This window comes from Bos indicus x Bos taurus, chromosome 21 (assembly GCF_003369695.1).
Source record: "Bos indicus x Bos taurus breed Angus x Brahman F1 hybrid chromosome 21, Bos_hybrid_MaternalHap_v2.0, whole genome shotgun sequence".
Classification (NCBI taxonomy): Eukaryota; Metazoa; Chordata; class Mammalia; order Artiodactyla; family Bovidae; genus Bos; species Bos indicus x Bos taurus.
Genome location: NC_040096.1, coordinates 14,902,685 through 15,479,400, shown reverse-complemented (window position 1 = coordinate 15,479,400; position 576,716 = coordinate 14,902,685). Strand labels below are relative to the sequence as shown.

The 576,716-nt window shown below is 45.8% G+C and overlaps 1 protein-coding gene across 2 annotated transcripts; it reads left to right on the top strand.

Moving 5' to 3' along the window:
- Positions 1 to 169,491: 169,491 nt before the first annotated feature.
- Positions 169,492 to 546,699, top strand: SLCO3A1 (solute carrier organic anion transporter family member 3A1). 2 transcript variants are annotated; one of them, XM_027520729.1, is made up of 11 exons: positions 169,492 to 169,744; positions 250,357 to 250,822; positions 456,467 to 456,565; positions 470,518 to 470,781; positions 497,071 to 497,235; positions 505,327 to 505,525; positions 506,813 to 506,951; positions 519,603 to 519,778; positions 523,653 to 523,717; positions 536,323 to 536,565; positions 546,039 to 546,699. In XM_027520729.1, the coding sequence occupies exons 1-11, from the start codon at positions 169,565 to 169,567 to the stop codon at positions 546,119 to 546,121; spliced, it is 2,079 nt and encodes a 692-aa protein (XP_027376530.1). In that variant the 5' UTR covers positions 169,492 to 169,564; the 3' UTR covers positions 546,122 to 546,699. The 2 variants fall into 2 exon arrangements, with proteins under 2 accessions (XP_027376530.1, XP_027376529.1); XM_027520728.1 differs by lacking the exon at positions 546,039 to 546,699 and having other exon boundaries at positions 169,493 to 169,744; positions 536,323 to 537,787.
- The last annotated feature ends 30,017 nt before the right edge of the window (positions 546,700 to 576,716 follow it).

Sequence of the window (576,716 nt, the reverse complement as noted above, 5' to 3'; positions counted from 1 at the left end):
CTGAACACGCTGTCCTTCAAGGGCAAAAGTTCAAGTCACCCCAACACTGAGTTCACCCACTTGGCTTTCTGCCAAAACACACACCCTGCCCCTACATGGGAACTTCCTGTGGCCCCCTGCAGTCTACCGTAATATTTAATATTTGTCTATATCAACACCAGTAAGTTTCTGAATTTATCTTTATATGCTTACTAGGGTTATAAGTTCTTGCATAAGGTCTGGCACAGAGCAGACCCTCAGCATGTGTTTCTAAATAAGTAAGCTAAATTTCTCTTTTAACTTTTTAAAATTTCAGTATAAAAGCATTCAGAAAAGTGCATAGACTTTAAATGAAGAGATTTAAGGTCTTTTATGAACATATACCCTAGAACTGCCATCTGATCCAGATAAAAGCTATTTCCAGCCTGGCAGAAGGCATCCTCCTGCCTCTCCCAGTTCCCATTCACAAAGGTAGCCATTGTCTGGATTTCTGTCATCATAGGTCAATTTAACCTTCTTGTAAACATATGAATAATAGAAGTTTTTCTGTGTGTGACTCTCTCACTCAAACAAGTGCAGATTTATCCATATTGTTACATTATTCTTCATAATTCAGAATTTATTATTCTTCAATGCTATGTAATATTTCACTGTGTGAACAAACCTCAACTTATTCATTCATTGCTACTCTTTGGATTTATTTCCATTTTGGAGCTTTATGAAAAATGCTTCTAAAATCGTTTTCCCATGCGCCTCTGTTGTATATAGATCTAGGAGTGGGATTTCTGGGTCATCATGAATGGACATATTCTTCTGTAGTAGACACTGCCAAACAGTTTTCAAGGGATTTGTTCTTTAGTTTACCCTTCCAAACATAGTGACTGAGAGTTGACATCTTCTATATGTTCTCCTGAAGTCTTCTATATGATGTCTTCTATAACACCGGCTGTGCTAGGCTTTTTAATTTTACCTGTTTTGGAGAGTGTGCAACGGCATGTCATTTGGCCTAAATGTGTACTTTCTGTTGTCACCTTTCTGTGCTCTTGTTGACCGTGGGTATATTCTCATTTGTGAGATGCTTGCCCAAGTTTTTCGTTGTTGAACATTAGGTTGATAATGTTTTCCTTAATTACTGCTGCTGCTGCTAAGTGGCTTCAGTCGTGTCTGACTCTGTGCGACCCCAGAGACAGCAGCCCACCAGGCTCCCCTGTCCCTGGGATTCTCCAGGCAAGAACACTGGAGTGGGTTGCCCTTTCCTTCTCCAATGCATGAAAGTGAAAAGTGAAAGTGAAGTCGCTCAGTCGTGTCCAGCTCTTCATGACCCCATGCACTGCAGCCCACCAGGCTCCTCCATCCATGGGATTTTCCAGGCAAGAGTACTGGAGTGGGGTGCCATCGCCTATGCTATGCTATGCTAAGCCACTTCAGTCGTGTCCGACTCTGTGCGACCCCATATACGACAGCCCACCAGGCTCCCCCGTCCCTGGGATTCTCCAGGCAAGAACACTGGAGTGGGCTGCCATTTCCTTCTCCAATGCATGAAAGTGAAAAGTGAAAGTGAAGTCGCTCAGTCGTGTCCAGCTCTTCATGACCCCATGCACTGCAGCCCACCAGGCTCCTCCATCCATGGGATTTTCCAAGCAAGAGTACTGGAGTGGGGTGCCATTGCCATCGCCTGGATGCAGCTAATTTATTTTTCTGTGATTTGCCCATGCGCTGTATCAGTGGTGTCTTATGGACATTTAAGATAGTTTCCTGTTTTATTCTGGGAGCTTTATTGCTTTACCTTAATACATTTAGATTTGTGATCTACCTGAAATTTATTTTTTCCCATTTAAATATCCAGTTTCTATATGTACCATTTATTGAAAAGACATTCTAAACTCCAGCACCAAAATTCGGTCATAAATCAGGAAACTACAAATACATAGGCCTATTCCTGGGCTGTCTATTTTGTTCTTCTGGTATATCTGTCTACTGTTATAGTAACACCCCTCTGTCTTGATTACTGTAGCATTATAGTAAGTCTTGAAATATGGTATTAAAAATCCTTCAGTTTTACTCTATTTAAAGTTCTTTTTGTACTCTTCTTGGTGCTCTGCATAGTCATATAAATTTTATAACTAGCTTGTTAATTTGTACAGAAATATCTGCTGGGATTTTGACTGAGATTTCATTAAATTTATGGATAAATTGGAGACAATTTGACATTGTTACAATATTTAATATAATCACAAATGTTATCCACCACTCCATTTACTTGTGTCTTTTAAAATTTATTTCAGTAATGTTATATGATTTTATAAGTAAAATCTTGTAGATTTTTCTTTAGGTTTATTTCTAGGCCTTATTTTTGGTGTTTATTATAAGTGCATGTTTTTAAATTTTCAAATTGTTCCTAGTATATAGAAATGAAATTTTATCTTGCCATCCTTAGATTATATCCAGCAGCCGTGCTCAACTAACTTAACTTATTAAGTCTAATATGTTGCTTATTTTTGAGTTATTTATATACATTATCTACATATAGCATGTCATCTGCAAATAATGTTTTATTTCTTCCTTTCCATTATTTTTCCATTATTTTCTTTGCTTTAATGCACTGGATAACACCTTCTGTAAATATTGAATAAAAATGGTGGTAGCAGAGATCCATGTCTTATTTCTGATCTCAGAGGCAAAGCTTTCAATATTTCATCAACATGAGATTTGCTATACGGTTTTTTTTTTTAATTATTTATTTATTTGGCTGCCTCGAGTCTTGGTTGCAGCACATGGGATCTTCACTACATCACTCTTTGCAGTGCAGATTCTGTAGTTGTGGTGCCTGGGTTTCAGCAGTTGGGCTTCAGTATTTGTGGTACATGGTCTTAGTTGCTCCTCAGCATGGGAGATGTTAATTCCCCAACCAGGGATTGAACCTGTATCCCCTGCATTGCAAGACAGATTCTTAACCACTAGACCACCAGGGAAATCCCTGCTATAGGGTTTTTATAGATAACTTTTCCTTTGTCAGATTAAGGCAGGTTTCCTCTATTTCTATTTTGCTAATAAGCATTTCTATCATGGGTGAATGTGAATTATATTGCATATCTCATGCATTTAGGGCTTCTCAGGTGGCTAAGTGGTAAAGAATACACCTACAATGCAGGAGATGTGGGTTTGATCCCTGAGTTGGGAAGATCCCCTGGAGAAGGAAATGGCAACCCACTCCAGTATTCTTGCCTGGGAAATCTCATGGACAGAGGAGCCTGGAGGGCTACAGTCCATGGGGTTGCAAAGAGTCAGACACAACTTAGTGACTAAACAACCATCTCATGCACTTACTGAGATAATCATATTATCTACCCTAGTTTTCCATTTATTCAGTGAACTAATATTTAATTTTCAAATCCTCAAACCAACCTTGCATTCCTGAAATAATCCCAACCCAGATGAGCTGTTTTATCCTTTTTATGTGTCACTAGGTTCTAGCTGCTAATATTTTTGTTTAGGACTTTCACATCTGAGTTAATGAGGAGATGAAAAACAATGCTTCTTCTAATATATTTGCTCAAGTGTGTTATTAAGGCTATGCAACCCTCATAAAACAGGTTGGGAAGCATACCTGGTTTTTCTACTTTTTTATGCATGCTCACTTCTCAAAATCAGAAGTCCATTTCCCCCTGGGTTTTTGGATTTTTTAATCCTATCTACCTTAACAACCCTAAATTCCAATTTTATTTTTTCCCCACTTGCAAGCCTTTGCTCTCTGTGCTCTGTGACAGACGTCTTCAAATGTTCTGAGAGGGAAAGTGGTGAATGTGGAATTCACATTAATCTGTTCCTTTCCTTTCAGTATCTTGGCCCTTCAAGATACTTGGCTGCCCTGGTTGCCCTATGATGGTTTCAACAGCGTTTTAAAGACCAGATTGTATAGATGTTGCTTCCAGGAGGAAGCTATTTATTGTAACCAAAAAAAGAAGTGCAATTCTTGTCTTTAAGGTTGATGTCAGATTGGGTCGCCTCTCACTGTTCCTTCTTTGAATGAACGGCTACTACATGGCAGTATCCACAGAATGAGGTATGAGGAGCTATGAAATAGTGCTTGCACGACCAGACTCTGCAGTCAAACGTGGGCTTGGTTTGGTTATGGGTATGGTTTGGTTTGGTTATGGGTATGGTTTGGTTGGGTATGGTGAGTTACAGCTGCACCATAACTAGCTGTGTGACTTTGCAGAACTTTTCTCAACCTCAATATACTCATTTTAATATAGAATAATAATATCACCCATCTCATAGGCTCATTGCAAAGGCTTAGTGAAATAATACGTGAGGTGGTTTCCTAGTGCCTAGAGCATGGTAATCATACAAAGCTCTAGCTGACACTGCATTCAGTTCAGTTCAGTTCAGTCGCTCAGTCGTGTCCGACTCTTTGCGACCCCATGAATCGCAGCACTGCGTTAATATTCATTATTATTTGCACTGGTATCTATGCCCTTTTCAAAAATTATTTATTTATTTAAATGTGCCAGGTCTCAGTTGTGGCACACGGGATCGTCCATCTTATTTGCAGCCTCTGGGACCTTTAGCTGTGGCATGTGAACTCATTTGTGGCAAGTGGGATCTAGTTGCCTGATGAGGGATCAAACCCAGGCCCCCTGAATTGGGAGTGCAGAGTCTTAGCTACTGGACCACCATAGAAGTCTGTGACATCTGTGCCCTTTTAGTATTTCTCTTCTTCAAATGTTTTTTGGTTGATCATTTACCCAAGTGTAGAAAAAACTGGGTTTATATTTCTTTATGTGCCTTCATATAATAGTTGCTCAATTAATCAGTTAATAGATTAATTGAAGAGATTTAATTCAGCACATTGCTAGTGATGACCTACTTCATATCATTGGTTCTAAAATAATGGTGATTTCTATCAGCAGCATTAAATTATGACCTTATCAGCTGCTTTTCCTTTAAGTCAAGTCTCATCTCAGTCCGTGAAACCATTTTAAGCAGTCATCAGCCAATCTCATCTCCATCCTAAACCAAGCCAGGAAGAACCCAATACTTAAAAGGAAAATGATGGAGTCCCAGTATCTCTAAGGGCAGAGCCATAGCCATGCTGAAAAGAGAAGTAATTTTTCCCCATTGGGATTTCATATTCTGTCATCTTTAGGAAAACATAAATGGTTGTAAATAGAATGATGAGTTTCATAGGTAGCCTGACAAAGGGACCCATAGACCATAACTGAAAAGGACACTCAGGTAGAAGGATCCAACTTCACCCTTGCCCATCCACCTGAGCTTATCATCACCCCAGCACTTGCGAAGTGTTATCATCCCCCTGACTGGAGCCCAAGGCTCTGTGGAACCTGGAGTATGAGATCAGAGTATGCGATAGAAGGTGAGATCTCTTGTGGAAGAGATGGATTTTCTCAAAGCTTGTCAGACTGCAGGGGCTTAGGAGGGCTGTACACTGTGGTCCTGAGGGTAGAAAGATCAGTTTCACACATGAAGATGAGTCCTCACAGAGCAGTTCTAAACTTTACTATGTTTGAAACGTACAATTTGAGGGTCTTTGTTGGAAAAAAATAATACAATGCTTAAGATACAAAAGTTGGTTTCAAAGAATTATTTAGAATGTGGAAGGAAATTACAACAGATTATGAATTCTAAAAAGCATTTAAACAAAATTTACTTACTACAAACAAAGTAAATAAAATCTGTTGATTACTTGACACACCTCTTCAATAGTGTTTGCCCATAGTTTTTACCTATCTCTGGGATTTTGCATTATTTCCTGTAGAGAGAATAAGAAGATGGTTCAGTTTTTCCTTTAGTAAGTAAAACATGTTTTTGTTTTTTAATTAGTGAGAGATTACAGATTTTATTTTAGCTTCAAAAAGTATTTTTGGTAAAATGCCAATAGTGTAATAACTGATCTTCCTCTTGGGTTATGCACTCGAGCTACCCATTCAAGCCACAGAGCTTCAGTGACCGTCTTCCAATTTCATATAACTAAGTCAAAATACTGAGGGTGACAGAGAGCAAGAAATAACCTGTATCCTTGATGACATCATTGTCCCATTAACCATCCCCAGGGCTGCTTTATTTTAGTGTTTATTATTTTGTGAGATAAAAAAAAATCACTTTATTGTTGTAAAAAGAGAAAATTTGGTAATGTAATATAATTTTTTAAAATTATTATCAGTTTTTGAAAACCAGTATCTTCTTTTCTTTCTTCTTTGATCTGTAGGTTTGGGAGAAATTTCCAGGCTCGTATCTGATCCAGTAGGTCTCATATCTTCATTTCTCTCCCCAACTGACTGCACACTTGTGGTCTGGACCCTGTATGAGATCTTCTCATGACCTTGGGACATGTTCTTTTGTGTGATGATGCTGGATGACTCAGTATGTTAGGGTCTTCTAGAAACCATTCCATACCAAACAGCTGCTAGCAGCTACACAGGAGCGTGAGCGTAACCACATAAATACTTCATATTGAAACACACGTCTGTGGTCCCTCCAATGGCTCTGAACCAGAGGGGATGTGTGACAGATAATAAAATGGAATGCAGTACAGGGTGGTTCTTAATTGCTTGCAATTAAAAAAATCATACTTCGGTCAATTGCCCAAAAACATACAAGCCCTTGAACACATTGCTAGGACTGCTCCCAGCGTCTTATAAGGGGTCCATGTAAGTAAGAAACTGAAGCTAAGTCTTCTTTAGATTCTTGGCAAGTACACCCTTGCCAGGACACTGATACACTGCTATATCCACGTATATCTTCCCTTGTGTATGGCTAAGAAGTTCTACCTTACTAGAGTTTTATCTGTTGCCTTTTTTTACTTTGTATCTACTTTCCAAAATGCCATTCCTTGTTTGGCAAAGAAATGTACTTGGAACCCATGCATTAGTCTTGTGAAGATGGAGTAGGAAGGAGATGGGGGAGCTTCTCCCCCACTTTGAGCTCTAGGCATCCAGAGGGGGAGTTACAGCCCATCAAGAAAACTACACCAAGAAATTGCCAGTAGGGAAAGCCCATCCAGGAGTGTTCCAGAGAGGGCTCAGGAGGGTCGCTCACACCTCTCAACAAGACAAGGTTCCCAGGATGAAGTGGATTTGAGAGATAATAACGCAGCTGTCAGAAACTCCCTTCTTTGTCATATTCTCACACAATTGCCCTGCATCTGCCATTTGGCCCTCACGGTGCAGCCAAAATAAGAAACTCAGATTTTGAGGCCATTTAACAAGGAGGAAAAAAAATGGAGCTATGGTTGCTGGTCTCTAAAATTCTATCATTTCTGTTTGGGTCACTTTCTGGTTAAAATATAAATTGAAGACTGTCCCCCAGAAAGTGGGGATGGTGAGACGAATTGGGAGATTGGACTGACACATATACACTATTGATACCATGTATAAAATAGATAACTAATGAGGACCTACTATATAGCTCTGGGAACTATACTCAGTGCTCTGTGATAACCTAAATGGGAAGGAAATCCAAAAAAGAGGGGCACATGTATACATACTGCGGACTCACTTTGCTATCAGTAGAAACTAACACAACATGGTAAAGCAACTATACTCCAATTAGAAAGAAAGATTGCCCCCCACAAATGGCCCCCAGTCAGTGACCCATTGCTAAGCAGAATGGAGGGTGGAGGATACACACTCTTGACCGGGCCTCAGTCTGCCCAGCAGATGGAGATTGGCTCCTGTCCGGTGACACCAGCTGGGGTCAAGTGGACATGGGAACTGGGGAGTTAAGATAACCCAGACACAAGGGTCTAACAGAACACTAAGGCCCTGTTCTTGATCTTTGCCTGAGGAATTTACCAATGCTGCATTGGACTGCGACCAGGTCTTTTCCATGGTTACAAAGGCCCATTCTTACTGGGGCAAAAGGCAGCATGCATGTGCCTTCCTGGAATTCTAGAGAGCAAATGCCATGCTCGTGTGTGTGTGTGTGTGTGTGTGTGTGTGGTGTTTGTGAATAGATGACAAATATTTAACAAATGCGTATGGGCCTCATTCTGGATCATAGTTACTTAGATATGCTAGCTGATTCCAAAGTTCATAGCTATTCTACACCACAGCTAGCTGTCTCATTAGAACAGATTCCCTAGACTCAGAAAATGATAGCCTTCCAGAACCACTGAGCTATGCAGACTATGTGATGAGTTGAAATAGAATATACCATCCTAAGAATACCTAATAGTTATCAAATGCTTATGGACACTGTGAATGATAGAAATATTAGAGCTAGAAGAGAGCTTACAATGAATCATGGCTTCAACTAACGTTTATTGAGTACCTATTACATGTCATTCATTTTTTCATACATAGAGGATGCAGAAATGAATAAAATAGGCAGCTTATTTTCCCTTGCAGAGTTTACATCCTAGTAGAAGAGACAAATAATTAGCAAGTAAAGAGTAAGATAAACTCTGATCTTCATAAGTGCTATGATGGAAATAAACTAGGTGTACAATATAGACACTGAGAGGTGAGGGAAAGCTTATCTAGATAGGTTGGTCACGGGAAATCTCCAAGATGAATGTTCTCCATTTGCCCCCACAGATCCACTGTCTACCCTTCCCTATAAGCTCTGAACCCATGGAGGCTGATCCAGCAAATCCAATGATAAGCAAAGTGTCTGGGGAGGACAGGGATGCATCAAGAAAGGCCTGGTGAACCCCATCACAGGAATCACTGTGGAAATCTATAGACTTCTGGAGTGAGGCCACTCACATGGCACCATTCTTTTGGGGGACCAGCCAGTGCACTAGTAGGAGATGTGAAGATATTCATATTCTCCATAATGCCTTCCAGAGGGCATCCATCCTGGAGGAGGGTATAAACAATCAGATGAGATTATCTGTCCTGTAAATGTCAGCCAGTCTCTCTCTCTCTCATTTTTTATAAGAAAAGGAATTCACTGTTTATTAAAGAAAAGCAAATTAAAACAGGGATGAGATATCCTACACAACTATTAGGATGGCAACAATCCAAACAAAGCTCAAATACTAATTGCTGGCGAGGACACACAATTACAGATTATTTCATATGCTACTGGTTGGAATGTATAATGGTACAGCCACTTTATTAGACATCTTGTAGATTCTTTCTATGAAAAACATAGTATCAATCAGTCTCCTTTCCCATCCACACTAGTGTTTGCTCAGACGGCCATGAATAAAGTGGTCTTGACAACAGGGATGCAGAAAACACCTGGGCTCAAAAGCCTGGACTTTTGGCTAGTGCCCTTGCTGATGGTCCTCTCAATTGTGAGAGTAGCCAACGCTGAGTGCCTGATTGGGACTATTCTAGGGGACCTGCCAATGCTGCCCTTACATTGTAGAGAGAGTAACATTTGTTTTCACAGTTGTTATTGTTCAGACACTCAGTCGTGTCCAACTCCTTGTGACTCCATGAAGTGTAGCACACCAGGCTTTTCTGTCCTTCACTATCTCCCTGAGTTTGCTCAAACTCATGTCCACTGAGTTGGTGATACCATCCAACCACCTTGTCTTCTGTTTTCCCCCTTCTCCTCCTGCCCTCAATCTTTCCTAGCAGCAGGGTCTTTTCCAATGAGTAGGCTGTTCACGTCAGGTGGACAAAGTATTGGAGCTTCAGTTTCAGCGTCTGTCCTTGCAATGAGTATTCAGAGTTGATTTCCTTTAGGATAGACTGGTTTGACCTCTTTGCTGTCCAAGACCACAGTAATATATACATATTCCAAGTATGGATTTGCCTTCTCTTCCTGCAATACTTCTGCCAATTCTTTTCCTTCCTCTTGGTATCCCTCACATTACCTCTGCCAGGAAAGGAAGAGAGGCAATGAGAACTGATACTGAAGAGACTGTGTCTGATCCTTTGCCTGGATTAGTCTACATCACAATCTCACAGTGTAGGCACTGTTATCATCCACTTTTTGTGGCTCTGCAAACCAAGACTTGAGGAGTTTAAGAAACTTGCCCTAACTGTTTAGCTAGCTTATGACATGACTAGGATTAAATCCGGAGAAGGCAATGGCACCCCACTCCAGTACTCTTGCCTGGAAAACCCCATGGATGGAGGAGCCTGGTGGGCTGCAGTCCATGGGGTCGCTAGAGTCGGACACGACTGAGCGACTTCACTTTCCCTTTTCACTTTCATGCATTGGAGAAGGAAATGGCAACCCACTCCAGTGTTCTTGCCTGGAGAATCCCAGGGACAGGGAAGCCTGGTGGGCTGCCGTCTCCGGGGTCGCACAGAGTCAGACACAACTGAAGTGACTTAGCAGCAGCAGCAGCAGGATTAAATCAGGCTAAAAAGTCTGTGTTAAAAAATGAAATCACCGTACTTCTTTGGAGAAAAGACTGAGTTGGAGAAGGGAAAATACAAGACAAGTGAGAAAAATTTTATAATGTCCAAAAGAAAGGAAGTGCCCCTCCTTCCCCCACAAAAAAAAAAAAAAAAAAAAAAGCAAAACGAGAAAGAAAGGAAGGAAGGGAGGAAGGCAGGGAGGAAAGAAGAGAGGGGGGATTTGTCAGAAGGATACAGGAGCTAATCTAAATCGCTCAGTGGTCAAACCTAGAACAATATGAGTAGCAAAAAGCAAAATAACAGCAATAATAGATTATAACCCAAAGAATAAAACAAATGTCCATGAATCCATAAAGATGTAAAAATTGATTGGATAAATAAATTTGTTGTGATTGTTGTTGTTTAATTGCTAGGTCGTGTCCAACCCTTTTGCAACCCAATGGACTGTAGCCCACCAGACTTTCTCTATGGGATTTTCCAGGAAAGAATACTGGAGTGGCTTACTGTTTCCTTCTCCAGGGGATGCTCCCAACCCAGGGAATGAAACTGCATCTCCTGTATTGCAGGCTGATTCTTTACTGCTGAGCCACCAGGGAAGCCCCAATAAATAAATACAGAGAGTAAAAGGGATACATATTTTTTTAGAAGAATTCCAAATAATTTATGTAAATTCTCCCTCTGGCAAGAAGTGGAATGTAATTTCTCTCCTCCTGACTTCAGCCTGGACTGAAAACTAACTTTTAGAAAGAGGAAAAGAGTAACTTGACAGTAGAAAAATCTGGCAGATCTTAACTTAACCAAGATCACCTTAACCAAGACCACCACTAGTAAGTCGTATTGATTCCATGTGCTCCCTGCTGTGGTACTGTGAGAAGAGCGCTCACTGTGGTGTTCTTCCCGCAAACTCTTAACCCTGGTCTGATCATGACAAAACAGGAAACAAACCCAAATTGAAGGACATTCTACAAAATATCTGACAGGCACTCTTTAAAACTGCCAACGTCATGGGAAACAAGGGAAGACTGGGAAATTGTTGCAGGCTGGAGGTGACTAAAAGGACATGACAACTAAGGAAATGTGGTGTCCTGGACTGTATCCAGGAACAGAAATAGGGTACTTGTTAAAAATGCAACTGACAAAATAAAACCTGTAGTTTGTAAAGTATTGTACCAATATATATTTCTCAGTTTCTGCAAATACAGCATAGCTCTATATAATGTTAACATTAGGAAAAGTTGGGTTAAAAGTATTTGGAAATTCCCTGTATAAAGTCTGAAATTGTTTTTCCATAAATCTAACATTATTGCAAAAATTTTTTTCTTTAAAACTTAAGAAACCAGACCACTGTACTAGATCACCTCTGAGTCATAGTATTTGATAGAATGTCCCTGGGTACTGTTCTCCCCTGAGAACAGTTAGTCATGGGCCCAGGAAAATTTTCCTTTCTATCCAATTAATACAGAAAATAAAGCATAATAGGAGAGACCCAGGAGTTGATTTAGTCTCCAGTTAATCAACAGTACTCCAAAGAGACTGCATTATTAACAGCTGTGCATGATTTAATAAACTCAGTGACACTACTAACAGCTATTGGTTCAATGATGGAATTTTCTCAAAATACTCATAAAAACCACAGGTCTTGCATCTATTGTGATAATCTCCAGCTTCACCAACAAAATTGCATACCGGCCTTAATGAATAGCCACTGGAATAAATCATTTGAGACAATCCGAAGCTTCATTATGCATTTGCTTGAAAAATTGGCCTCTTCTATGAATACATATAATGTATTTCTCAAGCCTGTCTCCAATACAACGTCATGCTGTTGAATCAATATAGACAGTAAATGGACTCCACAAACAAGGGAAATGAAGTGTAATTACCCAGAAGCAAAATCAAGGGCCTGCCCTCTCCATAGCAGCTGGTTTCCTCCGGTCACAACTGCAGTAGGACCCAAGTCTCTTCAATGCAGTTGGCATTCAATTATCCCATACGTATTGAACATCTAGTTCTGAAATTCATAAAAATAGCCACCACTGTGTGCCAGGAAGTACAATTATTATTTTACTACCAACCCTGCAAAATAGGCACTATTATCCCCACTGTTAGAAATGAAGAGATTGAGAGTCTGAAGCATTAAGCCATGTTGTTAGTTGGACATCAAATCTAGATTTACCTGGCTTTAAACATCAAGAATTTCCCCAGATATAGCACTGTTTATTCACAGAGCCTATTCTTAAAGAGATGGGAATACCAAACCACCTGACCTGCCTCTTGAGAAATCTGAATGTAGGTCAAGAAGCAACATTTAGAACTGGACATGGAGCAACAGACTGGTTCCAAATTGGGAAAGGAGTACGTCACGGCTGCATATTGTCACCCTGCTTATTTAACTTACATGCAGAGTACATCATGAGAAACGCTGGGCTGGATGAAGCACAAGCTGGAATCAAGATTGCTGGGAGAAATCAATAACCTCAGATATGCAGATGACACCACCCTTATGGCAGAAAGCAAAGAAGAACTAAAGAGCCTCTTGATGAAAGTGAAAGAGGAGAGTGAAAAAGTTGGCTTAAAGCTCAACATGCAGAAAACTAAGATCATGGCATCTGGTCCCATCACTTCATGGAAAATAGATGGGAAAACAATGGAAACAGTGAGAGACTTAATTTTGGGGGGCTCCAAAATCACTGCAGATGGTGACTGCAACCATGAAATTACAAGACTCCTGCTCCTTGGAAGAAAAACTATGACCAATCTAGACAGCATATTAGAAAGCAACGACATTACTTTGTCAACAAAGGTCTGTCTAGTCAAAGCTATGGTTTTTCCAGTAGTCATGTATGGCTGTGAGAGTCGGACTATAAAAAAAGCTGAGCGTAGAAGAATTGATGCTTTTGAACTGTGGTGTTGGAGAAGACTCTTGAGAGTCCCTTGGCCTGCAAGGAGATCCAACCAGTCCATTCTAAAGGAGATCAGTCCTGGGTGTTCATTGGAAGCACTGATGCTGAAGCTGAAACTCCAATACTTCACATCCACCTGATGTGAAGAACTGACTCACTGGAAAAGACCCTGATGCTGGGATAGATTGAAGGCAGAAGGAGAAGGCAGAGGATCAGTTGGTTCGATGGCATCACCAACACAATGGACATGAGTCTGAGCAAGCTCTGGGAGTTGTTCTCCACCGGGACAGGGAGGCCTGGCATGCTGCAGTCCATGGGGTTGCAAAGAGTCGGACATGACTGAGCTGAGCTGAACTGAACTGATCTTTGCTAACTTGGGCCATGCAACACAAACCCTACACTCCTGGAAAACTAAATGAGAAAAAGTTATTCTTGAGATGAAGGTCATTTGATGTTTTCTTTCAAAGTCATTATTTAAATCAATTGCTTTTCAAAAAACATGAAAGATCAATTAAACACCATTTGGTTATCAGTTAATTGGTCCCAATTTTTTACTTCAAAGGTGTGCACTAAATTATATGTAAATATTGGTAGAAAATGAGAGTTTTCAATGGCAGACACACCTGTTCAAAGTAAATCCAGGGATGTGACTTTTACACTTTTTTCTCCCTTCAAGTCACAAGAAACTGTTTTTTCTTTTCAAAATCTGGGAAAGGAGCAACTAAGCCTCCATGCCACATCTACTGAGCCCAAGCATCACAACTAGCGGGCCCGTGCACCACAACTAAAGAGCCCACATGGTGTGGCACAGGCGCCGTATGCCACAACTAAGGCCTGATGCAGCTGAATACGTAATTAAATTTACGAAAAATAAAACTGTTAAAAAGTAGCCATAGAGAGAAGTTGGTAAACAGAAGGCTACACAGCAGAAAGCACCAATCACAGACCTGTGAAGCACATGCCAGATATGGGAGCAAAACTCAGACAGGCAAGGGGGCAGGATGACTGAACCTCAGCTCTAATTTATATATGTCTATAGTGCTTCCCTGGTGGCTCAGATGGTAAAGAATTTGCCTGCAATGCATGAGTCCTGGGTTCATTCCCTGGGTCGGGAAGATCCCCTGGAGAAGGGAATGGCAACCCACTCCAGTATTCTTGCCTGGAGAATTCACTGGGCAGAGGAGCCTGGTGGGCTACAGTCCATGGGGTCACAAAGAGTCGCACATGTCTGAGCGACTAACACACACGTATTTTGGAATTATACATGATATACAGATGCCTTTTCGTAGTCTGGATTTATACATTTTTGTTTATTTCTATACATACAACAATATATGATGATTATATGAAAAGATATAAAATGTGAAAGTATATTTATGTGTTAATATTATATATAATCTCAAAATATAAGATAGGCATATTGCTTTATTTTTAAATTTTTAAGACATTTAAAATTTTTTATTTAAAAAATTCTATAGCATTTTACACTTTTCCAATGTTTCACGCATATGATTTCATAAGATCACATAATAACCCTTTTCCCCCACCCCTGCATTTCCCCTCCCACCTTTCTTCTCACTGTCAGTAGCTACCTTTGTTCTCTGTATCTGTGAGTCTGCTTCTCTTTTGCTTCATTCACTAGGTTTATTTTTTAGAGTTCACATATAAGTGATAGCAGGCAGTATTTCTCTTTCTCTGATTGATTTCACTCAACCTGATGGCCTCCAAGTCCACGCATGTCGCTGCAAATGGCAAAATTTCATCCTTTTTGATGACTAGTATTTCTTTATATGTGGTGTGTACCTACATATATCTTCTTTATCTGTGTATCTGTTGATGGGCACTTAGGTAGGCATATTGTTTTGCATAATAATCTTTATTTTGAAATGAATCAGTAGTCTCGTTTTCGTTTTTCACTGGAAGTTCAGGGCTAGTTAATCAAATGTGGGGGCATGCCCTGATTGGATAAGAAAACCTCTTCAAAACAATGGTGTATAATTGGGAAGTTTCCAGCTCCTTAGAGAATGTGATGAAAGCTATAGAATTTCTCCTTGAAAATGAATTCACACTCATTCATGTGTGTGTTCTTTCTGAGACACGCATGAATGCCTGGTGAGCAACCGTTTGGAGAGTCCAGGAGCCTCCCAAGCCTTCGGTCATGTTTGTTTCTAAAATGTAGGGGAAGAGATTGACAAGCCACCAAGAGTTCTAAAAATCAGTTCACAAATCCTTTGTTAAAGTGGTTCTGAGCTTTCTCTGGTTGCACACATGGGGCTGTTTTCCATGCCTTCTGATTTCTAGATAGTGTTCCAGAGGCACATGCCCACAAACAATGCAAGTCAGACAAGCAAGAGCAGAACAGAGCAGGAGACCATGCACTCTGAACCTTAGGTACATTAGCAAGAGTCCCCCAAAGCTTAGAATCTGATAAACAGGCAAACCTGGCAGGCCAAAGAGTCCAGTCCGCAAAGACATGGCCAGGGGAGCCAGAACGCTGGCCTGGTTGCCTCTACTTTGTGTGTGGGGCAGAGCGGAAACAAGGTGTTGGAGCTGAGATCACAAAGTCAGTATACAGAGCACGTGGGGTGGTCCTGAATAACAGAACAGAGTGCATCATATGCATGTTTCACTTTCATTCATTCAACTGCACACACAAGGAAATTAGAAGGAAAAGCATAAGTAAGAACAAAATGAAGAGTGAATAATTTAAATCATGCAGGCCAGGAGGCCATTCCATTCATTGAACACAGGCCAAAAGGCAGTGGATGTAAAGCTGTTGGCAAGGCCTAGGAGAAGAGGAAGAACATGGGAAGAATGCTAAGGATTTCTTGATCACTGACCAGGAATCAAGCCTATCATTCAGTTGGAAAAAATAAGTGACTGTTCAAAGAAGTCCAAGAGGAATTAGGACCTGGGCCACAAAGAAACCTTAGCCAGTAAAGAAAGAGATAAACCTGTGATGTCAACTGCAAAAGACAGAAAAGCCTAGATAACTGCTTTAGAATTTGGGGATAGGTAGAGAATGAGTCTCCCTCTCTCTCTCCTTTGCTCTCTCTCTTAGAAAGGAGCTTACAGTATTCATTCATGGCAGAAAAACAGAACCAAAAATATTTTCTATTTAAGAAATATGGCCAGAAACCCAGAGTCACTAGCTACTATATTCCTGCTTCAGTCAGGTACGTTACTGGATTACACATTTATTGGATACTCCTAGGGTTTGTCACAGAGAAATTTAAAGCACAGGCTAAAGTGGATTTTATATCACATCTGAACTTGAACAAGAAAACTCAAACAGGGAAGGCCCTAGACTCAGCCCCACAGATACCTCGTGAGTGTGTGGAAAGCACTCTATCTGGACTATAGACTGTCGGTCATTGTTGCTGTTTGGGCCACTGGGAGGAAACACTGGGTTTGTAGCCCATGGAAGTGGGGGATTTGGGCATGAACTAACATTTCATTTTTCAACCTTACCTAGACCAAAGAATTTTCTGAGGGGTTCTACATTTGTCATCAATCTCAAAGGCACTCAAACCATCCGGGGAGAATCACGGTACATGAAGTAGTCATTCTGCTGACTTCAAAAGCAAATGAAAAGTATTGTATCAAATATCAGACACAAATCAGAGGTAGAAGATGATGAGAGATTACAAGACGAAAATTTCTACTGATCACTGGGACCTACTTTAGACTTGGCAGAAATGAATCTTTCTTGCAGATATATTAGTCTATACAATTCTCTTATCATATCTGCAAAACTGCTAGGAAAAGTTATCACTGTCCTTCAGATAGTTCTTTATGTTTTATACTATGCTTTAACATGTACTATCTCATGCTGTAGTCATGAGGCAGAGTGTCACAGTGAGGAAACTGAGCCTCAGGACTTAGTTTAGTGACTTGTCAAAGTTCAGACCTGGACTGGAGATGGCTATTTGGTCACAATGGCAAGGAACAAAATTTCACCACTAATAACATCCTATTTGCTGCTGAGTCGCTAAATAGTGTCTGACTGTCTTGCTATAGCACCAGGCTCCTCTGTCCACGGGATTTCCCAGGCAAGAATATTGGAGTGGGTTGCCATTTCCTTCTCCAAGGTTAGATCTTCCTGACCCAGAGATCAAGCCTGTGTCTCCTGCATTGCAGGCAGATTCTTTACCGAACCACCTTGGAAGCCTGATAACATCCTATGCTGCTGCTGCTAAGTCGCTTCAGTCGTGTCCGACTCTGTGCGACCCCACAGACGGCAGCCCACCAGGCTCCCCCGGCCCTGGGATTCTCCAGGCAAGAACACTGGAGTGGGTTGCCATTTCCTTCTCCGATGCATGAACGTGAAAAGTCAAAATGAAGTCGCTCAGTTGTGTCCGACTCTTAGCGACATCATGGACTGCAGCCTACCAGGCTCCTCTGTCCATGGGGTTTTCCAGGCAAGAGTACTAGAGTGGGGTGCCATTGCCTTCTCCGGATAACATCCTATACTGAAAGAAAAGGAACAACTCTTTGCTTGTCTCACTTCTTGTTTAGCACTTGCAGAACAACAAGCCTATTAGGGTATTGGTCCCTCAAATTCCATCACGAATCCAGGATGAATGGATGCCCAATTTTACAGACTTCCCTGGAAATAATACTGGCTCACTACTCTTTCCTGCATGTCCCAGTTCAGTGCTGTTGTTTTGCTTTTAATCCCTCCCCCATTTATCTGCTATAAAGCCTCGCCAGTTCCAGCATTCTAGACTATGTGTCAATACAAATGCAGGAGGCATTTGTCATGTACTTAACATGCTGTGTTACTACATCCACCTCTGGAAAATATGGCAAGTGTATGTCAGTCTCTAGTGTCTTTGTGAGATTTTCTCATTACAGAAAACCAAAAATGGCAGAAGATGACTTATTTTGTCTGTAATTTAGGCAACCTTCTATTGATTCTTGTATAATTGTAATAATGTCTCTAGAACTCAACATTATATTCAAACCCTCAACTCCCTCATGCATTTGGCGGGTTTTGAAAATAGAATAGAAGGAATGACTTCAATTTTAAAGAGGAAAACAAGTGCTGAGCTCATATAAAGTAATTATAACTTCATGAAAGTCTTGAGATGTTGCATGCATAAATGCTTCTCAAAATGGGCTCTCCCCTCCCTTCCAAACTGAACCTAAATCCAGTCTGCTCTCCTATACCCAGGCAGAGGGCAAATTTCTACTTATAAATTTTGCTGTCAGGATAAAAATTTTAAAAGTATTCCTTTAGGCACACATCTAAATGACATTTGTAACATCACGAGAAGCCTATAAAAAGACACTAAAGAAGATATATGTTCTATAATCTCAATATAAAAATATGTAACATAAAATATATTTTAAATGGCTGGGAAGAGGTACATAAAATGTTCATAATAATGATCTCTGGGTTATACAGTGATGATTAACTTGTGATCTTGTTTTTTCATTCTCCTAAGTTTCTACCATAGTTATGTATGGGTTGTTTTTAAAGATACTATTTTTCTTAAAGCAGTCCTTCCCATATTATAGCAATTATGTATCAGTGTTGCACTCCTACAACTAACTACTCCCATATTTAGCTCGCACTACTAGCAGGACTTAACTCTGCTGCTGTACTCCACCCAGCCCTCTTCCTTCCCCACTCTTTATGTCTATTCCTGTTGCTACAGTTATACTCAGTATGTTAATAATTCCCAAACATGGAATATTCCATATCTCAGAACTCTCCTTTGAACTAAAGTTATGTATTGAGACGCCCAACTAGCATGACTACCATGATCACTCAATGACACCTCAATTTCATTATGTTCAAGTCAGAATTAGGACCCAGGCTGCAGAGAAAGAAAAACATTAAGGTAAATGATGATTTGGGGTTACAGAGTTATTACTCTGATGGGAATCAAGGAAGATGATGCTGGTACAAAAGAGAAAGTAATCAGAGAGTGAGAGTCCAGCAAGGAGGCTTTAAGATGACACTGAGACTAAGGGCAATTTTCTTTCTCATTAAATAATCATAAGGGTTACCAAAAAGAATTACCTCATTGATGCAGTGATTTTGCCAAGTGCAAAATCTTTGTCTTTAGGGAACAAGTAAATGTTTCAGGAAATTAATAATGAAGCAACCACAAGAAGAACAGTTTCCCCTACTCACTCTCCATTGGTTGCCCTTTTCACTCTCAACAGGTGCTTGAAAACATTCATGAACAATTTGAGATTAGGATTTGATTAAATTTTTTAGCCTTTAAATTTTTTTTTTAATTTTGTGTTTGCGGTATATTTTTCTCTGTTAATCAAACCTCTTTAAGAGCATCTTTTGGAGAAGGAAATGGCAGCCCACTCCAGTATTCTTGCCAGGAGAAATACATGGATGCAGGAGCCTGGTGGGCTACAGTCCATGGAGTCACAAAGAGTCGGGCATGATTTAGTGACTAAACGATGATGACAAAGAGTATCTTTAAAGGGATAAAACATGAGAAAGGTGAATATCTTAGATTTGTGGACTTACTGAAAGCTGGTATTGAAATGAGGGTTCTTCCATGAATAACACTTGTATTATTTTCCTTATATTCACTAATTAAAAGTAAGGTTCAAACGCCATTCTGTATCATTGGATCACTTCACCTCTCTGAGCCTCTGTTTCTTCCTTGGTAAAACAAGGATGATGATGGTGTTCACCTCCAAAGACAGCCGTGAGAACTAAGTATATAGCATTTTTCACTGGGCTTAGCGCACACTGTGTGTGCTAAGTCCCTTCAGTCGTGTCCAACTCTGTGCACCCCTATGAAGTGCAGCCTGCCAGGCTCTTCTGTCCATGGGATTCTCCAGGCAAGAATACTGGGGTGGCTTGCCATCTCCTCCTCCAGAGGATCTTCCTGACTCAGGGATCAAATCTGCATCCCATATGTCTGCCTTGGTAGGCGCTCTCTTTACCACTCGCACCACTTGGGAAGCACATGCTAGGACATAGTAAGTGGTGGCCGTGGCTGCAGTGATGTCAGTGGTAGCTGTAGTGGTGGTGATGGCAGAGATGACGGTGGTGGTGTAACAGTGGCGGTTGTTGTAGTGAAGGTGAAACTTTAGTGGTGGTGGGGGGAGGATAGTGGTAGTGGCGGTGGTGGCAACGGTGCCAGTCGCGGTGGTGGCAATGATCCCGGCGGTGCTGGTGGTGCTGGGAGCAGTGGGACAGTGGTGGCAAGTGGCACTGCTGGGTGTGCAGGTGGTGGTGGTGTTGGAAAGAGGGGTGGAAGTGAGATGGAAGTGAGGTGGTGGTCCAGGTGGTGGTGGGGGATGTAAAGGTAGAGACGATGCAAGAGGAGGTGGAGGCGGTGGAAATGGAGGCGTAGCGAGGGTGGCTTCCCTGTACTTCATTCCTAAAGCTAGGGTGCTTTCCTCAGCGGGAATACAACCCTGACTGGTTGGTCATCAGAGTTGAGCAGGTCTTTTCAAGGGCATTCCATGAGAACTGTTGCAAAGCATCTTTTCATGTAGGACTTTACTAATTCCCTAGTTCTGCCCATGTCCCAGCTCATGACACTGCCTGTGGCTCTAAAAAGTCCAGAAGGGAATTAACTGATGAGAAAGCCAATGTATTGAATGAACTTAACTTGAGAGAGGGTTAGAAGATCAGTTTAATTTTTTTCCCCTCGGTCCCTTCAAATCCAACTTTTTCTCCCATTCCTGGATGAAATCTTACACAGGACTTTCTGGGTTTTTGTTGTTGTTGTTTGTTTGTTTGTTTGTTTAAGATATTGAACAATTAAGCCCTCCATTCTGGCATCAAAATGTTAAGCCAAATCTAATAATTATCTATTTCCAGGGGAATAAAATACAATAATCAAAACCTTGTAAATTTCTCACCAAGCACACACTTGCGTCAGGTTGGATGCCTGGTGTCTGCCATTCCTGACATGCTGTTTCTGAATATCCCAGGCAAGGCCAACAGGGTGAGTGGTTTAGGTGAAAAAGAAACTGTCATACGTGTTGCCCTCTTGTTTTCTGGGCTGGTCCCTCTGGATAGAAGGCAGAAGATAACCATTTTCTGGATTTTGCCCTCATTGGCACTTCTGCAGGCTCCTCACCCTAGACACACACAGCACACACACACAAACACACATGCACACATACCACCCCACCATACCTCTGAGAGTGGCTCCCTCATCACAGGCAAGACTCCACGTCTCAGACTCTGGACTGGGATGGCCCAGCCCTCTCTCGGGGTCACACTATCCCACCAGTCTGTCGTCTTTGGTCCCTTTCACCAAGTCCTCTTCTGGTCCCTGGAGAATTCTGACCTTTGTTGCAGTGTCAGCCTCACCCACTCCTCTTTGGCTTCTCTTGATGATGTTTTGACACATGTTTCCAGGTGCCCCACATGCCAGTAGGGCACATGCTGCACTGTTGGGGTGGTTTCATCAAAACCCTCTCACTTGACTTAAAATAAGAGGAAAAAAAAGCCCTTACTACCCTCCCAGGGATACAGGGAGGAGCCCAGAGACCTGACAACTTTGCCAAAGAAACCCTCCATCTACCACCTGTCTTAAGCCTGGACTTGGATGAAGGGCCCCTGCGTGCTGAACGTGTTTTCCAGTCTCTCAGCATGCCCTGCTGAGGACTGGGGGTGCTTGTGCCTACTGTGCTGTTGCAAGGCTTCAGAGCCCTGCTGGGAGCCCTAGTCAGGCTGACATTTACCATCCCCTTAGAATAGGCTTGGAGTACTGGCAAAGAAATGAACAACAACAACAAAAATTATGAGTGTTCTTGGTCTAGGAAAACAAACACAAAAAGGAGACAATCATAATTTTAAAAAGTACCTGTGTTTGTTGAACAAAGCTTTTATACATCCTGTTGCGTGATTTTCAAGGACTCGGAGATGGATATGGGGATTAGAATAATAACCTAAAATTTGGATAACATGGCAGAGTTTATTGAGCACTTTCTCACAAATTGTCTCATTTGATCCTTGTGAGAAGCCTGTGAAGTCGATGCTGTTCATTTCATTTTACAGGAGAGCCAGCATCAGGAGTGGCAAAGGAGGTTAGTCACACAAATCTCTGACCCATATCAACTGAGGCCTGCTGGCTAGAGCAGTGTTATTCAGGTTAGAGTCCAAGTGTAGAAATAGAAAATAATCATTGAGGAATGCTCATAGCAATTTTTTTTTATGAATAATCACATTTTGGGGGCTTCCCTGGTGGCTCAGATGGTAAAGAATCTGTTTGCAATGCATGAGACTCAGGTTCGAGTCTGGAGTGGCAACCCACTCCAGTGTTCTTACCTGGAGAATTCCATGGACAGAGGAGCCTAATGGACTACCAGTCCATGGTTTATCATATTTCATATACTCCAATTATATTGTACACATGTATCTCCTCCCTCTGGAGCCTCTATCCCACCACACCTATCTAGGTCATCACAGAGCACCCAGCTGAGCTCCCTGTGTTACGCACCAGCTTCCTGCAAGTTATCTGTTTTACACATGGTCATGTATATTATGTCAAGGCTACTCTATCCGTTTGTCCCATCCTCTCCCTCACGCCCTGTGTCCACAAATCCATTCTCTATGTCTGTGGCTCTATTCCTGCCCTGCAAAGAGTTTCATTGGTGCCATTTTTCTAGATAATATATATTTGTTATCTAGAAACAAATAGAAACAATGTTTTTCTCTTTTTGACTCTGTATGACTCTTAAGTTCATCCACATCACTATAAATCTCATAGCAATTTAATGTTGCCATAACATCCGTGCATGTAATCAGTAGACTTGTTCCATTGAGTAGGGCATGGACCACTTCAGGTGTTATCAGGCTTACAGGATTTGTGCAGCATGAGCTATATATTAGTCATATACAGTAGGACTTGCATTCGGGTCTGCAGTCGGATAGACATTAAAAGAGAGGGGGGGAAAGTCCTTAAGAGTAAGTAAATTTAAAAAAAAAATGCCCTACACAGAGCAGTGCATTCAGGAGGATCATAAGCAGTACTGTGGTTGATTAATGATGTCTGCATGAGTGTGGGGGTAGGAGGCAGTGATGTGCAGCCTATATTATGCCCTCTGCTATGTCATGAGGTCCTGTTACAGCAGAACCCACTTAGGTCTTGAAAAGAGACATATATGGGAAAAAGAGAGCTTCCCAGGTGGCTCAGTGGTAAAGAATTGCCTGCCAGTGCAGGAGACATGGGTTCAATCCCTGGGTCAGGAAGATCCCCTAGAGAAGGAAATGGCAACCCACTCCAGTATTCTTGCCTGCAGAATTCCATGGACAGAGGAGCCTGGTGGGCTACAGTTCATGGGGTTACAAAGAGTCAGACGCAACTGAGCACATGTGCACACATGCGGAAAGGAAGCTAGATATTACACTGATAAATCTATGTCAACTGGAAAAAAAAGCACAACTTACAGGGGAGAGTTTGTTTTATTTGGTGGATTTTTCTGAAAACTCAAGCCCAGAAGGCAGTCTCTTGAGTTTGAGGGACTGCACCAGAGGTAAGGAAGGAGCCAGGATATAGGAGAGTTTTGCAACAGAATCCAGTAAGAAATGGAATATTTCCTGCCACATCAGTAAGCAACAGATGTCACAGTCACCAACAATTGCAGTCACTAGGATGGTGAGCTAGTGAACCCTGAGGGATCTCAGGAAGGAAAAGAATACCCGTCATCTAGAAGCCCTCAGTCTGCAGCCACTCTCCATGGTGAGCTCTGAGGGCACTCAGGATGTGAAAACACAGAACACTGGACCCAAATAGCTGAAGTTCATATCAAAGGAATGATTTCAGTGAGTCCAAACTCTGACATCTTCCCATATATAGAAAAGCACTTAAGTGCTTAACTGGGGGTATCTGGTTTTCTGTAATTAACAATCATCTTTTGATGTTCTATCTTCCCTTTGTTGCAAATGTTCTATATAACCGGGCTTCCCTTGTGGCTCAGCTGGTAAAGAATCCGCCTGCAATGCAGGAGACCCAGGTTCAATCCCTGGGTTGGGAAGATCCCCAGGTGAAGGGAACAGCTACCCACTCCAGTATTCTGGCCTGGAGAATTTCATGGACTGTGTAGTCCATGGGGTCGCAAAGAGTTGGACAGGACTGAGTGACTTTCACCTTCACTTTTCCCTTTACCTCCTCAGAGCAATTTCTCAGAACTATCTGAAATGCTGTCTCTGGGACTGCAGTCCTCATTTTGCCCCAAAATAAAACTTAACTCGCAACTCTCATGTTGTGCAAATTTTTTTCAACAGGTAGTCAAAACATCAAAGATTATGTTACTTAAAGAAAACCAGACATCTCAAGTTAATATGTTTCATGCTTTTCTATGTATGGAAAGATGCAAGTGTGGGCTCACTGAAATCATTCATTTGATATGCAACTTAATTACCTAAGGCCACTATCCTGTCTTTGTCCATCCTGACTCACATCAGGGTGTACAGTGGGTGTTGCTGCAGTGGCTGAGGACTTGATGACCACAACCCACAACATCCTCTGTTTACTGACATAGCAGGTCACACTCTTCATCCATACCTGATTACAAAACCACTTTCTGTTTTCAAGATGCTTTACAAGTTTTAAAGATATTTAACATGTACTGTCTCATTTGATAGTTGGGACAATCCTGTTAAGACAAAGAACAGAGCATTAGTTCCATGCTACAGAGAGGAAAGCTGTGAGCCAGAACATTTACATCCCTACCCACACCCAAAGGGCTAGACAGTGGTAGTGTTGGAACTGGAACCCAGGCGGGTCTCCAATTTTCAGTCTAAATATTGGTACCACCACCCCAGGTTGCCACACTGTGCCTGGCTGATGGCAAAATAAAGGGATTTTTAGGATATAGCTGATTCACTGTGCTGTACAGCAGAAACTAACACAACATTGTAAAGCAACTATACTCCAGTTTTTTTTAAAGAAATGGATAGGCAAGCTTTGAGTAAAATAAAAATGTCATATGATGTCAGTTTTGCTTCAGAAAAGTTTAGATAATTTCATGGATGGCATTCCTAGATGGTTTTAGATTGACATCACTGAAGGCAGGCTGCCCTGATAATGAAAAGCAATTGCCACTTTCAAACAAATCTCTGGGATAGAGAGGACCATGGGTCTAAACTCACAATGACAATTTCTCCCTTCATTTCAAGTCTTAGGCCTAGTTCCAGATGTGATCACTTGAATGATGTTGTAAATTGGTTAGTAAAACTTTCTTTCTGTGCTGCACGCATCTATTGAGCATTTGCTGTGTGCCAGAAACTAAAACAGTCCTGAGAGATGCAAACAAAGCAGGAACAAAATATGCATGAACAAATATTTGCAATGAACAGGGCTTCCCTTGTGGCTCAGCTAGTAAAGAATCCACCTGCAATGATAAAGACCTGGATTCGATCCCTGGGTTGGGAAGATCCCCTGGAGAAGGGAAAGGCTACCCACTCCAGTATTCTGGCCTGGAGAATTCCAAGGAGGGGTTGCAAAGAGTCAGACACGACTGAGTGACTTTCACTTTCATCTTATGTGCAATAATAACAGATACAAAGAGGTCCAGAACTGCTTCAGAGGAGGGAGAGATTATCTCTGTGGGTAGAGAGGGTGAAGAAAGCAGGAAAGGAAAAGGATTCACCAAGGAGATGACCTGCTCATGGCATGTTTTGTAGGGTGAATAAGCAGACAGATCAAGAAAAGGCATTCAGATAAAAGGACAGCAAATGCAAAGGCACAGAAGATGTTGACTCTCATGATGGGTTTGGGGAAATACAGACTATTCTACTCACAGTTTATGTATGTGTGTGTGTGTGTGTGTGTGTGTGTGTGTGTGTACACCTGCATGCACACACATGTGTGTGTTTTCTGGTAAAATATATGACTTACCGTTTTACACGCACAATTCAGTGGCATCAAGTGCCTTCGCACTATTTTGCAACCCTCTGAAGATAGATGGTTTCACATCCACTTTTTTCAAAGGTACTATGGGAAACAAATCAGGATTTGACCTACACCTTGAAGTTTTTCAAAGAAACTCATCTGTTGTTCACAGGAAAGGTACACATTTCTCCTTATTGAAACTAGCCAGGTGCTTAACCTCACTGAGACTTAGTGTCTTCTTTGACGATATAAGGATAGTAACAGAACTGGCATTCCTGAGTTGTAAAAATTAACCATGTAGAGTGGTTGGAACAGCATTAGGACACTATAAGTGCTTCATGTTTTATTGTTGATGGTGGTGATGATGCTAGCGGTGGTGGTAGTGAGGATGGTGATGGAGATGATAGTGATAATTTCTCCTTTACTTGGTCTCTTATCCCCCACTGGCACATCTTGGCTTCCAGGACCAAATATGGAATGAATGTGTGATAATTTGATTATGATTTGATGGTATGGAGTATTGTTGAGCCCACAGAGGCTTTACTGAAGACTTTTCAGCTTGTTATCTTGTGGGCAAAGTTGATGAACTGCTGGTAGAGCTTATTGGCATACTAATCTAAGTCTCTTCTACCAGAAACCTCACAGCACTGCCAACCACTTTCTGTAAATACAGCCAGTCCTCTTTATTCACAGATTCCATATTTGTGAATTCACATACTGCCAACATTTATTTGCAACTCAAAGTCAATACTCATGAAACTGGCGGTCACTTGCAGACATGCAGAGAGTGGCAAAAATTTGAATTCCCCAGGACACACATTCCCAGTGGAGGTCAAAGAAGGTGACACTCTGCTTCTTGTTTCAGTTCTCAGACTGTAAGCAAGTGTTCTTTTCACGGTCTATTTAGAGCCACGTGTTTCACATTTCTGTACTCTTTGTTGGTGATTTTGCTGTTTGGAATGGTCCCCAAGGGCAGTGCTGTTCAGTGCCCCTAAGTGCAAGAAGGCTGTGACACACCTTATGAAGAAAATAAATGTGTAAGATAAGTTTCATTCAGCCATGAGTCATAGTGCTGTTAATCATGAACTCAGTGAACCAATTTTCTGTTGAATAAGGTGTCTTTAAACAGAAACACAAAGACCAAGTTTATGTACTTATGGTTTGATGAAAATGTGATCAGAGGTTCTCAGGAAGCTAGCCATGTATTTCCCCTAGAAGTAGTAGTTCAGAATTCACTAATTCTGTGTCTGAAGTGACTTTGTAAACAGTGACTATCTCAAATAACAGGAATCCGTTGAATGAGGAAGGAAATGGCCCACAGGGTCCCCAGTATGTGAGCGCGTTGGTGGAGAGAGGTGCACAGTGACATTAGTGGCTCCTTCTGGTGCCAGGCTCTGCTGGAAAAAGGGAGGTCTTCTGCTCTGACATTTGCTGACTCAGGGAAGACAGGAAATGCTCCCATCATGGTTTGGGCACAAGAAGTTTCCACAACTCATCACATAAACGTTTCTGAGAACAGACTTTTGGGTGTGGGGTGGGCTTTCCTTTTCAGAAAGCTACCTACACAGACTCAAAATGACTTAAATTCCAGTTTCCCTTTTCCCTTGAACTTTGGTGAAGCTTCTGGGAAATAATGTTACTCTTCCTGATCAGACCTTCTGGTGTCTTTCCTTCTAAATAGTACACAGAATTACTAAAATGTCTTCAGTGTGACTACTGTGCACTTGCCCTGGAAGACGACACCCACCTCTGGGGCCAGGTCTAAGCATCCAGAGTGATGTAGTCCTAGGCTTGCACAGTTAAAAAAATGTATTACTTCTCTTGCTCCCAGCAGTCATATCTTGAACTGAGTAGGAGGTTCTTCGTATCACAGTGACATTCTAAAGGGGATGCCATGAGCTGAAATGTCTGGTGGGATAGTGCCTAGTCTGTGAGGGAGCTGGGGCAGACACCTCATTGCTCATCCTGTATTTCAAGGCATTATCCACCAAGCAGCTGGGCAGTCCGGGCATGAGTATAATGATGCCCCCTCATGAGACTTCCCTGGTGGTCCAGTGGTTAAGAATCTGCCTTCCAATGCCAGGGACCAGGTTCAGTTCCTGGTCAGGGAGCTAAGATCCCAAGTGAGCAGGGCAACTAAGCCCATGTACCACAACTAGAGAGCCCACGTGCTGTGACGAAGACCTGATACAGCCAAAATAAAAGTAAATAAACATTAAAAAGCAAGCATTACCCTTCTTGTGCGCTAGAGGAGACAACGTTGCAAGCTCCCTGTGCACCCCTCCCTAGATTCTCACTTTTTCCTCCTCTTTCCTTTTCTCCCCTCTTTCTCTCTTCCTTCCCTCTTTCTCTGTTTCCCTCTTCCCTGTCATCTCTCCATCTTAATCAGCTCAAATGCTCTTTAATACTAATCAATGTCACACCCTTGCTAGGTGATGGATGGAATATATATTTAGGAGTTTGGGGTTTGAGCCCCTTCTGTCCCTTACTAAAGGCATGAGTTTGGTCAGTTTGTTCATCAAATATTGAGTGGGAAAAATATTCCTTTCTGGGCACCATTCTGGGTCCTTGGGCTAGTGCAGGACATAAGCAGAACAGTTTGATGTCGTTGTGAAGGTCAGATGCTAGCAGGCATAGACGACCAACAGTAAACATGGTAGTTATATAAGATACAAACGAGGAGCGCTCTGGAGTCGGACGCACTATCTTGTGCCACAGGGGTGGCCAATAAGTGCTATGGAAGAGAGAAAACATGGAGCAGGATTCACAGGATGCACACAGCAGGATGAGGGAAGACCACAAAGGCTTACCCTCTCCAAGACCCCACACACTCTTATATAATATGTGGGTGACACTCACTAGCTCTCCTTGCCAGGGTGAAATGAAACAATACATGCAAAAGGGCCATAGAAGTCATAAATCATGAGAAAAATGTTTACTATTTGAGGAAGAGTGTTTTCAGCCATATGACCCCAAGTTTAACATAAACTCATTATTGGGACAAGAAAGCAATGAGGGACAGAAACTCACATTTGCCACGTGTCTACCTTGTGCCACTTACTGTGTAAGCCTGCCACCTCAGGGACCTCTTCTCATCTTCACGGTGAACATCATTATCCCAGTTTGGTGGCTGAGAAGTGACCTAACCCGCCCAAGGACAGGGCACAGAGCTGGGAGATGATGGTGCCAGACTGAGGCTCCATCTCTGCCTTTCTGGGGCTTTTTCCTCCAGAGATTCAATATGTAAACCTGGTGGATGACCTGTCAAATTCCTTCAATTCCAACAGTGCACAGAGTCTCAGTGATTACTCTGCTGAGTGAGGATAATTGGATGACCCAGAGAGAAACCCGTCTCTGAAGAAAATGAGCTCCTTGGCTTCTTATAGCTCTCCTGGCAACACAGATCTCGGGGGAATCAGACATCAGCAGCCTGGCGGGTCAAGATGAAGGGGAGGGCGGCAGAGGATTGACTCAAGGGGCTTCCCCCACCTCGTGGGGTCCTAGAACCCATGAAGAAGATAAGAACATGGGTATTAAGCTGCCACTTTGAAGCCTCTGAATAGCTAAATAAGAAAGGCTGGACCACAGATGAAGAAGCACCTTCTGACAGTGAGGTAATATCAGAAGGGGTCACCCACCATGCAATAAGCACAAGGTGGCTTAGAAAAGGAAACAGTATATCTATCAAGATCCAAGTGTGTGCACAGGAAGCACTGACAAGTATGTTAAATATTCCTTGCCAAGAATTGGCCAGGAAAAAACAGGGTTCTTTCATGCTTTTATCCCAGTGTTTGAGGTTTTGAGGTATTAAATCACTTAATATTATAGGTAACATAGTGTTTTTTGGCTGTTGTCTCCTGTCTGATCCCTGTCAGGTTATGAATAAAGATAGTCTGATTTACATATTTATTAGCTGCATTTTACAAGAAAATAGCAGCCTCGTGTCTCCCATGGTCCACAGTCTGCACTGACTGGCAAGGACATTTAAAATAAGCCCCTGTCACAAACTCTTATTTATACTGGTCATAGTGATAGCTGTGCATGAAATTATAATAGAGAGATGCTCCCATAAGTCTGGGCTGAATATCAAGTTTAAGTGCAATGAGGTCATTCGGTGAGTCTGTGACTCTTCTAATTAGGTAAGGGAGATACTGATACCCGTGAATCCCCACCTCAGGACACAGTGCCCAGATCAGCTCACAGAACAAAGGTTCAGAGTATAACATCCTGTCTGGGCGCAGTGGCACCTATGTCTTTTGCAGAAAGACTTGTCACTTCGAGGGGACATTTAAGGGGGCCCCAACATTCATGGTGGTTTGTTTAGAACCCCTTGAATCACTTGGCCACCACTGCAGAGTTTCAGTCATTCTCCTGGGAATACGGGCTCCTTCAACCAAGAAGGCACTGAACATAGTTAATTTCCTAGTCCAGTTTCCTTGTCTTATAGAAAAATGTGCTGAGTCACTTTAGTCACATCCAACTATTTTCAGTCCTATGGACTATAGCCCGCCAGGCTCCTCTGCCCATGGGATTCTCCAGGCAAGAATACTGGACTGGGTTGCCATGCCATCCTCCAGGGGATCTTTTCAACTCAGGGGTTGAACCTGAGTCTCTTATGTCTCAGGTTCTTTACCACTGGCACCACCTGGAGAGCCCCTAATTACCTTTATATTTTAACAGGCACTCTTCTTCACAGACATAGAGGTACCTACAAGTGGAAACTGTTCAGTAAAAAATACAGGTGTCTTGACTGAGGAGGGGTCTGTGATGGTAGAACTGGTGCCCTCCACCCCTCCCCTAGGAGGAGACTCCTCGTGTCTTTTCATTTCCTAGAACACAGATGTTCACCTGTGTTGCAGGACCATATATCAGATAGGCACAAGAGAATAAAATTCTGAATGAATCCAAATTTTCATTTTCTAATTACATCTTGGGGTTTTCTTTTCTCAGCTCAGTTGTGTTGATTCTTTGCGACCCCATGGACTGCGGCACACCAGGCTTCTGTGTCTCACCAACTCCCAGAGCTTGCTCAAACTCATGTCCATAGAGTTGGTGATGTCATCCAACCATCTCATCCTCTATTCCTTTACTTACTATTGACATAATCATAACTGTGTGATGATTCAAGTCTCATGTGAGTGGCGCAGCCACCACTGGACCCACGTTTTGACTGTGAAAAAGAAAATCTCTTTAACACTCTACTACTTAACTTGTTAATCCAACAACTTACTGGCCTCCTGCCTACTTCCCTGGTCATGGGAAGGACTTGAAAACAATATGGACATTTGGCACAAGTCTTTGAAAGAGGTATTCATTATCTGTTTTCTCAAGAGAGCCTGGAAACAACTTTATATTCATTCCAAAAAGAGGCATCTTCTGAGAAGTCACACCAAAGGTAATTTGCATCCTTATCTAATGAGGGCATCACAGGCAGCTTCAACGATTTGCTGGAGACTTGAAGATCCTGTTTCTGGGACATCGGTCCACTCTAAGCTGTTTCAGTTCAAGATTTACTCATTGACTCAGAGGTTCACTCATTTACTCAGAATTCATTCCTATGAACATAGATTAAATGATGAGGACATAATATAAATTTAGGAATTGCTGGGTGGTTCTCCAGAGGTAAAACACTGATAGGTACTTTAAAGTCCCTTGTGACAGACAAGTCTTTGGTTTTTCTTCACTTGTGTGAGCTCAAAACTGGAATCTTCCAAACTGAGCTTGACCACTTAAGGTCAAGGACCTCCCTCAGATGTGTGGCTCTTTTGGAAAACCGGATGCATTCTTAGATCATCTCCAGCAGGCCTCCTGCGAACTGGCGTCCAATTTCCAGCACCTGTCTTTCTCCTTGACTGATTCAAACAGGTTGAAGCTCCTTGAACAAGGCTTTCTCTCCAACATTTAACCTCCTGACCAGGATCAAGACACTTTCAGGAGGGACCCACAAACTGCAATGGGCCCATCGGGTTTCTCTGAGATGTTCAGTTATAGCCTGAGAGGGGCATAAGAGATGGAGACCCCATGAGGCACAGGGAGGTCAAGGGAGGGACAGGGAACACTGAAGGGAAAGGTGCGGGTGAGCTGGGGTTGGGAGAGAAATAACCCGGTCCAGAGACCAGGAGGGCCTGCTGACCTCACCCCCATAGCGTTCTCTCCTCTTCACTGTCCACAGACAGGGTTCTCCCTCCACCATTGCTCTTTCTCATCCCCTCAAAATCACCATTAATAGAACATTTGGGTATTGTATATAAAATCTGGAAATTGCATCTTCATGTGAGAGGGAGAGAAAATAAAAAAGAAATGAAGGCTATCAAGAGGACAGGAGATAACAAGTATTGGTGAGGATGTGGAGAAAAGGGAATCCTCATACATTGTCGGTGGGAGTGCAGATTGGTTCTGCCACTATGGAGGTTCTTTACAGATTTTAAAATAGATTTAATTTTCAAATTAAAAATTACCATTTTAATCCAATTAAAAATATTTATTTTAGAATAATTAAGAATCGCTACCATATGATCCAGCAGTCCCACTTATGGGGACATGTCCAAAGAAAATGGAGACAGTACCTGGAAGAGACATCCGCATTCCTGTTGTCATTACATTATTCCCCACAGCCAAGAAATGGTAACTTCCCAGGTGGCACAGAGGTAAAGAATCTGCCTTTCAATTCAGGAGACAGGGATTTGATCCCTGGGTCAGGAATATCCTCTGGAGTAGGAAATGGCTACCCATTCCAGTATTCTTACCTGGAAAATTCCATGGACAGAGAAGTCAGGTGGGCTACAGTGCATGGGGTCACAAAGAGTTGGGCATGACTGAGCACGCATGCACACAAAAGAAATGGTAGCAACCTAACTGTCCATCAGTGGATGAATGGATAAAGAGAGTGCCGTATATATGTACAATGGAATAGCACTCAGCCTTAAAAAAAAAAAAAAAAGAAAATATTGCCACTTGCAACAACACAGATGAACCTGGAGGATGTTATGCTAAGTTAGATAAGCCAGAAGTAGAAAGATAAAATACCTTATGATCGTACTCATATGTGAAATCTGATAGACTCAGAAGCAGAGTAGAATGGTGGTTGCTAAGGGCTGTGTGGTAGGGAGAAACGGGAGCTATTGCTCATCAGGCACAAAGTTCCAGTTATGCTGGATGAGTCAATTCCAGAGAGCTTATGTACAGCCTGATAACTAGAGTTAACAATACTGTAATGCATACTTGAAGTTTTCTAAGAGGATAGATCTTAAGTGTTCTCACTAGAAGGAAAAAGAAAAGGGAATAGAGACACAGACATAGAGAACAAACATATGAACACCAAAGGGGGGAAGGGAGAGGAGTGAGATGAATTGGGAGATGGGGATTGACATGTGGACACTATTGATACTACATATAAAATAGATAACTAATGAGAACCTACTGTATAGCTCAGGGAACTCTGCTCAGTGCTCTGTGGTGGCTTAAATGGAAAGGAAGTCTGAAAGAAGAGATGATACATGTATCCATATAGCCAATTCACTTTACTGTACAGTAGAAGCTAACACAACATTGTAAAGCAATGATACACCAATAAAAATTAATTAGGAACCTCCCTGGTGGTCCAGTGATTAGGAATTTGCCTTCCAAGGTAGGGGATGTGGGTTTAATCCCTGGTCAAGGAACTAAGATCCCACATGCTGAGGAGCAACTAAGCCCCTGCCACAACTAGAGAAGCCCATAGACTGCAATGAAGACCCAGCTCAGTGCCCACCCCCCCAAAAAAAAAATTAATTAAAAAAGTAACTATGTGAAATGATGGATCTGTTTCTGCTAATTAGTTGGATTGTGGAAATCATTTCACAATGTATACAGACTTCAAAACTTCATGTTGTTCACCTCAAATATATACAATCTTTATTCATCAATTATACCTCAATAAAGCTGAAAAAATGAAAGTAGCATACTTGTCAGGCACTTACTGAGCCTCAGGATCAGCCTGCCTTGAACTTGACTTGTTCCTCTTATGGGATTTGATGGTGAGCTACAGTCCACGAGGTCTCAGAGAGTCAGACATGAGTAAAAAACTAGCTCTTTTACTTTCATCACACTCAAGTGGGTAGGTAGCTCACCTCCAGCCAACAAAAGCCAGACTCTTCATGAATAAGGAAATCCCAGAACTACTGGCAGCAGACACCCAGAAAGTTATTCCACAAAGAAAATTTATAGGCTGAAGGCTCTATAAATCAGCCAATTGGAAGAGAAGATTGATCAATATGAGAGTAAGGAAGCTACTTAACCTGTCCACACCTAAGTGTCCTCAGCTTAAGATAGAGTTACTCATATGAGCCCACAGTGTTGTCAAGAAGACAAATAATTTGTAAAAAGATTTTCAGGACATCAGTGCTCAGTAAGTGCTAACGTTCATATTACAGCAACACCATATGGAAAAAATAAAAGAAGATCCTGTCTCCAGAAGTTTGCCTTCCAGTGGAAAGGCAGGGGTTAAAATAAACAGATGGAACAAGTAGCATAATCACCATAGTAGAGGTGAATGCTTCTGGAAACTTTAGAAGAGTTTTTCCAGGTTTTCTGGAGACTAAGAAAAGACTCCCAGAGAAGATGGCACTTGAACTAGAATACTGAGGATGCAAAGCAGCGGTGTCTTCCATAGGGACATATCCTAGGATCGTCTTCCCACCCCGCCCCACCCTGCCCCAGACCAAAGTACTGAAATATGCAAGGAAATAGAAGTCCTGGAGAACACTGGACTTAGGAAAGAGCAAATACTTCAGATCTTGTACTCTAAGGTTGCACATGAGTCAAGTATAAAATAAACCAGCAATACGATTTTTTAATGGCCAGAAATTTGAAAACTCAGGCAGGCAAAAACCAATTCACCCTTCTTAATTAACTGTAGAGAAGAGTTGATAACATCAGCCTTCTTGTTTACAAGAAAACATCAGATATTTCTGCTCCTTAGCTATTATTTACTTCCAGAGTGATAGATTAACACTGAATATATTCTCTGGAAATTATCCTAATTAAGTAAATAATATACAGGATCTGAAACAAACCGCAAAGCAGTCCCTCTCAGTGTTACCTAGATCCAGTGTAAAGTTGAAAGTATTAAGTTTTACTTTTTTAGTTTTTAATTCTTTTGGCTGTGCCACATCTTTGTTGCTGCACACGGGCTTTCTCTAGTCTCAGAGAGTGGGGGCTACTCCTCATCGTGGTGAGCAGGCTTCTAATCACGATGGCTTCTCTTGCTGAAGAGCAGAGCTCTAGGGCATGTGGGCTTCAGTAATTGTGGTACATGGTCTCAGTAGTTCCAGTCCATGGGCTCAATTGCTACATGGCATGTGGAATCCTCCCAAAGTAGGGATCAAACCCAAGTCCCCTGCCTTGGCAGGCAGATTGTTAACCACTGAACCAGCAAGGAAGTCCAAAAGTAATTTTTAAGTGTCCTATTTTTCAGTGATTAAAAAGCATCGTGACCCTCAGTCAGACATGGTGTCATTTCCTACTGCATTAGCCAGTGTTCTCTGAAGAAACAGAACCAATTAGGCTGATATAACCCATATCTCTGTATCTATCAATCTATCTATCTGCCTGTCATCTGTTTATCTATCTATAATCTATCAATGTATCTATCTACCAACCTATCCTCTATCTAGATTTACTATAATAAATTGGTGAATTTCTTATAACACTGTTTATAGGGACACTTTTGTGACTATAGAGACTGAGTCCTCAAATCTGCAGTTGGCAAACTGGAGACCCAAGAGAGCTGATGATTGAGTTTCAGTTCAGGTTCAAAGGTCTGAGACCTTAGAAAGCAGGCGATGTATTTCCAGCCCAGAGTCTATAGGCTAGGGACCCAGGAAGAGCCCCTATTTCAGTTCAAGTCTGAAGGCAGGAAAAAACCAGTGTCCAACTTGAAGGCAGTCAGGCAGAAGAAAATTTTCTTACTCATAAAGCCAGTCTTTTTGTTCTATTAGATCTTCAACTGATTGAATGAGGCCCACCCACAACAGGGAGAAGAATCTGCTTTATTCAGTCTAACAACTCAAATGTTAATCTCATCCCAAAACACCCTCATACACATACCCAGAGTAATGTTTGACCAAATAACTGGGCACTTTGTGGCCGAGCTAAGTTGACACATAAAATTAGCCATTACCTATGTAGTTGCTGTGATATATTATTTGGCATTTGCACTGGCATATGATGGAATTTTTTTCCTGAAACTTTGTTAATTGCAATACCAAAGATATTTGTTATATCCCAAACTGTATATATAAGATTTAAAATCAGGAAAGACATCTTCAGAGTTCAGAAAATCTAATTTGCATATCCTTAATTGTCAAAATTTCTTTTGATTCTGCATTAAACTTTAATGTAACAAAGCATTATCAGAAGGGCTCCAAATATTGGTAATTTATAACAAGCAGCTCCGAGGGTTCCAATATTGAGAGAGGGAGAGGTACTCTGTCATCACAGGACTGGACTCTGCTGAGTTTCCAAGGCAGCATATGGCTGTTCTTTATAAAATATGTATCATTAAAATCCTGCTTCTGGATAGAGCAGACCCACACAGTGCAAGGTAAAACAAAGTTCTGGCAGCCACTTCTCTGATTGATGTAAATAGCCAGTCCTGTTAATTCAGGACTGGGGTGATTTTTCTCCTGGTCTTCTTTACCAGTCTTTGCTGTACACAATGGTCACATTAATTGATTAATTGTGAGCTTTCCTTTGGGCTGCCAGCTGTTTAAAATCCCCAAGGAATTTCACTTAAGGTTTTAAAAAAAGCTGTATCACAATCATCCCCCAGAAAATCCTTTTCCCAAAATAGGAAGAGAGTCAAGATTTAATGAAGATTTTTTTCCCTTTAAGTGTTCACTTGACCACTCCTTTTTTGCACCTCACATAATGTCTTAAGGATGTAGCATTCTTTCTAACATTACAGCCTCCTACTCTTGGCCACCTTGACTCCAGCAGCCAAGTAGTCTCTGATTGACCAGGCCTACTTAGTTGTACACTGAGTAGTGTGCAATTTGATCAAAATATGTATAAAAATTTTTTGAAGAGATGGTGTATTAATAGGGAAGAAGATGTGTTATCTTACAATTTTTGAGAATAGCTTTAAGTGTTTAGCTTTGTTTTTCTAATATGGAAGAATCAGTCATCACTGGGATATTTTAGAATCCTAAGGACATCAGAATCAAGAATCAGTTGTCTGGTGCTTTTAACAATAGCATGCCTTCAAAATTTTTGCTTCCACACTTTGAAAGCACTCATTTTCTTGTTATTGTTCATTCGCTAAGTCATGTCCAACGCTTTGCAACCCCATGGACTGCAACAAGCCAGGTTTCCCTGTCCTTCACTGTCTCCTGGAGTTAGCTCACATTTATGTCCATTGAGTCTGTGATGCTATCTAACCATCTCATCCTCTGCTACCCCCTTCTCCTTTGGCCTTCAATCTTTCCCAGAATCAAGGTATTTTCCAGTGAGTCAGCTCTTTACATCAGGTGGCCAAAGTATTGGAGTTTCAGCTTCAGCATCAGTCCTTCCAATGAATATTCAGGGTTTATTTCCTTTAGGATTGACTGGTTTGATCTCCTTGCAGTCCAAGGGACTCTCAAGAGTCTTCTCCAACACCACAGTTCAAAAGCATCAATTCTTCAGGATTCAGCCTTCTTTTTGGTCCAACTTTCACATTTGTATGTGACTACTGGAAAAACCATAATTTTGACTATACAGACCTTTGTCAGCAAAGGGATGACTCTGCTTTTTTAATTAACTGTCTAGGGTTATCATAGACTTTCCTTCCAATGAGCAAGTGTCTCTTAATTCCATGGCTGCGGTCACTGTCTGCAAGAAAATAAAATCTGTCACTTTTCCTGATTTTTCTCCTTCTATTTGACATGAACTGATAGGACTGGATGCCATGATCTTAGTTTTTCAAATGTTGAATTTTAAGCCAGTTTTTTCACTCTCCTATTTCACCTCATCAAGAGGCTCTTTAGTTCCTCTTCACTTTCTGCCATTAGAGTGGTATCATCTGCATATATCATTTTCTTATTCCAAACCAGTTAAATATTCTGTGTCAAACAGTTTATTCATGTGCTTATGACCTTTTAGAAAAGTTATTTTTTAATGCTATGAAAAATAAAGTGAAGTGGAGTGAAGGTTGCTCAGTCATGTCTGACTCTTTGTGACACCATGGACTATACAGTCCATGGAATTCTCCAGGCCAGAATACTGGAGTGGGTAGTCGTTGTGTTCTTCAGGGTATATTCCCAACCAAGGAATCGAACCCAGGTCTCCCACATTGTAGGTGGGTTCTTTACCAGCTGAGCCACAAGGGAAGCCCAAGAATACTGGAGTGGGTAACCGATCCTTTCTCCAGTGGATCTTCCCAACCCAGAAATCGAACTGGGGTCTCCTGCATTGCAGGCAGATTCTTTACCAATTGAGCCACCAGGGAAGCCCATTTTAATGCTATAAGTGAAAATCGCTCAGCTATGTTTGGCTCTTTGCAGATCCATGGACTATTCCAGGCCAGAATACTGGAGTGGGTAGCCTTTTTTCTTTTTTTTTTTTTTTTCTCCAATTTTATTTTATTTTTAAACTTTACATAATTGTATTAGTTTTGCCAAATATCAAAATGAATCCGCCACAGGTATACATGTGTTCCCCATCCCGAACCCTCCTCCCTCCTCCCTCCCCATACCATCCCTCTGGGCCGTCCCAGTGCACCAGCCCCAAGCATCCAGCATCATGCATCGAACCTGGACTGGCAACTCGTTTCCCACATGATACTTTACATGTTTCATTGCCATTCTCCCAAATCTTCCCACCCTCTCCCTCTCCCACAGAATCTATAAGACCGTTCTATACATCAGATGGGTAGCCTTTTTTCAATGCTGAGCTACCACACGCCCAAGGTCAGGGGAGGCAGCCGAGAGGAGCATGTCCAAGGAGCAGTGGCTGCACAGGTGCAGGAGGGCCAAGAGAAGCTACTCCACGTTTAAGGGCAGGAGGGGTGGCCCTGAGGAGATACTCCTAGTCCAAGGTAAGAGAAACCCAAGTAAGACGGTAGGTGTTGCAAGAGAGCATCAGAGGGCAGACACACTGAAACCATAATCACAGAAAACTAGCCAATTTGGTCACACGGACCACAGCCTTGTCTAACTCAATGAAACTAAGCCATGCCCTGTGGGGCCACCCAAGACGGGTGGGTCATGGTGGAGAGTTCTGACAGAATGTGGTCCACTGGAGAAGGGAATGGCAAACCACTTCAGTATTCTTGCCTTGAGAACCCCATGAACAGTAGGAAAAGGGAAAAAGATAGGATACTGAAAAAGGAACTCCCCAGGTCGGTAGGTGCCCAATATGCTACTGGAGATCAGTGGAGAAATAACTCCAGGAAGAATGAAGGGATGGAGCCAAAGCAAAAACAATACCTAGTTGTGGATGTGACTGGTGATAGAAGCAAGGTCCGATGCTGTAAAGGACAATGTTGCATAGGAACTTGGAATGTTAGGTCCGTGAATCAAGGCAAATTGGAAGTGGTCAAACAGGAGATGGCAAGAGTGAACATCGACATTCTAGGAATCAGCAAACTGAAATGGACTGGGATGGGTGACTTTAACTCAGATGACCATCTACCACTGTGGGTAGGAATCCCTTAGAAGAAATGGAGTAGCCATCAAGGTCAACAAAAGAGTCTGAAATGCACTACTTGGATGCAGTCTCAAAAATGACAGAATGATCTCTGTTCGTTTCCAAGGCAAACCATTCAATATCATGGTAATTCAAGCCTATGCCCCAATGAGTAACACTAAAGAAGCTGAAGTTTAATGGTTCTATGAAGACCTACAAGACCTTTTAGAACTAACACCCCCAAAAAGATGTCCTTTTCATTATAGGGGACTGGAATGCAAAAGTAGGAAGTCAAGAAACACCTGGAGTAACAGGCAAATTTGGCCTTGGAGTATGGAATGAAGCAGGGCAAAGACTAATAGAGTTTTGCCAAGAGAATGCACTGGTCATAGCAAAACCCTCTTCCAACAACACAAGAGAAGACTCTACACATGGACATCACCAGATGGTCAACACCGAAACCAGATTGATTATATTCTTTGCAACCAAAGATGGAGAAGCTCTTTACAGTCAGGAAAACAAGACCAGGAATGACTGTTGCTCAGATTGTGAACTCCTTATTGCCAAATTCAGACTGAAATTGAAAAAGTAGGGAAAACCACTAGACCATTCAGGTATGACCTAAATCAAATTCCTTATGATTATACAGTGGAAGTGAGAAATAGATTTAAGGGACTAGATCTTATAGAGTGCCTGAAGAACTATGGATGTAGGTTCGTGACATTGTACAGGAGACAGGGATCAAGACCATCCCCATGGAAAAGAAATGCAAAAAAGCAAAATGGCTGTCTGGGGAGGCCTTACAAATAGCTGTGAAAAAAAGAGAAGCAAAAAGCAGAGGAGAAAAGGAAAGATATAAGCATCTGAATGCAGAGTTCCAAAGAATAGCAAGAAGAGATAAGAAAGCCTTCTTCAGCGATCAATGCAAAGAAATAGAGGAAAACAACAGAATGGGAAAGACTAGAGATCTCTTCAAGAAAATTAGAGATATACCAAGGGAACATTTCAGGCAAGGATGGGCTCGATAAAGGACAGAAATGGTATGGACCTAACAGAAGCAGAAGATATTAAGAGGTGGCAAGAATACACAGGAGAACTGTACAAAAAAGATCTTCATGACCCAGATAATCACAATGGTGTGATCAGTCACCTAGAGCCAGACATCCTGGAATGTGAAGTCAAGTGGGCCTTAGAAAGCATCATATGAACAAAGGCTAGTGGAGGTGATGGAATTCCAGTTGAGCTATTTCAAATCCTGAAAGATGATGCTGTGAAAGTGCTGCACTCAATATGCCAGCAAATTTGGAAAACTCAGCAGTGGCCACAGGACTGGAAAAGGTCAGTTTTCTTTCCAATCCCAAACAAAGGCAATGCCAAAGAATGGTCAAACTACCGCACAATTGCACTCATCTCACACTCTAGTAAAGTAATGCTCAAAAATCTCCAAGCCAGACTTCAGCAATATGTGAACCGTGAACTTCCAGATGTTCAAGCTGGTTTTAGAAAAGGCAGAGGAACAGAGATGAAATTGCCAACATCCGCTGGATCATTGAAAAAGCAAGAAAGTTCCAGAAAAACATCTATTTCTGCTTTATTGACTATGCCAAAGCCTTTGACTGTGTGGATCACAATAAACTGCGGAAAATTCTGAAAAAGATGGGAATACCAGACCACCTGACTTGCCTCTTGAGAAACGTGTATGCAGGTCATGACACAACAGTTAGAACTGGACATGGAACAACAGACTGGTTCCAAATAGGAAAAGGAGTACGTCAAGGCTGTATATTGTCACTCTGCTTATTTAACTTCTATACAGAGTACATCATGAGAAATGCTGGGCTGGAAGAAACACAGCTGGAATCAAGATTGCCAGGAGAAATATCAATAACCTCAGATATGCAGATGACACCACCCTTATGGCAGAAAGTGAAGAGGAACTAAAAAGCCTCTTGAGGAAAGTGAAAGAGGAGAGTGAAACTGTTGGCTTAAAGCTCAACATTCAGAAAACTAAGATCATGGCATCTGGTCCCATCACTTCATGGCAAATAGATGGGGAACCAGTGGAAACAGTGTCAAACTTTATTTTTGGGGGCTCCAAAATCACTGCAGATGGTGATTACAGCCATGAAATTAAAAGACACTTACTTCTTGGAAGGAAAGTTATGACCAACCTAGGTAGCATATTTAAAAGCAGAGACAGTACTTTGCCAACAAAGGTCCGTCTAGTCAAGGCTATGGTTTTTCCGGTGGTCATGTATGGATGTGAGAGTTGGACTGTGAAGAAAGCTGAGAGCCGAAGAATTGATGCTTTTGAACTGTGGTGTTGGAGAAGACTCTTGTGAGTCCCTTGGACTGCAATGAGGTCCAACTAGTGTGTCCTAAAGGAGATCAGTCCTGGGTGTTCATTGGAAGGAATGATGCTAAAGCTGAAACTACAGTACTTTGGCCACCTCATGTGATGAATTGATTCGTTGGAAAAGACTCTGATGCTGGGAGGGATTGGGACCAGGAGGAGAAGGGGGACGACAGAGGATGAGATGGTTGGATGGCTTCACCGACTCGATGGACATGAATTTGAGTGAACTCCAGGAGTTGGTGATGGACAGGGAGTCCTGGTGTGCTGCGATTTATGGGGTTCCAAAGAGTCGGACACAACTGAGTGACTGAACTGAACTGAACTGACTATTAACTTGAATTTGTGTTGACTTTATTTTAGACTATTTATAAATGGTGAACTAAGTTTCTGAAATAAAGGTTTTTATTTCAATTTTCTACAAAAAAATTTAAGTGGATACCACTGCCCTTGTAAACTGGATTGTTGGGACTTCCCTGGCAATCCAGTGGTTAGATTTCACCTTCCAATGCTGGGCATGTGGGTTCAGTCCATGGTCAGAGAGCTAAGATCGCACATGCTTCAAGACCAAATAAACCAAAACATAAAGCAGAAGCAATGTTATAACAAATTTAATAAAGATTTTTAAAATGGTCCACATCAAAAAAAACTTCAAAAAAATAAACTGGATTGATGTCATGCGCACAATATTCCTGGAAGTCTACAAATGCTGATTGTGTGTTTTCAGGCTGGTGGTCTTTGAGGTTTATGAAGAGGCTCCTGCAGGGCTGCCACGTGAGGGACGAAGGATCTTCAAGGGAGCTCTGCTTCTAAGTCTTAATTATTGACCTTTCATGAAAGAGTGCAGAATGGAAGGTCCAAGACTATAACTAGGCAATCACTTAGGTATCTTTCTCACTTATTTCCCATGACTTTTGTGGGAATAAACTACTTGATTTTTATATATTAATAAAACAAACTACTATGTTTAAAATGAATAGTCAGCAAAGAACTACTGTATAGCACAAGGAACTCTGCTCGATGTTATGTGGCAGCCTGGCTGGAAGCGGGGCTTGCGGGAGAGTGGATGCATGTATATGTGTGGCTGAGTCACTCTGCTGTGCACCTGAAACTCCCACAACATTGTTAATTGGCTATATCCCAATATAAAATTAAAAGTTTTTAAAATAAATAAATTAGACAGTACCAAAATAAATCAAACCCAGAATCTCAGTGGCTTACCCCAACAATGAAGTTTTGCTTACTCATACCAACTTCTATGACTAACACAGGTTGGCAGAGAGTCCTGCTTCACTAGACACCGAGAGACCTAGCTTGACTGCTATTTGGGGAGCACAGAATTCCAGGTGCCTGGGAAGTAGAGAAGAATGGGATGTTTGCAATGTCTGAATAATAATGTTCAACAGAAATCTCTCTTTTCCCCTTCATCTGACTCCTGACTTCCACCTCCCTCCCAACCTTTCTCTGGTTGCATAATATCTTGAACCCTTTTCCTGAAATTCTAATTGTGTCTGTCCTTGCCCTCGCCCAACAAACTTCCATACAAGTTAGCACCCCTCCTACAACACACACGCACGCACACCCCACAGTAGGAATGAGTGTCTGACAGTTGACAATGCTTATACACATGTAGTAGAAGCAACTGTCAGTAAGAAATGTGAGCATTCAGAATGCCTCGAACTTGTTGACTCATAAGAATTGGTTTTGATGGTCTCCAAGCCCTGCCATTCCATGCGCTTATATATTTGAAAATGGTTCATAATAATCCTCTGGTCATGTTTAGTACTACTTCTCTTGTATATATTGTAGCAGCTCATTGATGATAATGGACCTACTTCAATTAGACGTGTGTGTGTGTGTGTGTGTGTGTGTTAGAGGAGGGCATTAGCAGGATCATTCCCATCCAAATGCGGAAATAGCAAATTCAACTGAAATGATCAGGCAGAATTTCCAAAATTATAATTGCTCAACGCTGGCAGAGGTACAAGGAGACAGGCATGCTCGTACACTACAGGTGAGATATGGACTCTAACACAACTTTCCTGAAGGATAATTTGGAGATATCTGTCAAAAGATTTTAAATTGTCCATATACTTTGTTCCAGCACTTCCATTTGTAAAATTTGTTCCTAGGGGTAAGCACAAAGATTTAATTGTACAGTTGTTCAGTATAACATTATTTATTATAGGCTTGAAACATCCTAGATGCCCAACAATAGTAAATCGAATACATCATTTTATATTATTGGACACTACCCAACAGTTGAAATTACATTGTGGAAATACACTTATTGACATGAAAAGCTGGTCACAGGTTATTATTATATGTTTCCATTTTGGAAACAACTACACACACACGCTTTTTACCTTTGCATAAGATGATTTGACTTGGCTGATTTTTATCTTCTTATTCTAATTTATCTGAAATGACTTTTTGGCTGAGATATTTGAGTAAAAAACATTATTTTGAATACATTTGAGATGTGACATTTTTAAGGAGGTCTAGGGTTGACCCATCCATGCATCACCCCTACTCACCCCAAAACCCCCATTGGACAGATCACATAATCCTTGGCTAAATCTCTCTTGCCTCTCTTTTCCAAAAGCTTTTTATTTTGTATTAGGGCATATCTGATTAACAATGTTGTAATAGTTTCAGGGGAACAGCAAAGGGACTCAGCTGTACATATACACATATCCATTCTCCCCCAAACTCTCTTCCCATCTAGGCTGCCACATCACATTGAGCACAATTCCAAAATCCTTTTTGGTTATTCATTTAAAATATATCAGTGTGTACATGTGGATTCCAAACTCCCTAACTATCCCTTTCCCTCATCTTTCCCCCTGACAGCCATAAGTTTGCTTTCTAAGTCTGTGTCTCTCCTCTTATATTGTATTCACCTAGCAAACAGCCTCCCACTGTGGTTATTTCTGTCCGTGACTTTCTGCTTTCATTCATTTTATTCTTTTTTAGAATGAATAACCACAAAAACCTTTCACAACTCTTTCCTCCAATACCTTGAGTTTAGATCTGTTCTCTTTTTCACACAATTCTATACTAGCCCCACGGGTCCAAGCATCATGAACAGTGTGTTAAAGCCTTCCTCCAGCCCACCTGTCCCATCCTTCGGAATTCTTATCTCAATGAATGATATTTGTTATTACAGAGCCCTCAGGGTCAAGTCATATTCCCTTGTCCACTCCCACTACTCCAATCATGGGAATGGGATTAGATACAAGACCAAAGTTGTTGGTATTTACATAGAACTCATGAAAACCTGGAAAAATGATGAAACTCACACTGACGACTTGAGGAGTTATAAAAACAATATTGAGAAATAATATTAAGCTTCCAGGTAAGGGCTTGCTTATCCTAACAGCTGGACTGTGGCAAATGTAAAGCTTTTGAGTAACCTTATATGTTTTCCCAACATTTGTCATGGGTATTTGGTTAATAGACAACTAGATAAAATTCTACACGAACAAGCCCTTCTGTTTCACTATCAGAGTACATGAATGTCCTCACAAAAGAAGTCCTCTTGTTAACATTGTGCTGAGTACACCAATGAATGTTATTTATGTGGCAGGAGCAAATGGAGAAAATAGAGGCTGTTCTATTATATGAGAAGCAAATGCCCACCTCTCCTTTAATCAGCCTTTGTATGACTTGTGCTGTTCAGACTCCTGTTTCATGTGGTAATGGCCTTGCACGTCTGCCTGTTGGGGCAGTTTGTCCTCCACCATGGCAGAATCAATGAGCATTCTTCACTGGTTTAAAAGCACAGAGTGAGAGACATTGCCCTGGAAGAAAGGAAAATATGACTGAGCTAAGAATTCTTCAACACCTTCCAAAGAGCTTCTCCCTAATTCTGCACTCTGGTGGGGCTGCCTTCCTAAGGAAGTCATCTGTGTACATACACGTGGAGCCTTCCAAAGCTGGGCACACACGAGCTACTTCAGGACCGTGTGGGTGCAAGTGACAAATTCTCCTGCTGGTTACGTTATCACACATCATGGCAACACTTAGGAGCCATCCATCTGGATTGGCTTTATACTCTGAAATATAAGGTTTCAGAATTGGGTTAAATGTACATTTATTTGTGGAGGCAGTTTTTTAGGAAGAAGAAATGGCAGCAGTGGAGGTCAAAGCCAAACAGACATTGAAACATTCAACACCTAAGGAGATAATATGTGACCTAAGGGGATTTGTTTCATTAACTGGTGTCTCAAAGCTTCCTCTAGAAAAGTTCTTTATTTATAGATGCATATGCCTCACCCCAGTTAAAAATATACAGTTTAGATGGGAGCAAGAGGTTAAACCTGCAAGGATAAGATTACAAAAAGAAATACGACTCTCGCTATAAACTCAATATCTTTTGGGCTGACCGAGGGCCCCTTTAAATATAACATTACTATTTGTTGTAGGTAATCTCAGTGGAGGCATCACCAAATTTACAATGACTGCTTTCAACAAGATGGCTAAACATTATTGAAATAATATGCCTTGATTAAATCTGTGATAAATCAACTATACTTAAAGCTCCATAATGCATTAGGGAGAGAGCCAACTCTTGAGAAAGAGTGACTACCGTGTCAGCTGTTCTGCTGTCAACAGCCCACACTGAGTGAAAGGCTTGTCTTATTTCATCAGCGAGAGGGACTGAAGAAGAGGAATTTAGGAAGGGATTGATGAGGCTGGCAGTCATGGATGGTGATGTCCTCCACAGTGTATAGCCAACCAAGAGCCATGGGTTCTTTCTGCTCCTGAGGGATCATAACTCGAGGGGGAAGGACAGAGACCCATCAGGGCAGGGTTGGTCTACAGAAGGAAGACTATAACAGCAAGTAGAAAAGTAGAAGGCAGTGACACCCCACTCCAGTACTCTTGCCTGGAAAATCCCATGGATGGAGGAGCCTGGTGGGCTGCACTCCATGGGGTCACTAAGAGTCAGACACAACTGAGCGACTTCACTTTCACTTTCACTTTCTTGCATTGCAGAAGGAAATGGCAACCCACTCCAGTGTTCTTGCCTGGAGAATCCCAGGGATGGGGGAGCCTGGTGGGCTGCCGTCTATGGGGTCGCACAGAGTTGGACACGACTGAAGCGACTTAGCAGGAGCAGTAGTAGAAAAGTAGAAGGATGAAGCACAGGGAAAACTGGATTGGAACCAGATCTAGGTTCTCTGTGGGTCTTTGACAAATATCATGACTTCTCTGAGCCTTGGTTTTCCTACCTGAGCAATAGTGATCATTACATACAGAGTGTAGTAGTTTGCTGATGTTATCATAATAAAACAGCACAGACTAGATAGCTTAAACAATAGAAATGCATTTCCTTATAGTTCAGGAGGCGAGAGTCCAATATCCTGAGTTGGTTTCTCCTGAGGTCTCTCTCCTTGTATTGCAGACAGCCACTTTGTCATTGCAGATTTGTTTCTCATTGTGTCTTCACGTCATTATTCCTTCATGTGCTCATATCACTGTGTTCTCTCTGTATGTCCAAATTACTTCCTCTTATCAGGATACCTGATAAGAATCAAGAAGAATTGATGCTTTTGAACTGTGGCATTGGAGAAGACTCTTGAGAGTCCCTTGGACTGCAAGGAGATCCAACAAGTCAATCCTAAAGGAAATCAGTCCTGAATATTCACTGGAAGGACTGATGGTGAAGTTGAAGCTCCAATAGTTTGGCAAGCTGATGCAAAGAGCCAACTCGTAAGAAAAGACTCTGAAGCTGGGAAAGATTGAAGGCAGAAGGAGAAGGGGATGACAGAGGATAAGATGGTCGGATGACAAAAACTGACTCAACAGACATGAGTTTGAGCAAGCTCTGGGAGATGAAGGACAGGGAAGCCTGGCACCCTGCAGTCCATGGGGTTGAGAAGAGTCAGACATGACTAAGCGATTGAACAACAACAACAACAGTCAGGATACCAGTCCTAGAGAGGAGGGCCCACACTAACAGATTTATTTAAACGTAATCATCTCTCCTCTCTCCTCTCTAAATAGAGCCACAGTCAGATCTAAGGGGTTATGGTTTTGACATATGAATTTGGGAGCAGGGGACATAATCCAGTCCACAAGATGAAGCAAATGTAAATATGCAAGGAGATAATGGGTATTCAAGCACAAGGCAGGTTGCAGGGTGCTTTAGGGCAGGATTCATTATCACTTGGAAGGAAATGACAGAACACTGCCCCAGACCTTCACCAGGAGCAACTGGCTCCTGGAAACCTTCTTGTTGAGTTGGAAAGTAGAAAAGGAGGGCACGGGGAACGGGAGGAACGAGGGACACATACAGAACAATTTTAGGAATATTTTGGCCAGTGGGCATCCATTCTCTTTCATATTTTTACTTTGATTTCCTTTGAGAACTTACCTCCTCTGTAGAAATATCCTGCATTACTTAGCTAACTGGTTAGAGTCTCCTGGAACATTGTGTCCTACCAAAGTGATGTAAGGATGAAGAAAAATTGTGTTTCATTTACTTCTTCTGAAGAGCTCTGATAGCCCAAAATGTCATAATTCTTGCTTTTCAGTTGCTCAGTTGAATCCACCTCGTTGTGCCCCCATGGGCTGCAGCACACCAGGCTTTCTTGTCCTTCATCATCTCCCAGGGATTATGTAAACTCGTTGAGTCAGTGATGCCATCCAACCATTTCATCCTCTGTTGTCCCATTCTCCTCCTGCCTTCAATCTTTTCCAGCATCAGGGTCTTTTCCAATGAGTTGGCTCTTTGCATCAGGTGGCCAAAGTACTGAAGCTTCAGCATCAGTCCTTCCAATGAATATTTAGGGTTGATTTAGGATTGACTTGTTTGATCTCCTAGCTGTCCAAGGGACTCTCAAGAATATTCTCCAACACCACAGTTCAAAAGCATCAGTTCTTCGGTGCTGTCCTTCTTTATGGTCCAACTCTTACGTCCATACATGACTACTGGAAAAACCATAGTTTTGACTATATGGATCATTGTCAGCAAAGTGATGTCTCTGCTTTTTGATATGCTGTCTAGGTTTGTCATAGCTTTTCTTCCAAGGAGCATGCATCTTTTAATTTCATGGCTGCAGTTACTGTCCACAGTGACTTTGGAGCCCAAGAAAATAAAATCTTTCACTGTTTCCATTGTTTCCCCATCTATTTGCCCTGAAGTGATGGGACTGGATGACATTATCTTAGTTTTTTGAATGTTGAGTTTTAAGCTAGCTTTTCCACTCTTTTCTTTTTTACCTTCATCAAGAAGCTCTTTAGTTTCTCTTGACTTTCTACCATAAGGGTGGTGTCATCTGCATATCTGAGGTTACTGATATTTCTCCTGGCAATTTTGATTCCAGCCTGTGCTTCATTCAGCTTGGTGTTTTGCCAGATATATTTTGAAAATAAGTTAAATAAGCAGGATGACAATATACAGCCTTGATATACTCCTTCCCCAATTTTGAACCAGTCTTTTGTTCCATGTCTAGTTCTAACTGTTGCTTCTTGACCTGCATACAGGTTTCTCAAGAGGCAGGCAAGGTGGTCTGGTATTTGGATCACTTTAAGAATTTTCCACAGTTGTTGTGATCCACACAGTCAAAGGTTTTAGCATAGTCAATGAAGCAGAAGTAGATGTTTTTCTGGAACTCTCTTGCTTTTTCTATGATCTAACAGATGTTGGTAGTTTGATCTCTGGTTCTTCTACCTTTTCTAAATCCATCTTGAACTTCTAGAAGTTCTCAATTAATATATTGTTAAAGCCTAGTGAAGGATTTGGGGCAGTACCTTGCTAGTATGTGAAGTCAGGGAAATTGTACAGTAGTTTGAACATTCTTTGGCATTGCCTTTCTTTGGAAATGAAAACTGGAATGAAATGATTGGAGTGAAAACTGATCTTTTGTAGTCCTGTGGCCACTGCTGAGTTTTCCAAATTTGCTGGCATATTGAGTGCAGCACTTTAACAGCATCATCTTTTAGGATTTGAAACAGTGTAGCTGGAATTCCATCATCTCCACTAGCTTATTCATAGTAATATTTCCTAAGGCCCACTTGACTTCACACTCCAGGATGTCTGGCTCTAGGTGAGTGGTCACACCATTGTCGTTATCTGGATCATTAAGACCTTTTCTATACAGTTCTTCTGTGTATTCTTGCTAGTTCTTCTTAATATCTTCCGCTTGTTAGGTCCATAACCATTTCTGTCCTGTAGTCCCATTTTTGCATGAAATGTTCCCTTGGCATCTCTAATTTTCTTGAAGAGATCTCTAGTCTTTCCCATTCTAATATTTTCCTCTATTTCTTCATGTTGTTCATTTAAGATTGCTTTCTTGTCTCTCCTTGCTATTCTTTGGAACTCTGAATTCAGATGGGTATATCTTTCCCTTTCTCCTTTGCCTTTAGCTTCTCTTCTTTCCTCAGCTATTTGTAAGGCCTCCTCAGACAAACATTTTGCCTTGTTGCATTTCTTTCTCTTGGGGATGGTTTTGGTCACTTCCTCCTGTACAGTGTTATAAACCTCCATCCATAGTTCTCAGGAACTCTTGTCTGTCTAATCCCTTGCATCTGTTCCTCACTTACACTGTATAATCATAAGGGATTTGATTTAGGTCATACCTGAATGGCCTAGTGATTTTCCCTACTTTCTTCAACTTAAGTCTGAATTTTGCAATATGGAATGCATGATCTGAGCCATAATCAGCTCCCAGTCTTGTTTTCATTGACTATATAAATCTTCTCCATCTTTGGCTACAAAGAATATAATCAATCTAAGTTCCTTATTGACCATCTGGTGATGTCCCATGTGTAGAGTCACCTCTTGTGCTGCTGGAAAAATGTGTTTGCTATTACCAGTATATTCTCTTGGCAACACTGTGTAAGCCTTTGCCCTGCTTCATTTTGTACTCCAAGGCCAAACTTGCCAATTACTCCAGGTATCTCTTGACTTCCTATTTTGCATTCCAGACCCCTATGATGAAAAGAACATCTTTAGTTCTAGAAGGTCTTGTAGTTCTTCATTGACCCATTCAACTTCATCTTCTTTGGCATTAATGGTTAGGGCATAGACTTGAATTACTGTGATGTTGAATGGTTTGCCATGGAAATGAACCAAGATCATTGTCATTTTCGAGATTGTACCCTAAGTCTGGTTTCTGCCCTATTGCTGGTTCTTAATGCTTTTCAAGATTCTTTCCTCTAATTCTCTTTTGCTCAAAGTAGCCAGAGTTTGGGTCTGTTGCTTACAACCAGAAAAGCCGTTAACTGGTAACAAAGTAGAAGGATGAACAGAAAGAAGTCTGCAACAGAGGAGCAAAGATGGAAGGAGGGAATATGGAAGGAATAGAGAGGATAGAAAATTGAAAGAGAGGGAAGAAGAGATGGAAGAAAGAAATGGATAAAAGGGATGGAAAAGAAGAGGAAGGATGAATGAATGAAAAGGTCACATGGCATAGCCACTCAGATCTTCCTTGAGTGAAATCAGCTCTATACCAAGAGAAGAGAATATGGTTTTCTGCTAATGCTTAACATACAGAGTTTCAGCTCAGTGAGATCTTTGTATTCATGGAAACTAGTGGTCCACCCAAGTCATTTAACCCCAAAAGTTTTCACTTCCTGGAGCACCCTCTGGTTATTAAACCTTTTATGGAGCAGAAATTTGCTCCCAATAATGTATATGCTATGGAGCAGCTCAACACAGATCCCCTAGCAGACTTGCAAATATTTTCAGACTCATTGGGAGAGAAAGGGTGGAGATACAGAAGCTATTCTCAATGAGGTCTCTATATCCCAGATTCTGGTCCTCAGCTCCATAGGTCCAGAAACTCAACTTATCCAGGGGACCTAGAATGGACCAATCACTTTAGACAAATTTATAATATTATGGACAGATAGAACAGGATCCCGATTTATCAGTACAGAAATACTAGGTTAGAATCAGATCTGGATCCAAATGTAGCCCCTGTATTTCTTATCTTGTAACTTTTGTGCCAGCTTATTAACTTCTCTGGGTTTGAGTAATGCCTGTGATTGGTGCGAGGGTTGCATTAGATATTCCCTGTGACGTGCCTGGACATTAGGAGGATCCACCACAAATCACTTGTCGTCCCTCACTTTCTGTACCTGACTCCTCTCCTGAACCTCTTCAGATGCTCTCAGCCTCATCTGTTCTTGCTTCAGCCCCTGTAACAACAACCAGCTCTGCGTGGGCTCTGACTTACTTCAAGCAGGGGCACCCTGGCAGTGTCTTCCGCCTGCCTGTTTCGGCTCCTCTCCATCATGGCCATTCTACGGACCTGAGGTGTGGGAGGCTGCAGAACACTGCTTGGTGCCCTCCTGCACATGGCCTTGAAGGGTATGGGGATTACCCCCATAGAGTGAATCTCTGATGGAGAGACAGGACCCAGGATAAATCCTTCCGTCCTTCTCCATTCCCCTGTCCTGTGACCATTGATAAGGCCTCTCAGAGGTCTGTCCCTACATCCTTGGACCCTTGGTCCCTTAGAATTTGGTTTCTAGTGGCACTTGGCTGTGGCTTGACTCCCAATCATCCTTCTGTTGGTTTTTCCTCCTTCTCTCCCTCACTCTCTGAGGTGCTTACTCCCTACCTTGTAATGACAAAGAAGCTGTTTTCCTTAGAAGATCCAGGCTAAATTGAATTCTGACTTCCTTTCCCTTTGCAGTCACCAGATTACCTACATCAGTCTGTCCATTGTCTGGATCAGACAAATTTCATGAAATTCAGGAGATCATACTAAAAGCTTGCAGTTTGCTGGTATATATGTAGAGTGAAACATTATACAGCCTTAAAAGTAAAAAAGAAAAATTCTGTCGTATACTACAGCAAGGATGAACCTTGAGAATGTTGTCATTATTTAATCCCTAAGTCATGTCTGACTCTTTTGCAACCCCATGGACTGTAGCCCGCCTGGCTCCTCTATCCATGGGATTTCCCAGCAAGAATACTGGAGTGAGGGATTTCCGTAATGGTCCAGCAATTAAGATTCATGCTCCCAAGGAGAGGGCCTGGGTTCAATCCCTTGTCAGGGAACTAGATCCCACATGCCACAACTAAGACCTAGTGCAGTCAAATAAGTAAATATTTCAAAAGAGACAACTGGAGTGGTTGCCATTTCCTGCTCCAGGGGATCTTCCCGACTCAGAGACTGAACCCACATCTCTTGCATTGGCGGGCAGATTCTTTACCACTGAGCTACCAGGGAAGCACTTTGAGAACATTACACTCAATAAAATAAGCCAGTCTTAAAAATGAACAAAACTGTAAAGTTCCACTTATATCAGGTACCTAGAATAGTCAAATTCATAGAGACAGAAAATAGAATGGTGGTTACCAGGGGCTGGGGGGAAGGAGAAATGGGGAGTATTGTTTAATGGATGCAGAGTTTCTGCAGGATGAAGAGTTTTCAAGATTGGTTACACAAGGTGAATGTACTTTAAGAGTCCAGTGGGACAATTCCTTCTGGAGTTTGTAACCATATATTTTTTTGAAAGATTATTTATTGTTTTTGTTTGGCTGTGCTGGGTCTTAGTTGCGGCACTCAGGATCTTCATTGATTTTCATTGCAGCATGCAGGATCTTTCGTTGTGGTGTATGGGTTCTAGTTCGCTGGCCAGGGATTGAACCTGGGCCTCCTTAACTGGGAGCGTGGAGTCTTAGCCACTGGAGCACCAGAGAAGTCTCTGTAAACCATATTTTAATAAAAATAGTCAAGGATTCACTAGACTTAGTCTCTTATAATTAGACTATAAATATTACCTAAGCTACATTTTAGGTCTCGAAAGCCCTCTGTCATGGATTTGACTGTCTCCCCCTCCTAAATTCATATGTTGAAATCTTAACCTTCAGCACCTCAAAATGGACTTTATTTGTAAATAGTGTCATTGCAAATGTAATAAGTCAAGACATGGTCATGAGGGTGGGCCCCAGTCAAATATGAATCATGTCTTTATTAAAATGGTAAATTTAAGACACACACATACAGGGAAAATGCCATGTGATGGTGAAGGCAGAGGTAAGACAGGCCAAAGACTGCCAGCAAAGCACCTGAACCTGGGGGAAGGCACAGAACGGACTCCTTCTCACAGCTTCGAAGGAGCCCACTGTAGCGAGACTGCAGTCTTAGACAAGATATTCCCATGTTGTTGAAGCAACTATTGCTTTCTTAACTGGGGGCCAAATGATGGATCCTTTTAAAATTAGAGAAACTAACAAGTTCTCATTGTAAACAACTGTTTTGTTGTTACCTATAAAACAAAAGTCAAATTAACCTAAGAACTCTTTTGAATGAGAAAAACCAGTTTAGGAAGCTTCATTGAGCCCTTCCCAATGGGTCTTATAGATACTAAAAAGAGCAATTAAGAATATCAGCAGATACTTGGAAAAAACCCCAAAAGGTCTAGCTATTATTTCAATGAGGTAAAATTTATTTTTCTTTTAAAAAAAGGAGTTACTGCAGGTGAATTTTTAAAAATTCTTCAGATGGTTATTTAGAATGGGGTAAATAAAGTAGACATTTATGTGATTAAAACAAGATTTGATATTACTACACTACCTAACATTTCATGCAAAGATGGGCACTATGAAGGACAGAAATGGTATGGACCTAACAGAAGCAGAAGATATTAAGAAGAGGTGGCAAGAATACACAGAAGAACTGTATAATAAAGATCTTCATGACCCAGATAATCATGATGGTGTGATCACTTACCAAGAGCCAGACATCCTGGAATATGAAGTCAAGTGGGCCTTAGAAAGCATCACTATGAACAAAACTAGTGGAGGTGATAGAATTCCAGTTGAGCTATTTCAAATCCTGAAAGATGATGCTGTGAAAGTGCTGCACTCAATATGCCAGCAAATTTGGAAAACTCAGCAGTGGCCACAGGACTGGAAAAGGTCAGTTTTCTTTCCAATCCCAAAGAAAGGCAATGCCAAAGAATGCTCAAACTACCGCACAATTGCACTCATCTCACACGCTAGTAGAGTAATGCTCAAAATACTCCAAGCCAGGCTTCAGCAGTACAAGAACTGTGAAATTCCAGATGTTCAAGCTGGTTTTAGAAAAGGCAGAGGAACCAGAGATCAAATTGCCAACATCCGCTGGATCATCAAAAAAGCAAGAGAATTCCAGAAAAACATCTATTTCTGCTTTATTGACTATGCCAAAGCCTTTGACTGTGTGGATCACAATAAACTGTGGAAAACTCTGAAAGAGATGGGAATACCAGACCACCTGACCTGCCTCCTGAGAAACCTATATGCAGGTCAGGAAACAACAGTTAGAACCGGACGTGGAACAACAACAGACTGGTTCTAAATAGGAAAAGGAGTATGTCAAGGCTGTATATTGTCACCCTGCTTATTTAACTTATACACAGAGTACATCATAAGAAACGCTGGGCTGGAAGAGGCACAAGCTGGAATCAAGATTACTGGGAGAAATATCAATAACCTCAGATAAGCAGATGACACCACCTTTATGGCAGAAAATGAAGATGAACTGAAGAGCCTCTTGATGAAAGTGAAAGAGGAGAGTGAAAAAGTTGGCTTAAAGCTCAACATTCAGAAAACGAAGATCATGGCATCCGGTCCCATCACTTCATGGCAAATAGATGGGGAAACAGTGGAAACAGTGGCTGACTTTATTTTTCTGGGCTCCAAAATCACTGCTGATGGTGACTGCAGCCATGAAAGTAAAAGATGCTTACTCCTTGGAAGGAAAGTTGTGACCAACCTAGACAGCATATTCAAAAGCAGAGACATTACTTTGCTAACAAAGGTCCATCTAGTCAAGGCTATGGTTTTTCCAGTGGTCATGTATGGATGTGAGAGTTGGACTGTGAAGAAAGCTGAGCGCTGAAGAATTGATGCTTGTGAACTGTGGTGTTGGAGAAGACTCTTGAGAGTCCCTTGGACTGCAAGGAGATCCAACCAGTCCATCCTCCATCCTAAAGGAGATCAGTCCTGGGTGTTCATTGGAAGGACTGACGTTGAAGCTGAAACTCCAATACTTTGGTCACCCAGTGCAAAGAACTGACTCATTTTAAAAGACCCTGATGCTGGGAAAGATTGAGGGCTGAAGGAGAAGGGAATGACAGGATGAGATGGTTGGATGGCATCATCGACTTAATGGACATGGGTTTGGGTGAACTCTGGTTGTTGATGATGGACAGGGAGGCCTGGTGTGTTGCGATTCATGGGGTCACAAAGAGTGGACATGACTGAGTGACTGAACTGAACTGACCTGAACTGACACCACCTAAAGTTGGCTTTCCTGGAGTCTGAGACTGCAAAGAATCAGTTTGCCAATGCAGGAGATGCAGATTTGACCCTTGGGCCAGGAAGATCCCCTGGAGGACATGGTGACCCAGTCTAGTATTCTTGCCTGCAGAGTTCCCTGGACAGAGGAGCCTGGCAGGCTACAGACCATGGGGTCACAAAGAGCTGGACATAACTTAGTGACTAACACTAAGTCACTTAGGTCTGGCACCTTATCACACCTACCATAGCAAATTAATATGCAACCCCCCCACCCCCCCACCCCCGCACTGAGATCTCGCCTACACGTCAGGTTCCATCTCCCCTATCCTGTACTGTGTATTTTTTTTCTTTTCTATACCCAACAGCAAGACTTCATATATATTTTGTATAATTTTGGATTGCAATGTATGCCATCAAAATCATTGGAAGCCTTGACTCTATCATATATTGCATTTGCTCCCTTCCAGGTTTATATTTTCTGTAAACCCAGTATTCAGCTCATCTGCAGTAGGGACTGCGTCCTCTTTCTCCTGGGATTCAGAGCGTGACTCAGTGGTGCTTAGAAGGACATTGTCCTCATGATACACATTCTGCCTAGCCAAGTGAATAATCGTGATTTTATTACTGATGTCACCAACATGTTTACATGATTGGCACATTTCCCATAGGTTAACCAAAGTCTGTGAGATGCAAAATCCTATCTCTTTCCATTAAAATGATTTGGTGGTCATATACTAAAACATTCACAATTTCATTACAATTTTATTTTAAAAAATCAGAAGCTGCTGAAAACTCAGCAGTTTATCCTGTGACTCTGGCATGCTGCAGTCCATGGGCCACAAAGAGTTGGATACAACTTAGTGACTGAACAACAAACAGCAGCTATCTGCTTGCTTTCTTTCCTTTTGGTAGTCATTGTGCCCACAGCCTCCTAGATGGATAGGTAGATAGATAGATGATAAATATCACTAGGTATCGAGGGGGGTTCATATATATTGGCATCACAGCCGTGCATAGAATGGCTTTACTGAATTCAATACATAGGAAGACCAAGAGTGTCTTTTGTGTGTTTTGCATGAAACTGAAAAGTGAAAGTCAAGTTGCTCAGTCGTGTCCGACTCTTCACGACCCCATGGACTGCAGCCCACCAGACTCCTCCGTCCATGGGATTTTCCAGGCAAGAGTACTGGAATGGGGTGCCATTGCCTTCTCCGTATTTCGAAATAATAGACCTTAAATTCTCCATGAGTAAATCTTGTTTGATATTGTGTCACAGAAGGGAAACAGCTTTGACTTCATTTTTCCTCTCTAATCCCTCACACCAGGAGTCATAGCATCTGTTGATACCATCTTGCTCTCAGTTACCATTAACTCTGAGTAATCCTGGGTTCATCTCTTCACCTTCCAGGAAAATGAGAGCCTTGGGGAAGCCACCCTCTGAGGTCCCTTTTTCAGTCCTAATCCTGGGAGGCTTTGCGGTGGTAGGGGGCAGGGAATTCCTCATCATCAATATATGTTTTCAAAATGGCAATTCTCTTGTTAAGTCAAGCAGTTCTTGCTAGAAATTTGACAGAGACAGAATTGGAACAGGTTTAGTAATCATAATTTCAATCTCTCTCCAGACATGTTTTTCTGATGTTTATAAGTGAAGGGTGTCAAAAGCATTCCATTCACTGGCGTGAATTTTTATTGAATATTAAGAGTACATAATATATGACTTGGGAGGAAACTTCTATTAAATCTGTTTGGGGCCTTATGTAGATAAAGCTATTCAATTTGTGCTTTGCTTTGAAATGGATGCATTAATATTCATCTACAAATAATCTCTGGCTATTATTTTTACAGGTGCCTGAAACAATATATGCCTTTGAAAGACATGTGGGGAATCAGGGACTTCCCCGGGGCCCTAGAGAGCACCTTGATGATAATGCTTCCATGATATGACCCAACAAGGTAGTGCCAATATTCTTTTGTGATCATCAGAGGTGGCAACAGCCCTGATGAGTAGAGATGACATGAATACTAGTGAGATGTCAAGGGGCCAGGGTAGAGAAGTACCACTTTCTCATTAGTACAGAAATAGAATGTAGAGGAAATGTCAAAAATAAATAAAATTAAATTTTGGATTTCTCTCCAAAACCTAGCCTCCAAAAAACGATCTTTGAGGAAATTAACATGTATTGATGGTCAACTCTGCATAACAAATGTTACCAATGCAGTCACATCAAAACCCACAATAGCCCAAGGAAATACCAACATCAGACTGGGTGGTGTTCCAAAGGATAAAGGTACGGTAGGGAAAACCAGTATTTATTTAGTATTTATCACATTCCTCCCAAAAGTTGTGACTAACCTTCATAAGAACATTTTGAGATATGAATACACTTGACAGGTGAGGAAACTGAGGCTAGTAGAGGTTATGTGTCTCACCCAACCAAGAAGCGTCACATTTAACTGGCTCTGTGGACTCCTGAGTCTAAACTCTTTCTTTTCTACCTTGCTGCATCAAGGAATATAGTTGAAATTTGATTTTAAAACATTAACCCTGTGACTTCCCTCGTGGTCCAGTGGTTGAAAATCTACCTTTCAATGCAGAGGATGTGGGTTTGATCCCTGGTAGGGCAACTAAGATGCCATATGCTGTGAGGCAATGAAGCCCACATGCTGCTAACTGCTGAGCCAGTGCCATAACTAGAGAAGACCCAGCACTTCGGCAAAGACCCTATGCACTGCCAGGGAGACCCAGAGCAGCCAAGAAAAAATTATTCCTAAAAACATATTCAGTCACTCAGTCGGGTCCAACTCTTTGTGACCCCTGCAGCATGCCAGGCTTCCCTGTCCATCACCAATTCCCGGAGCTTACCCAAACTCAAGTCCATTGAGTCGGTGATGCCATCCAACCATCTCATCCTCTGTCATCCCCTTCTCCTCCTGCCCTCAATCTTTCCCAGCATCAGGGTCTTTTCCAATGAGTCAGTTTGTCACATCAGGTGGCCAAAGTATTGGAGTTTCAGCTTCAGCATCAGTGCTTCCAATGAACACCCAGGACTGATCTCCTTTAGGATGGAGGGGTCGGATCTCCTTGCAGTCCAAGAGACTCTCAAGAGTCTTCTCCAACACCACAGGTCAAAAGCCTCATTCTTCAGTGCTCAGCTTTCTTTATAGTCCAACTGTCACACCCATACATGACTACTGAAGAAACCATAGCTTTGACTAGACAGACCTTTGTTGGCAAAGTAATGTCTCTGCTTTTGAATATGCTATCTAGGTTGGTCATAACTTTCCTTCCAAGGAGTAAGCATCTTTTAATTTCATGGCTGCACTCACCATCAGCAGTGATTTTGGAGCCCCCCAAAATAAAGTTTCTCACTGTTTCCATGGTTTCCTCATCTATTTGCCATGAAGTGAGGGGACCAGATGCCATGATCTTAGTTTTCTGAATGTTGGGTTTTAAGCCAACATTTTCACTCTCCTCTTTCATTTTCATCAAGAGGCTCTTTAGTTCTTTGCTTTCTACCATAAGGGTGGTGTCACCTGCATATCTGAGGTTACTGATATTTCTTTCTCCCAGTAATCTTAATTCTAGCTTGTGCTTCATCCAGCCTGGCATTTCACATGATGTACTCTGAATATAAGTTAAATAAGCAGGGTGACAATTTACAACACTGACATACTTCTTTCCCAATTTGTAACCAGTCTGTTGTTCTATGTCCAGTTCTAACTGTTGCTTCTTGACTTGCATACAGATTTCTCAAGAGGCAGGTCAGGTGGTCTGGTAGTCTCATCTCTTGAAGAATTTTCCACAGTTTGTTGTGATCCACACAGTCAAAGCCTTTGGCATAGTCAATAAAGCAGAAGTAGATGTTTTTCTGGAACACTCTTGCTTTTTGCATATTTTTTCATTAAAATTTCTACAATTCTTTTGGGCATTGAGGCATTTTTTCAATAGTCTAAAATTTAAACATATTTCAGTAGGCAAACTGTTCTCTAAATCTTTTTCTTTTTTTTTTTTAATTCCTCCACACAGCAGTGCAGGGTTGACTCAAGGTCCATAAATTTGCTATGGTGGTCAATTAACCTTCTGGAATTGTATGTCAGATTGAGTGTGTGTGTGTGTATGTGTGTGTTTGTGTGTGTTTGTCTACAACTTTCAAAAGTCTCAATTCCAAAGAAGGTTAGGAATTCATGGCATAGATTAATAGAACTATTGTTAGTCTCCAGGTCACTGGTGCTTGCAAGGAATGTAAGAGGATGAACAATATAAGCCACAGAGGAGGTGGGTGCTCAGCATGAACTACCAGATCCTTAGAAGAAATCCACTAACAAGCTTAAGGGAGGTGAGAGTCCTGCAAATTTGTGTATGGATAGAGTCATCACCAAGTGTATCTTGTTCAGTCCTGAGCACCATAGTTACAAAGGGCCTTGGCCAACCAGGGAGTAGCCAGAGGGGAGCAACCTCGATGGATGTTGCATCAGGAAACCACTCAATGCAAAGAAGAGGTGGAGGGATAGAGTGTGAAAGGAACGCTCAGACACTGAAAGTAGGAGTGTAAATGGTACAACTTTGGAAAGCACTATGGTCATACATATAAAAATAATCTAAAAATGTGGATATCCTACAGCTTGGCAATGCTACCTGTCCACAGAGAAACTCTTACCCATGTGTATAAGGAGACAAGTAGAATATGAATTTAGAATTATGTGTAATAGCAGAAATAAAAATAACCAAAATACAGAAAAATTTACAGCCTATATATTTATTGACACAATTTGTTTAAAAAATGTAGAATAGTCACAGAATGGGGAATGAATAGCTCATAAAATGAATGAACTTCTCTGGTGGTCCAGTGGTTAAGAAATCTGCCTTGCAATGTAGGGGACATGGTTCAATCCCTGGTTGGGGAACTAAGATCCCAGAGGCCACATTGAAACTAAGCCTGAGTGCCACAACTGCTGAGCCTGTGTGCTCCAGAGCATGCACGCCATAACTAGAGAGGCTGCGTGCTGCAGCAAAGACCGATGCAGCCCCCAAAATAAATAAAAGAATGTTAAAAAGTAAAAATATAAATGTAAACAAGCAAAAACAATGCAGTATCTGTGAAGCATAATAAAGTAAAACAATAAAAGATAAATAATTTAAAAAAGTAAACTGAATAAATTATGTACCAATGTGGACAAATCTCAACACAAATTATCAAGACCATTTTTTAAAGGTTATATACAATGTGGTATTCGCCACATAAACTTTAAAATTATGCAAAAATAAACAATATATTGTGCATGTATACATGTATATACGGTAAAGTAGAAAATGTGTTTGGGAATGATTACACCAACTTTCAGAAGATTACCTCAGGGAGTAGGATAAAGAATGGCTTTAGAGCAATTACAAAGGGAGTTTTGGCTTTGTCTGAATTATTTTTTTGATCTGAAGGAAATATGGAAAAATAGTGCAGTTTAACAAAGGCAGATAGTGAATACATACTTTTAATTGTCTCTAGTATTGTTGTTGTATATCTCTGTGCTTGAAAAATTTTATAATATCAAAACACAGAAAGACTTGGTGAGCTGCCTTTACTGAAAAGTTTCAGGTTAGAGCTGAATGTCTTCTAGAACAGGAGTCCCCAGCCTTGGGGGGATTAGGAAGTAGGTTGCACAGCAGCCATGAAACTAAATGATGCTTGCTCCTTGGAAGGAAAGTTATGACCAACCTAGACAGCATATTAAAAAGAGACATTACTTTCCCAGCAAAGGTCCATCTAGTCAAAGCTATGGTTTCTTCAGTAGTCATGTATGGATGTGAGAGTTGGACTATAAAGAAAGCTGAGCGCTGAAGAATGGATGCTTTCGAACTGTGGTGTTGGAGAGGACTCTTGAGAGTCCCTTGGACTGCAAAGAGATCCAACCCCTCCACCCTAAACAGATTAGTCCTGGGTGTTCATTGGAAGGACTGATGCTGAAGCTGAAATTTCAATACTTTGGCCACCTGATGCAAAGACCTGACTCATTTGAAAAGACCCTGATGCTGGGAAAGATTGAAGGTGGAGAAGGGGATGACAGAGGATGAGATGGTTGGATGGCATCACTGACTCAATGGATGTGAGTTTGGGTAAGCTCCGGGAATTGGTGATGGACAGGAAGGCCTGGCGTGCTGCAGTCCATGGGATTGCAAAGAGTTGGACGTGACTGAGTGACTGAACTGAACCGCACAGCAGGAGCTGAGTGGCTGGCAAGTGAGTGAAGCGTCATCTGTATTTACAGCTGCTCTCCATCACTCACTCTACCGCCTGAGCTCTGCCTCCTGTCAGATCAATGGTAGCAGTAAGTCCTCACAGGAGCATGAACCCTACTGTGAACTGCACAAGTTAGGGATCCAGGTTGCATGCTCCTTATGAGAATCATCCCCAAACCACCCCCTCATCCCGGTCCCTGGAAAGATTGTCTTCCATGAAAATAGTACCTAGTGCCAGAAAGTTTGGGAACCGCTGTTTCAGAGGCAATTCCTGTAACAACATAGACTAAATTGACCAGTGGCTCTTTTCCAGCTCGAAGCCTCTCAGAGTCTGGCGCCCTCAACAGCATCCTAGCATTTGGATAACCAGCCTGCATCTGTGTTGCACCTGCTTCGTTTCCCCTGGTGAGTTAGGTGCAATGCTGGAGCAGAATGCAAGGAAATGAAAATCCCTTTTGATTGGATGCAGCCAGGGTCCCTTTCCACACTTAGAGCCTGTGTTTGATTCCTACTCAATTTGAGAAAACTTCTCAAACTTACTGTTTTCAGAGTTCCAGCCAGAGGTTAAATCATGTTAGAGATTGTCTTTATCCGTGATCCCTTTCACCTACCTTCTTATTTCTCTGGGCAAGAAACCAACCTCACCACCCACTCTACCCTGTCCCCAGTACTTTCAAAACAGCTCTGGCCCACATAAGGGGCCTCTTACCTCACCCTGTCACCTCCCCATATGCCTCCTCTGAACCAGCATCCCACATGGCATAGGCTGTTTTCTTGCCCTTTCTCTGTTCAGAGCTTCACTGTTTACCGTTTTCTACCAAGGTGAAAATGAGGTGATGACATTTGCCAGGAATCAAGTTCCACAGTCTCTATGGTACCTGTTTTGGGGGTAAGACTTTAACTCAAAGTGGCTCATGGGATTGATAGAATGAAAAAGAAGCAGGAGTGGGACTTTACAATCAGTGGTAAAGTATCTCCTTGCCAATGCAGGGGACTTTGGTTCAATCCCTGGTCAGGGAAGATTCCGCATGCAGCGGGGCAACTAAGCGTGTGCCTCAACTACTGAGCCCGTGCGCCCTAGGCCCATGCTCTGCAATAAGAGAAGCCACCTTAATGCTCAAGCACCACAGCTAGAGAGTAGCCACAACTATGCAACTAGAGAAAGCTCACAGCAATGAGGAAGCCCGCTCGCAGCAATGAAGGCCCGGCGCAGTCAAAAATAATTAAAAGTGATAGAGAAAGGGGAAAATAATGCTTTTCAAAAAGAAGAAGTAGGAGAGATACTTGGTGGCAGGCAGGCCTCAGACTCATGTCTAAGAGGTTCTTGATTCCTCCAGACAACCTTTCATTTGAGAGAATGCTTTCCTTTTGACTTGGCATATGCATTGGGAGCCAATCAGTCCTGGTGTGAATCTTTGTTTGCTACTTTCTGGCTGAGGAATCTTTGGCAAGTTTCTTAAATATTATGTGTTCTTAAACATGCAGCCCTCTTAGAAGTTAAGGAACAAAATAAAGTATGCATTAATATGATAATACTCAGTTAATGTTAGTCCCTGAATTAGTTATCTATGCTACATAACAAATTGCCCCCAAACTTAGCAGCTTATAATAGTAACTTCATTTGGTTTTTATTTATTTATTTTTAAAGATTTATTCCAGGCACTTGTGGTTTTTTAAGTTATTTATTTGGCTGCATGCAGGATCTTTATTGCCTCATTAGGGATTTCTCATTGCAGGCTCTAGAGCACAAGGCTCAGTAGCTGTGGATCAAGCTTAGTTGTTCTGCAGCATGTGGGATCTTAGTTCCCCGAGTGGGGATCAAACCTAGGATCCCTGCATTGCAAGGCAGATTCTTAACCAGTGGACCCGCAGGGAAGTCCCAGTGATACATTTTAATCTCACCATTTCTGTGAGTCAGGCGTCCAGGTGTGACTTGGCTGGGTCCTCCGGCTCAAGGTCTCTTACAGGCTGCAGCCAAGGCGTCAGATGGGGCTGACTGCTGACGTCATCTAGTGACCTGACCAGAACAGTTACTAATGGGCTGTTGGCTAGAGGACCTCAGTTTACCACTGGTGATGGCAGGAGGCCACCCTGCATTCTTTGCCACAGGGGCATCTCAACATGGTAGCTGACTTTAGAGACAGAGGGAGAGGGGAGTCACATTCTTGTATAGCCTGGCTTCAGGATTGACATCTCAGTTTTCCCATCTCCCACACATTAAAGGAAGCCACTAGTACAACCCACACTCTTGGGGATAAGATTATACAGAAGTGTGATTTCCAGGAGGTAGGGCTCATTGGAGACCATTTTTCAAGGCTGCCTACCACAGCTATGTTTCTTTTTCCCTGTTGTGGGTCGATACTGATCAAAAGATATGCACATACTGCCCTTTGTCATGGAGAAGGCAATGGCACCCCACTCCAGTACTCTTGCCCGGAAAATCCCATGGACAGAGGAGCCTGGTGGGCTGCAGTCCATGGGGTCGCTAAGAGTCGGACATGACTGAGCGACTTCACTTTCACTTTTCACTTTCATTCATTGGAGAAGGAAATGGCAACCCATTCCAATGTTCTTGCCTGGAGAATCCCAGAGACAGGGATCCTGGTGGGCTGCCATCTATGGTGTCGCACAGAGTCGGACATGACTGAGTGACTTAGCAGCAGCAGCAGCAGCAGCCCTTTGTCAAAGCTGTTTTAATTTCAGGTATTACTAATGCATATACATATAACTTCTTAATATTTTTTGTGTGTGTACTTTTTGTTTTGTTTTGCTTTACTTTACAATATTGTATTGGTTTTGTCATACATTGACATGAATCTGCCACAGGTGTACATTTGTTCCCCATCCTGAACCCCCCTCCCACCTCCCTCCCCATCCCATCCCTCTGGGTCATCCCAGTGCACCAGTCCCGAGTACCCTGTCTCATGCATCAAACCTGGACTGGCGATCCGTTTCACATATAATAATATACATGTTCCCATTCAGATCATATTTACATAGAAATTGTATAGTATTCCCATGTACGCATAAAACTTCTTTGAGAATTTCTGATACCTTAAGACCAGTGAGTGTGTGCTTAGTCTCTTTGCAACCTCATGGACTGTAACTCACCAGGCTCTGCTATCCATGGATTCTCCAGGCGAGAATATTGGAGTGGGTTGCCATGCCCTGCTGCAGGGGATCTTCCCAACCCAGGGATCGAACCTACGTCTCCCACACTGCAGGCAGCCCAATGGCCTCTCATACAGCATGTCTTTGGGCCTGAAGGATGTTCCATCCACTTACAGATACAGGGGAGGTCACAGTCTGAACCCCCACCCCCATTATTCACTACCCCATTCTCCCTTTGATTCCTCGGAAGACAGGCCATCTCCCCTGCCCAGCTGGGAAGACCTAACACAGGCCCCCAGCCCTGTCACTTTGCCTAAGACCCGGAAGATATTGTATGCATTTCCCTCTTACCTCCTGGTCCCTGCCTGGTGCATGCATCTCTCTGTTGAGACATCAACTGTGGCTCCATTTTTGCCAACTTCTAGTAAATTAAAGAATCATTTCACGATCATACAGGCCTTGTAAACACAGCTCTGTGTCAAAAAATTCAAGAATACCAAAGCCTCCTACTTCTTTTTTTTTTTTTTAATCGAAGTATAATTGATTTACAATGCTGTGCCAATGTCTGCTGTATAGCAAAGTGACTTTTTCGTTACACACATACAGATGTTCTTTTTCTGGTACATATTCTTTTCCATTGCAGTTTATCCGGGATATTGAATAGAGTTCCTTGTGCTACACAGTAGGACCTTGTTGTTTATTCATCCTATATATAATAGTTTACATCTGCTAAACCCACACTTCCCTCCTCCTCCCGGCCCCTCCTTGGGGACTAGAAATCCGTTCTCTCTGTCTGTGAGGCTGTTACTGTTTTATAGATAGGTTCATCTGTGCCGTATTTTAGATCCCACATGTAAGTGATATCATATGGGATTTGTCTTTCTCTTTCTTGGTATGAAAATCTCTAGTTGCATCCATATTGTTGCAAATATGAAGCCTCCTTCTTGTCTTTATCATGCAACTTCACTTTCTATCAAAACCTCTGAACCTTGAAAGTGTCAGACAGACAGATGTTTGTAGCTTACGTTCTTGTTGCTCTGTCACTCTGTCCTGCTCACCTGGCCCCACTCTGGCCGTCTGTTTGCCCCCCTCCCACTGCTCTTCTTTGTGGTCATTTCCCAGCACCCAGGGGAACTGTGGGCCAGCACCACTGGTCATCTCCTTGCATCCCCTGTGGTGCTTTGCGCCTCACTCTTGCTCATGTTATCCCCTGTATCTATGATGCTTTGCTCACCTGACTCTCTTCTTCCTCCTTTAGAACACAACTCAGTGCTGAGTCCAGGCAACTGAGCGTTAATTCCTAAGCCCACAGTGGTCCTTCTGTGACAGAGAGTAGTATTACTATAGTACTTACTGTGTTATATTGTAATGTCCGGTTTGCATACTCACCTTCACCCTAGGGGCCTTCTCCAAAACGGACCCAGTGTCCACTGTGTTATCTCAACATATTAAGATATTACATTATCTCAAGAAAGTAAAGGTCATATATTACTGGGACAAGCCCACAACTAACATCATACTCAATGAAGAGAGATTGAAAGCTTTTCCTCTAAGTTCAGGAGCAAGACAAAGTGTGCCCACTCTCACCACGCCTCTTTAACATGATAGGGAAGTCCTAATTAGAGCAATCTGGCAAGAAAAAGAAATAAAACATATCGGAATTGGAAAAGAGGAAGTAAAATTGTCTCTATTTGCAGATGGCATGATTTTATATACAGAAAATCCAAAAGATTGCAACCAAAAAACAGCTGGATCTAATCTAGGCATTATGTTTATTCCTGCTTTGCAAATACAGTAAGTCCCCTACATGTAAGCCTTCAAGTTGGAAACTTTTAAAAATCCAAATGTGCCTAGAGAAAGGAGGAAGAGAGATATGACAAAGAAGAAGTAACCGAAGAGCTAAAGGGATTCACGATGCAGGAGAAGGAAGGGGATTTTCTGTATTTGTGGGGGTGCTTTTAGCTTTTGAGGCACAGGCCTTGAACATAGAAGGCTACACAAAGGTTGCAGCAGCTGTTCACAAAGCAATCCAGTGCTACCGTGTCATCTGTATGAGAAAAAAATAGCTACTACCCAGACTCCACATCATCTCATTCAGGAGGGTAGATAGAATTAAATCCAGCAAGGAATCAGAACCCGTGCCACCAGCGTCAGGCGTCAGTGAAATGGCAGCTTGCCCTCCATCTCCTATTGCTGCCGATTCTTCAGTTCTACCATCTCTCACCTCCTCTCCCAACTCCATCAGGAACTCTTCTTACTTGTCCTTCTTGCCAGCTCCTGTAAGCCAGCTGTTGTACTGTATTACTGTAGTTTTCAAGGAATTGTACTGTAAGATTAAAAACATTATTTTTATTTTTGTGTGTTTCTTTGTGTGTATTATTTGTGTGAACAGTATTATAAACCTATTACAACACAGTAGTGTATAGCTGATCCTGATAGTTGGGTACCTAGGCTAACCTTGTTGGACTTACAAATGAACTGGATTTATGAATGTGTTCTTGGTATTGAACTCCTTTGTATGCAGTAGAATTACTACATACAGTGGGTTGGGAGAGGTTAACAGGTCAGGTCAGTTCAGTTCAGTTCAGTCACTTAGTCATGTCTGACTCTTTGTGACCCCATGGACTGCAGCATGCCAGGGCTCCCTGTCCATCACAAATGCCCAGAGACTACTCATACTCATGTCCATTGAGTCAGTGATGCCATCCAACCATCTCATCCTCTGTCGTCCCCTTCTCCTCCCACCTTCAATCTTTCCCAACATCAGGGTCTTTTCAAATGCATCAGTTCTTCACATTAGGTAGCCAAAGTATTGGAATTTCAGCTTCAACATCAGTCCTTCCAATGAACACCCAGGACTGATCTCTTTGCAGTCCAAGGGACTCTCAAGAGTCTTCTCCAACACTACAGTTCAAAAGCATCAATTCTTCGGCACTCAGCTTTCTTTATAGTCCAACTGTTACATCCATACATGACCACTGGAAAAAACCATAGCCTTGACTAGATGGACTTTTGTTGGCAAAGTAATGTCTTTGCTTTTTAATATGCTGTCTAGATTGGTCATAACTTTTCTTCCAAGGAGCAAGCGTCTTTTAATTTCATGGCTGCAATCACCATCTTCAGTGATTTTGGAGCCCAGAAAAATAAAGTCTGCCACTGTTTCCACTGTTTCCCCATCTATTCACCATAAAGTGATGGGACCAGATGCCATGATCTTCGTTTTCTGAATGTTTAGTTTTAAGACAACTTTTTCACTCTCCTTTTTCACTTTCATCAAGAGATTCTTTAGTTCTTCTTCACTTTCTGCCATAAGGGTGGTGTCATCTGCATATCTGAGGTTATTGGTATTTCTCCCAGCAATCTTGATTCCAGCTTGTGCTTCCTTCAGCCCAGCATTTCTCATGATGTACTCTGCTGCTGCTGCTGCTAAGTCACTTCAGTCGTGTCCGACTCTGTGCAACCCCATAGACGGCAGCTCACCAGGCTCCCCCGTCCCTGGGATTCTCCAGGCAAGAACAGTGGAGTGGGTTGCCATTTCCTATTCCAAATGCATGAAACTGAAAAGTGAAAGTGAAGTCGTTCAGTCATGTCCGACCCTTAGCGACCCCATGGATTTCAGCCCACCAGGCTCCTCCATCCATGGGATTTTCCAGGCAAGAGGACTGCAGTGGGGTGCCATCGCCTTCTACGGATGTACTCTACATATAAGTTATATAAGCAGGGTGACAATATACAGCCTTGATGTACTCCTTTCCCAATTTGGAACCAATCTGTTGTTTCATGTCCAGTTCTAACTGTTGCTTTCTGACTTGTATACAGATTTCTGAGGAGGCAGGTCAGGTGTTCTGGTATTCCCATCTCTTTTAGAATTTTCCACAGTTTGTGGTGATCCGCACAATCAAAGGCTTTGACATAGTCAATAAAGCAGAAATAGATGTTTTTCTGGAACTCTCTTGCTTTTTCCATGATCCATTTGATGCTGGAAATTTGATTTCTGGTTCCTCTGCCTTTTCTAAAACCAACTTGAACATCTAGAAGTTCACAGTTCACATATTGCTGAAGCCTGGCTTGGAGAATTTTGAGCATTACTTTACTAGTGTGTGAGATGAGTGCAATTGAGTGGTAGTTTGAACATTCTTTGGCATTGCCTTTCTTTGGGATTGGAATGAAAATTTTCCAGTCCTGTGGCCACTGCTAATTTTTCCAAATTTGCTGGCATATTGAGTGTAACACTTTCACAGCATCATCTTTCAGGATTTGAAATAGCTCAACTGGAATTCTGCCACCTCCACTAGTTTTGTTCATAGAGATGCTTCCTAAGGCCCACTTGACTTCACATTCCAGGATGTCTGGCTCTAGGTGGGTGATCACACCATCATAATTATCTAGATAGTGAAGATCTTTTTTGTACAGTTCTTCTGTGTATTCTTGCCACCTCTTCTTAATATCTTCTGCTTCTGCTAGGTCCATGCGATTTCTGTCCTTTATTGAGCCCATCTTTCATGAAGTGTTCCCTTGGTATCTCTAATTTTCTTGAAGAGATCTCTAGTCTTTCTCATTCTATTGTTTTCCTCTATTTCTTTGCACTTATCACTGAAGAAGGCTTTCTTATCTCTCCTTGCTATTCTTTGGAACTCTGCCTTCAAATGGGTAGATCTTTCCTTTTTTCATTGCTTTTTGCTTCTCTTCTTTTCACAGCTATTTTTAAGGCCTCCTCAGACAGCCATTTTGATTTTTCACATTTCTTTTTCCTGGGGATGGTCTTGATTCCTGCTTCCTGTACAATGTCATGAACCTCTGTCCATATTTCTTCAGGAACTCTGTGTATCAGATCTAATCCCTTGAATCTATTTGTCACTTCCACTGTATAATTATAAGGGATTTGATTTAGGTCATACCTGAATGGTCTAGTGGTTTTCCCTACTTTCCTCAAAAATACATCTGAATTTGGCAATAAGGAGTTCATGATCTGAGCCACAATCAGCTCCCAGTCTTATTTTTGCTGACTGTATAGAGCTTCTCCATCTTTGGCTGTAAAGAATATAATCAATCTGATTTTGGTGTTTACCATCTGATGATGTCCATGTGTAGAGTCTTCTCTTGTGTTGTTCGAAGAGGGTGTTTGCTATGACCAGTGTGTTCTCTTGGGAAAACTCTATTAGCCTCTGTCCTGCTTCATTCTGTACTCCAAGGCCAAATTTGCCTGTTACTCCAGGTATTTCTTGACTTCCTACTTTTGCATTCCAGTCCCCCATAATGAAAAGGACATCTTTGTTGGGTGTTAGTTCTAAAAAGTCTTGTAGGTCTTCATAGAACCATTCAACTTCAGCTTCTTCAGCATTACTAGTTGGGGCATAGACTTGGATTACTGTGATATTGGATAGTTTGCCTTGGAAATGAACAGAGATCATTCTGTCATTTTTGAGATTGCATCTAAGTTCTGCATTTCAGACTCTTTTGTTGACTGTGATGACTACTCCATTTCTTCTAAGGGATCCTTGCCCACAGTAGTAGATATACTGGTCATCTGAGTTAAATTCACCCATTCCAGTCCATTTTAATTTGCTGATTCCTAGAATGTTGACATTCATTCTTGCCATCTCCTGTTTGACCACTTCCAATTTACCCTGATTCATGGACCTAACATTCCAGGTTCCTATGCAATATTGCTCTTTACAGGATTGGACCTTGCTTCCATCACCTGTCACATCCACAACTGGATGTTATTGTTGTGTTGTTTTTGCTTTGGCTCCATCCCTTCATTCTTTCTGGAGTTATTTATCCACTGATTTCCAGTAGCATATTGGGCACCTACCGACCTAGGTAGTTCCTCTTTCAGTGTCCTATCTTTTTGCCTTTTCCTACTGTTCATGGGGTTCTCAAGGCAAGAATACTGAAGTGGTTTGCCATTCCCTTCTCCAGTGGACCACATTCTGTCAGACCTCTCCACCATGACCCATCTGTCTTGGGTGGCCCCACATGGTATGGCTTAGTTCCGTTGAGTTAGAAAAGGCTGCGGTCTGTGTGATCAGATTGGTTAGTTTTCTGTGATTGTGGTTTTCAATCTGTCTGCCCTCTGATGGGGAAAGATAAGAGGCTTATGGTAGCTTCCTGTTGGGAGAGACTAACTGAGCGGGAAACTGGGTCTTGTTCTGATGGGTGGGGCCATGCTCAGTAAATCTTTAATCCAATTTCCTGTTGATGGGTGGAGCTGTGTTCCCTCCTTGCTATTTACCTGGGGCCAAACTGTGGTGGAGGTGATAATGGCAACCTCCTTCAGAGATTCCATGCATGTAATTCTACACTCACTGCTCCCAACCCTGCAACAGGCCACCACCAACCCACGCCTCCACTGGAGACTCCTGGACACTCCCAGGCAAGTCTGGGTCGTCTGTTGTGGGGTCACTGCTCCTTTCTCCTGGGTTCTGGTGCACACAAGGTTCTGTTTGTCCCCTCCAAGAGTCTTTTTCCCAGTCCTGTGTAAGGTCTGACACCTCTATGGCTACTTAAGGTCTGACAAGGTCATGAGGTCAGAAAGGAGCTGGGAGAAGTTTGGAGTCCAATCTGTCCTGGAAGTCAATGCCCTTGACTGTTTAGCTAGACAGCCTGCATCTCCCCGCCCAGCTCTGAGTCCTCCACCCTCCCCTGTCAGCAGGAGGCCAGCGTGGGGTTGGTGCTCAATCCCTGTCTGTCTAATACAACTGAATGCAACCAAGCTGTTTATACAAAAGGAAATTACATTCCTACTGCCTTCATCAGAGCCAGGAGAAATGAACAGGTCTTTTTATATGCATTCGATTTAAATGTACTTATCTAATTTTTTCCTAAAAGACTAATCATCTTCGTCATCAATACATAAAGGCTCAATAAAAACTGCAGATAAAACATGGATGCAATTTGTTGTTGACATATAACCACCTTATATCAACCAGGTCTAGGTGCATTAGAGAAAAAAATTAGAGCTTTAATTACTTTTTGGCAAAATGTACAGTCATTTATAAGGGGGCTCTCGACTGTTGCTGAGTCAAAGCTGTTTGCATGTGTCTCACTGGCCCTTTAAATACCACTCTCTTGCTCTTTGGGAAAAGGAGAATGATGTAATTCTTCTAATTATAACTGACCAGGCTCTTCCATACTCGGTTTGATTCCCCGCAGGTTTCACTATTTGCCAATATCTATTTCACTGTAGCAGAAACGGGAAAAAAATTCCCAAGCCTAATCATCTAGAAATTCTTTGACTCTCTTCCACTTTAGTGGAATCACATTTTTGCACTTGAGGTCATCTTTATATATGAGAGGAGAGCAAGGTTGGGAGAAAGTTGGTATTAAAAATAGAGCAAAGTTCCAGATTCTCACTCTTTAGAGCTCATGGAAGATTCTGGCCTTTTATTATTTATGCTTAATGCTGGCACTACCACCCCTGCCTTGAGAGCATGCCAAGGATCTTCACAGTGCCCTGGCTTCATCTTGCCGGCTGCCAGGGTTGGCATCTTTCAGGAGGTTTCCTTTTATTTCTGCCCATCACATCCAGACACCATGGTGGCAGGACAAGTCCAGGCAAATGGAGCATCTGTTCACCTGCTAGGCTTGCCTCCCAATCCGAAACCCTGACCACCTCTCCCACTGCCACCTATTTCCTCCCCATACCCAAGGATGCCTCAGCCAGGAACATCACCTGCCCCAAAGTTCACAGTTTAGGGATGGAAGCAAAGATCAGTTAAATCATGAAATTAAATACTGAAAATATGCTGCCAACAAGAAAATCCCTTCTAGTCAAAAAATTCAACTTTTATACATAACCCCCCTGCTTGTGAATCTAATGCAAATGTCACTCTAATGGCAGTATTCTGGAATAGTTAAGAATGTATGTTAAGCAAATGGAGGGTTTTAGGAAATGTTGAGTTTGACTCCATCATAACTGGTGATGGGAAAAATAATCAGGTGAGCAAGCAAAGGAGAAGTGAGTCTTGGTTGAGTCCTTTCCATGATAAGCACCATGCTTAATTCTGAATTCAGAATATCTCATCTAACTGTCACCATCACCCTTTGGGTAAATCTAAAAGTCCACATTCTTACAGTAGAGGATACAAGGTTCAAGGAAGTCAAATAACTCTTCCAAGGTCTACCCAGGTGGAATCTTGAGCTCTGGTCAGGTGATCTCCAAAATGCTATTTTCCTTCCACCTCACACTGAGAAGGACCAGGGATCAAGTGTTGGCCCAGTCAACCAGATGAAGGTGTAGAATCAGAACAGGGAGTTAGGATAAGAGCTACTCTTCTAGAGAAGGATGTGTGGCCCTTTGGTCCAAATCCAGTGCCTAGGTTAGGAGCTGTACCTGAGCAAGGGCAAGGTGACCGACAGGGAAGAGACAGTGGCTAATAAATTCATCAGATATGTTCAGAGAAGCACAAGGAAGCAGGAGAGAGGTTCCAGGGAGGTCCAAAGCCAGCTCAAGGGGAGTGGTGTTCAGGTCCAGGGTCTGCATCTATTTGGAAACTGGAGAACAGGACAGAGAACGAGGCAGATGACTGAGTACTCATTCACTGGACCAGAGGTTCAGGTTTGAGGAGGAACCAACCCCAAGCCTGGCCTGCTGCTGAGGTGCTAAGCCTAGAGCCCTGGACCTCTGTGTGCCCAAATACCAGATGAGGCTGCTCCCCGGGAGGGTCTCTGTCATCACAGGTTCCCCAGTTGAGAAAGCTGCAGCTGTGGAGATGTGAGGGTCAGTGATTCTATGAAGACCTGGGGCAAAGCCTGAGCCTTATCCCATTTTACAGAAGCCAACAGGATTGCTAGTTCCCTCCATGTTCGGTGGGTCAGCACATCACTCACTCAGTCACCAAGAGCTCTTTTGAGTCCCTAGGATTCTTTCATTCCATTGCACAGCTGTGTTCTGCTCTAGGTATAAAAAGACAAAAACCAGCTTTTGTGTTGAGTGTCATGGGAAATAAGTTGGTAAAATAGAACTAAAACACATGTGCCCAATGTTCCTTGCAGCACTATTTACAATAGCCATGACATGAAAGCAACCCAAATGTCTGTCAACAGATGAATGGATAAAATATGGTGCAGATACACAGTGGAATATTACTCAGCCATGAAAAGGAACAAGATTGGTCATTTGGATAGACATGGATGGACCTAGAGTCTATCATACAGAGTGAAGTAAATCAGAAAGAGAAAAACAAATACCATATATTAATGCATATATGTGGAATATAGAAAAATGGTACAGATGAACCTATTTGCAGGGCAGGAATAGAGACACAGACCAAGGGAAGAGACTTGTGGACACAGGGCTAGGGGGTGGATGGGATGACCTGGGAGATTGGGATTGATGTATGTGCACCACCATTTGTAAACCTGCTGTAAGCACAGGAAGCTCAGCTCCGTGTTCTGTAGTGACCTAGGTGGATACAGGGTGGGGTGGGAGGGAGGGAGAGAGACCCAAGAGGGGATATACATACATATATATATATATATATATATATATATATATATATATATGTGTGTGTGTGTGTGTGTATAAAATCCACTTCATTGTACAGCAAAAACTAACATTGTAAAGCAACTATATCCCAATTTTTAAAAAAGAAATGATTTGGTAAGAAAGACCTCGACTCTCATTCTATAATCTAGTAGAGATGATAGGACACAAACCGGAATAGATAGATCAGGTCACATGTGCTAAGGACCCCTGTGGAGGAGTGAAGTAGCAGCTCTGCATAATAAGAGAGGAAGGTGAGCTCTCCTAGGGACAGGAGGGTGACTGAGATGACTTGGTGAGATTCCAGGAACATGTGAACTTTGTTGTAAGGACACAAGGAGGGGGTGGGGTCAGGAGGTTGCAGGTCAGGGGTGACCCTCATCTGCATGACATGCACTCTTCTTATTCCTCTCTGACTGGCCGTTTCCAGTCATGGAGGCCAAGCTCCTTGGTCATCCTTCATGCCTATCTCTGACCTCAAAACGCGACACCTTACTCTCCGTGCCCTTCCAGTGACACATGTTCTGCTCCTGAAGATCATTAACAAACAACCTCTCCACCATCAAGTGGTCCAAGATCAGATTCTTCCCCTGACTTTTTGTTGAATCCCCTTGAACTTGAAAAACTGTGTGGCTAGAGTTAGCAGGTCTCTCTTGATCAAAGGCTTTCCTGATGGCTCAGATGGTAAAGAATCCACCTGCAAGGCCAAAGACCTCAGTTCAATCCCTGGGTCAGGAAGATACCCTGGAGAAGGGAATGGCTATCCACTTTAGTATTCTTGCCTGGAGAATTTCATGGACAGAGGAACCTGGCGGGCTATAGTCCATGGGGTCACAAAGAGTCAGACACAACTGAGTGACTAACATTCTTGGTCAAAGTGTAAGCCTTCCATTACCAAATGGCAAGACTCCTGTAGGAGAGCCGAGAAAGCCTGTCTGCTCTCCAGGTCATATTTGAAAACTACTAGAGGAGAGGAGATTGTTGGAGAAGGCAATGGCAACCCACTCCAGTACTCTTGCCTGGAATATCCCATGGACGGAGGAGCCTGGTAGGCTGCAGTTCATGGGGTCGCTAAGAGTTGGGCACGACTGAGCAACTTCACTTTCACGTTTCACTTTCATGCATTGGAGAAGAAAATGGCAACCCACTCCAGTGTTCTTGCCTGGAGAATCCCAGGGACGGGGGAGCCTGGTGGGCTGCCGTCTATGGGGTCGCACAGAGTTGGACATGATTGAATCGACTTAGCAGCAGCAGCAGCAGAGGAGATTGTTATTATGCCGTAGGAAGTCCTTGGTAGGCCAAATGATCTTCTGGAACACAGTTAACCCCATCCTATGTGTCTGTTTTCTTAGAAGACAAGTTTTCTTCTTCCTTAAGTATCTGTGGGTTCTTGGGCATGTGTTTTCATGGAAGCTTGATTTGACTTAAAATTGTCCTTCCCTTCAAATCATACATGGACCTCAGAGCAGAGAAGTCATTTTTAAAACTCCATGTTCAAAGGGTCTGGCACAGCAACACTCCATGAGGCTTGGCTGCTGGCCTGGTTGGCTTTATGCTGCGCTCACCCGGCTCAGCAACAAGCTGGGGTGGACCAGTGGCTTACTCGTTGTGGATGCTCTTCTCTGCCTGCACATGAGGGTGCTTCATGGAAGTCAGCCCTTCTGTAGGTGCCGCTTCATTCAGGTCTGTTCTGCAAGGCCTCCAAGGTCTACCCATTCTGGGTACCAGGATCCTAAAGGCCTAGGGAGTTAACAGCCTTTGGTTGAAGTTATTTCTCCTCAGTAGGAGGAAGCAGCATAATGTGATAAAAAGGGGAATGAACCCCAAATCAGATAAGCTGAGCTCAAGGTGCATCTTTGGTAATTACTAATTGGGTGAGCAAAGTACTAAATGTAATCTCCTTTAAGGCTCTGTTTGTCTTTACAGTAAGATAAGCAGTACCTATTTCAGAAAGTCGTAAATATAAATGAATCTGGATCATAGTAGTCCTTTGGTGAATGATAGCTATACTTAATCTTCCTTCTTTGAAATTCAAAATTTTAATGAAAAAAATGTTTAAGAAAAGTGAACCCATGCTCTTTTTAAAAAGTTATTTCAAGGATACACATTTATATTTGGTTTCCTAATAGGTTGACATAAGCTTAGACACATCTTCATAATGTATATTTATGCATATATGTTTCTATATCCAGACAGTAGGTGCCTGAGGGTGCATATGTACACACACACACACACACACACACACACACACGCATGCACAACACCTCAAATTAACTGCAGATGTAGTATTTGGTTTCAACATTAATTTTCAGCCCCTCCTCACTAAGAAATTATTATTGCTAAACTGAATTAACATCACTCTGTCTTTTATTGTAAACACACCTGCTGGTAAGAGTCTTCCCAGGGCCCCTAAGTCAGCAGTTCTTAAACTCAGGTGCTGGCTGAGCTGCAGCAGCAGCCCCAGTTCACTAGTTGCTGTGAGAAACAGAGCACCATCTTCCTTAGACAAAACTAGTAAGCCACTTTAGGATTTCATCCAGCATCTAGACAAGAGAAGGAATGCCATGCCCAGCTCTGTATCCCCAGTGACGGCAAGAACCATTTGCCACACCTGTGGGATAACACCCACACTCAGCTCTTCTGGCATATTTGGTTGCTAACTAGATCATATCACTAATCGAGTTTCAGTGGAATTATTCATGCATGTGTCTTTCTCCTGTGCAAGACCATGAGTTTCTGTGTATGTGGAGCATGGACATTTCTGTGTCTCTAGTGTCTAGCCTGCATTATATGGCTCCTGGCACATACTTGATTAAGATGGATGAATGGATGGACATATGGATGGATGGACAGATGGATGGGTGGCACTTTTGCTGTTTTGGCTGTCTTAGGTTGGACAAAAAATTGTTCAGGTTTTTCCGTAGCTGTTACAAAAAACCTGAATGAAATTTTTGGCCAACCCAATATATCAACCTTGATCCAAAGTCATAGGAAAATTTTTAAAAATAATATTTACCCTATTTTTAAAGATTTTCAAGTATTATCTTCTCCATGACCAGAGACTGAGTCTTTTGACAATCAGCAGCATGTGGTTATGCTGCCCTGTATACCATTCTTGTATCTATCAGTTTTTACTTCAGGACTATCTTCTGCCCACTGTAACACTACTTCCGCTGCCAGGCATTCTTCCTAGAAGGGGATCAGAATATGCCGGCCCAACACGTGCCACTTTGATGTAAAGATTATTTTGAGCTAAAGGAAATTGAGAAATTGCAAATACTGGAAAAGCTTCCTAACCTTACCCAATCTGTCTAAAACAAGGGCATAGTTTTTCCTTACTGAAGGTGCCCCCCTCTCACATCACAAAGAGAACAATCCTTTAAAAAAAAACACACACACACACACTTATTTATGTATTTATTTGACTGTGTCAACTCAGATCCCTGCAGCACAGTTCAGTTCAGTCGCTCAGTCGTGTCCGACTCTTTGCGACCCCATGAACCGCAGCACGCCAGGCGTCCCTGTCCATTACAGACTCTCTGAGTTTGCTCAAACTCATGTCCATTGAGTCAGTGATGCCTTCCAACCATCTCATCCTCTGTCATCCCCTTCTCCTCCTGCTCAAACGTTCCCAGCATCAGTGTCTTTTCAAATGAGTCAGCTCTTCGTATCTGGTGGTGGGACTGAATGCCATGATCTTATTTTTCTGAATGTTGAGCTTTAAGCCAACTTTTTCATTCTCCTCTTTCACCATCATTAGGAGGCTCTTTAGTTCTTCTTCACTTTCTGCCATAAGGATGGTGTCATCTGCATATCTCAGGTTATTGATATTTCTCCCGGCAATCTTGATTCCAGCTTGTACTTCTTCCAGCGCAGCGTTTCTCATGATGTACTCTGCATATAAGTTAAATAAGCAGGGTGACAATATACAGCCTTGACGTACTCCTTTTCCTATTTGGAACCAGTCTGTTGTTCCATGTCCAGTTCTAACTGTTGCTTCCTGACCTGCATACAGGTTTCTCAAGAGGCAGGTCAAGTGGTCTGGTATTCCTATCTCTTGAAGAATCTTCCACAGTTTATTGTGATCCACACAGTCAAAGGCTTTGACATAGTCCATAAAGCAGAAATAGATGTTTTTCTGGAACTCTCTTGCTTTTTTGATGATCCAGCAGATGTTGGCAATTTGATCTCTGGTTCCTCTGCCTTTCAGCTTGAACGTCTGGAAGTTCACGGTTCACGTATTGCTAAAGACTGGCTTGGGGAATTTTGAGCATTACTTTACTAGCGTGTGAGATGAGTGCAATTGTGCAGTAGTTTGAGCATTCTTTGGCATTGCCTTTCTTTAGGATTGGAATGAAAACTGACCTTTTCCAGTCCTGTGGCCACTGCTGAGTTTTCCCAATTTGCTGGCATATTGAGTACAGCACTTTCACAGCATTATCTTTTAGGATTTGAAATAGCTCAACTGGAATTCCGTCACCTCCACTAGCTTTGTTTGTATGATGCTCCTAAGGCCCACTTGACTTCACATTCCAGGATGTCTGACTCTAGGTCAGTGATCACACCATCGTGATTATCTGGGTAGTGAAGATCTTTTCTGTACAGTTCTTCTGTGTATTCTTGCCACCTCTTCTTAATATCTTCTGCTTCTCTTAGGTCCATGCGATTTCTGTCCTTTATCGAGCCCATCTTTGCATGAAATGTTCCCTTGGTATCTCTAATTTTTTTGAAAAGATCTCTAGTCTTTCCCATTCTATTGTTTTCCTCTATTTTTTTGCATTGATTGCTGAGGAAAGCTTTCTTATCTCTCCTTGCTATTTTTTGGAACTCTGCATTTACATGGGTGTATCTTTCTGTGCCTCACTTGTGGCTCAGATGGCAAAGCATCTGCAGCACATGGGATCTTCACTACATCAGGTGGGATCTCTTGTTGCAGCTTGTGGGCTCTGTAGTTGTGGCGCACAGGCTTAATTGCCCTGCGTCATGTGGTAATCTTAATTCCCAGACCAGGGATCAAACCCATGTCCCCTGCATTGCAAGGCAGAATCTTAACCACTGGAGTAACAGGGACATCCCAAGAACAATCTTTATGAGCAGAGATAGCTCTGGGATGTGTCAAGCACAAACAGAAGCTTACTAAATAACTCCTAATGTCCCCTAGTTCAGTCCAGTTCAGTTCAGTCGCTCAGTTGTGTCCAGCTCTTTGCAACCCCATGGACTGCAGCACGCCAGGCTTCCCTGTGTATCACCAACCAAGCTTCAGCTTGCTGAAGCTCATGTCTTTTGAGTCAGTGATGCCATCCAACCATTTCATCCTCTGTTGTCCCCTTCTCCTTCTGCTTTCAATCTTTCCCAGCATCAGGGTCTTTTCCAATGAGTCTGTTCTTCGCATCAGGTGGCCAAAGTACTGGAGTTTCAGCTTTAGCATCATTCCTTCCAAAGAAATCCCAGGGCTGATCTCCTTCGGAATGGACTGGTTGCATCTCCTTGCAGTCCAAGGGACTCTCAAGAGTCTTCTCCAACACCATAGTTCAAAAGCATCAATTCTTCGACACTCACCTTTCTTTATAGTCCAACTCTTACATCCATACATGACTACTGGAGAAACCATAGCTTTGACTATTCAGATCTTGCTCAGCAAAGTAATGTCTCTGCTTTTTAATACGCTGTCTAGATTGGCCATAGCTTTTCTTCCAATGAGCAAGCCTTCCACCCTACCCCACCAAATATTTATCTTCTCATAGTTTACCACTCCTAGAAGCCCAAACACCTTTTCTTTGTCAAGTCATGTCTTCACAATTTATCACCCTTTGTTAAAATGGTATATAAACTTCTGAGTCTAACTGCCTCTTTGGAACTTCATTTCTTTTCTGTGAACTCCTTGTGTACATGTCAAGATTAGCATCAAATAAAATGCACAGGCCTTTTCTTTGGTTACTCTTTTTCAGTTTAATTTGCAGATGCAATTTGCAGAATCTAAGAGGGTAGAGGCAATTGTTTCCTCTCTTACACCCTTTGTTATCTCTTTCCTGACCTTATTTTGGACTGTGGGAGCTCAAAATAAACTGTAACATAGGTGTCCCCAGAAGGAACTAGCAGGCTTGTAAATGAGCACCTTATCTAATTAATATACAAGTATCTGAGAGATTGAGCTACTTTGAAAAGTTTCTCAGACTCTGAGACAGTACTTTGTAGCTGCCAGTTCATGACTGTTCTCTTGCGTCTCCTTTCCCTTCCCCTCTCTTCTCCCTGACAGGGGTTACAGTTCGGTACCTTTCTTTGTCCTTTCCTCCTCCCTTTTCCATAACTCCTGGGGTTTTGGTTAGAGACCTCACATCAGTCTCTAGGATGTGCTAATCTGCTGATTAGAAACCACCCCCCCTACCCACCCGGGTCACATGGATTTCCTCCTCAACATGTCATCAACCCCAACTTAGCTTATTTAATGGCCCAGTCCTTCAAAACCAGTGACTACTGAAATCACAGCCTTTGACTGGCTATTATCTGCCCACCACCTTCCCATTTACAACAGTCACTGGAAACTAGACAAGGAAGCTTCAGCATCTAAAATCAATGCCTAAGAGACAGAGACAGGGAACAAAAATACCAAGGGGGAAAAGCAGGAGAAGCTGGGAGGAATTGGGAGTTTGGGATTGACATATATACATTATTGATACTATGTATAAAATAGAAACTAATGAGAGCCTATTGTATAGCACAGGGGACTCTACTCAATGCTCTGTGGTGACATGAATGGGAAGGAAGTCCAAAAGGGAGGCGATATATGTATATGCATGTCTGATTCATTTTGCTGTACTGCTGCTGCTGCTAAGTCGCTTCAGTCGTGTCTGACTCTGTGCGACCCCATAGACAGCAGCCCACCAGGCTCCCCCGTCCCTGGGATTCTTCTGGCAAGAACACTGGAGTGGGTTGCCATTTCCTTCTCCAATGCATGAACGTGAAAAGTGAAAGTGAACTCTCTCAGTTGTGTCCAACTCTGTGCGACCCCATAGACAGCAGCCCACCAGGCTCCTCCATCCATGGGATTTTCCAGGCAAGAGTGCTGGAGTGGGGTGCCATTGCCCAGACACTAATACATGGAGAAGGACATGGCAACCCACTCCAGTATTCTTGCCTAGAGAATCCTGTGGACAGAGGAGCCTGGTGGGCTGCTGTCCATAGGGTCGCACAGAGTCGGACATAACTGAAGTGACTTAGCATGCATGCACTGGAGAAGGAAATGGCAAGCCACTCTAGTATTCTTGCCTGGAGAATCCCAGGGACAGAGGAGCCTGGTAGGCTGCCATCTATGGGGTCACACAGAGTCGGACACGACTGAAGTGACTTAGCAGCAGCAACAGCAGCAGACACTAATACAATACTGTAAAGCAACTATACTCCAATAACATTAATTTAATACAATTAAATTAAAAAAAATAAAATCTATTCCTGGAGGATCAGGCCTCATTGTTATTAAGCAGTAACCTCCCCCAAGGACTGGAAGGATGTTCAGAAAAATTTCTTTAACTGTGTCCGTTGAAGGGACATGGAGGCAACTCCTACCACTCCTGCTATCTCAGCAGCCACTGGCGCTGCCTGGGAAGAACCTCGGAATTCAGGGCTCCTGGAATATCCCCACACTCCCAACACCCTTCAGTGGCCTTGCAGAAGGTGGGTCCCAGTGATGAAAATGGAGTTGCTGTTTTTAGTTCTCACTCCCCTCTTTATTTCCTAGGATTTACAGGAAGAAAGGAGCAGGGGAAGAAAGTCAACTTTACACCAGAATCTTCAAGACAGTTATCTTCCCTTTGAGTATCAAAGTGACTACCAGCAAGATTTTAACCCTCCTACCCATTTTCCCAAAACTGGAGGGGGACCTTTGTCCCCATGCTGTTAGTCTTTTATTTGTCTAGCCATCTTCAGCAAATGTTAAGTGTTCCCTACTGCCCTTGGTGCCTTTCATCTTTTGTGATCAAATCCAGACACTTACAGCCCAAAGGAGGATCAGGTCAAATGTGCACTGACCCCAAAGTAGGCTTCACCCAGGCCCTACTTTGCTATCTGGTGGGTTATACTGCACAGCCTAGAAGGAGACAACCTCAAGAGCTTTTATACTCCTTTCATTCAAAAAGGGAGAGTAGGACTTCCCTTGTAATCCAGTGGTTAAGACTTTGTGCTTCCAATATAGGTGGCATGTGTGCAATCTCTGGTCAGGAAACTAAGATCCCATATGACACAGCCAAAACCGAAAAAAAAAAGAAAAAGAGAGAGAGGCAGAGAGGGGGTAGTTGCGGGGTGGGAGGGTGTCAGTACCTACAGTGCTTAAACATGGGCTCAGGAGTCAAATTGCCTAAATTTGAGGCCCAGTTCTGCCACTGCCATCTCTGTGGCTTTGCACAGACCACCAGCTTATCTCAAACTTCATTGTCACATAGAGCTGTGGGAGCTGAACTGAGCTCATCTGAGTAAAAGCTTTCAGTGCAGGGCGAGCTCTCAATGTCAGGGGTGACACCTGGAGCTCACTTCTGTCTCCCACTACTCTTCCTCAAGTTCTCTTAATTCTCCAATGTCAAGGCAGAAGGCATTTTCCAGTGCCAAAGACAAACCTCCCAAATGATGTTACCCAGCTCCCAATGCATGAAGAAACATTGGCCCCTCCCTATCTGACAGTTTAAAATTAAGTTTGCTCACCCCTGGGAAAGGTGGGGAAGGGTAGAGACCAAGTGGGTGGGTCCTTGTCACTCTGCATTCCCAGTCGTGCCAGATTGTTCTTGTTGTTCAGTCGCTAAGTCGTGTCCAACTCTTTGCACCCTCATGGACTGCATCATGCCAGGCTTCCCTTCCTTCACTATCTCCTGGCGTTTGCTCAAACTCATGTCTATTGAGTCGGTGATCCCATCCAACTATCTCATCTTCTTCTCCTCCTGCCTTCAATCTTTCCCAGCATCAGGGTCTTTCCCAGTGAGTCAGCTCTTCACATCTAGTGGCCAAAGTCTTGGAGCTTCAGCTTCACCATCAATCCTTCCAATGAATATTTAGGGTTGATTTCCTTTAGGGCTGACTGATTTGATCACCTTTCTGTCCAGGGGACTCTTAAGTGTCTTCTCCAGCAGTGCAATTCAAAAGCATCAATTCTCCAGTTCTCATTCTTCTTTATAGTCCTACTCTTACATCCTTACATGACTACTGGAAAAACCATAGCTTTGACTATACAGACCTTTGTCAGCCAAGTGATATCTCTGCTTTTTAATATGCTGTCTATATTTGTCATAGCTTTTCTTCCAAGGGGCAAGCATCTTTTAATTTCATGGCTGCAGTCACCATCTGCAGTGATTTTGGAGCCCACGAAAATAAAGTCTATCACTGTTTCCATTGTTTCCCCATCTATTTGCTATGAAGTGATGGGACCAGATACCATAATCTTAGTTTTATGAATGTTGAGTTTTAAGCCAGCTTCTTCACTATCCTCTTTCACCTTCATCAAGAAGCTCTTTAGTTCCTCCTCACTTTCTGCCACTAGAGTGGTATCATCTGCATATCTGAGGTTGTTGATATTTCTCCTGGCAATCTTGATTCCAGCTTGTAATTCATCCAGTCTGGCATTTTGCATGATGTACTCTTCTCTAGTGGCTCAGATGGTAAAGAATCCACCTGCAATGCATAAGACCTGGGTTTGATCCCTGGGTCAGGAAGAGCCCCTGTAGAAAGAAATGGCAGCTCATTCCAGTACTCTTGCCTGGGAAATCCCCTAGACAGAGGAGCCTGGCAGGCTACAGTCCATGGGGTCACAAAGAGTCTGACACAACTGAGTCACTATCACTTCATTCTGCATGTAAGTTAGATAGGCAGAGTGACAATATACAGCCTTGACATACTCCTTTCCCAATTTTGAAGCAGTCAATTTTGCCAGGTTGGTAGTAGAAGATCCTTATCCTCGTAAATGCTCCGTAGAGGAGGGTGAGAAACACCGTGAAGCTGTCATGTCCTGGCCTTGCAAAGAGTTACAGGGATGGTTTTGGCAAGAGGTGTCTCTAGAGCACTTTATCCCAAAGCTATCAGCATAAAAGAGAATATAAAGAAGATAATCCTGAAAATCCTAAAGCCTTTTAAGAGGGATTATCAGACAGGAAGGAGTTCCTTAGACTCTGAAAAGACAGTTCATGGTTGGAAAAGCCCTGGATGATGAGTCAGAAGACAGGGGTTTCAAAACAAACTTCAGCTTTAAGAAGGGTGGCCTTGGAACTTCCCTGGTGGTCCACTGGTTAAAACTGTGCTCCCAAAGTAGAGGCACAAATTCAATCTGTGTTTGGGGAACTAAGATCCCACTTGCCACACAGTGGGGCCAAAACAAAGGAATTGTGGCCTTGACCAAGACAGCTAAATGCAGGGACCATAGTTTTCTCAACTCTACATGAAGGGTAATAGTTCCTTGTTCAGCAGTTTGCCGTGAAAATTTGTGGGGATCTGTGTGAAAGACACTTAAAAATTATGATGTACCATACAATATTATTATTATAAATAATAATGAAAGTCAAAAGGAAAGTCTGAAACTTAGAGTTCTTCAGTGTTCTCAAAATTGTCTAAGAATACAGGAATTTGTTTTTAGGTCAGTGTTTTTGAAACTTTATTTAACATGACCGTCAATAAGAAAAGTCATTTTACATTAGGAGCCAGGATACATATAACACATATCTGTGTATGTACATGTGTATTAATTCTCCAGAGAAACAAGACCAATAGGTATACAGAGAGATTTATTTAAACATTGGCTCATGTAATTATGGAGGCTGAAAAGTTTTATGATCTGCTCTCTATCAACTCTAAAGAAATCCCAGGAAGCCAGCATGCATGCATCCTAAGTTGCTTCAGTCGTGTCTGACTCTGCCACCCTATAGACTACAGTCTGTCAGGCACCTCCGTCCGTGGAATTCTCCAGGCAAGAATGCTGGAGTGGGTAGCCATGCCCTTCTCCAGGGGATCTTCATGACCCAGGGGTCGAATCCACGTCTCGTACGTCTCCTGCATTGGCAGGGGTGTTCTTTGCCACTAGCACCACCCGGGAAGCCCTCCAGGAAGCTGGGGGTGTAGATTATAGTCTGAGTCTGAAGGCCTGTAAACCAGGAACATCAAGGACAAAGACTGATGCCACAACTCAATCAGTCAGAGGCTGAATTCAGATTTTCTCTACCTTTTTGTTCTATCCAGGGCACTAACAGATTAAATGATGTTCTCCCACTTTGGAGGAGGGCAATCTGCTTTATCCTTATGGCAGAAAGTGAAGAAGAACTAAAGAGCCTCTTGATGAAAGTGAAAGAGGAGAGTGAAAAAGTTGGCTTAAAACTCTACATTCAGTAAACTTAGATCATGGCATCCGGTCCCATCACTTCATGGCAAATAGATTGGGAAACAGTGACAGACTGTATTTTTTTGAGCTTCAAAATCACTGCAGATAGTTACTGTAGCTATGAAATTAAAAGATGCTTGCTACTTAGAATAAAAGCTATGATCAATCTAGACAGCATATTAAAAAGCAGAGGCATTATTTTGCTGACAAAGGTCTGAATAGTCAAAGCTATGGTTTTTCCAGTAGTCATGTATGGATGTGAGAGTTGGACCTTAAAGAAGGATTAGCACCGAAGAAATTATGCTTTTGAACTGTGGTATTGGAGAAGACTCTTGAGAGTCCTTTGGACAGCAAGGGGTACTGGGGAAATGAACACATTTTCAATAGGTTTCCCATGTTTTTCTACATTTGCTTCTTTTTGTCCCCCTTCTCTACAAGGATGATGTTTTAAAAAATTAATGCACATTAAATTAAATGTGCATCAATTAATCACATTTAATCAAACCAGCCCATCCTAAAGGAAATCAGTCCTGAATATTCATTGGAAGGACTGATGCTGAAGCTCAAACTCCAATATTTTGGCCACCTCATGTGAAGAACTGACTTATTAGAAAAGACCCTGATGGTGGGAAAGATTGAAGGCAGAAGGAGAAGGGGACAACAGAGGATGAGATGATTGGATGGCATCACCAACTCGAAGAGCATGAGTTTAAGCAAGCTCCGGGAGTTAGTGATGGACAGGGAAGCCTGGTGTACTACTGTCCAGGGGGTCGCAAAGAGTCAGACACAACTGAGCAACTGAACTGAACTGAATCTGCTTTACAAAATCCACCAGTTCAAATGCTCATCTCTTCCAGAAACACTCTCACAGACATCTGAGCAGCCCTTGGGCCAATCAGGTTGACACCTGAAATTAACCATTACAGCATTCAAAAACAAACATTTCACAGTGTAATACTTACCTTGAAAATAAAATGGACTCTGATATGTCCCATTGTTGTTGTTCTACTTGAAATAAAATGCTGATCATTAATCTTTAAAATGATTTTTTAAAACACCGATAGGTCGAAACTACAACTTGAGAAACACTAGTGCAAATTAGTAGATTAGATTAGTAATGTAGGTTTACTATCTGGCCTCTAAAGAGCAGTCCAGGGGGTCGCAGAGAGGCAGGCACAACTGAGCAACTGAACAACAACAACTCTGAAGGGCTCGATAATAAATTTTAGGCTTTGTAGGCCATAGAGTTTCTGTTGCAGAAGACAGTCACAGACCATGCATAAATGAATGAGAACGGCTGTATTTCAATAAAACTTATTTACAAAAACAGGTGACCAACCCACCGGCCATAGTCTGCTGACCCCTGGTCTAGATGAACTAAAGTTTTTTTTAGGCAAAAACGTGCTAAATGACTATGAGACCGTAATGCAGATAACCTTAAAAACCTTCTGGGTCTCTAAGACCTTGCAGAGCTTGCTGACAACCTCAGTTTGGCCTCCTGTATCAATCCACTCTCCCAGAGAGAGAGTTCTTCCAGCAGCAGAAATAGCCAGCCCTGTGTCTCATGACAAGTACTCCTCCCAGTGCAAATCAGCAACCTGGCATCTGGTCATGAATTGAATTAGTGTGAGTCATTGCCCGAGAGCCTGATCAGACTTGAGTGATAAAAAGAGTCATGTTCCAGAGCCTACAAAACCAAGGACTGGATTCCAAAATGTCTCATCTCATGGAGCACTGCCTTCCCAGTTCTGCTTCTTCCCCCATGGCCCCAGCCTGGAGAAACAAGACTGGCAGAGTATTAACTATGGAAATCTAAACAATTGTGCACTGGCATAGGAACTTCCGGTTTCATTTGGTGTTCAGTTGCTAAGCTGTGTTGAACTCTTTGCGACTGCTTAGACTGAAGCACGCCAGGCTTCCCTGTCCTTCACCAACTCCCAGAGTTTGCTCAAACTCACGTCCATTGAGTCGGTGATGCCATCCAACCATCTCATCCTCTGTAACCCCCTTCTCCTCCTGCCCTCAATCTTTCCCAGCATTAGTTGGGTCTTTGACTAGGAGGAAGGAAATTCCAATAATGTCTCTGGAGAAGGACACATTTTAACCAAAGCTTCTTTTTGGCAGTCTACAGAATCTTTTAGTTTGACCTTCCAGAAAGTCATCGTGTCTTTATTTCAAAGTGAGCGGAGGGACTTCTCTAGTGGCTAAGACTCTGAGTTCCCAACGCAGGGGGCCCAGGTTTCACGCCTAGTCAGAGAATGAGATCTCACATGCCACAATTAAAGATCCCATATGCCACAACTAAGATCTCATGCAACCAAGTAAATAAATAAATATTTTAAAAAAGAAGTGTCCAAGCTATAATTAAAAAATAATAATAATGAGCAGAGCATAGCCCGGTGGCTTTTGACACAAACAACCTATTGTCCTGCAGCTCCACTCAAGAGAACCAGTGATTTTGACCTCTGTTGGCACCTTAAAGGCATAGGGTTTATTATGAGCTCACCAAGGGGTCAGAAAGCTCTTTCATAAAGGACCAGATAATAACTGGTTTAGGTTTGCAAGCCCAGAGGCAAAAGCAAAGACCTATACAAGCATTTCAAATGTAATCATTTAAAAATGTGAAAATCATTCCTAATTCATTGGGCCCTACAAATACAAGAGGAGAGTTACATTTGGCCCATAGGCAGTAGTCTGCCAACCCCTGGTTTAGAGGAATGGAGCGCAGAACAGTAGCATAGCTAATGTTCCCCTTGAACATTCTTCAAGGGGAAAAACAATGACAGATTTGGTTTTTGAAATATATCCTTTCAAAGTCATTGCCCTTTTTAATGGGTAGTATTAACTGAAGGGAATTTATTATACTGGAATAAGGATAGTAAAGTAATGCTCAAAATTCTTCAAGCCAGGCTTCAGCAATACGTGAACCATGAACTCCCAGATGTTCAAGCTGGCTTTAGAAAAGGCAGAGGAACCAGAGATCAAATTGCCAGCATCCACTGGATCATGGAAAAAGCAAGAGAGTTCCAGAAAAACATCTATTTCTGCTTTATTGACTATGCCAAAGCCTTTGACTGTGTGGATCACAATAAACTGTGGAAAATTCTGAAAGAGATAAGAATACCAGACCACCTGACTCACCTCTTGAGAAACCTATATGCAGGTCAGGAAGCAACAGTTAGAACTGGATATGGAACAACAGACTGATTCCAAATAGGAAAAGGAGTATGTCAAGGCTGTATATTGTCACCCTGCTTATTTAACTTATATGCAGAGTGCATCATGAGAAACACTGGGCTGGAAGAAGCACAAGCTGGAATCAAGATTGCCGGGAGAAATATCAATAACCTCAGATATGCAGATGACACCACCCTTATGGCAGAAAGTGAAGAGGAACTCAAAAGCCTCTTGATGAAAGTGAAAGAGGAGAGTGAAAAAGCTGGCTTAAAACTCAACATTCAGAAAACTAAGATCATGGCATCTGGTCCCATCACTTCATGGGAAATAGATGGGGAAACAGTGGAAACAGTGTCAGACTTTATTTTTCTGGGCTCCAAAATCACTGCAGATGGTGACTGCAGCCATGAAATTAAAAGACACTTACTCCTTGGAAGGAAAGTTATGACCAACCTAGATAGCTTATTCAAAAGCAGAGACACTACTTTGCCAACAAAGGTCCATGTAGTCAAGGCTATGGTTTTTCCTGTGGTCATGTATGGCTGTGAGAGTTGGACTGTGAAGAAAGCTGAGCGCCGAAGAATTGATGCTTTTGAACTGTAGTGTTAGAGAAGACTCCTGAGAGTCCCTTGGACTGCAAAGAGATCCAACCAGTCCATTCTAAAGGAGATCAGTCCTGGGTGTTCTTTGGAAGGACTGATGCTAAAGCTGAAACTCCAATACTTTGGCCACCTCATGCGAAGAGTTGACTCATTGGAAAAGACTCTGATGCTGGGAGGAATTGGGGCAGGAAGAGAAGGGGATGACAGAGGATGAGATGGCTGGATGGCATCACTGACTCAATGGACGTGAGTCTGAGTGAACTCCGGGAGTTGGTGATGGACAGGGAGCCCTGGCGTGTTGCAATTCATGGGGTCACAAAGAGTTGGACATGGCTGAGTGACTGAACTGAATTGAAGGATATTTACTAGGTTAAAAATTAAGGACATAATTTAATATTAGAAGGTCTTAAAAATAAAATTATATGGTTAATCTTCTTATAAATATTCTTTATGATATAGTGTAAAAATATGATATTTTAATCTTGTGGATTTAGAACAGGTACTAGTCAATAAGTTGAAGATACAGGTATAGTCCTATAGAGTAAAATTCCATGAAAATTCTATATTCTTGAGATCCATACAATGAGGTGAGAAGAAAAAAATGTTTAGGATCTGGCTAGAGGAGCAGAAGTCACCATGTAGACTGGACCTGGTTGTCCTGTTATGGACCCTTGAGCACATGATAATGATGTATAAGAAGCAAAGCCACATGCAGATAAGGTAGAAAGAGAACCTGGGATGAGCTTCACATGGTCTTCTGAGTCCCATTGGAAGGGAGTACTATAGTGGGGTTGGGTGGAGAACAAAAAGTGAAATTGTGAAAAACTAGGATGGAAAATATAGGAAAGAAGCTGTGTCCTTATTAATGACAACGTTTAGGGCACTGAATATGCCTGCCAAACCATCCATCTTCATGATTCCATGTCATCCCATCTGTTCTGATCATCACCATTCCTGCTGGCCTGAGGCAGTGTAACAAGGAAGAGAATCAAATAGAGATTTTAGTTAAGGAGAGGAGCATGGTCTTTGCTGGGAAAACAGACACAAACCCCAGGGCTGAAAGATGAGATGGGGCTCAAAGTTGGAGAATGGGTATAATGATCTGAAGCCAACAAGAGCAATAATGTATATAAATACAGAATCAGAGCCAGTAGTTCAGGACAAAGGTCTTGGGGATATAATGTACAGCATGGTGGAAATGGCACTCCACTCCGGTACTCTTGCCTGGAAAATCCCATGGACTGAGGAGCGTGGTAGGCTACAGCCCATGGGGTCGCAAAGAGTTGGACACGACTGAGCGACTTCACTTCATGGTGACGATAGTTAATAATACTGTATTGTTATTTGAATGTTGCTAAGAAAGTAAATCATAAAAGTTCTCATCACAAGAAAAAAATGTGACTATGTATGGTGACAGATATTAACTAGGCATATTGTGACCATTTCACAAATATACAGATATTGAATTATTATGTTGTATACCTGAAATTAATATAATGTTAAGTGTTAATTCAGAGAAGGCAATGGCACCCCACTCTAGTACTCCTGCCTGGAAAATCCCATGGATGGAGGAGCCTGGAAGGCTGCAGTCCATGGGATCACTGAGAGTCGGGCACGACTGAGTGACTTCACTTTCACTTTTCACTTTCATGCATTGGAGAAGGAAATGGCAACCCACTCCAGTCTTCCTGCCTGGAGAATCCCAGGGACGGGGGAGCCTGGTGGGCTGCCATCTATGGGGTCACACAGAGTCAGACATGACTGAAGCAACTTAGCATCAAGTGTTAATTATATCTTGATAAATAAATAACTAAAAAAAATATAAGTGATCACCATGAGAAACAGATAATCGTCCTTAAAAAAGAAAGCAGCAGAGAAGCACATTAATGTGAGCCTGACATTCTAGACATGTTTCCCCCTTGAGGTATTACTATACTGAAGCAGCTCAGAGCCAAGAGACTAAGAGGTAGAGTATAAAGTTGTGTCTAAGAGGCTGAGCGGCTGAGCAAAGATGTTGGTAATCTCACAGAGCTGGGAAGGCAGACATTCAAGGTCAGAGCTCACCAGATAGATGGAACCCTGGTAAGCACACCAGAGCAACAATGAACTGGAAACAGACTATCCATCCTAAAAACTGAAACCAGTCTTCAAACTGCTCAATCACAAACTGGATTGAAGGGATCTGACTCAATTCTGCCTACCAGAAAGGAAAAATAAACTCTTTGTGGAATGTCAGCCAGAGTCTTGATAATTTCCCATACATAATATTTGACTCTCAATAAAGAAATTATCATGCATTCTAGGAGTTAAGAAAAGTGACTAAAAACTAAAAATCAAGAGAGAAAACAGAAATGATGACAAACTTGATAATTCATTTTGAAAAGAGACTAATGAAAGTATAAAAATTAAGGACTAATTAAGTTAATTAGTATATGAGCAGATTAGACACAGTAGAAAAGAGGATTAGTGAACTGCAAGATAGGTCAATAGAAAATATTCAGATCAACTAATGTAGAGCAAAAAGCATCAAAGTGTGTAAAAGTTTATATTAGACCTGAGATACATTAAGAAGATCTAATATTTGTAATATTTGGATAATAGACCTGAGATACATTAAGAAGATCTAATATTTGTAATATTTGGATAATTCATATACCAGAAGGAAATGATTAAAAATTGGAACAGAAGCAATATTTGAAGAGATAATTGAGAATAAAGTCAGAAAAGTGAAAAAAAGCGTGAAATCAAAGATTGAGAAAGTTATTTGAACTCTATACAGAGTTAAAAAAGAAACTTCTTACAGACAAAAATATTCTAAGACCAGATGACTTGAATACAGATTGACTAGATTATCTTCAGTGATAAACATACGTATAAATTCTGGATGTAAATGATGAATGTATTTTTTCTCATGCCTCACAGAACAGACAGGAGCTTCTTTTCCTGCATCTTGCTTCAATTCTTGACCAGCAAAACACGTGCGAAACCTTCCAAAGCAAACTCCAAGGCCAGATGTCTCCACTGAGGAATAGTTACAAATATTAAAGGAAAGACCACAATAGTCTTATATAAGATCTTTTAGAGAATAGAGTGAATACCTTGTAATTAATACTATGAGGTCAGTGTAATTTTGATTCCCCATACTGGCAATACATTATAAGAAATGAAAATTACAGGTACATCTTTCTCAAAAAACTATTGTTTCACACAGAGATCAAGGGTATATTAAAAAAAAAAAAAACTTGCCTTGCTAAATTTATTTAAAATATCACATTAGGATCAATTTTAAACTTATTCAAAGAATAAATATTGGTTTAAAATTCAGAAATCAATTGATTCAATTCATCCTATTAATAGAAGAAAGAAAAACCAAATAATTTTCTCAATAATGAAGAAAAAATATTTGACAAAATTCAACCCTGATTTGTTATTTAAAGAATAATCTTTTAGTAAACTAACTATAAAAAAGGAGCCTCCTTACTTGACAGCATATCTACAACACACAAAAAACAAACATCATATTTAATGATCAATTATTACAATTTTTATTGGCAGTTAGGATGAAGACAATGACTCTGCCCTCTCCATTCCTGTTTAATATTGTATTGAAGGCTGTGACCTCTTCAGTATATTACTACAAAATAAACATAATGGATTAAAAAGGAAGAAAATAAAGTTGTTACTCACAGACAACATGATTTTACACACACAAAAAGTGTTTAAAAATATATAAATCATTAGAATTAGTAAATAAATTTAGTAAGGTGGTTAGATAAAAATTAATATAAAAAATAAATTTATTCCCATTGTCCAGCATCCAACAATTTTTACAAATGAATTAAACAAATAATACCATGTAGGATAATATCCCCAAAGTTCTAATGCCTAAAAATAAACAATGTGCAAGGCTTTTACAATGCAGAAGAACCATATTAAAAGAATATAGATGAAACCTAAATAAGTGTAAGACTATATCCTGTTTCCTGGATTAGAAGAGACAATGTTGCAAATTTGTTGACTTTTCCAGGTTGATTTTAATACCAGGAGGTTTATTTTTGGGAACTGAGAATCTGAATTTCGAATTTCATATGGAAATGCCAAACACCAAAGGTAGCCAGAATAAACTTGAAATACTTCCACCAACTGATGTCAAAACTGGTTATAAAGGCATTGTAATTAATATATTAATTAGCGCAAGAACAGACAAGTAGGCCAGTGAAACAGAGTAAAAAGCCCATAGAGTTATACATAAAACACAGACAGAATTAAAAGAGGATATTGTTGACAATAATGATGCTGAATCAGCTTAAGATTTATAAGAAAAAATAAAACATGGTAAACCAAAACATGAGTCTTACCTCAACCCACATACACAGCTCAAGTTTTAATGGACTGTTGAAGGTGCAGAAGGATATCTTTAGGACTATTTGATTTAGCAAAGATTATTTACACAGTAAAATATAGGCACCATTTATAAGGGAAAACACATACATTGGCCACTTTTTGAGAGAGTGGAATTACAAACCACATTTGGAGAATATATTTTAATCTATATTACGAACAAAAGACTCATAGCCAGAACCCAAAGAGAATATAAGAATAAAGAAAATATTGATAGAAACATAAGAAAAAATATATTGAAAATCAGAAAAAAGAGTTGAACAGTCACTATTAAAAACATTAATAATCACTAGAATAGGTAAAATTAAAAGGATTAATTATCAAATTAATCAAAATTAAAAGGATTAATTATCATATCAAAATGGTCAGTTGTAGAGAAACTGAAATCTTCATATATTTCTGGTAGAATGCAACTTCTCCAGAAAACTGCATGGCATTACCTGCTAAGGCTGAACGTATTTATACTCTGTGATTCAGCACTTCCTTTCCTAGGAATAGATAGATGTACCCAACAGATATCAACATACAGGTTCAGCAGTAGACATGATTAAGAATACTCACAATGACTTTATTGATAATAGCCAAAATAACCATCTGTAGAAGAAGGAATAAATAAGTGGAATGTTTTACAGCAATGAGATGAATGAGTTCCTTCTACATGAAAAATATGAATAGATCTTATAAAAAGAATAAGCAAAAAACCTGCTTTATTTCACTTATATGAAGCTCAAATATAGATGAGGCTAATCTACGGTATTAGAAATTAGGAGAGGGGAGACTGGTAGAACGGCATAGTGGGAACTGACAATACAGTGACCAACTGACCTGATTTACCTGGGACTGAGACTTTAATCAGGGTATTCAGTGTTAGAACTGGGTTAATCTCAAACAAACTTGAATGGTTTGGTCACTATAATTGGCAGGATTTTGTGTGGTGCCTCTGCTGAGTTGTTGATCTCTTTCTACACCAGAGTGGCACTTACATGGCAATCACTTTGTGATAAGCTATCTGGCTATACCTGCGTAACCTGTTGTCTTCCTTTTTTCATGTATGCCTCACTAATAAATTTACTAAGCAAACGATCTAGCATTTATGCGTAGGGTATACAGAAAATCATCCCCAAATCCTATATTGATTTATGTGTGCTTTTTCTTCCTCATTAAGCTCATGCTTATTCACTCACTATATATTTGATCAGTACCTACCACCAGGTAAGTGCTCTTCCAGGGCCTGGGAATACAAAAGCAAGCAATGCTTGTATTCTTGGGGAGCTTTCATTCAAGGAGCAGGAACAAACAAACAAACAAAAAAACATTACAAAACATACTAATATGTAGCATGCTGCTGCTGCTGCTGCTGCTAAGTCACTTCAGTCGTGTCCGACTCTGTGCGACCCCATAGACGGCAGCCCACCAGGCTCCCCATCCCTGGGATACTATTAGATATAAAAGTGTAATCAAAAAATTAAAAATGAAGAGGGTCAATGTTTAGAGGGTCATGAGAAACTGATGTTCAGGAAAGGGTGGGTCATAGAAGGCTCTTCCTTCCTTTCATAGAAGGAGGTGACATTCAGTAGAGATCTGAATGAAGTGGAGGAACAGCTGTGCCAGTATCTTAGGGTAAAGAGAGAAGGCGAATTCCACGTGGAGGGAGCGATGACTATAAAGTTCCTGAGATGGGAGCATAAAATCCATCACTTTTGAGTACTTATTACAAATAAAACTATCCATTTAAAGTCTGCCTTTCCTATGACCCACTGATAGCTTCTTTAGGGCCAGGAACATATCTGGCTTATTCACCAAATGTTCCCACTGTCAAGCATGGTGTGTGCACTTGCCCAGTATCTGTAAAGAGAACAGATTACAACACTATGTTTTTGCATATCCTTCGGTTTGTTCCTGGGCTATCTCTTCTGTCCCAAGAATCTGTTTATTTGTGCCTTGGTCTCTCACACTGCTTTAATTGCTGTGGCTTTAGAGTTTGTCTTGACATCTGATGATATGGACCACACACTGGAGATATAAGCATAAGTAAAAATAGACAGATGTTGTCATTGTCCTCATGACGGTAAACTCCTGGTAGGATGGTGGAGGGAGGAAAGCTTAACTTCAAAGGCGAGATTGGCAGTGTTATCTAGGTCTTGGGGCATAAGTGCAGAAAATTGAGAACTAGAACAGCTTGTCTGGATAAGCAGGTTGAGGATTTGACATGGGAAAGTCTTCCAAATAGGGCTCAGGGTTTTTATTCGAGGTGAGTTTCTTGGGAGCCATGTGTAGGTTCTAAAAAGGGCGTGTGCTATTTCCAGTCCCCAAACCAAGTGGCGAGTGTTAGTATCTGTGAAGCAGAGCCCAGAATAAATTCCTGCTGAGAGGGTATGACTGGTGTGGGGCACAGTGTGATCTGTCCATCTGATCCTCACGAAGTAGCAGCCACACAAACAGCTCAGACTGTCCCTCTGTGCCCTTGCTCTGAACCAGTGCAGACCTGGGGCCCAAGGGTTAAGTGTGGGTTTTTAAAAATTAAGCAGCTATCTGAGACGGCCTGATGCGATAACCCAGCAGCGCCCTTTGGCTGGGGCTTGAGTCTCCCCAGCCCCAAACGTGGATAGTGTTGCTGGCTGCCCCAGATTTTAGAGGGTGAGATGGCAAGAGGTGAAAATGTCAGTGTCCTTGGCCAGGAGAGGATGCCAAGGCAGATTTAGAAACCTCAGCAAGGCCATGCACAGGAAAGTAATCAGACATGTATTTCAGTCTTTGCACCTTGGTTGCAAATTATTTCCAAAATCTTATGCTTATGTCCTGCTCTCTCACCACCAGCTTCCAATCCAACGGGTAAAACTGGGTCTATCTTTTATGTTTCATGTTTTGGTCTCAAGTTTGAGCCTAACTGAATTTCCATAACCCAATTCATGCTCTATCTGATCTTTTAAGTTCATTAATTAATTTTTGGCTGCACTGGGCCTTCACTGTTGTGCACAGGCTTTCTCTAGTTGCAAGTGAGCAGGGCCTGCCCACGGTTGTAGTACCTGGCTTTCTCACTGGGGTGGCTTCTCTTGTAGTGGAGCATAGGGTTCTAGGCACATGGGCTTCAGCAGTTGCAGCACACAGGCTCAGTAGTTGGGGCACACAGACCCAGTTGACCCAAGGCATGTGGAATCTTCCCAGACCAGGGATTGAACCCATGTCTCCTGCCTTGGCAGACAGATTTTTATACACTGTGCCATCAGGGAAGTCCACGCTCTATATGACCTTCACCGACTATTTAAGTAAGCAGGATAGTTTTATAAAGCTAATAACTACCCAGTTTTGTATGATGAGTTTTCATAAAGCAAGACGGCACTGTCATGAAGTCTCACCAGCTCCTTGCTGCAGGCAAGCACGGACACCTCACCTGCAGGGAGCCAGGCATGTGAAGTGTCTTAGCTGAGGTCTTAGGGAGGTAGGAGAAGATTGTGGTGGTTTCTAATATTCGCCAACTTGCTATGAGCCTCCACGTAGACTTGTTACTGGCGCCTCATTACCATCTTCATCCCTACGTGCTCAGATTCTCTTTTTCTCATGGAGAAGGGATTTCCAAGGAAGAAAAGCACCCTTGGCCCTTCCTGGATTGTCTTCCAGGAACAACAACACATCATGGGAATGTGTTTGTGTGCCACCACCTAGCAGGGCCAGCAGACAGCACCCCCACAGTGGTCCCAGTCCCCCCACCAGAGCTTGCTGACAGACCTGCTCCTATGGGACACTAGGCAGTGTCCTTGTCCCTTCTAGGGGGCAAAGAATCAGTAGTGGTTGATTGAATGGATCAAAGGCATAGTCTAAAGGTACAAACTGAGTTCTCCAGGCCAGAATACTGGAGTGGGTAGCTGTTCCTTTCTCCAGGAGATCTTCCCAACACAGGGATTGAACCCAGGTTTCCTGCATTACAGGTGGATTCTTTACCCGCTGAGCCACTAGAGGGGACAAGGAATCACTAGTGGTTGAGTGAATGGATCAAAGATGTTGTCTAAGGGTACAAACTTCCAACTAGTAGACAAGTCCTGGAGTTCTTAATGCATAGTACAGTGAATACAGACAATGATATAGTCTAATCACCACATTTTACTGGGTCTTACTTATTGCCACCAAAATGAAAGAAATGATAATTATGTGATGTGATAGAGGTGCTAAGTAAAGATACAGTGGCAATTATATTACAGCATACAAGTGGCTCAGAGGTTAAAGCATCTGCCTCCAATGCGGGAGACCCAGGTTCGATCCCGATCCCCTGGATAAGGAAATGGTAACCCACTCCAGTATTCTTGCCTGGAGAATCCCAAGGACGGAGAAGCCTGGTAGGCCACGGGGTCACAAAGAGTTGGACACGACTGAGCGACTTCACTTTACTTCACTTCATACAAATGTATCAAGTCAACATGGGGCATACCTTAAAATTACAGTTATATTTTTAATGTATTTCAATTAAAAAAAGATGAATGAGAGAACCCCACAAAGTAGGGGGATCAATTAAAGGGTCTGGGATGAAACTTCTGGCCTTAGAGATGACAGAGCTCATTCAAGTCCAGCCTCTGGGCTCACAAACCCTTTCACCTTGCGAGTTACTTTACCCTCTCTTTGCCTCCACTTCTTCCCCTGTTTGGAGAAGCAAACACCTACTTCACAGAAGGGTTGTGAAAATTACACTTGGCAATGTGTATAAAGGGCATGGCCTAGTACCTAGGTCCTGAGGCAACACATGAGCAAATCCACCTGGAGAACTAGCTGTGACTCCAGCCATGGTGCCTGGCCTGCTCTGTGTGTGAATATTGTCAAGACCCCCATCTTTATCTTTTTATCTGGGATCAAATCAGTGATTAAGAAATATTCGCCTTTTTTATGTTGTTCAGTCACCAAGTCATGTCCATGTCTTCCCAAACCCATGGACTGCATATATATACACCTTTTGTAAGGACCTTTTATATATCTTAAAAAAAAAGAAAAAGAAAAAAAGCCTTTAGCATGTGTCTAATCACTGAATCTCTTCCTTACCTCTGTATGCCTCAGGCTCCACTCTTCCTGGTGTACAGTTCAGTCCTGTTTGCAACTGTCTGTTCATGGCCTTAAAAACAAATGATCAAGAAATGTTAGGGATTGAAGTAAAAATAAAATAGCACACATTACAAGGATACAGCTTACTGAATTTTATTCTTCACCCCTTACTAATCCCATTATTCTCAATGATGCCATTATTCTTACCCTTCTGGGGCAGGAATAATTGATTATCTGTCTATAGATTCCACGTAGACCTCTATTATTATGGTTCTATTAGTAACATAAGAGGAAAGAGTGGTTAACAAAAGTAGTAAGATTTGTACCAGAAGGAAATGATCAGGAGCTTCAGACTTAGGTAAACAGCGAGAGATAAGGGGCAGATGAATTCCAGCAAGTTAATTTGTGTTCACCAAGTCTCCCAGGTTCCAGAGGACAAGGATGTTGGAAGAGCCTGGAAGTCAAGCTGCAAGGTAAGGATAGAGGGCTGCTCTCCATGTCCTCAGCCTGACCACATGTTTGATGTGAGAATGAGGTCATCGTGTGGGACCACCATCATCGTCCATGTTCTGAGAGTTGACCAAAAGTCAGAATCTTATGCAAGATTGTGAACCAGAGTTAGATCCCACTAGAATTTAGCTCGTCTTTGAGATCTGATCAAAAAAGCAAAACAATTAGGCTGATGGTAACAGGACTCATCCTCTCACAGCCTGTTGAAGGGAGGCAGACATAGAAGTGGAGACCTGGAGAAAATATTGAGTTACTGGCCATGTGCTGGAGGTTCCAGGAGATTCATATGAAGAGTTCAAGATAGGCCATGGGCATTCTCAAACCACATTTGGCAATGGAGGGAGCAGTGATTTCTAACTTCCTTGGAAGAGAAATGTTTTTACCCATCATCGGAATTTTTTAGCTTAGCTTCCAGGCGATGCCCTCAAGCCCTTGGTACCCTATTTCCAATAAATCTCCACTTAAATACACAAAGAAACAAAAAGACATGGGGAACCATCACTGTCCTAGACCTGGGAGAAAAATCTAAGAAAGCTTAACTCTTCTTATCCCATTTTATCTGGGTGAGAGAGAGTTCTTTAACTGTATTATGGTCCTTCTCAGTTTTATTGTGATATAAAGGGATTCATAAGCTGGGTCCCTTCTTCTCATTCAAGTTTAAAACCAGTTGAAAGAGAGACAAAAGGCAGTCAAAGAAATGAATTTACGATAGGTGCTTTATTACTGATTAAGACTCAACTGGAAGATATAGTTTAGATGTGCAATTATAATGAGCGGCTCAAAGCTGCAACCCAGTTAATCAATCCACACAAGTTCAGACAGTGTTAGGAAACATCAAGTCTTCCCACAGGAGCAGAGCCATGACTGCTAAGCAGACCATTTGGCAAAGAACAAGCTAGAGCACAAGTTCCTCTCAGCTGCCATTTTCCAAGAGAAGAAGAAGGAATGGCTGGTTCCTTCTCCCAAATGGGCTTTTCCCACTCAGAAAAGCCACTCTCTTCCAGAGATAAATAAGCCAGAGAGAAGAGAAAGGCTGAGCACTTCTCTCTAACAGATGTTGCTCTTCACAGAAGGATACATCGGGGCGGGGGGAGATGCAATGCTCCCAATAGTGGATTTTCATTTATTTCTTCTCATTTGCCATTTCTCTCTCAAAGAGAAGGAACCACCTCTTTTCCTTCTTCAGCACTGTGGTCCTTGGAATGGTACACTGGATGAGAATAGTCTCTGTCACATGTAGGCTGACACATAAGGGATTTCCATATGTTCATGGCAGTGGCAAATGGACTGCTAAATGGCTAGAGCACCCTGCACAGGACTTGGCTGTGTTACCAGCAGTCAAGCTCAGGGCTTTCATAAAATGGCAAAGGAACCCTTCCACATGGGAACGCTGATTCATCCAAACTGTGTCTGTGGGAAGGTGATGGTATCATGGCAGGATGAAGGATTTCCGGGGAAAGAACAAGTAGGAGAGTGGATGTGTTTCTAAATCCATTCATGAATTTGAGGATATAAGTGGGATATTCATTTTTTTTACTTAATGTTTAATTGATTTACAATGTATTAATTTCTGCTGTACAGCAAAGTGATTCAGTTATACATATGTATGTGCTGTGATTAGTCGCTCAGTCGTGTCTGACTCTTTGCAGCCCCATGAACTATAGTCCATGGGATTCTCCAGGCAAGAATACTGGGGTGGGTTGCCATACCCTCCTCATACATGTGTATACACTCTTTTTAAATATTCTTTTCCACTGTGGTTTGGGGCATTCAGTATTCATTCCTTCAACAAATATTCCCCAGTGTCTATGAGGGCTAGCCCCTGCTCTGGGGATTCAGCAGGGGATAGGACCCAGGCCCTGGCCTCATGAAGCTTTCTTTCTGCTCTGGATGGCAGGAAATACAGTGTAACAAATAAAGAAATAATATGTATTACCACATGTAGAGACTCACTGCTATGAAGGAAGATACCACTGGGTAAGGGAGTAGAGAATGACATAGATGTCAGGGCGTGCATTTTTTGGGTAACAGGTGTCTGGATGAAATAACTGTCAGCAGCTGGAGACAGTTACATGCCTTGGAGTCTTGCCTTCCACGCAGTGAAGAAATCTCAGTTCTAGATTCTCGGAAACTCTTTTGCCAGCCCCAGTGTGAACAAATCAAGGGACAAGGAGTTTTCTGGGTTTTTAAGAAAACTGTTACTGCTAGATAGCTCCAAAATGTAATAAGAATTTTCCTTAAGCTGATAATTTTCTCATGCTGAAAGGCTTGTGATAGTTTCTGGAGCAACCTAGAATAAAATGCCTTCTTCATTCATGTGCTAATAATCGACTTTTTTTTTTTTTTTTTTTTTGAGGGCCTCCTCTCTACATGGGACATCTCTGGTGGCCCAGATGGTAAAGCATCTGTCTACAATGTGGGAAGGTGGGGTTCGATCCCTGGGTCAGGAAGATCCCCTGGAGAAGGCATGGCAGCCCACTCCAGTACTATTGCTTGGAAAATCCCACGGAAGGAGAAGCCTGGTAGGCTACAGTCCATGGGGTCACAAACAGTCGGACACAACTGAGCAATTCCACTTTCTTTCTTCTTACTTTTCCTCTCTACATAGAATGCCACTTACAAAGATGGGCAAGTTCCTTAACTTCTGTAAGCATCGTTTTCCTCATTTGTAAATCAGGAGGAACAGGGCTTGCCTTACTGAGTTTTGATCAAAATTAAGGTAGGCAACATATCTGTACCCAGGTACTGAATTATAACAGAGCTAATCTAGCACAAGGCTGATTGATCTCCTGTGATACCGAAGATAATCCTGGAATGAAAGGTTTTCTTTCCTCAATTTATAATAAGTGGATGGGTCCTTACAAAAGTAAGTTTAAAACTTAGTTCATTGGAAGGACTTGCCTGGTGGTTCAGTGGCTAAGACTCTGTGTTCACAATTTGGGGGGCCTGGGTTTGATCCCTGGTCAGGGAACTAGGTCCCACATGCTGCAGCTAAGACCTGGTGCAGTCAAATCAATAAATGAAAATAATTATTTTAAAAAAAAGTTCATTAGATTTCACAGTCCAAATTTTTTCCAAAGTTGCATGCTTACTCCTCAGAAAGAGCTTGTCCTGGACTAATTCATGTTTTCTAATACCATATCATCTCTTCAAATTTTCATTATATGGCATTATTCCTAGGCTTTTTCATCCTGTCTGTTTCCATTTGGATACATGCCTTTTGAATGGGGAACATTTTGGCCAGGTGAGCTCTGACTGGTAGAGAATTAAATGGACTGAGTTCACCCCCATCTCCTTTGTGTGGGCACTGAATCTCTATTAACAACATGACATTTATATCAATTTTTAAAAAGTACTGCATCACATGAATTGCAAATATTGCACAAAAGATTATTGCAACCTTCATTCTTAAGTGAAATACTGTGAGAAGAGGAATCCCAATCTTTCTGTCTTCCATTTATCTTTTTGGGAATCATGAGTTTCTCATTTATATGGCATACAGAGTATTTTTTTATGGTCTTCTTTCATATCCAAAACCCCACTAAAGTAAGAAAGTATCAGTTCAGTCCACTTCAGTCACTCAGTCGTGTCTGACACTTTGTGACCCCATGAATTGCAGCATGCCAGGCCTCCCTGTCCATCACCAACTCCCGGAGTTCACTCAAACTCACATCCATCAAGTCCTTGATGCCATCCAGCCATCTCATCCTCTGTCATCCCCTTTTCCTCCTGCCCCCAATCCTTCCTGGCATCAGAGTCTTTTCCAATGAGTCAACTCTTTGCATGAGGTGGCCAAAGTATTGGAGTTCCAGCTTTAGCATCAGTCCTTCCAAAGAAAACCCAGGATTGATCTCCTTCAGAATGGACTGGTTGGATCTCCTTGCAGTCCAAGGGACTCCCAAGAGTTTTCTCCAACACCACAGTTCAAAAGCATCAATTCTTCAGCGCTCAGCTTTCTTCACAGTCCAACTATCATATCCATACCTGACCACTGGAAAAACCATAGCCTTGACTACATGGACCTTTGTTGGCAAAGTAATGTCTCTGCTTTTGTATATGCTATCTAGGTTGGTTATAACTTTCCTTCCAAGGAGTAAGCGTCTTTTAATTTCATGGCTGCAATCACCATCTGCAGTGATTTTGGAGCCCCCAAAAATAAAGTCTGACACTGTTTCCACTGTTTCCCCATCTATTTGCCATGAAGTGATGGGACCAGATGCCATGATCTTCGTTTTCTGAATATTGAGTTTTAAGCCAACTTTTTCACTCTCCTCTTTCACTTTCATCAAGAGGCTTTTTAGTTCCTCTTTACTTCTTAGGGGTGGTGTCAAATGCATATCTGAGGTTACTGATATTTCTCCCGGCAATCTTGATTCCAGCTTGTGCTTCTTCCAGCCCAGCATTTCTCATGATGTACTCTGCATATAAGTTAAATAAGCAGGGTGACAATATACAGCCTTGATGTACTCCTTTTCCTATTTGGAACCAGTCTGTTGTTCCATGTCCAGTTCTAACTGTTGTTTCCTGACCTGCATATAGGTTTCTCAGGAGGCAGGTGAGGTGGCCTGGTATTCCTATCTCTTTCAGAGTTTCCCACAGTTTATTGTGATCCACACAGTCAACGGCTTTGGCATAGTCAATAAAGCAGAAACTGATGTTTTTCTGGAACTCTCTTGCTTTTTCCATGATCCAGTGGATGCTGGCAATTTGATCTCTGGTTCCCCTGCCTTTTCTCAAACCAGCTTGAACATCTGGAAGTTCACAGTTCATGTATTGCTGAAGCCTGGCTTGGAGAATTTGGGGCATTACTTTACTTGTGTGTGAGGTGAGTGCAATTGTGCGGTAGTTTGAGCATTCTTTGGCATTGCCTTTCTTTGGGATTGGAATGAAAACTGACCTTTTCCAGTCCTGTGGCCACTGCTGAGTTTTCCAAATTTGCTGGCATATTGAGTATAGCACTTTCACAGCATCATCTTTCAGGATTTGAAATAGCTCAACTGGAATTCCATCACCTCCACTAGCTTTGTTCATAGTGATGCTTTCTAAGGCCCACTTGACTTCACATTCCAGGATGTCTGGCTCTAGGTAAGTGATCACACCATTGTGATTATCTTGGTCATGAAGATCTTTTTTGTACAGTTCTTCTGTGTATTCCTGCCACCTCTTCTTAATATCTTCTGCTTCTGTTAGGTCCATACCATTTCTGTCCTTTATTGAGCCTATCTTTGCATGAAATGTTCCCTTGGTATCTCTAATTTTCTTGAAGAGATCTCTAGTCTTTCCCATTCTGTTGTTTTCCTCTATTTCTTTGCATTGATCGCTGAAGAAGGCTTTCTTATCTCTTCTTGCTATTCTTTGGAACTCTGCATTGAGATGTTTATATCTTTCCTTTTCTCCTTTGCTTTTCACTTCTCTTCTTTTCACAGCTATTTGTATGGCTTCCCCAGACAGCCATTTTGCTTTTTTGCATTTCTTTTCCATGGGGATGGTCTTGATCCCTGTCTTCTGTACAATGTCACGAACCTTAGTCCATAGTTCATCAGGCACTCTATCTATCAGACCTAGTTCCTTAAATCTATTTCTCACTTCCACTGTATAATCATAAGGGATTTGATTTAGGTCATACCTGAATGGTCTAGTTGTTTCCCCTACTTTTTCAATTTCAGTCCGAATTTGGCAATAAGGAGTTCATGATCTCAGCCACAGTCAGCTCCATGGAATGCTCCAGGCTAGAATACTGGAGTGGGTAGCCTTTCCCTTCTCCAGGGGATCTTCCCAACTCAGGGATAAAACCCAGGTCTCCCAATTTGTGGGCAGATTCTTTACCAGCTGAACCACAAGGGAAGCCCTGTAAGAAAGTATAAAAAAGGCAAAAACCACTAAGAGTAAAGAAAATGGATAGGGGAGGGAAGGATGAAGGGCAGTAAGATTATTATCCACTGAGAAATTTTGAAAATACTGTCTGGATGGCAAATACCAACGGGAGCCTTTGATGAGCAGAATGATGTGGAGAAAGCAGAAGTTAGAATTAAATCGTACAAGTCAAAGATTTAATTTTTGGCAGATGTGAGAGAGGGAATCTGGAGCCTTGTTCTCAACTAAGGAGCAGCTTGGAAAGCCAGACCTTTATCTTGACAAGGGGAGCCTGGGGCAAACTCGATTTAGTGTTGATTTCCTATTAGGTCTTTTCCTTATTAACTTCTTTATCTGATACTTACAGAGCCCTGATAAGTGTTGTACAATGCTTCCGATGCAGAAGATCCAGAGATAAATAATATATAGTATATACCTTTGAGGAATAGCAGTTTCTCCTAAAGGAAATCAACCCTGAATATTCAATGGAAGGGTTAATACTGAAACTCCAATACTTTGGCCACCTGATGCAAAGACCTCACTCATTGGAAAAGACCCTGATTCTGGGAAGGTTGAAGGCAGAAAGAGAAGGGGACAAGAGGATGAGATGCTTGGATGGCATCCCTGACACAATGGACATGAGTTTGAGCAAGCTCTGGGAGACAGTGAAGAAGGACAGGGAAGACTGGCCTGCTGAAGTTCATGGGGTCGCAAAGAGTCAGACACAACTTCATACACAGGAAGGTTTTGTAGAGGAGGTAATGTTTTATCTGAGTTCTGAAGGAAGCTAGGACTTCTCAGGCATATAATGGGAAAAGATCCTACTAGAAAGAGACATAGCTCATAGTACAAAAACATCCTCTTAAAAATTTTTTTTTGATTGTGCCTTTCAAGAATCTTCTCCTTTTTTTGTTCTGAAGTTTATGACATTATAATGGAATTCCAGCTATTTTGATTATTTGTATTGCAAGAAGATACACCAAAAAGAAAAGAAAAATGAATTGTTGAAAAATTTCCAGGTGGGTGTGTTAAAAAAAATTCTCATCTAATCTGACTACCACAAATAGGAATGAAATTTAATATATTTTAATGATTTTAAAATGCAATTATTTAACCACCTTGAATTTGATGCGCAGAAGTATGATAAAGCCACCTTGGTGTGTTGTTTGGTTTTTGTGAGACTGAGAATCCAAATAGTACAATGCAAAGGTGTTCTCTTCCCTGGGAAGACCAAGTTCAAAGACCTGAAGAAAAACACTCCCATCAGATGGCCTGCTTCCTGTAAAGCTTTATTAACTTAAACGAAGTGTAGAATTTCTTATCAAGAGCTTGTATTTCCTATAATTCAGTAAGATTATTATATCATTGCTTTGAAGTTTTTCCTTATGTGAGAACACAAGAATATTCTTATAACTTAGCTTAGAACAATCTTTAGAGGAAAGATAGTTTCATAAGACTTGCTATCCTATGAAGGTGTCTCAGGTGGCACAGTGGTAAAGAACCTGTCTGCCAACACAGAAGACACAGGTTCAATCACTGGGTCCAGAAGATCCCCTGGAGGAAGAAATAACAACCTACTCTAGTATTCTTGCTGGGGAAATCCCAAGAATAGAGGAGCCCGATGGGCTACGGTCCATGGAGTTGCAGAGAGTTGGACATGACTGAGCATACATGCACACATACACACATATATTCTGTGATTGTCACAAGGTGATCTAGTAGAAATAACAGAAGAATACAAAGATATATATCAATCAGGACTTCTTACATTTCTTTTCAGATCAGTGATGAACAATATTCCACCTAAATCATTTATTAATCATCTAACTGACCATAAACATTATTTTTTTCTCCCCTAAAGGTTTTGAAACACGAGGGGGTAGGGCACAGCCTTTAAAATAATGACATAGCCCACGGACATGGCATAAGCTGATTAGAACCAAATAAATCCAAATGACTGATGAGTAGACCCACTAGACCTTGAGCCTCAGTATACACTCAGTGTAATACATCAGCAAGCTAGGATGCATGCTCAGGTACCATGACAGTTTCCAAGAGCAACCATAAAGGTCAAGAAGTGGGCAGTGGCCTGATTCCTGGAAATCTCTGCTTCTTCCCCCAAATTGTTGGAATAATCCTCCCACTCGTTGTGCTCAGTCGTCTGCAACTCTTGTGTAAGCCCATGGACTGTAGCCCTGCCAGGCTTTTCTGTCCCTGAGATTTCCCAGGCAAGAATACTGGAGTGGGTTGACATTTTCTTCTCCAGGGGATCTTCCCAACCCAGGGATTAAATCTGCATCTCCTGCATTGCAGGGGGATGCTTTACTGCTTGAGCCATCAGGGAAGCCCAAAGTGAACATGTTATTTGCTCAGTTATGTCCAACTCTTTGCCACCCCATGGACTGTAGCCCACCAGGCTCCTCTTAGCTTTTATGGGCTGAGTAATTTCCCACTCATTAGCCTATGAAATTACTCAGCCTGTGAAAGCTAACCACACCACATTTCAAGGCTGCTCTTGCCTTCTGAGATGGCCCACACTCTGTGGAATGTGTTTCTCTCTACATAAATCCTTTTCTTACCAATCGCTTTGTCTCTCATTGGACTCTTTCTGCAATGAGACATCAAGAGCCTGAGCTTCGTTAGGTCCTGAAACCAGGTGTGTGATCTCATTTGGAAGACTGTGGGTTTTAGCCAGGTTCAAGTCCCAGCCATGGGGGTTCAAGTCCCAGTCGGAGCTAAACAGCTTCGGTTCTACCTGTGATTTCCTATGGACAGGGAGCTCCAGGAAAGCAGGGACCATGACTGTCACTTTTACAGGTTATCTTTGGAACCTAGCATAGCACCTCTCACCGACATCAGTTCAGTTCAGTTCAGTCGCTCAGTCGTGTCCGACACTTTGTGACCCCATGAACCACAGCACGCCAGGCCTTCCTGTCCATCACCAACTTCCGGAGTTCACTCAGACTCACATCCATCAAGTCCTTGATGCCATCCAGCCATCTCATCCTCTGTCGTCCCCTTCTCCTCCTGCCCCTAATCCCTCCCAGCATCAGAGTCTTTTCCAATGAGTCAACTCTTCGCATGAGGTGGCCAAAGTACTGGAGTTTCAGCTTTAGCATCATTCCTTCCAAAGAAATCCCAGGGCTGATCTCCTTCCGAATGGACTGGTTGGATCTCCTTGCAGTCCAAGGGACTCTCAAGAGTCTTCTCCAACACCACCGTAGTAGAAGCCTAATAAGCACTCACTGAATATACAATGTCAGCAGTTTATTTAGGCACTACAAAAGAGGCGAGCAAGCTCCACATATGTTCCAGAGGACCAGTGCAGTTATAGTTTTCAGAATAATCCAGAAATATATAAGAACCAGCAGCCCAACAGAGGAATCATCAGTACAGTTTATCAAATGGAGACCTACTTGGGTCAAGAGCTCTTGTTGAAATTCTTTTTAAGATTTTTTTTTTTTATGTAGACCATTTAAAAGTCTTCATTGAATTTGTTACAATATTGCTTCTGTTTTATATTTTGGTAGTTTGGCCACAAGGCTTGTGGGATCGTAGCTCCCCAGCCAGGAATGGAACCTGCATCCCTGCATCAGAAGGTGAAGCCTTAATCACTAGACTGACAGATAAGTCCCCCTTGTTGAAATTTAAAAACACTCTTGGAGGCACATGTATATGGGTTACACTCTAGTGCCATTTGATTTAATCAGCCATCAACATTAGCTACTCAGATTTATATCTGGAAAAAAAAATCCTGTGTTCATAGAGAAAGATTGTCATCTTAGAAGACTTCAGCTTTCCAGGAGTAGGGGATCTGAGATAATAGTAACTATCATATTTAAAGGGCTTCTCAGCTGGTACAGTGGTGAAGAATCTGCCTCCCAGTGCAGGAGACACAAGAGACGTGGGTTTGACTCCTGGGTCAGGAAGATCCCCTGAAGGAGGAAATGGCAACCCCCTCCGGTATTCTTACTTGGGAAATCCCATGGACAGAGGAGCCTGGGAGGCTGCAATCCATGGGGTCACAAAGAGTCGGACATGCTTGAGTGACTGAGCACACACACATCATATTTAAGTGCATACTTCAAGCTAGGCAATCTTCTAAGTGTTTATCTCACTTTCTTCTCCCTAAACTCTATCAAAAAAGGTATTATTATCCAACTTCTACACAGAAGGACACTGAAGATAAGAGAGGTTAAAAGGTGTGTCCAAGTTCAACTCAGCTAGTCAGCGATAGAGCCAGGATTTAAACAAAATCTGCTGCTTTTACCAACTACAAGGGGTTGGCAATTTTTTTCAATAAAGGGCCAGATACTAAATCTTCTAAGTTTATTGGCCATACAATCTCTAGCCTGAGTTCTCAACTCTGCTGATGGATTGTGAAAACAACCAACAGATAAGTAAACCCATGAGCATGCTTGCACGCCAGCAAAATTTCACTACTGACTCAAGAATACAATCTTATATCATTTCACGTGCCACAAAATAGTCTTCTTTTTAGCTTTTTTTTAACATTTAAAAATATAAAAACTGTTCTTGTCTCCAGCTATACAAAAACAGGTGGTGTGTTAGATTTGGTTTGTGGGCTATACTTTGTCAACTGCTGACCCTACTATACTCTACTCCCCCCCACCCCTCCCACCACCCCCACCCCTCCCACCTCCCCCCCCACCACCCCAGTTTGGAAGCAGGAAGAGTGCTATTGATGTCTGGAAAGTAGATTTGAGGAAAGGCAAAGGAAATCTGGAGAAAAATGTCTGTGTTCTTTGAAGTGTATGCAAGGATTGAGGTGGCCTTTGATATGTCAGGATAAGCTTACCTTTCTGGAAACTTTCCTGGCAGTCCAGTGGTTAAGAATCTACCTTCCCATGCAAAGGATGCAGGGTTAACCCCTGGTTGGGAACTAAGATCCCACATGCCATAGGGCAGCTAAGCCTGTACACTACAACACATTCCACAATTAAGGGCCAACATAGCCAAAAATAAGTAAACATTTTTTTAAGTTCATCTTTTTGTTGAATCTGATGGTCTTTTAATATAATGGGCTGTTATAATGCAAATTGAGATGTCAGGAATAACCAATAAGTCTGCAAACTCCTTCTTGCTCAGCCCTTTACTCTCCAAGTCAATCCAGGGTTCCCCATGATGTTTTTACAACTTTACTCTTTGAGAAGAAAGAATGAAAACCAAGAAGAGAGAATGCCATTCTTTACTTCCTTTCTACTTGTATTGCATAACATTGACTACAAGCAACTGAAATAACAAAATAACAGGGCCATGAAGAACACAAAAGTAATATATTTCCTTCTCATGAAAATTTTATCAGTCCTGAGCTGCATTGTTCCACCTTATATTTCTGCTGTCAGTGGAACATTTCAATGTGTGGCCTAAGATGGATGCTGCATTCTGGCCATCACATCACCATTCCAAAGAGAAAGGTAGAGAAGAAGAGCAAGGCTTCACTGTTTTCAGGCACTTCCATTGTTGTTCACATCCTAATAGAACACAGTCACAGTAGCACCTAGCTGCAAGGGAGTCTGAAAAATGTAGTCTTTGATTCCTGGCATTCAAGTTTTCAACTAATGTTTAGATATTTATACTTAGCAAGAAGGGGAGAAGAGATGTTGGTGCCAAATTGACAGTTTCTGTCACACAGTGGATTGGTAGAGGGGGACAGTTGCCACCTTCTGCTCTTCACATCCACCACTGCAACACTGATGTCAATCAAGAGTTCTGATCACTTCTCTCTTGGACAAAGTTCAGAGTTGCTAACCCTGGATGCACCTCACATTCACCCTGTGTATCTCTGCCTCTCCTGGGCACCAACCTCAGTAGTCAGCCTCCCTTCCCTGTTCTGGAGTAATAACTGGCAACCCACTCCACTATTCTTGCCTGGGAAATCCCATGGACAGAGGAACCTGGCAGGTTACAGTCTGTGGGGTTGCAGAGCGTTGGACCTGACTGAGCATGAGCACTTCCTGTTCATCCTAGTTGCCGACCTTTCTCTGTTACTACCGTGGCTTCTTTCAGCTGGCTTCACAACACCACATTTTGGCAACATACTCTAGGGCTAGGCTGGAACTGTTCAGGCTGACCTGACCCCCACAGTCATCAACCCAGGTGACCTTCTCCGGCGGGTGTTCCATCCATCTGTCTCACTGAATGTGTATCACAGAACCCGTCATCCATTTAATGTCAAGATAACGCTGAATGTCTGAAACACAGACAGTAATCTATTTTTATTTCAAAGATACATTTGAAAATTATGAAGGGCATACCATAAAGATAGAGAAGAATGCCTATTTAGCCATTGTTTCTTTAAAAATCAACTTTAAAATGTAAAGCATTACCACATGGTCTCATCATCAAACATTATTGTCAGTGGTAATAAGTGTGTTTGCTTAAACTGATGTGCAAATCTAAAATTCGAAAAAAGAAGTCTGTTAGCTGAATGACATTCAGTTGCACAGCCACTGATAAGGTAAGCAGAGTTTTAGTACCGAAGAGAGCAAAATGAGACATGGCTCTTTGTTCTTTTTTTTTTCCCCTCTTAAGAAGTACAATTTAATGCCATTGGAAAAGATATTTTTAAAAATCTATTATAGAGTCCTTTCTTTAGTGAGAAGAAGGGGATACGAACACGGAAAGGCCTATTTTTCCTAAAAGCTATCTTTTGCCAAGCTAAAGTCCCCTAATATAAGATCACAATGACGTGAATATAAAATACGCTTGTTAGACATCCTGCATCACACAGGGTAGCCAACAGACTGCTCTGGAAATGCCAATCTTGTGGTGTACAGCCACCCAAATACCGAGGCCAGCATCACTCCTTAAATTTTCTCCCTCTTGTTGGTTAGATACTTGTTTCCGGTCTGGATATGCAGGTTATTTAAGGAGCTGTATGGCAACCCACTCCAGTGTTCTTGCCTGGAGAACCCCAGGGACGGGGGAGCCTGGTGGGCTGCCGTCTATGGGGTCGCACAGAGTCGGACACGACTGAAGCGACTTAGCAGTAGCAGTAAATAAGTACATGCATTCGGAGGAATTCATTTTACTAATGGGTTGAATTTGGTAAGGTTTTGAGGTTTAAGAATATTATGATTCAGTGCATTCTGTGATCTTTTCCCTCATCTCTGCCTCCTCAGAAGATCTCCAAATACTCGCATTCGTTTTCAAGGCTCTTTTAAGCCCAACTTTACGTCCTTTGGATGTTAGCGCTGTGCAGAGGTCAGCCTCGGGGCCACCCAGGATGATTCTGTTTATATTTATTTGGTTTAGTTTTATGCTTTCTGCAGATATGGAAGACTGTCCCCAGAATGGCCTCTGGCAGTGTGTTTATCACTCAGTTTAAGTGTGGGACACAATTACCCCTCCAACTGCTAGAAGCCAAGGTCTGGGCTGTAGAAGCAGCTATGGACTATATGGTGTACATATTAGCATATGTTAGAAACCAGGTGGGCAAGGAACTGGGGAATTCAGAATACAGTGGTTTACAAATGCTCCCTCTAGCCCCATTAGGTTTTCTCAGTGCCCTTGCCCCAAATCTCTTCAGACTGAGAACTAAGGTTCTTTCCTTGTTTACAAAAACCCTGCATGCCATGGTGGCCATAACACTCTCTATATGGTAGCCCACACTCTTTCAATATTAAGCTTTCTTGAGTCCACATGTGTGTATGCTAGGAAATAGCAAGGCACTGCAGTATTCTTGCCTGGGAAATCCCACGGACAGAGGAGCCTGGTGGGCCGCAGAGGGTGGGAAGCAACTGAGCAACTAATGCTTTCACTTTCTGGCATTTGAAAGAGACCCAGAGCTTCTCAAAGAAGCTAGTGTCTGAATTTTTTAATTTTTATAAGTTAAATATTCGTGGAGCTCTTATTTCGGCAGCAGGCATAAACGAAGAGACAGCTGAGAAGTTAGTTGAGAATCTTTCCTCCTGTGGTTTCTACCTGTTGTTGAAACTGAGAGTTCCCTTTGTCACTGCCACAGCTCTCTTTGTGCCTAATTGGGTTTTGAAGGAACATTAGGCTTTTCCTGGTGAAATAATTCACAGGGAGAGTCAGGAGAGAGTTGAGAAAATGTGTCCAGATTCATAAAATGGGGAAAGGGTATCACACAGAGGAGAGATAATAAAACAATCTAGGGTTGCCAATGAATGAAAGGTGAAAGCAAGCAGGAAATGAGGCTGGAAAACTGCACATCAAGAATATATGTATATATATATATTTTAAGTTAAAAAATAATATATAGCTGACAAGATTTTAACTTCAGAGAAAGCAAGCTTACAGATTTTTTTTAGTCATTATTAAATAAAAGTCAAGGACTACGTGATGAAATCCACCCAAATGTGGATTGCTTGTACAATTTTGTTCTTATTATGGGAAAGAAATAAAGTCAACAAGCAATAGAAAGACCACATCTGAGCAGTAACTCTGGCTTTCGCTATTGGTATGAGCCTCATGTCCCTAAAAGCCTTATTGAAAAGCAGCAATTATAAAAGCCTATTGGAAAGCAGCAATTATGCTAGCAATCTAAGGCTCCATCACCATCAGAATCACTTCCTCCACATGCTGCTAATTCAGAACAGACACAACGTGGGCTTCTTTATGGCCAGAGGGGAATGAAGGCTATCGCAGGCCTTGTCCAGGTCAAAAGAGGCTTCCATTTCCTTTCCACAAACATACTGCAGTGGTCTAAATTGACTTCATAGTGGTCAAGGATCAAAAGGGTCCATTGCAGTCATCTGCTTTGGCTTGACAGGATGCTCCTAGGGAGTAGTGGGTCAACGTTGAGTCATCTTTGCTACTTGCATGCGTGCTAAGTCACTTGAGTTGTGTCCAACTCTTAGTGACCCCATGGGCTGTAGCTCATCAGACTCCTCTGTCCTTGGGATTCTCCAGGCAAGGTTACTGGAGTAGGTTGCCATGCCTTCCTCCAGGGAATCTTCCCAACCCAGGGATCGAACCCACATCCCTTCTGTCTCCTGCATTGGCAGGCAGGTTCTTAACCAGTAGTAGTTCTTTACCTGGGAAGCCCATTCTTGCTACACGGCTTATCAATGTAACCAGGTCAAAACACAGAGATCATCTTGGTCTCATTTCTGTGTCGGAGGAAGACGTTATCTAAGATGAAAACAGCCAATATTTTGTGTTTGTGTGTATGAGAGAGAGAAACAGAGAAAGATTGAGAGTGCCTCATGGCTTGGAAAAGATGTGGCTGGTACCCACATGGAGGCATTAAAAGACAACAGCTATTTTGAGACCACCATTGGATTGTGCTTGGTGAAAATGGCTCTAAGCTAAAGATGCTGAAATCTAACATTATCTTTGAAATTGCATGTGATTTATTGCTTTAAGTGCCACCACCAAAGGTCTCCAGCGTCTTGGTCAGTCCATTCAGTAGAGTCATTAAAATAACCACAAACTTTTTAGTCTTTATGCCTCCTTCAATGGTCTGGTTCCTGAGGAAGCATTCAGGCCTTCTGGGACCAGTCAATTATGAAATAAAACTGTACATCCTCCATGCTAGGATGCCCAAGGGGGCCTTGTGGCGGTGGGGTAGAAGAGGGACTAAGATTAAATAAATGCACCCTTGGACGAGGTCCCATTACAAATGGGTCTCACAGTTTAATGGGTTATTGTGCCATGAAAAAAGTCTTTGATGGGCTGCTGCTGCTGCTAAGTTGCTTCAGTCATGTCCAGCTCTTTGCAACCTTATGGACTGTAGCCTACCACGTTCCTCTGTCTGTGGGATTCTCCAGGCAAAAACACTGGAGTGGGTTGACATGCCCTCCTCCAGGGGTTCTTCCAGATTCAGGGATCAAACCTACGTCTCTTACATTTCCTGCATTGACAGGTGGGTTCTTTACCACTAGCGCTACCTGGGAAGCCCCTTTGACGGGCTGCTGAATACTCTTTTGTCTCTCTATCCTTCTCATGCCCTGCAGTCCTGCTGTATCGCTTTCCTAGCAGCTCCTTCCTCCTACATCTTACCTTATTCTATCATTTGCCCATAATCAGCAGGTATGGAAGAACTTAGACTCAATCAGTTCAGTTCAGTTCAGTCACTCAGTCATGTCCGACTCTTTGCGACCCCATGAATCGCAGCACACCAGGCCTCCCTGTCCATCTGAGGTTATTGATATTTCTCCCAGCAATCTTGATTCCAGCTTGTGCCTCTTCCAGCCCAGCGTTTCTCACGATGTACTCTGCATATAAGTTAAATAAGCAGGGTGACTATATACAGCCTTGACATACTCCTTTTCCTATTTGGAACCAGTCTGTTGTTCCATGTCCAGGTCTTACTGTTGCTTCCTGACCTGCATACAAATTTCTCAAGAGGCAGGTCAGGTGGTCTGATATTCCCATCTCTTTCAGAGTTTTCCACAGTTTATTGTGATCCACACAGTCAAAGGCTTTGGCATAGTCAATAAAGTAGAAAGAGATGTTTTTCTGGAACTCTCTTGCTTTTTCCATGATCCAGCGGATGTTGGCAATTTGGTCTCTGGTTCCTCTGCCTTTTCTCAAACCAGCTTGAACATCTGGAAGTTCACAGTTCATGTATTGCTGAAGCCTGGCGTGGAGAATTTTGAGCATTACTTTACTAGTGTGTGAGATGAGTGCAATTGTGCCGTAGTTTGAGCTTTCTTTGGCATTGCCTTTCTTTGGGATTGGAATGAAAACTGACCTTTTCTTGTCCTGTGGCAACTGCTGAGTTTTCCAAATTTGCTGGCATATTGAGTATAGCACTTTCACAGCATCATCTTTCAGGATTTGAAATAGCTCTACTGGAATTCCATCACCTCCACTAGCTTTGTTCATAGTGATGCTTTCTAAGACCCACTTGACTTCACATTCCAGGATGTCTGGCTCTAGGTGAGTGATCACACCATCATGATTATCTTGGTCATGAAGATCTTTTTTGTACAGTTCTTCTGTGTATTCTTGCTATCTCTTCTTAATAGTGAAACAGTATTATCAATATCTGGCAGAATTAAGGAGATTTCTATAACCTTGTTTTACTAGCAACTGGCATGGTCTCAGTGAGGACAATATCTAGGGTTTGTCTTTTGATAGAGAGTAGAAGCTAAAAGAAATTACTTTCTCAAGGAAACCTAGAAGAGAACAAGAGCAACGATGTGCCTAATACAAGGTCCTGAGAGAAAGAATGTGATCTGGTAGGAAGGCCAAAGCTTAGGTGCAGGAAGGTCTAAGTACAAATTTCAACATGGTCTCTTATAAATTGTGTGGCCTTGAGATTATTTCATACCTATGACTTTTAGTTTCCTTGTCTGCAAACTGAGTATCATAAAGGATTATTATAGACTGCAAACAGTATAATTCAATATAATGGTTTGGCACATGATAGGTATGTGATAAATATGAATTATTATTTTATCATCATTACCATCTTCAGAGCTGAGGACCAATCTGAGGATACCAAACTCAGTTAGCAAGTCCAAAGAATAATGAAAGTTTCAGAAAACAGTAAACAAAACCATGGATCTGAATGGGAGTGAAGTGGTCCCAGGCAGTGTGATGTCAAAACTGGAATGTCTGTAGCCTGTCTACACTGGCCTCGAGTTATGTGCTGTGTGAATGAGTGAGTCCCATTTAAATGTATAGGGTGAGGTCAGCACTCTCCACCAGTGAGTGGGCTTTGGAGCTCCTCTTATGTCCTCAGGCCCAGGATGCAGCCTGTCTGATGAGAGCTAGACACCATCCATCCAGGGAGATACCATTTTTGTCTCTCCTCTGCTAGGGCTGGGCTTCTGTGAACATGAGATGAAACACAAACAGTGGAATCCCATCCTCAGCCAAGATCTAAATTGAGTGCTTTGGATGGAGTGTTCACAGTACATCATTTGTTCAGGTGCAAATATGAGGGAAGAGAGGGCCTCGGGGAAAAAAATGAGGGAGGAGGCTCTGATAAGAAGGAAAAGCCTAAAACAAGAAATTAAAAAAAAAAAAAAAAAGGTTACTAGCTTCTTAATTTATTCACTTATAAGTGAATTTTGGGCTTAAGAAAGTAATGTCCTCATTGCCGAAATTAAGAATGAACTTTCATTAACCACTGAGCTTGGGCAAGAAACTAAACCCTTCTCTTTCTCCATTTCCTCATCTGTAAAATGGAAAAGCATTAGTCTAGACTGTATTAAAAGTCATATTAACATTTCTTTGGTCTAAACACCTTGATGTTATGGAGTCATTAATACCTGCAACTGATTGGAGAAGAAACAGATCAAGCTACGTTCCAAACCATCTCCCAGAGGTGCTCAGGAAATGAATTCCAAATTAAGGAGACTTTGTAATAATAGAAGAAACACTTTGCCTCTTTTGTTTACTTTTTCCCCAGGTATAACTTGAAGAAATAAGTTATGGAAACTCCAACTGTGCTTGACTTTTCTTAACATTTTATGTTATTTTATACCAGTGATAATACAATATGATGACCAAAAACAAGTTAGACTTCTTCAGTTTAACTTAATTCTTGACTTCTAAACAATAGTGAGAACAAAGCCCATAGGAAATTTGGCCTGCCGGACACGTTAGGGAATCTCACAGAATTAATTAATGGCAGCCCTCTTGATCTTTTTTTTTTTTTTTCTATTTATTTAAACTAAACATAGGAGAAGGCGATGGCACCCCACTCCAGCACTTTTGCCTGGAAAATCCCATGGACAGAGAAGCCTGTTAGGCTGCAGTCCATGGGGTCGCTGAGAGTCAGACACGACTGAGCGACTTCCCTTTCACTTTTCACTTTCACACATTGGAGAAGGAAATGGCAACCCACTCCAGTGTTCTTTCCTGGAGAATCCCGGGGACAGTGGAGCCTGGTGGGCTGCCGTCTATGGGGTCACACAGAGTCGGACACGACTGAAGTGACTTAGCAGCAGCAAACTAAACATACATCAGTTAACCCTCTTCCCCCACCCTCCACCACACCCTACTCTTGACAACCAACAGCCAGTCCTCTGTAGCTCTGGGCTTGTTTGTTTTGTTTCTGTTTGGGGTTTTTGTTTTAGATCTTGCTTGTGAAAGGTGGTACAGTGTTTGTCTTTCTTTGGTTTATTTCACTCAGCATAATGGGTTGGACCCTTGAGGTCCAACCATTTTGTTACAGATGGCTAGCTTTCATTCATTTTTATGACTGAATAACATTTCATTGTGCATATGTACCAGTTCTTTATCCATTCATCCATCAGTGGACATCTTGGTTGTTTCCACATCTTGTCTTTTCTAAGTCATGTGGCAATGAGATGGGGGTGCATGTATCTTTTCAAATTAGTGTTTGGGTTTTTTTTTTTTTTTTTTTTTCAGATAAGTACTCAGGAGTGGAATTGCTAGATCATATGGAAGTTCTATTTTCAATTTTTCTTCGAGAACATCCATACTATTTTCCATAGTGGCTGCACAAATTTACATTTCCACCGACAGAACACAGGGGTTTCCTTTTTTCCACATCTTTGCCGACACTTATTTCTTGTCCTTTTGATGACAGCCATTTTAACAGGTATTTGGTGATATCTCTTTGTGTTTTTGATTTGCTTTTCTCTGATGATTAACGATGTTGAACACCTTTGCTCGTACCTGTCGGCCATCTATATATCTTCCCTGGAAAAATATCCATTCAGATGTTCTGCCCATTTCCTAACTAGAGTGTTTTGTTTGTTTGTTTATTTTGCTATTGAGTTTTATGAGTTCTTTATATAATTTGTATATTAGCCCCTCATCAGATATCTGACTTACAAATATTTTCTCTCAATCAGAAGGCTGCCTTTTCATTTTGATTATGGTTTCCTGAGCTGTGCACAAGATTTTAGTTCGATGTAGTCCCACTTCACTTCACTTTATGGCAAAAAGAAGGGGCAATAGTGGAAGCAGTGACAGATTTTATTTTCTTCAGCTCCAAAATCACTGAGGACAGTGACTGCAGCCATGAAATTAAAAGACACTTGCTCCTTGGAAGGAAAGCTACGACAAACCTAGACAGTGTATTAGAAAGGAAAGGCGTCACCTTGCTAACAAAGGTCCATCTAGTCAAAGCTCTGGTTTTTCCAGTAGTCATGTAATGATGTGAGAGCTGGGCCAGAAAGAAGGCTGAGCACCGAAGAACTGATCCTTTCCAACTGTGGGGCTAGAGAAAGACTCTCAGGAGTCTCTTGGACAGCAAGGAGATCAAACCAGTCAATTCTAAAGGAAATCAACCCTGAATATTCATTGGAAGGACTAATGCTGAAGCTCCAATACTTTGGCCACCTGATACAAGGAGCCAATTCACTGCAAAAGATGCTGGGAAAGAGTGACGGCAAAATGAGAAAAGGGTGACAGAGGATGAGATGTTTAGATAGCACCACTTACACAATGGACATGAATTTGAGCCAACTCTGGGAGATGGTGAAGAACAGGGAACCCTGGCGTGCTGCAGTCCACGGATCACAAAGAGTCAGATGTGGCTTAGTAACTGAACAACAACAAAGTCCCATTGGTTCATTTTTGCTTTTTTTTTTTTTGGTGTTGGATTAAAAAAATGATCACTAAGTCTTTAATACACTTTGCTTGAAGTTTTGTTTATGGTGTAAGATAGTGGTTTCTTTTTTTTTTTTTTTGCATATGGCTATCCAGTTTACTCAACACCATTTATTCATTTATTAAAGAGACTGTCCTTTCTTCATTGTATACTTTTGCTTTCTTCATCATAAATTAGTTGGCTATATATACATGGGTTTATTTTGGGGGTTCTCCATTTTATTCCTTTGATCTATGTGCCTGTTTTTATGTCAGGCTACAGCTTTGTAATGTAGTTTGAAATCAGGGAGCATGATGTCTTTAACTTTATTCTTTCCTGAGATTGCTTTGGCTATTTGTGGTCTTTTGTGGCTCCATACAAATTTTAGGATTGTTTGTTCTATTCCCATGAAAAAATGCCATTGGAATTTTGGTAGGGATTGCATCGAATATGTGTATTGTTTTGGAACATATGGACATTTTAATTCCATACGTTAAATGTTAATTCTTCCAGTTAATGTTAAGTGTTAATTCTTCCAGTTAATTCTTAAATGTTAAGTGTTAATTCTTCCAGTCTATGAACACAGACTATCTTTCCATTTATTTGTATCTTCAATTTATTTCATTAATGTCTTATCATTTTCATTATGCATGCCTTTCACTTCCTTAGTTAAATTTATTCCTAGGTATTTTATTATTTTTGATGCAATTATAAACCAGATTGCTTACTTAATTTTTCTTTTTGATAGTTTCTTGTTAGTATAGAGAAACACAACAGATTTTTACATATTGATTTTGTACTCTGCAATTTTATTGCAAGTGTTTATTAGTTTTAATACTTTTATTTAATGTTTTACTTTTTAATGTGGTGTATCACATTGACTGATTTGCAGATATTGAACCATCCTTACATCTGTGGAATAAACTCCATTTAATCATGGTATAGGAGCCATTGTTGGATTTGGTATGCTAATATTTTGTTAAAGATTTTTGCAAGATTGTTTTAGAGATATTGGCCTGTAATATTCTTTTCTTGTGGCATCTTTGTCTGGTTTTTGCATGAGAGGCTGGAGAATTCCATGGACTGTATAGACCATGGGGTCGCAAAAAGTCAGACTTGACTGAGCGACTTTCACTGCATTCTGATGCTGCCCTCATTAAATGAGTTTAGAATAGTTTCTACCTTTTCTTTTTGAAGAGTTTGAGTTTTGGAGAGTTTCTAGTTTGAGAAGAATTGGTAACAATTCTTCCTTGAATGTTTAATAGAATTCACCAGTGAAGCAATCTGGTCCTGGACTTTGGTTTGTTGGGAAGTTTTTGATTACTGATTGAATCTTCTTACAAGTAGTTGGTTTGTTTAGATTTTCTATTTTATTGTTATTCAGTTTTGGTGGACTGTATGCATCTAGGAATTTATCTAATTCTTCTGAGTTGTCCAATTTATTGGCATATAACTATTCACAGGAGTCTCATGATCTTTTGTATTTCTCTGGCATCAACTGTAATATCTTCTCTTCCATTTCTGATGTTATTTGCTTCTAATCCTCTTCCTTTACTTTTTCAGTGTGTCTAAAGTTTCATCAGTTTTGTTGTTTTAGAGAACCAGCTCTTAATTTCATTGATCTTTCTGGATTTTTGTTTTGCTTTGGTTTTTTTCCTCTATTTTATTTATTTCTACTGTACATTTGCTATCTCCTTCCACCCACTAACTTTGGGCTTCATTTGTTTTTATTTTTCTAGTCCTTAAAGTGTAAAGTTAGGTCGTTCATTAGAAATTTTTCTTGTTTCTTGAAGTAGGCACTTATCATTATGAACCTCCCTCTCAGAAAATTTTTGCTGCATTACATAAATTTTGGTATGTTACATTTCCATTTTCATTTGTCTTAAGGTATTTTTAAACAATTTTTATTTGGCAACTTTTGGCTGTGGTGGGTCTTTGCTGCTGTGTGGGCTTTTCTCTAGTTGCAGTGAGTGGAGGCTACTCTACTTGCAGGGCTTGGGTTTCTCACTGTGGTACTTTCTCTTGTTGCAGAGCATGGACTCTGGGTGTGCCAGCTTCCGTGGCTGCAGCTCCTAGGCCCTGGAGCCCAGGCTCAGTAGTGGTGGTGTACAAGTTCAGTTGTACTGCAGCATGTGGGATCATCTCAGACCAGGGATCAAACCATGTCTCCTGCATTGTCAGGCAGATTCTTTACCACTGAGCCACCAGTAGCCTATCCACACATATTTTGAGCATATTGTTCTGGCCTGAAAGCTCCTGCTTAAAAAGTCTCCTGATTGTCTTATGGGGGTAACCTTGTACAGAGCAAGTTGCTTTTCTCTTGATGCTTGTACAATTTTCTCCTTGTTTTTAACTTTTGACATTTGGCTATGTGCCTTCCTGTGGGTGCCTTTGAATTTATAATTTTCGGAACTCTCTGGGCTCCATAGATCTAAGTGTTTGTTTCCTATCCCAGGTTAGGGAAGTTTTCAGCCATTATTAGATTTCTGCCTCTTTCTCTTTCTTCTTCTTGGAGTCATAAAGTGCAAATGTTAGTTTATTTGATGTTCTCTCATAATTCCCTTCCCTGGAGAAGGAACTGGCAACCCGCTCCAGTATTCTTGCCTAGAGAATCCCATGGACAGAGGAGCCTGGCGGGCTACAATCCATGGGGTCACAAAGAGTCGGACACAACTAAGCAACTAACACACACACACACACACACACACACACACACACACACACAAAGCCCTTACGCTATCTTCACTTGTTTTCATTTTTCTTTCTTTTTGCCACTTTGATTGGGTGAGTTCCACTGCCTTGTCTTCAAGTGACAGAAGATCTGCTTCATCTAGTCTGTTGTTGAAACTTCCTAGTGTATTTTTCAACTCAGTTACTGTATTATTCAGCTTGTGATTTCTATTTGGTATACTTCCATTCTCTGCTGAAGTCCTCACTGTGCTCATTCATTTTTCTCTACAGTTCAGTGAGAATCTTTATGACTATTTCTTAAACTCTTCATCAGGTAAATTAGTTATCTCCATTTCTTATTCTTTCATTCAGGACGTGCCTCCCTGGTTCTTCATTTTGCTTGACTCTCTGTGTTGATTTCTTCACAGTATATAAAACAATCATCTCCTCTAGTCTTGAAGGACTGATCTTGTATAGGAGATGAACCTTGCTATTCAACGCTGCCCCAGTTCTTTGTTTCTCAAACCTGTGTGCTTGTCCAAGCAGACTATTATACTTCCAGTAGCTTCCAGTAGTTGAAAATGTGCCAAAACCTGCCAGTATCCCAAAGGGGTGGATCTCAACCTCTAGATTCAGGTGCTAGAAGCCAGGCTTTCAGAAAGGCAGCAGTTTTTAAAAGTATGCAGTTATATACAGATCTGTGAGACCACAAGCATAAGCCCCATGGGCCACCAGAGCCAGGCAATCTGGAGCTGTCCCCTGGGCAGAAGTCACAAATATCAGGGCTCCAGACTAGTGTATACGCTCCTTTCTGGAAGATGCCGGTGAGCTGGATCAAGACAGAGGGAGAACACCGAGATGGCATCCACAGCCTGCATTCCTTGAGAGAAACTCCATAATCTGCTAGACATGTGCCAGATGTGAAGCCCAGCCCAGAGCGCTAGGACAGGCAAAGAGGCCCCTTCACAGAAAGACCAGGAGCCTGGGCTGTGCCTCAGTACACTGTCCGTGCAGTGCTCTGGGGGTGGTAGCCTCCCGAGAACCATCTCTCCAACTGCCACAGTCTCACAGGAATCAGGAACGCGAGCCTCCCTGGCCACCAGAGCTAGGTGATCAAGGGATATCCCCAGGGCATCAGTCACAAAACCTGGGGCCCAGACATAAAAACCATGGGGCCAGATGCACATAAAGCTCCCCCCCAGGAGAGTGACTGTAAAGATAGTACCCATCCTCCAAGTCTTCTGGAAAGGATTACAGTCAGCACCTAGATTCCTGGATGTGTGTTTAATTAGAAACCTACCCCTCAGGCCACAGTCATAATGATTAGTTAATAAGCCTCCTTCACAGACAGACCAGGCCTCTGGGTCTGTTGCCTCTTGCTGTGCCCTGCGGGTGGTGACTATTTAAGAACTCTTTCTCCATTGCTTATGTCCTCTGGGATCCATGAGCAGAAGCCCCCCTGGCCACAAGAGCAAGGTGATATAGAGGTGTCCCTGGTAGCAGTCACAAAATTCAGGATAGTGTACAGGGGTGTGAGCTTCTTCTGTGCATTCGTGCATGCTCAGTCACTCAGTCGCATTCAACTCTTAGCAACCCTATGGACTGTAGCCCACCAGGCTTCTCTGTCCATGGAATTCTCCAAGCAAGAATATTGGAGCTGGTTGCCATTTCCTACTCCAGGGGATCTTCCCGACCCAGGGATTGAACCCACATCTCTTGTGTCTCCTGCATTAACAGGCAGATCCTTTACCATTGCACTGCCTGGGAAGCCCTTGAGCTTCTTTCTGGGTGACCCTAAATATTACAGCCACACAGGACCAAGAACACACACTCATCTGGCCTCCAGAGCCAGGTGATCAAGAGGTGTCCCTTGGGTGACAACCATGAAAATGAGGGTGCCAGATACATATAAGGGCTTCCCAGGTGACGCTGGTGGTAAAGAACCCACCTGTCAATGCAGGAGATGCAGGTTTGATCCCTGGGTAGGGAAGATCCCCTGGAGGAGGGCATGGCAACCCGCTCCAATATTCTTGCCTGGAGAATCCCATGACAGAGGAGCCTGGTGGGACCCTGGGTGTCCATGAGGTCACAAAGAGTCAGACACAACTGAAACAATTACCACATATTCATATAAAAGCTCCAGATTTAAAGTGAAAAGGGCTCATTTGCTAATATTAAAGTGCTGGCCTGTGGGGCAGGCATCAAATTTAACACACACATTAGGGAGCCTGCTGGAACCCTCTCTGGGGATGGAGACAGGCAGACCATCTTCAAGCTCTTCCTGCACTGTGATCAATATGGACTTTTAAGAAATCTGTTTTCTTCTTTTGAGGATATATGTGATGGTTGAAGAATAACATGAATATTCCACCATTTATCTTCTGGTATGTGCCTGGTATATGTTCAGTATTAAGTGTTAAGTATTTTTACATTAATTACTTCATTTAACGTTTATGACAGCCTCAAGAGATCAGTATATATTACCAACTCCATTTGAAGAGGACAGAGTTAAGTAATATGCCAAAATTCACAGTTAGAAAACAATGATGGAAGAGGTCAAACCCTGGTGCCTTCAGTGAATAGTGAGTCAGCCCCTATGACATCCCGGACACTGTGCCAAGAACTTAGGTGCCAAGGTGATTAAAAACAGATACAGTCTAATCTTCTGTATGATCAGGCCACTCAAGATGGCTGCTCTCTTGCTCTCTGCATATCCCCTGCTTGACCAGAGCCTGCTCCACTTCTACCCTACTCACCTGACTGACCTTCCTTCATACTTGCCCCAAGCCCCAGTCAGTGATGTTCTTATCAAAGGAGCAGTGAGGGGCGTGTCCCTCTACTGATTTCCCTGGTGAATAATAGCCCACGCGACGTCAATTCCCCTACAACTGGTAACCTCCCCTTCCCCTCTGGGAGCAAAGACTGCCACTATATCCTGCCCGCCATCCACTGCACAGTGGGGTGCCACTACAGGACTCTGCTTCAGAGGTGTAAGCTTACGCATCAGTTAAATCACTGATATCTCTGTTGCTGACTCTGGGCTCTCTCTTCTGTCTTGAAGTTGGGCAAGCACAGCCCTTGTAGGCATGTAGGGTATAGCCCAAAACTTTCATCTACCAAGGAAGATGAATAGAAAGAAATTCATTGGACAAACCAACATGTGTTAGAATAGCAGCAAACCCAAGACTAGAAAGAATTACATAGCACTTGCAGAGCCTTTAAAGAGGGATTTGACCTAGCCAGGGAGCTTGGGAAATGCTTCCTTGATGTGCCTGGAGAACTGAGAGTTGAAGATCATTATGGGCAGAGGGAACAGTGTGTGCAAAGGTCCTGTGGCAGAAGATGGTAGGAACCATGAGGGACTAAGAGAAAGCCAATGTGATTAAAACAGAAAGATCAAGGGTAAGAATGGGATCTAGCACAACTGGAGAGGGAGACAGGGCAGGACACAGAGTTCCGTGGATGAAAAAGAGGAATTTTGTCTTTCTCCAAAGAGCAATGGAACCTCATTGAGCTACTAAATTAGGTATAAATTCTCTTCCTTATTTAGCCAGTGGAAATGAGGTCAAGTAAACACCCACCTTATGGAGAGGGGGAGGAAACAGAAGTAAGAAGGGGATGGTGTTCATGCTTTTTCTTCTTGAGAGTATTGGCCCAGCTCATCATAAGGTGAACTGTCTGTGGCAACAAATAGTCCATGAAAAGCCACAGAGGGCCCAACCTGGCTTCTAAAACACTTTGCCAATGGAAATCTTACAGCAATTCTCATTCTCAAAACAGTTATATGATAAACAGATGAGTTTTATTTGCTTTGTCTACAAACCAACAGATTTTAAAGTGCCTACTCACCCAGGATGGTGGTTAGTAAAACTAAACACGCATAGGAATCAAATTCAGCAATGGGTAACTACTGATTTCTGGCATTATCAGTTGTTTTGAATGATGTGTGGGGAATGTTCTCTCTCTGTTAAAGGATCCCAGGCCCTTTGAGTTATGCAAGAGTTTGTTGTTGTTAAGTCACTCAGTCATGTCCAACTCTTACAACCCTACAGACTGCAGCAAGCCAGGCTTCCCTGTCCTTCACTATCTCCCAGAGTTTGTTAAAACTCATGTCCATTGAGTCAGTGATGCCATCCAGTCATCTCATCCTCTCTTGCCCCCTTCTCCTCCTGCCCTCAATCTTTCCCAGATTCGAGTTTTTTTCCAATGACTCTTCACATCGTATGGCCAAAGTATTGGAGTTTCAGCATCAGTCCTTATAGTGAATATTCAGAGTTGATTTCCTTTAGGATTCACTGGTTTGATCTTCTTCCTGCCCAAGGGATTCTCAAGAGTCTTCGCCACCATTGTATTTCAAAAGCATCAGTGCTTCAGTGCTCAGGGTTCTTAGAAGAAATAAATGAGGCAAAGGTTGGTTTCACTCCTGTTATTGAAGTGAGCATGTGTTCATCAGCTCAGAGATAAAACTGTGTCATAAGAGAAAGGACGTGAGTATCTATGGTTTTCAGCTGTTTCTAGTAAAATCAGAAATTCTGTGCTTCCTTATGATGACTGAACATACTGTTCTGGCTTTACAAATATTAAGAAGTCTTCAAACCTGCAAAGGTTTCTGTATAGATAAAAAAGTGAAAGAGTCTTAAGTCCAGTTCTCTGAACTTCAGAAGGGACAAGGCTCTCCTAACAGGTCTCTTTGCAGAAATGTAAGGAAAAGCAGGAACATTCTAGAAAACAGGTCTTTCCTTCTTTTGGACTTTGAACAGCACAGAGAACTCAGGTGAGGCCATTCCATGATCTCAATATGCTCTGTTCATATATCTGATGTTCACGTATTAATTAATCAGTAGCTGGTTCCTTGCTGGGCATCTGGGAAACTCCACTCCCCAGTGAATAAGTGAAGTTGCTCAGTTGTGTCCAACTCTTTGCGACCCCATGGACTATAGCCTACCAGGCATCCCTGGAATTTTTCAGGCAAGAGTACTGGAGTGGGTTGCCATTTCCTGGAAACAGGATCTTCCTGACCCAGGGATCAAACCCAGGTCTCCTGCATTGCAGGCAGACGCTTTACCACCTGAGAGACCAGGGAAGCATATTATTTCCTACCAAAATGGCAAGATACTCCTTGTTGCTTCCAGTTGGAAACAGCCATCCTGGACCCTTTTGAGCTGACCTCTAGCAATGTCTCCACTCTCTTCTCTGATCTCTTTCCTGTACTTTATGGGGTGATTTTTTTTAAAAACTTACTTTTATTAATAATTGGAGGACAATTATTTACAATGTTGTGTTTGTTTCTGCCATACAACAACATGAATCAGCCCTAAGTGTACATATATCCCTTCCCTCTTGAGCCTCCCACCCACCTCCCATCCCACCTCTCTAGGTCATCACAGAGCTCCAAGCTGGGCTCCTTGTGCTATACAGCTGCTTCCCACTAGTTATCTGTTTTACACATGGTAATATGTATATTTCAAATATGTCCACAGGTACTTCCAAATTCCTCCTTCCAAAAGGTGGGACCTAATCTTGAGTGTGGGCTAGACTTCTTGACTCATTTTACAAATAGAATATGGTGGCAGACTGTATCTCCTGAAAAATAGGTCATAAAAGATATGACAGCTTTTTCCTTCCTCTCTTTCTTGGAATACTCACTCTGGGGGAAGCCAGCTGCCATGTTGTGATGATCCATCAGACCCTGTGAAAAGGCCCATGTGTAGGGGATGGAGGCTTCCTGCCAACAGCCATGTGACTGCGCCATCTTGGAATTGAATTCTCCAGGACTAGTCAAGCTTTCCGATCCCTGTGTGTACTAAGTTGCTTCAGTTGTGTTAACTCTTTGTGACCTTACGGACTGTAGCCCAGCAAGCTCTTCTGTCTATGGGATTCTCTGGGCAGGGATATTGGAGTGTGTTGCCATGACCTCCTCCAGGGGATCTTCCCAACCCAGGGATCAAACCTGAATCTCCTGTGACTCCTGAATTGCAGGTGGATTCTTTACCACTGAGCCACCAGGGAAGCCCTCTCATCCCTGTAGCACCAACCAGAACCACCTAACTAATCTGCCCCCCAATTCTTGACCCATAGAATGAAGAAAATAAAGATTTTAAGTGTCTGTATTTTGAGATGATTTGTTATATAGAAATAGATAGCTAATATACCACATAATCAGAGAAGGCAATGGCACCCCACTCCAGTACTCTTGCCTGGAAAATCCCATGGACGGAGGAGCCTGATAGGCTGCAGTCCCTGGGATCGCTAAGTTGAAGACTGAGCGACTTCACTTTCACTTTTCACTTTCATGCATTGGAGAAGGAAATGGCAACCCACTCTGGTGTTCTTGCCTGGAGAATCCCAGGGACAGCAGAGCCTTGTGGGCTGCCGCCTATGGGGTCGCACAGAGTCGGACATGACTGAAGCGACTTAGCAGAAGCATACCATATAATTGGAGAAGGAAATGGCAACCCACTCCGGTGTTCTTGCCTGGAGAATCCCAGGGACAGCGGAGCCTTGTGGGCTGCCGCCTATGGGGTCGCACAGAGTCGGACATGACTGAAGCGACTTAGCAGCAGCAGCATACCGTATAATAATAGCAGCAAAACATTACTCACATTGTTGAGTTTATGGAACATAATCTCCTTACAGAAAGGAACCACATCTGCTGACTTACCTCCATGCACTGGCCCATATGTATTCAATACCTATTTGTTGATTCAGTGATTGATAAGACCTTAGTTACGTGACTGGTATTGTGTTATTCAGTTTACACATGCTTTCTCGTTTAATTCTCACAGCTATTCTATAAAGTGTGTTTTTCATGCCTGTTTTACAGACAGGCATTCCAAGACTTAGCAAGATGATGCAAGTAGATAATGGCATCCCTGTGACTCTGGGAGCTGAGAGTCGCATATGAATCTGGGGCATTCCCTAGACTGAGGGTCCAGCCACACTGAGTTGTGTTTCTGCACTTGCTTTCCTGTCAGCTAGTCTTGTTCTTCCCCTTCCTCTCCGTAGAACACCAGTGACCCAGCCAACATGTGCCAAAGGTCCCATGGAGTTGTAACTGCCATCAGCTCCGGCAAAATAGCATAAGAACAGGTTCAGTTGGTTAGGATGGGAAGAGCCAGGTCTGCTTCCAGAGCAAGAAGCTGGGCAGGACCTGCACAGGGCAGATAGGAACCAGCCACTGTCTCTCTTAGCAGAGACTCCCTCTCTCAAGATGGCTTCATACACGTCCAATCTCCAGTACTGGCAGCGAGGTCCAGGCTGGTTCAGAACCGCAGAAACCAAATGCCCAAACTCAAGGCAAGATCCACAAGACTCTACCTGAATTCTCCAAACACAACACACCCTGGGGATTAAATTCTAAGGATCCAAATCCCTAAATGCATTCCTGGCCCCTCACTAAGCCTTAATGGAAAAATGTTGAGTTGTTGAAAACAAGGATGAAAGAGATTAACCTAGTAAATCCAAGCAGCAATCAACATGCAGAGAACACCAGCCTAACATGTTCCTGTCTAAATACACGGTGTCTTGTGGTAACCTAGTTTTTCCTTTTAAAACACAAAAATCTGCAGTACCAATGCAATTTATGTAGAGCTTGAGAGTTTCATTTTGTGCTGTTTTGGGGGCCTTTTGTTTCATTTCATAAAATGGTGTGGCTCTGAGATTTTTAAGTTTGCAAATAACCTTACCAAACTTTGGTCTTGTAAGTATATCTAGTCCTACCTTTAAGATGGCCAAATTTTTTTGGTGAAAATTAAATTTTGAATAGAGTTCTAGGGGCTTGTATAACCCATGAGAGAATCTCAGTGAAAGTGAAAGTATTAGTCGCTCAGCCGTGTCTGATTGTTTGCGAACCCATGGACTGTAGCCCACCAGGCTCCACTGTCCATGGGATTCTCCAGGGAAGAATACTGGAGGGGGTAGCCATACCCTTCTCCAAGGGGTCTTCCCAACCCAGGGACTGAACTAGTTTCTCCTGCATTGCAGGCAAATTCTTTGCCTTCTGAACCACCAGGGAAGTCCAACTCATATCTGCTGCTGCTGCTGCTCCTGCTGCTGCTAAGTCACTTCAGTTGTATCTGACTCGGTGCGACCCCATAGGCGGCAGCCCACCAGGCTCCACCATCCCTGGGATTCTCCAGGCAAGAACATGGAGTGGGTTGCCATTTCCTTCTCCAATGCATGAAAGTAAAAAGTGAAAGTGAAGTCGCTCAGTCATTTCCGACCCTTAGCGATCCCACAGACTGTAGCCCACCAGGCTCCACTGTCCATGGGATTCTCCAGGCAAGAATAGTGGAGTGGGTAGCCATACCCTTCTCCAGGGGATCTTCCCAACCCAGGGACTGGGTTTCTCCTGCATTGCAGGCAAATTCTTTACCTTCTGAGCCACCAGGGAAGTCCAACTCATATCTAGAAGTCTTAAAAAGGTAATGCATTTTGAAATTTTCCCAATAAGCAACTTATTTTTCTGGTGGGAAAAGAGGGAAACAGGGAATAACATTATTTGTTTAAATGTCAAAATAATTTTTAGAAGACTATATAATGACATAGAAAGAAGCTCACTATACACTACAAGTGAGAAATAGTATAACTATTGTGATACTCTTACATTAAATATATATAGAGAAAATTTATGTTCACATATGGAAAAGACTAGGATAGACATGAAATATTAATAGTTAGTCCTCCCCTTGTTCCCTCCATCCATCCTTTCCTTCTTCCCAGTGTTTCTTCGGGACCTACCATGTGTCAGACACTGACTTATCTTCCAAGTGTCCAAAGATGAGTCAGTTCTGCCCTCAAGTGCTTCAAAGCCCAGTGGGAAATTCAGTGAAGTGAACAATCAGGAAAAAAAAAAAAACAGATGCAAAAAGGCAGCAGAGCATGGTGGCTCTGAGAACTCACCCTTCCAATCAGCATGGATTTAAGTCCAAACCACAGTTTTTCACTTTCTATGTACACTGAAGCAAATTTTCCCACTTCTCTAAGTTCCACTATCCACATGTGCTAGTAGGAATAAAAATACCTACCTCACAGGACAGTTGTAATAATCAGGAAGCTTATAAATATGAAGAGCAGAGACCCAGCTGTAGTAAGCACTGAATAAATGGCCACCATTGGTTGTATCGTAGATGACAGAGTGGGAACTCAGAGGAAGCTTACAGGCTTCTGAAGATCAAAATCCTCCCAGAAAGTGAAGTCGCTTAGTCATGGCCAACTCTTTGCGACCCCATGGACTGCAACCTATTAGGCTCCTCCAACCATGGATTTTCCAGGCAAGAATACTGGAGTGGGTTGCCATTTCCTTCTCCAGGGGATCTTCCCAAATCAGGGATAAAACCCGAGTCTCCTGCATTGCAGGCAGATGCTTTACCGTCTGAGCCACCAGGGAAGCTAAAATCCCCAAACTCACAGTCAAATGGCTAAACTTGAACTAGTAATGATAACTCCAGAACCTACAATTGGTGTGTTTTGCAAACCCAATCATAGGGCAAAATCTGCCATTTTTACCTTACACAAATTTCCATAATCTACATCATACATCTCCTGTTTGAAGAGGACACTCTTTTTTTTCAAAGCTTTGAGCTTCATCCATGTCTGAGATCTCTTCCGAAAGACACTGAAGTAGCCCCATCCCACAAGGCAGATCTATAACAGCTCACAGGCCACCCCAGAGACCCTCAGACTTCCCACATTTCTTTCATTTCACGTGTCCTTTTTCCATTCATGTTACTTAACATTTTCATTCCTATCATAATTGGCATAATTGGGCTTCCCTGGTGGCTCAGACTGGTAAAGAATCCACCTATAGTGCAGGAGACCCAGGTTGGATCCCTGGGTTGGTAAGATTCCCTGGAGAAAAGAATGGCTGCCCGCTCCAGTATTCGCCTGGGACATCCCATGGACAGAGCAGCATGGCAGGCTACAGTCCATGGGGTCACAGAGGGACATGACTCAGCAACTAACACATAATAATTACCAGAGTTGCTACATCTTACTTTCTCAAGAGGTAGTGTGGTGAGGGAGAGAAAGCCCAGTCCTTGGAGTCAGGCAGCCCCAAATCTGCATCCTGTCGCTAGGAGCCCAGGAACACTGCGTGAGCCATCTGTGCCAGCCCCTGTCCTTCTGTTTGGCCTGAGAGTGAAAATAACCACCTCATGGGTTTGTTGTTGAAATGAAGGTCACTAACCCAGTAACCAATGCTTGGCACATGCTCTACAAATACTGGTTTTCTTTCTTTGTCAATAAAGACCATACATTGACTCCGCACACAGAGGCGTGGATGACACTGTCACTCAGCACCAACGTGCCTTCATTCTCTCCTCGTGTAGAGCAAATAAGCCTTTCAGAGGCTTTTAAAACTGAAGCCCAGCTGAACTAACTGTGTTTTGAGAGGAAAGTTGTGCACGTAACACTCATTTTAGGCATCATTGGACAGTACTGACAAGAGGGGCCGTGAAATTGGTCAACTCGATTGGGTTTCATTTGCTGTTGGGGCTTCCTTGGTGGCTCAGATGGTAAAGAATCTGCCTGCAATCTGGGAGACTCGGGTTCGATCCCGGGATCAGGAAGATCCCCTGTTGGAAGAAATGGCTACCTGCTCCAGGATTCTTGTCCGGAGAAGCCCATGGGCAGAGGAAACCGGTGGGCTACACTCCATAGTGTTGCAAAGATTCTGACACGACTGAGCAGCTGACACTTTCCCTTTCACTTTTTTTCATTCACTGTTATTACCCAACAGTCTGAATGAGAAAGCCTCTTCGGCCAAATGGTCTTAGTTTCATTAGAAACTATACTAAAGTGTTGCAACTGAAAGGTGAAGCTACTCCAAATTAAAGCAAAATGACTCAAAATATTTCATTCATCCATTTATGTAGATCCCCACGCATTTGGCAACTAGAAGATACCTGTATAACACTATTCTAGAAAAAAATGAACAGCAAAAACCCCTGTTCCCACAGAGAACTTGGTAGATACAATGCCTGTGATCTCTCCTCGCCCTATGGGCTGCATAGCCTGCCAGCTGCAAATACTCACAGGTGTTCCCTGTTCCCGTGACACGCCTCAGCTCTTTGGTAGACACCTGCTCTCCACTGAATTATCTTCTCAGAGGATATCAATAACCTCTTCACCAACAAGACAATGGGTCCCACCCCCGCCAGGCCCCCCGCCAACTCTCCGCCCATTTTTCATGGTTTCTAACACAGTTGACTGCTCTTTTCTCAAATGTCTCTCATCCGTTGATTTCTCTGCAAATTGTACTGCTTCCCTTTCATTCATCATCTTCATTGTTGGCAGAGTTATTTATTGAAAATCCAGTTCTCTCCATATTATTCTCCTGTTTAGCATCCTTCAACGTTTGCCCATGGCCTGTGGGATAAAGTAGGATTTCTCCACTGCCCCATAGAAAGGTCCTTTGAGTCATGCTCCTGCCTGTTCTTACAGCCTGGTCCCCTGTTAGTTCACTTACAGAAACTTCATTCTCCAGTGATGTGAACAGGCTTCTCTTCAAGTCTCCAGCCCTCCGCTCCTCTATTTACAGGGGCTCAGCCAGATAAGGATCTTCACCTCCCTGAAAATTCCACCGTGCCACCCAGAACCTGTTTGTGGTATGGCTGCCTCCATCCCTAGTTTTGAGCTACTTTATGGGAAGAATGTGTTTTGTCCTGATACTCTAGGGCCTAGCACAATGCCGGGCACGTTATAGAAAAATGAACCAGACTTTGGCGGTTCTGTCGGTTTGCCTCTGCAGTTTCTCAACTATCTTTATCCTGTTCCTTTCTCTCTGTTGTGTCCCAAACAAAAGAGTTGAGCCTTTGTTGTTGTTCAGTCACTAAGTCATATCCAGCTCTCTGCCATCCCATGGACTGCAGCATGCCGGGCTTCCATGTCCTTCACTCTCTTCTGGAGTTTGCTCAAACTTACGTCCACTGCGTTGGTGATGCTATCTAATCATCTTATCCTCTGCTGCCCCCTTCTCCTCCTGCCCTCAATTTTTCCCAGCATCAGGATCTTTGCCAGCGAGTCAACTCTTCGCATCAGGTGGACAAAGTACTAAGTCTTTTACCCCTGGAGAAAGTAATGGCAACCCACCCCAGTACTCTTGCCTGGAAAATCTCGTGGATGGAGGAGGCTGGTAGGCTGCAGTCCCTGAGGTCGCAAAGATTCGGACGTGACTGAACGATGTCACTGAGTTTTAGTCATATACCCTTTTACTTATTTTCTCCTGTCTTCTACCTCTCCTTAATAACGTGCATCTAAAACAGAGAAACCAGAGCAACATTCCCAAAGTATTGGGTTGGCCAAAAGTTTTTCTGGTGTTTCCATACAATGTTACAGAAAAACCTCAATGAACGTTTTGGCCAATCCAATATTATTTGCACATGGGCAGTTGGTAAATAGCCACTGACTCAGTGGATGCCCTACCCACCTACCTGGTCGAGGCCCCCAAGAATGACCTGCCCACTTAGCTGCTACCACTGCCTCCCTCCCCAGACTTCAAGTTGGAGGAACTTGACACATCAGGGGAGTTGTAAGACCTGTCCCACAGTAAGCCCAGCATTGATTCCACTGAATTGGTGTTCAGTTTGCACATCAGGTGGCTCAGATGGTAAAGAATTTGCTTGCAACATGGGAGACCCAGGTTTGATCCCTGGGTTGGGAAGATCGCCTGGAGAAGGGAATGGCTGCCCACCCTAGTATTCTTGCCTAGAGAATTCCATAGACAGAGGACCCTGGCAGGCTACAGTCCATGGGATTGCAAAGAGTTGTACATCTGAGCAACTAACATACCCATCAGTGTCTGCTTAGAAGCTGTCAATGGTACATATAACCTATCACAGAAAGTCAACGTTTCTCAGCATAGTATCAAGGCCCTTCATAATTGGATCCAATTTTTAGCCATATTTACAAATAATATAAGCAACATTCTATACAAGTACATCTAAAACTTAATATGCATGTGAATCATCAATCAAAATGTAGATTGATTTAGGAGGGCTGGAGTGAGGACCTGAGACTGCATTTCTCACAAAGGTCAGGGATATTGATGGTGTTGCCTCCCAGACCCAACTTTGAGTAGTGGGGGACTCACCTCCGAGCTGCTTCTGCCCCTCTGTTCCCACTAAGACTTCCTCCCAGAATCCCCTCTGGGCTCCGTTAGTTAATGGGTTAACCCCTCAAAGCCAAGCTCAAATGTGACCTCCTCACTAAAATTTTCTCTTGTCTCCTGAAGTAAATATGAACTCTGTCTCCTTGGGGTTTTGTTTGTTTGCTATGGGAAACCAATCACCCCAAAGACATAACTAGCAAAGCTTTCACATATATTTCCATCTTAAGACAAGTCTTATTGTTTTTCTGTAAGTGCCCCAATCGTACCCCAAAATGACCTGCACATTGGTGACTAGGTCTGCATAACTGTGGAAGTACAATGGAAGGCTCCCATCCATTCACAATAAAATAATCAGAAAAAAATGCGAACAACCTAGACTGTGAAGAATGGCACAATCACTTACGTTCATAGTAATACACCCGGAGGCAGAAGGAGCCAAAAATAGCTCCTGAATCTCAAAGATTAAAGTTATACTCACCATATTTTATTAAGTGAATTTGCATTCTAATTCTCTGAAAACTGACATATGGTGTGTACATGTATACTTGTGTGTCTATGAGTGTGTATTATATGAATAATATGTTCTGATTCCTTGAAGATCTATATGGAATATATGATTATGTATTTTAGTTACATGCAATATTAAAAGCATCCTTAGCACCAAGTCTATGCCTGCCATTCCTGTAACACACACACACACACACACACACACTTTCTCAGGGGAAAAATTTTAAAGCTAGGATTCCACTGTACTTCCTAAATTTTCCAAATAAACTCTTCAAAACCTTCAGTTGTTTTGCCTGATATTGAAGACCTGATTATTATCTGGACTGAGCCTAGACAGTGGTTGCTTTTCTTCTTTTTTTTTTTTTTTTGGCTTTCACATAATTAATGTGTATTGGTCTTCGTTCCTTAGAGATCGCTAGTGGATACAAACACATATAATAAAGTTTCACAAGCAGATAAAATTAAATATGCAGAAAAAAACACAAGAGTTGAATATTAATGAAGCCAGGAAGAGTGGCTGGCTGGTCAGGTATTTCGTAAGGTGCTGCCTTTTCTTTAGCCTGGAGCAAGGACGTGGTACCCCAGGTCTTCCTTCTCGTGTCCCCATGCTCTTCTTTTTGGCCTTCCCATAGCCTGTCGGGGCAGATGGCAGACACTCCCTTCTTCCTCTTCGCTGGGACTTGTTCTACACATGTCTTCCCTTGTCCAGAGGTAGGTAGCATAGACCTCTCTGTTTTCCCTGGGATTGTATAAGAAATTGCTGCTTCACTTACTAGGAAGAATAAATCACACAGGGACTTCCCTGGTAGTCCAGTGGTTAAGGCTCCATGCTCCCAGTGCAGGGGGCCTGGGTTCAATCCCGGGTCAGGGAACTGGATCCTGCATGCTGCAACAATGATTGTGAGTGCCACAACTGTGACCCGGCACAGCCATATAAATTAAAACAAGACAAATTGCTTCAATCAAAAAGAATAAATCACATATTTATTTCATATTTATTTTAAATTTTTCATTCAATATGTGCCCGCGTGCTAAGTTGCTTCAGTTGTGTGTGATTCTTTGCAACTCCATGGACTGTAGCCTGCCAGGCTCCTCTGTCCACAGGATTCTCCAAGCAAGAATACTAAAATGTGTTGCCATGCCCTCCTCCAGGGGATCCTCCCGACCCAGGGATTGAACCTATGTCACAGTAGCAATTGGCAGGTGAATTCTGTGCCACGGAGCCACCTGGGAAGCCTTGCATTCTCCTTGCTTTGTCTCTAACTTCAGCTCCTGAGAATTCCTTGTTCCTGATTGTCTGTAAGTTGTTTTTTGCATGCCTCAAAGCTTCAGGGTTTATATTGGCCTATTTCTTATAAATCTACCTTACTTCTCACACACAATTTGCCTTGATCTCAGTAATTTGTCTCTGCCTTCTTTCAAACTCTTGGAGTTTCTCTCACCCATGACAAATACCTAATTCTTCCATTCATGTTTTATTTTTTCCCAGGTGCTGTTTCTTACCCTTCATCCACAATCCACTGCTATTTACATCACTGCAGGAAAATATTTGAAGCAGTCACTAAAGGAGTCATCTTTGTGTAGTATGGGGTTAGTGAAGAGGAAGAGAGTCATGGGAGCATTTCATCCATGACCAAGTTCTCAGCATCATGTCAACTGCCTATCTGGTCACACCAGGAGAGGTCAGAGGATAATAATACTTGTGAATCTCTACCAATTGTGTGTTTCATGGTTCTCCTCTTCTTGCCACTGGAGAATATTCTATTAGAATTGCAAAGACTGTGGAGATTACAGGATACAAGGCAATGATTTTACAGAGAGGTTAAAAGTTGCCCAGAAAGTTTAAGGCCTTTGCCCAACATCTAAGGGCTAATCAGTACAGAGGTTAAGACCAAAATCTAAGTTTTCCAGTTTCCAAGTCCAATGTTCCTTCCACTGCATTAAAAATTCCTTCAACACATGTAAGTAAATGGAAATATTGAGTTGACCATAAGGTTCATTCAAGTTTTTCTATAATATCTTATGGCAGAACTCAAATGAACCTTTTGGTAAATCCAATCAATTTAGTTCAGTTGCTCAGTCGTGTCTGACTCTGCGACCCCATAGACTGCAGCACGACAGGCTTCCCTGTCCATCATCACCAACTCCCGGAGCTTATGCAAACTCATGTCCGTTGAGTCAGTGATGCCATCTAATCATCTTATCCTCTGTCATCCCCTTCTCCTCCTGCCTTCAGTCTTTCCCAGCATCAGGGTCTTTTCCAGTGAGTCAGTTCTTCACATCAGGTGGCCAAAGTATTGGAGTTTCAGCTTCAGCATCAGTCCTTCCAATGAATATTCAGGATTGATTTCCTTTAGGATTGACCAGTTTGATCTCTTTGCAGGCCAAGGCACTCTTAAGAGTCTTCTCCAACACCACAGTTCCAAAGCATCAATTCATTGGTCAATCCAACAGAACTGGAATTTTTTTTTTTTAAGTCAAAATTTCAGTGGGTAAAACTCAAGAAGATTTTGCTTTACTCATTCATTTTATTCTTCTTTATCAGATCCCCACTATATATCACTACTGCTGGGAGAAGGATAAAGGTGGGAGCAAACAGATGCCAATGTGATCTATGGACCTCAGACACTAAGCAAATATCCATGTAATCAAATCATACCATATCTCATTTATCTCAAGAAGCAGTTATTTTCTTTTCAACATAACAGCATATGTAACATAAAGTCTCACTAAATGATGAACGTGTCTTACCATCAAGATGGCCTGGAAGGGAGCCAAGTTCTTCCAGAGAGTATTTGCATTAATTTCTTTCACCCAGGGCTACTCCCAACATGAAACCTCTTTTAAAGTATATCCTACATTAAAATACACTCCTGGGTATATGCCCAGGGGTGGGATTGCTGGGTCACGTGGTAGTTCTATTCTTAGTTTTCCAGGGACCCTCCATACTGTTCTCCATAGTGGCTACATCAATTTACATTCCCTCCAACGATGTAAGAGGGAGATTTTTTATAAGAGATATAATCTCTTTTTTATAAGAGATTATAGATTTTTTGATGATGACCATTCTGACCATCATCAGATGGCCATTCTGATACATCATTGTAGTTTTGATTTGCGTTCTCTAAAATTAGTGATGTTGAGCATCTTTTCACTGGTTTGCTGGCCACATGTAAGTCTTCCTTGGAGAAATGTCCATTTAGGTCTTCTGCCCACTTTTTCTTTTATTGATTGGGTTGTTTGTTGTTTTGGTATTGAGCTGCATGAGCAGTTTGTATTTTTTGGCAATTAATCCCTTATCAATTGGTTCATTTGCAAATATTTTCTCCCATTCTGTGGTTGTCTTTTTGTCTTGTTTATGGTTTCCTTTGCTGTGCAAAACATTTTAGGTTTAATTAGGCCCCATTTACTTATTTTTATCTGCATTACTCTGGTACGGATGAACCTATCTGCAAAGCAGAAATACAGACTCAGATGTAGAGAACAGACGGATGGACTCTAGCGGGGACCCGGGGTGGGATGAATTGGGAGACTGGAATTGACATACATACACTGCTGCTGCTGCTGCTGCTAAGTCGCTTCAGTCGTGTCCAACTCTGTGCGATCCCATAGATGGAAGCCAACCAGGCTGCCCCATCCCTGGGATTCTCCAGGCAAGAACACTGGAGTGGGTTGCCATTTCCTTCTCCAACGCATAAAAGTGAAAAGTGAAAGTGAAGTCACTCAGGCATTTCCAACTCTTAGCAACCCCATGGACTGCAGCCTACGAGGCTCCTCAGTTCATGGGATTTTCCAGGCAAGAGTACTGGAGTGGAATGCCATTGCCTTCTCCGATACATACACTACTATGAATAAAACAGATAACTAGTGAAAACCTGCTTTATGGCACAGGGAACTGTACTCAGCACTCTGTGGTGACCTAAATGGGAAGGAAATTCAAAAAAGAGGAATATATGTATAATGTATGGCTCATTCATTTTGCTATACAGCAGAAACTAACACAACACTGTAAAGCAACTATACTCCAACACAAAGTAAACAATTTAAAGATAAAAAATACAGTGTATCCCCTGATTGAGCTTCTCTGGACCACACTTGCAGTTGGGCTTCAGACCAGACACCTGCATGATGATCACCTCCTGATACAAAGTTGAGGAGAGAGTTGCTTCTTCTTCCCACCAGGACTAAGGTGGAGTTTCCTTGCTGTCCCTTTCTCTCTGGGCTGGGTTTGTTTCTGATGTGCCCTTCCATTGGTGAGCCAACTTCGTATATGGAGTCCCATGCTAAATTCTCTACCTTGAGTGTTTGGGTTTTTTATCCAATTTTCTCAGAGGTAGATACAGTAATTGTGCATTTTACAGTCAATGGCATTTTTGGTTCTATAAAATGCAATAGTTTTAAATTGTGATAAAAATTATGAAAAAGAAGACAAAAGTGACACAAGGAAGCATAATTAGACTAATTTAGACTGACGGCCCTACACATAAGGGACGTGTCAACTGTATGAGTTTGCTAAGTTTGCAGTAACAAGTAGCACAGACTGGGTGGCTTAAACTGCAGAAATGTATTTTCTCAGTTTTGGAGTCTGGAAATCCAAGAGTAGTTGTTAGCAAGACTGACTTTTTCTGAAATCACCTTTCCTATCTTGCAGGTCGTTGCACTCTCGTGTGTCTTCACGTGGTGTGTGCTGTGTCTACATCTCTATCCTGACCTATTTTTTCAAGGGCACAAGTGCACAAGTGCACAAGAACCCACCCGAATGACCTCATTTAACCTTAATTACCTCTTTAAAGATGCTATCTCCCAATACAGTCAGGTTTTGAGGTCCTGGGGGTTAGGACCTCAACAAGCGAATTTTGGGGAGTGCCTAATTGAGTTCATGGGCTTCCCAGGTGGTGCTAATGATAAAGAACCCACCTACCAATGTAGGAGACATAAGAGACTCAGGTTTGATCCCTGGATTAGGAAGCTCCCCTGAAGGAGGGCATGGCAACCCACTCCAGTATTCTTACCTGGAAAACGCCATGGATGGAGGAGCTTGACGGGCTACAGTCCATAGTGTTGCAAAGAGCTGCACACAACTGAGCAATGCAGCAGGTGGATGCACATAATTGAGCTCATAAAATAAACTGAAGTCTGGAAGATGGGACAAACAACCCATCGTTTGTCCGACCCATCGTTGACCCAACTCCTTCCCATCTCTGGAAAGGAGTTGACTTTTCCAGACAGAGGATCAGCCTGTGGAAAGTCCTCTTAGATGAGGAAGCCAGAGTTAGTTTCAAATTCCTTTAATGTGCTACCTCCAACAGGTTTATATTCAAAGGAAAAGAATATCATTACAGCGAATCAATTTCTCTTGAAATCTGAAATAGGAATATGATGAAACTTGATTATAAATTACTTTTAAAATCATATTTTTAAAAGTAAATGGGTTTTACCAAGGCTAGCTTTATGGCCCAGGATGTGATCTATCCTGGAGAAGGTTCCATGTGCGCTTGAGAAAAAGGTGAAATTCATTGTTTTGGGATGAAATGTCCTATAGATATCAATTAGGTCCACTGCCTTATGATCCAGCAATCCCACTGCTGGGCATACACACTGAGGAAACCAGAAGGGAAAGAGACACGTGTACCCCAATGTTCATCACAGCACTGTTTATAATAGCCAGGACATGGAAGCAATCTAGATGTCCATCAGCAGATGAATGGATAAGAAAGCTGTGGTACATATACACAATGGAGTATTACTCAGCCATTAAAAAGAATACATTTGAATCAGTTCTAATGAGGTGGATGAAACTGGAGCCTATTATACAGAGTGAAGTAAGCCAGAAGGAAAAACACCAATACAGTATACTAACGCATATATATGGAATTTAGAAAGATGGTAACAATAACCCTGTGTACGAGACAGCAAAAGTGACGCTGATGTATGGAACAGTCTTATGGACTCTGTGGGAGAGGGAGAGGGTGGGAAGATTTGGGAGAATGGCATTGAAACATGTAAAATATCATGTATGAAATGAGATGCCAGTCCAGGTTCAATGCACGATACTGGATGCTTGGGGCTAGTGCACTGGGACGACCCAGAGGGATGGTATGGGGAGGGAGGAGGGAGGAGGGTTCAGGATGGGGAGCACATGTATACCTGTGATGGATTCATTTTGATATTTGGCAAAACTAATACAATTATGTAAAGTTTAAAAATAAAATAAAATAAATAAATAAAAAATAAAAAGCAGAGACATTATTTTGCCAACAACAAAAAAAAATAAAAGTAAATGGGGTTATGCCCTCTGATTATAATTATCACCCATTGTTTCCTCAATCTGAATTTGATTTTGGGCCCTGTTGCTATGCTGAATGCCTTGTGAATTGACATGGGAATCTCTAACAAGATATATTACCACCATTATATATGCCTTTTGGTGGGGAAGTATTAAAGCCATTCTCTCTCACTGCTTGTTTAGAATAGCCTCATATCTGGGGGCCAAGCATTCCAGACAAGGTGAACAGACTATGACGTTGGAGAATAAACGATGATCTGTAACAGGCTCATGGATGAATGCTTTCCATCTGGTGTATGGAAGGTGCCCTTCCTCTTAGACCATACTCTTCAGTTCAGTGCAAAAGTCCATGCTCATCCCAGAACTGCTCCACAGGTGTTTCCTGGGATTTCATGAAAGTGATCATAAAAAGCACAACTCATATTTTTTTCACATGCGTAACTACAGCAAACAGGACCTGAGGATATCTCTGCTTTGACTGGGCCATCTCAAAACTGGATCTGAGTTCCTGGTTTGTTATAAGATTAGACAAAAATCTTTCAAATTGTTGTGCTGGGGAAGATTCTTGAGAGTCCTTTGGACTGCAGGGAATCCAAATCATTCAATCTTGCCTGCCTATGCTGCTGCTGCTGCTGCTAAGTCACTTCAGTCGTGTCCGACTCTGTGCGACCCCAGAGATGGCAGCCCACCAGGCTTCCCCGTCCCTATAATCCTGGTCAAAAGTAGAAGAAATTCTTTCCCAGGGGCTTCCTGGTGGTCTTGTGGTTGAGAATCTGCCTCGCCGTGCAGGAGTTGTGTGTTTAATTCCTGGTTGGGGAACTAAGATCCCACATTCTTCAGAGCAACTAAGTCCGCTTGCCAGTCAATTCTAAAGGAAATCAACCCTAAATATTCATTGGATGGACTGATGCTGAAGCTGAAGCTCCAATACTTTGGCCACCTGATGCAAAGAGCCAACTCATTGGAAAAGACCCTGATGCTGAGAAAGACTAAGGGCAAGAGGAGAAGTGGGCAGTAGAGGATGAGACGGTTAGACAGCATCACTGACTCAATGGATATGACCTGGAGCAAACTCCAGGAGATAGTGAAGGACAGGGAAGCCTGGTGTGCTACATTCCATGGAGTCACAAAGAATCAGACACAATATAGCAACTGAACAATTACAACTAGACAAAAAGAGCTTACTTATATTTCCAGAGTTCTGCTACAAGACCTTCTTGACAGAAGTAAATGGTTTACTACACTGAAGAAGTGCCTAGTTACAGTAGAGTTCATCAGATCAAAGGCACGATTCTTTTTTTCGAGCAAGCGCTCTTCTCTTAAATGACCAAAACACTCATGTGAATTTCTAGGAGGGTGTTCAGCATTTTCCATCCTCTGTCTGGGTTGGGTGACAAGCAGATATTAAACGTCAGCTTGCACTCGCTATGCTAGCATGCAGAACTCATGGAGTCTCTTTTGCTCACAGGAGCAGGGCACCTTCTATTCCAGGACTTCAGAGAGTTGTGGTGAGTTGCCTCTTTCTCACTTATCTGCCATTCTCAAATAGAAATAGGAGAGGCAGTCCCCAGGAATGAGATTTGAGATGGCAATTTCCCCCACCTGCAGCCAAACCCCATAATGGGTGGGAGATGTGGGGGAATTCTCACCAGCTGAGACCCTTATTTTCTCTCATTTGGACCCCAGGTTGATCATTCTAGTCCAAAAGAATAAATCTCCCTTCCCTCTCTTCCCCCACTTCCTACTACTGTCATTATTTCATTCTGAGAAGAGCTTTGGCTTTGATAAAGAGCAATGATGAGAGATTAATGGATCATTCATTTATTCATTCAAGCAGTAATTAACTGTGCATTTTTCTTTCATTTTATTATTTATGCAAGTTAAAGTTCATCGGTAACAGGAATTCTTGCAACTGCAAAGTAAAACTACATAGATGTAAGAAGTCATGTAAACGGTTAATGAGCTTATTACCAAGGTTAGCAAAACTTTCGTTGTAAATCAGTCTGTACGCGGAAAATAAAAATTATGAGTGCATAAACACAAATCCATTTTGACTTTCAGGCTGTCACCCTGAAGCCCTAGCAGCTTGAGTCCTTATATTTGTGATGTTATACAAACTATTACTATTTTCTTTTATATTCAGTTTGCATGAGTACAACCACCAGAGAATAAGATCTATCTTTAAATTAAACAAAAATCCTACGAGATGGTCAGTGCTGCTCTACTTACTAGCACGTTTTATTCTCCAAATCTCTCATTGAAACTGTTGTGCTGTGTATCTGAATCTTCTTTTAACTTCTCTTCCACACTTCTAATCTTCCTTTTGACTTTAAAGTTTATATTATTGATTATTAGATCAAATAATTGCATTTGGTTTGATAAAAAGAAAGAAGGCCTCAAAGTAGTTAAATCCTGACTTCTTGTGTTAATTTCAGGCTTAGTGGAACAAAGCAGCTGGACTACCTCAAAGATCAAAAGCAAGGCAAATATTCAGCTGTTGACTCTGAAGCACTCTCAGAGAAAACAGCCAACTAGTTGACACCAATAAAGTCCCAGAACAGTTGATTAAGTTTAAATCTGTCACTTTTACCTGGGGGCGGGGGAAGGGGGGGAAACTGTAGGCTTATGTGGTGAAATAAACCATTTATTTCAAAACTAAACTTTGAAGTTTGAAAATAAAAGATAGAGTTATGGCCCAGTACGCAAAGGGCTATTCCAAACTGGAGGGCTCATCTGAATTTCAAATGGTGAGTCACACCCTAATACAGCTTTCCAGATGGCTTAGTGGTAAAGAATCCACCTGCCAATGCAGGAGATGCAAGAGACGTGGTTCAATCCCTAGAATGGGAAGATCTCCTGTAGGAGGAAATGGAAATCCACTCCAGCATTGTTGCCGGGGAAACCCCATGGACAGAGGAGCCTGGCAGGCTACAGTCCATGGGATCACAGGGAGCTGGACACAACACCCTAACAGGTGAGTCCCCACTTCCATGTGCAGGAGTGGGCTCTGGGAACCCAGCCCTGCAGACAGCACAGAACCACCACTAACATTCTCACCAGGTCACGGATGGGCTTCCCTATAGACGAGCTAAATGCACAGGACCTGGAAAGAAAATCATTCAATCTTGCCTGCCTATAATCCTGGTCAAAAGTAGAAGAAATTCTTTCCTAGGGACTTCCTGGTGGTCTCGTGGTTGAGAATCTGCCTTGCCATGCAGGAGTTGCATGTTTAATTCCTGGTTGGGGAACCAATAAGATCCCACATTCTTCAGAGCAACTAAGCCCGCTTGCCACAACTAGAGAGTCCGTGCACCCCACATGCTGCAGCTAAGACCTGATGCAGTGAAGTAAATAAATATTACAATATACATATGTATATATCCATAAAAAATACAGTCCTTTCCCTTTTCCTTTTGCTGCCTAGAAATGGCACACAGACTCTGAAAAAAAAAAGGCCTAGAAGGTGGAGCCACGGGAGGCGTAGAGCAGTGGTTCTCAAATTTTGCTGCATTACTACACGTTAGAACCACAAGAGAGTTTATAAAACTTCTGACGCCATGTTGGGGGTGTGGAGGTGAGGATGGCTCATTGAATCAGGTCTGTGGGTGAAAACCAGGTGTTAGCATTTGTTAAAGACCCCAGGTGTCTCTAATGCTCAGCAAGGTAGAGACCAGAGGAGGTAAAAGTGGGGTTTCTCAATTAGATGGAGCTTGAGTGTCTGCATTCCTACCAATCTCCCAGGTGATACCCACTGCTACTGGCCCCCAGAATGCACTTTCAATAACAAGGTGTAGGGCTCCTCAACCCCACCCCCAGCGCTGTCCTGGCAACATAAAAGGAGCCAGTGTTAGTCGCTCAGTTATCTCTGACTCTTGACCCCATGGACTGTAGCCCACCAAGCTCCTCTATCTGTGGAATTCTCCAGGCAAGAATACTGGAGTGGGCAGCCATTCCCTTCTCCAGGGGAATCTTTCTGACCCAGGGGTCAAACCTGGGTCTCCTGCATTGCAGGAAGATTCTTTACCGGCTGAACCACAAAAGAAGCCCAAGGAGCTAAGGGAAAAGAAAAGTGAGCCTGAGGCAGACATTCTCTGTAGTTAGTCTAACCTGATGGGGAGAGGGTGGAGATGGGTGTGTGATGCTATTTGGAAGGGTGGGTCTCATTGCCACAGTCTAGAACAAAGGATTAAAAAAAAAATTTGCATTACCCAAGAGGACGGAATTGCTTGCTGCTTTGAGGTGGGACACCCACTCCGCCTGACAGCCCTTCCCTTCTTCCCCACACCCCAATACCATGCACATGGGAAGAATTGGCTTGTACGTATCTCCATCTATACTGCCCAATTCCTCTGCCTCCCTGTAATTACACAGCCCGAGGAGGAGGGAAAGGGCTCAGTCCCCCCCGCCCCGCCCCCCCCCCGCCAGCTTTAGCATATGAATATGCTCCAGGTTCTTGCATCTTTTTATTTAATAATATATGTATATATTTTTAAATAGAGGATAATTACTTGACGGTTTTTGCCACACATCAACGGGAATCAGCATTAGGAATACATATGTCCCCTCCCTCTTGCAGCTCCTCCCACCTCCCTCCCCATTCCATCCCTCCGGTTGTCACAGAATACTGACTGGGTTCCCTTCGTCATGCCTCGAACTCCCACTGCCTATCTATTTTACATCTTGAACCAACCCCCAAGCCACCTCGTCTCCGTGAACTCTGGATTTCCTCTGAGCAAAAGCTGTCTCCTTGCACACAACTTCAGAAAAAGAGCCCTCTGTATGCACCTGCTGTCCACAATTCTCTTAATTTCTACCCTGTTAGTATTTAAAATGTGGAAATACGGCTCCTCCTAAATTTGCACTAATTATTATTTTAAAATACTACCTTATCCACCTACTCCTCTAGGTACCTCCTGTAAGTGGAATGGCACAATATTTGTCCTTTTGTGACTGGCTTGTTTCTCTTAGTATGATGTCTTTAAGGTTCATCCACGTTGTAACATGTGTCAGAATTTCCTTTCTTTTTTAGGACTGAGTGGGCTTCCCACATAGCACTAATGGTAAAGAACCTGCCTGCCAGTGTGGGAGGTGTGAGACAAGAGTTTGATCCTTGGCTCAGGATGATCCCCTGAAGGAGGGCACAACAACCCTCTCCAGTATTCTTGCCTGGAGAATCCCATGGACAGAGGAGCCTGAGGGACTACAGTCCATGGGGTCACAGAGAGTCAGACATGACAGAAGTGACTTAGCACACACCCACAGTGTTATATCGTATGCATGAATCCTATTTCATTCATCGTGTTCACATGCTAAGTTGCTTTTAGTAGTGTCTGACTCTTTGCGACCCCATGGACTGTAGCCCACCAGGTTCCTCGGTCCATGGGATTTCCCAGGCAAGAATACTGGCGTGGGTTGCCATTTCTTCCTCCAAGAGATCTTCCCGACCCAGGGATTGAACCTGCACCTCCTGTGTCTCCTGCACTGGCAGGCGGATTCTTTACCACTGTGCCACCTAGGAAGTCCTATTCATTTATCTGTGGAATGGATACTTGGGTTTCTTCCACTTTTTGGCTGTTGTGTGAATGATGCTGCTATGAACATGGATGTACAAACGCCTGTTTGAATTCCTGCTTTCAATGTTCTTGAGCATATACTTTAAATGGTGTTTTAAGACTATTTTCCAGATGTGTATTTCTAAAATACAGAAATACAATTGATTTTTTTGTGTTGAAAATAAACTACTGCCTTAACTTCCCTGGTGGTTCAGACGGTAAAAGTGTCTGCCTACAATATGGGAGACCTGGGTTCAATCCCTGGGCCGGGAAGATCCTCTGGAGAAGGAAATGGCAACCCACTCCAGTACCCTTGCCTGCAAAATCCCATGGATGGAGGAGTGTGGTAGACTACAGTCCATGGGGTCGCAAAGAGTCAGACACGACTGAGAGACTTCACTTTCACTTTAAAATATTATTACTTTTGATTACTTAGTGTTTTGCATCCCACTCCCCACTTACATTTGCACTTGTTTTGAGGAGAAGGAAGGAGGGCTCGAAGTAGTTAACTCTCAACTTCAACTGTTAATTTCAGGTTTAGTGGAACAAAGCAGCTGAACCACCTGAAAGATCAAAAATCAGACAAGTCTTCAGCCAACAGGCAAATGCCTCACTTGCCTTACCCGAGCCCCAGTCCTGTTTTATTTACTCCGTAACCAATTAGAATCTGGCCTCTGCTCCCCCAGCTGCAATAGAAACTAACATTGCAAGATCCATAAATTAAAAAAAAAAAAATCCTCGTTGCAACACTGTTTTAGTGAACATTCTTTTCACTGTCTGTTTTAGTTGACATTTTTTTAACATTTCAAAGAAGTCAGACATATTACTATTACCGAAAAAATTACTATACTTATACCTAAATCTATTCCTAGAATGTCATCCTGTTTCATTCTCTATTTTACTTTTATTTTATTGATTTACAATATTAGTTTCAGGTGTACAACATAGTGGATCTGTATTTTTGTAGATTATAGTCCATTTGAAGTTATAAAGCAGTGGCTATATTCACTGTACTATATGTCCTTTTAGTTCATTTATTTTATACATAGTACTTTGTACGGGCTTCCCTGGAGGTTCAGTGGTAAAGAATCTGCCTGCAATGTAGGAGCCACAGGAAACGTGGGTTCAATTCCTGGTTTGGGAAGATCCCCTGGAGGAGAGCATGGCAACCCACTCCAGTATTTTTGCCTGGAGAATCCCATGGACAGAGGATCCTAGTGGGCTACAGTCCATGGGGTCACAAAGGATTGGACATGACTAAAGCAAATTAGCATGCACTCACTTTGTACATCTTAATTCTATGCCCCTATCTTGCCCCTCCCCCCTAATTTCTCTCCCTACTGGTGACCCCTTCTTTGTTCTCTGTACTTCTTTATTACTTTTTCAGAAACTTTTTATTGTTCACCATTTTTAAAGTCTTTATTGAATTTGTTACAATATTACTTCTGCTTTGTGTTTTAGGTTTTTTTGGACAGGAGGCATGTGGGATCTTACCTCCCTGATCAGGGATTAAACCTGCACCCCACGCACTGGAAGGAAAAGTCAACCACTGGACCACCAGGGAACTCTTCTCTTTATTATTTTAATAACATTTCTATACTTCCTAAAATTATAGCAGTTCTTAATTAAAAACTTTCTCAAGGTTATAGTATTCCAACCCAAACCAAAGAGAAAATGAATAGTTTGGGCAGCCAGGTTTACAGGATCCCATTAATCAGCTGATTCTTGGTTACGGCATAAACCCAGGTTTTTTTTACCAAGCGTGTTCAAAACAAAGCCATGGACATCAGGCTGAAACTTCCGTCTTGAGATAATATTCTCTTTTAACATCAATAAAGAAAAAAATTTTAGGTTCATAGTTTTCTTCTTTCCTCGCAGATTTTAGTTTGTAGTAGCCTGGAATTTCCCCACTAAATGTTGAAATCTTTCTTGGCCAGCATGACGTAGCTCATTGTCCTCTTATTGTGATAACCTGGTCTCTCAGCATTATTTACAGTGTATAGATACCATACTAGTGGCTATAGTTCATAGACGCCCCTTAGGAGTTTTGTCTCCCGGGAAAGATAGTATTAAGGCTGTGCAATGAGTGCTGTTTTTCAGCCACTTGGCCTTTTCGAGTCATCCTGGAACAGTCTGAAGCTCCTTTCTGCATAGTTACTGTGTGTGAGTACCGTGCCTAGTCCCTCCCCATCTTGGTTCTGTATATTTTCCCAAGGTGATTTGGTAACTCACAGTTCCCTGTATTTCTCCTTCTCTTCTTATACAGATAGATATTAAGTTTATATCTCTGTTTTAAAGGCAAATAGAGTTAATAGACAGAGAAGGCAATGGCACCCCACTCCAGTACTCTTGCCTGGAAAATCCCATGGACGGAGGAGCCTGGTAGGCTGCAGTCCATGAGGTCGCTAAGAGTTGGACACAACTGAGCGACTTCACTTTCACTTTTCACTTTCATGAATTGGAGAAGGAAATGGCAACCCACTCCAGTGTTCTTGCCTGGAGAATCCCAGGGACAGAGGAGCCTGGTAGGAGGCCGTCTATGGAGTCGCACAGAGTCGGACACGACTGAAGCGACTTAGCAGCAGCAGCAGAGTTAATAGAAGAAATAAAATACTGATTTATATTAACCTCTTTTCATTAAAACTAATAAAAAAATCGGTCCCTTTATAGTCAGACTTCTACATTCATCCTAATGAATTCATCCTAACTTTTACATTCATTCCTTCAGTGTACTTTATATTAATTTTTTCTTAGTATCATTATGAAATTAGAGCCTTGCTCAAATTCATCATATTTCAAGTAATCACAGTTATATAACCTTTTTGACGCTCAAGTTTCAGTTTGGCCAGTGGGAGACCCGTAAGCTAGCTCTTTTGTCCTTTTAGCACTGTCCCTTGCATCTGTGCTTTCTCTCACACGTGGTCGTTCAGGTCCACTCTACTCTGTGTGTGTGTGTACATACTCCATCTGTGTGTGTGTACATACTCCATCTGTGTGTGTGTACATACTCCATCTGTGTGTGTGTACATACGCCAGGAGTGCTAGTATCCTCCACTCAAGTGTCAGAAATCCACATCTGGGCATTTAGAAAGTTCATGTGAAAATTAGCGGTGAACCAGCTGACACTGCTGTTGAGACCCTTCTAGAAGGAAAAATACTGCTGTTTAACACCCCGAGTTCACATTGCCTTTTTTTCCTAATATCATTAACATAATTAAGCCACTGAACTTGACTCATATCATGAGGATTTATCGATAGCCTCTAAGACTTCCTAATATATTTCTGCAGCCAGTGACCGCCACTTGAACCCTGTGTCTTTCATAGCTCCAGCCACAGTATGGGCTTTTGTGCTTGTCTTTGCATCGCGCTGATAGTCCAGGACTCTTGAGCATTTGGTTTCTGTACCTCGTGGCCCTTAGCTCACTGATTTCCAACCTCATCCCAGATGACTCCTTGGCCGCTGGGAGATGAACCTAAGTGTTTCTTGCCCCTGGATGGTGGCCTGTGAATTTTCTGCTATTCAAAGAAAGGCTTGACTTCACTCATCACGAAGCCTCTTCTCTGCTGAAGGACACCACTTTTCTCTTTGTCCATATTTCCTCACCGCCTCTGTACCTGTCCCTGCAATTTCTAGCCATTGACATCCAACACATTTTACTACAGGTAGAAACCTGTGGTCTCTGGATAGTCTCCTCAATGACAACATTGAAAGGAAAGGACAGAGCACTCTTTTCTCTGTCTCAATCTGTTTCCTATACTTCCTTTGAGAAATCTGGGTTTTCTTACATTTTTCACAAGGAGGATCCTCCTTGACTGGTGAATCCAGACTTTTCTGATCTCTCTGTTCAAAGGATGCAGAGCTCCACAAGCGTGTGCTCTGGCAACATCCTTGGGTTCGGTGGGGAGTAGGGGCCACACCACCTTGTGAGCTGGGCCAAGTATATACACCCTCTCACCTTTACACTTTGGAAGGGGGCTCTGGAAAAGGGAATGAGAGAATGCGTTCTTAGTGAGATAAGAGCTAGACAGCAGAGAACAATCAAAGGACTTATATATGATCTCTTATTCAAAAGAACTTCGGCAGGATGGAGCCTGGTTTCAGCCGCAGCCTGGGTTTCATTGTATGCTTTTGATCTAGAACAGAGTGCGTAAGAAACACCAGTTTGCTCGAGGTTTCCCATTAAACGATGCAATTTGGGTTGAGAAATATAGTATATATATATTTTTAAAAATAGGTAAATTTTCTTTTAAATTACAATCCTAATGCATGTTTATGTTTTAAAATGGTAACTCAGAATATATATGAATGTACAATCTGCCATTTATGAGCAAGGCTCAGTGCTAGGCCCTTGACATTGATAGCTCTTCCAGTATTCCTAAATACATACTGGGACAGGTACTGTGGTTATAGTGCTCTGTGTTCAGTGTTTCTGCCTTATGATTATTTTTAACTTTAAAAGTTAGTTTATATTAGCGTATAGATGATTAACAATTTTGCGATAGTTTCAAGTGGACAGAAGAGACTCAGCCCTACATATACATGTATCCATTCTCCCCTAAGCTCCCTTCCTACTTATGTTTTATGAAGGATAACTTTTAAGTGGCTGGCCAGTCACCTGTTCACGAACACATACAATTTTTCAGTACTATAAATAATTATTCAATGTATGTATGTGCTCAGTCGTTTAGTCATGTCCAACTCTTTGAGGCCCCGTGGGCTGTAGCCCATCAGGCTCCTGTGCCCATGAAATTTCCCAGGCAAGAATATTGGAGTGGGGTGTCATTTCCTCCTCCAGGGGGATCTTCCTGACCCAGGGATCAAACCAATGTCTCTTATTATTCAATACGTAGTAAAAAGTAAAGCATTGTATTTCCATATCTGTTTGTGTTTCTCTTTTCTTAAGCTACGTTCATTGGAAGGGGCTTCCTGAGCCAGCGGAAGGGACCAGTGTGAGTACCTAGGCTGTTGTGTTGTTCAGTCACTGAGTCGCGTCCAGCTCTTTTGCGACCCCATGGACTGTACCTGCCAGGTGCCTCTGTCCATGGGATTTCCCAGGCAAGAATACTGGAATGAGGTGCTATTTCCTTCTCTAGGGGATCTTCCCAACCCAGAGATCAAACCTGCATCTCCTGATTTGGCAGGTGGATTCTTTACCACTGAGCCACCTGAGAAGCTTTGAGTACCTAGGTAGATATCACCAAAGACTTTTGTACTAACACAAATTCTTACCTCTGCCAGCTATTTATTATGGAAATTTCTGTCAAACTTTTATCAGCACAGAAAACATTTTTTTTAAAAAATGTTTTGCCAGTTTAGTGGGTGAGTAAAATACAGATATTGTTTTAATTAGCATTTGATTAGTTATGAGTGTGAATATTTTTACATGTTTGTTAGATTTTGTATTTCTTTAAAATTTCTGTGATCTTTTAATGATATTATCCTTTTCTTTTGTTTTAATGATATTCTGTTTTATATTTTCCTTTTGTTCCTTTTCTTTATTTCCTTTGTTTTAATGATATTATCCCCTGCCCTGTTGGTAAATAACTTTTCTGAAGTTGTGATTTTATTATTGTGAATGATGTTCCTTGACATAGAGGAGTTCTAATTGTGTAATGGCAAAATCTATTTAGCTTTTCTTTTGTACTTACTTCCATTGCTCTTATATTTAGAATGTCTTTCCCTCTCCAGAAATCTGATAATTATTTACTTATATTTTGTCTATGTATAGTTCTTTAATCCATCTGTTTCAGTGGTGTTTTGGGCTACTGTATGATGAGGCTATTGTTTGAGTTAGTCAATTTTTTTCAATTATTTGATGAATAACCTCTCCCATTTTTTGTTGTGCTTTCTTTACTAAGCTGGAATGTATACTAGAGTCTATTTTAAGGCTTATTGCTCTATTTTATCAGCTGTCAGTTCTCGAACTAGTGCCATACTGCTTTGTTTGATGTTGCTTGCAATATGTTTTAATTCCTAGTTGGACAATCCTCCTTAACCTAAGTGCCCAGTTTTCCTTTTTTAATATATTCTTAATTTTTTATATTCCTATGAATGAACTTTAGAATCACTACGTCATTAAGAAAAATAACATTGCTTATTTTTTGGTTTTCATCATGTCATTGAGTATTTAACCTAAATATTGTCACTACAAAACCGTGATAGTGTTTATTGTTCTTTTGTGCCGTCTTTGTCTGTTTTATATTAGTGCTACACTGACTTCATAAAATGAATCTTTATATTCTTAGCTTTTGTTTTTATATTTGGAAAAATTATAGAATATGAAATTATCTGTCTTTGTGAAAGTCTGAAAGTTATCACTAGTGAAATTTGCAGACAGTGAGATATCTTCAGAGGTCTTGCTGCTGCTAAGTCGCTTCAGTCGTGTCCGACTCTGTGCGACCCCATAGGCGGCAGCCCACCAGGCTCCCCCGTCCCTGGGATTCTCCAGGCAAGAACACTGGAGTGGGTTGCCATTTCCTTCTCCATTGCATGTAAGTGAAAACTGAAAGTGAAGTCACTCAGTTGTGTCTGACTCTTAGCAACCCCACGGACTGCAGCCTACCAGGCTCCTCCATCCATGGGATTTTCCAGACAACAGTACTGGAGTGGGGTGCCATTGAGTTGGGTAAAATTTGCCATAAAATAATCATTTAATTCATTTTATCAAATTGATTAGCATAGTATTTTAAAATAATATTTTCATACTTATTAAAATCTTCCTGTTTTTATTTTTGTTTCATTTCTACTTTTATATTTTGTTTTTTCTGTTTACTTTTCATCTGTTCTCAAGTTGTGTTAAAACAAAACGTGGTTCTTGAATTTGTATTTCAACTTTACTATTTCTATTTTTAAAAATTTGTTCAATTCTCTATGCTTATTTTTAGAAAAATTTTTCTTCTGTTTTCCTTGGTTTTGTCTTAAGTACATTTTAATTATAGTACAAATCCCTTGAAATGTATATACTTTGTCTACTTGTTTTTTCAAAGACTAGTCATTCTGTAAAGGGCTCATATGAAATAATAGTGTTCTGTCCATTTCCTCTTATGCATCTTTACTTTATATATCTGTTTCATAAACTGTGTATTCTTTGATGTCTTCATTTAGGATGCACATTTTTATGTACTCTTTGACTCTTTTGGTATTATTTGGCCTTGTATCCATTCTTGTATAAATTTTATAATACTACCTCTATTTTTACTTTGTTTCTATTTTTCTAGTAAATATTTATTCATTAAAAAAATTTTAACCTATTTGTGTCCTTCTATTTTGGGTATGTTTTTTTATTATTAAGTCACAGTTGGATTTTTCTTAACCCAATCTTGAAGTCTTCACTTCATTTGTGTCCGACTCTGGACAACCCTATGGACTGCAGCCCAACAGGCTTCTCTATCCTTGGGATTCTCCAGGCTAGAATACTGGAATGGATTGTCATCCCCTCCTCCAGGGGATCTTTCCAATCCAGGGATCAAACCCAGGTCTCCTGCATTGCAAGCAGATTCTTTACCACTAAGTCACCAGGGAAGCCCCCAATATTTTAATACAGGAGGTTAAATCATTTAAATTTATTGTTATACCTCTCCATTAACTCATCCTGGATAATCACTTGGGATATCTGGGGGTTTTACTCAGGCAGGGTTTCAGGGAACTGAATCTAAATAGTGACATGAGAAACAGCTGCAGACCTGAAAACAAAGACAAACTCACACTTGGTCATGGGCAAGTTCATTTTTCAAAGGACCATTCTAAGTGTCACGTCTGTGCAATTGATCAGAAATCTAGAACAGGAGCCAAATCAAAGAAGGTTAAAAGATCAAGACTCAAGTGAGGAGTAGGATCAGAAAACACGGCTAGGAGAGCTTCGCTGAGGAGGAACACTGGGGAGACTCAAGCATTCTCAATCCTTTACTGTAAGTGAAAATGAAAACAAAAACCATGTTAATACTGATGAACAACAACTCAATTTCCTTTTTTTAACCTCAAGGTCCATCCCGAGAGCATGGACTATTGCAGAGGCAGATGGAAGGAGGCAGCACCACCAGATACCAGAGGGGCCTGAGCTGGGGGTCAGTATAATTAGATTTTATTCTTAAACTTGCTGTTGATGTTAGGGCACCCAGTCCAGAATCAGTTGCCAGGCAGTGCCCCATGCCAACCCCACATGCCTACAGTGGGAATCCAACATCCAGCCAGCTCCCAGGAGTGTGGGCCCAGAAACCTGCTCAGCGTCTTGGCACCATCCCAAATCAGGGTGATCCAGTCCCTGCTGGCCCAGGTGGCAGCAACTCACTTTTCCAATTCATGCTTAGGCTAAGTATTGGATTAATTTTTTTCTTTTTTTAAAAACATTTTGTATTGGAGTACAGTTGATTTATAATACAATGTTGTATTCATTTCAGGTGTACAGTAATGTGAATCAGCTATGAATATACATATCTCCACTGTTTTTTAGATTCTCTTCCCATACAGGTCATTAAAGAATACTGAGTAGAGTTCCCCATGCTATAAATAGATCCTCATTAGTTACCTGTTTTCTATATATAACCTATTAACATTTTGAGGATCATTTGTTACTGCTGTTAGCCCACTTGACTAACACTGAGAGCAAAAAGGCATTTGATAAAATTCAATATCTACTGCTAATTAAAAACTTGTCAAATGGAACATGATTCTTTATTAACTTGTTAAAAATACCTACCTCGTATCAAATGCCAACATTGTTCTCTTTTTATTATTGGAGGAGAATCGCTTTATAACGTTGTGGGGATCTCTGCTGTACATCGAGAATCAGTCATAAATATACATATACATCTCCCCTCCCTCCTGAGCCTGCCTCCTGCCCCCATTCCACCCCCGTAGGTCATCACAGAGCATCAGGCTGGACTCCATATGTTAAACTGCAACTTCCTGCTGACTATCTGCTTTACACGTGAGAGTGTACATTACATGTGAGAGTGTGCATTACACGTGAGAGTGTATATTACACATGATCGTGTATATTACACATGACCGTGTATATTACACATGAGAGTGTATATGCATCACTGATACTTTCCTGACTTGTCCCGCCCTCTCCTCCCCCGCTGTGTCCACCAGACTATTACGTCTGCATCTCCATTTCTTCTCTGTAAATAGGTGCGTCAGGACTATTTTTCTAGATTCCATATATACGTGTTATTTGTTTTCCTCTTTCTGACTTATTTCACTCTGTATAACAGGCTCCAGCTTCATCCCCTCACTACAACTGACTCAAATGCATTCCTTTTGTGACTGAGTAATACTCCATTGTGTGTGTGTACCACATTCTTTATCCATCTGTCTGCTGATGAACATCTAGGTTGCTTCCATTTCCTGGCTATTGCAAACAGTGCTGCAGTGAACGGGGTTCATGTGTCTTTTAGAATTGTGACTTTCGCAGGGTATATGCCCAGTAGTGGGATTGCTGAGTCATATGGTAGTTTTATTCCTAGTTTGGTAAGGAATTTCTTGATAAATTTCTTTAGACAAAGATTTCCTATTAACCCCACAACTACCCTGTGAAATATGTATTTTATTCCAATTTTAAAGATAGGAAAAGAGAGGCTCTGAATACGTGAGTAAATTTTCAGGACCAACATTAGTAAATTGGAGAACCATTTTCAGAAACCAGGTTTTCCTGCCTCAAGCCCATGATTTGAACCACTGTGTTATTTCATTTTCTTCCCAAATTACAATTTTTCTTGGTTTTTATTTTCCCCATTTTTATAAGTATATATTCTTTTTAATCAGAGAAGGCAATGGCACCCCACTCCAGTACTCTTGCCTGGAAAATCCCATGGACAGAGGAGCCTGGTGGGCTGCAGTCCATGTGGTCGCTGAGTTGGACACGACTGAGTGACTTCACTTTCACTTTTCACTTTCATGCACTGGAGAAGGAAATGGCAACCCACTCCAGTTTTCTTGCCTGGAGAATCCCAGGGACGGGGAAGCCTGGTGGGCTGCCATCTATGGGGTCGCGCAGAGTTGGACACGACTGAAGCGACTTAGAAGAAAAAAATTCTTTTGAATTCTTCTACTTTGGTTCTTCAAAATTACAGTTTAATGTATAGGTTCTCTAATTATCAAATTCATGAATAATATAATAATTCATTCCTCTATAAGATGAGGAATTTAGTACCCTTCTAATTCTCCACATACCTTCTTTCCCACATTCATTGCCAATATCATTTGGGATTATAAACCTATTTATTACTAGTTTTATTTTTAGATATTTTAAGAAGTAACTACAACAAAAACTTTCCATCTGTACCGATATTCTATATACAGCATTTTTTAAAAACTTAATTCTACACATTTGGCTTGGACTATTACAATGTTTTTGAACCCACTTTTGATATTCTTGATTTTTTTTTTTTTTTTTTGTCCTTAAGTAATATTTGTTCCATTTGAACCTATCTTTCGGTAAATTTTTCAAAAAAAGGGCCTGGGGTATCTTTTTTGAACCCCTGATTAGAATAACTGAGAATGTCTTTTTTGTTTTCTTTGAAGATTAACATCTCAGCTTGAGTCATAAGTGTTTTCTCTTAGTATCATTTAGACTTCGCTCTATTATCGTCTGGCATCAGTTGTGTGATGCATTCTCAAATCAGCCTGTTTTCATTTGATGATAAGTGAGTTTAATGTTTTGTCTAGATAGTTGAAGATTTTTTAAAAAATGCTTCATATTCAAAGAAATTTGCTGCTGCTGCTAAGTTACTTCAGTTGTGTCCGACTCTGTGTGACTCCATAGACGGCAGCCCACCAGGCTCCCCCGTCCCTGGGATTCTCCAGGCAAGAACACTTGAGTGGGTTGCCATTTCCTTCTCCAATGCATGAAAGTGAAAAGTCAAAGTGAAGTCGCTCAGTCGTGTCCGACTCCTAGCGACCCCACGGACTGCAGCCTACCAGGCTCCTCTGTCCATGGGATTTTTCAGGCAAGAGTACTGGAGTGGGGTGCCATTGCCTTCTCCGAAAGAAATTTGCTAGATCATATCAAATTGTGTACCTTCCTTCATTAATTTTGCCTGGAAATTGTGTGCTATTTTAAATTGTACATTCAACTTATTTTCTCAGGTTGAAAAGTTTTCTTCCATCATTATTTTTCTTCAGTGTTGCCGCAACATCATTTTAGTTATATCTTCCTCAAGGGGGTCCTTCTTATCCATATATTAAGTCTTTATTTACTTTTGATCAACTGAATTACCCATCTTTTCTCTCATCTTGTTTTTTCTGTTTCTTTTCTCTACATTGATAGACAACTTCTCGAGCTTGATTCTGTATCATTTGGGTTTTCTGCAATTTGAGTTCTGATCTTCCAAGTCAGATTTCAATCCCACGACTTTCATTTAGGTTTACGTGGATCCAAATCTTATCTGCCAGCTTCCTTTCCAAATTCCTTTAGAATCTGAACCATCTAGCAGAGCAGGGTGACTTTTTCTTCTGTTTTCCCTCTTTGGTTCTCTTCCCAGTACTAGTTACTGATCACGTGGGTCCTGGCTCTTCTGGGGGCAGAACTAGGGAGATGAAAGACGCTGATCAGAGTCTGGACAGGAAGAAGGAGGTGAGTGTCCTCACCAATGGGATAAATGCTAGAGCAGAGGCCGGCATAGGTGTAATGGGATGTAGGCAGGAGTGAGGCGGTGGGGGAGTTGGCAGGGCAGTAGGGAGAGGGTAATCTTAAGGGCTTCCTGGAGGAGGTGACTCTTTAGGTGCATCTTTAGATACTAGTAGGTGTGAGCTGAAGAAAGGGGCGGTAAGGGCAGAGGAAAGAACAGATGCAAAAGGAGGAGGAGGAAGCATGGTGAGCCCAAGGAACCAACATTAATTAATTCTGGCCAGATTACAGGGTGAGAGCCCAGGGCTGGGGAGAGGGTTGAGGTATTTTTTTAGCTCGCTAGGGCAGCCATAACAAAATATGACAGACTGGGGGGCATAACAACAGAAATTTACTTCCTTCCAGTTCTGGAGGCTGGAAGTCTGAGATCAAGGTGTCTGCAGGCCTGCTTTCCTCTGAGGCCTCTCTCTTGACTGGCAGATCCTGTCGCTCTGTGTTTTCTGTGTCCTTAGCTTCTTTTCTTATAAAGACACCGGTCCTGTTGGATTTAGACCCACCTGTATGACTTCACTGTGCCTTAATTACCTCTCTAATGGCCCCGCCTTCAAATAGGGCCACGTTTTGTGTAATGAGGGGCTTAGGACATCAACATATAAATTTGAAGAGGAGAGCAACCAATCAGCCAGTGACAGGCAGAGACTGGGCAGCCTTCTTGTTCGGTGTATCACAGCCTGAGCACCCCCTTGCCTGTCACCCCACAGTGGAGGAGAATGCCCTGCAGGAGCTAGACAGGCTTTAGTAAGGAAGGCGGGCTGTGGGGAGGACCCTAACCTAAGGTGGGGTGCTCCTCCTCTCATCTGTTTATAATTTCTTTATATATTCTCATCTGTATCTAATTTCACATTCTCCATTTAGGGCTCAGGGGCACCTGAACCTGTGGATTCCCTTTCATGATCTTAGTCTATCCTCTCCTTGGAACCCTTTATCACTTAGATCAGTCTGCAAGTTAATGCATTGCATTGCGCTGTGCCTGCCAAGAGGACACAGGCTTAGAGCACACCTCCCCTCAGGAAGGCGGGCAGCTGTGGCCACTTTCTGCCAAGCTTAGAACCCGTGAGGCTCTTGCCATGATATTAACCTCTGAGTCTCCAGCTTCCTTGGCTGGAGATGCTGTGATGCCTTGCAGACGTTTTCAGTGCTGGCTGATTTCATTTGCCTACAGTTGCTGTCAGTACCCATCCTTAGAATAATGCTACAAAGATTGGCATGCATTGTTCAGAGATGAGGAGCAGAGCTGAGATATTCCTTTTCTGAGAAAGAAAAGTAAAAGCGTGGTGTCAGTGAAAGGGGCTGAGAGGGGCACTTCCTGTTGCAAGAAGGATGTACTTTGGTGGGCTGGAGAAGTGGGTCCCTGGGGAGAGTACCTGGAAGGAAGTTGTCTAGAAATTTGGACCCCTTCTGGGTTATTTTCCTGTTCCAGTCAAAAATATCAAGGTTCTTGGCAGGAGGTCTGTTAGACCCTGAGCAAGAAATTTTCCGTTATTTCTAAAGTAAGATAGTCTCTCCACCCTTAAGAAGCTAATGGCTTATTTGCATAAATACATTTTATTTACAGAAATATCAGTTTGTTGTTGTTTCCAGTCACCAAGTCATATTCGACTCTCTGTGACCCCATGGACTGCAGCACGCCAGGCTCCCTTGTCCTTCAATATCTCCCAGAGTTTGCTCAAATTCATGTCCATGGAGTCTGTGATGCTATCATCTCATTCTCTGCTGTCCTCTTTTTCTGCTCTCAATCTTTCCCAACACTGGGGTCTTTTCCAGAGAGTTGGCTCTTCACATCCAGTGACCAAAATATTGGAGCTTCAGCTTTAGCATCAGTCCTGCCAATGAATGCTCAGGATTGATTTCTTTTAGGATGGGCTGGTTTGATATTGCAGCCCAAGGGACTACCCAGAGTCTTCTCCAGCACCACAATTCAAAAGCATCAATTCTTGGGTGTTCAACTTTCTTTATGGTCCAATTCTCACATCTATACATGACTACTGGAAAAACCATTGCTTTGACTATATAGAAATATCAATGAATGTGAAAGTCACTCAGTCGTGTCCCACTCTTTGAAAACCCATGGACTGGGGCCTGCCAGGCTCCTCTGTCCATGGGATTCTCCAGGCAAGAATACTGGAGTGGGTAGCCATTCCCTTCTCTAGGGGATCTTCACGGCCTAGAGATGGAACCCAGGTTTCCTGCATTGCAGGCGGACTCTTTACCATCTGAGCCACCAGGGAAGCCCCAGAAACATCAACAGAAGGTAGCAAATGGTGAGCTCCCTAGATACACTAATGTTGGTACGTGTTTGCTTTTATTCCTTCTCCTTTATCACAAAACTCATTCTCCATAAATATAACATTTTCTAAAAACCGTATTTTCTCATACCCATCCTTCATTAGCTTTTTTTTTTCTTTTGTTTCTCCACTTGGATTTGTTTTTTAAATTGCATCCACATTAATGCTTATCCTTTTTACCTCTTAGTTGAGTTTAAGATATATTCAAACTAAGACATGTAATTAAAAATACAGAACTATGGGTATAGAAAGCAGCAAACACAGGCTATATGGTAGAGAGACATATGGATAAGGCTAATTGGAAAGTGGAGGTGGGGAGAGAAAAACCCTAAGAAGGCGAAATAAGCTTCAACTCAGCCCAAATATTACTTTCAGGCCAAAGAAGTTGGCCCAGCCCCAATTCTATCCTTGGTTTGACACAATACACGATTGGTGTATTTTCAGAAAAAGAAAAGAAAAATCCATCCATAGGGTGAATATCTAAGCATCTATTTTCCATTCCAGTGACAATCAGAAATCATTCTTTGCATTTATTTTTCAACTTTGTATTTGCCTGTGAACAAAATTGAAGTTGGCAAAAGACAGTTCATGTGAATTACTTGAACAACGGTTTCTCATTGTGTTGAATTACATTGAGGCTTGCTGTGAAATCTTGCCACAGTCCAGTAACAGTGGAAGATATTGTCATTTTTTTTTTCCATGCCCATGAAGTTAACCCACTTCTGTCCTACAGGAATGAATTGATGGTGCTTTTTAAAGCAGGAGAGAAAAGCTCTCCAAGTTCAAACCACTAAGCATATACATGCAGCTTCTTAATATTTTAGGAATAAAAAGTCAGTTTATCTTCCCATGTCACTCAATCTTCTTTATGCTTCCCTAGGTCAGATTTCCAGAGTACAGGCAGCATCTCAGTGTTTGGAATACTTTTAACAGCAAAGTAAGGGCTCATGGAATCAGAGCCTCAGCTAGAAGATTTTTATCTAACTCTGAAAAGTCAGACTTTTCCCTGGTGATCCAGTGGTTATGACTCTGTGCTTCACATCCAGGGGGCTTGGGTTCAATCCCTGACTGAGGAACTAACATTCCACATGCCATGGAGCATAGCCAAAAATTAAAAATTTAAAAATTTAAAAAAAAAAGAAAAATCACCTAGTCCCAGGAAGGAGTTGAGAGGCTAAAATAACCCCAAGGGTTCTACAGTCATTCACATTCATACTGCATGCATGTGTGGTCAATTGTCTTTGTGTGGTCTGACTCTTTGAGACCCCATGGACCATAGCCCACCAGGCTCCTCTGTCCATGGGATTTACCAGGCAGGAATACTGAAGCGGGTTGCCATTTCCTTCTTCAGGGGATCTTCCCAATGCAGGGATTAAATGCAAGCCTCCCATGTCTCCTGGATTGGCAGGCGGGTTCTTTACCACTGAGCAACCTGGAAAGCCTCACTCACGGTGACCGGTTCTAAACGCATCATCCACCATTGGCAGGGCAGATAAACGAAAAAGGCTGCAGCCTAGAAATGGTGGCTACATCATTCCTCGAGGCCACAGTCAAGGTCGCCCAGTTGGTGGATGGGGTTTAAACTAATGTTTTGCTCATGACATGATGGTCCACTTCAGAAGCTGATTGGAGGGGTCACCCCAGATCATAGGAAGCTTAAATTTTTTCTTAATCTCATTCCCCCTCCTCCTCGGTGCTCCCCCAATTTAGGGTGGGAAATACAGCTTTTAATTCCTGCCACCAGCTAGCCATGAGCTCCCAAAGTCACTTGCTGCTTTCTTTCCATGAGTAAAATGGGGTTAATAAAGATCTGCTCTCCACGCTGTAAGAGCTGAGTGAGACACAGGACCTCAGAGCACTCTATCAGCACTCACGTACTCGACAGATATGAAGACAGTTACCCTGAATATTCACTGGAAGGACAAGGCTGAAGCTCCAGTACTATGGCCACTCGATGCGAAGAGCCGACTCATTGGAAAAGACCCTGATGCTGGGAAAGATAGAAGGCAGGAGGAGAAGGGGGCGGCAGAGGATGAGATGGTTGTATAGCATCACTGACTCAGTGGACATGAGTTTGAACAAATTTCCTTCTGACTGTCGTGGGGCTAACTGGTACCGTGCAGGGCCTGTGGGGCTCCCGGGCACAAAGACTTTCTGTGTCCCCCATTTCTTTGATTATAGGAACCAGCCTTCATTCAGCCACCATGACATTCTCTGAGTTCCAAGGGACAAATTCAAGCAGTTGTTAATTAGGGGAAGGAGGGGATGCAAGACCAGGGAGAAAGTCAAGAGCAGCCTTGGGGTAAGATCCTGTTTCCCCATCGAGGGATACACAGAACAACATCGTTGAGCTATTCTGGGCTTTCCTGATGGCTCAGATGGTAAATAATCTGCCTGCAATGTAGGAGACCTGGGTTTGATCCCTGGAGAAGGAAATGGCTACCTACTCCAGTATTCCTGCCTGGAGAATCCTATGGACAGAGGAGTCTGGCAGGCTGCAGCCCATGGGGTGGCAAAGAGTCAGACATGACTGAGCAACTAACACTTTCACTTTCATTCTGCAGGTACTGAAACCCCCTCCAGGTGGGAGAAGTTAATGATTAATGATGGTATGCTGCCAACAAACCTGTAGACCCCAGACCAGTTAGACCTGAAGGTTGACGATGCTGACTCCTGCTTACCTGACCACCAACCCATCAGAAGAATGTCCACAAACAGATCATACCCTCTTTGAGCAGTTACTATAAAACTTCTCACTCCCTTCCCCAAGCTGGGACACATGGTTGAGGGCATTAGCCTACTTTGGCCCCTTTTGCTTGGCAAGGTGATAAAGCCCAAAACTACTTCACCCAAAACTTGGTTTCGGAGATTCGATTTGGCACTGGTGTGCAGAGAAGCTGAGCTTTGGGCCTCGTAATGCCTGACTGCCTTCAGGCTGACTTTGATTATTCTTAAGGCTTTAGGCATTGAATTATTTTCATGGCTGCTTACCATTAATTGTAGGAGGAATCTACAACCCTACTCCAGAATCCTTTCTCTGACAGCAAAAGTGTTTGATTTTTCTACAGACAGTTAAGTTTTATGTAAAATAAATGGTCAAAAATGAAAAATAGTCATCCCTCTTTTGGAATGTTTTCATTGTTGTTTTAGTCACTCAGTCATGTCCACCCCATGGGCTGTTTTAGTCGCTCAGTCGTGTCCACCCCATGGGCTGTTTTAGTCGCTCAGTCATGTCCACCCCATGGGCTGTTTTAGTCGCTCAGTCGTGTCCACCCCATGGGCTGCAGCCCACCAGGGTCCTCTGTCCACAGGATTTCCCAGGCAAGAATACTAGAGTGGGTTGCCATTTCCTTCTCCAGGGGATCTTCCCGATCCAGGAATTGAACCCACATCTCGTGCATTGGCTACCAGATTCTTTACCACTGAGCCACCAGGGAAGCCCCTTCTGGACTGTACTGGAGGCAATGTAGCATAGACAGAGAGCTGGACTTGGATACAAGTCCTGTCCCTTTTGTGTGACACTGGGCTGGTCACTCTACATCTCTGAACTTCCATTTATAAAATAGCAACAATATGAATCCCACCCTCCCCAAGAAACAGACCACTGGGTGATAAACAGATAAACAAGATAATACATAGGGAGTTCCAAACTGGGGCTGTGATAGCAGACACCTTGGTTTCAAAGGCTGGTCCTGCCACTTACAGGATACTTGTGACATTGGTAAATGTAGTTAACATTTCTGGGCCTGTTATTTGTAAAACAGAGCTAATAGTATCTAGTTTAGAGGGTGGTCGAGTGGCTTAAACTGTAAATGTGGGTGAAGCACTTAGAACAACCGTGCTTGCCCAGAGTCAGCATACAACAGACATTAGTTCTTGTTATCACAAAGTATGTAAATAAGACTCGAGGACTAGACTGCACTTTGAAAGCTAGTTCAATAGTGACAAGGTCTCTCTGTTCAGATGCGAGTAAAGGGTCTTAGTTCAGCTTTGTAGCTCATAGTCTGGAAGGCAGGAAAGGGGGCGAGCTCATCAAGGGTCTTCTTGGGAAAAAGTGATGAGGTGCTGTCATGATGCCAGAGTGCCAGAGCGGGCTGAGGGTGTGAGAGGAATGACCCATGGAAAACTTGGCTCTGAGTGAGGGGAGGATGTGGAGAGAAAGGGAGGGTCTCCAGGAAGGTGATAGTCTCTTGGGGAATGGGATAGCTGATAGTGACAGGGATCAGGGGCAATGGAAAAAGACCTCTGTGGTGAGAACCAATTCAGAGAGGAGACAGCCCAGACAAGGGGAGGGGAGAATCTGTAAGGAACACCAAGCCTAGGTGAGATCATGTCTGGGCCCACAGCAGGAAGCATCAGTTTGTATTTAAAAGGTATGGCAAGACAACACCCCCCCACCATTACACCATTCCTTCTCACTCAAGTTCTTTGGGAGTAAGTAGAAATTATACAAGTGTTAATTATGATTCAGTTTCAGATTTAAGCCTGCTTTGGTACCCAGGAGCCTAGAAGAGTGGGTCTTTTTCTTAAACACAGTTATTCAGTTCAGTTCAGTCGCTCAGTCGTGTATGACTCTTTGCAACTCCATGAACCGCAGCATGCCAGACCTCCCTGTCCATCACCAACTCCCGGAGTTTACTCAAACTCATGTCTATCGAGTCAGTGATGCCATCCAGCAACCTCATCTTCTGTAGTCCTCTTCTCCTCCTACCCTCAATCATTCTCAGCATCGGGGTCTTTTCCAATGAGTCAGCTCTTTGCATCAGGTGTCCAAAGTATTGGAGTTTCAGCTTCAACATCAGTCCTTCCAATGAACACCCAGGACTGATCTCCTTTAGAATGGACTGGTTGGATCTCCTTGCAGTCCAAGGGATTCTCAAGAGTCTTCTCCAACACCACAGTTCAAAAGCATCAATTCTTCAGTGCTCAGTTTTCTTTATAGTCCAACTCTCACATCCATACATGACCACTGGAAAAACCATAGCCTTGACTAGATGGACCTTTGTTGACAGACTAATGTCTCTGCTTTTTAATATGCTGTCTAGGTCGGTCATAAATTTTCCTTCCAAGGAGTAAGCGTCTTTTAATTTCATGGTTGCAATCACCATCTGCAGTGATTTTGGAGCCCCAAAAAATAAAAGTCAGCCACTGTTTCCCCATCTATTTGCCATGAAGTGATGGGACCAGATGCCATGATCTTCGTTTTCTGAATGTTGAGCTTGAAGCCAACTTTTTCACTCTCCTCTCTCACTTTCATCAAGAGGCTCTTCTTTGCTTTCTACCATAAGGGTGGTGTCATCTGCATATCTGAGGTTATTGATATTTCTCCTGACAATCTTGATTCTAGCTTGTGCTTCTTCCAGCCCAGCGTTTCTCGTGATGTACTCTGCATGTAAGTTAAATAAGCAGGGTGACAATATACAGCCTTGACAAACTCCTTTTCCTATTTGGAACCAATCTGCTGTTCCACGTCCAGTTCTAACTGTTGCTTCCTGACCTGCATACAGGTTTCTCAAGAGGCAGGTCAGGTGGTCTGCTATTCCCATCTCTTTCAGAATTTTCTACAGTTATCAAGGAGAGGTTTTTCAAAGGATTGGTTAAGCCCCCCAGTGGACCAAGTGGAAGATGCTGAGTGCCTCCTGGTACTCAGCAGTACCAGGAGTGTTCAGTCCTTTCCAGGCTTCACTGAACTTCCAAATGCCGTCTGGGGACCAGCAGACCCTGTGGCCCAAACTCCTGGTAATGACTAAAAAGAGTGGCTGCGACGGGGAGCCCAGATATTCAGGCCAAGGCAAGGAAGGGGCCCGGCCACAAAGCTAGGGTAGGGGTGGGGACCAAGGCAGGCCTGTGGCTAATACCTTCCCGCGGCCTCTAGCCGCGTGGCCACATCATTCTTGAGGATGGGCTCCAGGCACGCAAGCGTGCTGCACAAGGCCCTCTGCTGGGGTCGCTGCGACCCTGCAGCCACCTAGACCCCTTTGGCTGGGGGCGATGGATGAACCGCGCAGCTCCGGATGGGTTAATGGGACTTCTCCTTCGCTGCGCTTCCGTTCTTTTCTCCTCTTTCGGTCTGGGACCTTTGAGCACACCCAGTGGCCTAGGAGAGCAGATGCAGAGGCCGGCAGGCTGTGGAAGCCTCAGCGGCTCTGACCTCCGGCGCGTCCCCACGGCCCAGAGCGCAACATCTGTCCCCAGAAATAGCCGGGCGGGCGGAGTTGGTAGGGGAAAACGTCAACCCTTTCCTAGGTACGCGGTCTTCTTCCTCTTCCTAGAAACCGTTCCTCCCCTCCTAAGTGCCCCGAGGTCGGAGCTCTAGGTCCCCGCCCCGCGGGGGAGCCTTCGCACCCCACCTCGGCGCCCGGAGTTCCCCTTGCAGTACCACCCAGTGTCCGCGGCGGCGCCCCGCGCTCCGCAGCGCCTTCTAGGGGCCGGGCACGGCCTTCGTGCCAGCCGGAGCACCCGCTCCCTGACTCCGCAAGGGCTCCCCCTCTCCCGCGTGCTTCGGGCCACCCGGGCCCTCCCAAGCCTTGGCTGGAGGTCCGCGCTCTGCGCCCCCAGGCCGGTATCTTCGCGCCTTCCCCCGGGGCGCACGGGTGGCGCGGAGCGGCGCGGCGGGCGCGCGCAGCGGCGATCGAGGCCGGGGCCTCGCGTTAGAAGAAGGGGAGACGAGGGCAGGCGCGGCCCGCGGGCCCCAGCCAGCGGGCGATGGCAGCGGCGGGCGTCCGCGGGCGGCGAGGCGGCGGCGGCGGCGGGCGGCGAGAGGAGCCCCTGTGATTGGCACAGCCCGAGCCGGAGGAGGAGGCGAAGGGAGGGCGGAGGAGGAGGAGAGAAGGAGGCAGGGGGGCGAGCGCGGCGGCGGCTGCGAAGAGCTGTGCCTTCCACCTCTCCAGCCCCGGCAGGACGGGGGCGGCCGCCGTGGGCCCGGGGCGGGGACAGCACGCAGCCTCGCCGCGCGCACCCCCGCCCGGCAGCGGCCCCGACACCCAGCGCGAGCGGGAAAGCGGCGGCGGCGGCGGCGGGGGAAGGATGCAGGCGAAGAAGCCGGGCGGCTCGTCGGGCGGCGGCCGGAGCGGCGAGCTGCAGGGGGACGAAGCGCAGAGGAACAAGAAGAAGAAAAAGAAGGTGTCCTGCTTCTCCAACATCAAGATCTTCCTGGTGTCCGAGTGCGCCCTGATGCTGGCGCAGGGCACGGTGGGCGCCTACCTGGTGAGTCTCCCGTGCCAAGTCCGCCACGGGCCCCTTCCCCAGCGCGGCTCCCAGGTGCCCGACTGGCAGGAGGAGGGGGCAGCCCGGGCGCCGAGGGGCAGGCGGGCATGACCTCCGCCCGGCGACGAGGTTGGCGAGTGGTGCAGAGGCGGCCACCGGGGGAGCTGCCGGCCCGGGCTGCTGGGCGAGCGGGGAGCCGGCGGGACCGTGGATGCCGGCAGGGAGCTGGGGGGACCCGGGGAAGAGAGGCAGCGGGCAGGTGGGCGTGAAACCATCCCTCTCCCCCACTCCTAAAAACAGCCAGAGGGTGAGTTCTGGAGCACTCCTGGAGGGGAAGGCATCGCGGTTTTCAGGTGACCTGCACAAGGAAAGAAAAGCCCGTTAGCATGTCGCGTCCTCTACTCCCCATTCTAGCCGCCTGGAGAACACATCCATTATGCATCATTTCTCCCAGTGCTTTCTCCATCCGCCAATTACGGAGGGATGTAACAGTTTAGAGGAAAAGGCGCCCAAGTGTGGGGCACTGATCCGAGCTGGGGCTGCAGGGGGAATATTCCCACTTCGTATCCCATTAACCATCTCTCAGCGTCTGGGATAAAGTTACAGTACCTGGAGAGCAGCTGTGAGTTTGTGCAGTTCTGCCGCCCACTCTTAGACCTGAATTCCCCACCATGGTCTCTCTCGTGTACAAGGGGGTGTTGCGCCATGGTGCACATTGTACATGGATTCCATCTGCCTTCTGAAAGGGGGTATTCATGTTCAAATGGCCAGGGGTGCATAACATATCAGAGGAAACAGCTTGTAATGACTCAGCACTGGCAAATACCTGCTTTACCCGCTGTCTCCTGCCCCGCGCAGGTGGTCCCAACTTGGGTTTCAGGGAATGCATTTCCAGAGCCGAGTATTGTCTTGACTAAACGGGATTTTTCAGAGTGTATAGTGTTAAGGCGTTTCTTGACTATTGACCTGAAACTGAAATCAAATGTCATAGACTTTGAGTGTTAGTGAGCAAGTTTGATGGAGATAAAACTGGACAAGATTTTGGCTGTGGAAGTGCCACATCCCCAGATAGAGCCATGCTTTGCACGATGGTCCCATTAATCCCTGGCCTTTGGGGTGCAGTTAATGAGGGTCAGTCGCTCGTTGCCCTGTACCATTCCTCAACAGTCTCCTGAGACTTGGGGCTTGCTGTCAGAGGGAAGTACAAGCAGGCTAGCTCTCTGGTGTGGGGTAAAGTCAGTGATGTGGTTACAAGAGAGGGCTGTTCAAACTCAGCTCGGTTCCTGGGGTGGCAGACTTAACAGGGCTTCTGAAAGTCAAATGCATTTTCTTTGCTCTGTGTCAGATGAGAGGCGTTTAGATCGCAGTTCCTGCCTGCATCCGTGACATGTATGCTGCCGGTAAGCCCTGTAGCCAAAAGCACGTTTTCTTTTCCATTTAGATTTTTGTTTTACAAAATGCACTTGTAGTTTGAACACATAGTTGTAGACAGTACCTGTGGCCTTTGCAGTTTTGGAATCAGGGAGTGATCCTGTCCTGGGGTGTGAGGGGAGCGTATCAGTATATCAGAGTGTCCTTGGAGGAGTTTGACTGTTATTAAAATAGAGACATATATTACCAAGACGCAAATGCACAGTAATAAAAATACCTGTAGTTCTGTACTACAGCATATGCAAAGTATGTGATACCTAAACCAGGGCTGTGTTTATCAACAGCTGCCTCCAGTTTTTAACAGTTTGCCTCAAACCAATTTTGCTCAATAGAGTGGATTATTCATGTTCCATATAATAGTGTCTACTGTTGGCAAAAGCTGAATTTATGAAGTGTACAGAGTGTTATGGGTTTGGAAATTTGTGGACACAGATCTGGAAGCTCACCATTTATAAATTATTTTACATCTAGGGAAAAAAATACCAAAAGAACTTTTCATACCACAAATGATAAAGGCATGGGCCTAGTTCTAGCTTGCAGTGGTTTAAGGCTTTTGGAAAGAAATGAAGCTGGGCTTCGATCAAGTGAGTGGCCTAAGCCCCTTTACGAAGCTAGAAAGCAGAGGACTGGTGGATACTAGTGGCAGGGCTGGCGCTGGGGGACAGGAAGTTGACTGTGATACCAGAATTGGTGAGGAATTGAGTCCACCTGCTGGGGGCCTCTCGGCATTTCCAGCCTGGGCTGAGGGAAAGCCTGGTTCGAGGCGTATGGTAACCGGAGTCAACAGGTGACTGGCAGAAAGCAGATGGAGGCCCAGGAAAGGAGTGGCTTAGGAAATTGGATTCATTATGATTACTATGAGTCGAGGCATCAGTTGCTCAGGACTCTGCCTTACCCGGCTGATCGCAGTTCTGCATTGCCACCTGAACCTCATGAAGATGAATAGTTTGCTTGCCATGAATTGGATTGTGATGGCTTTTGCTCTTTCTGGCAGCTTGTGATTTTCTTCTTCATCTGCTATTTGGAAGGTAGAATTAAAAGCTGTGGTACCCTCAGTGATGTGAGACTTCTTCATGGCTAATTTGAGAAGGAAACATTGTAGAAGGTTTGCCAGAAAGGCTTTCTGGAAACCTCAGAACCTGTGCTTGTAGGCAGTCACACCCACGGGATCCACGTGCAATAGGTGATCATGCACACGGGCTCCATGTGCAAGGTGTATGTTCTCTGGGATCTTTACCCTGTCAATCAGCCTGTCCCTCTGAGGAAGCATTTTCAGATACCTGGTGAAGAGCACACCTGGGGGCCCTGCTTACTTTCAGGAAGAGAAGGGTGATGGCAGATTCTCTGCCTATGATATTATTTCCTATTTGATTTCCAAGTCCATGTCATTTACTATGACATTTACTACCTTATTATTTCATCTTCCCAGGTGCCTTTTTTTTTTTTTTTTAATATTTGGAGGCTTCATTTCACTTCTCCCTTTTCTTTCTGAAAAGACAGATGACCTAGTGTCTTTGCTGAAGCTGTAGAACTTCCCGACTGTAGAACTGAAGCAGGAAGTCACCTGTGATTTGAGAAGCAACTTTGAAAAGCTGGACTCTGTGTGTGTCTGTGTCTGTTTTCCCTTAAGAACCTGCACATGCTCAAGGTAGACCCGTATGGGAGAAAACCACCCTTTGTTAAGCGAGGCAGGGGACAGGCAACTTTTGGCCCGGGGATCGGGTCTCCTGGGGCAGTGCAGAAGGGCTGAGACCCTGATGCCTAGACTCGATGGTGATCATGATGTAGATAAGGTGACTCCGGTGCAACCCGGGCCAGCCGTGGATTCTGAAATCTCTTACCCTTGCCAGTGATTAACTGGAAATCATGCTGCACATAAGCCAGCAGTCACAGGGATGGTCTCTTGTAGTCACTTAAACCTCCTGACTGGCTAGGAAATTTTTTTTTCTTCCTAAGAAGAGGGGACCCATTCCATTTGAACATCACTGTGTGCAGAAGAGAGAATGCGATTTAATTTTCCTCTCCTTGGGTCTTTGCTTCGGGTGGCTCCAGTCTGCACTGACCTACTTGCGAGGATGTAACATCTGTTAAAGTCTTGGGCTATTTGGAGAAGACACAGGCCTGTGGAAACTGCATGGAGAGAAAGGTGTGTTGTTTGCACTTGATGGAGTTTGGTGGAGACCCACTGGGATATTCCAAGCCGTTCACTGAGGGTAGCCTTGCCTACAGAGGTTGATTTGCGTTCTCAAATGACTGAGGACTGGAGATGATAAGGATGTGTGCAGGAAATTAAAACCTCGGACACCTCTGGGCTCTTACGGATGAGATTCAATTACAAATGCATTTGAATTTCTTCAGGATAAAATCCTAAAAAGGCCAGTTTAGCCTCTGGGTGAGGCACACAAGAGGTTCCTGTGAACCAGGGGTGAGGATGGAGGATGTCCTTGGTTTTTTTTTTTTTTTTTTTTGCAGCTTGTTATTAAAATAATGTAGGATCTTCCTGGGCAGTCTGGTGCTAGGACCCTGTGCTTCCACTGCAGGAGTCACAGGTTTGATACCTGGTCGGGGAAGATCCCACATGCCATGAAACGAGGCCAAAATAAAAATTTTTTAAATAGTTTATTTTTTATTGAAGTATACTTGATTTTTATTGAAGTATAATCTAGCTTTTATAGTTGTTAAAATAAATAGTTTATTTTTTATTGAAGTATAGTTTCAGGAGGACACCACAGTGATTCAGTTTTTCTATATATATATATATATATTCTTTTTCAGATTTTTTCTGTTACAAGTTATTACAAAACATTGAGTATAGTTCTCTGTGCTGTACAGTACTTTATCCCTGTTTATCTATTTTGTTATACAGCAGTGTGTGTCTGTTAATCCCAACTTCCTAATTTATCCTGCTTCCCCCCTTTCCCTTTTGGTTATCATAAGTTTGTTTCCTATGACTGTGAGTCTCTGTTTTGTAAATAAGTTGATTTCTTTTTTAATTTTAGATTCCACATATAAGGGATATCATATAGTATTTGTCTGACTTGTTCAGTTGCTAAGTCATGTCCTGCTCTTTGTGACCTCATGGACTGCAGCACGCCAGGCTTCCCTGTCCTTCACTGTCTCCCAGAGTTTGCTCAAACTCATGTCCATTGAGTCAGTGGTGCCATCCAACCATCTCATCCTCCGTTGCCTGACTTGCTTCTCTGTGTTTAGAGTTATGCAAAAACCAAGTCTGAGGTTTTGGTGACAACAGAAGGAGACGGAGGGCTGAGTGTGTGAACAAGGTTCCATCTCACTGCTTTTGGTCACCTTTTTCCTAGGCCTGAGAGCATTCAATGAGCTTACAAGGTGAAGCAACTGGATTTGTTCTCTCTATATTTTTTTTTTGTATTTCTAAAGCATCATTGTGAAGATTTTTTTTTTTTTTTTTGCATATCTAACCCAGAAGCAGACAGCTGAGAGACAATTTTTAAAGTCCTTGTCAAATTAGTATGATGACTAAGGCAACTGTAGTTTCCTTAATCAAATTATTTTACACACTTTTGGTTACTCAAAATGACAAATTCCCTTCCATTTGCATAATTACTATATAGCCCCAGGTAGGAAGAAAAAAAATTTCCCTGATTTTTTTTTTTTTTTTCCTTACAGCTTGGTTGAAAATGTTTAGCTAATAATCACTTAAGGGGAAAAAAATGTTTCTGACAATTCCTTTCAACCACCTTTGCGTATATACCTCAGTTTCTGTGGGGGTTTCCTCTTGTGTGTTTAGCAATCGAAGAAATGGAATTAGTTGTGAAGGGACCAAGAGCTGTTTCCTGAATTGGGTAACTCTCTGCACTTCAGTTTTAGGTACCTTCCAAAGAGGGCGACCCAGAGGCCTCTCTGCAGCGGCCCTGCCTTGCTGATCAATTTCTCAGCATTTAAATTCACCTTTTTGCTGGCTGCCTGAACAGTGTCATTCTGAAACTGCGTAAGTTTCCTCTTGTGCTGAGGCCACCTGGGCAAGAGTCTCTCTGTGACTTTCTCTTGCTCTTCTTATGACAGCAAGCTTGGTGGTGCTGTCTTGTCCAGGGACGGAGTTCACTTAGCAGACTGGCCAGGCATGAGTAAGTGTAATGTCCCCAAAATGATGAGGTCACAGCTGCCTTCCCTATATAAGTAGGTCTGGGAAAAAAAAGAAAAAAAATTCTGTGAATGTTGTTGGCTGGTTAGAGAGAGAGAGAGAGCAGAGATTGGCATTGGTTTCAGGGTCTGTGCCAGGCTTCCTGCAGAGGCTGTGAGAGCCACGGGGACTTGTGCTGAGCTGCCCGTGGTCCTTGGATTGCAGGGGGTGGGCCTGACTGTGGGCAGATGAGTGGCAAGCTGCTGAGCCTCTGTGGCCCTGGAGTATTTGTCTCTGGACAGAGTGGCATTTCTCCAGCACCTTACTTCCAAATTCACAGACACGTTTCACTTGCACATATTTAACTGCACACATCATGGACTAACCATGCTCCTGTGAAGTCGAGTCAAGATACCCATTGTCGTGTCTCATCACTTCTACTCACCTGGATTTTGTAGTTGTGGTTTAGTCACTGAGTCACATCCAGCTCTTTGTGACTCCATGGACTTTAGGTCACCAGGCTCCTCTGTCCATGGGATTTCCCAGGCAAGAAGAATACTGGAGTGGGTTCCCATTTCCTTCTCCAGGGGATCTTCCCAGATCAGGAATCGAGCGTGCATCTCCTGTGTCTCCTGCATTAGCAGGCGGGTTCTTTTTGACTGAGCCACCAGGGAAGCCCGGATTTTGTAGTACTGTGTCACTCACTTGTGTCTGACTCTTTGTGACCCCATGGACTGTAGTCCGCCAGGATCCTCTGTCCATCGAATTCTCCAGGCAGGAATACTGGAGTGGGTTCCCATGCCCTCCTCTAAGGAATCTTCCCAACCCACGGATGGAACCTAGGTCTCCCTCATTGCAGGCAGATTCTGTACTGTCTAAGCCACCATATTCTGTGCATTCGTGTGCATTACCCATTTATATACATGTTCTTATACAGGGTTACATTCACCAGATACAGTATTCTGTCGTTTGGGGGGCATATTAAGGGGCATTTTGGTGGTAATTTTGATTATATGGAGCCCAGGTGGATTTAGAACTCAGTCTTTTCTGAAGACAAGTCACCTATATTTTATTCCCTCTCTGAAATGCCTTTGGTAATCTGTAGGCCAGGAAGATAGCATCCTTGCTCTTTTAGTTTAGTTTTGCTTTCTGTTTCTCTAAGTCTGAAAAACAGATGATACACAGGAAGCAGTGTCATCCGTGACTTTGGTTTATAAAGTAAATTGATGTGGTTCTAAGACGCTTGTATTTGATGTGATCTGAGTGCTCAGGTGTTTCTGTGAGAAACAGTATTGCTCAATGATACAAACTCCAGGTTAAATGGTAAAAATTCTCAGGTGGAGAACATCAAGCACTCGTGACAGCTGTGACTTACTGGTTGAGCATCCGAAAACCCAGGATTCACTCCTGTTCTCCTCTTGCCAGCTCTGTGAGCTGGGGTTGGTCACTTAACCTCTCTGTGCACTGGTGTTTGCTTTTAAAACTCATAGTGTTTCTGTGAGTATTAACTCAGTCAGCATACATAAAGCACTTTGAACACGAACATGTGGTGAATAGTCATGAAAAGTGAAAGTGAATTTACTCAGCTGTGTCCCACTCTTTTCAACCCTATGGACTGTAGCCCACCAGGCTCCTCCATCCATAGGGCTTTCCAGGCAACAATACAGGAGTGGGTTGCTGTTTCCTTCTCCAGGGGATCTTCCTGACCCAGGGATCAAACTCAGGTCTCCCACACTGTGGGCAGACTCTTTACCCTCTGAGCCACAAGGGAATCCCGAATAGACAATAAATACTAGCTGCTATTCTTATTCAGAGGTTCATGTGGTAATATCAGGGATATCTTGAACTCTAAAAATAGATTTCTTATTTAGACTATTTCTATAATGAAAGCTAAGTAGAAATTTTGGAATTTCTTTTAGACACTATGGTGACCCTCAGATCACATCAGATTTTTTGTTTTAACTATCTGAAATATGTATTTTAAATATGCATATTTAAATATGTATTTAAAATATGTGTTTTAAATACACACACACATACATATATATGGACGGAGGAGCCTGGTAGGTGCAGTCCATGGGGTCGCTAGGAGTCAGACACGACTGAGCAACTTCACTTTCACTTTTCACTTTCATGCGTTGGAGAAGGAGATGGCAACCCACTCCAGTGTTCTTGCCTGGAGAATCCCAGGGACGGGGGAGCCTGGTGGGCTGCCGTCTATGGGGTCGCATAGAGTCAGACACGACTGAAGTGACTTAGCAGCAGCAGCAGCAGCATTATTATTAAAATAATATGGTTATACATATTTACATAAGAACTATATAGCCCCAACCAATGAGAAATAAAATCATTTTGGTCAAATTTCTGGTTTGGTTTAGTGTATCATACATTCAAATCATTTCCTGTTTTGCTGTGCATTTTGTCTGGGAGGTGAAAAGTTTTTAAAAGCAAGAGATAAGTACTAGTAAATAAATTGCTAATTCTGTTCATTGCCTTATTATAAGTACAACAATCCGTTTCATCTTGTTGTTCAGTCGCTAGGTCTTGTCTGACACTTTCCGACTCCATGGACTGCTTCACTCCAGGCTCCCCTGTCCTTCACTATCTCCCGGAGTTTACTCAAACTCGTGTCCCTTGAGTTGGTGATGCCATCCAACCATCTCATCCTCTGCCACCCCCTTCTCTTCCTACCCTCAATCTTTCCCAGCATCAGGGTCTTGTCTAATGAGTCGGCTTTTCACATCAGGTGGCCAACACGTTAGAGACTCAGCTTCAGCATTTCATGTTACAGATGCTATAAAAATTATTAGTCACATGGAAGAGAAGTCCACTGTAATAATGGTTCTGCTGGCCATTTACAGTCAGTGGGTACTCTGAGATGAGCAGAGAAGGGACAGCACGTGGCCAGCCGGGAGGACAGGTGCTTCTCTACGGGAGGCCCTGAGGATCTTTGCTCTGGTTTGTGGCCACAGGGTAGAGAAGATTGGGTAGGTCTTCTAGGTCTGTAGGCAGCTGAGAGGCAGGGAAGAGAACATCGGACTTAGAGTCAAAAAGACCTAGGTTTGAACCTGGACCTGTTCCTTACTTGCTCCCAGTGACCTGACTTCTCTGAGCCTCAGTATTCTTATCTGAAAAATGGGATGCTGAGAGAGCCCATCTTACAGATGGTTGAGAGATTGAAATTCAGGGACACGTGATAGAGTGCTTCTCGTAGGGTGCAGTGTTCAGTAGCTGCTTTATCAATAATGGCGTAGCCCTACTCGCTGACCTTGACACAGCAGACATCCCTTCCAGGGACCTGAGGGTGTGGGCTGTTGTGTGTGGCCTGGGCTTTATTTCCTTAATTGGAGATCTGTTTCTCTGGATGAAAAGTAGCCACATTAAGGCCTCCTGGGGTGTTGGGAGGTGGACAGGGGGACATATGTTGTGGACATATGCTACCCTCCAGGCAGCCTTGTTCAAGATGTGCAACCTCAGAGCTCAGCCCTGGTTGCAGGGAAGAGCTCAGGTCCCACTTAGCACCCACTGCCTTCACCTTAGTCCTTTTACAGTTCTAAGCGGTGATGCCAGAAGCTCAGCTTCTCTGCACACTGGTGCTGAATCAAGTCTCAGAAATGGCGTTTTGGGTGAAGTAGAAGAGGATAGCTTTATAGTTTGCTGAGCCAAGGGGGCAGCAGTGGGCTAATGCTTTCACAACCATGTGTCCCAACTTGGGGAAGACAGTGAGTTTTATAGCAGTTGCTCAAAGAGGGTGTGATCCACTCATGGACATTCTTCTAATGAATTGGTGGTTAGGAGTCAGTATCATCAACCTTCGGGTCCAGCTGGTCTGGGGTCTGCATGCTGGTGCAGCCTACCATCATTAATTGTTAATTTCTCCCACTTGGAGGGGGTTTCAGGCTCTGTAGAATAGCTCAAAGATATGGTTGTGTGTATGCCTTGATAAGGAACCAGAATCTTATCCCAAGGCTTCTCTTGATGGTTTGTTTCTCCTGCGTCTCATATCCCCTTCCTTCCCTCATTAACAACTGCTTGAATCTGCCCTTTGGAACCCAGGCAAGGTCATGGAGGCTGCATGAAGGTTGTTCCCTGTAATCAAAGAAATGGGGGACACAGAAAGGCCAGGAGCCCCGCAGGACCCTGCTTGGTATCAGCAGGGCTCAGCAGACGCAGTTGTGGGAAATTCCCTGATTGTGGTCCTTTTTGGTTTCTTGGAAGCAGAGCAAAGGAGATCCTGACAGTCTTGCTGCCCATTTGGTGGACACGTCCATCAGGGCCTGCGGCCTGGCGGGGGTCATACAGCAGGGTAGATACTGCCCGGCGCCATTCTCCTCCCATCAGTGGTTTTGAATCTTCTCTCCCCTAGCCAGGTCAGTCCAGTCCTTGGGAAGGACAGGGTTTATTTTAGGTGAGTTGTTAGGTTCACCTTCAAATGCCACAGGTGTCTCAGGAACACAGGCTGAGGGCCCGTGAGCCCCAAACCCTGGTGGCTCCCTGTTGGCCTCACTGAGGAAGGAACCTGTCAGCTTTCTAAAGCACTGAACTTTCTACAGCCACAGTTGTGAAGTGAGCGAACACGAGAGACTTCCTTCCGGGGGTTTCGTGACAACATGCAGAGCGGAAGTGGCCCGTGGCCCATTGGATGTGGGCAGACTGTCTGTCATCGGCTCTTCCCAGCTTCTTTCTTTCAGTTCTTCTTTGTGACTTGAGTCAAGCCCTTCTGAAAAGGGAAGCCCTTTCTAACAGACTGTTTAGTTTCTTGCTGTTTAGTAGAGATCATAGTAACCCAGCCACTTCTTAAATGACTGGGTATTCCTCTCCAAATAGGAAAGAGTTATTTGGCGAAGTTATGAGAGTTGGACATTAGAATTTTCTTATTTATCCCTTCCAGTCAACACTCGTTGGAAATACTTGATGACAAGAGGAACATAGGTTGCTGTGGGCCCTGCTGTTTGAAGCAGGGGCAGCGGGGAGATGTGGGCCCATTCTTCCCTTTGGCATCATGATGATTTCCCCTGTAAATACCCTGACAATGGCTTTTTAGTACCTCCTTTGGGGGATGTCTTATCCCACCTGGCATCTTAAGTTCCAGGTAACACAGTCAAAGAGGACACTTCTATAAGGAGAGGGTCTTACTTCCAGGTCAGCTTTGGTTGGAATCTTTGCCACGAGCTGGCTGTGGCCTCAGGCCCCTCCAAGGAGACAGTGGTGTGGCGCTCTCTTCACAGGGATGTGGCGGAAGGTCCAAGCTGTGGGCAGTAGCAAGGGCCATTCAAAAGCCCGAAGTGTGCCGCTTGCTTTTCTGTCTGTGCCTCTCTGTTCATGTCTCTATCCATCCACACTCCCTGTGGGAGTTCTGTACTGCGTGCAGATTCTAATTCGTCTGGCGGCTTGCCCTTCGGGACAGGTCTCTGGATAATGAACTTGGCTGTCCAGGTAACCCTTGAAACCACAAAGCCTGTGTGGCTGTCACTTGTGAGCATCCTAAAGCTGTGTAGTGTTAGCAGAAATAGGAAGCTGTGCAGGCTTTCAACAGACAGTCCTGGGGGCTGTAATGAAATAATACAAACAGAATAGCCAGTTCCTTCCTACATCTCTGTTCACACAACCACAGGAACTGGAGAAAGGTTGAAATGAGTCTTTGCACCTCCATTTCTACACTTGCAAGGTTGGGGAGGGAAAGCAGTGGCCAGTCATGTTTTTCAATTAAAGACTATTGTAAAATGTTCCTGCCAATGGTATTGTCTTTCTCCCCACCTTTGGAAAAGGCTCATGTAAAATAGGCAGGCTGTTTCTAATTGTTGGCCCCCTCCCCACTTCTGGCTGCGAGTCTCCATTCTCAGCTGATTGGAATGAGAAATTACCACCTGGAATATAAGCAAGTTGAAATTGGAAAGCCACCCTCTAACTGATTATGTAAGCTTGAAAATACTGTACCTGAAATCTCTTCCCTTAATGAAGATAAAAATCTCAAAGCAGCCCGGACGCACCTGTTTTTATTATGTAAGATTCAATTATTGTGATGCAACCTGTATAATAAAGAATGGTGTTGATTAGTTCAGCTCTCGGTTGACTTTTTGGGTCAGAGAATTGTTTGAAGTAGACCCACAGAGCCGCTGAGAGCTCAGCCCCCGGGAAGTAGGTGCCCTGCTTCAGCACCAGCACCCCCCTTTCTCTCGAGGGGTGCAAAGGCTTAACCTAGGTCTGTGGTCACCACAGTACTAACGTTGCAAGAGCCGATGTCCATTAAGGTTGGCCTTAGAGATGGCTCATGCCATTCAGCGGAACGTGTGGGATGATGGCTGTTGACTGGAGTGGGCTTTATCTTCGGTCACTTCATTTCTTGAAGCACTGCCATCTTGGCACTTGGGATGCTGATGGCTCGTGGGGTGGACTGTCTTGTTTGCGATAACTGGCGTGTGTTTCAGTGTGGCTCGTGACATCGTCCTCTTCTGAGAGCCATACACTAGACGGGTACATAGCACCGCATGCTACAGGGTCAATTTCTGATTCCCAGTCCCCTGAGTTGTAGCCAAGGAGGTTATTCTGTGGCCGTGGTGAACACTGGAGAGAAAAAGACGTAAAGGGAACGAGACCAGTTGAAATAGCTACAGAAGAGCCTCAGACAGACCTCCCTTGCAAAAAAATTCAGGGCAAGACTCACAATGTGGCGTGTTGGGTGGCCTCCCCAGTGCTGGTAAAAACTGTGTTGGTTGCAAGGCTTAATGTGCCAACAACAGGTTTTTCAACCAGACTGAAGGAGGATCTCTTTTGGAAACAAACAACAGCAACAAAAAGATAAATTAGTGCCTTCCCTTTACCTTTGCTGGGACTTCCCTGGTGGCTCAGGTGGTACAGAATCTGCTTGCAATGCAGGAGACCCAGGTTCAGTTCCTGGGTTGGGAAAATCCCTTGACGAAGGGAATGGCTACCTGCTCCAGTATTCTTGCCTGGAGAATCCCATGGACAGTGAGCCTGGTGGGCTACCGTCCATGGGGTCGCAAAGAGTCGGACATGACTGAGCAACTAAGGCTTTCTCTTTCCTTTTGCCAGTGTGGTGGAGATGCATGTAAGTAGATCAAGAAGTCCTCGAGCAGTTCTGCAGCTTTGCCAGCTGCAGTCGGGGACGTCTGCCTTGCTGCTGCTGGACTCATAGTGGCGCGTGGAGCCAGCAGCCTGTGGAACTTGTGAGATGCACAGGTGGATTGATGGCCTGTGTCCTGAGGTTGGCCTTGGCCTGCGTGGGGAGCCTCGATCTTACGTCTGTGTGGAAAGCTCTATGTTTGTGAATTACTTGCATCTTCAGCAGAATCAGGGCCCAGAACTAAGTCACTTACCTAAATGTACTCCAGAGCTGCCAACAGTAGCCAGCCGGCGTGAGCAGGTAAACTGGACGAGTTTTATTTTGGGACATAATGATTAGAAACATGTATAGTTAAAAATAATGTTTTGGTGAATGCTGGGGGTGGAAAACACTCACTTCTCTCACTGCCTTTTAAAGCATCCCTCCTCTTCTTTTTATCTCTTAAATAGAATTGCTTTCTGATAGGAAACACTGCCTATCCTTAATCTAGTGAATAGATAAAAATATATGCATTTATATTTATCTGCCTTCTGACACTTTGGATTTCCTTGGGGGATGTTTTCGTCATTTAAGAATAATAGTACCAACACAGCCAATTAAAAATAACCCCAGGGTCCTGGCACCCCAAGGCCATCAGGGAAACAATTCCACGTGGCAAGTGAAACATTTTAGATCCTTTGCTTTAAGAAAGCTGAGAGTTCTCGCTGAGGTCTGTCACCTTGTGGTTGCCTTTCTCTCTGTGCCGGCTGAGAACAGTGAGGGTCACGGTGGTCAGCTCAGCTCTGTCGCCTCCTGCTCATTTATTCATTTTTATTCTGACCTCCCTGCGCTGGCCCCTGACCCCAACAGAACCAGGCTTCGCCAGCCTGGCAGGATGTCACAGTCGGGTCTGTGAGACTCCGGTGAGGGCGTGCTCCTGGGAGTCCAAACCCGGATCACTGTGGAGTGGGACTCTGTGCCAGGCTTATGCCACGGGCACCGTTCACAGCTTTATCCAGCTCCCCTCTGCTGGCTTCCCACCGTCCTTGTTCAGGGGTCGAGGCAGTGAGTCCTTACCTCCTACAGGCCCTAACAATCCAATCCCATCCTTCACCACAGACAGCATGGTGATTGTTGCTGTCTGGGACCCGTCCTGAGCTCTATTAAATCTGATCTCAGAGTGGGAGTGAGGGAGTGGGCTCTTTGTGTTTATTTAAACCTTTGCTTCCATGGGGCTCATAGGGAAGTAGGGTCATTCTTAAACATTTTGGGCATCTCAGATGCTAGACCACCATCAGGTGGTCTTTTCTCCCTTAGATGTAGAAAGATGTGATATGTATTAAAGAGAAGGTGGCCTTGACAGTTATCCTTGGGTAGGGAGCTGGACTTAGGAGGTGGACTTAGAGGGAAGGTGGATGAATATAAGTGTATTTCTGTGGGTGTTTCTGAAAGAAGGATCCAGGTGTGGTAAGTAGTCTCCTGGGACTGCCAGAACACATCATCACAAACTGAGTGGCTTCAAGCAACAGGTTTCTTTTCTCACAGTCCTGGGAGCCAGAAGTCTGAAATCAAGGTGGCAGCACCACCCTTGCTCTGAGACGCTGGGAAGAATCCTCTCTTGCTTCTTCCTCGCTTCTGCTTCTGGAGGTGGCCCTTGATGCCCGGCATCTCTTAGCTTGCAGCTGTACCCACTAATGTATGACTCTGAGGTCACATGGCATTTCTCCTCTGTGCATCCCTCTCCTCCTCTTATAAGGTAGTTGTGGATGAGGACCTTACCCTAGTATCCACATCTGACCTTAATTACATCTCTTAAGACTGTTTCCTAATAAGGTCACATTCACAGATCCCAGGAGTTAGGTCTTTACCATGTCTTTTGCCGGGGTTAGGGCGGGGGGCGGGGAACACGTTCAACCCATTAGTTGAACCCATTGCTTCCCAAGTGGCTTCGTAGTAAAGAATCTGCCTACCAATGTAGGAGATGCAAGAGGCACAGGTTCAATCCCTGGGTTGGGAAGATCCGCTGGAGGAAGAAATGGCAACCCACTCCAGTACTCTTGCCTGGAAAATTTCACGGACAGAGGAGCCTGATGGGCAACAGTCCATGGGGTCCCAAAGAGGCAGACATGACTGAGTGACTGAGTGTGCGTGCACACACACACACACACACACACACACACATTTGACCCATTATGCCAGGAAAGAAAAAGAGCAAAGGACCTGAAAACAGTCTAAAGGTACAAAGGGAAAAAAAGAAAGAAAGAAAAGGACAAACTGCCCTTTTTAGAGTTTGGGAGTGAGTCTCAGTGAACTCCGGGAGTTGGTGATGGACAGGGAGGCCTGGCGTGCTGCGATTCATGGGGTCGCAAAGAGTTGGACATGACTGAGCGACTGATCTGATCTGATATGAAGAAGATTATGGGATATTGGTTGGAGAGTTACTCTAACTGGGAAGCTCTGTCTTAGAAGAAATGCTGCCCTCTGACGATTCCTTGCTTGCTTTCTGTAAGAAGATAACTGTGTTTCTCTCTGTGAGGGGCTGGTGTGGCTTATGGGAGTGGACCTGTTGGATTATTGAGTAGCTTTGAACACGTCCTTTCTGTATTCTGGGCGTAACTGAATGCAGAGATTGCATTAGATGATCACATCATTTGATGAAGGGCAATTTCTAGGCTTTTCTAAAAAGCCTAGAAATACATGCGAGTGAGCATTCTATGTGTATGGATGTTGGGTGGGGGTGTGTTTGTGGGCAGCCCATGTTCCCTGTCTCTTACACTTGGGACTCATTCACAACTGGTAAAATGTGCAACGGTCCCTGTCTCCTCCCTGAAGCTCAGTCTGATTTGATGAGGCTGACAGACACTTTAGGGCTGTGCCAGCCAGTCTGAGATTTGGCCGAGTCCGTGTTCCGTGAGGACCAGACATCTGCCTTCTCACCTCATTCATCTCCGTGGTTTCTGGGTGGACGTGGGAGCTGCATGATTCTCGGAATTTCCCAGCACACGCTCCTTGTAAAGACTTCAGCTCGGTCTCTGCCAAACTAATTAACTTGAACAACTTCCTTCAGTGCTGTAAGCAATATAGAGTTGAGTAAGGCGTATTCTTGGGCCTCATGGTGTTGATACATTTCAGTGGGGGAGATGGCCTGTTTTTATAATGTTTTCATTAATTGCTCATTCATTAGACTGTGTTAGGTCCCGGGCCAGGCAGTGGGGTCAACCCTCTCGGAGCCTCGAAACTAGTCTGGGTGTGTTCACCCGGGGTGGTATGATCTCTGGCCATAGCAGCAAAGTGCTGGTGTCAGGGGGGAGGTGGTGATGGAGATGGATTTGAGAGGATGAGGGAAATGGTTATGGTTGCAGATGGAGAATAATTTGCTTGACTTTGTTCAGGGTAGATCTAAGGGAATGAGCAGTCAGGGTTAGTGTTGAAAGAGTCTGGCTAGAGAGAGCCCTTGGATGTGGGGTGGAGTTGGGGAGCCCCCAATTGAGCAGAGGCAGGCTGGGAACAGGGGGCCACGGCTGCATCCTGGATCGTGCCAGGGCTGGCACCAGGGAGCCTCAGCTCCAGCCAGCAGTGCGGGGCTGTTGGTGTCTCTCTTGGCCAGTCTTCTGTCCTCCCCTCCCCACCACCCCACTTTGAAGTAGTGCCTAAAAATGCTGCTAGAAGCCAGACTTTGAGCGTGTGGAAGGAGGCCACAGCCTCAGACGGGGCTAGGAGCAGGCATGGCTGTGTTGCATGATGGAGCTGAGGGGCAGGAAGCTGCCCCGGGTCCCGGAGCACTGTTTTCAGGGGGACGGGAGCAGTGGAGGAGGGGGACCTTGCCATCCACACACAATGACACCTCTGTCTTCATCCTCTCTCTTGAGTTATCTCCAAATGAAATTTCTGCAAGATGAGCCAGCATTAGGAAAGGTCCTCTCCTGAGCCAGCATTAGGAAAGGTCCTCTCCTATTGGACTTAAAAAAAAAAAAAAAACCAAACACTTTAGCTTGGCCTCGGATGTATCAGTTCTGGATAACTTTAAAGCTGGTAACAGAACAAACTGTGTTCACACACAGGAAACGTCTCCAAGCAAAAAGTGGGCGTGTGGTTTTCAGTTTAAAAATTGGATGGAGGCCATTCAAACTTCCCCTCCTGCTCTCCTTGAGAAGAACTTGGCAAGCTGCTGGGGCGGAGTGGGGTTGGGGCGGGGTGAGTGGGGGGGCACTCGTCCTTGGAATAGTCATCATTACATCTGCTAAGACTTTGTTTCCTAATAAAGTCACATTCGCAGATCCCAGGAGTTAGGACCTGGGAGGGTCAAGAGAGAAGATATCCTAGGAACAGGGCTGGTTACTGGGATGAGGCCCTGTGACGTGGGGGACTAGGAGGCTGGTGGATTTACTGAGCATGTTTGCCTTTCAGCTTCAAAGGCTGTTGTGGAGGGTGTGTGGAGTCTGGCTGGAATACCTCCCTGGCCTGTGGACTCACACCTGTTGCCCCACACAGCTGGTTCCAGCATGGGCTGAGATGTCTCGAAGCCCTGTGTGGCCACATTGCTTAGCTTTACCATTAACTTGAACTTCAAGTTCATGCTGGTGGCTTTTTTTTTTTCTTAACACAAAGACCTTATTGTCTTACTTATTATGCAAGGAATATGTGTGTTAAAATTTTGGAAAATACAAATAATTATAGACACATTACAAAGTGAAGAAGAAGCAAACGTCATCCGTGATGCTGTGACCTGGAGTCACAATGTTGACTTTTTGCTGGGCGAACTTTCACTCTCTCTGGGTCTACCCACCCACATTCTTTCAGGGCTTTGAGGATGTGGTAGTGAATATACCTACTTCAGATGAGCTTGAGGCTACCAAACGAGGTAATTTATTCAAAGTGCCTAGCCAGTACCTCTCTGCAGTATGTTGCTCTTATTAATTATTTATAATAAAATCATATCACATTACACATTCTGTTTGGAACCTGCTCTTCCCCCTAAACCATTGCAACCACCTTCTGTTACATTAGATGTTCTTCTCTGGAGTCCTGGTTTTAAAGGAAAATGACCTTATGGTAACTAGACTTATCAAGATGGTCATTTTGAAATGTATAGAAAGAACATCAAATCACTACCTTGTACACTGGGAGGTTACATAGGGTTGTAGGTCAATTATACGTTAAAAGCAAACTCATAGAAAAGGAAATCAGATTTGTGGTTACCAGAGGCAGGGATGTGAGAGGGAGAAATGGGTAAAAATAGTCAAGTTGGTCAAACTTCCAGTTGTGTTGAATGAGTAGTAAGGATGTTTTGCACAACATGATAAATGTAATTAACACTGCTGTCTGTTACACACGATGGCTGTTAGGAGACGAAATCCTGAGTTTTCATCACAAGGAAAGAAATGTTTTTCTCCTATTTCTTTCGTTTTTATCTGTATGAGAAGATGGATGTTCACTAACCTTATTGTGGTCATCATTTCATGACATATATAAGTCAAATCACTATGTGCCCTTTATACTTATACAGTCTTGTATGTCGATTTTATCTCAACATAACTAGACCAAAGAAATTTTTGTAAGAGAATAAGAAAGAAAACTGACCTTCCTGTTTTGTAAAAATAATATATGTTCATTATGAAGAATTTTAAAATGAAGAAAACTTTGAATAAAGATAGTTTCAGTTCAGTCACTCAGTTGTGCCCGACTCTTTGCGATCCCTTGAATTGCAGCACACCAGGCCTCCCTGTCCATCACCAACTCCCGGAGTTCACTGAGACTCACGTCCATCGAGTCAGTGATGCCATCCAGCCATCTCATCCTCTGTCGTCCCCTTCTCCTGCCCCCAGTCCCTCCCAGCATCAGGGTCTTTTCCAATGAGTCAGCTCTTCACATGAGGTGGCCTAAGTATTGGAGTTTCAGCCTCAGCATCAGTCCTTCCAATGAACACCCAGGACTGATCTCCTTTAGGATGGACTGGTTGGATCTCCTTTCAGTCCAAGGGACTCTCAAGAGTCTTCTCCAACACCACAGTTCAAAACCATCAGTTCTTCGGTGCTCAGCCTTCTTCACAGTCCAACTCTCACATCCATACATGACCATAGGAAAAACCATAGCCTTGAGTAGACAAACCTTTGTTGGCAAAGTAATATCTCTGCTTTTCAATATGCTATCTAGGTTGGTCATAACTTTCCTTCCAAGGAGTAAGTGTCTTTTAATTTCATGGCTGCAGTCACCATCTGCAGTGATTTTGGAGCCCAGAAAAATAAAGTCTGACACTGTTTCCACTGTTTCCCCATCTATTTCCCATGAAGTGATGGGACCAGCTGCCATGATCTTAGTTTTCTGAATGTTGATCTTTAAGCCAACTTTTTCACTCTCCTCTTTCACTTTCATTAAGAGGCTTTTGAGTTCCTCTTCACTTAAGGAACTCCAAATCCTACCATTCAGAAATAATCATGACCGATGTTGGGGTTTGAGAGTGATAATCACCTTTTTACTTTCTTTTTTCACCAATTAAGAATCAATTGGTGGTATTCACAGAGGAGAGGAAGAGATCGTGCAAGCTTGCTAGGTTTCTTCCTCAGCCTTACTGATTGGGTAAGTCACTCAAGCCCCCTTTGGGGAGGACTGAGTGAGGAAGTTGGAAGAACAGGTGTTTGTTTGTTTGTTTGTTTTTCTCAGTGACTTCTGAAGGGAGAGAGGTTCCTCTAGCATGGATCAAGGTATTAATTTTAGGAGGAGTTTAGAGTGATTCCCCCTACAAGGTGGGAGACCCAGGTTCGATCCCTGGATTGGGAAGACCCCCTGGAGGAGAGCATGGCAACCCACTCCAGTACTCTTGCCTGGAGAATCCCATGGACAGAGGAGCCTTGTGGGCTACAGTCCATGGGGTCGCAGAGTTAGTCACAACTGAATGGTGATGCTTTCCCTTTCCCCCTTATAATTATCAGCAGCAGCATACCATTGCAGAGTTCTTCTGTGCTTACATGGAGAAATGGTGGGCTGGCTGGACATACTTTATAAGATACATGTTCTTAAAATGAAAAGTTTCATTTCAGTAAAGTTTAATAGAAGATTTAGGGCTTCCGTGGTGATTCAGTGATAAAGTATCCTCCTGCCAATGCAGGAAATGCGGGTTTGATCCCTGATCCGGGAAGATTCCACATGCTGTGGAGTAACTAAGCCTGAGAGCCACAACTCAGTCCACGTACCGCCAAACTGCTGAGCCCACGTACTGCTGAAGCCTGCGTACCCCAGAGTCCATGCTCCACAACAAGGGAGCCCACCACGAGGGGAAGCCCCAGCAACGCAGCTAGAGAGGAGGCTCACTCGGGGCAGTTAGAGAGAAGCCCGGACAGCAGTGAAGACCCGGGGCAACCAGAAACAAATAAACACAATTTTAAAAACTTAACAGAAGATTGACTTAAAACTGGAAAGAGGCCACTGTTTTCTGCTCTTGAACGTTGCTGTAGAGGAGTCCATGGCCAGTCTAAGTTTTCCTCCTTTGTAGATTGTTTGCTTATAGATGAGATGCCTGGGCAATTCTTTTTTAATCCTGGACATATAACTTAGTCACCGTATATGTTACTGGTGTATAACGTGTGCTGTACATTTCTGGAACTTGATATTTTCATTCAGTTAACAGAGTCCATTCTTTATTAATCTCAGGGCACTTTTCTTATAGTGCCTTTTATACTTTCTTGGTTCTGCATGGTGAGTTCCCTGCTATAACCATGTCAGTTATTTATGTTGATTGTCTTTGAGCTCCTTAGTTATTTGTTTTCCTTTGATTATTTTAATCTCTGATTTTAGGCCTATATTTACTGTATTGATGTCTCGCTTCCCTCTAGTCAGTACATTGGTTCAAAGCCACCTTTCCTTTGTTCTATACAGATTTTATTTTATATATTGATCTCTAGTGTTTATTTTAATCTCCAATTTATTTCTTTAGGTCTACAATCTTGTTCCTTTTTGTTTGTGTTTGTTAATATTGCTTTGACTTTTCAGTTTATTGAGCTCATAGTCACATAAAGTTTTTACGTTTCAAAGATCCTTTAGGGGGAATCCTCTTCTTGGGTTTTGTTTTCTTTTAGGCTGAATACTTTTTTTTAAGGTGGATTATTTTGAAAGTCTTTATTGAATTAGTTTCAATATCATTTCTGTTTTGTGTTTTGGTATTTTGCCCTGAGGCATTGGAAGGTGAAGTCTTAACCACTGGAACACCAGGGAAATTGCATGACTGCTTTGTCTTTGATTCAGTGTTTCATTTTTTCCTTTCCGTCAAGAGTCTGTGTTTATAGCTGCCATGCTTTTTTGTTGGCTTTTTTCCCACTTAGTTCTTGCCGGAGTGAGTCTGCCCAGATCTTTGTTGTTCTGGGTGTGGGTAATTTCTCCATGTGAAGCTTCTCTTTACTTCCCCCCTGACTGCCCAGTTAGAGTCTGAAGGCTGTTGTTTCTGTTGATGCTTTCTGTGGCCGGAAGACACCAAGCAGCCAGGGTGGGCTGAGCTATAGCAGGTGGCACACAGGGTGCAGACTAGTTCTGGCCAGAAGACGTGGGCTTGGTAACTTTTGCTCCGGGGATCTTTTAAAGGTCCTATAAGTGGGCTCCGTCTTCCTGTGTGGGGGCGCACCCTGCGTATCCATGGGCGGTATTCTGTGACCTGGCTTTCGCTCCTGGAGCCTTCCCTTTCTTCCCGCAGGGATAAGTAGCCGCATGGCTCACAGCTCCTCCTCGGCCTTTCCTCCCGTGCAGATGCTGTCACTTTTCCCAGTGAGAAAAGAGGAATACAAGGATACCTATCAGGGTGCTTTTCTCCAGATATGCAATATTAATGAAATCTCTCGGACATTAATTTATTCACTGGCTAATTTTCCCGAGGGTGGTGGACTTACGAGCCTTGCTACACTATACCATTCTGTTCTGCTCTTAGAAATTTTCTTCACTTTTCTTGGAAGGCAGTATTTAGTTTTATGACACTGGGGTGGGTTCATTCTCTTATTTGTTTCTTGACTGGTAATTAGTTTATTTCTGATATACCCCCCCCCCCTTTTTTTTTTTTTGGTTAAGTTTCAGAAGAGTGAGATTTTGTGTGGAAGTTTGTACCATTTTAATGGAGAAGTATTGTTTTCAAAGATTGAATGGTGGTGGTGGTTTAGTTGCTCCATCATGTCTGATTCTTTTGTAGACCCACCCACCAGCCTCCCCTGTCCATGGGATTTTCCAGGCAAGAATACTGGAGTGGGATGCCATTCCCTTCTCCAGGGGATCTTTCCAACCCAGGGATTGAACCTGTGTCTCTTACATTGCAGGTGGATTCTTTACCACTGATCCACTGTGTTTTGTTCTATTTCATCCCCTTATTTCTGTATGACGGGTTGTTTACAGCTTTGTTTTGCTGATATAAATCCAGATTTCTCATGACTTTATTTATTAATAAAGTAAAAATACTTTCAGTCAGTTCAGTTCAGTCACTCAGTCACATTCAACTCTTTGCAACCCCATGGACTGTAGCATGCCAGGCTTCCCTGTCCATCACCAACTCCCAGAGCTTGCTCAAACCCATGTCCATTGAGTTGGTGATGCCATCCCACCATCTCATCCTCCCTTGTCCCTTTCTCTTCCTTCCTTCAATCTTTCCCAGCATCAGGATCTTTTCCAGTGAGTCAGTTCTTCACATCAGATGGCCAAATTATTGGAGCTTCAGCTTCAGCATCAGTCCTCCCAATGAATATTCAGGACTGATTTCCTTTAGGATTGACTGGTTTGATCTCCTTGTAGTCCAAGGGACTTTCAAGAGTCTTCTCCAACACACAGTTCAAAAGCATCAATTCTTCGGTGCTCAGTTTTCTTCATGGTCCAACTCTTACATCCATACGTGACTACTGGAAAAACCATAGCCTTGACTAGACAGACCTTGCTCAGTAAAGTCATGTCTCTGCTTTTTTCTTCTAAAGAGCAAGCATTTTTAAATTTCATGGCTGCAGTCACCAACTGCAGTGATTTTGGAGCCCCCAAAAATAAAGTCTGTCACTGTTTCTATTGTTTCCCCATCTATTTGCCCTGGAGTGTTGGGACCGGATGCCGTGTTCTTTGTTTTTTGAATGTTGAATTTTAAGCCAGCTTTTTCACTCTTCTCTTTCACTTTCATCAAGAGGCTCTTTAGTTCCTCTTTGCTTTCTGCGGTAAGGTGGTGTCATTTGCATATCTAAGGTTATTGATATTTCTCCCGGCAATCTTGATTCCAGTTTGTGCTTCATCCAGCCTGGCATTTTGCATGCTGTACTCTGCATATAAGTTAAATAAACAAGGTGACAATATACAGCCTTGATGTACTCCTTTCCTGATTTGGAACCTGTCTGTTGTTCCATGTCCATTTCTAACTGTTGCTTCTTGACCTGCATTCAGACCGGCTCAATGGATCTTCTATCTTAGTTGCAGCATGTGAGATCTAGTTCCCTGGCCAGGGATCAAACCTGGGTCCTCCGTATTGGCAGCGTGGAGTCTTAGCCACTGGACCACCAGAAAAGTCCCTCTCATGTCTTACCTATTTTACTTTTCACAGTGAAATGGAATAAGGAGATTAGAGGGGATGGTCACTGAGGGGAGGGGAACAGACATTTTGTGAGAGTCTTACATGTGTCAGGAAGTGTGTACATAGTTGGATTTGACTCTCATGACACCTGGTGTGATAAATACTCTTATTTCTATTTAACAACCAAGAACACTGGGACTCTGGGAATTTGAATGACTCGCCCACATGGACAGAAGGAGTGTTTGATCCTGGGTATCTCAGTTTTCATTTGCTCTGAAATCCCTTCTCTTTTCTCAGATGACACCTCAAGAAACTGCCGCTGAACCGAGTGCTTAAGTAGGTTTGATGTTTTCCTATCACTGTAACACATTACTCCTTGTGAGAGAACATGGCTGGTCGTCTTTTCTTTTTTTTTTTTTAATTTTTAACTGCAGAAAAAGGTCACGAAGGTTGAGCATGACTTCATTAGACCAGAGAACTGTGTTATCTGTGTCCTGCTTCCTGTGAGTGCAGGGTGGCCTTTACAGGTGAGGCGAGCTTTTGGAAATGAGCTGTTGTCTGTTCCCCAGCCGGGCACAGGGTCCCTGCTCCCAGCGTGTTGCTACCTGCATGCTCAGCCCTTGACTGCATTCTCTGTCTGAACAGCCAGCCACTCACAAACAAGGGCCATTATGTAATAACTCTGCTGTAACAACCCCCACAAAATTACAGACTGCTCCGTGCCAGTGGGAACAGACACTCTAATTAATGTTCACTTCTTCATCAGATAGACGTTTTTCAAAACCTTAGTACAAAATTACGTGTACCTTATTCAAAAAGTGTTTCACCGGACTTACTGAGAATAGATTTATATTTATTGAAATAGTGCTGGTTGGGGAATCATTTATTTACCTTAGGTCTCAGTTTTATTATCGACGCCAAAAATGAATACAGTGCCACCATCTTACTGGTGTGGAATGTTTAATGGGTTACAAAGTGTTGTCATGGTTTATGTCATTTAAGCCTTATATAACCCTGGGAGATAGGTGGGCATTTTTACCCCTCATTTATTTTTAATTCTATATTGTAAATTTTCAAACAAGACAAAATTAGAAATTATAGTACAGTGAACACACCCATGTATTCACCACCTAGGACTGAACAATTATTAACACATGGCATATTTGCTTCATATATACACACAGAGGACAGAGGATGCGATGGTTGGATGCCATCGCCAACTTAAAGGACATAAGTTTGAGCAAACTCTGGGAGATAGTGAAGGACAGGGAAGCCTGGTGTGCTGCAGTCCATGGGATAGCAAAGAGTTGGACATGACTTAGTGACTAAACAACAACATATATACACATGGAAGTATGTGAGTGTACATTTTTTAGCCACTTGTAACTATAGAAATGAAGCTACTTCACGCCTTAGTACTTTGTTATGCCTCTTCATGAAGTATGATCATTTACCATAAAACCACAACCTTATTATCACTCCTGATAATATCCCCTCATTTCAACTCATACCTGCTACATTATCAAATTTCTCCAAATGTTGCCAAAGTATCTCCATTGGGCATTGCTAGCTCCATCTTTAGCTCCATCTCTAGAACTCTCTGTCTCTTTTCTAAACAACCACAAACCAATTAAAGATCTTGCATTTCATTTGTTATAGGACTTTCAGTCTCTTTTTTTCCAGTTCTTTTTGTTGTGATAAAATACATGTAACATGGAACTTACCATCTTCAATATTCCTAAGTGTACAGTTCAGTGACATGAAGTACATGTGTGTTGTCGTGTGACCATCACCGTTATCCATCTCCAGAACTCTTTTTGTCTTGAAAAACTGAAACTCTGAGCCCATTAAACGATAACTCTCTATTCCCTTCTCCTAGCTCCTGGCAACTACTGTTCTACTTTCTGTCTCTATGATTTGAATACTCTAGATAGCCCACGTAAATGGAATTGTACAGTATTCTTTTGTCTCTGAATTATTTCCCTTCACGTACTGTTGAACTGTACTTCAGAATTTCCTTCCTTTTTTTTTTTTTTTTTTTTTTAAGGTGTGTGTGTTTATTATTTTTGGCTGTGCTGGGTCTTAGTTGCTACACTCAGGCTTTCCCTGCTTGGGTAAGTGGGGGTGCCGTTGTGATGCACGGGCTTCTCATTGTGGCGGCTTCCCTGCTATGGAGCGTGCGCTCTAGGCACGCGGGCTTCAGTAGTTGTGGTGCACGGGCTTAGTTGACCAGCGGCGTGTGGAATCTTCCTGAACCAGCGTTCGAGCCTGTGTCCCCTGCGTTGGGAGGCAGCTTTGTAACCACTGGACCACCAAGGAAGCCCTTTCCTTCCTTTTAAAAGCTGAAATAATCTTCCATTGTAAATATATACTGTAAATATTGCTTCCACTGTAAATATTGCTTGTCCGTTCATCTGTTGATAGACACTTAGGTTGCTAACACATTTTAGCTATTGTGAATAATGTTGCAATCAACATAAGCCTATCACTTTCAGTCTCTTGTAATTCCCCCACTTTTTGCTACTGATGTTGACTTTTTAAAGAGGTTTTCGACTCTTCGAAGAGGTAGGAACCTTCTACAGAATGTTCTCTTTTCAGAATTTGCCTAGTTATTCCTCTTAGTTTGATCTAACTTGTCCTCTCATTGAGCACTAGTGTTTTTCTTGATTAGATTTACATTTTGTTTATGTTAGGTCACTGGGAAGGCACTCTTCTGAATGCATGCTAAGTTGCTTCAGTCGTGTCTCACTCTCTGTGACCCTATGGACTGTAGCCTGTCAGGCTCCTCTGTCCTTGGGATTTCCCAGGCAAGAATACTAGAATGCAGTACCATTTGCTCCTCCAGGGGATCTTCCCAACCTAGGGATTGAACCTGAGGATATTATGTCTTCTGTATTAGCAAGAGGGTTCTTTACCACTAGTGCCACCGGGGAAGCCCCACTCTTTGAAGTACTTCATATTAAAATGGACTTTAATAGGTTAAAGGTTGGACTTCCCTGGTGGTCCAGTGGTTAAGGCTCCATGCTTCTACTGCAGGGACCATTGGTTCAATCCCTGGTCAGGGGGACTAAGATCCTGCTTGTCACACATCCAAAAAATAAATAAATAAAGATAGAAGTGACATCTACAATATTAATAAAATAAAATGCCTGCTGTCCCCTGTTCCTGGTGCTAAGGTTGACTGCTGGGTTGAGATGGGTGGTGACAGCCAGACCTCCAAGTGGAAGGCACGTTCTTTCTCTTGAAGCTGGTATCTTCTGTGCGCATGCTGAGTTGCTTGAATTGTGTCTGACTCTTTCTGACCCCATGGACTGCATCCTGCCAGGCTCCTCTGTCCGTGGGATTCTCCAGGCAAGAATACCAGAGTGGGTTGCCATGCCCTTCTCCAGGGGCTCTTCCTGACCCAAGGACTGAACTCGTGTGTCTTTACGTCTCCTGTATCGTCAGACGGGTTCTCTACCACTAGTTCCACATGGAGAGCTGCTTTATCAGTAATAATGACCTCTCTTGTCTGTTGAGTGTCTGCTACGTGCCTGATACTTGGCATACACTATCCTATTTAGCCTTCGCTCTTGTCCCTGTGTACAGCTCAGTGTTGGGGACCCGGTCGCCCCTCTGCTGTGAAGACACTTCTCAGGCCTCTGCTGCTCCTGCTTTCCTCTTACGGTGGTCATGGTCTTTCGCCCAAGGCTGACTGGCATGATGTGGGCACTCTCTGCCCAGGTTATAGATTCCTGGATTCTACCCCCAGCTCCACCCCTCAGGCATGACTCTGGGTTGGTTTTTCACCCTCCAGACCTCAGTGTCCTCATCTGTAACTTGGAGAGAATAAAGGACCCGGCTCAAGGGGTTCTTGTGGGCGTGAACGGACCCATCAGATGTGAAAAGCTGAGTACGGTGGTTGGCACACGTGCTTAATGAATCTCGGCCTCATTCTCACTGTCACCCCTCCCATGGGTCCCTGAAGACAGTTGTCTGGCCCTTTTTGCTCTAAGGGTTTTATGGTCAGTACCATGGGGGAGGGATGGCTGAAAATCAGGAGCCGAATTGTGCAGGAGGCTCTCGAGCAAGGTCTGCAAACTGTGGCCTGTGAGCCAGATCCAGCCTGCAGACAGCTTTGTGAGCGCCGTGTTTTTGGAACATAAACACATGGGTTCGTGTCCAGGTCCTTGTCTTCAGCTCCATTTGTGATCCAGCAGCAGGGGTGGTTGTGACAGAGACCACGTGGATGGAAGAACCTTAACTGGGTACCGTCTGGTCTCTTCCAGGATACACTTGCCAATCTCTGCTCTGAAAGTGATCTTGCAGAGGCAGCAATGAGCGGTCCTGAAGACCACTAAGAGAGATCTTAGTTCCATGCCCAGGAACTGATATTGAGCCTGGGTTGCCTGGATGAAAACCAGGAATCTGAACTGCTAGACCACCAGTGTCTGGAGGCTAGACGCAAAGTGGCCCTGGCTCTTACCGCCCCCCCATTGAAGGCTAGAGTGTTTCCAGGAGACAAAAACCAGAGAGAGGGTTTGGGCATGGTGTCATAAGTCAGAAGCAAGGCGGAAATACACATCCAGAGAGCAAGAGTATGAGCGTCCTTCCTAACCAGGAGGAGCACAGTGAAGAGGTGATTTAAACCCCTCATTTAGGACAGTCCTTCTGGGTCTTGTTTACCTCTTTGACCAAGTGCCTTTGGCCAATTTCCTTGTTTCTTTCTTCACACCTGACTGGTCCTAGCACCTACCCAACATGGGTGCACAACTTCTTGCTAAGATGGATCCCACCACTGTAGATGGATCCCACTGTAGGTCTGCCAGTGCATGTCCACACTTTATTAAGGGTGGGCACCCTCTCCCTTTTTGACCCCCAAGGAGCCTTCCTGCGCATGTGCAGACAGGAAAGACTTCCTTGACCTCAGGAGTGGTCGTCTTATCTCTTCACATCAGCAGAGCTAAGCTTCTGCCACTAGCTTTGTCCTTGGAGTGTCTGGGTGAGAGCAAAGCTTCAATTTTGCTCCACTTGACAAACACCAACTGTCCAGCCCAGGGGCCCATCTATCTCCTACCTACAAAGCATAAATAGTCCTTAGAGTTGTGGACTCTGATGGGGGGTCCCAGCTCCTCAGATGAGATGCTGCCTCCTACTGGACCCCCGCTCTCAGCTTTCACTCCCAACTCGGCCTTTCCTAGTGGCCCCAGGCTTCCGGACTCAGACCGTAAGGCTGGCTCTGGCCTCTGGGCGGGCCTTTCTGCTGATCTTAGGCTGACCTCCTGCGAACAGAGGACATGTGTGGTCACAGGTATTCTGAAGGCCCCAACCTGGAGACATTCCTGGACTGAGCAGAGATATGACCTGGCCTTTCTCTCGAGTTGGCCTGTTGTGTTTTGCACGGCGTCTCCCACGTGGCCCTGCGGGCCTCAATGTTGAGCTCCCCTGGGCTGGCCGCAACGATGAGCTCCCGTGGGCTGGCCACCTCGTGTGGATGTGCTCTGTGTGGCAGGAGTTGCTGTACCCCAGGCCTTCTACTCACATTCCTGGTTACGAACACTCTAACAGCTAATTATAGATATTTTACTTTTGCCTATATGTTTGGGGTCCTGCTGTTTGACGCAAATGGAACCAGTTCAACTCCATGGAGTGATAAATCCCATTTCCATCACTTTCTTCTGCATTTGGACTGAAACAGACCACTTTCCCAAAGTCCTTTTCTATTATTTGTGGCTTGTATTACTTGATTTATTTCCTGGTCTTTAAGATAGTTTTTATTGATCTGAGGCATTAAATTCTGATGGGAAAGAATTTCTTCCCTTACATTTTATGCTATGGCATTAAGTATTTAATGTTTTAATTAATTTGGCATGAAGCCCCTGCAAATGATGATGGCAATTCTCTGTATATATATTTTTTAAAGATTTTTTTTTTAAATTTGGACCATTTTTAAAGTCTTTATTGAATCTGTTGCAATACTGCTTCTGTTTTATGTCTTGGTTTTTGGTTCACGAGACATGTGGGGTCTTAGTTCCGCAACCAGGGATCGAACCCACACCTCCTGCACTGGAAGGTGAATCTTAACCACTGGACCTCCAGGGAAGTCCCATTTTTGTATATATTTTTAATTTTTATGTCCAGCCCTGCTCTCTTCTCTCTCTTGCCCTTAAAACATTTAAGGTGTTTGTGTTCTGTGATGCTACCATAAAAATTCAAGATCTATTTATTGAGCTTCTGTGATTTGCCAGGCCCTTTTGCCAGCCATTATCAAAACACACAGAAATCTCTGCTCCAAAGGTGCTTACGTTGTGGTACTTTCCTGCAAATGTTTGTAAATTACATCAGAACAGCAACAAAGGCCGAGATTCTTGGAAGAGTGAGTGAGTATGGACGGCTGGATGTAAAGACCCCTTTATAGAGATGGGCAGGAGCAGAACATTGAAGTGGACCCCGCAGAAGAAGTGGGATCGTTGGTGCAGGGAGAAGGTGTGGGCTTAGGGGAGGAGGGGCAGTGTCTGACAGAGGGCTGTGGCTCTGGCAGTGGCCCCCTGTGGAGAAGGGGAAGGAAGATGGTGCCATTGGATGGAGGTCACAATGAAGTAAAGGAAGGCCTTGAACTCGAGACTCAATCTCCTAGGCAAAAAAAAAAAAAAAAAGAGTTTAGTTTTCCAAAAAGTGATCTGTGAAGGGACTTCCCTGGTGGTCCAGCAAAGAACTCCATGCTTCCAATTCAGGGGGCCAGCTCGGGCCACCCCTGGCCAGGGAGCTAGAGCCCACATACTGTAATTTAGAACTAAGACCCAGTGCAGCCAAGAAAAAAGAGGGCGGGGAGGAGGTGTCTGTGGAAAGGGGTGTTTTAGGAAGAGAGTGGCTCAGGGGGTCTCAAAGCCACGGGAGACCTGTAATCTGCCCTGAGCATGAAGCCAAACGTGTGTGTGTGTGTGTGTGTGTGTGTGGAGGGGTGGTGCCAGGTCACCCGCCCCATCCTTGGTGCACTAGATGGCAGGTCAGCGCAGATATTGTCCTGGGGAAAGACTTCTATCTGCAGCTTGACTGAAACACAGAGCACCAGCCGGCAAAATGGGGCAGAATCCCAGAAGTAAAGCTAGAATCCCAGAAGTAAAGCCATCCTTTTGTGAGATCTTAAGCAGGGTATGGGTTTGGGCATTAAACCGGCTCCACAACTCCAGATGCGTTCCTGGTCCTCGGTGGTGGCCAAAGGCATCAGAAGATGCAAGTATTAATGGCTCCTTGGGTGTCTGTAGGTCAGGGTGTCATCACATGGTCTTCTCAACACAGGCTCCTGCAGTGCAGGGACGGAATACGTGATGGAACCTCTGGAAGCTTCTGTTCAGTATCTTCAGTGTCAGGTGTTAAGAATGACATTTTGACAGGGGCAGATCAAACATTCTCTTATATTTTAAAAGCAGACTCCAGTTTTATGTTAAACCATCCAGAATTGTCACCTCCTCACTGCCTTCCCTACAACTGAGAGCATGGATTTTCACGTCCAGAAAAGTTTTCATTCACCAACATCCGAATAATAAGTAACAGACAGCAACTGAAAGAAGTACCCATGCTTCACCAAAAGGGCCTTATGCTAAAACAATGTTGCATTTCCTGGAGATTTTATCCCTTTTTTGTACATGTCGGAACTAAGAATAGAGGCTTTTCCCCTATCAGTTTTCTTCACTTCTTTCTTGTAAGCAGTTACAGTCTTCCTGGCATTCAAATATTTCTGAAATAGCTATTCTCAGACATAATAACAGCATAACTGTAAAACAAAGTATGTGACTCTGATTTGAAACTCTGCTCATGTTCTGTACCTGTGCTATTGAACACTCACTTATTTTTGGTAAATTTTTAGTTTTTTTAATTTTTATTTTATATTGGAATAAAATTTATTTACAGTGCTGTTACTTTAAGGTGTACAGCAAAGTGACTCAGTCATACATGTACATATATCTATTCTATTTTAGATTCTTTACCCATATAGCTTGTAACAAGAATACTGAGTAGAGTCCCCCATGCTCTACAGTAGGTCCTTGTTGATTACTATCTTTTGTGTATATATATACATATATATAGAGAAGGCAATGGCACCCACTCCAGTACTCTTGCCTGGAAAATCCCATGGACGGAGGAACCTGGTGGGCTGCAGTCCATGGGGTCGCTAGGAGTCAGACACAACTGAGCAACTTCACTTTGACTTTTCACTCTCATGCATTGGAGAAGGAAATGGCAACCCACTCCAGTGTTCTTGCCTGGAGAATCCCAGGGACGGGGGAGCCTGGTGGGCTGCCATCTATGGGGTCGCAGAGAGTCGGACACAACTGAAGTGACTTAGCAACAGCAGCAGCAGCAGCATACATATATATATATGTTAGTCCCAACCTACCTCCCACCTTTTACCTATGTGTGTTGAATGGGGCAGCCATGCTTCTGAAGGCAATTGTGTAATTTGATAGGTCATTGTTATATAGACTGTTAGCATAATGGTTCTCATAAAATATTTATTGCTTGTCCCTGAGCTGGCAGCCCATAATGCAGGTACATCCAGCATCACCGCATACACTGTGACATGTTTGGTTTGTATCATTTGTCTGCCTACCCCCCCCCCCGCCCTTTTAAAGCCATCATCTGCATTTTCTACTTTGAAGTACATTAGTTACCATGGAAACAGTGATGTCATTGGAGGGGGTGAGGGTTGGTAACATCTGTATGGACAGTATCAGATCATTTTATTTAATGGTTTGAAATTTATTCCACACTTGGGGAAGATTAGGAGTATGTTTGAGAGGATAGTGTGCTTATGCACTTAGAGCTAATATGATGTGTGTACATGTAGCTAAAGGCTGCATTTGTGTGATATTTAGGTTGCACACAAAAATATGCCTGAAAATTAAAGAAGAAAAATACAAAGCAAAGAAATAGGAAGGTCAAGGGATTCATATCATTTCCAACTGCCCAGGGCCCATGGTTCCAAAAAAGATACCTAGAGTTCCCACTATAGATATGGTTCATGTAAGTCATGGTCCATTTTTCTCATAAAAATACTATGATAAGTCTTTATCTTTCTGAGTGAAACTCATACTCCAGGTGTTGGTTGATTAATTCTGATGTGCAGCTGAATTTTTGGCAAGATCCATAAAGAGGTGCCAGCAGTCTCAGAAGCTGTGTGTGATGGCAGAGGTGGTGCCAAGGAGGGCACCTGCATCCCTTTAAGTGCTCAGGGCTCTGCAGCGTGTCTGAATGAAGCTGAACTGTGCTCTCCTTTGACCTATGCATCCTTTTGTTAACTTTTAATTTTGAGCCAGTTGTACATTCACTGGCATATATAAGAAATAATGCAGAAAGATACAAATACAGAAATAATACAGAAATTAATATGGGTTATTTTTAATTAACATGATTAATACAGAAATAATACAAAAATATGCCCAGTGGTACAGAGTGCATAATAATTGTTGTTTAGTCGCTCAGTCGTGTCTGACTCTTTTGCAGCCCCGTGGACTGTAGTCTACCAGGTTCCTGTGTCCATGGAGTTTCCCAGGCAAGGACACTGGAGTGGGTTGCCATTTCCTTCTCCAGGGGATCTTCCCAACTCAGAGATCAAACCTGGGTCTCCTGCTTGGCATGTGGATTCTTTACCACTGAGCCACCAGATAACCATAGTCAGAAGTTGACATGGATGCAGTTCACCTGCTGGTTTTTCTAGTTTTACATGCACTCGTGTGTATGTATGTGCAAATTTAGTCTTTGCAGCTTTATCTCATGGGTAGAGTCCTGTGACCACCACCACAGTCTAGGTACAGACCAGTCCCACCACACGGATCCCTCCTGCTACCCTCGTAAAGCCACACCTCCCCTAATCTCTAACCCCAGGCCACCCCTACAGCCGTCCCACAGTATGTGAGGGTGATTGATTCCAGGACCCCTTGTGGATGCTAAAAACCCACAGGTGCTCAAGTTGGCATGGCATAGCCAGCCCTTCATATCCATGGATGCAAAGCCCACAGATATGAAGGGCTGACTATAATCCATTCTTCATCTAGGGAATGTTGTCATTTCAGACTGTTATGTAAATAGAATCTATACAGCATGCAGCCTTTGAGATTAGCTTTTTTTCACTCAGCGTAAATCCCTGGAGATCCATCCAAGTTGTTGCTTGTATCAACCATCCCTGGATTTTAAGTTCTGAGTGACATTCCCTGGTATGAGTGGACCACCGTTAGTTTGAACATTCACTCCTTGACAGGCACTGGACTGTGTTTATTGTTTGTCTTTTTAAACTGAAATCCTTGAGAGAGGGCTTTGCACAGAATCAGTGAGTGTTTTTAAGGTATCCAGGACTTTTCTAAAGGTCTCTCTCTAGAGCATTTGTTCAGTCTTTAAGTCATGTCTGACTCTCTGCAACCACATGGGCTGCAGAATGCCAGGCTTCCCTTTCCTTCACTACCTCCTGGAGTTTGCTCAAACTCATGTCCATTGAGTCGGTGATGCCATCCAACCATCTCATCCTCTGTCATCCCCTTGTCCTTCTACACTCAATCTTTCCCAGCATCAGGGTCTTTTCCAGTGAGTCATCTCTTAGCATCAGGTAGCCAAAGTATTGGAGCATAAGGCCCAGATTATTTATTAATAAAAGAAAGGAAGGGGGTTCTCAGGGGGTGCTAGTGGTAAAGAACTTGCCTGCCAATGCAGGAAACATAAGGGAGTTCAATCCCTGGGTCAGGAAGATCTCCTAGGAGAGCGCATGTCAACCCACTCCAATGTTCTTGCCTGGAGAATCCCATGGACAGAGGAGCCTGGTAGGCTACAGACCCTGAGGTTGAGAAGAGTCGGACATGACTGAAGCAACTTAGCATAGCATAGAAGGAAGGAATGGACTGGAGAGAGGCTGTGGAGACCCAGCAGAGTGGGCTGACCAGGCCATGTGTTAGGGAGCTTGACATTCTTATATTAATAGTTGTTTTCCCTGCAGAGGGAAGCAGAAGCACCCGGTGCTCTAAGACCTGCGTTTAAGCATCTGCATCCCTCTCCCAGCATTGATGGAAACAGGTATTTTTTCTGATCCAAGAAACTGTAATACCAACTACTCAGCCTGCTTGGTACCCTGATCCCTTTGTGGAGAAGATGAAAACCTAAATTCTTGTGCTGAGACAGGTCACAGAGGAAATTGTTTTCTTGGTCTCATTGATTGATTTTCATCTGGGAAGTGTTCCACTTGGCCTTTCCAAACTATGCCTCAGGATTGGGGCCACATGACGGAATTTAAACACCAAAATCATTCTTGGAGTACCAGCCATACGCCCGTGTTTCCCAGCCATACACCCGTGTTTCTGTGTTGAGATTCGTGGGAAGCAGCCCGAATATCAGACCCACAGATCTGACATTGCTTTTCTTATTTAAAGACTTTATTCCTCTGCAAGTTTAAGCTATTGACCTAAAGAAAGGACGGGTTTCTAACACTGGGATTAAAGGTTTGAAAGCCACTCAGAGAAACCTGGCATATTGAAAGCTTTTAATACCAACGACTGTCGGTCAGAGAGTCAGCTCTCTGACTTTGAGAACTGAGCAGTGGAAGCAAGCCCCCCGGGAAATAAGCAGCATGCAGAAATGGCCCACAGGGAAACAGACGTCGCCTTTGGCCTTTAGCCCAAATGTCAGGAGATGGTTTTCATAGCGTAAGCGCCATGATTTCTTTCATGATTTTTTTTTAATGTGGACCATTTTTAAAGACTTTCTTGAATTTGTTATAATATTGCTTCTGTGTGTTTTTTTTTTTTTTGGCCCTGAGGCATGTGGGATCTTAGTTGCCTGACCGGGGATGGAACCCCCTGCATCAGAAGGCAAAGTCTCGCTCTCTCTCTCTTTTTTAATTTTATTAATTTGGTTGTGCTGGGTCTTTGTGGCTGTGTGCAGGCTTTCTCTAGTTTTGGCGAACAGGGGCAGCTCTCTAGTTTTGGTGCGCTGGCTTCTCGTTGCGTGGCTTCTCTTGCTGCAGAGCACGGGCTCCAGGTGCATAGACTTCCGCAGTGGCAGCAAACGCCAGCTCAGTAGTTGTGGTACACAGGCTTAGTCACTCCGTGGCATGTGGGATCTTCCCAGATCAGGGATTGAACTCATGTCTCCTGCATTGGCAGGCAGATTCTTTACCACTGAACCACCAAGGAAGCCCTAAAAGGCGGAGTCTTAACCCCTGGACTGCCATGGAAGTGAAGCACCGTGATTTCTTTGCCTGGAAATCTAGCCCTCATCTTCTAATATTAACCTGGGATATCATGCTTGAGTGGGGTAACCCTGCCCCTCCCTTCCATCACCCCCTACCACTTCCCGCCAGCTCACGTGCCCTTGTCCGGAGGCTGCTTTGCCATTGACCCCATTATAACACAAACCCCTTAAGATGCATGCCTTGAAGTACAGTTGCCTCTTGCTGGGGAGTTTGGCTCTCAAGCAGCCTGGGACACCAACCTTGCGGGTGGTGGAGGATTACCCAAGGATGCTCCTCAGCTGTCTAGAAGGTGAGTAGTGCATTTAGGGGTTGTGCAGTGTGAAAAATGCTTAGCCCGCAATCACACTTAGCATCAGAGTGATGCGTGTACTAACAGAAGGCACATGAGGACAAATGCTTAGCGGGAGGACTGGAAGGTCACATCTCCCTTCTCAAGCACAAGTTCAGGAAGTGCCTCTGCCAAGTGGAACTGAGGATAAACCAGTCACACTCTTTAAATAATGTATTGTTGAAGCTGAGTATTTGCTTATCTTTGTGTTCTCAGCTCCCACCTCAGGGTTGAGCATGTGGTGGTGTTTGGTAAATATTTGCTAAATGAATGAATAAATAATCAAGAAGGGAGAAGTAAAATTTAACTAATAAGGGATGGATGGCAGAGTTTCCACCCTCCACTCCCATAGCCACTGTACATGACTTTTCAGCCCCACTCTGGTTTTACAGAACATGTTCAAAAAGTATAATCCCATCAAAGCCAGTCAATTATGGACTAGAAAGAACTGGAGTTTTCTTTGCAATTAGGTGGCAACTGGTATCCCAATGAGCTGCAATACCATCTTATTCTTTAAGAAGTCAGTTGGGCTCTTGGCCTGAGCATCATCTTCTGAGAAACCTCCCTGCCTTGAGAGTGAAGTAGAGGAAGAAACGAACGCACAGGCTGAAATACAAAAGAAAGATGAGGCAGAGATCCAATAAGCGTGTAAACCGCGGAGGCCACAGAGGCAGGAACAAGGGGCTAGGACTAGCCAGAAGCTAGGAACACTGGTAATTGTCGGACGGCACGCCTACTGTCTAGGACTTGTCACAGTGGATCTGGAACACATATGCCCATTCTGGTTGCCCCAGCCCTCGAGACCCACCTTGCTCATTATTAGAGCAGCTCCTTTGGGTCCTTTGCCCTGAAGCTGTGGCATTCTGAGCTAGTTCTGTTCTCAGTTGTGGCTGAATGTAACATGTATACCATGAATCATCCCTTTTACTGTCTTAATGGAAGAAAAAATAGAAAAAAAAAAAGAAGTTGGTTGGGCTGTACTCACCATGCCCTGAGAGTCAAGGAATGGTAGATGAGCTGCCAGTCATGGTGTGGCCTGGACCGGCGCCTGCTGCTGTAAACAGCCAAGTGGCAAGGTCTTGGGAAGGAGCCAGGGGCTCCAACTGTTCACATTACAGACCTCTCTATCAGCTTATCGTGACCTTCAGGTTACCAAGATGCTATGAGGGCAGTAGATAATAAAATAACTCCCTCTTTCCTCCACACTCTCCACTGTTTCTTTCTTTCTTTTTTTTTTTTTAACAGCTAGCAATAAATGGGCTGGCTTTCACTTTCACCAAGTGCCTGGGTAAACTGTTTGCTTTGAGACATCTGCTCGTCTTGAGAGTAAAAAGAGAAACGGTTCTGAGACCCCGGAATTCCCTCTTTCTGGTTTGCTTTTTCACTCCATCAGCTGAGGCCCCAGAGGGAATGTCAGAAACCCCAGGCTTCTCAGTAAAAGACACGCCTGTTTGGGGTCAAAACCACTCAGTCTCTGCCTGGCCTTCTTGCTCTAATACCGGAACTCGTGGATGATATGGGACCACCAGGCTTTGGCTTTGTTGGGATATTTCTTTCAGAATTTTTTTTCCCCCCAGACCATGCAGCATTACTTCCCTGACTAGGGAAATAATTTTAATAATAAATAACATTTATTATCTCTCTACAGTGGAAATGCAGAGTCCTAACTACTGGACCACTAGAAAAGTCCCTTTGCTGGGAAACTTAGAATCCGCCACGTGTTTAACATTCCTTGCGTTTCCTTACACATAGCCGTCATTTCCACAGGGATTTCTCTATGCAGTTATTTGCAATTATTTTATGCCATTATGTAGCCTTCAAATTGCTGTTGGCTATAAATTCCAAGTTGTGATTTATGTCTCTTAAGTACTAAGGCATTCCTTTCGTACATTATTCATACTCTTCTAATTAATTATTTCATGTGCTTGGCTGATTTGTGTGTAGAAATTTTGGTTCCGAATATTGTCCAAACAGAAACCGTATTGGTCTTATCTCTGAGTGCAGCATCTTCACGTATCATGTTGCAGCCATGTGATTCTACACCATGTGGTATGAACCGTGCTAAATGCTTTTTATGTATCGTCCACTTAATCCTCCAGGTAATACACCCACAGAAATTCTGCACAGAGTGGAAAGTCTGGTCACCATATCATCATATAAAGTCACGTGAATGACCAAAATAGTGGTCCAAAGAATGATAAGCATAATTAGAGAAAAGGAAATCAAAGCTACAATGAGGTACCATCTTAACCCAGTTAGAATGGCCATCATTTAAAAAAAAAAAATCTGCAAATAACAAATGCTCGAGATGGTGTGGAGAAAAGGGAACCTCCTTCGCTGTTGGTGGGAATGTAAATTGGTGCAGCCTATGAAGAACAGTATGGAGGTTCCTCAGAAAACTAAAAATAGAACTACTGTATGATACAGCAATCCCACTTCCAGGAATATAGCTGGACAAAACTAATTTGAAAGGATTCATGTACCTCAGTGTTCACCGCAGTATTATTTACAATAGCCAAGAAATGGAGGCAACCTACGTGTCCATTGACAGATAAATGGATGAAGAAGACATGGTGCATGTAGCATTGGAATATTACTCAGCCATAAGAAAGTGATGAAGTAATGCCGCTTGCAGCAGCATACCATCTTAAGTGAAGGAACTCAGAAAGAAGAAGAGAGAAATACCATGTGATATCACTTATATGTGGAATCCCAAATATGACCCAAATGAACTTACCTATGAAACAAGCTCACAGACACAGACTTAAAGTTTCCAAAGTGGGGCTGTGGGGGGAAGGAGGGGTGGGGAGTCAGAGACTAGAGACAAGCTGTTACATATAGGATGGGTGGACAACAGGGTCCTACTGTATAGCCCAGGGAACTGTATTCAGAGTCGTATGAGAAACCATGATCGAAAACAATGTGAATAAGAATGTATGTATCTGTGTAACTGAATCACTTTGCTGTACAGCAGTATTTAACACAACATCATGAATCAACTACATTTCAATAAGCTAAATTTTAAGAAAAGAATGATAGGAATCGCGATAGTGTCTAACACCGTTTTAGGGTTTTTATATGCTTTAACCTCTTTAATCTTCTCGAAACCCTCTGAAATAGTATAACTGCTGTCCTTATTTCATAGCTGATAATGAGGTCCTGCGAGATTAGAAAACTTTCTCAGTGTCATGCGGCTTGAATGTGACAGCACTAGGCACCAAAAGCAGAATTCTGACTCCTGAGCCTTTCCTTCTAAATTATAAAGTGTTGCTTTAAAGTAACGAAACCATTATTAATGTCTTCAACAGAGATCCTGTGAATCACTAAAATCGGAAATTATTATGAAACGTTCATTTTCTCGTATTAAATAGAGTTTGAGTGATTTTCAAATTTGCATCCTTTCTAGGAAGCCTGAATAATTAAATTCCAGTTCTAATTTTGACATTTCCTTTTTGAAATCATCGGACTCATTGGTTCAAAGCAAACATTTTGGGAATGCCTGCTCCATGCCAGGCCCTGTGCTGAGTGTTTTTCATCTGTTATCTCATTTAATTCTCATAATACCATTATCTTTTGAGAGCTGAGGAAACAGAGCTGCACTGAGATTTAGCTCATAGTGCCCATCCCAGCAGCGTGGGTTCCATGGCTGGAGCACTCCTGGCAAACTCACCTGCGTTCTAGGAGTACAGAGTCGGAGGTCCTTTCCCAGTGCATCGGGAAGGATTCCTGAGAAAAAGTACAGTCATGTGGGCTATCTGATTCCTGCTCATGTAGTTGGAAAAAGCCTATACATCTTACATGGGGCCCAGGAAGGAAGGGGCTGATGTTGCCATCAGCTCAGGGGGGTTGAGTCTCCCCTCTGCTCTGGGCAGCTGCTCAGATGGTCCACATGGAGCTGAGGTGGTGGCCTTCTTTGCCCCTCCCTACATCACTGGCCAGCTGCAGATCCGGCTGTGTATTTATTGATTTCTTAGATATTTATGTGTTTCCTTGGCTGTGCTGGGTGGGTCTGAGTTGCAGCATGCCAACTCTTAGTTGATGCCTGTGACCAGGGATCGAACCTGGACCCTGCATTGGGAGTGCAGGCTCTTAACCATGGACCACTAGGGAGGTGCCCTGGCTGTGTCTTTTCTACCATTGCTGTGCTTAGTCTGTGGGTGAGCTTCAGAAGCTCCTGTTAGGAGACACAGGACACTCAAGGGCAGAGTGCCCTTCTCCATGAGGCCCTGGCTCTGACACCTCTGGTAGTAGCCGGGAAGGTGCCTCTTCCTTTCAGCAACCATGGTCTGAACTCATGTTACAGGAAAAGGGACCCCTTCTGTGCCCAGAACCATGGTCTTCTAGTGACACTTAGCATGAGACCTTGGAGGGAGGGCGAGTGTGTGAAGTCCTTCCAGCACCTCCTGCCTGGGGCCCTGTGTGAGTATGAACTTGGACCTGGTGACTTGCCTCTTTATGCTTGGCCTGTCCAGAGAGAGATGTAAAACCCAGGCTGCTGGCATCAGGGTTGTTTCTATCAGCTGACCCTGTTTCTGTGCTTGCTGACTGCTAAGTCACCTCAGTGCGGGGACGCATTCAGTGTCCTGATCTTTACGGCTTTCTTCTCAGGACCTCACGCTGACTCCATCAATCTGAGTGGCCTAGCATAACTCCAGACAAGAGTTAGGGTGTGATGTGATGGCCGTTTGTTGATTCTCTTTGAAAGTCCTGAAGATGAGGGATAATAGGTGTTTAATGAGCTCCTGCAGGGTGGCAGGTGCTGACAAGTACCTTACAGCCTCCATTTCTAATCCCACAATTGATATATTATCATTCAGAACCCGAAGCTTGGAGGTCAAAGGATTCTGCTTACCGCAGACAATGCAATTGATGGGGACAGGGAGCAGGAGTTAATTTCCTGCATGCATCCGTGTGGTGGCCAAGACTCACTCTCCCAGTGGAATCTGTGCTGGCTTTTATGGCCTTTTGTAAGAAAGCTCGGGGAGACCAAGGTGCGTGAACAGCAGGCGTGCATCATTGTCACTGCCAAGCATCTATTCCTTAGCCCTGGATCATGGATGGATGTATTAGAAATGCCTTCAGTTGCAGAGTTGATACAGGACATGTGAACAGACTGATGATATTTGGCTTTGTTCATCAATACTTCCCTTTTCTTGTGTAGAATATTGTCATCTTTTCCCCTCTTCCTTCCCTGGACCTTTTTCCCACGAGTGCAGGATGTTGTTCAGTCCCCTGGTCGTGTCCAACTGCTTGCCAGCATGCCAGGTTTCCGTGTCCATCACCATCTCCCAGAGTTGGCCCAAGTTTGTGCAGGATGGCTCCAGCCCTTTCCTGACTGTGGTAGGGCTGTCCAGGCACCCCGGTCCACTCAATTCCCCCAGCTGCAACCCTAGAGCTTTTTAAGATCTCCTCAGCCCTCTGGCTGAGACACTGCAGTCGCCAAGCCTGTACCCCTCACCAGGACCCACCCCATTGAGTGCCATGGTACAGCCTGTGTGGACGGGGGGCCCCACAGCAGCTGGTACCAAACAATGCCTGTTCTCATCTGGGCATCCCGGGCGGGCCTGGCAGCTTCAGCCGTTCAGAGCCCAGCTGGGTCTGGAGTTGCTGGGCTGCGCTGCAGAGGTGATTTGCTGCTTGGTGCCAGTACAAACAAGACAGATTTCAATCCAAGGAACTCTGAAGGGCCTGCCACTCTCTCCCTGTCTTCTGATTGTCTTTACGATGAAAGATGTCTGAAGTAGCCCCACTGTTCAATGAACCCAGGCTGGATATGACTGCTGAGGTTTACAGGATCACTCTGCTGTGCTGGCTGTGTGCTTTGGACAGGTTCCCTAACCTCTCTGAGTCTCTCCTCCTGTATCTTCTTTAAAAAATATTTTATTTATTTAAAAAATGTATCTGGCCATGCCGGGTCTTAGTTGCAGGTGGCACGTGGGATCTTCAGTTACAGCATGCATGATCTCTTAGTTGCGGCAGGAAAACTGTTAGTTGCAACATGTGAACTCTTAATCACGACATGTGGGATCTAGTTCCCTGACCAGGGATTGAACCCAGACCCTCTGCATTGAGAGCGTGGAGTCCTAGCCACTAGACCAGGGAAGTCCCTCCTTCTGTGTCTTGATATTGAATTTAATGATACCTATGTCACACAGCTCATGCCAGGATTTAATGATGGGATCTTTGTGGAGAGCACCTTGCTCAGGCCTTGGCACACTGTGTGCCCTCCACAGGTAATGAGCTCTCTTCCCCTTTCCTCGTAGGATTCCAGCTGAGAGAAGACAAGGCCAGATCAAGTTCTAGACACGCAGCTTTGCTGTCTTTACCACTGTCTGCAGGGATCTGTGCTTGGCTGGTTTCGGATACTTTTAAACAAAAGTAAAAGAGCTTTAATTATGCCCTTGTTTGTGGTTTGGTTTGGTTGCCTCATTAAAAGATTCAAGAATACTGCCTGCCCTCTGGCTTCTGCAAAGTGCAGGCCTGGCAGGAAGTCAGGAATGGTAAGTCGGTCCTTTCTGGTGAAGCTCCCAAGTTCTTCTGGCTCAGAGATGGGGCTGGCCGTGTCGTCTGGGCGGGGTGTGGCTCAGGGCACACCTCCTGAGTCCATGTTTTCTCCAGCATCACCCCTGCAGTGGGTGTGCCTTTGGCCTTTAGAGTTACACTCGCTGTTGCTCTTCCCTCAATTTCAGTTGCAGTCTTCCTCTTAATACAGATGACAGACATCACTGGGATTCGTACCGAGCAGACAGCAGGGGTGTTTAGAGTGACTTTGTGGTCACATTACCTGGATTCCAGTCCACTTCATACCAGATGGTCTTAGATATAAAGAACCTCAGTTTCCTTATCTGCTGACTGGAATAGTGGTAGCAGTAATCTTACAGGATTGTATGAGGATTAACCTATGAAAAGTGGTTAACGCAGATCCTGTCCCATAAGTAAAAATTGCCTATATTAATATTAGTAATGGGCTTCCCTGGTGACTCAGTGGTAAAGAACCCACCTGCCTGTGCAGGAGATGTAGGAGATTTGGCTTTGATCCCTGGGTCAGGAAGATCCCTTGGAAGAGGAAATGGCAATCCACTCCAGTGTTCTTGCCTGGACAATCCCATGGACAGAGGAGCCTGGTGAGCCACAGTCCATAGGGTCACACAGAGTTGGACACGACTGAAGAGACTTAGCCTGCACACACAGCCTCCCAGCAGGCACAGGGCTCTCCTAGTGGCCCAGCCTAGGACTTTATTCTTCTCTGTGTGGCTTGGACCATTCTGATTCTCACTGTGCCTCTTAAAGCAAAGGTGTTCAAGATGTTCTATCTACCTTTTTACTTCTTCAAGCCAAGAGACTAAGTAGACTCCCCAGGAGATCCTGTCTGCTCTCCATCCTTTGCTGCTGCTCTTCAGTCGCTCAGTCATGTCTGACTCTTTGTGACCCCGTGGACTGTAGCCCACCAGGCTCCTCTGTCCATGGGGTTCCCCAGGCAAGAATACTGGAGTGGGCTGCCATTTCCTTCTTCAGAGGATCTTCCCTACCCAGGGATCAAACTCCTGCTTTGGCAGGCGGGTTCTTTACCTCTGAGCCACCAGGGAAGCCCCCCATCCTTTAGCAGGAACCAAGTAAACGCTCTGACAAGCACCAGGTCCAAAGGCAGATGTCTTACCCTTCTCTTTGGTTACTTTCCAGCACTCTCTGGTCTGGGCAGCCTCTCCCCTCCCTCCAGCTAGCCACTGGGGCTTGCTTACCTTTTTCCCCTTCTCTTTGGTTACTTTCCAGCACTCTCTGGTCTGGGCAGCCTCTCCCCTCCCTCCAGCTAGCCACTGGGGCTTGCTTACCTTTTTCTTTGCTGCACCAGGAAGCGTTTGACACCTTAGTTCCGTGACCAGGAATCGAACCTCCTCCCCGCTCAGTGGAAGCTCAGAGTCTTCGACCACTGGACCGCCAAGGATGTTCCCAGGTCTGACCTTTGAGAAAGACCTCTCTGCTGTCCTGACCCATGCGGGCCCCAGTTCTGTCCTGGATGGACGGGCGTGGCTCCCAGGAATGAGGAATGGAGGCCTGAAAGCCTTGCTGGGTGTGAACTTCCCATTCATTTTAAATCACCTCTTTCTCCATTTTTATTTTTATAACAATATCACAACAGTGGCTGCTCTGTGTGTGCATTCTGTCAAAAAAAGAATTGTGAAAAGGTGAAAAGCGTGTCCCTCATGTAATTATAGACTGAACCTGAGTCAAATATTATACTTACTCATTAATGAGAGAACCAGTAAATCGGTAAACAGAGAACATTGGAAGAAGTAGGTGTTCATAGGCATTTTGGGGGACAAAAGTAAAAGGATAGAAGAGAATGATTAGGTAAGTGTGGGGAGAACGGTGAGGTACCCCAGCTTCTGGGAGTGCTGCCGACGAAAAGCCTCTCTGTCAGCTCCTCTCAGAGTGCGGGGGACAGAAGTTTTCCCCGTCTTCTCTTTCAGGTCCTGTGGGTGGTTGGTCTAATGACTACCTTAACATAAAACAGGTTCACAGGAAGAAAAGCAGATTTAACTTTGTGTGAACGGGAGCTCACAGAAAATATGAGACTCCAGGAAACGACCAAAGTAAGGGCTTCCCTGGTGGCTCAGTGACTAGGAATCCGCCTGCCAATTCAGGAGACACGGGTTCAATCCCTGGTCTGGGAGGATCCCACATGCTGAGGAGCAACTAAGCCCAGGCACCACAGCTACTAAGCTCTCACACGTAGAGCCCGGGAGCTACAGTCACTGAGCCCACCTGCCGCAGGGACTGAAGCCAGGGTGCCCTAGAGCCTCCGCTCACAAGGAGAGAAGTCACCACAATGAGAAGCCCACTCACCGCAACCAAAGAAAAACCCATGCAGCAATGAAGACCCAGCAGAGCCAAATATAAATAAGTAAATACAATTATTCTTTAAAAAAGGAAGTGACTAAGGTAGGCAGCTTTTTTACCTTTTAAACAAAGAGACAATACATTTTGAAGAATTAACAAGACAGAGGGATCTGTCTTGGGGTGGTGAAGCAGTGGAAAAGTAACGGGGCTTGTTGACACAGCCTTCTCAGCCTTGAATTCCCTATCTCTGGTGATAAGGATGTCTCTCTCCTGTCTGTTACGGGGAGGGTGCCTTTCATGTGGGAGGCTTATATCCTCCGTTTAGAGAGACAGAGAATATCTTTGTTTATTGGCAGAGCTGTTCCATAAATAACTTTAACTCAAAACAATCAATATGCCTAAGTGTGTTGTATTTGGTGCAGCCTGCCCAGAACCCCATCAAGGGGATGCCTGATGACAGTCCCCTGGCCTGCTGGGCACCCCACGTCTGATCCATCTCTGGGTGTAAAGGCCGGACCTCTCACCCACTGCTTGCATCTCTCCAGGCTTATCCTGTCTTCAGAACTGCCCACAGGGCCAGCTGAGGCTTCTGTTGTGACCACATCCTAGTTCACTTTTTCTCTCTACCCAGAAATCTTCAAGGTAACAAGTAGCTTCACAGCGTCCTGCCCTTAATATATGTTGTTGTTCAGTCACTAAGTTGTGTCCAGCTCTTTGCAGTCCCATGGACTGCAGCACGCCAGACTTCCCTGTCCTTCACTATCTGCTGGGGTTTGCTCAAAGTCATGTCCATCATGTCGGTGATGCCATCCAACCATCTCATCCTTTGTCATCCCCTTCTCCTCCTGCCCTCAATCTTTCCCAGCATCAGGGTCTTTTTCAGTGAGTCGGTTCATCACATCAGGTGGCCAAATTATTGGAGTTTCAGCTTCACCATCAGTCCTTCCAATGAATATTCAGGGTTGATTTCCTTTAGGATTGACTGGTTTGATCTTGCCATCCAAGGGACTCTTAAGGGTCTTCTCCCCTTTCAAACCACAGTTTGAAAGCCTAAAATATTTGCTGTTGACCTTATTATGGTCAATAGCAAAATCAGACCCAGATATATTCCTCTAGATACCAGAGTATGGCCGATCTGTAGAGTCAGACAGCAAATATTTCAGGCTTTGCAGGCTCCCTGTCTCTGGTGCTCTCACAACTCTTCAGCTTTGCCCTGGGAGCAGGAAAGCAATCACGAAGACTAAGCAAAGGGCTGTGTTCCAGCAACACTACTTACAAAAACAGGTGGAGGGCGGGATCTGGCCCATGCACCAGAGTGCCAACCCCTGCCCTAGAGAGTTAAGTCATCCTTGGGCAAGTCTGTTAAACAGTGCCCTGGTGTGAAAGGACAAGCTACCTGCCATCTTTGCTCCGCTTGATGCTTGTAGGATATAAAGTCTTTTTATTTATTTGCCTATTTTTGGCTGCACCGGGTCTCCATTGCTGTGGGAGGGCTTCTCTATTTGTGGGAAGAAGAGCTCCTCCTTATTGTGGTGCCTGAGCTTCTCATTGTGGCGGCTTCTCTTGCTGCGGAGCACAGGCTCTAGGGCATGAGCGCTTCAGTAGCACAGGGCGTGCGCTCAGCAGTGGTGGCGCATGGGCCCTAGAGCATGGACTCAGTAGCTGTGGCGCACAGGCTTAGTTGCTCCTTGGCATGTGGACTCTTCCCAGACCGGGGATCAAACCCATGTCCCCAGCACTGGCAGATGATTCTTAAGCACTGGCCCACCAGGAAAGTCCAGGATGTAATTTCTAAAGCCTACAACTGCCTACAAAGTGCTCGTCTCAACCATTTCACAAATGAGGTACCAGGATTGGTGAGGAGTCTCCATGGTCTTAGTATTTAGGTAGCTGATAGTCTGAAAGTGAGCTTGGTGGATCTAGTCCTGAGCCAGCCCTGCCCCCTTGGACCAGCCTCCTTCAGTCCTGGGAAGTCCTCCTTTTCATTCAGTCATGGGAAGCAGAGGTTTGAGTGACTCTTGGAGAAAAGCACCCCAAAACAGAGCTGACTGCAAGTTCACAGAGCCCAGAGGTATCTGAAGAGGCCATGCCCAGCATCCCACTCTGAAGGTGTGCTGGGCTAGGCCCAGAGTAGGTGGGTTTCCCTGTAAGGCAGTTTGAGTGCTGAGAGCCCTTATCCATTAGTGTGTTAAAGGCATGCCCCTGCACCGTGTTTCCTGGACCTCGTTCCTCTGAAATCAGGAGGAGGCAGCAATAGCTTACACATGGGGGCAGGGGTCTTACCTGGCCATGCCCCTCACTGCCTGTGACGTCGACAAAGCCCCAAGGCTCTGTTAGCACCACTGAGAAATGTGCAGGGTCTCTCCTCCAGCTGTGCCTTCGCCAAAGTCCATTAAACAGGGCCTGGATTCAAATTCTGACTCCTCACCAGCTATGTGACCATAGGCCACTTTTATAACTCTCTCTGTACTGTTCAATACGAAAATGAAATGAATGTATCTATGTAAAGCTTGTAGAATAATACTTGTAACATAGTAAGCACTATGAAAGTATTTTCTGTTACACTTTTTGTTATTGTTATTATCTTTAGCACTTAGTGTGGTATCTTGCTAGTAATTGTTGTGGTTTAGTTGTTCAGTCATGTCCAACTCTTTGCAACCCCATGGACTGCAGCATGCCAGGCTTCCCTGTCCTTCACCATCTCCTGAGGTTTGCTCAAACTTATGTCCATTGAGTTGGTGATGCCATCCAACCATCTCATCCTCTATCGTCCCCTTCTCCTCCTGCTTGCAATCTTTCCCAGCATCAGGGTCTTTTCCAGTGAGTCAGCTCTTCTCATCAGGTGGCCAAAGTCTTGGAGCTTCAGCTTTAACGTTGGTCCTTCCAGTGAATATTCAGGGTTGATCTCCTTTAGGACTGACTGGCTTGATACCCTTGCTGCCCAAGGGACTCCCAAGAGTCTTCTCCAGTATAGGGGCTCAGTAAGTGTCATTCAATACATAAATGAGCCATGTAATCAATTAGATTCATGTTCAGTCTGGAGCACTGCTCTCCAGTAGCGCTCCATGTGATGGGAGCATGCTTAACTCCATGCTGTCCAGTAGGACATCCACTGGCTACATTTGGATAATGAGTACTTGACATGCAGGTATTGTGACTGAGGAACTGCATTTTAAATTTTATTCAGTCTTAATTTAAACTTCCAGCCACATGAGCCTGGCTAGTGGCTACCATGTTGAATAGCACAGCCCTCTGTACAGTCTAGTGTTCAGAGATTGTGTTTCAGTGTTTTTGGCATTTTTCAGATATCTGCAGCTGATTCCCATGTAGCCAGAATTGAGAACCACAGGACTAGAACACTTAGGCCAGTACTTCTCATCCAGCCCCACATATCCATCAAGAAATAAATTCAAGAAGTCAACATTAAGCTCCCATTGTATGCTAGTTACTCTTCTGGGCACTAGCAATCAGCAAAGAGAGAGCTAGATCTTGGCTATCCAAGGATTTGTGTACTAGTGAAAGAGGAGATAAAACAAAGGGACAGATAAACAGGCCACTGTTTTTTTGTTTGTTTGTTTTTTATCACTGGAAAGACTGGAAAGAGTTTGCACTAGCTCTCTCAGTAGGATTTTGTAGAACTGTACATGAATCTACGATGATCTTTGATGTTAATTGACCAAGGTTGGATGTTCTGGTGATTTGGGCCGGTTGTTGTTGCTCAGTTGCTCAGTCGTGTCTGATTCTTTGTGACCCCATGGACAGCAGCATGCCGGGCTTCCCTGTCCTTCACTATCTCCTGGAGCTTGCTCAAACTCACGTCCATTGAGTCGATGATGCCATCCAACCATCTTGTCCTCTGTCACCCCCTTCTCCTTCAGACAAGGTCCTTGAGTCCAATCAGGACAAAGAGGGTGTTGCAATGGTGACTGGCTTGGAGGGAATTGTGGTGCTTGTTTAAGGAAAGCCTCTGTCAGAAGGGAACACCTGAGCTGAGACCTGCGTGGTGAGAAGGAGTGAGCCTTGTCATGATCTGAGGTCAGAGGATTCCAGCAGAGGGAGAAGCAAATGGTCTTGAAATTGGGGCTGTGCTTGGCCTATTTGCAAAACAGGAGGAAGGCCAGTGTGATGGGAATGGTGAACACAAAAGACTGTGAACACTGGTGAGCTTGGAGAGGAGGGGAGGGTGGAGTTTTTCAGGACTGCGTGGGCCAGAGTTCTGAGTTAGGATTTTGTTCTAAGTGCTGTGGGGAACTGTAGGACCACCCTGAGCAATGCCTCCTGGACTCAGTGTCTCTTATCTCATTTGTCATGCTGTGCATGCATGATGGGGAGGGGCGTGGTGATGTGTGGTAGCTCAGGGGAGGGCATACTGGTGCCAGGGCACTGACAGTGGCTGTGCAGATGGAAGGGTCAACAGACAGGTATCTACCCAGGCAGAACCAACAGAACATACTGCTGGGTGGATTGGATCTTGAAGGTCACAGAGTTTTTATATGACTTTCTCCCCAAATATACCTACTTCCCAGGTGGCTCAGTGGTAAAGAATCCACCTGCCAATGCAGGAGACCCAGATTTGATCCCTAGGTCGGGAAGATCCCCTAAAGAAGGGAATGGAAACCCACTCCCGTATTCCTGCCTGGGAAATCCCATGGACGGAGGAGACTGGTAGGCTACAGTCCATGGGGTTGCAGAAGAGTCAGACATGACTTAGCGACTAAACAACAACAACAACCCCAAATATACCTATACAGGGAACCTGGGTATCTGGTATTCCCTCTAAGTTCACCTTCCTTTCCTCTTCCTTCAGGAGACTGCTAAGATGTGTGATGCCCAGAAGTGTAGGTTAGGGGATTATAAAGCAGGCAGCCTGAGGCAATGTTCTCTGACTTTAAAGTGCACATCATCTGGGGATCTTCTTAAAAGGCAGAGCCTGACTTTGTTGGTCTGGAGTGTTGGTCTGAGCTTTTGCATTTCTAAAAGGCTCCCCCATGCTGCCAGGACCACCTGTGCTTGAGCCCCACTGTACCTAGGGAGGGCTGACTTCCTGCTACACAAGGGCATGAAACTGAGACCCTCCAGAGCCTGTGAGTCTTTGGAGCAGGTTGCAGGTGCCTGGGAAGTTCTCGCGAGAATCACGCAGGAGTCCATTCTTCTAGATCCATAGAAGTGTCTTGGACTTGAGGTAGTGAGCCCTCTCTAGAGACCCAAGGAATCTGCTTAGTGCCTGGAGGAACCAGGGCCCCTTTGTCCTTTGGGAACCAAATTGCTCAACAATTATTTCACAGCCTGTAGCAGTGTAGGCGCAGCTTTTCAAATCCAATCTCCAGAACTACAGTTGAGGAGGGATATATTTTACATGAAAAAGAAGCCTTTAAAACAAAATGACCTGTGGGCAAGAAGGCCTGGACTCTCCTGTGTTGTGTGGTATTAACACAAAGCTTTTAACTTGATGTCTGGGTGGGAGAAATGAGACTTGATTGCAGGAGATATTAACAATGAGATGATCAGTTTGAACTGAGAGGGAAGTTTGACTCCGAAGTGATGCCTGCGGCTCCGGATCCGTTTCTTAATGGAAAGGGAAAAGGAAGTGTCAAGAAGTTTAATCTGATACATTTCACTGAAGAGCATCCCTATAAGTGAAACCTATTACCAGGCTGCAGGATATAGGGCTGTTTTGAAATGAATGTACTTACTCCCTTGTAGAAGGGACTAGTTCAACCATATTGATCATCCGGGGAGGATTGAATGTTTTATTGAGGCAGGGTTTCATATGGAAGCTTTTTGTAAATGAAACTAACATTTGATGACTGGGAGAAAATTATTATGACTTGCCATCTGGTTCCTCAGCCAATACCATTGATTCATGGTGCTTGTAATGGTTCTTAATAATCTGTCCCATTTCATATTGTATGAGATATTGAAGCTATTTTCCTAATTCCTCCAGTCTAAACATTTAGGGTTATTGCACCAAGCTTCCACTCCAGCTTCCTTTGATCGATTTTTTTTGAATTCTCGAGTGCTGTCACATTTATCATTATAGGCTATTACATGATCACGTGGTAGTTTGCATTTTTTATTATGTTCTTCACTTCTAAAAATATTGGAGAAGGAAATGGCAACCCACTCCAGTATTCTTGCCTGGAGAATCCCATGGACGGATGAGCTTGGTGGGCTACAGTCCGCGGGTCACAAAGAGTCGGACACGACTGAGCGACTTCACTTTTACTTTCACTTCTAATATATTCAGATCTTCCTTGTGGAACCCACATAGATTTTTTTTTAGCTAGGTGGGGGGAGGACATTGAACTATCTCAACTCACATCCCTCAAAATGATCAATATCCTTTCTCATTTCTGAGTGAGAAGCTATTCAGTAAAGCCCCTTCCTCTGTGTGTGGGTTTGCCCCCATTTCCAGTGTTTTTCCTGTTTATTTCCCTTTTCTTTCTGGAATTACTGCTTACCCCAGAGATAGCTGCTTAAAAGGAAGGGTCAGGCATAGTCTGAGAGAGTCCTTCATGAAATGTCTTCGGTTCATAATAGAGTCCTAGAATTACGGCAGCAGCTTCTTCTGTGTTTGTAGAAGTGTTGCCAGCATAAACACATGCATCTCTCACCTCTGCAAGGGCTTCCCGGGTGATGCTAGTGGTAAAGAACCCTCCTGCCAATGCAGGAGACATAAGAGACGTGGGTTCGATCCCTGAGTCAGAAAGATCCCCCGGAGAAGGGAATGACAACCCACTCCAGTATTCTTGCTTGGAGAGTCCCATAGACAGATGAGCCTGGTAGGCTACAGTCTATAGAGTCACACAGAGTCGGACATGACTGAGCGACTGAGCTTGCACACGTCTCTGTAAACCAGCATGTTGCTTCCTGGGTGGGGAGTCAGAGTGATGGCCCGGATGATCACAAAGCACCCTTATCTGCCAATAACATAAAAGTCAAATACATGGCATGGCCACAGTTACTCTTCAGGGGTAGAACTCTAGGCAGAAGTGGGGCCTTCCTGGTGGTGCAGTGGATAGGAATCTGCCTGCCAATGCATGGGACACGGGTTTGATCCCTGGTCCTGGAAGGTTCCCCCATACCGTGGAGCAACTAAGCACATACCACAACTACTGAGCCTGTGCTCTGGAGCCCAGAAGTTGCAACTATTGAGCCCGTGTGTTGGAACTGCTGAAGCCCCCGAATCTAGAGCCCCTGTTCCACCAGAAAGAGTAGCCCAATGAGCAGAGGAAGCCCACACCAAGCAACAAAGACCCAGCACCCCAAAACTAAAAGTAAACAACAAATTTTTAAGTGGTGTATGGCACTGCTTCTTCTGGGGGGACACTCTTTCCACAGTGAATGAAGGTTTCTATCATCCTGATATGCTGTATCTTGTAAGAGAATGGTCAGAACTGTCTTTAGAGAAGTCTGTGATGCCAGCTGTGGTTCTGCCAGGAGATATCATAGCCTCAGGAGCCAAACAGTCCTGGGTGGAAATCCTGCCTATGCCACTTTCTAGCTGTATGGTCTTAGGAAAAATAAGTAACTGTTTTGATCCTTAGTCTCCTCTGGAGAATAGAAGCCTGACTTCTTGGCCACTGGAGAGTTGTAAGAATTTACAATAAATTTCTACCACCCCGTGTGCCACCGTTTGTATTAGCTGTTGCTTTCAAAATGAAGCAAGCATATTAAGGAGTTGGACGTGACTGCTCATCTTTTATCCTGGGTTTTACTTTCTTTGTGCTGTTCTAAGTAACCTCAGTCGTGTCTGACTCTGCGACACTGTGGACTGTAGCCTACCAGGCTCCTCTGTCCATGGGATTCTCCAGGCAAGAATACTGGAGTGGGTTGCCATTTCTTTCTCCAGGGGATCTTCCTGACCCAGGGATTGAACCCACATCTCTTATGTCTCCTGCATTGGCAGGCAGATTCTTTACCACTAGCGCCACCTGGGAAGCCCCTTTTCATTGTTTGAAAGTGAAAGTGAACTCGCTCAGTCGTGTCCGACTCTTTGTGACCTCGTGGACTGTATCCCGCCAGGCTCCTCTGTCCATGGGATTCTCCAGGCAAGAATACTGGAGTGAGTTGGATCACCATAAACAATCAACAGCCTTCAACTGGACTGTTTCTTTCCTCCTGGCTCTTTAGACTCTGTTGCAAGCAGTTTTCACTGCTGATGCAAATGCTGAGACTGTCATCTTGATAAAGCCTGTCTCCCTGGATACCAGTGGCTGAGTGGATGTTTTTGTTCCCACGTGCCAAGCTGAATCTACCCTGCAGCCTAGGCTCTGGCAGCAGGGCACCCAGGGCAGCATCGGAACTGGATGTCCAGCGCCTGCGACTACAAGGCCATCTCCTCTCTTTTCTTACCCGTCGAGGCATCCTGCAGTGGTTGATATGTCAGCTGCGGGAGATTTTTAAACAGCTGGGAAAAGCCAGGTGCATCTGAAGGCACGAGAGTCTTCGCTCTAGACACACACAGTTTTCTGTGTTGGAATGGAATGAAAGGCAGAAAGCACATGCTCGTGGTTTATTTCCAGTGTTCTTGGGTTGCATGCAGGTGTCTCTTTCAACACATCTTATTTTCTAAGCATGAAGTCAGAGGGAGATAATGTGACCCAGTTAACATGACAGGGCTCCCGTGTGTCCCAGGGGGAGGCATCCACTGACCATCCATCACACACGCAGCTCCCCGTGTAAGAACAGGGCTCTGACCCTGGGTCAAGAGTGCACGTAGCAGCATACTCTCAGCTCTCTGGTCTCAAGTGAGACAACAGCCACTTTCTTACCAAGTGCTGGCTGTACTGCCTGTGTATTGCTCCACTGGAGAGGCAATGCCTCTGTTCTAGAAAGTGGAGATTGCAGTCTTCACAGAATGCCTTTTCTTGTACATTTCATAACGTTTCTAATACCATCTTAGATCTGCTTGTCTCTGTGGTTTCCCAAAACAATAGGTCTCTCCCAGCCTCTAGATTTCATGAGACACAAAACATCTCATTTCCATAATTGTTCTCCTTTTGAGTCCTGGCTCTGTTATTCTCTGCCCCCCGCCCAGAACCATTTGGATCTCTTCTCAAAGGACCAAGAAGGCTATACACACTTGCTCATTTCCAACTGATCTGGAAAAAGTCCACTAAAGGAATTTGGCATTTCGATCCACAAGCGCTTAGCATTATTCTCGGGAGTTGGGATCTTCTTCTCCATGCCTTCATCATAAGACCACCAGCCCATGCATACACCCATGTGTGTTTGTGTGTGTGCACGCGCTTCATCGCTCAGTCATGTCCAGCTCTCTGTGACCTCATGGACGGTAGCCCACCAGGCTCCTCTGTACATGGGATTTCCCAGGCAAGACTACTGGAGTGGGTTGCCATTTTCCTTCTCTGGAGGATCTTCCCAACCCAGGGATCAAACTCTCACTTCCGATGTCTCCTGCTTTGGCAGATGGATTCTTTACCACTGAGCCACCTGGTAATCCCAGTACCACCCTGCTGTTGCTCCAGCGGCTGCTAAGTCGCTTCACTCGTTTCCGACTCTGTGCAACCCCACACCCCTAGTGGAGGGAAAATTGCATCTTGTGGGTGGGGGAGGGGCACAAAGATTGGATTGTTCTTTTTCTGTATAAACCATAAATGGATACACAGCATATAAGCAGACATACAGGATGTCTATCAAAATATCACGTGGGCCCAATTAGGAAGAAAGGTCTAAAAAGGTTCTTGGGTGTGTAATAATGAAAGAAGATTGAAAACTGCTGCTCTAAAATGTTCTCTTGATGCCTCCTATTCCCTGCTCACAGTCAGTATTGCTTAAAAGGAGACCCCTTGCTCTCCACCTGGGGTGAAGACATCGCCACGTGCAGTTCTGGAAGGAAGGAAAAGCTAGTGTGTTTCCAGCTGAATATTTGTTCATAACTCTTTATGGAAAAGTCAAGCCTGAGTTTTAAAAATAGCGCCCCTAATGTACCCTTTTAGAATCTTTTGGAACTCTGGACACCACCTGATGGTTAAATAGTCACACCAACACAAGTTCCGCAACTACTGATTTAAGAGAAGGATAGAAAGTGGCTTAGATTGGAAGCTGACCCAGGTCCAGAAAACGGAATTGTTCCATAGGCCTCCTGCTCATTGCCTCTGCTCACCTCTGTGCCTGGCAAACTCAATGGCACAGCCTAATTCAGCTTCTGTACGTGGGTACTGAATTGAATCTTGGACACTGAGTTTTGGTCAACATCAATAAAAAAAAGAATAGCTTTATTGCTTTGCTAGGTAGAAGCTTTATTGCTTTGGCCTAGGTAGAAGGCCACAGTGGGCTAATGTCCTCAAAGCTGTGTGTCTCAACCTGCAGGGGGAGGTGAGAAGTTTTATAGTAATCGTAGTGAAAAGTTTCACAGAGGGCACGATCAGCTTGTGGACATTCTTCTGATGGGTTGCTGGTAAGGTAAGGGGAGTCAGCACCATCCCCTTCTGGTTCCAACCAGCCTGGGTTTCGCATGCCTATGGACAGTGCACAATTTCCTTCTCCCACCTGGGGGGGGGTGGTTAGTTCTGCAGAATATCCCTTGAGGAGGAATCAGGACCCTGCCACAAGGCTGCACTGCAGTTTCTTGACTGTTGCTCCCTCATCTCCCCATCATCTGCCTTTCCCTGATTAGCGCACATTTGAACCTGTCCTTTGGAGCCCAGGGAAGGTCTTGAAGGCTGAGTGAAGCCTATTGACTACAAACAAGAAATGGGGGACACGGAAACCCTTTTGTGGATAGGAGCTCCACGGGGTCCTGCTCAGTTTTGATGCCATAGTTCACCAAGCACACTCCAGCCCTTTACTTCCTTGAATTTGTAAGGAAGGCTCTCTCCACTCAGATTTCCCTTTCTTTCATCTTGATCTATCAACCTTCTACTGGTTCTGTAAGACCTAGCTCCAAAGATTTATCTTGCAGGAGGAACTCTTTCATGAACCCCCCTATCCACCCCCATTTTCTCACTGCACTACTCCACATTCTGCTTTACATTTTGGTTATTTGTACATGTTGTCTTATTTTTCCATTTTATTGAGTTATAATTAATATACCGTAAAATCCATCCATTCTAAGTATACAATTCAGAGATGTTTTAGTAGGTTTCTAACATTGTGCAACCAACCCCACAGTCCAGTTTTAACGTGTGTCTGTCACTCCGAGAAGCTTACTCATGGCTGTTTGCAGTCTGGTTTCACCCCAGCCCCAGGCACCTGCTCTCATTCTCTGTAGGTTGGCCTTTTCTGGATGTTCCATGTAAGTGGAATCAGTTCAGTTCAGTTGTTCAGTCATGTAGTAAATGGAATAGTACAATATATAATCTTTTTCTTCTGGCTTCTTTCAATTAACATAATCTTTTCAAAGCTAATTTATGTTGTAGCATGTTTTGGTAGTTCCGTTTTGTTGCTGAACACTATTCCTTGAAATTATAATTTACTGTCTATTAGGTAGGAGATCAGTCCTGGATGTTCTTTGGAAGGAATGATGCTGAAGCTGAAACTCCAGTACTTTGGCCACCTCATGCGAAGAGTTGACTCATTGGAAAAGACTCTGATGCTGGGAGGGATTGGGGGCAGGAGGAGAAGGGGACGACAGAGGATGAGATGGCTGGATGGCATCACCACTCAATGGACATGAATTTGAGTGAACTCCGGGAGTTGGTGATGGATAGGGAGGCCTGGCATGCTGCGATTCATGGGGTCGCAAAGAGTCAGACACGACTGAGCGACTGAACTGAACTGAACTGAGGTAAAGTTGATTGGATTAGTATTGTATTTATGGATATACCACATTTCATTTATTCATTAACCATTGGTTATCATTTGGATTGTTTTTAGCTTGAGATTATTATGAGTAATGCTATTTGCAATCTTTAGTGATCCAGTGGATGTTGGCAATTTGATCTCTGGTTCCTCTGTCTTTTCTAAAACCAGCTTGAACATCTAGAAGTTCACGGTTCATGTATTGTTGAAGCCTGGCTTGGAGAATTTTGAGCATTACTTTACTAGCGTGTGAGATGCGTGCAATTGTGCGGTAGTTTGAGCTTTCTTTGGCATTGCCTTTCTTTGGGATTGGAATGAAAACTGACCTTTTCCAGTCCTGTGGCCACTGCTGAGTTTTCCAAATTTGCTGGCATACTGAGTGCAGCACTTTCACAGCATCATCTTTTAGCGTTTGAAATAGCTCAACTGGAATTCCATCACCTCCACTAGCTTTGTTCATACTGATGCTTCCTAAGGCCCACTTGACTTCACATTCCAGAATGTCTGGCTCTCAGTGAGTGATCACACCATCGTGATTATCTGGGTCATGACAATCTTTTTTGTACAGTTCTTCTATGTATTCTTGCCACCTCTTCTTAATATGTTTTGCTTCTGTTAGGTCCATACCATTTCTGTCCTTTATTGAGCCCATCTTTGCATGAAATGCTCCCTTGGTATCTCTAATTTTCTTGAAGAGATCTCTAGTCTTTCCCATTCTATTGTTTTCCTCTATTTCTTTGCACTGATCACTGAGGAAGGCTTTCTTATCTCTCCTTGCTATTCTTTGAAACTCTTCATTCAAATGGGAATATCTTTCCTTTTCTCCTTTGCTTTTCACTTCTCTTATTTTCACAACTATTTGTAAGTCCTCCTCGGATAGCCATTTTGCTTTTTTGCATTTCTTTTCTTGGGGATGGTCTTGATAACTGTCTCCTGTACAATGTCACGAACCTCTGTCCATAGTTCATCAGGCACTCTGTCTATCAGATCTAGTCCCTTAAATCTATTTCTCACTTCTACTGTATAATCATAAGGGATTTGATTTAGGTCATACCTGAATGGTCTAGTGGTTTTCCCCACTTGCTTCAATTTAAGTCTGAATTTGGCAATAAGGAGTTCATGATCTGAGCCATAGTCAGCTCCCGGTCTTGCTTTTACTGACTGTATAGAGCTTCCACCTTTGACTGCAAAGAATATAATCAATCTGATTTTGGTTTTGACCATCTGATGATCTCCATGTGTAGCGTCTTCTCTTGTGTTGTTGGAAGAGGGTGTTTGCTATGACCAGTGCATTCTCTTGGCAAAACTCTATTAGCCTTTGCCCTGCTTCATTCTGTACTCCAAGGCCAAATTTGCCTGTTACCCCAGGTATTTCTTGACTTCCTACTTTTGCATTCCAGTCCCCTATAATGAAAAGGACATCTTTTGGGGGATGTTAGTTCTAAAAGGTCTTGTAGGTCTTCATAGAACCATTTGACTTCAGCTTTTTCAGCGTTACTGGTTGGGGCATAGACTTGGATTACTGTGATATTGAATGGTTTGCCTTGGACACGAACAGAGATCATTCTGTCGTTTTTGAGATTGCATCCAAGTACTGCATTTTGGATTCTTTTGTTGACTATGATGGCTACTCCATTTCCTCTAAGGGATTCCTGCCCACAGTAGTAGATATAATGGTCATCTGAGTTAAATTCACCCATTCCAGTCCATTTTAGTTCTCTGATTCCTAGAATGTCGACGTTCACTCTTGCCATCTCCTGTTTGACCACTTCCAATTTTCCTTGATTCATGAACCTAACATTCCAGGTTCCTATGCAATATTGCTCTTTACAGCATAGGACCTTGCTTCTATCACCAGTCACATCCAAAATTGGTTGTTGTTTTTGCTTTGGCTCCATCCCTTCATTCTTTCTGGAGTTATTTCTCCACTAATCTCCAGTAGCATATTGGGCACCTACCAATCTGGGGAGTTCCTCTTTCAGTATCCTATCTTTTTGCCTTTTCATACTGTTCATGGGATTCTCTAGGCAAGAATACTGAAGTGGTTTGCCATTCCCTTCTCCAGTGGACCACATTCTGTCAGACCTGTCCACCATGACCCGCCCGTCCTGGGTGGCCCCACGGGCATGGCTGAGTTTCACTGAGTTGGACAAGGCTGTGGTCCATGTGATCAGACTGGCCTGTTGTCTGTGGTTGTGGTTTCAGTCTGTCTGCCCTCTGATGCCCTCTCTCAGCACCTACCGTCTTACTTGGGTTTCTCTTGCTTGGACCTGGGATATCTCTTCACGGCTGCTCCAGCAAAGCACAGCTGCTGCTCCTTACCTTGGACATGGGCTATCTCCTCACATCCGCTCCTCCTGACCTTGGACGTGGGGTATCTCCTCTCAGCCTCCACTCCTGACCTTGGATGTAGGGTAGCTCCTCTTGGCCACTGCTCCTGACCTTGGACATAGTCTTGTAGTGTGTATTTGTTAATCCCAAACTCCTAATTTACCCTTTCCCCACCTTTTCCCTTTGGTAACCATAAGTTTGTTTTCTATGTCTACGGGTCTATTTCTCTTTTGTGTATACATTCATTTATATCATTTTTTTTTTAGATTTCACATACGAGTGACATCATATGGTATTTGTCTTCCTCTGTCTTCACTTAGTACAATAACCTCTAGGTCCATGCATTGTTTTGCTATTGTCTGTGGGTGAGTAGTATTCCCTTGTATGTACGTACCCCATTTTCCTTACCCATTCTTCTGTTGATGGACGTTTAGGTTCTTTCTGTGTCGTGACTACTGCAGACAGTGCTGCGCTGAACTGCACTGAGAGTGCTGCATGCGTCTTTCTGAATTACGGTTTTCTCAGGGTATATGCCCAGGAGTGGAATTGCTGGGTCATATGGTAGCTCTAATCTTAGTGGTTTAAAGAACCTCCATCCCGTTCTCTCTAGTGGCTGTGCCAGTTTACATGCATGTGGTAAATTTATATACAACTTTTTAAGAAACCACCCAGTTGTTTTTCAAAGTGACTCTAAGCATTTCATCCGTTCACTCCTATCAGACTCATTCAGAGGTTTCCAGTTTCTCCATGTCCTTGTTAATGCTTCGTATTGTCTATATTTTTTATTACACCCATTCTAGTGGGCGAGTAGTGGTACTTTATGGTTTTCATTTGCATTTTCCTAAAAACTAAAGATGTTGAGCATCTTTTCAAATGCTTATTAGGCATTTGTATTGGTGGAATGTCTGTTTAAATTGCCTATTTTTAAAATTGGGTTGTCTGTCATTTTATTGTTAAGTTGTAGCATTGGTAGACGGAGAAGGCAATGGCAACCCACTCCAGTGTTCTTGCCTGGAAACTCCCATGGATGGAGGAGCCTGGTGGGCTGCCGTCTATGGGGTCGCACAGAGTTAGACACGACTGAAGTGACTTAGCAGCAGCTTAGCAGCAGCATTGGTAAAAAGTGTTGTTCAGATCTCTATTCTTAACTGATTTTCTTTCTAGTTGTCTTATCAGTTATTAAGAGGGATATTAAGGTCTGTATCTATTATCACTGAATTGTTTATTTCTCCTTTCATTTGTCAGTTTCTGCTTCGTTTATTTTGGGGCTGTCTTATTATTTTGATGTCATTAGGTTTACATCTACCATTTTGTAATTTGTTTTACATCTCGTATCTTTTTGGTTTCTTTCATCTTTATTGCCTTCTTCTGTGTTAAATAGTTATGCTTTATTTTAATTCCTTCTCTCCTTATGTTTTGAGTTATTTTCCTAGCGATTGCATCTACAATATGCATCTTAAGTTGTCACAGTCTACTTCAGATCAGTACTAACTTAATTCCTATAAAATATGGAAGCTTTGCTCCAATGCAGCTCGGTTTCTTCCTCCTCATTTGTGCCACTGCCGTACATACATTATATCTGTATTTGTTGTAAATTAAACATTACATTTATTGTTTAATGTATCCTATACCTCTTATTATTTATTTTCTTAATATTTGAGTATCATCAGATGTGAGAACACTCCTAGCATTCTTTTTTAATTTTTTTCATATTTTCTTCATATAAATTGTATACTTCTGCTTATTTATTTGTTTATTTGGGGCCATGCTAGGTCTTCATTGCTGTGCATTGGGCTTTCTCTAGTTGTAGCCAGTGGGGGTGGTTTTTCGTTGTGCTGTGTGGGCTTCTCTCTGGGTGGCTTCTCTCTGGGTGGCTTCTCTCGTGGCAGAACGCAGACTCCAGGTGCATGGGCTTCAGTAGTCTGGGCACGCGGGCTCAGTAGCTGCGACTCTCGGACTCTAGAGCGCAGGCCAGTAGTTTCGGCACACGGGCTTAGTTGCTCTGTGGCACGTGAATCTTCTTGGACCAGGGATCAAACCTGTCTCCCCCGCATCGGGGTGGATTCTTATCCACTGTACCACCAGGGAAGTCCACAATCCTATACCTTTTAAAGAAGTTAAAAGGAAAAGTAGATAGCCTTTTGTGTTTACCCACATATTTAATTTTCCTGATACTCTTTTTTAGTGTATACATTTGCATCACTCTGTGGTGTACTTTCCTTTCCACCTGAAGGAATTCCTTTAGTATTCCTTGCAAGGAAGATCTGCTAGCAATGAATTCTTCCAGTCTTGTTTATCTCAGAATATCTTTATTTTGCCTTCAGTTTCAAATGATAGTTTTTTTGGTCATGGGATCTGTGATTGATAGTTTCTTCTTTAAGTTCTTTAAATATGCTGTTCCACTGCTTTCTGTCTTACCTTGTTTCCAATGAAAAGTCAGCTCTTAATCTTATTGAACATCCCTTGTATGTGATGAGTTTTTTTTTTTTCTCTCCTTACTTCTTTGAAGGTCATCTGTTGTTTTTTTTGCCTTTTAGTAAGTGAACAGGTTATAATGTGTCTGGGCATAGATCTCTTTACTATTGCCCTACTTGGGATGTGTTGAGCTTCTTAAACCTATAGATTTATTTTTTTTTTTAGTAAATTTTGGATATTTTAGCCTTTATTTTTTTCAAATACTTTTTCTGCCCTTTTTATCTCTTCTTACATTATGGGACTTCCATTATATGTATATTCGTATACTTGTTGGTTGCCCATAGGCCTCTGAGCTTCTGTTCATTTTTCTTCTCAGTTCTTCAGATTGATACTATATTAATTTATCTTCCAGTTCACTGATTATTTCTCCTGACATCTCACATCAGATATTGAGCCTCTCTAGTGAAATTTTAATTTCAGTCATGCTTTTCAACTGCAAACTTTCCATTGTTTCTTCTTGTTGTTATAATAACTGTGTCTTTATTCAGATTCTCCATTCATTGGATTATTATGATATTGTTATTAAAATTTTAAACACGGATTTCTTTGGTGTTTTAAAGATTTATATTAGGTGCTCGGAGTCTTTGTTATGTCCAACAGTGAGGAACCACTTTGCCTCGACTTATGTTGATTACGTTTTTCCCCTGAGAAAGGAAAAGACTATGCTTTCCTGTTTTTGTTTTTTTTTTTTTCCTTTTTCATGACTCTTAATGTTTTATGAAAAATTGAGTGTATTAGATAATATATTCTCTCGGAGAAGGAAATGGCACCCCACTCCGGTACTCTTGCCTGGAAAATCCCATGGATGTAGGAAGGCTGCAGTCCATGGGGTCGCTGAGGGTCGGATACGACTGAGCGTCTTCACTTTCACTTTTCACTTTCATGCATTGGAGAAGGGACTGGCAACCCACTCCAGTGTTCTTGCCTGGAGAATCCCAGGAACAGGGGGGCCTGGTAGGCTGCCATCTCTGGGGTCGCACAGGGTCAGACACGACTGAAGTGACTTAGCAGCAGCAGCAGATAATATATTGTAGCAATTCTGGATTCAGTTTTCTGTGCACACCCTCACTCTCCAAGTGAGATTTGTTTGTTATTGCTGTTTAATTACGTACCTAGACCAAATCTGTGGAATCTGTCTCTGTTGTGGATGGTCACGGATATCTTGGCTCTGTTTTTGGTTTTTAATTCTTGTGTGTGTATGTGTATGTCTCCTGTTTTAAATTCTTATTTTATTTTTAAGTCTTTCTTCCTAGGAGTCACCTCTGTGTCTGCATAGTCAATGGTTGGTCATTTCAGATGCCTCAAGCGCTACGCTATTATTCAGACTTAAGGCAGCTTTTCGTCTTCCCAGCCTTTACTTTCCTCTGGGCCCTCTGGCCTCTCCTTCACCTGTGCACACAGGCTCGCAGGCAGGAGTGAGGAGAGAAAGTGGATCCTCTCTGCTCTCTTCTCCACTTGTGCGTGGCCTTTCAGTCAACAAGAGATCTGTGGGGGCTTATTCGGTCAGGACTGTTTGGTTGGTCTTCCCGTTAATTTTCTGTCTAGTCAGACCGTCTGTTGCTGGGCCCAGCCAGCATCAGGCCCCCAATGTAGCTGAAGTGGACTCTCCTGTCCATTCGCTGCTGGGATTGTTATTCTTACTTAGAGCACCATGGGATGTGGGTTTTCGCATCCACTGCAAATCCAGTGGACTCCCTCCAACCACACGGCTGCTGGTTTGCAAGGCCAGTCCACCTGGTAGAACCCCTCGGTCAACGGGAGGGGCATGGGACCCAGGGAGGGAACCCAGACCCCTACTGTTCTTACCAGAGGTTCGGAAGTTCTTGAAGAAATGCTCCTCAATTTGTTAAATGTTTTAGTCAGTTTCTAGAGTCTTGAAACAGTTGTTTTTGATAATTTTATCTGGCTTGAGCATTGTTCTTTGAGGAGAGGAAAGTTTAATTGGAGGATAATCGCTTTATAATATTGTGTTAGTTTTTTGCTGTACAAAAAGTGAATCAGTTATATGTGTACCTACATTCCCTCTCTCTTGAGCCTCCTTCCCAGCCTCCCCCTTATCCCACCCCTCTGGGGCATCACAGAGCACTGGGCTGACTCCTTGAGGTTTTCAGCAGCTCCCCACTAGCTGTCTATTTTACACACGCTGTGGGCTGCCGTCTATGGGGTCGCATAGAGTCGGACACAACTGAAGCGACTTAGCAGCAGCAGCAGCAGTGTACATATGTCGGTGCTACTGTCTCAATTCATCCCACACTGGAAAGGGATTTTATTAAGCTGCTCACACTGCTATTCTCACCCCCATTATCTTTTCCCATCTTTTAGAGAGGAAAAACCACGTGGCAGAAAAATCTTGCCTTGGTTAAAGGCATGCAGCCTGACACCAGACCTCGTGGGCTTTAATTAGCCCTGACCCTTTCTGCCTGAAAGAACGTGGGCCAATTACTTAACCTCTGGGCCTCTGCCTCCTTAACCATAAAGTGGGGATAATAATAGTACCTGCCTAATGGGATTATTGTGAGAATGAAGTGGGTTCATACACAGAGAGTGGTAGGAGCAGTGCCTGCTGCACCGTAGTGCTACAAAATGTTAGCTTGTGTTATTTCAGGGAGGGTTGGGACTTACCTAGGACTTCAGTTCCCATATCCTTGGCCTACTACCTTGCCCACAATCAGTCCCTCTGACCCACAGATCATCTTCATTAAGTGATGCTTGAAGTGTGGAGGAAATGAGGGCAACTCTCAGAGAAACCGCAGGCGCGAGGAGGAAAGACTGCGGGGGACCCGAGGAACAGATGGCTCTGTGCCTTGTTGAGGCCAAATGCTGTTCAGTCTTTGTCTTGGGCTCATGGGTATTTTTCCTCCCAGCACCAGGAACTGCCTGAAATGTCCAAGTGCTGCCCACGTACTGTATTGAGTTTGAGACCAGGTCTGCTCTGTTCCACTAAGCAATTAATTAGCACGGTTCCCACATTTCAGAAATTTCCTTGTATCAGGCTCCAGGGGTGGACAGAACAGCTTGGCCAAGCTGCTGCTTTTGTCGTTGTTCAGTCACTCAGTCGCTGACCCTTTGGGACCCCGTGGACTGCAGCACTCAGGCTCCCCTGTCCTTCACTATCTCCTGGAGTTTGCTCAAACGCATGTCCATTGAGTCGACAATACCATCCAACCACCTCCTGCTCTGTTGCCCGCTTCTCCTCGTGCTCTCAAGCTTTCCCAGGATCATGGTCTTTTCCAATGAGTCGGCTTTTTGCATCACGTGGCCAAAATATTGGAACTTTAGCAGCAGTCCTTCCAATGAATATCCATGGTTGATTTCCTTTACGATCGAGTGGTTCAATCTCCTTGCTGTCCAAGGAACTCTCAAGGGTCTTCTCCAGTACCACACTTCAAAAGCATCAATTCTTTGGCGTTCAGCCTTCTTTATGGTCCAACTCTCATATCCATACCTGACTACTGAAAAAAACGTAGCTTTGACTATACACACCTTTGGTCGGCTTCTTTAGGTACTTGCACAGAGGGGAGGACCACTGGGGAACCGCAGGATGACAGGGGAACTTACAATGTGTGTTTACCAACCCAGGTTGCTGTGTGCCTGTGCAGAGCCATCACATCTGTGGGAATTGGTACTGTTGCCACCAGCGGGCACAATGGGGTATGGACTGAATTCTGTCCCTGCTCATCACCTTGGTGGGTCACTGTTGAGCAGGACAGATGTATGTAGTGACTGGCTTATCCAGCCTGAGCCCCACTCACTGCTCAGAAGCAGGGCTGCAGACATGATAAAACAACTCTTGCTCTCAAGGAGTTTCATTCTTCATGGGCCATGCCGGACAGGCCAAAACAGTGTTGGCCAGGGAGAAGGTAAAGACAGGGGATGTTCATGGAAGAGGTGTCATTTGAACTGCCTGCTGTTGGATAAGGAGGGGTTTCTGCGGAGACTGGGTATGGAATGGATGGTATTTGCTCATTTGCAGACCAGGGTAGGAAAGTGAGAGCGGGGCTTGCTGACCCCTCCTTGTGCAGGAAGCTGACGAGAAGCAGAATGCAGCTGGATCTCCACGGGTCTGCCAACTGAGGACAGGGAACTTGGGCTTTCCTCATTGGCAGTGGGCATCACTGGAGAGTTTTACGTGGAGAATTAATTGGGGGATGGACTGAATGAGGTGAGACAGCAAAGAGCACAGCAGTCCCTGCAGGTGCACTTGGGAGAAATCGGGGAGGAAGAGGGGATGAGCAAGAGGACTGAGACCTTCGGGGTCTGGAGGAGGGAGTGGGAGGATGGGGAGGGAGAGGAGGAAGAGCAGAGGCCAGTGGGATGAGGGATCGAGGAGGGCCAGGGGGTTTCTGTGACCTGGGACAGGGCAGATGATATCCCCGGATACAGAGGTCAGAGGGGCTGGGCCCGCTGAGTGGTGAGGAGGGCAGAATTCTGTGCTGGGAGCTGCGGAGGCCAGGCGCAGTGACTGTCCGGGGCTGCAGGCAGGGACCAGGGGTCATGAGCATGTGGGAGGTGGAGCATGTGGAGACCCTCCCATGAGAATAGAGCAGTGACTTCAGAACCCTCAGAGGTGACCTTGGAGAATCCTGGCCAAGAGAACAGGACAGAGCAGGATGAGCAGAGGTATGGAAGGACGGCAGCTAAGCGGTGCATGTCACAAGAGAGAGGGGCCGGCAGGGTCAGAGGTCAGAGAAAGCCCAGCCGATGAGGGCAGGAAAATAGCACACCCATCGAAGATGTAGGAGCTCCTCGGGAAGTTTCAGCAGGAGCAGCTTCCACGGCCCTGGCAGTCGGAGAGCGCCACTGCTCCGTGTTGACTTGAGTGTGAACAACAGGGCCATCTACTCTGCAGACATAGACTTTCTTTTGTAGTTCTCTAAATATTTATTTATTTTGGCAGTGCTGGGTCTTAGCTGCGGCCCACAGGATCTTTAGTTGTGGCACGTAGGATCTAGTTCCCCAACCAGGGATGGAACCTGGGCCCCCTGCATTGGGAGCTCGGAGTCTTAGCCGCTGGACCCCCAGGGAAGTCCCAAGCATGGAAGGAAAGATGAACAATGGCAGTGACCAGAAGGTGATTTTAAGTTTGGGTTTTGACATGGGTGGGCTTTGGCCAAGCTTGGGGAGAGAATGGAGACGCGGCCAGTGGAGGGGAGAGATAAAAGGAGGCAGAGTGGAGGAGGGGGGTCTTCAGGAGAGAAGGAGGGGTGGCTGGGCAGAGGGAGCCGTGCTGAGTGGGGGGAGGCTGGAGCTCAAGTGGGCACCCCCTTCTAGCTCCGCCCCGAGTCGCCTCCCACATCAGGATCCAGCAGGAGAGACTCTGTTGTCGCCTCCACACTTACGTCCACTTCTCTAGCTTTTCAATCAGTTACAGGGACCCCTGTGGATACTTGGTTCGTATATTGGCACAGCAGCTTTATCTCCTTGAACAAGGTAAGTTGCATCCAACAAGTCATAGACTATCTTACTCAGCGAGGAGCAAGGCCAAGTGGTGCTGAGGACTTGTTTCTAGCGTTGGCTGGGGGACATGGGCTGAGCAAGGCCAAGTGGTGCTGAGGACTTGTTTCTAACATGGGCTGGGGGACATGGACTGAGCAAGGCCAAGTGGTGCTGAGGACTTGTTTCTAACGTGGGCTGGGGGACATGGGCTGAGCGTCAGGAAGCATTGTTGTCACTCACAGGCGTGTGTGTGTGTGCACTAAGTTGCTTCAGCTATGTCTGCCTCTTTGTGACCCCACTGACTGTGGGGTCCGGCTGGCCAGGCTCCTCTGTCCATGGGATTCTCCAGGCAAGAATTCTGGAGTGGGTTGCCATTCCCTTCTCCTGTAGGCGTGTGATCCTGGACTAACTATGCCTCTGCTCTGGTCTCCTGGGTCCTCCCAGTAAAGTGCTGGAGGCGGGGCAGGGGGCGGTGGCTAGGTCATCTTCAGCATCCATTTTGGCAGGAACGTCTGTCATTCCCTCCATCCATGAACGTGTGTTCCCAGTGAAACTTGAGGGTGCGCTGTACCTGAGATGCACTGAAATGGCAGTTGAAGGATCTGTAACAGGATTTGAACAGTGAGCTGGTGTGAGCAGGCTGGAGAAGATGAACTCTTTCCTTCATTGCTCTGACACCAAAACTGGACTATATCCGAGTCTTCTGGAAGCTTTTTTAATGCACATGAGCAAGCAGTGTTTTGTTCTGACCCCTGTTTATGTTACGCCTGGATACACAGGCTTTGGCAACCGTATTATTTTCTTATCAGCTTATTTGGGTGGTTCATTGCTGAGAGAGAATATAATTAGGTGTAAGTAGATTATCTTGGTAGTCAGGACTTAACCTTACCTGTCTGGTGGTTTGCTCTTAAGGAATTTATAAGTAATGACTTTGTACACTGTCCTGGTAGAAGCAGTTCATGTGTAGCCTACTCCTGTGGGATTACAAGTAAAACCAGGAGACCAGGCAGAAAAAGAAATGCTTAAGCATAGCTCTGGCATTGTTGTTGATGTTGTTCAGTCACTCAGTCGTGTCCAACTCTTTGCAGCTCCATGGAATGCAAGTCCATGGAATGCAGCATGCCAGGCTTCCCTGTCCTTCACTATCTCCTGGAATTTGCTCAAATTCATGTCTACTGAGTTGGCGATGCCATCCAAACATCTCATCCTCTGTTGGCCCTTTCTCTTCTCGCCCTCAGTCTTTCTCAGCATCAGGGTCTTTTCCAGTGAGTCGGCTCTTTGCATCAGGTGGCCCACTGTTATTGCTCTAGCATGGCTGCAGACTTGAGTCAAGAGATTCCTGGTATGCAAAGCAAAAAGGGAAATACAGTTATACTCTTTCCTGTTTAATAGTCTTTGGTTGGAGGTTCCTGGAGGGACAGGGATGGGAAACGATAAAATTAGTTCCTAGGGAAAGCAGAGCTTTTTCTAGTACTTAATGAAAACCGTTTCTCATATCAGCTTTATCCTAGTGTTTCTGAAAGTACATATATATTTTCTCAAGGGATTCACAGTATTTGAAAAAAGAAGGCCTCCACAGTCAGCAGTTTCAGAAACTATATATCTCAATGGATAATTAACAATGAATATTACCTTTGGGGGATCTCTCATAGTTTTGTAAAGAAATCTATTTATCTTTGTTAATCCAGAATTTTTAAAATTTCTATGACTTCATAATGTTTTTCCTTCCTACATAGCTTTAAAAAAAAACACGTATTTATTTAAACTGGAAGATAATTACTTTACAGTATTGTGATGATTTTTTTGCCATACATCAGTATGAATTGGCTATAGATGTACATGTGTCCCTTCCCTCCTGAACCCCCCTCCCACCTCCCTCCCTACCCCACCCCTCCAGGTTGTCACAGAGCCCCGACTTTGAGTGCTCTGTGTCATACATCAAACTTGCACTGGTTATGTATTTTATATGCTTTTTAGACAGTTTTCTTTCTTTGGCTGCACTGAGTCTTAGTTGTGGCACTCGGCATCTTTGATCTCTGTTACAGCATATGGAATCTTTAGTTGCGGCATACAAACTCTTAGTTGTGGCATGCAGAATCTATTTCCCTGATCAGGAATCGAACTTAAGCCCCCTGCTTTGGGAGCCTAAAGTCTTAGCCACTGGACTACTGGGGAAGTCCCTCCCTGCACAGCTTTTAACAGTAACTCCATTTGGCTGGGGGTTGGGGGGGATGGCTTCCCTGGTGGCTCAGATGGTAAAAAATAAAATCTGCCTGCAATACAGGAGACCCAGGTTTGATCCCTGGGTGGAGAAGATCCCCTGGAAGAGGGAATGGCTACCCACTGCAGTATTCTTGCCTGGAGAATCCCATGGACAGTGGAGCCTGGCGGGCTACAGTCCACAGGGTCACAAAGAGTCAGACAGTACTCAGTGACTAACACTCACTTTCTTCCACATTTTTTTAAACAGCAGGCTTAGCTGACAGAGCCCGGTAGCCTTCTCCACCAAGGTCAGGGGTGCCTCCCCCCGGCAGGGAGCCTAGTACTCAGTCACTCAAGTGTGGAGTCAGTGGGACTGGGCATCAGTCCTGGCCCCTCTGCTCACCAGCTGCATGGCCATCAGTGGGACAGTCATCTTCTCCAGCCTCAGCTTTCTCATCTGTAAAACTGGATAATGATATGACCCACCTCCTGGAATCATCATGTATAATCATCATGAATAATCACTATGTCAATAGAGCCTGCAAGACCATCCCTGGATAAGTAAATAATAAGTGTTCTTTGGGTTGTAATGAATCTTCCCCCCATTCCGGAAGGTACCCCGCCTGGAGGCCACATTCCTCCCACGTGCCTGGGTACAAACTTGAGTGCTTCTTTGGGTACTGACCGTGCTTCTCTTTATTCTGGCAGTGAGCAGCTCTCTTGGCTGTTTGTGATAGCTATCTTCATAGTTGTCTATTATACTATGAGCTGGTTAAGGGCATCTGCAGCCCTGAGATTAGAACCTGGCCCAGCTACTCTGTCTGGGGTTTTCAGTCCATCTAACACTAAGCACAGGCCCTAGGGCATGTAGTGAGTCTGATTCAGTGAACACGGCTCTGTCTGGGGAGTATGTGTGTGTGTACATCGTTAGTGTATCAGATGGAAATCTCTCTCTTAAGACTGGTCCTCTATACTTTTTTGTTGAATGTAATTCTTGTTAAGGAAATCATTTAACTTATATTGTTCTTGAAGTTTCTCTAATAAAAGAGACCTGGCACCACATAAATTGTGAATTCAAAGAATCGTCTCAAGTCCTGTGAAAGGTACTAAACACAGACTATTAATAATAGTCAGGACTGATGCAAAAGATTTCTGGTAATACGTTTATAGCTCAGTCACTGAGTGAAAGAAAATTCTATTATCTGTGCCCAGTAGGGACAGAAAACCCTTGTTTTTCTGCAGTGGACCACTGAGCTATAGAGAAAAATCAATGGTGAAACTCATAAGTAGGAAGCAAATTTAGAGTTTTTTTTTTTTTTTTTTAAAGAATAGGATCATAAAATATGACACATTCTCTTAGAATTAAGTGAACATAAGATTTCACTAAATATAAAGAATTTAAAAAAAAGATGCCTCTGTTGTACTTTAGGGCTATTTAGGAGAAAATGTAAGCAGGAGAAGAGAGAAAGCAAGAAACAGGGACTAGGGGGGGAAATGGTCTGAAAAAGATGCAAATAATGCAGAAGACAGAGGAAGTCTTAGAGACACAGGTGAGTGAGGTCTTTCTAAGGAAAGAGGATCCACTACTCTGGGTCTCAGACAGAGTGATCAGAGGAAAGCGATGGTCTCTTATTAAAGACCCAGGTGCAGAGAGGGCTGGCGGATGCTGCTTCTAGGAAAGGTACGGCCGTGTTGCACATTCGCAACCTCAGGCATAACTGCAGTCACAGTCACATTGTACAGCATGTTTCCTTCTCATTTTGACCATATGGCAAGATTTAAAGGATTAATCATCACCTCTGTATTACAGACCAGGAAAGGGGGGTTGCAGGCGTGTTAAATGCATGACCATTTCAAAATCCCTCATGTCTTCCATCCACCCTTCTTCTCATCCTTTTCCAAAACATGCTGATGCCTGTGGCATGGGCTGGAGGCCAGAGGCATGTCTGCACCACAGTTTCTCTGTGTAATTCTTATTCTGTTTTTTTTTTTTTAAAGAATTTTATTGTTGTAAATTTACACCCATTTATTATGTGGCCATAAAAGGGGCTAATTCATCCCATCAGAAATAAAGTGACATAGGGCTTCCCTGGTGGCCCAGTGACTAAGACTCCACACTCCCAATGCAAGGGGCCCGAGTTCAATCCCCAGGCAGGGAACTAGATCCTGCATGTCGCAAATAAGGGTTTGCGTGCTGCAAGGAAGATCACAGATCCCTTGTGCCACAACTAACACCTGGCATAGCCAAATACATACTTTTTTTAAAGGCAGCATTAAAAAAGAAGTAATAAAGCAACATTGGCTGTTTGTCTTCCCTGGCTGACCCATGAGGCGGGTGGGCAGTCTGTCTGCCACCAGGGCAATTCCAGGGCTCACTGTTGTGCTGTCCTCTGATACCTGGTTCTGCAAACCTCAGATCCTGGAATTCACAAGTCACTACCTTGTGTGTGCTATTTCCCCTGTGCCCTAAATGACTCACTCCAAGGAGCTGCTGTTCAGGTGAAAACAGAACCACGCAACGTGCCTCCTCACCTGATGCACTTAATGCTGCTGCTTCGTCGTAGGGAGACACTGTCCGAGCTTTTGAGGTTGGGCCCCTTCCTGCCTTTGCTGTGAGACACATCCTGGCCCATCAGACAAGCAATTGATATGGGCTTGAAAATTCCTTCCACAGGCTTAGAAAACAAACTTGCATTGAAGTTGTGCCGAGAACGGCTTTTCCATGTCAGCAGCAGGAGCACTTTGCAAGCTTGTTGTAAACGGCCAGCATTGTTATTGCCAGACGCGGAAATAAGGCAGTTTCCCGTACTGGATGGTGGAGAAGCCAGCAGGATTTTGGCAATCTGTGGCCTGAGACCAAGTCCAGCCATAGCTTATTTTCATTAATAAAGTTTTCTTGGAATGCAGCTGTAGCCATCAGTTACATACTGCCCAGGGATGCTGCTTGGGCACTCAGATGGCAGAGTAGAAGAGTCGCTATAGAGACTGAATGGTCCAGATGCTGAAAATATTTACTACCTGGTTCTTCATGGAAGAAGTGCTCATCCCTGTTCAGGAGCTCGGGGCCTTTCTTTGACTGCGGTTTAACGTGAGGTTGACAGCCAGACTGTTTCTGCGTCTGCTCTCAGCATCACCGGGCCCCGCTGCTGGGCATGTGGTTTGCAAGTACAGCTCACACTCCCCGGGGGGCACGGTTGCTGGACTGTAGTGTCCTGTGCCCCTTGGAGTAGAAGGGCTTCCAGGTGTAGCTTCTCTGTACTTGTGGGCTCTCCCCACCCTTCTCAGCCCTCATGTGGGCTCCAGATTGAGCTGGAGAGACTCCCCGAGTTCCTCCTGGGCCCCATCTTCCTGGACCCAGACTGTCAGCTGTGGCTCTGCTGCTGTTTGCTCCCGAGACACCCCACATCGGCGCCCTTCTCTGTGGGCCTGACAGCGCGTGCCTGCGGAAGCCTCACTTCTCTCCAGCACCGCTGAAATCATCGCCAGGGCAGTTTTTCCTCCCTCCATCCCACGCCCTGCTGCCAGGATAGTGTCTCCGAGGGATGGCTCCTGCTCAAGAACCTCCCTTGGCTCCCCAGTGACCTCCAGATCAACCTCAGCCTGGTCTTCAAGGCTGTTTCATCTCCCCACAGGGCTCTTGTAACTGAAAGTGGGGTCCACCTGGTTGTCACTCAAAAGCCGATAAAGAGGTCAGGTTGGTGGAAAGGAAAGTTTGTTTTATTGTGGATGCCAGCAACTGAGGGTAGTGGTAGGGGGTGGATGCCTGTTCAAAGGCCGATTCCCGCCCCCCCACCCTACCAACAATCAAAGGCTTTTTTATAGGCTGAGGGAGGGGGCTACCTGCAGAAACAGCACAGTCAGTTCTGACAGTCACCTGGCAGTTGCCATCCGTGGTCTGACCAGCATCATCTTGATTGTTTTAAGTGCAGTTAGTCTTCATTTCCAGGGTTAGCTTGTTCTCATTTCCTCGAGGCCAGTTCTTGGAATTGTGGCAGCTCATGTCATAGCTACAGTCTGGTCATCATGCAGTTAACTCTTTCCATGTGGCGGGGGTTTCAGTATCCATTAGACAGCTCACAAGATATGGTTCAGAATATTATCTACAGCCCTTGAGAAGGAACTGAAGACCTTTGCCTTTCCTTCTCCAGGGGATCTTCCCAACCCAGGGAGCTAACCCGGGTCTCCTGCATTGCAGGCAGATTCTTTACCATCTGAGCCATCAGGGTATCCCCACTTACGGACTAAGCCATTATTATTTGGTCTCCTTTACCTGTTCGTCTTTGCTTCTGCATTTTCTCACTTCTCTGATTGGACTTATTCTTTGGCTAAAGCTTTTCTACAGACAGAGGCAGGCTGAGGACACGGCGGGGAGGGACCATGGTGTCCTGCTCCCTTTCCCCCAGGCTGGTCTGAGCTCGCCCTCCTCAGTGCCTCCCCCACCGCACTGATCTTCACTCTTAGAAAACTGTGCCTCACCACGCCCCCCTCCCATCGCCCATGTATTAAAATCCAACTTATTCTTGTTGCATCCCAGATCGATCTTCCTCCACTTGCAGCCAGAGGTGTGTTCTCATATCCCTTGAACCTCCTGCCACTCTAATGCATGGCCCTACAAGGCCAGCTGTGTTGTTAGGACCCTTTCTTTCTCCTCTCCCCCAGGTCTTAAACCCCCACAGGGCAGGGATTCCTTCTCAGCCTTAGTCATGTTCCTTGTACTTCCCACCCCAAGCAGGCTTTCTGTGTGGCTCTATTTGGAAGTCACATGGTGCATGCACACCATGGATGTGGGTACCAGTGGCGGTGAATCCTGACCTCATGGTGCTCTTATTGTTAGCCTTGCTGCACAGGTGTGGAGACAGCGCAGAAAGATCCACGTGGCCAAGTGCTGTCAAAGCCAGATTTGAGTTGGAGGCCCCGGTGCTCCACCCCATAGGACCAGGGCGCGCTGTTGTGAGCACCCTGCACTTGGGCCCTGGCATCCACGCACACTCCCCCACCTGCCTGTGTATTAGCATCACCTGGGAGCTTTCACAGACTCCCTCCTGGGCCCCGGCCTCACACATTATATCTCAGTCCCTGTGGGGGTGGGGTAGGGGGCAGTGCTGGTGTGTTTTCCAGGTGATTCTAGTCTAGTCCCCACCCCCTACTCCAGAATAAGAAAATGGACAGGTTGGGGGAGGGCTCACGCAGGCAAGCCTGAGCTTCAGCTACTGCTCCAGGAGCTCGTCTGCGTGTTCCGTGACCCCCTGGTAAAACTGGCCCTTTCAGAGGTGAGAAAAGACCCATCTGTCCATGGTCTCCTGTCTCAGGGCATTTCTGACTACTCTTTGCGACCCCATGGACTGCAGCCCGCCAGGCTCCTCTGACCATGGGAAGCTGGACATACCCTCATAACCCAGGGAAGCTGAAGGTCTCCCTTTGGGGCTGGGCTCCCTGCATGGGGCAAGTGCCCGCCAGTGTGCACCCCAGACTCCCTAAGAGGTGAGCCTCCCCACATGCAACCCAGCTTTCCCACAGGAGGAGGAGAGACTGGATGTGAGCCAGAAGTGAGGGAGGGCTTTCAATTGGCATCTCTTTAAAAAAAAGCGGGGGCTTCCCTGGTGGCTCAATGGTAAAGAATCCACCTGCCAAACAGGAGATGCAGGTTCACTCCCTGGGTTGGGAAGATCCCCCAGAGGAGGAAATGGTAACCCACTCCAGTATTCTTGTCCAGAATCCCATGGACAGAGGAGTCTGGCAGGCTGAAGTCCATGGGGTCACAAAGAGTGGGACATGACTTAGTGACTAAACAACAGCCACAAAAAGCAAGCTTTTTAATCTTGAGGGGAGACAGGCTTACTGAGGATGGAGAGCCCAGTGGAGCAGTATTTCCAAAGTCTGGTCCACAGATCAGCAGTATCCACATCATTTGGGAGCTAGTTAGAAATGTAAATTCCCAGATGCATCCCAGATGCTCTGAGTCAGAGGTGACTCTGAGCTTGGGCTCCAGCAGTCCCATACCCTCCGGGTGGTTTTGCTCCTAATGAAGGTTGAGAACTGTTGCTCTCTATTGATGGTAAGTATCTGTGTGGACAGGCTTCCCTGTCCACACAGGGAAGAAAAGAATTTGCCTGCAATGCGGGAGACACAGGTTCAATCCCTGTGTCGGAAGAAGGAAAATCCCTGGAGAAGGAAATGGCAACCCACTCCAGCATTCTTGTCTTTAGAACCCCATGAACAGAGGAGCCCAGCAGGCTACAGTCCGTGGGGTTGCAAAGAGTCAGACTTGACTAAGCAACTAACACTTTCACTTTTCACTTTCACGTGTGTGGGACACTTGGAGTGTCGGTGGTGTTCATACGTCCCCCACGCTGGGCACCAGAGATTTACCACCCCAACCCAGGGTTTTTTTTTATAAAACCTCAGACTCCTGGGCCTCATCTCAGGATTTGGGAATCTATATTTTTAACCAGTGCTCCAGGATATTCTGAAATTCAAGTGTATTTTTTTGTTTTTAAATTGGGATAGCAGAAACCTGATAAATATTGTGTTCCTTTAATAATCACTTTATATCTACTTAGTGCAGGGTGAGGACACCTCCTCTTTTCCTCCTGGAGCTTCCTTCACCTCTAATTATCAAGACATTGCCATCAGTCCTGTTAGCTGTTAAGTAGAGACAGCCATCGCTGCTGGCAGGCATCTTCCTCATTGTTGGATTATTCATTGCCACCTATGAGCCACAAGTGGGTTTATGGCCTCGTGCATACTTAATTAGTTGAACTTCTCCAAATTATGGTTTAAATAAGTGAAGACATTAGCCTCTGACATAATTGGGCCACAAAGTATCTTTTCAGAATATCTGTGTAGCTTAACTCTAGATTCAAAGAGGTGTCCGTGAAGCTTTGAAGAGGTCACAGGGTCAAGGAGGTCAGGACCCTACTACTCCTATTCTTGCAGGAGTGGGGGCCCCCTTCCAGGACTGGAGAGAGGGCTCTTGTCTAACACTTGGACATGAATTGTCCTAGGAGACACACGTGCTGACAGAGCAAGAGACTTTATTGGGGAGGGGCGCCCAGGTGGCGAGCAGGAGGTAAGGGAACTCAGGAGAACTGCCCTGCCACGCGGCTCCCTGTCTCAGGTTCCATGGTGATGGGGTTAGTTTCCAGGTTGTCTCTGGCCCCTCATTCTGACTCAGGGTCTTTCGTGCAGCCCTCAGCCAGGATAGGTTCTGGTGAGGAGGATCCTGAGAGGTGGGTAGGATGTGTGGGACCTTCTGGAATTCTTCCTCTTGGTAGTGGCTCATTGGTCCGGTGTTCCTTGCCAGGACCTCCTGTTGCAAGGTAACTCATGCAGAGGGTCGCTGTGGTGCCTGGCCAGGGTGGATGGTTTCGGCCAGTGTTTCCCCTCCTACTGTCTCCCCTGTGGGTCGCTCTGCAAGGAGCAGGTTTGAGGCAGGACAAGAGTCACAGGCATGGGCCCCTGCGTGCTCTAGAAGAGCAGGTTCTTTTTTGTTTGGCCCACAGCTGCCTCTCGCCTTGCCACCCTATGTCATCATTATCGTCCATGCCTGTGTGATGTGTTATGACAGGGCACACCTGCTAGAACGGAGTGGCACTCACATTTCAGATCTGCTCCCAGGGACGATGTCACAAAGCCTCATGGCAGAAACGGATTACACTTTCTGCTCATGCCTGCCTGTCCTTCCTCCCAACGGCTATTGCCCTCTCCTCCCCAGCTGGAGGTCACCAGGCTGCAGACCCGCCAGCCTGCTCGAGGGCCACCCAGGAGATGCTGCCCACACATGTCCACTTCTGTTACTGCCTTCTATTATTTTAGTTAATTTTTAAATTTGTGGCTGTGCTGGGTCTTGGTTGCTGTGCGGGCTTTTTCTCTAGCTGCGATGAGTGGGGAGTGCTCTCTGATTGCAGTGCACGGGCTTCTCACTGCGGTGGCCTCTCGTTGCAGAGCACGGGCTCCAGGGTGCATGGGCTCAGCTGTGGCAGCTCCCAGGCTCCATAGTCGTGGCCCACCAGCTTAGTTGCTCGGTGGCATGTGGGATCTTTCCGGATCAGGGATCAAACCTGTGTCTCTTGCATTGGTAGGCAGATTCCTTACCACTGAGCCACCTGGGAAGCCCGTTACAAAGGAAAGAAGGGGCTAAATGAAACCTTCCTTTTCACTCGTCCATATCTTTGGCCAAGATCTCTGGGCGCATTTGAGAGCCATTTTAATGAGACCAGGAATCATGAAACTTCTTTTCTCGACCATGGCCACTACTTGGTGCTTGAAAAACAATCTAACTTATAGCTCAAGCTGCACGAGTTGTGAGCTGGCCTTGATTTGAGTAGAAAGACAACAGAAACAGGAATCAGAATCGGAATGCTGATGAAGGAGGGCGACACAGCTGTCCTGTCCTTGGTCATGAACAGGGACCTGCACAGTCCTGGGCCCTGCTCTGCAGGGCACACCCCAGGCCCAGGGCTGACAGAAAGGCTGTGGTAGTTTGTGTCGTTGCCTTGGTGCTGTGCTAACCCAGGTAGAAGCATCCAGAGGGCTTTAACAAAATCCCAGCTCCCTGGCTTGGAAACTCACAGAGGGACCTGGCATCTAAAATATCTAAGTGCTTCCTGGGTGCATCCAATCTGAAGGTAGCATTGGAAACCCCTGGGCTAAAGGAGTCTTTTTAAATGTGTGGGGTTGAAAGGAGGCTAACAGGAATGTCTGGGCTACTGTTGTGTTTTTTTTTAATAATAAAGGTAAATAGCATAGAGCAGGGGCCCCCCAGCCTCTGGGATCTAATGACAGCTGATCTGAGGTGGAGCTGATGTAATAATAGAAATGAAGTGCATAATAAATGTGATGTGCTTGAATCATCCTGAAGCCATGCCCCCAGCCCTTCCACAAAACCAGTCCCTGGTGCGGAAAAGGTTGGATGCGGGTGGAATGCAGGTATGTTAACAAGCACAGGTGTGTATGTGTGTGGACATTGCAGAGAGGCTGTGCATATGGGATGCTGACACCTGTGCACATATTTAGACATTTGGAGGAAGGCTAGAGCCACTGACTCTTATTCCTCCCTTAGCAGCACATGCTCAAGCACTCAGAGGCAGCCCACTCTCCCTAAAGATGTTATTCTGCCTCTAGGACACTTCTCAGATATTCTTGTTCATTTCCATTGCCACGGTACTGACCTTTTCTTCTCCCTTGTCTCAATAACAAGTAGCCCAGCCTCTTTTTCTGCTGGGGTTTACTTCTGCAGTCCCCATTCAATCCATCCTCCACACGCCGACCACACCTGAGTCACCCTCGTGTTTTTAGCGCTTTGCTGGTCCCAACATGTGCGTGCTGCACACTAAGTCACCCCAGCCACGTCCAGCTCTTTGCGACCCTATGGACTGTAGCCTTCCAGGCTCCTCTGTCCATGGGATTCTCCAGGCAAGACTACTGAAGTGGGTTGCCATGCCCTCTTCCAGAGGATCTTCCCAACCCAGGGATCAAACCCGCATCTCCTACGTCTTCCTGCATTGGCAGGTGGGTTCTTTACCACTAGCGCCACCTGGGCAGCCCCAAGGATAAATGGTGACCATGGTTGCGGATGGCCCTTACCTAGCATTTATTCATACAAGTGTTTACTCCTGGCACCAGCTCTCAGAGGCATCACCCTTATCCCCATTTTACAGACGGGACAGTGAAAGCATGGGGTGCCTTTGCCCAAGGTGATTGAGAGTCACAGATGGTCCCCGAGCTTTAGTTCTGCACCCCTCTTCCCCGCCTCTCTGGACACTCTCCGGACATGTAGGGAAAGGCTACTCTGTGCTAATGGACTTTTCATACTGCTGTGTCTAATCTTCACATCCATCCTGCCTGGTAGGCATTATTATTCCTGTTCCAAAGAAATCAAGGCTTGAAGAGGTTAAGTAACTTGATCAAAGTCCTGAAGCTAATTAAGGAGATCCTAGGTGGGATTCCAGCCAGCTGCCCCTCGCTCCAGGCTCTGCATTCTTTTCACCACACTGCCTGGGATTGTCTGATTCCTCTAGGGTGGCTTCTGTGACTCCGTAGTCTGTTTACCAACCTACCTTTCCACTCCATATGTTCCATTCCATCATGCAGTCATGCCACCCGGCATCTGCTCACCCAGTTGCTTTTGCCTGGAGTGTTCTTCCCTGCCCAACTAGGGCTCCCATGACAGGGACTCCTGTACGGCTGATAATACCCTGTGTGGAAACTGCACACCGCAGGACAGGGAGGCTGTTTGCATTTTCTCTGAAGGAACCCTAAAATAATGCATCTCCTCTTCACCCTCCTATGTGATTTTGCATCATGAATGTAGCTTGTACCCAGCACACACGTCTACCTTCCTGCTAGGGGGGCTTCTTGAGGCCAGGTGTCATCCCTTCCTCCTGTTTCCTTTGTTTCTATTTTTGTTGGAGTATAGTTGCTTTACAATGCTGTTAGTCTCTGCTGTACGGGGTGAATCAGCTATATGGATACACATATCCCCTTTTTGGATTCCCTTCCCATTCAGGTCACCACAGAGCACTGAGTCCTGTCCTCCTGTTTCTGTCTTTTGTGTCCTGGGCATTGTGAAGCCAACAGCAGATATTCAGTAGATATTTGTTAAACAAATGAGGGGCAGACAGGGATGCAAAGGTGGGGAAAGTCATCAAACTGTTTGACCCAAGGAAACTCAATACAGCTGGAGTGCACAGAACAGTCAGGAAAATATTTACCTGATGGCCTTGAGAGAAATGTCCAGTGTTTGGAAATTTCCAGAAGGAAGTGAAGAGCTAATGATTATCCTACTGAGCTAATCTGGCTTGTCCATTTTGCCTACCCCAGGTTTTTTTCTCTTTGTAATTTTATTTCCTTCAATATGCTTTGCTAATTACCTCCTGGTAAAAAGCCCAAGAGTCCTATACCTCCAGCATGGACTTGAGAGATAAGATGTAGTTGGGAGACAGTCTGTGAAAGATGTGCCTTTTAAGACTTTCACCCGACTCCTGCAGAAAGGAAAGGCTACCCACTCCAATATTCTGGCCTGGAGAATTCCATGGACTGTATAGTTTATTGGGGTCACAAAGAGTCTGACACGACTGAGCGACTTGCACTTTCACAAGCCCTAAACGGGGCGGCTGTGGGATGGGGGAGGTGGTTCTTATGCCTAGAGGCAGAATCTTGCAGGATGGAAACAGATGCCAAGAAAACTTCTTTACCCATGGGAAAGTTAATTCTTTAACCATTTAATTAGGGTTAATGTTAATGTTAGTCGCTCAGTCGTATCCGACTCTGTCGAACCCCTCTGGACTGTAGCCTGCCAGGCTCCTCTGTCAATGGAATTCTCCAGGCAAGAATACTGGAGTGGGTAGCCGTTTCCTCCCCCAGGGATCTTCCCGACCCAGGGATCGAACCCAGGTCTCCTGCATCGCAGGCAGATTCTTTACCGTCTGAGCCTCCAGGAATGAACAGTTAGCATACCGAGTAGACGGTTTTTGGACTCAAGGTGTAAAGCACTTGGCTGCTGCTGCTGCTGCTAAATCGCTTCAGTTTTGTCCGACTCTGTGCGACCCCATAGACGGCAGCCCACCAGGCTCCCCGGTCCCTGGGACTCTCCAGGCAAGAACACTGGAGTGGGTTGCTATTTCCTTCTCCAATGCGTGAAAGTGAAAGTGAAGTCGCTCAGTCATGTCTGACTCTTAGCGACCCCATGGACTGCAGCCCACCAGGCTCCTCTGTCCATGGGATTCCCCAGGCAAGAGTACTGGAGTGGGGTGCCATCGCCTTCTCCGGAAGCACTTGGCACAGGTGGTCAAAACAAGGCAAACCTACAGGCTCGGTGGGAGGGTTTAGGATGCGCAGGTGCGCTGCGCTGCGGGAAGGGGGCCTCCCGGGGGGCTTTCCATCAGCACGGGCCTTGAGACTGCGTTCTGCACCCCACAGGTGAGCGTCCTCACCACCCTGGAGCGGAGGTTCAACCTGCAGAGTGCCGACGTGGGCGTGATCGCCAGCAGCTTCGAGATCGGGAACCTGGCGCTCATCCTCTTCGTGAGCTACTTCGGGGCGCGCGGGCACCGGCCACGCCTCATTGGCTGCGGCGGCATCGTCATGGCACTGGGGGCACTGCTGTCAGCGCTGCCTGAGTTCCTGACCCACCAGTACAAGTACGAAGCGGGCGAGATCCGCTGGGGCGCCGAGGGCCGCGACGTCTGCGCTGCCAACGGCTCGGGCGGGGACCAGGGCCCCGACCCGGACCTCATCTGCCGCAGCCGGACCGCCACCAACATGATGTACTTGCTGCTCATTGGGGCCCAGGTGCTCCTGGGCATCGGTGCTACCCCCGTGCAGCCCCTGGGCGTCTCCTACATCGACGACCACGTGCGGAGGAAGGACTCCTCGCTCTACATAGGTAGGTGTTGCGCCAGCGCCCGAGGGGCCGCGGTTCCCTTTGTGGCTGTGTAGGGGGCCAGGGCGTGTGAACAGAGGAAGGAAATTTGGGCCCTAGAGCTTTAAGTTTCGTCAGGAGCTTTCATTCTCAGACTGGGGGTGTTTGGGGAAAATGCTGATGCCTGAATTGCACACCCCAGAAAATTCTGGGGGTCTTTGGGGTGCAGCCTGGACTTGTAATTTTTTAAAGAGCTCCCCAGGTGACTCCAGTGTGCAGCAGAATTTGACTTCTGCTGCGCATGAGTATCAAAAGCCTGGGAAGAGGGAGGAGGAGATTGGGGGCAGTTTTAAATATATATATTTATCTGCCTTTGTGTGTGTGTGTTTGGACTTTGGGCGGCCTGGTATTTGCCACCGAGGAATCCTTGGGGGTCTGCACATTAGAAACCCCTGTTTTTAATCATCAAAATGACCTCCTGGTCATTGTCTTATTGAAGCTCAAAGATAAAAGTGATTGCAAATGCCCAGCATTTGGTATTATTCAAAGTTGGTAACTTTGTGTGTGTATGTAAATTTTTTTCCGCTGTAATGGGGTTATTTACTAGAACCGGATATTGGGGACGAAATAAGGTACATGTGAACTTTTGAAAAAATTTGTTTTGTGCTACTTCTGTTATTTTATACTGGAAGGATGGAAACCATCTGCCAGCGTTGGGGTTAAGAAACATCCAGGGGTTGAATTACACTTACAGCAAATGGGCTTCTCAGTCACTGCTTCTGGGCACTATTGCATGGTCATTTGTAGGGCAAGGGCCGGCCTGCCGAGCATCTCCGTTTTCTTGTTTACTGCATTTAATTTTGCCTCCCACCATCTGTTAGCTTCTATGATTTGACCCCAGTCACTGAGTGCTTAAGCTTTGGGAAGAAAGTAAAATAAATTACCAACACCTGTAGAAGCTCTGTGCCTCCCGAAAGCAGTGTGCCTTGGAGCATAAAGTTAATTACAATATGGAGGTTTAGGTTAAACTAGAACTTGCACAGAATTCATCAAAAAGCCTCCTACCTGCCAAGTTTCCCCCATACACTGCCCAGGCTGTCTGAGACAGGAGGGTTCAAGGCAGTTACCCCCTGAATGCTGATTGTCCTCGGTGACTTCATGTCCTACCTGTGAGGTAGATGACTCTATTGAATGCATACGTCGTATGTCTTAACCCTCTGTGAACAGGCTCTAGAGTAGAAAGGTGGAGAGTATGCATCTCCCCCTAAAAGGGTGGAGAGCTTGTGGGCCTGGTCACAGCCTACCTGTGGAATACACAGGATTGATGGCTAGTCCCTCCACCCTGTGCTTAGGGGTTTCCGTAATTGTGTCTGGAGGTGGGCTCAGTGGGGAGAGGGGTCTAAGGAAATCATTTGCATTTTGATGCTTTTAAGGCTTCAGTGAAAACCCCTCCAATATGAGTCTGCTGCAGGCCAGGGAATGGGCCACAGCCTATAGCCAAAACAGTCTCCTCGGGTCCACCCGGGCCACTGGACTCTGACTTGACTGATACCATTCTGGTACCCCAGCATAGAGAGATTTTGGAAGCAGTAACAGCAAGTAGATAAATCAGAGCCCAGGGAAGGAAAAGGGTAGCGAAACACTGAGCTCTTGTGTCTCATGATAAAATCAAGTAGAAAAATGTCTCCCTGGCATCTCTCCTGAAGCCACAGGTGAGGTGGATGACCTCTGCTTGGAGCCCACGCCTGGAGCTTGCACGCTCAGCGTCCTCTTTTGGAAGTTTACCCTGATGCTGCTGCTGCTAAGTCGCTTCAGTCGTGTCTGACTCTGTGCGACCCCATCCCTGGGATTCTCCAGGCAAGAACACTGAAGTGGGTTGCCATTTCCTTCTCCAATGCGTGAAAGTGAAAAGTCAAAGTGAAGTCGCTCAGTCATGTCCGACCCTTAGCGACCCCATGGACTGCAGCCCACCAGGCTCCTCTGTCCATGGGATTTTCCAGGCAAGAGTACTGGAGTGGGGTGCCATTGCCTTCCCCATTACCCTGATGAGTCAGGCATTTTCCAGCACTAATGGGGCCTGGTTCATAGGTCAAGCTTAGGATATGGACTCCTTTCGGTTTTGTAAGAGGTCTAAGCTTGGGCTATTGTAGCAGGCACAGCCCTTCTCTCGTTCTGAGACTTTTTCTCTGGGATTTACAGTGACTCTCTAGTAGGAGGAACGTCTCAACCAGATTTCTAGCTAGGCCTCCTTTTCCTCTCTAACAGTTTAGCATTCCCAGAGTCGGGAGTGTGTCTGCGTGGTGCGTGGGCAGCTTGGTGGCGTCTGGCCAGATTCCAAGACATGACAGTCCAGGGCTGTGAGCAGGCCTTCCTGAGTGCTTCTGAGCTGGTTTCTTGGGTCTGTATTTTGAGCAACAGAGAGCAAGCTTCTGCACAGATTGGCCTCCGTAGGTGGCCTTTTGTTCCCTGCATGGTTGGAATTCTCCAGGAACAATTTAAGAAGGCCATGCATATGCAGAGCATAACTGATCCGATCGTTTACCGTACAAGTCATAAAACATGTTTGTGACCATGGGACTGTTTTGGCGTTTATCTCTTGTAAGAGGGAGCTAGTTTCTGAAGCCGTTTAATTTGGCTTCGGGAAGTATTTAGGGGAGCTGACCGAATGGAATAGGTATGAATTATGACGTCTTAACTCCCTGCAGGAGGACAGTCTGAAGGGACTGGCCAGCCCTGGGAGGTAGGTGTCAATGGATGCCTGTCACCTGTCAGGGTGGAGTAGCCTGTGTGCCCCTTGGTTCTGCCCCTTGGTTCTGCCCCTGCGGACCTGATTGAGAGAGGCCCATGGCCAGCCATCTGATCACAGGCCTGACATGTGAGTGTGAACTGGGATTGAAAGGGTTTTAAACCGTGCACGTGTGAAGCACAGGCAGTTCACGGCTGCTGCTTCCCCAGGGGTGTCAGTGTCGATCCAGCCACAGGCCACTGGTGACAAGTCCTACCCCTTGAATAACTCCTCTTAGCTTTTTGGTTACATGAAATCCTGTGTTTCTGCATCAGTACGCTTCTGCATTGGTGACTCACGATGGGTCACCTGTATCGTGAGTCACCAGCTGGGTGCCGTCAGCACATCCACAGCCATGACCTAGACCCCCTACAGCCAAGGGGAAAGGGAAGCCTTCCCTCTCGAATCAAGCTGATATTTTCCACCCAAGTGACTGTTTGCTCCAGCCTCTTGAGGCTGAATTACTGCCAAACTCCCGGATTCCTTGATGGTCATTCACAAGGGGCTTCTAGGGCTGGCACCATTCTGCGGCCGCTCCTGCCCAGCCTGGGGAGGGAGCCAGGGGAACTCATTACCGGGGGACAAAACCTGATGAATGGGGACACCGCTCTGCTGGCAGACTTCTCAGGACCACACAGTGTGGAGCCAAGCCTCACGGCCCAGCCGGAGGGTCACCCGGGGGTGGCACGTGGCGCTTTCTACCCAGAGGGACTGATGGAGCAGAGTGGCAGGGGGACTGTGTGAGATGGGGGCGTGAGTGGGGTCCACCAGCCAACCTCTGGGAGCTGCTCCTACTACTCATGCATGTTCTGACCTTCCACGAGCTCAGCTTTCTCAGCTACTCTGTTTCTCCGAGTTCAGACACAGCCTGTTGCATTGTAGGCAAGAGTAAGTAGGCTAATGGAATGGACTCGCCGGCTCCTTTCATTAGGTTGCTATGTCAATCGGTTGGTGCCTTGTTTTTTTTTTTTCCCTTTGGGAAGGAAAAGGCTCCAAAGGAGAGTGGTAAGGTTTGTTTGTTTTTTTTAATAACTTTATTTCTAGTTGAAAAGTATTACATGTTCACTGTGAAAAGTATAGAAAAAGAATCATTTAAGAATAATTACTCGTAGCTTTATGTTTATAAATCCTCCTTTTCTGCATTGTTATGCTTTTCTCCACACAAAAGAGGTTTTTATCATAAACATATTTTGCTACTGTATTTCTCTCTCAATATTTCTTGAACATTTCCCTGTGTCATTCAATCTTCTTCAATGATGATCTTTCTGCATACATCATATTCCCTTGTGGATCTGTACCATAATATTAAATGCCCTCTATCGTTGAACATGCATTTTTTTTTTTTTAAGTTTTGCTCTTATAAAACAAAGCAGACAAGTGAACTGTGATTCTGAAAGGTTAAGTAACTTGCCTAAGATAATGAATGGGGCTGAGCACAGGATCTGAGAGTGGCCTTTGTTTTGGTATATCTGGGACAGGGCTGAGGTGGGTGGGGCAGGGGACAGAGGGCTGGGGGATGCTCCAGGGAGTCAGGAGCATGTGAGGGCATTTCCCTAAGAGAGCCTGAAGCCTCTCTTAGGGAAAAATCAGAGGTGCCCGGAAAGTGAGAAGAGAGCTGGGTGTCTCAAATCCAAAGGCAGAGATGCAATTGGAATGGGGGATGGGTGTGAAAGCAGAATACAGAGTTGGGAGGAGAGAGACAGGAGTCCTGACTAACAGTGCACGTCCGGGGTCTGGAAGGACTTTTGCCCTGTTCCATGGTGCTCTGAGTATCAATGGGTGCAGATTAGAGCTGGAGGATTCCGTGTTCCCCGCACCTCTCTCCAGAACTGTGGACAGCATACTCTCACTTGGCTGTTCATTCCATCGGAACCATGATCACCACGGGGAAATTGCCCTTGCGTCGTGTTGGAAATCTGTCTTCTTACAACGTTCTGTGCGCTGGCTCTGGTCTGCCCTTTGGGTCCACTTTGGGAAGTGGGGATCCCTCTTCCCTGTTTGGTCGCCCCACAGCTGGCTGAGTGCCAGCCTCGCATGGGCAGGGAAGGGCACCTGAAACGTGGGTCTTCTGTGCTAGGACCTCTGTTCCTTACTTGATTCGGTTTCCTCCTACATTCAGCCACTGTTTCCCTCTTTATGAGGGATGATGCCAAGGCTGGAGGGCTTGTTACTCTGGGGCAGAACCAGGTGAACGGGGCATGCAGGCTTTGGGTGCTGTATTGCTTTGCTAGGGCTGTGTTATGTAACACCACAGACTGAGTGGCTTAAACCAGTGGTCCCCAAACTTTTTTCTTAGCACCAGGGACTGGTTTTCTGGAAGACAATTTTTCTGCCAACCCAGTTGGGGGAGGGTGGTTTCAAAATGATTCAAATGCCTTACATTGATTGTGTACTTTAATAATAGAAATATTAATAGAATAATCAGTTCAGTTCAGTCACTCAGTCATGTCCAACTCTTTGCAGCCCCATGTACTGCAGCACGCCAGGCCTCCCTGTCCATCACCAACTCCTGGAGTTTACTCAAACTCATGTCCATTGAGTCAGTGATGCCATCCAACCATCTCATCCTCTGTCGTCCCCTTCTCCTCCTGCCCTCAATCCTTCCCAACATCAGGGTCTTTTCCAGTGAGTCAGCTCATTGCATCAGGTGGCCAAAGTATTGGAGTTTCAGCTTCAACATCAGTCCTTCCAATAAATAGTCAGGACTGATTTCCTTTAGGATAGAATAATATATAGATATAATGATAAATACAAACATATAAGTAAGTTAAGTAATATAAATATAATGATAAATAAGAAACAGAAATATTATGATTGCATTAGTTCCACCTCAGATCATCAGCACTAGATCCTGGAGGTTGGGGACCCCTGGCGTAAGCAGCGGAAGATTTATTTTCTCACAGTTATGGAAGCTGCAAGTCCAAGACCCTGGTGTCGGCGCCGGCTCCCTCGGAGGCCACCTCGCTTGGCTTGCAGATGCCGGCTTCTCCTCCTGTGTCTGCACGTGGTTGTCCTCCTGTGTGCTCACAGGTCTGGTATCGCTGTGTCCTGATTTCCTCCCCTTCCAAGATCACCAGTCAGATTGAGGTAGGATTCACCCATATGATCTCATGTAACCTCAGCTCCCTCTTTAAGGCCCTATTTGCACATGAGTCACGTGCTGAGTAACTGGGGGTTAAGGCTTCAACCTATGAATGGGTGGGGCGGGGCATGATTCAACTCATAACAGGAGCCAGGGGGACAGGACGTCTGCCCCTTTCGTCCTAACTTCTCTATAAAGAACTTCATTGTCATGTTTGTTTGGTTCCCAGTAATCAAGGAATTATTTGAGAATGTAGTTTTTTTAAAAAAACTTTTTATTTTGCAACAATTACAGAATCACAAGCTGTTGCAAAACGCATGGAAGTTCTCTGTACACCCATCCAGTTTCTCCCCGTGATGCCATCTCGCATCACTGTAGTACAGTATCAAAACGGGGGTGTGAACATGCGTATAATCCGTGGGGTGTATTCAGATTTTCAGTATTATGTACAGAGATTTGTGTGTTTCTATGTGTGCCTGTGTACAGTTCTGTGCGATTTTATTACATGTGGATGATGATGTTTTAAAAACGCAGAATGGGGACTCCCCTGCTGGTCCAGTGGATAAGACTCCGCCTGCCAGGACAGGGCACAGGGGTTTGATCCCCAGTCTGGGAAGATGCCACATGCCTCAGAGCAACAAAGCCTGAGAGCCATAATTACTGAGCCCATCCGAGTGCTGCAGATATGGAGGTGTGCATGCCGAGAGCCCATGCTCCAGCACAAGAGAAGCCACTGCAGTGAGAAGCCCCTACACGGTCAGAGAGTAGCCCCTGCTTGCCACAACTAGAGAAGGCCCGTGCAGAGGAATGAAGACCCAGCACAGCCAAAAAGAAATGCATAAATAATTTTACTAAAAGGAAAGATTGCAGAATGGGATTAAGATGAAACCAGATCATTCTGAGTCGTGTGTGTTTCTCACACACACACACACACACACACACACACGGGAAGATGCAGAGATAGAGAGAAGGCTATACGTAGAGTGGGAGTCGACTGGAGGAAACGGATTCTTTGTGAAGGGCTTGTTCATTCCCAAGAATGGGATCCTTGCAGGGTACCTGAACACACAGAGTGGTTCCTCCAGTTGGGAGGCACATCTGTGAGACACCAATGTGTCACATTTTCTTTGTTTACCACTTCTGTTGAAACCCGCCGGAGCCCTCCACGTTCCAGTTAATGATGCAAAGAGAATTATTCTCAGATTTCATCTGCCAAGTGTTTTTTTAGCACAAAGGTCACTAATATCAGGCAGCAACCAAAGAGAACTAAATTTCTCTTCCGAGCCCTGGGAGTCCAGTGTTATTTTGCCTCTGATGAGTTTTTATTTTAACTTGACATTGGGTAAAATGTGTTTTAACTCTCCAAAGAGTGTGGGTCGGGTATGGATCAAATACACTGTGATTGCAGTTCATCTGAAAAAATAATTAAAAAGCCATCCCTTGTGGGAGCAAGCACAGCTCGTTATATTCTTGCAGCTTCACTGATATTGAAGCTCCCCTTGTTAATTTCTATTTTTGTAAATAAATGACACTGTAAAACCAGTCAATTTGTTTTGGCTGGATTCCATCCATTCCTTCTCCCCAGTGACTGGTCACATGCCATTTTTAGTGTGTTTCAGCAACTTGCTAGGAGACGTGTGTGTGGCTCTTATCTGGCACTTCCATATTCCCCGGGCTGGTGGATAGTTCTCATTCATTCTCAGCTGCTCATAATTTATGCCCTAGGATTCATGGGATCACTGCCATGCTCCCTGCCTGGGTGACCTTGGGCAAGACTCCGAGTTTGGGCTCTGATGTTCTTGAGATTCAAGTCCTGGCTCCTCCACTGACCTGCCCACCAGGATTTTGGACACATTTTCAGTTAACCTGAGCCTGTTTCCTTATCAATAAAATGAGCTTGGAATCTACCAAGCGAGGCTTTGCTTGGATATTAAGTATCATGCCATGGTGGAGGCCAATAACCGCTGCCCTCTTCATCTTTGTGGATGTATTGTCTCCATTTCCAGGTGTAGAAACAGGAGGCAGGAAAAAGCAATTGACTTATTTAAATACAAGGACAGGTCTTTTGATAAGAGTGATTGATTGGATCTTGATTTTCAGTCCAGGTATCATCCATCTAGTAGATCTTAGATGAGCAACCTCCTCCATCCTGAATTAAATCAACAGGGCTCTTATTTGCCTGCAGACCCCTTCCTGTGGCTCATCTCAAAATGCAGAAAGTGCTACAGCTGCCCCAAGCAGCAGGCGATCTGGTTTGTATTAAGTCAGAGGCACCCCAGAGTATGGCCATTGCCCTAATGTGATATATTGATGGCTTTCTGGGTTCCAGCACATTGCTTCTTAATTTGCTTCTTAATATTTGTTCAGCTTTTAAAAGAATGTTTTCTTGTCTTAGTAAAATTGGGAAAAACAAAATAGAATAAGTACATATAAATAATTTTTAAGCAGATCCCTATAGAAAATTGTCAATGTTTAGATGTATTTTCTTCCAGCCATTTTTCTTCTTTTATAATATTTATTTGGCTGTGCCAGGCCTTAGTTGAGGCATGTGGGATCCAGTTCCCTGACCAGGGATTGAACTCAGCTCCCCTCCATTGGAAGGCATAGTCTTAACCACTGAACCACCAGGGAATCCTCAGCCATTTTTTTCCCTTTGTATTTAGTTTTACTTCGTTAAGACCATACTCGAAGTAAACTTGCTTTCTGCCAATGAAAAACTTTTTTGTGTCTCATGAACAGTCAACATCATGTTAGATGACTGTACCGTGTTTTGCTAGAAAATCTGGAATGAGTTGGGTAGACATTTGGGTGATGGATACTTCTGTGACTGTAGCCTCATCCATATTTGCTGAAGCTCAGGTTGGTTCAGATAGACTCACTGGGAGCTGGAAACTAGCTGTTTGGCCTTGCTGTGGCTTTTTCCAGAAGGTAAGTGAGGAGGCATAAGGAGCCATGAACAGAGACTTTGGGCCACAGTGAGTGTTGGTGCCCTTGTCTTGACCCCTCCCACATCTGCTGCATGCACGTGTGTGTGGTCACTCATATCTGACTTCTTGTGACCCACCCCCAGACTGTGGCCCGCCAGGCTCTTCTGTCCATGGAATTTCCCAGGCAAGAATACTGGAGGGGCTTGCAATGCCCTCCTCCAGGGGATCTTCCCGACCCAGGAATCCAACCCGAATCTCTTACATCTCCTGCATTGGCAGGCGGGTTCTTTACCACTATTGCCGCCTGGAAGGGACTGTAGGTAGAGGAAGAAGAATCCTCTTGAAGGTTCCCTGAAGGGAGCATTGGGAAACCAATCCTATATAGGGCTGGTTGGGGCTTGTGGATGTTGATTCTGTGTGTGAAAGCATCTTTGTTCAGGGATTTTAATTTTTTCTTTTCAAATTAGTTTTTTTTTTCCGGCCAAGCCATACAGCATGCTGGATCTCAGTTCCCCGACAACGGATTGAACCCGTGGAAGTTCAGAGTGTTAGGGTGGAAGCTCGGAGTGTTAACCACTGGACCACCAGGGAAGTCCCGTGTTCAGGGGTTTGGGAACACAGCATCATAGTGTTTGATAGACAGAGAGGAAGACCAGAGAGGGCCCAGGCTGACCTAGAGAAGATTCCTGGGGACGATGAAGATGCACGGAAGGGAATTTTCCTTCCTTAAGCACCTGAGTCTCCTGTTCGTTACTTCTTTACCACAAGCCTCTTACTGCGCTTGGTGGGTGACAGCAGACCCCTTTCCACTATTTTTCCTCTTGACTGTAACACAGATATTATGGTTCAATGAAAGTTTTGGAGGTGTTGTATTTTCCTGAATAACATGCATCTTCTTTTCTTTAGTTTACTTCTGACCTTTTACTTCCCCTTTCTCAGATAGTCTTGGCTTGACTTCCTTTTTTCCTTTCAGCTACAGGAGCTTTCTGCGAGAGCAGGCACCATGAAGGGTTTGGTTTCTGTAGAGGGTTGTGACTTGCTGTTATTAGATTTGGGGTTATAGGTTAATGACCTTCCTCTTCAGTGGGATGTGAGTTCTTCATCGCTAGAGAATTCTTTGGTGTTACAGTGCTTCACAGAAGAGTCTGTGTTGTGGTTGGTTGTTTTGGTCTGTCTAGAACCTCATTGTTTTCACTAGGAAACTGGATCTCCCATTCTGGGTGGTTCTTATGGACTGCCAGAGATGAGCAGAGATGGTCCAGGCATGGCCAGACATGACACAGAGAAAGACTCTGGTCTGCAATGATTGGCCCCAGGAGTGAGACAACCAGAGTCCACCATGATGTTTGAAAAATGGACTGGAGGGCTGGGTGGGGGGTAGACAGAGATCTCTTATTTCTCTTCCAGGACTGAAAGCTCTAATACCTCTGTATGCCCACAGATTCTAATGTCCATCTTTGTTTTCACATGAGCTGAACTTGATCTCAAAGGAAAGTAGACCACTAGGAATAAGAGAGGGCACACGGGCTCCCTGGATCCCGCCATGCCTGAAGCTTGAATTCCAACTGGCATTCTCCAAGAATCCCCTTGAGCACATAAATTATCCCTCCCAGCATTTGCAGTCAAATGCTGTAGACTAGGATCCCGCGTGAGCTGCTGCTTAGTCACTTCAGTCATGCCCAACTCTTTGCGACCCTGTGGACTGCAGCCAGCCAGGCTTCTCTGTCCATGGGATTTTCTAGGCAAGAATATAGGAGTGGGTTGCTCTGCCCTTCTCCAGGGGATCTTCCCGACCCAGAGATTGAACTGGGGTCTCCTGCATTGCAGGCAGGGCCTTTACCACTGAGCCACCAAGGAAGCCCCAGGATCCTGCCTGGGCTAAGTCACTTCAGTTGTGTCAGACTCTTTGTGACCCTATGGACTGTAGCCCGCCAGGCTCCTCTGCCCATGGGATTCTCCAGGCAAGAACACTGGAGTGGGCTGCCATCTCTTCCTCCAGAGGATCCTGCCTAATGCAGCTTAAATGCTGGTCATGTCAGATCAGAGTTGGACTGGATTGATGTCCTCTTGCTGCTAAGTCACTTCCATCGTGTCTGACTCTGTGCAGCCCCATAGACGGAAGCCCACCAGGCTCCCCCGTCCCTGGGATTCTCCAGGCAAGAACACTGGAGTGGGTTGCCATTTCCTTCTCCAATGCATGAAAGTGAAAAGTGAAAGTGAAGTCACTCAGTCGTGTCCAACTCTTAGTGACCCCATGGACTGCAGCCTACCAGGCTCCTCCGTCCATTGGATTTTCCAGGCAAGAGTACTGGAGTAGGGTGCCATTGCCTTCTCCGATGTCCTCTTGAGGTCTGACTAAGCACCTTCCCACAGGGTTGGTGTTTCAGTCCTCATGTGAGACAGCTGGCTGGTGATCAAAACACTGGCTGCTCATAATGTTCTTACTCTAAAGAACTAATGAACTGTATATCCAATCAAAGGGTTAGGTTGAAGGTTCTGGTTTAGTTCTCTCTTTCTTTATTTCATAGACATTTAAGATAAGATGCAGGATAGAGACCGTGAGGCCACAAGTATGCCCCTTCCACTTTATCCCTACCCACTCCCCCCTCCGCTGGAAAAAAAAAAAAAAGTAAAAGTATTTAAAAATAACCTGGTGGCAGGTTTTGTGCAGGAACAGTAAGTATTTAATAGCAAATTGCTTATGTGGGCAGGAGAGTGTTGAGCCCATGAAACTTATTCAGCGGTACTATTTATTGGATGGAAAAAACATAACCAACCCTGGCTGCTTCGCACCGCTCTGCTCGCCAAAGCTACCCTTACTTCCTCTAATGACTTCATAGTGTCAGGAATGAATAAACTAAATGAATACGTTCCAGTCCCAGTTCAGCTCTGCCATTTATTTTTGCCAAGCCGTGTGTGTGTGTGGTGTGTGTGCGTGTAGGCACATGCTTGTTTTTGCCCACGTGGCAGATAAAATCTGAAGATTCTAAAGCGTTTGGTGGCTCGAGGACACTCATAAGAACTTTTAATTGCTTTTTAATTAAAAAAATTTTATTCTGTATTGGAGTGCAGTTGATTAACCGTGTTGTGTTATAGGGAGCTCAGCTCGGTGCTCTGTGGTGACCTAGATGGGTAGAAGGCGGTGGGAGGAAGGTCCGAGAGGGAGGGAATATATGTGTACATTTAGCCAATTCACTTCATTGTACAGCAGAACCTAACACAACATTGTAAAGCAACTATACCCCAATAAAAACAAAACCTAATGTGTTGGTTTCAGGTACACAGCAGACCGATTCAGTTGTACATTTACATGTATCCATTCTCTTTTCAAGTGCTTTTCTCCTGTAGGGTATTATAGACTATTGAGCAGAGTTCCTTGTGCTATATAGTAGGTCCTTTTTGATTATCTGTTTTAGACACTGATAGAAAGTTACATGTAGTCTTGAGAATTGCGCTTAGTGAATTTGCCTGGAGGATGTCAAGAGAAACTGAGTGCTGCTTAAGTGGGCTATTTGACGCTAAAGGTTGTTGGATGTGCTTTAGGGGGAGTTGACCACGACCTTTTAAGGTGGTATGGAGATACATGTACACTTGGCATGGAGCCTCTCACTGGATTCTCCAAGAGGTTTTTGACCCCAGAAAGGTTAAAACCCCCCTTAAAGTCCTTATGTTGAGCAGACCCTGATGACCGGAGACGGGGGATGAGATAAACCAAGAGAGTCGAGGTGATGGGTTGTATGGTGTGACGGATGGCATTTGGGGGCTGGAATGTGGTTCACCGCTCAGTCCTCAACTTGCTCTGTTCCCTGGGGAGACACTATACTTACGACAGGAAGCATTTCGAGCATCACTTAGGCAACTGTGGTGAAAAGTCAGAATGTGTTCTCAGTGGTACTGGAGACACCCTCTCAGCCCTCATCCTCCTGTTCCTTTCCCTCCAACCCCCCAAAACTAAATTCTTTGGAGGCTGAAAATTTTCTATCCCTTCTTTCAGCCTAACCCTGGGTGTTTTGGATAATATTCAGCAAATTTTCTGTGCCAGTTTGATGCACAGATAGGAAACATCAAAACTTTTCCTTTTTTTGCTCTAAAAGCAAAAACATTTTAAAAATGCACTTGGATCATTAATGGAATCTGCACTCTCAAAGTCAAAACTTTCCATGTGTTCTTACTAAGGAAAATTCTTTTGGAGCAATTAAAAGGAAAATAAATAGGCAAAAAGTTGTGAGGGGTCTCCAAAAACTCATCTGAGATGCTGAATCCCCTTCTCCAAATTAAAAAGATGCAAATGAACTTATTTACAAAGCAGAGCCTCACAGACATAGAAAACAAGTTTACAGTTATCAAAGAGAAAAAGGGAGAGGAGATCAGTTAGGTTGTAATGAACATATCCCTCTGCTTGGGCTTAGTAGTGTCTGACTTTGCAACCCTGTGGGCTGTAGCCTGCCAGGCCCCTCTGTCCGTGGGGTTTCCCCAGCAATGATACTGGAGGAAGTTGCCATTTCCTACTCCAGGGGATCTTCCTGACCCAGTGATCGAACCCTCATCTGATTCTTTACCACCGTGCATTGGAGAACCTCAGTGAGCATAGATGCACTTACTTTATATAAAGTAGGTAACCAACAAGGACCTACTGTATAGCATAGGGAACTATACCAGTATGTTATAATAACCTTTAAGGGAAAAGAATCTGGAAAAAATACACATACATGTAAAACTGAATCACTGTGCTATGCATTTCAAACTAACATATTGTGAATCAACTACACTTCAATTAAAAAAAATCATCTGAGGACATAAATAAACTTGGCAGACTTTCTGTGGGTAATATTTTATCCCAGAGATTTTAGGATAGTTGCTGCATTTGAGAAACCTTACCACCTTTACCAATTACCATTGCCTCTTATTTCAAGTATGAGAGATACAGGGTGGGGGCTCGGAGTTGAGCTCATCCTAATCTCTCTCCAAGGAAACATGCTTTTCCCCCTTTCTCTCTCCAAGGTTCTAAGCATGTGATGCAAATGGATGTGATTCCCCACTGCCTCCCGTTCTGGGCAAGGCATTATTACCATAAGCACATTCACAGCTGCCCACCTGCCTCGTGGGTTGTTAATGGAGTTTACAAAGGGAATTTGGATCCCCAGCAAGAGACCTCATTAACACAGCAAGGATCTAATAGATTCTAAAATTGTGTATGGACACTGGGAACCTTTCGAAACCCAGTGGTGTTTATTCTTAGATCTAGATCATTTCCCCTACCCTGGCCTCAGTCTGTACATTTTGTATCACAGGGGGAAACTCTTGTCTTGATCCAGCCAGACCAACTGTATTGGTTTAAGTTAAGCATTAATGCTTTGTGATTGTGGGACTAAAGACAAGATTCAAAAGCCATCAGGCTGTATAAAGGACAAAATGTCTCCCACACTGGTGCTTTTGTTTTATTTTTTTTAATACCGGCCTTGTTACTGGCTGTGAGCAAGTGTTTAATTTTAGGATCCCTTGTTGTCACCAAGAACACTTAGCAGCTGTCAGTTTGTTTAGACAAGTGTGTTAAGCACCCACGGGTTTGGATAATGACCACACTGACACTCGGTACACTGGCTCTCACTTGTGGACTGCTTGCTGTGTCAAACGGGAAACAGGAGCTCTGCATGTGGTCACCCTTGTTCCTAGGATTCTTACTCTCAGTGTACCGATGAGGAATCTGAGGCTGAGGGAGGCTGAGCAACTTGTCCAGGGTCATACAGCTGGCAGGTGGCAAGGCCCGGTGGCACAGTGGTAAAGAACTCACCTGCCAATGCAGGAGATGCAGGTTCTATCCCTGGGTTGGGAAGATTGCCCTGGAAAAGGAAACGGAAACCCACTCTAGTATGCTTGGCCGGAAAGTTCCAAAGGAGCCTGGCAGGCTACAGTCCATGAGGCTGCAAAGAGTCAGACATAATTTAGCAACTAAACAACTCCATTACCCTGTATCTTTCCCACCATAGGCTCCCCTCCCCGTCCATAGACAGTATGATACGCCACCAGCATAAATAGGACCCCAAGTCTGCTATGCTGCTAAAAATGGCTTAACTACATAATTTTCTCTCTCTCTCTCTCGCTCTCTTTTTTTGCTATACTAAATACCTAAAGCTGTGGGTTGTTTTAGCAGTAAAGTATGAAATGGTGATGAGTTTCTGGGCCAGGAGAGGTCTCATGGGTACAGACCACTCGGGCCCTGGTTTTCCCCGTGGGAATTTTTAAACTCTGATCAGATAAAGCTTTGTTCCCACCAGAAACCCCACGTGACTTGTTTTCACAATCTCCCTGTAGTAGAGCGAGAGAAGCACCCGCCCCAGACAGTTTTGTTTACATTGGAGACCTAGCAATGTTTAATTGGTGAACGTTCACCCCTGTTACGCAACTTGGACTTGACTTGTTTTCACTCCCAAGCTTGGCTCTGCTGCCTTGCTTTTCTGTGTAAGTTGGGGAGTGATTTTAGAACCTACTAGACCGTAACTGGGACAAAACTGGTGAGAAGGTAGGATGAGAAAGACTTGGTGGACCAGAGATGAAGACAGGAGAAAGAAAAAGAACAGGCAGACATCAACAGGTTAAAAGAAGGTCAATTCCCACGGGCCTTTCTTTCTGGGGAAATAATCGGCCTCCACCGTTGTTCAGCCCAGTGGAGTTTGGAAGAACTTCAAGCATAGAACGTTTATGGAAATGAACTGTGGTAGCAGGATAAGGTAGTTACAGGATGGATCAGATGGTGGCAGAGCCCTCCTTTAGTCAACCTGGGGGACCTGATGTCCAAGTAGATGAACACTGTCCCCCGTACAGGCAGACCTTGGAGAGACTGCAAGTTCTGTTCCAGGCCACTGCAATAAGGCAAATAGCGCAATAAAGTGAGTTATAAGACTTTATTGGTTTCCCAGCACATATAAAAGTTATGTTTATACTACTCCATGCGTGTGTGTGCCTGACCAGTCGCTCAGTCGTGTCTGACTCTCTGCAATGCTATGGCCTGTGAACCACCAGGCTCCTCTGTCCATGGCATTTTTCAGGCAAAAATACTGGAATGGGTTGCCATTTCCTTCTCCAGGGTAACTTCCTGACCCAGGGGTCAAAACCCACGTTTCTGGCATTGACAGGTGGATTCTTTAACTGAGCCACCTGGGAAGCCCTCCTGTTTGTACTATACTATATTGTATTCAATTATTAAGTTTGCAGTAGCATTATGTCTTAAAAAATCAATGTGTATATCTTAATTAAAAAATATTTTATTGCTGAAAAATGCCAACCATCCTTTGAGCCTTCAGTGAGTTGTAATCTTTTTGCTTGTGAAGGGTTTGAAATTTTGCAAGAATTATCCAAACACGGCAGAGACACAAAGTGAGCAAATGGTGTTGGAAAAATGGTTCCGATAGGCTTGCCTGATGCACGGTTGCTGCCGTGAATTTGTAAAAATTGCAATATCGAAATTTCCCTGGTGGTCCAGTGGTTAAGAATCTGCCTTGCAATGCAGGGAACATGGGTTTAATCCCTGTTTGGGGAACTAAAATCCTACATGCTGAGGAGTAACTAAGCTCACACGCCTCAACTACTGAGCCTGAGAGTCCACGTGTCACAGTGAGGGATCTTGCGTGAATCAGCAAAAGGTCCTGAGTGCTGCAACTAAGACCCGGCACAGCCAAATAAATAAATATTTAAAAATGCAGTATCTGCAAAGTGCAATGAAGTGAGGTTGTCAAGCCACACTTTACTAAGGTCTTGTTCGTGGCCTGTGGACAAGTGACCCCTTTTTTACTGGTCTACTTGGGGAAGTAGAGAGAGGGTTCAGAGGGAAGAAATCAGGTGTGAGTGACCAAGTGTTCAACCTACGAATCAATCAGGAAAAGAGTTGGAAATTTGGGCAAGTGAACTCTTCCAGTTCATTACTCTGAACCCATATTTCTAGCCTTTTTTTTTTTTTAAGTTTTAATTGTGGCTAAAAAAGTCAGCATAAAATTTACAATGGTAACCATTTTCAAATGTGCTGTTCAGTAGTGTTACACATACTCACACTATTGTCCATCAGATCTCCAAAACTTCATGATCTTGCAAAACCGAAACCATGTATCCCACTAAACAACTCCCAGCCTCTGACAACCACCCTACTACTTCTGTCTTTATGGGATTGACTGTTGGTTAGCTCATATAAGTGGAATCATAGGGTATTCGTCTCTTTGTTCACTTTGTATTATGTCCTCAAGGTGCATCCATGTTGTAACAGGTGTCACAATTTCCTCTTTAAAGGCTGAATCATATCCCTTTGTATGCGTATTCCCATTCCCAAATGGCTATTTGGTTTAGCCATTCATTCCCTGATGAACGTTTGGACTGCTTCCGCTTCTTGGCTACTGTGAATAATGCTGCTGTGAACATCTGTGTGCAACCTATTTCTGGCTTGTTAAATGACATCTACTTGGGTGTCAAGCTCAGCTTAAGTCCAGAATTCAACTCCTTCATTTCCTCCCAAGTTTGCTTTGTCATTGACCTACCATCTTCTTTCTTCCATCCCCCCCGCAACCCACATTAAAAGCTACCACCTCTTACTCCTGGAGAAGAGAACAGCTACCCACTCCAGTATTCTGGCCCGGAGAATTCCACAGAGAGGAGCCTGGCAGGCTAAGTCCATGGGATTGCAAAGAGTTGGACACGATTGAGTGACTTTCACTCACCTCTTACTGGGGGCTTCCCTGGTGGCTCACATGGTAAAGAATCTGCCTTCAGTGTAGGAGACCCAGGTTCGATCCCTAGGTTGGGAAGATCCCCTGGGAGAGGGAATGGCAACCCACTCCAGTATTCCCGCCTGGAGAATCCCATGACAGAGGAGCCTGGTGGGTTACAGTCCATGGGGTCACAGAGTCGGGCATGACGGGGCAACTAACACTTTCATTTTCACCTCTTACTGGTCACGACTCCTGGAGATCCCTTGTGTCTGGCTCCCAGTTCCCTCTACATTCCTTGCCCCAGACCAGGTTCTCAGCCCCTCTCAGGTAGACAGTCGTGTCAACCCCCGATGAGTCTTGCTGCTCCCAACCTGGTATGTCTCCAAATTCTTTCCATGGTGCTACTACTCCAAAGCACAATCTGGAGAGAATTTTCTGGAGCCTTTGTTACAAAAGTTCCAGGGCATCTGCATGGAATTTATTTGAAGTTTCTTATGTGCCCAGTGAAGGATAATAATATGCTTGTATGTATTAATATAGTGCGAGTGTTTTTTCCTGCCGTCTATGGGGTCGCACAGAGTCGGACACAACTGCAGTGACTTAGCAGCAGCAGCAGCACTGTAATTTTTGAAATACTAAAAGTAATTTGACCCTTTTTCACAAGTAGAGGCAGGTTAAATTCAATTGTCTACATTTTATTCATTCACTCACTGATTTAACAAATACCGATTGAGAACTTGAAAGTGTTAGTCGGTCAGTTGTGTCTGATTCTTTGCGACCCCATGGACTACAGCCTGCCAGGTTCCTCTGTCCATGGAATTCTCAAAGCAAGAATACTGGAGTGGGTAACCATCCCCTTCTCCTGGGCATCTTCCCAACTTGGGATTGAACCTGGGTCTCCTGCATCGCAGGTAGGTTGTTTACTGTCTGAGACACCAGGGAAGCCCCGGAGAACTTGCCGTGTGTCAGTCAGAGCACTGGGGATCCCTGGAGGAGTCAGACCCACTGCTCCACCCGCCTGTAGGAGTCATGGTAACATTGGCAGATGTTTATATGAGCTTTCCGTGTGCCAGAGACTATATACATATCTTTAGTATATTATCTGGTGTGGTTTCCAAAACAATCCTTTGAGTTCGATTTCATTGTCCGTATTTTATGGAAGGCAGTCAACACAGACTGAATAACCAGTCCAGTAGGGGACAACATGGGGATTTGAGCCCGATGGTTCTCTCTCCAATGAAACTGTTCCCAGCAAATTCTATCAGCAACTGTCACGTAAAGCAAGAGCTCAGAAGATAAGGCAGAATGAAATGCCAGGCTAATAGCGACCTGCCACCACGTTTGTCTATGTGGAGTTGGAAACCATTGACCAAACGTGCTCAGGAATATTTTACAAGCATAAGTAGTGACTCGGTGCCTTGCAGAAATGCAGGCCAGACCACGGCTGCTGTTAGAGAAAAGAAACAGCGTTCAGCTTGTTAAAACAAGAACTTGTGTAAACTCCACGTCTGAGGTGTCAGATGCTGTTCCCTGATGTGATGCATTATCCAGGCAAGAAAATAACATGGCAAAGCCTCTCGCCCAGGCTCAGAAAGGAAGGAGATGTCTGAGCTGGCTGTCTGGATGTCTGGGAGAAACGGTTTCAGAACTTGGGAGTATTTACAGCTGGGGAGGTGGTGTTGATTTCCTGTGAATCATGGAGGCAGCCCAAGAGGGAGCCCCTCACTTTGTGTGCATGTAGGTGAAGGGAGAAAGCAGAGATTGTTGTTATTCATCACACCTAAGACAGAGCATGTTCTTTTTCTTCTGGCCTGAGCAGCATGTGGGATCTTAGTTCCGGAATCAGGGATCGAACCTGCACCCCCTGCGGATGCATGGAGTCTTAACCACTGGACCTTCAGGGAAGTCCCAGGCGTGTCCTTTTAAGAAATCATTTCACTCCGGTTGGAGATAATCAAGCAAATAATCTGTGAGCATTAAATTTTCTAATTTCAAGTCAGGCTGGAAGATTAGGCTCCCCAGCTTGCTGTCTGCAGTGGTAAGCACTTAGAAAGCTGGGAGGGGTGGGCGGCTCCACTGGGCCCCTGTGCTGGGCCCTGAGCTCAGCATTGCCCTTATGTTTCCTCATTTTATCTTTTCATGACCATTTTACAACATAGGAAGCTGAGGCTCTGCAGAATAAAGCACCTTGTCCCAAGTCATCTCTTTTGATATGTGAGTGGTAAGATTTGAACATAATGTCTACTGTTTGTGTCTGGCCCCAGAATTGGGATTTTGTAGAATAGCCAATTTCTTTTTATTATTATGGGAAATTAGAGGCATATCCAAAAGGAGAAAGGATAGTTGAATGAACCTGTGTGCTGATGGCCCGGTCATTATAAAAATGTGACCTTTCTTCTTTCATCTCTGCTGCCACTGAGTCTCCCCTCTCCTTGATTATTTCAGGTGTATTGTTTCTGAAATTTTCAGAGGTATGTATCATTTTTGGGTAACTAGTATTTCTCAAAGATGAGAACTCTCTAAAAACCTAATCACAATATCATTGTCATGCCTTAGGAATGAAAAACAGTTGCTTAATATCAATAGATACTACTCAGTGTTCAAATTTCTTCACTCCTCTCAAATAAAAGTGTTTGATCAGATCCCCAAAGCTCGGTGATTTGCAATTTTTTGCCTTGTCTCTTAAGTATCTGTTAATCTCTAGGTTTTTCTCTCTTTCCTCTTTCCAGATAAAGAAACTGTATCATTTCTCCTACAGTTTTGTGCAGTCTGGGTGGTTCTTTTTAACACCTTCTTCTGAAGTCTCCTACTCGCGTTTCTTGTAAGTTGATTGTGTTAGAGCTAGAGGGCTGATCAGATTCAGGTTAATTTTTTTTTTTTTTTTTTTGGTGCCAAAAATACTTCTCAGTGGTGATGTACACTTCGTTTATAAGACATGCTGTCTGGTCCCCTCTATGGTGTTGACAGCCATGGTTGATCATGGTCTTAATTGTGGTAACATTCGAATTCTAGCATTGCTTCATTTTCTATTAAAAGAAAGTTCCTTATTTCAACTATTTTATTATCCTGAGATGAAAGTGAAAGTGTTAGTTGCTCAGTCCTGTCTGACTCTTCGCAATCTCATGGACTGTATTCCGCCTGGCTCCTCTGTCCATGGAATTCTCCAGACAAAAATACTGGAATGGGTTGCTACTCCCTTCTCCAGGGGATCTCCCTGACCTAGGGATCAAACCCAGGTCTCCCGCATTGTAGGCAGATTCTTTACCTTCTGACCCACCAGGGAAGCCCTGAGACAGTATTACAATAAGAAAAGGCAGAAACTTTTTGGCCCTGGTTCTAAGGTGTTCCTGTGGAGGCTTCCCCACACCAGCAAGCCTTTCTGGTGTCCACGAGATCAACTCACCTCTGACCCTGTCTGTCTGGAGATAGAATGAGGTTCCCAGGTAAAGGGCTCAGTCCTGCAAAACCTCCTTCCATTTCAGATGTCATTTGTAAGCCCAGATTGTTATCTGGGCTTCTAACTGAAGCATGTAAATCATAGGCTCCTATGACCCTATGGTTAGGTTCCATTCATTTGCTGGAGTGGCTCGCAGAGCTCAGGAAGAACCATTGACTCACTAGATTACCGATGTTTTATACAAGGACGTTAAAGGCTATGCATCAGCAACCAGGTGAAGGGATGCAAAGGGCGAGGTCTGACAGAGGAGCTTGGGGCCCAGCACAGGGAAGCCTTGAGGTTCCCAGCCTCAGGAGCTCTCTGAAACAAGGGACCAAAATGCTGTCCTGTGGGGCTTTGATGGAGGCTTCATTACATAGTCATAAGTGACTAAATCATTTGCCAGTGTCACTGATTCAGCCTCAAGCCCCTCTCTTTGCCCCAGAAATCAGGGGGTGGGATTGCAAGTTTTAACCTTCTAATTGGGACTGAAAGTTTCAACCTTCTGATCACACATCACAGGGTTGGTTCTCCTGGCCCCACCTGTGGTGGGATGAGTAGTCATTGACATAAACCCATTGTGATGGAATAGGACTCTTTCCTCCATCCATGGGATTTTCCAGGCAAGTGTACTGGAGTGGGTTGCCATTGCCTTCTCTGCTTATGAATAACAAGACACCTATTTTCACCTTTGTGGCCCTATATATGGGCTTAGCCAAAAAGTAAGTTCCTTTGGGTTTTTCTGTAACATCTTATAGAAAACCCAAACAAAAATTTTGGTTAACCCAATATGAGAAAAAACCCATACACTCCCACACACACCCACCTACCTTCCCAGGTGGTACATTGCTGAAGAATCCTCCTGCCAGTGCAGGAGGCTGGTTCAGTCCCTAGGTCAGGAAGATCCCCTGGAGAAGGAAATGGCAACCCATTCCATTGTTCTTGCCTGGAAAATTCCATGGACAGAGGAGCCTGGCAGGCTATAGTCCATGGGGTCACAGAGAGTCAGACATGACTGGGCACACATGCGTGTATACTTCTACAAATCATAATATAATAGTGATGATAAACATTTCACTAATCAGATTTTTTTCTAGCTCTTTTTGTCCTTAAAGCATGTCCTTTTGGGGTAGTTATATTACTATGTTTAAAAATCATTGACCATGGCTCCTCTCTGTGTGGTTAGGACTCTAACTCAATGAGCAGTTAAACTTACCCCATGTTGCTTTTGATCTTTATAGATTACTTCTTAACACATAAGTTTTTATAATTATGTAAACTACATGATTTCAAAGTCAAATCTACAAAACAGGAATATTCTGAGAATTCTAGCTTCTAAACCAGTCACTGCTGTCTGTACCTTCCCTCACCTTTATAGTGGCCATTTGTTTGGAGTTTTTATTTTTCTGTATTAAAAATGTTACCAAATGCACTTACATATTAATATCTCCCTTTTCTTGAATACAAGGTAGCTATTATATACATTTTCCTCCACCTGACTTTCCTTGACAATATAGGCTATAAATAAAGGAGCGTGGCATTAGATGAAGAATTAGGATAATTAACATTGTATAGAGACATAGAATCACTGAATTTTGAGAGCTGGTGGTAATAACAGCAAATACCCCTGTGGCATTTACTCTGTGTTATGCCCTGTTCTACCCACTCCAGTGTTCTTGCCTGGAGAATCCCAGGGATGGGGGAGCCTGGTGGGCTGCCGTCTGTGGGGTCATACAGGGTCGGACACAACTGAAGCGACTTAGCAGCAGCAGCAGCATGCCCTGTTCTAAGTGCTTCACATAAATTCACTCAATAATTCTCATAATAGTCATCCTCTGGAGTATGTACTGGTACTGTCCCCATTCTACAGATGAATAAACTGAGGCGTGGGGAGGGGAGTTAGATGACTTGTTCAAAGTCTCAGAGCTGGTGTCTGGCAGATTTGAATGCTGGTGTCTGCTTTCATATACCACACTTTGCTTTAGAATTGCAATTCTGGTTTCGTGGTTTTTATGAGTAAGGAGGTTATAATCCCTGGGCAATTAATAGTCTGCCTGCCCATGTGCCCTGTCCCTAGATTTCTTTCTTTCTTTTTCAAATGGTCACTACTTTGCCTTGAGCTCCTTGTTGAGTCTAGAATTTGCTTTTATTAATGTCTAAATGTTATAGTGTTATAAGCTAAAACTTGGCCTGTTGTTACTTCATGGATGCTCAGAACACATGAGCTGCATGAGTCAGAGAGAAACAGTTATTACTCCTGGTACAAAAATCTGCGTGTTGTTACTGTTCCTTTTGTCTTGTCAGCAGCACAGGGGTGATTTGGAGGGCATGATGGATAGGTGGATGTCTGCTCCTGCGTGGAGTTGTGTTCCAGGCAAGGAACACTGCATTTGAGGAATCCACAGCTTTTCTAGCAGACAGTAAGCAAGCCTGTTCTCTGTCTTAAAGGGCAGTTCTCTCCTTTGTCAAGACTGCTTGTTGAAAAATGGCAGGGTAATAAATGGCCTTGGCTTCATCTCACACACAGAAGTTGTGCAGGAGCTCAGAGAGTATCAAGGGCTGCTTCTCACAATACTTTTTTTTTTTTTAATACTCATTTATTTTGGCTGCCTTGGGTCTTAATTGAGGCGTGCTGGCTCTCTCATTGTGGTGCTCAGGCTTAGTTGCTCCGTGGCATGTGAGAACCTGGTTTCCTGACCAGGGATCTGACCTGCATCCCTGGCATCACAAGGCAAATTCTTAATCACTGGACAGGGAAGTCCCCTTGCTACTTCTTCGTACCTGTCTTATTGGCTTTAAAATGGTCAAATGGGCACCCTGTACCATTTCTTTGACAAACTACTGCTTTTTAAGACATCTGCCAATATTCCCTGACATAGTAACTCCAGATTTTGTAGTTATCAGACTCTCACTATAGTAAAAACAAGATCCCAGGGAGATCTCTTTGGAAAGCCGCCCTGAATGAATTACTAACACTTGCCACATTGCAGACCTATGGCTTTTCTTTTTTATATGTAACATAACATTTTGAAACCAGCCAGAGGCATGAGGTTGACAAGCATCGATCAGCTTCATTGCTGTATCGTAGGTTTCTTTATTTCCTTTCTTTTTCCTGGTTGAATGTCTTTCCAGTGTTGAGCCAAGTTTTTCTCAGCCACGATTTTTATAATTCCGTACATTACAGCTCTGTCCAAGACTGTGATTATAACTTCACCTTTTCCTAGTAATACCTTGAGCTTTGAATGAGAGCTGTCTTGGTGGGGTGGTCCTCTCTAGCAGGATGGCATCCTCGGGGAATTTCCTAATTAAGGTGCTTATATTAAGTAAGGAATATTACGGGTCTAAGCCTTGCACCTTTGAGGGAGAGAAGTGATCTGATTAGTTAGAAGAAAAGGCAATGTAATGAACTTTTTGTCAATGTGGTTATCAACTCCGATCCATTGAGGGGTCAGAGACCTAAGAACATTAAAAAAAAAAAAACAGGTCCTGGGTTAGAGGCAGGGGAGAGGTGAGGCCAATGAGAGCAAAGGTCATTCTTGCCACACAGTAGCCCTTACCTTCACATGAGCCCACTCTACTTGCTATGAGGATGGAATCTCTTCAACCAGCTGGATTATTAAGCCAAATATGTGAGCTGTGGGTAAGCCTTAGCCTCCTCTCTCCTGATTTTAATTCAGTCTCATGATGTGGGGGTTGCTGGTATGGGGGAGAGGAAGAGGGTTTGTCACTTCCTGGTGGTGCCAAGGGAGTGTTTCACATGACGGCACACTGGGCCTGTTAGTGGACGGCGGTCAGTGCCCGTACCTCGCCTGCCTTTTAGGAGCTTTCGTGCTTCTTGTTGGAAGGATCTGTTGTTTGACCAGCCTCTGTGGGTTATTTCAGAACCTTCAAACTGTTTCAGGGACGTCCCACCACAATTAGCCTTGGGTACGTATGCTAATTGGGAATATAAAGCTCATTATTAAAGTTTTCACAGGTCTGAATGGAGAGAATAAAGCCTGGCTACTTAGCAAACCACTAAGCACAGGATGCTGGTGGCTGAGTGACCGCACTGCCAGCACTCCACCCTGGTTCTCTATTGCTCCCGAGCTCTGTGACTCAGTTTCCCCCATGGTGCAAGGGGAGCGATAATACCATTTCTCTTAATCGCAATGTTGCGATGATCATGGAAGTGACATGAAAATGCACCATTCCTAGCAGGTGGTAAGTACTCAGTGCTTTACTAAGTGGAGGACAGAATGTCTGCACAAGCCCCATTTCCCAATTTTTACCTGGCTTCTAGGTTTAAACTGTAGTCGATTTTTTTCCTAAATGTGACCTGCAGCTGCACTGTCCAGTATGGCACCCACTAGCCACACATGGCTATTTATCTTTTTCGTTTTTATTTCTTTTCAAAGTATTTTTTAATATGTATGTTTATTTGGCTGCTCTGGGTCTTGGTTGCAGCACGCAGGATCTTCAGTCTTTGCTGTGACGAGTGGGAGCTTATAGTTGACATAGGAACTCTTAGTTGTGGCATGTGGGATCTAGTTCCCTGACAAGGGATCGAACCCAGGTCCCCTGCATTGGGCGTGTGGAGTCTCAGCCACTGGACCACCAGGGAAGTCCCCACATATAGCTATTTAAATGAATTCAAGCCAACTAAAATTAAAGATACGATTGTTCAGTTGCACTGGCTGGATTTCTTTTCTTATTTTTTGGCTACACCATGTGACACGAAGGATCTTAGTTCCCTTTGCTGCTGCTGCTAAGTCGCTTCAGTCGTGTCCGACTCTGTGCGACCCCAGAGACGGCAGCCCACCAGGCTCCCCCATCCCTGGGATTCTCCAGGCAAGAACACTGGAGTGGGTTGCCATTTCCTTCTCCAGTGCATGAAAGTGAAAAGTGAAAGTGAAGTCGCTCAGTTGTGTCCAACTCTTAGCGACCCCATGGACTGCAGCCTACCAGGCTTCTCCGTCCAAAACCTGTGCCCGCTGCATCGGGAGTGTGAAGTCTTAATCTCAGAACCAAGGGGAAAGTCCCACCATCTGAATTTCAAGATGCAAGAGCCACATGTGGCTCCTGGCTCCTGTTTGGGAACGTGCAGGCTATTGAACATTTCTTCTATGGCAGCAGGTTCTGTCACACAGCTCAGGGCTGGAGGGTTTAAGCCCCCGAGGGGTTTGATGACGACGTAATGACTGTTTAACTTTGGAACTCTCTTCCTGGCACCATGCCTCTTTCTATATCCTTTTCTGCAGATGGAGAAGAATGTAGGTGGTGCCGATACGGGACTGAACAGGCTATTTCCCTGGCTTAGATAAAGAAACCCTTGCAGATCAAGTTGAGGAGGAGGAAGTTTCTCCAAGGTGAAGGCTAGGGCTGTCCCCAGAGGGGGCTGAGGGCCGCCGACTGCCTTTCAGCCCCTGTGATGGTCACAGAGGCCGCGTTTCCCCCTTTGGCCACAGTCCCCAAGATGTTCTCGAGTTCCCACGACCCAGTCTGTTTCCCTCGTGGGCACCTTGAGTCCCAATCTGTGTCCCTAAAATAAGGTCACTGTGATTGTGGGACACCAAAGGCCTTTCATTCATTTGCTGAGTATGGATAATGAATATTGACCCAACTCTGCGCTCAGAGTCCACATGGAAGGAAGTCCCATGTGGAACTGGAAGTCCCCTTCCAGTCCTGGAAGGGGGTTGGAGAGTCAGAACACCTTTATCTCTGTTTCTCCTGGGTTTCATCTCCATGAGAAAAGTGTGGCTGCATTTTGTAGCTACATAAGCTGCTGTCATCCCGGCTGATGATGTAGATGGAAACCCCCCACTTACATTACAGTATTTTTCTGCTTATGAGCTCTTGAGGGCTCATTAGAGGTGACACTAATAAGGACTCGGCTCTACTGACATTTCTCTGCCTTTGCTAGGAGCATGGAGCACAAGGAAAGCACTCTCTAGATGCTGGCCCTGTGGGAACAAGGGCTGGAGCTAGAAACTATGACTGTACCCTGCTCTTGGAGGAAGGTGGTCTCTGAAGGCAGCCTAGTAGAGGGGATTTCTGAGCTGCATTGTTAAGAAGAGGAAGGAGGCTAGTAAACTGGGGGAAAGGGAAGAAGGGAAGGGGGCATTTGGGAAGAACAGATTGTGCAAAGTTTTAATTTGAGACGGTGAGTAACTTATCAGAACAATTCCACTTCCAAGATAGGCAGTCCTGGGTAAGTTACTTGACCTCAGTTTTCACATCTGTAAAATGGGAGTGCAATTAGTAACAGTACCCACTTCATCAGGCTGTTCTGACGATGAGTAGGTGAATGCATGTGAAGCATTCACAGTGTCACCTGGCTCAGAGTAAGCACTTGATGAAAATCAGCTGTCACCATAATTCTTTCTTCCTCTTCCTAGTATTTTAATCATTATTAAAAGAAAAATAGGCTTTTGTGTTGGAGTCAGACGTCAGTTTCACCACTGATCCTGTGCAAACCACTGCCGCTTTCTGAGCCTAAATTTATTCATCTTTAAAATGTGGAGAATACCATCTGTGTTATGAGACTTCTTGCAAAGGTTACATGAAATACTGAAGTTTAAATGAAATACTGACTATAAAATGCTAGAACATGGCCAGGAAAAATAGCAGGGCCTCAGTAACCTTCCTTTCCTCCTGTCCTTCTCTTCCTACCAACTTTCCTGGTAGTCATGGGATAACCCATTTAGTTGAAAAGTGATGGGATGATATGGCATCTGAGGAAAATTAGTCCAGCAGTTCATGTGCAACACTGCAGCTTAAATAGAAAATGGAGGCATGGCTATTTGGTATCTTGGTATTTGTGTCATAGTTACAGGATGGCTTCTTCTATGATTCCAGTAGTTCTTTCTAGGAGCCAAGATGCTTTAGATGTTTGATGTATATTTACTGATTTAACCCTTAAGACAAGCATAAGAAGTAGGAGTATCGTTCCCATTTTACAGGTAAGGAAGCTGAATCCAGAGCGACTAACTTGCCCACAATCACCCAGCGAGTATGTGGTGTTGCGGGCATTTGCACCCTCATCCACAGACCCCAGAATCTAACTCCACAGCCTCAGTGGTTGGCAGTTCTAGATTTGGTCAGGGACTGCCGTTTTCACTTTAGCAATCTTACAGTTAGGCACAGTGGGATGGATGAGAGGGTTAGCAGAGAAAGAAAGCAGAGGCAGGTCACCGGTAGCTTTAGCCTTCTCTGGAGGAGCTGGGCAAAGAGGGCAGGCCCGGAGGGTTCCTAAACTTAAGCCATGATGCTCTCCCACCTCTAGGCGAAACCTTGGCCTGGCGCCTGCCCTCTTCCGGGAAGTGCCTTGGGCATTGTGGAGGGGAAGGTGGCCCTGCAGCGGGACTCCCTACTGCCCAGCTCTGCAGGCCTCCCCCGCAGCTCTGCAGAGGGCCAGCCCTCCCGCTCCCCGCTTCCCCGCTGGGGAAGGCAGCAGACGCTGGCTGCAATCCTCCTGTGTGCTCCACACCTCTTGGTGAAAGGAGCCTTTCATGGGACTTGCACGCAGACATGTGAGCTGGTGGAACCAGAGAAGGTGCCAGGCTGCTGCCCCTTCTCCCCCATCCTGCGTCCTAGCCCAGACCTGTTACTCCTAGGCCTCCTTCCTGCTTCCTCCATCCACCTCTGCCCAGGACCCCTCCCCAGCTATAAAAGCAGCCCCCACAGTCCACAGGGTGCTGCCCAGAGCCTTGCCACCTTCCCTCTGGTGTGTTACTGAGCCCTTCCGGGGGCCACTGATTTAAGCACAGAGAGGTCAAGTCACTTGCCCAGAGTCACACAGCTGGAGTAGCAGCAGCAGGCAGTCCTTGAGCCTCAGTAGTCTGGCCCTGGGGCACATGTTCCAGCCCTCAGGAATGCAGAATACTTTCTGTGGTTCAGGGAATTGCGTCAGGGTCATTCAAGAGCATCGCTCTGGTACCTCTCACCCCAGCAGACACCTGGACGCACGCTCACACGGTCTTGTGAGCCTCCTCGGCTTCCTGGCTGTTTGCATTGGTGCACCTGCAGGTATTCCTCAAAGCTCAGGGTCTCCTTTGGAACCCAGAGAGCCTCCTGGGCCCAGACACCCCCATGCCAGCCAGTGTTTTGCACTGAGTAAACCTCATTTTCTATGGGTGACCTGGGTAAATACCCTGACTGCCACCTCTCAGGCTTCTTTGTGCCGCTTTCTGACTGGCCCAGGCCCCCTCCCTCCCCACCTCCGGCAGCTTGAGAACATCTGGGCAGGCCTGCTAAATGTTAATGAGGCATCCGGCCCAGGAGGGCCCCCTGGACCTCTGGCCTCTGGCTTTGCCATCCTGCCATTTTACCAGAGTGATTTATTGACAGGGAGGCAGAGGTGGAGGGTGGGAGGAAAACACCCTTTTAAACTGAGGGCTGGTTTTGCCTGCATTAATGTGCAAGCCTACAGCCAGGCAATTAAAGGTCGTTAGGCAGCTACAATGCGAAATTAATTCTGCAGGCTCACCCCCCACGCCTCCTTCCCTTGCATGACTGTGGGCAAAATTGCTCCAGGGCAGAGAGAAAGCAGGTGGTTCCGCTGGCCGGTGAGGCGGTTGAAGTGTCCTCTTGGGAAGAGGCTGAGTGCTTGCTGTGGGTTGTGTGTGTGTCTGTGAGTGTGCATGTGTGTGAGGGGGGTGTTATTTAGTCACTAAGTCCTGTCGGACTCTTCTGTGGCCCCCACAAACTAGCCCGCCAGGCTGCTCTGCCAGTGAGATTTCCCAGGCGAGAAGACTTGTGGGAAAATAGGTTGCCATTTCCTTCTCCAGGGCTTCTCCTTCTGGCTCTCCTTCTTCCCAAGCCAGGAATCGAACCTGGGTCTTCTGTATCAGCTTACTGTTTTCGGTAGCAACCACATGATTTCCCTGCTTGATTAATGGTGAAATGGAGGCCCACTGGGAGGCTTTAGCAGGACATCAGAGCCCTGATGGAGGAGGAGATGGCAGCCCACTCCAGGATTCTTGCCTGGGAAATCCCATGGACAGAGGAGCCTGGCAGGCTACAGTCCATGGGGTCGCAAAGAGTTGAACGTGACTGAGAGACTGAGCACACACATATACAGAGCCCTGAGTGAGAAAAAGATGACTCGGATTGTGTTGTCCTCTCTCCACCCCCACCCCCCTTAGGGGGGGTTCTGCCTTCCCCCTCCTAGGCCAGTTCTAACTGGGCACCCACGGCGTGGTTCTCTCCGCCTGCATCTTTAGGCCTAAGGGCTGAGGACACTCTCCCGCCATTGCTCATCCTGGGTGGGGGCTCCCCTTGTTGGGCCCTTGGCTGTGGCCTCACACTGCACATCGTCATCCATCGTGTGCTTTTCAATGGAAAACTGAGCGTGTAACCATCTGCGACACGCACACCCTCTCTGACCACCTACTTCTCTGCACGGTGGCCTCAGGCATGTTGCACAACCTTACTGGGCCTCAGTTTCCCTCATCCGCGAAATGCCTCCTTAGGGTTATTGATAGGCCATGTTGATATACTGAAGGGGCTTAGAAGAGCCGCTGGCACTTAGGAAGCCCTACACAAACATGGCTATTATTTTTATGATTTCCGTATCCTTCTGCAAGGCCCCTCTTCAGACTCTAAATCTGGCTTAGGCCTCTGGGGCCCTTCTATTCGCCAGTGAGCCCCGCGGGGTTTCAGCAGCTCCAGGTTTCTGAGCTGCGGAGCAAGAAGGACAAGGCCAACAAGGGGGAGCTGTATTATCCGGGAGGCTTGAGAGATGTCCCCGAAGAGATGAAGTGCGTGCTGGCTGCCCCGGCTTCTGGCGAGTTTCCCTCTCGGTACAGCAGCTGCCGGGCTGGGGTCCGGGTGGCTTTAGCTTCAGTGCTCACCTACTCGTGACCTTTCTGAGTCAATAGATAGTGATAAGAGGCCAGTTAAGAAATTTAGACAAAGCTTTATTGGGGCGCCTTCTGCACCCAGGGGAAGTGAAAACAAGTAACAGGTTCCCTTGCTGACTCCCTCCCCAAGCGGGGGCAAGCTGGTTTCTAACATGGGGTGAGGGTAGGGGTGTCCTCAGTGGTCTGGCCAGAGGGCTGGCTCATGGGGTTTGCCTACCCCTTTGGTGAGGGGGTGTGTAGCACCCTGTTTTTGCTCCCAACACCCTGTTTGCTCCTGGCTTTTTAGAGGGGCACTTGGATTTCTAGTCTTTGCGTATCTTGTCCATAATTTGCCCCACCTGCGCATGCACGCAGTTGCACTTATTTTTAGTCCCTTATAGTTTCTTTGCATTTTGTTGCTCCATTTCGTTTTGCCAGGTGCAAGCACTGAAGCCCAGCGTCCCAGGTCCCCGAGATTAGATCCAAGCCTCTCTCGCTACCGCGTCCCTTTGGACCCTTATCCCTCTGCCTGGCCCTTGGCAAGCAGACAGGACACAATGAAGTCCTGGGGGGTCTGAATATCTGAAGCGGGGGATTCAGCGACTGCTTCTTTACCCATGAGGTGTCCTTCACGAGGAAGCCCTCCTTGAGATCTGGACACTCGAGTCACTTCTGAAGCAATGTGAGGGGTGGGGGGCTGTCCGGCCAAGCAGAACTGATGGTGGTCATCCTGAGACGAGTTGTACACACACACACGTGTGCAAAGAAACATCACTCTTGCCTGAAACTTTCTAAATTCTCATTTTAATATGTGAATGATAAAAATCTCCTACATTCCTATTTTAACCACTCTCCTATATTTTCTATTAGAAAAAGTGAAAATGTTACTCAGTCCTGCTGGATTCTTTGAGACCCTTTGGACCGTAGCCCACCAGGGCTCCTCTGTCCATGGGATTCTCCAGGCAAGAATACTGGAGTGGGTAGCTGTTCCCTTCTCCAGGAGATCTTCCCAACCCAGAGATCAAACTTGAGTCTGGATTGGGAAGATCCCCTGGAGAGGGGAAGAGCAAGTATTCAGGCCCTTATTGAATTATCTGGACAGTTTATATTCTGCTATAGACATTGTACTTTCTTTATTCACTCATCAATATTTTCTATGTGGTTGGCTCTGGACTGGGTGCTGGGAACAAAAGACACAGGGCCCTGGAATCGTGGCGTTGATGCTTTAGTAAGGAGGAGCTCACAGTGATTGAATGCGTAAGTAAGTAGGCGGACAGTAATCACAAGCTGTGGTGACCGCTGTGGGAGGGTAGCAGGAGCCCTGCAGGAAGAGTGTGTGCAAAGGCCCTGTTACTGCGTATGACAAAGGAAAATAAAACCCGTGTGGCAGGGTGAGCGGAGGGGTATGAGAGCTGCCGCTGAGGCAGGTGGAGAGAGGACGGCAGGGCCCTGCAGGAGACAGCGAGGCCTTCGAGGGCTGTTTTCATTCTCCGGGTTTGCACTGGAGTGATGTGATCTGCTGATGTTTTGCTGCTGAGTGAACGGGTGACGGTAATAATTAGGAGACTGTTGCAGCAGCTGGAGTAAAAGGTCATCATAGCCTGGATGACCAGGCTGTGCTGTGGGGGCAGTGATAGACTCAGATGGACTTGGGAGGGTTTTTCTTTTTTTTTTTTTTTAATGTAGTCTAGTTGATTTACAATGTTGTGTTAGTTTCAGGTGTGCAATAGTGATTTGGATATATATGTGTGTGTGTGTGTGTGTCCTATTACACGTCTTTATAACGTATTGAATGTTGTTCCTTACGCTATACAGCAGGCCCTTGTTTACCTGTTTTATTTATAGTAGTGTTTATCTGTTAATCCCAAACTCCTAATTTATCCCTCCCTGTCCCTTTTCCCCTTTGGGTAACTGTAAGTTTGTTTTCTATGTCCATGAGTCTTGTTTCTATTTTGTAAATAAGTTCATTTGTATCTTTTTTTTTTTTAGATTCCACATAGAAGAGATATCATATGGTATTTGTCTTTCTCTGACTTCACTTAGTATGATAATCTTTGGGTCTATGACAGAGATTTTTGAAGATGAGTTGTTAGGAGTTCCTGATGGATTGTGGTGAGGGGTAGGGAAAGATTACAGACAGAAAGAGAAAACTCCAGGATAACTCTAGAGTTTCTGGCTTCCTCAAACACCTCATCTCTTTCTCCTATTATCTTGGTTAAGAATCATCTGACATTTTCTGGAAACGTGTAAATATCCCTCGGTGATGGAAAGGCAGGGGTCAGGCAGGGTCAGGCAGGGTCAGGCAGGGTCAGGCAGTGCTGTGTGCTAGCTCATGGTCATGGGTTCAGTGTGGGCCTCTTTCTCCAGATACAAGTCCCTGGGTCACCCTGGGTCCCTGGCCCATGAGGACAGGCCTTTTGTCATTTAAGAACTGAGAAGACTTCAAGATCACTCGTTTAACTTCTTCTGTATAAAGTTAGAGATGCTTCTCTGGTGGCTCAGTGGTAAAGAATCCACTTGCAATGCAGGAGACAATGGGTTCAGTCCCTGGGTTAGGCTGATCCCCTCCAGAAGGAAATGGCAACCCACTCCAGTACTCCTGCCTGGAGAATCTCATGTACAGAGGAGCCTGGCGGGCTACAGTCAACGGAGTCACAAAGAGTCAGACGTGACTTAGTGATTGAACAGCAACGTACAGACTTAAGCAGCTTGTCTGGTGTTGTACAGCTGGTCAGTCTACACTCTCGCCAGAGGCATCAGTCCCAGGCAGCCAGTGGGACCAGTTACATCCCTGCCAGTAGTTCCCAGATGCCTTGGTTCCGGGCAGTGCCGTGCAGTGCACCCTTGAGGAGCACTCAAGGTCATGTTGGACAAGCTCCTTTTGGGGTTCATGGCTAATGAGAGAGCCTGGAAAGTCGTTGGTGCTGGTGACTCACTAAGACGCATTCATCCCTACCCAGGTCTGAGGGGAAGAAGCCTTATGCATGTTTATGTATGGAAACTTCTGGGCACATCTGGCCCTCTCCAGAGGTAAAACAAGGCTTTATAGCAAAATCTGTGCATTCCCCCTCCTGTGTCTTCCTCTAATGAAGAAGCTTCGTTTGTTATATTAAAATAATAACTTAGACCTATTCAAGAGAAAGGTCATATAAGGAATTTCCAAAAAAAAAAGAATGAAAAGACAGTGAGCGGCCTCCATTTACATGGACAGAGAAAGAGGACAAATTATGTGGACCCAAGGGCTCTTGCTGAAGAAGAACCTTCCAAATGGGCCTGAGATGACAAATCAAAGGTACAAATTCACCGGTATTGTCAAGAACTGAGATGTTGAATCTCTTTGCCCTGCAGCAGAAAATAACACATTGTAAGTCAGCTATGCTTCAATAAAAAAAGAAAAGAAAAGAAAAGAAAAGAGCTGACATGTCAAATGGTCCAGTCAATTATGATATATGAAAAGGATGGAATATTTTGCAGGTATTGAAGATCATAGTCTGAAAACTATAGTGTTACATTCAAATGCATATGGTAGATGATCAATTGAAATATAGACTCCAAAACTGTAGTACAGGGCGGCTACATAGTGTACTTAAGGACAAGGACTTAAAAGAATTACACCATTTCCTGCCCCATGCCCGAATGTCTCTAATGGAGGGGTTTTTTTACATTAAAAAGAGAGAAAGCAACCAAGACCCACCCATTTTTCCCAGTTTAGTTTTAATGCTCAAAGGCCAAGGAGAGAAAGACAACGACCTGAGTTTTCAAAATTCTCTTCTAAGGAAGGATTGGTACCCATCCTTTGAGAAACATTCAGCAGTTGACGGGAACTTGTCACCATGGAGTGGCAAAGCCGGGGGATGACAGGTGACTTCAAGGTGGGATCTGCCAACAGGCATCTATGGGGTGTGCTCCATCCCTAGTGCCATACTCCAGCATAGCAGCACTAAGGAAGCTTGCCGGGGGGCCTCTGAGGGGTGGAACAACCCACAGGATGTCATACCAGGGGCAGCGCTGTGCGCGTTGACCTTTGGTCTTACGCATTTCCTCTCTGGACCTCTGCTGGGGCTGTGGAGGGCAGCATGACAGGGCACAGGAAGCTTGGCTCTTCAGAAATAACCATGCTTACCCCTCCCAGGACCTACCTCATGGTGCACAAGGATAAGACCCCCTCCTTGCCAAGCCTGGCCATTTCAGAAGGCCCAGTGGCAGAAAGGGATGCTTGCCCCTCCTGACCAAGAGCGGCTTGTCTTTAACCTGGAAGTCCAGTTAGTACGCAGGCCTTTCTGTGAAATCTTGGGGATTCTCACAGGCCTTGCCTCTCCTGAATGCGTTTCTGTAGCTTTGGTGTGGCTGAGACTGGCCAAGTTAGCATCCTTCAGCCTCTTGCCCATGGGGAGCCGTGTTGCCTGGACCCCCTGTATTTCTTCTTCCCTTTCTTCTTTGCTGCCTGTGGTGGCCCTTTGTAAGGAAATACATATTTTGTCTATTCATTCATCAGTCAATGGATATTTGAATTGTTGCTAGTTTTTGGCTACTACAATGCTGCTCTGAACACATATGTATAATTTCCAGGTTCAGTTCAGTCACTCAGTCGTGTCTGACTCTGCGACCCCATGGACTGTAGCACACCAAGCTTCCCTGTTCATCACCAACTCCCAGAGCTTACTCAAACTCATGTCCATTGAGTCAGTGATGCCATCCAACCATCTCATCCTCTGTCGTCCCTTCCTTCTCCTGCCTTCAATCTTTCCCAGCATCAGGGTCTTTTCCAATAAGTCAGTTCTTCACATCAGGTGACCAAAGCATTGGAGTTTCAGCTTCATCAGTCCTTCCAGTGAATATTCAGGACTAATTTCCTTTAAGATGGGTTGGTTGGATCTCCTTGCAGTCCAAGGGACTCTCAAGAGTCTTCTCCAACACCACAGTTCAAAAGCATCAATTCTTCAGCACTCAGCTTTCTTTATAGTCCAGCTCTCACATCCATACATGACTACTGGAAAAAACATAGCTTTGACTAGACAGACCTTTGTTGGCAAAGTAATGTCTCTGCTTTTTAATATGCTATCTAGGCTGCTCATAACTTTTCTTCCAAGGAGCAAGCATCTTTTTAAATTTCCTGGCTGCAGTCGCCATCTGCAGTGATTTTGGAGCCCCCCAAAATAAAGTCTGTCACTGTTTCCATTGTTTCCCCATCTGTTTGCCATGAAGTGATGGGACCAGATGCCATGATCTTAGTTTTCTGAATGTTGAGCTTTAAGCAAACTTTTTCACTCTCCTCTTTCACTTTCATCAAGAGGCTCTTCAGTTCTTCTTCACTTTCTGCCTTAAAGGTAGTGTCATCTGCATTTCTGAGGTTATTGATATTTCTCTCAGCAATCTTGATTCCAGCTTGTACTTCATCCAGCCCAGCATTTTGCATGATGTACTCCGCATATAAGTTAAACAAGTAAGGTGACAATATACAGCCTTGATGTACTCCTTTCCCGATTTGGAACCTGTCTGTTGTTCTATGTCCATTTCTAACTGTTGCTTCTTGACCCGCATACAGATTTCTCAGGAGGACATATATTTTCTTTTATTATTTTGACTGTGCTGGGTCTTTGTTGTGGAGCATGGGCTTTCTCTGTATTTGTGGCTTATGGGCTTAATTGCCCTGTGGCATGTGGGATCTTAGTTGCCCGACTAGAGATCGAACCCATGTCCCCTGCATTGGAAGGCAATTCTTAACTACTGGGCCACCAGGAAAGTCCCTGAACATATATTTTCAATTCTCATGGGTATATGCTCAGGAGTGGAACTACTGGATTACATAATTGTGTATAATATTTTGAGGAATTACCAAACACTCTTCCAAAGCCATTGCACCATTTTACAATTCTACCGAGGTTCCAGTTTCTTGACAGCTTTGCAGACACTTGTTATAATCTTTTTGATTGTAGCCATGCTAGTGAAGTGGTGTGAAGTGGTTTTGATTTGCATTACCCTTATGCCTAATGATGTAGAGCTTTGTTTTCATGTGCTTCTTGGTCATTTGTGTATATTCTTTGGAGATATGTCTGTTCAGATCCTGTGCCTGTTTTTAAATTGTTATCGATCTTTTTATTGCTGAGTCGTTAAGAGTTCTTTATATTTTCTGCTTACTAGACCCTGACCAGATACGTACTTTGCAAGTATTTTCTCTCACTCTCTGGTTGTCTTAAGTATACATTTGTACTAGTGCCTTTCACCAGAATTTTGAGCTGTTGATCGCCACAAAGGCTAGTGCTCAGACACTCCAGCAGCAAACAATTACATCTTTGTTTCGCTAGCATTTTACCCAGAGCTTGGCGTGAAATAAGTACCAGTGATTTGAGTAAATAAATGCATGGTTTTCCTTTGCCACTTTCCGAGGATAAAAATGGATCTGGGTAAGGCAGGCTGAAATGGATAATAAATTGCCGAGCAAAACCACAGAAGCAAGAGATGCACGTTTGCACACTCAGGCCTCTAGTGTGTGGATATCATTTTCAAGATCAATGAAGGGGAAGGATGGACTGCAGCGCTGGGCTTGCACCTGCATTTCTGATGCAGTAAATATACTTCTCTGAGATCAATAGGGCATCTCTGCACAGCTCTGTAAACGTGGTGTAATTATCGCACTGAGAATTATAGTTGTCACCTATTGATTGCATCCTCTCGGCAAGTATTTGCACATTTCCTCCTGCCCCCACACTGCTCCACCCCAGTTCCAAAATCTAATCCTTAGTGATCTCCTCCCAAATCACTGGGTTCAGTGAAGAAGAGGTGAAATCCAGCAAGGCAGGTGCCAGCTCTCTTGTTACCATCACCTTGGTCAGGGAAGAGGCAGCTGGAAGGGTCTCAGATTTAGGGGAAAAGGGGGCCAGTGTCACACAGAGAAATGGAATCAAAGAATCCAAACAAATGGGTAGGTGTCAGCCGCGGTGGTGGGGGTGGGGTGTGGGCGGCGCGCTGTGTCTGGAATCAGCTGGAGAGAGAGGGATTTCTCATTCTGCAGATAAGACCTGGAGGGAGATCTAATCCTAGAAAGAGATCACATTCCATAATCCTAGAAAGAGGTCCCAGGCCATCCCTGTAGAGGAAGACATCTATTTATAAAGTTGCTAAATGTCAGATAAACTGTCATCTTAGAAAGTATAAGTCACTCACTCATTCACTAATTCTTTCATGCATTGAGTGAACACTTGTTGGGCTCCAGGAAGGACCTTGCCAGGGCTGCAGAGAAGAGTTAGGGACAAACTGTCCTCTTGGAGCTTGTCTCCTTCTGCAAAACCCAGGCAAGGAGGCAGATGAATCCAAAGGAGACTCAGAGGTGGTGAATGGGATGGGGACTCTATCCCAGAGGCTCCCCCAGGGGCTCAGCAGGGGATCCAGGGAGCAGGTCGAGTCTACAGGGAGGAGCCAGTATCTGTCAGATAGACTGGGGCATTGCCAACGGAGAAGGAGGTTCCTGTTGGGGCCTGCACCCATGAAACCACAGGGCAGGGCGTGGATGGGAACCAAAGGGAGTATGCCGAGATGGTGGCCACGGCTTGTCATCGGGAATGGGGACAGGGAGGTTGGCAGTGGGAATTTCCCGCCCTGTGTTCAGCTCTGCAGGGTTGGGGTGGGGGATTGGGTGGCAGGAGATCTGGGAGGGAGGGGTGGGGAGTCTGCTGGGTTGGTCTCAGGGTGGGGTGGCGGCATCCTGCCTGCGCAGCTTGGTGAGTCTGTGTGGGGCACTGCCTCTGTCCCTGGGACACCCAGTCTCATCTCTGAGGCTGACTGGCCCATGAAACAGCATCTTCCTTGGGGTAGGGGGTTGGAAGGGCGAGTGGATTGATTGCCAACAGTGAGCAAGTCTCACACTTTTTGTCCTCAGGACTCTTAACACTTTTCAGAATTACCAAGAATCCCAGTGATCTTGTGTTTACCTGGGTTATATCTTTGGATGTAGACTGTACAAGAAATTAAAACTGAGAACACCCAGGCACACATCCATCTGCCATCAAGTGACAGTGTCTTCAGACATCATGTGGAAGCCCCCACTGTACACTCGAGAGGGGATGACAGTGGAGAAGGCAAATAAGGTCTGGGTATTATTCTGGGAACAGATTTGACCTCATAGAGCCTCCTGAGAGGGTGTTGGGAGCACCAGGAGTTCCAGACCACACTTCAAGGTTCTGTTGGGTTACAAGCTATACGTGTAGGTCCATATTCTGCTTGGTCCCTGAGCCCCTAGTGTGGCTCAGTATTATACTATATATATAATTGGAGAAGGCAATGGCACCCCACTCCAGTACTCTTGCCCGGAAAATCCCATGGATGGAGGACAGTGGTGGGCCGCAGTCCATGGGGTCGCTAAGAGTCGGACACGACTGAGCGGCTTCACTTTCACTTTTCTGCACTGGAGAAGGAAATGGCAACCCACTCCAGTGTTCTTGCCTGGAGAATCCCAGGGACGGGGGAGCCTGGTGGGATGCCATCTGTGGGGTTGCACAGAGTCAGACACGACTGAAGCGACTTAGCAGCATATATATATTATATGTCTACCCACTGAGTGGGCAGGCCTGGGGTGCTCTCTGGAGGCCAGGTCTTGCTGCCTGTGTGCTCAATCAGGTCCAACTCTTTGTGACCCCATGGACTGTAGCTCACCAGGCTCCTCTGTCCATGGAATTTTCCAGGCAAGAATACTGGAGTGGTTGCCATTTCCTACTCCAGGGGATCTTCCCAACCCAGGGACTGAACCCCTTTCTCTTGCAAATCTACTGCATTGGCAGGCAGGACTCTTTACTCACTGTGCCACCTAGGAAGCCCAGTAAGAAATTCCTGCCCCCTGCAGTTCCTAGGGGGCTAGAGTTCAGTGTGAAATTGTCTGTGGAATTCTCCAGGCAAGAATACTGGAGTGGGTAGACATTCCTTTCTCCGGGGGAATCTTCCCAACCCAGGGATTGAACCCCAATCTCCTATATTGCAAGCAGATGCTTTACTATCTGAGCCACAAAGGAAGCCTCAGAGTTCAGTGTGGAATTGCAGAAGCAGATATTTCTATTGCGACTGTGATGAGCCTGTCAGGGAGGGTAATGAGCCCAGCCCCCGGGCTTCCCCAGGGAAGTGAATCCAGACTCCTAGCAGAAGAGGAAGTTGGTGGATGGAGAGTACTGCAGGCTGAGGAAGGGACTGGTTGGAGGGGGAGAGGTCAGCCTAAAAACCCTCCCCTTCCCTCCCAACTGGAGGATCCCAGCGGAAGTCCATTGCTGGCCTTAACCACCTCCGGATGGTGCTGAGCGCAGCCTCCCTAGTCTCTGTTGCCGCCGGGGCTACTACACATTGTAGGGGGGCACCCAACTCCCGACCACGCCCCCGACTCCCGGCCACGCCCTTCCTCGCCTGTGTCTTGAGCCGCATTCTTCCTGCTGCCTGTGAACCCTCGTCAGATGTTCCTGGCTCTCACACCGCAGTTCCATTGTTTCTTCCCCTCGTTTTCCCACCATGCCCCAGTTGCCTTGCCCAGCTCTGTTTCTTCCTATAGCTCATGCCTAAGAATGATCACAGCTCACTTTCATAGGCTGAGCCACTGTTCCACAACACTGTGGAGTGGGTCTAATATTATCCCCATTTCACAGGTGAGGAAACCAAGGCCAAGAGATTAAGTATCTAGCATAAGGCCACAGTGGGGAAGGAAATGGCAATCCACTCCAGTATTCTTCCCTGGAAAATCCCATGGACAGAGGAGCCTGGTTGGCTACAGTCCATGGGGTCGCTCGCAAGAGTCGGACACGACTTAGCGACTAAACCACCACCACCATAAGGCCACAGAGCTAGGAGGTGATGGGACTGGGATTGAACCCGGGCAGTCTGGCTCCAGTCTGTCCTACTAACCACTGCACTAGGTTGACCGCTCTTAACCTGTCATTTTCTTTCCAGCTCTCAGACCACGTGTTCATTTCCCAGGCTACCACACAGTAGGTGCCCATTAGAGGTTTGACAAATGAGTTTCATCTTCCTATCCTGCCCACCTCCACGTCATGCCTTATGCATTTGCCATTAATAAAGAAATGAATATGTGGGCTGACGAACAGACAAAGAATAGATGACTGCCACCTGTTGGTGTGTGTGGAAGCTGTAACTACCAGCATTTTTCAGGGCAGAGGTGCGAGTTCATAAATACTGGACAGGTTCTGAAATCATCCCCGTCGTTGGTGAACGCAGTTTTGAAATGACTTTGTCACTGTAATGTCCCTGGCCAACAGGAGGTAGTGTTTTTACTCTTTTATCTAAAGCCAAAGCCTCTTGGGGCATGTGGGCTCCAAGGCTTGGGCTGGGGCTCTTATTTCAAAGCGAGGAGAAGAGGAGGAGAGTGCTTCCCCAGGCAGGTAATTAGGAAGCCCATCCATGGGTACTTGGAGATCAGAGCCAGCTTTTGGAGGATGAAAATGAGTTAAAAGTCTGGTCATGATAATTCCCTTATCTCTGACTTCCTGCCAGCACTGCTGATGTCTGAGCTGCTCAGAATCTGGGTGGCCTCTCTACAGGGCTCTTGATGCAAAATGAGCCCCAGGTGTTGGGGATAAAAAACCCACCGTTGGTCATTACCACGCCCCCTCTTCTGGGCCACCCTGGGTGCCCTGGCTTTGTGGGGTTTTCCCCTCCAGCTCTGCTGATCTGCAGGCATATTTATTTGTAAGTGGAGTAAGTGGAATTTTTCAAAGGGAAGCACTTTGCAAATGATGAAAAGAAAACAACTTGAGGTAAATGGCTCATCTGGCAATGGGAAACAGCCCCTGGCATCAAGAGCTCTTTAACCTTGTCTGAACAGGCAGCAGGGAACTTGGCTTCTGTATCATCTTACAGAAAATTTTTCTGTCTCCCTACTGAGGCCAGACCCTGGGGAGAAAGAACCAAAAACCCAACCCAGGACCCTTGGAAAATTTGATAGGTAAGTGTCTCTGCCCCGTACGGTCAACCTCGGTGCCCTTCCTATCCAAGCCTCTGTGACTTCTGTCCCCACATGATTCCATAGTTCTCCACTTGTCTCCTGACTTCTGCCCCAGTCGCTTCTGATACTGCGGCCCACAGAAAGATCTAAAACTCCAGAGTGGATCTGCTCCATTCCATCTGTGAACAAGGCCTCTGGTGCCCTGTGCACCCGCACAGAAGCCACAGAATTAAAGCTGGGCTTACCAAGGCCTGCGGGGCCCATGTGATCGGGCCCTTCTGTCTTTCTGGCCCCGTCTCCTCCTGCAGCCACACTGGCCTCTCTGCGGCTCTCAGTTCATCAGGCCTGTTCTTCCCCAGGGCCTTGGCATCTGCCATCCCCGCTGCCTGCCTCCCCACATCCTCCTGGTTCTCCCTCACTTGGCTTAGGGCTGTGCTCAGGTAGCATCTTATCAAACGGGCCCTCCTGTGGCCTTCCATAAAGTAGCCCCCCTTCTCTCTCGCCTGCACTCCCTGCCCCACCACTGTCAGCTTTAGGTTTGCTCCACAGTTATTATCGGGGAAGGCGATGGAACCCCACTCCAGGACTCCCGCCTGGAAAACCCCATGGACGGAGGAGCCTGGAGAGGTTGCAGTCCATGGGGTCGCTGAGTGTCGGACACAACTGAGCGACTTCACATTCACTTTTCACTTTCATGCATTGGAGAAGGAAATGGCAACCCACTCCGGTGTTCTTGCCTGGAAAATCCCACGGATGGAGGAGCCTGGTGGGCTGCCATCTATGGGGTCGCACAGAGTTGGACACAACTGAAGCGACTTAGCAGCAGCAGCACAGTTATTATATATGTTATTTCTATGTTCAGTTTTTTATAGTTATTTATATGTTCAGTTTCTGTCCTGTTACATCAAAATATACATCAGAATGTAAATGCCTTAAGGACAAGGACTTTATTTACTTTTATTTTAGATACTTCTTTTTAGGGGGTACATCGCATGTGGTCGATCCATTCATCCTTTGATGGACATTTGGATGTTTTCCACTTTTTCACTCTTACAGATAATGCTGCTGCAAACTTTTGTGTACAAGCGTCATGTGAATGAGGAGAGCTTTGGTTGGACATCTTCAAGTCAGTTCACAGATGCTGTCTTTGAGGGGTATTCATGCCTGGAGCCATGTCCCAAATCTCCCAGTGGCTCATTGGTTTCAAATTATGATTGTATTTTTAGAGAGCTGTGTTACTTGTCCCAGCAGGCATTCATTTGCTATAAGACTGATTTATCATTGTTTCCACTTTTCTGTGTGACTGGCTGGGTATCTCTTTAATGTTGCCACTTGTGATTCCTTTCTTTGTACAGACTAGTTAACATCTTTTTATTTTTTTATTAATTTTCATTTTGACTGTGCTAGATCTTGGTCATAATGCTCAGTCTTCTCTAGTTGTGGGGCTTGGGCTTGGTTGTAGGATCTTAGTTCCCTGACCAGGGATTGAACCTGAGTCCCCTGCCTTGGCAGGTGAATTCTTAACCACTGGACCACCAGAGAAGTCCCCTAGTTACCCTCTTGATGTCTCTCCTAGTTTTACTCTGCTCAGCTACTTGGCTTTATTTGACTCCATCCTCAGAACTGATTGTGTTCCTTTCTCCCTAGAACTTCTCTTTTCTGAATGAAATTTGTTCCTCCTGCACCAAGAACCCTCGACTTTAAGTGGATTTGTCTGAAACGTGATCTTTGAGTTCGTCTCATTCCAGTCAACTTCTTTATCTCCTAATTGCATTACCCACGACCCCAGCAGAATTCCGAAAAGCATTTGTAGAAGATTCATTAGGTTTGGACTGCTGGTGAGGGTGTGATAACAAAGGCAGCCTCAGGGCTGCTCTGCCAAGTGCCAGGGTTTGAACTCAGGGTAGCTTTTCTCCTTTGCCCGAAGGAACGCTTGTGCAGATTTGCTCTGAAGGGCATCTGTAGCAGCAGCCAGTCTTCTTGGGAAGGAGAATTGAGGTGCCTAAGGCCAGCTCTTTCGTTCTGCTCTGAGGACACAAAGGAGGGTTTATTGAAAATATCTGTCAAAGGTGGGTGGGATTCCAGAGATCATCCATGTCTCAGGTGATCAGAGCGCCTTTTTAAAGATGAATGAATGTTTTTCTTTTGGCTGCACTGGGTCTGCGTTACTGCGTGTGAGCTTTCTTAGTTGCGGCAAACAAGGGCTACCGTCCAGTTGCGGTGTGCGGGCTGCTTCTTACAGTGGCTTCTCTTGCTGAGGAGCATGGGCTCTAGGCACATTGGCTTCGGTAGTTGTGGCTCACAGGCTTAGTTAGTTGCCTGGAGGCAAGTGGGATCTTCCCCAACCAGGGATCAAACAAGTAGTGTCCTTGCATTGCAAGGTGAATTCTTAACCACTGAACCACTAGAGAAGCCCCCGTCAGAGCACTTTTGAGTGCATTTACCCTGCGTGTAGATCAAACCTCAGGGCCTTTGCACGTGCTCTTCCATGTCACTCAGGCCTCTGTTCCTCTGTCACCACATCGGTAAGGTCTTCCCTGAACAGCCTGCCCCCACCACTCACCTCCCACCTTCACTCTCGGCCCCCTTCCTTGGCTTTCCCTTTCTTTACACCACTTATCTTCACTTTGCATATTATGTATTTCCTTGTCTCTTGCTGTTCCTCAACAGAACGCAAGCCCTGTGAGAGTGCATCATCCAGTGTTACATCTTTAAAACTTAACACGGTTCTCGGAACATAGGAGGGACTCAGTGTGTGTTGAGTGAATGCGTGAATGCATTTGCTTTTTATGAAAACCCTTGGGGCAAAGATACTGTTAATGCTGTCGTGTGGGAGAAGGAACCAGAGTCAGATGACTAGAGGTAATTACTCAAGGTCACGAGTTGGGATGTGACTGAGCCCTGAATTGAGTTGGCTCTTCTGGGACCCTGGGCAGCCACCTCTCAGGCTTACAGGGTCCAAGAAAGCCTCTGTAGGTCCTTTGGAAATTCTCAGAAAAGGTCACAGTCTTCAGCAGGAAGTGGCATGCGAGGTGCACAGAATGGAGTGGAAATTTTAAGAGCTATGGAGCAAGGATTTCCTGTGACCTGAGAGGGAAAACAGGAAATAAGTGAAACCTGGAAAAACAGCGGTGGGAGAGACGTGCAGTGATCAGGGAAGGTGGCAGGGGAAGGAGGGAGGGTGACGCAGTGGAAGTGGCTGCAGGAGGTCGTAAACCCGGAGGAACCTTCCACAGGATGACTTAGGAGCCTGCGATGGATGCAGGGCCCACTGGTCCCCTCAGGCTGTTCCGCGCATTCCCCCACCCCTAGTATGCCCAGATGTCTCTCTGCAGCTAAATCCTCTGCAGAGGATTATTAGAAATATTAGCAGTCCAGGGGAGGAGGGGCAGTACCCTGAGACCATGAACTCTTGAGTGCTGTGCTCAGGAGAAACAACAGATACCCCAGGTCACACTGGATCTGACTGTGGGGTGTGTGCTGCGACTTTTCTGTGGGAGGCGGTACTTGTGTGGATGGGCAATCAGGGTGTCCTCCATTTATGAAAACAAGTTGGCAGAAAAAGGAAGCTGGTGGTGGCGCCAGAACACTCACTCAGGATTATCAACTTGGCTGGCGCTGGTGGTCACAGAGCATCAGGTGCTGATGTGAGGAGGTCAGGACTGGAACCCAGAGGCTCCCGGGCGACCTCCTGTTCCTGATCCTGGGCTTGCTTTCTGTGCACTGTTTAACATGGCCTCAAGTCCTGCCTGTAGACTCTCCCACCTGTTCTGTGCTGGCTATCCAGAGAACCACAGCCAGAGTCTCCTCCGACAGGCTCCGGGGGACTTGTCCTTGGTGACAGCACACAGAAGACACGTGCTGTGGGGCTGAGGGCTTTCAGAGATTCCGGGGGAGAGAGAGGTGACTGTTAGCCCAGTGCATCAGAGCACAGGAGAGTGAGAGCAGCCTGGGGATTCAAGAGAAGACATGTGAGGACCCCCGCCCCATCTCTGCACCTGGGGCCCCAAGCCAGACCTCGCTCTCGGGGTCCTCAGAAAGAGACCCTTAGCCCCGTGGGTGGTTGAATGCCCCAAGGTGAGTTAGAAGCCCGTGATGCCACACGAATTCCCGGACTCTGCGTGGAACTGAAGAAGGACTTTTAAAACTAGATTTGACAGGTCAAAAGAAATGCCCTCCATTGTGAGGAACAGCCTCATTTGGGCCTCTGCGGCTGTCTCAACTTCAGGCTCTCTAACAATACCCTTCATTAACTGTCCGCTTCAGGACCCACACCCGGCTCCAGGCAGCTCCCCTCGCCCTTCTTCCCCGCTCTTGCCAGCGGCCTCTTTCCCGTCTCACCGGCTTGGCCTTGTGACTGGAGTGGGCAAGACTTGCCTTAGGGTGTGCCCTGCGGAGAAGCAGCAAGGAAAACAGGATTCTTTGTCTGAAGGTGCCCTTGGGCCGGGGGCAGTTAGCAGGAGTATGTGTGAGTTTGTGTGTGAGAGTCTGTATGTGAGTGTAAGTCTGTGTGTAAGTGTATGAGTGTGTGAGTCTGAGTCTCTGTGTGTGAGAGTCTGCATGATTGTGTATGTAAGTCTGCGTGTGGATGTCTGTGTGAGTCTATGTATGAGTGTGTGTGTGTGTATTGCTGTGTGAGTCTATGTATGTCTGTGTGTATGAGTGTATATATGTGTGTGTCTTTGTGTGAATGTGTGGGTGAGTCTGTGTCTGAGTCTGTATGTGGATGTCTGTGTGTATTTCTGTGTGAACCTGTGTGTGAGTGTATGTATGTATGAGTCTGTGTGTGTGTGTCTGAGTCTGCATGTGGGTGTGAGTCTTTGTGTGTGTGAGTGTATGTATGTGTATGTCTTTGTGAGTGTGTGTGTCTGTGTGACTCTATGTGTTTGAGCGTATGTATGTGTATATCTTTGTATGAGTGTGTCTATGTATGTCTGTGTGTGAGTGTATGTGTGTGTCTGTGAGTATATGTTTGTGTGTGTCTGTTTCTGTGTGAGTCTGTGCATGTCTGTGTGTGAGTATATGTGTGAGGGTATGTGTGTGTTTCTGTGTGAGTCTATGTATGACTGTGCGTGTGAGTGTATGTATGTGTATGTCTTTGTATGAGTGTGTCTCTGCATGTCTGTGTTTTTGAGTGTGTGTGTGTGTGTGTGAGTATATGTCTCTGGGAGTGTGTATGTGTTTCTGTGTGAGTGTATGTATGTGTGTGTCTTTGTATGAGTGTGTCTATGTATGTGTGTGTCTTTGAGCATATGTATGTGTGTGTCTTTGAGTGTGTCTCTGCATGTCTGTGTTTTTGAGTGTGTGTGTGTGTGAGTGAGTGAGTGAGTATATGTTTCTGTGAGTGTGTATGTGTTTCTGTGTGAGTGTATGTATGTGTGTGTCTGTGTGTGAGTGTGTATCTGTGTGTGTGCATGCACATGTGCCCTCAGGGCAGTTCTTAGGCCTGAGTGTGGACACTCTGCTCTAAATGGCTTCCACTCCCAGAATGGGCTGCTGGAGGCCTCTGGCCGGAGAGAGGCAAAGCCTTCTGCGCCGGTCCAGCCCGAGGAGGACGTGGATCGCAGACCCCAGCTGTGTTGGAAGGGAGCGGGAGCTCAAAGGGGAGCCCGGAATGGGCTCTCGGGAAGCTCGAAGCTGGCCGCCATCAGCATCCGCTTGGGGCAGCTGTGTTTAGAGTCAGTGTGGCTCTCCCTAGCCAGGCTCGCTTGGTGAATCACCCAGAGGGCACCCATGCCTCTTGCTCTGGCGGCTGCAGGGCGCTGGTGCCCAGCAGATTGTGGGCCGCTCTGATCTGGAGCAACGCGGCTGAGTGGAGGCAGGTGGAGAAACGACCCAGACAGTGACGGGGGCCGCCCCAGCCACACAGTGACTGCGCTTATGGTGGTGATGAGGTCAGGGCCTGTCTGCTCCGTGACAGATTTGGGCCGCCGAGGAGAGAGGAGTCCAGGCTTGGTCCTGACCGAGACCAGTGCCGACGGAGTGGGCCACAGTCGGGGAGTATGGACGGCGCAGAGTTTAAGCCGAGGAGGACTCTGAGGACCAAGTGTCCTCTGCTGTATCGTGTGCACCTCTCAGCGAGATGGTCTTCCCTCTGAACACAACGTGGCATCGCTGTGTCCCCACGCTGCCTTGGGAAGAAAGCCCCCTCTTGGATCTGGGCACAGAGCTGCAGTTCTGAGCAGTTCAGGCTATGACCCCACCGAAGTATTGAGCCCAGCGCCTGAATTTTGTGGACTCAGGTTTGTGTTAAGACACTAGGCAGGTATGTGCTTTTGAAATGCAAATTGTAGGAACATTTATTTCCGTGGGTCCCTTAGCATTGGCATTCTCCAGGTCCCAATCAGCCTGGGCATTTTAGGGTGCCTCAGCAGGGGTAGAAAGCCATGCCTGGGCTTTGGTGACTCTTCTCAGAGCCAGCAGCTGGCAGGACTCATGTAAAGACGTGGTTTCAACCCGAGGCTGAGTGATAAGGTGGTGCTTTGCAGAATGTAAAAAATGTGAACCCTTGCTTCTGCAAAGAGCTTGGCTGCTCTACCACAAATCACATTTGTATGGCATTTTACTTCTAAAGGGCAGCTTTAGTCATGGAGAAGACAAAAGCTCTAAGTTGTTATTTTTTGGACAGCAAGAGAGATGAGACATAATTTGTGTTTTTGAACTCTGCTTTCAAATCACTTTATAAATGGCTTTAAAACTGTCATAGTGTGTGTTCAGGCTGTTATAAAATAAATACCACAGACTGGGTGGCTCAAACAGCAAACATTTGTTTCTCACGGTTTTGGAGGCTTGGGGCTGGGAAGTCCAAGATCAAGGCCCTGGCAGATTCCGTGTCTGGTGCTCACTCACTTTCTGGTTCCTATAGATGGCTGTCTGCTCACTGTGGCCTCACATTGCAGAGGGGACATGGTTGCTCTCTGGGGTCTCTTTTATAAAGCACTAACCCCTTGGACTGCAAGGAGATCAAACCAGTCCATCCTAAAGGAAATCAACCTTGAATATTCATTGGAAGGACTGATGCTGAAGCTGAAACTCCAATACTTTGGCCACCTGATGTGAAGAACTGACTCATTGGAAAAGACCCTGATATTGGGAAAGATTGAAGGCGGTAGGCGAAGGGGATGACAGAGGATGAAATGGTTGGATGGCGTCACCAACTCAATGGACATGAATTAGGGTAGGCTCCAGGAGTTGGTGATGGACAGGGAGGCCTGGCGTGCTGCAGGCCATGGGGTCACAGAGAGTCAGACACAACTGAGCGACAGAACTGAACTGAATCCCACTGATGATGGTTCCAACCCTCGTGGCCCAATCACCTCTCAAAGACCCCATCTCCTAAGATGAGAACACTGAGAATTCGGATTCCAGCATACAAATTCAGTATACAACATACTCATTCAACCCCTTCCAAAAACTCTTTGTAAATGATCCAGAAGAGTTGCCTCTGAAGTATTTTTTTTTAATATCTGTTTATGTATTCATTTTTGGCTGTACTTGGGTCTTCATTGCTGTGTGTGGGCTTTCTCTAACTGCGATGAGTCGGGGTGACTCTCTAGTGGGGGTGCTCAGACTTCTCACTGTGGTGGTTTCTCTTGTTGTGGAGCACAGGCTCTGGGCTCACAAGCTTAGTTGCTCTGTGGCATGTGGGATCCTCACAGACCAGGGATCAAACCTGTGTCGCCTGCATTGGCAGGAGGATTCTTAACCACCAGACCACCAGGAACCTTCTCTCTGAACTAGTTTTGAAATGCCTTAATCCATTTGTGTTGCTAATGGTTTTCTTTATAAAGAGGCACAGACATGATTAAATGATAAGAATCTATGTCTAAATAAATGCAATAATTCTTGCTTTTATATTTCTTTTAAATAAAAATTCTACATGATGAAAGAGCTTTTTAATTGTCAGAGCATACCAGAGAGTTATAAGGAAGCACAGAATGCAGTTTTCTAGTTTGATTACACAGAAGTGGACTGGGGTCTAGATTAATCTATAAGAGTACAAATAACTCCCTGGTAGCTCAGCTGGTAAAGAATCTGCCTGCAATGCAGGAGACCCCAGTTTGATCCCTGGGTTGGGAAGATCCCCTGAAGAAGGGAAAGGCTGCCCACTCCAGTATTCTGGCCTGAAGAATTCCATGGACTGTATAGTCCATGGGGTCGCAAAGAGTTGGCCATGACTGAGCGACTTTCACTTTCACAAATCCCCTCTTGAAGCTTCTGTGGTGTCCTATGGTAGAATAGCTACCCTAGTTATGCTTTTCTTTGGTTAATAATGCTATTTGCCTCTTTCACTCCCTCCCTTGTACACAGGAGCTGATATGGGAACATAATCCCAAAGCATTGCCACAAGGTGGGGACAGATAGTACTTGACATACAGTAACACTCCAGTCTTGGATGAATGCCATGGCAGACCAATAACCCCAGGTGAAATGAATTAATTAAACCCATTTTACAGATGGATTCACCATTTGATCCTGGTCCTGTTGACTTCCAGCTCCCATTTTCTGTCCTATTTTCCTGTATGTATTTTCCTGACAGTTCAGTTCAGTCGCTCAGTCGTGTCCAACTCTTTGCGACCCCATGAACCGCACCACGCCAGGCCTCCCTGTCCATCACCAGTTCCCATGTCCATCGAGTCAGTGATGCCATCCAGCCATCTCATCCTCTGTCGTCCCCTTCTCCTCCTGCCCTCAATCTTTCCCAGCATCAGAGTCTTTTCCAACGAGTCAACTCTTCACATGAGGTGGCCAAAGTACTGGAGTTTCAGCTTTAGCATCATTCCTTCCAAAGAAATCCCAGGGCTGATCTCCTTCAGAATGGACTGGTTGGATCTCCTTGCAGTCCAAGGGACTCTCAAGAGTCTTCTCCAACACCACAGTTCAAAAGCATTAATTATTTGGCGCTCAGTTTTCTTTATAGTCCAACTCTCACATGCATATATGACCACTGGAAAAACCATAGCCTTGACTAGATGGACCTTTGTTGGCAAAGTAATGCCTCTGCTTTTGAATATGCTGTCTAAGTTAGTCATGAATTTCCTTCGAAGAAGTAAGCGTCTTTTAATTTCATGGCTGCAGTCACCATCTGCAGTGATTTTGGAGCCCAGAAAAATAAAGTCTGACACTGTTTCCCCATGTATTTGCCATGAAGTGATGGGACTGGATGGATCCTGTTACCTATCAAATATTAAATATCCAGATCCTGGGAGCTGTTACATCAAGTATCAAAAGCACAGTTTGGGGCTGTGGTTACTTTCAACAGTGCAACTATCTGAGAGGCACTAGAACACACCACAGAAATAAAGGTCAAGGTCAATGCTTTAGCAGTCTCCCAAACCCCATGGGCATGAGCTCTCTTCCTGTCTACATTGTCTGCAAGATTCGATGCCAAGAGTTCTCAAGGGCAGATCTTCAGGCAGCCGGATCAAGGGGAAGGCTTTGCCCCCTGTTCTGTCTTGCCTCTTCCTTCAAAGATGCAAAGTGGCTTTGCAATGCCTGTATCGTATCTTCTCTCCCCTCTTTTTCCTTCCCTTATTTGTTCAGATGCTTCCACTCTGACCATTTGCTCGATTCCTCTCCCTCGTCACCTCAGAAAGTACCCAGGCAGGCAGCCCATCCATCAAAACGCAGCACATGTCCACTTTCTCAGACAGAGCAAATGATCATAAAGGCTACGGAGGAAAGCACATGCACCCCGTTTCGGCGTAGGATCAGAGACTGGGAAAGTTGTCTGCAGGATGCCCCGCAGCCCGCTCCGGGCTCCCTCCACCTCTCCTTGTGGAAGGAGTGGGAAGAGAGTTCAGCTGATGATACTTTCAGATGATGCTTTCTAGCCTCCTGAGAGCTCTCTTTCAAGTAAACTCTGCAGAGTAGTGCTGGGATCATTGGAGACAGAGTGTGAGTCATAGACTGGCATTCTAGAACTCTCTGAACTCTTATTTATTATGCAGCATGAAAGTGGCCCCACTAGAGCAGAACAGTGCCTCTAACTGATCACATCTGGTCACTAGGTGAGATGAATAAGTCACCAAAAACCACCATGGGGACAAATTGTACCAAAGTCTGGTCCTAATGCAGGGAAGTTCTGGTTCAGACAGGGAGTGAGAAGCAGCTGGGATGGAGACATGTGACACCTCCTCCACTACTGTGTGCAGAGCACTTACACGCTTGCACATGTACTCACACACATACACGTCCATCATCTTTGTGCCCTAACGACAGGCACTGCACTGCTATTAGTCACCCTTAGGGTGACCCTGGGTATTGGTACCCTTACGCTTTGCATGCACACCAACACCTCTGCATGGAAACCTCTTTCTTTTCCCCCCACCCCGTGGATCTGGCAAACCCTGGTTGCTTCATGTAGAGTCAGCTCAAGGGTCTCCTCCTTTGCAAGCCTTCTCTGAGCACCACCCCCATCCCCGCATACAAACACAGGGGCTCCCTTCCAATGATGCACGTGGCATGGCCATCCTTCATCATCACTCTGTGATATGGCATCTGTTGCCCATGAGCCTGTCTCCACATTCTACCCGGAAGAGTGAACCATGTTTTTTCATTGTAAAAGCGGATGTTGTGTGCATCAACATGCCTAGCACATACAGGCCATTTTGTTAAATGAATCTTTGTTAAATGAATGAATGAGCAAATGAATAATGTGGTAGGAGGAGGAGGATTGCTTTGGAATATCTGGCCATCGTATGTGGACACTAAGAACTCGTTGTTCTTATGGAGTACAATTTCTTACACTTGTCTGTCTCTATAGTTATTATTCTCTTTCAATCAGGAGCACTACCAAAATCTGCTTTGGACTTGGTAACCCTAACCTATATATATTGGGTGAGTCAAAAAATTAGTTTGGCCTTTCCATGAGATGTTATGGAGAAATCCAAATGAACTTTTGGCCAACCCAGTGATTTCTTTCCTGGTAGACATGTTAGAAATGTCCCTGCTGTTGCCAAGGCTGGCCTCTGTGTTCTCACCTGAGACATCTCTGTTCTCAGGGATGCAAGGGATCAAGCTCCCTCTCCAGGCCCTCCTGATGGTGGAAACTGGGCTCGGTTCCAGACTGAGTGGTGGGAAGTTGGCCAGAGTTAGCCGCTTGTATTGCTGGCTAGAAGAAAATTGGAGCTGGAAGCAGTGGTCAATTTCCTGGCTTTCTGGGCCAGAATTCCCTAGCATTACGTTTGCCATGGTGACCAAGGTAGTATAGCATTTTCCCCTCTCAGCTAAGTGCTAAAAGGTAAAAAGACTTTCTTTACTCACATGGAAAAACATTTAACTCCAATCAGGGGAAAAAAAAAAAAAAATCTTGGGGCCATTAAAAACAAAAAAAAACAAAGGCATTGGCATTGAAATATAGCACCTTGGCCCAGGCTGCTCAGAACACTTCATAAGGAATGTCCTGGTTGCACATGCAGGAGAGAGGTAGGGTCTGTTCTGAGCTGCACTTTAGTGTATGATTTAAAATGTGGCCACAGTGCCGGATATTTGCATACTTGTCTTGGGCCCTGTTTTTAAAACAAGGAGAGATGTGATGAAATCCGCAGCTGGTGAGCTAGCCCCAAGCCTGGGCAGTTGGGGCTCCAGCAAGGCTGTGGAATTGCTCGTGTGAGGTGCCAGTAGGGGGGGGAGAGGTATGCATGCCGTCCTGTGGCTGCAGCCAGCACAGCAGAGTTGACATGGAATTCTAGGTCTGTGACCATTCCCTGTGACACTCCTGCAGTATGAAAGCAGGAAAGTAGGGGATGAGCTGTCAGTGGTTCACAGGGACCCAGAAGGAGCCCTGGTGAAGCTTTATTTACTTATTTATTGTTGTTTAGTTGCTCAGTCGTGTCTGACTCTTTGGGACCCCATGGACTGTAGCACGCCAGGCTTGCCTGTCCCTCACCATCTCCCAGAGCTTGCTCAAACTCATGTCCATTAAATCGGTGATGCCATCCAATTATCTTGTCCTCTGTCCTCCCCTTATCCTCCTGCCTTCAATCTTTCCCAGTGTCAGGGTATTTTCCAATGAGTCGGCTGTTCACATCAGATGGCCAAAGTGCTTGAGCTTCAGCATCAGTCCTTCCAATAAATATCCAGGATTGATTTCCTTTAGGATTGACTGGTTTGATCTCCTTACTATCCAAGGGACTCTCAAGTGTCTTCTCCAGCACCACAGTTCAAAAGCATCACTTCTTCAGCACTCAGTCTTCTTTATGGTCCAGCTCTCACATCTATACATGACTACTGGAAAAACCATAGCTTTGACTCTGTGGACCTTTGTCGGCAAAGTGATGGTCTCTGCTTTTTAATACGCTCTCTAGGTTGGTCACAGCTTTCCTTCTAAGGAACAAATGTCTTTTAATTTCATGGTTACAGTCAACAGTGCTAGATGTTTCTTTTTTTTAAAAAATAAATGAATGGACCCATTTTACCCAACACCCTCATACCTCCAGGTCTCTCCTGACGAAAAATAGCTAGTGAGCGTGGATCCCACTGCCATGCGGTGTCTTGCCTTGCAAGACATGCCTGCACAGACATGAAGCTTCCTTCTCACAACCAGCAGCCTCCCCCAGCCAGCAGAGCACACGGGGCTGATACCCATTTGGCACACGGGGAGTGTGTGTGTGTGTGTGTGTGTGTGTGTGTGTGTGTGTGTGTGTGTGTAGATCCTTAGGTAGTCATAGCCGTATATGTCAGATTCTCACTGTTGGTGAATTGTATATTTGCAAACTCACCTACTCAATACTTTATTTGAAACCTCAGGATCAAGCCTTGTCACACTTTTGTGATCACCTGTCACATATGCAGAGCACCGAAATGTTCAAGTGGCCCCCCACACACATCCCCAGCGAAGGTCACATACGGCCGTGTTCGGCCTGCTTGCTTCAGCTCTGCTACTGTAAACAAATGTCCTTTCTGTGGTCCAGTTCATGCTGCATTTTTGTCCTTTCTGTTGGTGATTTTGCTGTTTGAATATATTCTTGCATGGAGAATCCCATGGACAGAGGAGCCTGGCGGGCCACAGTCCAGGAGGTCGCAAAGAGTCAGACATGGTGAGCAGCTAACACGTTTCACCTTCACTTTGCTGTTTGAAATGACCCCCAGGCAGAGTGCTGAAGTGCCGTCTGGTGTCCCTAAGTGTGGGAAGACTGTGATGTGCTTGACGGGAAAAAGAGGTGTGTGATAAGCTTGGTCCAGGCATGAGTGACAGAGTTCATGTTGGGCTGCAAGTTCAGTGTTAATGAATCAGGAACATATTAAATAAGGTGTCTTTGGCCTAGCATGCTGCAAATCATGGGATCGCAAAGAGTCAGACACAACTGAGCAACTGAACTGAACTGAAGCAGAAACATACTAAACAAGGTTATACACTGATCTGTTGATGGAACTGCTGCCTCCAGAGGCTGGCAGGTGCCTAACCATGTAGTTCCCATGGGAGCAGTGGTTCAGTGTTCACTAATTCAGTCTTTGTAGCGCCTACATGGAGCAGAATTACCTGATTCATGAGTACTGAGAATGAACTGAATAAAGTGCTTCTTGCAAGAGTGTTACATAGATTTTTGTATCTGCGGTCCTGCATTTGGAAACATTTGGCTGTGGTTGTGTGCAGAAACCTCTCGGACACAGATTGTGGGCTCACGTGGGTCCGGTGCTGGGGTAGGGGTGGGAATGGAGAGGAGAGGGCTGCTGTGAACAGGACCCCAGGAAGCTGCTGTGTGTACTGACCTGTACTGTGGGTGAGAACCGAGGCCCAGGGAGTGTCCTAACATTGCCCCCAGTTTGCTTCCTGTGACCGCCTGGTCCGCTGCGGGTCTTGGCTATGTGATGAGCTGTGCCCCCATCCACACAAACCCTGGAAAGCACAGGGGGTAGGCACTGGGGCAGGGGACTGAGATGGAAGGGTGAGGACTTTCAGCTCTCCGCTCCCTCAGTCCCCAGAAAAGAACTGGTAATGGATATCCAGGAACAAACAAGTTTCTGCATGCCCACTGCTGTGCATTTGATCTCATCTGAACTCGACAGTGATCATCTCCTTCTGGTGACTCGAAGCAGTCGCACAGAGGTTACCTGAATTGTCAGAGGACATAGCTAATAAGGGATCGAAATTAGATTCAAGCCTCAGTTAACTAATGATGCAATGAATAGGCATCGGTGGGTGACTAGAAAAACAGAACAGCAGGAGGAAGCTAGGATTTTTGTCTGAGTGTATAAAATAAGGGCTTACCCGGTGGCTCAGCAGTAAAGAATCCGCCTGCGGTGCAGGAGACGTAAGAGACCTGGGTTCAATCCGTGAGTTAGGAAGATCCCCTGGAGTAGGACATGGCAACCCACTCCAGTTCTTGCCTGGGGAATCCCATGGACAGAAGAGCTTGGTGGGCTGCAGCCCATAGGGTCGCAAAGAGATGGACATGGCTGAGTGACTTAGCATGCAGCATGCATGCAAGATGGAGTTGCTTGAGTGATCGCAGGGGACGATGGTGAGTTAAGACCATGGTTCTCAATCTGGGATGATTTATCCCTTAGTGGATGTTTGGCGATGTCTGGATTCATGTTAGGTTGTTGAGGATGGGGGGATGCAATGGGCATCTAGAGGACAGAGGCCAGGCATGCTGCTCAGTATCCTGATGCACAGCGCCGCCCCACAGCAAAGAATTACTCAGCACTAAATGTCACTAGTGCTAAGGCTGGGAAGACCTGAATTAAGATGAAAGCAGGTTCTTAAAGGAGGTGTGTTGCTCAGATATCTGGGGTCCGAGTGTGGAGACCCCGGAGGTGCCTGCACACAGGCCAAAGGGAGACCGCAGTGTTGTGACAAGTGATAGCGTTTTTATTATACTGGGGGTTTCCGGTTACGTTTCCTCTGTTGACAGATTAGAGACTATGATCCGGAAATTTCAGCAAAAGTATTTCCTTCAGACCTGTCATCATTCCTGGCTCAAAGTAGACTTTTTCTTTGTACATTCTCTGTATTAAGTAAGACGTACTCTGTGAGCCCTGCGGTCCCATGGTGTCAGACAAGAGATCAGTGACAAGCGAGAGAGACAGTGTCCCCGGACCTGGGAGGCCAGGCTGGGGGCCTTTTGCTGTCTGTAATGACCACGGGTGTGGGCACCGCTTGGGGCCTTCACTGGGATCTGACACTAAGGACAAGGCCAGAGGCAGCAGTGGGTCCCAGAAAACAAGGTCCCAAGGGTTTAGACTGACCTAAGTTTAGGAATGTCCCTGGTGGCTCAGACAGTAAAGACTTTGCCTGCAATGCAGGAGACCCAGGTTTGATCCCTGGGTCAAGAAGATTCCCTGATGCAGGGAATGGCTAGCCACTCCAGAATTCCTGCCTGGAGAATTCCCTAGACAGAAGAGCCTGGCAGACTACAGCCCATATGGTTGCAAAGAGTGAGACACAACTGAACAACTCACACTTTCACACACAAGTTTAGGGGCACCGTTGACTTTTTATTTCTCGGACTCTTCTTACTGTTTGCAAGGTTGGTTTGTTGGGTGTCTGCAGGCCTATTTGCAGTATATATTTGCGGTGTGTCCTGGAGGAGCTGGTGAAGTTTTCAGAGACAGACTCATGAATAAAAATGAATTGTGCAAATTCCTTCCTGTGCTGGGAGTATTTGCTGATGTTGGGGAGGGAGGGCACCAAGCTGGGGGCATGTGTCTTAGCCTAGAGGAGCCTGAGGAGGGTGAGGGATGTCTCAGCTGAGTCACTGTCAGGACCAGAAGGTGGAGGAGGAGTCCAGGAAGAGGGAGGAAGATGCTGGAAGGTGGAAGCAGCCAGGCAGAGGGGGGGCTTGGCTGTGGGACGTCAGCTTAGCCTGGGGCAGGTGGATAGACCCAAGGCCATGGAGAACCAGGTGCCTCTGGATGAGGGATCGCTGAAGTTTCAAGGGAGATTTCTCTTTTATTTTTTTTTAAATTTGTATTTTTTAATACAATTTTCAAAGGTTACTTTTCATTTACTGTCCATTAGAAAATGTTGGCTGTAATCCCCAGGTTGTTCAGTACATCCTTGAACCTGTCTCACACCCAGAAGTTTGTGCTTCCTGCTCCCTGATCCCTGTGCTGTTACTGCTGGTTTATCTGTGAGTTTGCTCTATTTCTGTTACATTCAAGAGTTTGTTGCATTTTTTAGATTCCACTTGTAAGAGATACCGTATAGTATTTGTCTTTCTCTGACTTGTTTCACTTAGCATAATGCCCTCCGAGTCCATTCATGTTGCTGTAAGTGGGAAAATTTGATTCTTTTATATATACGTATCATATATATAGGGCTTCCCTTGTAGCTCAGCTGGTAAAGAATCCACCTGCAGTGCAGGGGACCCCAGTTCAATTCCTAGGTCGGGAAGATCCCCTGGAGAAGGGATAGGCTACTCACTCCAGTGTTCGTGGGCTTCCCTGGTGGCTCCGTTGGTAAAGAATCCACCTGCAGTGTGGGAGATCTGGGTTCAATCCCTAGGTTGGGAAGATCCCCTGGAGGAGGGCGTGGCAACCCACTTCAGTATTCTTGCCTGGAGAATCCCATGGACAGAGAAGCCTGGCGGGCTGCAGTCCATGGGTTCGCAAAGGGTCAGCCACAATTGAGCAACTCAGCACAGCACAGCACATCATACATAGATAGATAATGTATATATACACACACACACAAACACACACATATATACACCGCAGCTTCTCTATCCATTTGTTGATAGACACATAGGTTGTCTCCATATCTTGCCAATTGTGAATAATGCTGCTATGAACATTGGGGTGCATGCATTTATTGAGTTAGTATTTTTTTTTAAATAAACCCAGGAGTGGAATTGTTAATATCAATACCAGGTCCTATAGTAACTCTATTTTTAGTTTTTTTGAGAAACCTCTATGCTGCTGTCCACAGTGGCTGCACCAGTTTTCATTCCCGTCAACAGTGTAGCAGGGTTCCCTTTTCTCCACGTGCTTACCAACACTTGACTTGTATTCTTTTGATGACAGCCTCTCTGACGAGTCTGAGGTGATATATCACTGTGGTTTTGATTTGCATTTCCCTGATGATTAGCAGTGTTGATCATCTTTTCAGATGCCTCTTGGCCACCTGCATTTCTTTTCTCTCAAAGAGGCAGGATCCCTCCAAGAAGGCAGACCGGTTTCCAGCCTCTCTACAGTGGGCAAGTGTAAGGTCTCTCCAAGTGTTGTGATAAAGCTAGTGTCCCATTTTGCATCAAAAGAGAAGACGATTTCTTCATCGAAAAGCATTCCCTTCTGGGTACTAGATACCCTTCCCAGAGGATGGGAGCCTGGATGTCTAGCGGCCTGGGTTCCCACCCAGCATCTCTGCTTCCTCACTGTGCGCTTGTGGGTCATTCACTTGATTTCTCTGTGTCGCAGTTTCTTGTCTGTAAAATGAGTAGAATACATCATTGTTTTTTGTTTGTTTTTATGAGATGAAATGACTTAGCACAGATAAGTGAAAGTGTTAGTCATTCAGTCATGCCGGACTCTTCAGGACACCATGCACTGTAGCCCGCCAGGCCCCTCTGTCCATGGGATTCTCCAGGCAAGAATACTGGAGTGGGTTGCCATTTCCTTCTCCAGGGGATCTTCCCAACCCAGGGATCGAACCCATGTCTCCTGCTTTGCAGGTGGATTCTTTACCATCTGAGCCACCAGGGAAGCCCAGTGCAAATAAAGTAAATGCTCAGTTAACGTCAGCTAGCATGTGCCCTATTTACTGTTTAAGGGAGGCAGTGGAAAAGAACTTGGAGAGAGAGTGTCAAGCCTCAGGCTGAGCTTGAGAACTTGCAGCCTGATGTGCTGCAATTGGCTGTCAGAAGTGCATTGTTTTTAATTGAATTTGAATGCCTTTGCGGGGGACTGGTAGGATCCACATTCTATCCTGCACCCCACCCCCCTTCCCCAAATCTGTCCAGCCTCACACACTTAGTAACCCCTGGTCTTGGCTCCCTGGACACAGGGGCAGAGAACACAGGAAGCTGTGGTCCATAGGGAGGAAAAGATATGGGGGAAACTGCAGGATTAGCCCTGAACTGAGCCAGCTTTCACACCCACAGACATGGGTGTGAGCCCTTTGGATAAAGTGGACTGTTTTCAAAGGCCAGATTCTGCCCAGATGCTCACTGATGATCAGTTTCCATGGCAGCAGGTACCCAGGCCAGGAGGGCGCCCTGCAAACCCAGATGGTGGTTGTGGGCCTGTGTCTAGGTTGACCCTTCCTTGCAAACGTAGCTCCCTCCTCCCACTCCCTTTTTCCATCCCACTGTCTGCTTGCACTCCCACCCCAGCACCCAGGGGGCGCTCCAGGCAGGTGCCTCCCCTGGCATACAGCAGCCGGGAGAGCAGTGCTTGTGACGGAGCTGGGTAGGACCTCTCGCCCTGGAGAAGGCGGACCTTAGGCTGAAGTGTGACCTTGGGCAGCTCCTCGAGCCTCACAGTGGGTGTGACGTTCTGCCTGTGCATCGGGTACTGGTTTAGCTTGCAGCAACTCTCTGTGATTGTTAGGATGCCAGAGACAGGCGCTAGGTACGGAGGGGACTGAAAAAACAGTAGGTATTTACTCTGCAAGGAATAGGCATTCAGAATCATTCAGTTAGTATTATTTCTCAAAGCTTGGCCAAGCAGTCCACAGCCTAGGACTGCAAGGATGCATGCATGTGCTGTCTGGGGTAAGGGACCCAGACTGCCCTGGGGACAGAGTGGATGGAAACAAAGGTATTCTATAGGCAGAGAATTTTTTTTTAAGTTTTAACCATGTATAGCTTATTTAATTTCCTTTTTAATTGTTCCAGCTTTATTGAGATATAATTGATATGTAAGTGTGCTGGGCTGTGTCTTCAGAGTAAGAGTGGAGTAATGTCCTGATTTGGGACTGCTCTCAGGTGGATTTTGTAGCCTGGCGATGGGTCCTCGGGCTTACTGGGACTCTGCTCTCCCAGCTCCAGGCTCAGCTTGTTTCCCTACAGGTGGGATAGTTGGGCTGCTTCTGGTACAAGGCGTTCTTCTTAGCGTCCTCCCTGGCCTCCATTACCTTGAGGAAGACAACACAAGCTCCTTCTGTATCTTACACACCTAGGAGGGGAGGCTCTGGACCAAAAAGGAGTTTGAATCTCTGCTCTCTACTCCTTGTTGTGTGACGGGGAAGCAAAAGTATTTTGCCTGAAGCTCTTTATCCTTTAAAATGGAAATACTGGAGTGCAGACCCTGCCTCTAAAAACTGTAGGGACTATTGAATGTGCTAACGCTGGTGAATGCTTAGAACACAGAGCACTCCATGAATATTCACTATCATGATGAAAAATAATCTGATATCTGCTATTATCATCATCGTTAGCCACTCTGAGTCCCATTCTGTCAGACAGTAGAAATATAATGGGAAGGACTTCCCTGGTGGTCCAGTGATTATGACTTTGAGTTCCCAGTGTTGGGGACCTGGGTTCAATCTCTGGTCAGGGAACTTTTTGTTTCATGCTGTAGGGTGCAGCCAGAAAGAAAAAAAGAAATATGACGGGAGCCACAAATGCAAGCTGTAATTGTAAATTTTCTACTACCTTAAAAAGTAAAGTAGCTACAGTAAAAAAAAAAAAAAAAAAAAAAGGAGGAACAGGTGAAACTAATTTTGATGCTATATTTAATCCAAAATATCTACAATATCATTTTGACACTTGATTGATACAGAAGGCTATTTCACAATTGATACATTAGCTATTTCACACTTATCCTTGGATACTAACTTTTTGAGACCCAGTGTGAGTTACACTTTCAGTGCATCTCCATTTGGACCAGCTACATTTTAATAGTCCTGTGTGGGTAGTGGGTACCTTACTGGATAGCATTGCTGTAACCATATATATGCTCTGCTTCCAGAACGTGCCATCATCCCTCGAGACTTTCACTCATCATACTCTTCCTCATCAGCTCCATTGTTTTTATTGGATAATTCCCATTTATCCCTCGGAGTGAGGTCTGGCATCATATTCTCCTGGGAGAATTTTGTGACCCCCTAGTCTGAGAGAGGGCCTCTCTGCCCACAGGTCCGGACTGCTGCCTGTACCCCGTGGGCTTTGGTGGATCACAGGAGCAGTGGGGAGGGGTGAAATGGAAGGGGTGACTGTGCACAGTTATGAATGGTAACCCAAAGGAACATCGGCAGGCGTATTCATATTTACTCTCTATTCTACCTTTTTGTGTGTTTGGCCTGGTTTACAAGAAATGGTATTTCTCTATACTCATTGCTTAATACAGTCTTGGATTTATGTGATTTAAGGTGTAGTTTTTAGGTGTGTCAGATCATGTGATTTGGCTGAAGTCAGTCTCCAGAACCTTAGATGGACAAATTCCACAAAAATTTGTTTTGCTCTTTGTTGTACACTGGAAGAACAGAAATGAGAGGAGAAGTACAGAAATGCTACATTCTACATTTAATAGTTGACAGGCTTACAAGTAGTATATGATTGGCCAAAAAGTTTGTTCAGGTTTTCCACGCCATCTTACAGTGAAACCCAAATGAACTTTTTGGCCAGCCCAGTATTATTAGTATTGGCTACTGTCACATTCATGACAACTAAGCTGTGTTTTCTTCTTACACATTTTATTTTGTATTGAGGTATAGCCAATGAACAAACAACGCTGTGATAGCTTCAGGTGCCCAGCAAAGGGACTCAGCCATGCACACACATGTATCCATTCTTCAGACTCCCCTCCCGAGGGAACATAGGTATACCTATGGCTGATCCATGTTGATGTTTGGCGAAAAACAACACAATACTGTAATTCAATTACCCTTCAATTAAAAATCAATACATTTATTATTTTTTTTAACCTGGATCTAATTGATATTTATTTATAGAAAAATTCACTTAACAGCAAAGTGCTCATTTTTTTTAAATTTTATTTTATTTTAAAATTTTACATAATTGTATTCGTTTTGCCAAACATTTAATTGACAAAAAACTCCCCCTCCTATCCAGGCTGCCACCTAACATTGAACAGAGTTCCCTGTACTCTATAGTAGGTCCTTGTTGGTTATCCACCTTAAATACAGTGTACGCACATGTCCATGCCTAACTATCCCTTCCCCCCATCCTTTGCCCCAACAACTGTAAGTCAGCTGACCTGGTTTTGAGCCCTTTTCCATTGCCTCTGAGGCCTTTGCCATATTGCCTAGTCTTTACCTGTCTCAGTTTCCTTGTCTGCCAGCTGGGCGTAATGACCATCTGAGAGAATTATGATAAATAGAAAATACATAAGTAGAGTCTATTAATTTTCATCTGGTAGAGTTTTCTATTGTTTGCTTTTTAGTTATTCACATGTAATTTTGATAAATCATGATTCTCTGTTTTTCTTTTGGAAAAAAAAAAATTGTTGATCCAAGACTGAAAAAGGAGTATTAAGCTCATTCATATGATGCTGTTCTTTTCAATGTCTCCTTGTTGCTAATTTTCAGATGCTGAAGTAAAATATACTTTCTTCATGCTATCTATCTTATATGAAATGACCTTGTTATTTTTCTTTTCTTTTTGAAAAGTCAGATTTTTTGCGATATTACCTCTGATAAAATGTACTGTTTCAAGTGTACAGTTTGAGTTTTGACAATTGGGTATAGTTGTGTGAACACCCTTGTAATCCAGATGTAGAGGTTCCATCACTGCTAAAAGTTATCTCTACCCTCTTCCCAGACCACGCCCTCCTGCCTTTCCTGGTCGCTGGCAGCTACTGGTCTGAATACTGCCCTTAGAGATTTGTCTTCATTGAATGTCATGTGAATGGAACCAGTGTGTATGTAGCCTTTTGTGTCTGACTTCTTTCATTCAGCTGAATGCTTCTGAGATTCAGCAGTGTTGGAATACTACCTGTAGTTGATTCCTTTTTATTGCTGAATACTATTTCATTGTATAGACATACCAAATTGTTTATCCATATGCCAGTCAAGGGATATTGGGCTGTTTCCAGTTTTTGACTATTATGAATAACGCTCCTATGAACACTTGCCCACAGTTCTGTGTTTTCATTTCTCTCTGGTAAATACATAGATGTGGGATTGTTGAATTTTATATATGTAGTACTTTTTTATGGGAATTTTATCTTATTTTAATATTGTTCTTTACATTTATGTTGTCTGATATTTTTCGGTGCATTCTTATAGTTTTATACTTTCTAGGGCTTATATTTTATGTGCTTTGTCAAACAATATATTTGGATTATGGTTTATCTCTTTAAAACTCATTCTGGCTTTTATTTGATTTCTCTCCTTTTATATGAATTTTATGTTTTGTGTTTGCTTATTTATATATTTTATCTTTCCCTTTATGAATTACTGGTGTGAATTGGAAGATTGTTTTTAATCCTAGTAATGCTTTTTGTTAGATTGTAGACCTGTATTTCTCTAATCATTATAGATAAGGGAAAAAACCTAGGAGTAAGATCTTCCTTCCCATTGAAAATATAAGAACTTCATTGACTTTCTTCCTTTGTTTTTCAACCAGCCCTCAGCCAATTTCCAGTTGTTAATATAATCTAAGATTATAGTCTCTGATTCTGTATAGACTAAGGTTCTAATTGCATAATTATTTCTACCATAAAATATGTCTTCAAGCTCAGTTTTTGGCTTTCATACTCAATTTTTAAACCAAAATTTTAGCAGCCATTTATACTTCACTCTTTACTTTTAGATGATGTTATTGCTCTTTGCCTTTCCTAGTATCCTGGGGCTTTCTCATTCTTGAGTTCTTGATTTTAGTTCTTGAATATGTGTTTGAAATGTTTTCTCAGCAAAAGCATATGGATGATGTATTGGGTTGGCCAAGAAGTTGGTTCAGGTTATCCATAATGTCCTATGGACAAACCCGAACAAATTTTTTGCCAAACCGATCTGAGTTCCTGAGTATCAGAGAAGGCTTTGCGTTTCTTTCCACCTCAGTAATGAGTTTCCCAGGTAGAAAACTTACTTGTCACAGTAATTTTTCCTGTCACAATGGACCTGTTGTCTTTTGGTGGAAGAGTAAGCTAAGATCAGCCTGACCTCTGTTCCTTTGTATGCAGATAACTTGCTGCTTTGCCTTCAAGCCTCCAACCAACCAGCCATGCCCTCATGGTCTATGGCGAGAAGTGAACCATCTGTCCAAGGATATCCTGATACGTTTCCTGTTGTCAGTGAGACACTGAGAGGAAGCGTCTCCTGGCAGCTCTAGAAATGGTTTCATTAGGTTGTAAACCAAATAATAGCTCAGTACATTCTGGTTTAATTAGGAGGAAAGAAAAAATGTTGGGAATGTACCCCAGGGAAATGGAGTCCTAAGACATCACAGGAAAGAAGGGCCAGAGGCAGATCTTTGCTTTGCAAGCACACCTTACTAGAAAAGCTTTTAATGGTTGAGGTTAAAAAAATATTGTCTTGTTTTTAATATTAACAATACTTTTAAAAACTGTATTCGTTTGTTTTGGCTGTGCTGGGGCTTCATTGCTGCGCAGGTGTTTCTCTCGTTGCAGCGAGCAGGGGCTACTCTCTAGCTGCAGTGTGTGGGCTTCTGGTTGCGCTGGCGTCTCTTGTTGCGGAACCTGGACTCTGGGGCACTCGGGCTTCAGTACTTGTGGCGCACAGGCATAGTTGCTCCACAGCATGTGGGATCTTCCTGGGTCAGGGACAGAACCCGTGTCTCCTGCATTGGGAGATGGATTCTTTACCACTGAGCCACCAAGGAAGCCCCAAAATAGCATCTTCCAAATGATCCCCCACAGTGGACTCTAAACGCTACATGGACAAGGGCATTGGCCGTCTTGTGTTTTGCTCACTATTGTCTCCTCAGAACTTGCATGGGACCAGGCACAGGAGAGACCCTCACTCAGTAAATGTTGACTCTTTACTCACATACTGAAAATGGAAATATTGATTATTGGATCAGATGTTGGACTGCATAATCTCCTACATATGCGTAAACAACATGCCTTTGGCTTCTAGTCGGTTTCCTCCCATCACCACTTCGGGGGAGATTTTTTAGATTTCTCAGATGCACCAGGACCAGGAAGCATGTCTGCTGGAGGTCATTGGTCAAAGTCAAATCCATAAATCAGTTACCAGAGGGTTTTTCTCACCCGTAAATTATAGCCTCAGTCCTGCACAGCCCTGTCCTCCCATTATGGTTTATGAAGACGGATTATTTCTGATGTCGATATTTCCAATCCTTTAATTCTTTCTTTCCTCAGTGAACTAAGCCCCCTCATTCTTCAGTAAAAATGGAGCTGTGCATCAGTTCCTGGCATCAGCACAAGGGAAAAGCTTTCTGTGAGCATATGGCCTTCAGAATGAAAGCCAGTGATCTTTAGTTCTTAATTACCCAAACCACCGACTCATCTAAGCTCTGGTCCATGTTCCAAAGAGGAGCAAAGGATTTGGATGTCAGTTTAAGTCTTAGCATCTGTTCTGTATTCAGAGCTCAGAGTATGGGAATGTGTACTTTTTTTTTTTTCCCCTTCTCAGTGGAAAGTAGTCCTTTTCTGCTCCCGCTAGAAAATTTGTACATGTATTAGCATTTTCCCACCAGCGTAGATTTAATAATTACCCAGGTGTCTACCTTTTGACAGCGTATGCTAATGATTTTAGTTTCCTAGAACAAATTCCAGTCTCAGAAATCATGAATGAATTCAAATGTGAAAGCTGCTGTGGAAAACAGGAGTTCAGGGGCCAGCAAACAATGGCCCACAGGCCAAATCCTGTTTTTGTCAGTAGAGCCTAAAATAGTGACTCTGGCCTTTTACAGGAAAACTTCTTGCCAACTTCTAATCTAGTTCAGTGCTTAGAGTCAGCTACCACCCTCAACTACCCCATCTACTCCTCCATCTCTACGCCATCTCTCCCATTGGTTCCCTAAATCGATGACCAACCTCAGGACTCTTCAGTTCAGTTCAGTTGCCTGTTTGTATCTGACTCTTTGTGACCCCATGGACTGAAGCACATCAAGCTTCCCTGTCCATCACCAACTCCCAGACCTTGCTCAAACTCATGTCCATCAAGTCAGTGATACCATCCAACCATCTCATCCTCTGTTGTCTCCTTCTTCTCCTGCCTCCTCACTTGGGCTAATTACCACTTATGAGTTCAGATCCGCTATTTCACCTCTGATGTACAGATGCCTCATCTGCGCAAGGAGAAGTATAATACATTTCTTGGTGTTAAGCCTTGTACCACGTTAGTTTACATGCATAAAGCACCTAGCATGATACTTGGCAGTTAGGAGACCCTCAATCTATGTTCCCCTTCCTTCTTGTTAGCTCTTTGCCAACACATGTGACCATCTATCCATGCTAGGAAAAAAGTTAATGGCCCCAGAGTGCACAGAAGTGAATTTGCAATCAGACAGCCTAGGTTTAAATCACTGCTTGGCCCCTTCCTTACCAGCTATGTGACCTTGATCCAGACGTTTAATCTCATTAAACCTGCTCCCCGAACAGTGATAATAATAGTGTCTATTTCCTAGTCATATTGTGACTACTCAGTGAATAATGCATGATAAGCGCTTAGCAAAATGCCTTGCACCCCGTATGTACTAAGCGGCCCCACGTATCATTTTCATCATGCTTTTATTACTGAGGTGCAGGCTGCTGTGAGGGTGGTGACTTTCACCAGCTCTGCTCCCATTCGTCAGCCTCACCTCCGCCCCTGAGCTCCACTTCTGCAAACAAAGAAAGCAGGCATCCTCCTGGGGGGAAGTAAAACTCAGTTTCACCTTCTGAAATGGGGCATCACTGAAAATAAAGGGGGCTCGGTGGAGAGGCTGGATTTGCATGTTTCGTTTTTTATTTTATTTAAATGTTTTTGTTGTTGTTGTTGTTGTTTTTGCTGTGGGCCATTTTTTAAAAGTCTCTATAAAACTTGTTACAGTATCGCTTCTGTTTTTTGTGTTGGGTCTTCATTGCAGTCAGTGGACTCTCTGTTGCCTCACATATGGGCTTCTCTCCTGTTGTGGCGCTTGGGCTCGGTAGTTGTCAAGCTTGGGCTCTCTAGTTGCGGTTCGTGGGCTTACTTGCCCCGTGGCATGCGGGATCTTAGTTCCTTGATCAGGGATCGAACTCATGTCCTCTGCACTGGAAGGTGGATTCTCTACGACTGGACCACCAGGGAAGACCCAGCACGTTTCTTTTAGGTGCACTGCCTGGTTGCCTTCAGAGTTCTTGCGTCCTCCGCGGGTCCCCTCCATCTTCACTGTGCACTTGGAGTGTTATGTCCCTTTCCAGCTCTCAGGGGACTGCTGGGGTGGGAAGAGGACCCAGCCTCAGGTGGAGCTCCCCGCCAAGTCACATTCATTCATCCCTTTGTTCGTTCATTCATTTTTTTCACTCAACATTCATTTTACTCTTCTGTGCACAGAGATATCAAGGGAGATGAATACTTAGCTCTGCTGTTAAAGAGCCCAGCATCTTGGGCCCCGATTTTGAGGATGTGTTGGAAAGGGAAGAACTCGAAGACTGGGGAAGTGAGGAGTTTTAAAGTCACTGGAGCTAAAGATGGTGAGTGAATGAACAGAGTGATGGAGCAGTGAGGGAGGGTTCTAGGCTAGGATGAAGCTCTCATCCTTACGAAGTTTCTCATCTTGTTTCCAGTGGGTCCCTTCAAAACACAGCTCCTTGCCTATAAATCCCCCTTGCCCAGGGATCATTCTGCAGGGCTCATGCGTCCCTGCCTCCCTTGGGAGCATTCTCCCTTGCGCCTTTCAGCTGTGGGTGATCAGAGGGCAGGCTGGAGTCCCTGCAATGTGAGTGAGTGTCTCTTACTGTCCTGTGATCCATGAGTAGACCCAGCCCCCAGGAACACCTGCTTTCAGCGTTTGGTGCATGCTGAACAGAGGCCATTGGCTGACTTTCCCCAGACCCAGGACACGGTGACTCCAGGAAGGAGAGCACCTACCCACCCCTCTGGTGTCCTAAGGGCCGGGAGGCTGTATGTCAAGCCCCTTATGGGACAGCGAGTCCCCCTGGGGCGGAAGTGCCCTGCAGCTGTGCCTTCCTTGTCAAGCACAGGCCTGGGAGGGCCAAAAATAGCCTGTCCTGGGACCAGAGCCGGTCCAGGAAGTGGTGAGAGCAGGTTTCCTCCCTCCCCGGAGAGCCAGCCAGCCTTGCTTGTCCCAGGCAGCCTGGGAGGGTAGAATCCTGGGCTGGGGAGGAGTGACTGGGATCCTCGGGTTCCTGTCGCATCACCCAGGCCCACCTTCCTCTCCCAGATCTGTGCACCCTTCGCGCCAGAGCTGTCCTCAGAACCCTCTGCTCCTGCTCAGAAAGCCCCTCCAGATGCCATCACCAGCCAACGGGAAGCGTGACCCAGCCTGTGAGGTCGCTTGGAGTGTGCCGGATTCTCTCATCTCCCATCGCGCTCCCCCCTGCCCCCCGCCCCCACCCCGTGCCCTTTAGCTCCCGCTGAAGTTACTCCTCAGCATTTCCCAGACAAGCCCGTGTTCCTACCTCATGGCTTTTTGCTCCAGCCATTCCAGCTGTGAATGCTTCCTGCCTGTGGACATCCTACAGTCCTTCAAGGATTGGCTCAGGTGCCAGGTCCTCCTGGCATCATAGGCATTATCGTTCACCTTGGACTCTTTGGAACAAAATGCCCAAACCAGAACTGCCTGGGCAGACCTGGCTGTGAACCTCTCCAAGAAGCTGTTGTGAAAAGAAGCGGGTCCCTCCCTTTCCTAGTCCACTCACTTCTTTCTTGGTAAAACCCTTGGAATGGATGCCAGGCTGAATATGAACATCAGCGTAATGAATATGGACATCAGCATAAACGTTCAGTTCCTGTCCCGGAGTCTCAGCTCCGTGGACTGCTCTCCCTTCCCCAGCCTCCAGCACGAGCATGTACTTGAAGGTCCATTCATAGAATCAGCCTGTGGGGGAGCGTGTTTGCCTGGGAAGTGCCAGGTTCCACGCGTGTTCCTCTGCACCACAGCACTGCTCAACCAGGTTACCCGGGGGCAGGCCCCTGCCATGAAGCCCTGGCACCCTATTTCAGCTGGCAGGCCAGACTCTCCCGACTTTAGGCAGCTGCCCCAGGAGGTCCTGCCAAATTTGTGGCAGGAAGAGTTAGCTGATGGTTGCCAGGAAAGGACCGCCTACGGGTCATGCCAACCACACATTTCTTGAGGTTGGAAATGTGGCGTGGCTTCTTGTTTTGCATCGGTAGATCACTAAGCAATCAGAGCAAGACCCCCAGCTCTAAAGTGGCTTGGCCTGCACACAGGAGTGCCTGTTGAATCAACTTCACAGTCTGGCCTCGACTTTGAGGGGTGGGCTCAGGTGGTGCCATGGTAAAGAGTCTGCCTGCCAGTGCAGGAAATGCAGGAGACTCGGGCTCGATCCCTGGGTTGGGAAGGTCCTCCTCCCTGGAGAAAGAAATGACAACCCCCTCCAGTATTCTTGCCTGGAAAATTCCATGGACAGAGGAGCCTGGGAGGCTGCAGTCCTTGGGGTCACAAAGAGTTGGACACAACTGAGCGCACACTCTCTCTCTCTATGAGAAATAGTTGTAGGAAGTAAACTTCTGCACTTTAAGAGCCCTGTTGAAGTTTCCTTTAAGAATTCATGAGATTAATTGCACCCAGAGGAATAATTCCCAAACTGGTTTTTTTCCCCCCCTTTTTAGCTAGGGAATCCTTTATTCAAACAAATTCTTAGGCAGACATCCAAAATGGAAAACAATGAAATAGAGCTTTTCTGGGTAAAGGAGATGATGGGGCTTGAAGGTCCATGCACCCACCAGCCAGCCCCCTCTCCCGAGTATCTGAGAAAACAGCATTTAGGGAGGAAGACCTCTGCCCTGGAATCACAGATGACTTGGGTTGCTAATGGGGGAGGCACAGGACAAGTGTGCCAGAAGAATAGGAGCTGCCCACCAGTCTTGCAGGAGGTGTGCAGTGAATACTAGGGCTGCCTGGATTTGCCCAGAACCACCCAGCTCATTCATGAAGGCACCCCAGTGAGTCCCAAGGCCCAGGCTGCCCACACCACAGCCAGCAGGGGAACGAGAACCCATCCAAGTGTGACTTACCTGCACATCCTAGGAATTGCATGGCTCCATGCCTTCCCAGAATGGCATCCCTGGGTGAGTCTATGGGAACCTCAGCAAGAGACAGCTCCATCCCCAGTAGAGTGTCCTCTCCGTGTTGCTGTTGTTTAGTCGCTCAGTTGTGTCTGACTCTTTGGCGGCCCCACGGAGTGTAGCCAGCCAGGCTCTTCTGTCCCTGGGATTTCCCAGGCAAGAATTCTGGAGTGGGTTGCCATTTCCTTTTTCTCCAGGAGATCTTCCCAATCCAGGGATTGAACCCGCGTCTCCTGCATTGCAGACCGATTCTTTACCACTGAGCCACCAGGGAGACCCCATCTCTCTATGTATCCCCTTAATTATTCCCCTCTGCCAGGGGTGAGGCTCGTCAGAAGCAGCAATCACGTTTTAACAAGTTACAGCTTACAAGATGCACTTGACCTCTTGCTATAGCAATTGATGATAACTGAACAGGCATGGTCCTGTGTCCTGAGCATTTCATTTCACTTTTGCAACACTCCCATGAATATTGCCCAGTTAAGAATTTTAGTAACGAGACCTAGGTACCTTTTTCCCCACATTTTTCTCAGAGCACGGCCTTGAGAGTTGTTGGGCGAGAGGAGAGAGTTGCTGCTTACTTCTAGAGCAATCCTCAGGTTGCCCCTGCCCTTCATCCTCATCCTTTGTCTGATCTAATGGGCATGCTGTCCAGCTGAGGCGATCCAGCTGGTTTCTCTCTAATTCCAGCTTTATCTTTAATTGACTCCCCTGGACGGACTGAGAGCTAAAATCCATCAGGAGGAAACACAAGGCTGAATTTTGCCCCAGTGCTCAGCACACTTTTAAAAGTAAATTATTTATTTCCTTCTTGAGACACATTTGTTTGGCTGCGACATGGAGGAGGCCGTGGGGCCTGATTTTTCACTCGGTGAAGATGAAGATTTAATACTTGTGACCAAAAGCAATAAAATAGTGTTGATGGACAGAAGCATGAGATCAACATGAAATTTGCCATTGGAGCAGAAACAGGGTGGAGGGCAGCTGGAATTCACCAACACGTGTATAGATCTCTGACTGTAGAAGTCCTGATGAAAGGTGCTCAACCAGCGGTGCGTCCCTGAATCCCAGCAGCGCTCGAATTTGGGTCTAGTTGCTGTCGTGTGTTGCAGCATGAATCGTCTATAATAACTGGGCTCATCAATCAAGGAGGGAAGTGAAGACAGTTACTAGGGAAGAGGAGAGACACTTGGTGGGGGCGGACGCGGTTCCCGCTCACGTGGTTTTCCAGCTCAGCCCCTGCACCTCTGCCCTACTCCCAACCAGACAAGAATTCTGTTTATGCAGATGGGGAGCTGCAGGGTCAGGTTCGCTCTTGTTTCGTCACCCCCTGAAAAGAAGGGTCTGCGCCTTCATCGAGGTTTGCTTGCTCGCCTGGACTGTCCAGTTTGTTGACTTTTCTCAAGGGCCAGTGGTGGGAACCCAGTGCTGAGACCTAAATCCTCTTTCCAGACAATTTCTGAAACTTCAAAGGGAGATAGAAGTCTGTCTGATAACCTCTCTCTTCAGCTGTGTTTCCACAAGTAAAGAAAAAGTGAAAATTTAAAGCGGACTCCTTGGAGGATTCAACTGTCCTTCTTATTGGAGATTTATGAATAATTTTAAAAGTGCAAAATTTTCACAAAGTCTGGTTACCTTGGTACCTTTTTCCTGAGAGATAAGATGGTATATTTATGTGAACGTATCTAGATAAGGGTATCCGAGTGCTTTGGCTTAGTGAAACTTTGATCAGTGAAAGTTTCTGTAAGTGCCAAGAATACTCTAATAATCTTTATTTATATATAAATTATGCGATTGTATTACTTTGTTAATATAAAAGTTAAATTATGGAACAAACCAACACATACATAGAAAGAGACATGAAATAAACAGTATTTTTGAATGTCACCTAGCTAATCCTGCTGGCTTCTTACTATCAGTTCAAGATGAAAATAGTGATGTTTATTATATTATAAATGATTTTGAGTATAAACTGATATTTCAAATTATTTTCTCCACAATTTCTCATTTGTTGCTGATCTTTTTTGCCATTGTTTTTAACCTTGTAATATGTCTGACAAAAGTTCTGCTTAGGGAAATATGAGGCCTTAATATGAATTTTCACAAAATGTACACGCTACATTTCCACCACCCATATCAGGTAATGCAGCATACAGAAGCTTCCAGCATGGCTCCCCTTGTCGCTAGCCACCCACTTTCCCCCAAAGTAATCAGTCCTCTGATATCTATTAATGTGGATAACCTTCACCTGTCTATCTATTAATGTGGATAACCTTCACCTGTCTTTGAGTTTCATATTCAGTTGACGCAGCAACATGGGTTTGAATCGCATGGGTCACCTTACATGTGAATATTTTTCAATAGTAAATACTACAGTGCTGTATGGTCTGTGGTTGGTTGAATCTGTGGATGCAGAAGGCCAGCTCTAAGTATGCAACAATCTCCATGTTGTTCAAGTTGTTCAAAGTGCAAGTCGCTCAGTCACATCTAACTCTTTGCTATATAGTCCATCTAACTATATAGTCCATGGGATTCTCCAGGCCAGAATACTGGTGTGGGTAGCCTTTCTCTTCTCCAGGGGATCTTCCCAACCCGGGGATCAAACCCAGGTCTTCAATGAAGGCAGATTCTTTACCAGCTGAGCCACAAGGGAAGCCCAAGAATACTGGAGTGGGTAGCTTATCCCTTCTCTAGCGGATCTTCCCGACTCAGGAATTGAACCAGGGTCTCCTGCATTGCAGGCGGATTCCTTACCAAGGGAGCTATCGGGGAAGCCTATTGAAATGATACTGTATGTAATCCGCTGTGTATGGCTTCTTTTGCTCTGCATTGTTTGTTAGATTCACCTTGTTGGGTGTGGTGGTGGGGAGTTTGCTCTCCTGCACCCCGTGGTATGACGGGTACCACTGTTTCATCAACTACTTCATCCACCGTGCTCTTGGTGCACGTGTGTACAGTGGACCGGTTAGGGGCTGTCATGATTCCTGCCCTCTGTGAGCATTATAATGCCTAAGTTTTGGTGAAGGTCTGCATGTGTTTCTGTTGGATGTGTACCTGGGGGTGAAAGTCCTGGGTCATCAGTATCTTCATCTTTAGTAGTCCCACTCAGAGGTTTTCCAACACAGTTGGACCAATTGCACTTCCAAGTGAGCAGACAATGTGTGGAACATTTTCATGTCTTCACAAATCCTCGGTATTATTGTCTTTTTCATTTTTTTATTTTTAGATCATTTTTAAAGGTTACTTTCCATGAATAGTTGTTGCAAAATACTGGCTCCTTTCCCCATGTTGTACAGTCCATCCTTGAGCCTGTCGTATATCCAATAGTTTGCACCTCCCACTCCGCCCCCATCGCCCCTCCCCACTGGTAACCACTTGTTTGTTCTCTACATCTGTGTCTGCTTCCCTTTGGATATATTCACTGGAGCTTCCCTCGTGGCTCAATTGTAAACAACCCGCCTGCCAGTGCAGGAGACACGAGAGACGTGTGTTTGATCCCTGGGTCAGGAAGATCCCCTGGAGGGGAGGGCATGGCAACCCACTCCGGTGTTCTTGCCCAGAGAATCCCAGAGGAACAGAGGAACCTGGCGGGCTACAGTCCACGGGGTCGCAGAGTCAGACATGACTGACATATTAACTAGTTTGCTGTATTTTCCAGGTTCCACATGTGAGTGAGAGCGTACAGTATGTGTTTCTCTGTCTGACTTATTCCACTTAGCACAGTGCTCTCCACGTCTATCCATGTTGCTGCAAAGGCAAAATTTCATTCTATTTTATGGCTGGGTATATTCCTGTGTGTGTGTAAGTATATAGAGAGCACCTCTTTTTTTGTCTTTTAACTTGAGCCCTTCTGGTGATACACAGTCCTTTGGTCAGACAAGGGGTCCCCTAAGCCCTGGGCTTTACATGGCTCCCAACCAGTGGCCTCAGAAGGTGGAGTGGTGAAAGGCTTACCCCCTAGAGTGCTAGTTGCAAGCGGCCCTGGAGATCCTGCTGCCAAGGACCGCCAGACCATTTCTAGAGCCTGCATGTCCTGCAGAGAGTGACCCAAGGTGTGGCCAGAAGGTGCTGTCAGCAGTGGTGGGATGGAACAGGAGTGAGTGTGTGGAGCTTGCACCTGTGGGCTCTGGGATCTCCAGGCACACGGGAGAAAACAGAGCCCAGGGCAGGAGGAGGACCAGCAGGACCAGGGGCCAGCTCTCCCCCAACCACCAGCTCTCCCCCATCTCCAGCTCTCCCTTCATCACCAGCTCTCCCTTCATCACCAGCTCTCCCTTCATCACCAGCTCTCCCCCATCTCCAGCTCTCCCTTCATCACCAGCTCTCCCTTCATCACCAGCTCTCCCGCCATCACCAGCTCTCCCCCATCTCCAGCTCTCCCTTCATCACCAGCTCTCCCCCATCTCCAGCTCTCCCTTCATCACCAGCTCTCCCCCATCTCCAGCTCTCCCCCCATCTCCAGCTCTCCCCCCATCTCCAGCTCTCCCCCCATCACCAGCTCTCCCGCTATCACCAGCTCTCCCCCATCTCCAGCTCTCACTTCATCACCAGCTCTCCCCCATCTACAGCTCTCCCCCCATCTCCAGCTCTCCCCCATCTCCAGCTCTCCCCCCATCACCAGCTCTCCCGCCATCACCAGCTCTCCCCCATCTCCAGCTCTCCTTTCATCACCAGCTCTCCCCCCATCACCAGCTCTCCCCCCATCACCAGCTCTCCCTTCATCACCAGCTCTCCCTTCATCACCAGCTCTCCCCCATCTCCAGCTCTCCCCCATCTCCAGCTCTCCCCCCATCACCAGCTCTCCCGCCATCACCAGCTCTCCCCCATCTCCAGCTCTCCCTTCATCACCAGCTCTCCCCCATCACCAGCTCTCCCTTCATCTCCAGCTCTCCCTTCATCACCAGCTCTCCCCCATCTCCAGCTCTCCCCCCATCTCCAGCTCTCCCTTCATCACCAGCTCTCCCCCATCTCCAGCTCTCCCCCCATCACCAGCTCTCCCGCCATCACCAGCTCTCCCCCATCTCCAGCTCTCCCCCATCTCAAGCTCTCCCCCCATCACCAGCTCTCCCGCCATCACCAGCTCTCCCCCATCTCCAGCTCTCCCTTCATCACCAGCTCTCCCCCCATCACCAGCTCTCCCCACATCACCAGCTCTCCCCCATCTCTAGCTCTCCCCACATCTCCAGCTCTCCCCCCATCTCCAGCTCTCCCCCATCTCCAGCTCTCCCTTCATCACCAGCTCTCCCTTCATCACCAGCTCTCCCTTCATCACCAGCTCTCCCCCATCTCTAGCTCTCCCACCATCTCCAGCTCTCCCCCCATCTCCAGCTCTCCCCCCATCTCCAGCTCTCCCTTCATCACCAGCTCTCCCCCATCTCCAGCTCTCCCTTCATCACCAGCTCTCCCCCATCTCCAGCTCTCCCTTCATCACCAGCTCTCCCCCATCTCCAGCTCTCCCTTCATCACCAGCTCTCCCCCATCTCCAGCTCTCCCCCCATCTCCAGCTCTCCCTTCATCTCCAGCTCTCCCTTCATCACCAGCTCTCCCACATCACCAGCTCTCCCTTCATCACCAGCTCTCCCCCCATCTCCAGCTCTCCCTTCATCACCAGCTCTCCCCACATCACCAGCTCTCCCCCCATCTCCAGCTCTCCCCCATCTCCAGCTCTCCCCCCATCTCCAGCTCTCGCCTCATCACCAGCTCTCCCCCATCTCCAGCTCTCCCCCATCACCAGCTCTCCCTTCATCTCCAGCTCTCCCTTCATCACCAGCTCTCCCCCATCTCCAGCTCTCCCCCCATCTCCAGCTCTCCCTTCATCACCAGCTCTCCCCCATCTCCAGCTCTCCCCCCATCTCCAGCTCTCCCCCCATCTCCAGCTCTCCCTTCATCACCAGCTCTCCCCCATCTCCAGCTCTCCCCCCATCTCCAGCTCTCCCTTCATCACCAGCTCTCCCCCATCTCCAGCTCTCCCTTCATCACCAGCTCTCCCCCATCTCCAGCTCTCCCTTCATCACCAGCTCTCCCCCATCTCCAGCTCTCCCTTCATCACCAGCTCTCCCCCATCTCCAGCTCTCCCTTCATCACCAGCTCTCCCCCATCTCCAGCTCTCCCCCCATCTCCAGCTCTCCCCCATCTCCAGCTCTCCCCCCATCACCAGCTCTCCCACCATCACCAGCTCTCCCCCATCTCCAGCTCTCCCTTCATCACCAGCTCTCCCCCCATCACCAGCTCTCCCTTCATCTCCAGCTCTCCCTTCATCACCAGCTCTCCCCCATCTCCAGCTCTCCCTTCATCTCCAGCTCTCCCTTCATCACCAGCTCTCCCCTCATCACCAGCTCTCCCGCCATCACCAGCTCTCCCCCATCTCCAGCTCTCCCCCACTCCAGCTCTCCCCCCATCTCCAGCTCTCCCTTCATCACCAGCTCTCCCCTCATCTCCAGCTCTCCCCCCATCTCCATCTCTCCCTTCATCACCAGCTCTCCCCCATCTCCAGCTCTCCCCCCATCTCCAGCTCTCCCTTCATCACCAGCTCTCCCTTCATCACCAGCTCTCCCTTCATCACCAGCTCTCCCCACATCACCAGCTCTCCCCCATCTCTAGCTCTCCCCCCATCTCCAGCTCTCCCCCCATCTCCAGCTCTCCTCCCATCTCCAGCTCTCCCTTCATCACCAGCTCTCCCCCATCTCCAGCTCTCCCCCCATCTCCAGCTCTCCCTTCATCACCAGCTCTCCCTTCATCACCAGCTCTCCCCACATCACCAGCTCTCCCCCATCTCTAGCTCTCCCCCCATCTCCAGCTCTCCCCCCATCTCCAGCTCTCCCCCCATCTCCAGCTCTCCCTTCATCACCAGCTCTCCCCCATCTCCAGCTCTCCCTTTATCACCAGCTCTCCCCCATCTCCAGCTCTCCCTTCATCACCAGCTCTCCCCCATCTCCAGCTCTCCCTTCATCACCAGCTCTCCCCCCATCTCCAGCTCTCCCCCATCTCCAGCTCTCCCCCCATCACCAGCTCTCCCACCATCACCAGCTCTCCCCCATCTCCAGCTCTCCCTTCATCACCAGCTCTCCCCCCATCACCAGCTCTCCCTTCATCTCCAGCTCTCCCTTCATCACCAGCTCTCCCCCATCTCCAGCTCTCCCTTCATCTCCAGCTCTCCCTTCATCACCAGCTCTCCCCTCATCACCAGCTCTCCCACCATCACCAGCTCTCCCCCATCTCCAGCTCTCCCCCATCTCCAGCTCTCCCCCATCTCCAGCTCTCCCCCCATCTCCAGCTCTCCCTTCATCACCAGCTCTCCCCTCATCTCCAGCTCTCCCCTCATCTCCAGCTCTCCCTTCATCACCAGCTCTCCCCCATCTCCAGCTCTCCCCTCATCACCAGCTCTCCCTTCATCACCAGCTCTCCCCTCATCACCAGCTCTCCCGCCATCACCAGCTCTCCCCCATCTCCAGCTCTCCCCCATCTCCAGCTCTCCCCCCATCTCCAGCTCTCCCTTCATCACCAGCTCTCCCCCATCTCCAGCTCTCCCCTCATCACCAGCTCTCCCTTCATCACCAGCTCTCCCCCCATCACCAGCTCTCCCTTCATCTCCAGCTCTCCCTTCATCACCAGCTCTCCCTTCATCACCAGCTCTCCCCCCATCACCAGCTCTCCCCCCATCACCAGCTCTCCCTTCATTCACCAGCTCTCCCTTCATCACCAGCTCTCCCTTCATCACCAGCTCTCCCCCCATCTCCAGCTCTCCCTTCATCACCAGCTCTCCCCCCCATCATCAGCTTTGAGAATTCCATGTTTGGTCCTGTCTTCCAAGTTCAGGTTCTCTTAAGGAGCGTGGAAGGCAAAGCCAGTGGAGGTGGGCCCTTGGTGCACCTGTGGGCAGGGTCTGTGTGGGTGAGGGGCTGCTCGGCTACTGTGCCCCATGTTTGCTGGGTGTCCAGGTAGTGGGGGCTTGGGGGTGGTGATGGTGCACAGGCAGCCGAGCCTTGGCTGGGGATGAAGAACGTCCCCGAGTCTGCCAGTAAAGAGGACCAGAAAGTGGGCCTTAATCCTGAGAGTTTCCCAAGCCGTCAGCTTAAGAAGCAGCTGGATGCTGGGGGCAGTGTTCCGTTCCTGCCCCCATCCTGCTGTGGCCTCCTCGGCTGCATCTTCTGGGAGCTATAAAGTCCCCCAGAAATAGAATGTGGGCCCCTGATGTAGCTTTAATTGTCTGGTGACCAAACAAAAAACGAATAAAGAGAAATAGGTGGAATTAATTAATGTATTTTAACCCAGTATAGCCAAGATATTTTCATTTCAGCAAGTGATCAACATACCACTGTTACTGGCACAATATTTACATTGCTTTGTGTGCTAAGTTGTGAAATCCGGTGTGTAAACATGCCTGTAGTGCATCTCAGGTCACGCCAGAGACTTCGTCTCCCCTACTAAATAGTGCAGCCCTGTGGTGAGAAGTGAAATCAGTTTGCTTTTGTGCTGCCCATAGTATTTGATGTAAACTGTTGCTTCTGTATAGTTGGTTGTTATAAAGGTATAATTGTAAAATGAGGCTATGAACGTGTTTTATTTAATAATAAACTTGTTTTTAACCCTTTAAAAATGTATAGTCAATTTACAATCTTGTGTTAATTTTGCTATGCAGCAGAGAGATTCAGTTACACACAGACGTGCATTCTCCCATGTTCTTTTCTATTACAGTTTGTCAGAAGACATTGAGTATAGTTTCCTGTGCTACAGTAGGACCTTGTTGCTTATCATTCTATATATACAATTGCATCAGCTGGTCTCAAACTCCCGATCTACCCTTCCCTCACCTCTCGCTACCCCTTGGCAACCATGCGTCTATTTTCTATGTCTGTGAGTCTGTTTAACATTTAATGTTGAGACATGTGATGAGTGTGTCTCCATTTGAGCTTTTTCCTGCAGATGCCTGAGGTGGTGAGTGTAAACAGTGGGGGTGACTCGAGCAGCCGTGGTCAGCTAGAGTGCCCCAGCGCTGTCCAGGCCTGTGTGTCCACGCCCAGGCACAAGCAGGGACCATTTTTTACTCCTCTGTGGGGCTGCTCAGCATCTAGGTCTTTGCTTTTTGCACGCAGGTAGGTGTCTTACAAAGAAGGAGATTAGATCTGCCTTGTTCTTCTTTTGTATTCTAGAAATGCTAATGTACCCCCCCATTCACTCAGTTTGTGTTAACTGAGTGCTCATTATGTACTGGGTGCCAGGAGCTGTTCTAGACTCTGAGGATGCAGTGGTGAAAAGACAGAGTTCCTGCTCTCTTCGAATGTGTGTCGTTGATGAAAAGCCTGCTTGGTGGTGGTTGCTAGTAATAATAACAGTGCCACCACCAGTCGTCGACAGGGCTCAGATGCCACTCTGACATGGGACTCATTTTGAAGGTACTCAGGAAAAAAATAGCAATTATCTTGAGCCTTGGAAGATAAAATTAGCCAGCAGACACACCAGATATTCAAAGCGTCTATTAGAGGTGTTCTACTGGCCATACCAGCGGGATGTGAGGTTTGGCTGGAAGACATGAAGAGGACTCCTTTAAGAACACCTGCTGTGAATCAGCTTTGGCCCATAAGCCAGTTTCTGGGCTGTCCTCTGTGACCTGACATCTTGTTTACAGATGGGGGGTTTTCTGGGGCCTGATGGTGTTACCAACCAGGGTTCTTGACTAGAGGCCAGACAAGAAATTCAGGCTAGGCTTTCTTGGGGCCCCTGCTCCTGCAGGGGGAAGCGAGAACAGGTAAGTTTCCCCTGCTTGCCCCCTCCGAGAGTGCGGGTGAGCTTCCCCCACTTACACGAGTTCCTTATGTGCAGTGGGGGTAGGGGTGTGGCCAGGGGTGTTTTGCCCACCCCTTGGGTGATGATGTGTGCAAGGGGCTCTCACAGTATCTTTTGCTCCTGACACTGTTTTGTTCCAGGCTCTTCAAAAGTGGCAGTTGGATTTTTTGTCTCTTTGTATCTTTGGGGTCCAGAATTTGCCCCAACTGCGCATGTGCGCAGTTATTTTTAGCCCCATACAGTGTCTTGGATCTTGTTGCTGGAGGAGGGGTGTGTCCAGGTGCAAGGAGAGCAGCAGTGCAGCCTAGGGCCCTGGGTCCCAGCCTGTCTCAACAGGAAGGAGATACACATTTAAAAGACTACACAGATCAGAAGTCTGGCATCACCTGCCAAATGTCAAGTGAAAAAGCTGACGTAATAAATTTACATGGAAAATGTAGTACTTAAAAAGTTAAAAATCAAGTGAACACCAATACAGTATACTAACACATATATATGGAATTTAGAGAGATGGTAACAATAACCCTGTGTACGAGACAGCAAAAGAGACACTGATGTATAGATCAGTCTTATGGACTCTGTGGGAGAGGGAGAGGGTGGGGAGATTTGGGAGAATGGCATTGAAACATGTATAACATCATGTATGAAACAAGTCGCCAGTCCAGGTTCGATGCACGATACTGGATGCTTGGGGCTGGTGCACTGGGACGACCCAGAGGGAGGGTATGGGGAGGGAGGAGGGAGGAGGGTTCAGGATGGGGAGCACAGGTATACCTGTGGCGGATTCATTTTGATGTTTGGCAAAACTAATACAATATTGTAAAGTTTAAAAATAAAATAAAATTTAAAAAAAATTAAAAAAAGAATCAAGTGAACTACAGAAACATTTTGTTCCACGGGGTGGTTCAACACAAGGAGTTAAAAGGAGATGAAAACTTGGAGTTCAGTTAGGAAAATAACTAGAACCTTTGTGTTGGTGGCTTTCAGATGTGCGTGAATTCAGAGTCACCTGGAGGACTCACTGCAACACACATCGCTAGTCCCCACCTCCAGAGTTTGTACTTTGTAGTTCTGGGGTGAGGCCTGGAAATCTGTACGTCTGACAGGTTCCCAGGGGCTAGTGATCAGGTCCCAGAATCACACTGAGTCTAGTCTATTTCTTTACATTGCTGTTAGACACCAGAGCTTCCCTGGTGGCTCAGATGGTGAAGAATCTGCCTGCAATGCAGGAGACCAGGGTTCGATCCCCAGGTCGGGAAGATCCCTTGAAGGAGGACATGGCAACCCACTCCAGGATTCTTGCCTGGAGAATCCCATGGGCAGAGGAGCCTGGTGGGCTACAGCCCATGGGGTTGCAGAAGAGTCGGATACGACTGAGCGACTAACACTTAGACACACACGGTACCTCGTGCTTTAGTTTCCTGTGGTTGATGCAAGCTTGGGCCACATGGCCTATTATGCAGAACAAGGTAGAATGCTATCTAATGGTGGGTGCAACAAACGTTAAGGGAAGAGCACCGCAACTTCTGTCTGTGTTTTCATCACTGCCTTAGGCTGACCTTGGTGTCTTTGACTGAGTCACTCAGTCGATCTGTGTTTCCCTGTAGGGGTATTAAAATTAGGCTCTCAGTAATCTGGCCCTTCCCTTCGGCTAAAATCCGGACACACTGACCTTCTGCAAAGTCTGCAAGAAACCAGACCCACCGTGTAGCTGTTCACCCGGCTTTGTGTGTTAGTTGCTCACTCGTGTCCGACTGTTTGTGACCCCATGGACTGTAGCCCTCCAGGCTAGTCTATCCATGGGATTCTCCAGGCAAGAATACTGGGGAAGGTAGCCATTCCCTTTTCTGGGGAATCTTCCCGACCCAGGGATCAAACCCGAGTCTCTTGAACTGCAGGCAGATTCTTTACCGTCTGAGCCACCAGGGAAGCCCATGGCCTTGCATAAATTGCTTCTGTCCTGCCTTAACCCACTGCGAGGTCTGTTCTTCCACAGTGACCCCCGTGCAGCTGCCACCTCATGAATAAGCTCCTCCTGGTTTTCCTGTCTTTCTCCCTCCATACTCTTTCTTATATGTGCTTTGTACAGACTCCTGCTGCAGCACTTATTATACTTTGTAACATGTGTTGCCTGCTTACTTGGTAGACTCTTCCTGGGCATCAGACCCAGCTTCTTCAGTGTTGTAACCCCCCTCTCCCAGGTGATGTACAGCAGAGACACGTAAATATTTATGGGCTGCACAATTAGATGCTTTAGTGAGAGCATCCCAGATTTCTCAGTCTATGAAAGTAAGTAGCATGAAATCACAACCAATAAATGGAATGCAGAGTGTTCAAATAACTGATATTTGGAAAAGAGTTGCAGAGCCATGGCTCAAATACGATAATAGTGAGAATTCCTGAGATTTCCACTACATTACTCTGCATCGCAGTCAAGCCCAAATCTAACTCTGCTGACATTAATTGTTTCATGGAGGAACCAAAGTGTTATTCATCTGCGAATAGAAAGCAATTTGCTGATACCAGCCCAGGGGTATGAGTGAATGTTACAAAATCGTTATCCATAAGCATCCGTAATCTCCTTTATATTTTGACCACAGTTGATAGGTTATCAAGTGAATCAGAGGACTGGTGTCTAAAGCCTCAGCTCCAACATAATCACTTGGGAAAATATTTGATGAGACAGTAAAGAGATTACGAGAATGAAAATTTCTACCATTTACCTAGAAAAAAGTAGCTGCAGAACGGTAATCATCCAGAATATTTCAAAATCCATTATCAGAGGGTCTATGATCTCTTATGTGTATTTTCAATTACAGTGCTTATCACTTCTATGCTACACATACAAAAATTTAAAAAATCATACGGGATGGGGAGGACAGAGATTTAAGCTGAAGGAAAGTGGGGTTGGGGGGTGGCGAGGGATGTTTGTTTTTTTCTTTTTAGGAGATAAGCGTTGGCCAGGGGACTACTTACAGTGTTGACAGGGGAGAGCAGAGTTTGTTTTGAAGAAATTGTGGTGTACTAGAGTTTTGTGAAATGCTTGGCTATGTTTTATCTTTTTCTCTAATTCATTGCCTGAGATGAAACGATAGCTATTATTAAAAGAGGAGGATGTCCAGGGGGAAAAATGAGGGGAAGGGATAGTTAGGGAGTTTACTGCTGTACACACTGCGGTATTTAAAATGGATAACCAACAAGGACCTACCGTATAAGGACATAGAACTCTGCTCAGTGTTATGTGCAAGCCTGGATGGGAGGGAAGTTTGGGGGACAATGGATACAGGTGTATGTATGGCTGAGACCCTTTGCTGCCTGCCAGAAACTATCACAACATTGTTAATTGGCTATACCCCAATATAAAACATAAAAGTTAAAAAAAAAATTTTTTTTTAAGAGGATGGCAGGGTTATCATCACGGTCTGTCCCGGGACTGGGCAGATTAGTGCCCCCTGCCAGCAGCCCCATAGCAAACTTGGTTTCCTGGTACCGCCTTCCTGACTCACCTGTTCTTCTCAAACTCTGGATCCAGTTTTATTTCATCTGTCTTCCTCTTGCCTCTGGGAGTCCCTAAGGTACTGTTCTTCCCTCTGGCTCTTTCCTATATGTATTCAGTTATACATTTACAAATGCCACTGGGGCCTCTCCACTTGGATGTCCAGCCCTAAAAGAAGAGAGGGAGACAAAGGTCCCTCAACTAAACACGTGTGCGTTAACCCACCTCTCCTTCTGGATCTTTCCTCTTGTGCAGACATGCCTTGATCAGCCCCTTCCTACTGCTTTTGCTCTTGCTTGCAATGCCTCCCAACCCCACTCTGGAATGGGGCTCTCAAATGCCAATGCCTGTAGAAACCAGGGAAAGAATTTGAGTGTGTGATGCTGGCAGGGGCGGGGTGACAATGGCAGCTGACAATTCGCTTCAGGGTTAGGGAGCAGCAGGGCCTGGTGGGGACAAGTGCCCTGGCTGAAGCAGGGCAGCTCCTGTCCACCCTTGTGGCTGTTGTTGAGTCACTCAGTCATGTCAGACCCTTTGCGACCCCATGGACTCTAGCCCACCAGCCTCCTCTGTCCGTGGAATTCTCCAGGTAAGAATACTGGGGTGGGTAGCCATTAGCTTCTCCAGTGGATCTTCCCGACCCAGAGATTGAACCTGTGACTCTTGGATTCCAGATGGATTCTTTACCACTGAGCCACCAGGGAAGCCCCCTGGCCATCCTTACCATCTAAGAATGTGGGATCCTGGACCCAGTGTTACCAGATTGCTTTGTTTTTAAAGATAATGTGGAATCTATTTCTATGTTGGTTTTTTTTTCTGTAACTTACTTTTTATTTTATTTTAAATTTTATTTTATTTTTAAAGTTTACAATATTGTATTGGCTTTGCCGACTATTGAAATGAATCCGCCACAGGTATACCTGTGTTCCCTATCCTGAACCCTCCTCCCTCCTCCCTCCTCATACCCTCCCTCTGGGTCGTCCCAGTGCACCAGCCCCAAGCATCCAGTATCGTGCATCGAACCTGGACTAGCGACTCGTTTCATACATAATATTATACATGTTTCAAAGTCATTCTCCCAAATCTTCCCACCCTCTCCCTCTCCCACAGAGTCCTTTTCTGTGTTTTGAATCACCTTATTTTATAAGTGATAATGTTTGAAATTAAAAGCATCAGCATCCTTGGGATTGTATGAACACACTGCTATATTTAAAATATATGACCAACAGAGACCTACTGTGTAGCACAGGGAACTCTGCTCAGTATTCCGTAGTAACCTACGTGGGAAAAGAATTGGAAAAAGAATAGATACGTGTGTATGTGTGACTGAATCACTTTGCTGTACACCTGAAACCAACACAACACGGTTAATCAAGTATGTTCCAATACAAAATAAAAAGTTTTTTATTCAAAAAAAGCATCCTTTGGCCTAACATTGAAGAGCTCAGTATCTGTCAGTCCTTTGTGAACCTCAGCTGCCAGTTTGCAGTCTCTAATTTAGAGACACCCAGTGCTGTCTGGTAAACCATATGTAGGGTCTAAAATTGTCTGATAGCTACATTTTACAAAATAAAAAGAAACAGGAGCAATTCATTTTAGTATGTTTAATTTAACCCAGTATTTCTCAAATATTTCAACCTGGAATCAATAGGAAACAAAACTGCTAGTGAGATACTTTGCATTCTGTTTTTGCACACTGAGCCGTTGAAGTCTGGTGTGCGCTTTACACTTTTGATGCATCTCAACTGCATGAGCCCCATGTGACTACTGGCTATTGTATTGGTCATCAGAGCTCTGATGGTGAAGGACAAGAATTAATTACATACATACAAAATAAGGTGAGAGTTTATTCATTATGCTTGCGTTATTGTTCAGTCCCTCAGTCGTGTCCGCCTCTTTGCAACCCCACGGACTCGAGCACACCAGGCTTCCCTGTCCTTCACCATCTTCCAAAGTTTGCTCAAACTCATGTCCATTGAGTCAGTGGGTAATGCCATCTAACCATCTCATCCTCTGTTGCCCCCTTCTCCTCCTGCCTCCAGTCTTTCCCAGCATCAGGGTCTTTTCCAATGAGTCAGCTCTTCGCATCAGGTGGCCAAAGAATTGGAGCTTCAGCATCAGTCCTTCCAATGAATATTCAGGACTGATTGCCTTTAGGATTGACTGCTTAGAGCTATGCTTGCAAAGAGCTAGGTAATTTGAATATTAGGATAAACCAAAGTAGAAGAAGCAACTCTTGAGAATGATGAGTCTAAAAAGGACATAAAGAACTGTGGGGAAAAATTCTGGGTGGCACCAGAGTGATCGATTACAGACTTTCAAAGGCCCCTCATGCCTGGCTGATGGGAATTTTTTATAAGACTTTTCTACTGAGAGCTCTGCTTGTCACATAAGAGTTCACAGCTGATGTTTGAATTCACACTTCAGGGTGGGGTTACACTTTGGATTGTTACAATGCTGTTGCCCTTCTGAAATGTCAGGGTGAGCATTTGTCCTTAAGCAAATTTAAAACCAAGTGAACATCATAGAAGTCAGTGTAAAATAGGGACGAATATTCTGAATTCAGTGATGACTTTGTCATTCAATCAAGATTTAGCAAATATACTCCCTGCCAAAGAGGAACATTTCCATTCAATATTTACTTTCACTGTAGTTTCCTGCTGGGGAGCAGAGCCCAGTAGCTGTTGACAGCTTTGGCCTAGAGAAGGTGGTGACCACTAGTGAACCGTTTCGGAGTCCCAGCTCCATGCTTTTTAGGTTTTCTTATGACTCCATCCATGGAACATTCGAGAATATACTGAGGCTGCAAATATGGAGGTCATGATGGTCAGACATTGGCATCTTCCAAAAGTAAAGATAGTGACATGCCACAGAGTGAAACATTCTGGACACACCGTGCTTTCCTCGGGCCTCTGTCCTCCTAGTAAAGACCAAGGTCTGGTAATTTTTGCTCCTTTGCCACTGGAGAAACCAGGGACGGTCTGGCAGTATCTCTTTATTTTTAATGTTTATTTGGTAATGTGGTTGCACGAGGTCTCAGGAGTGGCCCGCAGGGTCTATCGTTGCAGCATGAAAACCCTTACTATGGCCTGTGGGATCTCGTTCCCTGCCCAGGGAATGAACTCAGGTCTCCTGCATTGGAAGCTTGGAGTCCCCATGCTTAGAGACCACAAGGGAAGTTCCGTATGAGTTTCTCAGTACCGTCTGCCATACCTGTTTATCCTGACTGTAATATAACCTTATACACATAAATATTATAGAAGATACTCACCATCAGAAGACACTTAACATCAGTGCTTTCCAGGAGCCTGTGGTTGCATCTCTGGTAAGTCAGGGCAGTGGCAAAGTCAAGAATATCATTCTGGGTTGAACTGACAACGCTGTTGGAAAGGCCATCCTGGGGGTTGGTGGAGGCAGCTGCCATTGCTGTGGCATGTTCCCGTGTCTTAAACCTGGGGCATGGATCTGACTTTTCCACGTTCTCTCAGCTGCTAAGAAGCAGGAGTCAGGGACCTTGACGTTATCCCAGACCCTCAGAGAGGTGGTGTTTCCCCATCTTTGCTCCATCTGTCCCTTCTCCTGGGCCTCCTCTAGGTTTCAGCCTGGCTCATCTCCTATGCATGGTTCTGGTAGAAAAAGGAGGAAGCAGATAGTCTGCTTTTGTGCGGGGAGGCCCTTTCCCACAATTGTCTTGGGACACACACTGGTCTCCGCAATCGCAGACATGTGAGTCAAGGTGAACAATTTCAGTTGGCGTTGAGCCTTATGAATTCTGGTGATGATTTAGTTGCTAAGTTGTGTCCAACTCTTGCGACCCCACCAACTGTAGCCCACCAGGCTCCTCTGTCAATGGGATTTCCCAGGCAAGAATACTGGAGTGGGTTGCCATTTCCTTTTCCAGAGTATTTTCCCGACCCAGGAATCGAACCCAGGTCTCTTGCATTGCAGGCAGAATGCTGAATTCTAGAGGAAGTATTTCATAGTGATATACTTGGTGAAGGAGAAAGTTGCAGAGCACTTCGAGTTTGAGGTTACCGCTCTGAACATTTTTATAGAATGATTAAAATTTGAAAGCTAATTTATAGAGAAAATGATTTCAAATGGAAATTGAGACCTAATAGTTGCTTCCTTGGAAATGGCTTAGAAAGTGGATAATAAAACAACAGAGAGCAACAGTGGAACTTGACTGCATCTGTTCTCCTGATAAATGCGCATTGATTATCTCACCAAATGCCAAGCACTTAAAAGGCAAGGCCTTTCTTCATTTAGCTGACCTGGTGCTATGGTAAGCAGCCTGCTAGGTTGGCCTCCAGTAACCCTTGCCTCCTGGTGTTCATGCCCTCGCATGGTGAATAGTGCTGGAAGCAGTGTGATGACGGGGTAGCGATGACGTGTGACTCACAAGGCTAGGTCATAAAAGGTGCTGCTGCTTCTGCCTTGCTTTCTGGAATCACTTGCTCTGGGGCGAAGCTGGCCACATGTTGGGAGGACTCTTCTATGCAGAGAACTGAGGCCTCCTCCTAGCTGCAGTGTGCTCTTGCCAGCCATGTGAATGAACTATCTTGGAAGCAGATCTTGCAGCTACAGTCAAGCCTTCATATACTTGCAGCCCTGGCTAATGTCTCTTTTTTTAATTTTTAAATTATTTATTTATTTGGTTGTATCCAGTCTCAGTTGCCAGGCATTATCTTAAGACCTTTGCAAATATGAGCCTCTTCGCCCTCATAACCATCCTCTGAAGTAGGTACTGTTGCCATACCCATTTTATCCATGTGGAGACTGAGGCCCAGAGATGCCTTGCTCAAAGTCGCAAAATTTGTAAAAGGCTGCAGTGGGATTTGAATTAAGCAGTCTGAGCAGAGTCCATGTTCTCAACAAATACATTGTATTGTTCTTTTAAAGGAACCACCTTTTTTCCAACTGTTTTTCCAAAACAGTTTTAGGAAATCAGTTCTGAGATCAGGTGGTTGATGAAGGGCAGGATTAAGATCTAGGATAGGGAGGAACTGGATGCTGAACTCACCCAGGATTGGGGAGAGGGGAACGGGGAGGTGTGGAGTGTGGGTGGAGTGGCTTCGATAAATTCTTCTCTAAGCCTCTGTCCCTTCTACTGTAAAGCTAATAGCAGTTCCTATTGGGGACTTTTTTTAGGGTTAAATAAGATAAAGCATGGAAGGCCTCTAGCTGGGGGTGGCAGGGATCAGCACACCTGAGCTCCTGTCTGCCAGCACCTTCTGTTTGCCATTGCCAAAGCGAGACTGGCTCATCTGACTGCTGTCTGCCCTGGTCCCTGCAGCTTTGCTCTTGGCTTGGATGCTGCCTGCTCTCTGAGCCCACATGACCCCAGCTCTCCCATCTGGTACACTGCCCTGAATTCCCACATAGGAGAAATCCACTTCCTGATCATCCCCTGACCTTCATTGCTAGGATGCAGACTAATAACAGCGAACCATTTCCTGTGCTTAATTACATTATTCACAGTGCTCTGCAGAGTGGGCGGTTTGGAACCCCAACCACTAATTTACAGAGCAGTTGGGAAGACAAAAATAAAGGAGAAGGGCTTTGGTGGTTCTGTGAGTTGGGCATTCTGAAGCCAGAGGTAGTTCTGTTGGGTGTATAGTTATCCCTGGTATTTGTGGGAAATTGGGTCCAGAACCCCCTATGGATACTAAATTCTGAAGGTCCCCAGGTCCCTTGGATGACCCTCTGGATCCAGGCTCCCACGCCTGCAGACCCAGCCATCAGCTGATTGTAAACATATACACGGTCGATACATGGCTGGTTGAGGCTGGTTGAGGTACGGAACTGGCAGGTATAGAAGAGTGAAAGTGTTAGTCGCTCAGTCACGTCTGACCCTTTGCAACCCCATGGACTGTAGCCTGCCAGGCTCCTCTGTCCATGGGATTCTCCAGGCAAGAATACTGGAGTGGGTAACCTATCCCTTCTCCAGGAGATCTTCCTGACCCAGGAATGGAAGTGGGGTCTCCTGCATTGCAGGCAGATTCCTTACCATCTGAGCCACCAGGGAAGCCCAGGACCCATCATATTTGGAGATTCAGGGACAGTGCCACAAGCAGTGGGAAGTGCAGGGCGTGGAAGCCACACAGATGGAATCCCAGTTCCATCACTTTATGATATGAGACTTTGGACAGGTTATGTAACTTCCCCAAGTAGAATCATGATGCTGACCTCATTCATTCCTTGTGAGGTTCCCTTTCTCTTTATAATGACTGTATTAGAGAGGTAGTATCATGAACAGCTAATGGTTGGGCGTTAAAAGCTCACATAAGAAACCCCTCTACATCACAAAGGAAATAAAGGATAATTTCAGATCAAAACAGTATTGCCTGAGGCATTCCAACAGGCAGCTCTAGAAATGCTGCTGGCCTGTGCGGTCCATGGAGGTACCTGGTGGGAGATCAGCCTTGGATACTTAGACCAGCCTGGCCGGGGGCATAGAGGTTGTCTCTCTTCATGTCTGTTTCTGACCCTGAATAAGAAAAGTAGTTATGCACCCTGACAGCCTGTACAGATTTAAAAATCTTTTTAAAGATTTTTTAAAAATCTTTATGTACATATTTTGCATAAGATAGGTGGGAAAAAATATTTTACAAAGAATATAGTATGCATTCACAATTAAAAACACAAAATAAGAAAAATCAGAAAAACCTGGACAAGTTAGAAATAGTAGGGAGCTTCTTATTCTGATTTTAAAAAAGTCTTAAAAGCTACGGTGAGCATGACATTGCATTGAGGAACTTCAGGAAAGATTTCACAATGCTTTTGTTTCTTCTGTTCATTATCACATGGGATATTCTAGCTACTTAAGACAAGAAAAAAATGGGAGTGTAAAATCAGGAAAGAACAAACAAAATTGCCCATATTTGCAGATGATATGATTATCAATGTCAAAATGGAGAATCTGTAAACTTAGTAAGAAGTTTGATAGATATAAGATCTGTGTACAAAAATCAATAATGTTCCTATAGATTAACCCAAACCAAGTAGAAAAAGGTTGTTGTTGTTGTTGTTTTAAAAGAACATTTACACCAGCAACAAAAATAAAAAAGGATATTAGGAAAAAAATTGACAAAAATAAGCAAGACCATAATGGACAATATTATTTTAAAAAACCCTGTTGAAGGGCTTCCCTGGTGGCTCAGTGGTACAGAATCCACCTGTCAAAGCAGGAGACACGGGTCCATCCCTGATCTGAGAAGATCCCACCTGCCAAGGAGCGACTAAGCCCACGCACCACAACTGTTGAGCCTGTGGTCTGGAGCCCAGGAATCGGAACTACTGAGCCCATGAGCCACAACTGCTGAAGCCCGCATGCCCTGGAGCCTGTGCTTTGCAACAAGAGAAGCCACCGTAATGAGAAGCCTGTGCACTGCAAGTAGAGAGCGTCCCCCACTCTTTACAACTGGAGGAAAGCCCACGCAACAAGGAAGACTCAGCTAAAAATGCAAAACCCCAAATTTAGACCTTTTAGGAAGAAAAGAACAAACCTTTAAATAGAAGTTGATTACATTAAAATTAAAACCTTCTTAATAATATACACTGAATTAAAAGGCATAATGTGAGATGATTATAACAGTCATCTGCATAATTAGTCAGGAATTAATATCCAAAATATGTAAAGAATTTCTACAAATAAGTAAGTAAAAGGTTAAGCCATAGAAAAAGGGGTACAGAATGGGAGCAGGGAGAAATCAGAGGCAGGAAAACTGAATAGACAGTAAGCATAAAAGATGGTCAGACTCACCAGTACAAGGCTTCCCTCATAGCTCAGTCGGTACAGAACCTGCCTGCAGTGCAGGAGACCCAGGTTCGATTCCTAGGTTGGGAAGATCCCCTGGAGAAGGAAATGGCAATCCACTCCAGTACCCTTGCCTGGAGAATCCCATGGACAGAGGAGCCTGGCAGGCTACAGTTCTTGGGGTCACAAGAGTTGGACACGACTTAACGACTAAACCACCAAACTCACCAGTAGTCAGGGAAATGCAAATTAATAACACAGTGAGGTATAATCCCACACATCTCAAATTTTGAATTTAAAATCTGGCAAAAATTAAAATCCCAAAACACCAAGAGCTGCCAAAGAAAAAGAAAATGTGGAGATTTTCATACAATGCTGCTGGGAATGAAAATTGGTAAAGTCACTTTGGAGAGTAAGTGGCAGTTTCTACTACAAATCAGCAATTCTGCATTTATAGGTACACTCCAGAAAAAGTCCATCTATAGACTGATTCCAGAGGAAATCCGGCATATGTACATGAGGAAATATATTTGTGTAACATTCCTCGTGAGTTAAAAACTGAAGCTAATCAAATGTGCATCATTTAGGAAATGGATGAACAAAGTATTTCGTATGTATAATATAGAATTAGTCTATAGCCATTAAATCAATGAGTTAACTAAATCTGGATATCTTATGGCTGAGTCAGAAAAGTTGCAGTCAAGTAGTATTCTGTTTATGTAAATTTTTTAAAATAGCACTTTTATAAGAGAGAAGGAGAAATATCGTGTGACTTGCCTTATATGTGTAATCTAAAAAGAAATGATACAAATGAATTTATTTACAAAATGGAAACAGACTCACAGACCTAGAGAACTTATGGTTACCAGAGGGGAAGGGGAGGGATAGTTAGAGAGTTTGGGATGGACATGTACACACTGCTCTATTTAAAATGGGTAACCCACAAGGACCGTAGTATGCGGCACGGGGAACTCTGCTCAATGTCATGCGGCAGCCTGGATGGGAGAGGGGTTTGGGGGAGAGTGGATACATGTATGTGTATGGCTGAATTCCTTCTTGTTTACCTGAAACTGTCACAACATTGTTAATCGGCTACACTCCAATTTTTTTTAAAAGTGCAAAATAACAAAGAAAGAATGTGTGAAATAGTAGGGTTAGGGTTAGGGAGGCCTGCAGTCCATGGGGTCGCAAAGAGTCAGGCACGACTGAGCAAGTGAACTGAATAACATAAGTACCAGAATTATAAAATTATACATGGGAAAGTCATGTAGGAGATCATAAAAGCAGTCTTCCCTGGGAAGGAAAGGTGAGAAGTTTGGACCGAGCTGAAGTCAAAAGGAGGCTTCACCTCTGTAAAGTTTTCTTTAAGAAAAATAGAATGAAAAAGAGAGACCTGGAAGCAGTAGTACAAATATTATTAACATTTGTTAGATTTAACCTTGCTTGGATCTTGGTAATTCAATTTTGTGCTGTATTTATATGTTTAAAATCCTTCTGGAAGCAAGAGCCATCAGCGCCCTTCAGGTTTGCCCAAAGGAGCAATGTGGAAATGAGTCCTTGCTTTCGGGGCACGTCCCTGCTCACAGGGAGCTGTTATGCACTGTTATGCACGGGACGGGTGCCTGTGCCCACATGTGTACAGGCTTGTATTTGTTGATCAGCTGGTGTTGCCTTGGCAACTTGGGATGCCCTGTCGTCTGCTGAATTGAGGGTAGGTGAATGACTTTGCATATCAGCTGTTTATTTCCTTCTGAGGGATTCAGTCTAAAGCAAGCGTGATCAGCCTGTCTTTGTCCTTGAGCCTTCTAAATATGCAGGGTTTCCCTGGTGGCTCAAATGGTAAAGAATCCACCTACAATGCAAGAGACCCGGCTTCAATCCCTTGGTCGGGAAGATTCCCTGGAGAAGGGAATGGCTACCCACTCCAGTATTTTTGCCTGGGAAATTCCATGGACAGAGAACCTGGCGGGCTACAATCCGTGGAGTCACAAAGTGTCGGACACAACTGACTAAGCAACGACAACAACGTGCTTTAGAGACTACAGGAGTGAGATGCTGTATTTGCATTGTAGACCCTTTTCCCAACACTGGGGACGCCACAGGGAGAGGAGGGGTTTGGGACTCAACACTGGCAAACGTCATAGGATGCTGCCTAGCTAGTGCTGTAGGGTAGATTCCTGCCTCCGGTCGCTGTGGTCCATGAAAACCTCCAGGCTTGACTTGCTCCTTGTCCAGCGTGGACTTCCGCGGGGAGATACCAGTACTTGCTGCTCCGCCTCCTGGCTCACTGGCCTGCTGTGTGCCCCAGTTCTTCCTGCCTGTCCTTGTAGTGGTTGAGCCCCGTGCTAGGATCTGGAGGACAGAAACTGTTGTGAGAAGGATTGAATGAATGCTGGTTAGGCTCTTGATCTCAGGTAAACCTCCGGGGAAACTTCTTAGTGAGTTCAAGGCTGCGTTAAGTGCCACTAAATAAACCTGTGTACTTTAAAAAAAATATATATATATATATTTTTTTTAATTGGAGGATAATTGCTTTACAATCTTGTGTTGGTTTCTGCCACGCATCAACATGAATCAGCCACAGGTATACACATTTCCCCTCCCTCTTGAACCTTTCTCCCACGTCCCACCCCATCCTGCCCCTCTAGGTTGTCACAGAGCACTGAGCTGGGCTCCCTGTGTGAGCAGCAACTTCCCACTGGCTATCTGTTTTACACGTGGTGATGTATATATTTCAATGCTGCTCTCTCAGTTTGTCCCACCCTCTCCTTCCCCTGCTATGTTCACAATCTGTTTTCTATGTCTTCCTTTCTGTTCCTGCCCTGCAAATAGGTTCATCGGTATCATTTTTCTAGATTATATATATATATGCATTAATATACGATATTTGTTTTTATTTGTGTAATTTTTATCGATACAGAAGGGTTCAAATTCTTAGATTGTAAAAGCTGGTCATGTGAAGGATTTCTGGCTAACCTGACCATCCTTCCAACCAATGGTTATCGAGTTCTTTCTATCTGCCTTTAAAAATGGGAAGGCCTGAGTCCAGGGTGGTGCATGAATCCTTTTCTGTTAGCCAGGTTGGCACTTCGCCCCACCCCGAGAGGCACTCAGTCAGTATAGCCCCTCTCTCCTGCTTATAAGGGTCATCAGAGTGTCCCCTTTTCCAGCCACACTTCTGAGACCATCCCACAGCACCTTTGGGTAATTGATGAGTCCGTATTGAGCCCTTAGCTGCTAGGACTTGGGATCTTAAGCCACTGAGGACATGGAGATTCTTAACCCGTGGGGTAGACCTGGGGTTTTCCCATCAGTATTAACCCAGATGCACATTCACAGGGAAAGAAGGTACTGCCCTGTCACCACTGCAGGTGTTAACTGTCCCTGATAATTGGCAGGCGGTATCCAGACCTCAGTCCTGGTGCAAGACACCAGGAGTCGAGAGGCTGTCCAGTGCACGCTATCCAGTGTCACTCGGCACAGGCACGTGAACAAAGCGCTTGCTCACTGTCTGGACAGAGGGATGCATTTTATGTGTCTGGTAACAGGTCTTAAAATTCTTTCAAGTCAAGTATCGGGAGCAGCATAGCATGAACATATTTAATTCCTTTCCTCTTTTTATTAAGGAAAACCACTATTAACATGGAACTTGGGTCTCTTAGTCCCTATCTGACATTCTGAGAGTTTTCCTTCTTCCTGGTTATAGCCTTTGAAACAATCTTATGTGCTTGACGCACACTTGGTAAATGAACAGCTGCATAGAATAGCTACTCCCAGAAATTGATAATAGCAATTGTCTCTCTGGAAGGGTTGGGACTGGGCAGGAGACTCGGTTTTTTTTATTGAATATCTTGCTTGCATTTGAATTAAAATTTCCCGAAGGTGTACCGTTTTCAATTAAGAACTTGGTTAATTAAAAAGCTCTTTTGTTCTAAGAACACAAGCGGTGCCTATGCTGAGAATATTGCGTGTACTAAATGGAAACTCTGCACCGTCATTTGCACCCCCATCCCCCCCCCACCCCCTGTTCTTACACTAACCAGCTTTGCGGTGGAAACAGCTACTTAAGCATCTCGAGTCTCAGTTCTTGAATCTGTAAAGAGGGGGTGGGACACTTGCATATCCTCACAGTGTGTCCTAAAGGTGGGATGAGATATGTTTATCCCTCTTTCTGTGTTTAAATTACACTGGTAGCCTTCCTCCAGATTGCGTGTACCTGGAGAGTGGGAAATGCTTCGTATGTCCCTTTGTATCCTTCCACCCCCACTGCATGTTCTGTGACTTCCTGACGGGAAGGGACCTTGTGTCGCGTTGTTTACTGATGCATCTCTGTGCCTGGAACAGTGGCGTCAGTGTTGATTCAGTGAATGCATGAATGTGTGCATGCTCCAGAGGGATTCAACTCATGGTACTTGAGGCTTGAGCACCAATTTGCTGACATAATCTCCACACGTCCTGTCTCGTCTGCAGTGTTTAGCATCAATAGATGTCCTTGGCTCCAGAGAATATACAGTCCTTTCGCTTAGTTTCCATCATCTGGCCCGTCAGACATCAATCTTAAGTGAAGTCGGTCAGTTGTATCTGACTCTTTGCAACTCCATGGACTGTAGCCTACCAGGCTCCTCCGTCCATGGAATTTTCCAGGCAAGAGTACTGGAGTGGGCTGCCATTTCCTTCTCCAGAGGATCTTCCTGACCCAGGGATCAAACCTGGGTCTCCTGCATTGTGGGCAGACGCCTTACCATCTGAGCCACTAGGAGCCACACTGATCTTGGCATCTGCCAGTACACCTAGCCCTTCTGCCTGCTGGCATTAAACACTGTTGGTCATAGGTTTCCCTCCCATTATTCCTTCAGCAGTTGCTCTGTTATTCTCTCTGCTCTACTGATGAGGAATCCCAGAGCTTGTGGGAAGGGCCAGGGGTTGGTGAGTGAGAGCAAGACCAAGCCCAGTACTGACCAGCAGCGTGAACATGCCAGGCCCCCTGGGATTCACAGAGACAGGGCCAGAGGGTGGCACCTGGTCAGATCACAGCCCTTGCCAGTTGGCTCTGGTAGAGCAGCGCCGCGGTTGGCCTCTCCTGGCAGTGCCACCCATTAGCATTGCACAGCTGGGCCGGGGACCAGCCAGCTGCACGGTTCCTGTGAGAGTCATGTTCTCACCTGCTCCACAGCTGGGGCTGTCAGCCTCCATCTCAGATTCCTGATGATTGTCCATAGTAACTGAAATGTGCTGGACAGGCAAGTGCATTGCTGTGTGGTACCTGGGCCGCCTCGGCCACGTCACGTTAATGCAGATTCCTGGACCCTTCTGGGAGAAGCCCTAGGGGAGCAGGGTAGAGAGGCTTGGGAAGCAACAGATTTAATAAGCTCCAGTGGATTCTGATTCATGGGAGAGGTTGAAAGTTATTCTGGAGTAGAAGAGAGTCTGGCGTTCAGAGCTGGCCCGACCTGAGTGTGAGTCGAAACTCTGCCACTGCCAGCTGGGTGGCTCCGGGCATGCAACTCTGCTGGCACCTCTGTGTCTTCCTCCACATGAGAGGGATGGTGATGCTGGTGTCTGTCTCACAGAACTTCTAGGATTAAGTGAGTGAGTGTGTGTGAGGTGGCATCCGTGTATCTGCCCCACAACAAGCACTTACGAGTGTTAGTTGGTGATGCAGTGCTGATGTGCTGATGCTGACCACCCTGGGGGCAGAGTTTCTGTAACTCTGCTCCAGCACAGAGAAGATGCCTGAGCGGGGATGAACTCTGGATGAATTGTGGGCCACTTTCTGACAACCTGAACACTAAAGACTAGAGACATCAGCTCCCTGGATTAGCTGTCACTGTTGTCTGGTGCCACAAACTCCCCAAAGCAATTTTCAGGGAAGCCTTGACTGTAGCAGAGGATGGATGCTTTTGATTTGGAGGGGAAAAAAAGACTTTTTTATGTGGGCCATTTTTTTAAAAAGTCTTTATTGAATTTGTTACATTATTGCTTCTGTTCTATGTTTTGATTTTTTTCTGCCATGAGGCATGTGGGATGCTAGCTCCCTGGCTAGGGATCAAACCTGCAACCCCTGTATTGGAAGGCGAAGTCTTAACCACTGGACCACCAGGGAAGTCCCTGATTTGGGAATATAAAGCAGATGCAGCTGCAAAAGCATTTGCAGGAGCATCCTCTCCTTTGCCTATTAAATGGATTAGTCCCAGCTGAACCGTGATGATTTTTCTTATGTTAAAACATCTTTGTTTTATTTTGTGCTCTGGGAATACCAGGTTCTAGATGCATCTACGGCTTGCATTTGAGTACTTCCCTAAAACAGTGGTGTCTGGCAATAGGTAAAATACCATGCAAAGTGTGATACGTGGTTCTGAGCCCAGAAATCTCAGAAATTTCTTTATTGACCCCAAGTAAACAGTGATGCCTTATTTTGCTACAACTCACTAAGGAGCAGCATGTTGGTGAAAGGCCAAGTTCATGAGATTTGCATTCTATTTATTTTAAATACAGCCTAGTTCAGTAAGTAGCCCAGTTTTCTTCTGGCAATTTGGAGAGCAGTATACAAAACTCCAAAGAGTGATTTGCTCACTTGGGGAAGGGAGCCTCCAAAATGTGATTGGTCTTTGAAAAATTAATAGAAAGCCACCAAGGTCACTCTGCCGGTTGGTCATTTGCATGTTGGTAAAGAATCCACCTGCAGTGCAGGAGACCCAAGTTCCACCCCTGGGTCAGGAAGATCTGGAGAAGGAAATGGCAACCCACTCCAGTATTCTTGCCTGGTGAATCCCATGGACAGAGGAGCCTGGCGGGCTACAGTCCATGGGTTTGCACAGAGTCAGACATGACTGAGTGACTGTAGCACCACCACCACGTGGAAATGAACCCATCTGTGTGTGAATGCTCCTGGCTTGGAACTGCCACTGGCCCAGAGCTCAGAGCTTGTGTTTGGCAGTGCAGGAATGACCGTGTGTGGTCAGTTTGGGAGCAGCCAGAAATCGATGGCCCACCTGTCCCTGTCCTGAGCAGGCACATGGCACATCATCGTGACATCCTGCGTGGCTCAGTGTGGGTATGTTTGGACTCGTGGTGGGTCTGGGGTATAGCCCGGAGCCCGGCCTCCAGTTGTCCTCATGTTTCAAGGCAAGCCTGAGAGTGACCTGCATGGAGCAACACGCATTAGGCTCAAGCACTTGTCTGAGCTTTGGTGCTACCTATCTGGTGCTACCTATTTAAAGGAGGGGCTTTCCAGGTGATGCTGGTATTAAAGAACCTACCCGCCAATGCAGGAAACAGAGGAGATGCGGGTTTGGTCCCTGGGTAGGGAAGATCCCCTGCAGGAGGGAATGCTGGTCCACTCCCATATTCTTGCCTGGAGAACTCCATGGACAGAGGAGCCTGGCAGGCTATAGTTCATAGGGTTGCACAGAGTCGGACATGACTGAAGTGACTTAGTGTGCATGCATGCACACACACACACATTTAAAGGAATACTCAGAAATGCCAGCTGCCCTGCACCTGGAAATTTGGGGAAGCTCCCGTCTTGTGAAGAGTGGAGTTTGGGTTCAGTCTTGCCCACTGGGGAGCCAGTTACTAACTAGCCCATTTCCAGGCAACCCTGAGGGAGTTCCCAGCCTCAGTCCCTGGATACCCTCTTGTGTCCCTGTCACCCTTGGCTGTTTAAGGGTAGCCTGTCCATGTGGGAGAAGGAATACGAGCCATGGTGATCCAGTGGTTAAAACTCCAAACTTTCAATGCAGTGGTCAGGGAACTAAGATCCCACATTCCATGCAGTGCAGCCTGAAAGACAAAACAGATCCGGGTGAATCTGAATTCCACTCCTGCATGTCCTGCAGACAGAGCTGGGGGCTCAGTGAAAGCCTCTCTGAGCCTCAGGGCCTCTAAGTGTCCCGTGAGAAATAAGCTGGTTAATTGACCCTAGTGAAGATTGAAGAAGATGTGCAGCATGTGAAGGTTGGTACCGTGGCAACGGAAATGCTCAGTGCATCTTGGTTTGCTGCTGAGTGCTCTGTGGTCTCATGCTTGGGCATGCGATGGGGTAATTTGCTAATGTATTTTTTATAAAGCCTAGAAAGCAACAATGAGAAAATGTTCAATTCAGAGGTTAATTAGGTCTTACGTACTCCTGCCTGTGCTGGACCTGAGGCAGGAGATAGATGGGCTCCAGGCTGAACAGCTAGAGTTTTTCCCATGTAGACAGATGCTCCAAGATGACGAGGAGGAGAAGCTCAGCCTTCCCAGTTAAGAGCTAAAGAGACCTCATGTTTCTCTTTCTCAAAGTCAAGGAGACCTTCCTGACTACATGAGGGCAGAATGGCTCCTTGGCGGTCAAAACGGGAGGGAGCACTACTCTGTAGCAGTTGAAGTCCGCCTACCGGTAGACCCCTTTGCTAGAAACCATCTTGCCCAAGGTATGTGCCCATACAGGGGAGGACTTGGAGATAAACCAAATATGGATTTATCTATATCCATCTTGCCAGGCAAAGCAAGATGACTGGCCAAAGGAGACCCGGAAGAAGTGCCCCGTATGAGTGATTCACACTCCTGTGAGGGTGTGATGCTCTCTCTGAGCTCACCCGGGTGTGTCTATTCACACGTACCGTTTTCCTCCTAATCAACACTTTACTTGTTTCACCACTTTCCATCTCTGTGGAAATGCATTTCTACAAAGCCCGCAGGCGAGGGTGTTGTCACTGACTGCTGGTTTCAGTGGCTAGGATTCGGTGCTCTCCCTGCCGCAGCCTGACTTCAGTCTCTGCACAGGAGTGAAACCCTGCTTCAAGCTGCTATAGGCCAGGCCACCTGAGATCAGAGTTGCATAAGAGTGTTGCCATCCTCTATTTCTTCTGCATCTGGAGGAAAGGCAGGGCTTCTCCCCATCCTAGTTGTAAGAGTAGGTGGTCTTGCCGTACCAAGATCAGTGAAGAGATGACAGGAGCTAAAGATCTGTGATATGAGCTAAGACTTCCACGCAAGCCGGATAACACAGTTTCCTTGTCAGACACAGTGCGTGCGTGTGTGCTCAGTCATGTCTGACTGTGCGACCCCATGGACTGCAGTCCACCAGGCTCCTCTGTCCCTGGAATTCTCCAGGCAAGAAGACTGGAGTGGGTTGCCATTTCCTTCTCCAGGGGAGCTTCCAGACCCAGGGATGGAACCCGCATCTCTTGTGTCTCCTGCATTAGCAGGTGGATATTTTACCACTGTGCCACCTGGGAACACATGAATGAGGTTTACTGGACTTAGTACGGCTGCTGAGTTAGGTCAAGAGGAAAGATGCTTTTCTGTTAAAGAGAAACAGTTCTGAGTTCTTGCTGTCAACTGTCTACTGTTCAGATCAGACGTATTTCTGCCCAAGCCTGCCTTTCATGCTCCCAACACTCCTGTCTGTCAAGTGTTTTAAAGTACACTGACTTTTTTTTTTAATCCAGCTGGAAAGAAACCCTAAAATCAATTTTCTATTTGTTTGAAATGACTGCAGTCATTGATAAAGACTCAAACCGTGAGTCCCAGAGCCCCCGAAGACGAAAGGGAGTAAACTTAATAAACAGGATGGATGAGTTCTGTGGTGAGTCACTCATCTCTTTACTGGCTAAGTGTTCATTAAGTACCACATCCAGAAATGGAGTTCCCCTCTAGAGAAAATGCTAATTAAGATGCCTCTTTGAGCCCCCACGTTTACCCTCTTAGCAGTCTCTCCCTTTATTTGATCTCCGTTTCAGAAGGCTGGGGCCCTTTATTTAGACGAAGTAATTTCTAAAGGAAGAGCAGAAAGGCCAATTACATGATAGTTGGGGAATTGTGTCACCTCGAGTTATATAACTTTCCATGTTAGATCATACTGATTAAGCACTCATGCACGTTGTCCAAGAGTTTATAGATGAAATAAGCCACTTTCCAGCCATACCCAGGAGAGCTCGAGTGTGTGTGCGGTGAAAAGTGCGGGCCAACGTCATTACCCATGAGTCCTTTTCTGAGTAAAGGCCTGATTCCTGTCAAAAAATTAGGAAGAGACTGCTGCTTCCCCTCAAACCTGTCTGGTTCATGTTAAAGCTGGTTGGATAACATGCAAACACTAATTAGGTAGGCGTTGTTCTGTAGCAGAAAGTCAACAGCTTTCAAGCATTGAGACTCGGAGCTTAAGTTGACAGCATGCAAGGCACATGGCTGGGATATGAGGCTCGGGGGGGCCTCTCTTACACTGAGCCCATGAAGACCTCAAGTAGGAGGTATGTGAGAGAGGAAAAAAGGGTGTCAGATGTAGTTTAAGGCCAACACAAAGGAAGGGGCGTTTTTTTTGAATAGGAAGACTGTGGTGGGGGCTTGCCTGGGAATGAGTCACAGAACCTCTTCAGGGAGTTGCAAGGAAAACAAATTTTTTTTTTCATTATTTATTTATTTCCCTGGTGGCTCAGACAATAAAGAATCTGCCTGCAAAGCAGGAGACCTAGCTTCAATCCCTGGGTTGGGAAGATCCCCCTGGAGAAGGGAATGGCTACTCACTCCAGTATTCTTGCCTGGAGAATCCCATGGACAGAGAAGCCTGGCGGGCTACAGTCCATGGGGTCGAAAAGAGTCAGATACCACTGAGTGACTAACATTTTCACCTTCATGTATTTAATTAGTTAACTTTACTTTTGGTTGTGCTGGGTCTTCATTGCTACACGAGCGCCTTCTCCAGTTGCTCGAGTGGGGGCTGCTCTCTAGTTGGCGTTGTGCAAGCTTCTCATTGCATTGTCTTCTCTTGTTGTGAAATGTGGGCCCTAGGGTGTGGTTGCAGGCTCAGTTGCCCTGCGACATATGGAATCTTCCCAGACCAGGGATTAAACCCGTGTCCCCTGCCTTGGCCAGCAGATTTTTATCCACTGGGCCACTGGGGAAATCTGAGAAGTGGATTATTTTAATTGGTGGTAAGAACCTAAGCCTTGGGGTCAGTAGGCTCTTCTGAAAATCAGAACTAATTGGGGTGGGAGGGGTGGAGGGAAGGCAGGTGCTACATTAGGTTTCCCTGTTCTGTAATTTTTGAGGTATCACAAGTTAAATGTATTAAAATAAGCCCTGAAATATAAAACAAGGCTGTTCTGAGGTCAGTATGAGTATTTTACCCAAATATTGGAGATTCAGGCTCTCCTGGTGTGCAACATACTAATTCATAAAGAGTGCAAGGTTTTTATTTTCTAAATCTTTGAAAGAATCTAAGAAGTAAGTCGGTGGCTTTATTTTAAAAAATGAGCTGCTATACATTTTAAAAAATATCCACTTGTTTTGCTGTGTCAGGCCTTAGTTGCAGGGTCTTTGCTGCCCTGACTCTGTGGCTGTGACACGAGCTTAGCAGTTGCAGCACACAGGGTTAGTTAGTTGCTCCACAGCATGTGGGATCATAGTTCCTGGACCAGGGATCAAACCCCCGACCCCTGTGTTGTAAGGTGGATTCTTAACCACTCGACCAGCAGGGAAGTCCTGAAGTTGGTGCCTTTAGGAGAGAAGCCAGATTGACAGCCATTAGGGGGTTTGCCTTTCCTGAACTACCGGGCCATGTATCCAGTCTCCAGTGGGACCAGAGAGGTTGCCTTTGATAAAGAAGTCAGCTCACTGAACCAGACCACCCCATCGCTGATAGCATGTCTTGAATGAACTGGGCAACCCCAGACTTGGTCCACAGATGGCTCGTGTACAAAATCTTGAGGGATTTTTGTTACTGCAAATGCATGTGTGCACGCGCGCGCACACACACACTTTGGAGCCTTGGAATTAGAAATGTGTCCAACTGAAACCCTGGCCCAACAATATAGAACTCCTTGGAGCTCAGCTTTATAGAGGAACACAGAGTGGGATTCGCATCCCAGCTTCCCCACCTGAGTGTGTAGCACCCCGAGAGCAAGTCAAGTTTTCTTTCTGAATTCCAGTTTGCTCTTCTTTAAAATCACGATGCTAGCAAGTCAAGTTTTCTTTCTGAATTCCAGTTTGCTCTTCTTTAAAATCACGATTGTGATGATAAAGTAATATTTGTGAAGTCTCTAGCTGAGTGGCACGTGCATGTGTGCTAAGGCTCTTCAGTCATGTCCAACTCTTTGCAACCCCACAGACTGTAACCCCATGGACTGTAGCCCACTAAGTTTCTCTGTGCATGAAATTCTCCAGGCAAGAATACTGGAGTGGGGTGCCATGCCCTCCTCCAGGGAATCTTCCCAAGCACATACAGTAAGCTAAAAAATTATAGTTAACATTTTTCATTTTAAATACTTTGACCCATGACCTCCTTTCTAAGCTAGTTCATTAAAATGATCTAAAATGGACAGGTTTGGAGAGTCAATATTGATAGTAAAATAATGAGTTAGGTTTAAAATTCTATGTTCAAGTTGGTAGAACATAAGGAGTGTGTGTATATATATACACACCCACACACACCCACACCCACAAACACATATATATAATACACACACACACACAGAAACACATATGTGATGTTTGTAATAAGTACCAATTTTTTTCTCAATGATACTTTTCAATGAAAATTGACAAATGTGATTATTATGCATAGAAAACAGTAATATGAACATTTATATGCTAAGTGCAAGTGTAAAATTGAAACTAAAAGTGAATATTTTTGTAAAACCGATCTGCTTTGGATAGCACCACCTGTGGTCAAGGAAGGCCAGTAAATTCCCTGCCTATCCGAAAGAGAAATGCTGTAGCTGTAGAGACTCTATTTGGAGAGATTTTATGGATTTCTGGATTTCTGATGTGTAAAATGAGTTTGTACCATGTCATAGATGGAGTCATTTGTAGGGAGAATGAAAAATGTATTCCTTCTGACATCTCTTTTTTTTTTTGCAGTGACATTTGTATACCATGACATTTCTCTGCTCCAACTTATTTTCCTTCTCAGTGACCCCAACCATCATCTGAGGGGAGGTCAAGGGCTACCCGTTGCCCCAAATTTTGTGCTCTACTGAGCCATCTGCTGAGTTACAGTTGGGAAGTCTGTGAACCTTTAAGTCTCGCCATTAGTGTTTTCAAGAGGGACAGCTCTGGAATGGAAAGAAACAAGAGCCAGTTCTGTCAGGGTTGTATGTCAGGGCCCACAGTTCCATCTTGGAGAACACATGCAAGATGCCCTGGGCCCTGCCCCATCTCCATCTTTCTACCACTTTGGGGTCTGATTAGGCAGCTTGGGCTCTGAACGGTGCCCTGAGTTAGATTCCTCCAGTTTATTCCGTCTCTGAGCTTTGCTGGCCCATTTGATACAGTTTCCAGGAGGGCTGTCTGCCTGTTGGGCAGCTGTGCAGTGAGTTAACCAGGCACAGGAGTATCAGGAAGAGAGCATATTTTGACCCAGACCCTGCTGTGGGTTGGGCTCTGCCACCGTGAGCTGTTTGATCTGGGGCAGGTCTCACAACGTCTACAGGGCTCTCTTTTCCTCCAGTTTGAGTAACAGTACCCACCTCCTTCAAAGGGATCTTCTGAACTCCAAACGGATGGTACAGGGAAAGGCTTCCCAAAAGACTCCTCAAAGTTTCCTTAATGTTAGCTCCTTGGGAGCTGTAATGAAGACTTGGAGGCTTTCGCTAAGTTGTGTCCACCTCTTTGCGATCCCGTGGACTGCAGCACGCCAGGCTCTGTCCTTCACCATCTCCGGGAGCTTGCTCAAACTCATGTCCACTGAGTCGTTGATAAACCATCCTACCACCTCGTCATCTGCCACCCTCCTCTCTTCCTGCCTTCAGCCTTTCCCAGCATCAGGGTCTTTTCCAATGAATCAGCTTTTCACATCGGATGGCCAAAGTATTGGAGCTTCAGCATCACAAATTCCAGTGAATATTCAGGGCTACGGATCTATGTCAAAATGGCCCCAGAAACTTATTCTACACGTGCTCTTTTCCTTTGTTCCCGTGTGATTAGCGCAAGTAGGCAAGTGATGAGAGAAGGGGAATGTGCTTTACAAAAATGTGCAAGGACTTCCCTGACTGTCCAGTGATTAAGACTCCATGTTCCCAATGCAGGGGGATATGGGTTCAATCCCTGGTTGGGGAACTATGATCCTGTGTGCTGCAAGGCATGGCAAGATAATGAATGAATGAATAGAGAGACATGCATTCCACAGAGGCCTTTTCCACATTCCTGATCTCAAAGGGAGGGGTACAGGGCCAAGGTGACTTGTGGAGGAGAAGCACCCTGCAGGCTGGACTCCTCCAGGCCTTGGTCTCACCTTGCCATCTCCCCCTCCTCCTGGCAGCCTAGGGGGCAGACAGACGGTAGATGAGGGAGGAGGTTCCCCTGAGCCTATAAAACCACCACCTGATGCTTGATGTCCTTACTTCTCTTTGTTACCCCAACACTCAGCTCAGGACCCCAGAAAACTGTGAGTTATGGGGTATTAGTGCACAGAGCAGATGCTCAAGTGATTCCATCTGTCTATCCAGTGTTGCTCTAAAGTGTTTCAAATAATACTTCTCTAGGAAGGGGCTTCATTAAAACAAAAACAACAAATAAGCTTGATAAAGGTTGCTTTTGGAAACTAATGGTGTGCACGAATGTAGTAAAGGCCCTGAAAAGTGCTATGCCAAAAAACCAGCTCAGTGTCATTTAACCCAGCGTTTCCCAGCTTCACTGTGATCTGGGAAACTTTTTTTCCCTTGATCGTGTGCATGCTGGGAACCACTCATCAATGGCATATTGATTGGAATTCATGTACAATCCTCCATCCTCATACAGTTACATATAATTGCGAGGCTTCTGAGTAGACATTTGCTTCCATTGTGCTCTATTGTCCTCCCCTGGCTGCAAAATGAACTTCAGGTAACTTGTCCCCACATGCTTTGTTGCTGATGTCACTGGGGATTGAGTGTTTGGCTAGGGTCATTTCGCCACTTCAGAAGCCCTGCTGATCTCTTTGTATGATGGCTTGGTAGCTGCCTTGAGCCTCAAGTCGGTTGTGAATGATGGGACAAGACCCCCTGGGCAGTTCCAGAGAGGCCCTGATGACTTTAATCGCCGTTCCTGTAACTGTGTTGTGAAGCCGCATCCAGGGTGTCCCCTACCTCTCCCCAGCCCCCTAACCTGTCCCCCTGCTCCTACTCATTCTGTCTCACTTGGACCATCTCAGTAGCTGCCTTAACCAGACTGTTCCCAGCACAGCAGCCCGGGGGTCCTGCAAACACGCAAGCCAGATCAAGTCACCCCGATACAGTGTCCTAGAAACACGAGAGTCCTAATGACGATCAGAGTCCCTGCCACCCTCCCAGTCCCCCATCCTGCTACAATTTCCCCCAGACTCCTCACTCTTCTTAGAATGCTCCCGGCAGGGTCCCACCGTGTGAGCTTTGTATTTTCTCTCCCTTCTGCCCGAAGACACACTTCCCATGTGGTACCCAAGTGGCTTGCCTCGTCTCCTACTTCCAAAGTCTGTCTGATGCCATCTTAGTGGTAGGGCCTGCCTGTGCTGCCCTGGTTTATTCACTGCAGCAGTGGCTCTTGTTGGACAAGTGAGTTTCTAGAAAGAAACACATTCCTCATAACTCCTTGCTAGGAGTTCTCTGACCTCGGCCTAACCAGGTAATAACAGGAATGCCCTCACCACATGCTTCCCTGTGATTAAAACAGCAGCCCTCCCCCACCCGACCCCCTTCCCCCTCCTCCCTGCATCTTCCCCCTCTCAACACCCATCGACACGTGATGTCTTTATCCATCCATGGTTTATTGTCCCCTCTCCCCGCAAGGGGTGTCTGCTGACTCAGGGCAGGCCTTTGTTCCCCAGCTCTAGCAGTGTGCTTGTCGCCATGTCACCTAGGCAGACTGAGGATCTGGCACTTAAACGGATGAATGAGAGCCACCCCCATCCTCCATGAGTGACACTGCTGGGATGAGTTACACGCACGGGGTTTTGAGCATCAGGGCACTTTCCGGTCTGCGGTGTTGTTGGGAGCTGCTCCTCCTGGTGGGTTTTCCCAGGTTCAGAGGCTGCTGCTTCTGAGTCAGGTTGTTCCAGCTGCAGCCTGGTGAGAGCCGCAGCCTCAGAAGCACATGGGTAGGGAATTGGGGGAGGCTGGTGAGCGGAGACCATCCAGAGGAGAGGAGGCTCAGAGTAGAGCCTACAGAACTGCCGGCCCCTCCCCATCCCTTTCAGTGGTTTTCCTTTCATAATATGCTTTTTGGCCAGAGTCTGTCCTGGTTGCCTCTTAACACACACCATCTTATCTTAACCTTCTCTCTTACAAACCTGAAATTGCAGTGGTTTGTACCTAAGCAAACAGGTCCCCACTGAGGGGGTCACTTTCATAAACAAAGTAGAAAAGGGCTCAGTCTTTCCAGGCCTCAATTGCCTTGCAGTAAAATGAGCAAATCCGAAGTGAAAGCTGGGGACTTCCCTGGTGCTCCAGTGGCTCCTCCGATGCAGGAGGCCTGGGTTCGATCCCTGGTCAGGAAACTAGATCCCACATGCCATAATGAAGATTTCACAGGCCACAACAAAGATCAGAGATTGTACAAAGATCAAAGATCCTGCTTGCCACAACTGAGACTCGGCACAGCCATATATACTTTTTTTTTTTTTTTTATAGGGAAGGCTGCAAGGGGCCCCTCATGTCCTGGACATTCCATTATTCTAGGAATCAATTATCTCTAAAGCTTGGGACCACCTGTCATTCTTTCTATGCTCAGCTTAGTCAAGCTCTTAAAAAATGGCAAGTATGTCCAAGGATGCTGGTGGTCTTGGGGAGAGGACTTGCCACCACCTGTTTGGGTCTAGAAACGATTTGGTTCCAAGACTAGGGCTGCAGTGAAGGACCTCATCCAGGTAGAAGGGACCTCCTGTGATGGAGACACTTCTGAGTTCAGGCTGTGGAGTAGTTTCTACTCTTGGCCCTGCCAGATTGAAGTGCAAGCAAATTCAGAGAAGCTCCAGGTGGTCAGAGAAAGTACAGAAGAATCACAGACGAATACAAGCCTGAAGAATTTTGGAGAAAGCCTTTATGAGAAAGAAGATGCATTTGTTGAACTTAAAGGTGCAACTCTGGTAGCAGCTCATTGCCCAGAGCTGTCACAGACAGTAAGCCAGAGGCTGGACCATTCTGGGTCCCATGACACGTGGCCCCACAGTTCTGACAACTCAGCTTCCATGGCTGGCCAAAATTTTGTCTTTCTCTGCCTGCCGAAGATGAATAAAAATTATGGAGACAGAGTTGGGAGGAAATAGAAAGATGGCTCTAATTCTCGGCTGGCAGAGAGGGAAAGAGAGTAGGCTTATGCCTCAAGAACTGCGCCCTCCCCACTCCATGGGGAGTCCAGGGGCTGATATAAGATGAGGGGTCGTAGTCAGGAGTCAGTGATGAGGAACAAAGGCGTCCGCATCTTGATTTCTTCCTCTTGCATGGTTTCAAAGACAGTCATAGGCTGTATCAGTAACCCAGTAGTTGAGTCTGGCAGTTCGATGGCTCTGTGGCCTTCGTTCTGATACGTAACTGCAAGGGGAAGGCTGTGGTCAGGGTAGACACCAAATATGGGATGTATTAGCAGACAGTCCCTGGTGACTCAGGGGGTAAAGAATCTTCCTGCAATACAGGAGGCCAGAGTTCCATCCCTGGGTTGGGAAGATCCCCTGGAGAAGGGAATGGCTACCCACTCCAAGTTTGTTGCCTGGAGAATCCCATGGACAGAGGAGCCTGGTGGGTTACAGTCCATGGGGTCGCACAGAGTCAGACACGACTGAGCGACTAACACAAAGAAAAATAGATGTGAAGTGTAGCTCCTGCAGAGTTAGGGGGTGGAAAAGCAAACTTAGTTACAGACAAGCAGAGTTAAGAGCAGTTAAAATTAAAGAAAGAAAAAGCTAGGAATGTTCAGGCCTGCCCACTGTTCTCTCTATCTTCTTTGTTCTCAGGAAAGGGAAAGAAAAAAAATTCATTTTTTTTTTTTCCTTTTCACCGCAACACTTCTAGAAGGACTAGTGTCCTTGCCAGGCTAGAAAAAAAGAGGGAGCCTCTGTGTAGGGGGTTCCTGCCCAACAGAGCTTCAAGCTAAAGGAGAGAGCAGCTCTTCCAGACTCCCTGAGGAGGGCCAGAAGGGGCCTGGCTCAGCACAAAGGGAGTGTGATTCCAACGTCAGATTCCACCATTGCCCTCAGTGTAAACTGAGGCAAATCCCAAAAGATGAGCTGCTTCAGGATTCATGGAGGAATTGCAGCTCGGGACAAGCAAATGGAAACAAGCCGCAGGCCAGTCGCTGAGGTTTTGGGACACAGGTTGTGTTTATGAGCAGGGAACATAAAGACAAGGGAGTTCAGATTCAAGTCAGTTAAAGTTGAAAACAGAAACCAGCCTTGAAAATATCCCAAGCGGATCAGACTAGTCCAGCCACACAAAAGAAACTCAATTCAGGCTGCTTGGTGAGACTGGCCCGCCCTGGGTCATCTCTCGTTCATGACTCCGGCAGGACTTCCCAAGGTTGATAGGAAGGTTGATAGGAAGGTTGATTGCAAGGTTGATTGCGGATCATTGAGAAAATTCCACAGCTATCATTTCTCTATAAACCAGGCATTTACTTGAAATCAGTCTGAGTCCTTCAGTTTTGTTTTCCTGAGGACACAAGAATGAGGTTCCGCATTTTATATTTTCTGGGTCTACGTTACATTGAAATTCTTTGCCATTTTTAACTCATCAGCTCTCTCGGCAGTGCAGAGTATTTGGTATGGTTGTCTCCATTTCACAGATGGGAATGTGGAGGCTCTCAGATGTGAGTATTGCCTTACACAAACACTACTGCTAGCGAGCATGAGTATTTCACTCCTCTGATATTTCCAAGATGCATGGCCTGCACTTTGGCCGGGTGTTGTGCTGGCTGCTACCTTGATGGAAGGGGGAGTGAGATGTGATCCCAAGCCTGAATGCCTTCTATGGCAGAGACCTCACTGTGGCAAAAGGCCAGAAAGTGGATGGTGTGAGTTTTGTTCCTGTGATCTGATGTGCTCCAGCGAGCCCTTAACTGGTGAGGCAAGCCCAGGTCACCACCTGAGTGGGATTGTACTTATTAGCTAAGGACCTAAACTATTAAGGATAAGCAAAAGGTCATTTCCAGTGAGATAGAAATCGCCACTTAAAATCAAACTTTATTGTTGTTGTTGTTCAGTTGCTCAGTCCTGTCTCACTCCTTGCAACCCCACCAACTGCAGCATGCTAGGCTTCCCTGTCCTTCACCACCTCCTGGAGTTGGCTCAAACGTATGTCCATCGAGTTGGTGACGCCATCCAACCATCTCGTCCTCTGTCGTCCCCTTCTCCTCCTGCCTTCAACCTTTCCCAGTATCAGGGTTTTTTCCAATGAGTCAGCTTTTCACATCAGGTGGCCAAAGTATTGGAGCATCTGTCTTGGTTTCAAATCCCACCGAGACATGGACCCATCATACAACTACGGCATCTGAAAAGATCTTCAAAGATCCCCCTTGGCAGGAGGATGTTGGGGGAGGGTTTGGACTTTGTCAGACACACAAGGGTTAATTCCTGGACCTGCCCCACACAGCGCTGTGAGCTTGGGCAGGACACTGAGGCTCTCTGAGGCTTAGTTTCTCACCTTGTCAAATGGCATAAGAATTGTGCTCTCCTGGGACTTCCCTGGTGGTCCACTGCTTAAGACTCTGCTTTCCAGTGCAGGGGGTGTGGGTTCACGTCCTGGTCAGGGAAGTAAGACTCCACATGCTATTTGGTGTGGCCAAAATTTAAAAAAAAAAAAAAAAATAGTGCTCTTAGTGTTTCCTGATGGATGACAGAGACTTGGGCGGAATTGAGGTGGATACTGTAGGTAAAAGACTAGGCCTGCTGGAGGTGCTCCCTCCAAATAGAAACAGAGATGGGGAGGCCTCATTGGGTCCCCTGCTGTGTTTTCAGTACCTGCTCCCAAGAGTCTAGCTGAGGCCTCCTCATCTCCCCCCACACCCAGGCAGAAGTTTCGGCATGTTGCCCTTTGAGCCTGCCTGGGTGGACAACATATGGAGGAAGGTCAGTGCCTTTGTTACTCCTCATTAGAAAACACCCTGATGCTGGGAAAGGTTGAAGGCAGGAGGAGAAGGGGATGACAGAAGATGGGATGGTTGGATGTCATCACCGACTTGATGGATATGAGTTTGAGCAAGCTCTGGGAGATGGTGAAGGACAGGGAAGCCTGGCGTGCTGCAGTCCATGGGGTCACAAAGAGTCAGAGATGACTGAGCGACTGAATAACAACAAAGCAAAAGGAGGCGACACAGAAGCTGTTGGGCAGCTCTCCCCTGGCTCCTGCAGTTCGCAGGCTGTGTGTGTGGGCAGCCGGCTGCCCGCTGACTCCGCTAAGTGCCTCCCGGGTGTGAGCCAAACACCTGGGCCCGGATGTGAAGCGTGGGTGCAGAGAAGCGGGGAAGGTGCTGGAGTGAAACCTGGTTCTCTTTGGAGGCCTTCGGGTTAGGGTTTCTTTCCAGGCCGGAAGTTTCAATTACAGCCGTAATTGATTGCTATTATGGGCACTGAACTGTATTTGCCCTGGGCCCTGGAAACAGGAAATCAGCCAGGCCTATTAGAAGTGGTGTGCAAACAGCTCTCTGAAGAAAAAGAGACTTCATGGTTCAAGAGCAGTGGGAGAGAGCCAACCTGCCCTCTCCTCCATCCTGGGGATGGAAGCATCCGCTTCCTTTGCTGCATTCACCCTCAGACACTTCCTTCAGAAATCTGCAAAACTTACTGAATGCGTTGTGTGCCAGACTCTGAGCGGGAGGCAGAGGGGGAGATGGAAACTTACTGGACATTGACCTTATTTGTAGAGGAATCGGGGGGCGGGGCCCAAGCCCAAAGCATGCTGGGAACTCAGCAGCATGGCCAATTGGAGGACAGCAAAGGGAGGATGGAATGGGAGGAGGAGGAACCGGCGGCCAGGAGCTGATGTGCAGGAAACAGATCTGGCTGATGGGTAGGTTCCGGGGAGAAGAGGTCCACAGTCCAGGGTGCAGGCCCCCCCAAAAGGGCCTGATGCGCTCTGACTTGGTTCCGTATTTTAGGAGACACGGCAGACAGATGCCTCGGAAAGTGGGAAATATTTAAAGTCAGGGGAGCAGCAATGTCTAGATCCAGGTGGAGAGCCATCTGGAGTGGCATATGACAAGCTAGGTCTGTCCTCCAGGGGCCGGGCCATGCAGAAGCTAGGCCAGGGGGTGAGCGCTTGGGTAGATGTCCTGCCATTAGATGGGGTCTTGCACACATTCCCCCAGTAGGCTGGGGTCCAGGGCAGCTTCCATCCCTGAGGGAGAGCTGGAATGCTAAGCGAGCAGAAAGTTGAAGCAGAAGCCAACTACTGCTTGATTCTACTCCTCTGTGAGATAGCAGGTGAATGGGGTGTCCCATGACATTGGGGCACTGCTCCTGTGTTCCAGCTTTAAGACCAAGTCTCGTCCTTGCTTGCTGGTGGGGCTGGCACGCCTGACCACTTCTGCTCATGAGCCAGGGAGGGCCTGAGCTTGTGGGGAAAGTGAAAGAAAGTGTTAGTCGCTCAGTCCTATGTGACTCTTTGTAACCCTATGGACTGTAGCCCTCCAGGCTCCTCTGTCCATGGGATTCTCCAGGCAAGAATACTGGAGTGGGTTGCCATTTCCTTCTCCAGGGGATCTTCCCGACCCAGGGATCAAACCCAGGTCTCTTGCATTGTGGGAAGATTCTTTACTGTCTGAGATACCAGAGAAGCCCCTTGGGTGGGAATGGCTTCTGAAACAGTGGCCAGGAGACCTGGTGAAGGCAGGAGCTGAAAGTTTAGTGGGAGAAATAAGACATAAGCAAAGGGCAACTGGAAGAGCTCTGATGAGTTGGCACATGAGTACTGACCAAGTGAATTGAGAAGCCCTTGCTTGTTGGAGGGTTGAAGGATAGCAGGAAAGGATTTCTGGCAGGCATACTTCCAGGAAGAGCTGAAGTTTCAGCTGGGCCTAAGAGGAGGGAGGGGAATATTCTAGACAGGAAAGCAGTGTGGAAGAGGCCCAGGCACGGAAGACTGGGAGATAGCAAACCATGTTTGGATGTTGCAGGTTTGTGGGATATGATGTGGCAAGGCTCTGAAGGTCAAGGGGAGCACATGGTCCTGACCCCATGGGACTCTGGCTTTTATAGGCGAATGTGGTAATAGCGTCAAGCATGCGACACTGGGGCACTAGGTGGAGGGAAGACCAATGGGAAGAGCTGCTGCATGGGCCGGAGAATGAATCAGCAAGGGCCTGGATGAGGATAGTGGAGTAGAAATGGAGAAGGGATGGATTCCAGAGATTTATCAAGGCAAGAGAGGAGGAGACTGGGGGCAGAGCCCACACAGACTGAGTGGCAAGTGGTCACAGTCATAAAAGGAGGCGGAGATTAGGAGAAAACAGTGAGGAGCTTTGAGCAGGTGGATTGATGGTGGTCACAGGCATCTGAATGTTGATATCTCAAGGTGAGTTAAATGAGGTTAAGCAGCAGGAAAGGTTAGACCGGGTTGTATATTTGAAAATCTCTTCTACGGCATAGATCTCACATAGCTGCAGCAGAGACTGCTTGCTTTGAAGAGTATAGAAAGAAAATACAGCCACTTGATACCAGGTGTGATGGGCCAAAGAAGGAAAGTGAAAGTGTTAGTCCCTCAGTCATGTCTGACTCTGCAACTATAGCCCACCAGGCCCCTCTGTCCATGGGATTCTCTAGACAAAAATAAGGAGCAGCTAAAGGAAAAATCCAGGGTTAAGAGGGAGCCATGCAAAGCAATGAGGTGCCATTTGCAAAGAGGGACAGTGTCCAAAGAAGAAAACATCAAGCGTGAGCAGTTTCAGCTGCTGCTGGGGGATTAGAGAAAATGAAAATCCATTTCTAGTTATTAGAACTGACACCTCAAAGGCCTAGATCAGCAGTATCCAACCTTTTTGGCACCAAGAACCAGTTTTGTGAAGACAGTTTTTCCAAGGACGAGGAGACGGAGGCGGTGGTTCAGTGATTCAAACACGTTACATTTATTTTGCACTTTATTTCTATCATCGTTACATCAGCTCCACCTCAGATCATCAGGTGTTAGGTCCCAGAAGTTGGGGACCCTTGGTCTAGAGGATATTTGAGAATGTTGTTTCCATGGAGTCAGAGAAGCTGGGGTTAAGGAGGTGGTGGTAACCTTAAGGGTAGGGATAAAGAGTGGATGGTATTAGAATAGCCTAGGAAAGGATGCAGAAGGGCCACTATATTTGCAAAGCTGAAAGGGAGACCAAATTATGTTCCCAGATGCAGAGGAAGATGAGTTGAACAGGTTGGAGAGCAAGGAGTCCTGCATGAAGCATGTTCTGAAGATGCCGTGAACAGGGAGTTTGGGCAAAGACACTGGCATTCTTAGAGGTTGGGCAGTAGAAGAAATGGGATCCAAGTGAATATTTTGGGGTGTATAGGGCTGAAAAGGGGATTCTTGCACTAAATAGCCACTGTCTTCTTAGAAACAGGCAAGGAGAGAGTGGTGGCCATGGGTGGTGGGGGAGGGTGAGAGAAGGCAAGAGGGGGACCCTTGTGGGGGATTGGCTCAGGAATCAGTGAGGGGAGAGAGAAGGGGGAATTGAGCCCCAGGGGTGCATGAAGCTCCTCGTGATGGATGGTCAGGAGAAAGTCCACAAGGGATGCTGAACTGAGTTCTTGTTCCACCAGACCAGGCTGCAGGCTTCCAGAGGGCTAGGTGAGCCTGGGATGTATGAGCCAGCTGAAGCACAGGGAGAGGCCCCAGACGACGCAAGGTTTGGAAAAGCTGGAAGGGAGCTTCTTGAAGGAGGGAAGCTAAGCAGGTGATGGACAGAGAAGCCAAAGGGGAGTAGAAGGGGGGTGCAAGGGAGGGGACCACAGAGATGGAGCAGAGAGGGTGGTGGTGTGGGTCAGGGCTGCGCAGGGGCCGACATAGAGCCAGGTGGGAGGGACCAAGGCCCCTGGGGGGCTGAGTCCCACAGGCAGAGCTGAGAGGTGCGAGGCCAGGCCTGGAGGGGGTGTGTGTGGGGGGTGTAGTCAGGAAGGCGTTGACTGGGGGTCACTGCTTCCATTTTACCAGCTCTGCTGCTAAGTAGCTGTGTGGCCTTGGGCAGGCTGCTTGCATTTGCTGGATAAGGGACTCCTGTCAGCATCATTCCTTACATCTCTCGGACCCAAAGGTACCCTGGAGGGGCTTCAGAGCAGCAGCCAGGGTGCTCTTCACAGCCAGGGCCGGCACCCCTTACAGCCTGGCTCCCGTCCCGTCCCTGCCCTCAAGAGGCCCACTCGTGGCATCAGGAGCAACGACAGGCAGGCAGCACCCCACAACACGGCCTCTCGCCTTCTGCAGGAATCTGTGGCTCTAAATTTCACAGCTGGCTTTAAATCAGTGCCCTTCACCAACCTCCCTCTGGCAGGTAAGCCAAGGACACCAGAGTGAGTCAGGAAAAGTGAGGCGGGGCGGGGAGCACTGATGGGGAGGAGTCCCAGGGCAGGGGTGCCCCCGGCATCCTCCAAGCCTGAGCCCGCAAGTCTCTGATCCTGTTCACTCAGACCCTGCGGCTGTTGGGTGCCCCTCCCCCTTGCACCCCTAAGTGACAGCAATGTGACTGCAGCATCTGATGTCGCTTCCGGAGCGCTCTTGGGCCCGGCCTGGAGACAAGGCACCGTGTGGGGACAATTTTTCCCCGGAGGCTATATTTAGAGTGCTTCAGCTGAACCGCTGCTGTGAACTGTACGTCTTAAGTAGCGGTGTGTGCGTCATTAACAAGGCTGCAGGTGTGCGCGTCCTGGGAGGGCTGACGCTGTTCCTAATGGGATGGGCGTCTATGGGCTGCTTCCTTTAGCACTGCCGTGGTAGCTTTGCGTATTATATATAACTCGATAAATGGAAGCTGTATCCCTGGGTGTGAGAGTCAAACCTTCAAACCTGGGCTCTGCCACTTAACAGCTGTGTAACCTTGGGCAAGCTCTGTACTTGACCTTGTTTTCGAACCTCAGGCTACTCATCTGTAAGTTGGGACGAAGAGCCCATTCATTGGGGAAGACGCTGATGCTGGGAAAGATTGAGGGCAGGAGGAGAAGGGGGCGACCGAGGGTGAGATGGTTGGATGGGTCCATCGACTCAATTGACACAAGTCTGAACAAACTCCAGGAGATGGTGAAGGACAGGGAAGCCTGTCCGTGAGGCTGCATGCAGTCCATGGGGTCGCGAAGAGTAGGACACGACTGAGAGACTGAACAGCAAACCTGGGATCCTGACAGGGGTGATTTCCTGAAGTTCATGGGAGTCAGATCCGGTGAGGCATCAAGCTCTTCAGGGGTCAATAAGTGTGAGCCCACCCCCCCCCCCCCGCCATTTTCTTTTCCTTAGAAGCTTCTTTTCATTTATCAACTTGGTTAATCACTTCTATGGCCAAGCCCAGCCCAAGGGCCATGTGTGCTGTTGGAGGTTGACAGGCTCAGGGGGCAGCAGGAAGACTTTTGAGCTGAGCCTTAAGGGGTGGTCAAGAGTTTGTTGACGGAGATTCAGGGGTTGGTGTCAGAGAGAGCATCCTCCTCTTTTCATGGGCAGGCAGGAAAGAGAGGCCTTTGTCCCTTTCCGTGAGGGTTGCCTCCAGTCCCCGAGTCAGCCCCGCACAGAGCCCACCAGCAGCCCTTGAAGAGCCTGCCCTCCTTGTCCGGGAAGATGCACCCCTGGTGCTCACAGGCTGGCTCTGCCCTGCCTGGCTCTTGGATTGGGCACCCTGTGGGGCAGGCTTACGGTTTCCGTGGCTCTGGGCCCAGGTGCAGAAGAAGAGTCGGGGGTCATAGTGGCCTTCATGGCGGGGCAGTGAGGACTGCATGTGTGCACACGTGCTCAGTCACTCAGGCGTGTCCGACTCTTGCAACCCCACGTACTGTAGCCCGCCATGCTCCTCTGTCCATGGGATTCTCCAAACAAGAAGACTGGAGTGGGTTACTGTTTCCTCCTCCAGGGGATCTTCCCCACTCAGGGGTCGAACCTGGGTCTCCTGCACTGCAGGCAGATTCTTTACTGCTGAGCCACCCGGGAAGCCCAGCTGTCCAGTTATTACCCTTTCCCCAAGAGTATGCCCCCAGCTCCAAGGCGAGGACTGTTGTGTTTCCGGTACGGGGAGCTCTAAATACGTCAAGTTTTTCAGCAGTCATGTAGATTTATAGAAAAGACATTTCTTATGCAGCCCCCTGCCCTGCAACACACCTTTGTTATGTCCTAAAAGTTCCAGTTTGAAGCAATGTTGAAATCTGTCAGCTCCATGAGTGAACACTCCATCTTAGCAGAGTGATTTGACAGAAATACTAAATTCCAGAAACCATGTGAGCTGGCCCACATGAGCCCTGCCCTGGGAGAGTTAAAAAAAAAAAAAAATACACTGCAGGTTATGGGGGCTAACTAGCATTGAAAAGCTGTTGTTTTATTTTTAGTTTGTTGTCTCGGTGCCGTGACAGCATTGGCTCTCCTGTTGCGTTCTGTGGGGCCAGGATTGATGAAGGAAGAGAGCAAGGTCACTAGGATGGAGATGAAGGAGAGATGCCCAGTTCATGCTCTACCTGGTCCCCCACCCAGAAAAGAAAACTGACCCAACATGCCGGGGACACAAGCCCAGCTGTCTCCTTTTTGACATCAGTGCTCAAAAGAGACCTGTTTACCCATCTTATCACTGTAATAAACGGGACAATTTAGCAAATGTAGAAGGTAGTATTGTGTACAGGGCAGCGTTTTCCAAAAATCTAACCTCCCTCAAGCCACCTTAGAATCATTTTTAATTATTTCCGACGTGTATAATCAGAAGTGATTGAAAAAAACAATTTTTGGCCATGCTGTGTGGCGTGTGGGGTCTTAGTTCTCTGACCAAGGATTGCACTCGAATCCCCTGCATTTGGAAGCATGTAGTCTTAACCCCTGAACCGCCAGGGAAGTCCCCAGAAGTGACTTTTTTTTTTTTTTTTAATTCTACTGATTTATTTATTTGGGGCCGTGGTGGATATTCATTGCTGGGTGGGTTTTCTCTGTTTGTGGCCTTGGGGGCTGCTCTCTAGTTGAGGGCTTCCCATTGTGGTGGCCTCTCTCGTTGCAGAGCACAGGCTCTGGGTGCACAGACTTCAGTGGTTACGGCTCAGGAGCTGTGCTCCCGGGCTCTAGAGCACTGACCCAGTAGCTGTGGCGCACAGGCTTAGCTATCTCAAGGCACGTGGGATCTTCCCAGATCAGGGACCAAACCCATGTCTCCTGCATTGGCAGGCAGACTCTTTACCACTGAGCCACCAGGGATGCTACCCCCAGAAGTGATTTTAATGACAGGTTAAAAAAAAAATAGAATCCTAGCTCCACTGGTGTGTGATGTTACCTCAATTGCATATTCTTTCCAAGCATAGTCCTTATCTGATCAAGGGATGTTAAAAATGGGGTACCTACCCCAGAGAATAATTTGTGAGGATTAGATGAGATAATATGTGGGTTTTCCTAGACACATAGTAAGCACTTAACAAATGACAGCCACGTGTTTGTCACCATGATTGAAGTGCCTGTTGTCCTCATCATATCCTCACATTTTAGGGTGGCCCAGGTGTACTATGGGCTTCCAGGTGGCTCAGTGGTAAAGAATCCACCTGCCAAAGCAGGAGACTCAAGTTCGACCGCTGGGTCAGGAAGATCCCCTGGAGGAGAAAATGGCAACCCACTCCAGTATCCTTGCCTGGAAAATCCCATGGACAGAGGAGCTTGGTGGGCTACAGTCTGTGGGGTCACAAAAAGACAGACATGACTTAGCAACTAAACATCAACGAAAAGGCGTTTTACCTTGAATGGTGTAGCATCAAAGACGTGGTCGTTATTCATTCATTCTTTCATCAGAGAGTTATCGAACTCCTATATGCGCCAAGGATTAAGACCACAAAAATGAGTGAGACACAGCCCTGCCCTGAAGCAGTTTCCTTCCCCTCTAGAGAGATGCTCGCAGAAGCAGACACATCATTCTTTCACTCTAATGATGACTCCAAGGGAAGCAGGCAGTAGGGGCATTGGGAACCCAGGGAAAGGGAAGAAGTCGGTGGGGAGCAGGCAGAGTGTCCGAGTCCCCTTTCCTCACCACTCCGTGCCATTTACTAGAGTAACGCCTGGATTTTAGAAAACAAAAGCCAAAACTGCTTCGTAATGAGGGTCTCACACTTGCTGGGAGTGGCAGGAAAGCAAAGTCAATACATTTTATTGCTTTGGGACTCGACTGAACCAGAAGGTGTAGAGATGAGGCAGGAAATCCTGTCTGAAGTCAAGCTTCCCATACATTGGTATAAAATCCTGATGAGCCCTTAAGGGGAAGAGAAATAAAAAAGTTTCCCTGAGAAATTCCTGACTTTAAAAGGGTGAGATTTTTAGCAAACGAAGTTGAATATTCAGAGGTGCTTTCTTTCCCCAAAATTATTTTTAGCCCCTATCATGTAGTTTCTCTAGCCCACTTAGGTGCAGCATGCAGATTAGGCCAATTGCATTTGGGAACAAAAACAAGCCACATCCTCCTGTTAAAGGTCGGAATATTTAAGGCGTGTGCATGCGGTTGTTGCGAAAGGGCAGCACTGGAGTGAGGTAGGGAGGGGCAAGGTAATAGTCCAGGGTAATTGTAGTTTTAGTTGCTAAGTCATGTCCGAGTCTTTAGAAACCCATGGACTGTAGCCTGCCAGGCTCCTTAGTCTATAGGGTTTTTCAGGCAAAAATACTGGAATGGGTTGCCATTTCCTCCTCCAGGGGATCTTCCTAACCCGGGGTTCAAACCCACATCTCCTGCATTGGCAGGTGGATTCTTTACCACTGAGCCACCAGGGAAGCCTTGCCCGGGGAATAGTCACCCGTAAATAGTTACCAGTAAAACTCTTAAGGGCATCAGTGGCCTTAGTCCACTTGCTCTAAATTGTGGGGAGTTCTGGGATGGAAGAAAAAGCTCAGGCCGTGTCGAAGTGGTGATTTTCTCAAAATGCATCATTTTTGCCTTATTATTAAGTGTTTGTATGAAAAGACATAAAATGAAATCTCTTCTTTTGTTTCTGAATTCATCCATTGAGGGTTTAGCCAGCTCATCTCTCTTTGAACCAGGTCTCTTGCTCTCAGGGGCCACAACCAGAACTACAAATACACAGTTAAAAGTGGCTTTGATGAGCAGTATAATAAGTGCATGGAAAGTTGAGACAGGATGGGACAGACTTAACTGCGTGGCCCACCAGGGAGTGTATCTTTGAAATGACTGATGACATCGGAACCGGGATTTCCAGAATTGCCAGGAGGTTGCCAAGGAAAGAAGGATGCTGGGCAGTGAGAACCATGTGGTACTGACGTGCCTTCAAGGGAAACTTGGGGTTGTGGACCCTGGAATAGAGATGCCAGAGAGGATCTGATTCCTGGAAACAGAAATCATGGACTCACTGAGCAGATGGTTATCTTGGCAAAAAGAAAGTAAAAGTGAAGCACTCAATCATGTCTGTCTCTTTGCCACCCCATGAACTATAGCCCACCAGGCTCCTCCATCCATGGGATTCTCCAGGCAAGGATACTGGAGTAGGTTGCCATTCTCTTCTTCAGGGGATCTTCCCAACCCAGGGATCAAACCTGGGTCTCCCGCACTGCAGGCAGATTCTTTACCATTTGAGCCACAAGGGAAGCCCTGTCTCAGCAAACCCGTTCATTTTATAGGAGACGGAACTCAGAGCCAGTGGGTGACTGGCCCAGGCTCCCACAACTACAGGGAAGAATCTGAGACAGGATTGGGATGAACCCTTTGGGGCTCGGTTTCTTCAAGTGTGACGTGAGGGCTTGCGTTGTAAGTGTGCTCAGGCCTCTGAAGGGTTTCTTGGTGCTTCTCTGCAGCCTCCCAAGGATAAGACTCAACTTGAAGGGAATCCACTGTTCTTTACAGAATATACAAGAAAAAAAAGTCAAGTAGCCGTTTATATCCTCAGTGGCCACATATGTGCCAAACGGCCAAGCCAGTCCTGTTTTCAAGATGAGGGAATTGACATTCACTGCATTAAAAATTTTTTTCTTCTTTCTCATCTTTTGTTAATCTATGTGAGAAGAAACCTGGAACTTTCAGAAAGTAGAGCTGTAGAGGAACAAGATTGATGTTTAATAAATACCTTTGAAAGTGGAGTTGGTTCTTACCCTCCTCCATTGGGAAGTCATCCTCTGAAAGCTGGATTCTTATCCCTTGATCTTTACCCTGAATGGCTTTTGAGCTCTGTCTTTTGGGGCTGAAACCTTTTTCTTTGCATTCACCGTGGTGGCAGGGAGGATGTGTTTTCTGTTGAGCTTGGTGTGCAGTATTTGGAACAATCTAGTGAATCAGCTGGGCAGTCTGTGCCCTGGTACTTCTGCTTGGTGGGTTCCCAGGGCATCCCACCATGCCTGGTTAGCGTGTACATGTACATGGGTTTAGTCACGTACAACTCTTTGCGACCCCATGCACTGTAGCCCACCAGGCTCCTCTGTCCAAGGGGTTCTCCAGGCGAGAATGCTAGAGAGGGTTGCCATTTTCTCCTCCAGGGCATCTTCCCTACCCAGGGACCAAACCCGAGTCTCCTGCATTGACAGGCAGATTCTTTAGTGTCTGAGCCACCAGGGAAGCCCACTTACATCTTAGGTTCTTATTTTAAGGCCACGGATGATACTTCATAGGGTTCTTGTGAAGAGTAGAGTGGTGGGCGGGGTGGGGGTCATTGTAGGCACTGAACGTGTGAGAATCGTAAATGGCAATGCTACTGTGACTGGCAGACATCCTAATGGAGGCCACCAGTGGTTTGGGAACAGTGCTAGGCGCTGGGCCAGGCCCTGGAAATCCTTGGTTTCTAATTGTTGACCTAATTCTGAAAGGCAGGTTCATCCTGTTTCTCCTCAAAGGGACATAAGGCCATAGTCTCAGCCACTGTCCAGTCTCTTCTTTCCCTGCCCATCCTCGCACAGGCTTCTGTTACTGTCACCCTAACCTGGGGTGACGAGATCATCTGCTCAGTCCTGGAGCAGGGAGGTTGTCCTGGTGATCCCGTCTGTGAGTGGTTGCTAGCCACCTTGCCAACACCGTGTGATTGACCACAGGAGCTAATGTTTCCCAGGGGCCCTTTAGCAGCAGCAAAGACTTAAAAGAGTGGGACAGAGGTTTCTAAGTGACTTAAGAGATTTTCTGAACCACTAATTACTTCATAAAAGCGTTTTATTAGGCTAGCGTGATCAATTATTGGCATTGTCTGTCTGCATGTCTCAGTCCTTCTGCCCCAGTCAATGCATTGCTGGGACTCTGCTCATGTCCTGCAAAGGAGGCTTTGATGTAGGTCTCTGCCATGCTCACACACAAGCCCGTGTCTGCCACTGGTCACCATCTGCAGGGACAGGGGCTCTGGCTCTCTGCTCAGTGAGTTACTTGAGTTACTGTCAATAGGACATTCCAGCAGGAGAACTACAGCCTGGGCAGGTGTACCTCTTGACCTGATTGATTTCACTGATTTGCCAGTGGACAAGAGCCTTGGTTTTTACATCTGCAGAATGGAGTTAAGGAGAAGGAAGAGGGGCCGGCTATGTTTTGTTTGTTGGTTGGTTCTTTGACTGGGTTCTTCTCCCTCTGAGTATTTAAGGAGTTTCTAAGAGCACAGAGATGACCAAAGTAGGTGGTAGGTTTAACATCCAGCAGAGAGAAAAATGGAACTAGCCTGATCCTGTTTCATTTTTGTTTTCCCACTGATGAGAACAGCTCCACATGAACAGGGTGGGGCAGGCAGGTGCACAGAGCCACTGGCGTCCATGGTGATTACAAAAAAAAAAAAAGCAACAGGCTTCTTTGGGCCCTCTGAGTCCTGTTTTCTCTTTGCTTTTAGAGGATTTGGAGATGTGAGCACAGAGATCCACTGCCTGGTTCTTTAAAAAGAGGAGGAATGAGGAAAAGGGGGTGGGAAAGTTGTCATGGTTTTATTAAGCAGAAGATGGATCTTAGAAAGCAGACAATACACACAGAGAGTGGCAGGCAGCGCTGCTCTCAGATGTCTGGAGAGGATCAGCAAACAGATGGGAGCGTTGATAGATTACTGGGAGTTGTCATGAGCGCTCTAAAAACAAGCAAAGTCAAATAAATGCTTTGAAAAAATAAAATAAATGCTTTACATTTTTGATCTGGTTGCTATTACGTCAAATAGAATGTTGTCTCCTGGAGACGTCTAACCAATGTTCCCCTAGTAACCTTATGAAATTGTTAAACAATAGTACTGTGTTTTGATTTCTTGAGAGAGTTGCTGTCAGAGACAGGCTCAGACCTTTGGATGGCACTTGTCCCCCAAAATCCTCAGGTTGCACATCTAAAGAAGAAACTACCATTGTTTTCCCTATATTGTGGATGATCCGTTTGAGGCTCAGAGAGATTAAGCAACTTATCCAAGGTTGCACAGCCTAAGAGGGCAGAGGTGATGTCTTACCCTGGATTCTCTGCTTCCTCCACCCCTACTCTTGACCATGACACTACACTGCCTCTCAGGGACTATTGAAACTACACAATTTACCCTCCAAGCATTCACTAATGGATTGACATTGGTCTGGAAAGTGTATCAGGCCATAGGAGTCTCCTTTTGCTTGCAGCAGTTCAGTATTTTTACCTATGACCCTAGTGAAAACATAAGGGAACACTTCCATACATGCTAAACCAGTGGTCCAGGTTGGAGGATCCCAGATCATGCACAAGATGGCAAAAATAAAAATAACCTCACCTGTCCCAACAGTGGGCAGAAACCATGGGAGCCTTTGCAAAGTGTACGTTTGTGTGTCTTAGCTTTTAGTTGAATCTTTGGCACTCAAGGGTGGAGGCCATGAAAGGGATGAGGACATTGAAGAGCCTCTGTTGACTCAAGTCCTCCCATCGCAGCTGCCTTCTCCATCTGCACAAGCCACCTATTTGAGAACTGAGAAATGGAGTATTTCCTGCCATATCAGTAAACAAGGATGTCACGGTCGTCAGCTGTTCCAGCCCTCCAGGGCAACCAGGAAGGAAAACAGTACCTGCAATCTGGCAACCCTTGGGCTGCAGCCACTCACTGCGGTGAGCACTGAGCAAAAACACAGGATACTGGCCCCAGATAGCTGAGATGCTTATGAAAGGAATGATTTCATCAGGCCCAGACTCTTGCATCTTTCCGTACATAGGAAAGTGCTAAATTTCTTAATTCGAGAGACCTTGTTTTCCTTACTTAACAATAATCTTTTGATGCTCAGACTACCCGCCCCTTGTTGCAAACTTCTATATAACCTGACTCCTCCACCATCACCCCTGCCCCCAACCCGGCCTCCTAGGAGCAGTTCTCTCAGAGCTACTTGAGATGCTGTTCCCTGGGCTTAAAGTCCTAAAAAACTCCCCCTGAATAAAACATAACTCAATTTTTATATTTTGATTATTTTTTAAGTCAACAGAATCTTCCCTAGTATTTCTGCTAAGGATTAACAGTGGGCAGAAGACTAGTCCATTCTGTGGATGCATTGCTTTTGATACTAGATACCTCCAAGGGAAGGCTGACCCAGAGTGCCCAATGGAAAGAGAAAATAAATCACAGAGTGTGGGAAGCTGATCAGTCTTATGTCAGGTGATGATGGAGCCAGAATGCGAGGAAAACAGTGCAAGCGTGCAGGCAGCCTCGGCAATTTTGCTTTTAGTCTCTAAGGAGAGAGTGGTATAGTCACACAGATCCCAGGCCCCTGGACCCCATTTCTAACATGGGGAAGCTGTAGCTCTGAAATCTGATTCTTCAACCTGGCCTCAAAATTCTAGCCCTGGGGATGGAGACGTTTATCTGTTTCTTGACACTCAGAGCACCCTTTCCACCATGCTTCATTCAGCAAATGTATTTATTCAGTAAGTACTGGGTTGGCCAAAATGTTCATTTGAGTTTTTCCATTAGATGGTACAGGAAAACCCGACCGAAGTTTTTGACCAACTCAATATTTATTGGCGGCCGACAGTACCAGACAATGTTCTAGGCCCTGGGGACATTTTTAATAAAATAAAAATAGAGAAGAGGAAAGAAAAAGACACAAATACCAGCCCTCAAAATTGGGAAATGTTCTAACCCAGAAGGAAGATGGTTGGGATATTGGACATAATGTAATATTCAAACAGCTCAAGTAGACAATAAATTTTTTAGGTGAGAATGGTCAGGACTCGGGCTTTTTTTTTTTTTCCTTAAGTGGTTTGTATTCCACAAAGAAATCACTACTTCTAATTTTCATCGAGACCATGCGGCACCTGGGCCTTTGTCCATCTCTTCCCAGGCCAAGGGCAAAAATGCCAGAAGTTTGGCATTCTCAGGGATTTTTGTAGGATCTGGACAGGAGAGTTTTGCCTTTTACTGGCATATCAGTTAGAAGGTTAGAAGATCTTGACTTCTTGCTTCAGGGGTGTGTGTGTGTGCATGTGCCCACCTATGTGTGTGTTTGAACTTCAAAGCCTGACCCACCATCAAACAACCCCCCAAAGTGTCCATTGCTTTAAAAAAAAAAACTTCATTTCCTTCAGGCTCAGAGGGCATACATTTAAGTAAATAATTAAATTACATCCTCCTGCCAAGTAATTTCTTAAAGAAGAGGCAGTAAATGGCATCCCTTCTGGGAAAGCTATGCTGTAATCACGGGATGGCTTTCTTCAAGAGGAAAATGTTTACTTGAAAACTCTCGACAGCCTAAAGTATTTCCATCTCAGTTGTCTGACCCAGGAGAAAGAAAGAAGCTGTGTTCACTTTCAGAGGATGCCAAATTTAGGATTTGTCTCTGGCGACGTGGGAACAGCTGTCTGGGATTGTTTAGCCTTCCGGCCAGGCCCTTCCACTGCAATGAGCAGGAGCCACAGGGCCTCTGTGCTTGGGGATTAAAGATATTTGCATTGGACCAAAGCACAGATTATACCTGGCTTTGTAAGCGTTCCTACACAAATGTTCCATTTTGCATCTTTTACCTGCTTGTGCTTGCATGGTCAGGCGCTTCAGTCGTGTCCAACGCTTTGTGGCCCCATGAACTATAGCCTACCAGGCTCCTCCGTCCATGGAATTCTCCAGGCAAGAATACTACAGTGGGTAGTCATTCCTTTTTCCAGGGGCTCTTCCCAACCCAGGGGTCGAATCTTAGTCTCCTGTATTTCAGGTGTATTCTTTACCTCGGAGCCACCAGGAAAGTCCTTTACGTGCTTAAGTGTGGTCATTTGCCTGAGCAGAGACCTGTGTGACTACTTGTTATTGAAAAATGTTTATGTTTTCTCATAAAGGAACACATACCTCCCCCACTGACAATTTGAAAACATAATAAAGGCTGAGAAGGAAAATAAGAGTCATTCATTTTCCCACATCCCAGGGATAAAGTCCTTTTTTGTCTGTTTCTTTCCAGTATCTTTTTTTCCCCTTCAACCACATATATGCAATCGAGCCAACACTGTGTAAATGAATTATTCTCTGGGATTTTGTTAAAAGGGAAGGTGAATGCCCTCCACCCCAAGGAGCTGGGTCCCGCTTCTAGCTGAGGTCTGCTCACTTGCCTTCATGCCATTTTAATAGAGCTCTTCCATCTGCCATTATGAAACGTAAAAAGAGCTATGGTTCAATCAGGCACAGTTGTGGCTCGAGTGAAGAGTCTGTGAGCCGAAAGGCCACAGGTCAGTTTCCCCGGAGCGGTTCTCACACTTCTCAAGGTACATTATTGCTCTAATAAAATGTTCTTGGCTATAATTTTGTAACAGTTGGTAATAGGAGCCCCAGAGGAACTGGGCATTTATCTAAAACACAGACTGTGCCCAGGCCCCCGCCCACATAGCAAAGTTTGCTTTAATGATGTTCCTTTGAATAATTTAAATACTACCCTCCTGTTGATTGGTTGTTGTATATTTTATGCTGTAAAATGCCCCAAAGGGTTAGTTGGTTTTCAAAAGCCGAATGTTAGACACAGTTGGATTTTTTTTTCTGTCTCTGGCCCTGAGATTTATGCCTGGATGCTCTTCTTAGAAAAATACCAGAGGGAAAGACCTTTGTGAAATACAAAGTTTCATTCTGGGAACCCACAGTGGAGGATTTCTCCCCTTCTAAAGGCTCTATGGCAGGAGCTTCTCCATGGGAGGGGAGGGGTTGTGGTGATGGGCAGGGCTTTTCCACCCACCCCGCCCTGTGCTATGTACCCATTCTTTACTGACTGAGCCACCTGGGAAGCCCAAGAATACTCGAATGGGTTGCCATGCCCTCCTCCAGGGGATCTTCCCAACCCAGGGATCAAACCCAGGTCACCCACATTGCAGGCAGATTCTTTACCATCTGAGCCACCAGAGAAGCCCAAGAATACCAAAGTGGGCAGCCTATATCTCCTCCAGGGGATCTTCTCAACCCAAGAATTGAACTGCAGGCGGATTTACCAGCTGAGCTACAAACCTACAGAGCATTTGAAAAAGCAGAGACATCACTTTGCCAACAAAGGTCCATATAGTCAAAGGTATGGTTTTTCCAGTAGCCATGTAAGGATGTGAGAGTTGGACCATAAAGAAGTCTTAGCACCGAAGAATTGGTGCTTTGGAATTGTGGTGCTGGAGAAGACTGCTGAGAGTCCCTTGGACTGCAAAGGAATCAAACCAGTCAATCCTAAAGGAAATCAGTCCTGAATATTCATTGGAAGGACTGATGCTGAAGCTGAAGCTCAAGCTCAAGCTCCTTGATGTTGGGAAAGATTGAAGGCAAGAGAAGGCAGCAGCAGACAGTGAGATGGCTAGAGAGCATCACCAACTCATTGCATGTGAATTTGAGCAGATTCTGGGATACGGAGAAGGACAGAGGAGCCTGCAGTCCATGGGGTCTCAGAGTTGAACATGACTTAGCAACTGAACACCAACAATATCACCCCCCTTAAAAATGATTTAACAAGGACCTACTGTATAGCACAGGGAAATCTACTCAATACCTTTTAATAACCAATAATGGAAAAGAATCTGAAAAAGAATAGAAAACAATCTGAATCACTTTGTACACTAGAAATTAAAACAGCATTATATATTACTGTACTTCAATTAAAAAAAAAAAAAGATTTAGCAACCTCAACTGCTGATTCAACCAGGGAACCCTGTGTGAACTTTGAAGAGCCCTGCCCTCAGGGATAAAAAATTTAGGAAAATTTAGATCTGACAGGGTCTGTGAGGCTGTCTCTTCCAAGATCTAGGATTTACAGATGAGTAAACAGCTTCTTCCAGGGTTAAGGACCGTGTGGTGAGCCACCGCCATCATGCCAGAGGAGGGTGAGAACTCACATCTCCTGAAACCCAAGCTAAGCCTCTCCTGTGCCTCCAGGGGACCCTCCATGCCCATGTTCCAAGGACACCCAAGATATATCACCAGGGTACCATGGAAACAGGAAACACCCTTTGCTCAGGGATCAGATTACTTGAAATAAGAGTCCAACCTATGGAATTCCTGCTTTGTGACTAATTGGAGTGAGTGCCTGTGGAATGGGGTACGTTTCCCGAACCTCGTCTTTTAGCCTTTCAAAGCAAGGTTCTGCTCGGAGGATTCCCAGGATCTGCTGGGGCCTCATTTACAAGTGCCAGGGGCAAAGAAGAAAAAGACAAAGGAAATCGATGGAGCCTTGAATGAGACAAAAATTAAAGTAACTAAACACGATGGGGGGTGCTTTCAAAGAGATGAGTCAGTGGAAAAATCATAGCGGTACAAAAAGAATTTGAAAAGTGTGTAAAGAAAGAGTGTTAATTATGTTAACCTTTAAGAACTCGTGCAGCGTACATCGGATCAGGAGCCTGTTTTGTTTGGTTGGAAGCAGCCATCTCATGATAAACACTTTCCATGACCCAAAATGAGGGGGCTGCCTTTGCTGCTCAGTTGCTCTAAGCAACCCTCATGCTCCCTAAGACCTCCAAAGGCGGGAGGTGCACCCCTCCCCCACTTTGCAGTTTCACTGGACAGTGTATAGAGGTCTGGTGTGTCTGTGGTCGGTCTCTCTGTGTGCCTTTGCCCTTTCACTCCTGGGGAGGGGTCAAAGGTTGTGAGGAGAGCACAGTCTTGGGAGCGAAACTGAGAAGGTTCACCCTGGGTTCTGCCCCTTACCAGCTATGTGATGCTGGCCGAGTGGTTAAGACTTCTGTGCCCCAGGAGAGCAGCCATAACTGGAATGTCAGCTGTGTGCTCTCAAAGGATGGGCGTGGATCTTAGTGCTGAAGGAGTTCAAACCTTCAGCTGAGTCTCACCAAGAGCATGTGGGGTGCTCCTGGAGAATGCAGGACCCCAGAGTCCTAAAGCCAGAGGAGGCTTTGGTGTGGCGGCCTCAGTGGAAGAACAGTCAATCCTTAAGGAAATCAACCCTGAATATGTGTTGGAAGGACCGATGCTGAAGCTGAAGCTCCAATACTTTGGCTACCTAATGCCAAGAGTCAACTCATTGAAAAAGACCTTGTTGCTGGGAAAGACTGAGGGCAGGAGAAGGGGTCAAAAGAGAATGAGATGGTTGGACAGCATCACCAACTCAATGAACATGAGTTTGAGCAAACTCCAGGAGATGGTGAAAGACAAGGAAGCCTGGTGTGCTGCAGTCCACGGGGTCACAAAGAGTCAGAAACGACTGAGCCACTAAACAACACGGTGATCTATGGGCATCATGATGGTGGCGATAGACTGCTCTCACCCTTGGGCCCTTGCCCATATGGTTTTCTTTTTGTGTTAAGTCTCTGCAGCAGTGATCATTGGCCAAGAGAGGGACCAGGAGGTGTAGTTCCCTAATAGAGGGTTGGTGTTAAACTTTATCCAAAATTGTCTCAAACCCAGAGGATCATGGTGCGTGCAGACATGTGACCAGGGCAGAAAAGGGGGAGCAGCAGGGGTCAGGTGTGAGGACAAAGCTAAGTCTCACCAAGAGCCTGTGGGGCACTCCTGGAGAATGCAGCACCCTAGAGTCCTAAAGCCAGAGGGGGCTTCTGAGAGATGGCCTCGGTGGAGGGAACAACCACAGGGAAGGCTGGAAGGTTGAGGTTGAGAGTCTCGGGTCTGTGCTGTGCTCCCACCACCGTGGAGTAAATAAAGGCCCAATGAGGGCATAAACAGAGTTGAAGCTGGAAGGGAGGGATTTGGGAGAAGGCCGTGGATTTTTAGATTTTTCTATGGATGCAATGGGTGAACCATGAAAGCTGTTCACTAGCAACGATGCTCTGGGTTTTTGGCAAAAAGCTCTGGCTGTCGTGACTGAGTGAGCTGGAGTGGGAAACCACTGCAGATGTGGGGCCCGTCAGAAGGTCTTCGTGATTCTCCTGGCAAGCCGTCAGGAGAATGGGGACCCACTCAGAGAGGCAAGGTGCTGAGGAGACAGCTTTGAGGAACATCACAGCAGCAGTGTGAGAAAGACTGGGAGTCTGCTTGGATTGGGTTTCTAGGGGACAGGGAAGTCATGACAATTACTGTGCAATTTCAAGTCTGTGTAGCTGGTGGGCTGTGATAGGAAGTCAGGGTGGGGAAAGAGGGGAAAGCAAGAGAGAAAAACAAGTCATGCCTGAGCATTGTGCCTTTGAGATGTCAGGGGAAGTGTCCTGGAAGCATCTCATACTTTAGCAAGTCCAGACCGAAGCGCCTGACCCCCGCCCCCAAACTTGCTTTCCCTGCAGGCCCACCCATCCTGTTTCTAGGGGTCCCCACCTTGACGTCTCCCATCCCCCACTCTTTATAAAGACATTAGCAGGAGACTTGGGCAGTGTTCCTTTACACTATGTCTGCGGCCCACCCCCTCTCCCAGCCCCCAGGGGTCTTTGCATCCCTGCACGGAGCACCCCCGCCATCCTCCTTGTACCTTCACAATCCACTGTCAACTGGGTCCCCGGGAACCATCAGATCCCATCACTTCTCTGCTCAGGGCCTGCCATGGCTCTCCATCCTTCTGTGTAAAAGCCAAGATCATGCCGACAGTCATCAGGACTCTCTATGACTGCCACGTCCCCACTGACTCTGCACCTGTGTCCGTCCCTCAGTGTGTCCAAGCCAGGCCAGCCACTCTACTCCCCCAGCAGAGCAGGAGTACTCCCAGGCCTGGGCCGTGGATGCCCTGTCTGGAATGCTCACCACCGGACAACCTCATGACTTGCCCCCTCTCCCTGGAAGTCCTTACTCAGGTGTCCCCATCCCAACAAGTCCCAGTCTCCATCTACCCCCAAACTCGCCCTGCCCAGCACTGTTACGTTCTCCCCCATTTTTTTTTCCACCATCAATGTAGGAATCACTGGTGTAGAGAGGGTACTTAAAACTCTGAGGCTGGATTAGGTGGCCCAGGGAGAGGGTGTGGCTTAGAAAGGGAGCCTGGAGCACTGCCTTGCTGAGTGCTGAGAGACCAGCCTGGGCCACAGACCAGAGGGAGCAGCGGGGAGGCTGGAGTAGGCAGGATCCTGGCAGCCAGTGGGGAGAAGTGCTTCCAGGAGGAGGAGGGTCACCTCTGCCCAAGGCAGGATGACAGTGGCCGTCGGATTCATCCATTTTCAGACTGGAGGAGGCCTCCTTCCCGCGGCCCCTCCAGCAGTGACACATAGCTATCGTTAAAAGACCCAGGAAGAATAATGCCTCCGTTGGTCAGTAACACGTCTGCTTTCATACCCACGGTCCTAACTCACTTCCGGATATGCTGTGACCTGCCACGTGATCTACATCCAGTCTCTCGTTGATTCTCTGTCACAGTGCAGTGAGGTCACCACCCCTTACAGCCCGGGGAACTGAGGTTCAGTGGCTTGTCCACGGTCCAGGTTAAAGGGGCAGAACAGAACTAAGGATACAGGATAGGCTCCCAGGATGGACTGAAAATATGGGTTTTCAGGCTGGGCTGGTTAGTCCTGCAGGCAGGGAACAGCTCCAGAAAGAGCTGCCCACTAAACTCCCACACCAGAGCCGGCCACACAGGAGACCTTGAAAGTCCCTGGAGGCCCTTTGATGAATCTATATAAAGAAGTAAGACCAGCTCAGTAATGATGCCAATAAAACTCCCTCCGTGTCCATAGTGATGCAGAGGTAAACTCTGCCAGAGGGAAATGTCACTCTTTGCCTTTGCTCTTTCTCTTGCCAGAACCGTGTTAGGTAACAATCCCTGTTGTAAGGCCCGAAGGGATCTCAAAACCCAGATCTGTTTAAATATACAAACTTAAGTAAATATGCACACACAGAACTGTGAATTTTAAGAAGACTCTGTCAAGGGCAGTGATCTGCAGGAGAACTAGGAACCAGTCTGCTCACTGCCTGATTGCAGTTCCCGCCAGCACATGGCAGAGCCAGAGGGCTGGATTCTGCCAGCCCCCAGGAAGCTCACTCCAGGACAGCCTGGAATTACCACCAGAAGTGAGTTCTAACTCCCAGCGACCCCTCACTTGCAGAGGCGCATCCATCACTGAGAACCTGAGTGTCTGCTCATCCAAGGGCCCTTCCTCACCCACGAAAGCCTCCGGTCTGCTTCCTTCCTCCCTTCAGGGTTGGGGGTACAGCTTGCTGCTGTCAGCAGCGCCTTTGGGGTGTGGGGGCTGATGGTGGGAGAGGACGGGAGTTTCGAGTGATATCCCAGTTTGGGATCCTGGAGGCTGGTCCCCATGCTGAGCTCGTTGTCAGGGATGGATGCTCACGCAGGGCTTTGTTCCAGCTGTGGATTCCGCCAGGGGCAGCCGAGGACTCTACTGAAACAGAGATCTCCTCGTGGGTAACTGGGCAGGGCCATGGCCCAGGCTGGGACCAGCACCACCAGGCGACTCTCCAACTGCAGAACCTTCCCCGGGCCATGTTGCAATTAGAGGAAGACGTCCATCTGTTTTCTGGATTCCTCCTGCGTGTCTGACAGTCCTAGCCAGCTGGGTTTCACGAAACCCCAAAAGGGTCTTGCCTGAAGCACATTTTTCTCTCATTTTTAAAGCTGGTCTGAGAGTTTGTTCTGGGAAATCTCATCTGTGCACTTCCTTTGCCAGCCTTTTGTTGAAGAAGGGCTGTTTAGTCTCTGAGAAACCTCCTGGGACTTTTTAATGCTTCTGTTCAAGTTTTTCTTCTCCTTTCCCTGAAAATTCCACTGCACCAAGAATTAAGAGGCTTCAACTCCTGAGGACTGTCCTTGGGTTGAGAAAATGACAGGCCTGTGTCCATCCCACCTGGGCAAAGGCACTAATTACCATTTTTAAATTGTATTTCTTTCTTTTTGGCTGTGCTGAGTCTTTGTTGCCGCGTGTGGGCTTTCTCTTGTCGTGGCGAGTTGCGGTGCTGGGGCGTCTCATTGCGGGGGCTTCTCTTACTGTGGACCATGGGTTCTGAGGGTGCAGGCTTCAGTAGTTCTGTTGCACAGGCTTAGTTGCCCCACAGCATGTGGGGTCTTTCCGGACCAGGGGTCAAACCCATGTCCCCTCATTGGCAGGCGAATTCTTAACCACTGGCTCACCAGGGAAGTCCCAGTGACATCATTAAGTAATCTAGCCTTCTCACTTACCTTAATAGGGAGCCATATGTCTCTGCAAAGCCAAAGTTTTTTTTTTTCTAATTAAAAAGGTAACATTGCTTTAGTTACCACTCCCTGGTTCTAAGTACTAGCTTTGCTGATAAACAGTTACATAACTAGGAATTCACCTCCCTGACCTCATCTTCTCTCTGAAAGGGAGAAATCCGGCAGCATGTGAAATTTCCCCCAGCTCTTGTGGCTATGTGTAATCACAACTCTGCATCCTCTGCTGTGCCAGAAAGCCCCCAGATTTCATGGTGAAATGACAGTCTTCATTCACCAGAGCATTAAAACTTAGACAAGTCTAGGGGAGGCAGGCTGCGGCTGTTATGGTAACGTTTCTTGAAGACGTGTTCTCTGGTGGACCAACTCCAGCTATTTGTTCCTTTTTTCCAATAAATAGCCACTGAATGCCTTCTAGGGGCCACCCACTGTTCCCCAAAGTCAGTACCCAGGGAGCTTGTACTGTAGCAACATGCCCTGGATGCTTGATTGCGTCCTGTAAGCCTTGGGGCCTTGACCCTCTGTGACCTATCTGCTGCTTACAACCATCCTTTTTAAGATCCACAGACATTTTCACCCACCTGATGTTTTGGTAATCATGTCTATGCCAAATGATGTGTTTTATGGCCAAACTTTTTTTTTTCAGCCTGACTTTTTGCACTAAAATTCATGCATTATTCATTTGACCCTGCAAACAATTCATTTGTGAGTAGATAGAAACCCAGAGTCTCAGAGGCTGGTGCATGGTGACATTTTTAAGAAATGGTCAAGCTAGCTGGCCAACCCAGAGTTTTAAGAATTCTAAGTCCAGGCTTCTTTTGACTAAAATCTCAATAGTAAAGTCACGTGTTCACATGCAGGGAGTCAGTTTCTGGAATACTAGATCTAGACCCTGTTGCACAGGTCCTGTTTGCTGGCTTTGCCCCTCCACCCCGCTGCTGCTGCTGCTGCTGCTGCTACTAAGTCGCTTCAGTCGTGTCCGACTCTGTGCGACCCCATAGACGGCAGCCCACCAGGCTCTGTTGTCCCTGGGATTCTCCAGGCAAGAACACTGGAGTGGGTTGCCATTGCCTTCTCCATTGTGTGAAAGTGAAAGTGAAAGTGAAGTCGCTCAGTCGCGTCCGACTCGTAGCAGGCATCAGTCAAATCCCTAACAGATTTGAAGCTGCCCTGACAGTGCTGTGTCATCTGTTTGGAGTTGCCACAATCCCTGCCGTCATGTCACTTCATTCTCTTTTGGTGTGAAAATGACTGCAGGATCTCCAGCCTGAGACCTGGACTTCTCAGCAGCTCACAGTGCCTTGTTCCATCAGTTCATTCAGTTGCTAGAACATTGTCAGGCTCCTGGGACCTACTTATGCACAAGGCTTCCTTTCAGCTTTTGCTTTTGATTCCCCTCCCCGCACCACATCACTTTCCAGCATAGCAGCCTTGTGGTGAGTATTTCAGCAGTCTTTACTTCAACACCATCACCTGGGTCTGTGTTTAACTATAGGGTGCATGCTGTGAAGTTGCTTCAGTTGTATCCGACTCTTTGCGACCCCATAGACTTTAGCCCACCAGGTTCCTCGGTCCATGGGATTCTCCAAGAACGAATATTGGAGTGGCTTGCCATTTCTTCTCCAGGGGATCTTCCCAACCCGGGGATGGAGTGCTGGTCTCCTGCATTGGCAGGCAGATTCTTTACCACTAATGCCGCCTGAGAGGGCGGTCTGTCCTTAACCACTCGTGTCTTTCCTGGACCATTAGTGTCCCATGTGAAGAGAAAAGTAGTTAGCCCCACACATGCAGTAACGGGACCTGAAGGCGTCCTCTACTCACTGCAAAAATTACTTGGAGGTGGGTGTAAGTCTCCCATGAGGGTCAGACACAGCAAATTGCATTGCAGCTAGAGGACCTGTTCAGGTGCTGCTTTCTCTCTGCAAACAGGTAGAACTGGGTGCATGTATGTGCTGCTTTCTCTCTCTGGTCCAGTGTCCTCTCTAAAGTGCAGATAAAGATCCCAATCTGAACAACCTCCCCTATTTTATCTCTCTGGTCGGGGTCCTCTCTAATATGCAGATAAAGATACCAGTCTGAACAGACTCCTCAGCTAGCCAGGAGAACATATATGAGCTACTGTGAATAAAAGTACTTGGCAAATGGGGAAGTTTTATACAAATGTGAGAGATCATTAGTCATCTTCTGTGAACAGAAAAAGTGATCTGTGGAAGAGGGCCTGGGGATGTAGAAGCTGGAAGGATGTTTGCAGTTTTGATACCCAACTTCACTGATACTAGTATTACATCTCCATATGCTGTAATCTTTGCCAAAATAATAATTATAGTCTCAAAAAAAAAAAAAAAAAGACAGTTTCTCATGAAAGCAAACAGGTCAACTATTCTTTGAATAGTTAGGTCCCATCCAGGTGTTGGTTATCCTGCTAGGCTGGTGGGTTTCGGTGACCTGATTTCTGATGGGTGTTTGTAGTACCAGGAGGTATTCCAGGGTGAGAGGGCAAGTAAGCACATATCTGCATCAAGTTGCAAAGAGCAGAGTAGCGCCATAGGCAGGAAGTCCAGGGGTCAGTCAGTCTCCTAACCTAGAGGCCTCCTTCCTGCGATCTGGCCACGCAGTGGGTAACCAGGGTAGGACCGTGAACTGCAACCTGCCGTGGCCTAAGAGCAGTGCCCACAGTGACACTGGTGCCACCCTCCCCCCGAGACCCGCACGGTGTTCTGTTTGTGCAGTGATGTCTGACGAGGGCGCAGTGGTGCCTGGACAGCGCCGCCCACCCCCACCATTGCCTGTGTCGTGGCCTTAAGGAGGCCGGAGAGTAGGATAATTGCACTGATAATGGCAGGTGGGGGTGGGGAGAACAGCGTGGGCATCAACCTGGAATCGCCGCCCTTTGGCTGTGGCTCTCAAGCATCGGTGTACATCAGAAGCATCTGGGGAAGCTATTTAAAAATCCCCATTCCCAGATCCCACTTTTATTTTTTAAATTTATTTTTTATTTACTTTTATTTATTTGGCCATGCCAAGTCTTAGTTGCGGCATGCGGGATCTTTAGTTGCGGCATGTGGGATCTAATTCCCCAACCAGGGATCCAGCCCGGGTCCCCTGCATTGGGACTGTGGAGTCTTAGCCACTGGACTGCCAGGGAGGTCCCCAGATCCCACTTTTAGAAGGTGAAATCAACTCAGTCTGGAGCACAGCCTGGGAATCTGCATTTTGAAAGACGGCAGAATTGATTCAGGTGCAACCCTAGACCTTCAGGTGTATGACCTGACTTGTCCCCACATGCTGTGGGGCCAGGGCTCTGCTGGCCTGGGGACTGTCTGCTTTACTCTCGGCAACACCTATCCCATGGGGCCACAGGGAGCATCAGATTGAATGGGACATCCAACTACAGAGGGACTTAGCAAATGTTCATGTTCGTTCTTTTTTCATAGCAACCCTGAACAAGAGAGAGAACTAGATTTATTTCAGCTAACCTCGGAGAGATGGGGCTTCCCAGGTGGTGCTAGTGGTAAAGAACCTGCCTGCCAATGCAGGAGTTGTAACAGATGTGGGTTCAATCCCTGGGTCCAGAAGATCCCCTAGGGGAGGGCATGGCAACCCACTCCAGTATTCTTGCCTAGAGAATCCCATGGTCAGAGGAGCCTGGAGGGCTACAGTCCACGGGGTCACACAGAGTCGGACACGCACAGGAGGCATGACAGCCCTTGGTTCTCTGAGCCCGATCAGTGCCTGTGTCATACAGGTGAGCTGCCGTCACTCAGCAGGTGTTCATCCGAGGCAGCACCTTGCTCAGCAGGCATTGCGGGGCCGGGGAGCCAGACACAAATGATGTGGGGGAAATAGTTGCCAGCACCGTGGATCGGAGGTGAGACTGCAGCACTGGAGCTAAATCTTGTTTGCTAAATGGACAGAACTCAGGAAATCAGCTAAAATGCAGCAGAAGACTAAACCATGCAGATTCGGGGAAAGGAGAAAGCAGTGGCGGATTTCCTTGCTTCCGGGATGAACTGTGCCACAGTTTATTTTTTATTTTAAAAAAACTTTTGATTTTGTAATGGGGTATAGCCAATTAACAAGCAATGTTGTGATAATTTCCAGTGAACAGTGAAGGGACTCGGCCATACATATACATGTATCCGTTCTCCCCCAAATTCCCGTCTCATCCAGACTGCCACATAACATTGAGCAGAGTTCCCTGTGCTAGACAGTAGGTCCTTGTTGGTTATCCATTTTAAATGTAGCAGTTGACGCATATATTTTAAATGCAGGTGGAGACAGGTTTCTCCAAATGTATATGTATACATGGGATTAGAATCAGAGTTTCAGAATCTGAAGGGATCTCACACTCACCCAGAGGCAACCCCCAATCCTTTTTACACACGCCGAGTGTTAAAAGTCAGAACCTTAACATCCCATTGTGCTGCAGTGTCTTAGGTGCTAAAAGAGATGAAGAATTTGAAACATATAAACACAGAAGGTAATTGGAATGATGTTGAGATATTTAATTTTAATCTTTTAGAAAATCTATGGGCCATAGATTCCTAGCTAAGTGATGCTGAACACATTCTAATCATTTAATTGGAGGGTTGGCAGGCGGGAGTGGGGACGTTTATTAATTTAATAGCCATGAGGCTCAGCTTCAGGCTGAGCAGAGTTCCCACTGATCAGTGGGAGTGGGCGTCTCTCTCCACTGAGCCCCAGGGAGCTTGGGGTTCCTTTAGCGCTCCCTGGAGCTGTGCCTTGAGCCCCTCTCTCCTGCCAGTTGCAGGAGGACCCTCTGTATCCCATAAGAGTTGTGGGTTTGATCCCTGGGTCGGGAAGATTCCCTGGAGGAGGGAATGGTAACCCACTCCATTATTCTTGCCTGGAGAATCCCATGGACAGAGAAGCCTGGTGGGCTACAGTCATAGGGTCACAAAGAGACATGACTGAAGCACCATAGCATGCATGTGTGCATGGTATCAAAACCATGCCAGGCAGAAGCTGTGCAAAACATCCTGGGATCATTTTGCCTGGCAAACCTAAACTTAATTTCAAAAACAAGATGTTGAATATTGAAGACAGTAGTAGAAGATGACTTAAAGAATGGGATGTGACTGTTTGCTGTGGTATCTGGAAAACACTGTCTGGGGCATGCAGACGTCAGGCCAGTTCACACAAGGATAGACTCTAAGGTCATGAGTTGTTCGTGTGCCTGGGAACACTCATGAGCCTGGTGGTGAACACTCATGAGCCTGCTGGTAGGCACTGTGAGAGGCAGGAGGCACTTCCTGCTTCAAAAGAGCTCAGAAGGGAACCCCATGTTGCCTGTGCCCAGTGAGAGCACAGATTGATGATCTTGGACTGGAGCCATGGGGGTCTGCAGGTAAGGGTCAGAGGAGGCCTCACCAAGAGGGTGCAACTTCAGCTGAGCCTCTGAAGGTGAATAGGAGTTCACCAGTCAGACAAGGGAGAAGGACAGATGTCCCTTGCCGTGGGGGTGGCATGTGCCAAGATGCAAAAGTGTAGGCTGATGAAAGAGCAATGCCCATCGAGAACCCAGCAAGCAGAGGACAAGGTCAGGGAGAATTGCAAAGTTGGTGTCATGTTGGTGGGGGGAGCATATCCACCCGAGGGGCTCAGGTGATCTTGGCCACATGAAGTCATCAGCAGGTTTTAAGATGCATGTTTTAGGAGGACAACTCAGGTGGCCACATAGTGATTAAAAGATAGGGGAGAGATTCTAGAAACAGGATGGCTAAGCATAACTCTTCAGTCCTGGGTGAACTGTATGATTTCTTGTGACCTGCCTCTGTGCAGTCATCACAGCTGTGGCTGCCAGATCAGCTGAGGGTCATTGGCCCTGTTGTTTGGGCTAAGATGTTAGTCACTGGCCAAAGGGATGCATTGGCTTTTCACAGATTCCAGTCAACCTGACTCTTTTCCTTGGAAAGAGCCAGCCTCCTGCACCTGGCAAGGCCTTAGCCCAAGGACCAGTGGTGGGAGGAAGAGCTTGGACTAGAAGAGCAGTCCCATGGGATTATAGACATTCTTCATCTCCACAGTGCAGGCCATGAAAGCAAACAGATGCCAAACAGCTATCTCCTGACAAATATTCAGTATCCTTAATGCGTTCATTATGTGTTGGCAAGACTTGGTTTTGAGTCCAAACTCAGAAAGAAGCTTTTGATTCATTTGGTGGTGAGTAGACCCAAGGTTTTTGAAGATCAAAAGAACAAGGAGTAGAGTAAGATCCGTCCTTGGACCACCCAGTCCAACCCCCAGTGAAGAGCTTGTGCCACACACACACACACATCCTCAGCTACCTTTTTGTTCAGTGATGCTCAGATTTGAACGTTTTTGGGTTAGTCTCTCAGTCGTGTCCAACTCTTTGCAACCACATGGGCTGGAGCCTGTCAGGCTCCTCTGTCCATGAGATTTTCTCAGTCAAGTGTACTGGAGTGGGTTGACATTCCCTTCTCCAGGGGATTGTCCAAACCCAGGTTTCAAACCTGGGTCTCCTACATGGCTGGCAGATTCTTTACTGTCTGAGCCACCAGGGAAGCTAAATTCACCAAATTTGTATGCCAGGTGGTAAATGGACTGTATACACGAAAGAACTGAGTTTCATCTGCAATCTTTTCCAATGTGAGGATCTCACCTGGTTCCCAGTTCGCTTTAGGATCTACCACCTTCCTGAGCATCTTCTCTGGTTATTTTCATGTACTGACAGTCACTTCTATACATTGTCTCTTGCACCAGGCATTTTCCATGCAGTAGCTCAGTCCTTCCCTGGAACTGGCAGAGGTCGAAATTATAACCCTGGTTCTGGGGATCAGTCTTGGGAAGCTGTGTAGGCAGCTTCCCTGTGTAGGAAGAGCAGCGTAGGCAGCTCTTGGCCTCCCTCCCCGTCTCTCCTCCTCTGTCTCTCAGTGGTGTTTGCCATCCCTGATGAGGGCCTTCTGCCTTCAGACATGCTTCTATCACTTCTACCTCCCCTCTTGTTTGTATTTAAATTTTTTATTGAAGTATGGTTGAATTACAATGTTGTGTTAATTACTGCTGTACAGCAAAGTGATTCAGTTATACAGATACATACATTCTTTTTCATATTCTTTTCATTATGCTTTATTTAAGCTGGCTTAAAACTCAACATTAACAAAACTAAGATCATGGCATCCAGTCCCATTGTATGTATGTGCTAAGTCGCTTCAGTCGTGTCCGAGTTTTTGCTATCCCGCCTACCAGGCTCTTCTGTCCATGAGATTCTCCAGGCAAGAATACTGGAGTGGGTTACCATGCCCTTGTCCACGGGATCTTCCCAAGTCCCATCACTTTGTGGCAAATAGATGGAGGAAAAATAGAAAAAACAACAGACTTTATTTTCTTGGATTCCAAAATCACTGTGGACGGTGACTGCAGCCCTGAAATTAAAAGATGCTTGCTCCTTGGAAGAAAAGCTATGGCAAACCTAGACAGCTTATGAAAAAGCAGAGACGTTACTTTGCCAACAGAGGTCCATCTAGTCAAAGCTATGGTTTTCCAGTAATCACGTACGGATGTGAGAGTTGGACCGTAAAGAAGGCCAAGCGCCAAAGAATTGATGCTTTGAACTGTGGTGCTGGAGAAGACTCATATTCTCTTCCTTACGGTTTATTGCTGGATATTGAATATATAGTTCCCTGTGCTATCCAGGAGGACCTTGTTGTTTATCCACTCTCTCTTTTAAAGGGAGCTTTTCTCTTGACTCAGCTGCTCCCTTCAGATTCAGCCTGGGTCTCTGTTCCCTTCCCAGCACCGTACCCAGTGGCTCCACGGCCCAGGGTACACACTCTTGGCCTCTTCAGGTGAGATTCAGCCCCACCTGTCAAAGGTGACGCCCCGTCTCATCACCACCATCACCCTCCTCCGGGCCATGCTCTCCTCTCTTGGGCTCCAGGGGTGGGGCAGCCCACTTCCTTCCCGCATCGTGGACCCCTGCTCCCTTGCCCTCATCCTCCCCTCCCACCAGTCTTCCTCCTCCAACCCCCAAAGGATGAGGATGTGTCCTGGATCCCTGTCCCCACCTCTCCCAGAGCACATCCCTTCCCCTGACCAGATAAGCCCCGCTCCAGGAAGGCTCTGGACCGACCTGCAGATCCGTCTCCTCCTCGGTGGGTTTCTCGGCAGCGCGGCTGCGCATGTACTCAGCCTCTCAGGCCAGCAAAGGGGAGGCCCCTTGGCTGCTCCCCGCCCTTCCCTTCTTCCCAGAGCAGACGGGATGTCCTGCTGGATCTTCAGTCCCAGAGGCCTCCCAGCCCCAGGTCTCCATCCTCTGCATCCCAGGGCCGTCAGAGGCTCCTCCTCTCCCTCTCTACCCCCAGGGCTTCAGGGCATCCCAAACTCAGGGCCTGTGTCCACATTATATCGTAGATAATGTCTACATCGTGTCGTCCCCCTACTTGAGAATCTGCCACGGCTCCTCAGTCAGCGGTCGCATCCAGTACAGCCTGCCGGACGCTCCAGCTTCTTCCCAAAAGGCCGCTCGGTCTGTCCAGTGAGATCTTTCTCCCCGGCTCCCAGCGGGCTCTTCAGCTGCAGAAGGCAGGGCCCCAAGTGCCCAGCTGCACCCCCACACCGGCTCTGTCTTCCCTCTGCTCCGCCTTCCTCCCTGGCTGGAACCCCTTCTCTGCACCCATCTACCTCCTAGCCACTCACCAAGTGTTGCCTCCAACCCTGCTTCCTCTTGTTTCTAAAACTTAACAAGCAAAATGTACCAGCTCTTCCAGTTCATCCCGCATCCCTACCCCATGTCCCTTTCCTCCACACCTTCTCCAGCATTTATTTTTTGTAGATTTTTTGATGGTGGCCATTCTGATAGGTGTGAGGTGATACCTCATTGTAGTTTTGACCTGCATTTTTCTCATAATTAGTGACGCTGATTTGCTTCATTGCACAGCAGAAAGGAATACAACATTGTAAACCAACTATACCCCAATTTATAAAAATAAAAATTAAAAAAAAATCAGTTCTTAGAATAACACATACTCATTGTAAAATGTGTTTTAAAGTACAGAGAAGTATATAGGAGAGAAGAAAAAAACTTAAAATTTTACCACCCAGAAATTAAGATTATAATTTGCGTGTCATTTCCAAGATGAAATGCACAAGCATGTATAAAACTATAGGTTATTTTTGCATCATTGGTGTTGTGCTATTTGTACATTTTCTCTTTCTTTCTTATATTCAAGAACGTTCCCATCCTACTAATTCATCCTTAAACCGCAATTTTTAAAGCCATATAATAGTCCAGCATATGGATGTGCATTTGATTTATTTAGCCTGTCTCCCGCTGTAGGTCAGGTCCTGGCTTCCAGCTCTCCAGTTATGAATAACAAACATCCTTGTCCCCTGACTCGGGCCATTTGTTTCTGTGTCATATGATGTGGCAGTTTTTAATAAAACAGAGGCCAGTTGCATTTATTGAGCTACTACTGGATGCTAGCCTCTCTGCTGACTGCTTTTCCTTTCTTCCTCAAGCCTCACAGCCTCCTTGCAAAGCAGATATCCTCAGGGTCTCGGGTCACTTGACTTAAGTCACCCGCTTAGTTGGTGATGAGGTCCCATAATGGGTTCAGGCTCAGCCTTCGATCCCACACACAGCCCCCGTTGCTGCGCCCTGTGCAGTGATGTTCAGAATGCATAGCAGTGTGCATCTGAGGGCAGACGCTAAGCCTTAATGAAGGCAGTGGATGGCCTCATGGATTTTACCATCATTTCCCAGCCGGATTATAAAATGCTCTTAGATGTCTGATGCACACCTCTAGGCTTAATCCTCGACCTAATTAGAGCCAGCAGGGACTTTCTCATCTTATAAATGCAGACGCTGAGAGGCTTAACAGACATCTGCAGTGTCAGGGTGTCAGCTCTATTGAATAGTCTTATGATAGACACGTGAAAAGTGATCTTTAAAGAGTCATTGTCTTTATTATGTAGACTTAGCTTTCCTGTGCTCATGTATTAGAATCTGTAGCTATAGAGATGTGTGAAAGAAGCTGTCTTGTCCAATGCAGCATAGACCATGGCCACTGAACCATATTAGCATTGGAGAGTCGGTGCTAAGCCTTGCAATTCCTCAGCTGCATATGTGTTGATTCCAGGTAGAACAGAGTCACAAGAAGAGTATGACCCCAGCCTAGAATTTTATTTCCCTAATTGTCAAGAATGTTCCCATCCCACTAATTCATCTTTAAACAGCATTTTTTAAAGCCATAAAATAGCCCATCTTATGGATGTGAAGTTGATTTATGTAGCTCATCTCCTGCTGTAGGTCAGGTCCTGGCTTCTAGCTCTCCAGTATTAGAAATAACAGGTTTTGTTTGTTTGGTTTAGTTTTTTTGCTGTACGCAGTCTTTGTTGTGGCATGCAGGGTCTTTAGTGGGAGCATGCAGGATCTAGTTCCCTGACCAGGGATCAAACCCAAGTCCCCTGCATGGGGAACGTGGAGTCTTAGCCACCACATCACCAAGGAAGTAGAAGTCCCATCATTTCCCACAGTATTAAAATCTGATTTTCAGTTGCCCATTTGCTGGGGGTTTGCAACCTACTCTAGTACTCTTATCTGGAAAATCCCATGGACAGAGGAGCCTGGTAGGCTTCAGTCCATAGGGTCGCAAAGAGTCGGACACGACTGAGCAACTTCACTTCACTTCTTTCCTTTAGGCAAGTGGTTCTGACACTGTCAGTCACCTGGAGGCCTGATGCTGGCAGGGCCCCTTTCCCTTCTGATTCTGTAGGGCTAAGGTGGGGCCTGATCGTTTGCATTTTGGACAAGCTCCCAGGGCGATGTTGTTGCAGCTGGTTGGGGACCACACTTTAAAAACCACACTCATAGGCCTTTAAAAAGATATTGGAGGGCTGGCCATGCAATTAATTAAGGCATCGTTATCCTTTCTGTTTAAGATGGCAAAACCCACATGATTCAAGTCATTCACTCCATGCACCACTTGAAACCCACAGTGCTTTCGGCTTTCTGCTCAGCCTCAGGGCCTCCTGCTTCACTGTCAGCCCCACCCCATGCCCGAATCCTCCCCAAGTCTGGCAGTGTGACAGACACCACATCTGAGCAGCTGGTGGGGGGTGAACTCACCTTGACGCCCAGAGACTGGGATCTTGAGAGCTGGGGTGGGCTCCACAAGACAGAAGTGTGCTGGCTGAATGACAGGGCCCACGGCTACCCACGTGTGCCCCTAAGGGACCCCCGCCATTCACCTGTGGAAAGCCTTTGACTGCCAGCTTGCCAGCCTCGGACCCTCTCTTCTTACAGAAACTGCTTCCCTGATCTCTCCCTAAGTGGAATCTGAGGTCTCTCGGAACTGCTGCAAGCCTCCCCAGAACCCCCGTATCTAACCCCCCAGTACCCACTGTTTCAGTGTTGTCTGGAGCTGCTTCTGCCATCCTGCTCCTCCATCAGCCCCAGGAACAGGCAGCCAGTTGTGATGGAGTCAAGTTTGCCTCACCCCATTTGACTCTGAAACAGGACTGCACCCTGCCTCTTCTCCTGGGGAAGTCCCAGAAGCCCCCCAGTCCCGGTGCCCCCCTCCCACTCATTTCCCTTTTTCTGTCCATCCTTGTGAAGTGGCCCAAGTACTCATGGCCAAAACCACCTGGAGTACAATTATCTTTTCTCCTTTCACCCCAATACCTAAAAACACCCACTTTGGACCTTCCCGGTGGTCCAGTGGTTAAGACATCACACTTCAGTGCAGGGGCACGGGTTGGATCCCTGGTTGGGGAACTAAGATCCCAAATGCCACATGGCGTGGCCCCAAAATAAAACCACCACCCACTTCCCCAGCGATGCTGACTTCCCTGTGGCCCTAAGTGTGCATCTACCCAGTAGGAAAATGATGAGACCTTCCACGTAGAGCTGGAGCATCTAAGGGTCTTTGAAAGAACAGCCCCGGACATAGCTGAACTCGTGTGAGATGCTCAGGTCCCGTGGGCTGAGACTGATGAGAGGTGGAGGCCAGGCTTGTGCCCTGCCCTCACCCCCCACCCCCCACCGGATGGCCTGGCTCCCCTGTTGGCCGCAAGCACTCTTGGTGGGTTCCATGTGCCACCTCCCAGCACTTTCTCTCCTCATTTTCAAGCCCAAGACATGAGCAAGTAAGCGTGAAGTCCTCACCTCTAGGTGCTCATTATCTGGTCGCCATGGCTTCTCCCAGAGAAAGGAGAATCCTGAGCAGAGCACAGCTCAGGGCACTTTCTTTCCCCTCAAGAAAGGGAGGAGAGTGGTGGGGGAAGAGGAGGTGGGAAGGATCGGAGGGACAGAGTGGGTATTGTAGGGAAGACAGAGGGTCTCACAAGGCGTAGCTTTGAAAGTGCTGTATGTGTGTGTGTTAGTTGCTCAGTCATGTCTGACTCTTTGCAACCCTGTAGCCCTCCAGGCTCCTCTGTCCATGGGATTCTCCAGGCAAGAATACTGGAGTGGGTTGCCAGTTCCTTTTCCAGGGGTTCTTCCCAACCCAGGGATGGTATCTGATTCTTCCACAATGCAGACAGATTCTTTACCCTCTGAGCCACCAGGGAAGCCCTAAATGTGCTGTGACTGGTGTGAAATGTGGCCATGGGTCCCTGGCCCTCGTTCACAACAACAATCCAGACTTAGCAACAGAGCTTCTCCACTCTGGCACCAATGACATTTGGGGCTGCATAATCCTTTGCTGTGGAGCTGTCCTGTGCATTGCAGGATGTTAGCGGCATCCCTGGCCTCTAGATTTAAGTAGCCACCTGGGAGATGTAATCATCACAAGAGTCTTCAAACATCACTGTGTTTAACTGCTTCCACCCAAACTGAGAGCCAGTCAACAGATATTATTGGGAAGCTGAGCACCAAAGAATTGATGCTTTCGAATTGTGGTGCTGGAGAAGACTCTTGAGAGTCCCTTGGACAGCAAGGAGATCCAACCAGTCAATCCTAAAGGAAGTCAACCCTGAATATTCATTGGAAGGATTGATGCTGAAGCTGAAGCTCCAACACTTTGGCCACCTGATGCGAAAAGCCAATTCATTGGAAAAGACCCTGATGCTGGGAAAGATTGAGGGCAGGAGAAGAGGGCAACAGAGGATGAGATGGTTAGTTAGTGTCATCGACTCAATGGACATGAATTTGAGCAAACGCCTAGAGATAGTGGAGGACAGGGGAGCCTGGCGTGCTGCAGTCCATGGGGTTGCAGAGTTGGACACAACTTAGTGACTGAACAACAAAGGGAAGCTGGCGGTTTCACCTACATTGACTGATTTAATCCCCACAATAATTTCATGAGGTGTGGGATGTTAGCCCCACTTTGCAGATGTGGAAACTGAGGCCTTGAGGAATTAAATGTGAATAGATAAGATGACATACAGTATCAGAACCACACCTTGGATCCAAGTTGCTCTGACATCAGAGCCCATTATCTTAGAATGTATGGTTGCAAGGAAAAGAAAACTCCCTGGCAGGGTTTATTTTAAGGATACAATGGGATATTTCACAGGAAGCTCAAGACAGGAAGTGAAGTTTGGGTCTCTCAGAAGTAGAATGGAAGGTTGAGAGCTAAGTTTGCACTCTCAGTGCTCCATGACGTAGCTTATGCCTGCGTCTTTCCACATGGTGACTTCCCTTCCTGGTTTCTGCATAGATGCCAAGTCTCCAACCTTACTGTGCCTTAGTCCCTTTTGGAAATCCAGATTCCCAGGAGAAACAATGTGATTGGCTCAGCCAGGCTAAGTGGTTTGCTCCTGGCCCAATCAGCTGAGTGTGTTAGGGGTGGGGTAGGTAAGGGGAGGAAGTGATTGGCCTCAGTGACACCCTGAGCTCTTGCCACTGCCCCTTGCTCCAACCGTCACCATGGCAACAGAGTCCAATCTGCCCAGCACCTGGAAGGCAAGGATTTTACCCTCCAGGACCTAAGCTACCATCTCCTATGAAGTGAAGCCGCAGGGGACAATGAGAGCAGACACATCTGTCTTTAGCAAACAAGTGAAGCTGAATCACCTCCCCCCCTAAGAAATTGATCTTTACCAACACTTAATGAAGAGTTAGCTGGTTAATAGCCCATGACAAATCCGAAGGCTGTTAGGGGTCGAACATCCCAGACATTAACACCCACAGTAGCCAATTTCCAAGAGATTACTGACATTCGGGGCCATTCAGGAAGACATCCAGGGGGAAATAGTCACAGAGCAATTTCGGCACAGTGAGGAGGGGAGGAGCCTGGGTGGCAGCGTGGTGATGTACAGTGACATTGGCATCTCTGGGCAAGAGCATGGTTTGCTTGTGGAGTCTTGTGATCACAGGAGGATTAAGAACAGAAGGAGCAGCAGATCTGCGTAGAATTCCCTAGAGCTCAGAAGCAGCCCAGCAGGCCCCCCAAGGCCCAGAACGCCTTGGTGCCACTGAGGCTGTTTCCAGGGGCTCTCTCCTCTCCTTGTCCCGTGATAGGCTGTGTTACAGTCAGTGTGACTGATCTCTAACCAACACACTTTGTGACTGCCGCATGCAAATAAGTTCCTTCTGCTTGTGAGATGTTGCCCTGTCACTCTTGGTATTTTTTTTTTTTTTATCTTTATTTATTTGGCTGTCCCTGGTCTTAGCTGTAGCATGTTGGTTTGTTTTTTTTTAAGTTGTGTTGTGTGGAATCTTTAATTGGACATGCATCATCTTTAGTGACAGCATGTGAGCTCTTCGTTGAGGCATGTGGGAACTAGTTCCCTGACCAGGGATTGAACCTGGGCCCTCTGCACCAGGAGAGCAGAGTCTTAGCCACTGGACCCCCAGGGAAGTCTCCTCACTTCCTAGTATTGTCAGCCTCCAGTAAGCATTCTGCACATGTGATAGTGCAACCATTGTGGGCCACCCCCCAAGCCTGGCCCCTGACCTCAGGGGCCACAGAGGGATGCCTGATTTGAAAGCGAAGATATCAGTGCTGTGGGCTCCAGTGGAGACAGAAGCGAACACGGAGGGTGCACAGGCCAAGGGTGCTGCTGTGGACACTGTGGTTACACAGAGCCATCACCCTCGGAGGCGTGGTGTGCTGTCCAGAGTCGCAAAACGGGCTCCTGCCACCCAGAAGCTCACCCGGCTATGGTGGGGAAGTGCTGCTTGCCTCCACTCCCTGCATCTCATCCACCAGGGAATGCTCTCAGCTGTGTCCCTGGATTGCGTCTCAGCCCATCACCTCCCTCATTGCCTGTCTGCCGGGTTGGTCCAGTGTACCACCACCATCTCCCGCATCCACCCCCTAACCCATCACTCAGCAGCCAGAATCGTCCTCATGCCTGCCAAAATGGGCCAATGGTTTCCCGCCCCCCTTAGGGTAAACACAGGCTGTTTATCTTGAACCGTGAAAGAGAATCCGACTTCTCCCCTGACCTGTGTCCTTCCACTCTGCCCCTGCTCATCATGATGTTTCTAAGATCCTTCAAGTTCGTGGCCACCTCAGGCTTTCACACTCCCTCTTCTCTCCACGTGGAACTCTCGGCCCCGGAAACTGCCTCCTTCTCATCTCCCAGGGCCCATCTCAAACCCTTCTCCTCGGAGCAGACCTCTCCAACTACCCCTCCCCCTTGCCTCCCACCCCGTGGCCCTCTGTCACATTCTCCTGTTTTTTTCTTTGTAGTTTCTGGAATTATTAATATCCAGAATCAATATTATAAACTAACTATAAATATTCATTTATTTTGTTATAATAGAGATGCAAGCAGTCAGAACTTAGTAAGAAGCACGTCACTCTCAGGGACAGCGGGGAGGTGACGTTTGAACTGGAATGTAAAGCAGTGGGGTGACTTGCCAGGGCAAGAAATGGATGGAAGGGATTTCAGGAGAGGGAATGGCAGAAGCAAAGGCCCTGAGGCCAGTGAGTGTGTGTCAGCCTCAGGGCACAGCTTTTGGGCAGTGTATCAGTAGCCCAGCTGCACCTGAAGGCGGCATGGGTGTTTATGGGGGCAGAAAACTCATGCCAGAACATTTGAACCTCATCTTACGGGCGGGCAGTGGAGGGTGTCAGCAATACATAGTGAATGCTGTTGCATAGACCTCTTACATTTGCTTGATGGAACCAAATAGTCAAAGTTAGAAAGTGAAGCTGTTTTTTTTAATAGGCAGGAGTCCCTGGGAGGCAAGCTTGGCAAGGGAGGGGGAGTGCACTGAGATCAGGAGCTTCAGCTTAAAGTGAGACTCGAGGAAAAAGCTCTGGGCTGGTGAGACCTTGTTTTCTGAACACGTCTGGACCCGAGCAACCACTTTGGCATTCTCTTGTGGGGCGAGCGGAGCCATGCCGATCTTTGAGAGACCAGCCAGGCAGGGGGAGCCGCCATGAAACCAGCCAACTGACTGTGCCAGGAAGACACACACATTTTCCACCGAAGGCTTTCTCCCTCCCCTGCTGGCTCGAGCCAAACAGAGACAAAGTGCCGTGTGATGAGGGTCACATGCTCTCGGTAATTCCACAGTGATGAGTCCTTGTTGTAACGTCCAGATGTCACTGCTATTTTGGGCAGATGTTCCAGGGAGCAGTCGCTGATGACCTCACGGGGGTGTGACTTTAAAGAGCAAATGACACGGCTGCTGTGAGTCAAGCTGGTCTCTTCTGTCTTGGTCCCTGTATCCCAGGACCCTGAAGTCAGAGCAAAGGCAGTGGCCCCATGTCAAAGTGTCCCCACACTGTCCCTGACCGGGACCACCAGCATATCCTCACCCCCTTCCTGCCCCAAGTTGCTGAGTGAGTTCACAACTTGTATGATTGGCCGAGGGTCTTTGAGAGAAGTTTTCTCGGACATAGCACTTACAGCCAGCGGGGTGTGCTTTGTTCCCCTCCTCCAGCTTGGGAGGGAATCAAACCTGTGTGACTGTGAGGCAGCCTCTTAACCTCTCTGAGCCTCTGTTTCCTTATCTTTAAAAAGAAATACCCATGTGGATGAGCTAGAAAAGAATCAGGCGAGATCACGTGTGCTGTGGCAGGTTGCCTTCTATAAGACATCACATAATGTTATAATAAGTATCATGGCAGTAGACTCCTCAAACATCAATCCTAGACTCAGAGAAGTGTTAAAACTGGATGGAACTTCAGTGGTTTAGCCAGTCTAAACTCTAAGCCAGTAAAAGAGCTCCTGCTCAGGGGTCACCAGCCAGGGTCGCTGGCCTCTGCTTGGACTCCTCCTACATAGGTGGGATAGCTTTTTAACAAAAGTTTTTATTGGTGTATAGTTGCTTTCCTGCTGGCTCAGATGGTAAAGAATCCTCCTGCAATGCGGGAAACCTGGGTTCGATCCCTGGGTTGGGAAGTTCCCTTGGAGGAGGGCATGGCAACCCATTCCAGTATTCTTGCCTGGAGAATCCCCACGGACAGAGGAGCCTGGCAGACTGAGTCCATGGGGTTGCAAAGAGTTGGACATGACTGAGCGACTAAGCACAGCACAGTTACTTTACAATGTGGTATTAGTTTGTGCTGTTCAGTCAAGCGAATCAGGCATACGTACACATATATCCCCTCTTGTGTGCATTTCCTTCCCATTTAGGCCACCACAGAGCAATGGGTAGAGTTCCCTGAGCCATCCAGTAGGTCCTCATTGGTTACCTGTTTTATACATAGTGTGTGTGTGTGTGTGTGTGTGTGTGTGTGTGTGTGTGTGCGTGCGTGCGTCAATCCTGATCTCCCAGTTCATCCCATCTCCCCTTCTCCCCTTGATGTCCATACACTTGTTTGGTCTTCTGGGCCTCTGTTTCTGCTTTGCAAATAGGTCCATCTGTCCCCATATTCCTAGAGTCCACGTATGTGCATTAATATACAGTATGTGGTTTTCTCTTTATGAACTTCACTCTGTATGATAGTCTCTGGGTCCACCCGCATCTCTGCAAATGGCACAGCTCACTCATTGCTATGGCTGAGTGGTGCTCCACTGTGTATACGGGCCGCATCTTCTTCGCCCACTCCTCTGCTGATGGGCGTCTAGGCTGCCCCCGTGTCCTGGCTGCCGTAGACAGTGCTGCAGTGGCCACCGGGGCGCATGTTGGGTGAGATGGCCCTTTTCCCGGGTCCGCTATTCCAGCCTCACTCGAGATTCAGTGCTCAGTGCACTCCCTTACATGCAGCCTGGCTCCTTGAACTTCCCAAGTTTTGCTTTCAGAGCATTCTAGAGCCATGTCTTCAGTACAGAACCCACAATGCATGTGGCCTTTGGGCACTTGGAAGTATGACAAGTCCAAACTGAGGCATGCTGTCCATGTAACACATGCTGAGTAACAAAAACTTACTGGGAAAAAAAGAATATAAAATCTCCTGAATAAGTGTATATAGATATCAGATGCATTTGTGTTTATGTTAATCCATTTTATTTTAATTTTTATCTTTTACATGTTGCAACAATAATATTAAATATAATATTAAAATAAACTTCACCTATGTTGCTTTTCCTTTTCTAATGGGGCAACTAGAAGAAGTTAAATCATGCATGTGGCTCATATTCTTTTATTGGTCAGTGCTGCTCTAGAGTTGTGTGCACAATCAACTGGACTCAGTCCTTCTCCCAACAGCCGTCCAGATAGTCTGACACATCCCTTAGTTGTATCTTCTCAACAAGTATCCCTGAAGCACGTGCTCTGTGCCAGGCGCTGTGTCACGTGCTGAGCTGGGATGTGGTGATGAACAAAAATCTTATACCCCTGGGGTTCCAGTTTGATGGGGGAGAGAGATGTCACTCAAAAGTCTAACAAGCAGGACCGTGGCTCCTGGGAAGAAATTCAGGGCTGTGCTTCCACAGGTGGGCTCTCGAAGCCCCATTTTGTTCTAGTATACTTTTTATTTTGCAGAAGATTTACATTTGCAGGAAAGTTAGGAAAACAGTACAGAAAGTTCCCACGTATCCCACACCCACTTTCCCTTTTTATTTATGTCTTATAATAGTGTACAGTAAGTCCCCGACATACCAACAGGTTCTATTCTGAGAACACATTTGCAAGTCCGATTTGTTCGTATATCCAACAAAGGTACCCAGCTAACTAGGTAACCCAACCAACAACTGGGTATGCAGATGACATAATCAGCTATGTAGTGCTGTACTGTAATCGGCTTATAGTATTTCTCACACAAATAATATATAAAAAACAAAAAACATGTTTTAATCTTGCAGTACAGGAACTTGAAAAGTGCAGCAGTACAGCACAACAGCTGGCACTCAGGGGCTGGCACAGAGTGAAGGGGTCAGAAGAGTTCCTGATGGAGGAGCGAGAGGAGGTGGGAGAGGGCAGAGCTGAAGGGTCGTCAGCAACAGCAGACGGGGGGCAAGCTATCATGTGATAACGTACGCCAGACACATGAGCTAACTTACATGATTGGACCTGCAAATGTCTTTGAAAGTTCACAACCTGAAGGTTCATATGTGTGGGACTTACTGTATTACATTTGTCATAATTAACCAATACTGATACATTATGATGAACTCAAGTCTACCCTTTGTTCACATGTCCTTGGTTTTTAGTTAAGGTTGCCTGTCAGAGAAGGCAATGGCAGCCCACTCCAGTACTCTTGCCTGGAAAATCCCATGGATGGAGGAGCCTGGTAGGCTGCAGTCCATGGGATCGCAAAGAGTCAGACACGACTGAGCAACTTCACTTTCACTTTTCACTTTCATGCATTGGAGAAGGAAATGGCAACCCACTCCAGTGTTCTTGCCTGGAGAATCCCAGGGACGGGAGAGCCTGGTGGGCTGCTGTCTATGGAGTTGCACAGAGTCAGACACGACTGAAGCAACTTAGCAGCAGCAGCAGCAGTTTTTTATGTCCCAGAATCCTCTACAGGACCCCACATCACATTAAATACCCTGTCTCCTTGGGCTCCTCTTGGTTCTGACAACTCTCCAGACTTTCCTTGTTTTTGATGACCTTGAGAGCGTCAGGATTGGTGGTCAAGTTTGTAGGACATCTCTCCCTTGTGATTTGTTTACTATTTTTCCTTGTGATTAGTTGGGGGACATGGGTTCTGGGGAGGAAGACAGGGGTCAAGTGCCACTCTCATCGCACCTTATCAGGAGCACACACTGCCAACAAGACTGGTCACTGTGGATGTCGACCTTGATCACCTGGCGGGGGAGGGCTTGTCAGATTTCTCCACTGCAGACTGGGTCTTTTCCCCTCTTCTCTGTACTGCATCCTCTTTCAAAAGACATCACCACACGCCACCCACAGTCGAGGGATCAGGAGTTCTGCTCCACCTCCTTGAGGATGGAACAACTCTAAGGATGATTTGGAATTCTTATGTATGGGAGGTTGTGTCCTCTACTTGTTAATTCAGTTATTGATTTATATCAGTAAGGACTCATGAATATTTATTTCAAACATTCAGTTATAATCCAGTGCTCCTCTATTTTTTTGTTTAAATTGTTCTAACTTTAGCCATTGGGTACTCTTTTCAGCAGCCCCCGTGTCCTTCTGACATACCCTAATCCAGTGAGGTTTTGGGCTTCTTTTTTTTTTTTTGAGCAGTTCTCTACCTTCTGGTACTACTAACTATAAGACTAATCTTGTATTAAAATAGAAACTTTTTAAAATTGAAAACGTTTTTATTTTATATTGGAATATAGCCAGTTACCAATGTTGTGATAGATTCAGGTACTAAGCAGAGGGACTCAGCCGTATATGTGTGTATGGTCAGTCACACAGTTGTGTCCGGCTGTTTGAGCCTGCCAGGCTCCTCTCTCCATGTGATTTTTCCCAGCAAGAATTCTGGAGTGGGTTGCCATTCCTTCCTCCAGAGGATCTTCCCAACCCAGGGATTGAACCCGTGTTTCCTGCGTCTCCTGCATTGCAGGTGGATTCTTCACTGCTGAGCCGCGGGGGAAGCCCCAAGCCATACATATACGTGTATCCATTTCCCCCAAACTCCCCTCCTACCCAGGCTGCCACAGAACTTGGAGCAGAGTTCCCTGTGCTACACAGTATGTCCTCGTCGGTTATCAGTTTTAAATACAGCAGTGTGTACGTGTCCACCCCAAACTCCTGAGCTGTTGCTTCCTCCCATCCTTAGCCCCTGGCAGCCGCAAGCTCCTTCTCCAAGTCTGTGAGTGTCTTTCTGTTTTGTAAATAAGTCCATTTGTATCATCTCTTTTTAGATTTCTTAGGGATGTCGTAACAATACGTCTCCTCCTCTGTCTGACTTAACTTCACTCAGCAGGACAGTCTCTAGGTCCATCCACGTTAGTGCAAATGACATGTAACACTCATCACCGCACACAGTTACAGACTTCTGTTTTGGTAACTTTTAAGATCTCGTCTTTTAGCAATTTGCAAATATTCAGTATAGCATAGTTAACACTAGGGCTTCCCTGGGGCTCAGACCATAAACAATCTGCCTGCAGTGCAGGAGACCCAGGTTCGATCCCTGGGTCGGGGAGATCCCCTGGAGAAGGGAACGGCTACCCACACTAGTATTCTTGCCTAGAGAATTCCATGGACAGACGAGCCTGGCTGTCTACAGTCTATGGGATCAAAAAGAGTCACACATGACTGAGTGATTAGCACTTGACTTTCCTAGTTACCTATAGTCACCATGCTGGACACTGCGTCCCAGGACTCGTTTATTTTATAACTAGAAGTCAGTACCTGTTGACCCCATTCAACCATGTCGCCCACCTCTCTCTACCTCTTTGAAAGATGCTTTTAAAAGCTGTATCACCACCTGTACCACTGCACTGACCTTTTAGCCAAGCCGAAGAGACCCAAAGTTTTGTTTCTCATGGAAGCTCCTCCTAAGTCCAAGCTCCCTGTTTTGTACCTGTGCTGTTTATTTTTTCCTCTAGTGAAGAACTTTCTTCTCCTGGTCATTCTCATCTTGATTCCACTTCATCCAGCAGCCTTCCAGTCTCCTGTGGTCTGGATTTCTGGATTCCACTCCATGCCCTCCCCCTCCATGTGACAAACCAGATCTACCATGCAGACAAGGCAAGGACTGGCGCCTCCTGCAGCCCCTCCAGCTTGCTGCACCCAGCAGTCAGCAGGAGCTGCATGTGGTCCTCCCCAAGCAGCATTTCACCATCTTTTAAAAAATATTTTATTTATTTATGGCCATGCCCCATGGCGTGCAGGATCTTAGTTCTCTGACCAAGGATCGAACCCATGCCCCCTGCAGTTGAAGCAAGGAGTCTCAACCACTGAACCAGTAGGGAAGCCCCAGCATTTCACCATCTTCAATCAATACTGTCAGGAAAGACAGTGTCAGATAAGATCCACTGTCTGTTGGCTTTCTCCTAGATTATGCAATCTAGCGACCTCATGAAGATAGAAAACGAGGTTTGTTGGATTCAATTTATTTGCAGGGAATCCATTTTCAACCATATTTATTGCCATTTTTCCCTTAAAGGTCCATAAGCCATTGGTTAAATCCCCGCTATGATTCTACTGATGTCATTTCCAGAATCTATCCGTCTTTAAAAACCAAACACTTGCCTAGTGCCAATTTGGTGGTATTTTCTCGGTGATATTTTTACACATCTTTCTCCGTGGTCTCTGTGTGCTTTTGAGCTTTTGTTCACATTCAGTTTGCAGAGCAAGCAAAGAGCCTTGAAGTCATTGGAAAGCATGTTTAGAAGTCTTTTCCTTCGTTTTTCTTTATTTCTGGATTCCAGTTCCCTCAGAACCACACTTGTTCAGCCTTTTGGGGTTGAAGAATATTTGCCCCAACAGAAGAAAAAACATACAAAATCATAGTTGAGTACACTTTCTTGCTGAGCCATCTGCTCTAAATCGAAGATGCCGCTTCATCCTACTCCAGAAACGCCTTTCTGGGGTCTTTCCCTTTTAAACCTCACCCCTTCTGCGCTGTAGCAGAGCCAACACTTTGCTTAGAGGTTCCTGCCATGCTTTTGCATCTGTCCTTCAAAACAAGTCAGTCATTAGCAACCCTAAGTTGATCTCAGAGTTCCCATTTCAACTGTAGACACAGCTTGCCATTTTCCTCCTGTGAGGTGGTGGCGAGACTGTTTATCTGGAGGCTTGGAGGTCTTCTCTCCAGTTATATTCCCCATAGGCCTCCTTTCAGACTGTTTGCCATCACTCCCCTAATACCCAGAGCCGACCCTCCCTTTGATGCGGGGACATGGTGGGTCCATCAGATCTTCCCCACTGGCCCCACTGGTGAGAAGGTGTCCCTCTTGTCAGCCTAGGAAAGCCTCGCTGGCAGCAGGGTGTCTGGGTCTGTAGGTTCCTGGACATTATGACCCTCAGGTCTGCTCCATCACCTGGATGTTCAGGGAAAGAACAAGCTTTGCCCCTTCTCATTTTCATCTCTGGATGCATTTGCCTTCCAGTCCGCTTTACCATGTCACCCAGTCGGTTCTTTCATCATGGGTGGATGAACATCATGCCACCTTTGCCCCTCTGGCCAGAAAAATACATGCTCAAATATCCAACTGTCTCCTGGTCTGTCTCCTTCCAGAAGGCAGTGCTCGCCTGGCAGCTGCCCTTGTCTTTTCTCAGAGCTCATGTTTAGAGATAAGAATGTTGGCAGGCACCAGCCTTGCATGTAGCGCTTGGAAAAGAACATATACAGTGAATTTTCAATTGAGTATTGAGGTGGGTCTCAGGGACTGAGACCAGAGTGGCCAACTGGCTCCTCTGCTGTGCCAGCCTCAGGAAGCCCTGTGGCTCATGAGTCAGTCCTCAGCTTCCTGTCGCTGGAAGCGGGGTGCTGGGCCCAACTTCACCTGGACTGCAGGTGAGAGGGCTTGGGCCGAAGGAAGGGTGGATCCCATGTCCCCTTCCTCCTGCAGCCTGAGCAGTGCATCATCACACTGAGCAAAGGGACCCAGGAAACGCTGGCTCTGGGCAACAGGTTATGATAGTCGTTTTCTCATTGCTTTTGAGCTACTTGCTTTTTCTTGAAAATAATGTTCAAAGCTAAGAAATTGGCAGGCAGCAAACATCACGTGCAATGCTCACAGAAGAAAATATACAGTGGATTTTCAATCAGAATATTGAGGTGATGGAAGCAACCTAGGTGTCCACCATCAGATGAATGGATAAAGAAACTGTGGTGCATGTATACAATGGGAGATTACTCAGCCATAAAAGGCACACACTGGAGTCAGTTCTAATGAGGTGGATGAACCTAGAGCCTATTATACAGAGTGAAGTGAGTCAGAAAGAGAAAAACAAATATCGTATATTAATGCATATATATAGAATCTAGAAAGATGGTGCTGATGAACCTATTTGCAGAGCAGCAGTAGAGATGAGGCAGGTTTATGGACTGGACAGGGTGGGATGGGGCAGGAGGAAGAAGTGTGTGGGGCAAATAGAGGGATTAGCATGGAAGCATATACACTACCATGTGTAAAACAGACAGCCAATGGGAATTTGCTGTGTGACTCAGGGATCTCAACCCGGGGCTCTGTGACAACCTAGAGGGATGGGAGGGGCACGTGTATTCCTATTGCTGACTCATGCTGATGGACGGCAGAGGCCAACACAATGTTGTGAGGCAATTCTCCTTCAATCAAAAATAAAGAAGTCTGGGGGAGGGGAAGAGTATTGAGGTCTCTCAGGGACTGATATACCTGACTCTCTGGACGTGATAAAAGCCTCTGCACACATATACCTAAGTCCATCCATGTGACCCTGAATCCCAGGGAAATGAGTCTCCTTGGGCTCCCCCTCCTCAGGGCATGCAGAGCCCAGCCTGCATCTCCTTCTTGAGTCTGACTGTCTCTGGTCTTCAGAGAGCAGGGAAGAAGGCAAATGAGCAGTATCCAGATGTTGACTGACAAAAGTATTTGCTGCGTCTTGGTGTGAGTTTTCCTATACGACCTCCTTGGCCATCTTACATAGAAACCACTAGTTGTCAGAGGCTGTATGGGTCCTCAGAGCTTTCCTAGCCTTTCTTTAGTGGACAGATGGGGCACCTGGGTTGCAGAATGAAGAGGTTCTCTGACCCAGCTGGTAGCAGAATGCCAGAACTGGAGCTCCATCCCAGCTGTTAATAATCGTTAATAATCATGTGTAACATAAATGAAGACCTGTTGTGTGCAGGCAGTGTTGAAGACTCATGTCACTTGTCATCTCTCATTTTTGTTCTAACTCTGAAAAATACATAGTATTATTCCAAGATTTGTGGTTAAGGAAACTCAGGCCCAGAGAAAGGATGTGACTTGTATGTAGTCACACAGATGGGAAGGGGTCAAACTGGACTTGAGCTTCATCGCTTCTGATTAAATGCAGTCATCTTTGAGTGAGCCATCTAGTCGTGAGCCATCCAGGATTCCCCTACTAGCAGGAATACACACACACACACACACACACCCCTCCTGATCCACACACACCTGATCCATATAGGGTCCCTGGGTCCCTGGGAGGTGGGGGTATTATTCCACAGACTGGGAAACTGCAATCAAGTCCTGCAGATATACTTCAAGAGCCCTTTCCACTCTTTAGCATCAGTAGATCTAAAGCTCTAATCTGGCCATAGAGTTAAAGAGGAAACAGGTTTCATTCCTTGAGTTTTCCTCCTCTGACTCAATGAGTTAAATGTAACCAGAAGGCTGAGATGAATGCCTTAACCCATGTTATCAGCCTGTTCCCTCTGCAGGGTAGGGGGTGGCCTTCAGATGACCTTGAAGGCACGTTGCTGGACGCCCTTCAGAGTGTAGCTCTACTGCACTGGGTGGCCCCATGGAAGAGGAGAACAGGCAGATGTGGTCCACTGTTAAGTCCACTTAGGATGCTTGCCATCTGGGAGACAGTTATCCCAAGCCCCCATCACAAGCCCCATCAGAGACAGGTACAATGGAGGTCCTCAGTGGTATGAGTTTCTAGGGCTGCTGTAATGAAGAAGCACAAACTTGGAAATGGAAAACCACAGGAATGTGTTCTCTTACAGCTCTGGAGACCTGAAGTCTGAAAAGGAGGTGTCAGCAGGGTCAGTTCTTTCTAGACATTCTGCTGGAGTATCTGTTCCATGGCTCCCTCTGCCCGGTGGTTGTGCATTACTTGGCGTCCCTCCATCTTCACATGGCCTTCCCCCTGGGTCTGTGTCCCCCTCTCCTTTCTCTTATAAAGACACCTGTCATCCTTGGAATTCTCCAGGCAAGAATATTGGAGGAGTTGCCATTTCCTACTTGAGGGGATCTTCCCGATTCAGGGATTGAACGTGGGTGTTCCACATTGCAGACAGATTCTTTACCAGTTGAGCTACCAGGGAAGCCCATAGGATATAGAGCCCTCCCTAAATCTGGGGTGATCTCAGCCTGAGGTCCTTAATGAAATCAACAATGACCTTGTTTCCAAACAAGGTCACATTTGCCTCCCTGGTACCCAAGTTAGGATTTGAACAGATCTATTTGGGAGACACTATTCAATCCACTAGGGCTTGCCAGGTGGCACAGTGGTAAAGAATCCACCTGCCAATGCAGGAGACGCAGGTTTGATCCCTGGGTTGGGAAGATCCACTGGAGAAAAAAATGGCAACTACTCCAGTATTCTTACCTGGGAAATCCCATGAACAGAAGAACCTGGTGGGCTACAGTCCATGGGGTTGCAAAGAGCCAGACACAACTGAGCAACTGAACTCAACAGCACATTGAGTCCACTCGATCAGTGTCCAGGTATTGTTTATCAACAGTCTGGGCAGCAGTGGAGAGTCTTGGGGTCAGGAGGAAGGGGGTGAGCCTTTCTGCCCCAGCCTCACTTACCAAGCACATCACCTCCCTTCTCAGGGGCTGAGTTTCAGCAGAAGAGAAAGGCTGAAGCCATGGCCCTGGAACAGGTTTCTAAAAAGAGCTGGTTTGCTGTCCATCTGCTTTCCAGGAAGCAGACACGTGTCGTGCAGCGAGGCTGGTGTAGCCTTCCTGCTGCCCTGAGGCAGGGGGCTGGACCCCCTGACCTCCCAAAGCCCTCCCCCAGCCTTGGTGCACATCACTGTCTCTGACTGTGTGCATGCTTCCTTGGAGATTTTTGTCACCCTGCCTCCATCACCCACGTCCAGTGCCTCTCCCCAGGGCTTGGCAGGACACGTGCCTGGCCTGTGGGCAGGCTTGTCACTTTACTCGTTATACAGCATGTGAGCAGCGATTGGCATCTTGCCTGCTGTGGGTTCCATGCCCCTGACCAGATGGCACACAAGGGAACCCAGGGCTCCACTTTCCACAGTAAGCCAGGTGGCTGGCGTCCCTGGATCTAGAAACCAGAACCTTGACAGGTGAGGAGGAGGGGTACAGACGCAGTGGCCTCCTCGAGCTCGGAAGGCCCATTACTGCCTCCAGCCAGCACTGAGCAGCCTGCTCGCCTAACACAGCATGGAGTTGGTGCCGAGAGAAGCCTCTGAAAGGTGCTTGGATCTAAGTTCCCTCAGGCACTGGTCTTCACATTTTGGTACCCATGGTACCCAAGGATGTATTTTACTCATTTAAATGCATTTCAGTTTAGTCGCTCAGTCAAGTCTGACTCTTTGCGACTCCACGGACTGCAGCATGCCAGGCCTCCCTGTCCATCATCAACTCCCAGAGTTTGCTCAGACTCATGTCCATTGAGTCAGTGATGCCATCCAACCATCTCATCCTCTGTCATCCCCTTCTCCTCCTGCTTTCAATCTTTCCCAAATCAGGGTATTTTCCAGTGAGTCAGTTCTTTGCATCAGGTGACCAAAGCATTGGAGTTCCAGCTTCAGAATCAGTCCTTCCAATGAATATTCAGGACTGATTTCCTTTAGGATGGACTGGTTAGATCTCCTTGCAGTCCAAGGGACTCTCAAGACTCTTCTCCAACACCACAGTTCAAAAGCATCAGTTCTTTGGTGCTCAGCTTTCTTTATAGTCCAGCTCTCACATCCATACATGACTACTGGAAAAACCATAGCTTTGACTAGACAGACCTTTGTCAGCAAAGTAATGTCTCTGCTTTTTAATAAGCTGTCTAGGTCGGTCATAGATTTTCTTCCAAGGGACAAGCATCTTTTAATGTCATGGCTACAGTCACCATCTGCAGTGATTTTGGAGCCCAAAAAATAAAGTCCCTCATTGTTTCCATTGTTTCCCCATCTATTTACCATGAAGTGATAGGGCTGGATGCCATGATCTTCGTTTTCTGAATGTTGAGCTTTAAGCTAACTTTTTCACTCTTCTTCCACGTTGATCAAGAGGCTTTTGAGTTCCTCTTCACTTTCTGCCATAAGGGTGGTGTCATCTGCATATCTGAGGTTATTGAGATTTCTCCTGGCAATCTTGATTCCAGCTTGTGCTTCTTCCAGCCCAGTGTTTCTCATGATGTACTTTGTATGTAAGTTAAATAAGCAGGGTGACAGTATACAGCCTTGACATACTCCTTTTCCTATTTGGAGCCAGTCTGGTGTTCCATGTCCAGTTCTAACTACGTTTGTGAATTAATAAACATTTCCTCTTTTGGGTCTGATTTATAGTAGGTGCCCAGTAAGTGAGCCTTGTTCTTCTGGGACCCTCCCCGCTCCTTGCTTGGGTCTGGGAGTGTGTTTGAAGGTGGATTGGCTTGAGCCCATTCATCAGCCTGCTCAGAGTTACAGGGCTGCAAATTAGCAGACTGAGAGCAGACAGAAATTAATACAGACCAGAAGGAGAAGGAGGGTGTAGCTGAGCTCCATCTCGGGGATTAAAGAGGAAGAAGAAGCACAGCAGAAGCTCTCCTCCACTCATGTTTGAATCACTTCTGGTTCATGAATAACTGCTCCCCTCCTCAATAGTCCTGACACTCTGAGATTTCACCCAGATTTGTTCATTTAATGACTCAAGATTGAATCACTCCACTGTTCTCCTGCAGTGATAGATTAGCTAGGCAATCTCTAGAACCTCAAGGGCTGGTGGAACTGCTGGGCAGATCCCAAGAAAGCTAAGCAGTGGAGGTGTGTGCTCCCTGCCTTGCTGGCCGTCTTGGTGGGGATAGAGCTGCAGGGGGACCATGGGAATGCTGAGAGGTGGACAGAGTGCTGGGGAGAGGGGGGCCTGGCAGGGAGGGCTCCCAGAACCCAGGTCACCCCTGCAGACGCCCCCATGGGCTTGTTCCCAAGAGCACTGCCCACCCTTAGCAGAGCAGGACTTGGCTGCAGAGTGATGCTGAGGCTCTGGGCAAGCCTTAGGTAGCCCCTTCCTGCTGCCATCCAGAGAGGCACTGACGGGCTGCCCCCCACCCCCCCACACAGGGCCATCCTTGGAGATCCCAGCACTGTCCACTGCCTTGGCTGCCCGGGCCCTTCCCACAGGCCCTACCTACAGTGATGAGAAAACTCCAAACATTAAGGAAATCCAACCAGAAGGAAGACCTGAGCCACTAACTCCAAGCTTTCAAATACCTGTGCAAGGCAGACAGACACACCACATACACATATACACACATACATACATGTATGTGCATGCATACACATTCATATGCATTCATGAGCACACACTCATATACATAGTCACATGCTTGATGCACATATACATACATGTACAATTCATGCAGTCACACATATATGCTTGCATACGCACACATGCAATTTACATCTCATTCTGCTCCACAAAGTTTTCCAGGTGACAAAAATTCTTGCAGAATGAGTGTGAGTGAACCCGTTGTGCCTCAAAAGCAGGCCCTAAATGGTATGAGAATCTCCTAGGGTGAGTGAGGACAGTTGGGGGCACTCAGTGAGGTCACCCAGCAGAGCACTGGAATCTGAGGGCCTAAAAGGGCAGTTCTTATTTGGGTGGGAGCAGGGGGAGCTCTGGAAATACTTGGCCGCTCAAGTGAAAAATCACTGTCAAAAATAATAGTAGATGCATATTTGTAATCATCTAATTCATCATTAGCATCTGTAGGATAGAGTAGGGAGGGAGTATTTTCATTTTGGAAAACTACTCAGAAAAGCCCAGGCACCAGTCAGGGGGAAAAGATGGCAGTCTAGGGACCAGCATCCGGCTTCCCTACCTTCATGTCCAGCCCAGAATGAGCTGTGCCGGCCCCAGACGTGGTCCAGGTGGGCTGCCTGCACCTCCTCCAGTGGCTGACCTCACCCAGGAAGAAAAAGTTAGCTTCCTGGGCTGAGTGGGGTCATGTGGCCGTAGCGCCTCTCCCTGCAGGCAAAGGAGGGAGCAAGGTCAAGAGCAGTGAGACCCCCAAGCCCAGTGCTCTGCCCCGGGAGCCCCAGAGGTACACCCTTGGCCCATGATATCCATAGGGGTTGGCTTTCCCTGGCATTTCTGAGGAGGGGGGCCTGTCTGTGCTGAAGCTGGGGTACAGGTTGGACAGCATCCATGACTCCCCAGAGCCCAGTCTGGCAGGACCTGTCGCATGACTGTCAAGGCAGTCCGAACACTAGTTGGAAAGGAATTTCCAGACACAGAGCGTTTCAGAAGGGAGGGAGTTTATTAAGAACAAAGAACAGAGATTATGTGGGCCCTGCGAGTGCAGAGGGCCAACCTCTGGACTGATCAGGGAGAGTCAACCGTTTCTGTGAATTAATAGCTCATTTTTATAGCCTCAAGACAGAAAATTCCTGCTGGAAGGTGATTGGTTGGGGCTCTATTGGGCTTCCCAGGTGGCACTAGCAGTAAGGAACCTGCCTGCCAATGCAGGAGATGTAAGAGACGCAGGTTCAATCCCTGGGTCAGGAAGATGCCCTGGAGGAGGGCACGGCACCCCACTCCAGTATTCTTGCCTGGAGAATCCCATGGACAGAGGAGTCTGGCGGGCTACAGTCCGAGGGGTCGCACAGAGTCAGACACGACTGAGGTGACTTGGGCACGTGCATGCGCACACTACAGGGTGTTCACTAAAGTAGGCATCTTTGCTTACCTGGGAGTTAGGAAGCTGGTTAGCAGTGGTCAGGGGCTTTGGGCACAAAAGCGGTTCAGTCAGCTTTGAAGGTGACCTTGGTTCTGGGCTCCGCTTCTGTGGCCTCCGTACAAGGCCTGACACCTGTGGCCCTGGGGCAGGACTCAGCAGTGACCTTTGCGGCCAAGGGGGGGCTTCTGCCTGATGATGAGGACTGTCACCCCAGCCCCCACTTCCTGTCCCTCCGAGGCCCTGCCCTCTCCCTCTCTCCCTGTGAAGCGGTTCAGGGATTGTCTGCATTCCACAGCATTCCGCAAAAAGGGGTCCCTGTCTGCCTGACCTTTTCCTGCAATTTGCTTCCCTCTGGCAGCAAGCTCACCTTTCCCTGCCTCACTCTTCTGCTAAAAGGGCAGCTGGGGGCAAGAGCAGAGACGACCCGGGGGAGCTGTAAGCAAGGACGCTGGGCCCCCAGCCCTTGATGGTCCTTCCTCCTCCTGTCTGGGCACCAGAGTGGCATTTACACAGAGGAAGGAGAAGGGGGTGAGTGACTGCATTCAGGGGACCACTGGTTACCAGGGCTCTGGGAATTCTAGGTAAGGGGCAGGTCATACCCCATGGTAGTATTAATACACACCTTGCGTTTACAAACATGAGCTCATTTGATCACTCATTCGTAAAGAGTCCCCTAAACCAGCAGTCCCAACCTCCAGGATCTAACACCTGATGATCTGAGGTGGAGCTGATGTTATAATAATAGAAATAAAGCGCACAATAAATTTAATGCACTTGAACCATCCTGAAACCATGCCTCACCCTTCCTGTTCCATGGAAATTATCTTCCACAAAACCAGTCCCAGGTGCCGAAAAGGTTGGGGACCCCTGCCCTAAGCACCCACCTGGGATCCAGGCTCTGAGCTGGGTATGAAAGAGACACGAAGTGCAGTCTCTTGCTTCTTTTGTGGTACCGCAGTGGAATGAGCTGCTTTTGAAGTCAGCCTTTTCTGGGTTCAAATCCTGACTCCACCAGGAGTTCCTGTGTTCCTTAGGAAGTTGCTTCATGTCTCTGATATTCTTCACCTGTAAAATGTGAATGGAAACAACACGTCGTAGGTTGACCTTCTGGTTAGTATCTTTGTCGTTGTTGTTCAGTAGCTAAGCCACGTCTGACTCTTCGCGACCCCATGGACTGCAGCACGCCAGGCTTCCCTGACCTTCACTGTCTCCCAGAGCTTGCTGAAACCCATGTCCATTGAGCTGGCAATGCCATCCAACCATCTCATCCTCTGTCATCCCCTTCTCCTCCTGCCCTCAATCTTGCCCAGCATCAGAGTCTTTTCCAATGAATTGGCTCTTTACATCAGGTGGCCAGAGTATTGGAGCTTCATCATCAGTCCTTCCAGTGAATATTCAAGGTTGATCTCCTTTAGGATGGGCTGGTTGGATCTCTTTGCAGTCCAAGGGACTCTCAAGAATCTTATCCAACACCACAGTTCAAAAGCATCAATTCTTTGTTGCTCAGCCTTCTCTATGGTCCAGCTCTGCTGGATTGTTTGGAGGGGACTGATGGGTATGAATCCTTCTGTGTCCCCGGGAGCTGCCCTGTTCAGCTACTTCTGAGGTCTCTGCATGGTCAGAGGGCCACACGTGCGCTGTCTGTGACACCTCCAAGGAAATGACACTAACTTATATCAGCCTTTGGCTGCATCAGCCCCAGAAATCAGAGTGATTCCTGAGTCCATCCTCTTCTTTTCTGTATGAAAATACTTTGTTGATGGAAAATTATGATGAATATCGCTTATGTCAGCCCTGAGACTGAGGTTGAATTTCTCTCAAGATGGGAAAAGGAGCCCAGTCTCCTGCACCTGGTTCTACCTGGCACGTGACCAGCACCAGCCTCCCAGGCCTCTATGCCAGCTGGTCACACTTACAGAGTGCTGGTCACACTTACAGCGCGGTGGGGTGACAGAGAGCTTGGCCAGTCACACATTCTCAGGATGCAGGTTCTCCTTCTGTACCTGAAGGACACTCCCTCCCCTGCGGCAGACGGTTACAGTTACCTAGAAATTCTCGGCTCCTCCCGCAGGGCACAGTTTGTTCCAGAAGCATCGGTTCCCACCCCAGTCTCTTCCATCAGACTGTGAGCTCCTGGATTCCAATTTCAGCAGAAATGCAGCAGGAACAAAATCACAGAAGACAAACTTCTGTCATTTAGCAGACTTTTTTTTTTTTGGCAAGTCTTGTGTGGTTTGATTAATAACATTCCATTGTGCATTATGAAAAATAAGATTTGGAAACAAGCCATCAGCAGGATTTGGAGGGAGGGGGAAGAGAGGGGTTGCAGACTGCCCCCAGGTCTCTCCTCCATCTTGTCCCAGGTGGAGGGCAAGGCCTTCCCAGGCCTACCCTTGTGCCCTTCTCCTTTCTCTCTGCAACCGGCCCTCAGTCATCTCTCCGCCATCAGATTCTGCCCTCCGGGAAGCACCCAGCAAGCGCATTGGCACAGAAGTGCCGGTGACTAAGGAATGCTTCCTTTTCCAGATGAATTTGCATATTTTAATTGAAGGCAGATGTCTTGAGTTAATTCAGTGTAGCAAACTTGGGCTGAGCATTTAGTATGCTCAAAGGAAGAAGATTCTGCGAGCTCAATGGGGTGGGTAGGGGCAGCTTTATGGGGGAGGTGACATTTGGGTTCTGTATGGATTTTACAAGGGTGACTTGGGGAGCAGCCAGACCCTGTCCAAGTTAGATTAATCTGAGAAGCACAGGGATGCAGAGGCTGGGAGTATGGTGTGTAGAGAAGGGACTGGAATGTCTTGTGAACCATGCGAGGAGGTGTGAATTTCATCCGGAAGGCATTAAAGGATCCCTGGTGAGTTTTGAAAGGGGTTAGTGTGGTCACACTTGTGTCCTGGAGAATGCAAATCTGTTGGTAGTGCTGGAGAGAACTTGGAAAGGGCAGGGCTTGGCGACACGGTGACCACTTGGCTCAAGGAGTGAATGTCTAATTATGAGCTCTGAGATGCCAGCAAGCTGGTAATGGAGTTATGTGGGGGCATTGAGGTTCAGAACCACAGCCCAGAGGCAGGCTCTGACAGGCCAAGCCACTCCTTTGGGCTCCTGCTCACATGGCAGCCCACGGCTTGGAGCCTGGCCATTGGAGTTGTCACTGTGGTCCCTCTTCCAGAGGCTCATTATGGCTTTCCTTGGAAATCAGTGTCTGGAAACCATTGGCTCCCTTCCAGCTCTCTCCCACCCCAGGCATCCCTGGGAGGGTGCCTCGATCAGGGCCTCCCCCACCAACCTCCCGCAGGTCTTTTTTGAGAAGTCAGAAGCGGCAGCTCTATAACCAGGCCAGCCCTTTGATGGCTCAGCATTTCTCAAGGTAGGAGGTGGTGAGAAGACAACACCAGAACAGGAAACGTTAGTTCAGCCTGTGCTACCAGATCCCCCCAAAAGGACAACAAAAATGGAGAGCTAAAAATGGCACCCTGGGCTTGTTCAGGTTCTGCTTTTAAGACTGAGTGCCAAGCTGGAGGGCAGGTTAACCCTTTGGGAGTGGAGATGTTTCAGTGGGGCCCGTTTTGAGGATGTGGCCGTGACAACTGAGAGTGTGGACATAAGGGGAGAAGGGTATCTTATTAATGTGACAGATGCTAACTGGGATTATCTGTTGTGTGTAGACAATCAGTGAAATCCATTCAGAACAGGGTTGTAATGCTATAGTGGAGTGACAACTGCTGCAAACTCAGGCAGGCCCAGGTTCAAATCCCAGCTCCACTACCTGTTCACTGGGTGACCCGGGCCAGTGTCTGCACTGCTGCAAGCCTCTCTTTCCCAGTCTGTAAAATGGGAACAGTAAGAACCCCTGCACTTGATTATTGTAAGACTGAATGAATCATGGAATTCACGGCCAGGTGCAAGGTGAGGGCTACGCCTGGACTTGTTCCTTTGTTTCTTTGGCACCTGGTGGCATGTGGGATCTTAGTTCCCTGACCAGGGATTGGACTCATGGCCCCTGCATTGAAAGCACACAGTCTTAATCAATGGACGCCAGGGAAGTCCCTAGACTTGTTCCTTTAAGTAGTATTTAAAAAAAAATTTTTTTTTAATCAGCCAGGCATTGTTCTAAGTTTTTGCATTTTCCATGCAATATCTTATTACCCTTAGGGTAATCTTATGAAGTAGATAATCCATTTAATTTAATCAGATTTTATAAATTTTATTGACGAGATGAATGAATCTTAAGGATCTGTTTGCTCTGAGTTTACTAATGACTGGAGACCTGTTAATTTCTCCAATTGGGCTGACCTGGCAGCTGTTCAAGCCACAGGTCCTGCCTGCGACAGTCTGCTGACAAACTGGCCTTCAGTAGCTGAGCCCCGTGGATGAGCCCTACTAAGCACACACCTAATTCTAAACTCTGCTTTCAGATCTCTAACATCCTAACCATCCCTGCCCCTGCTCACCAGAGCTTAAAAGTCAGTTGGGTGGGCACTTCCCTGATGGTTCAGTGGTTAAGAATCTGTCCTGCAGTGCAAAGGGTGCAGGCTCAGTCCCTGGTCAGGGAACTAAGACCCCACATGCCTTGGAGCAACTAAGCTTGTACATCACAACTAGAGTCTGTGTACCACAACGAAAGATCCTGCATGCTGCAGCTAAGACTTGATGTAGCCTTTAAAAAACAGTCACAGAATCAATCAAAATCAATACACAGGAATCACTTGCATTTCTATATACTAACAATGAAAAATCAGAAAGAGAAATTAAGGAATCAATCTCATTCACCATTGCAATAAAAAGAATTAAATGTAGGAATAAACTTACCTAAGGAGACAAAAGAACTGTACACAGAAAGTTATAAGGAATCACTTGCATTTCTATATACTAACAATGAAAAATCAGAAAGAGAAAGCAAGGAATCAATCTCATTCACCACTGCAACAAAAAGAATTAAATATTTAGGAATAAACTTACCTAAGGAGACAAAAGGACTGTACACAGAAAATTATAAGACACTAATGAAAGAAATCAAAGATGACATAAACAGATGGAGAGAAATTGCATGTTCCTGGGTAGGAAGAATCAATATTGTGAAAGTGACTATACTACCAAATGCAATCTACAGATTCAAGGCAATCCCTATCAAATTACCAATGACATTTTTCACACAACTAGAACAAAAAATTTCACAATTCACATGGAAACACAAAAGACCCCGAATAGCCAAAGCTGTCTTGAGAAAGAAGAATGGAGCTGGAGAAATCAACCTTTCCGACCTCAGATTATACAACAAAGCTACAGTCATTAAGTCAGTATGGTACTGGCACAAAAACAGAAATATAGACCAATGGAACAGATAGAAAGCCAAGAAATAAACCCAGGCACCTATGGGCACCTTATTTTCGACAAAGGAGGCAAGAATATACAATGGGGCAAAGACGGCCTCTTCAATAAATGGTGCTGGGAAAACTGGACAGCTACCTGTAAAAGAATGCTACATGTAAACAGCTACATGTAAAAGAGTGAAATTAGAACGCTTCCTAATATCAAAACAAAGATACACTCAAAATGGATTAAAGACCTAAATGTAAGACCAGAAACTATAAAACTCAAAGGAAAACATAGGCAGAACATTCAACATAAATCAAAGCAACACCCTCTATGACCCACCTCCTAGAGTAATGGAAATAAAAACAAAAGTAAACAAGTGGGACCTGATTAAACTTAAAAGCTTTTGCACAGCAAAGGAAACTATAAGCAAGGTGAAAAGACAACCCTCAGAACGGGAGAAAATAATAGCAAATGGAAAAACTGACACAGGATTAATTTCCAAAGTATACAAGCAGCTCATACAACTCAATACCAGAAAAACAAGCAACCCAATCAAAATGTGGGAAAAAGACATAAACAGGCATTTCTCCAAAGAAGATACACAGATGGCTAACAAACACATGAAAAGATGCTCAACATTGCTCACTATTAGAGATGTTTCATCACTTATATTACAGAAATGCAAATCAAAACTACAATGAGATATCACCTCACACCGGTCAGAATGGCCATCATCAAAAAGTCTATAAAAAATAAATGCTGGAGAGGGTGTGGAGAAAAAGGAACACTCTCGCACTGTTGGTGGGAATATAAATAGATACAGCCACCGTGGAAAACAGTATGGGGATTCCTTAAAAAACTAGTGATACAACCATCATATGACCCAGCAATCCCATTCCTAGGCACATACCCCGAGGAAACCAAAATTGAAAAAGACACGTGTATCCCATTGCTCACTGCAGCACTATTTACAATAGTTGGAACATGGAAGCAACCTAGGTGTCCATGGACAGATGAATAGATAAAGAAGTTGTGGTACATACATACAATGAAATGTTAGTGATAAAAAGGAACACATTTAAGTCAGTTCCAATGAGGTGGATGAACCTAGAACCTATGATACAGAGTGAAGTATGCCAGAAAGAGAAAGATAAGTATTGTATTCTAACACATATATATGGAATCTAGAAAAATGGTACTGAAGAATTTATTTACAAGGCAGCAACAGAGAAACAGACATAGAGAACAGACTTACAGACATGGGGAGAGGGGAGGAGAGGGTGAGATGTATGGAGAGAGTAACATGGAAACTTATATTACCATATATAAAATAGATAGCCAACGGGAATTGGCTGTATGGCTCAGGAAACTCAAACAGGGGCTCTGTATCAATCTAGAGGGCTGGGATGGGGAGGGAGATGGGAGCGAGGTTCAAAAGGGAGGGGATATATGTATACTTATGGCTGATCCATGTTGAGATTTGACAGAAAACAGCAAAATTTTATAAAGCAATTATCCTGCAATAAAAAAAATAATTAGAAAAATCATTTGGTTGAATTCACATCTCCATTCTAGTTTTTCTACAAGGAGATAAATGGAGTGGGCTTGATCATTCGGTTGAGTTTCCACAAATATGTGGCCAGCCTTTTCCATATAGCCCCTGCTTCCTGCAGTAACTTAGAATCTGTGTGCTCAACCCCCTTTATAGCTCTTTTTAAAAACCTATTTCTTTTTTAAAACAATGTTATTGAGGGACAATTTACATACCATAAAATCTACTCATTTTACATGCAGTTTACAGAGTTGTCCAACCTTCACCACAATCTAATATGAAAATGTTTACAACTCCCTTGCTATTTCTATTTAAAAGTGAATAAAAAGTTATAGTACTGCTCCTGTTGAGCCCGTGACTGGAAAGTTTTAAAAAGAGGAAGCTCTCTATTAGAGGCTAGAAGCTTCCCTGGCTGGTCAGGGAAGGAAGAAGGCAGCTGAGAACCTGGGAAGCTTCTCATGGGCAACAGTCCAGGTGGAACTCGAGGAAGAGTGAGGACCAGGCACCCGTGATTCTGCCTGCGGGAGGCCCAGGTGTTGGCCACTCTCAGCACCCCTGGTGGGACCACACCCTCAGTGCTGGGCAGAACCTCTGGGAGGACGCAAAGAGCCCCCAGCCGGTCGACCTCATGAATCCCCGTGGATTCATGGAAAGGAAAAGGCCAGCCCAAGTCTAGATTTCAGAGGGGAGTCGTTTCTGTGCCAGAGGTCCAGGGCCATGGGATGTTCTCTAGGTCTTCAGAGGAGAGATGGGCCAGTGGGGAGAACGGGCAGAGACCAGGTTCCCATCCTGGCTTCCCAGTGACCAGCCCTAAGCCTCAGTACCCTCCTCTCGATATTGGTGAAAATGCTTGCTCCTGTCTCTGACATTGTTGTGACATGAAATGAGAGGTGCACACAAACAGTCTAGGATGTAATGAGGGCTCAATAAATAGCAGCTTTCTAGTTATTATTAATAACAAAAAAAGCAGCTTCTTTGAGATGCAAACCTTGAACACACTGTGGAGGCATAGCTGGTTCTTTGGAGGAAAGGGGTGGGGTGCATAATGTGGCAGCTTCAAGGCCACGTTCTATTTAACTGTGTTTGTCTGGCTCTGGGCAGGCTGCTTGACTTCTCTGAGCCTCAGTTTCCTTATCTGTAAAGTGGGCCTAAGGATATGCTTACCTTTTCGGGTTGCGGGGAGGATCAGATGAGACAGTGCCTGTAGAACTCAGGCAGGGCCTGGCACCTGCCCAGAGTCCTAGCAGGGCTCCTTTTCTCTGTGGATGGAAACCTTGAATTCCTCAATTCACATCAAAATCAACATCTCAGTGAATGGGCGAAGCATTGAAAGATGCTATTAAGGACCTGATGAGACTCCAGATGCTATTCTGGGGAGCCTATGCTTTGCTTGTTCACACTGTGAATGTAAACATTGTGTATAGGGGGAGAGGAAGCTGGTGCTTAAGTAGGAAAAGACTGAGGATCCGTCCTGCTGATGGCGCCCTGGGCATGTGTGTTTGTGTGCAATAATGCCCCATGGTGTGTCCCATCATGGCTAGATCACCATGGTCACACCAGGCTATAGGAAGGGGTCCGTCTGCAATGCAGGAGACCTGGGCTCAATCTCTGGGTTGGGAAGATCCCCTGGAGAAGGGAAAGGCTACCCACTCCACTCTTCTGGCCTGGAGAATTCCATGGACTGCATAGTCCATGGGTCGCAAAGAGTCGGACACGACTGAGCGAGTTTCACTTCACTCCTTTACTGCTGAGCCAGTGGGGAAGCCCCTCGCAGCTCTCCGCTCCAGGGCAGGACTCATCCACCCCTCCCTCCACTTCCCGTGTGGTTTGCATACAGGCTGAGGTGGGGTCCTCTCAACTCAGCCCGCCAGTGCCGTCGTGCCCACCACTCAGGCCCCTGGCCACATGCCCTTCACTCTTGAGGGGAGGGTGAGAGGACTCAAGGTGGTAAGCTGGCAGGGGATGTCACTGTGGTATTCGCTGGTTTCTGTTTTTCTTTCTTAATACAGATACTGGGAGACTTCTCACACATGGGTGGTAAGGAAACCTACAAGCCTAGCGTGTGGTTAAAGCATTAACCTAGGGTCCATGTCAGCAGCTGAGTCATTAAGTAACTCATTAAGCCTTGCCTTACTGCAAGAGGGCCATGTGCAGCATTTGGGACCTGCTTTCTACAAGTGGGATTGATGTAGACTATTTTTACTTTGCAGCCAGTTGACGGATTGAAACTAGTGACTCCAGGCTCAGGCTGCCTCCTAAGGCTACCCAGCCTGGGGGCGTCAAGGGGTGCAGCCATGCCTGAGCCTCAGGGTAGAGATTCAGGAAGCTATTTGTGGACTTCCTAATTGGCGCGCTTTGAAAGGCAAACTTCAAACTTGCAGCCAGGAATTAGACTCTCTCTGCTCAGCGAATCACATCTGAGATTTACTAACCCCTCGAGCCCAGCCCCCGCCCCCACCTGGCTCCTACTTTTAAATACGAATCAGATGGTTTACTCTGTTCTACTTTCCTCTTCAAAAAGGAAAGCAGACTCCAAACCTAATTAGGATAGGACTTCGAAGCTGTAACTAAATTCATTCACAGTGGTAGGGAATGAATTCCCTACCATTCCCATGAATTCCTGAGACTGCACTGGGACGCCAGGCTTCCTCTGGCCATCACCTATTGCAAACCTGATTCAAAACAGTATCGTTTATTCAGGTTAAAGCTACTAGACAGATTAAATAAAATAAAAATGAATGCTGCTCTTCTCATGCTTGGTGGGGCCATGCAGCGCCGGTGCCTTTGATCAGGGTCAGCACAGAGGCTCCAGACCAGAGGAAGTCTCTGGAAACACAGTCCTCATTAATTAACAGCTGCAGGCACTTGGAGTGTTCTGTCCAAATGGTGTGAACAGCCTCGCTCCTTTGGCGGCCAAAGCTGGAAAGCAGAAGAATCTCAAATAGAGATCCTTTTTCCAGCTCCGTGCTGAGTCCCGCCCCCTCTGCAGGGTTTGCAAGCAGTTCGTCTGAGGAGCTGTCACTCACTCATCACGTGACCCGCCCATCACGTGACCCAGGAGATCCAGACCCTCTGTGGGCCTCCCGCTGCGTGCGTGCTTAGTCGCTCAGTCATCTCCAACTCTTTGCAACCCATGGACTGTAGCCCACCAGGTTCCTCTGTCCGTGGGATTTTCCAGACAAGAATACTGGAGTGGGTTGCCGTTTCCTTCTCCAGGGGGTCTTCCCGACCCAGGGATCAAGCTTGCATCTCCTGTGTCTCAGTTACCTCTATACTGTGCTGGATCCCATGTCTATATCACAGGGAGAGTATTGGAGACCCACAAATATTTAGGGATTCCTAAATACTGTGTGCTGGCACCTTGCTAGGCTCTAAGGAGGTAAGGAGGAATAAGACAGAGGGTCTTGCCCTCAGAAGTCCATACCCTAAACTGGTCGTTCTCATTCAAGGTCACTCTTACCTCCAGGGACATTTGGCAATACCTTGGGATACTTTTGGTTGTCAAGCCTGAAAAGTGAAAAAAGTGAAAGTGTTAGTCACCTCTTTGCAATCCCATGACTGTAGCCCTCCAGGCTCCTCTGTCCATGGAATTCTTCAGGCAAGAATACTGGAGTGGGTTGCAATACTGGGGTTGGAAAGCAATTATCCTTCAGTTAAAAATAAATAAAATTTTAAAAAGTAGTAGTATAGGAGTGCTTTTAATAAATAGGATATATTATAAGTGAGTGGTGGAGTAAAGTTGGGTAGTCATCTATAGAAAGATTTTTCTTTCAATAGGAGGAATAAAGAATGGCTTCATGGAGGAGGGGGAAAAAAAGAGAATACTGGAGAGGGTAGCCTTCTCCAGACCTAGGGATCAAACCTGGGTCTCCCACGTTACAGTCAGATTCTTTACTGAGCCACCAGGGAAGCCCTGGTGGCCTCTAAACAGTAGGTAGACACCAAAGGGAGCGCTCAGCATTGTCTGACGCACAGGACAGCCCTCCACAACCAAGAATTACTCACCCAGTCACATCAGTAGTGCCAAGGTTGAGAAACTCCGGTCTAAGTAGACCAGCCCAGGTGCAAAAGCAAAATGCACCAGTGCACCGCGGTGCGTGTGATGAGAATGAAATCAAATATTCTGCACCCAGGGGCCTACAATTTATGGTTATCAGTAGAAGGTCGTCCCCTGTCATCTTTTGTGCATTGTACAGGTATTTCTGCAAGGATTTGTGTTGGCAGCAAACATCCAGAGCAGATTGCTTCACAGGTATATACATGCATTACTGGGCTTCCCCAGTGGCTAAGCAGTAAAAGAATCTGCCCACAATGAAGGAAATGCAGCATGAGCCACAGTTTCGAACCCTGGGTTGGGAAGATCCCCTGGAGAAGGAAAATGGCTAATACATGTATTAAATACTTACCAAATTGTGTACTTTATATGCAGTTTATTATATGTAAATTATACCTCAATATCAGATCAGATCAGTCACTCATTCGTATCCGACTCTTTGCAACCCCATGAATTGCAGCACACCTGGCCTCCCTGTCCATCACCAACTCCCGGAGTTCACCCAGACTCACGTCCATCAAGTCAGTGATGCCATCCAGCCATCTCATCCTCTGTCGTCCCCTTCTCCTCATGCCCCCAATCCCTCCCAGCATCAGAGTCTTTTCCAATGAGTCGACTCTTCACATGAGGTGGCCAAAGTACTGGAGTTTCAGCTTTAGCATCATTCCTTCCAAAGAACACCCAGGACTGATCTCCTTTAGGATGGACTGGTTGAATCTCCTTGCAGTCCAAGGGACTCTCAAGAGTCTTCTCCAACACCACAGTTCAAAAGTATCAATTCTTCCGTGCTCAGCCTTCTTCACAGTCCAACTCTCACATCCATACATGACCACTGGAAAAACCATAGCCTTGACTAGATGGACCGTTGTTGGCAAAGTAATGTCTCTGCTTTTGAATATGCTATCTAGGTTGGTCATAACTTTCCTTCCAAGGAGTAAGTGTCTTTTAATTTCATGGCTGCAGTCACCATCTGTAGTGATTTTGGAGCCCAGAAAAATAAAGTCTGACACTGTTTCCACTGTTTCCCATTCTATTTCCCATGAAGTGGTGGGACTGGATGCCATGATCTTCGTTTTCTGAATGTTGAGCTTTAAGCCAGCTTTTTCACTCTCCACTTTCACTTTCATCAAGAGGTTTTTGAGTTCCTCTTCACTTTCTGCCATAAGGGTGGTGTCATCTGCATATCTGAGGTTATTGATATTTCTCCTGACAATCTTGATTCCAGCTTGTGTTTCTTCCAGTCCAGCGTTTCTCATGATGTACTCTGCATATAAGTTAAATAAGTAGGGTGACAATGTACAGCCTTGATGAACTCCTTTTCCTATTTGGAACCAGTCTGTTGTTCCATGTCCAGTTCTAACTGTTGCTTCCTGACCGGCATACAGATTTCTCAAGAGGCAGATCAGGTGGTCTGGTATTCCCATCTCTTGAAGAATTTTCCAGTTTATTGTGATCCACACAGTCAAAGGCTTTGGCATAGTCAATAAAACAGAAATAGATGCTTTTCTGGAACTCTCTTGCTTTTTCTATGATCCAGCAGATGTTGGCAATTTGGTCTCTGGTTCCTCTGCCTTTTCTAAAACCAGCTTGAACATCAGGAAGTTCATGGTTCACATATTGCTGAAGCCTGGTTTGGAGAATGTTGAGCATTACTTTACTTGCTTGTGAGATGAGTGCAATTGTGCGGTAGTTTGAGCATTCTTTGGCATTGCCTTTCTTTGGGATTGGAATGAAAACTGATCTTTTCCAGTCCTGTGGCCACTGCTGAGTTTTCCAAATTTGCTGGCATATTGAGTGCAGCACTTTCACAGCATCATCTTTCAGGATTTGGAATAGCTCCACTGGAATTCCATCACCTCCACTAGCTTTGTTCGTAGTGATGCTTTCTAAGGCCCACTTGACTTCACATTCCAGGATGTCTGGCTCTAGGTCAGTGATCACACCATCGTGATTATCTGGGTCATGAAGATCTTTTTTGTACAGTTCTTCTGTGTATTCTTGCCATCTCTTCTTAATATCTTCTGCTTCTGTTAGGTCCATACCATTTCTGTCCTTTATTGAGCCCATCTTTGCATGAAATGTTCCTTTGGTATCTCTGATTTTCTTGAAGAGATCCCTAGTCTTTCCCATTCTGTTGTTTTCCTCTATTTCTTTGCACTGATCACTGAATAAGGCTTTCTTATCTCTTCTTGCTGTTCTTTGGAACTCTGCATTCAGATGTTTATATCTTTCCTTTGATCCTTTGCTTTTCACTTCTCTTCTTTTCACAGCTATTTGTAAGGCCTCCCCAGACAGCCATTTTGCTTTTTTGCATTTCTTTTCCATGAGGATGGTCTTGATCCCTGTCTCCTCAATAAGGCTATTTTAAAAAATAAAGTGAAAAAATAAATCCAGTTATAAGAAAAAAAAAAAAAGGATCTTCCCAGTCAGGTTCCAGGTTCAGCCTCCTATAGTCTTCCATACATAAATTGTATTAATACAAGTACTGAGTGCTGTGCTACATCACTTCAGTCATATCTGACTCTTTGCAAACCCCTGGACTGTAGCCCACCAGACTCCTCTGTCCATGGGATTCTCCAGGCAAGAATACTGGAGCAGGTTGCCATGCCCTCCTCCAGGAGATCTTCCCAACTCAGGGATGGAACCTGTGTCTCCTGCGTCTCCTGCATTGGCAGGCAGGTTCTTGACCACTAGTGCCACATCTTTCAATCTCCATGAAAAGAAGAGTGCAGTCTTTGCATTTGCTGCACAAGGGAAGCATCCTTGCAGTTGATAGAACTCTGGCTTGTGGGACCCTCTGCTCTTCTGACTCTGGTTCCAGTTCCATCAAATTCCAGCCCTGTCAACAGGTCCTCAAGGCCCTCGGAACAGAGGGAACCCTGGATGAAGCCAGGAGGCGGCTTCGAGCAATGAGTATTCTTTTGCTTTCTCCTTTCTTTCTCATCTAAAGGCTCTAGCCCTTGACAAAGCTCTCCCAGGCAGAACTGTAAATGAGCCACTGAGTGACGCCCTGGGGAAACCCTCCCTGTGGGTAGTGCCTGAGGACCCACCCGGGGGACATAAATCCATTTTCCTGGTTTCTTTCTTGCCTCTCCCCACAAAGATGAAAAATAAAATGTAAAACAGGTTAGACAACTTCCTGTAATCACTTTTATACTTAAGAAGAGAAAACAGAAGTATCTAAAGGGACCAAACTGGCAGGCTAACCAAATAAGAATGCGGGAAGGTCAGAGCATGATGAGGGTTTTCATCCATTGGATGGACATCGGGCTCATTCAGAGCTGGCTTCTCCAGGCAGGTCGTCTTCCCAAAGAGGCGAGGGGCAAGGGGAGAGAAGAGGAGCCTTGATTCAGTCTCAGTCCCCACATCGGTGCTCTTAGGGAATCACTCAGCCTCTGAGCTGGTTTCCCAGGTGGCTCAGTGGTAAAGAGTCTGCCTGCCAATGCAGAAGACCTGGGTTCAATCCCTGAGTTTGGAATATCCCCTCAAGAAGGAAATGGCAATCCACTCCAGTGTTCTTGCATAGGAAATCCCATGGACAGAGGAGCCTGGTGGGCTATAGTCCTTGAAATGAAAGTGAAAGTCGCTCAATCGCGTCCGACTCTTTGCGACCCTATGGACTATACAGTCCATGGAACTCTCCAGGCCAGAATACTGGAGTGGGTAGCCTTTCCCTTCTCCAGGGGATCTTCCCAACCCAGGGATTAAACCCAGGTCTCTTGCATTACATGCAGATTCTTTACCAGCTGAGCTATCAGGGAAGCCTCTTGGGGTTACGAAAGAGTCAGACACAACTGAGCAACTAAAAAGCAATAACAACAGTCTCTGAGTATCATGAGCATCCATGCCCTGGTCAGCACAACAGGTCATGATGGTAGCTCAAACCCTTGTTTGGAGGATAAAGGCGTTTGGGTGTATGAGTGGGCTTTGAAAGTTAAACAGCCTTCTATGGTTAGTGTTAAATGCCAGGAGTCTGATGATAGCATTGTGGTCATGTCTTCATCTTTTAAAGATAGATCTTGAAATAATTATGGACAAAATGAGGTCTGGGGTTTGCTCTAACACAGAGGCAGGAGATATAGGTGGAATATACATAGAAAATGGACCATGAGTTGATGAAGGTTGGGACTAGTAATGGATAATCTGGACCTTCATTATTCTAGTCTGGACTCTCTACTTTTAAAATTTGAAGTTTTCCATTCTTTCAAATTATCTAGAAAAAACTTTTCTTAATGTTAATTTTGGCCACACCACATGGTATTTGGAACTTCCCCAACCAGGAATCAAGCCTGTACCCACTGTGTTGGGAGCGTGGAGGCTTAACCACTGGACCACCAAGGAAATGCTAGAAAATATTTTAGAAAAGAGTTTTGGAGGTTGATCCCACAACAGTGTAGATATACTTAACCCTTCTAAACTGTAGACTTCAAAGCGGGTAGGATGGTCAATTTTATGTGAATTTTACCACCATTATAAGTATAGATGGATATCTTTTAAAGTTAGTTTTTCAGATTGGTATGTTTGGGGCCAAGGGTGCACACAGAGATGCTGAGGATCAGAGAGAAGAAAGCTAGTCGGGATGAAGAGGGTGCTGCAACACTAAGCTGGGATTCTAGGACCAGATGAAAGGAAGGCTTCTCCCAGGTGGGGGTGTGCGGATAGGAGACGAGCTTTGGCAGTGCCATTGTGGGTGGCTGGCATGAGCTGGACCTTGAGGAGTGGGGGCTTACTAATAGGAGGGAAGGGGGAGGTGCCGTGGAGCCCCCACGCTCCTGCCCTGGGAGTGGAGGAGGCAGGCGGTGTGGCTCCCTGCTTGGGGAGGCTCACGCTCTGCAGGGGAAGCAGTCCAGAGAACACTGAGTCCTCCCGTTTGGCCACGATGCAGTGCAGATGGAAGGCGTTCAGAGGACAGTGTGGGCTCTCTGCATGCCCAGCTGAGTAATTATACTCCAGAACAGATGAAGTCAGAGCTGTCATCACTTCCTTTCTAGCCTTTTAAACAATACACGTCAGAGACGGACTCCTTTGAAGCTAAGCCTTACCTGTCTGGGAATCATTTTCCTCCAGCATTCCAGTCCACAGAGTGATGGGTGGCCCAGAGTGCTCTTCCCAATGGATGACGCTAACCCACCAGTGGAGGTGCACGTGAAGGATGCTGAGACAGGGAAGGGGGCCTTGGGCAGGCTGTGGCCTCTCTTCTAGTCCCAATTCTTCAACACCTGGGGCTACATCACTTCATCTCTGGGGCTCTCCACCTGTGAAATGAGCAAAGCCATCTCTGATGACCCTGGTGGTCTGCTCCATGGCAGAGTTTATGCAGACAGGCCATCAGGGTGGTTGGTCCCTGTGGGCAGATCACACAGCACATGTCTTTGTCGTGATTTGGGGGCCTGGAGGTGACGTGCGCTTGTTCCTTTTGCTGAGTAACTTGTACCAGAGCCTAAGTAGGTCCCTGAAAGTGGGCGCCCATCTTTCTTCCCCCTATTACTGAGAGTGTGATTAACAGCGACAATCAGTTCCTCCTTATGAGATGCACTGCTGTGTGAGATGCCTGGGTAGCAAAGACAGTGCTCGAACTTTGCTCTTTCCCTCATGGATTCCAGTAACTTCTCAGTTAATAGGTTTCAAAGGATTCTGGATGTGCCAAGTGGAGGCTTTGGGAAAGAACTGAGAAGTTCAACAAGCAGAGCCCCCGCTTCAGCCCTAGCCACCATTCACCACACATGCACACACACACAATTTTTAAAAAATATTTACTTAGATTTATTTATTTGGCTGTGCGGAGTATTAGTTGTAGCACACAGTGTCTTTAGCTGCAGCACGTGGGGTGTAGTTCCCCGACCAGGGATCAAACCCTGGAACCTTCACTGGGAGTGCAGTCTTGGGCACTGGACTCCAGAGAAGTACCCCCCACAACACACGCAAAATATTCTTTCTTTAAAGAAAATTATATTCATTTCCTGGAGTCATCACAACAGATTACCATAACCTTGGTGGCTTGGAAAAAGCAGAAATGTCTCTTCTCCTGGTTCTGGAGACCAAAAGTCTGAAATCAAGGTATCATGGTGCCGCACTCCCCCCAGAAGCCCCGAAAGAGCATCTTTCCTTGTTTCTTCCAGCCTCTGGTCCCCCTGGGCATCCTATGGTTTGTGACTGTATCTCTCCAGACTCTGGCTTCACATGGCCTTCTCTTCTCCATCTTGTGGTGTTATAAGGATACTTGGATTTAAGAGCCCTCCGGGGGACCCAGGATAATCACTTCTTTTTTAAAATTTTTATTTATATTTTGTTGGCTACACTGGGTCTTCGTTGCTGTGCACAGGCTTTCTCTGGTTGCGTTGAACAGGGGCTACCCTGTAGTCGCCACGCTCAGGCTTCCCATCGTGGTGGGTCTGGGCTTTCTCTAGTTGTGCTGAGTGGGTGCTGAACTGAAATTGTAGCGTTCAGGCTGCTCATCGCAGTGGCTTCTCTTGTTCTGGAGCACAGGCTCTAGGCACACAGGCTCAGTAGTGGTGGTGCGTGGGCTAAGTTGCTCTGTGGCACGTGGGATCTTCCCAGCCCAGGGTCTGAACCCACATCCCCTGCATTGGCAGGCTCATTCATATCCACTGTGCTACCAGGGAAGTCCCTAATTACTTCTTGAGATCCTTAATTAATTACATCTGCAAAGACCACTTTTCCAAATTGTGTTGACCAGGTCTGGAATGTGGACATACCTTTCAGTAGGGGCGAGGGGGTGTCATTCAGCCTACCATGAAACCTTGCATAGAGATCCATGCAGCAGACTGGAAGAGGCGTGGACCTCACAACCATAATCTGTGCAGTGCCCTCCACCTGGCAGCACTTGGCACCAAGGGGCAAGGCTGGAAACCAGAAGTGTAGTAGAGAGACTGCTTGGGGGGCTTCAGAGCCAAACCCTAGGCTGGGAAATGAGCCGCGGGTGAGACGACTTGGCCTGTCAGTTCTTGCCTCACCCCTTGACACCCTGCCCTATGGAAACGGATGGCAGGGGGTATGGAGACGCACCTGACTGCACAGCACGGTGGTCAGGAACCAGTGGACCAGGTGGCTAATGGCTTCCAGAAGCAATCAAGAGCTTCTTGAGTTGTAGTGGTCCAGGATTTTGCCCCCTCCCTGACTTGAGGGTACACCTCAAGCTTATTCTCTTCTAAGTGCTAGAACACAGTCCGTGTTAAACAGTCATGGTTTCCTCCCCACCCTGCACCACCCCTGTCTGCTTGCTCCATAAATTGGAGATGGGCAGAGGGGAGATGGGCTGCAGCCTGGCTGCTGCAGAGCAGGGCTACTGAACCACCACACCAGGAAACTTCAGGCTGCGTTGTTCTTTCCTGTGAGGGCCGTCCTGTGCATCGTAGGCTGTTCAACAGCATTCCTGGCCTCTGCCCCACAAGACTCCCAGCACCTGCTCTGACGGCCGCAGAGGCTGTGCCAGCTCTGTGCCGCTTCCCTGTCTCGCGCGGCGAGCAAGCGCTTCTGTCCAGTCTGTGCTTGCCTCACCGTGTCCTGTATTGATGACATCCCCCAATCCAATCAGCCTCCCGACCCTATCGGGAAACCACAGAGGAAATGAAGCTGGTGGGGCACGCTTGTTCTCGGGCGCTCTGCCGACTTCTGACGGCGACGGCTCTCTTCGCTGAGAACACGTGAACCCAGTGCTGAGTACCCCACCCTCGAATTCCACCAGGCTTCAAAATCAGTAGACCGTCATTTCAACAAGCAGCCAGGCCCCCTTAGTGATGAATCGGGGTGAAATTGGCCTGTCACTCCCAACCTCAAGCATCTTCCACTGTTCTCCAAGCAGAACCTCTGTCCCCGGGATACTGCTGGAGGTGAGGCTGGAAACGGGACAGTGCAGCCGCTGGGTCCCCCCATTGTGACCTTTGCTCCTGTCTGTCTTGCCCTGCGATGGGACCTCGGAATATCCAGCCATGCCTCTCAATGGAGAGATTTCTCTACCTTTTTTTAAGCATGCATTTATTTTTATTTTGGTTGTGCTGGGTCTTTGCTGCTGGGCTTGGGCTTTCTCTAGTCGAGTTGAGCAGGAGCTACTCTTCGTTGCAGTGTGCGGGCTTCTCCTGTTATGGAACACGGGCTCTAGGGTCGCAGGCTGCGGAAGTTGTGGCTCATGGGCCCTGGAGCACACTGGCCTTCTTTAGCTGCAGCTCGTGGGCTCAGCGGTTGCCACGTGCAGGCTCTAGGGAGTGGACTCAGCAGTCATGGTGCCAGGCTTAGTTGCCCTGCAGCATGTGGGATCCTCCCAGACCAGGGGTCAAACTCGTGGGAAATCTCTCTTCTGGGGCACCTTTCAGAGCCACAGTGCAATCCAATCCCCTGGCTACAGGACTCGGTTCTGATGATGGGATTTCTGCCCAGCTCCTGTCCCCGCCTTGTGAATACCCACTGGGCTTCTGAGCATTTGCTCAAGTGGAAGCCGTCCTACTCATATTCCGTGGGCCCGAATCCACGGATAACCTGATGGGCAGCACCCAGGGAGCCTCTGCCAGCCCATCCCAGCCTGCCTCTGACCCTGTGCTCACACTGGTCCACACTTGCCAGCCTTCTTGGGCACCAAGCTTACTGCTGATGCGTGTACCTCTCCCATTTGCTCTGAGCCCAGCCAGCCCCACCTGTCAGCGGACACTCAGTGGGGGACTCGCCAGGTCCCCACCTGCCTCAGTGACCCCAGCCTGCTCTCAGAGGCCAGTCCACCCAGCACTGTGTGGACTTGTACAGCCTGGCACCCCGACCCTGCCCATGGCACTGGCCATCCCAGATTTGGACTTTGTGTTGTAAAGTAGTGAACTCTGACTTCATCATCTCAAACAAGGGAAAAGTGTGATTCAACAAGCTTTAGGAAGATGAATCGAGTCAAGCACAGACTGTGTGGGTTGGGGAATTCAGGGCGCTGTGCTTGCTGAGTGTAACCAGTTATGCAAAGGCCTCTCTCCCCCTGCCCTGGTATTTTGGACCCAGTCGTGTTCTTGATGACACACCACGAGGACCTTCGCTGATGGCCGCAGGGCTGATGGCTGATGGCCACGTCATTTGCCCCAGCGTGTCTTCCTGCAGACAGGGAAGGTACCTTCACAGGAGCAGGTGGGGGACTGTCCTACCTTGCACAGCACAGGCACCTCCCCTCTCTCCTCCAATCCGTCCAGGGTTTGAGCAGGTGTCTGGCTCCCTCTGGTGATGTGAAGATGCTTGGGCATCCCCCATTTCCCCTGATGGTGGAAAGCACGCTTGCTGAGTGGAGGACCGGTAAACTAAGGGTCCCCAGAGAGCCCCCAGGCTGAGTAAATGTGTATCTCATATATACATGTGACACATATAGTCAGTATATATATGACACATACACTCAGCCCGAGGGGCCCTGGGGTCCAGTCTCTCCCTCTGGTCCCCCGAGCACACACCAGTTCCTTTAGAATAACTAGAAGTATTTTAATGACCTGTGACCCTTTCTACTGCCCTTTCTTCCTGCCCAGTGGTGGGTGGGAGAAAGTGCAGGATTTGGGGGCCCCCAGAACCCCGGCTCCTCTTTGCTTGTGTGACCACAGGCTGGTGACCCAGCTTTTCTGGGCCTTGGTTTCTTCCTTTGTAAACTGGAGGTGACAATAAGCAGGTCTCAGAGTTATCACGAGGATTCGATCATTTACCAGGTCTAGAGCACCCAACACCCAAGAGGTGCTTAATGAAGAATTACCTCATTATCGTAACCAGTAGTGGTGTCTGTGTGGCTGCATAAAAACAGAGTGAGCTTATGTTCCTGAGCAGTGAAGACCAATGAGGACCCTCCTGTGGACAGCGGAGCACTTTGGCGAATGAGATGGGAAATGCTTACTGAAGTCTGAGAGCTGACCTGCGGGAGCGCCATCCCCTCCCTACTCTGCAGGTGCTGGGCCTGACCTCCGACTGCGGGCCCTGCTGCCTCCCCAGGGCCTGGGCCTGTCCATGCGGTTCTCCAAGCCTCAGTGACCTCACAGTAGTGTCCTATCCCTCTGGGAGCCGCTCTGAGGCCGCTGAGAAGGTTCACTGAGGTTCCAAAGTCCTTTGAAGATACAGGCTGTGCCCATTGGGTTAGAAGATAGGAACTCTCTATCAAGTCTCTTCTCTTCAAGAAGCAGCTGGCAGAGGCCAGGGGAGGCTGCTCGGGGTCAAGTTCAGTGGGTCCACCTGGTGGTGATCCACTTATGGTGCTGGGGTCCAAGATGCAGCCCCCCGAGGGAGGGAGGCCGACCTGCATCTCACGCATGCGTGCTCAGTTGCTAACTCGTGTGTCTGACTCTTGTGACCCTATGGACCATCACCTGCCAGGCTCCTCTGTCCATGGAAATCTCTAAGAATACTGGAGTGGGTTGCCATGCCCTCCTCCGGGGGAGCTTTCTGACCCAGGGACTGCACCCATGTCTCCTACGTCCCCTACATTGACAGGCAGTTTCTTTACCACTAGCGCCACCTGGGAAGCCCCACATGCGTGCTCAACCAGAGACCCCGTGCCTTCAGTGGAGTTTAATTCATCCTATCCTCATCCCTCCCCACCCCCGGCCCCAGCCCTCTCTGAATCGCCACTGGTCACCCTGATCCTTTTCCCTCTGCAGCGGGATGTCTGGCCTCCAGGCTCACCCTCCTGACACATGGCTCTAGAGGACACACCGGGGCCCAGGAGCTGCCCGCGTTCCCACCGCCTGACCTCGGGGAGGCTGTGTCCGCCTCTCATCCTGGCCTCACCCCTCTCTGCCTGTGCCCACGCTCTCTCCCAGACCACCCTCTCCCCTCCTTCCCCAGTTTTCTTAAAACCTTTGTCTTTGTTCTTTTCTTAAAATTATTTATTTATCTGGCTGCTTTGGGTCTTAGCTGTGGCGGGTGGGATGTTTCGTTGTGGTGCGTGGGGTCTCTGGTTGTGGGGTGCAGGGTCCCTAGTTATGGGATGCAGGGTCTCTAGTTGTGGGGCACAGGCTCAACTGCTCCGAGGCATGTAGGATCTTAGTTCCCCAACCAGGGATTGAACCCACACCTCCTGCACTGCAAGGTGGATTCTTAACCACTGGACCACCAGGGAAGTCCCCGCTTTGTCTCTGTGGTTATTTCTGCTCCCCACTTGCTGTCCGTGAATCATTGGCAAGTCACTTCGTCTCTCCGTACCTCTGTCTCCTGGTGTGACAATATCTGGGAGTGTACCTGCTGGTAAGGCCATGGTGAGGATTAAACGCCTGGGAAGGCAGGTGCCCGGCCCTCAGCTGGCCATGTGTCTGTGCCATCCCCACCCCATCATTGTCACTTGTCATAACTTGACTTTGGTGCTCAGCAATGCTTATCTGGTTTTCTGCGGTTCTATCACACGGAAGCTCAGGCCCTGCATAAGAACCACTGGGCTTGGGTGCAGCATTCAGCCAACACCCTGGGTCAGCCAGAAAGTTCATTCGGGTATTTCTGAACAATGATACAAAAAACCAGAAACGGACTTTTTGGCCAACCCCAAACTTCCGTGGACACAGGGCGGGTTTCAGACATGATAGATAAGACGAGGCAGGAGGAGAGAGCCCCCTGCGGCTTTACCTGTGCTTCCAGCCCTATCCACAGGCTTCCCTGGTGGCTCAGGGAAGAGCCCTGAGTAAAGCATTCCTGGTAAAGAATCCGCCTGCAGTAACGGAGACCCGGGTTCAAACCCTGGGCTGGGAAGGTACCCTGGAGAAGGAAACGGCTACCCACTCCAGTATTCTGGCCTAGAGAATTCCATGGACTGTATAGTCCATGGGGTCGCAAAGAGTCGGATACCTCTGAGCCACTTTCACTTTCAGCCCTTCCTAGGGGGTGACACCCACTGAGGGCTACTTGTCAATTCCCTCCAGAAGCCTGGGCGTCCTTGGATGGTTTTGTTCATGTTTTGGGGCTGCACTTCTGCGTCTGGATGGCGCTCTGCATTTCCTAGGACCTTCTCACGAACTGTTACATGGGACCCTCACACCTGTCTCAGAAGGTATGTTGTTTGCTGCTGCTGCTAAGTCGCTAACTCTGTGCGACCCCATAGACGGCAGCCCACCAGGCCCCGCCGTCCCTGGGATTCTTCAGGCAAGAACTCTGGAGTGGGTTGCCATTTCCTCCTCCAATGCATGAAAGTGAAAAGTGAAAGTGAAGTCGCTCAGTCGTGTCCGACTCTTCACGACCCCATGGACTGCAGCCCACCAGGCTCCTCCATCCATGGGATTTTCCAGGCAAGAGTACTGGAGTGGGCTGCCACTCCAGTGTTGTTTACTAGGACTGCTTCAACAGACCAGCTGACTTACATGATAGGCACCGTGCAGCATCACTGCACAGAGGAACAGGCTCTCCCACCGTTCTGGAGGATGGAAGCCCAAGATCAGGGTGTCCTCCGGGTTGGTTTCTCCTGAGGCCTCGCTCCTCGGCTTGCAGAGGGGTGCCTTCCCCCATGTATCATGTGCATTTTCTCTGCGTGTGCCCCCTGGTGTCTCTTCCTCCTCTTCTAAGGATACCAGTTGTGGTGAATCAGTATCCATCCTAAAGAGAGTGAAAGTGTTGGTCACTGAGTCATGTCCAACTCTTTGCAATTGCATGGACTACAGCCTGCCAGGCTCCTCTGTCCATGGGATTCTCCAGGAAGGAATACTGGAGTGGGTTGCCATGTCCTTCTCCAGGGGACCTTCCCAGCCCAGGGTTTGAACCCAGGTCTCCGTTATTACATCCTGACCCAGGGATCAGAGCAAGTGTTCTGCATTGGCAGGTGGATTCTTTACCACTGAGCCACCTGGGAAGCCCCATTTTAGCTTGATCACCTCCTTAAAGGCCCTGTCTGCAAATACAGTGCCATTCTGAAGGACCTGGGGATTGGGACATCAACAAATGAATTGAAGGATGGGAGCGGGGGCCACAATTCAGCCCATAGCAGGAGGTAGGCAAGGCAGGTTGCTGCCAGTTTTACAGGCGGAGATGCCAAGGCTGAGAGAGGGTGAGTGCCTGGAGCCCTGCCTCCTGCTGCTGCCAGGAAGCCCAGGCTGAGGCTGGGAGGGCAGACGCTGGACTCCGGGCTCCTCCACACTCCACTGCCCCTGCTGGCGGCCGGCAGCGGGGACGACAGGAAGCTGTGAACCCAGCCACCCTGTGAGCTCAGACCATCTCTAGACAGGCCTTCTGGGAAGACCCTAGTCAGCTCGCAAACAGGATGTGGGCCTTTCAGGAAGGCGCTCCCTGCTGTTGATTTGAGTGGGTTTCCTGCCCGTGTGGCTTGTGGCTTCCTAGCTGTCACCCTGCTCATCACGTCTTCTCATCTCACCAGCCAGTGTGGTCTCAGCTCTCGGGGCCCCAGGGTTTTCCAGGGGTTTTCGTGGAACGTGGGTGAGGACGGGAGTGCCCTCCCTTCCCCGGAAGAGAGTCGCCCAGCTCCAGCAGTGCCTCCTGGTACCTGCCGTGTACAGAGAAGGCTATAGGGAAATTTGATGGTTGCTCCGTTGGTGATACAGGCTTCCCAGGTGGCTCACATGGTAAAGAATCTGCCTGACAGTGCAGGAGATGTAAGAGACGCGGGTTTGATCCCTGGGTCAGGAAGATCCCCTGGAAGAGGGCATGACAGCCCACTGCAGTGTTCTCTCCAGGAGAATCCCGTGGACAGAGGAGCCTGGAGGGTTACAGTACGTTGGGTCACAGAGTCAGACAGGACTGAGCATGTCCGTCTGTGATATGTCAGCCCCTCGGGGGCACTGACTCGGGGACCCTGTGCTGTAGTTGGGTGCACAGTTGTGGCGACATGCAGGACCACTCTGGCTGGCGGCACAAGAGGGACTTGGGTTCCGCCTCCAAGCTCCGTGTACAGTCTGGCCACGCTCGGTTCCCAGCCACCCCTCCATCTCGCAGGCCTGACATCAGATGGTGTTGACATCCTTCCCTTTTGCCACGTGTCCACATGTGTTTTGGGGTCCCAGCTGGTTCCTTGCACAAGGTCATCAGAAGCAGAGCCCAGAGGTTCTCAACTTGGCTGCACAAAGAATCACTTGGAGATCTTGGAAAAAAGCCCACTGTCTCGGCTGCACCCCGGACCAGCTCCATCAGATCTTGCAGGAGGTGGGCAGGACTGAGGCATCAGTATTGTTTTTAAGTTTCTCAGGTGACTCCAATACATGACTTTGAGACCCAGGGACCTAGCCGGCCTTGGAGGCAACAGGTACGATCCTGTGGGCGGGGAGGGGCATGTAAGTTCTGGCATGTGCCATGAAGCCTTAGCAGCTTGGTGTCTGGTTTATAAACTTTGCCATGAGGATAATTCTATGACACAAATTGCATTTAGCATCTAGCCCCTAATCTGTGTTTAGGGGATGGTCACCCTCTCCTCCTCTCCCCGCCCCCCCACCTCCCCCTCAGAAATAAGCAAGGTCAGTTACGTCACGCTGTCAGGCTGCTGCCAGCAGGCACTGGATAAATAGGTATCGCATGTTTTGCAGGCTTCCTGTTGTTCATGCATTCATGTTTTATTAATGCACATATGAAGCCGAACGTCCCCTTCTTAGGGGAGAAATTGCAGCCTGCAGGTTTCAAGATGGAAGAATACATTAGTGTAAATCGAGGGCACGGAGGCAAGTGAGAGACGAGAGCAGCAGTGCTCTGATGAGGGTTTGGTGGGCAGGTGGACACGGAGGACGAGGATGATCTGGTCGGTGTGTGAGGTTAGGACTCTGTCTTCTGGGCTGGTGCTGCCCTCTTGTGGGCAAGAGTCACAGTCCACCCCAGCTGCTCTGTGAGGCAGATACCCTTTTTTTTTTTTTTTTTTTTTAAACTTTTTATTTTGCATTGGAGTATAGCTGGCTCATACCTACAAAGAATCTGCCTGCAATGCAGGAGACCCTTGTTCAATCCCTGGGTCTGCAAGATCCCCTGGAGAAGGGCATGGAAACCCACTCCAGTATTCTTGCCTGGAGAATCCCCATGGACAAAGGAGCCTGGCAGGCTACAGTCCATGGGGTCACAAAGAGTCGGACGCGACTGAGTGACTAACACACGGACACACATAGCCAATTAACAAGGTTGTGACAGTTTCAGGTGAATAGTGAAGGGAGTCAACAATACATACACATGTGTCCATTCTCTGCCCAGTTCCCCTCCCATCCATGCTGCCACATAACATTGAGTAGAGTTTCTTGTACTGTACAGAATGTCCTTGTTGGTTATCCGTTTTAAATATAGATAAAGACAGATATTCTTAATCTAGACTCAGCATTGGCAAATGAGTCATTGGGAAATCAAGAAGTGTGACCAGGGTCTCAGCCTAGGTCTGGCTGATTCCAGAGACTTCACTGCTGTACCATGATGTCGTCTGTCCTTTCTCTAAGAACCTAAGTGATGATCCTGGAGGCCTGTGTTCAAATCCACCTCCAGCAAGTACTAGCTGTGTGGCCTTGGGGCAATCGATTAACCTCTCTGAGCTTCTGTTTCTCATCTGCAAAAAGAGTTTCACAATATGTACCTTACCAAATGGCCATGAGAATTTTTGTTTGACCTCAAGTACACAGAAGGGAAAAGACTTGAAGAGATTGTCTCAGGATGCTCAGTTCAGTCGCTCAGTCATGTCTGACTCTTTGTGACCCCATGGACTGCAGCACACCAGGCTTCCCTGTCCATCACCAACTCCCAACAGTTACTCAAACTCATGTCCATTGAGTTGGTGATGCCATCCAACCATCTCATCCTTTGTCATCCCCTTCTCCTCCCACCTTCAATCTTTCAAGCATCGGGGTCTTTTCCAATGAGTCAGTTCTTCACATCAGGTGGCAAAGTATTGGAGTTTCAGCTTCAGCATCCGTCCTTCCAATGAATATTCAGGACTGATTTCCTTTCCTTTTTTCCTCAGGATGATAGGATATTAGTAAATCGTTCCCTTTTCTGAATGTATTACTCTGTTTTTTTTTTTTAACTAAAGTGCAGTTGGTTTATAATATTGTGTTACTTTCAAGTGTATAGCATAGTGATTTTCTTTTCAGATTATATTCCATTATAGGTTATTACAAGATACTGGGTGTAATTCCCTGAGCTATACAGTAAATCTCTGTTGCTTATCTATTTTATGTACTCTGATAATGAAATGGAGCTTCCCTGGTGGCTCAGATGGTAAAGAATTTGCCTGCCAGTGCCGGAGACATGGGTTTGATCCTGGGTTGGGAAGATCCTCTGGAGAATGGAATGGCAACCCACTCCAGTATTCTTGCCTGGGAAATCCCATGGACAGAGGGGCCTGATGGGCTACAGTCCATGGGGTTGCAGACAGTAATATACAACTAAGCAACTGAGCACACACAATAGTGAAATATCTGAATGCATTACTTTCATAATCAGACAAAAACAAAGGATTCATTAGACCACTCTCCTTTGAAAAGAGGTCAAAGCACTTACCACTGTGTACCAGCCCAATGAGACACCATTGGAGAGACGGTTGTCTTTTCTCAAATCAGGCAAATATCAAGCAAATTTCAGGATCCCTCCAGGGAACACCGTAGACTTCCCCTGAAGGGGCCTTTCTCCTTGTCAAGCATAGAAGCCTGAGCTCCCCCTCGCCCTCCCCCCCACCCTAGCTCAGTGCTGCCTCAGTCTTTGCTAAGAAGCCAGGGCTGTCACCTGAGATCCCAGTGTCCTAGGGCACCCTCCCTCCTCACAGCCGGGAAGGGATCCAGGTGCCAGGCATCGTGGCTTCGAATCATATTAGCTTCTTCCTTCACTCTTGCCATGAAGCCAACCGAGAAATACCTGGCCCCTGAAATTCCCTTTACTAGCACCTTAAGTTCTATTGAAATAGAGAATTCTCTTCCTTAAAAGTATATTATTGGGACTTCCCTGGTGATCAGTTGGTTTTAAATCCATCTTCCAGTGCAGGAGACGTGGGTTCAATCCCTAGTCAGGAAACTAAGATCCCACAGGCTGCAGGGCAGCTAAGCCCACATGCCTCAGCTACTGAGCCTGAGTGCCACAGCTAAAGAAGCCCGCATACCACAGCAAAGACCCAGCTTAGTTAAAAAAAAGTTTCTAAAACATTTTCTTTACAAAATCTTATCATTTGTTTCCAGGCTGTGTTGTATATTGTTTTGTGTGCTTAGTCACTCTGTCGTGTCCGACTTTGCGACCCCATGGACTGTAACCCGCCAGGCTCCTCTGTCCATGGAATTCTCCAGGCAAGTATACTGGATTGGGTTGCCATGCCCTCCTCCAGGGAATCTTCCCAACCCAGAGACTGAACCCAGGTCTCCCATATTGCAGGCATATTTTTTACCGTCTGAGCCACCAGGGAAGCCCAAACCCGAATCTACTGAGAGTGGTGTTCAAACCTACATGGGCACTATCCCATTGGATCTTAAGTTCAATGCCCTAATCACTCAACGATCTCGGTTGCTACATATTCTTTTAGAAAGAAAGAGAAATAGAAGTCGCTCAGTTGTGTCCGACTCTTTGTGACCCCATGGAATGGCCCACCAGGCTCCTCTGTCCATGGGATTTTTCAGGCAAGAGTACTGGAGTGGGTTGCCATTTCTTCTCCAGGGGATCTTCCCGATCCAGGGATCAAACCCAGGTCTCCCGCATTGCAGGCAGATGCTTTACTGTCTGAGCCACCAGGAAGAGCACTCTTTAAAAAATTAACCTTTTCTATAGGGACAAACTAGAAGGGAATATCTAAATGAATAGGAGTGTTTCTCTTTGGATGGTGAGAGATGGTAGTTGTACCGCCTTCCTTGTAATAAAAATAGCTCAAATCTACTAAACAATTACTGTATGCCAGGCACTGTGACACGCACTCATGACATGCATTCATCACTTCAACCTTGGAACAACCCTAACCTTGCAAGGTAGGAACTATTGTTACCCCAGTCTCAGGTGAGGGCCCAGAGGCCCAGAGAAGGTAATTAACCTTCCCAAGGTCACACAGCTAATGAGCGGGCCCTCTCTGTGTTCGTGGGCCCTGTGTTGCGGTGCCTCTCCATCCTGGCTTTATTCTCAGATCATTCTTCAGTGAACGTGTGCAGCTTTTATGATGAGGAAAAGAGTTTTTGTTTTCAAGTGAACCTGTCTGGTCCCACCAATACAAAAACATTGAAAGACCCCACGTGCCGCAACTAAGACCGGGCACAACCAAGTTAATTAATAATGGAAAGAACACATGGGAGAAATACAATGCAAATGCAATAATGCCCAAAGGAAATACGGGAATAGTGACATTTCTATGTATTATTCTGTGTAGTCCACATTCTTTGAAATAAGCATCTCTTACCTAAGTAACCAAAAAAGTAAAACCTGTAAAGCAGAAAAGGAAATCCTGCTGCCAGAAGTACCAGCAAGGAGCATAACAGCTACTGTTTTTTGAGAACCATCTATGCTCCAGGAAAGATATTATCTGGAGCCTTTGTCGGGTGCTAATGCATTTGCTTCCTAAAGGCTCCTAAGAAGCTGGGGATTGTCGTGAGCCCATTTTACAGAGTTGGAAACTGAGGTACAGGGAGCATTTGTGCTGCGCTCACAGACACACAGGGCACATTGGAGCCTGCCGCTGTGCTTCCTGTCACGTGCTGACTCAGCCTTCAGCCAGGTATCATCCCTGCCCTGGTCCACCCGTGACCCTCAGAGATATTACTGGATGCATCTGACTACAGAGTGAGTGGATGCGCTGGGAGAAACCCCTGGGCTTCTGGATTGCCTTTTTTGCTTTTGCTTCCAGAAATATACAGAGTTTGTGCCTTCTGCTCCTTGGGGACAGCCTTTGCCCCTGTGTCCCTGTCTTGATGGGCTCTTGGCACAGAAGCCAGGCCCTGTGTCACACTCCAGCAAAGAAAAGGATGAAACTTGGAGGGGAGAGTCGGCATTTTCTCTTTCACGGGGTACCACGTGTGCAGCTGTCGCTGAGTGACAGGCCTCCTCCACCAGGGGCCAGGAGAGAGCAGGCCTTCAAGTGGGCCTGGCTGCAGAAGACTCGGGGCCCACTGAGCAGGGAAACGGGGCACCCACAATGTATTTCCTTTCCCTGGGGTCTGCTAGCTCTTCTCCACCCAGCATAGCCACAGAGCATCCGTGGAGACCAGCATCTCTGACGTGCTATATCTGGACTGGGGTCACATTGGGCCCTTACATCTGCCTTTATTCACCCCTCCCCACAGGCGCTGTAAAATACATCTTATTACCATCTGCTGTTTTCAGATGTGAAAACACAGAGAGGGCGAGGGGCTTGCCCAGGGCTGCCCACAGTCACATGGTGGTACCAGGATTCATACCCACTTCCGGAACCAGATGGCTTCTGTCTGCGTCCTCGTGGTGTGAGGTGTGAGAAGCAGGTGGCTACCTGTGAGCGGCAGGGTTTGGGGTTGGGTATGGTTTTCCCTCTTTAATGTTGTTACCTGCTGGAGCTGGCTGGATACCCGTGCTGCAGGGGGCACGGGGGTCAGCTGTCCCTGGAAGCCAGGGGCCCTGGAGCGAGCTGCCTAACCTCTGTGAGCCTCAGTTTCTTTTTGGATACAGCTGTGGTGAAGGCAGCTGCCTCGTTGCCTTGGTAGAAGGAATCGTGAGATAACGATGAGATAATGGATATAAATCGCAAAGTCCAGTCCCTGGCATCACATCAATACAGTAAGCACTCGATAAAGAGTCAATAGCCATTTTGCTATAGGTATTTATATACACACGTGTGTGTGTATGGAATGTAATAACCGTGTTTTTGTGCAGAGAAAATATTACAACCTAACAAATTGTTGTGAAACAAATATCTACATAGCCTGAAAATAGACCAAATTCAAAATCAATGCCTAAGAATCCACCCCGCCCTACCACCCCCCCACCTCTGCCTCCTCCATCATAACTCCCTCCTTCCCTCCAGGGCAACAGTAACCACCATCCTGACTTCTCTATTATTTATTACCCTGTTTTATCTTTACAGTTTGACTTCCTAGCTGTATATCTCTCCATGGTTTAATTTTGCTGTTTTCAATTTTGTGTAAGTGGAATTACACCAGGGGGTATTCTTGCCCTTGTTCTTTTGGAATTATATCTTTTAAAATGAATCCGTGTTATTGATGATATGCTTTCTTTGCTGTATAATAATCCCATTATGTGAAGAGGTCACAGCTTGTTTCTCTGTTGTCCTGTTGATGGCATTGGTTGTTTCTAGTTCGAGGGTCTTGCAGTGTTGGGATGAGCATTCCTGGCTGTGTCTCCCAGTGCATTTCAGACTTTTCTGTAGGGTGTCTGCCTAGGAATTAGGTTTGTGGGTCATTGGGTGAGTTCCTCTTTAATTTTATAGACACTGCCAAAGTTTTGCCAGAGTGGTTGTCTAATTTACACTCCTACCAGCAGTGTGCAAGAGTCCAGATCACCTACATCCTTGCCAACACTGGGTACTGTCAGGCTCTTCAATCAGCTGAAAATCTAGTGACATTTCACTGGTCTTATAATTTACACGTCCCTGAATTCCAGTGAAGTTGAGCATCTTGTCATGTTCCATTGTTCATTTGAGTTTCCTCTTTTGTGAAGCATCTATTAAGGTTTATGGCCCTTTTCACTGCTTTGTCTTTTTCTTTCCTAATTTTAAAAAATAATCGTATTTATTTGGCTGCACTGGGTCTTCACTGCTCTGCAGGCTTTTCTCTAGTTGCGTGAGCCAGGGCTACTCTCTGGTGGTGGCGCATGGACTTCTCACTGCAGGAGCTTCTCTTGTTGCAGAGTACAGGCTCTAGAAGGCTCATGCTTCAGTAGGTGGAGCTCCCAGGCTCTGGAGCACAGGCTTAGCAGTTGCGGTGTTGCCCCTTGACATGCGGGATCTTCCCAGACCAGGGATCAAATCCATGTCTTCTGCATTGACAGGCGGATTCTTTACAGCTGAGCCACCAGGGAAGCCCTACAACTGGTTCATCCTCTTCTCATTGATTTATAAAAGTTTTTAAATATGGTCTTGATGTGAACTGTCTGATTCTCCTATACATGTTTTTAAGGATGTATGTTACATGTATATTTTCCCACATCTTAGATTTCTTAATGTGCTCTTTTGATGAATCTAAGGAATGACCTTCTTAATTTTAATATAGACCAACTTGTCAAGCTTCTCTTTTAGTGGTTTGCGCTTTGTTTGGTTTAAGAAATCTCTCCCTGCCCCCAACATTGTGGCAGTACTTTTGTCTGTTATCTTCCAGCAACTTTATTGTTTTGTTTTTCTCACAGGTCTCTGATCTGCCCGGAATTGATTCTTACATGTGTTGGGCAGCTGATTTTTTCCCCTAGGATTTCAAGCTTACTTAGCACCATTTATGGAAAAACACATCCTTTCCCCGACTGCTTCGTATGCACACTTTCCCATAAATTAGGTGTCCACACAAGTGTGGATCCGTTTCTGGGCTTTCTCTTCTGCTTCACTTGCATATTTGCTATTTCTTGTGCCAGCAGCACTCTCTTCTCATCATTACAGCTTTAAAAGCAGGCCTAATGTCCAGTAGGGCAAGTCTTGCCAATTCTTCTTCTTCTTGCAAGGTATCCAGGCTGGTCTTGGCCCTCATTGTTTCTATGAACAATTTAGAATCAGCGTGTCACTTTCTACAGACACACAAAAGATGTTCTTTAGTATTATTATTCATAACATATATCAGTAATAATAATAAAGTTGATTAATTCTTCCTGGACCAGGAAATTCCAAATACATAGAAGTCTCCATTTGGGTTTGGCAGATTTTTCTGGTTCTGCATGCCTGGCCTGACTTCTTGCTAGAGACTGTCATGTCAGGCCCCTTGGCACACTGCATCTAGAAGGAGGTGCCTCCCCAGTGCTGGGAGAGACACACACAGAGAACACTGTCCCAGGAAAAGCAGGAGGGACTGAGTCCCAGTCAATACCAGGTCTGAAAAATGACCTGCAAAAATGTCCCATGGTCACATAATTAGCAAGCAGATTTGTGCAACCTCTTGTTCTTAGAGGTTCACATGTGTATTAGCAGGTGTTAAGCTCTGAGGTTATCCTCACATTTGCTTAACAATTGTATTTGTTTGCCTATCACTGCTGTAAAAAGTTACCACAAATTTAGTGGCTTAAGGTAAGCCATATATGATCATACATTGTGGGTCAGAAGTCCACAATGGGCCTCACTGAGCTAAAAATGAGGGTGTTGGCAGGACTGCCTTCCTTCCAGAGGATCGTTTCTGGAGGGGAGAGCCCATTTTCCTTCCTTTCCCAGCTCCTGAGGGCACCCACATTCTGGGGCTCAAGGCCCTGTCTTCCGTCTGCAAAGCCAGCTGTGACTATTCAAGTCTTTCTCATGATGCCACGGCTCTGGTTCTGTGGTCTCATCTTCTATGACTCTGAGTTGCCTTCTTCCTCCTTCCACGTTTAAAGGTGATTACATTTCCAGAGTCTATGGAGTCACAAAGTGTTGGACATGACCTAGTGACTAAATAACAAAAGTGTGATTACAGTGGCCCACAGGGGTAATCAACATGATCGCTTTATTTTAAAGTCAGCTGATTAGTGACCTTAATTCCATCTGTAGCCTTTGTTCTCTGTGGTCAGTTATGATTACAGGTTCCAGGGATTAAGGCATGGACATCTTCGGGGAGTCTTGTTTTGCCCTCTGCACGATGGAAGCCTTAGCCTGCAAGCCCACTCACCCCAGCCTGCTAGCGCGTATAATGTCGAGCTCTGTGATTTACAGCGCACGGCACAGTGGGCGGTCTTTCTCTAGCTTCGCCCTCTTAGGCCCTGTCCTCTTCAGCACCGACATCATATGGTAGGTCAATTTGTTTATGGCCTTTCTTCTTCCAAAATACAAACTCCACAAAATAATCAGGGACTTTTTCTGTTTTGTCCACAGTCATATCTCAGCTCCTCGAGCAGTGCCTGGCACCTGTAGGTTCCATTATGTATTATTTTTCTCTTTCTTTTTTAGTTTTAAAATTATGAAAATATGATAACACTTTTACGGGAGACTGGGAAAATACAGAACAAAATCACATATAGTTCCAGTATATATTACAATTTTTTTTAAGTAGATAAATTGAGATTTTTAGTTGGAGTTTCGAATGGTTGGAAGTCTCTCCAGTAAGACAGCGAGCTTCTCCAGGGCAAATCCTTGTCCAGTTCATCTCTTCTTCCCCAGTGTCCAGAGGGGGCTGGTTCTAAGTCAGAAAATTGTACAACATGGGTGGCAGGTTTACAGCAGAGAGTCCCAAACTTTCTTGGTTCATTATACCCTTGAAGTGAAGTGAAAGTCACTCAGTCATGCCTGACTCTTTGCGACCCCATGGACTATACCGTCTAAGGAATTCTCCAGCCCGGGATACTGGAGTGGGGAGCCGTTCCCTTCTCCATTGTACCCTTAGTGTTTGATTTTTCACAGAGCCCTGCGTCTGCAAGATATACCCAGTCTTTGTGGCTTATCAAGCTGTTCGCTTCAAATGACTTAATGTAATACTACTACTACTACTAAGTCACTTCAGTCGTGTCTGATTCTGTGTGACCCCATAGACGGCAGCCCACCAGGCTCCCCCGTCCTGGAAAAATAAGACACATTACTTGAAAGAAAAAATATTTATGTTTTTGTTTTTTTAAATTTTAAAAAGTATTTATTTCCTTGGCTGTGCTGGATCTCAGTTGTGGCATCTGGGATCTTGTTCCCTGACCAGGGATTGAACCCAAGGCCCCTGCACTGCCACCAGAGAGGTCCCATCTATTTCATTTTTAAGTAAGCACAATTACTAATAGGCTGTGTGTCCCTGCTGGGAACTACACAGCTTCTTAAACCTTGGAATCAGGTGGGACTCCACCACCCTCATATCCTGTGTTCTGCATTGATTTCCATGTTTGCTGTTTATCACAGCAACTACTCAGTTCACTAAGACAGGATGTAGTTGAATGTAGCTCAATCCAGTGTTGAAACCATCAGCTACCTTGAGCGGGTAGTGGCGAGTAGTTGTACAAGTAGCATCTGACAAATGTCAGATATCACTGGGTTTCCCTCGAAAACTTAAAACATTTTGCTGCACCCCTGTGAGTTCACAGTCGTATCCTGGTGTGCCTTGGCCCACAGTTGGGGAACTGCAGATTTACACTACCCTAATTTACAGAAGGCCTGTGTTCAGAGCAGGATGCCAGAGTTTGATCATCATGGGAGTCACTCCATCCCCTCTCCCTTCGTTCAGTCATCATGTCCCTGGGAAGCCAGGTTAACATCAGAATGCTCTTGGCGGGTGGGCAGTCAGAGCATGGGGTGGACTCTGGACGGCCAGTCTGTCTGGACCCTCGTGAGACTTGAGATCACGGCTGCCTCCTACTTCCCTCTCTGCGACCTGGCCTACCCCCAGCTCCAGCCCCTCTTGCCTGCTGCTGGTTTTAGTAAATGAGGCATGGGAGGAGAGGGAGGACTGGGAACCCAGGTGTGGTGGCCTTCGTTATAGAGGAAGAGACATAAGGGACGCCTATTTAGTATTTTCATGACTCTTTCTAGGTGCCAGACCCTGTTCTCAGAGCTTTACAGATACGAGGTCATTAAGTCCTCCCTGCGGAGTAGGCCTCGTATCATTCCCATTTTACAGATGGGGAAAGCTGAGGCACCAGGAAGTGACTTCCCCAGAGCGCCCAGAGCTAGGAAGTGGTGGGCCTGGGATCTGCACCCAGGTGTCCCCTGCTATCTCCTGAGCTGTCTGAGGGGATGAGAGAAACACGGCTGCGGGGCACACTGCGCTGCCTCCTGGCTCCTTTGTTGGGAAGGGAGGTGCTGAACCTTTCCTTCTGCTGTGAAATGGGCCCAGGAGACTCCCCCATCGAGGTCACTGAATGGATTACAGGAGATTAAGCTTGTAAAGCAGCGGGCTTAGAGTGGCAGCACAGGAGGGGGCCACTCTCCTTTCTCTGATCTCTGCCTCTCAGGCTCCCCTCCCGAACATACAGCCTGGCAGACAGTAGGGGGCAGCAACGCGCCACTGAGTAACCTACACCCCCACCCCTCACCCCACCCCGCTACAGCGACCCCAGGACCTGGAGGTCCTCACCATTCAACACAGGGATGCTGGGTGGATTTTAGCGCTGGACCGTCTGTCTTCTTAGGCAGAGCGGCTGTGTGTTTTGTTTGGTTTGGTTTTGGGGAGGTGGGGGGTGGTTGCTAAACAAGAACAAAATCACAGCCTGGTGGGATGAATGGACAAGAGAGTGAGGAAGCACATTCCAAAGTGCCTTTCTGTAAGATCACAGCCGACCTCACAGGCTGTCAGGGGAACAGCATCCTCTGCAGACCCAGGACTGTGCCCTCTGATGCTGCGTGATCTGAGCTGTTACCCTGAGATATTTCTGCAGCAGAAAGGGTGCTTCCTGATGCATGAAGCCATCCCCACTACTGGATCATCCCTTGGAGAACATTCTGGAATCTGTTGCTACTAGAGGTTCAGTTGGCATATCTCTGAGGAAGAGCTGCTTTTTAAAAAATGCACCCAGAGACCATGGATAGCTGTATGTGTACGGCTGAGTCCCTTCACTGTTCACCTGCAACTATCCCAGCATCATTTGTTCATCGGCTGTACCCCAATACGAAACAAAAGGTTTAAAATAAAAAAGATAAATTAAAGATGTCCCCAGAGATTTCAAACAAGGAGGGGGTGCCCGTTGCACAAAAATGCACGTCATACATCTTTTTGTTTGTTTGTTTTGGGGATGAGATTCTATGACTTTTCTTTTTTTCATAATTTATTTATTTTTATTTTTTGACTGTGATTTGTCTTTGTTGCTACACAGACTTTTCTCTAGTGGCAAGTCGGGGCTGGCTGCTCTCTAGTTGCCGCGCATGGGTTTCTCATTGCTATGGCTTCCCTTGATGCAGAGCGTGGCCACTAAGGCGTGCGGGCTTCAGTAGTTGTGGCACGTGGGCTCAGTAGTTGCTATTTCCAGGCTATAGAGCACATGCTCAGTACTTGTGGCTCCCAGGCTGGCTCCAGAGCACAATGGTTGTGGCACACGGGCTTAGTTGCTTCGCGACATGTGGGATCTTCCAGAATCAGGGATCGAACCCATGTCTCCTGCATTGGCCGATGGATTCTTTACCCCTGAGCCACCAGGGAAGCCATGCTATCGGGTTTCTTTGGGAGAGAGTTCTGTCCTGTTAAAATGGAGAGCCACAGTCCAGCATTTCAGAGACCCGAGCCCTGTCCTAGAGGAACCGGATGGAGCGGTCACCTTGGCACGTGGCTCCGCTGCAGTGGCCTCTGCCTGTTGGAGCTACCAGAACGGATGGCTGACCTGTCTGGGCCCCACAGGGCTCCTGTGGGCCCCTGAGCTTGAGGGATGCCCCCCGTTTGTGTCATAAGTTGCAGAAGGACAGGGCACCCAAGGCCTGGAGTCTCCAGCTTCCCGTGACACTGGCCTGTCCACACTCTCCGCTGCCCCCACGTTGGGGAGGGGCAATACACTCTCAACACCAGCTCTGAAGCTCATTGGCTGTTTCTTTTCCTTGACACTAAACGCTGGGTCCTTTGACCTATTCAAGATTATAATTTTTATTGTTCACTCTGTGGGGGATGGAGCAGTGATTGTTACATTGATTGTGGGGGTATTTAATTTGCATGCAAAGAAGCATGTTACCATGTGAGGAGGGGGCGGGGGTGGTGGTGCTGGAAGTCGGAGCAAATGCCAGGAGCATGGAAGGGGAGTCAGAGGGATGGTTCTGGGCAAGAGAATTGTGTCCCTGTCTTCAAGTCCCTTTCTTTGGGAACGGCCTGAGTAGTCAGTTTACTTCTGACCAGTGGCTCCCCTCTGCCTTCATCTGTGTCCTGCTCAGGACATAACTGGTTTCAGGATTTGCCCTGAAGCAGCAAGTCCCTCAGTCTCCCTTGGGTGCTGCTCTTACCTTGGACACCCCCTGTCCACACTCTTGACCCTGTATCTTTCTCAGCATCTCTTCCTGCTTCCCTTTCCTTCATCCATCGAGTAGAGCCAAGATCACTCTTCTCCCTAACTCGGCCCAGCTAAGGTCAATCCTCCTAATTCTTCTAGCCCATCTTTGAAAGATTCCCTACATTCTAGACCCTTCCAAAAATACCCCCACTTCTCTCAGTTTTCTCTGTTCAGTTATTTCAACCTAAGTTGTGACAAACCAGAGCAAGTGTTGTAATAAAGTAGGTTTGCTGCTCTCTGGATTCCTATAAACAGGAATAACTGGGAGACCAGGCTCACCAGCTGGGTACAGGAGTGGCTATCTTGAGACACTTGAACTTCTAGATTGCTCCAAATCTAAGAGTAGGATTTCACTGAGGGTGGATTCATTCCTCAGTGGAATTCACAGGATTCCATTCCTGTGATGGAAACCATCCTCTTTCATCCCTTCCTTCATCAAACAGCATTCTTTATAAGACATCTTTAAGTACTTGCTTTGGGATTCTGGGTTCTGGTCTAAAAGTGAAAAAGACCTGGTTTCCTTTGCCAAGTATGTAGAAATCAGCCAAGCTCCTGTCTAGAGTTCTTTTTCCTTTGAGTATAGTTGCTTTACAGTATTGCCTTAGTTTCTGCTATACAGCAAAGCGAATCAGTTATATGTATACATACATCACCTCTTCTTTAGGTTTCCTTCCCATTTAGATTACCACAGAGCACTGAGCAGAGTTCCCTGTGCTACACAGTAGGTTCTCGTTAGTTACTAATTTCATACATAGTATCAATGGTATGTGCCATGCTGTGCTAAGTCACTTCAGTCGCGTCTGACTCTGTGTGACCCCATAGACTGTAGCCCCCAGGCTCCTCTGTCCATGGGATTCTCCAGGCAAGGATGCTGGAGTGGGTTGCCGTTTCCTTCTCCATCAATAGTGGATGTGTGTCGATCCCAGTCTCTGAATTAATTCCACCCCACCTTCCCCCTTGGTATCTGCATGTTTGTTCTCTGTCTGTGTCTCTCTTTCTTCTTTGTGAATAAGATCGCCTGTAGCATTCTTTAGATTTCACATATATGCATTAATGTATGGTATTTGTTTTCCTCTTTCTGACTTACTTCATTCTGTATGACAGACTCTAGGTCCATCCACATCTCTGCAAAAGGCACCATTCCATTCCTTTTTATGGCTGAGTAATAGTCCCTTGGTTTCTTTAGTTTTGTTTTCTTCTCCCTTCCAAGTCAGTGAGCTCCAGGAAGGTTTGGATTTTATATTGTTTGTTTCAACACTGAGTCCTCTCCCTAAGAAGGCTGGTTGGTGCAAAGGAACTCAATAAGTATTGATTGAGTGGATAAGTATTTGAGCAGATCCATCTCTGGAGATTTCAGGCTGAGTTAGTCTACTCTGTGAGCAAACCAGAATTACCCTCCACTGAGCTCAGATTCCCTCTGGTCAAATCCATTTCCTACCCTGTTTTTGATGTGCCCACATAGGCCTGTTAGATGTGCCCACATAGACCTGTTAGCCTGCACCCTCCAGGCTGTCTGCTTGTTGCCCCCACAGGTAACCAGCTTCCTAAGAAAAAAGCACTTCTTTACTGTTAGTTTTATTCCTAGGGCCTTGTGAACTGTCAGTGCTCAAGTTGAAATTTGGTTACGTGGAGAACCAAATGATGGCTTTTTAGTTTGGGCTCATTGTTTTTTCCAGAATGAACCAAAAGTTTTGTGCAAAATTGCAGGTACTGTATCTATTAGATACATATCAGGTGGGCCAGAAACGTTGGGGTTTTCCCACACGCTGTTAAAGAAAAACCAGAATGAGTTTTTTTGTGAACCCAGTGCTTAGGCACATGCCTGGTACTATCTTCTCAAGTCCTATGAAAGAGCTTGAGTCCTGAACAGCTGTTACAGCAACAACAGAGAGCAATTCCAAAAATACGAGTGGGAGGGGCCCGCAAAACTGAAATTAATAAAATGTCTAATTAAATGTGCTCAAAGCATGCCATTATGTCAGCTTTGTTATGTGCTAAATTTAATGTCCATAAACATTTCATTACATTGGAGAATAATTTGTGGCTTCAACTTTTCTCACTTCATAAGAATTCCTGAGTGTGCACAATAAGGGCTGAGACGTCTTTGCCAACTGTAAATTAAGTGAATTACATAAAGCTAAATCAGTGTGAGTGCAAAATGATAAAAATCCTTCCCAAAATGTTTATGGCCGAAAAAAAAAATTTTCATGATAAACGTGGATATATTTTATTGGTCTGATGTGACATGGGGTGGAGTCCTCTAAAAGTACGTGTGCTGCTGCTGCTGCTAAGTCGCTTTAGTCATGTCCGACTCTGTGTGACCCCATAGACAGTAGCCCACCAGGCTCCCCCGTCCCTGGGATTCTCCAGGCAAGAACACTGGAGTGAGTTGCCATTTCCTTCTCCAATGCATGAAAGTGAGAAGTGAAAGTGAAGTCGCTCAGTCGTGTCTGACTCTAGCGACCCCATGGACTGCAGCCTATCAGGCCCCTCCATCCATGGGATTTTCCAGGCAAGAGTACTGGAGTGGGGTGCCATTGCCTTCTCCAAAAAGTACATGTACTGGGGGCCTAGAAATATTTCAGAGCAACCTACGGAAGCTACAGAATTCCTGTGTGATAGTGCTTCAATAGGGTTTCCAAAAATTAAAATAGTAGCTTTCCCCTCTAGGATATTTAGACTAATTCCTCTGATATCATTTGTCTAATCAAAGCTCTCATCTGATCAATGTAAAACAGTTTTCTCACGCTTTGACAGTTTTGCTCATTGAATGTCTTCTGCTTTTAATCTAATCTTGGTTTCATCTTCTTTCAGGAATCCTGTTCACGATGCTGGTGTTTGGACCAGCCTGTGGATTTATCCTGGGCTCTTTCTGTACCAAAATCTATGTGGATGCAGTCTTCATTGACACAAGTAAGGAATTTATCTCAATTTCTAAGCCCCACCCGTAAGCCCTTTCCCCTTCACAAAGGAGCCCCAGCCCTCTGAGTTCTAAAGCCTTCCTACTAAGAAGCAACTATTTAATGCAACCTCCTCTCTAGCTGGTGGCCCCCTTGAGATTAGAGAAAAGATGGTGAGTGTTGGTTCAGAGGGCCTGGACTCAAGCCTGTATTCTGCTCATGTCTGCCTAGAGGCTTAATAACCCCCTGGAGTTGATTTCATTCTTCAAATCTGAATTTTCCTCATCTGTAAATTCAGGGTAACAGAACTTATATCTGCGTTCAGGACTGTTGTAAGGTAAGTGAGGGGACAAATGTGGAAATGCCCGGTAAACACACATGGCCACTGAACGTTGGTCCATGAACCCATAAGAGGACCCTGTTTCTTAAACTGGAGCACCTAAGTGCAAATGTATACATGGGATCAAGGAGACCGCCTTTGAAAATTGTTTCTATAAGACACTGTTGTGGTGGGCTTTAAAGAAAACATGTGCTGTGTGCTAAGTCGCTTCAGTTGTGTTCGACTCTGTGCAACCCCGTGGACTATAGGCCGCCAGGCTCCTCTGTCCGTGGGATTCTCCAGGCAAGAACACTGCAGTTCGTTGCCATGCCCTCCTCCAGGGGATCTTCCTGACCCAGGGATCGAACCCATGTCTCTTGCATCTCCTGCATTGGCAGGCGGGTTCTTTACCACTGGCACCACCTAGGAAACCCTAAAGGAAGTATATCATATTTCAAACCTATGTGTTTGAAGTGTTCTTAATGGGAAGATTAAACGTGTTTTTCAGCCTCCTCTGGGTGCCCTACTTTAGCGCAGCAGTTGCCAAACTTTTTGGCACCAAAGACTGGTTTTGTGGGAGACAGTTTTTCTGTGGACCGGCAGTGAGCAGTGGTAGATGGTTTCAGGACGATTCTGATAAGGAGCGCACAACATCCATCCCTCTCGTGTGCAGTTCACAGCGGGGTTCTCGCTCCAATGAGAGTCTAATGCTGCCACTGATCTGACAGGAGGTAGAGTTCAGATGGCAACGTGAGCAATGAGGAGCGACTGTGTATACAGATGGAGCTTCGCTCACTTGCCAGCCACTCACATCTTGTTATGCACCCCAGTTCCTACCAGGCCACTCACCAGTACCAACCAGTCTGTGGCCCTGGATTGAATAGCATGCTAGTCTATATGGACTAGGCTATGCGGTTGTTGTTGAGTAGTCACTAAATTGTGTCTGACCGTTTTGCAACCTCATGAACTGTAACCCACCAGGCTCCTCTGTCCATGGGATTTCACAGGCAACAATACAGGAGTGGGTTGCTATTTCTTTCTCCAGGGGAATCTTCCCGACCCAGGGATCGAACCCAGGTCTCCCGCATTGCAGATAGATTCTGAACCACCAAGGAAGCCCCAGGCTATGCAATGGTAACAGGAAATTCCCAAATCAAGGTGATTTTATGCAACCAAAGTCTGTTTCTCAGCTGTACTGAACATCCAGTGTAGGTTAGTGGTATTTGGGGTGAGTAGAGGGTGGGACTGGCCCCTGGTAGTCCCTCCAAGACCCAGGCTCACAGAAGTTTTATCTGACTGTTGCCTGCCCAGTTGCCAAGAAACCAGCTCTGCCTCAGAAATGACATGCATTGTTTCTACTCACATTTCAGTGGCCCCAGCAAGCTGCCTGGTGTGTTAATCTATTGCTTTATGGCAGATTACCCCAAAGTTAGTGACTTTAAGCAAGAGTTATTATCTCAGTTTATTTCTCTGGGTCTGGAGCCCAGGAGCAGCTTTGTTCAGTCACTGAGTCGTGTCTGATTCTTTGTGACCCCATGGACTGCAGCATACCAGGCTTCCCTATCCTTCACCTTCTCCTGGACTTTGCTCAAACTCATGTCCATCGAGTTGGTGATGCCATCCAACCATCTCATCCTCTGTCGCCCCCTTCTCCTCCCCTCCTCAGTCTGGCTGGTTCCAGCTCAGGGTCTCTTATGAGGCTGCAGTCAAGGAGTTGACCTGGTCTCAAATCATGAGAAAGCACACCTGGAGGGGCTCTGCTTCCAAGCAGCCCCAGTGGCTGTTGGCAGCCCTGGGCAGGTGGACTCTGAGGCTGGCTCCCATTGGCCTCTCTGCAGGGCTGACCTCAGCACGGCCTCTGGGGAGCAGACAGCCCAGGATAGGGTGAGAGCCCCTGAGACAAAGCCGAAGTCTTTTGAGAACCTAGCCTCGGGAGTGACACCTTGTTGCTTCTGCTGCATTTTGTGTTAGAAGCAAGCCACTTGTTTCTGTCTACACTGGGGAGAAGGAATCCTTCCACAAGGACATGAATTCCAGAGGTGGGGATCACTGGAGGCTGTCTTAAGCACTGCCCACCAAACTGTTGCTTAGTCGCTCCAGTCGTGTCTGATTCTCTGATCCCATGGACTAGAGCCCACCAGGCTCCTCTGTCCATGGGATTCTCTAGGCAAGAATATGGAGCAGGTTGCCATTTCCCTCTCCAGGGGATCTTCCCGACCCTGGGATCGAACCCCCTATGTCTCCTGCGGCTCTCGCACTGGCAGGCAGATTCTTTACTACTAGCGCCGCCTGGGACCCCACCATATGTGGTCACAACTCAACCACACGCCTGCAGAAGGGCGCTGTGTTCCAATGCAACTTAGCAAGCCGAGAAGCCACATTCCCTTCCTCTCTGAAAACAGCGTGGGAAGCCATTCCCCTTCTTCTCATCCTGATCTATTCCCAGGATCAATAAGAACTCTCAGTCCCCCGGTTCTCCATTCATCATCTCTCGACAGTGCTAAATTTACTAATTCACCCCAAAGACATTGTGTGGTTTTAAATCCAATCAAGTCACTTTGTGATTCACTCCTTTAGTTCCACTGATATATTTACTGGTAACTAATGATGTTACAAATTTCCAAACGGAGGGGGAAAAACATCAAATGCAGCCTTATTTATTTATTCTTTTAGAGCACTGGGTCTGTTCAGGAGGTGATTGAATGCTGCAGTTTTGTAGCTTTGGGTTGGCCCTTTGATCCTATTCCTAGCGAATGGGATGAGGGGGTGACCTGGTCAGAGAAACCACACAGGTGAGAGTCAGCTCCCATCTTGCCTATGGACAAAAAGCCCACTTCTGCCCTGCACCAAAGGCAGGACAGGACAGGAGTCTCGAAGGAAGGGAAGGAAGAGGGAACCTCCCAGAGCATGGGGAAGGCTGCCTGGGATGAGAAGGCAAGTATCCAGGCAGCCAGTTTTGCCCTCAGTGTATTGGCAGGGCCCCTGTGGATCCAGACTTGGGGAATACCAGCATCCCTGAGCCAGAAAGAACCTCAGACTTCACTCTCTTCCAACTCTTGCATTTTATAGACAAGGAAACTGATTCCTAGAGAGGGGAAGTATGGGCATACTAAGTCATTTCAATCGTGTCCAACTCTTTGTGACCCCTATGGACTGTAGCCTGCCAGGGTCCTCTGTCCATGGGATTCTCCAGGCAAGAATATTGGAGTGGATTTCCACGCCCTCCTCCAGGGGATCTTCCCGACCCAGGGATCGAACCTGGGTCTCCTGCGGCTCCTGCCATGGCAGGTGGATTCTTTACTACTCACGCCACCTGGGAAGGGGTGTACCCAATCTGAGAGGTGTATCTATAGAAAACCCAGATCCGTGAGCAATGGGTGGGTGTTTCCACTTTAAGACCCCGCCCTCTCACTAAGATTCTTCTTGGGAATGAAATAACATCTTTTCCTCAGAGCCTGGAGTGGCCGAGAGGCACACGCGTGGCTGGAGGGGGCACCGCCTGTCCACTCGCAGTCTGCTGGGCAGCTGTTCCTTTGCTCAGGCTGGGGTGTCGTCCCCGCCCATTCTGCGCCACACCTGTCCTCACCCTTCAGGCCCAGGTGAGGCACTGGCATCCGTGGTCCTCTGCTCACTGGCAGTTTGAAGCCTCCGGTGCCTGAGACGGATGGGCACGTTTCCATTCCGTCTGGGCATCCTGCTGATGGCTGCCTCCCCCCTCATGAGTAACAGTGGACTTCCAATCTGATGAAACTCTAGGGACAGATGGATGCCCGTGAGTCACCCTCTTTGTCTGCCTCCTTTCTGCAGGCTCCAGGAGGGCTGGTGCTGCTCTTTACCAGCAGAGGGCACAGGAATACAATTTATTCTGTTAGGACCCAGTCAGAATTCCACAGTTTGCAGGGTGTTAAGTCTCTTCATTCATGTCTGACTCTGCGACCCCACGGACGGTAGCTCGCCAGGCTCCTCTGTCCCTGGGATTCTCCAGGCAATACTGGAGCGGGTTGCTGTGCCCTCCTCCAGGGATCCTCTCTATCTAGGGATCAAACTCGCATCTCTTATGTCTCCTGCATTGGCTGTGGGTTCTTTACCACTAGCACCACCTGGGAAGCCCCCCAGATTTTAGTGTTTCCCCTCTTGTGCCTGAAACTTGTCACTCTATCTACGAGTGGATCAGTGCTGTATTTCAAGGACCAGGTTTTCAGTTCTCTCAGGATGACCCTTCCCTGTCTTCCTCACCAACTAAGACAGAGCACCTCTTTAGGGCTGTGCACCCGTCATGAATGCACAGGCCACACACACAGCCATGTGTTTCTGAAATTCAAGCAGAGAGCTGGGCAAGGGACTGGGAAAAGCAGTAGCCTGGGAATTGTGTGAGGTGGGCAAGGCAGGTCCCTGGAAGGCCCTTGTTCTGGGGCAGCTGGAAAAGAGACTGTGGCTTCCACCAGGCAGTCTGGCAGTGGTTGAGGAATTGTTGTTCAGTAGCTCAGTCTTGTCCTACTCTTTGTGACCCCATGGACTGCAGCATGCCAGGCTTCCCTGTCCTTCACCGTCTCCTGGAGTTTGCTCAGACTGCCATCCAACCATCTCATCCTGTGTCATCCCCTTCTTCTCTTGCCCTCAGTCTTTCCCAGCATCAGGGTCTTTTCCAATGAGTCAGCTCTTCGCATCAGATGGCCAAAGTATTGGAGTTTCAGCTTCAACATCAGTCCTTCCAATGAACACCCAGGACTGATCTCCTTTAGGATGGACTGGTTGGATCTCCTTGCAGTCCAAGGGACTCTCAAGAGTCTTCTCCACACCACAGTTCAAAAGCATCAATTCTTCGGCACTCGCCTTCTTTATGGTCCAACTCTCACATCTTGTACATGACTACTAGAAAAGCCACAGTTTTGACCTTACAGAAAAGGTGAGACACATGAGGGAGCCCAGTTGGAATCTGTGTGTTGATGAAGCTGGGGGGTGCAGGGGAGGCAAGTGGTTGTCGGGACAGACCAGCTGTGGAGCCGAGGTACACCGTGAGTACCTCCCCTGGGGGTACTCAGACAAAGGGATTCTGCCGTTGCTGCTGCCTGTCGTCTGCATGGGAGTGTGTGTGGCTTGTTTGACCCTTCTCCTTAAGGATAGAAACCTCCTTGCCCAGGCTAGCGGGGAGGGAATGATGGTGCCTGCAGAAGTTCCTTTCTGGAATATGCTTGTAGAACTGAGATGAGTGAAGAGCAAAACATAGAAGAAAGAAGGACTTGGTAGAAGAGTGGGATACCAGCATCCCTGAGCTGGGAAGAACCTCAGACATAATTCTCTTCCAAGTCTTGCCTTTCATAGACAAGGAAACTGACGCCTAGAGAGAGGGTAGGATGTGCCCAATTTAAGAGGTGTACGTGTAGAAAAGCCCTACCGCTTTTCTCAGTGGAGGCTTCACAGCCTGATGAGTGGCAGCCATGAACTCACTAATATTTGAAGCCGTACATCGAGCGCCTCATTGCAACTGCGGAGCATTCCCATGAGAGGGTGGGTCCTAATGCCAGCCCGTTAACACCCTGGCCCCTGGGCCATGGACCGGTAGTGGTCCTGTTAATACTAGGCCACCGAGCAGGAGGTAAGCTCCATCTGTATTTATAGCTGTTCCCCATCACTCACATCCCCCAGATCCATGAAAAATCATCTTATCTGAAACCAGTGCCCGGTACCAAAAAGGTTGGAGACCACTGCATTATCAGATGAGGTGGCCATCTCCTCTTGCAATGATTAGGAGTTCTGAGTTGGAACATGGGGACCAGACCTCCACTCAGATCCCAGCTGGACCCCTTACGGGCTGTGTGATCCTGGGGACATTTGTCCTCATGGGTCTGTGTGTGGATGACATGAGTTAATCGCACAGAGAAGTTGACACAGTGCCTGGGGGTTAGTGAACACACAGTATAATTAGGTGTCATGAGGAACAGAGAGTGAACTCACTTCCATAGATACTAGGAGTCAAAGCTCAGGCCAGTCTGACCCCAGTTGGGCAGCTCGCTTCCCTGAAACATCTCCAGGCATTTAACTAGAAGGCTGCCCCCTTTCGTGAACAGAGGCTTTGCTGAGATGACCTGGCTTGGCCAACACGGCCGTACAACATGGCCTCAGGCCCCTCAAAGCCCTCCTCGCCACAGCTGCACAGCGTCTGCAGCTGCCAAAAGGCAGATTCATCTACTGGCTTCATAAAAATGTTGACGAGCAGAGACCCCTGCAACTCTGGCTGCTGCCGCCAGATTCCTTCGTGTTGGACTAATTAGCCCAGCAGCTGGGGTTTGGAACAGTCCATGCTGCCCTCCACCCTCAGCTCCTCCCTGCCTCCAGCTTCTAATTCGGTCTGTAACATAATGATACTTTTGGAATGCTTGAGTCCCATAGCAAAAGTTTTGCAAAATAGGTTAGAAAAATAGGTAAATGGGCTGAAGGGAACAAAAAGAAAAACTGCTCAGAGAGCCATAGTATTGCTTACACATCAGAATGGCCCCAGACTAAGTAAATATTCCCAGTTTGCTTTGATCTGTTCTTCTCACGGTCTTGGTATCCCCATGGGTGGCTTGGTTAGTTAGTTAGTTTTCAGCTGGTTTAAACTTGTTGCTGGGAAGTCCTTTTTTTGAACCTACAATGGTAGCAGGCCTTGGAACTGGCGGGAATTCTCAACAAAGCCCATATGTTTGTGTGACCTTCAGCAGAGGGGAAAGCAGCTGCTGAAAGCTTGTTCAACTCACCCAACGAAACCACAAAGCCCTCCCAACCTTGGATTCCATGAGTAGAAGAGTCAGAGCAATGAATTGTTTAAGTCAGGAATCCTAACAAGCCTGCTCCAGTGGTTCAGTGGTAAAGAATCTGCCTGCCAGTATAGGAGATGTGGGTTTGAGCGCCGAGTCAGGAAGATCCCCTGGAGAAGGAAATGGCAACCCACTGCAGTATTCTTGCCTGGGAAGTCCTATGGACAGAGGAGCCTGGCAGGCTACAGTTTGTGGAATCACAAGAGTCAGACAATACTGAGTGACTAGACAAAAACAATAACCAGACTGTAGACACCTGTGCAAAGGCAGACCCACCACGCACTGGCCTCACGGTGACCCGGGCGTGGCTCCCCCTGCTCCTTCCCAGCATTTTTTTCTTGGTGCCTGAAATGACCAAGGGGCAGGCAAGTGACTGGAGGGAGCTTAGCCAGGGTATTCACAGAGTCTCCTGGGGATGCCAGGCGTTTGCACAGCCCAGGACCCTGATTCCATCCCCATCCTTTTCAATATCTTTCTTTATCCACAGTTCTAGATCCATTGGCAATTTGATGCATTCTAAGTAAATGAGACAAACTGATGTTCTTCACTTGTATCCTGAGCATCCTCCTGAGAGCAGCCTTCGTCAAAAGGCTGAAACTGCAGCCATGTTTAAAATCAAAACACTAATTAGAACCAGATAGAAAGAGAAATAGATTTCCACACCTTGCCTTCTGCTACTGCTGCTAAGTCACTTCAATCGTGTCTGACTCTGTGCGACCCCATAGATGGCAGCCCACCAGGCTCCCCTGTCCCTGGGATTCTCCAGGCAAGAACACTGGAGTGGGTTGCCATTTCCGTCTCCAATGCATGAAAGTGAAAAGTGAAAGTGAAGTTGCTCAGTCGTGTCTGACTCTTAGCGACCCCAAGAACTGCAGTCTACCAGGCTCCTCTGTCCATGGGATTTTCCAGGCAAGAGTACTGGAGGGGGTGCCATTGCCTTCTCTACCTGGACCTAAAAGAATACCTTTGTTATACTAAGCCTACCCAGGGCCGCTTTTCTTAAAAGTTAGGAATTTTTATTGCCTAAGACATGGGTTCAATCCCTGGGTGGGGAAGATCCCCTGGAGGAGGCCATGGCAACCCACTCCTGTATTCTTGTCTGGAGAATCCCATGGACAGAGGAGCCTGGTGGGCTACAGTCCATAGGGCCGGAAAGAGCTGGACAAGACTGAAGTGACTTAGCACGCACTTGTGCACGCACAAGCCATTTGTACCAGTCAGGGTAGGCTGAGTTATGCTGCAGTAACAAACACCCTCAAGATGTCAGTGACTTGGGAATACTAAAGACTTATTTCCTGCTTGTGTTATATACCCGAATCAGGTCAGCAAGAATATTTTGTTCATTATAGCTTCTTAGGCATCATCTTTGGGAGAACTGCACATGCTTCACAATCAAGCAGGAAAAAAAAGAGCATAGGAGTCATGCACCAGCTTATATATATTGCCACATGGAAGTGACATGTGTCTCCTCACTCACATTTGACGCAAAACTCTGTGGTGATGGCCACGTGTAACACCACAGGAAGGGAGGTGAGATCCTCATTCTCAGAGGAGGAGACCCACGTGCAGATGTAGGGTAATGTTACCACACATGCTTTGCCAATCCACATAGAGAACTCCCCTTCAACGTAAGTAATTCTTGTTGTCATTATTCAGTCGCTCAGTCATATCCAACTCTTCGTGACCCCATGGACTGCAGCACACCAGGCTTCCCTATCCCTCACCATCTCCCAGAGCTTGATCAAACTCATGTCCATCAAGTCGGTGATGCCATCCAACCATCTCATCCTCTGCCGCCCCCTTTTCCTCCTGCCTTCTGTCCTTCCCAGCATCAGGGTCTTTTCCAATGAGTCAGCTCTTTGCATCAGGTGACCAAAGTATTGGAGCTTCAACATCAGTCTTTCCAATGGATATTCAGGACTGATTTCCTTTAGGATGGACTGGCTGGATCTCCTTGCAGTCCAAGGGACTCTCGAGTCTTCTTCAGCACCACAGTTCAAAAGCATCAATTCTTTAGTGCTCAGCCTTTATGGTCCAGCTCTCACATCTGTACGTGACTACTGGAGAAAACCACAGTTTTGACTATATGGACCTTTGTTGACAAAGTGGTGTCTCTGCTTTTAGTATGCAATCTAGGTTTGTCGTAGCTTTTGTTTCGATAATGCTGAGTTGTGACAATTGCCAGGCCAGAGGGGGTGATAGTCAGCTTCAATGGCCAAGAGGCATCTTAAAAATACTATTCATTGTTGAGATAGGTAGAGTAAGGAAGTGCCTCAGAAAAATGAAATTGGATCATTAGCAGAGATGTGGGTGGACCTAGAGTCTGTCATACAGAGTGAAATAAGTCAGAAAGAGAAAAATATCATATATTAATGTATATCCGTGAAATCTAGAAAACGGATACAGGTGAACCTATGTTCAGGGCAGGAATAGAGACATACCTGTAGAGAACATCCAATGTGGACATGGGGTGGGGGAAAGGGGAGGGTGGGACAGATTGAGAGACTAACATTGATATGTATACATATTATGTGTAAAACAGATATATAGTGGGAATCTGCTTTATAGCACAGGGAGCCCAGCTTGATGCTCTGTGATGACCTAGAGGGGTTGGCAGGGATAGAGGGGTGGGAGGAAGCAGATATATGTATACATTTGGCTGATTCACTTCATTGTACAGCAGAAACTAACACATCATTGTAAAACAATTACATATATGTGCTAAGTCACTTCAGTCTGGTCTGACTTTTTGTGATCCCATGGACTGTAGCCCTCCAGGCTCCTCTGTCCATGGGATTCTCCAGGCAAGACTACTGGAGTGGGTTGCCATGCCCTCCTCCAGGGGATCTTCCCAACCCAGGGATCGACTCCAGGTCTCTTATGTCTGCTGCACTGACAGGCAGGTTCTTCACCACTAGCTCCATCTGGCAAGCCCACAAAGCAACTCTGCTTCAATTTTTACAAATTTGAAAAAGAAAAGATGTGTCTCAGGCTGGTGTCAAGCATTCACTGTCTCCGCAAGAGCTCCCAGAACCAGGCCGAAGCTCTGCTCATGAGGCTGGCCGGTCCTGAGGGCAGCCCGCTCCAAGGCTGAGTAGTTTCTTCTCAGCCTGTTATTTCTCTCCCTGCCACCGTCCACTGGATAATTGAAACAGAGGGGAAAAAAATCAATACTTCCCAGAATAGTCAGCCGTGATTTTCCTGGTTCTTCAGATCCCTGCCTTCTGCAGACCCGCCCCGCCCGCCCCTTCCAAAGCGGCCGGTGTGCGCTGATGCTGTCACAGGTGGGTCCTAGCCCTGTCTCAGGAACTGTGAGCACATACTGGCTTTCTGCCTGCAGACACAAGCCCGCAGGGAGCGAGTCGCCTCACTTTCACACAAACGCCCGCCTCCCCCAGGGCCGCCCCTCTCCCAGGAGTGCTTTCTCACCGTATAGCAGTCACTAACTTCCTATCTAAAATATGACTGTCCACGTGCTTCTGATTTCCTTCTCCCAAACAGCTGCTAGGCTTTCCCTCCCCCTGCTGGCTCACATCTGGCAGCTTTATGGGGCCCAGAGACAGAGGAGGGAAATACTGTATTTCCCCTTTCCCATCTTTTGTTTTCATTCAGTGCTTGGCAGCAGGTGAAGGAAAACAGTAAGGGATTGGTGCGAACAGTCTTGCTCAGCTCCAGGGTGGTGTGACTTCCTTTTCTCTTCTCCTGTTTGCATAAAGATGCTTTCAACATCACCCTGTTTTTCTACACTGTACTTAAAAAAAAAAAATCTGTACCTTTTGTTGGAGTAGATGGGTTTGAAGACCAAGCATTTTCACACCCCCGATAGCAATGGAAACTGACACTGGTAAATTAGACTCCTACTTGTTAATAACCATCAGAAGGCATATAATTGTGCATTGCTGTTGTTTAGTCCCTAAGTTCTGTCAAACTCTTTGTGACCCTACGGACTATAGCCCACCAGGCTCCTCTGGCCATGAGATTTCTAGGCAAGAATACTGGAGAGGGTTGTCATTTCCTTCACCAGGGGATCTTCCCCACCCAAGGATCAAACCCACATCTCTTGCATTGGCAGATGGATTATTTACCACTGAGCCACTAGGGAAGCCCTAATTGTGCATTAGTGCCATGCAAAATTTCTCCATATAGGAATTTACTTTAAAAATACTGTTTATATCCAGTGACTGAGCTACTAGGAAGCTCTTCTCAGAAGTGTTGATATCAATAAAAAGATTAAAAAATACCTCAGTATACAAGACTTAAGAAACTAGCTAAAAATTTATGTAATCCCTAAAATGGAATATTACATAGCATTAATATAATGTGTGGTAATTTTGAGAGATCTTTACAATGCATTGTTAAATGAAAAAAAATCTATACCTTAAAATTCCCATTGACATAAATATACCCCTAAAAGTTCAAGATTAAGCTCTCCAATAGGTAAGAGCCTACTATGTGTCAGGAGATGCTGGTTCATTACCTCTCAGCCTGGTAACCACTGTCCTTGGCTATCTATCATCTTTATTCTGCAAATGATGAAACTAAGAGTCAGGGAGGGTGAGTAACTTTCCCAGCATCACATGCTAGTAAGTAGCAAGAGTGGGATTTAATATCACACGCTAGTAAGTAGAAATAGTGAGATTCAGCAAGCCCACTAGAGTATGCGCTTTCTCCTCTCCAGCATGTACCTGCACAAAAGCATCTGGTCCATTCAAGTGCCCTGGCTATTGCTGCTTGGTTGATGTCAAGGCCTCCAGGTTAGAGACCACCAGTGTTCCAAAAGCCAAGTTGCCACCCATCAGAAGAGCTGGTCATCTTACCCACTGCCCAGAGCAGAGGAATTATCCATTAAGAACCCTCTAGAGAGCCCGAAACAAAGGCCTGCCAGTCAAGAGGGAGAGAGCAGAGCCCTTGGCATCTGGATCCCTATGTTCTGGTCTTCAACTCTGTGGATGTAGGCAAGGCACTCAGCCTTTCCAGTTCCTTTTTTTTTTTTTTTTAATATAATTTTATTTATTTGTTTTTGGCTGTGCTGGATCTTCGTTGCTGCACAGACTTTTTCTCTATTTGCAGCTAGTGGGGCTACTCTCCGTTTGCGGTGCATGGACTTCTCACTGCAGTGGCTCCTCTTGCTGCAAAACACGGGCTCTAGGGCAGGTGGGCTTCAGTAGTTGTGGTTCCCAGTCTCTGGAGTACAAGCTCAGTGGTTCCGGCACACAGGCTTCGTTGCTTCGTGGCACGTGGGAGCTTACCAGACCAGGGATCAAATTTGTCTCCACTGGCAGGCAGATTCTTTACCATGGAGCCATCGAGGAAGCCCACACCCAGCCTTTCTAAGCCTTGATTTCTCCATCTGTATTATATAAGGACAATTTAAAAAAAAGCTCTGCCTCATAGGGTTGTGGGGAGGGTTGATTGGAACTCCACATAGCGCCCGGTGCAGAGTGAGCCCTCGGCAGATGACAGCTGGCATTTTCATCACTGATAACTGAAGAGTCTTCAGGAAGAGCACTTAGACATGGGGGAGTGCTCATCCCGTGACTGCGGTCATTTCTCTTCCCAAGCCCGTCCAGGCCTGCAGCCTCATTACTTCTTAGCTCATTTGCTGTATCCCAGATCGCTGAGATGAGTTTCCTTCTGTGCTCCAGGGGCGTGGGATCATCATCAGAGATATCTCTAAGCAGCTCACGTGGGAGCGCCCTGCTCTGCAAGGGAGACGTGGAAAGAAGGAAAAACATCTACCAAGGGGGCAACAGAAATGTGCATCTTCTTGACTCCAGCTGGAAAGTCAAACAAGTCATAGTACTAGAAGGCCACACCACTCGCATGGAGCCTCAAAGCATAGACACTGGCTACGGAGCTTTCAGTAGAGGACTGGCCCCCAGACCACAGGCCATCACGGAAGTTTGAATTAACCCATCCCCATCAGCTTCCCTGGTGGCTCAGATGGTTAAGAATGTGCCTGCAATGCAGGAGATCCAGGTTTGATCCCTCAGTTGGGAAGATCCCCTGGAGAAGGGCATGGCTACCCACTCCAGTATCCTTGCTGGGAGAATTAGTCCATGAAGTCGCTGAGAGTCAGACATGACTGAGCAACTACTGCTCACACACACATACACGCTAGCAGCTTAGGAAAAGAACCCTCACCATGAATATTAAGCTCACATCAATTAAGTGCTTAAGCACGCGCCAGACACTGTTCTGAGCACTTTGTGTCTGGTGTGGCTCATTTGATCTTCCGAACTCGATCAGGGTAAGTACGTCATAATAATCAGCATTCTATAGATCAGTTCTGCTGAGGCGTGGAGTTCAGATCGCTAGCCTGAGGTCGCACTGTGAGAAGTGGGCAGGGTTTCTTTCCAGGTGTCCTGGCTCTTGGTTTCCGTTCTGCACCGCTCTATATGATCTGTGAACCAATTTAAGGCTGGGAGAATGCGGTGTGGAAGGGGATCTCAGGGTAGCAGCTTTGTGGGGGCGGTGAGTGTGAACATACATAATAAAAATACACCCTTGAACGATTAATGTTTCTGTCTCCCTGTGCTTTTGTTAGCAGACCTTGGCAGCTCTGCCAAGTCAGTCAATGCCTGCCTAAATTCAGGGGGTGTCTGGCTTCTCACTGTTTTTGTTTAGACAGATACAAGCACAAAGTAGACAAGAAAATTAAGGAGGGAATGCGATCAGCCTTCAGCTTGGGGAAAACCAGAAGCACAGCTAGGAGGCCCCAGGCTGCTCTGCCCATTGTCCACTCTTCCCCACCCCTGGCCTGTCTGTACAGCTGATTGCAAGCCTCAGCCAAGTGCCCGGCCCTGCCTGCTGCTCTCCTGTTAACCGTGCTCTCTCTGGTTGTTGCAGGTAACCTGGACATCACCCCAGACGACCCCCGCTGGATCGGAGCCTGGTGGGGTGGCTTTCTGCTCTGCGGTGCCTTACTCTTCTTCTCTTCCGTCTTGATGTTCGGGTTCCCACAGTCTCTGCCCCCACACTCAGACCCCGCCTTGGAGAGCGAGCAGGCCATGCTCCCCGAAAGAGAATACGAGAGACCCAAACCCAGCAACGGGGTCCTGAGACACCCCCTGGAGCCAGACAGCAGCGCCTCTTGCTTCCAGCAGCTGAGAGGTAAGGACACCTCCTTCTTGAGGGACGCTCAGGACTGGATGCTGGGGGACTTGAAACAGAATCCCCTTGGTTTTACATGATCTGCCTTCCCTGGTCCTGTGCTTAACTGACCCCTGAGAAGTAAATGCACTTTATAAAGCAAAAACAAAGGGACTACCATTTATTGAAGGGGCAGCAGACGAGATCCTCCCAGCTGAGAACCCAGTGGCTAACATTGCACCTGGTGTAGGATAAATATAAGTGTCCGTAGAAGGAAGAAAGTGGGGAGGGAAGGAGGGAGCCGGATGTTTCATGCCCCCACCCTGCCCCCTGCTTTGAACTCTTCCAGGCCACTTGCAAGCACATGAAAGCAGGAAAAGACTTTGAAGCTGGTTCTCTTTGCCTGATGCAGGCGTTCTTGAAAAGCCACATCCAGAGTGCATTTCCTTAGATTCTCTCTGGCCCTCCAGCCCCTCCATTAGAGATGAGAGCCATGTTCCTCTGGAAGGAAATATTAACTCAAGTCTTGATAACGAAGTCCCACTTCAGAGAGTGGCAAAGTGCTCACCATCGTTTTTAGAGGGAAAAGAAGTGCATATTTTTTTCACAAAAGAGACACAAACAGTGATGCAGAATGAAAATGAGGAGTCCCCCCCCACACACCCCCTGGTGCTTTCTATATTTGGCTCAGCATCTTAGAGGTGAGGGTGATGATGGGCAGCCTCAAAGCTGCCCCCTCTCCCCACTTAAGAGAGATGTGCAGTGCTCCCTAATTCAAGGACCCCTTCTTGCTGGGTGTCCTGAAGAACGTGCTAGATTTGGGAAGCGGGCAGGAGCAAGGCTGCAGCGTTCCTTCTCGGTGAGGCTGGGGTGGGAAAGAGGTAGACGGTGATTTCTTTGCAGGAACCAGGCATGTGGCCTGGCCCACCGTCAGCAGCTGCCACCTCGGGCTCACAGTGCTTGCTTTAGAGGTCTGATGAGTGCCTCTACTGGGCTCTAATGAGGGGCACTGTCTCTGGAGATGCTTGAAAACAGCAGTGAGAACCTCAGATGACCTTGAGCTCAGATCCCCGTCCCACCCTTCACTGGCCCTGTGGTTATTACCCTGTCCATGCTTCATCTCCACGAGCATGGAGTTATAACACAGTTCCTGGGTGACAGCCTGATCTTGAGAATTCAGGCACTGCCTGTGGAGACTGTCTGTAAATACCACCTAGTAGCCAGGGAGGGATTCAAGGAACTTGTGCTAATTCCCAGAAGATGCTAATTTAACAACCTAATGTCCTATTTCACTCCATGTTCTGTGATGGCTTCTACCAAAGTCGTAATGTGGAATTATCTGTAGACGATCTTAAAATACATCTCTCTAAGGATCAGAGTGCACTTTTAGATGAGAAAGTGAGTGTTGGTTGTTCAGTCATGTCCAACACTTTGCAACCCTATGGACTGTGGCCTGCCAGGCTCCTCTGTCCATGGAATTCTCCAGGCATGAATACTGGAGTGGGCTGCCATTTCCTTCTCCAGGGGATCTTCCTGACCTAGGGATAGAACCTGGATCTCTCTTGCATTGCAGGCAAATTCTTTACGTCTGAGCCTAAGTTGTTTTTTTTTTATTTTTAAGATGAGAAGGCCACCTGCTTTATATCTTCTGAGGTTGCCTTGGCTTAGAGTCTCAGGAGTCTGTGCCTCATAAAATAAGACTCCCCAAACAGGTCCCCTTCAGGAGCCCCCAGGTGGCTGGAGGGTGATGCTTAACACCCCTCTGATAGCACAGCTGGCTACAGCATCCCAGGGAACAGATTCACAGCAACAGCTGGGGCTGGCATGAGAATGGGCCTTGCAGACACTTGGACCTATCTGGTGGTAGCCTTTCCAGGTATTAGGTTGGCAGTACAGTTCCTTTGGGTTTTCCTGTAACATCTTAATGGCAAAACCTGAACTAACCTTTTGACCAACCCAATATTTCCTTACCCCAGGATGGCTTGCTTTCCTGAGTCTTTCATGGGAAGACCTATACCTGTAATCTCTTGCCTTTCATCTCTGGGGATACACAGATTAAAAAAAAAAAAAATACAATTATGCCATCAAAGAACTCACTGTCCAGGGTAGAGACAGGCCAGCAAGCCAGCAAGGTAGCCTAAGGTGGTGACGATGACAGCACCAGGCAGCCCTGCATTATGGAAATACAACAGACGGGCAAGGAAGGCAGGGCTTGGGTCATCCCAGACAGAGCTGAGCCACGTTTGGAGGATGTCACAGCTCCAGAACTCTCAGGCTCTGATCCAGTCTCTGGTTAGCCCATTTGTTAGTTCAGTCACCATTTTCTGAGACTCTGCCAAGCTCCAGGGACACAGCAGTGGGTGAAGAATCTGCCTGCAATGCTGGAGACCCAGGTTCAATCCCTAGATCAGGAAGATCCCCTGGAGAAGGAAATGGCAACCCACTCCAGTATTCTTGCCTGGAGAATCCCATGGACAGAGGAGCCTGGGGATTTCAGTCCATAGGGTCATAAGAGTCAGAAACGACTTAGCAACTAAATCACCAGCACCAGAGACACAGCAGTGAGCAAGGAAGCTTACATGCTGGAGCTTATATGGTAGCAGGGGAGGCCTGCAGTGGGCAAAGCTGAAGCAGTGGCAAGGTGAGTGCTGGGTGTGCTGTGGCTGGCCTGGCAAGTACACAGATGGGTAGACAGGGCGGAGACTCCTAGACCAGAGCCTCCACGGTTACAGCCCGTGTATATGTGGGCTCCCCTCTGATAATTAATGGTTTTTAATTTAGAATTAGTGATTCCCAGCAGCATCAGATCCATTCATGGACCTAAAGGATGTCCCAGCAGGAGAGGAAGGCAGTGCATCTAGAAAAATCCCCAGGAGCCAGAGTCCAGTGGAGTGAGCTGTTATGGGAATCAACAAATTTTGCACTTGCCAGCTCATGAAGAGGGGGCCATGGTGGTTTAGAGCCTTCACTTTTTCCACCCGAGACAAAGTGTTTCCGCCACATGGACATTTCCACCAAAAGCACCACATGAAGCTGCCAGGCACTCCCAAACTCTTCAATCTGATTTACAGCCTGGAAAGCCCAACTGGTCTGCATACAGTATGCAGCACGCTTATGAGTACGGATAGGCTGAGCATTGTCGCACATGTTAGAGAAATTAGCATTGCTCTATGGATCTATAGGTTGCAGTTTCTCATTCGTTTCATTTGAGCTTGCTGTTGTTCAGTCAGTAAGTTGTGTGTGACTCTTTGTGACTCCATGGACTGCAGCACTCCAGGCTTCCCTGTCCTTCACTATCTTCCAGAGTTTATTCAAACTCATGTCCGTTGAGTCAATGATGCCATCCAACCATCTCATCCTCTGTCATCCCCTTCTCCTCCTGCCCTCAATCTTTCCCAGCATCAGGGTCTTTTCCAATGAGTCAGCTTTTCACATCAGGTAGCCAAAGTATCGGAGCTTCAGCATCAGTTCTTCCAGTGAATATTCAGGGTTGATTTCCTTTAGGATTGACTGGTTTGATCTCCTTGCTGTCCAAGGGACTCTCAAGAGTCTTCTCCAGCACCACAGTTCAAGAACATCAGTTCTTCGGCGCTCAGCCTTCTTTATGGTCCAGCTCTCACATTCGTACATGACTACTACTAAAGGGTTCCTAGTCCAGCCATCAACTTGTGTCTCCTGCCAAGCTCTCTAGAAAGCAAAGGTGCCTGAGAAGAGCTGGCATAAGAATAGCCACACCATCCCCCTCCCCGGTGGGACTGAAACGCAGCCTCTTCTGCTCTGGTAGGGCCATAAGGCTCCTCAGATCAGATCAGTCGCTCACTCGTGTCCGACTCTTTGCGACCCCATGAATCGCAGCATGCCAGGCCTCCCTGTGCATCACCAACTCCCGGAGTTCACTCAGACTCACATCCATCGAGTCAGCGATGCCATCCAGCCATCTCATCCTCTGTCGTCCCCTTCTCCTCCTGCCCCCAATCCCTCCCAGCATCAGCGTCTTTTCCAATGAGACAACTCTTGGCATGAGGAGGCCAAAGTACTGGAGTTTCAGCTTTAGCATCGTTCCTTCCAAAGAAATCCCAGGGCTGATCTCCTTCAAAATGGACTGGTTGGATCTCCTTGCAGTCCAAGGGACTCTCAAGAGTCTTCTCCAACACCACAGTTCAAAAGCATCAGTTCTTCGGTGCTCAGCCTTCTTCACAGTCCAACTCTCACATCCATACATGACCACAGGAAAAACCATAGCCTTGACTAGATGGACCTTTGTTGGCAAAGTAATCTCTCTGCTTTTTAATATGCTGTCTAGGTTGGTCATAACTTTCCTTCCAAGGAGTAAGCGTCTTTTAATTTCATGGCTGCAGTCACCATCTGTAGTGATTTTGGAGCCCCCAAAAATAAAGTCTGACACTGTTTCCACTGTTTCCCCATCTATTTCCCATGAAGTGGTGGGACCGGATGCCATGATCTTCGTTTTCTGAATGTTGAGCTTTAAGCCAGCTTTTTCACTCTCCACTTTCATTTTGATCAAGAGGCTTTTGAGTTCCTCTTCACTTTCTGCCATAAGGGTGGTGTCATCTGCATATCTGAGGTTATTGATATTTCTCCCGGCAATCTTGATTCCAGTTTGTGTTTCTTCCAGTCCAGCGTTTCTCATGATGTATTCTGCATATAAGTTAAATAAGCAGGGTGACAATATACAGCCTTGACGTACTCCTTTTCCTATTTGGAAGCAGTCTGTTGTTCCATGTCCAGTTCTAACTGTTGCTTCCTGACCTGCATACAAATTTCTCAAGAGGCAGATCAGGTGGTCTGGTATTCCCATCTCTTTCAGAATTTTCCACAGTTTATTGTGATCCACACAGTCAAAGGCTTTGGCATAGTCGATAAAACAGAAATAGATGTTTTTCTGGAACTCTCTTGCTTTTTCCATGATCCAGCAGATGTTAGCAATTTGATCTCTGGTTCCTCTGCCTTTTCTAAAACCAGCTTGAACATCAGGAAGTTCACGGTTCACATATTGCTGAAGCCTGGCTTGGAGAATTTTGAGCATTACTTTACTAGCGTGTGAGATGAGTGCAATTGTGCGGTAGTTTGAGCATTCTTTGGCATTGCCTTTCTTTGGGATTGGAATGAAAACCTGGTCTAAATCCAGCTCAGCCACTTCCTAATCATGCAACCTTAGCCATGCCATTCAGCTCCCCTTGGTTTTGCCATGTGGTGTCTGGTGTAACTGTATAGAAGCTGCATAAGGCCAATATTAGGACTTAGCTCTGTTTCTAGGTTAACAGCAGTGGTCCCAACCTTTTTGGAACTAGGTACAGGTTTCATCGAAGACACCAGTTTTCCATTCATTCAAGCACATTGCATTTATTGTGCACTTTACTTCTATTATTGTTACATCGACTCCACCTCAGGTCATCAGGCATTAGATCCCAGGGGTCATGGACCCTGGTAAGACACAGAGCTCCTGTTCGGTGACAGAGGACTTCAAACCTGTAATCCCTTTCTAGTGCTCTCTCCCCTCAAAGCAGGCTTTGAAGGTCTGTTTCTACAAAGTTGGCCACCGGTTGGGTTTTGTTATGAGAAGGTGAGAGATGGAAAGCTCAGAATCTTTTCCAGAACTGTGTAGAAAAGCAGTCACTTCTTCCCAGAAGCCCAGAAGTCCCTGTCTGGTGGTGACTGTCACATAACCAGTTCACAAAGCAGGCAGCTGGTGAACAAATGCTTGGGCTCCTAAAACTCTAGCACTCCCCCAGGTGGGAGCCTACATATCCAAGACACATTTTTGCCTCTCAACTGTGCCATCAAATAACTTTTCCTTCCTGGCTCTGAAAGTGAAAGTGAAGTCGCTCAGTCGTGTCCAACTCTTTGTGGCCCTATGACTGTAGCCCACCAGACTCCTCCATCCATGGATTTCTCCAGGGAACAGTACTGGAGTGGGTTGCCATTTCCTTCTCCAGGGGATCTCCCTGACCCAGGGATTGAACCCGGGTCTCCCGCATTGTAGGCAGACGCTTTACCATCTGAGCCACCAGGGAAGGGAAGTTCCTGGCTCTAAGGCCCCTCATCTCTCATCTTGTTCTTCAGAACATTTTGCTGGGTCACCTTTCAGGAGCCCCCACATCCCTACCCTTGTGCTATGCCCACTCCTACCCCGTCCAGGCTTCCCTGTCCTTCACTATCTCCTGGAGCTTGCTCAAACTCATGTCCATTGAGTCGGTGATGCCATCCAACCATCTCATCCTCTGTCATCCCCTTCTCCTCCCGCACTCAATCTTTCCCAGCATCAGGATCTTTTCCAGTGAGTCAGCTCTTCCCATCAAGTGGCCAAAGGACTGGGCCTTCAGCTTCAGCATCAGTCCTTCCAATGGATATTCAGGACTGACTTCCTTTAGGATTGACTGGTTTGATTTCCTTGCAGTCCAAGGGACTCTCAAGAGTCTTCTCCACCACCACAGTTCAAAAGCATCAATTCTTTGGCACTCAGCCTTCTCTATGGTCCAACTCTCACATCCATTCATGACTACTAGAAAAATCATATCTTTGACTAGATAGACCTTTGTCAGCAAAGTGATGTCTCTGCTTTTTAATATGCTATCTTGGTTTGTCATAGCTTTTCTTCCAAGGAGCAAGCTTAATTTCATGGCTGCAGTCATTATCCAGTGATTTTGGAGCCCAAGAAAATAGTCTGTCACTATTTCCATTGTTTCCCCATCTATTTGCCATGAAGTGATGGGACCTAATGCCATGACCTTGGTTTTTTGAACATTAAGTTTTTTTTTTTTTAATTTTATTTTATTTTTAAACTTTACATAATTGTATTAGTTTAAGCCAACTTTTTCACTCTCCTCTTTCACCTTCATCAAGAGGCTCTTTAGTTCCTCTTCTCTTTCTTCCATTAGAATGGTGTCATCTGCATATCTGAGGTTATTGATATTTCTCCCAGAAATCTTGATTCCAGCTTGAGCTTCATTCAGTCCAGTATTTCTCATGATGTACTCTGCGTATAAGTTAAATAAGCAGGGTGACAATATACAGCCTTGATCCACTGCTTTCCCAATTTTGAACCAGTCTTGTGTTTTATGTCCAGTTCTAACTGTTGATTCTTTCCCTGCATATAGGTTTCTCAGGAGACAGGTAAGGTGGTCTGGTATTTATTCCCATCTCCTTAAGAATTTTGCACAGTTTCTTGTAATCCCCACAGTCAAAGGCTTTAGCATAGTCAATGAAGCAGAAGTAGATGTTTTTCTAGAATTCCATTGCTTTTCCTATGATCCAGCAGATGTTGGCAATTTCATCTCTGGTTCCTCTGCCTTTTCTAAATCCAGCTTTAACATCTGGAAGTTCTTGGTTCACATACTGTTGAATCCTAGCTTGAAGGATTTTGAGCATCACTTGGCTAGCATGTGCTGCTACTGCTGCTGCTAAGCTAGCATGTGAAATGAGCACAATTGTGCAGTAATTTGAACATTCTTTGGCATTGCCTTTCTTTGAGATTGGAATGAAAACTGGCCTTTTCCAGTCCTGTCAGCATTGCTGAGTTTTCCAAATTTGCCGGCATATTGAGTGCAGCACTTTCACATCATCATCAAATCCTTTAGGATTTGAAATAGCTCAACTGGAATTCCATCGCCTCCACTAGCTTTGTTCCTGGTAATATTCCTAAGGCCCACTTGACTTCACACTCTAAGATGTCTGGCTCTAGGTGAGTGATCACACCATCGTGGTTATCCAGGTCATTAAGATCTCTTTGTACAGTTTTTCTACGTGCAGTTCTTCTTGCCACCTCTTCTTAATATTTTCTGCTTCTGCTAGGTCCATACCATTTCTGTTCTTTATCGAGCCCATCTTTGCGTGAAATGTTCCCTTGGTATCTCTAATTTTTTGACGAGATCTCTAGTCTTTCCCATCCTATTGTTTGCCTCTTTTTCTTTGCCTTGTTCTCTTAGGAAAGCTTTCTTATCTCTCTTTGCTATTCTTTGAAACTCTACATTCAGATGGGTGTATCTTTTTCTCCTTTGCCTTTCACTTCTCATCTTTTCTTAGCAGTTTGCCTGACATGTATTAACAGGTGATAGGGGTTGAATGAATGAATGAGTAAATAAAGGAACACTTTCTTGCCAGTGTGCAAGCACGTACATGCTCACACACACATACACACAATAGCAGTTAGTGTTTGTTTTCCATACACTATCATTTAATCCTCCCAGCCCCATGAGAGTACCTCCCAGCCCCAAGTGGTACACTGATACCATTTAACAGACAAGGAGATTAAACCTTACAGTTGGAAAGGAAAGGCTGTGGGAGCCGTGGGAGGGCCTCAGGGCCTATCTTCTCTTTAAAAAAATTTTTTATTGATCATTTATTTATTTACTTGGCTGCCTTGGGTATTAGTTGTGGCATGTGGGATCTTCTGTTGTGGCATGTAGACTCACTAATTGTGGTGTGCAGGCTTAGTTGATCCAACGGATGCAAGATCTTAGTTCCCCAACCATGGATCGAACCTACATCCCCTGCATTGCAAGGAAGATTCTTAACCATTGGACCACCAGGGAAGTCCTGGTGCCCGACTTCTTGACCACAACATTGTGTTGCACCTTTGGACAATACACAGGCCCTCCGTTAAAGAAAAAGTGGCGTCAGCGGGTCCTAAGTGACTTTTCAGCAGCGTGTACTAAAACTGTGGCTCAGTTGTGAAGTGAAAGTTGCTCAGTCGTGTCTGACTCTTTGCAACTCCATGGACGATACAGTCTATGGAATTCTCCAGACCAGAATCCTGGAGTGGGTAGCCATTCCCTTCTCCAGGGGATCTTCCCAACCCAGGGATCGAACCTAAGTCTCCCACATTGCAGGCGGATTCTTTACTGTCTGAGCCACCAGGGAAGCCCATGTCTACTTGTTCCCTCTCCAAAAGAGAAACTACAGAGCCTGACTCTAGAGGACCTTCATTTTTAGGGGAATGAAATCTGCCTGGGTTGATACCTTCCCCAACCCTCGCCCCACTCATACCCCTAATGCCACCATCACCAGGTTCTGTTGACTTTAGCACCTAAATATCTCTCAGACATCCTGAATGTGGTCTCCCACACTCCAGTCTGTCCTGACCCCTCCAAGCTGTCGTCCACCCTAGGATGTATTCACAATGCATCTAATCCCGATAGACAGAGGTGTGATAACTGACCTAGAGCCAGACATCCTGTAATGTGAAGTCAAGTGGGCCTTAGAAAACATAACTACACACAAGGCTACTGGAGGTGATGGAATTCCAGTTGAGCTATTTCAAATCCTGAAAGATGATGCTGTGAAAGTGCTGCACTCAATATGCCAGCAAATTTGGAAAACTAAGCAGTGGCCACAGGACTGGAAAAGGTCAGTTTTTATTCCAATCTCAAAGAAAGGCAATGCCAAAGAATGCTCAAACTACCGCACAATTGCACTCGTCTCACATGCTAGTAAAGTAATGCTCAAAATTCTCCAAGCCAGGCTTCAGCAATACATGAACTGTGAACTTCCTAATGTTCAAGCTGGTTTTAGAAAAGGCAGAGGAACCAGAGATCAAATTGCCAACATCCACTGGATCATGGAAAAAGCAAGAGAGTTCCAGAAAAACATCTATTTCTGTTTTATCGACTATGCCAAAGCCTTTGACTGTGTGGATCACAATAAACTGTGGAAAATTCTGAAAGAGATGGGAATACCAGACCACCTGATCTGCCTCTTGAGAAACCTATATGCAGGTCAGGAAGCAACAGTTAGACATGGAACAACAGACTGGTTCCAAATAGGAAAAGGAGTACATCAAGGATGTATATTGTCACCTGCTTATTTAACTTATATGCAGAGTACATCATGAGAAATGCTGGACTGGAAGAAACACAAGCTGAAATCAAGATTGCCGGGAGAAATATCAATAACCTCAGATATGCAGATGATACCACCCTTATGGCAGAAAGTGAAGAGGAACTGAAAAGCCTCCTGATGAAAGTGAAAGTGGAGAGTGAAAAAGTTAGCTTAAAGCTCAACATTCAGAAAATGAAGATCATGGCATCTGGTCCCATCACTTCATGGGAAATAGATGGGGAAACAGTGGAAACAGTGTCAGACTTTATTTTGAGGGGCTCCAAAATCACTGCAGATGGTGATTGCAACCATGAAATTAAAAGACGCTTACTCCTTGGAAGGAAAGTTATGACCAACCTAGACAGCATATTAAAAAGCAGAGACATTACTTTGCCGACAAAGGTCCATCTAGTCAAGGCTATGGTTTTTCCTGTGGTCATGTATGGATGTGAGAGTTGGACTGTGAAGAAGGCTGAGTGCCGAAGAATTGATGCTTTTGAACTGTGGTGTTGGAGAAAACTCTTGAGAGTCACTTGGACTGCAAGAAGATCAAACCAGTCCATTCTGAAGGAGATCAGCCCTGGGATTTCTTTGGAAGGAATGATGCTAAAGCTGAAACTCCAGTACTTTGGCCACCTCATGTGAAGAGTTGACTCATTGGAAAAGACTCTGATGCTGGGAGGGATTGGGGGCAGGAGGAGAAGGGGATTACAGAGGATGAGATGGCTGGATGGCATCACTGACTCGATGGACATGAGTCTTAGTGAACTCTGGGAGCTGGTGATGGACAGGGAGGCCTGGTGTGCTGCGATTCATGGGGTTGCAAAGAGACACGACTGAGCGACTGAACTGAACTGAACTGAACTGAGCCCTTGACATGGCCACCAGCCTTGTGAGGGTCTGCCCCTCCAGGCTCTTCCCACACCTGCCGCCCTGTTCCCGCCACACCAGCCTCACCTCTCCAGCCTCCTTTTGGTCCTCTGTATCCCCAGGATCCCTTCCTCCCAGGACTTTGCACTTGCTGTTCCCATTCCGAGGATTCTGATCCCATCTTCAGAGATCAACTCACATCATTTCCCCGAGGACATTTTCCTGACATCCTAGGGCACCCCCTCCGCGGCGTATTGCTTTCTGTGTCATGATCAGTGTGTGACCTTTGTAGGAGTTATCATCTCCCCCGGAAGCTCCGTGAAGCAGGGACCACATCTCTTTGCCTGTGCCCTGGTATTCAGTTGGCCAAAAAGTTCATTCAGGTTTTCGTGTAAGATGTTACCAAAAACCCTGACAGACTTTTTGGCCAACCCAGTACGTGACTGGTGCTCAGTACCCATCTGATAAACGATGGGTTACATGGATAGGAAAGGCTCTGATGCTGGGAAAGATTGAAGGCAGAAGGAGAAGAGGGAGACAGCCGATGAGATGGTTGGATGGCATCTGTGATTCAATAGACGTGAACTTGGGCAAACTCCAGGAGGTGGTGAGGGACAGGGAGGGCTGGCGTGCTGCAGTCCACGGGATGGCAAAGAGCCAGACACGACTGAGTGACTGAATAACAACACGTGGAGGGCTGGACAGGCACTGCCCAGCTCAGCACAGTTTGCTGCTTCTCCTAAAGCCATCGTCACCCACAGTCCCTCCCAGGGCTTTGGCCTGTGTTTGACGCACTCTCAGACACTGGCTGGTGGAGCTGTAGGGTAAGGGAGCTAGAGAAGGCGAGGTTTGGAAAAAGAACAAGACCGGCACTTTACAGGAACAGACCACCTTTAATGAAGCAAGAAGGGGCAGCAGTCAGATTAGTGAGCTGCTGCACTAACCCAAGAAAAGAATAAGGATATATAGGCATGTGTGTGGAAAGCTACTGTCTTAAGGGGGCCTGTTCTCCAAGATTGTTCAGAGTAGTTATCTCTTAAACAGCTGGGGCAAGGAATTCCACCTGGGAGCTGGGCATAATCAACCTTAATGTCCATTTTTTCTTCGGGTGAGAGAGTTCTTTGTTTTGCATAGAATGGTGGGGAGGACCTGGAAGGGAGTTTTAACTCCAGGCTATTTTGAGCCCTGTAACTTTCCTTCAGGAGCAGGAGCTCCACCTGGACTGAGTGTCACGGCTGGCTCCCGGGTGGCTTTCCTATATGTGGAGGAGAGTCTGTTCCTGACACTGAATCAGAGTCTGCCAGCCCAGTGGCTCCACTGACCTGCCCTGTGCCTTTGGGTGCAGGTCTTGACTTGCCCGTCTTCCTGGCAGGTGTCTTGCTGTTTGGGCAGAGTGCATCCTCACTAGCCCCCGCCTCTGCCCTTCCCACTCTTCCGTGGGGGCCCCAAGCTCGTTAGCCCACCCTGGGACCGAGTTCATGCCTCCAGCGTTGGCTTCTCTGCCAAGCCGCCTCCATCATTTGTGACCCAGCAGTCGGTTTCTGCTACATTTTTCCTAATTAGAGGCCTGTGCCTTTCGGCATAATGTTATTATGAGGAGCCTGGTGATCTGCGAGTCCTTGTTCCACGGGCTGAACGGCTGAGTGTGTTTTATCACGCGATTTGTCTTCCAAGCTATGCTCCCCCGTCGTGAGAATTTCCCGTTAGAGTCTTCTTTCTTGATTCCATGGCCCAGGAAACCGGCTGCCTTCCCAACCTCTTGGAATCCTGTGCCAGGCTGTGGTTCCGATGCAGCCGTGTCACAGGAGTTGTTTTTATAGGTCCCCAGGGGCCAGACGGGTCAGTGGCGTCACTGTGTTTGATGTGTGTTTGTGTGTCTTTGATGGAGGACACACTGGGGGTTATGTCTGTTATTCAGCCATAGCTCCCCATCTCCAGTTATTTCAGCAAAGTGCCTGAAATGAGCATAGGTGAGGGCACCTGGCACCATGCCTGGTTCACTGTGGATGCTCCCTGTGCTTTTGGAAAGAAGGGAGGGAGGGAATAACTAGAAGACAGCATTTCCCAGCGGGGGCTCCTTGGAACACAAATCCTCTGCGATGCCCAAAGAAGTACAATTCAGCAACATTAACAGGGAGGAGTGCTTCCATGGGTAAATAAGTCGGGAAACTGTCTGAATGCTGTGATGCTCTTGGCGATTCACAGAATATGTGTTAAAGGCTCTGAGAAGGCCAGCTGTACGGAAAGCTGGCTGACTTTGTCAGACTTCTGTGATCCCGGGACTCTTTTATTCAGGTCAGCTCTTTAGGCAGTTGTGAAATGTTGCCACAGTACAGGCTAGAAGGTGGTGAGGATTATGGGAGGTTCAAGGGATGCCGTGAGGACCCCAGAGGAAGGATTCGAAGACAGGTGCATGAAGGATGCAGCGTTTCTGCCTGATCTGGAAGGATGAGCAGGAGACGCATGGATGGAGGGGAGAGGAGGGGCTTCTGGGCTGGGATGCCCGAGATGTGCGTAGTTTGGGGAACAGGATTTAGAGAAGATCGTGCTAGAAGACAGGCTGCTCTCAGCTCCCACGCCGAGCCGAGTTCCTGGTATCCAAAGCTGCCCAGTACGTCTTTGGTAAAATTATGAATGAATTATTGAGGGTCTTCTCATTGCCCTCCTAGTGAGACTAGACTTTATTTTATGAGTCCTTGTTTCCCAACCAGGGATTCATGTCATTGTCACTTCTGGGCTTTTTTTTTTTTTTTAAATAAAGCAGATAAAACATTTTAAAATGAAAATCTCAGAAATAAGATGCTAGTATTCAGAAAAGGAGTTAATAAAAGAAAAAAAAATTAGGAATTAAAAAAATGCTGTGGACTTTTCTTGAAACACACACAGGCAGGGTCTCCATCCCTACAAATAATGATTGTCCGAGTCTACAGTGGGGGAGGGAGCTGTGGGAGAGGTGATTCAAGCATCTGAACATCCTGAAAGCTTCCCAGGAGATTCTAAGTGAGCTCCCAGTTAAAAAACAAATGTCAGAGCTGAGGGAGATCCCTTAGGGGGTCTATACCAGCGGCCAACTTCCCTGGCAGTTGCATATAAGATACAATGGGGGAGGTGACCTACTGATGAAATAAGGTTGGGAGTCTGTGACATGACTCTTTGAGATTTACACCAGCATTTTAAAAACGCTGAGAAGGCCTGCTGTAATGCCAGCACTTCCAGAAGTAGCATTAGAAAGTGTAAGTTTAGAGATGGGTATGTACGTATGTCAGCTTGAGTGTTTGGCTTCATCTTTTCTAGACACTGCTGTTTCTCTGTTTAGACTTCCCAGGAATGAATTCTCCCATGGTTAGTAGTTTTGGGGTTTTTTTTCGATTTTTTTGAGGCTTTTTTTTTTTTTTTTTTGGTTTTAGTATTGCTTTTGTTGTTGTTGTTTTCTTTCTTTCTTTTCTAGAACCGCATAATTTTTATTTGTTTAGTTAGTTTTGCTGTGCCGCATGGAATGTGGGATCTTCCTTGACAAGGGATGGACCTGAGCCCCCTGCATTGGGAGGGTGGAGTCTTAACCACTGGACCACCAGGGAAGTTCCTCGTTAATGTTTTTGTGAATGCCGAATGAAGTCACCCTGGCTGCCACTAGGGTGTGGCAGACTGCTCCCAAAGAAGGTTCTAGAGAAGGCTAGAGTGAAGTTACAAAAGTGTCTTGTTTGCTTACCAAGAACTCTTGATTTCTGTAGTCATTTTCTGTCTGCTGCCAGCATGGAAAAATGCAATATTTGGGGCTGAATGAGAGCCTGCTGTGTCCCAAGCTCCTTTCTCCGCCTCCCAATCCTGCGGAGATCATGTTTCCGGCTTCACACTCCTGATGCTGAGAAATGACTAGGGTGGCCCCAGTTAGGAACTTGCAGGCTTGCAGACACTAAGCATTCTTTTGTGGACTCTTTCTTCTTGTTTTAAACCAGCTAATGGGCAACCACACTGCTCCTCCTTGGAGGGGCTGTAGGGAGCTGTTGGGCTCTGGGCTGCCCTAACCAATCCATACCCATCTGACACTTGGGTTTCACTTTAGATGCTCATTTCCTGTGTCGATGGGTTTATTATTATTATTAATCTATTTTTAATTGAAGGATAATTGCTTTACAAAATTGTGTTTGTCTCTGCCATACATCGACACGAACCAGCATTAGGTACACACGTGTCCCCTCTGTTGAACCTCCCACGCCATCCTGCCCCTCTAGGCTGTCACAAAGTCCTAGTTTGAATCACACAGCAAATTCCCATTGGCTACCTGCTTACATATGTTAGTGTATACGTTTCCATGCTACTCTCTCCGTTCGTCCCACCCTCCCCTTCTTCCCCCCACCCCATGTCCACGAGTCTGTCCCTTATGTCTGCATCTCCATTGCTGCCTTGCATTTGCAAGGTTCGTCAGTACCATCTTTCTAGTTTGCATATATATGTGTTAATATACGACATTTGTTTTTCTCTTTCTGACTCACTTCACTCTGCAAATAGGCTCTGGGTTCATCCGCCTCATTAGAACTGACTCAGGTGTATCCCTTTTTATGGCTGAGTAATATTCCATTGTATATATGTACCACAGCTTTATCCATTCATCTGTTGATGGGCATTTATGTTGCTTCCATGTCCTAGCTGTTTGTGCTGATGGTTTCTCGTTTGTTCACTCAAACTATGACCGTCTCTAACAAAGCAGGTGTTACCATCTGCCTATTACCTCACTGAAGATGAAGCCTGATGGCTACTGCTCTCAAAGTTGGCTGTGAGAGGGTGCTAGAAGCTCCCTTGGGTCCCTGGGGCAGAGATTAGGGGATGGATCCTCTGTAGTGGTGAGACCACAGGGGGCCCAAGGCTGCCAGTCTGGGGCCAAACTGGTAAGTGCTCATTTCCAGAAGACTAATCAGCTCCATGGGCCTCCCCTCCCACCAGGATTTCCTCCACCCCTACCTACCTAAGGGATGGATTGGGCACCTCCAGAATCAGTGATAGAAATGGCCATATTAACTAAGATCTCCACTTCCCTCACAGCCCTTGAACCTGTGGAATATGGTGTGATCATAAATCAGCCTGTATCTACAGTTAATGTTCCTTAAGAGACTATGACAGTTCCCTTTTAAGGCTATGCAATTCATTTGTTTCTTTATTGGATTCTTTCATCTACCTTGTATGTATTATCTGCTCTTACCCGGGCTGCAATGCAGGAGACCCCAGCTCAGTTCCTGGGTCAGGAAGATCTGCTGGAGAAGGGATAGACTACCCACTCCAGTATTCTTGGGCTTCCCTTGTGGCTCAGCCGGTAAAGAATCCACCTGCAATGCAGGAGACCTGGGTTTGATCCCTGGTTTGGGAAGATCCCCCGGAGAAGGGAAAGGCTACCCACTTCAGTGTTCTGGCCTGGAGAATTCCATAGATTGAATAGACAATGGGGTTGCAAAGAATTGGACATGATTGAGCAACTTTCACTTTCTCTTACCAGCCACAATGCCCACCTCTGGGGTTGGAGCTGCTCCATCTCTGCTCAGCCCGAGAGCACTGGCTCCTCCTGGGGTCAGACGGGGGACCCATACCAGGGCATCTGGTGGGGCTGGTGGCGCTGGGATGACAGGCTGTCCTGGGCATTGTGAACCGGCTCGGCATCTGGTGAACACTCACGCTACCCCGTGAAGCTTCATTTTTCTCAGGATTCACTCAGCCTTTGCTTTGCTCTTATGCTTCCATGATGATGTTTTCCACATCTCCATTATTTCTTCCATCCTCTTTCATTTTTTTTGGTCATGACTTGAGTACTGTTGTTTATCTCACCCAGATCCTCCCATCTCTCTTCTCTTCTGCTTGTGGGTCTCCTATGTTGGGAAGCACTTCATGGTGGCTCACCTTTCAGGAAAATACTGTTCTGTTGACTTGAAGCCCCACCCAGAAACCTGAAGATTTAAAGATGAGTCCCAGAGTGCAGGCAGAATTGAGTTCAAATCCACCCTCCTTCACCTCTTGGTTTTGCATTCTGGGATGTAGATGGTTGGGTTTCAGCCTCTCAAGGGAGCCTTGGTTTCCTTATGTCTAAGAAGAGGATGGTAAGACCACCCCCTAGTGTAGTAGTTGTGAGAGTTAAAAAGAAACCTCACCACGGTGCCCAGTCAACACTGGTTGCCAGGCAGATGTCTGGCTGTCATTGTCATAATTCCTGAGCAGTTGCATAGACTGTCCCGGTCTCCCCTCTTGGGGAATATGAGCCATGCTGTATTGACAGCAATGTTATTAAAGAGAAAGGAAAGGCCAATTTAAGTAGAGAGACTGAAGGCAGAGAGCCTGAGGGTCAAGGGTAGTATAACTGAGCCCTCACAGTGACCACTCCTCAGGGTATCTCTAATTGCCAGGACAAGCAGTGGACAAGGATTTGTGCCCCCTGACCCCTTGACCTGCTGAACAGCCCTCTGCAGGAGGGGAATCTTTTTGGAAAGCCCTTGTCCTCCAGGAGCTCTGCTCACCTTCCCCAGTCTCTTCCCCACTCTGTTAATGCACCACGTCTGATCACAGACATTCCAACAAGTCTGAGGGCCTCCCAATGCAAGGGCTCTTTCCCTAATATAGCCAAGGATTATTTCTATTGTATTAATTATTACTAATTGCTATCAAACTCTTTTTTATTGAAGTATACCTGATGGCTCAGCGTTTAAGAATCTGCCTGCCAATGCAGGAGACTCAGGTTCAATCCCTGAGTTGAGAAGATCCCCTGGAGAAGGAAATGGCAGCCCACTCCAGTATTCTTATGTAGGAAATCCCATGGACAGAGGAGCCTGGCAGGCTACAGTCCATAGGGTCACAAAAGAATTGCACATGACTTAGCAAATAAATAACAACAAATAACCGGTTTACAATATTCTCTTTCAGATGTACACAGAGTGATTCAGTTATGCACATACATGTGTGTATCTATATTCTTTTTTCTATTCTTTTCCATTATAGTTGTTACAAGATATTGAAAACAGCTCCTTGTGCTATACAGTAGATCCTTGCCATTAATCCTATCAGACTCTTAGCTGTATCCTAGAAGCACTAGAAAGCATGCCTTTTTTTTTTTTTTTTGGCTGCTCCAGGTATTTGTTTCAGCACACAGGATCTTCAGTCTTTATTATGTCATGTTTGATCTAATTGCTGCATGGAAATTCTCTTAGTTGCGGCGTGTCGGATCTAGTTCCATGACCAGAAATCTAACCCAGGCCCCCTCCATTGGGAGTACGGAGTCTTAGCCCCTGGATCCCCAGGAAGTCCTTGGGCAACATGCTTTACAGGCAGCCAGTCTCATTTCATGTTTGTGGCAATCCATGGGATGGAGTGATGTACTCAGGTCACAGACCTACTCAGTCTTGAAGCCAGAGTTCTAATCCCAGTGACCCTGCTCCTTAGACCAGGTTCTTAGCCATTATTTTATGCAACCTCATTCAGTGAAACCTTTTCTGTGGTACAGGGCTATTCTATAGGCTCTCCGGTCCTTTCTTTCTTTCACCGCTCTGTCCTTCCCTTTTCTGGGGCTCCCCAGGTGGTACTAGTGGTAAAGAACCCACCTGCCAGTGTAGGAGACATAAGAGACGTGGGTTCAGTCCCTGTGTCAGGAAGATCCCCTGGAGAGGCCCGCAGCCCAGTCCAGTGTTATTGCCTGGAGGATCCCACAGACAGAGGAGGCTAGTGGGCTACAGTCCACAGGGCCACAAAGAATTGGACATGACAACCCCACTCCAGTACTCTTGCCTGGAAAATCCCATGGACGGAGGAGCCTGGTAGGCTGCAGTCCATGGGGTCACTGAGGGTCAGACACGACTGAGCGACTTCACTTTCACTTTTCACTTTCATGCATTGGAGAAGGAAATGGCAACCCACTCCAATGTCCTTGTCTGGAGAATCCCAGGGACAGGGGAGCCTGGTGGGCTGCCGTCTATGGGGTCGCACAGAGTCGGACATGACTGAAGCAACTTAGCAGCAGCAGCAGCAGAAGTGACTTAGCACGCACGTCCATCCCTTTTCTACTTCTGCTCTTTTTAAACAACATGGACTAAGCCCTTAGTCGTGTCACATCTGGCCATTTTTTCTAAGCACAGTGGGAATGTTTTATCATTATTATTCTTTATTCTAATAATTAAGCCACACTTTGGTTACCAGAGGCAGAGTACATGCTTAGTCCTCAGGCCAACATCAGCACCTCTCAGAACCCAGACCAGAATGGCACAGTGATTATAAGCAGGCTGTGTAGCAACAGGTGCCAGGGTTTGAGTTTCTGCTTTGTTCCCCTAGCCAAGGGACCACTGTCTTCTCATCTGTGAATGGAGGATTTTAATCCTACAAAGAGGGCTTCCCTGGTAGCTCAGATGGTAAATAATCTGCCTGCAATGCAGGAGACCTGGGTTCAGTCCCTGAGTTTGGAAGATCCTCTGGAGAAGGGAATGGCTATCTAATCCAGTATTCTTGCCTTGAGAATCCTGTGGACAGAGGAGCCTGGGGGGCTATAGTCCATGGGGTTGCAGAGTTGCACACAACTGAGCAACTAAAACACAGTCATCCCAGGAACATGATTTTGACATGAGACTCATGCAAGTCGATGTATAAGCAGTTAGAATGGTCCTTGGCACACAGGACATGTTCTGCCAGGGTTAATCCTCAGGACTTCTCCAAATCTGCCTTTCTCCCTCCTGCAGGACCCACAGATTTCTAGGAAACTCCATCCTAGAGCAGGGGGTCCCCAACCTCCAGGATCTAATGCCTGATGATCTGAGGTGGAGCTGATATAATAATAGAAATAAAGCACACGAAAGTGTAATGTTCTTGAATCATCCTGAAACCATCCCCCGCCCCACCCCAGAAAAAATTGTCTTCCGTGAAACGGGTCCCTAGTGCCAAAAGAGTTAGGGACTGCTGTCCCACAGGACTGCCTTCCGAAGCCTGTTCTTGTTGCTGTTCCACTGCTAGGTCGGGTCTGATACTTTGTGACCCCATGGACTGCAGCACGCCAGGCTTCACTGTCCTTCACTACATCCCAGAGTTTGCTCAAATTCGTGTCCATTGAATCGGTGAGGCCATCCAGCCATCTCGTTCTCTGTCGCCTCTTTCTCCTCTTGCCCTCGATCTTTCCCAGCATCAGGGTCTTCTCCAGTGAGTCGGCTCCTCGCATCAGGTGGTCAAAGCCTAGCCGTGGAAAACTTGTCTTCCCTACCGAGGGCTCCCCTGTCACTCTTCCCAACTTTGAATCATTCCGCCAGTAGCAGCACTCAGCCCCTGATGAGAGGTGAAAAGGTTTCCCCAGCTGTGAAGCTGCGTGATACAGGCCCACCTGCCTCCCACGCCAGCTCCCAACCTCTGAGTCTAAATCAGAAGGTGGGAGGCAAATGGCTGCGGGAGTCTGTAGGTGTTTGGCAGCCTGGTGTGGCCTCAGTTCACCAGTCTAGGCCACCTCATTAGCAGCTGCCACCTTGGAAAGTTACAAGTTTTGTGGGCTTAACACTTCATTTGCATGGAAAAGCCTGGAAGACTGGGAATAGCCCTAAGATCAAGCTAATTAATACCCCTTAAGTTGGGGCTCTGGAGGGTAGACTAAGCCTTTGAAAAGGAATCTTCTTTGAGAGCACTACAGGTCATTGCAATAAAACCCAGAAAGGGAGGAAGAACCTAGGAGGAAAATAGCCAAACATGAGAGGAAGCTGTCGTTTCTAGGGGCAAGTCGGTCAGGTAGATGGGAAAAAAAGATTGTCCTTTATACAAATAAGTCTCAGTCAGTCTTCCCTGGGCCTCCAGTTAGATAATTCTCAAACTTAATGATTTTCACATCTAATTCGAGGCAAAATTAGTCATTCGATATTAAGACAAAAGCAGGCAGGCTCCTATCTTGACAAGAAATCCTTCCTACTGAAATGGAATTATCTCTGGAATAATTAAAATGCTTGCTGAAGTATGAAAGTGTTCCATTAGCTAGAGTTGTCTTTGTTGAGAAGCGCCCTCCTTGTCCCCAGGTAAACCATGATGGCCATGATCAAGGAAAAGAAAATAGGAAGGCTGTGAAAAAGTTGGCTTAAAACTCAACATTCAGAAAACTAAGATCATGGCATCTGGTCCCATCACTTCATGGAAAATATATGGGCAAACAGTGGAAACAGTGACAGACTTTATTTTCTTGGGCTCCAAAATCACTGTGGTCAGTGACTGCAGACACTAAATTAAAAGACCCTTGCTCCTTGGAAGTAAAGCTAGACCGAGTATTAAAAGGTAGAGACATCACTTTGCTGACAAAGATCTGTCTAGTTAAAGCTATGATCTTTCCAGTAGTCCTGTATGGATGTGAGACTTGGATCATAAAGAAGGTTGAGCACCAAAGAATTGATGCTTTCGAACTGTGGTGCTGGAGAAGGCTCTTTATGGTCCCTTGGACTGCAAGGAGATCAAACCAGTCAATCCTAAAGGAAATCAGTCCTAAATATTCACTGGAAGGACTGATGCTGAAGCTCCAGTACCTTGGCCACCTGATGTGGAGAGCCAACTCTTTGGAAAAGATCCTGATGCTGGGAAAGACTGAAGGTGGGAGGAGAAGGGGATGACAGAGGATGAGATGGTTGGATGGCATTGCTGACTCAACGGACATGAGTTTGAGCAAACTCCAGGAGATGGTGAAGGGCAGGGAAGTCTGGTGTACTGCAGTCAATGGAGTCACAAAGAGTTGGACACAACTTTGCAAGTGAACAACATCAAATAGATAATGTGATCAAACTTGAATTCTCATTGGTGTCATTTTTGAGCCAGAGAACACAGTTGGATATTGATGGTGTCAGCTCAGTGGCAGTATTTGTGAACAAGTGTGGCCGTGGTGCTTTTTCTTTGGAAGTCCCCAGATCTAAAGAATTTTCACAGTAACAAGGAAAGTGAAGCCTCCAATAAAAATATGGCAAATGGTGGTTTTCGTAGAATGTCACCAACCTGCTTACTGATTGTCAACAGTATTTCCAGAGTTTAGATATCTTAATGCCGAAAGACTACAGTGATGGAGCAACAGTGTTATTACCTGCCAAAACATGAACAGCTGGGGGCTTCCAAATTCATTTATTACAAGGAAGCACTGTGGTTGTTCATGTAATCCATACCACTCTCTGTGAGGCTTGGTACTTTTTGACATAATCAACCCATCCCTTGTCACAGATGCATTGTACCATCACAATGTGTTAAACCAGCCTTCACTCGTTAGCAGTGATTTATGATGATGGAGTCTTAACATCCCAGGGGTTTTTGTTCATGAAGACATATACTTACCTCGTTACCTTCTGTTTATGCCTAATCTCTTATTTTTGTTGAACAGTGCACATTTTTAAACATTACGCAATCAACATTGCTCTAAATATTTGTACAATACTTAACAATGAGGATTTAACAAAGGGAAATTTTCCAACGTTTAAACACAGATTTTAAGTGTAACCTCTTCTAGACAATTATTCAAAATGACATTTTTGAAAAAAGATTATTATAAATGTTTGAAATCATGTAAAAGGTGAACAAAACACACTCATAAAGGCCTGTGCACTTGCAGTAAAGTAGGTATGTGAATAAAGTAGCTGTATGAATACCATGGATTCAAAGTTGTTTTCCCTTATCTTTATTCTTCTTCATACTCTTTTTAAAGGGTTTCCCAGGTGGTGCTAGGGGTAAAGAATCCACCTGCCAATACAGGAGATGGAAGAGATGCAGGTGTGACCCCTGGGTTGGGAAGATCCCCTAGAGTAGAAAATGGCAACCCACTCCAGTATTCTTGCCTGGAAAATCCCATAGGCATGGGAGGCTGGTGATTTAAGTCCATGGGGCAGCAGAGTCAGACACAGCTGAACCACCAACACCCTTTTTAAAGTTTTTGTTTTGTGCACGTGTGTGCATGCATTTATTTAATCCAAGAGTTGCCTTCCTAAGGTTTTAGTAGTTTCTCAGAGGGTAAAGCGTCTGCCTGCAATACGGGAGACCCAGGTTCGATTCCTGGGTCGGGAAGATCTTCTGGAGAAGGAAATGGCAACCCACTCCAGTATTCTTGCCTGGAGAATCCCACGAACGGAGGAGTCCATGGGATCTCAAAGAGTCAGACACGACTGAGTGACTTCACTTTCTGAAACAACTGCAGAACAGCTGAGGCCACCAGCTCCGGTTATTGTCTGATTGCTTCTCGCCTGGAATATAGAATTGGATTGCTCAGTGCATGGTGATTCTGAGCCTCCAATCATTTGGCTCAGTCCATTCCAATAACTAAGTTCCTTTCATTATGTCAAAGGCTCCTTAAGTCCCTGTCTTATAGATAGATTTTCATTTTTGAAACTTGGTATCTTTCCCAGAAATGATAAGTTTTAAGTTGTATGTATCTGCCAGTCTCTGACCCATTGTTCTGTCATTTTGATTAATTGAGCATGTCTGTTAACATTATTAAAAACTTATGTATCTTCTATTATTATTTTATTCTAATTAGTTGGGCCATTTAGAGGTTTTGTCTCCTAGGAGATGAGATTGAGCCTGTGTAATTAGCTCTCTTCTTTAGGACAGCTGGCTAATTCATCACCTTGGTGAGCAGTTCTAGACACAGCTCACCTGCTTATTTTGTATGACCATGGGCCCTGATTGGTTTTTCCTAGACTTGGGATGTTACCTGCTTCATTTGGAACTCTCTTTTATCTTTTTCTGTTCACACAGGTGGGATCGAGTATACCATGAGCCAAGTGTTCCACATTATTATGATTATGGGAGAACAGAGGTCCCCTAACTTGTCACTGGTATACCACTTTTACACATTTCTGCCTTACCTCCTTACCAGCTGTACCATTATTTACATGACTTCTCTTTTAGTAACTGTAAATCTGGTTGTTTTTCTTCTAGTTGTGGCAAGCAGAGGCTACTCTTTATTGTGATATGTAGCTTCTCATTGCAATGGCTTCTCCCTTTGCAGAGCAGGGGCTCTAGAGCGTGGGCTCAGTAGTTAGGGTGCATGGGCTTAGCTGCTCCACAGTATGTGGGATCTCCCCAGACCAGGGATTGAACCCATGTTCCCTGCACTGGCAGGGAGATTCTTAACCACTGGACCACCAGGGAAGTCCTAAATCTACTTGTTTTAACCTAGCATCATCCTAAGTTATCGTAGCCATGAAACCAAACACTTGATTTATCAGTTTTATTTAACTTTTTTTTTTTACTAAGTATACATCTGAATAATAGAATAAATATTGAAATGATAGGTACGTCCTGGTATCCCCAGACTCCCTTGCATACTGCCAGGACATGTCATCACTCCACAGCTGAAGAGATCTGGTCAAAGACCCTGTACCAAGAATTCTAATGGCTGAAAATATCCAAATAACGTGATTACTTTCAAAGGATTAAGAATACCAAATCTCTCACTTGTAAAAGCGCAGAATTAAAGTGAAATCCCAGTGGTTTATGAAACCACATACTTAAAAAACAGAGTATAATACAATAAGATTGAAACGAACCAGCTCAACAAAAACCTGCTTCGGTTCCATTGGTAATTAAAGTGGTAAACAAGCCACAAAGTATTTTTGCCTACCATTAATCCTCATCTGAACCCTGAGCACCAGGGCAGCTTCTAGGTTGCCTTGAGTGATGAGGAAAGACCACCAGAGGAAGGAGGAACAGATGGAGCAAAGATCTGGGACCAGTGCATCCCAATGGAGGGAAGACCCCCCAGTGCACAGACTTGGGTGGGGAGGACCAGGTCCAGCTGGGGTGGGGCCAGAGCGAGGATGGGGCGTGATCAGAAGTGTGATCAGACAGCCAAGGGGCAGACGGTGGGCCATCGTGCCATGTGTGGATTTGGGCCATTCTGGAGTTCTGAATAGGAAAATGATTACAGCTGGTCCCCCTGGCTACTGTAGAGGGAAGGGCTGTATTGGATCAAGAGTAAAAGTAGTAAAGAAGACCCTGGTTTTCCCCATGTGAGAGATCATGGAAGCGTGGCCAGGTACCTATGGTTGTGAGAAGGAAGGGCAGGATAGAGGTTGGATTATATATATACACATACATACAGACACATATATGTGAAATACACCCACACACACACACATATATATGCATATACATACACTGGGCTTCCCGGGTGGCATAGTAGTAAAGAATCTGTCTGCCATCACAGGAGATGCAAGCGACTCAGGTTCGATTCCTGGGTCGGGAATATTCACTAGAGTAGGAAATGGCAACCCACTTCAGTATTCTTGCCTGGGAAATTCCATGGACAGAGGAGCATGGGAGACTACAGTCCATGGGGTCACAAAGAGTTGGACACAAATGAGTGACTAAGAAAAGCACATGCATACACTAACATTTCATTTTTCTTGAAACTGTTAAAATTAAACATATCTTTAAAAGAATAGATACATGTATATGTATAACTGAATTACTTTGCTGTATACTTGAAACTAACACAGTATTTTAAATCAACTATACTCCAATGTAAAATAAAAAATAAAATGAGTTGTTGAAAGAAAGATTATATTTTCTTAACACATGCAGTTATAAATATTTATCACAGGTATATTGATATATCCACTTTGTTGTCGTTCAGTCACTAAGTCATGTCCAACTCTTTGCAGCCTCATGCACTGTAACACATCCGACTTCCCTGTTTGTCTCTGTCTCCTGGAATTTACTCAGACTCGTGTCCACTGAGTCAGTGATGCCATCCAACCATCTCATCCTCTGTCATCCCGTTCTCCTCCTGCCTTCAGTCTTTCTCAGCATCAGGGTCTTTTCCAACGAGTCGGCTCTTAGCATCAGGTGGCCAAAGTACTGGAGGTTCAGCTTTAGCATCAGTTCTTCCAGTGAATATTCAGGGTTGATTTCCTTTAGAATTGACTGGATTGACCTCTTGGCAATCCAAGGGACTCTCAAGAGTCTTCTCCAGGACCACAATTAGAAAGCATCAATTCTTCGGTACTCAGCCTACTTTATGGTCCAACTCTCACATCCATACATGACTACTAGAAAAACCATAGCTTTGACTATAGGGACCTTGTCGGCAAAGTGATGTTTCTGCTTTTTAATATACTGTCTAGGTTTGTTACAGCTTTTCTTCCAAGGAGCAAGCTTCTTTAAATTTCATGGCTGCAGTCATCATCCACAGTGATTTCAGAGCCCACGAAAATAAAATATAATGTATCCATATATAACTTAGATATACTGATGTAACATAATTAATGCATTTATAATATATTTATAATATATAATTAAGTTATATTTTACCTTTTACGAAACAAACCCCAAATGCCTCTTTCTATATGTTGGATAGAAATAAAAATTTTTGAAAGGCTTATAAAATAGTGTTTCCAGTGTGCTGTTAAAAAAAAAAAAAGACATTGTGTGGTTTTTCCTGCTTTAGTAGTTTTCAGTTTACTTGAGAAAATATTAGCGTGTATTTTGAAGCCAGAGTTTTCACAATTATGGCTGACTTACAGATTATAGGCCTCGGCCTAAGCAACCAGGTGCTGTTTACTGGGATGGGTCGAAGTGGGACCTCGGAGGCAGAAGGCCTGGGAGTGCAGTATCTATGACCTTGGTCATCTGCTTCTCTCCCTGCAGTGATCCCCAAGGTCACCAAGCACCTGCTCTCAAACCCTGTGTTTACCTGTATCATCCTGGCCGCCTGCATGGAGATTGCAGTGGTGGCTGGCTTCGCTGCCTTCTTGGGAAAGTATCTGGAGCAGCAGTTTAACCTCACCACCTCTTCTGCCAACCAGCTGCTAGGTGAGTCTGTGTCACCCACCTGCCCCTGCCCCACACAGGGAGGCTGCCAGTGCTTGTAATACCATAAGCATTGACTGAGACCAGTCAAACATCCCAGACCGTGCTGCTCCTGTAGCAGAATATACATGTGGTCTGTGTGCAGAAGAATTTCAGAGTATTTACTTGGAGTAAGATTTACCCGCTTGAAGCAGTTGCTTAAAGTTCATGATAATAAAGAGCTAAAATATAAAATGTGCATAGGAAGCATTGTGACAGGCCAGGAAGTCCATAAATTGGTGTAAACTGGAGAATTAGGGGGAAGATGTGATGAACAAAGAGGGGAATCAAGATGGATCTTGAAAGATTAGTACTGGGTTGACCAAAAAGATCGTTCTGTCCATAAGATGTGATGGAAAAACCCAAATGAACTTTTTGGCCAATCCTGTAGGGTTTGATCAGGAGCTTAAAAAAGCAAGAATATTCTCAGCAACATGAAACCACGGTCAACAGATATAGAGGTTAGAAGCCATTTGCTCTCCTCCGTTTTTGTGCCCATGGCAGATATAAAATAGATCATAACACTCCTGCTCCCCGAGCTCAAGTGTGGCCTTACCAATCTTCTCAACAGTAAACCACAGACATCTGCCTCCAGTCCTTTGGAGTTGGCCTGCTAAAGAGAACCAGTTTCCACTCATGAGAAGCAGGATTACTTATACCTGATAGGGAACGTGATCTCACAGCACAAGGAGAGGGAAGGGTCAAAAATGACTTCCAGGTTTCTGGCTCAGACAGGGGGTGGTACCATTTGTGAAGCCTGAAAGTATCAGAAAAGAATCAGATCTGTAGGGAAGGCTGTGAGTTCAGATGTGAAGTTTTGAGTGTGAGATGGCCGTGATGTATCCACGTGATGTCCTGTGCGTGGTTGAGGACTGGAGAGGGAGATGTGGATTGCATCAGTGTGTGCATGGTCACTGAGGACACGGGAGTGGAATTTACAGAAGGATATTGTGTAGAAATAGAAGAGTGAAACACCACCCATGAGGAAATAGAGGAGGCCACAGAAGCATCTCCGCAAAGAAACTCGTGCATCACGGGGCATCAAGGAAGAGATGACTCCAAGAAAGAAGCCATCAGCAGTGAGAGTGTCCATGTGTGATGCAACCTCACATGCCTTGGGTCCCTTCAAGAAGCAGGATGTCTTTCAGCCTATGTCAGGGCTGTGTCTTTGAAGCTGCACCGGGTGAGCCTGTGCTGTGGTGTGAGGAGCAGCCCAGAGGAGGGAAAGAATACCCGGTGACTGCATGGCACTTTCCCAAGCTTAGCAGTGGAAGGAAGGAGTGGAGACATGGTGGGTGATGTGTGTTGCCGTCAAGGGATTGGAGTAATGGTACTGTTGCTAAGACACAGTTGCTATTGTGGCAGGAAGGACTTGAGCAGGTATCTAAGCAGAGGGGAAAGAGCCAGCAGAGGCGATGTGCAGAAAAGAGAGGGAATGCGGTAGACAGTGTTTGATGGAAGAGCTCATCTGTTTCAGAAAGTACAGAGAAAGAAAGAGATATGAGGATGATCCCTGAGAATGTGACAAGTCCAGTCTGAAAGTTGAGACCACTCCCTCCCCATGGAATTATCTTCTGGAAAGTAGGGAAAACTGCCAGGCTCCGCCCCTGGCAGAAAACCACTAGACCATTCAGGTATGACTTAAATCCCTTATGATTATACAGTGGAAGTGAGAAATAGATTTAAGGGCCTAGATCTGATAGATAGAGTGCCTGATGAACTATGGACAGAGGTTCATGACATTGTACAGGAGACAGGGATCAAGACCATCCCCATGGAAAAGAAATGCAAAAAAGCAAAATGGCTGTTTGGGGAGGCCTTACAAAAAGCTGTGAAAAGAAGAGAAGTGAAAAGCAAAGGAGAAAAGGAAAGATATAAGCATCTGAATGCTGAGTTCCAAAGAATAGCAAGAAGAGATAAGAAAGCCTTCTTCAGCGATCAATGCAAAGAAATAGAGGAAAACAACAGAATGGGAAAGACTAGGGATCTCTTCAAGAAAATCAGAGATACCAAAGGAACATTTCATGCAAAGATGGGCTCGATAAAGGACAGAAATGGTATGGACCTAACAGAAGCAGAAGATATTAAGAAGAGGCAGAGGTGGCAAGAATACACAGAAGAACTGTACAAAAAAGATCTTCACAACCAAGATAATCAGGATGGTGTGATCACTCACCTAGAGCCAGACATCCTGGAATGTGAAGTCAAGTGGACCTTAGAAAGCATCATGACGAATAAAGCTAGTGGAGGTGATGGAATTCCAGTGGAGCTATTTCAAATCCTGAAAGATGATGCTATGAAAGTGCTGCACTCAATATGCCAGCAAATTTGGAAAACTCAGCAGTGGCCACAGGACTGGAAAAGGTCAGTTTTCATTCCAACCTCAAAGAAAGGCAATGCTGAAGAATGTTCAAACTACCACACAATTGCACTCATCTCACACGCTAGTAAAGTAATGCTCAAAATTCTCCAAGCCAGGCTTCAGCAATATGTGAACCATGAACTTCCTGATGTTCAAGCTGGTTTTAGAAAAGGCAGAGGAACCAGAGATCAAATTGCCAGCATCCGCTGGATCATGGAAAAAGCAAGAGAGTTCCAGAAAAACATCTATTTCTGCTTTCTTGACTATGCCAAAACCTTTGACTGTGTGGATCACAATAAACTGTGGAAAATTCTGAAAGAGATGGGAATACTAGACCACCTGACCTGCCTCTTGAGAAACCTATATGCAGATCAGGAAGCAACAGTTAGAACTGGACATGGAACAACAGACTGGTTCCAAATAGAAAAAGGAGTACATCAAGGCTGTATATTGTCACCCTGCTTATTTAACTTATATGCAGAGTACATCATGAGAAACGCTGGGCTGGAAGAAGCACAAGCTGGAATCAAGATTGCCAGGAGAAATATCAATAACCTCAGATATGCAGATGACACCACTCTCATGGCAGAAAGTGAAGAGGAACTAAAAAGCCTCTTGATGAAAGTGAAAGTGGATAGTGAAAAAGTTGGCTTAAAGCTCGACATTCAGAAAACTAAGATCATGGCATCTGATCCCATCACTTCATAGGAAATAGATGGGGAAACAATGGAAACAGTGTCAGACTTTATTTTTGGGGGCTCCAAAATCATTGTAGACGGTGACTGCAGCCATAAAATTAAAAGAAGCTTACTCCTTGGAAGGAAAGTTATGACCAACCTAGACAGCATATTAAAAAGCAGAGACATTACTTTGCCAACAAAGGTCCATCTAGTCAAGGCTATGGTTTTTCCAGTGGTCATGTATGGATGTGAGAGTTGGACTGTGAAGAAGGCTAAGTGCCGAAGAATTGATACTTTTGAACTGTGGTGTTGGAGAAGTCGCTTGAGAGTCCCTTGGACTGCAAGGAGATCCAACCAGTCCATTCTGAAGGAGATCAGTCCTGGGTGTTCATTGGAAGGACTGATGCTAGAGCTGAAACTCCAGTACTTTGGCCACCTCATGTGAAGAGTTAACTCATTGGAAAAGAGCCTGATGCTGGGAGGAGAAAGGGACGACAGAGGATGAGATGGCTGGTGGCATCGCTGACTCGATGAACATGAGTTTGAGTGAACTCCAGGAGTTGGTGATGGACAGGGAGGCCTGGTGTGCTGCAATTCATGGGGTCGCAAAGAGTCAGACACGACTGAGGGACTCAACTGAACTGAACTGAAGTAGGAGTAGGTCATGTCCTGAGAGGAATGGGCAAGGTGATATTTTCTGATCTTCTCCTTTAATGTTTCCTGTACAAACTGGCCAGTAAACCCATGTGAGGGTGCTGACCCTACATGAGTCACCAGGAAAACACACGTGAACAATGAAATGCTAGTCCACGTCCACCAGACCAACAGCACCAAGCATTGGTGAGAAGGTGGAGCCACTGGAACTCTCGTATGCTGCTGGTGAGAAAAATTCTTTGGCAGTGCCTACGAAAGCTGAAAGCATATGCTTACTCTGGGATCCAACATTCCACTTCTGGGTATAACCCAACAGAAATGAGTGTTTAAGTCCACTTATTTATATATGCTTAGGTAACAGTAGGGCTTCCCTTATAGCTCAGTTGGGAAAGAATCTGCCTTCAATGCAGGAGACCTGGGTTCGATTCTGGGTTGGGAAGATCCCCTGGAGAAGGAAATGGCAACCCACTCCAGTATTCTTGCCTGGTAGAATCTCATGGACAGAGGAGCCTGGCGGGGTACAGTCCATGGGGTCACAATAGTTGGACAGAACTTCATAACTAAACATAATATACACATAGGTGACTATCTAAAACAGCCTTATGCATAAACCCCCAAACTGGAAACAGTCCAAATATCTATCAGTTAGTAGAATGGGTAAATAAATTATAGAATATTCATACAGTGGACTGCCACACAGCATAAGAAAGCAAGAGCTTGTATATATACTTCCATGTGGATGGATCTGGGACAGCCAAAATATGTCAGACTCAAAAGAATCATATTAATAAGAGTTAGAAAGAGGAAAAGTTTGACTTCCCTGTTGGTACGATGGATGAGTCCACCTGCAGATGCAGGGGACCTGGGTTTGATCCCTGGTCCAGGAAGATTGCACATGCTGTGCAGCAGCTTTAAGCCTGTGCACCACAACTGCTGAGGCCACATGCTAGAGCCCTGGAGCCACAACTGTGGAAGCTTGTGAACCCAGAGCCTGTGATCTGCTGCAAGGGGAGCCACTGCAGTGAGAAGCCTGTACACCACAGGTAGGGAGCAGCCTCCCACTCTCTGCAACTGGAGAACGCCATGCAGCAGCAGAGACCCAGTGCAACCCAAAATAAGGAAAATAAATACTTTTTTTAATGGAAAAATTAATTAAAGTAATAGAGGCCAGAATGATAGTTACTCTTGGACTTTGGAAGAATGAGGACAGCAGGGAACCCCTGAGGCTGCTGGAAATGTTTTAATACAAGGATGTGTACAGGTGCAACAAGTCATCAGGTTCCCTTAATCTTGTGCATGTCACAGAACATAAGGTATCAAGTTAAAAAAAAAAAATTAAAACCCTACCAACAAGGATGTGGCCAGACCCCAGCACCTCTCCCTGGGGGCTGCCAGAGCAGCACAAAGCTGATGTTTTCCTTTTTCTTACTAATAACTCTTTACCATCCACTCTTTTATAAGTACTTTCTTCCAAGAGATATTAGCAAAATGCAGTCAGCCCTTAGTACCCATTTGACAGAGATAGGGTAAAAAGTGTCTCTGTAGACCCAGAGGGATGGTATGGGGAGGGAGGTGAGAGGGGGGTTCAGGAAGGGGAACACGTGTACACCCATGGCAGATTCATGTTGATGTATGGCAAAACCAATACAATATTGTAAAGTAATTAGCCTCCAATTAAAATAAATAAATTTATATTTTTTAAATAAGTGTCTCTGTAATTAAAGTTATAACTTCTCCTTTATGCCTACGATCTCTCTGGTTTAGCCCTCCAGCACCCAAAGACTTTCTTTCTTACTTCCTGATTTCTTGACTGCAGCTTCTTACATTTTGATTACATTTGCTTCAAAGTTGGGGCTCTGTTCTAGTTCAGAACAGATTCCTAGAGTTTCCTATCAACAAATCAATAGTCTTCAGGGCAGAAGGCAAAAATCAATCTCGCTTTCCTACATCTGTCTCTGTCTCAGTGACTCTGTCTGTTAGAGCACTTGGCCCAGGGAGAGGCAGCCTGGTGGCCATCTGTCGGTCTGTCCGTCCGTCTGGCAGTCCAGGCAGGCAGGACATGTACCCTCTCCCTGTGCCCTGCCCATGGCATCTGGAGGGTTGGCTGCGGGAGGGGCTGACAGGGGGCCCTGAGGGGACAGAGAGAGGCCACAGAAGCCTAGGGCAAGGCTCGTGTCCCAGAGGCCTTCATCAGTAGCTCCCGCAGACCTCGGGGAGGAATCCCCTGCCATCATCCCGGGCCATCAGTGCTGTCTCTGGGCCACCCGCAAAGTCATCAGTAGATGGGGCAGAGTTCCGAGAAGAGCAGCACAGATGATTAAGGGCTGATGGCCTTGATTTATGCATGAAGATAAAAAGGACTCAATCTGCATAGGTTAAGGTAATGAGGATGGAGTTTTGGGGGAAGTTCTGATAACCGCCCGCATGCTAAGGCTTCATACACATCAGGGAGGGAGAGGGGAGGTGGATGATGGCTTGGAGAGAAGGTGCCCAAAGCCTGTTATTGCCATAGTTACCATCATCACCAGGGGCTGCTCCCCGCCGCCTTTGATGGAAAATGGAACGGAACACAGCCTGCTCTCCGGGCGTGGGCTGTGGTCATCAGTGTTCACTGACACAGATGCAATCTGCTCACTCTTTCGTTCATCCAGAAAATAGTTCCCAAGTGCCCAGGCACTGAACAGGATGGAACGGTCCTTGGGGAAGCTGCATCTTAGGAGGGGGAGAGAGAACAAGAAACCGGAAAACCAGAAATGTCATAATTTCTTCCATAAATAAACAGCTTCCATAATGAGGAGAGCCATGCAAACAATGAAACGTGGCAGGAAACAGTAAGGAACCTCAGACGGGCTGCTGGATCGCTCTAGGTGGGGTGGCCCGGGCTCCCTGTGAGGATAGGGCCCAGCCAGGTAAAGGCATAGGGTAAGAATGTCCTGGGAGCTCCCCTGGTGGCTCAGCGGTAAAGAATTCGCCTGCCAGTGCAGGGGACACAAGTTTGATCCCTGGGTTGAAAGATCCCCTGGAGAAGGGAATGGCAACCCACTCCAGTATTGTTTCCTGGAGAATCCCATGGACAGAGGAGCCTGGTGGGCTACAGTCCATAGTGTCGCAAGGAGTCAGACATGACTTAGCAACTAAAACAACAACAGAATGTTATAGAAGAATCAGCAAGTGCAGAGACTAGGGGCTTGAATGGATTTGGTCTGTTCCAGGGGGAGAGAAGAGAATTGGGTATGATTGGGGAGTCACTATGGCATGGGGGAGAGACAGGCAAGTAGGGGTGAGGTCCTGAAGATCATGTCTGTACCAGGATGAGAAAGAACCAAGAGCAGACAATCCAAGAACGTCAAATAATACAAAAATACTGTGTTTTTCTTAAAATCTGACTTGTGCTATTTTCTTTGCAGAGCTCAGCCTCCCTGATTATGCTTTTCTCACCCGAATATTAAAATTAATTTGCATTCCTTTAGCACATACCAGCTGATTGATGTAGTCAATTGACCTAGAGGTCTGTTGATTGGCAAGCAAGAGGCAGCCTAAACTGGAAAATTGGCCATGCACAGTCTACATGGTGGATAAATGACATGCAATAGTTTAAAGCTGAGTTTAGATGAAACGAATAAGAACAAAACCAAACGAGATTGGAACTCCTAGGATCCTTTGGTCCTCCTAAGATGCCCTGAGTCTCTGAGAATCAGAAATAGCAGGTTTATGGTCCTGCTGCCTTGCAGATAGCTCTGTTTATAAGAAGGTGTTGGGGAGGGAGATAAAAATGTATGCCAATTACTCACCAGGAGCTACAAAATGTATTGATTTGATCAGTGCTACTTCCTGAGAAGTTGCGGGGCTGGTTAAAACACTGTCTCTCTCTAGGTTGGTGAGTTCTGAGGCCTCTGTTTAAACAACCTCCAGACCCTTCTTTGCCTGAAGAAGAGAAAATCCCCAGTTGACCTTGAGCCCTCTTTCCCACACCACCTGGGAAACACACAGAGGGCACATTGCTAACACGCACGTGTGTTTCTCAGCCCATCTGCCCTGTCTGTCAGTTGTTCTCACACCAGCTGGGGCTGTTTCCCATGAGGGTTCCCCGCTTAGCATGAGAGGTGTATGACTTACATGCCTCATCACTGTGAGTTTTTATGTGCCTGTGTCCCCCCAGTTATCTGTGGGCTCCTTGAGGGTAGGTAGAAATGAGGCTGTAAGCAGAGACTTCGGGGCACAGGGGAGGAAGTGGCACTGCAGTATTGTCACGGGGGATTCTGTTCACGCAGGGCCCAGCCTCGGGGCTGGTGCCCAGTGTCTGCGTTGACTGGCCCTGCTCCCCTGGCTAATGGTTCCCGCCCCTCTGCTCTGCTCCAGGGATGACTGCGATCCCGTGTGCCTGTCTGGGCATCTTCCTGGGCGGTCTCCTGGTGAAGAAGCTCAGCCTGTCTGCCCTTGGGGCCATTCGGATGGCCATGCTCGTCAACCTGGTGTCCACCGCTTGCTACGTCTCCTTCCTCTTCCTGGGCTGTGACACAGGCCCCGTGGCTGGGGTTACTGTTCCCTATGGAAACTCGTAAGTCTCAGAAAGGTCACACACACACACACATACACACACACCCGCCCCACCATCCCATGCCTGCCCAGTGATGCCAAGACCCTCTCTCCGGGGTAGGTTAATGGAGCCTGCTTCATCCCTAGTGACCCTGACCTGGAAGTTGATGATGCCTCTGCATCTTCCACCCAGTGTTGAAGGATATATGTGAACCTTCTGGGTGGAGAGGACAGAATTCCATTTAAAGGCTGTCTCCCAGGATGGCCAGGGGAGCACTGGGGAGACAGGCAGACGCTCACTCCCCAGAGGACTCAAGTGCCTATGTTTGGCATTTGATTTTAGGAATTAGGTGAAGATAGAAAATTAAAAATAGGTTTTATTTTAAAATTCAGCTTATAATACAAGAGAGAAGTATGCATGTGTGTTAGTAGCTCAGTCGTGTCTGACTCTGCAATCCCAAGGATTATAGCCCGCCAGGCTCCTCTGTCCATGGGGGTTCTCCAGGCAAGAATGCTGGAATGGGTTGCCATTTCCTTCTCCAGATCTTCCCAACCCAGGGGTCGAACCCAGGTCTCTTGCATTGCGTGTGGATTCTTACAGTCTGAGTCACCAAGGAAGTCCATAAAATAGAAGAGACTTCAACAGTTCCTTAAACAATAAGAAGCTATCCTTAGACTCACATAGTAATCTCAGGGTCCAACCCATGTTAAGTGTGGGGGGTGAGGAGGAGAGAAGGGAGGGAAGAAAGGAAGGAATTTAGCTCTTACAGGACATCTTATTTCCTATCTATTATCCCAAGACTTTGAACTGAAGCTGAATGAGTCCTGTCCTTAGAAGGCATTTTGGAGAGTCCTTATATATCCCGTTGGAGAAGGCAATGGCACCCCACTCCAGTACTCTTGCCTGGAAAATCCAGTACCAATGGCTGTTCCTTTTTCTACGTGAGCCTCTGCATCTACCCGGGAGTCCAGTCTGGAGCATCAGGGCTGCAGCATGGTTGGGCCGCAGGATACCAGTTCCTCTCCACACAAGTCTCCTCCTCCAAGCAGGCCACCAGGCTTTCTCGTGACATTAAGTCAGACCGAGCCAGGCTTGTCTGCCACCCTGCGAGGTCAGACAGGCAGGATGGAAGCACACTGGCCAAGGCATCCTCTGTATATCCACGCACAGTCCAAACACCAGCGTCCTTCCTTCCCTTTACCATGGCCACAGTGGCCACTGTGACCCCAGAGGGCAGGGGGCTGTCAATGGGGATCCAGAAGAAGACGACCTTTCTCTGATGGATTCCACCTGTCCTCTCTGTTCCAGCTCAACGCCTGGCTCGGCCCTGGACCCCTACTCGTCCTGCAATAAAAACTGTGAATGCCAAACCGATTCCTTCACTCCAGTGTGCGGGGCGGACGGCATCACCTACCTGTCTGCCTGCTTTGCTGGCTGCAACAGCACGGTATTGCTGATTTTCTGATGGGATGGGATGGGGCAGGGGAGCACAGACAGCCAGAGTAGCTTAAAACCCCAGGTCAGGGGTAAGAGTGGGCAACCACATGTGTCCTGTGGTTTGTGTCCCTGCCTTGTGAATTGTCTCAGCCTGTGCCTTGCTCTGGTGGAGAATTCTCCATCAGAAGGATGGGAGGCCTGCCAGGCCATCCAGCTGCTTCGTGCTAAATCAAATAGGTTTCCAAAAAGTGTCATTGAGCAATTTTAACAGAGAGTAAACATTCAAAGGAAGCTGTATGGATCCAGAGGAAAAGATTATGGTTCAAAGCTAGGAATATGATGACACCAGAGGTAATGAGTTCCCCATCAACAGAAGTATGGAAAGAAAGGTTAGAACCATTTATCCGGGAAGACCTCTTCCGTACCTGAGACTATGCAATGCTAATTCAACATCTTCTGTATTCGATTTCCTTTGCCTTTATCTTCTCAGCTAGATGCCTCCCACCTTTTTCCATCTTGCCACTACCATTTCTTTTGGTTTGCTTTTTTGTTCTTGTATTTGTTTTGGGGGTTTTTCCTTCTCAACATGAATTATACAGTTGATTCTTAACCTGCATGCAACTTTCCACACTCTCTGCATGAAAACCTGAGACTACGGGACTGGTTACCTAGTCCTGCTGATCCCACCTTGTACCTGCCCTTCTGCGTCCACACCCCGCTCTTTGCATCAGGTGGTCAAAATATTGGAGCTTCAGCATCAGTCCTTCTAATGAATATTTAGTGTTGATTGTTTGATCTCCTTGCTGTCCATAGCATGATGTATAAATATGTTTCCTAATATTGGACCATCCTTGCATTCTAGAATGAATTTCATTGTTTTGTTTTCAGCCATGCCACATGGCTGGCAGGATCTTAGTTCCCAGACTAGGGGCTGAACCCAGGCCCAGCAGTGAGACCACAGAGTCCTAACCACTGGACTGCCAGTTGTTCAGCTCCTAAGTAACACTGCATCGGACCCTTTCTGATCAGTTAGAAGATAATGTCTAGGCACTCTTTCCTCCACCATGCTCTTCAGCTGTGCTTCCTTTCAGGTTGGGTATTCCACTTTCCCCATACAACTTGTGTCTTTTCCTACTTCTTCCTCCAGTCTGACAACTCCTACTCACCCATCAGTACCCTACTCAAATGCCCCCTTCTCTGTGAAACCATCCCTGCCGTCCTTTATCTTTGAGCTTCTTGCCTCTGCAGTCTTGGTACCTGTCTCTCCTGGAGGCACCTTTCTCATTTCACTGCAGTGATCTGTTAAAAGGGTTTGTCATCTGCCCTGACCTGTGAGTTTCCTAAGTGAGCCCTGGCGCCCACAAGTGTTCTGTAAATGTCTGGAGATGCAGAGATGGAAAGAAAGACAAGATGGCTTGAGTGGCTGCTTTCAAGGAACTTAGAGTTGACATCATTTGTTTCTCCCCTTTACTTACTGTCTGTCTTTTGGGAGCAGCTATTTCTTTGAAGGAAGAAAACTGTATCATTTGTTTTCACTTCCAAAGACCTCATTTTTCCTTACATTTAACATTTAGATTCTTGGCCAGTTATTAACATTTTTCTATAGAGAAAATAAATCACCCTCGGGTGGAGGGGGCAAGGACTGATTTTTTTAAAGTAGATGATAAGGCAGTTTCCTTAAGTGGGTAGAAATGAATTTTTAAAAAGAGATGGGACCTTGAGAATGGTTAAAATAAAAGTACAAGCTATTCTTTTTCATGACAACAATTTCATTAACACTTTAATATCTAAAAGCTATATTATAAATCAAGTTTGGTTACTGTGCTGTGATGAGAATGACATTGATTCAGTATAGGCTTGTGTCCTGAGACCAAAGCAGTCTGTTCCAGAGCATTCTCTGACCAAAAAAAGGTCTAAAAAATGTGTGTCTCTTGTTCTTCCCAGGACGAGGGGCTTATTGAATAAGAGCTTAATCAGGCCCGGGTTTGCTTCTGGCTGCTGAAGCAGCAAGCTGTGGAATGCAATTATCAACAGAGGGCAAGCATCTCCAATTCCCTCTGGACATATATCATTTATTCCCCAGACACCTGCCTCTTCTTGACAGTACGAGAGGCCTCATATTGTCTGCTGGGGGGCAGGCAATGCAGAGAGGTGATACCCCCCTGCAATGACCAGGCAGAGAATGAGAAAGTCCCAGGGCTAGGGTGGGAGTCACACTCCCCCCACAGAGGCAGGTCTCTGGATGCCTCGTCTTCCAGTGGGTGGACGAGGGCTTTCGGGTCACAGAGCTATGCGTACCCTGGAAAGGGGCTTTTGTGACAGTTCAGCCCTAAAAATAACCACAACCCTGAAACTTGCAACACTGGCAAGCTCCTCTGAGAGCCTGTGTGGGCCAGGTGACAGGGCCTTTCACAGGTCACTCGTGGTCCCAGATCAGAGGAATCTCAGGCTGTCAACCAAAAAGGAGCAAAAAGCAATTTCAAAATACTTTCAAGAATTTTGAGAAAATGCCAAAAGGGTGGATTATATTCCTGGGATGTTTACTCCCTCTTCCTCGCCCCTTCTTGTCTGCAAGCTCCCTCCGAAAACTCTTCCTCAAGCTAGAGGTTTCTTCATCCCTCTTTCCCCCTTTCGTATTTTTTCCACCTGCATCCGCTGGAGTCCTTTCCCAGTGTGGGCACAGCCATTCCGTCACCTGTACCCCCAGTCCCGTGTGTATTGTCTCACTCATCCTCACAACAACCTTGGAAGGAGGTGTTATCCCCTGATTACAGAGGAATCCTTGCCCAAGGTCACATAGACCGTGGGGGCGCCGGCATTGGAACGCAGGGTCTGCTGCACGGCAGTCTCACTGTCTTCCCCGGCCCTCTGACTTCTCTCTTTAGTATGCCTGCCTTTTCCGCCAGCTCAAAGGAGCTTTCCACGTGTGCGCCCCGCAGTCGGGGTTGTGCCTTCACAATCTGACCCTGCTGCCTCTCCAACCTCAGCCTCCCCACTCCACCCCACTCTTGAAGAACCGCTGACGCAGTCAGGCTTCTTGGGGTGCCCCCTGCGTTCCCAGCTCTCTTTCACCTCTGGACCTCTGTGCATGCTATTTATCAGGGCAGGTCTTCCCCTAAGCCCTTGACAGTCCTTAACACATCCTTATCCACAGCTGAGAAGCCTCCTCGCACCTCCTCCCTGCTTCCGAGGCTGCACTGACCACCCCGCTCCCCGCCCCCCGCCAGTCCCCTCAGAAGCCTCAACACCTGCTCTCCCAGCAGGGTGGCCCCCCTCCACCAGACCGCACGGCCCATGTTCACCTGCATCTCCATCACTTGCCCATCACTAGGCACCCACATCCATAGATGAGGTTCTGCTGTGGACCCTTGCACTCCCAGTGTTAGCCACAGCTCTGATAAAGGCCCTGGGCTTCCTGCATGCCTGGCTGGAGACTGTGCCAACCTCAGCATGCCCCAGAGAAACTCAGGTGGTAATACCACAACTGGCAGGCAGGTAGGCTGGCCACTGTAGATTTCAATACCGAATACCTCATCTGTGCTTGTCTTTCCCCACTTGACAGCTTCCATCCAGGCTTGTGAAAATCCCCCCTAACTCGATTAGACGTGAATAAATCACCGACGAAATCACTCTGATTGTTAGGAGATCTGGTTCTGTTAGTGGTTTCCTGATATGAGACTTTCCTTCCTGCCCTGGTTTGAGGTTTTGTTTTTTATTGTCTGATCTCATTTCTCCTTGAGTGATAGCAATGGAAGTTTCCAGAATTGCATTTAATATACAATTTCTAATTCTCATTGCACGTGCCCAGGAGGGGTGACGGAAAAGATGGCAACTTAATTTTCTAAGCTTCCTTTGGCAGGAATATATTGTCCAGATTGTTTCTGTCCCTTTCACTCTCAGAAGTAATTATTCCAACAGAAAGCATGTTGGGAGCTGCTGATTGACTGCTGGAAGTTGTATCCTTCTGATGTACTGAATAATTGACTTAGAAAAAGGTTTCTGTCAGCCACCAGTGGAATGTTCAAAGGCAGTACAAGTCCGGCACAGCAGCTTGTGGAGGGCTAAGGATAGACGACTCATCTGTGCCCCGCTCCAGGCCACAGGGATTTATTGAGCACTGGTTTGAATGGAGCTCAAGTAGGTGCTATGGCAGGGAGGGGATGTGGCTACCCATTTTGGATGCGTGCAGGGGGCTCCTTGTTCAGAACAGCAGGTCTCAGGGCTGGCCTTCATCCATGGGGAACGCGTAGGTGTTTGCCTGGAGGATAGGATGGGAGGGCACCTGAGTATGGCATGAATATGAGCACAGGATGGTGGGGAGGCTTGAACCTGGTGACATGGGCAAAGCTTTGGTTTGGAGTCAGGAAAGAGGAGAATCTAGAGGGAGGAGCCTGTATCCGTCTGAGCTGCAGCTCCATCCTTCCCCTCCTCTCTGCCCACACCTCCCCCTCGGATGCCAGAGCAGAGAGTGAGCCTGGTGCTCCCCAAAGTGCAACCCTTTCCCTGCCCCTCAGCAGGAGATCATTAAGGCTCTGACGGGATGCAGGTTACCGCGGTGAAGCGTGGATGGAGGTCTCGCTTTCATCACAGAGTTTTTCCTCCGTGGCCGTTATCCTTCAGCCAGTGACCCTGCCAGGGAACAAGCAAGTGCGTTTCTTCTTGCCGTGTTTCAATTTCCCATTTGCCTAGAGGCACATGGGTTGCTTGCTGATGCTCTTTGCAACAGGCTCTGAGGTCTTCACCTGCAAATACCGGCTGGGGTTGGGCCAGTGAGGTGAAGAGATTCTAAGTTGCAAAAAGACAGTAATAAATGACAGGAGAAGGTCTGAGGAACTTCGCTGAATCATAAAAAGATCCCATGAAAGTCTAGGACACATGGGAGTGTGTTATCATTCAAAGGAAGACATCCCAGCTGTTGTACCGTCCCTGGCCTCTGCCACCTCGGGCATCAGGCAGAAGCAGGGCCGGACGCTGCGTGTGTCAGCACTCGCCCTGGCTGGCCCCCTTCTGAACTACAGGACTCAGGTCCTACCTTTCATAGAAATTGCCGTTACTTCCTGGCTGTTGTTGTTTAGTCGCTAAGTCCTGTTCGACTCTTTGAGACCCCATGGACTGTAGCCCGCCAGGCTCCTCTGTCCATGGGGTTTCCCAGGCAAGAATGCTGGAGTGGGTTGTCATGCCCTCCTTTGGGGATCTTCCCAACCCAGGGATCGAACCTACGTCTCCTGTGTTGGCAGGTGGATTCTTTACCACTGAGCCACCAGCGAAGCCCTTTTTCCCTGGTAACTGAATACATTTCAGAAAGAAAACCAACATCAGTATTTCAGGACGTTGAGAAAGAAACATTCAAGTTTTCACAGCCTCAAAATACAAAGAACATCATCACCCCCTTGTCTGTCCCCTTAGTGAAGTCAGTGAAGTTGCTCAGTCGTGTCTGACTCTTCGCAATCCCACTGACTGTAGCCTACCAGGCTCCTCCATCCATGGAATTTTCCAGGCAAGAGTACTGGAGTGGGTTGCCATTTTAGAAATGTCATTTTCAACCTAGAGATTAGTTTTACTTGTGCAATTAGTAGAATTGATCCCTCAGTATTGAATACAGAGGGAAAAAGCCCAAACAAAAACAACTTTATTTGCCAGATACTTCAGAAACACTACCGAGGAATATTTTGTACATGTAATATGAGCTGTCAAAATAGCATGCTAATGATTTCCTCCATCAATGGGAAAATGAATCCTAGCTTCGAGAGAGTCATTTTTCTATTTTTATGGTCTCCAGCTTTATTGTAATTATTTATCCCCATCATTGCATGTGAATAGAAACATTTCTCAATTTAAATTAATGGCTGGATGTAGAACAAGAGTAGAATTTTCAGTGACTGTGCTCTTCTTCTTCTGTTGATTTCTTCTTCTGGAGTTTTTAAATTTTTTTGAATAGCGGGTACATTTGTGTGGCTCAAGAACCAGGAAGTATAAACAGGAGGGAGTGCGAACTCCTCCTCTCCATTACTCTCTCCTGTTCACCTGCTGTTTGGTCCACGACTCTGCCCAGTAGGTAATTACTACTATTAGTTTCTTGTATATGCTCCTGGGTTTTCATGCACATTCCAGGTATTATTCTGTAGCTGTTTGTTTACTGTTTGTCATCATTTTTGCCATTTTAATCGGAGGATAATTGCTTTACAATGTTATATTAGTCTCTGCTGCACAATAGCATGAATCAGTTATATATGTACATATATCCCCTCCCTTCCACCCCCACTCCACCCCCCAGGCATCACAGAGCACCGAGCTGAGCTCCTTGTGCTATGCAGCAAGTTCTCCCTAGCTATCTGTTTTATACACAGTAATGTATATGTGTCAATGCTACTTTCTCAATAGCTTGTTTGTTTATCTTTAATTGAAGTATAGATGATTTATAGTGTGTTTATTTTCAGTAAAGTGTACAGAAAAAGTACACAGAAAACATGTACCTCTATTTAGTTCTCTATGCTGAACAGTGGGAGAAGGCAATGGCACCCCACTCCAGTACTCTTGCCTGGAAAATCCCATGGATGGACGAGCCTGGTGGGCTGTAGTCCATGGGGTTGCTAAGAGTTGGACACAACTGAGCAACTTCACTTTCACTTTCATGCATTGGAGAAGGAAATGGCAGCCCACTCCAGTGTTCTTGCTTGGAGAATCCCAGGGATGGGGGAGCCTGGTGGGCTGCCGTCTATGGTGTCGCACAGAGTCAGACACGACTGAAGTGACTTAGCAGCAGCATGCTGAACAGTAGGTCCTTGTTGGTTATCTGTTTTGTACTGTAGCTTGTTACTTGTGTTTTTTTGTTGTTAATAGTTTATCATGGACTTTTTTCATGTTAGTGTGTAAGGAGCATGCTGATACCTTTTTGCAGCTGCATAATCTTCCATTGTGTGAGCCTACTGGAGTGTATCTAACCAACCCCTATTGATGGTCATTCAGGTGGATGCAAAACTTTAGTTCCTGCAGGCACTGTTGTGACTGGAGTTGGACTTACATCATTCTCTGCCCGGGCAAGTCTGCCTGTAGGATAAATTCTCGTAGAATTTCCAAGCTAATCCCACCCTGTCCGCCAGGTCACCAGCACTGCTTCCAATTCTTGTCAGGCCAGCTCCTCTGTGTGCAATGGGGCCATCTAATTATCAACAAGATCTCTCAGGATAGGAAAGCCTGGTCCTGCCACCCACACATGGTACCAGGCAGAGACTCCAACTCTCACATCATTTCTCCCCCAGAGAATGGCAGACTGGGAAGACGTTCCTTTGCCATGCGGATGGAAAACCAGACATTTGCCAGGTCAGGAATGGTAAACTCCTTTCCTGGAGCCTAATGTGCTTTCTTCATAGTTAAATATATTGGGGGCTGCCAAGGACAGCACTAGGGGGGCTGCCACTTTATGCAGGACGTGGTCATCGGCAGGCAGTTGCCAAGGTCCACCTGCATTCTGGACTGTTGTATACACACAGGGTGAGAATCAGATCCCCACCAACGAGCCTCTCCTTCCCTCATACCCAGGTTGCTGCTGTTCAGTCGCTCAGTCGTGTCCGACTCTTTGCGATGCCATGGACTGCAGCACACCAGGCTTCCCAGTCCTCCTCTGTCTCCTGGAGTTTGCTCAGACTCCTGTGCACTGAGCCCATGCTGCCCAGGTTGTCTCTGTATTTTCAGGCTTTCCAGTGATCGGGGCTCTCGCAGGTCTCAGTTAACTTGCGTGCCCAGTCAATATCAGCAAAGGCCTGTCCTACTCCTCCCTGCTCGCTTGGGATCGTAGGGTGAAGCCCCAGTGCTGGAAAGTCCTCTCTTCCAATCATGCACCCCGTGATAATTATTTCCACCACACTGGGACATCAGGAGGGAAGATTCTAGATCAATCTGCCGTCTCTTGTATCACCTGGGCCCAAATAAAGGACCTTTTCCATCCCTTGCCTTCGGACTTATGCTTAGCATTTACCCTTGGATTCTCTGTGGGCAGGGTCCTAGGAATGTTCCAGCCTGTACCCTAGGCCTCCGGACCACCTGCGTTTTCTGTTCATCCTGTCGAACTGACTCTTGTAACCAAGAGGGAAACCCATCCAAGTTCCCACTCAGATCACTAGCACTTACCTCCTCCCCAGCCTCTTTCACAGCTCATCTCAAATAGGTTTAATCTGAATAAATGAGTACAGAGTTGCCTAGGTCCTTTGGGAGGGACCCATCCATTTTCAGGGGGCTTCCCAGGTGGCCAGTGGATCAAGAATCCACCTGCAATGCAGGAGACATGGGTTTGATCCCTGGGTTAGGAAGATCCTCTGGAGGAGGGCATGGCAAGCCACTCTAGTTTTCTTGCCTGGAGAATCCTATGGATAGAGGAGCCCAGGCCACAGTCCATAGAGTCACAAAGAGTCGGACAGGAATGGAGCAACTGAGCATGCATGCACATCCATTTCCAGCATCTCTCCTTGGCACCAGGGCAAGCCAGTATCGCCACTGGTCACCGGCCCATTCTCCCCTCTCCTAGCACCTATAGCCCAACAGGGGCCTCATTTCTGTCCAGCCACCCGGCCTGCCCTGGGTCCATTCTTGTCCCATTCTCCCTGGCTCTGTGCTCTCACCCCTCCCCATGCCTTGGCTGCACATCCCAGGATGGCTCGGCCCCGCCGTTCACTCACACCATTAATGGGATTGTGCCTTCCTGGACAAGTTTGCCTTACCTGGACCATATGGACTGGGTAGTGACTGACATAAAGGCGTCTTATTTCTGTACCATTCCAGTAGGGCCACGATCGTGGCCCGATCAAGGGAAGACCCTCTTCAGAAGGGGATTTTCACATCTCAGAGCAGAGGCAGTCCAGGCAGTTTCCTCTTATGGTAAATGGAATACAGTTGAGCCATAGCCCAGGTGCAGAGCAGAAATCTAAGACTGGGTGTAGGTTCCAATTACAAAGTACTCATTAAACTAAACAGAGCTCACCAGTCACGCAGTTCATTCAAAGGGTACTGATCACCTCACAGTCCTAAAGGCTACAAGAGTCAGAACTCAGTTCCCGGGGTCTGAGTTCTAAGCCAGCTCCTCATGGATGGGCCAGTTTCCTGTTTCTACCTGAGCACTCTCTGAGTCCACGTGGTTCTAAGGACCCCAGTCCCAAATCGCTTTTTCCTCACAGGCTACAGGAGGGACCAAAGAGAAAAGGATGGGGTGGTTTGAACTAGGGCAGGGTTTGAGAGATGTTTTGTCTTTGTTGTTTAGTTGTTTAGGATGTGGTAAAACGAACGGACCTTGAGGGTTCATTCGTTCATTCAGTACTGTCCTCTCGAGCTAGGGATAAGTCAGGAATCAAAACCACAGTGGTTTCTGTCCTTATTAGCCTTATGGTGACGAGGACGCTTTGACACAGGAGTACGGGGGAGGTCGAGAATTTACCATCACATTTCTATAGAGTTTGTCATTTCTAAGATAAGAGATGTGGAAGGAAAGGACATGGGGGCTGGGAGCGTATATATCTGTCAGGGTTTGGTCAGGAAAACAGCACCCACACGTCTTTTGGAAATACGGGGTTTAGTATAGGAAATAGAACTTATGTAGCGTGGCAGAGTTGGGGAATTGGGATCTGGAAGAAGTGAGATGAAGGACTGGAGAAAAGTCACCACACCCCCGGAAGTATCAGTTCAGGTGGGCAGGCTGAGGCTTATGGGAAATTCCCCAGAAGCTGTGCCCAGCGGGCTGCTCAGTGAGATGAAGGGGGCACTCAGGGACGTCAGCAAGACTGCATCCAGGTCAGTAGAGGTGGGCACAGGGCCTCTGTTGTCAGCAGGGTGGTCAGAAAAGAAGGTGGGTGCACACAGCGATGGTAGGGCCAACCGGCTCCTCCTGGGCACCTCCGCATTTGTCTGTCCCCAGGTCTGACCATCTGACCCCTGCCTCACTTACGAATCTCTTCTGTGTTTCCTCTGGTCCAGCTCTCGTCGTGCAGGGACGGGAATCCTAAGGAGATGGTTCCCCGCCCTGGACAGTAGAGTAGTGCCAAGATGCCAGCACAGAATCCCCTACAGGGCGCTCATCCTGGAGTTGGTTTTGATGTCTCAGCATGTTCAGAGGCTTAGGAAGGGGCATCCCGGGTGGGTCTGGGACGGGTGTGAGTTAGAGATGAAATTTAGGAGAGTCATCAGAAACCATCTGCATGCATGCTCAGTTGCTCAGTCATGTCTGACTCCGTGTGACCCCATGGCCTGTAGCCTGCAGGCTCCTCTGTCCATGGGATTCTCCAGGCAATAACACTGGAGTGGGTTGTCATGCCCTCTTCCAGGGGATCTTCCTGGCCCAGGGATTGAACCCGTGTCTCTTAACGTCTCCTGCATTGGCAGACAGGTTCTTTATCACTAGCGCCACCTGGGGAGCTCCATCAGAAAGCACATGGATGTAACACAATCTAGGGAAAAGTGCAGGGTGAGAAGGGAAGAGAATCTGGACCAGAGCCCCAAGGAGCTCCGGCATTTTCAAGGAGGAGAGGGGGCAGGTGCCAGCCAGGAAAATGCAAAAGGGAAGAAGGAAACCAGAGGGTGAGCCGTGGAAGCCATCAAGGCAATGGGTCACAGGCACACACTCAAGGGGCTCCCTGGGGAGAAAAGTGGATGGAGGGGTCATCTGTGGAGGTCACTGGTGAGCTTAGCTGATCTGATCTCTGCATGTAGGAATCTAAGCCAGTTGGAGTGAGTCAAGAGCATGGAGGTAGTGAGCATGAACAGCTGGAAAAGTTTAGCTTCAGCATTCAGGGTGTGGGGAGAGGAAGGATCAGTTTCCTCTCCTCAGAAGAGAGGGAAGTGGCATTTTCATTTTAAGTTGAGGAGAAGCCCTTGTTTGTTATTCAGTCAGTAAATCGTGTCTGACTCTTTGCAACCCCATGGACTGTAGCATACCAAGTTTCCCTGTCCTTCTCTATCTCCCAGAGTTTGTTCAAACTCATGTCCATTGAGTCGGTGATGCCATCCAACCATCTCATCCTCTGTTGCCCCTTCTCCTCCTGCCCTCAATCTTTCCCAGCATCAGGGATTCTTCCAGTGAATCGGCTCTTTCAGGGAGAAGCCCTGTTTCCTGATAAAAGTAGAGGAAGATCTGTTCCCATTCGCATCCTAAAACCACCTACTGAGTTTCCTCTATTGCGTCTCAGCACTGTGTTATAAGACAGTGCTCGATAGATCACAGAAACGACACGTTCTTATCCCAGAAGCTTAAGGTCTCCTCCAGAAGGATAGCAAGGGTCTCTGCCATGGGGTGAGGAGTGTGTCCCCGTGGAGGGAAGTGCCAGCTCAGATGGGGGCAACTGGGGAGGCCTTGCAACCAAATGAAATGTCAGTACTGGGTTTTGAAGATCTGTGATTTCTCTGGGCAGAGATGTGTGCAAAGAGACAGAGGGGCTGAGCCTCAGCACCTTTCACCACAGGAGATGCCCCTGGGTGCTGTAATGGGGCCATTTATACAAAAGCACCTGCTGTCGGAAGATGGCTTAGGAAGAGGGGTCCAGCCCCACCCTGTGTCTCCCCCTCCTTCCCACGGGTAAAGGCTTCTTGTGGGGCACAGTCATACAGGATGGAGCCCCAGTCTGTTACGTCTGGCGGGGAAAGAAAGGGAGAGGGAGGAGGAGAGGTGCAAGGATGGGAGACGGGCTGAGGAGGGGGCACGTAAAAACCAGAGAGGATTTGTTTGACCCTCAGGAGGATTTACCCCAGTATGTGCTCTGAGAGCCAAGCAGCCCTGGAAAGAAAGGCAATGAATCATTTATGATTGTTTTCATTTTGTATTCATTAAAGACCTCTGCACTATTATTATCAAACCTTAATTGGCTTGGCTGTTAGCTAGCGCTGCCTTTCCCTGCACCCTTGTTTCTCCCTTCACCATCAGAAACTCCTCTGGAGCATGAGCCAGGACCATGCTGGGGAGCCGGGGCAGCTGGGCAAGAATCCACCCGAAGATCAAATGGAATGCAGCTGCTTGGCTCTCTCCTCTCTGATCATATATTAATAAATGTATCTCGCTGGTCTCCAGCTCACTCCCCACCATCCGCTCTCAGCTCCCTGCCATCTCTGCACCCTCTTTGCTCTCTCAGCCACTCGAGAAGTCTCCCGTTAGCCAGCCCCCTCTCACAGCCCCACTAGCCCAGCAGCTTCACGCATGACAGCACACATGCTTTGTTCCAGGTGCCATGGTGGGCAGTGAACCAGCAACCGTATGCAGGTTACCTGATTTACTTCTTTCAATACACTTCAGTGTAATTATAACTGCACAAAAGAGAGGACAAATTGGCAAGTGATTACATTGTTAATTTGCCAGTGTTTTATCACATTGTGGAAGCACGATTTCCTCTCTAATTGTGTGGGGGTTCGGCAACGCGTTTGTCTACAGTGTGGGCTTATCGAGGAATTCTGGGGCATAGAAATGAAATACACAGGAGACGGGGAAATCAGCTCTTCTCCCCATAAATATTCCTTTATTTTGCATGTGTCTTGCAGCCTCCTTCAAAAAAGCTAATTCGTTGATTCAGGCCTAATTATTGAAATGCTCCAGAATGCATAATCAGGCTGTGACAGACCCAGCTGATGGATGGCTTTAGATCTGGAGAAGGGAGATAGCCCCAGTTAACAGGGCTGACTGCTTCCCTTCCAGAATCTCACTGGCTGTGCATGCCTCATGACCATCCCACCTGAGAACGCGACCGTGATTCCTGGAAAATGCCCCAGTCCTGGGTGTCAAGAGGCCTTCCTCACTTTCCTGTGTGTGATGTGTGTCTGTAGCATGATCGGGGCCATGGCTCAGACGCCTTCGGTCATCATCCTCATCAGGTAAGCATAGCCCCAGGGACCGGAGAGCCAGCCGCCCCACCCCACCTCCCTCCCTGCTGTGTGTCTGCAGTTCTCCCAGAAATCAGAGCTCTGGGGACTGTATGAGTCTTGCAAGCCAGCTTCCCTAGGCTGATAGGAATCAGTTATGTTTGATGGAAACCTCACAGCAAAAGTAAGGCTTCCCCAGTGGCTCAGACAGTAAAGAATCTGCCTGCAATCCAAGAGACCTGAATTCAATCCCTGGGTTGGGAAGAGCCCCTGGAGAAGGGAATGGCAACCCACTCTAGTATTCTTGCCTGGAGAATCCCCATGGACAGAGGAGCCTGGTGGGCTACAGTCTGTGGGGTTGCAAAGAGTCAGACATGACTGAGCGACTAACACTTTGAACTTTCACGCCAAAAGTAGAAAGCACAGCCCAAGAGAAAACACTGCACTTTCATGTCCTACCAGGAACAGACTCTGCAGGTAATTTTGAAAGGTACTGCAGTCTTTCATTGATATTTGCAAAGAGCAACACTGTTGGAGTGAAATGAAAATGGCGTGGGAATAGCCAAGTCCCCGTGTCTGGCTCCTGTCTCAGGGCACTGATTCGTAGTATGACCTTGGGCTCAGTGTTGTTTCTGAATCTGGAACTGGAGGCGATGTCAATGGTCCTGCCTGCCTCCTGCAGTGGGCTGGGTCCTGCTGAGACCGTGTGTGTGCAAACTCTGTAAAGATATAACAGGTCATTGACAAGGTGTGATGCAGTGCTGAGTGGCTCCGTGGAAGCAAGCAGTGACTGCTTTTGTATAGATGGATAATTGGAGAGAGTCAGCCATAATTCTGTGTTTCCCTGTTTCTTGGGAACTATCATGGTGGGTGGGTGAGGTGTCTTAAAGGTGAATTATTGAGTAATTTTCTGAGTAACTTACACAGTTGCAAAGTTATCTAGATTTGCATGAGGAACCCAGAAGAGGCAGGCTTCATGTCTGGTGACCATCTTTTACAGAGGAAGCGGTACTAAGCACAGATAGCCGGGATGTGGTTATCCAAACAAACCAATTCAATCCCAAGGGCTGGACATAAAAGTAGGAATGAAATGCTTGGATGCAGCCTGTACAAATATACATTTTATTGTTGTTTAAGTCGCTAAGTATTCAACTCTTTTGTGACCCCATGGACTGTAGTGCATCAGGCTCCTCTGTCCATGGGATTTCCCAGGCAGGAATCCCAGAGTAGGTTGCCATTTTCTTCTCTGAGAGATCTTCCTGACCAAGGGACTGAACCCATATCTCCTGCATTGGCAGGCAGATTCTTTACCACTGAGCCACCAGGGAAGCCCTGGTATGTAACATTTGCAGCTGCTTTATCCAGCCTCTCTGTGTCTACTACATTTCCTGATCTTGGTTAGAATTCACAAGGAAAAGGATTTATACAAAGTACTTATGTTTTAAAGTTTTTAGCAAAGCTTTTTCAATGTGCAGAAGCAATAATGGTACAATAGCAAATTGCCATTTTATACTTGTTAAATTTGAAAAAATAATTTTTAAAAATTCACACCCAGTTCTGTAAGCAAGGCTCTAACAAAACAGGTAAAGTCACACCTTTCTGCTGCCATTGAGAAATATACTGATCCTTTCATAAAAGCAAGGTGGCAAATATGAGTTCAAGAGCCATAAAAACGTTCAGTTTGTTTTTTTTTTAATGAGGTAACCCTACCCCTTGCCACTTATCTTAAGAAAATACTCTACGAGAAGAAAAGCTCAATGCAGACAGATTTTTATTACAGTGTTAACTATAATAGCAGAAAAATCTGAATTGGAATAGTGAGTTAAATTATAGTCCCACAGCTCAGTGGAATAATGAAAATTCTTAAGAATGTGAGAAGTGTTTATGAAATGAACTGTTGACTTTAACTTATATATGGAGAATGGATTAGATATAATATGCACTGGATAAAACCCATCAGATCTCAGGCATGGGTTTGGGGTGGCTGCATTATTTTTGTTGCTAGGAATTCCCATGAAGTTGTATTGTACCAGTTGACACACAAAAGGCACCAAAAAGCAAGAAAAATGACCCTTACAGCCTTTAGCAATGACTGGTCCCCTTTTTTCTCTGCCCTTGACTCTGCTGCAAAAACCCAGCTCAGTAGTTGTGGCTGCAGACCAAACACAGAAAGTCAGCCTAGACCTGAATCGTGTCCAAATCTCAGCTTGATAAACAGCTCTTGGAGATTTTCAGGAAATATGTGATTCCCTTTCAGTGGACCAGCAACAGATGGCCTAAATGACCTAGGTGGGGCCCTGTGCACCTCATAGCTCCACGCTGCTGGGGCCGGCTGGAGGTACGTGCCATCACAGATGTTCTAGGCAGACACAAGGGCACAGACGGTCTGAGCCACAACCCAGATTATGGGCACCAGCCCTTGTCCCATCCCAGAGCAGTGGGCCCACTTCCACTCTTACTCCAAACAGAAGCATACTCGCCAACAGCAGCACTCAGGACATCCACAGGTGTGAGGATACCGGCTATTTAATGAGTCACGTAGGGGCCAGCACTGGGCTCTTTGTTTTCAGGATTTCTTTGGCTGCGTCAGGCCTTAGATGTGTCATCAGGGGTCTTTCGTTGTGGCATACAGACTCTAGTTGCGGGGCTCGGGCTCCAGAGCGCACAGGCTCAGTCGCTCCATGGCACGTGGGATCTTAGTTTCCCGACCAGGGGTCGATCCTGCGACTTCTGCATTGGAAGGCAGATTCTTACCACCGAACCACTAGGGAAGTCCCCAGCCTCTTGTTTTTCGGTTTGTGTGTTTGTGTTTTATTACTCAGCATCTGCTGTGTGTCACACACCACACTGATGATGAATAAGACACAAATAGTCCTTGGCCTCAAGGAGAAAGACAAGCATTGAGTCAGTACTAGTTGCTAGAGTAAGAGGCCTGACAGAGGAGAGCTGTGACTAGCTGTGAGGGCCTCTCTACTTGGAATCAGTCATCATTTCCAACCCCCCCTCCTGTCACTCTTATCCCAGACAGTGTGAGAATGTTCTAGAAAATGTTTGAAAAGATCGTGCTCAGGGACTGCTGTGGGCAAACCAAAGCCAGGGGCACTGAGTCAGTTCAAAACAAAGGCATATGACCGTATAAAGCTGTGTGTGTGTTAGTCGCTCAGTCGTGTCCGACTCTTTGTGACCCCGTGGACTGTGGCCCACCAGGCTCCTCTGTCCATGGGATTCTCCAGGCAAAAATACTGGGACAGGTCGCTATTTCCTCCTCCAGGGGGTCTTCCTGGCCCAGAGACTGAACTCACGTCTCCTGCAGGCAGATTCTTTCCCACTGAGCCACCTGGGAAGGCCAAATAAAGGCACCTTTCCAGTTTAAAAGGTACCAAAGCTGGATACAGATGAATGGACTGTTTCACAAGTGGTCCATCTAGGGAACCAACCCATGCTAGTCTGGTTGATTTTGCAAAATGATGCAGAATGACAGAGGTGTTTATGGTTCTGGCCTATCTGAGTAGCATAAGGGGAACTGTCTTCCCCATTGATATTTCCCCTGATACATGTACCCACCAACTTAAGATGTTTCCCCGTGCCAGCAAACGCAAAATGCCTTTGAATGAAGACTTTGGGAACAAATTTGCATTCCATCCTTCAAATGACTAGTTTTAGTTAATAAAAAACACTGCTAAATTCCTAAACTTATCTTGTCCCTGCAGATGCAGTGATTTTTCAGACTTTTGGCAGGGAAGGTGAAAAAAGCAAAAGAACAAAACCATTAATAATTTTCTAAGGAAGGGCTCTGATGGACAGCAGCGAATGACTCTGGGGTCTGTTAATTAAAGTGAAGCGATAAGAATCTTTTCTTTTTTCCTCTTCATCTCTTCGCATGTAGGACAGTCAGCCCTGAACTCAAATCCTACGCCCTGGGAGTTCTTTTTCTCCTCCTCCGTTTGTTGGGTACGTATTATTTCTTTATTCCCTCAGTAATGAATCAGATGCTTATAACCAGGTGAGTGCATATATCAGTGCAATCATGACCAGGTGAGTACATACCACTGGAATCATCCCTTGAGTTGTCTTTTTTCTTATGAAGTTTAATTTTGATAACAAGAGAAAGGTCTGTTAAATGTTGTTCAGGGTTTAGACCTACACTCGCACACTCCCTGGATATCACAGAGTTTTTGTTGGTATTAACTGTGCCTTCGTGCCACCCTGAATTTTCATTGGCACAAGGAAGAAAAGTGAGGAACCAAAAAGAAAGGAATTTGATGGTGTCATTGGGCACCCTCATTAAGCAACCCATGAGCAGCTTGTGAAATGCTTCATTTATGGGCCTGCCAGCTGGGGGAGAGAGGTATTCTCATAATGCTTCCCAAATGGAAACTTCGCATCCTTTAAATTTTTCCAAACTGATTCAGTTTATTTACCTTGGGTTTCTGCTGCTGCTGCTACGTCACTTCAGTCGTGTCCGACTCTGTGCGACCCCATAGACGGCAGCCCACCAGGCTCCCCCATCCCTGGGATTCTCCAGGCAAGAATACTGGAGTGGGTTGCCATTTCCTTCTCCAATGCATGAAAGTGAAAAGTGAAAGTGAAGTCACTCAGTCGTGTCCGACTTGTAGTGACCCCATGGACTGCAGCCTTCCAGACTCCTCCGTCCATGGGATTTTCCAGGCAAGAGTACTGGAGTGGGGTGCCATTGCCTTCTCCACCTTGGGTTTCTAGGATAAGGCAAATATGACCTTCATGCTATAAAGCCTATATTCTGTAGTTTGGTATGGACAGAAGGAATTAAGTCTAAGATGGGAATAGCCCATGGTTCTCCTGGAGTGCTGGGACCAGCTGAGGAGAAGCTGGAAAAGCCAATCAGATAAACCTTCTCCCTGTGGACCACACTGCTGCTTTATGAACTCCCTTTGTCAAGGCCAAGATCAAGATAGGATGACATTTTTTTTTTCTTGAAATGATAAGGCTGTGGTCTTCCTTAGTGAATATTAAGTGATAAATAAAAATGGAAAGGAAGATAACCATGGCCTATACCTTCAGAATAAAAAGTTCTCATTCCAAATAGTATATAACCTGAATGAACACAAAGACTAACTATAGAAATGTTTATAAAAATATTCACAAAAGTGAAAAATTGGCAACAATTCAAACATCCATCAGCAGGGAATTAGTTAAATCCATTATGGGTTCTAATTTCAGTAGGATTTATGTACCCCTTTAAACTGGAAAGAAAAATATTGATAAACTTGGAAAGGGTACATGGTAAGTGGAGGGAGAAAGAGGTCTATATTGTATATGCAAATGTTTTTAAAGTATACATGAAAGTCCCAGTCATGTCCAACTCTTTGCGATCCCACGGACTATACAGTCCATGGAATTCTCCAGACCGGAATACTGGAGTGGGTAGCCTTTACCTTCTCCCGGAGATCTTCAAGACCCAGGAAACAAACCCAGATTCCTGAATTGCAGGCAGATTCTTTACCAACTGAGCTATCAGGGATATATGTATAGGGGAAAATACTGGAAAGCTAGATAAGAAAATGGTATCAGCTATTATAATTGAATAGTGAGGCTATAAATGATATTTTATAAATTCATTTTTAAAATTTGAATGAAAAAACATATATGTTATTACTTTCATAATGAGATTATATTCTATATAATTGCTATGTGAAAGAAAAATATTCACCCTTAAATCCATTAATAAGATGAGGCCCTCCCTGGGGAATGGAAAATACTTGACATCTGCCCTAGCTCTGCCTGTAGCAAATCACTTCCAGTCCAGGTTGTGACCTCTTTTGCCATGTCCATGACGAGACCTGGGAATCTTCTTAATCACTGTCAGTCCACATCGTTGGGATAAATGGAGAATCTTTTTTTTTTAATTTAAATTTATTTATTTTAATTAGAGGCTGATTACTTTACAATATTGTATTGGTTTTGCCATACATCAACATGCATCCGCCATGGGTATACACGTGTTCCCAGTCCTGAACCCCCCTCCCACCTCCCTGCCCGTACCATCCCTCTGGGTCATCCCAGTGCACCAACCCCAAGCTTCCTGTATCCTGCATCGAACCTGGACTGGCGATTCATTTCTTATATGATATTATACATGTTTCAATGCCATTCTCCCAAATTATCCCCCGCCTCCCTCTCCCACAGAGTCCAAAAGACTGTTCTATACATCTGTGTCTCTTTTGCTGTCTCGCATACAGGATTATCGTTACCATCTTTCTAAATTCCATATATATGCATGAATGGAGAATCTTAAACAGCATCTTTGTCTTATTTCTGGTTCATGGAAAATAGAACCAGAAATAGTAACCAGGTATAGTAATACCCAGTGCAAACAAGTTCAACTGTAATTCAAACTAAAACATTTTAGGCCTTCCTAGAATTCATAGTGGCCTTTAGAGCCAGCTACACAGGGTACTAATTATGGTGGAGTTTTTTCTCTCATCACTGGGAGGATAGAAAATGCATGTGTGGTGATGCCCCCCATTCCACCCTGGTTAGGTGGATGGGCAGATGAATGTGTAATATCAGGTAGCAGGTTGGAGACCCTTATTTCTGAAAATGGTGAAACCATCCCACATGCGGCTTCCTTGGTGGCTCAGCTGGGGGAGAATCTACCTGCAGTGGGGAAGCCTGGGTTTGATCCCTAGGTTGGGAAGATGCCCAGAGAAGGAAACGGCTACCCACTCCAGTATTCTGGCCTGGAGAAGTCCATGGACTGTAGAGTCCATGGGTCCGCAAAGAGTCGGACACAATGGAGTGACTTTCACTTTTTCACTTTCACTACTTCCATTCTACATACACATTCACTCAACAAACTGACATTTATTGAGCATCTAATGTGTTCAGAGCTTCATGAACCATACCCAGGCAAGTGAGCCCAGCATTGCTCTTAGGGAATTCCTTTAGGAGCTGAACAGAGAAACAAAAAGCCCTCCATTTATGGGATTACTACAGAGGTCTTTTGTACCTCTAAACACATGCTGAGGACTCAATATAGTGAGTAAAAAATAACCTTCAGAATAATTTTGATAACACAAAATGTAAGAAAAATTTGCAAGTTGTTTTCAAAATGAAAATAATGAAAATTATGAGACACTTGAAGACAGAAATGGAAAATTATACAGCATGTGTAATGTGACACCATTAAGATCACTGTATGTTGCTCTAAAGCTCAAACATTATCTAAACGAGTATTTTGCAACTTCTGTGATTATAATCTACAGCAAGAGATGAACTTTATATTGTGGCCCAGTGCATTCATATGCATAAATACAACTGAAGCAAAGATTTCATGAAAAATATTCACCCTTAATGTGTGTGATGTGCTCTGATATTTTCTATTCTATTTCATTCTTTTAAAATAGTGGGTCATGACCAACTATATTGATTGTATTGTCCAACTGGGTCACACATCAGAGTTTAGAAAACAGCTGTAGAAGGATATGCCACAGTTTCATCTTTTAATTAAAAGTGGCTCATCAGAGAAGTCTTTGCCCGATTCCATTTCCTGCAGCACCCAATGAGATTAACCACCATTACAGTTAATGAAGGACCAACCGAGAAATCAGATTTCAAGACATTGTCAAGCTTTGTGCTTGGCCCCGCTTGGGTAATGGGTGATGGTAAGGACCTCACAGTTCAGTGTGATGAAACTGGAGATGCAGTCAGTAGAGAGGTGTAGGGTGGATGTGTGCGAGAGCCACCCAACCTGGGGTTGGGGATGGGAGTGTGGGTGAAAGAATGTGATAGTAACCTGAAGCATGAAGAATGCAGAAGAGTTACCTTGCTAGCAAAAAGGAGAGAGTGCTTTAGACCGAGGGACTTAAAGGAGCAAAAGCCTGGAAGTGAACAAAGGCTGAAGCCTGTTTGGGGGCTGCAGGAAGCCCTTGTGGCTGGAGGGGATGGCTGTCAAGGACACGATCAGAAAGAATTGCTGCGCTGTTGACAAGGTTGACCTTTATCCCCAAGGCAAATGAAATCGTTGATGGACTTTAACATGGGGATAAGATCCATTGTGCATTTTTAGAAAGGCCTACTGTCTGCCACATAGAGAATGTGGGAACTGAATATTAAGCCACTGGTATAACAGAGGAGCTGACAGAGAACCATGTGAGGATGCTGGCCACCAAGATGGGGAGATATGGACAGAGGAAAAGTGTCAAGGCCTAGTCCCTGAATGGAAGTGTACAGACTGAAGCATCTAAGAGGGAGGAATCCACAGTGACAGTGCCTTATGAAAGGTTTGGATCATGTGATACATGGGCGATATTTTTAAAGCAGGAGGACCAGAATGAGGAGCAAGCTTTTGGGAGTGGCATAGACCAACACCATCCAATAGACCTTCCTGCAGTGGTGGAAGTGCTCCATGTCTATGCCACGTGGGGCTGTGGAGCACTTGAAATGTGGTTTCTGTAAACTGGCTTCTCCTTATTTTTGTTGATTTTCATTTACGTAGCTGCGTGTGACCAGTGACTGTCATACTGGACTGTGCAGGACTTTGATGCACCACCATTGGTGGGTCAGAGCTTGAGGCAGTGGGGGCAGCATGGGGAGACTGCTCTCTGCAGATACTTGGCTGTGAGGAGTGTAAAGAAAGAGGGAAAGACCCAGAAGTGAATGCGGGTTATCTTCCCTTGTTTAAAACGCTGATAGAAAGGAGGTGTCAGAAAGGGCAGAGACCTTGGCACCAAGAGCTTCCTACATAGCCCATGGGCGCCCTGGAGTAGGAGCAGTAACGTGGTTGGTGGTATCAGTGGTGAGTGGGGAGGAATATGGAGCAAAGAGATTAAGAGTAGTGGTCACAGTAGGGCTGATGCAACTGACCGTGGTGCCTGAGCTGGACAAAGATGAGGTAAGCTAGGAGAGGGGAGAAAGAACAGAGAGAGAAAGGGCACATAGGAGCTGGATGTAGTAATTCATGAAAAAAGAGCTGCAATCTGCAGCCAGAGCTTTGTTGTCTGACTTTGAGGTGGTGGAGCAGTTTTGAGAAATGGCAAAACCCATAGAGGAAAGAAACAGCCTTGACATTGAAAATGAGTTGTTGAAAGGCCTGAGTGAGAGCTCATGTCCATGGAGAAGTTCAAGTCACCCAGGACAGTGGCGGAATTTGAGTGGAAGAGGACAGAGTTGGATAAAGGGTCAGGAAATTCAGAGTAAACGAATGACTTACTCAAAGCAGAACGCCTGATGTAATCAAATCCATCCTTTTTCATCCTTATACAAATGTCCTGATCACTGTTTTTCTCTCTGGGTGTGGGCATAACATCCACTCAAGGGTCTGATCTCATTCCTGGGGAGTCTGTTGCATGCCGCAGATGCTACACCAAATTCGACTGGATTCACTACCACGAACTCTCCTCCACAAATGCCTGCTCTTGGTTTTCCAGAACAACAAGCTGGGCAAAGATCATTGGGAACGTCAGCCTCAGGGTGCACTTCTGTATGCAGGGGTCATTCCTGAGCAGATTGTCCTTGGGTCTTGGGTTATTGGTGAACTAATATAAGAGACCTGTGTCTTAGAAGCTCCTTGTGTGGTTCATCCAACATTTGTTGAGCTCCCATTGTGAAGTCTTGAATTTCTACAGGCACATGGGAGAAATGAAGATGTTGAATGAGTGTTTTGGAAGAAGTAAGCCCAGCCTGCCAGAAACTTCAGAGGAGTGGCTGTGGGATAGTGGGGTGCAGGATACAATGTCTGGAATGTGAGGGGAGACTCCTTCTACTCACCTCTGCATTTATTTATTCATTCAGCAAACTTTTGCTAAGCACCAACAATGTATCTAACTTCCTAAAGGACCTGTGGGCTTAAAAGAATATTCACAATCTAAAAATTGAGAGTTATGCTTTATTCAGTGGGAATTTTTAGGACTTCAAGCCCAGGAGACAGCATCTCAAGTAACTCAGAGAACTGCTCCATGGAAGTGAGGGAAGGAGCCAGGTTAAAGAAAACCAGATATCCCAAGTTAAGAAATTTAGTGCTTTTTCTCTGTATGGGAAGATACAAGAGTCCGGGCTCACTGAAAGCATTCCTTTGCTATGTACCTCAGGTATCTGGGCCAGTATCCTGTATTTTCACGTCCTGAGTCCCCTCAGGGCTCACCGTTGGGAGTGGCTGCAGTCCATGGCTGCTAGATGGCAGGTATTCTTTCCTTCCTGAGTCCCCTCAGGGCTCACCATTGGGAGCGGCTGCAGGCCATGGCTGCTAGATGGCAGGTATTCTCTCCTTCCTGAGTCCCCTCAGGGCTCACTATCCCTGGTAGGTGCATTTGTTGATGACAGTGACCTCCTTTGCTTACTGATGTGAAAGTACTTGATTTCTTTCTAAGCACCAATGATATATCTAACTTTCTAAAGGACCTGTACCACCCAGGATCTATCTAAGTCCTGACCAGTGCTAAGGTGACACCCCATATTTGCCATGGACCCTGCTATAGTCAGGCACAACAGGTTTGAATCCAGCTCTGCAGTACTGAGCATGAGACCTTTAACAAGTAATTTAAGCTTCTTGAGCCTCAGTGAGTTTAACAAGGCAGCCAGGAATGAAATGAGAATAGAGAAGCTCCTCTCAACTTCTCGGATTTAAAAAAAGTGAATGTCAGGTATCTGTGGATGATGCTGGACAGTATCAATAGAGTCTCTTTCTTGGCATCACTGAAACAGAGAAACTCATTAATCCTTTGAGGAGAACATTCTTTTCAACATCCGTTTCTAGCTGGTGCTGGACATAACAGTAATTCCTCCAGGTTGAAAAGAGGTTCCATGGTGAATTCAAGTCTTGGCAGGTAAGCTGGAGAGGAATGGATATCTTTTGAAATGTAAATGCTGGAGTAATTTGTAGCTTCCATTTTGTTTCATAAAGGAATGTGAATTTATTTTTCTTACAAAAGCTTTTCCACTCACATTTTAAGTTTAGACCAAAGAGTATAACTAAGCCTGGCGTTTTCAACCCATGGAGTGAATTAAGTAGCCAAATTCAAGACCTGGAGGTTTAATCTCTGTTAATAGATTTCAGGAAAACAGAGACAATTTCCTTAAGCGATACTGCAATTTTTGCATTAAAATATAGCTGCAATTTGAGCCCAAGTATAATGGGAAGTAAGATTTAATCCTTTTAATATTCTCTGTAATAACGAGTAACAGCTCTAAGCTTCCGGATACCCTCCCCAACATATGGTGGGTTCCTAGTGTCCCAGTGGTGGGACCTTGGTTAATGCCTACTGAATCTGCGAGTTCCCCCCAAGGAAACACAGGAAGAAAAGAGAACAAAGGGGAGAGGACTACTCCTGCAGGCACCGAGGAAAAGAGCATTCCTTTAAAACACACAGTTTCTAAGAAATACTTCATCATTATCATCAGCTGCCTTCTCCTTGCTTAGGTAACTGAGGCTGTAACAGAAGTAAGTACTAACATACACCGTACCTGTGTGACCTCCCTTCTGGAAACATCTGATTATCCTCCAAAAATGTCTTATTCTTATGAAGTGAAGGATTCCTGCCAGTTGGGGGTTAGTCACTGAATCTTGGCTTGGAGGGTGTTCTGCAAATCTTTCTCTGGAGATGAGAATTTAAAAGGAGATGAATTTTCATTGATCCAAGTGAAAAGCCAAAAAACAGGAAAGGAACCAGATTTGTTGAGCACCCACTCCAAGAAGGGCTTTCCCAAATACCATATCAACTTTACAAAGATCAGAACCCCTGTTGAAAGCTTCAAAACCAGCCTTCTACAAACCAGTTATTCCTAGGAGCTTAGTGGAAGGATAAATAATATGTTTTCTATAGCCCTGGAAAGCCCTGATAAGAGCTCTAAAATCTTCTCCTCAAATCAACAAACTTTAAATTTGTAGGAAAGAAATGATTGGACTGGAGGTTTTGAAATATCAAGCTGGGGACAAATAACCTCTCAGCATCTGTTTCTCTATAGGTATAATAAAGGGGGTTGTGGGGGGTGGATTGTGATGTATGAACACCCCATGCAGCGGAGGGGTGAGGGGGCAGTTGGTAGTAATTATTGTCACTGGGTTGGGAAGATCCCCTGGAGATAGAAATGGCAACCCACTCCAGTATCCTTGCCTGGGAAAAATCCCATAGATAGAGGAGCCTGGTGGACTATAATAGTCCATAGGGTCACAAAGAGTCGGACACGACTGAGCACTGGAGCACACACGCAGTTATTGTCCCAGCCATCACTCTGTAGAAGTCTCCCACTGCCATCTGGGGAACTAGCATCTTTCAGGGGCTACAAAGCTTTTCTATGCCCCCCTGAATGATAAACACATAACAGTGAATGGCCATTTGTGAAAATTAATCAAGTGGGATTCCCTCTGTCACTAATCAGATGAATTTCAACAATGGCAAAGGCCTGTAAATAAGAGATACAGCAAGGGCCTTGTTTCAAAATTCTCTACACACCTGGAACTCAGGACCTGTGAGCTAGAGCTTCTCTTTGGAAAAGCATTTTAAGTCAATAAAAAGGAAAAGATGAACTTGGCAGAAAAGAGTTGTTTTTGTTTGTTTGTTTCTGGGAATCTTAAAGGAAGCTCATAAAGTTTATGAGGTTCTACTCATAATATACTCAATCAAAAGTTTATTATGAACTGTAACCCCCAAATACCCTGTACAAGATGAATAAGGGAGCAAAAGTTCTGGCCATATGGGACCAGACCCTTATATAACACTCCACTCACTTTTTCTAGTATTCACCTTGACTTGGTAAAGTCAAAGTGGTTCCATTCGAAAGATCAAGAAACAGGCACATAGAGAATAGTGACTTACCCCAGCATTTCAGCTCAAGTTAGAAGGTCTTTCATCTTGACCACAAACACCCTCCAAAATATTGAGTATAAGATGAAAACCCTTGCTATGTACTTAGCTTTCTCATTTCTGTTTGAAGGCTATTTCTGACATTTCCCGGGGTCTTGTCATCTGATAGTAGAGCTTGACAAGGATAAAATTGACATCATTAGCACAGAGAAATATGCCTTACTTCAAGACAATTCCATAATATAAAAATCCTCACTTGGATACAGATACAAAAAGGAGTTATGACTTATTGGCACTTCGGAGGGATTTTTTTTTTTTAAGCAAGTATTAGTGAATGGCTCCATTATATTGAAATTTTCCTGCAATGTGCTTAAAATTCGACCTGATTTGCCCAACTTGGATTGCATACAACTCTTTAGGCACCTGTGCATTGGAACAAGAAGCCCCAGTACCATCAGTTCCTTCCCTCAGCAAAACTTAAACGAGAGGTGTAATAGTCTTGGCTTCCCATTGCCTGGTGATGGGTGGGTAAGGAGAAAAGGAGGGAGGAGAATTGGGAGCAAATGACAACCAATAGAACTCTGACAGATAGAAAGGTGAATGGATCCACCTCTCCGTTGGACCACAGGACAGGTCAGATTTGTCCTGTGGATCCCCAAGTCCACCCGCCATCCACAGGGACTCCAGGTCGCTATTTCTTTACCTAAGTAACGTGGAGTGTGTCTAGTGTCTGTCAGTGGTTGCCATGGCAGCTCCTCCAGTTGGCTCTTTTCCGGTTAAATGAAGAAAAGTCGTCTGTTGGGGAACTGAGACAGGACACACTGGTTGGTGACAAAGATCTCGAACACCTGAGCAGCCTTCTGGGCAGAGAATGCCGGGAATGTGAGTGTCCACTTGGCAAGACCAGCCTGAGCTGCAAAGAGGGAGCAGGTTGTGTGGGATTTTGAGTTTGGCATTTTTAAACTCAAGCTGCCAGAAAGGTTAAATGCTGTTTCAATGAAAATTCTTTCTTAGGGGGGTTTCTTTCAGGGGGTCATAAGTGACAGATTTGGGGAGTGCTAAGGATTAGTGCCAAGGCACTTGGGCCCAGGAGGAAACCCTGCCAACCTGTCAACGCTGACAGGATCACGCAGCCCTCCCCCGACCCCATCGCTGACCAGTCATTAAACCGAGGAAACAGACGCACAGACACAGGAAGCAAACTTACGGTTACCAAAGGGGGAAAGGGATGGCTAACTTAGGAGTTTGGGATTAACAGACACACAGTACGATATATAAAATAGATAAGCAACAAGGACCTACTGTACAGCACAGAACTATGGTCAGTATCTTATGATAATCTATAATAGAAGAGAATCTGAAAAAGAGTAGATATATATGTATAACTGAATCACTGTGCTGTATACCTGAGACTAGCACAACATTGTAAATCTGCTATACTTCAATAAAAATGATTTTTAAAATTTGAAAACTAGACTTCAATTAGTAAAAAACCCAAGGAAGTGCCATTTCCTTCATTAAGCCTCTCCCTCCCAGAGGGCCCCTCAAAGGAGATTCTGCTATGGATATAACATAGCCTTCCTTGTTCTGGCACTCATGAATGGACTTCAGGGGTCCATGAATTCCCTGAAATATGGATGCGGTTTTGTGGGTAGGTATATTTTTCTGGATGAAGGGATGATGCTCATCAGATTCTCAGCACATGCTCAGGTGTTCAGTCGTGTCCAACTCTTTGTGACCCCCATGGACTGCAGCCAGCCATGCTCCTCTGTCTGTGGGGTTTCCCAGGCAAGAATACTGTAGTGATCTCCAGGGGATCTTCCTGACCTAGGGATCAAACTTGCATCTCCTGCATTGGCAGGTGGATTCTTTACCCCTTAGCCACAGAGGAAGCCCCCAGATTCTCAACAGACCTTCCTTAATACAAAAGTGAACCTCAGTCAAGAGCTGGAAAGAACACTCAGGATACCAGGACACCTCAACAGAGGGATCTTGGAATTGTCACCACCTGCTCCCAGGGATCACTTCCTGCTTCTTAAGGAAGTTGACTGGCACCATATTCTGGCCTTGGGAATGCTATTTTTTCCAAAGCAATTAATTTGTGTTAATGCCCCGTCCATTGCTTCCCCATAATACAGATGAAACATTTTCCCCCCAAGAGGCAAGAATCACCTGGGAATGTTTTATTTTAACCATGCCAATGACCAGGCCACACACCCAACATTCTGATTTCATTGGTCTGGGATAGGATACCTCATGATATACTGTGATCTATTGTGAAGGTTTTTAAAACCAGTTCCCAGCTCAGAAAAGTGTTCTGCTCCAGTGGTAACGTCTAAGGGAAGGAAAACTGTCAGTGTGTATGTGGATGTTTTCCATTTTAAACCGTACACACATGTATACTTACATATCTGTCTGCATATACACATGTATGAGAACACAGCCTTCATATGTACAGGTATGTGCACACACGTATATATACCCACACACAAGGTATAGTGTGGACTTTCCTGGCGGCTCAGTGGTAAAGAATCCACCTACCAATGCAGGAAAGGCGAGTTTGATCCCTAGGTCAGGAAAATCCCCTGGAGAAGGAAATAGCAACCCACTCCAGTATTCTTGCCTGGGAAATCCCATGGACAGAGGAGCCTGGCAGGTTACAGTCTGTGGAACTGCAAAAGAGTTGGACACAACTGAGCAACTGACACAGCAGCAAAGCACAGTGTACTCGTCGTCACCTTCTGTTCCCCTCTGATTCCAAGCCCCCTTCTTGAGAGCACACAAAGCCCCAGAAGCCCCGTGCAAAAGGACAGCACACGGAACATGATGCCTCTTAACCATCTTCTCTACAATGGTGCACTTCTTTGAGTGACACCAAGAATGTCCCCCTTCAGAGAAGACTTTTTCTCCTCAGACTCTCCGTGGATGATGATAATGATATCATCTGTCATCCTGTGTAATTTATTTTGTATTTACTCTGTGCCAGTTCAGTTCAGTCGCTCAGTCATGTCCGACTCTTTGCAAACCCATGGACTGCAGCATGCAAGACCTCCCTGTTCATCACCAGCTCCCCGAGTTTACTCAAACTCATGTCCATTGAGTCGGTGATGCCATCCAACCATCTCATCCTCTGTCGTCCCCTTCTCCTCCCACATTCAATCTTTCCCAGCATCAGGGTCTTTTCAAATGAGTCAGTTCTTCTCATCAGGTGACCAAAGTATTGGAGTTTCAGCTTCAGCATCAGTCCTTCCAATGAATATTCAGGACTGATTTCCTTTAGGATGGACTGGTTGTATCTCCTTGCTGTCCAAGGGACTCTCAAGAGTCTTCTCCACCACCACAGTTCAAAAGGATCAATTCTTCAGTGCTCAGCTTTATAGTCCAACTCTCACATCCATACATGTGTATGTATCACATACATACTCTGTGCCAGGCACTGTTCTAAATGCTTCCCACGTATTCAATGAGTCAGCCTTCACAGTGATCTGAGAAGGACTCCATTTTGCAGATGGGGAAACGAAGGCACAGATGTGTGAAGTAAGATTTCATGTTAAATAACTTGCACAGGTTTGTGAAGTAAGAGGCAGAGGTGAGGTTTGAACCAAAGCAGTTCAACCTCCAGACAGGGTCTTCCCCCACTGTGCTGTAGAACCACTGAATATGGCCCACGAACCCTGCAGTCCCATAGGAAGACACACACAGACACACATGGGGAGTCCTTCTCTCCTGCGGACCAGCCATCAGAGCCCGCACATTAACTGTCCTTTCCCCCGACAGGCTTCATCCCCCCGCCGCTCATCTTCGGGGCTGGCATCGACTCCACCTGCCTGTTCTGGAGCACGTTCTGTGGGGAGCAGGGCGCCTGCGCCCTCTACGACAACGTGGCCTACAGATACCTGTACGTCAGCATCGCCATCGCGCTCAAGTCCTTTGCCTTCCTCCTCTACACCACCACGTGGCAGTGCCTGAGGAAAAACTATAAACGATACATCAAAAACCACGAGGGCGGGCTGAGCACCAGTGAGTTCTTTGCCTCTACTCTGACCCTAGACAATCTGGGGAGGGACCCTGTGCCCGCCAACCAGACACATAGGACAAAATTTATCTATAACCTCGAAGATCACGAGTGGTGTGAGAACATGGAGTCTGTTTTATAGTGACTGAAGGAGGGTTGAACTCTGTATTAGTCTTTCAAGGGTCATTTTTCCTAAAGAAAAAAAAATGAAAAAAAGTTTCTCAAAAAAAAAGATTCAGTACACACACACACACACACACATATACACAGCACCTTTGTCCTTTTCTCAAAATCAGAGCCAGACAGGATTCAGAATAAGGAGAGCGTGGGATCACGTGGTTGGCGTGCGACCTCCTGGGGGCTCAGAGTCTGCTTTTGAAGGCACCTCATGGCGGTTCAGGATGCCGACAGCTGCAAGCAACAGGCACTGCCAGATTCAGGGAACACTGGTGGCCAGCTTGGAGGATGGACCCTTCTGGATATACATACACATACAAAACAAACAAAATATATCTAAAAATCTACTAAAAACACCCACGTTGACAACATTGCCAGGATAAGCACTAGTGACAGCCCTGTGCCCCCGTGCCCGTCCACACGGGGACGGAGGGGCACCCGAGTCGGAGGAGTGGACACCCGCTTCTCTCTCTAACGTTTGCAATAGGGGCCACGGTGCAGGCGACTCACCCAGTCTACACCTGTGGCTCAAGGCCCCAGAGTTCTCTCAGCGATGCTAAAGGGTGATCCGTGCTGGAGACTGTAGTTGGCACCTCTCACCAGCTCCATTTCCATTTCTCAAGACTGAGGGCCCCAGGGGGGGAGCCGGGCATGGGGGGCCAGCACCTCCCCTTCCCCCACAGCACCTCCCATTGGGGGGCGCCCCCCTCCCCCACCAGCCCCACAGAATGACCTCAGGAAGCAGTGGGCCTCGCCTGGCTATGACTGACTTCGCTCAGAGCCGGGGAAACCCAACCCAGTCCAAGTCATTTGCTTACATTTGCCAAACATTTTGCCATTTTTAAGGGAAAAAAAAAAATGCAATGCATATGAATTTCAAACTGTTGTATGTATAATCCTCTGATACTATTTTTAACTACTTCTCAAATCTGTGTTAACCCTTCAGTCACTAACACAGTCCTCTAGGCCGAATTTATTATGCTGGTTGCTTTTAATTTTCTCCTTTTATAATGCACCAAAAATATAATGTGATTCAAGGGATGCAGTTAATCTATTGTAATTTTTTTATTATCATTTTATCCTCATTCAGATAGTTTGTGAGAATGAGACTATACAGTGTGTTATGAGAAAAAAATGCTTGAAAAAGAGTGTATATGCAGCTTGCCTTTAAAAGAATCACATTTGAGACAAGAGGAGATGACATGATGAATTGCAAATTTGCCTTCTCGACTTATGCCCCACAATTCAGTGATCCCTGTCATGGGAACCCCTTTCATATGCCTGCTTCACATGCCAAGAGGCGTTCTTTTCCGCCTGTGGTGGAGACACGCTCAGCGGCATGTTGTGTGTATGGGTGCAGGGCTTCTGGGGAGAGGAGCGAAAGAATAGCTCCCTGGCACATGCTTTGAACAGCTTGTGGTGTCTGGGATTACAGACCCACAAGCTCCTGGAAGCTACTGGACGTCCACCACCTGAAAATGTCAGTAATGTTTTCAGGGTCAGTCTTGAACTAAGCAGCCTTGTGGAGTGTATGCGTGTGTGTGTTTTGAAAGTGGCTGAACCTCAAACAGCTAGAAGTGAACCTACCATTGTTTGGGGTAAGAATCAAGGGGAAATCTCTTGCAGCCAGCAGACTCAGCCTGGTGAGTCATTTGCAGACGGGGCAAAGCTTATGTGAGAGCACAGGTGTGCTTGTACTCACGCACGCACGCACGGCCCAGGGAACCCACTTTTCATGTTGCAGTGTCCTTGATCTTGGCCACTCCTGGCTCTGGAAAGATTCTAAGGGTTGGTTGGTTGGTTGTTTTTTTTTTTTTTTGTAACCTCAGACACATATTTGCAGGTCATCTAGAAGATGAAGAGCATCAGGAAAGAGTGGGGTGGGTAGTGTGCCAAAGTTTTAACAAACCCATAATTGGGGCAGTTTGAGTGAGAGCCCCAAACTAGAGAAGGCCGCGTGCAGCAAGGATGCCTGAGAGAAGCTTGTGTGGTGGTGCAGAGCCACGTGGTCAGCCGCATCCTGGGGACAGGATGCTTCCGGAACAACTTTTTCCTGTCTTGCTCGAGTCCCTCCTTGCTCCTGAAAATGGAGACGTTCATCAGTGTGTTAACTAGTTAAACAGGGGGTTGTTCTCCAACCAGTTCATAAACTCTGTACGCCCTGTGAATCCTGAGGCTGTGATTCCATCCTGTACGGGTGTTGAGTTGGTTTTGTCTTGAAAATGTATTGCTAGTAGATCACTGCCCTCTTGGATATGATTGTGGAGCTCTCCAAACTCAGTCCACAGACACTGAGGCTGCAAGACCTCATGTTTCATGGGGCTCTTTGCTTTTTTTTTTTAAGTTTTTGAAAACTCTTTTTGGCTATTTTGCCTAAGATTTTAGGCTGAGTGAGAATAAGATGTTAAGATAACAAAGGAAAACAATCCCAGGGTTCAGTTTTATCAACAAATGAATTGAAATATAAAGTCCCTTCTCATAAGATGCTTCTAACATGTGTTGTTATCACCTTTAAAACTTTTTTAATTTGTCTCCTGGACTCCAGAACCAGAAAAACCTAGTCTAGGTTTATTTTCCCTTGTGCCGCAAGGATCCATTGTACATGCCTTGCCCGATCCAGTCCCTGGCTTCTTTGGTCCTGAGCAGGATTTGAATGGAAAGATTTCCTGGGAAGAGCTCCAGTGGACTCAGAAAACAAAAATGGAGAGGGACGGAATACACCTAGAGCGTGAGTGCTGACGTCCTCTCGAGCCACCAACCCCGCCGCCGTCTCAGTGGAAGGCGCCCAGGGCTGAATGGAGGAAGGCTCTCTTTGCTGCAACTTGTGACAGATTTTTGTCACTCCTACATATAGATCAAAAAGTTTTCTACCCATATTATCCCTGCATATGAAGGGAACACATCTTTCGTGAGTCTCTGTCTCTGGGGGGGAGTGGGTTTGCTGTCTTCCCCGTGCTGAGTCTGTGGGCTGTGAGGAAAGCCCGCCTTCACGCCTCCACAGGGGACACAGTGAAGCTCCCAGACACCCCGGGGACACTTCCACTCCGGGAGGCCACGGCGTGCAGGCTTTCCTCACAGCTAACGAAGCAGCCAGAGAGGCTTCTGCTCACAGGTCCCCTAAGGAGTTTGCTGGCAGCGCTTAACAGGCAAAATAATAAGGGGAAACAAAGAGCTTCTGAGGAATCCTTTGACAGACTCCCTAATGTCTTCAGAGCAGGAGGGAACGTGCTTATTCATAAAAATTGCTTCTTTTTCATCACCTTCCAGCAGAATAGCTTTGCCAAGTGATGGTTTTAGACTTTGGCTACGTGGTGTCTATACATTCAAATCCCCAATTCCAACTTCTCATTCCCAGTAATAACCTAAAGCAGGGGTCCCCAGCTCTTGGGGTGCAGAGCAGGAGGCGAGCAGCAGGTGGGCAAGCAAGCAAAGCTTCATCTGCCCCTTCCGCATTGCTCACATTACCACCTAAACCTTCCTCCTCTTCTTCCCCCCTCACCCAGCTGTGGAAAAATTATCTCCCACGAAACCAGTCCCTGGTGCCCAAAAGGTTGGGGACCACTGACCCAGAGCTTCCTCTCACTCAGATGTGGCAAGATTTCCTGAGGGGACTTGCACAAACGTTCCACCCATGGTGGCCAGCCAGCCCCTGGGATGACTGCCACACCACTAAAGTTTCTCAGGAGAAAGATTCTGCCATAGTTGCTAATGGATTATCTTCCACACTTCCAAAGCAGGTTGCTTATTAGGAGAGTGTAAAATGGAAATAAATACACACACACACACACACTCACTCACTGAGAAACCCTCTGAGGAAAAGTAGTGATTGGCTCCCTGTGAGCCTACAATGCCGGTTTTCTTGCTACCAACTGTTCAGGTCCTGGGAAGAAACCACACTTCCTTCTCCACCCAGTCAAGTCCACCAGGCCTGTGTTTTAAGCCCTGCTTAGGAGTCCTGCAGGCACTCCTGAGTGACTCGAAGCAATAAAGGTCAACCTGTAGAAATCAGTGCAATGCTTACACAGTCGGGCAGGGTAAGCTTCTGTCCTGTTTGGTGGTGGTCATTCTATTTCACTGTTTGGTTGGTTTGGTTTGGATGAGGGGAGAAAACCAGACAAGCAGGTTTTCAGTCCACCAGACAGAATATTTGCTGTCCTGTGCTGTTCTTACTTCTTTTGATGGTTTGGAGAAAGTATCTGTCCAGGAGAAGGTACTAGACACAGAGTAGGGGCTTACTTGCTCCCCTGAGCACATGTCACTGCCTCTCAACAGCCTCCTTTCAACTGTGATCTGCATTTCCCTCAGGTTAGAATCCAGATCAGAGCCCTCAGAGGTGACACATTTTCCAAGAGAGGGTGTTAGTGAATTTCAGTTTGGCCTGGAAATTAATCTGAAACGTGACTACAGCCCTTTTCTTCCTCTCTCTGCTCCTCCCTCCTTGTTTCCTCCTTATCCACCTCTCCCAACCCAGTTCCAGTTCTTGCGTTCTGAATAGCTATGAGAAGGTAATTCTCTGAGAACAAACGGTCCTACTGATGGCCTTTCAACCTAGCTCCCTTGGGGTATTATGGCTGCTCAAGAATAAGTTGGTGGAACAGGAATCTCTAACTGCCAGAGAATGCAGAGAAGATGCTGTTCAGATGCTTGTTATGGGGCCTGTTACCTAGGATCCCAGCTTCCCTGGTGGCTCAGACAGTAAAGAATCCTCTTGCAACGCCGCAGACCTGGGTTTGATCCCTGGATTGGAAAGATCCCTTGGAGAAGGAAATAGCAACCCACTCTAGGATTGTTGCCTGGGAAATCCCATGGACAGAGGAGCCTGGTGGGCTGCAGTCCATGAGGTCACAAAGAGTCAGTCAGGACTGAGCAATTAACACTTACACTTTTTTTTTTTTAAACCGAGGATCACATGGAGAATTTACACTCTCTGCATACAGGCCTCACCCATGCCTCCCCTCTCTCACCTCAGAGTGCTCAGTTATCATGGCAGGGAGGACATGAATTGAAAAGCCTAAAATGGGGAGTTCAGAGAAGCCTGGATGCCCCAGCACCTTAGAAATCTGTGACTGTGGTGGAGATAAAGACAAAGCTCATGCTTCTCAGGGACCATCCATGTGGTAGCACAGTTTTCCTTTACAGGTAATATTAATGCTATTTGAGGGAGCACTATATGAGCTTGATGTTTTCCAGCCACGTTTATTCACTCTAGTAAAATTTTGACTATGTGCCAGGCCCAGAACCAGGTACAAAGGTTAAAAAAAGACATGGCCCCATCCTCTAAGAACTCACAGTTTAATAAGAGAAACAGACCTGAACACAAAAGCAATAGAATAGGGCTTACCTGGTGGCTCAGACAGTAAAGAATCTGACTACAACACAAGAGACCTGGGTTCCATCCCTGGGTCAGGAAGATCTCCTGGAGAAGGAAATGGCCACCCACTCCGGTATTCTTGCCTGGAGAATTCCATGGACAGAGGAGCCTGGCGGGCTGCAGCCCATGGGGTTGCAAAGAGTCAGACACGACTAAGTTATTGCACTTTCACTTTTTACTTTCGTCATTGTAAGAGCCAGAGTCTATTTATTTATGTCTGGGAACAAAGAGGGCTCTTTTAGGGTGCTGCGAAGTTCCACCTAGGGGCATCAAGAATCAGGAAGACCTAGTGCTCTCGAAAACAAGAACTTAAGAGCAGTTGGTTAGGGATCCAGGGGAAGAGACCCTCTACGGAGAGAACCAGCAGAGCAAGTTCAGAAACCTTCCATAAAGGGCCAGGTGGCAAGAATTTGGGCTTTGAGGGCCACAGAATCTCTGTGGCCTCTACTTTTTTGTCAGAGCAGGGATGCAGCCCCAGACAATGTGGAAACAGATGAGCGGGCCGTGCTCCAGTAAAGCTTCATTTATAAAGACAGACAGTCTCTGGGTGTGGCTGAGAGAAGGCTGTAGTGTGCTAATCTGTTCTGGAGAACACGGAGGTCTGAAGCAGCATGGCACACAGTCCCATGGACTGTAGCAATGGAAGCTGCTGTGCCCTGGGCTGAGTCATGCATTGGAACAATCTAATTCAGGTACCCCATTTTCCAAGAACGAGGTAAGTATCCCATTATTGTCAGGGTTTACAATGAAAATAACATTATCTTTCTTCTGTGTAATGAGGGGAATTGGAACTATACAATCTACAGTCTCTTCCAGCCCTGGCACTCACTCCCTAGCTCTACCAGAGTAATCATCCTTTTTTGTTAAGTGATGGAAGTGGGCATGGGAGGGGACAGTGTAGGAACTGGACAAAAAAGAGTGAATCCAGATACTGAATAGTATTTCAGATTCCTTCCCTCCTTCCCACCAATATGAACAGTGGCACTAGAAAGCTATTTAATAATAGTACATTTACCAAGCACTTACAATGAACCAGCATACAGTAGTTAAAGAATCCACTTGCCAATGCAGGAAATGCAAGAGATGCGAGTTCAAACCCTGGGTCAGGAAGATCCCCTGGATGATGGCAAGGCAACCTACTCTAGTGGTCTTGCCTGAAGAATCCCATGGACAGAGGAGCCTGGCAGACCGTAATTGCAAAGAGTTGGACATTACTGAGCATGCACGCACATATACATAGTCCTGTGAGGCACACTGTTATTAAGCTTCAGTTTACGAGAGAGGAAAATGAGGCTGGGGAAGCTTTCAGAACTGGCTCAAAGTCACAAAGCAGAGATTCAGCCCAGGTCAATAAATCCAAAGCTTGTGTTCTCTGCCTTTTTGGATACTTCCTCCGTATTGGGCAAGAAATGAGGGACCCCTTTCCTCCGGTAGGGACTTCCTATTCAGAAGACTTACAGGGCTCCCTACACTCTCATATCCCCCTAACAACTAAGACAAGTTGTGTCAGTTGTATTGTAGAACACAGGTGTATTCTGGGGACATCCGTTCTCCTTGTTGTTATTCCCAGACTTGATCACAGAGCCCAGTGAACAACACACATGGGTGGTTCTGCTGTTACCAGGCAGGTAAGAGGAGCCAGGAGACGCCTCTGCTCTGATGCATTTGGAAACACAGTTTCAAAGTGCTGAGGTGTCTGGGAGACAGTCCTCGGTGCTGCAGGTCATCAGCATCGGTGGGAAACCCCAGACACCGTTTCCCACCTGGCACCCCTGAGGTCCTCAGCATCAATTTCAGGAGCTCAACTCTAGCCCAGGCATCAGACACTGATGCTGGCCACTGGTTGGAGCTATGTCTTGCTCTGTGATCAGATATGAGGCTTTTAGGAACACAGTTTCTAGACATTTTGATTTTTGTATTAATGTCTCAGGCCAATCAATAATTGAAGATTAGCACAAATTCTGAGTCTTTTTCTGTAAGGTAAAGTGATTATGTTCTCTTACTAAGAGCAGATGGAACAACTATAGTAAATTTTCTGGAGGTTTAACATTCCATAGGTTGAGATTTTACCATCCCATTAAATCGCAGAAAATAATGTTCTTCTTAAATTCATGCCAACCTAAGAGAAGGTAACTCTCATGGTGCTGGGTTTGTCAAAACTGTTGGATTTTATTATCAAAGGTGATAAAATGAAGTAGAAGTAGGTAATATAGGAAATTTCATTATAAGAGAAACTTAGATAACACAAAAATTGTGCTCTAGCCCAGCCTCTTAATGGAGGAAAGGGGCTGGGTGTTTATGTTTACTAAGAGGTTGCTACCCTCATGCCCTGGTGCTCAGATGGTAAAGTATCCGCCTGCAATTCAGGAGACCTGGGTTCGATCCCTTGGTTAGGAAGATCCCTGGAGGAGGGCATGGCAACCCACTCCAGTATTCCTGCCTGGAGAATCCCCATGGACAGAGAGCCTGGTGAGCTACAGTCCATGGGGTCACAAAGAGTTGAGCACAACTAAGTGACTAAGCGCACACACACGCACATGCACACACACACACCCTCCTGCCAGGGGCCTTAGCAGCTTTCTCACACCTTCCCTGTGAGGTAAGTATCATTATTCCCACTTTACAGATCAGAAAACCAAGGCTCAGTATACCAAAGCTTCCCAAGGTCACACAGCTAGTTAGAAAGTCTCCAGGGGCCAATGCCAGGTCTGTCTGACTCCTGAACCAGTGCTCTTTCCATGACACTACAAAAGCCACCAATCTGAGAACACAGACGTGCCTTCTTAGAAAGATTTGATGCGGCCTGTAAGGCATCTTCTGTTGGAAACCACCACAGAAGTCTATAGTTTCATAGAGAAATGAGCCAAGAGCTGGAGGTGAAAAATCTAAAATAAGAAAAAACACCTTTTTCCTTTGGTAAATGCTGGAGATCTTTAAAAACACCCCTTCCTTTTTCCCTCTGAGCCATGTCGGCAAAAGCTGGCCAGCTCCTCATTGTCTTCTACCTGATTCATTCTGCACACAGGAACCAACCCCAGCTCTCTCATATCTATCCCACCTTCCCCAACTCCCTGCCCCGCTGGCTTCTAACAGAGGCCCCAAGAATGTAAAAACTCAGACCTTGTGAAAGTTGAGAAAGGATGCTCCAAACTGTACCGCTTCTTCTATTAAGCCAGATCTCAGCTCCAAAAGAAAGGAGAGACATTTCCACCTTTTGTACCAGAGTCTAGAGAAGACAAGAAATGAGTGAGGATTCTATGTTCCACTGCAGCTCTCATTGAACCGAAAGGCTGCATGCCACGGTCATGGAGACCTCCATGGCTTGTATATCATGACAGGGACTAAGCTGGGTGTTTCTTGCCTTTTAAGTGAAGCCACAGCATCTATTTCAGACACATGGCAGAGGCTTATGCACCTCGCTCCAACAAGGAGATTCTTTTGCTCAGCAGGTGGTGACCCGCTGTGGCTGAATGGAAAGTAAACTGGCCCCAAATGCTGGTGGAGAAAGCATGGCATTATGATGCCAAGAGGTTCTCTCTGGCACAGAGCCACCTCTTCAATAGAGATTGCAATGACAGGGTCCTGGAACACAAGGTCTGTCACCGGTGACTCAGATAAGATGAAGATAAGTTAAATGATGGAGTTGCATCTTATTCATTCCCATAGAATAAAAATCTGCATGGGCATTGGCATAGATACATATAGATAAATGCTTCTCGGAAAGATTTAGCCTACATAAAGGTCTTTGGGCTTGGAATCTGGTTCCCTGGGGTGATGTGGAGCACAACCTAGCATTTTATTGACTTCTGCTCTTATCCATACCACTGGAAAGCCAGGATGCTATTACGTAAGCCTAAAACATAAGTAGGAAAACTGGAAAAGACCGATCTCTTTTTCCTCTTGACTCTCTTCCCCCCCTTACCCCTTTAGGCACAGAGTACCAAGACATTGAGACTGAGAAAACCTGCCCCGAGTCACAGTCACCTTCAGAAGACTCCTTTGTGAGAAGCTGAGGGCCTGGCCCTCTTCCTGCAGAGAACAGCCCGCCACCGCCCACAGACCTCGCAGGCCTGACTTAGCGTGCTCTGCCCTGAGAACCCAAGGGTCCCCGTGGGGACCGTCCGGCCAGTGTGTGGTCCTTTGAGGCCCCAAGCACAGGCCTGTGACGAGGACTGAGCAGGTGTCTGTGGCCCGGAGTCCTCCAAACCCTTGGAGTAGGCATTTTCCTGGATCACTAGAGAGTCCTATTGGCCTGGTGTGCAATTCTTCTGCCCACCCCTCCTTTGGCTCCTGTGGGGATGGCCTGCTGACATGCTTTAGAAAACCCCCTCTTGGAAGTGCTTCTCTGGCCGGGGGCTCCAACAGTTCTTCTGAAAGCAGCCAAGGCTGGATTTAAATAGGAGGGGGTAAAAATTACCCTGTTTCATAGAACAGAGGGGGGGAAAAAAAGCACATACTCAATAGATTTTGAGTGTGGTATTCTGTATTTTTGCAGCTTATATTTTCCAGATGAGCAGTTTAGAAATATGTCATGTAAAGTACCTACTGTACGTTTGCTGAAAATTATATTAAAAGCACTATTTTAATTCTTCCTCGGTCTCACGCTGTAATCTCTATTATCTTTCTCTTCTTGTGTCTTTGGGTAGAACAATCCTAAAAGGCTCTTAAAGAGAGTGTTTCTGGCTGTGTGTGTTCTGTATTTATGGGCTTTGAATTGTTCACAAGAGCACAGTCTTAGAAGCCAAAACAGACCTGGGTTCGACTCTTCACCCCAGCACTCCCTACCAGTGTGGCATTTGGGAAGTGGCCTGACCCCTCTGAGCCTCAGTTTCATCATCTGTAAAATGGGAATACTGTCACCTGCTTCACACAATTGTGGTCAGGCTTCAGTGAAATCCCATGTAAAGGCAGCACAGTGTCTCACAGAGAAATGGTACTTGCTCATTGCTCCCCAGCCTCTAGCTGGAATTAGATGCTCTAAGACACAGCTATGGTTCCTACTGATCCATTCAGTAATCCTGGACTGACCATCTGGTTTTCCTTTCTGGTTCTCCCATTGTCTGTAAACCCCTGGGAGAGTGGCAAATGGCTTCCTCTCAGGGTACACTGCCTAGGATAGTGTGTGACATTTGATGGATGCTCATTGTACAGTTGAAAGAATGGATGGATGATGAACAAACAACCTCAGACTCATCAACCTCTGGGGCTCTGACTTTAGCCCCACTCCTCTGGGGCAACCAATAGCATTTGCCTTTCTTTCTCTAGTTCCATAGATCCTCCCACAAGCCTCACCCTATGGATGGAGCTCCAGTTGCCTTCCCAGTCTTTGTGAGGCCACTTCCTAACTGGCTACTTTCTCTGCTACATCCTTAGTCCACTGGTAGGACTCTTACCTCCTATGGACGGTCAGGTTGATGGCTGCCACCAATGTGCATATCAGAATCCTCACTACAATCATTACATCTCTAGCCAGACAGGAGCTCTAGGAGCTGATGCTCAGCCTCTGTCATTCGAGCCAAGGATCCAGGATGGCCCCAACCCTTGTGTGGGGCTGACCCTGATAACTAACCCACGGTCTCATAGCCCTTTCTAGCCTGGATCTTGTCCTCATACCCCCATCGCTTGCATTTGAGCTCACCTGAAATCAAAGCTTGTCAAGCTAGTATTCCTTGAAGCCTGCACCCTCCCTCAGCCCTGCATGACTCTTTCACTCTGGAATCTGCGGACTCAGAAAAGCACATACTTAGGTGAGTGACCTTCTCTGAGGCCCTATTACCTTGTTCACTGGTGCCTCGAGGACTTTTCAACCTGACCCTGTTATTTATGTGATTGTTTTTCCTTTCTTTTTCTTTTTGTGAAACAGCATGATTTATTCTCTCTGGCATAAAAATCCCAAGAAAATGTAATTTCAACATTTCCCATCATGATGTGAAAAGATGCTGAAACAGCCGAAAAAGTGGTTAGTGATTCCTCTTGGGAGCTGGGCTTCATTTGCACTGGAAATTCAGTCGGAGGCAGAAGACAGAGGCAGGGGCGGGTATTGCTTATGGCATCCATGCTCTCCATCCAAAATTTCACGTTTGTTTTTCATCTGCAGTCCAATTTTTTTCTCTTGCTATCTTTTCCGTCATCTCAATTTACAGAAAACTAACACTCCCCTCTATTTTATCTGAACTTCATAAAGACATCTTATTGGGGGAATCACGAGATTCATCCTTCAGTATTTAAGCAGGTCCATGAGAGAGCTGTGCACACAGGTTGTTCAAACAACTCAGGGAGAATAGACAGCTTAGATAATCCAAATGCCGTTTTCTTGCCGATGTCATATCACAGGCCACTGGGGCTTTGAACTAAATATACATTTGTTCCATCTTGATCTAGATCTGAAAATCCAACTTGACCCTTCTTTGAGTCTCTGTGGAAGGGTTAGTCATGCATCTAAGTGTTTGACTCAACTGAAATAAAAAACAAGCTGTTTCTGTGGCCTCGGACGTAGATTCAGAACCACCACGAGCATACCCACTCCACAAAGAGCTGCCTGTTTTTCTTTTTTAGGCTTTGTTATTTCAGGAACTCCTTCTATACAACTGTTTCCATAACTCTGCAGAGAAATGTCTATAATTAATGCAGAGGACAGAGACAAGCTTTTGCTTTCCAGAAAGCACTTTAAAAAGTATCTTAACCTTTCTGAGTTTTCACATTCCCACATACGAAATGCATAAACACAGAGTTACCAGATCCCTGGAGGAGGGCTTTGCAGATCTTCTAGAGTGTTTCAATGGATAGTCTCACTTCCCTCTTCCCCCTAAGGCAATTAAGGGGTGAAATGAAGATAGCAAGCAGCCTGGAACACAAAGGCAGGGTGACCAAAGCCTGAGTTCATCTGACCAGCAATCTGAAACGCAGGCTCAGGGACTCAAACATGACATGGAAGAAGCCAGCAGCTTCCTTTGGAAGGAGAGTTTCTCCTGTGAGAGTCCTCTCATCACCTGTCACTGAGAACTTGCCCACAACCCCCTGTCACTGGCAACTTGCCCACAACCCCCCGTCACTGGCAACTTGCCCGCAATCCCCCATCACTGGCAACTTGCCCGCAATCCCCCGTCACTGGCAACTTGCCCGCAATCCCCCATCACTGACAACTTGCCCGCAATCCCCAGGTACAACTGAACCATCTCCCAGTGAAATGGAGGTGGGAACCTCTGTCTTCAGACTTTACACCCCTTAGCTTAGCAACAGGCTGCTTTCTCACCCCAAAGCTCAACTCACTCCCATTTCAACTCTTCCATTTCTTTGGGGCATTATTGTGCAGGAAGGCAACTACATTTTCATAGTAAAATCAGTGCTCAATAAGGGTTAAAAAAGAAAGCTCACAAAGAAAATGGCTGTTCTTTCAGTTGTTTCTAAAATAATCATTGCCTCGTTCTTTAACTCCAATGCAAATGATTAGACATTACAATGCAACGCTACGAAGGGAGACACTGGTCCTCTTTTTAGCTTTCTTTTATTGAAGTACAGCTGATATTCAAGCCTGTGTTAGTTTCAGGTATATGGCAAAGTGATTCATTTATATATATTAAATCATTTTTCAGATTCTTTTCCCTTATAGGTTATTACAAAATATTGAGTACAGCTCCCTGTGCTATACAATGGTCCTTGTTTATCTATTTTACATATAGTTAGTGTGTATCTGTTAATCCAAACACCTAACTTAACCCTCCTATCCCTTTCCCACTTCAGTAACCATAAGTTTGTTTTCTACGTCTGTAGGTTTATTTCTGCTTTGTAAATAACTTCATTTGAATCTTTTTTTTTTCCTTTTTCATTTCCACATAAGCAATACCATATGATATTTGTCTTTCTCTGTCTGGCTTACTTCACTAAGAATAATTATTATTAATAATTAATAATTATAATTATTAATAATAATAAAGTATAATAATAATCTCTAGGTCCATCCATGTTGCTGAAAATGGCATTATTTCTTTTTTATGGCTGAGTAATATTCCATTATATATAGTGAAATATATATTATATATAGACTTCTTAGGTGGTGCTACTGGTAAAGAACCTGCCTGCCAATGCAAGGAGCACGAGTTTAATCTCTGAGTTGGGAAGGTTCCCTGGAGGAGGAAATGGCAACCTTTTCCAATATTCTTGTCTGGAAAATTCAATGGGCAGAGGAGCTTGGCAGGCTATAGTCCATGGGGCCATAAAGAGTCAGACATGACTAAGTGACTGAGCACGCACACATACTACATCTTCTTTATCCAGTCATCTGTTGACAGACACTTAGGTTGCTTCCATGTCTTGGCTGTCATAAATAGTGCTTCTATGAACACTGAGGAGATGTATGTCTTCAGCAGGACACTGGAGGTAAGATTTTATTTAAATGGCGACTTTCTCTGTGAATGGGGCCCTTGAAGAAGCGTATCATTGCCCATCATTTCTTCAGATGCTATCAGCAGATCAGTCCTGAAAAAATGACTGAGGCAGGGAGCAGAGACAGAGAACTCAGACATGTGGTGAGGACAGCGCTTTAAAAAAATCCTTGGAGGCCCTCTGTCTGACTTGGCCCCACCCTGTCCTTCAGGGCATCCTGCACTTCTTGGGAATATGAGCTCTGGGGGAGATGACTGGTGTCCCTCCATCCATTCCGTATTTTGAACTGACGCGTGTTAGGTTTAAAGCAAGGCCATGATTTTCAGTTAGTACGGATAGGACTCCATGAGGTTCCCCTGTACATAGTAGGTGCTGTCCAGCTGGGGCAGTAGGAAGTCAGGATGGCTTGGTGGAAAGAGCGAGCAACAGGTCTGCAGCTCAGCTCAGCTGCTTGCTCACTTTGTCAGGTTAGCAAATCGGGTCACCACTCTGAACCTCAGCCCCATGTGGCTCTGAGATGGAAAGGTTTCAGCCTTCTTGCAGAGACATCATGAGAATTCATTGTAGGCACAGCCCCACATCCATCCCTGGTGGAGCTCAAGAAGTGATAAGTTTCACTGAGAAGTCTTGTCCTCAGCCATTTAAATACGAAGCAACTGCCATTTACCAGTATTTGCTACCACTCTGCTTCTTGGAAAACCCTCTTTCCTGCTGCATACTGCTCACGAAATGACTTAATCGGTCAATTCTTTAATTTTTTTGAGTCATTCTTACTCATTAAAATAGCTTCACTTCACTTCTTAAGAGCTGGTCCTGGCCATGGGAGAATTCCTGGCACATCTTCCATTCAAGCCCTCCCCAACAAGGGCAGACCAGACAGACCTGCGGCTCTGGGGGCCTAGAAGGAGGGGAAGCCCGATCTGCTCTCTCCCCCACCGCCTTCCTCTTCTCTGCCCAAACTCAGCTCCAGACCATGGTGTGAAAGTGCAGAGAGAAGGGAGGTTTGCTTACCGGACTGCCCGGGGCTAAGCTTGCTGCCATCACTGGAGTCCCTGCTGCCCAAGCGCCTTCTGAAAAGTGCTGGTGTGGAAGCAGGCAGGCCCCAGGAAACCCAGCCCATCCCAGGAGCTCCCCTAGGCTCTACAGCTCCCTAGGAAACCCGTAGCCCCCAACCTCATCTTCCCCACTAGCTGGAGCTCAGGCATAGGGTAGGAACAGAGCCACTATTCCCAGATCTCAGTTGGTTCTGAAGGATGTCCTTGTCTCCCTCCTCCCTGGCTCCATCACTCCAGGGTACTCCTGTGCCTTGGTCCAGCCTGCTCTGATAGCAGCAGAACAAGGAGGCTAGCCCATGCCCCCAGGGTGCAAGATGTCAGCCTCCCCTTAACATAACTGCAAATTTCACCAGCAGTTGCTTTGGGGACTCCATTCCCTGAATTTGGGGGCAGAAAACCTCCAAAGAGTGTCAATGTCACCCTTAACACACATCAGTTTGCCCTCTAAAACGGTAACTGCTCCCCTTCTTCCACAGCCCTGTGTACTAGGAGCACAGATGGGGCATGGGGAAGGAGGGAGTTATCAGTGCCTGCTTTTCTGAAGAGGGAAATGCCCCCAGAGCTCTCGCCTGGCATGCCACACCACATTATGCAAAGATCATCAAAAGAGGAAGGCCAACCAACAGGTGGCACCAACAACGGACGACAGTCCTCACAGAAGTCGCCCACCTTTTCAAGTAAATAGCTGCCTTGCACCTTAGCCCTCTGCACCTCCTAGACTTCAGGTAGTTAATGACTTGCAGGTTTCACACTTAATCAAAGAGTATTGATCCAGGGTCTGGTATAGAGCCATGTACCCTAGGAGACCCTGTGGAGAGATCCAAGAAAGCCTTGTACACAATAAATCTGCAATCTGAAGAAAAACAAGCCTCCATGTAATCAAAAGACCTTTGCAATATACTCTACATCCAGGCCCTATTATTAAGAAACAGAGACATGGCAGTGATAGGGATTCAGAGAGGAGAGAATCCCTAAGGACCAGGGCAGCCAGATGAGGAATTCTCAAGGACATGGGGTGTGCAAAGCCATCCAAAGAATTCTCTCATTTAGGATGCAGGCATGAGGTTTTTGTAGACTTCCCCAAATGGCTCAGCAGTAAAGAATCCACCTGCAATGCAGGAGATGCAGGTTTGATCCCTGGGTTGGGAAGATCCCCTGGAGAAGGAAATGGCAACCCACTCCAGTATTCTTGTCTGGGAAATCCCATGGACAGAGGAGCAGGGTGGGCTATGTAATCCATGGGGTCGCAAAAGAGTTGGACATGGCTTAACAACTAAACAGCAATGATGTTTTGCCCTGTTGGTTGGAATGGGTTTCTGGAAGGAGGCAGGCTGTGAGCACAGAAGTAAAATCTCTATGACAGATGTGACGATAAGGTTAACAACGTACTAGGCCCTGGGCTAAAGTCTTGACAAATGCTGCCTCCTCGTTTACTTGCAAACACCCTGTAGAGTAGGATTTATTTCATACCAGCCTATTGGCCTGGGTTTGAAGCTAGGTTCCTCTACTTGCCATCTACAGGACTGCAGGTTTCTCACAAATAAGATGAAAATAATCAAGCCCACTTCATAGGAAGATGGTGGGATTCAGTGGAATAATGTATATAAAGCACTTAACACTGTGCTTAGCACCAAGAAAATGCCTATGAAACACGAGGGCTCTTCTTCTAGCTGAGGACATAGGAAGCTCAATTTCTCACATTGCCAGGTCACCTGAGAGAAGATTAAATTTTTAACTGAGCTAACTTGCATGGGTAAATAATTACAAGAGCAATTATCTCCCTGAGGACAATTATTTGCCACCACCATTTGCATCCACTGAAATTGCATGCCTAAGAAGCAGAGTCACTCATTGGCAGATAAGCATAAATTGGAAGAATGACATCCAATGGCTGATTGGATTAATAAAAGAAATTTATTCCCCAGAGGTATTTCAGAAATGCTTCTCCAAGCTGGATCATATTTTTTTAAAGCCTGTACTCTGAATTCAAATTATGTATTAATTCCTTCCCAAAAATCAGCATGCTTTCAACCCTTATAAACATTATGTACTTCTGAGAAGCTTCAACTAAGATGGTTTTATAAACCACACAGACACCAATCCTACTCTTAAACAAAGATCAAGTGATCTATAAAAGACAGGATTTCATGGTAAAGTCAATTCTTCAAGTATTTCAAGCGAATAATACATTTCCATGTTTGAGAGTTTTATTTTAAATAGTAGGCAAAATGTGATACCATATAATCACTTTGCAAATTTAAATTACTTTTTGTCTTTAAACTCTCCAAACCTGCATGGTTTGGCTCAAAATAGCTTTAAAAATTGAGTTTTCAAACTCTTTAATTCTCAATTTCATAACAAGCTAGAAGTGATGAATAGGGTCTACATTTATGGATCCTGAATGACAAAGGATTTTTTCCTTTCCCTTTTTGGGGTTAACCAATACTCATTCTTATGAATACAGGTCTAAGTTTTTATTTCTAAATCTTTGCCTACTGTTTATCACTCCCCAAATCCCCAGATATTTGCTATCTGTTCGTTACATGAGTGTATATGCAACTCTTTATTTATTGGTGTTGGTGGCCGTCTACATTCTACATTGGCATACTTCTTAGGTGCTTGAAATACTTCTGTGAGGTAGAGATAAGAAAGGCATAAAGCTCTACTTTACTACCAGAAAAATCCAGAAGACAAAAGGTATCTTCTCAGGAGTGCTCACCTCACTCTGTTGTAGAGGAAAATTAAAACCATCTTGCTAAGAATTCCGAGATGGCTGCCAGAGACGACCACAAGCTTTTACTGGCCTGGAAGAACAGTTCACTTTCACATTTTCACACATGAAAAGGAAAATTTCACACAAAGCTATTGCAGAAGTAAAAATGGATATGTCCCATATCTACTGCACACTTTAAAATGACTCTCAGGTTCTAGACCACGGTTATGTGCTTAGTCACTCAGTCATGTCTGACTCTTTGCTACCCAATGGGCTGTATGTAGCCTGCCAGGCTCCTCTGTCCATGGGGATTCTCTAGGCAAGAATACTGGAGTGGGTTGCCATACCCTCCTCCAGGGGATCTTCCCAACCCAAGGATCAAACCCAGGTATCCAGCATTGCAGGTGGATTCTTTACTGTCTGAGCCATCAGGGAAGCCCAACAGCAGGGTTAGCTTTGAGAATTTCAAGATACATTGAAATGTACCCTTAAACCAAACCAAGTTCATAAATTATCTAAACTGATGAGACTGCAGCTGAAATACAACCAAATTGGTATTATCCTCAACTCCTTGGAAGAACATTTAATGATCTTTCTAAATATTTACCTGAAACTCTTGGTTTTAGAAAGATTCTCATACTTTTTCCTCTTTTAAATATAAGGTCATCTTTTTTAGTGTGAATAGATGGCTTATCAAGGCAATTAGAACACCACAGCTGTGTGCATAAATTAGTAATGTGGTAAGTTGATGTTCACCACTTCTCTTGCCTGTGTAGGCTCAGATTTGCATCTGATACGTCATCCCTTAATGGTAGAAATCTGCACACCCCTCTACCTGGGACACACTGTGTGTAGAGACATGGTTCTGTTGCTCAAGTCCTGATGAATAGAAAATTCCTACTTGCTTCAGTTCAGTTGCTCAGTCACGTCCGACTCTGCGACCCCATGAATCGCAGCACGCCAGGCCTCCCTGTCCATCACCAACTCCCGGAGTTCACTCAAACTCATGTCCATCGAGTCGGTGATGCCATCCAGCCATCTCATCCTCTGTCATCCCCTTCTCCTCCTGCCCACAATCCCTCCCAGCATCAAAGTCTTTTCCAATGAGTCAGCTCTTCGCATGAGGTGGCCGAAGTACTGGAGTTTCAGCTTTATCATCAGTCCTTCCAATGAACACCCAGGACTGATTTCCTTTAGAATGGACTGGTTGGATCTCCTTGCAGTCCAAGGGACTCTCAAGAGTATTCTCCAACACCACAGTTCAAAAGCATCAATTCTTTGGCGCTCAGCTTTCTTCACAGTCCAACTCTCATATCCATACATGACCTACTTGCTTAGGAATTAGAAAAATCCTACCTGCTTTCAAATGTCTGAAAGAGTAGAATGCTAAGTCATAGCTACAGAGAAGGCTATACTCAACTGAGTTTGTTTACAAAGATTTTATTATTTTGTGGTTAATAAAAATCTGAGTAATAATGATGCTACCTCATTCATGACAGCAACACACATAACTCATAAAAATGCCTAACAGAAATGCCTATTCTTTAAAGAAAAACTATAAAGTCATCTTCAAAGACACAGATAATAACTTAAAAAATAGAAAATCCTACTGTATTCCAATATTGGATGACTAAATACTTGGAAAATGTGATTTATTTTTTCTTGTAATGATTGCAATGCAATGCCCAAGAAAATCTCAATAGGAGTTTTTTATGGAAATTCATAAACTGATTACAAAATTCAAAAGGAAATGCTCAAGAATAGGCACAGTAATTATGAGCATAAAAATTAAAAATTGCAGTGTCTAAAGAGTAGCCTTCTCAAAAAGTCAATGTTAATATAAGTCTAATATTTTTAAAGGTATGGCATTTTTACAAGACTAGATGAATAGCTTGGAGACACAGAAGAACAATTATAAACAGACACTAAAATGGGAGACTTAAAATTGCTGGGAAAATGCTGAACTATTCAACTAATGGGTTGGGGCGAAAATTTGGAAATGAATTTGACTCCTGGCCTCTCACCAGTGGAGAGTACATATCCTACATGGTCTACATAGTTGAGAATCTCTAAAAACTATGAAGATTTAGGAAAAACAGAAAGACATATTCATGGTTTCAGGATTTCCTAAAAAGATTTGAAATGCAAAAATCTGTAAATAAAATAATTGATAGGTTTGACTATTTCAAAATTAAAGTATCTATAACCTAAATCATCATATATGAAATCTAAAGAGAATATAATATTTGAAATATCTATAAATGACAAAGAACTACTGTCAGAACATATAATGAATCTCTCCATATTGACACAAAAAAGAGAAACAATGAGAACTGCTGAATTATGCACATCCAGGGGTTGCCATTGTCTCAGTAAATCTCATAGAAAACAGAGCAAATAACATGAATGGGCAGTTCATAAAAGAGGGAACACAAATGTCCTGTAAATATTCAAACTCACTAGTAATTAAGAAAATAAGAATATTTTAAAAATTAAAGATCATCTTTACCTATCAGGATGGTAAAGATTTCTTTTGATAACATTTTGTGTCAGGGGTACAGGGCAATGGGCTGGAGTATAAATTGGTATGGTCATTCCAGAAGACATTTTTGCCAATGTCTGCTACAATTTTAAATGCTCATATAGCATAATCCAGAAATTACACGTCTTAACCCTAAATAAAGGCATGTGGGGCAGGCAAATGAAGGAGGCACCATGACCTAGCAGAATTTGGGTCTTAAGGTCCCTGATGATCAGGAATTAAGTTCCTGGCCAATCTCTAATCTTTTCCCCATTATGACCTGCAGAGAGAACATGGTTGGGCACTCAGCTTCAATTCCTTGACCTGACATCCCTGTTATAACTGCCTCCCTTGGTGTAAACTCATCCATCCTTCAACGTCAAGCACAAACATTATAGAGAACCAGAGTGCTATCTATGATGGGTTCATTAAGCTTGACTTTTTGCCAATAGCTCAATATCTACTTTACATAGTAGTTCGCATGTGATGTCCTGCCAACTCCTGTTATCTCCAGGATGACCGTGGCATCTTTCAAATCCAGGTTGGCCCCTCCACTGGGGTCTCACAGGCAAAAGCTGGGCTGAGAGAGGCTTAGGGCACCAGTCCAGTGGTGAGTCAGTGGAGAGTCCACTGATCTACATTTCCCGCACTATTTCACCAGGAGTGATGGTTTCTTGCTAGATCCCACAATCCTTTGCTCTCACACCACTTATACTCACGGTCCATATATTATATTCCTCTATTGAGATATAGTCCTTACAGACACTATCTTTTTTAATTCTTTAGTCCTGAAAGTGCTTAAGACAATTTCTTATACGTATAAAAATACATTAAATGTTTTTGATGCATTAAGTCAACTACTTCTCCAGTAGCCTAAAAAGCTAGACAACATTACCAGGGGCAAGGTCTGATACTCAGAGCTGCTCTAACCATACACACCATCTAGCATTAACCAAATCACTCCTAAGATCACACGAGGAAGATCAGAACTGAAAGTGTCTTATTCTCCCATCTCCTTTCAGCCTAATCTAAATAAGTCACTCTGGACTGATAATTCTTTTTTAATTGAAATATAGTCGATTTATAACATTGTGTTAGTTTCAGGTATGTAGCAAAGTGATTCGGTTATACATAAATATATGTATGTACTGCTATTCTTCTTTATTCTTTTCCGTTATAGTTTACTACAAGATACTGAATATAGCTCTCTGTGCTACACAGTGAATCCTTGCTGTTTATCTACTTTATATGTAGTAGTGTGCTCTGTTAATCCTATTCTCCCAATTTATCCCTCCTCCCCCTTTCCCTTTGGTAACCATAAATTTGTTTTCTATGTCTGTGATTCTGTTTCTGCTTTGTAAATAAGTTCATTTGTACTATTTTTTAGATTCAATATATAAGTGATATCATATAATATTTATCTTTTGCTCTCTGACTTACTTCACTTAGTATGATAATCGATAGATCCATCAGTGTTGCTGAAAACAGTCTTATTTCATTCTTTTTTTATGGCTGAGTAATATCCCATTGTATCCAGTACTCTATATTCAACTCTTACTGAAAAGACATTTGGGATTCCTTCTCTAAAAGACCCTCAAAGGTAGACCCCAGAGATTGCTTTTAAATGCACCCCTCCGGGCACTTGAATGCACCACCACACCTGAAAAAAGCCTAACACCCACCAGAGTAAACCAGGTGTAGCCAGAGGCAGGAAGTAATTTTCACAAATTAAGCAGGATGATTTCTCATTATGCCACATGGCAAGATGGAGAGACTTGTGGAGCAGACAGCCACTGATGTTTTTCCTCCCTCTTTCTGCCCTACCCTAAAAAACAGCAGATTATCCCAGAGGGCAGCTGAGAAGTAAAAATAGCAGCTGTTATTTATTTACCAAGGCTCAATTATATGGTAGCCATTGTCCTAGGTATTTCACATTTATCCCCACACTCAATTTTAGAAGGCAGGTATAGTTATCTCATTTTTCAGAGAAGGAAGGAGGTATTCAAAGCCTCTGTTAAGAATGAGTGGGGCTGGAGTTCCAATCCCAGCCCCTGTGACTTCTGTCTCCACTCGAGGGTGGGGGCTTCTCCTTTTCCAGCCTTAGGACGCTTGACATCAGTTGATGCTTCTGACAGGCATGGTGGCTTCTGGGAATTGATGAAGCTCTGTGTTCTGAATGGAAAGCCTCCTCTTCTTGTTCGACCAGGACAACCAGCCCCTGGGAGGATCCATTAACATCCGCACAAGCCATCATGTCACTCACAGCTCTCTGAGCTCTGGTGGTGAGAGGAGCATTGAAGCCAGGAAGTGTCAGCAAAAGAACCACCACTAATTGCACATGGCCACATCCAGGAAATGCCAGCTCAGGAACTGGAGGCAGGAGTCTCTGGACTCAAGTCACCTGTGGGTGGGTGCATGGGTATGTGGGTATCAGGAGAGCAGAAGGTGCTTAGTGATCTGTGTCTTAGAATTACTGGCAAGGCCACAGCACTGATCAATAGAACTTCCAGCAATGATGGAAATGCTCTGCACTGGGCTGTTCACTGTGGTAGCCACTTGGCACGTGTAGCTTTTGAGCACTCAGAATGTGGCTAGAGCAACTGAGGAATTGAACTTTAAATGTGATTATAGTTAACTTAAATAGTCACTTGCATCTAGTGGCTACTAAACCAGACAGTGCAAACCTACATCACACTACACCACTTCTGAAGATGAAGGGGCCAGGAGGTGGAGACTCTATAGCAGAAGGTCACAAGTCAAAGGGCTGGAAAGGGACCCTGGGCAAAGATACAGTCTGGATTCTTCAAGAAATTGCAGCCACCACTTTTTAGTCTTCTACAAGAAAAAAAAATCTGCTACAAGTTAGAGAGACTGAATAAGGTCATCTTTCATCCCCCATATCCCCATCTCTGGATTCTTCAAGGCTGGCTCTATCTCAGCTACCTCCACACTCTTTTCCAGGGCTCCCTTGGGCTGCAAGGAGATCCAACCAGTCCATTCTAAAGGAGATCAGTCCTGGGTGTTCTTTGGAAGGAATGATGCTAAAGCTGAAACTCCAGTACTTCGGCCACCTCATGCAAAGAGTTGACTCATTGGAAAAAGACTCTGATGCTGGGAGGGATTAGGGGAAGGAGGAGAAGGGGATGACAGAGGATGAGATGGCTGGATGGCATCACCAACTCGATGGACGTGAGTCTGAGTGAACTCTGGGAGTTGGTGATGGACAGGGAGGCCTGGTGTGCTGTGATTCATGGGGTCTCAAAGAGTCAGACATGACTGAGTGACTGAACTGAACTGAAGAAATTTTAGCTGCTGTCTACCATTGCTGGAAGCTCTAAGAAACTAGACTCAAAGACTAGGGTCTAAATAAAACTCTAAGACTGTTCCAGGATGTTTCTGCCTAAAGAAACGCCAAGCAGCCATTTCTAACCTATTCCTTTCCATTCCATGCTGGCCTCAAGGGGATTCCACACACTTGCCAATCCCCCAGGCTTCAGTCGAGCAGAAAGACACAACTGCTCTTGAAGCATCCTCTAACCTACCTAGGGGCTCCATAATGATGAGACCTGATCCTGGAATGATTGACAGAAACTCAGGATATCTTCTTAGAACCCAAACCAGAGCTTACCTCTGTGTCTCGCCCACCCTGATTCTCTCCTTTCCCTCTTCTATGTCAGAGGACTTTAATTTAGTGGAGAGGGGGAGAGGAGAAATTGCTTCTGACAGTTGTCATCATCCAGGGTGTTGAATTTTGACACTCAAAAGTCCAAACTTTTAAACTCTTCACTCTTTTCTGCTCTACCAACACTTTATTAAGGCAACAGTTGCTTCACAGGCTAGTTTAAATGGGAAAGGACTAAACATTTTTTTAAGGAGGGGATGGGAGGGGAGAATAACTAGAAACATGTTGCTTGTTAATCTTGCAACATATTTTTATGCCACTAGGCACAGAAATTGAGATTCAAAACTCTGAATCTGCAGCAAAATTTACAAAACCTCCTTCTCCCATTCCAGTCTCCAGATGCCTCACAGCTGAAAAGATATTGGGTCCGTTTTTCTTGAAAGTAAAAGAAGTTAGTACTGAGAGGCCCTTTGGTTATTTCCTCATGCCAACATCCTGGCCTTGCATTTGATCTGATCTGCAGGCTGGAACCTGGCCATGCTGTTTTCCCCAAGGACCTGTGGAGGGCTGCAGTCAGCTGGTACTCACGAAATCCTACAGGAATCTTGATGTGGTGGAGTTCACTGTCAGTCAATGATCTCCAGTTCCCTCTGACCACCTTTCTTTCTCACCATCTTCTTGGGAACAAAAGAAGCCTCACTGAGTGTCTGTGCTTCAGGGACGAGATAAACTGAAATCTCACTCCTTTCCCATGCTAGGGCAAAGAAGGCCCCCATGGGGGCTTCCAAGGGCTACTTGTGTTTCTAAAGGCAGCCATGTCCTGTGGAATCTGAAAGGCATCTTCACAACTGAGGGCTTCCCTGATGGCTCAGACGGGAAAGAATCCGCCTGCAATGCGGGAGACCTAGGTTTAATCCCTGGGTTGCGAAGATCCCCTGGAGAAGGAAATGGCAACCCACTCCAGTGTTCTTGCTTGGAGAATCCCAAGGACAGAGGAGCCTGGTAGGCTGCAGTCCATGGGGTCACAAAGAGTTGGACATGACTGAGCAAGTGAGAGAATGAGTACAAGTCATTCATACAAGAATCCATAGAAATAATAAACCTAGATATGATTGGAGAGAAGGCAATGGCACACCACTCCAGTACTCTTGCCTGGAAAATCCCATGGATGGGGGAGCCTGGTAGGCTGCAATCCATGGGGTGGCTAAGAGTCGGACACGACTGAGCGCCTTCACTTTCACTTTTCACTTTCATGCATTGGAGGAGGAAATGGCAACCCACTCCAGTGTTCTTGCCTGGAGAATCCCAGGGACGGCAGGGCCTGGTGGGCTGCCGTCTATGGGGTCGCACAGAGTCGGACATGACTAAAGCGACTTAGCAGCAGCAGATCTGATTGAGGAGATATACATTTTCCCATCTTTTTCTTGAGTGGGTACTTCTTATAGGGGTAAACCATAATCAAACCAGGGAATCAAAAAATATAATGCAGCAGCCGTTTTCTAAGCACTAACAAGTCTCCACTAGTCCTGCCCTCAGGGATGTGCATCGAGCAGGCAGGTTGAGGTCAAAAACACAGTTAACCAGAACACAAAGCAAGAGACGGCAGTCCTTTACAATGGATGTTAACCTCACCTACATGCCTTTCGCTCTAGGATTCAATGAGAGCTGAAATAGAATCTCAAACAATTTAAACATGTATTAACCCCTCCATGACACTGTCATTTACTCCTTCTTTATTTTTTTTTTTTAATGGGGACCATTTTTAAAGTCCTCACTGAATTTGTTATAATATTGCTTCTTTTGTTTATGCTCTGGTTTTTTGGCCTTGAGGCATGTGGGATCTTGGCTCCCTGATCAGGCATCCCCCTGTGTTGGAAGGCAAAGTCTTAACCACTGGATAGCCAGGGAAGTCCCAGCCCTTGAGCTAAAGTATATGCTGTGATAGTTTGTGAAGGTGGGTGTTTCTTTCTTGACTTCTAAGTGGAAAAGCACAAGGTCCATTCTGACCACCTAACAGTGGTGCATCTTCAGGGTGAAGGAGGGGAGAGTGGTGGTGGTGCTGTGCTCATAGGAGCCGTACTTGATTCAACAGAACACAAGCCAGTGGAAACTGATTCCTTCAGCTGGAGGGGAGAAGGATAACCCAGGTCGTGGAATCTCTTCTCTATCGTACTCAGCCTGATGCTCTTCCATATATTTTCTAATTTATTCCTCCCAATAGTGAAGTATTACTATACTGATGCAACAGAATAGTGCTTTTGAGATGTTGCTGTCATTCAGTCGCTAAGTCATGTCTGACTCTTTGCTGCCCCAGGGACTGCAGCACGCCCGGCTTCCCTATCCTTCACTATTTCCCGGAGCTTGCTCAAATTCATGTCCATTGAGACGGTGATGCCATCCAACCATCTCATCCTCTGTTGCCCCCTTCTCCTCCTGCCTTCAATCTTTCCCAGCATCTTTTCCAAATGAGTTGGCTCTTTGAATCAAGTGGCCCAAGTATTGGAGCTTCAGCATCAGACTTTCCGATGAATATTCAGGATTGAGATACTAATGAATTTTTCTTTTTGTCATTACTTTCCTCTCTTGGTCCTTTTTTCTCCTCTCAATCTGGTAGGCTATTTTGTAAGTTGCTTGGTGGAAGGATGTGGTAACAGAGAGCAAAGAGTCATTTCAAAAGCCAAGGCCCTTTGGCAATGGAAGTCACTCAAGCTTAAGAGCTGGTCTGAGTAACAGAAGTCACTACCTCTAACTCAAAGCCATCCCGCCAAATAGAAAAATATGCCCTAGCCTAGAAGCAGACGGAGTTAGAAAAGAAGCAATGAGATAGCATGGACAATGGGGGCTCCTGCAGAAGTGGCCCTGTCTCCTCTCCCTGGGCAGCTGAGCAGGTAGAAATACTCAGATTCATTTCAGGGATATGAGGACAAGAAGACTTCTGTCTTGTCTGCAGGTGTTGTGGAAGGCAGGCCGTTCATCTCCAGAGACCTGGTCCCAAGATGTGTCACATAGTGGCAGGCTGGGGCTGGCTGGGATTGATTGATACATCTCCAGGAATTTTGTGAGCTGGCTGTTAAATCACTGGTAGCTTGAAGTCTGCCATTGTGGGAGTATTTATACCCTCGAAGTTGGCAAGCACTGCAAATCAGGACCGTCACCATCCAGAGGTGGTTGTTAAACATTTACCAGCACACCACTGGATGGAGGGATGGAGGGAGCCTCAGGCAGTAACACACAATGATACCTGTGCTCCCAATAGTGCTGAGGAGAGGAGAACACCCCAGATGGAGGGACCCTCCAGACAAGAGGCTGTCTCTGGAAATTGCCTGGATAGACAACCGAGACCCACTCGGGGAGGACAGCTCAGCAGATGCCCAAATGACATCGATGAGTGATTGGGCCCCTGGAATGATGGTATTTTTAGCTCAGTCCCCCAGAACATAAATGTAAAGCTGAGGAAAGGACAAGAAATCCCAATTTTTTTGACAGTACATTTCTTCTACCGTGCAGAACAGGGACTCAAAACATAAATTCTTCTAGAAAGATTAAATCACACACACTGTGCAGCTGAGTTGTGAAATGTCCATCTACATCTATGTGACATTTAAGAAATGTGAAGTTTGGAACGGTTGCCTCCCCCCAGAATCTCCCACTGTCTTCTCTAGCTCCCGAATCTGTGCTCTTTTTACCACACTGTGGGGAGCCACTACTGGGGGTGTCAGTATTGGAGGTGGGGAGTTGATCTGGGGACAGGGTGGAAGGCAGGTGCCAGCCACAAAGATGTAGAACATCTTCCTAAGTCCCAATCCAGGTCAACAAGAAGCTCCCATACCCCTTACCTAGTCAGGTAATAAAAAACACTAAAAAGAGAGCTGAGAAGACCTCTTTTGAGCTGGTCAGGTTTTGCCAGATAATTTAAAAGCTGTGTTTGACAGGGGACAAGAGGGAGAGATTATTAATCCAACTGATGACAGAGGGAATGTAAACACAGCAGATCAGGGACCGAGAGAGGGGAACACGGCCATGGCCCCGTGTAGGAGGCAGGGGTACATTCAGTGGGATCCACACAGTGGGTGACGGGTATGGCATCTGAGCATGACTGGGTCAGCTCTCAGCAAGCCTTAGAAGATGAATGACAATAGGGTAAAAGGGCACCCGTGTCCCTGCGGATGCAGACAGGAAGAACTCTCTGATACAGCCTGAAATTTTCATCATTATTCATCAGGCACTCACTTCCCTATCCCACCCTCCTCCTCTGAAAAGCAAGCCTCCCATTGACATGAACACAGCATTTCCAACCAACGCCAGCATAAAGGAGTCAATCCCAGCTGAGGACCAGCCCATGGAAGCTTCTAAATCTAAGCAAATGACACTGATAGGGGAAAACACTGACCGAAACCACCCACCCAGGAACCACAGTAACCATCTGCATGAGCTATTTTATTACAGGAGGTCCTGGTAAGGAACACAGGACTCACAAACCACTACCAAGAGAAAGGATTCAGAAAAGGTCAAAAGGTCAGTCCGTATGTCCTACCAACCTCCCAGAATGCATCCTGCTGAAAGCCATCTTGGCTAAGCCATGAGCACACGAGCGAGAAGGACCCCGAGTCAGAATGAGGGGCCAGAGACAACCAGGAAACTAACCCCATCCCAGGAAAACCTGGGCTGCCAGCCACGTGGCAGAGCAGTCCTCCTGGGTTCCCTTCCTCCCCTGCTGTCCACCTGGGAGCCTCTTTCCAATAAAGTCTCTTGCTCTGTAACTACATGTGTCTCCTTGGACAATTCATTGCCGAGGGAGTGTTAGACAAGAGCCCACTCTTGGGCACTGAAAGGGGTTCCCCTTCCTTCAATAAGACTGTTCTTCCAGACAGCTTCTCTGCATGAACTGCATCCTCCCAGGCACAGAGGGCACCCCAGACCTTGGCTCACCCAGGGCAGAAGCAACATCCCACTTCCAGGGTCTGGCTGATCCCCCCTGAAAGGCGAGCCTCCCTGAACTTTGAGGGGAGACTCGAGCGTGTTGCTCCTTTCATGAAGTCCCCTAGCTATGCCGGTCATTAAAGTTTTTTTTAGAAGATGAGGCAGCATCTCTGTCCTCAGGACTTGGCTGGCAGCCCTGAGGTTGGGAGGACGAGCAGACAGTGTGGAGCTCTCGACTCTGCCTTCACTGGGGTGTAAAATCTGTCATCCATCAGGGGAGCCAAGTAGCAATGCAGGTCTCTGTCCCTCATCCCTTGGACATCAGCCAGGGGCCAAAACGCACCCGACACCTCGGACAGCCTCTGAGCGACAGGAGGGAAGAGCAGAGGCTGCTCTTTCAATCCCACTCACATTTTCCCTTCTTTATTCCAGTTGCTGGATCCTCTTTCTTCACCTAGGTCCTAAATACACTGAGGTGCGGGGCTCTGCCTAATACCTTCTAGAATCACAGTAAGAGCTCAAGAAATGCATGTGTAGTCTGATCACTGATAACAGGCCTGTATGTATAATAGCAAACAAGGCCAATATCTTCTCAGTTGCTCTCACTACCTGAGTGCTAAGGAGGAGGGATGAAGATGGCAAAGCAAGGCCGCAGACTGTAGTAGACTATCTCCCACATAGTAGGGAACAGGTCACTAGTGGTACATGAGATACCGTTAGGTGTGAAAGTGTCAGGCACTCAGTCAGGTCCGACTCTTTGAGACCCCATGGACTGTAGCCCACCAGGCTCCTCAGTCATGCCCGACTCTTTGAGACCCCATGGACTGTAGCCCACCAAGCTCCTCTGTCCATGGAATTCTCCAGGAGTGGATAGCTATCCCCTACTCCAGGGGATCTTCCTGACTCAGGGATTGAACCCCGGTCTTCCGCACTGCAGGAAGGTTCTTTACCGTTAGGGCTCAGTTCAGTTCAGTCGTGTCCGACTCTTTGCGACCCCATGAATCATAGCACGCCGGGCCTCCCTGTCCATCACCATCTCCTGAAGTTCACTCAAACTCACGTCCATCGAGTCGGTGATGCCATCCAGCCATCTCATCCTCTGTCGTCCCCTTCTCCTCCTGCCCCCAATCCCTCCCAGCATCAGAGTCTTTTCCAGTGAGTCAACTCTTTTCATGAGGTGGCCAAAGTATTGGAGTTTCAGCTTTAGCATCAGTCCTTCCAATGAATAACCAGGACTGATTTCCTTCAGAATGGACTGGTTGGATCTCCTTGCAATCCAAGAGACTCTCAAGAGTCTTCTCCAACACCACAGTTCAAAAGCATCAATTCTTCAGCTCTCAGCTGTCTTCACAGTCTAACTCTCACATCCATACTTTGGGGCTAGGGCTACCCAAATAGAATGATGAAATAAAGTTGGTTATTTACTTTGATTATTGGGTAATCATGTTGGTTATTAAAATGCAATACACAGATATGTTGTTAAATAACAGGAGTCATAGAGTGGGAAAGCTGGTGTACTTTCAAATTCCTTTCAATTCATCTGCGTAGAATACAGAGAGTCTCTGTTGGGTGCTGGGGTGTCTTTGACACTTTCAAACACTTGCTAATCTTCCTTTTTCAGAAGCTGCCTTAGTACCTTTGCAGGCATCTGTGTCTAGATAAAATTAATTAACATTGTTTATCGTATTTTAACAACAAACTTACAATTTTGACAAGAGACATGGGTTTCCTATTTCCAATGGTTATTGGGCTTCATTTTAAAGCAAACTTATGAAAAAGAACCAAGCCTGTTTTAAGAAAAGTAGTAAGGAATATCACAGATGGTGTGCTAATGTAGCAAAAAAAAAAAAAAAAAAACGTCAAGGAGTTACTTGAATGATAGAAGTTTCAGAATTTTACATAAATGGTGGTAAAAAGAAGACAGAGTTCAGATTCAGAAATGCCCTCATCCTCAGGTGATGACTGCGAGCCAGCGGCCCCAGCCTCACCCAGGCAGGAATCATGTGTGAAGTTTTGTCTTGATGGAACAGAAACATGGTGGGCATCCCAGTTAACTCCCAAACTTCCAACCACCCTTGTTTGGACCTAGAAAAGCCAGTTGGCTCGTGGCATTTCCCTAGTGACTGATTTTGGCCTCAGATGGGTGTGTGTGTGACCTAACTTACCCAGCCAGGTAAAAAGGAAAGGCTTTGATACCATGAGTAGGAAGTGGGTGGCCATTTTCTCCCTCTTCTATGAACGAGAGTCCATGTGACCCCCAGCGGCTCCACCTTACAACCAGCAAGGAGAGTTTGAAGATGAAGGCAAAGCTGAGGACACCTGAACAGACTGATGCCTGGGTGGCACTGAGGAGCGGATCGCCATCCACGCCAGGACCCTGACCTAGCTCTCCATGTCCGCTGATGGGAGATGATGCCTGTACTTATTGGGAAGCCGATTGGAGCCGGGGTATCTGCTTCCTGCAGTTGAAAGCTCCTGTGATTCTGAACACTTTGAAGAGTCCCAGGTGGCACTAGTGGTAAAGAACCTGCTTGCCAAGGCAGGAGACGCTAGAGACATGGGTTCGATCCCTGAGTTGGGAAGATCCTCTGGAGTAGGAAATGGCAACCCAGTATTCTTGCCTGGAAAAACCCCATGGACAGAGGAGCCTGGCAGGCTACAGTTCATGGGGTCACCAAGAGTTGGACACAGCTGAGTGTGCGCACACACACACACACACACACACAGACGCTCAATACCTTATAGGATTTCAGTTATTGACACAGATGGGAGGGGGAGAGCAGGTGACCTGTGTCCTAGCCCCTGTGACTTTCCTCAGACCATGCAGCAGGAAATTCTGCTATTTTGTATCCAATCCCTGCCTCTCCTTTCAGGAAAACATTACTGAACAGGTCAGTGCATTCAGATAGCCAAAGGAGACTCTGACAAACCTTCCTGGGAAGTTAAGTCATCCACCAAAGAAAATTCACACTTTCATTCATGTGCCTTCTGGTCCCTGCTATGTTTGCTTTGTCCACCGTCTAGAGACAGTGAGCAGTGGCCCTCTGTTCCCTTTGTAGTGAATTTTTGCTATCTGGTATATCTAAAATGTCATCTATGGGCCCCTTCATCTTTCTCTTCTTCAGATTAAGTCCTTTGAGTCCATTCTCATAAGCATTATTTTCTAACTTTAAGTATTATTCCATTTCAATTCAGATCCTCCAGCAGCCAAGATCCTGATTAAAACTCCTTCAATTGTACATGGCTCCAGGGAGGCCTGAAAAAGCCCAGGCTTGTGAAATCACTTTATGAGAATAGCCTGAGTACAAGGGCAGGGCATGGTTATAGATGGAGAAGGCACTCAACAAAGCTCATCATTTGTCGTACTGAACCGAAGTCATTTCAACCAATGCCTCTTAAACTGACTTTTCTCACAGGGCTGGTGAATTGCAAGCAGCTTTAGCCTGTAATCGGGAAACCTCTGCTCTTGGCTCTCCAGCTGAGACAGTTCTTGGCTATCAGTTTCCTCCTAGATTCTGTGATTTTAATGGCAAAAATGAGAAGTGATGCACAGACTCTAGATGAAATCAGGGACCACTTGGGGGACATAGGCCAGTGCAAGGCAAGCAGGGACCTGAAAGGGTAGAGTTCTGTTTGAACTTCTTTCTTTCCTGCATCCCGGTGGCCTCCCATCCTGCCTGTTCCTTCAGACTCCAGCCAGGTTTGCTCTCCTCTTTCTCCAGGGAAGGGATCATGGGAACCAGGCAGGAGATTTTCCCTTTGATGTCTGAGGGCGAAATGCTTGCCCATGCCATCGGCCTGATCACTCCCTTTAGATGCATTACAAAGTAGGCTTCTAGGAGAGGGACTTCCTCAGCCGCGGGGAGCAGTCCTAGATAGAAGGGAATGAGGAGCAGTGACTTCAGGCTGACAGTTCTGCTCGCTACATGTGGTGGGGTACTGCATGTTCCAAACAAGAACCCCCAGGTCCTCCCCGTGTCTGGGCTTGTTTAACCCTCACATCTGCTCTGCAAGGGAGATGTCAGCTTTAATGCAGACACACGACCACCTTGATTGTTAAAATATTGAAATACTTCCATGAGAGCTGGTAAACAGCCTGCCCTGAGCCCCCTGAATTCCTTGCCCCCCACACCCTGGGTCTTAGCAAATGAAGAGAATACCTGGGCACTAAGTAGAGCTCCAGAAATCAGTTCCAGCACTTATAACATCTGTGGTTGTTCGTTAGTGCCTGGCTGTTACTGAACATTTTAAATATTATCTCTGATGCATAGTGCCTATAATATATAAATTATACAGATCAGGTGTCTACAACAAAGTGTGGCTGTTTACCCATAAGAGCAATGTGAAGTGCATTAATAAGATATGGTATACCCACATTAGAATCTTATTCAAAGCTGACTCATTGGGAAAAGACCCTGATGCTGGGAAAGATTGAGGGCAGGAAAAGTGGATGACAGAGGAGGAGATGGTTGGATGGCATCATCGACTCAATGGACATGAATCTGAGCAAACTCAGGGAGATAGTGAAGGACAGGGAAGCCTGGCATGCTGCAGTCCATGGGGTCACAAAGAGTCAGACACAACTGAGAAACAACAACAGCAGCCGTCAGAAGGAATATGCTTATCCATGCTGCTTTATCCTACAACAGACCTTGAAAACATGGTGCTGAAAGAATCCAGACCCAAGAGGCCACATTAGTACAGTAAGTCCCCTACATATGGATGAGTCCCATTCCAAGAGTGCATTCATAAGTCCTATTTGTAAGTCCAATAAAGTTAGCCCAGGTAGCCAATGAACACAATCGTCTATATAGTACCATATTAAAATAGGTTTATAATATTTTTCACACAAATAATACAAAAAAATAATAATAAAGAAAACATCTTAAATCTTAGAGTACAGTACCTTGAAAAGTACATTGGTACGGCACAACAGCTGGCATACGGGGGCTGGCACAGAGTGAACAGGCCAGAAGAGTTCCTGATGGAGGAGGGAGAGGAAGTGAGAGATGGTAGAGCTGAAGGGTCATCAGCGACAGGAGACGGAGGGCAAGCTGCAGTGTCACTCACGTCTGATGTTGATGGAACACACGTGTGTAGGGTACTTACTGTATGATTCTGCTTACACAAAATACCAAGACTAGGAAGATCTATAGAGACAAAAAAGTACATGAGTGGTTGCAGGGCCTGGGGGTGGGGCAGATGTCAAGGGGTGGGATTGGGGGAGGTGATAGCTATCGGGAGTGGAATTTCTTTTGGGGGTAAACAAAATATTCTAAAATTGATCCTAGTGATAGGAATACGACTACACACACTAAAAGTTACTGAACTGTATACTTGAAATGGATGAATTGTATGATATGAGATTTAAAGCTGTTTAAAAATGACTGGATACAACTTCCATAAACATTTACTAAATTTAAATTTATACCTACAGGCACACGTATACACCATTGCTTTAACATATTATATACACTATAACACAAATACAGAAATCAGATTTTTTTTAGGGTGAGATGAAAAATACTAGATTTGCTTTTGGAGACCCCTGCCCTAGGAGCAGATGCTGAGGTTAAGAGAGGCTACAGATCCTTCCCACTCACAGAGCCTTTGGTCTTCCTAGCACGGAATACAGATTCCAGGGCCTCCTAGAGTTGAGGAGGGCCAGGGAGCACTGCTATCATTTTTTTATGCTCACAATGTAGTACTGAAAAGAAAGAAATGCTGAAATAGGGTTAAAATATCAAGAAACAATTTTTGTTTATGCTTGAAAAAAAATAAGACTTCATAACATAAAGAGAATGCAATATCATTTTGTTATTTACAAGATAATTAGAGTTTTCTGGGGAAAATGAATTGAGAGCACAGGGAGGCAGGGGAATGGTTATGGAGAACACTTCGAGGTGAGTGTCTTAACATCTCCATTCAGTGCAGTGTCTTCCCGGGTGTGTGCACAGTCGCGCTTGGTGATGCTGGTTGAGGCCCTGGTGAGTGTGTGAGTCACACTGAATGGACGCTGGGCGTCTGCACTGATGGACCAGTGGACACCTGTGCTTCAGGGCAGAGCATGAGAGCAGGGAGGGAAGCGGCCTGTGAGCTGCCTTTTTGTCTACAAGCAGTTATTCTGCGGAAGTATTTAGTCAGGGAGCAGTGGAACGTGGAACAACACTGTGGGAGGAGCCACCAGTTCAACCGGAAGGGGGATTATCAAGTCTCCTCGGAAGCAAGGCAGCTCATTAATTCACAGCTGGTAAGATGTTTCCTGTCTAAGGTTGATACATATCTTTTTTAAGTGTCTTTCTCTCTTGCCAACAATACAAGAGTAGTGAGGACAGAAAATTGTGGGAGCCCCTCCTTTATTTCTTCCTTTGCCCCACAAATGTCCAAAGACACAGAGCTCTGGAGAAAGGCAGGGTTAAAGTCTCCCTCAGGTCTCAGGCCTTGGAAATTGAGTCCCTTCTTCATTTGGAGCCGCCCACCGGTTGCCATGGTGACACAACATCTGCTACCCAGCTCTGCTCCAGCGGTCACTGGGTTTGGCATCCTCCAAGCTTTTGTTCGTTCTGTATTTTGCCTGATGAGCTACTCTGCTCCCCGAGGAATGCATCACACTTTTTCAGCAAGGGAATGCTTATTCAAAACGCAGGGTTATGGAGAGAAGGAGGTTAAATCTGTGCAAGCTGCAATTCTGAGACAGCAAGCTCTTTTGCGTGTGGGCCATTAACTCTGCCAATCTCTGGATTAATGTTCTGCATCTGTTGATCCCAAATTCTGCTGAAAATCATCCTCCTAGATTTATTAGCATTTGTTTCTAAGGAGCGTACATTATTATTAAAACTTCTAAAAGATATTTAATATATATATAAATTCCATGCTCCTTTCCTTTATTTTCTCATTTTAATATATCTCAAGTTTAATTGCTTGTCTGCCATTATTTCTATTCACCAATTATTTTTGAAACTGAATATAAATATAGGTTTCTTTGCCTACCGCTTTCTCCTGTTCTTCCAGGCAGCATATTGATTCCCACTTCCTCATGAAAAGACACGTTTTGTCCCGCTTGCTTTAATTGTTACAATCCTTAAGGGGTCTCTAAGAAACGGAGAGGTGGTGTGGTACAGCCACAGAGAAGGAAGTGGCACCCCACTCCAGTACTCTTGCCTGGAAAATCCCATGAACGGAGGAGCCTGGTGGGCTGCAGTCCACGAGGTCGCTAAGAGTCAGACACGACTGAGCGACTTCACTTTCACTTTTCACCTTCATGCACTGGAGGAGGAAATGGCAACCCACTCCAGTGTTCTTGCCTGGAGAATCCCAGGGACAGGGAAGCCTGGTGGGCTGCTGTCTATGGGGTCTCACAGGGTCGGACATGACTGAAGCGACTTAGCAGTAGCAGCAGTGGTACAACCAAAAGAACACAGACTCTGGAGTTAAGGGAATTTAGGACTGGTCTCCCGTCTCATTTTGCCTGGAACTTGACCAGTTTAGTGCTGAAAGTCCCCCACCTAGGGAGAACCTTCAGTCTTGGGCAAACTTGGACGATTTGTCACTCTCTTCCCAGCTTCGTCACCTTCTTACTCTTCTCTGTTGCTTTTCTGACACTCAGTTGTCTTATTTGTAAAATGAGAATGATAATAAGATGTTCCCCAAAAGGTTTTGGTGGAATTAGGCTTCCCTGATGGCTCAGAAGTAAAGAATCTGCCTTGCCAGGACAGGAGACACTGGAGACGTGGGTTCGATCTCTGGGTTGGGAAGATCCCTAGAGGAGGAAATGGCAACCCCGCTCCAGTACTTTTGCCTAAAAAATCCCATGGACAGAGCTTGTGGCTACAGTCCATAGAGTTACATAGTCAGACACGCCTGACCAAGCGAGTGAGTGAGTCTTCTAAATAAGTTAATAGATAGGATGCCTAATGTTAAAACAGAAGTCCATGCTTAGTAGCTATTATTATTATTAATCTTAGAATTAGAACTCTAGGGACAATTTTGAATTGCTCATCCATTTTACATCTGAGAAACTGTTTTTTTCAGGTTGTCTACCTTTTTAAGGCTATAAGAAGGGCCAGGACTAAGATCAGCAAGGGAAGTGCCTAGGGCTCAACTTTTAAGGAAGAAGTTATTCTGGGGTCATCTAAGTACAGACTGCAAGCAAGATGCCAATCTGTTCACCTGCTCAGGGCCACTTAGGTAATGCTGCCAGGATTGTGTCTTAGATAAAAAGTCACATTCTCTACTAGACAGATGCTTCATCTTATCTTTGGTGACAATTGATTTCTAATAGCAAGTTTTCCTAAAACATCTAGAGTTGGGACTGTAGCAAAAATACTTTCATCATCATTAAAACGAGCAAAGCAAAACCCTTGGTTCTCAAGAGACTGTAAGAAGTGAATCATTATAGCCAATCGTTTCCCAAATAGCATTAAATTTCCTTTTATTGTTAACAATATTTCATGGAAATCTTTCTAAAAGATATTGCACATTTCCACGCTGTTTTCTTTCCATTAAATTAGACTTTTTGTTTTGAAATAATTATAAGTTCAGGTGCAGTTGTGAGAGAGATACCATGTAAATTTTACCCACTTTCTCTCAATTATAACATCTCACAAAACTCGAGTATAATATCACAACCAGGATACTGATGTGGATACAGTCAAGATACAGACCATTTCCATGACTGCAAGGACCGCTCTTCCTAACCTTTGGTAAACACACTCACCACCCTCCCACTATCATTCCCTCCCTGCATGTGCATGCTGTCACTTCAGTCCTGTCTGACTCTTTGCAACTCCATGGACGGTAGCCCACCAGGCTCCTCTGTCCATGGGATTCTCCAGGCAAGAATACTGGAGTGGGTTGCCATTTCCTCTTCCATGGGATCTTGCGGACCCAGGGATAAAACCCACATCCCTTATGACTCCTGCATTGGCAGGCAGGTTCTTTACCACTAGCACCACCTGAGAAGCCATTTTTATTCTTTCAAGAGAGTTATATAATGGAATCATATAATATGTAACATCGCAGATTGGCTTTTCTTGGCCTAGCTCTCTGAATATTCATCTGGGCTGTTGAGTATATCAATAGTTCATTCTTTTTATTGCTGAGTAGTATTCCTTTGTGTGAATGTACCACAGATTGTTTATCCACTAACTTCTTGAAGAACATCTGGGTGATTTCTAGTTTTCTACTATTATGAATAAAGCTGCTATAAAAACTCAATGCATGTTGCTAATAGAAATTTAGAACACAAATAAATGGGCATCTCATGTTGATGAACTGGAAGACTTAATATTGTTCATATGATAATACTATCCACACAAACTAAAGCAATAGAATATACAACCCAGAAAAATACTTGTACATATGGTCAAATGATTTTTGACAAAGGTCGAGACACTTCATGGGGAAAGGACAGTCTTCCAAAAAATAGTGTTGGAAAAACTGGGTATATGCCTGTACAAGAATGAAGTTGGACTATTATCTTATACTATATAATAAAATTAATTCAAAATTGATCAAAGAGCTAAATATAAGAGCTGAAACTCTGAAACTTAGAAGAAAACACAGAGGGGATCTTCACGGCACCAGATTTTGCAAAGATTTCTTGAATATGACATCAATTACAGACAAAAGAAAATACAGATAAATTGAACTACCTCAAAATTTAAAACTTTGTCCATTGAAGAACATAATAAAGAAGACAATCTAAGGAATGGGAGAAAATATTTGCAAATCATATACCTGAAAAATGGTTAAGATCCAGAATATATAAAGAACCCCTACAACTCATCAACAAAAAAAAACAATTTTAAAGCCAATTTTAAAATGGACAGAGTACTTGAATAGACATTCCTGAAAACACGATACATGAATGATTAAAAAGCACATGAAAAGATATTCAACATCACACTGATCATTAGGGAAATGCAAATCAAAGCAATAATGAGATACAACCTCACACCCATTAGGATAGCCCCTATAGAAAGAAAGGAAGGATGGAAAGGGCTGACAAAGATTTAGAAATGAAACCCTTGTGCACTGCAGTGGTAATATAAAGTTGTTTAGCCACTATGGAAAATAGTATGGCAGTACCTCAAAAAATTAAATATAGAATTATCATATGATCCAGCAATTCCACGTCTGGGAATACACTTAAAAGAAGTAAAAGCAGGACTCAAACAGATATTTCTACACCCATGTTCATAGCAACATTATTCACAATAGCCAAAAGGTGAAGAAAGGCAACCCAAAAGTCCATCGACAGATGAATAGTTTTTTTTTTTTTAAGAGGCAGGAATGACACCACTAAGATACCATGGGTTGTTTCTAACTTACCTCTCCCTCACGAGAACGACTAGCAACTATTCATGGGCAAGATACCACCAAGAAAAATCCTAGAATACAAAAGTGTGCCAAAGGACCCATGGCACCACAGAGATCAAATAGACTGCATTAGACATGTAAGAAGAGCAGCTACACAGTGGCTGGCTTGTTTCTCCCCCAGGCTGGTGCAGCATCACACCAAGGGGTCTCTCCTGAGCCTCTGGTTCCTCTAGTGGGAAAGGAAAGCCAGGGTGAACACTGAGATCTTATAAGTATTGTGGGCTGCTTCTTGGGCGTCCCTACTCCGGTCTCATCCCACAGGTATTATGAGGGAATCTGTGAAGCTTGCCCACTATGAATCTGATTGTGACTGATAAGGGAGAACGGGCTTGCAACAACCAGTTCTTAGATCCAGGCAGATGCAATTTCTACCTGTAGCACCCAAGCAAAATTCTCAACCAGCAACTTTGCTTAGCAGCAGCATCAAACCACTGGCATGATCTGACCAGAGAACTCAGCAGAGTGCAAGTCTACCTGATCTGTGTCCTCAGGTAAAGAACCCTGCTGGCCTGGGAGCTTGGTCTACCACTTCCCAGGCAGGTGAGCTAATTCATAGTTCTACCTACTGCTGAATTTAATTCCCTGCCCCTCCAGATCAGGGATCACCTGAGATCAGGAACACCTGAGAGCTTTCTTGGAGCTGGCCCCTTGATTCCACTCAGGCAGGCAAGCTAATTCATAGCCCCATGCTATGCTGAGTGCATCTCCCAACCCCATTCAACCTGACATGCTGACCAGAGCACCTGGATAGCTGCATAGCCCAGAAATGCTTCAACAGACAGTACAGCAGACGAAGTTGACCATCTGCAGAGCAAAGTCAATGGCCCTATTTGGCCAGGAAACTTGGGGCAAGGGTCGATTTGAGTCAAGACCACAAGCAAAAAGCCTTGCCAGACTTGAGTTGGGTCTTCTGTTTTGCTAAGGCAGGGAAACAAATTTATAACCTCACCCAATTCTGAAAACAGCTTTCAGCCTGCCCAACCAGGGAACCCACCCAGAACACACAGAAAACTGC

Excerpts from the sequence above, each read along its gene's own strand:
- SLCO3A1 (XM_027520728.1), top strand. The coding sequence starts at position 169,565 with ATGCAGGCGAAGAAGCCGGGCGGCTCGTCGGGCGGCGGCCGGAGCGGC. Across the intron at positions 505,526-506,812 it reads ACTGTTCCCTATGGAAACTC|CTCAACGCCTGGCTCGGCCC; the intron begins GTAAGTCTCAGA and ends TCTCTGTTCCAG. Across the intron at positions 506,952-519,602 it reads TTGCTGGCTGCAACAGCACG|AATCTCACTGGCTGTGCATG; the intron begins GTATTGCTGATT and ends CTTCCCTTCCAG.